The 552,162-nt window shown below is 36.9% G+C and overlaps 5 protein-coding genes across 10 annotated transcripts; 4 read left to right on the top strand and 1 right to left on the bottom strand.

Annotated features, from left to right (window-relative positions):
• The first annotated feature begins 17,114 nt into the window (after positions 1-17,114).
• Positions 17,115-133,391, top strand: LOC149796281 (phosphopentomutase-like). Of its 2 annotated transcripts, XR_016421653.1 has the most exons (20): positions 17,115-17,244; positions 23,682-23,781; positions 24,584-24,651; positions 26,382-26,461; positions 35,560-35,644; positions 42,009-42,092; positions 46,266-46,289; positions 58,015-58,184; positions 61,704-61,827; positions 66,059-66,124; positions 83,508-83,605; positions 88,688-88,782; positions 94,508-94,590; positions 97,317-97,410; positions 100,767-100,896; positions 105,142-105,244; positions 118,050-118,136; positions 125,800-125,933; positions 129,360-131,970; positions 132,038-133,391. XR_016421653.1 is itself a non-coding variant. In XM_089960922.1 (19 exons), the coding sequence occupies exons 1-19, from the start codon at positions 17,173-17,175 to the stop codon at positions 129,466-129,468; spliced, it is 1,806 nt and encodes a 601-aa protein (XP_089817048.1). In that variant the 5' UTR covers positions 17,115-17,172; the 3' UTR covers positions 129,469-133,391. The 2 variants fall into 2 exon arrangements, 1 of the variants encoding a protein (XP_089817048.1); XM_089960922.1 differs by having other exon boundaries at positions 129,360-133,391.
• Positions 133,392-218,033: 84,642 nt separating this feature from the next.
• On the top strand, positions 218,034-243,912 carry LOC149796280 (uncharacterized). Of its 2 annotated transcripts, XM_089960921.1 has the most exons (4): positions 218,082-218,178; positions 234,965-235,084; positions 239,217-239,522; positions 241,776-243,912. In XM_089960921.1, the coding sequence occupies exons 3-4, from the start codon at positions 239,228-239,230 to the stop codon at positions 242,441-242,443; spliced, it is 963 nt and encodes a 320-aa protein (XP_089817047.1). In that variant the 5' UTR covers positions 218,082-218,178; positions 234,965-235,084; positions 239,217-239,227; the 3' UTR covers positions 242,444-243,912. The 2 variants fall into 2 exon arrangements, with proteins under 2 accessions (XP_089817046.1, XP_089817047.1); XM_089960920.1 differs by lacking the exon at positions 234,965-235,084 and having other exon boundaries at positions 218,034-218,178.
• A 5,201-nt stretch (positions 243,913-249,113) lies between these two features.
• LOC149796279 (uncharacterized) lies at positions 249,114-284,724 on the bottom strand. 3 transcript variants are annotated; one of them, XM_089960919.1, is made up of 4 exons: positions 284,637-284,724; positions 262,733-262,807; positions 258,225-258,649; positions 249,114-249,436 (listed from the first exon to the last, which is right to left on the bottom strand). In XM_089960919.1, exons 1-4 carry the CDS (start codon positions 284,699-284,701, stop codon positions 249,318-249,320), a joined length of 684 nt encoding a protein of 227 aa, XP_089817045.1. In that variant the 5' UTR covers positions 284,702-284,724; the 3' UTR covers positions 249,114-249,317. The 3 variants fall into 3 exon arrangements, with proteins under 3 accessions (XP_089817045.1, XP_089817043.1, XP_089817044.1); XM_089960917.1 differs by lacking the exon at positions 249,114-249,436 and having other exon boundaries at positions 257,322-258,649; XM_089960918.1 differs by lacking the exons at positions 249,114-249,436; positions 284,637-284,724 and adding an exon at positions 270,667-270,797 and having other exon boundaries at positions 257,322-258,649.
• LOC149796278 (kinase D-interacting substrate of 220 kDa-like) lies at positions 270,804-415,505 on the top strand. Of its 2 annotated transcripts, XR_016421651.1 has the most exons (24): positions 270,804-270,882; positions 287,201-287,503; positions 289,431-289,529; positions 292,202-292,300; positions 294,259-294,357; positions 296,014-296,112; positions 307,443-307,541; positions 316,543-316,641; positions 318,256-318,354; positions 332,752-332,850; positions 333,327-333,425; positions 339,125-339,223; positions 342,508-342,685; positions 349,504-349,665; positions 361,574-361,753; positions 369,490-369,652; positions 382,156-382,304; positions 384,971-385,755; positions 387,530-387,740; positions 390,999-391,161; positions 395,238-395,425; positions 396,109-396,458; positions 402,399-404,740; positions 404,792-415,505. XR_016421651.1 is itself a non-coding variant. In XM_089960916.1 (23 exons), the coding sequence occupies exons 2-23, from the start codon at positions 287,387-287,389 to the stop codon at positions 403,755-403,757; spliced, it is 4,995 nt and encodes a 1,664-aa protein (XP_089817042.1). In that variant the 5' UTR covers positions 270,804-270,882; positions 287,201-287,386; the 3' UTR covers positions 403,758-415,505. The 2 variants fall into 2 exon arrangements, 1 of the variants encoding a protein (XP_089817042.1); XM_089960916.1 differs by having other exon boundaries at positions 402,399-415,505.
• A 23,839-nt stretch (positions 415,506-439,344) lies between these two features.
• LOC149796277 (cyclic nucleotide-gated cation channel-like) lies at positions 439,345-501,595 on the top strand. The gene is made up of 5 exons (XM_089960191.1): positions 439,345-439,540; positions 455,817-455,831; positions 457,545-457,666; positions 484,328-484,542; positions 500,244-501,595. The coding sequence occupies exons 1-5, from the start codon at positions 439,427-439,429 to the stop codon at positions 501,593-501,595; spliced, it is 1,818 nt and encodes a 605-aa protein (XP_089816317.1). The 5' UTR covers positions 439,345-439,426.
• Positions 501,596-552,162: the final 50,567 nt, after the last annotated feature.

Genomic DNA, 552,162 nt, shown 5'->3' with positions numbered 1-552,162 from the left:
ACTTCATTTTAATCTCCTTTTTAAAGACCTCTTCTGTCAGGGTTTGTGCCACTTGAAGCATCCGGACATTTTCTATTTCTTCTGGCTTTCGCATCAGGTTTTTGCCTGACGTGATGTAAATGCACGTGGGCTTAGCTCAGCTTAGCTTACTTAGAAGACATCTTCACGAGTTGACGAGTCAAAAATGAATGGTCATACTAGAGACCACCTCAATTTACATGTCTCAAGCGCGGACGTGATAGAAAAGATCCCTGCGATTTTTTGGTAGGAACACTATAGCTCATCTAATGTAGAGGGATAGAGAAAAGTCAAAGAGCATACATCTTTATACACTATTCATTTTTTAAAACAAACCACATGCATTATTTCTTCAAAATACAACATTTTTTATTCAACCAACAAACAGCCATGAAATAAATAGCATCAACAATTTTTTCAAATAACTTATTGACAGGGGTGACAACGTTGTGATGTCAAGTAAACTTTCACTGATGGAGGGCATGAGGCCATTGATGCACACTACGTTTCCTAACAAAACCATCTATCTACGTTTTCATCATTTCTAGAAGAGTCACGATCAAAATAAGTCTCTAAATGTTCTAAAGGATATCCAAGACTGCGTTGATGAAGAAAATACACACAACATTGTCCACACACGATGGAATCTGTGCCTTTTAATTTCATATTATTGAATTGTGTCGTCTTGCCATTTCTTCTCATAAAGTCGGCGATGTCATCTTCCAAAGGCGGTAATCGGTACAAATCAAAATACTCCTGGCATCGAGGGGAAAGTAGACGGCTACTCAGTGGGTTCCTGGGAGATGACTGTCGTCCGTGTTGATGACATAAGCTTGATGGTCTTTCGGTTTGCGATGAGGAAGTTCATCTTCAGCGCACACGACAGGATACCAAGAAGCGGTGACGAACTTTATTTCAAAAGGTATCCAGGTATCCATTTTTTTCATGTTTAACAGGTAATGATAAATCAATTCAATCCTGCCTTTTTGCTTGAAAATCTCTATCAAGTAAACGTCTTTTGGCTTCGTCCTGTACTCTGTGGAAAAAGAGATTCGATGAGATGGATCTCCTGACAAGTCAATGGAGGTGAGTAATGATCACACAAGTCTTCATACCACTGATGCAATACTGATTCTCTTGAGACGAGACCACAAGCGTCATCAACATACTCGTCCAATTTTTCTTCTTGACTCATCATCAAATAATTAAATTGAGTTGAATTTGACTATCATGATCGTTTTGACATCCATGACAATGTTTCTTCGTCAACCCTGTAATTCTTTCCGCCAGGAGTTTGGCGAAACAGGGGAATAAATGTTGTTCTTGTTCTAGCCATCTGGAAATTATCATGTCCTCTTCGCATTTGTCTTTGTTGGTGAATGGGTCTGCTTCCAAGATATCCTCCCATTCAGTTTCCAAAGAGTCACTACCATTCAAAGAGAGATAGCTTCTAATAGTATATAATCACTTCTCTCAAACTGTTGAGTTATATGGCATTATCAAATTCTGCATAAAAGATGACGTTCACTGTCTCCTTCAGTGTACCTTTAAACTGAAGTTCCCCTCGAAGCTGGCCTGAATTTATAGGGTGGAAATGTCCGTCGTCGCCATCTTGCTCAGGAGTGAAATCAATAGCCCACAAATCGTAAACTCCTGCATAATCCTCGTACGAAATGCCGTGGCTGGTGTTGTTCCCTAACTGTTCGGTGCTTCGTACAGAGACAAGTACGACCTCAAGTATTTCTTCTGCTCAAAGTTAGGTTCAAAAGGTCTGGTACACAGTCTTGCCATCTCGACTGAATTCGATCATGGCCACGCCGAAGTGCTGAAACTCGAAAGGATTTTCATTGTAGGTTCTATTGAAGGTCGAATTCTCGTCGATGCCAATGATTTAGCGTTTAGGTAAGTGTCCTTGGAACAGATGATCTTCGATCATGGATCACTGTCCAACGGGAATGGTTCACTTCCACTCGTCGTATCGGATATTTGGCAGTCGTTCTGCTCAAAGTGTGACTGAAGTCGTTTCCCACTATAGGAAACACTTCTACGCGACGTATGTAGAGTCGGGCTTCTTCGATTTGGCGAAGAACTAATCGATAGTTCGCTAAGCGTTCTTTCTGATGCTTGGACAAAAATAACGTTCCTTTCAAGATATTCAGACAACATTCGCACACGGTATCAACGACGTCTTTCGAAGACGTTTGAATGAGTTGTCTTCGCATTGGTGTAGGGGCTTTGGACAGGACGGACAATAGGCCCCAATGTTTGGTCAAACAAGCAGGCAGCCCTTTTGTTTTCTTTCCTTTTAGATTAGATGAAGGATGGTTTCTGGGGGATGACATCTTTGTTCGTTCCGCAGCACACACAAGATACACTGACGTCGATGACTTGGCAGACGTTCTTTTATCTTAGGGGGTGTATTTTTGGAGCAGGTTAAATGGTTTGTAACCAGTTTTGGAGTAAGCCTCTGGCGGGTGACATCTTTTTGCGTTTGGGAGCACAAAAACACTGATATCCATTGTCTGGGACGGGTCTTTATCATAGTGGAATGAGTCGCCACTGATTGTCTTTAGGTCGTATCAACTTTATGACAAGCGACGCTCGACGTTAAGGGGTTCGCTACAGACTAAATCGGGAAAGTTCTTGCTTGGATAAATCCAGTAAGCTCTGTAACATGTCCGATCTACCTGGACTTTGATTTTGGGGACAGGCAATTTGTTAGCTACTGCCAATGCAGATAAAAGGAGGAGGAGGGTGTCACCGAGAAAAGGGTTTCCATTTTTCATCAAATGGGGAAGGACGGGTGTCATAATGGGTTAGGCTTGGCTGGCATTACTAGCAACGGTGAAGTGGAAGAACCTGAGGCTACTGGAGACGCGGTTACCGTCGCTGCAGGTCGTGGCTTGGGGCTATAAGGTTTCGTCCGGTACGCAGTGCCTCTTATGCGAGAAGAAACTTTTTTTTATTCTTCTTTTGCTGGGGCCTTTTCTTTTTCTCGTTCTGAGACTACTCTTCTTTTTCTTATGGGAACGTTTGGGTCGGGGAGACACTTTTTCATGGGGATGACTTTTGGGGCGTTGGGATTCCATTTTAAGAGCGAGCGAATGATGGCACCTCCTAGAGAACCGCTACCAGCAGGTTTCAAAATGATTTGATTTTTGGTTTGAATGTCGATGCGGAAATCTGCCAGTTGCGTGAAGGCTACTTTGTTTCTCTCTTAATAGCGTTTGGTTTGTTGAGGAATGTGAATGTTGCCTTCTAGTAATTGACGTGCTGTCACCATCAACCATCGTAAGACTTCTTTGAGACTGGCTTCTAAGACACGAGCATTTTTTTTGTGCTACAGATGCCGTACAATGCACGAATCAATTTGTTTTTATAGATTTTTTTTTAAGTCGACGGGGACGTGTACACAAGAGGACCTCCTGCTTGGCACTAGTGGTGAAACAAATGGGTACGAAATCGTAAATAATCGGGGCTAGTGGGTTTTAAATCCACGATCAAATAGGCGTGAGGTGTTTGAGCGGCATCGTTGTACGCATGAGTCAGCCAAGGAGTTAATAGCTGTTTGGTTAAGAATTGCACTTGCGATTTATCTCTAGGGCTTTTTAACAAGACTACATAATGCGAATTGAGACGAATTGTGCGATGGGCTTTCCTTTGTTGAAAAACATTTTGGGTAATGTAAATGACACTGGCATTACTATGATACCCTTTAGACGTCAACTACAGTTTAATTTATTCTTCGTCTTCTCCTAATATATCGTCGAAGATGACCAGATGTGTTTGACTGGGGTCAGACACGATCCCGTCGTCTTCGCGAGGAATGTCTTCCTTGACTTTCTCGTATGAGACTGTGCGCCGATTGCCACTCTTCGTAACACCACAAGAAACATTGAGGTGGACGATCGATCAAATGATTTTTATATTCGATCAAACATTTGACAAATTCGGTTTCGCCTAAACCGCTAGGGCCAACAAGTACCATATTAAAGGGATGGCGAAGATACAATGCCTCCCAGCTGACACGATCTAAGTTTTCGTCGATAATTTTGAAAGTGGAGGAAGAGGTAGGAGAAACAGAAGAGGTAGCCATAGTGAAGGTGATGTCACTTTTTGAAACGAACACAGACAAGACAAGAGTTTAAATACTTTTTCAGGACAGATTATTTCAAACTTTAGAAATGGACACGAATGGCAAAATACATAAAAACAAAATGGTTAAGTACAACGATAAATTATACATCAAAACGATCAAAGTGGAGTATAAACAAGTTACTGTACAACATTGTTTGTGACGATGGCATGGTGACCAAGGCACACCGCGTAATGTTCTAGTAGTCTCTACACTACTTGGCACAGTCTCACATGTCCTCTCCTGGAATGACTTTTCGGGGATGTCCATGTCGATGACAGCTCTATCCTGAATGGAGTTGTTTTCCTCAGTGTCGGATTCTTTTGGCAATGCGGTTAACACGTGTTTAAAAGTTACTTTCTTCACTGGATAATTTAATTTGCCAATCGTAACGACGTATCGTGCAGCTGGACTCCGACTTCTGCGGCCGAGAGTGTGAGGTTGGTTCAGCGCGACAGCTTCTTCACCATGATCTCCTTCACGCACAGGTTTTTCTTGTGCAACGCTCTTCAAACCCCTGCGACCACATTCTTTCTACTCTACGCATCTTCCAAGTCCAACGGCGATGGGGGAGAGAGGAAACGACAGGTAGAGGTTCCTACTGGCAGTCGTAGTTCCAAACCTACACGGAGTTTGGTCTATGGACAAGTGGTCGTTTTTCTTTGAACCAGGAGAGCAAAGAAGTTCGGCAGCATCCCAGATGACTGATCAGCCCTATTTAGGTCAGCACTGCTCGCCATAGTAAGAGAAGGGACTAGAAAATGTGTCCTAATATTGACTCTCCTAGAAACTAACTGTCCGGCTAGTCGCGGTTGGCCGTTAAACCGTAATGCGGTCCACAAACAAGCCAAACTCATTCTCAGTACATGGAACGTAGCACGCTCATTGACAAAGAAGATACACCCAGGCCTCAGAGAACAACCCTCATAGCCAGAGAACTAGGCCGATACAAGATTGACATTTCCGCTCTTAGCGAGAAACGTCTAGATGACGTAGGATCTGTCTGCGAACAAAAGGGTGGCCACACCGTCTTCTGGAAGGGGAAAACAGAAGATGAACAAAGAATCCACGGAATCGGTTTTGCCATTCGTACTACACTTTTGCGTCAATTCTCAGCGGCTCCTACGAATGTGAGCGAAGGCTTCCCCCTCTCTAAATCACGGTGTATCACCATCGTCAGTTCGTATATCCCCACGATGACTAGCAGCGAAGAAGACATGAAGGCCTTCTAGGAAATTCTCGATGCCCTCGTAAAAGCTACCCAAGTTTGCGACAAACTCGTCGAACATGGCGATTTTAACGCTTCTAGTGTCAGTGTGTGCAGAGAATAATATGACAACATCGAACACACTCTTCCGTCAGAAGATCAAGTACAAAGCGACTTAGATGCATCGCAGATCCAAACGATGTCATCTTTTTGACTATATCATAGTCAGTAACAGAGATGTCCACGATGTACGGAAAACAAGTGCCTATTGTAGGATGGCAGAACGACGTTGATTCAGTCTTAAAACGTGATTGCTTCAAACACATGTTGAGCAACGCCCAGAGAGAACTCCGCATTATGCAAAATAGCTGATAGGACCGCAAAGCAGATGAAGTCCAGCAATACGCAGACATTAGCAAGTCGAAAGAGATTTTAAGGTCCCTGAAAGATGTCTATGGACCATCGAAAGCATGCAGTACCCTACTATTCTCTTCTGACGGGACCACTCTGCTCAAGGACAAAGAGAGTATCACCGAAAGGTGGAAGGAACACTTCTCCAACCTACTGAACATGCCCTCTGCCGTTGACTCTGCAGAGGTAGACGCAATTGTCTCAAACCCAACTATCTCGGACCTGGACTTGCCTCCTACCACGGAAGAAGTCAAGCGAGCCATCAACATGATCAGATCTGACAAGGCACCAGGCGCGGATGAAATTCCTGTTGAATACTTTAAAGCAGCTGGCCCTAAGACACTTGCGGAACTGCACAGTATCCTGGCCAGCATTTGCAAGAGGAGTCCATGCCACAGGAGTTCAAAGACGCAATGATTGTCACCCAATACAAAAACAAAGGGAAAAAGCTGACTGAGGCAAGTATTGAAGTATATCACTCCTATCGACTGCAGGCAAGATTATTGCGTACGTTTTTCACATCCGTCTGGCCGGTAAAGTCTTGGAAGCCATACTGCCGGAGGCCCAATGTGGCTTCAAACCAGGTCGGAGCACGATCGACATGATCTTTACAGTGAGACAAATACAGTCATTCAACATTTTTAACGGCGTAAACCATCGTTGCATTCTCTCCACATGTGTCCTGAACCATGCTACACGTGATCTCCAGAAATGAGTGCTCATAAAGTACAGACTGGATGGCTCTCTCTCTTTCCTTCGCCGACTGAATGCCCGGTCCAAATCAATGGAGAAACTTATTCTTGAAGTACTTTTCGCGGATGACGGAAGCAGATCTCCAGATCATCGTTACTCGCTTCGTGGAAGCCTCAAGACTCTTCGGACTCACTATCAGTCTGAACAAGACTTAGGTACTACATCACCCTGTCCCAGGCACCAGAGCTCGCCCCCGATCGTGTCTATCGAAGACACCCAGATGAAAGCTGTCGATCACTTCAAGTACTCTGGAAGCATCATATCTTCCGATGGATCGCTAAACTAAGAGATAACGGCACGCATTAGCAGCGCCTGTCAATCGCTAGGACGTCTCCGCTCTCGCTTGTTGAGCCACAGGAATATCAAACTGTCCACCAAGATAAAGGTGAATAAAGCAGTTGTTCTAACAAGCCTCCAATATGGATGTGTGACCTGGACAGCATACAAGAAGCACATGAAGCAGCTTGAGCTCTTCCACACGAGAGCCCTGCGCTGAAACATGGGCATCAGATGGCAAGACAGAGTGATGAACCTTGAAGTGTCGGATATAGCAGGCTTAACCAGTATCGAAGCCATGGTCATGAGAATCCAACTCCGGTGGACGGGTCATGTCATCTGCAGGGAGGAGTCTCGAATGCCATGTCAGATTTTGTATGGATCTCTATCTATTGAACACAGAGAACTTGGTCGCCCGAAGAAAAGATTCAACGACTCCATCAAGATTAGCCTAAGATTATGCTCGATGTATGTAACAAACCTCGAGTCCTGAGCCAAGGTAGATCTGGCTGGCGTGCGGCTGTTTGTAATGGGTGCAAACCAACGTGAAGAACCAACCCATGCCTCCAGAGCATACACTGCTCCAGGACATGCGCATCTCGTATCAGACTCATCATCCACACGAGGACCCATCACCGAAGAGCAGCGCAGGATTGACTTCATCAAGCCCAGTTGGTCAAAGAACAAAAGTTACTTTTTTCACTGGACACTTTAAGTACGATTATTCCTTTGAACGCATAACACAGATCTTGGGCAATGTTAGCCAGTTCTTTCATCCAAGCCTCGAAACCAAGACTTTTCTAGTCATGTACATCTTTCCAGTAAGAATGTAACCAATAAGCTATACATACATCTGCGTAAGCATCCGGAGTGATTAAATTTCACAAAGAACCTTTTCTTCAACGGATGTTGAGAAGTTTGGAGATGAAAGCGCAACACTTTTAACAGTTAGTTTCTTGTACGCATTTAAAGGAAACACCATCATGTTTTGGTGGTAGGTAATGTTCGTAAAGAGTCCATTAGACATTTACTGGTAAACGAAATCCCAGAAAAGAAGTCACTAAGACGCATACCACACGACGTACCCAATTCAAAAGACACTGTTTTCATAAAAAGTGTTGGTAATCCTATACAGTCTGAATAGTATCATTGACTTCCTTGCACGGAATTTGTTGCATCACGACCGATAAAAGTCGTGGCATGGTAGAAAGTTTTTATACCCTCTTTTCTTTGAGGTAATAAATGTACTTTCTGGACAGAGCTGATCGTACCCCAGTGACGAATCCAAATTGTTTAGTCACTAATTTACACACCACACGTCGTTCCTCTCCAACCAAGATTAGTCTTTGTAAAAGATTTCGGGAATCTTCTAACTCTTCCTCTTGAATTCGTTGCAGTATGCACAAAGCGTAAGTACAACGAGTAGCATCCAAAGTCGTCTGGTCTTCGGGTAGTTTATCAATGTTTGACCACTGAAACGCTTTCATCAGAATCAATCCTCTTATATCATTCAGATACCAGTGGTTCAAACATCGGTGACTCAAAGGATATAATTGTTCTTTGTCGTTCACTTGTATTTTGACTAACTCTCGGTAAATTCGTTCTTTCAACTCCACAGGCGAACCACACATTTCTCTTCTAAAGTATCCATGAAGAGATTACTTCGGTCCCACTAAAGGCATCTTTCTGCTTCCACTCGTGAAGCACTTGACTTTATCACCTTCGCCCAAGCAGATAAATCCGGCTCTGGCTATCTCTTCGGGGATAGGTCCTCCCAGATATTTAGGCTACTTTCCTTTCAAGGTTTGGAATCGACTTTCCAAAACGCAGTATTCAGACAAACGCATAGGCAACGAATATTCTTCTTTCACATGTTCATTTCGATGAAGCATTGGTAATAATTAAATAGTTTGCCCAGGCATGGATGACATCCGTTGGGTGGTAGCTGCAATGTAGTATGAGGTTCAGGATAAAAACCAGTAAAGTGATAAGATGTTCTGAAACTAGTGGCGTCGCTTTCGAATTCGTCAGGTTTGACACGCACATCATCACTTTCCATGGTAGGTGTCGTAGTAGTCAGAGCGAAATTTCCATGATGTTGTGCTGAATCTCTGAGGTCACAGCGTACGGCTTCGCTGCAATCGCAATGCTCAGCATCGCACTACATTTGAGAATGATTGAACTTGAATTATGTCCGTCCGAAAGGATTCATCATTCTTGTTTGACGTCGGTAGTTACAATTATCTGTCGGTATTGGACCTTTTCTCTTTACATATTCTGACTAATATCGGCATGTCCATACGGTAACGTGAAGTGATTGGGAAGTTGCACTAGCTTCTGTTACACGATTTGATACATTTTTTCTAAGGGTCGACTGACGATTTGGGGTGAGGATAAACGTACAATCTTGTGCGGTTCGTAGGTGGTCACTTTAAAATCTCGATCCTTTCCATATTGCAAGGCTTGTTTCAACACGCCAAAATTCACCACTTGACTGGTGCGATAGTTTACAGTTAATATTTTTACTTTACACTCCATATGCGCTTCCCCTTGTTGGTACCGGTATTCGTAACCGTAAATTTGAGGACCTCCGCTAGCAAAACTTAGAATCTTGTCTTCTGGGTGCTCGTCCGTCCAGGTTAATAAACGGTCTCCTTCGATGTTAGGGTGACGGTGACCAAGGCGATCAATGTAGATGCAACTGTCAGTGTCAATGTACAGCACACGATCTCCTAACTGGTGTAAGGCTTCCAACAATTTTAAGCGAGCATGGGCTGTCACGTAGGCTGCAATGATGAAATTTTTAAATTCATCAGCCTCTACAAAGTCCAGTTATTCTTCGTAATTGACTAAGATCAAGTCTTCACGAACGTCGTCCACGTGTTTCATGTATTTGGTTCTGTCGTGAAACATCTAAAGTAGCGGAAAGGTTCTGTCAGATACTCCGTCTTGGGTAAACACGGACGTTGTGTCATTTATTTTCATAAGCAATTCAACATTACTTTGGCAAACGATCGCCTTCCTTCGTTTTTCTCTACGTGGTCTAAAGTTATGCCTTCCTGATCAAAGTATTTCTCTCTGAATTTTTGTTTGGTCTTCCACATAGTCTGCGAAAATGCCTTTCTGAGTCTCGTCACCCGTATGGCAATGTTCTGTTTTGGGAAAGTGTTAAATTTCGTACACTTCTAATAATTGGTATCCCAGGTCCAGAACTTTGAACAATTCCACACTGACCCACGTTCCTCTCAAGGCGCGTTATTCTTGAGTGTGATGACAAGGGTTATCTTGGTTGCACGTTTCGGCACAAGAATGACACAATGGCAACATCAGTTTTCCTTGGCAATGGTGAGGTAAAACGGGAAGGTACATGTCCGTGGGAAGCAAGACTTTGCACTTAATCAATCCTTCATATTCTCGAATGTTGTCTACATTGATGTGTTTAGTCAGCAATTGTGGGTGCCCTGCGACAAAGTGACAATATTTGCACACGTAAGGATACAGCGAGCACACGTGCAATTATTTGATTTCTTCTCCTTTCTCCTCATCCGCGTGGTACAGCAAACAGGTGGCTTTCATTCGTCCGCTCTACAAACTGTTCCGTAGGTTTTGAGGGACCACCACCTTGTAACTTTCAACGATGTGTTTAAACTCTGAATCGGTTTTCAAACGGTGATTGCACTCGTGTTCCCACATTTCCACGACTTGGTATCCTTGCTGTTCTAACTTTAAGCGTATTGTCCGGGTCCAAGTAGTGAGCATCAGGCAAATGTGGTAGGATAGAGTGTCGTCTGGCTTCGCTATTGAAAAAGTGGCATTACAAATGTTTTAGGCATTCGACTTAAAGGCATGGCCAAATAACTCATCGAATCTTTGAACCGCACTTGTCACACTTTCATTTAAATGATTTTAGCTCCGTTCATAGTGACTTTAGAACGTTCGGTGCATTGTTTCGTATAGTATTTCAGAAGAAATTGCCCATCGTATCCCGATAAATTGTAGCCATCTCCGTGGCATAGCGTTGACAATCCCTTATACGTTCTATGTCCTCTTGAGTCCATGTTTAGTCGATAGGGTATAAGATCCACTAGGCTTAATCGGTCAGCGTGTTCGATCCTCGAAAGATTTTTTTCACTTACTCCAAGGAATCTTACTACAGTGATGGCAATGACTAAAGATATGTTCTTGAATGCACTTTTCGCACGCTCGATGAGCCATGCAGAAATAAGGAATGTGAATGCCAGTCTCACGCATGCATTCGAAATCGAAAAATTGACTTTCTTTTAGTCTTCTTCCTCTTCCTCCTTTTGGGGTTGGTATTTTTGAATGTAGAATTCGTGTTCCGATCCCACGATTTGGCAACAAATATGACATAGTTTCTTTTCTGGACAAATGTTTGCCTTGACATTATTGCTACGTATAACTTGCCCACAAGTAGGGCATAATTTCAGAAGTTGACAAGCACTTTATACTCTGAACCGTGTGTCTTCAGATGTCGTTGGTAACAGGTAGGGCTGAGAAATGTTCGCTGACAAGCCGGGTTATGTACTCGTTTTTGTCTTTCGTCAAGAGTGGGTATAGAGGCCAAACATCCAGGACATTTCGATCCACAATGCTTGTGTTGCTCTCGAGTGTTATACCTATAGTCACCTTTCTCACAGTAATATTTGTATCCCATGAATCAGGAGATACGGGTAATGGCATCGAAATGTTCATCGTTATGACAGACGTGGATGTATTTTCCGTCTTTGAAATATTTGCCTTGAAACAACAGTTTTCCAAGTACTTCTTGAGGATGCACTTTCAATTTGTTAGCGTGGACGTACGACATCTTGCCGTTTTTGCATTTCAGAAAAGCCACAGGGTATGTCTATTTATAGGCCAGCTTGTTGTAACATGAGTTCTGCTTCTCTTCGTTGTTTGGCTCGGTCCGATGGTTGAATAATTTTCCAGGCTCTTTTCCATTCTACTTTGACGTTCGTCTCAGCATACGTCCGTCCCACCACAACAGCCCGGGCTATACATATCTTGTCCCGAGTGTTGTCAATTCGGACGAAACTCGTTTTCGTGCTACGAAGGTCGTCCACCAGTAACACATCATTGCGTGCAGTCCCTTTGGGAAGAAACACATGGGTCATGTAAAGTGTCGCTTTTCCATCGGTGATGTGAAACTTGTCGTTGGACTGCTGAACGTGTTGAATCTTGTCAATGACTTTGGAAGCTGCCAGTTCTGCTGGCCTCCTAAAGTCAATCAAAACGGGTGACTTTAGACTGTGGTGATAAATGGAAAGTGTCAAGCGATCATCTTCGTTGGCTCCACATTGCCGTTTCAGTGTGGTTAACAAAGAATCCCACAAATCGGTGATGAACTCCTCTGTTTTCTCCAGCGGTACGTCTGACTTGAAATATTTAAATTTCAGCATGTACGTGTAGGCCATGATTCTAGATTTTCTTGAGGAGCGTTTATCGGTCTCTCGAATGTTGTCGTAGTTTCCAGGTGTTTCTGGTGGACTCTGGTTTTGGCGTAGACTCTCTAGGTCTGGATTCTGGTTCACTCATGTTATCTTCAAAATCGCTGCCGTGGATTTGAGCCAAGACTTCAACTATTGTGCGAGGCGATAGGTCATGTTTCTGCCTCTTACTTCTTTCTCCTTTCTCCACAAATTGGTGTGATCGTTTCATCTTCATTGCAAGATGTCAAATGACTACATTTGAAACGTCATGGTCCTTATATATAAATGTAAGGTCAGTGTCTTCCCTCTATAAAGGTTCAGTGTCTTCCCTCAAAGTATTCATTTTACTCTCAATCCTACCAGAAAGATGGAAGAACCAACACAGATGGAACTTCTCATCAAAGCTCTGAGAGGTGTCATACGAAGGTTTTCTTCAGAGAAGCCGACGCACTACTCCTCATCCTTTCAAGATAAAGGTCGAAACACATGCTATATCTGTCAGAAGAAAGGGCATTGGTCTTCAGAATGTCCACAAAGTCAAAGCAATACAGGCGTTAAGAGAGTCAATGGTCAAGGCACCTGTTATCATTGTCAAGAGAAGGACATGGGGGCGAGGGGTTCAGAACAGGACGAAGAGGTACCCTCCGACAAGAAAGAAGAACCAATACCCGTGAAGAAAAGAAGACGAGAAGAAAGTGAGAAAGATGAGGAGAAGGAAGAACCTGTAACAGTAAAGAAATTCAAAAAAGGAGAGCGAGAAAAGAAAAGAAGCTAATGAACTTTTTAAAGTGATGTGATGTGAAATTTGATCGTAATTTGTACCAGTGAATATACCAGAACGAAAAATATAAGTGTATCTTGGTTTTGATTGTTATAATAATAAGGACCTATTCTTACGCGCTCACACACGTACTTTATAGGAAATAGGGATTTCAGTTTTATTTGATTTTGGCAAACGTTGAATAGTCTCTTTTCGAGAGAAGTGATTGGCCCTGAAAAGGACCTTCGGGTATTTGTTTTTTTAGCAAACTCAGGAATGGGAGGCAATGCGCTTTAACCGCCTTATCTCTTTGCCACGGCCAAGGCCTACTTCTTGACCTGCTACTGTCGATGATTTGATAGAAATGACTAGTGTTGGCATCTCAGACTTAGTAGGCGTGTTGACGGGGTTGGAATTTTTGGCTCGGAAAGGTCTTTTTCTCATGGGTCGTATTAAAAAAGTCTGATAAATTTGTTTCAGGCTCCTTAACTCTGCCAAAATGTCTAAGAGTACCGTGACCGTCTGATTTTCACTGTTCTCCTTCTCTCCTAGACCTTGTTTCTTCTCTGCTTCGTGTTCTTCTTCCTGTCGTTTTCTTCTTGCCTCATCTTCTTCTCACTGTTGCTGTTTAATGAGAAAGGCTTGTTAGGTTTCTTTCCGTTGTTGAATTTTTTTCTCCAATTCTTCTTTCTGCCTCTGTTTAAATTGCTTGACGAACGGTAAGGAAGGAGAATGCGGCGAAGGTGCTAGGTACCGGAACAATTTCTTGTGAAGAAGAGAGAAAATTGGCTAAATCCAATTAAAGTCGTTCTCTTCTGGATGTAGGACTTTGTTTGTTTTGGTAGCACCTGCTATGCCATCACTTCTCGTCTCCACGCCCGGCGCACCCCAAAACATCGTCTTAGTAGTTTCCGTCATGTTTTAACAATGTCGCGTCTATTCACTGCGCACATACGCTAGAGCACCAATATAGGGAATGTGACGTAACAGGTAGCTCTATTCGGATTGGAAGACAGACTCCGTTTCGATCCGCTCGTTCCCTATAAATAACCGTGGTTCACCTCATTCCATTCACCTGTTCTCGTCACAATATGTGGACTAACGTAGAATCGTCTACCCTTCTATCTTCGATGCTGTTCAACCTTGACTATCCCATGTATGTCAACTCATCATGGGCTATTACTAAGATCACAGAGAAGGCCCTTTGGAAACTAAGAATCTATGTGGAGAGACAAGGCTGTCAGAAGCGAGTCTTAAACTACGGTCCAAACGTGAGACGAAGTTTGAGGAAGAGAAGAAGACCTGTGCGATGTTTGCTATGTTAACTCAATGGAGTTAACAAAAGAACCAAAGTCGCTTTTCAAGGTTACTCATATCTCTGGAAAAGATATATATTTTCTTATCCTAATTTTTCTGTTGTCGATTGTATGGTTGTTTGTTTCATAGATCTATGTAGATAAATCTATGTTTGCGTGATAAATCTGTCTCTATACATGTCTCTATGTCCGTGTCTCTATTGTGTTTGTCCCTACCTACAGTAGCACTTATTCAGGTCAGCCACTGGCAACACTGTTCCTCACTGATTCGCCCAATTGAGGTCGCCCTTGCAACATTGTTACCATTGTTTCTCCAGTGTCCAGTACCGTGACGTCACCCTTCTTCAATTCCCCCTATGCCTAGACAGACCCAATACATTGTTGCTATACATTCCCTTCGTTAAATTCCCATTGTCCCTAGACAAGCCCACAATAATAAATTCCCCTTTGACACCAGAGGGGCGGGACCCTTTTCTAACATGGAAGCCCCCTTGTCGCTAGGATTGCCCACTATAATACACTCGATTCTCAAAACCAACCCAAGCCCGTTGAAGCACCTATTAACCTTGCGGACGAAAAGTGTTACCGATATGACCTTGCATGCCAAACATCCATTAGTATCCGTGTACATCAGCGTGCCGATGTGGATCTCATCAATGACTAGAATGCGATTAATCCAATACTGACAGGACGAATCGCACGATGGGTTGTCAAAGAAGGCATGAAAGCCAAGATTACCTTGGGTGGCTTTCATTAGAAACAAAAAGTGAACCAGTAGAAACAATAGACACAAAACTCCGCACCGTATGCAACATATAATACAGTCTGTGCGGGTATTGGAGTTGTGAAGCTGGAAAAGTTAGCCAGTGAGGCGAAGGTCACTCATGTGATTGCTTCGGCATGGCTGGCTAAACAAGCGCTGTGGCAAATTTATTGCCCGTACCAAGAAAGATTTCGCGGCGTTGCTTTTAAGTCCAAACACCTAATAAAGTTCATCAAGTCGATTTACTGTTTCTTTAAAACTATCGCGTCCGGGATTGACAAGGCAAGTTATGCACATACAAATACACACTCACCATTGTTGATGTTGAAAGTCAGTTCAAAGAAGCGGAGTCGTTGACGTCCAAAGATTCTGCCAGTTTCGCAGATGCTCTCTGGCGGATTTATGCATGCGGTCAACTCGCAAGGCCACGACTGTTGCAAGTGGATCCTAGCAAAAAAAATTCTCGGATCTGTGGTTCCGTGTGTAATCAGTGTGCTTCATGTCCAGGCCATTGTGGTCTTGCGAAACGGTTATGCTGTAATCAGTACACACAAGAACTGCTGATAAGACCAGAACAGTCTCGGGAATGGGTAGCCCGAATTACATAGGTCATGGCACCCTTGAACAATGGAATCACACGCATGACGGGATTAAAACCATCCAGTGTGATTCAACAAAAGACCATCACGGTTACACAAAAGAAAAAATGATTTCACAGCCGTTACTGTTACAGCCGCTCAGCGACAAGCTTGTTCGGTATTTAAATGCGCCTGGAGAGTTGGAAGGTAGGCCACAGCGTCGCACTACTGACCTCTAGTCCTACATGTAAGACCTCGACGCTGATATTTATGTTGTGGGCGTCAAGCACTAAAACAAAAACAACATGTGCTGTGTCTTACATTGTGGGACTATACTGACCTGGTATGGACCGTCGACGTCTTTACCATTTCGGAACGGATTGATAGTCCAAGACAATCAATTCGTTACCGATTAGGGCCATCATCACCTGGTGGACCTCGTCCTCCTAGCCGGGCATTTGGGCGAGAGGAATTGCAACTCGTTCCAGCAAATACGGAACTGCCGCCAGGATTTGTATTGGCACGACACTCAACATTATCAACCACAACAGCACGATAACCAAACGCTTATATGCCGATGCCATCGGGGAGTATCAATCGATTGGTATTCAGCGGGTACAAACTAGCATTGATGCATCGGTATGCGGCCATGCGTTGATTCTTGGATCGGACTATATTTGCCGTGTGCGAAGTCACGGCGATCTTGAAGGCATTCTATTTACAGTGCGTGCTTGCGATCTTTCTGTACAATCACTCGTGGAACACCTTGGCCGTTTAATACTTTTTGAGCCAATCACAATCGAGTACATTCTGGGCCACAGGCCCACATACTATTCGATTGGTTTGCCCGAGCATTCGTCTTTGAACATGCCAACCACCCTCTTTGTTGTTGATGGAGTACAGTGGATGTTCTTTCGGATACTCGCTCCAATCAAATTCGCTGGCTGGACCATGTCCGCATGTATTTGTCGTTGGTGGTGATGTGCAACAAAAACAAAAATAAAAATTCATTGGTACAGAGTTCCCTATTGATATTTTAATAAGCTCATTGTTCTATATATATATATATATATATATATATATATATATATATATATATATATATATATATATATATATATAAAGATAACAAATGTGTAAATACATAATTAGCATCCACAAGCTGATTTTCATGCCCCCCACCCCCCGAAAGTAAAGAAGATTGACTATAAAATACTTTGAAAGGAATCAGCGTCTACATGATATAGATCACAATATAACCAGTGGCGATTTATCAGCTTTTAAACAATATGTAAATATATCTATTCGTTGGAATTATATGACCTTAAAAAGTATTTTCTTTTATCTAATATGAATATAATACGACTTAAATACAGATAAAAAAATTAAGCAGGGATTTACGACAAACAATTTTCCGGTAGAGTTGGAATACTTCGTCACTGTTCCTTATAATCTTTACATATTATTATCTCTTTTCATCGTCTGTCCCTCAACCTTCGGCAGAGATGGCACTGACAGCAACCGGTGTCGATTATGAAGTCGACAGCAAGCTGAAGCAGTGGCTAGAATGGGACAAGGTTACAGTCATTTGTTATCATGAAAACTCAATGTTAGGCTCACAAACTAAAGGTTGCGAGTTCGAGTGTTTTCCTGACCGGCCTGAGCAATGTGTTGTTCCTATGTGCGATAGTCCTACATGTAAGACCTTGACGCTGATATTTGTTTTGGGCATCAGGGTCTTACGGCCAAACAAACAGCGCTGTGTAGTGTGTTTTGATGTCGACTAACATCGTAACGTAAAACAAATTTTCAGGAATATCTCACACAACTGGCAACTTAAATAACTGCGCTTTTCTACAAAGTAAAGTCATAATGTTTTAGTCAGACTTTACTTACTCTGATATCTTTTCTCTAATAAATTCAAATTCTCACAAAAGCAATGGACCATGTTTTCAAATTTCGTTGGCCTACATGTCAGTTGACTGGAAAGCGATGAAAGCCTGGAATGCCAAAATCAGATAAGTTAAAATATTATTCTTTAACAAAAGAATAAAAATATATTATGCCTATTGGAACTGTGAAGCAACGTTTCATTTCGTTCAAGAAACATATCCGCCACATAAACCTACTTAAACATACTATTGCATACCTAAACTACGTTATGTCAACGGAATATGAAAATGCATCCATTTGCTAGTGTCATATTTTCATTCCGGCAGGATAAAGACAGCACAGTACGTATATACACATAAATTAGTGGAACAGTGTCGATATATGCTGCCTAATGTGTGAGATATTCCTGAAACTTTGACTAGTCTTACTGATGTTAACAACATCGGAACATGCGATACAAGGCCGTTATTTGGATAGTAAGACATAGCACTAAAACAAAACCGACATATGCTATGTCTTCCATTGTAGGACTACTCTGGGCGATAACGGGACATTTCATACCCAAATCCAGCTCATCCCAGGGTTGTTTCGTACTGGGACTTTTCGTCCCATGGACATATTCACTTCTTTTACCAGGATTTGTAACCCAGTTGCCGAATGATCAAAGCGCTCACCTTTTCAGATCACTTAGTCCTACACTGTAACACAGGGGCTTGCAATTACAATTTACTTGTCATACATGTACTGTATAATAACTACAAGGGAGGACACTTCTCTTCTTTCTTGCGCCACCTATTTAAGAATAAACGCTGATATTTCAAGCTACATTTCGCATAGTGTAATAAATTTGGTACTGATGTTTAGTTCAGGCATTTGACTTTGTATGCATATCCACAGTTTGGCTTGCTATCATACCTTTAACTCATTCGGCCCCAAAGGATTTTGTCTTTGCCTGAAATGCGAGTAAGAAAGACATTTTGGGGGTTATTTCTGAATACATTGTAATACATCGGTGTTCAACAGACTTTCCATGAGACTGATGCCTAGTTATATTGGAAACATCATCTTCCATTGGTTATTTTGCTTGTGCATGAGCAGAAGGGTAAAAGTTGGAGTTCTTTGGGGTTTTTTTTTTTTGATTTTGCTATGCTTATTGGACCCATCATTTTCGAATGGAGACTGCTCTTTATTCCAAATGCCCACCATATCCTAGTTTTTGCAAAGGTTCACCTGTCTGTGTGCAGTTCAGACTGGTCTGCCTTAGATGTCAGGCCAAAAGGTCTAAAATCCGGACACAAAATCGCATTCTGACCACGAGCGAATTTTGGGTGAAAAAATAGCAGGTTCAAAAAATGAGGTTTTTCCTTCTGTATTTTGTAGTGCATCTAGAACTTACAGATTGTTTGGTATCATAATATAGCTATATCTGTCTGCTTTTTTGTAACACCACCCACATTGATGTATCTTAAATGACCTTGATGCTGCAGTGCTCAGAAATAGGGTACAGTCTCGTCACGCCTACAGGCAGGATTGGGGCCGAATGTGTTAAGGAATGCCAGACCATTTTCCCTTGCTACTGCTTGATATGGCCATGATTGCGGCTGCTTAATATGCAAGAACAATGCACTGAATGGCATTCTGCCTTCTCATTGGCCAGGTGAAAATAAGTTATAAATAAATGCAGGATGTCATTTTCTTGCAACCAATGAGAGGACATTATTCCATTCAGCAGGATTGTTGGAATAATGATAAGAAATGCAACATAAAATTTGATTTTAGTGATTTTTATAGGAATTACTTAGATGCAAGCCGTTGTTCAACAAAATCAGAATTTCATTTATGTGTTCTTACCTCAGTGCTCAACCCTTAGTGGATCAGTCAGTATTTACACATGTAAATGATTGAGTTGAATTTACTGCTTTCAGGGTCCATAGGGGGCTTTGAAAAATAAAATGTTCCTTCAAAGCCTTGAAAACACCTTGAAAATTCAAAATATTATCTGGGTACCTTGAAAAGCCTTGATTTTCTTGAAACAAAAGAAATTAATAAGTAGTTTTTGTTTATAGAATAAATAATAAAGAAAAGAGGGAAAAAAAAAACCTTCACAAAGATTGTGCTGGAACGGAAATTTTTTCACAACTGGCCACAGTGCAGTCGTACATTTTGAATTTCAATTGTATGAAGCATGGATTTAGCAGTTGTTTAAATTTGAACCATTCGCTTTGATCTTTCTCTGAGAGCTTTGCAAAATACAAATTATGCCAGAAGGATATTGATTTGTGTGCAGTGGGAGAGAGTGCTTCACATTCAAATGCAGCTGAAACAAAAACCAAGCTTTAAAATGGTGTTTAATACAGGCAAAACAAGAAGTCTTTCAGCATGAAATCATTTTTGACGAAAGAGGTATGTCTGTGAATACAGACATTCAAGCTTTAAAATAGAAACTGTATATAGTCTTAATTATGAAATTAGTTCAATCCGGTTCTGTTTTGGGATTGAGTGGAAATAGGACAGACGAGAATTGCAGTGAACACGATAAATCAAAAAATGTAGAATACAGCTAAGCTGAGAGAAATATTAATATATCTAATATAAAATAGTATAAAATGTCCATACACTGTTTTTAAGTAAGTAATAATTAAAAAAATATCTCTACTTTTGTTTATGGGGATGAGTGAAGAAGAGAGGCAGGTACTGAAAAAGACATTGAGACTGACAGCTGTTGCTGATTGTACATTGAAAGCAAAGATCCATAGGAACATTTCCTTTATCTTGACATCAAAATAATTTGAGGAAAAGTGAAAAGGACATAATCGCTGAACTTGGAGCTCTTGAAAAACAGCGTGATGACAAGCTACAAGAACTGAAAAATTCACTCGAAAATATTTTGGACTTTGTAAATAGTGTGGTGTAGACAGAGTAAAATGAACTTTGTTCAGTGACTTTATTATTCTAATGCCCAGATGTAGGATGTTTGATATTAATGGGAAAGATATCAGTGATCATACTATTGGCTTCATGTTTTATTTTCACTTTTTAAAAAAAAAATTTGCTAGAGTAATAGTAAGTATTAACTTGTGTTTACATGCAGTGTCATTTATGTATCCTTGAAAAAAGTGATCCTACTCAATTTATATAGTTTCTGTTCTTTAAACAAAAAGTGATCCCACTCAATTTATATAGTTTCTGTTCTTTAAACAAAAAGTGATCCTACTCAATTTATATAGTTTCTGTTCTTTAACAAAAAGTGATCCTACTCAATTTATATAGTTTCTGTTCTTTAAACAAAAAGTGATCCTACTCAATTTATATAGTCTCAGTTCTTTAAACAAAATGTGATCCTACTCAATTTATATAGTCTCAGTTCTTTAAACAAAAAGTGATCCTACTCAATTTATATAGTTTCTGTTCTTTAAACAAAAAGTGATCCTACTCAATTTATATAGTCTCAGTTCTTTAAACAAAATGTGATCCTACTCAATTTATATAGTCTCAGTTCTTTAAACAAAAAGTGATCCTACTCAATTTATATAGTTTCTGTTCTTTAAACAAAAAGTGATCCTACTCAATTTATATAGTCTCAGTTCTTTAAACAAAATGTGATCCTACTCAATTTATATAGTCTCAGTTCTTTAAACAAAAAGTGATCCTACTCAATTTATATAGTCTCAGTTCTTTAAACAAAAAGTGACCCCCACTCAATTTATATAGTTTCAGTTCTTTTAAAAGAAAAAAGCAGTCCCTACTCAATTTATATAGTTTCAGTTCTTTATGAAGAAAAATACCAACCCCTACTCAATATATATGGTTTCAGTTATTGAAAAAGAATAAAGCAACCCCTACTCCATTTATATAGTTTCAGTTCTTTAAAAAGAAAAAAGTGATCCCTATTCAATTTATATAGCCTCAGTTCTTTAAAACAAAAAGTGATCCCCACTTAATTTATATACTTTCAGTTCTTTAAAGAAAAAAGCAATCCCTACTCAATTTATATTGTTTCAGTTCCTAATAAAGAAAAAAAAACCCCACTACTCAACATATATACTTTCAATTCTTGAAAAAGAAGAAAGCAACCCCTTCTCCATTTATATAGTTTCAGTTCTTTAAAAAGAAAAAAGTGATCCCTACTCAATTTATATAGCCATAGTTCTTTAAAACAAAAAGCGATCCTTACTCAATTTATATAGTTTCAGTTCTTTTAAAAGAAAAAAGCAATCCCTACTCAATTTATGTAGTTTCAGTTTTAAAAAAGAAGAAGCAATCCCTACTCAATTTATGTAGTTTCAGTTTAAAAAAAAAAGAAAAATGCAATCCCTACTCAACAACTAACTATACCAGAGTATTGGAAGCTCTTTTTAAATTGCTCTGATCTTGGTTTTGGTGCTATGTTTCCATGTGATATTGATCTCAACTGGTATTGTGTTGAAAAATGCCTGAAAAAGTCCTGAAGATACTCTGGTGCAGTTCCTTGTAGACATTTATGTAAAACAACTGCCTTGTGAAAATCAATCCTGCATATATTGTGAACCATTTGAGTTCTTTAAATAATGCTTTTGAGATGCATCTAAAATTATGTGTGCTGCTCGTTTCTGAAGTTTATAAATCCTGTCAAGCTCAAAATTAGCCCAGTTTCCCCATACATTTAAACAATAATCCATTGTTGGAAGAATATATGACTTGTAGTATAGATTGTGAGTTTCTGTTGGTAAATATTTCTTGATTCTGCTGAGTAGGGCAATTTTGGATGACAGTGTTTTACAAAGCTTATCAATATGGTCATTCCATAATAAATTATTATCTATTTACATACCTACAAGCCTTCATGTTTGACATTTTCTCATGGATGATTATTTATTGCAAGAGATAGTTCTGGGTTCCTTGACTTGTGTAGTTTTTGTGATGTCCCCAAAATCATACATTTTGTATTACCTTCATTAATTATCATCCTATTTTGTTGTGTCCAGTTTTGGACTCGAATAAGGTCTGAGTTTAATCTCGTTTGGATAACTTCATTTTCAGAACTAGATGTATACAAGGTTGCATCATTTGCAAACAAATCTGTATGGATTCATTATTTAATGGTAGATCATTGATACAGATAAGGAAGATTAGTGGTACCAAAACTGAGCCTTGAGGGACCCCTGAATGAATAGTGTGAGTTTGAAAGCTAATATTGCCAATGCTTATTTGTTGAGACCTTTGGTTTAGGTATGATCTAAACTAGTTTAAAGAAAGACTGTTGAACCTGTAACAGTTCAACTTTTGCAGCAGGATTTCATGATCAGTAAGATCAAATGTTTTCTTGAAGTGAAGGAAAACAATCCCAGTCATATGTCCATTATCCATTTCCTTCAGCCAAAGATCAATTAATTTGGTATTGTTTGGCATGAGTGGTACTTTCTAAATCCTGATTGTGCTTTATGAAATAGAGTAAGTTTCAAAAAGTTTATAGACTGAATGGCTACATGAATTTCAAATAATTTTGACAATACAGGTAGAATTGATGTTGGTCTCTAATTCCCTGGATTCTCCTTTTCTCCTTTCTTAAAGATAGGCGTAACCTTTGCACATTTCAGTGTTTCTGGAAAATTACCACTCATTATACTTAAGTTTATGATATGCATTAGTTACTTTGTTGTTACTGGTGCAGCAATTTTAAGAATTCATGGACCAGTACCATCCAGTCCAGAGTATTTATTGATATTCACCTTAATTAGCATATCAAAAACATGAGCTTCACTAACATTAGCCATTGAAAAATAATTATCATCAGGAATTTTAGCTTTTATAAATAATAGAAGAGCATCAAGTTCAATTGGGATGTTAGTCTGGTTCTGAATACTGTTACAGGAGATGCTTATAATTTTTTTTGCGAACATTTCCTTATTGTCTTGGACAGATGTTGCTATATCGTTTTGCTTCAGTCTAGGGGGAAGACAACTGTTCTTTGGTGGGTTCAGCTCTTTTAGACGCTTCCACAATGTCTTATTTCATCTAGTTGGAATTAAAATTTTGTTTTTACATTTTTAAGGCTGCTTTTATGTATATAAGCTTTGTTTTCTAATTCTGCATTGTTTCACAAAGGATGAATGACTAGAGATCTTTTTATCTCAATTTTCAGAATGAGGAATCACGGAATGAGTTGCTACAGTTGGTGGAAAATAAGCAGGTGGAGGAGCTGCGATTACGTTTACTCACCAGAATTGAATTTGGAACAGCAGGTCAGATGGCTGATCTTGTAGATTTCATTGAACAATGTTTGTTAGCAAATTATTGTAGATCATGTTATTTGGAAATTTTGTTCATATCAGAATTAAACATGAAGTGTCAAAACTAGATTCTGCAAAGAGTCATCTGAGGTTAAACAAATATAACAATACACAGGAGATAAATTGATGAAATTCATTGTGAGGTACAAATGTTGATCTGATATCTTACCACTTTTAGGTTTGGAATAGAGAGACATTCAGGGCTTTTCTTATCAGGTGGGAGCTGGTGATCTACCTGTACTACTATTAGGTTTGGAATAGAGAGACATTCAGGGCTTTTCTTATCAGGTGGGAGCTGGTGATCTACCTGTACTACTATTAGGTTTGGAATAGAGAGACATTCAGGGCTTTTCTTATCAGGTGGGAGCTGGTGATCTACCTGGATACTTTCACTTTACACCCAGATACTTAAAATAAAAATATCTATCCCCATTTGGTGAGGTCCCCCAAACTCCCTTGCCTACTTTGGCAACTCACCCGCCAACTATTATATCTAATGGAAGGCCCTGGAAATGGTTGCATGAAATTTTGATGTAGGCACATTCTGTTAAATTTCAGCGTTTTGGGATGCTGAAATTTACTGTTGTATAGAGAGTGTTCTACCTAAATGATTGTATGACCCATTCTCATTAATGACCCATTTAAAAGTAAACTTCACCTTGAAAATATAGATTATTTTGGGCCAAAAATATTTTGTTATAGTTTTCAGGACTTAAATGAAAAGAGAATGAAGCTTTGTTTACTTTAATTGCAGGACTGAGAGCCAGAATGGCAGCTGGATTTTCCATGATGAATGATCTCACAATAATACAGGCCTCCCAGGTAAAGGTCTCATTGAATTAGTCTGCACAAGTAAGTTTTATGCAATAATCCAAGCATCCCAGGTAAAAATCTCATTAAATTACAGTCTGCACAAGTAAAATTCATACTTTAATACAGGTCTCCCAGGCAAAGTTCTCACACTGAATTTCTGTCTGCACAAGTAAAATTCACACAATAATACAGGCCTCCAAGGTAAAGGTCTCACATTGAATTAGAGTCTGCACAAGTAAAATTCACACAATAATGTAGGTCTCCCAGGTAAAGGTCTTACATTAGGTTATTGTCTGTACAAGTAAAATTCACTTTAATACAGGCCTCCTAGGTAAAATTATGATACTGATGTAGTCTACACAAGTAAAATTCACACAGTAATACAGGCCACCAAGGTAGAACTTTGACTAATGCTTATAATATTACATGTTAGAACACTTTATAATTGATTTGTCAATGCATTGAAAAGGTGGTCTTTCCAGACAGATGTCTTTCATGGCAGTGGTCTTACAAGACGAGTTTAAATCTATTTATAGACCAACCCGACTAAACATTGGAGTAAATCTTTATTCTTCTCACATTTGTACATGTTAAAGACATTTGTACTCATTATATAATGAAATCCCTCAAAAATGAAACCCTAGTATACCAAAATCTCCATGAGATAATCATTTTTTTTGGTCCCAAATTTTTCTTTCCTTAATATTATATTTTTCTTGTAAACCAAAATGTCTCCTCAGAAAAGCAAAACAATATTTTTTGTTCCAAATATTAGTTTTCACTAAGTAAACCCCAATAAAATCCAGACTCACTTCAGACTTATAGATGTACTGTAAAATTCTAAAAAACGTTTTATATTTATTGTGTGGAAATAGCCTGTGGTCATGTGGTAGGTAGAATATACAATAGACACATATTTAGCTAAATTATTTACAGTTAGTAAATACTATTATAATAGTAGGCTGATCAGTGAGTTACTGGCCCTACAATTTCCCTAGGGCAGTTGAGGTAAAATTAGTACTCAACATTTACTCCAACATGTATTAGGGCAAACAGTAAGTTAATCTGAAGTTTTTGCACCTTAAAGAAGGGCATGCTTTTAAGGTAAATTGGTAATAACTAGACACTTAAAGATAAGCCAATTTAGACAGATTATCTGCTTATTATCTAATCACTCATGCTATATTCAATAGAATGCTTGTTTAAAAAATTAATAAGCTGTTTAATGACTATGCCAGTGGATTCACTTTTCATACTTTGCCAGTGGAAACCAATAAAACAGTATTCAGAAAGAGCATACATTGTTTCATCTAATTTTTCATTAAAATGTTAAAAAAAGTAAACAGCTTCCTCATTTGCATAATACATACAGGTTCTTGTAAGTAGATCCTCTCTCTCTCTCCCTTGTCAAATAAGTTCTTTTCCTATTTCACACATGCACACGAACAAAATTCTCTTCTGTCTCTCTCAAATCCCATGAAAAACATGAATGTTTTGGGGCTTTTTGGTCTTAAAGTTAATCTAGTGTCAATAATTTTGTGTATGTATATCTACTTATATATAAAAGGATATATTTTTCTTCTTCAAATTGAAAATTTCTTGGACAAAAATTAAATTTGGTCTCAAGGTTTTTTTTTGGGTATTTTGTGGGGTTTCACTTTAATTACCCTTTTATTGAGTCTTAATTGTTGGAAAAGAACTCAGTGATTTGTGCTCTAATTTCAGCTTAATCTTTGCAGGGCTTATGTAAATATGTGTTGTCTACTGGAGGTCAGAAACCCATAGTTATAGGATATGATGGAAGACACCATAGTAATAGGTATAACTGTACATAATCATCACCTATAACATCAATGGCAGCTTGGTATTTATGTATATGAATGTGTATGTATTTTCTGCATTATATGTATTGTTTATGTATTTCTGTATTATATGTTTTACAGCTTTCACAGAATGTTATGACAAATATATAAGATTCAGCATTTTATAGGAGTGCATAACAACATTATTTTACAAAGTTTTATCACCTCATGATGGATTAAAAAATAAAACATCCCATTTTAATGGATTCCTGAAGCCATCAATCTTGAAATTGATTACATACTTAATAAACAGTGATAGTGAAGTGAAGGCTATTTCTGAATTTAGTGTTTTCAAGCTTGATGACATCATGACATTATAAATTCTGCAAAATATGAAGCTAAATTCTTATAATTAATAAATAATCATTAAATTAATAGTGAATCTCTAAAAATAAATAATGAAAACTTTTATTTTTAACCGTTGCTTATTAGTATTATCATGCACACAAGAAGAGTGCAGGGATGCCTCAGTGTTTGTGTATTAAGGCCTTGATAGTGTTTTCATGTAGATATGTTTCTTTTCTGATGTTATCTCATATTGTATCAAATAAATGTTCCTGGAAGAAGAGATGTATATGAAATTCCTAACTATAATTAATGGCATTTACTTTGAACCATTTCCATAGGCTAGGCATATTCTTTAAATATTTGTTTTGGGTAGGGGATAGAAAATATTGTTTTACACCTCCAACAGAATGAAGAGGAGGGAAAAGGTTGTACACATCCAATAGAATGTAGAGGAAGGAAAATGTTGTACACCTAAAATAGAATGTACAGGAGGGAAAAGGTTGTTTTACACCTCCAATAGAATGTAGATTGGGGAAAATATTGTTTTACATCTCCAATAAAATGTATAGGTGGGTAAATGTTAAAATAGAATGTACAGGATAGAAAATGCTGTACACCTCCAGTAGAATGTAGAGGGGGGATATTGTTTTACACCTCCAGTAGAATGTAGAGGTGGGTAAATGTTGTACACCTCCAACAGAATGTAGAGGAGGGAAAATGTTGTACACCTAAAATAGAATGTAGAGAAGGGAAAAGGTTGTTGTACACCTCCAATAGAATGTAGGTGGGGTAAAAATTGTTTTACACTTCCAATAGAATGTAGATGTGGGTAAATGTTGTACACCTCCAATAGAATGAAGAGGGAAAATGTCGTACACCTAAAATAGAATGTACACAAAGAAAATGCTGTACACCTCCAGTAGAATGTAGAGGAGGGAAAATATTGTTGTACACCTAAAAAAGAATGTAGAGGGAAAATGTTGTTGTACACCTCCAATAGAATGTACAAGATAGAAAATATTGTTGTACAGATCAAACAGGATTATGCAGTGTTATACAAAACAATTATTAATGTGAGCCTAATGTTGTTTTGAGATATTGCACTTTTTGATATTGTCACAGTAATATTGTGATGTATATATTAATAGTGGGTCATTCTCTACAAAAACTAAAAACACATACCAAGGCCAAGGTTATATATTACAGACAATTCCAGTGCATTTCATGGATCTCCCTTACTCAGAAAGATAACAGATTGCAGACTATTCCATTGAATTTCATGGATCCCCTTGACTCAGAAAGATAACAGATTGCAGACTATTCCATTGCTTTTTAGGGATCTTACTTACTCAGAAAACCAGTGGGTCCTTGTGATGGACTCACTTTCCAATATCAAGTAATGCAAAAGTAAGAAAAAGAATGCATTGGTTTTGAAAATTGAAAGGGGTATCCAGAAAATCTGATGTTTGACTATCTCATAATATTGCTCATGATGTGAAACAAGTGCTATATTAATTTTGTCATATAGGGGACCCATTAAAGCAAAATTCAGTTTAACAGTATCTGATATACTTTTAGTGCAAATTGTTGCTGGCCCATTCAATGAGATTGCTGCATTTTCCACTGAAAATTACACCTTATACCTTTAGACATATATATATTTAAACCTTACACTGTTATACTGTTAGACTTGTATATATTTACATCTAGCAAGCATGTATCAGTTGAATGTACTTTGGTGATGGCACAGCTGATTACAGTAAACATGCTACTTTGTGGTAGTGCTCTTTGTTATGTATATTTGATTTAATTTATATTTAATTTAATTGTTTGTTTGTTTGTTTTAATTTTTTTATATTCCATTGCTTGTTATTGTAATGTAATTTTATTTATTGGATTTGACATTGTCCAGAAATTCAGTTCAGTCTTGTTTGACCTGACTGTTTTTTTTTAATAAACAACTAATAATAGAAACTTTGTATCTAATGCTGACCTAGTTCCTGACCTTGATTCAGATAGTTTGTAGTAAACAACTTTGTTTTAAAAAAAAGGTTCTTTCTCAGAGTAAGATTCATAAAGTGAATTCGAGGCCGTACTTGGAGTACATGTCAAATAATTTGTAACAATTGTTACAAACTCTTCTTTTTCCCTAGTATGGACCCACATCTGGGCATCTGTTTTGTATTGTAGCTAGATTTATTATTGTTGTTTTGAGAAATAATAGTTAATCTTGCCATAACACTTGAGAAGTCAAAGTGTGTTATGTTGTGACCAGTTTTTGAGCTAATTATTTCATTTTTCTTCAAATTATTTTGATTCCAAGAGATTATTTTTCCCTGGAAATACTTGTGCTCCAAAATAATTCTTGGACAAAGAGAGTTGTCAAAATTTATACAGATTTCAAATTGGATATTATTTTCTGTGACTCAAAAAAGAACTGTTGACACATCAGTGTGATGTTGACCACAACATTGTAATCGCCTTCCATTTTGGATTTCATCAGGATTCGAACTCTTTTTCATTAGAATTTTTTACTTTTTAATTCTTGGATTATTTTTGGACTTAAATCGTAAAACCATAAGTTCCTTTTCTCATTTTTAACTTGGTTTTCTTGGGAAATTAATTATTTGTTAAATTTTACAAAGCTTGTTGTCTTCACTCTTTTCTTGTTACTGTTTGAAAGAGCCTAAACATGTAACACCTTTTTTGTAGTTAATTGGAAATGGATTTGCATGGAATGGAGGGAGGAATCTCTCAAACCTATGCAATGTTGATAATCTTTAATTTCTTTTTATGATATTGATATCATGCTAAATTTTTGCACAATGTGGCATACAATGTCTCTCCACGAAGTATAATATGATGCTGTCCATATGTACAAGCACAGTCAAGTGTATGTATATCTCCTACACAGAGTGTTGTTATGATACAATCCATATGTACAAGCATACAGTCTAGTGTATGTATATCTCCTACAGAGTGATGTTATGATACAATCCATATGTACAAGCACAGTCAAGTGTATGTATATCTCCTACACAGAGTGATGTTATGATACAATCCATATGTACAAGCACAGTCAAGTGTATGTATATCTCCTACACAGAGTGATGTTATGATACAATCCATATGTACAAGCATACAGTCTAGTGTATGTATATCTCCTAAATAGAGTAAAGTTATGATACAATCCATATGTGCATACAATTTGTCAGGCATAACTGCATCCCAGGCTCATGAGATATTGTGATACAGTCCATATGTTAATATATGCATACATAGATACATACATACATACATGCATGCATGCATACATACATACATACATACATACATACAGTCAGGCATACATAACTGAATCAGTGAGTCATTGTGATACTGTCAGTTTGTAGTTATGTACAGTCTGGTGTACATAAATCCCCAATGCACATGATATTTTGATACAGTCCAGATAATCCCCTAGGCATGAGGATATTGTGATCTATATATGCATGCAGTAATGTGTTGATAATCTCCTACACATGTGTATATTGTGATACAGTCCATGTTTACATACAGTCATGCATTGATAATCCCCTAGGAATGAATTGTGATACAGTCCATATGTACGTACATACAGTTGTACATTGATAATCCCCTAGGAATGGATTGTGATACAGTCCATATGTACGTACATACAGTTGTACATTGATAATCCCCTAGGAATGGATTGTGATACAGTCCATATGTACGTACATACAGTTGTACATTGATAATCCCCTAGGAATGGATTGTGATACAGTCTGTATATATGTACATACAGTTGTATATTGATAATCCCCATTGGATGGGGATACTGATACAGTCCATTTGTACATACATTGATAATCCCCTCAGCATGGGGATGTACATACCTACAGTTATTAGGTGATAATCCCATAAGCATGGGGATATTGTGATGAAGTCCATATGTACATACCTACAGTTATTAGTTGATAATCCCATAGGCATGGGGATATTGTGATGAAGTCCATATGTACATACCTACAGTTATTAGTTGATAATCCCATAGGCATGGGGATATTGTGATAAAGTCCATATGTACATACCTACAGTTATTAGTTGATAATCCCCACAGGATGGGGATATTGTGATGAAGTCCATATGTATATACCTACAGTTATTAGTTGATAATCCCATAGGCATGAGGATATTGTGATAAAGCCCATATGTACATACCTACAGTTATTAGTTGATAATCCCATAGGCATGGGGATATTGATAAAGTCCATATGTACATACCTACAGTTATTAGTTCATGGGGATATTGATAAAGTCCATATGTACATACCTACAGTTATTAGTTGATAATCCCCTCAGGATGGGGATATTGTGATGAAGTCCATATGTACATACCTACAGTTATTAGTTGATAATCCCATAGGCATGAGGATATTGTGATAAAGTCCATATGTACATACCTACAGTTATTAGTTGATAATCCCATAGGCATGGGGATACTGTGATCCATATGTATATAAATACAGTCATACATTGATAATCCCCTAGGCATGGGGATACTGTGATACAGTCCATATGTATGTACCTACAGCTATTAGCTGATAATCCCATAGGCAAGGGAATACTGTGATCCATATGTACATATGAAAAACTGTCATGCATAGATACATCCCTGGAGCACCGATATTGTGATAACACTATGTACATAATGGTCAAGCATGCATAGATACATCCCTGGAACATGGGATATTGTGATAACAGTAAGTATGTACATATGGTCAAGCATGCATACATCCCAGAAGCATGGGTATATTGTGGTACAGTCTGTATGTACATACATATGGTCCTGTGTTCAGGGCTTTCCTTATCAGCTGAGAGCCTTGTGATTTACCTGGCTACCTTTACTTTACACCTGGCTACTTAAAAAAGAAGCTGTATCCCCAATGGGGGTGGTCCCCAAACCCCCCACCTACTTTGGCAGCTCGCTGTCCAACTTTAAATGTAATGGAAGGCCTTGAGTGTACATACATCTCTAAAGCATGATGACATTGTGATACAGTCTGCATGTACATATATATGGTCAGGTGTACATATATCCCTGAACTCCAGCTACACACTTAAAGCTAAAGACATGTAACACATGGAGCTGGGGTCAGTGACAGTGCTGTGGGAGTAGGTCATTCCAGCAATTTGATCACATGCCTTTGGGCAAGGCAAGAGGGTTTGGGTTGATTCCAAATAAATTTCACATAACTCCTGATTTATATCTCATATATCTTGAAAGGACCTGTGTCAAAGTTTTTCAGACTGGAGCCTTGGGTCATGACAGTGTCATTTATAAACCCAAGGAAATCAGTCCCTGGATCATAACACAGAAATTATTCAGATTCCTGTCCTATTACATGTATAATGTATATACTTACTGGGTGTGACAACAACAAAATATTATGCATGCTATTGACATTGAACCTGGGGCCCTATTTCTTCTTGGCCCCGGGGTCATGCCTGATAATGATTCCTACCTCCATTGGCCTAACCCCTGGATCATATCTTATTGAATTGTTTGACTAATAGCCATTTATACACCATCTGGACATGAAAAAATAAAATTATGCAAGCAGCTGATATCCCTCAGAGTCATAACTTGAAGAGACAAAGTCACGTATCCAACTGATCTGACATTTTCCATTGGGGCCGTCCTTACCTTACATGACCTACGCAAGAGACTTGTTCTTTGGGGTGGAGGTTAATATGGGGAATAAGTGCATCAGTTTTACAAGCATAATTCATGTTACATTAGTGATGGAGGTATGGCCTCATTTGTTTTGGTGTTGGGTAAATTAGAAAGGAAAAATGTATTAGTTATATAATATACACATCTACAAAAAAGAGTATTCACAAATGTGTTAATGCAGCAAATTGTTAAAGTCATATTTATCTCCTAATTTGTGTATCTATTTTAAGAGAAAATAATCATTGAAAATGATAATAGAATGTAAATTTGTCAGATGAGTAATGAAAATATTTACTGTATAAAACTTGTATAAAGTGAATGTTGAATCTAGTAGTAACATGCATATATATATATAATTTGCATTACTTTTTAGTATTTTTTTAAAAATTATTTCATTGTATGCGGCATTAATGTAACATTGTATGTTGGATTTAATCTTATCCAAAATCAAGTTTATTTTCTACTTGACCTGAGTTATTGACTTTTGTATTTTATTCTGTAAGCAACTAATGCATAGCTTTAATATTCTCTTTGTATATGGGTTTAATATCAGGATCATTATTAATAAAAGTAGAAGAGCATAGACACATATTAAATTCATATGTGTGTGTTGCAGCATATGTATGGGTATATGTGTATAATTGTATAGGTGTATATATGTGTACATGTAGAAAATGGTTATGATAAATACTTTTTTATTTTACTCGCACTCTTTCTCTCTCTCGCAGCCAATATTAGTCATTGCATATATGCCAACCATTATGCTTTTGGCGTAATCATTATGCTTTTTTCAACAAAATTGTGCATTATGCATAAACATATTCAGACTATGTGTTTTTGGTATATCCCCCTCCCAAAAGAATTGATAATTTATTTTCTCAATTTTTATTAACATCCTGTTAACCCCACAGACCATATTCTTCAAAAGACGGCTTCTACGTAACTACGACATAAAAATACGCTTGTCCGTAGACTTGCATGCACTTTCCTAACAGTATTATATTCTATTTATAGCAGCTGCCCTATTTCCAAGAAATATGCTGGTTTCTACTTTCAAACTTTTGACCTTGGTTTCTATTTATAGCAGCTGTATGGCTTTGTTAGGAGAGAACAGACTGGTTTTCTAATTTGTAATCTTTGCTCGCAGATTCTTTGTTCTAATTCATATCTGGTACAGAACCAGTCTGGAGGTATTTGGCACTAAAAGTCATCAGATTTATTATAGTCGATGCGTGTGTTAGAGCAAAAATGTTTTTCAAATAACTTCACAGATGGATTAGAAAAAGATGAAAAACCAATTCAGAGAGGAATACATGAATTACATAATACAGCATTCCATTCTAGGGCATCTTCACACCCATGGTAGGCTGTGTGGAAAGGATTTTAATATTGGTCATGGTGGTAAAACAAAGAAACCTTGAATTAGCTATTTTTACTATCTCCAATACTAAGCTAACTTCTTTTTTACAGCAGAACTCAATTGTGGACACACATTTTATAAATACAGAGGCATTATTTACTGAGTTCTTGATAGAACATGGACTACCCCCAGCGCTGTGTGGTAGAAAACTACGCTGGTCCTTTGTTCAAACAAATGTTTCTTGATTCCAAAATTGCAGAAAATATGCATGTGCTAGAACAAAATCATCTAGTATTGTTTGGTGTTTAGCAGAAGATACTTTGCTTAAAATTGCAGAAACCATGAAAATTGGGTCGTTTAGTATTGTCACAGACAGGAGTAGTGATTATTATGACAAAAATTTGTACTCAGTCTGTGTAAGAGACTTTGACAACAAAAAAGGGCCGTATCAGAGTGCTCTTCTTTCATTACCAGAATTAATAGTAGATTCCACTGGAGAAAACATTTTTGATTTGCTTTATAATGCTTTGAATAAAAGTTGGCAGAACTGTATGAGGTTTTTAATTGATAATGCATCAGTGATGACTGGAATTCAAAATGGAGTCGCATTCTGTAATTTGGAAACTGTCACCATCAGATTGTCCCAGTCATTTTATGCACCTTGCTGCAGGAAAGGCTGCCGATAAATTAAATGGAGAACTCCGGAAGTATCATGTTGGCATTCTACCTGATGATGTACTTCATGCAGACAGAGTTGATGTGCAATGGCACCTTATTTCCCAGCTAAAGGACTCAATAACTGGAAGATATAAATTTCCTCATCTTTGTCAGATTATGAAAGGAATATTGGTTCTTTAGCATTCTAATGCTGACTGAGAGAGATTGTTCAGTATTGCTAACATAATAAAACTGAAACTGAATTCAGATCCAGGCTCAGTAACCCAGCACTTTTGCTGTTGCTTTTAAAGCTAAAAGTGTTAAATATGAAAACTTGGTGGGGAAATACTGTGAATTAAGGTGAACATAGGGAGATACTCTGAATTAAGATGAATATGGGGAAATACTGTCAGTTAAGGTGAACATAGGGAAATACTCTCAGTTAAGGTATACATTGGAAATTTTATGAATTCAGATGAACCTGAGGAAATACTATAAAATGATATGAACTTGGGTAAATACTGTGAATTAAGGTGAACATAGGAAATTCTGTGAATTGAGATGAACATGGGGACATACTTTGAATTAAGGTGAACATGGAGAAACACTATGAATGTTGGGAAATACTGTGAAACCACTGTTGCTTTTGAGTTACTAGTTTTCATTATTTTACTGAAATATCAAATTAGAAACTGTCCATGAATGCTATAATATCAGAGAAACTTCAGAATCAGTACACACACAACATGACATGTTGCTCAGAAATGGAAGAAATCCTTGTAAAATTTGCCATTGATTCAGAAATACATAACAAAGTTAATTAATACGTAGAAATATTCTGTTGTCTGGCATTCATTTTGTGAGTCATTTGCTGGTATTAATATACAGACAAAAGTGTACTTCTCAGCTAAATGAGGGAGATAAATAAATTCACTGTGGTTGTAAATATATTACAAAGCTTTCTTCTTCTGCCATATGTAATTTGTCTTGACCTTTCTGTTTGCTTCATGTTTCAGATTTGCTTTACTGACTGCAGGAATCTTTGTCAACCAAGGTATACCTGTGTACCTGTTTTCCAAAATGTGTCCAACACCATACATTGTAAGTAGTAATTGTCCTCACTATTTCCAGTGCTTTTAACTTAGAGCAGAAAAAAAAATATTTACAGAGTAAAACAGATTTGATGTTGCATGTAATGTCATCATCATTGTCAACTCAGACACCCTGGATCACTCAAACTTGATTTTCACCAAAGGTTTATAATAGAATTAAATGTTGGTGACTTGAGCTCCAGAGCCTTTGCACAGATTAGTTATGTCCCTTTGTTGAAGCTTATGGAGGTTGTACTTTGTGCTTATGCAGACATTACAACATCTTGTAAAGTATAACTAATTTAATTTGTTCTGAAATTCTTATTTTGCTGTCTTTGTCTAATTTCATATAAGTTATTACAAACTCTTGTATCAAGTCTCATACCCATCAGGTGACATGTTAAGTTTAAGTCTCTTACCCATCATGTGACATGTTAAGTTTAAGTCTCATACCCATCATGTGACATGTTAAGTTTAAATCTCTTACCCATCATGTGACATGTTAAGTTTAAATCTCTTACCCATCATGTGACATGTTAAGTTAAAGTCTCTTACCCATCCTGTTCCTTTGGCTACAAACGCTTCATGTTTACTGGGGACTCAGTATCATGTTCAATGCACCTCCTTTGCCCAGAGTTCCTTTGGCTGTAAACCCTTCACATAGTCATGAACATACGCACTTGGGTTCACGATGGCATTAGACAAAGTTTGACCAGCTTGCAAAAATGTTAACTCACAAACATTTAGCTTATCATTATTTTTATATGATGTATAAATTAAGTAGATATAGTTGTGAGAACTAAAATAGCAGCACTGAATTTTTATATCTTATTGGTACTTATCTAGGTCAAAGCTTTCCACACTAATTTGATCTTATTCCCACTGAAGATTCTTGTACTTGTGTGTGCATGAGTCAGAAATGATTTTGTGTTGCAAAATCATTGTCTGACATGGGCGCCTGTTCATAATGTTTGCTGGTGTATGCGTGGGTTCACATGCATGTGTGTATGATTTTATGAGTCTGTACTCTTAAAATAAGTAACAGAAGAGAGTGAAGACAACAAGCTTTGTAAAATTTAACAAATAATTTATTTCCTTAGAATTCAAAGTGAAAAATGAATAAAAAAGAACTTATGATAATGCGAATCAAATTTTAAAAAATAATCCAAGAATTAAAGACACGAGTCCTAGTAAAAAAAAGTCCTGAATGAAACTCAGTTCAAGTCCCGAAGAGTTCCAAAATTGAAGGCGATAATGTGTTTTTTATGGCCTGCAACATGCTGATGTGTCCAGTTGATTATTGAATCACATAAATATTATTCTGGGTTTGAATTAAGTATAAATTCCCGTGAATGTCTTTATCCAAGAATTTTATCAGAGCACTGTTATATTTCCAGAGAAAATATTCACTTGAATTCAGTAATTTGAAGGAAATAATATTCAGCCCCAACAGGTCACAAAATAATACAGCTTAAACTGCTAGATGTTAAAGCACGACTGGTAAAATCCTCACAGTCACAAGATAATATAGTTCTATGCTTGACCTCAGGTCACAATTAGCATTTTCTAAAACAACCATTACCTAATGGAAAATAACTTTCTAGAATGATCTAATGAGCCTTGTTTATTAGCAACACAATAGCCTGCAAAAAATTCACCTAGAAATCTCCAAAACCCTGACTCTGATCAACATATTTACTCCTTCTTTATTTACCTGAATAATTATCCTGATAATAAGCTCATACACATAGAGAATAAAGAAGCTATTATTAGTTTACATAAATGAAATAAAAATAAAAATAAAATGTCAGTCAGGTCAAACAGAAATGAACTCAGTTTTGGACAAGGTCAAGTCCAGCAAACAATGTTACATTACAGTAACATGTAATGAAATTAAAAAAATTAATACTAACAAACAATTAAATTAAATATACATAACAATGATGTGAAGACAAAGTCATGTTTGGTATAAGACGTCAACCTAGATCAGTAACCAAATAAAACACTATTATCATGTTACTGTTGTCAACCACTTTATTGGAAAATCAATCGAGTGATGATTATTATAAAAAAATCCTGAAACCATAATTGCAAACATTTATTTGATTTTTATTGCCTGTAAAGCAGCACTGTTAATGCTTTGGTTCCATATCTGTGCTCTGAGTCACTGGTAGTTTTCCTTTTCCACCAACATGGGGTCAAATTCCACCATGCTAATCATTATGTCCTCAGTAACCATCAAGTTCAGATTGGTAATTGTATTGAGATATGCCACAAGTTCTGAATAGACGTGTACTTGTGAAAGCAGCCTTAGCGAGATTATTTTACCACTGACATGAGTTACACTGGTTACTGTTGATATTGTTCCAACAACAATGCCTATAATTGTTACTACAGTCATGATTCCCACCACACCGTAACCAGTGGTGGCTGCAGCAGTAATCCACAGACAAAATCTGTTACCATGCATTTGTATTTCATGAGTAGCTCAATTCTCTTTGTGGTTTCATCTTATAACTGCTATTCTTCAGATATTTTTTCACATCTGTAACATTGATAGTCAGTCGTAGTTCTTCTGTTAATAATTTGATAACCAATTATTTTTTACTGATATGGCTGTCATACAGTCATAGCAAATATCTTTTGGAGAATATTTAAATTTTGGAGATTGTTTGTTCTTGAGGCCTGTCATTATGTTCATGTAAACCATACTGATGATGCCATTGAATAATACTTGAAATGATCATTCTCATCTTCACCCCAAAACTGTTACACAGACAAGTGCATCCATGTTAAATAACAGTTGAGATTTTTCACTTTGTGGTTGAGTTAATGCTGTGGCAACATAATCAGCAGGACATGCAACTGATGTTGATTTTTCAGTAACTCCAATTCATCAATGTAGAGACATGCCCAGGGTGCTTTCACGCCTATCTGTGCATTTTGTGACTTGAGTGTTTTTATGCCCTAATGCTATAACTCCTTGAGTTGGTATGTGAGAGTGGTTGCATTGGTAATTTCTGTTTGACCATTAGCAGGATTATATTTGAGCATATATAAGGGTACTGTTCCTCCATCTGACACAGATATTTATCATCAACAAGTGGAAAAAATTTATATCAATGTTAGCATCACCTGTCAGTCGATCAACACCTGTCTGCAAATCAACCTGACCACTGCATTCAGAATCCATCACTATTATTTAGTAACAAATCTTCAACGCAAACACCTAAGATAATTAAGTACATATCCACAGAGATGTTGATTCCTCTAAACTGATTTTCATCTCAGGCAACTGATGTAGAATCAGCTTATCATTTATAATAATATTGTGTGAGGGTCTTGTAATTTTACAGGCATTCAGTCTGAATAATCAGTAACAAATAAATCTTCACAAACTTGTGTAAACTGTATCTTAAGTTGATGTTGTACTGCAGAATTTTTCTATTCATTACATATATCATATAATTATAAGTATTTTATATTGTTTGTTTATGTTGACTATGGCTTTTCCTTGTCTGGACTTTAAAAGGGTTTAATAAAACCTATCCCATTAGTTAGTGAGTTTGAATGCCATCAAAATCTTAATACTAAGAGTATCTTTCTAATTGATTTGCTCATAACTGGATACACTGTTACTACTGACATGTTTACTGACTTTGTCACTATATGACAATGGTTTTAATTATTTTTGCAAAGAATCAAACATTGAATTTTCACACTTTTTGTTGTATTCTTTGCTATGTTTACATTGTTGTATTCTTCACTATGTTTACATTGTTGTATTCTTTGCTATGTTTACATTGTTGTATTCTTTGCTATGTTTACATTGTTGTATTTGCTATGATTACATTGTTGTATTCTTTGCTATGTTTACATTGTTGTATTCTTTGCTATCATTACATTGTTGTAGTCTTCCTTATGTTTACATTGTTGTGCTGGTTGTACATCTTTGACAAATCTGTATTGAAACAAATTAGCAATTTAATTGAAGTACTTTGTATTTGGGTAATCTGATTCCAGCCTTAAGTATGCTCTTGTAAATCCTTTCAAAATACTATCTGCATCAGCTAGTGAATTTGTGCTGTAAATGAGTATTTCTTTGAGATTATAAGCATGCCGCTGATTTTAAGCTGTTACACATGAATTATGATCAGTTGATGTGTGTAGTAAGTGTCGATTATGGTGGTTTGAATTTGCAACCCGTGATCATCCTCTGTTTTTCCTAATGAGAACTCAAGAAGGCTCAGAGTTTCTTTAAAACAAATATTGTCTCAAAGAATTATGCTTGCATTTTAATTACACATTACATCATCAGATTGACTTTCATTTTCATGTACAGCTAACCTAAGCATTGATGTTTCCTCAATATTTAAATAAAAATATAATTTTCCACAAATTTTATGCAGACTTGCATTGTTTTGGTCAGAGGTGTAACACGAAAGAACTCATGCATGGAGTTAATAGAGTGGTGGTAAATGTACACTCACCCTGCCTATATTAAATCATGTTCAGTGTTGAATTACTTTTCCATGGCCTATTATATACATATCCATACATAGTCACACCTAATAGTAAGCATATGTAGTCATGGAATAATAATTCTATATCTCAGACATTGGTAGCACTGCCACTAGCAATAATTTCAGTTGTTGTTCACATTGGCAGTTTTCATTTTGGGGGACTCTTGTATAAAGACAAAAATGTCCAATTATGCTTTGAAAATAATAAGCTTACTAGTATACTAGTTTTCTTAAGATGAGAAATCACTGTTTGAGAATTGAATGGCACACAAGAAATAGGATTTAATACATTTTTATAAAGTAATCAGCAACAGACTGGTGATAGTGCCTAGAAATGGTAGCACTTATGGGACTGCACTTATATGCATAAGTTGTACATAATATAATTACAATAATAAGCATTGGTTTATTTATCATGCAAGTGTTGATGCTGTAATACAACATGGACATATAGTATTCACACCTTATCTGTGTTGCACCTGCACTGTACCTGTGTTGTACCCATGCCTGTGTTTGTCACATCAACAGGCATCTCAGACATTTATAGTAGTTTGAAAATAGAATTTTTGTTTGTTTACTGATCCAGGTTGAAGTACTCTACCGTACTTTCTTCTCACATCACACAGACATGCATGTGAACCCTTGCACGAACCTGTGAATGTTACCACTGGTGCCCATGTTTGCAAAAGTCCTTGTGAGAGAAAAAAATCAAAGTGGTATAGAGAGCTTTGACCTAGTAAAGGACCGATAACTAAACAAATTACAGAACTGCTATTTCACTGTAACTTGTTGTGGTTTCACTAGTTTCTCATAATATTATGAGATAAGCATTACAATTCGTGTTGAGGGCATGAATGGCAGGTCGAGAATATTATAAAGTTCTGTACCCAGTCTCTTATTCATCCTGTAATGTATTAGACTTATCAACAGTTATAAACTCCTGTATATCTTCTTTGTGTGCATAATAGTCAGATATGTGCATTTAGGGTCTTTTTTGTAGATTTTGTTACATATATGCACTTGACTGGTGTTGGTAGCTTTAGTGCAAATATAAATTTAACATATATTTATCAAGTGTATCAGATTTGCATGATTAAACAAGTGCCAAAAAATAGATATTATAATTTCACACGATTTACTAAAAGTCATCAAATTTAATTCATTTATTGAACATATTACTGATTTTACTTTTTATAGCTTCAGTTTGTATCCAGTACACTAGAAGAGACTATGCATGTTATATGCTGTACATTAGAATGCATGTTATATCCTGTACACTAGACTCTGCCTGGTATATACTGTACACTATATTAGACAGCATGGTATATCCTGTACACTAGACTAGACTGCATAGTATATCCTGTACAGTGGACTAGACTGTATCTAGTATATCCTGTACACTAGACTAGACTGCATGGTATATCCTACTGGACTAGATTGTGCCTGGTATATCCTGTACTCTGAACTCTGGTATGTCCTGTACACTTGACAAGACTATGCCTGAAATATCCTGTACACTATGCTAGACTTTGCCTGGTATATCATGTACACTAGGCTAGACTGTGCCTGGTATATCCTGTACACTAGACTATACTGTGCCTGGTATATCCTGTGCACTAGACTATACTGTGCCTGGTATATCCTGTACACTACACTATACTGTGCCGGGTATATTCTGTACACTATATTATACTATGCCTGGTATATGCTGTACACTATACTAGACCATTGACTTCAACTGGTATATCCTATACACTAGACTAAACTGTCCTTGGATTTCAACTGAAATTTTCAGGCTTCATGAGATTTGATTTGCTATATATCTATGTTCTTTTTTGTTCTACCTTTCAGCCATACACAGTGTTACATCTGGGATGTATCTGTGGCGTGATGATTACAGCATCTCACAACCCCAAGGATGATAATGGATACAAGGTAAAGATGCCTATTTTCACATCTTCATATGATGATTCTTGGTGATCAACTTCATTAGATTGACTGATCTTTGCATCTGGTCAGGGTTTCCTCATTACAGGTAGATTGATGTGCTTTCATTTTATAATGAAGAAATAACATTAAATTTGCACCACTATGCTCATTAGTTTGTTTGAAAATTATGCATAAATAATCATTACTTGAAAACTCAGCTGTATAGTTAGCCTCAAAACATTCTTAATTTACAAGTATCCTATTGGAACCTTACTTTCAATTTGCACCATTACCTCAGGGAACCAGGAGCTAGAACGCCAGTTTTTAGGGATACTTTAAATAGTACTAGATGAAAATAAAGATTGAATCTATTTGTTGGATCTATAAATAAATGCTTGCATATGTGTTGCCAGTTATTAATAATAATCTTAATAATAAGACTTAAATGGTGCTTATGACTTAATTTCTCGGTGGCTGATGGGGTTTTGATGATTCTAGAATAGTTCAGTAACTTTCCATTGATTGGGCTAGGTCACATGAATAGCCCAATTTGACACAGAATGGGTAGTGTATTCTGTCATGTGGGGTCTGTTGAGAAATACAGTCGCAATAGACAGTGTATTTATAGAGAGGACTGAGCAGTCAGTTTCATTCTGATTTTGGAATTGTTTATATTTCTTGTGTTCCTGTTGTAGGTCTGCAGACATGTTGTACTCTGCACAGTGGAAATAGAAAGTGTCCATTATTTGAACTAAAATATTATTCTGCAACTGTTATAAATTATTTGAAGGAAATCTGGACAATGCCATTTTGACGTCACACAGTTCTTGGAGGACTAGTACATTTCTGGTTTTTTAATTTATAAGGAACTTCTCATTTATTTAGGACTCTCATAGAACTTTATAAAGATTAGTTTGGATTCACTTCATAATACTAGATTCCTCTCCTATTTTTTATTTATAACATCGATAGTTAAATTGTTTGTTAAGTTTCACAAAACTTGTTGATTTTGCTTTCTTTCTGTTATTTAGTATAAAAGACCACAGAGTCATAACACAAGACAAATATCATCAAAAGGAAAACAAAGAAACTATTGAATTTTGAGAGGCAGGACGAAGTATCTCATTGAATGTGCTTGAAGAAACACTGCCAAGTATCTCATTGATTGTGCTTGGAGAAACACTGCCAAGTATCTCATTGAATGTGCATGAAGAAATACTGACAAGTATCTCATTGATTGTGCTTGGAGAAACACTGCCAAGTATCTCATTGAATGTGCTTGAAGAAATACTGCCAAGTATCTCATTGATTGTGCTTGGAGAAATACTGACAAGTATCTCTTTGATTGTACTTGGAGAAACATTGCAAAGCATCTCCTTGATTGTGCTTGGAGAAATACTGACAAATATCTCATTGATTGTGCTTGGAGAAATACTGCTATATATCTTATTGATTGTGCTTGGAGAAACACTGCCAAGCATCTCAGTGATTGTACCTGACGAAACACTGACAGTTATCTCATTGATTGTACTTGGAGAAATACTGCTATGTATCTCATTGATTGTGCTTGGAGAAACACTGCAAAGTATCTCATTGACTGTACTTGGTGAAACACTGACAGTTATCTCATTGATTTGTCTTGGAGAAACACTGACAAGCATGATTGTGCTTGGAGAAACACTGACAAGTATCTCATTGATTGTTCTTGGAGAAACACTGACAAGCATGGTTGTGCTTGGAGAAATACTGACAAGTATCTCATTGATTGTGCTCAGATTAATTACTATGTTCAGCCTATGAGAATAAAAGTAGCAATCAAACATGGAAATGACTCAAAGAAGTCAACTTGAAAGGGAAATATTTACTTGATCTCAAGTTAAATTTGACACCTGTCATCACAGCAGGGTGGAGAAAACCATTTTCAAGAAGTAACGAACACGTGTCAGCGATGTTTTTTTGTTGGTGTTACATGACTATCACATTGACATGTGTTGTCTGTATAGTGAATCTGGTTTTCTTCAAATTGCTGCAATATTTACAGATGTTCAGTCGTTGTTTTCACAATAAATATTTTGAGAAGTTTATGTTTTATATATTTCTATAAAAATTACGTGACTTTCATTTATATGTTTAATTTGTTTTCCTACACCAACACTAGAAATGGTGTGTTGTTGAAATCACATGACTATGACCTCTGATGTCATTGACATGTAGGAAACAAGAGTTGTTTAGTCATGTGACTAGGAATGCAAATGGCTAGATCCAGGTCAAATCTCAATAGCAATGTACTTTTGTCTCTTCTGTCAGCAGATTAAAGATATAATGAATGTTATGATCACAATTTCTGAGAAAATAAATCATATTCCTATCAATTTCATGGAGGTATACTTTGATGAAAGGCCGTTTAAGGTTGCTGGGCCAGTTAGTAAGTGGATACCCCATGCCAACACCAGATGGTGTCAGTGAATTCCACCTTTTTGGTTGGGAATGGACTCTGGCCCTACACACCAATTTAAATCTCCAAATATCAAAATGGGGTGACAAGGGTCAGAGGAAATTCAGACTAGACGCCCCAGTGCTAGACATCACTATAAACTGCCACACTGCAGACATCGTAGTAATATGACTGAAACATTGTTAAACCTATGTTAAAAATCCAGATCACATGCACACATAATAGAAATGCATGCATAGACAATTCAAATTCCAAGGGACATAAATGTTTTAAAATCATTTATTATTATCATTATTATTGTTGATTTTGTTATGTTGTTGTTGTTGTTATTATAGGGTTTAACACCATTTTTCAGCACAAGATAGGCTATACATGGCGGCCAGTATTAATGGTGGAGGAAGAACCCGGGAAAATCCCGGAAAAAGCCACCGACCCACGAGAAGCTACCGGCAAGCTTTCTCACATGTCCAAATTGGCCAAGCCTGAGACTCGAACCTACGCAGACAGAGGTGAGATGGCAGTGATCCGTGACGGAGAGCACTTTGGACCACTCGGCCACTCGGGGCCCCGATTTTGTTATGTTATTGTGTTATTGTTATTGTGTTTGTATTGGTACTGTTAGTGCTTGAAAAATGGCATTGGGGTATCTTCAAAATCTTGTCAAAGTGTTTAAGAACAAACAGTATCATGTGAGAGCTAGGGCTTCAAATAACATTCACGTTTCTAGAACCAAAATTATTCAGATGGCTTCAGAAGGTGTTTTCAGTACACTGATGTCATGACCTGGAACTTTTTACCATTGTCTGTTAAGGCTGCATACCACTGGCAAGAATTTTAATATAAGTACATAAATGCCATAAATGAGATGTTGTTGTTTGAGTCCGTTATCTTTTTCTTCTTTCTGTTTACTTTTTTATTTGAGTTTATATATATATATATATATATATATATATATATATATATATATATATATATATATATATATATATATACATACATACATACATACATACATATATATATATATATATATATATATATACATACATACATACATACATACATACATACATATACATATATATATATATATATAGTTAAGGGGCCCCGAGTGGTCTAAAGTGCTCACCGTTATGGATCACTGCCATCTCACCTCTGTCTGAGTCTGAGTCTTGGATTTGGCTAATGTGGTTATGTGAGAAAGCTTGCCAGTAGCTTCTCTTGGGAGATGGTTCTTTCTGGGGTTTTCCGGGGTTCTTCCTCCACCATTTATACTGGCTGCCATGTATAGCCTATCTTGTGCTGAAAAATGGCGTTAAACCCTACAACAACAACAGCAACAATAACAACAACAATATAGTTAAGTCAGCAGCCTTTGTTTGCTTGTCACTGCCACAGTGATCAAGCAGTGTTCCTGCATTGGTGAGTTAATAGACGTGTATTAAAAATTTGACTGTGTCAGCATAAACAAATATACCCAGTATCATAGCCAGTGATGACATGGACAGTGTCAGCATAAACAAATATGCCCAGTGTCATAGCTAATGATGACACTGACAATGTCAGCATAAACAATGTATACCTTTTATGTTTAAGTAAATGCAAGTAAACTTTGCTGTCTTCTTATGGCTCCATTTCTTTTTCAGAAGCATTTATTCAGACCCAGAATTTGTTTCATGGATGTCAAAAATTAATTAAAAGAAGAATTGTTCTGTGTTTTGCAGGTGTACTGGACAAATGGAGCTCAGGTGAGTTTCTTGCAGACACAAGGCAGTTTTGTTTATTTTGTGATAAGTATCAGATGATAGTTGCAAGCAGGCAAATCCATTGAGTGTCTGTTTTGTGTTAGCATGTAAGCAAAGTAACCTCTATATCAAAAGGTTCAGTGTATGTAGTTTAATTTTGCACCAATGGCACAGCAAAAATTATTATTTCTGCCCCACTCAGATACGAGTGATGCATCTATATGGCCCAGTCAGATCTGCCATCCCGTCTAACTGAAATGACTCTTAAGTTATTAACTTTTAGAATAATAGCAAAACCTAACAAAAATGATTGCGACAGTTAAATTTAGACATTGGCTTGACTGGGTTTGATATGAATCTAGGTTTCATATTATATTCAGTGGAGTTAATCAGAAAACCTGACTACTGGATCCAGGTTTCATATTATATTCCGTGGAGTTGGTTTGAGAACCAGACTATTAGATCCAGGTTTCAAATTAAATTCATTGGAATTGGTCTGAGAACTAGACTACTGGATCCAGGTTTCGTATTAGATTCAGTGTAGTTGGTCTGAGATCCAGACTTCTTTACAGGAATACCACAAATTCTTTAATTTGTCAATATTTTTCATTCAAAATTCCTGCATGACCCAGCCCATGTTTTTAATGCAGAATGCCTACATGACCCTACCCATATTATTCATGCAAAATGCCTGCATGATCCAGCTGCTGCTTAAATCATTTTCTAGCAGTGTCATTCATCAAACAGAAACCCATATAAGGCAAAAGGGATAACTAGACAGTTGAAAAGATCAAACAGTCGGCTCAGAAGTGGAAAGGAATATTCAGAATCATGGACAAAAAAACACAAGAAAGTCATCAGTTATGTTTATTGGAAATTATGCTGTGTTGATTTGAGTATGTCTCATAGCTGGAGAGATGATTGCTGTTGCTGTCTCATGAAAATAAAAAATATACTTTTTTTTTACATAAAGTTAAGAGATGTAGCAAGAAGCCATTGAGCTGCTTCAAATCGGACTGAGACTGAGCTTCTGAGACTGTACTGGAGGTAATTAAGGTCCATGTGTACTGTACAAACGTTGTAATTGAATACAAAGTTTGCCTTTGCTGTGTCGGATCACGCTTCTGAGACTGTACTAGTGGTAATTAAGGTCCAAGTGTACTGTACAAACAATGTAATTGAATACAAAGTTTGCCTTTGCTGTGTTGGATCACACTTCTGAGACTGTACTAGTGGTAATTAAGGTCCAAGTGTACTGTACAAACAATGTAATTGAATACAAAGTTTGCCTTTGCTGCATCAGATCATGCTTCTGAATGTTTCAAATTCATGTTTTCTTTGTTGACAACAGCAGTACATTATATCTCATGATACCTTACAGAATTGGTCAAATTTGTGAAAGATGATCAATTGCCTTAATGAGCAAGGCTACGCAGGATCAAAATAATTGGCACAGATTTCACACATTTCCATCCCCATAATGTTCCAAGTTGTTAATTGAGCAAGTTGTGTGTGATGTGCTTTGTGTAAATGAGATTTTGACTGACAGAGATTGATGGTCAGCTTGCGCTGCTTTATGCCTACAGTTGCCTATTGAACAGCACAATTAATGACAAGTTACACCACATACAAAAAGACATCATCATGTGACGTGTAAACATGTTTTTGAACTTTTGCATGGAAGTCTTCTTATAATAAATCAAAGTGATACAGCCAAACTGTCATTGACTAAAGAGGCTTCTCTCTATTTCCACCATAAGATTTGAATGAAATTAACTTTTGGAAAGAAATTCAAATGGTACTGAAGTCAGCAGGATAGGTAGGAATCAGCTTGCGGCAACAGTGGTAAGTTATTTTGTCGAAGTCAAAATGTTTATATCTATCTCTGTCATGGGGAGCCATGGTAACTCGGTGGAGCATCAGACTCATGTCAAAGGTCATGAGTTTGAAAGCAAAAAAAATGTCCTATTTCCTTGGTATGTTATAGCAAATAGTGTTGAAAGTGTGAACCAAGGTAGAAGACAGTGCAACAAAAATGAAGAAATTTCAAAATTATTACACTCTGTGTAGATATACATGAAGTGATTGTCATTTATATGTCATTAGATTTTGGCTTTGTACAAAAGATTCAGGTTGCTATTCAAGAAACTTTGTCTGAACAGAATAAATCAGCTGCAAGTAATGACTGGAGAATACGTGCTGGCAATAAAGTAAAGCATCATAACTTGACATCCTTACCAGCCAAGGAATGTCAGTCCTTTTTGTTCTGCATAGACCCAAGGTAAATGTAGCTTGCCCACAGAGTGTATTGAACACATGTCTCTTGCAGATTAATATGTTACTACCTGTAGCAGACTAAATAAATCAGCCAGTGAGAGAGATTGTTACACATATGCACTTTAAGTCTGGCAAGTTGAATGTTGTCCACATGCCTTGACTTGGAAGAAAATGTGTAAGAATTGTTTTAAAGTTAGAAACAAATAAAAGAAAGATGTGTTATTGTCCATAGCAGCCTTAATGAATATTCCCAACTATTTTCATAGATGGATTAAACATTGAGACTGATTGGCTCAGTTTTTTTAGCTGCATCCAGTCAGACTGATTGACTCAATTTCTTTTAGCTGCATCCAGTCAGACTGATTGACTCAGTTTCTTTTAGCTGCATCCAGTCAGACTGATTGACTCAGTTTCTTTTAGCTGCATCCAGTCAGACTGATTGACTCAGTTTCTTTTAGCTGCATCCAGTCAGACTGATTGGCTCAGTTTCTTTTAGCTGCATCCAGTCAGACTGATTGGCTCAGTTTCTTTTAGCTGCATCCAGTCAGATAGCTGAGAGTGTGCCAGGGTCAGTGTAATATGAAGTGGCTAATAATGATAGTGGCTTCACAACATCAGACCTAACTATATTATGTCAGCAATCCATCATAAACCTCAGATTTTTGTTGTAAATTAAGTGGTGTATAGTTCCTTTCATTGAACTTTTGAAGATTGTTGGTGATATCACAAAAAGACTTGACTTGGACGACAAGCATGCATATACATGTGTCTATATGACAACCCATCTCCCTCTAGATGATTGTTTATATCTATATGACAGACCATCTCACTCTTGAAGATTGTTGGTGCCTGTATGTCTTTGTCACAACCCTTCTCTCTCAAGATGTTTGTTTATGTCTATATGACAGACCATCTCACTCTTGAAGATTGTTGGTGCCTGTATGTCTTTGTCACAACCCTTCTCTCTCAAGATGATTGTTTATGTCTGTATATCCTTACGATATCCCATCAATTTCTAGAAGATTGTTTTCAAGATTAAACAAAAGATAATGAATATAATCAAATTATATTTTGGTAGGCATGTTTTTAAAGTGTACAATATATCACTGACGAGTTTAGATTTTCATGCTACTTCAGTTTTTCCTTTTTTAACTTCTTTGGACTTGGGTGTAATGCTCATCAAAATATTTTTGCTTGTGTTATTGCATGGCATTTATCCTGCTGTTATTGTTGTATCACTTGGATGATTATAGGCATACACAGGTCTGTTGATATTGTTATATCACTTGGATGATTATAGGCATACACAGATCTGTTTTTTATTGTTATATCACTTGGATGATTATAGGCATACACAGATTTGTTGATATTGTTATATCACTTGGATGATTATAGGCATACACTTGTCTGTTGATACTGTTATATCACTTGGATGATTATAGGCATACACATGTCTGTTGATATTGTTATATCACTTGGATGATTATAGGCATACACTTGTCTGTTGATATTGTTATATCACTTGGATGGTTATAGGCATACACTTGTCTGTTGATATTGTTATATCACTTGGATGATTATAGGCATACACAGGTCTGCTGATATTGTTATATCATTTGGATGATTATAGGCATACACTTGTCTGTTGATATTGTTATATCACTTGGATGGTTATAGGCATACACTTGTCTGTTGATATTGTTATATCACTTGGATGATTATAGGCATACACAGGTCTGCTGATATTGTTATATCACTTGGATGATTATAGGCATACACAGACCTGTTGATATTGTTATATCACTTGGATGGTTATAGGCATACACTTGTCTGTTGATATTGTTATATCACTTGGATGATTATAGGCATACACAGGTCTGCTGATATTGTTATATCACTTGGATGATTATAGGCATACACAGATCTGTTGATATTGTTATATCACTTGGATGGTTATAGGCATACACTTGTCTGTTGATATTGTTATATCACTTGGATGATTATAGGCATACACTTGTCTGTTGATATTGTTATATCACTTGGATGATTATAGGCATACACAGATCTGTTGATATTGTTATATCACTTGGATGATTATAGGCATACACTTGTCTGTTGATATTGTTATATCACTTGGATGGTTATAGGCATACACAGATCTGTTGATATTGTTATATCACTTGGATGGTTATAGGCATACACATATCTGTTGATATTGTTATATCACTTGGATGGTTATAGGCATACACAGATCTGTTGATATTGTTATATCACTTGGATGGTTATAGGCATACACAGATCTGTTGATATTGTTATATCACTTGGATGATTACAGGCATACACAGATCTGTTGATATTGTTATATCACTTGGATGATTATAGGCATACACAGATATGTTGATATTGTTATATCACTTGGATGGTTATAGGCACGCACAGATCTGTTGATATTGTTATATCACTTGGATGGTTATAGGCATACACAGGTCTGTTGATATTGTTATATCACTTGGATGGTTATAGGCATACACAGATCTGTTGATATTGTTATATCACTTGGATGATTATAGGCATACACTTGTCTGTTGATATTGTTATATCACTTGGATGATTATAGGCATACACAGGTCTGTTGATATTGTTATATCACTTGGATGATTATAGGCATACACTTGTCTGTTGATATTGTTATATCACTTGGATGGTTATAGGCATACACAGATCTGTTGATATTGTTATATCACTTGGATGATTATAGGCATACACTTGTCTGTTGATATTGTTATATCACTTGGATGATTATAGGCATACACTTGTCTGTTGATATTGTTATATCACTTGGATGATTATAGGCATACACATATCTGTTGATATTGTTATATCACTTGGATGGTTATAGGCATACACAGGTCTGCTGATATTGTTGTATCACTTGGATGGTTATAGGCATACACTTGTCTGTTGATATTGTTATATCACTTGGATGGTTATAGGCACGCACAGATCTGTTGATATTGTTATATCACTTGGATGGTTATAGGCATACACAGGTCTGTTGATATTGTTATATCACTTGGATGGTTATAGGCATACACAGATCTGTTGATATTGTTATATCACTTGGATGATTACAGGCATACACAGATCTGTTGATATTGTTATATCACTTGGATGGTTATAGGCATGCACAGATCTGTTGATATTGTTATATCACTTGGATGGTTATAGGCATACACAGGTCTGTTGATATTGTTATATCACTTGGATGATTATAGGCATACACTTGTCTGTTGTTATTGTTATATCACTTGGATGGTTATAGGCATACACAGATCTGTTGATATTGTTATATCACTTGGATGATTATAGGCATACACTTGTCTGTTGATATTGTTATATCACTTGGATGATTATAGGCATACACTTGTCTGTTGATATTGTTATATCACTTGGATGATTATAGGCATACACATATCTGTTGATATTGTTATATCACTTGGATGGTTATAGGCATACACAGGTCTGCTGATATTGTTGTATCACTTGGATGGTTATAGGCATACACTTGTCTGTTGATATTGTTATATCACTTGGATGGTTATAGGCATACACAGGTCTGTTGATATTGTTATATCACTTGGATGGTTATAGGCATACACAGATCTGTTGATATTGTTATATCACTTGGATGGTTATAGGCATACACAGGTCTGTTGATATTGTTATATCACTTGGATGGTTATAGGCATACACAGATCTGTTGATATTGTTATATCACTTGGATGATTATAGGCATATACTTGTCTGTTGATATTGTTATATCACTTGGATGGTTATAGGCATACACAGATCTGTTGATATTGTTATATCACTTGGATGATTATAGGCATACACTTGTCTGTTGATATTGTTATATCACTTTGATGGTTTTAGGCATACACAGACCTACTGATATTGTTGTGTCTCACCCATGCAATAGATAAATCTGGCTTTTTTATTAACCTTACTTTTCCTGTCTTAGTCCTGTGATCTTGATCATGATGATGACACACTAGGAACTACATGATCAAGGGATGCAACTATTATTGTCTTCTGTTGAGGCAAGGCAGCTTAACTCACAAATGAAAGTAAACTTGCAAGATTTGGCTTCTATATGCACAAAAATCTCAAGCGTGAGAAAATATCCCTGCCAGAAACAAATAGAAAACACACAGGCTATATACATCACTGGTCACAAAATTATAACTCTTTCAAGAACTACTGAAAATGAGTTTGGTTAAACATGTTTTCTTATAACTGGTAAACATCCCCATTGTGCCTCAGTTGAGTCAAAGATGTACATGAAATCATAAATGATAAATCATGCATTTATCAATCAGAAGGAATCATTTATCCATCCACATGTTATTCTACAAGCAGATTTTCCCGTTCTTTGCACTTCTAATAGCAACACTTTCCATATTTCCAAGACAGAAAACAAAATTTTTCCAAGAAACTGTGAACTTGAAATTTCAGTACATGGTTATCTTCAAGGGACTGTGTTTGGAGGTTCTTTTATACACTGGGGTAATTTTACAGTCAGTATCAATTACATCACCAGTATATCACAATGTCACCTCTGCCAAAGAAAAGGAGAGCTATATACGATAGTGGCACAGATCTCTAATTTCCCATGAATGAGCCAATGAATCATCACTCTTTCTATGTGTTACTCTTTGTTATGGCCTAGATCTGTGTAACTAGTATAATAACTTTTCTAAATATTAACTGATAAAAATGAAACATTTTCCGTGCAATAAATATTAATTATTTATTGTTAATTTCATATAACATCAATCTATTAAATGTGATGATACTTCAATATTATCAAATGTTTTATGTTGTTATTTTTTCATGTATAAAATTTGTGTACTTCAGATGGATAGGTCAGGCCACAACCCTCATTAACATATATTAATGCACCATATGTAAATAACATTTGCAGATGGCTTTAGACCGTGTTGCACAGTACAATAAGTTAGAATTATAAATATTAAGTGGTAAATATACACTGTAGTTTGATTCTACTGAGATGATTATTCTGATGTTTATAAAATATTGTATGGGAGAATGATCTAAAGATAAATGTGAAGAAACAATAGTAAATGATGAATACTGTATGTGTTGGAAGTGCTAAACTATGTTGCAAAATGAAGAGTTCTTTTAATTTCAAAGAAAAATATTGGCTCAGAAAAACAATCTGCTTTGGGGTTTGCACCAAGACAAGGAAATCCCAGTCACAAATCCTCATAGGGTGACAAGTAATTTAATACCTTGACTAGGATTTCCTTGTCTCGGTGCAAACCCCACAATAAAGTCTATTAACCACTTGGATGATCACAAGGATACACAAATCTCAAACTGATATTGTTATGCTTATAAGCATACACAGATCTGAAACTGATATGATTATAAGCATACACAGATCTCATGCTGATATTGTTATGATTATAACCATACACAGATCTCAAAAAACTGATATTTTTATGATTATAAGGATACACAGATCTCCTGATATTGTTATTATAACCATACACAGATCTCAAAAAACTGATATTTTTATGATTATAAGCATACACAGATCTCCTGATATTGTTATGATTATAACCATACACAGATCTCAAACTGATTTTATTATGATTATAAGCATACACAGATCTCCTGATATTGTCATGATTATAACCATACACAGATCTCAAACTGATATTATTATTATAAGTATACACAGATCTCAAACTGATATTATGATTATAAGCATACACAGATCTCAAACTGATATTATGATTATAAGTATACACATATCTCATGCTGATCTTATAATTATAAGTATACACAGATCTCGAACTGATGTTATGATTATAAGTATCCACACATATCTCATGCTGATATTATGATTATAAGTATACACAGATCTCCTGCTGACATTCTTATGACTGTATGCATACACATGAGTTCTGTTGATAATTTTATATCATTCAAGCAGATTTTTTTTACCCATTTGTCATATTTATATCAATTTATTCAACTTGGATTTTTTTTATGGTGAGGGCATATGTGTTTAACAGACAGAAATCTAGTTTGATATATGTGTGGATTTTTTTATGGTGAAGGCATATGTGTGTAACAAACAGAAATCTAGTTTGATATATGTGTGGATTTTTTTATGGTGATGGCATATGTGTTTAACAGACAGAAATCTAGTTTGATATATGTGTGGATTTTTTTATGGTGAGGACATGTGTTTTTAACAGACAGAAGTCTAGTTTGAGATATGTGTGGATTTTTTTATGGTGAGGGCATGTGTTTAACATACAGAAGTCTAGTTTGATATATGTGTGGATTTTTGTTATGGTGAGGGCGTATGTGTTTAACAGACATAAATCTAGTTTGATATGTGTGTGGATTTTTTTTATGGGGAAGGCATATGTTTAACAAACAGAAATCTAGTTTGATATATGTGTGGATTTTTTTATGGTGAGGGCATATGTTTTTAACAGACAGAAGTCTAGTTTGATATATGTGTGGATTTTTTTATGGTGAGGGCATGTGTTTAACATACAGAAGTCTAGTTTGATATATGTGTGGATTTTTTTATGGTGAGGGCATATGTGTTTAACAGACAGAAATCTAGTTTGATATATGTGTGGATTTTTTTATGGTGAAGGCATATGTGTGTAACAAACAGAAATCTAGTTTGATCTATGTGTGGATTTTTTTATGGTGATGGCATATGTGTTTAACAGACAGAAATCTAGTTTGATATATGTGTGGATTTTTTTATGGTGAGGACATGTGTTTTTAACGGACAGAAGTCTAGTTTGAGATATGTGTGGATTTTTTTATGGTGAGAGCATGTGTTTAACATACAGAAGTCTAGTTTGATATATGTGTGGATTTTTGTTATGGTGAGGGCGTATGTGTTTAACAGACATAAATCTAGTTTGATATGTGTGTGGATTTTTTTTATGGGGAAGGCATATGTTTAACAAACAGAAATCTAGTTTGATATATGTGTGGATTTTTTTATGGTGAGGGCATATGTTTTTAACAGACAGAAGTCTAGTTTGATATATGTGTGGATTTTTTTATGGTGAGGGCATGTGTTTAACATACAGAAGTCTAGTTTGATATATGTGTGGATTTTTGTTATGGTGAGGGCGTATGTGTTTAACAGACATAAATCTAGTTTGATATGTGTGTGGATTTTTTTTATGGGGAAGGCATATGTTTAACAAACAGAAATCTAGTTTGATATATGTGTGGATTTTTTTATGGTGAGGGCATATGTTTTTAACAGACAGAAGTCTAGTTTGATATATGTGTGGATTTTTTTATGGTGAGGGCATGTGTTTAACATACAGAAGTCTAGTTTGATATATGTGTGGATTTTTTTATGGTGAGGGCATTTGTGTTTAACAGACAGAAATCTAGTTTGATATGTGTATGGATTTTTTTATGGTGAGGGCACATGTTTAACAGACAGAAATCTAGTTTGATATATGTGTGGATTTTTTTATGGTGAAGGCATATGTGTTTAACAGACAGAAATCTAGTTTGATATGTATATGGATTTTTTTATGGTGAGGGCATATGTGTTTAACAGACAGAAATCTAGTTTGATATATGTGTGGATTTTTTTAATGGTGAGGGCATATGTGTTTAACATACAGAAATCTAGTTTGATATATGTGTGGATTTTTTTAATGGTGAGGGCATATGTGTTTAACAGACAGAAATCTAGTTTGATATATGTGTGGATTTTATAGCTATGCTTATCAGATAGATTATCAGTTCCACCTGGTATACTTTTTTAACCTAGTCTTCAGGAGCCATTGTAGCTCATTTGGTAGAGTATTTGACAAGTAATCCAAGGGTCATGGGTTTCATTTTGTAGTGTGTTGGACAAGTAATCCAAGGGTCATGGGTTTCATTTTGTGGTGTGCTGGACAAGTAATCCAAGGGTCATGGGTTTCATTTTGTGGTGTGCTGGACAAGTAAACCAAGGGTCATGGGTTTCATTTTGTGGTGTGCTGGACAAGTAATACAAGGGTCATGGGTTTCATTTTGTAGTGTGTTGGACAAGTAATCCAAGGGTCATGGGTTTCATTTTGTGGTGTGCTGGACAAGTAATCCAAGGGTCATGGGTTTCATTTTGTGGTGTGCTGGAGAAGTAATCCAAGGGTCATGGGTTTCATTTTGTGGTGTGCTGGACAAGTAATACAAGGGTCATGGGTTTCATTTTGTAGTGTGTTGGACAAGTAATCCAAGGGTCATGGGTTTCATTTTGTAGTGTGTTGGACAAGTAATCCAAGGGTCATGGGTTTCATTTTGTGGTATGCTGGACAAGTAATCCAAGGGTCATGAGTTTCATTTTGTGGTGTGCTGGACAAGTAATCCAAGGGTCATGGGTTTCATTTTGTGGTGTGCTGGACAAGTAATACAAGGGTCATGGGTTTCATTTTGTAGTGTGTTGGACAAGTAATCCAAGGGTCATGGGTTTCATTTTGTGGTATGTTGGACAAGTAATCCAAGGGTCATGGGTTTCATTTTGTGGTGTGCTGGACAAGTAATACAAGGGTCATGGGTTTCATTTTGTAGTGTGTTGGACAAGTAATCCAAGGGTCATGGGTTTCATTTTGTGGTATGTTGGACAAGTAATCCAAGAGTCATGGGTTTCATTTTGTGGTGTGCTGGACAAGTAATCCAAGGGTCATGGGTTTCATTTTGTGGTGTGCTGGACAAGTAATACAAGGGTCATGGGTTTCATTTTGTAGTGTGTTGGACAAGTAATCCAAGGGTCATGGGTTTCATTTTGTAGTGTGTTGGACAAGTAATCCAAGGGTCATGGGTTTCATTTTGTGGTGTGCTGGACAAGTAATACAAGAGTCATGGGTTTCATTTTGTAGTGTGTTGGACAAGTAATCCAAGGGTCATGGGTTTCATTTTGTAGTGTGTTGGACAAGTAATCCAAGAGTCATGGGTTTCATTTTGTGGTGTGCTGGACAAGTAATACAAGGGTCATGGGTTTCATTTTGTAGTGTGTTTTTGGCAAGTAATCCAAGGGTCATGGGTATCATTTTGTAATGTTAGACTTGTAATCCAAGGGTCATGAGTTTCATTTTGTAGAGTGCTGGACAAGTAATCCAAGGGCAATGGGTTCAGTATTTGCCCAGACTAGCACAGGTAGGCTGCCTTTGTGCATTCTTTGGAATCCATTTGATACCTATTTCTTGGCATGATAACTCCCCCCTCCAAAGCCCTGAAGAAACGTGACTAAAACGAATCTCTACACATCTGTATAAATTTAAGTTCATTGAGCTCTTTTAGAAATAGAAATGTCCAAGTACATATCTAAGAACAATGGGTCATGCTTTATTTGCTTGATTCTACTTTTTCTCCATTTTTGATATAGATAACTTCTCCAGTAGACAAGGAAATTTCCAAATGCATATCAGAGAACCTTGAGCCCTGGAAAACATCATGGGACACCAGTGTTTTAAAGACCAGCTCGCTGCATATGGACCCATATGATGAGATTTTTGAGGCTTACAACAAGGATGTAGTGCACCTATGTTACTTCCGGTAATGGACACAGTTTTAGAGGGTCTGCTAACTTGCTCTTGTTTTTTGTAGTGAACACAGTTTTAGAGGGTCTGCTAACTTGTTCTTGTTTTTCATAAACACTGGAAAATATAGGTATCACTTTTTCTGGTACAAACAATTGACATAGCTAGGTATATACACAGATGCCTGTGCATAACATGGCAAAATTTAAAGTCTACAAATACTATGTTTTAAGGCTCTATGACAGATTCCCTTGCTCTATCCCTACCGGGCTTTATATTGCATAAGGTTCTATGACAGATTCCCTTGTTCCATCCGTACAGGGCCTTATATTGCATGAGGTTCTATGACAGATTCCCATGTTCCATCCCCACAGGGCCTTATATTGCATAAGGTTCTATGACAGATTCCCTTGTTCCATCCCCACAGGGCTTTATATTGCATAAGGTTCTATGACAGATTCCCTTGCTCTATCCCTACTGGGCTTTATATTGCATAAGGTTCTATGACAGATTCCCTTATTCCATCTGTACAGGGCCTTATATTGCATAAGGTTCTATGACAGATTCCCATGCTCCATCCCCACAGGGCCTTATATTGCATAAGGTTCTATGACAGATTCCCTTGCTCCATCCCCACAGGGCCTTATATTGCATAAGGTTCTATGACAGATTCCCATGCTCCATCCCCACAGGGCCTTATATTGCATATGGTTCTATGACAGATTCCCTTGTTCCATCTGTACAGGGCCTTATACTGCATAAGGTTCTATGACAGATTCCCATGCTCCATCCCCACAGGGCCTTATACTGCATAAGGTTCTATGACAGATTCCCATGCTCCATCCCCACAGGGCCTTATACTGCATAAGGTTCTATGACAGATTCCCATGCTCCATCCCCACAGGGCCTTATATTGCATAAGGTTCTATGACAGATTCCCTTGTTCCATCTGTACAGGGCCTTATACTGCATAAGGTTCTATGACAGATTCCCATGCTCCATCCCCACAGGGCCTTATATAGCATATGGTTCTATGACAGATTCCCATGCTCCATCCCCACAGGGCCTTATATTGCATAAGGTTCTATGACAGATTCCCATGCTCCATCCCCACAGGGCCTTATATGGCATAAGGTTCTATGACAGATTCCCATGCTCCATCCCCACAGGGCCTTATATGGCATAAGGTTCTATGACAGATTCCCATGCTCCATCCCCACAGGGCCTTATATTGCATAAAGTTCTATGACAGATTCACATGCTCCATCCCCACAGGGCCTTATATAGCATAAGGTTCTATGACAGATTCACATGCTCCATTAACCGCTCCAGTGACCTAGTGGTTATGGCCTAGTTGTTAGAGCATCCGCCTCGGATGTGGGAGGTCGTGGGTTTGATCCCCGGCCAAGTCATACCAAAGACTTACAAAAATGGTACTAACAGCTGCTTCGCTTGGCGCTCAGCATTAAGAGGTTAGTATTAGGACTGGTCAGCCTGGTGTCAGGATAATGTGACAGGGTGGGACATCATGCTACATGTCTGCGGTATGATGCCCCAGTGCTAGACATCACTATAAATTGCCACACTGCAGACATCATAGCAATATGACTTAATGTTTTTTTAAAGCTATGTTAAAAATCTAAGTCACACACACACCCATGCTCCATCCCCACAGGGCCTTGTATTACATAAGCCCCTGTGAGGATGGATCATGGGACCAAGTTGTTCCTAATTATCCTTGCTTCAGTTGTTTTCGTAATTGATATCATATGTTCATTACATTGAGTCTTCTATAGAATTATTTACAACTGTTTCACTAACAAATATGGATATCCAGGGAAGGCACATTTTAAAAAAGCATCTATGCCTGGGGACCCAACTATATCTTACTGGAACAGTGTCCTTCTGGGATCTCAAGTATGTTTTACTGGAACATCCCTTATGAAATTGGTGAATTTCAATACCTCTTTCCAATATATACATTGAAAACTGCATATATTCAGAAGAAAACCTACATATATGATGTCCTTTATTTTCATATAGCTCAGATTTAATTTTTTAAGAATACAGTTTCCATGTAAAATTGCAAAATTCTGAAGCTAATTGTTGTGATCCTTGTGTGTTACTTTTTTTAGTGCTTTCTTTATAAACATACATTCAAACCTGTTCTAACAGTCACCTTTACTCTGCAGTCACCTGTTTGCAATGGCTGTTGGCAATATCACCTGTCTTCTGCAGTCAGCTACCGATGTCTCCTGACAAAACAATAGTTTCTTCCTGCCTTAAGCATCCTCTAGATATTATCTAGATTTATCACTCAGTCTGAAATTTTGCCTAATGAGGAAGGCATTGTTTAGACAAAGGAATATTATGTGAACTGATGTGCCCTTGTTTCTTATTTTGCTTGTACTTGTACCTCCAGTCACGTCAACAGTGTAAGTCAAAGTCAGTATGTCAAATTTAAAAGCAAGGCAGTTTTTATCATCAGGGTAAATGGTTGAAGTTACTTGTTTTCTGGATGGTGGGAAAAGTAGTTGTGTAATTACAGCAGAAATGGAAGTCACCTTCTGTGCCAGTTGGACAGGTATAGTTAGATAGTCTCGTCTATTTGCCTATGAATTAAAGTTATCTCTGAAGAAAAGGTTCATCTTTGAGAAGAGATATGATTTAGATCCCTTTTCATTAGGGTCAGGGTAATTAATTATTCAAAACTTGGGGTCACTAAGTATTCAAAATTTGTAAATGCAGATGAAGTTTCAATTCATGGATCACAAGGAATAGCCATACATGGCTTCTTTCGAGTTTCTGTTCGTCAAAGCATCTCACGTAAGCTGGCAGTCTTTTGAACTTTCCAAGATAAGCAATTGACTAATCCAGATGTTGCTTTTATAACATGAACAAACTAAGATCGATGTATAGTTTTAAATCAATAATTATTTTTTAATAGGATTGATTAAAAGTTAGCAGGATACAGGAATCTTGTTTGGAACATTAATATTTATTAAAACAACATATACCTGCAATTATGTTTTTGCGCAGTACATATAATACAATCTTAATAATGTAACAATAAAAATAATATTATTAATTCTAACAATAATGATATTTAGTGAATGTTATTTGTTTAAAAACCAATTTTAAAAGGTGGACCTGTGTACAATGGTCAGCTGTGTGCAATGGCCAGCCTTGCCATTTCCCAGGATTGGCCGCTCGTGATAGGTTGGATTGTACTTAGTTTTATTTGCATATTTTGTTTTTAGATGAGCAAACTCAAAATCAGTGTATTGCAACTAAATCTTTGGAATCTCCCTAAAGACCTTTGGAAAATTAATCTGTGTTTTTATACTAGCAGTAGTAAATTAGTGGTATAAATTGTTAAAAAAGTTAAATAACATTGAAAGTTATATCTTCCCTGTTTATAAAATTTCACAACTGTACTCACAGCAGTGAATTATTATATCTTATTTCTTATGATGATTTGCAAAGAAAATTTAAATTTTGACTTTAAAGACCTGTATATTTTTCTTTTTGTCAGGGAGCAGAATGCAGCTTCATCAGTGAAGTTCACTTACACTGCTATGCATGGCGTTGGTTATCCGTATGCTGTGAAATCATTACAGATGTTTGGATTCCCACCTCCAATACCTGTGAAGGAACAGGTGAGTTTATTACAGGTGTCTGGATTACCACCATCATTACCTGCACAGAAACAAGTGAGTCTGTTGCCTGACTTTATCAGATATTGTTAACCAAAAACTTCACACCAACTGTTTTTGTTTCTATCAGAGCCACAAGCAAATTTACAGCAGCTATGATTTTCTCCATCAAATATATTCACATTAACAGACGGAAAAAACTCCGCTGCCTCACAAATCCTGCCCTTCAAAAAAGATGAAAATATTTTTTTTCAGTCTATACAGTATATGGACAAAGGGAAGCAACTCTTACAAAATCACAGCCCCTGCTAGGTGGTCACCTGTATACTAGATATTTACAGATGTAAGCATTTTGCTTGGGTGTGCAGCTCTAGTTAAGTCCAGAATCTGTCAACATTTATTCACCATTTCATTCATCCATATACAGTTATTGGTGATTTAGTTGGTTTTAGTGCTGATGCACTGTATCATTTGTGTATTTTGGATGAATTTATTCTTTTTTTTCCCAGTCATTGTGAATTTTTTCACAGACCTCTTGTATGTGTTGGTGATATTTACCTGTGTATTTATTGAATTTCATAGTGGACGCTGTGGTTCATTTATTAATTGGTGTTATATTGGTGAATATTTTGCCTAATTTGAGCATATTTATTTTGGGCTTTTTTCTCGACATCATTTTGGACACATGTACCAAGTGTTTGTTTTAGAATTCAAACAAAGTGTTTGTCATAGTTCAAGCAATGTCTGCAGCATGTAGTCTGTTTGAGTATGGTGGTCTGTGTGAGTATGGTAGTCTGTTTGAGTATGGTAGTCTGTTTTAGTATGGTAGTCTGTTTTAGTATGGTATGTTTGAGTATGGTGGTCTGTGTGAGTATGGTGGTCTGTTTGAGTATGGTAGTCTGTGTGAGTATGGTGGTCTGTGTGAGTATGGTGGTGGTCTGTGTGAGGATGGTAGTCTGTGTGAGTATGGTAGTCTGTGTGAGTATGGTAGTCTTTTTGAGTATGGTAGTCTGTTTTAGTATGGTAGTCTGTTTTAGTATGGTATGTTTGAGTATGGTGGTCTGTGTGAGTATCGTGGTCTGTGTGAGTATGGTGGTCTGTTTGAGTATGGTAGTCTTTGTGAGTATGGTGGTCTGTGTGAGTATTGTGGTCTGTGTGAGTATGGTAGTCTGTTTGAGTATGGTAGTCTGTGTGAGTATGGTTGTCTGTTTGAGTATGGTGGTCTGTGTGAGTATGGTAGTCTGTGTGAATATGGTGGTCTGTGTGAGCATGGTACTCTGTTTGAGTATGGTGGTCTGTTTGAGTATGGTGGTCTGTGTGAGTATGGTAGTCTGTTTGAGTATGGTGGTAGTCTGTTTGAGTATGGTAGTCTGTTTGAGTATGGTGGTCTGTGTGAGTATGGTGGTCTGTTTGAGTATGGTGGTCTGTTTGAGTATGGTGGTCAGTTTGAGTACGGTTTAATGTCTTGCTCATACAACTTAATCACTTGAAGAAGAGGTAACAGTCCAAATTGCTTGACCAGGATGTTTTGAGTCTTCACTTTCAGAATCAGTAGCAAGCATCAAGTGGGACCCTGTCATGGCCCCCTCATATCCTCTGAAGATTCTCCACATAGCTGTAACAATGACTTCCTGGTACCACATCACATAGACTGTTACAATGGACATAACCCACATCTTGTTTGTGTTGGATTATAAAGTAAGCTACATGCAGAGAGTTAGCTTCTGGTGATTTTCCTGTCAGATTATTGTCACAGCTATCTATTGGTGGATTGGAGATTTCCTCCCCCTTTTGAAAGCTCACTAGTCTTAATTTTCCCCAGCATTGACCTTCATGTCATTAAGATAATGTGAATGGAGTTAAAATTCAACTTTGCCGGACATTACAGCTTGCTTGTCATTGTTGGCATTAAGACCAGCGGAATGGGATTCAAATTTAACTTTGCCAGTTGTTACAGCTTGCAAGGCTAATGCCAGTCATCTTGTACTGTCCCAGCTGCCAACCAGTCTATTCAATTCTCCAGCTAACCCAGTTATAGGTATCTTGTACTGTCCCAGCTGCCAACCAGTCCATCCGTTTCTCTAATTAACCCAGTTATAGGTATCTTATGCTATCACAGCTGCCAACCAGTCCATCCATTTCTCCAGCCAACCTATTTATAGGTATCTTATACTGTCCCTGCTGCCAACCAATCTGTCCATTCCTCAAGCCAACCCAATTACAGTTATCTTACATTGCTAAACTTACTTTACACTGTTCCTACTGCCAACCAGTTTGTCCATTTCTCCAGCCAACCCATTACAGGTATATTGATCAGAGATCAGTGAGTGTCAAACCCCTTGATGGTCAACAGTTACATACATGATGGCTGATTATGGTTTAAGACCACCTGGTCAGGTTATCAAGCTCAGTGACCATTTATAGTATTTGGCCACTTGGTCAGGTAGAGCAGCCCTGTCAGCTGACTGGGTGGCTAGAAATCCTAAGCAGCCATCACAGATGTAACTGTTGACTGGCAGGCAGTTCTGGTTCATCACAAATATTGCTGACTACCATACTGGCTACACATGCTATTCCACAGCTAACCTATCCTCCCAGCACAAAACTTACTGTCTGGACATATTTCATTTTGGGTTCAGTTGGATTGGCATAGCTTGCCTATCCAATTAGCTGGTTCCACACTTTGTATAGCATTGTTGCTGCCATATGGCATGCTGTATGAAGACATGGAAGGCAGAATGAGGATAACTCCTTTGTTAAAAAAGGAGACAACACTCAGAACAGACTTTAGAACAGATGGAGTTGAGTTTCAAGATGGCAGGTGGAGAAATTCCCCATATATTATTGCCTTCTGAGTGTCATCTGTCATCTACAGTAAATCAGCCATACAATGTCAAGGCTTCTGTCAAAGTTGGCATGTAAAATTAACTCTTTTTAAAATTCTTTTGTAATCTTTAAAGGTCACAAATATTATTGGCTGTTGTTCGATAAAATCAAAGACCTCCATAATGCCAGATATATTTTTACAGTGAGCAGGCTGCCAGCAGTGTAATAACATCATTCGTATTGATGCAGATAGTGCGGAAACCAAACTACCTGGGTTATTGCTCAGGCAACAAGTCATTGACTTGATATGGCTTAATCATTCTATGGTCTCATGTTCAGATCAGATGGTCCCATGGTCCTAATGATGCAGCCAGGATTTGGAAACAAAGAATAGGCTGGTGTGATTGGGGAAATGTATTCATAGTTGAAAGCAAATTTTTCAGCAAACTGTTTCTTTAAGAATCTTTACCTGATCATGTCATGATGGAACAGTCACGGCCTCCTTGTAGTTGTGACCATCTAATTTAGTGTATTGCTTTGCATAAAACTGGCACCAGCTTGAAGTGGTGAAGAGGAGGTAATGAGTAAGAGTTGTTTCCCTTTGTCAACATGTTATTTAGACAGAAATGTCACTGTTATTTTTCGTGAAGTGTGGTTTGAGGAGGTTGCAAGCTTATTTTCCTAATATTAATGTGATTGAGTAAATATTCTTGGAGAAGAATGATTTGCTAAGAAAAACTTCTTTTATTCAAAATGATTGTACATTACCCCAGAGAAAATCATTGATGTTAATTTTTAACTTTGCCTATACTTCAGTGTTGTTAGTTTCTAAAGGCTGTGGAGTAATGTTACTTGGTTTCATTTGTTACTTGGTGCTTTGGATGCATGTGTATACAACCAATTCACTGAAATTGAAAAAAGAAATTCTTTTTAACCTACATTTAAAACTTTCTGAATTAAGTCCAATTTTTCATTTACTGCAGTTCTTATGCTATTAATTATGGAGTCATGCAACTTTAATTTGTGAATACTTATTGATGGCTGAAATACCAAGCCTCAAAAGTTACTTTAAGATTTGTGTTTTGGTCACCTTCTTGGGTACCACTGGCAGTATTCATAGAAATTGCTTTGCTACTGCATCTTGGTGGGTATAAGACAGCTCCTCAAAAGTAGGTCATTATGATCTACATTTCATGTTTCTTTGACTTCTCTCATTTTAAAGTCCAAGAATCGCTTCACTTATTGTCATACTTGCTTTGGTAGATGCTCAACTTAGCAGTCACTTTGATGTCAGGATGTCTGTACATCTGTCCATAAGCTAGATTAAGCTTAGATCTGGAATATAGCTATTAACAGATTTTACATGCAGACTTTGACCAGCATTTGAAATTTTATAATTTTGTTTAAGGTTGAACCAGATCCTGAATTCCCCACAGTGAAGTACCCAAATCCTGAGGAGGGGAAAGGGGCATTAGTAAGTATTTAACAGCATACAACCAGTTTGAAGAGCAATAGGCATTCAGACTTATCAACACATAGAATCAAATACATGTTTATCAACAGATTGAATAAGATGTATTTAAAGTTTATCAACAGGGAGGATGAAATGTATATGAAGTTGATCAGCAGAGAGATAAAATGTACAGTGGAACAATGCTATAATGCGATAATTGGGGTCCAAAAAATTGGATCGTGTTAATATCAGGGTTGTGTTAATGCAGGGTTTTACAGTATTTTACTTTTTTCAGAGAACAACTCATTGGCACATATACGTGTATTCACGTCTAATGTATATGCTGAATAGGGTATCAGTACCGTTTCATGGCATGCAGTTAATCCATAATGCTTGTAATAACATTGAAAAATTGCACACAGATTTACATATTCAACAATTTTGTCCCAGATCATTGTGTCTGAATTCAACGTCTAATATACAGCATGAACAGAGTATTGACACTGTTTACTTTCCATCTGATATCGTACCACCAGGGCTTTGCAGTTAATCCATAATACATGTAATTCCATTGCAAAAAGTGCATACATATTTAAACTATTCAGTAATTTTGTTACAGATCATTATGTGCCTGAATTCAATGAGAAAAATTAACAGCAAAATTAGGTTAAGAAATACGAAGCATGTGTATGGTTCATTAGGTTCCAGGGTCTATGAACGGTGTCTGTACAAATTTCATACTGCTAAAATTTTGTCATATGCGTTTTCGTGTACATTTATCCATTGCAAATTTCCAATAATGATCGCTTGTATGCCTATTCGTTTGAATGACTACAGCAAGAATAAATGACAGTCAACACATGCTTTCAGCATGCATATAACTTTTACTTCAGATTTTGTGAATTTTGAAAGACTTGCATTTGTGAACTTGCTTTTCCATAATGGTAAAATATTTTTATAAAAAATAGGAAATTAATAACGAGGTCATAAACAAACACCATACACATGTAAAACCAGAGAACTAAGTGCAGTACACCTGCAATGGTCACAAACCACTTTTTCTAAATTTGTTTAAGCTGAACGCATGTACAGTTTCATATCCTTTCAATTTCCAGCTAATAAAGCGGACATTATTTACTGGTCAACTGATTGCGTCTAATAACATCGCCAAGCCCAGCAAACATGTTGGCAGCTTTAAATTTTTGATGTTTATTAAATTGTGAGAATATTTTATCAACCACCGCATTGTCTGATGCTTGGTTGTATATGCAGTTAAAGAAGAAGCACATGTTTGAGCAACAATTTTATACAGAACTAATTGAAGACAATCACAAAGATGATTTACTGGCTTTATTCATGAATCAGTAATAAGTAACATTTCCGATAATGTTTATTTTGGCATAATACTTCAAGAACCTGGTGAAATTGTTAAATTTGAGAAGCTACGCCACAATCGTATACTTAAAAAAAAAAATAGTTTTTCTGGTACGAGAAAAATACACATACATGTATTTCAAATTTCAGGAACCATGCCAAGATCATATTATATTTGAATACATATGTGAACTCTTCCCCAAAATGATAAACGTTTTACACACTATTTCTCGTACTTAAAAAAAAATAATCCCAGTACGAGAAAAATACACGTACATGTATTTAAATTTCAGGAACCATGCCACGATCATTTTATATTCGAAATCATACGCGATCTCTTCCCCAAAAAGATAATATATTTTTTATACAATATTTCACTTACTTGGAACAAAAAATATTTTTTCATGTGCGAATAAATATACAAAATTTTGTGAGCCATGCCATGGCCATGTTATATCCGAATTTGTGTTATCGCAGGGCATGTTATGGCAGGGTTGCACTGTATTTAAAAAGTTTATCAACAGATAGGATAAAATGTATGTAAAGATCAACAGAAATAATGTAAATAATGTATGTAAAGTATATCAACAGAGAGGATAAAATGTCTTAAAAGTTTGTCAAGAGATTGGAGTAAAAGTATGTTAAGTGTATCAGCAGATTAGTTTAAAGTTTATGTCAAGTTTATCAACAGATAGGATAAAATGTATGTAAGGTATATCAACAAGAATGATATAATGTATGTAAGGTATATCAAAAGAGAGGATAAAAAGTTTTTAAACTTTGTGAAGAGATTGGATAAAATGTATGTCATGTGTATCATCAGATAGGTTAAAGTGCATGTTAAGTTTATTAACAGATAGGATAAAGTGCATGTCAAGTTTTTCAACAGATAGGATTTAGTGCATGTCAAGTTTATCAACAGATAGGTTAAAATGCATGTTGGGTTTTTCAACAGAATGGATAAAGTGCATGTCAGGTTTTTCAACAGATAGGATAAAGTGTATGTTAAGTTTATCAACAGATAGGATAAAGTACATGTTAAGTTTTTCAACAGATAGGATAAAGTGCATGTCAAGTTTTTCAACAGATAGGATAAAGTGCATGTCAAGTTTTTCAACAGATAGGTTAAAGTGCATGTCAGGTTTTTCAACAGATAGGATAAAGTGCATGTCAAGTTTTTCAACAGATAGGTAAAGTGCATGTCAGGTTTTTCAACAGATAGGATAAAGTGCATGTCAAGTTTTTCAACAGATAGGATAATTTGCATGTCGTGTTTTTCAACAGATAGGTTAAAATGCATGTCAGGTTTATCAACAGATAGGATAAAGTGCATGTCAGGTTTTTCAACAGATAGGATAAAGTGCGTGTCAAATTTTTCAACAGATAGGTTAAAGTGCCTGTCAGGTTTTTCAACAGATAGGATAAAGTGCATGTTAAGTTTATCAACAGATATGATAAAGTGCATGTTAATTTTTTCAACAGATCGGATAAAGTGCATGTCAAGTTTTTCAACAGATAGGATAAAGTGCATATCAAGTTTTTCAACAGATAGGATAAAGTGCATGTCAAGTTTTTCAACAGATAGGTTAAAGTGCATGTCAAGTTTTTCAACAGATAGGATAAAGTGCATGTCAAGTTTTTCAACAGATAGGATAAAGTGCTTGTCAAGTTTTTCAACAGATAGGTTAAAGTGCATGTCAGGTTTTTCAGCAGATAGGATAAAGTGCATGTCAAGTTTTTCAACAGATAGGTTAAAGTGCATGTCAAGTTTTTCAACAGATAGGATAAAGTGCATGTCAAGTTTTTCAACAGGTTAAAATGCATGTCAAGTTTTTCAACAGATAGGATTAAGTGCATGTCAGGTTTTTCAACAGATAGGTAAAGTGCATGTCAAGTTTTTCAACAGATAGGTTAAAGTGCATGTCAAGTTTTTCAACAGATAGGATAAAGTGCATGTCACGTTTTTCAACAGATAGGTAAAGTGCATGTCAAGTTTTTCAACAGGTTAAAATGCATGTCAAGTTTTTCAACAGATAGGATAAAATGCATGTCAGGTTTTTCAACAGATAGGTAAAGTGCATGTCAGGTTTTTGAACAGATAGGATAAAGTGCATGTCAAGTTTTTCAACAGATAGGTATAGTGCATGTCAAGTTTTTCAACAGATAGGATAAAGTGCATGTCAAGTTTTTCAACAGATAGGATAAAGTGCGTGTCAACTTTTTCAACAGATAGGTAAAGTGAATGTCAAGTTTTTCAACAGATAGGATAAAGTGCATGTCAGGTTTTTCAACAGATAGATTAAAATGCATGTCAAGTTTTCAACAGATAGGATAAAGTGCATGTCAAGTTTTTCAACAGATAGGATAAAGTGCATGTCAGGTTTTTCAACAGATAGGATAAAGTGCATGTCAAGTTTATCAATAGATAGGATAAAGTGCATGTCAACTTTTTCGACAGATAGGTAAAGTGCATGTCAAGTTTTTCAACAGATAGGATAAAGTGCATGTCAAGTTTATCAATAGATAGGATAAAGTGCATGTCAAGTTTTTCAACAGATGGGATAAAGTGCATGTCAAGTTTTTCAACAGATAGGATAAAGTGCATGTCAGGTTTTTCAACAGATAGGATAAAGTGCATGTCAAGTTTTTCATCAGATAGGTTAAAATGCATGTCAAGTTTTTCAACATATAGGATAAAGTGCATGTCAGGTTTTTCAACAGATATAATAAAGTGCATGTCAGGTTTATCAACAGATAGGTTAAAATGCATGTCAAGTTTTTCAACAGATAGGATAAAGTGCATGTCAAGTTTTTCAACAGATAGGATAAAGTGCATGTTAAGTTTTTCAACAGATAGGATAAAGTTCATGTCATGTTTTTCAACAGATAGGATAAAGTGCATGTCAAGTTTATCAATAGATAGGATAAAGTGCACGTCAAGTTTTTCAACTGATAGGATGAAGTGCATGTCAAGTTTTTCAACAGATAGGTAAAGTGCATGTCAAGTTTTTCAACAGGTTAAAATGCATGTCAGGTTTTTCAACAGATAGGATAAAGTGCATGTCAAGTTTTTCAACAGATAGGATAAAGTGCATGTCAGGTTTTTCAACAGATAGGATAAAGTGCATGTCAAGTTTTTCAACAGATAGGTTAAAATGCATGTCAAGTTTTTCAACAGATAGGATAAAGTGCATGTCAGGTTTTTCAACAGATAGGTTAAAATGCATGTCAAGTTTATCAACAGATAGGTTAAAGTGCATGTCAAGTTTTTCAACAGATAGGTTAAAGTGTATGTCAAGTTTTTCAACAGATAGGATAAAGTGCATGTCAGGTTTATCAACAGATAGGTTAAAATGCATGTCAAGTTTTTCAACAGATAGGTTAAAATGTTTGTCAAGTTTTTCAACAGATAGGATAAAATGCATGTCAAGTTTTTCAACAGATAGGTTAAAATGCATGTCAAGGTTTTCAACAGATAGGATAAAGTGCATGTCAAGTTTTTCAACAGATAGGTTAAATGCATGTCAAGTTTTTCAACAGATAGGTTAAATGCATGTCAAGTTTTTCAACAGATAGGATAAAGTGCATGTCAGGTTTTTCAACAGATAGGATAAAGTGCATGTCAAGTTTATCAATAGATAGGATAAAGTGCATGTCAAGTTTTTCAACAGATAGGATAAAGTGCATGTCAGGTTTTTCAACAGATAGGATAAAGTGCATGTCAAGTTTTTCAACAGATAGGTAAAGTGCATGTCAAGTTTTTCAACAGATCAGATAGGTAAAGTGCATGTCAAGTTTTTCAACAGATAGGTAAAGTGCATGTCAAGTTTTTCAACAGATAGGATAAAGTGCATGTAAAGTTTATCAACAAATAGGATAATTTGCGTGTCGTGTTTTTCAACAGATAGGTTAAAATGCATGTCAGGTTTATCAACAGATAGGATAAAAGTGCATGTCGTGTTTTTCAACAGATAGGATAAAATGCATGTCAAGTTTATCAACAAATAGGATAATTTGCATGTCATGTTTTTCAACAGATAGATTAAAATGCATGTCAAGTTTTTCAGCGGATAGGATAAATTTATGTTTCATCAACATATATTATGTTGTATCAGATACATATGTAACAACACTGAAGTTTTGATAAAAGCCAAATATACTGCTCTTCATCTTTGGGGGGATCATGTTAATTTGACATCTTTTTTGGGAAAGCATTTTTGTGGATCAAGTTAACTCGACATCTATTAGAACAAAGCCTTTTTCGGGGGTGGGGTGAAATTTGAACTCGACATGTTTTAGAGGAAAGTATTTTTGGGGGATGTTGAGTCGGTATCTATATGGGAAAAAACATTTTCTTGGGATGATGTTAACTTGTGGTCCTTTAGGCTTCTATCACTGTAATGGCATACAGAAATGTAGCACTATGTATACTGGGTCATAGTTAAGCCAGTGGCCAAAGAACATGGGATGAAAAGCAGGACCATTCTGTCAGCACAGTGCATGTGCTGCAGTAAGAGAATAAAATCTGCTATTTCACAGTTACCGACACTAAAACCGTAAACTATGAGTAACATTGTATGTAGCAACAAACCTGGTCTTGTTTATGTTCATACAAAATACAAAGATATGTTCATGCACACAGATTTAGTGACAGAAGTATTTCTGTTTTTCATGTACAAATTTTTAAAGCTGATATTCTTATTTAATATGATTAGTGGGTTGACCTCTATAAATTAGACCTGAAAGTTTTAATGTTTTATATTCCTGTTAAAAGTTTTAAAACTGATATTCCTATTTAACATGAGTATCAGGGTGACATCTATAAATTAGACCTGGAAGGTTTAAGGTCTCATGTGAGAACATAATGGCAATTACTAAAGAATTTATTAAATACATGTGCAGAAAGTAGATTGAAGGAGAGCCAATGTCATGTAAATACAGTTTTTTTCTGAGTCCATCATTGCAATGGCTTCTTCAGTACATCAGATGTAAAATAGCACAGCTGATACAGATTATTATGCTGTTATACATAATTAGTGTCCGTTGTAAACATGTTATGAGATTGAGGTATGTTTTGATTGTAGATAAAATGGTTGTAGAACCAGACCAGGTCAAATAACAACTGGATGTGAATTGTTATTAGTCATTGTGGTGGCTGCAGTATTGACCAGGTCAAAAGAATTTATGACCATGTGTGTTACACTGAATAAAAATATAACGCACACATAATTAAGGCAGGTTTTTTTGTAAAAATTTATTTAAGGGCATATTTTTAAAAAACTTAGTTGTATAATACATGTAAGCACCATATTGTGACATAACATATGGCAGTGTCATTGACAGCAAAGTATAATGTAACACATCAGTATATTTGACAGCAGAATGTGACATAATATATGGCAGTGTCATTGACAGCAAAGTATAATGTAACACATCAGTATATTTGACAGCAGAATGTGACATAATATATGGCAGTGTCATTGACAGCAAAGTATAATGTAACACATCAGTATATTTGACAGCTGAATGTGACATAACATATGGCAGTGTCATTGACAGCAAAGTATAATGTAACACATCAGTATATTTGACAGCAGAATGTGACATAATATATAGCAGTGTCATTATCGCAGTGTAGCATAACAAAACAGTCATTGACAGCTCAATGTAAAAGCAGTATCATTTGCAGCACAGTATAACATACCAGTGCCATTGAAAGCAGTGAAACATAACATGTAGCAGTATCATTTAAAGCTCAGGGTCAGCATCTAGCAGTGTACTTAAAACCACATTGTGACAACACATAGCAATGTCGTTGACATTACAGTTTGACAGCAGTATCATTAATAACACAATGTGATATAATACATGGCATTGTTATTACAAGCACAATATGACAACACATTGGCAGTACATGACATAGAGTCATTGATAGTACAGTGCAACATAAAACAGCAGTCAGTAGCAGTAGTGTGATATAACACATAGCAGTCATTGACAGCACAATGTGATATAACGCATAGCACTGTCAGTAACAGTCTCGTGTGACATCAAACATAGCAGTATCATTAGCAGTACAATGTGACCTAATAGCTGTACAAAGTCTTTACAGTTATGATTGTGTGATAAATAGAATCTCAAGGCCCTATTCCGCAAAACTGGAATTTATGAAATATTTGAATACTACAATATGCCAAAGGCAGCTTAGTTTAGTTGATTAATTTCTTCTTCGAATACATTTCCCAATCACATTACGTTGGAAATATTAGCCTGCTACCTCATGAATCCAGCCTACTAAAAGATGAAAATTGTCTTTATTGTCTTTCTATTGGTAGACAAAGGGCAGTAACTATTGCCCAATACCTCTCCTTGATTCCACTAGGTGTCTCCTGTTTTTAGCTTTACTGTGTCCTGAGACGCACACAGTGCAATAGCTTCCAACAATCCAGCCCTTTTTTGTGTTCCTATTGACCCATCCAATGTTCATTTTGCATTTATAATGCAGATTTATTGATCTGCTGCAGGTTGTATGTTTTTTTAAATACAATTTCTGCCGATATTTGGAGAGATTTGTCACTTGTTAGGAGTTCGTCTTGCAGGACCACCGTCCCACCATGCTATCATTGACCTTACACAAGGTCATTATGGGTTAGCATTCATTTGACTTTATTCCTTCATCTGTCCACTATGGAGCTCGTAATAGTGAAATCTGAATTGTGCTTGATAATTATGGTTAATTTATTCGTATTTTGTGCTGTTTTGATGGAATTATTATTAACCAAGCATGCAGCATAAGTTTTATACAGGGCCATAGGTTTCTGATATAACACTTCGCCGATCTGTTAGTTCTGACTGTTTTTAGGAGGGCCATAGGTTTCTGATATAACACTTCGCCGATCTGTTAGTTCTGACTGTTTTTAGGAACCTAGTAATTGCACACATTGCTAGTTTCTGCTTTAGTTTATGTGTATTATGTCGTTTTAGCATGTATCAGTTAAACATTCCTTAGGCCACTTCAGAGCATGGAAATTTACCATGACTCCTGTTTTGTTTATGTTATGTATACATAGTTTCTATTACGCAGCATCTATAACATGTGGTTACGAAACTATTTTGTTTCAGTGACCTAGTAATTTCAACATATTACTAGTTTCTACTTAGGTGTGTTTGTTGTATCAGAGAATGGTAGCCTACCATGACTATGCTTCAGTTTATATGTAAAGGATAAAGGAGGATAAAGGAGTAGACCATCCGTTGCTGAATAAGATGCATCAATCAGTACAGCAGTCGAAGCTGCACTCACTTCAGTCTGAGCAAAAACATTAGGGGAATATTTTAGGCAACCCAGACGTGGTAAGCCTCCACGTATGTCCAAGCACAGCCTTCTGGCCGGTAAGTCGGGGTGCATGGGATTTACGATTGATCAGCTGGACCCAAATAATAATAATAATGCTGCCACTGTGACACCAGCCAACACTGGCTGTCGCATCGACATTACCAGCAGTCCACCTGTCCCAACATGGAGACCTCTTGGCTGGAACGGGCCAACTACACAATATTTATGGGGATGTTAGTGATAGATCCATCCATCTAGCTGGCAACATATCATTATTTCACTGGTGATTTCAATGAGAAATCTGCCCATTCAGCCATGCCTTTGTAGCAGTTGGCACAGGTGTGTGCCGGACCAACATATATACAGCGACAGTGCTACAAAGGCCAGTAGTGCAGCAATGCCAACAGCATAATAAAGGCTGGATATACCAGCAGTGCTGGAAAGGCCAACAGTGTGGGAAAAGAAGGCAATGCATGCAGTGCTGGAAAGGATGGCAGTGCAGTGATAGCGACAGTGCTGTCTTTACAGGCAATGTCGGATATTAGAGTACTCACGGCTTATATACAAGGGAGAGCTCGTGTCTTGCACAGATACGACTGAGTGGAGTCACCAAGGCCACCTGGCGTGACTTATGCTGAGCTTGAAGCTGAGCTTGATGAGAACCCAGTGCACAGTAATAGTGATGAGTCATCGATAGTCACAAGTGCACCCACATTGACCCCAATCATGCCATAGTACAGTGGCTGTATGAAACCAGTTTGAACTCACTGGATCCCCCTGTTCCCTCTGAAGAGGGGGAGCTGATCCAGATCAGTCAGAGGGGCTTTGGGTTTCATTCTCTCGCCCCTCCACACGATACACCATCAGATCAGGAGATGGAAGCCTTTTGATAACCTGGTCGCTCATAAAAGGCATGGAAGTTTGTGCTAAGGACATATTCCCCAATGAGTTACTCAAGACTTGTTTTTGGCATGCAAATAGCAGATGGAGGGGGGTGGGGTGAAATTTGAACTCGACATGTTTTAGAGGAAAGTATTTTTGGGGGATGTTGAGTCGGTATCTATATGGGAAAAAACATTTTCTTGGGATGATGTTAACTTGTGGTCCTTTAGGCTTCTATCACTGTAATGGCATACAGAAATGTAGCACTTTGTATACTGGGTCATAGTTAAGCCAGTGGCCAAAGAACATGGGATGAAAAGCAGGACCATTCTGTCAGCACAGTGCATGTGCTGCAGTAAGAGAATAAAATCTGCTATTTCACAGTTACCGACACTAAAACCGTAAACTATGAGTAACACTGTATGTAGCAACAAACCTGGTCTTGTTTATGTTCATACAAAATACAAAGGTATGTTCATGCACACAGATTTAGTGACAGAAGTATTTCTATTTTTCATGTACAAATTTTTAAAGCTGATATTCTTATTTAATATGATTAGTGGGTTGACCTCTATAAATTAGACCTGAAAGTTTTAATGTTTTATATTCCTGTTAAAAGTTTTAAAACTGATATTCCTATTTAACATGAGTATCGGGGTGACATCTATAAATTAGACCTGGAAGGTTTAAGGTCTCATGTGAGAACATAATGGCAATTACTAAAGAATTTATTAAATACATGTGCAGAAAGTAGATTGAAGGAGAGCCAATGTCATGTAAATACAGTTTTTTTCTGAGTCCATCATTGCAATGGCTTCTTCAGTACATCAGATGTAAAATAGCACAGCTGATACAGATTATTATGCTGTTATACATAATTAGTGTCCATTGTAAACATGTTATGAGATTGAGGTATGTTTTGATTGTAGATAAAATAGTTGTAGAACCAGACCAGGTCAAATAACAACTGGATGTGAATTGTTATTAGTCATTGTGGTGGCTGCAGTATTGACCAGGTCAAAAGAATTTATGACCATGTGTGTTACACTGAATAAAAATATAACGCACACATAATTAAGGCAGGTTTTTTTGTAAAAATTTATTTAAGGGCATATTTTTAAAAAACTTAGTTGTATAATACATATAAGCACCATATTGTGACATTGACAGCAAAGTTTAATGTAACACATCAGTATATTTGACAGCAGAATGTGACATAATATATGGCAGTGTCATTGACAGCAAAGTATAATGTAACACATCAGTATATTTGACAGCAGAATGTGACATAATATATGGCAGTGTCATTGACAGCAAAGTATAATGTAACACATCAGTATATTTGACAGCAGAATGTGACATAATATATGGCAGTGTCATTGACAGCAAAGTATAATGTAACACATCAGTATATTTGACAGCTGAATGTGACATAACATATGGCAGTGTCATTGACAGCAAAGTATAATGTAACACATCAGTATATTTGACAGCTGAATGTGACATAACATATGGCAGTGTCATTGACAGCAAAGTATAATGTAACACATCAGTATATTTGACAGCAGAATGTGACATAATATATAGCAGTGTCATTATCGCAGTGTAGCATAACAAAGCAGTCATTGACAGCTCAATGTAAAAGCAGTATCATTTGCAGCACAGTATAACATACCAGTGCCATTGAAAGCAGTGAAACATAACATGTAGCAGTATCATTTAAAGCTCAGGGTCAGCATCTAGCAGTGTACTTAAAACCACATTGTGACAACACATAGCAATGTCGTTGACATTACAGTTTGACAGCAGTATCATTAATAACACAATGTGATATAATACATGGCATTGTTATTACAAGCACAATATGACAACACATTGGCAGTACATGACATAGAGTCATTGATAGTACAGTGCAACATAAAACAGCAGTCAGTAGCAGTAGTGTGATATAACACATAGCAGTCATTGACAGCACAATGTGATATAACGCATAGCACTGTCAGTAACAGTCTTGTGTGACATCAAACATAGCAGTATCATTAGCAGTACAATGTGACCTAATACCTGTACAAAGTCTTTACAGTTATGATTGTGTGATAAATAGAATCTCAAGGCCCTATTCAGCAAAACTGGAATTTATGAAATATTTGAATACTACAATATGCCAAAGGCAGCTTAGTTTAGTTGATTAATTTCTTCTTCGAATACATTTCCCAATCACATTACGTTAGAAATATTAGCCTGCTACCTCATGAATCCAGCCTACTAAAAGATGAAAATTGTCTTTATTGTCTTTCTATTGGTAGACAAAGGGCAGTAACTATTGCCCAATACCTCTCCTTGATTCCACTAGGTGTCGCCTGTTTTTAGCTTTACTGTCCTGAGACGCACACAGTGCAATAGCTTCCAACAATCCAGCCCTTTTTTGTGTTCCTATTGACCCATCCAATGTTCATTTTGCATTTATAATGCAGATTTATTGATCTGCTGCAGGTTGTATGTTTTTTTAAATACAATTTCTGCCGATATTTTGAGAGATTTGTCACTTGTCGGGACTTTGTCTTGCAGGACCACCGTCCCACCACGCTATCATTGACCTTACACAAGGTCATTATGGGTTAGCGTTCATTTGACTTTATTCCTTCATCTGTCCACTATGGAGCTCGTAATAGTGAAATCTGAATTCTGCTTGATAATTATGGTTAATTTATTCGTATTTCATGCTGTTTTGATAGAATTATTATTAACCAAGCATGCAGCATACGTTTTATACAGGGCCATAGGTTTCTGATATAACACTTCACCGATCTGTTAGTTCTGACAGTGTTTTTAGGAACCTAGTAATTTCACACATTGCTAGTTTCTGCTTTAGTTTATGTGTATTATGTCGTTTTAGCATGTATCAGTTAAACATTCCTCAGGCCACTTCAGAGCATGGAAATTTACCATGACTCCTGTTTTGTTTATGTTATGTATACATAGTTTCTATTACGCAGCATCTATAACATGTGGTTACGAAACTGTTTTGTTTCAGTGACCTAGTAATTTCAACATATTACTAGTTTCTACTTAGGTGTGTTTGTTGTATCAGAGAATGGTAGCCTACCATGACTATGCTTCAGTTTATATGTATAGAGGATAAAGGAGTAGACCATCTGTTGCTGAATAAGATGCATCAATCAGTACAGCAGTCGAAGCTGCACTCTCTTCAGTCTGAGCAAAAACATTAGGGGAATATTTTAGGCAACCCAGACGGGGTAAGCCTCCACATATGTCCAAGCACAGTCTTCTGGCTGGTAAGTCGGGGTGCATGGGATTTATGATTGATCAGCTGGACCCAAATAATAATAATAATGCTGCTGCTGTGACACCAGCCAACACTGGCAGTCGCATCGACATTACCAGCAGTCCACCTGTCCCAACATGGAGACCTCTTGGCTGGAACGGGCCAACTACACAATATTTATGGGGATGTTAGTGATAGATCCATCCATCTAGCTGGCAACATATCATTATTTCACTGGTGATTTCAATGAGAAATCTGCCCATTCAGCCATGCCTTTGTAGCAGTTGGCACAGGTGTGTGCCGGACCAACATATATGCAGCGACAGTGCTACAAAGGCCAGTAGTGCAGCAATGCCAACAGTACAATAAAGGCTGGATATACCGGCAGTGCTGGAGAGGCCAACAGTGTGGGAAAAGAAGGCGATGCATGCAGTGCTGGAAAGGATGGCAGTGCAGTGATAGTGACAGTGCTGTCTTTACGGGCAATGTCGGATATTAGAGTACTCACGGCTTATATACAAGGGAGGCTCATGTCTTGCACAGATACAACTGAGTGGAGTCGTCAAGGCCACCTGGCGTGACTTATGCTGAGCTTGAAGCTGAGCTTGATGAGAACCCAGTGCACAGTAATAGTGATGAGTCATCGATAGTCACAAGTGCACCCACATTGACCCCAATCATGCAATAGTACAGTGGCTGTATGAAACCAGTTTGAACTCACTGGATCCCCCTGTTCCCTCTGAAGAGGGGGAGCTGATCCAGATCAGTCAGAGGGGCTTTGGGTTTCATTCCCTCGCCCCTCCACACGATACACCATCAGATCAGGAGATGGAAGCCTTTTGATAACCTGGTCGCTCATAAAAGGCATGGAAGTTTGTGCTAAGGACATATTCCCCAATGAGTTACTCAAGACTTGTTTTTGGCATGCAAATAGCAGATGGAGGCTCATCATCAACTGGAGTCTCCTCAAAATATTCAAGACTGGGGAAGACAATGTCATTCCACCTCCCCGTCAGATGGGGTGAGTATGCCATTAGTCTCAATCTGACAGATGTATACCTCCATGTCCCTATCCACCCCATCTGTTGCTAGTTTCCACATTTATCACGACACTGTCATCAACTCACTGTTCTTCCCTTTGGCCCTCATCAATTCCTGGGCTTCCAGTCACACTAGAGACTATGCCATCTCCCTGTTCTGGGCATCATCTATATCAATGGCAGCATACCTGGGCAGCATCTTAAAGAAACAGATGGTAAGTTTTATCCTACTCCAAAGCAGAATGATCTCTCTTCTCTGCTAGATCATCCAGGTTCAGACCTCTGTACATCCCCTAATTTTGTCCATTTGGGCACGGATTTCTTAACCCACCAGAATTTGTTGCATCCCCTTGTGTTCATGCTAACAGAATCGCTGAACGCGTCAAGTCCATTTCCATTAAGACTTGGATTTCATCGGGAGAGTTCTTGCAGCTCCTTGGCTATCATATGGTAGCAGACTTGACCCCCACCATTGGCACCCTGTTTTACATCCTCTTAATCAAGTAGTCAAGATCACCTGAAATTCAATCATTCCTACATCAGAGGGACAATCCATTAGAATCCTGCTGAAGAACCCCAGGTGGAAATAACCTAAAGTACTGCTGCCTGTGCACATGATGGGAGTACCAACCTGTTGCTGACCTTCACTACCATTAGCAACACCTGGGGAATGACCTCTGTGTATGAACATCCCAGAAAACAAGGCTGTCATAATTCCATTTCATTTCGGTAAAGATCGATCCTGAGGGCAAAATGGTCCTCTTTTGATCTGACAACACTGTGGTGTTGACCTATATCCTCAAGCAGGGGGGTACCAGTCCACTTGTCCAGTGTTCTTATTTGCATGTTTCTACATGGGTGCAACAATCTCCATATCAACATACAATTCAGACACCATCTGGCTGCATCAGTGGCTTCACAGAGAATCAATCCAAAAGGGGTCACGTCCTTCACACAGAATGTCCCCTCCATCAGTTGGTCATCACCCAGATTCACACACTTCAAAGGCATCCGATGATCAACCGCTTGGCGACAAGGTAGAATCAGCATCTACCCACTTTTGTCTCTCCAGTTCAAGACACAGCAGCTTAAGCTGTGAGGTGCATTGTCAGCCATCTGAGAGGAGCCATGAGCCTGTGCCACCCCTCCTATGGTGCTGCAATTACGTCGTCAGAATGGCAATATTACTCTGATAGCCCCTCTTTGAGGGTACAAGCCCTGTATCACCAATCTAATTTTCCCAATGATAATACATCCAGGAAGATTCAGGCCAACCTGAATTGACTGTCCTCTTCTTCTACTAGCTCGGCCTTTACCAGTACAGCCTTGCGAGTCAGACAAATCAAACCTTTATTTGTGGAGAGAATCTCAAGAGTAACCATCTATATCACATATCTGCGTGCCTCCATCCCTCAATTGGCCCACTTTCTCTGGCTTTGTTCTTGGAGAACAAACAGTTGGACCCCATTCATTACCAAAGGCTACTGCTCTATGATATTGGACAAATTCCACATGTTTGTGTGGAATAGAGACATATCAGATCTTTTAGACAATACTGGTCTCCATGACCAATATCTCTTTTGAACTTCTAGCCTACACATTGCTAAAGTCATTATCATACAGACCATGTTTACTGATAGCTTCAGCTTTAGCATGCAGAATAAGAGGGCTGCATTCCCCTTTATGAACACCTGAATTCTCTTCAGTTACGATTGGAGGGTTTGGTGTTTCTCAAGATACCATCAGGATTTGTAGCATAAAACAGAATATCATCTGTTGGTAGTCAACCATTATCCCTGCTCACTTTCTTCCATAGCCAGGTCGAGAACAGCAGCCATGCAAGATTCTGTTCACACCCTCAGGGGTCAATGATCTCTGACACATTCTGACATCATGGCAGAGGTGACATTGAGCATGATGATCTCTCAGATATGTTAGACAATTTGATTTCCAGCAACCAAAATCCATAACATTATTTCCAAAATGGAATTTGTCTTGGGTTCTAATTTAGCTCGATTCAAGCAAGTTTGAATCTCTTTGCTCATAACTTTAACTTTCACATGCAGGATCAGTGAGCTACATGCCCTTTCAGTCGACCCGAACTATCTTCTGTTCAATTTGGATCATTCAGTAGTCCTCCTTACACAACCAGGCCTAGTGCCAAGAATCAGTTGTCATCGATAGGTAACCAATGAGTTGTCATTTATCCTCTCTTTCCGGTAGACAAGTCTAGAGAGGCAGCCATGCAAGATCCTGTCTGCACCCTCAAGCACTACTTGAGACGTACAGAGACAAGTCATGGCATGAGCAAAGTCTCTTCTCACGTGGCTTGCTGCTAAATTTATGCAATCTCTGTGAGGCAGAACACAGGATATCACACTTCATGAACTTTATTCCTGGTTGAAGGGGTTCATATGCTTGTTGTACTCTGACGTCTCACCAGATCAGAGTAGCCTCATCTCTGCGTCCTCAAGCACTACTTGAGACACACAGAGACGAGTCATGACATGCAAATATCACTTACTTCTGGTCAAGATTAGAAAACAAGGCATCACCCCATAAGCCCTTGCTTCGTGGTTGAAGTTATATGCTCAGCATACTCAGAGATATCTCGAGATCAGAGTTGCCTCATGAGGATTACAGCTGAGAAGATTAGAGCCATTTCTGTGAGCCTCGCTTTTGAATGCATTGTTTTGATACGAAACATTATAGAAGCTGTTGGCTGGCATGCAGAGTCAACCTTCTCAAGTTTTTACCTCAGAGATTTAGCATCGCAGCGACAAATGTTGGATCTGGTAGGACCAGTGGCCGGAGCACAGATGGCCACCTGACCCAACTAGACAATATCAACACAGCCCACTAGCTTCACTGGATTCGCCAGTGAAAATTATGGTTGGTGAAAAGATGTCATCCGTGTTTGTGTGTGTATATATATATCCCAGATCAAGGGATATCAGGCTGTGTATCTTAGGCCATTAGGAGAAAGGGTTATCTTTCATATGGGGAATCCAGCCACTCATTTCCAGAAGGATACCAGAGGAAGAGGCTGGATGCTCAGCATCCCCTTCTATTACTTACTCTCCTAACTTAATGTGATTGGGGAACATATTCAAAGGAGAAAGCAAATTTTTAATGTAAATTATGTTTCTCTGAGAATGCTTACCTCATCACATTGCCTAAACCTCCCAACAGTCCTGCCATGTGAGCATCCAGGTTAATGTCTCAGCTAAAAAACAAACAAACTGGCAACATCTGGTGGTATCTAGGGGAGGTAATGGGCAAGAGTTACTGCCTTTGTCTATCTAAAAATAGACACTAAGACGATTTTCGTCTTTTAGTAGAGCTGGATTCATGAGGTAGAAGGATAATATTCCTAATGTAATGTGAACAGGAAAGTATTCTTGGAAAAACATAACTTACTTTAAATATGTGCTTTCTTACCCAATGAACACTTTTGTAAAACATGTTTGCTCACTTTCCTTCCAGATCCTTGCTATGAAGACAGCTGATGAGCATGACAGTCCAGTAATTTTGGCAAATGATCCTGATGCTGACAGGCTGGCATTGGCAGAAAAGTCTCCAAGGTTAAACTTGTTAATACCTATGGTGAACTGGTTCAGTTAATATATAATGATTGGTATCCCCAAGCTTTAGAGAATTCAGACACAAATAATGACAAGAAAAAAGTATTTCTTATACAAGTTGTTTATTCATGATTGTGGTCCATATTTTGAAGAAACTAATCTTATTTGCATGATCTAGCAGTGTATTTTTGCTGTGTTTTTGTTTCTTTCAACTATTTATTTAAATGCATAAATGTAAAGATTTCACATGTTGAATTTGCATGCAAAACATTTAAACAAAATCAGTATGAGATTATATCTAATTGTTTGCATCCAAATAATATTACTTCCTAGGACAAGTATGCATTGATTAAACTGGTGTCAGTGAATTCTGTATGAGAATGCCAAAATGTATTGTCACAGTCATAGAATAAACCTTAAGTATTTTCATTTTCACTGTTTTACAGACAGTATATAATTTATTATACAGTTATTCTTTAAAAAATGTATAGTCATGATTATTCTATGAATTAATTTAAAATGACGATACAAATGATATGTCCTTCCTAATTCTTGTATTGTCAGCTAAATCATTAAGAATTTAAAAAGCCACAATTTGTAATATTAGAATTGTCAGAAATAACAAAAATGAAAAATATTGTATACTAAATATTCATTTGGACTTGGTGATGTTTCTACTAATTAAAGAATAATATCTCTACAAAAACTGTCTTTGGTAAGCTTGTCAACTTTGTAAAATTAAGTTCTCCATAAATTCTGAATACCTTTTTATAAAAGTCTTGCCACAATCCTTTTTTATTTTTAAGTAGTCCTTATCTAATGCGTCTACTGATAAATATATTTGAGTTATATTTAACCCTCCCTCTATGGCTGGATGTCCCACCCTACTACATGTACCACATTCGTCAGAAAATATCTTGCTGTCGTTTTAGGTTCAGATATTTGTAAGCATTCTTTCAGTGTATTCAGTTGCTTTGAGAGAACACCTAAAGAAGAATCAAAGGTTTCATAATATGTCAGAAAGAGAAACTGAACTGGCAAGATTTAGTGGTCTTTTTGTTTGTTTCCTATTTTAAATAGTGGGAAGGCATGGTATCCATTGTGACCATTATTTGTTGTAAAGGCAATGTCAGTAAGAATTGGCATTCAATCCATTGATATTTCTAATGTATTAGTTACATGGTTTGTTAGTAACCTGGTATGGAACGATAACTCTATGGTCTATATTAGTAAAAATTGTCATTTAGTCCATTGATATTATTAGTTATTTGGTTTGCTATGGAATGATTCCTGGTATGGTTAATATCTATAATAAATGGCCCACAAGCCCTTTCTTCATGGCTGAAGTGGGTTGTATGGTCAGTGTACTTAGAAATCTCACCAGATCAGAGTCACCTCATTCATGAAGATTATGGCTCGGAAGCTTCAATCCATCTATGCAAGCCCTACATTTGAACATAACGTTTGATCTAAGATATCATAGAAGCTGTTGGCTTGCATGTAGAGTCAACCATTTCTAGTTTTTGTCTCAGAGATTTAGCATCACAGAGGAAATCCTTACATCTGATTGGTCCGGTGGTGGCAGCATTGACAGCCATCAGACCCCACTAGATCAATCAATACAGCCTATTAGTTTTGCAGGATTCACCAGTGAAATTTTATAGGTCGGTAAGATTTAAATATTCATCTTCTTAACTACATGTAAGAGGCAAAGACCAGGTGACCCCAGGATGTATTGTAATTAAGAGAACAGGTTATTATTCACGTGAGGAGTCAACCATCATTCCCTTGGATACCTGAGGTAGAGGTCAGATGCTCACCATTCCCTCCTCCTATGACCGCTCCGGTGGCCTAGTGGTTAGAGTGTCCACCTCGGATGCGGGATGTTGTGGGTTTGATCCCCGGCCGAGTCAGACCAAAGACTTTCCAAAATGGTACTAACAGCTGCCTCACTTGGCACTTAGCATTAAGAGGTTAGTGTTAGGACTGGTCGGCCTGGTGTCAGTATAATGTGACTAGGTGGGACATCATGCTACATGTCTGCGGCATGATGCCCCAGTGCTAGACATCACTATAAAATGTCACACTACAGACATCGTAGCGATATGACTGAAAAATTGTTAAAGCTATGTTAAAAATCCAAAGCACACACACACACACACACACACACACACACACACACACACACACACACACACACACCCTCCTCCTATTACTTACTCTCCTAACATAATGTGGTTGGGGAACGTATTCAAAAGAGAAAGCAAATTTTTAAGTAAATTGTGTTTCGCTGAGAATACTTACCCAATTGCCTTACTTAAAAACCCTGACCCACCCCACCATGTGAGCATTCCAATTAGTATATCACTCAGCTAAAAACTAGCGACACCTGGTGGTGACAGTGGGAGGTAATATGCAAGAGCTATTGACATTTGTTTATATGAGACAAGAAAAGCTGATTTTCGTCTTGCTGGATTCATGAGGTAGCAGGCTGATATTCCTAACATGATGTGAATGGGTAAGTATTCTTGGAGAAACATAATTTACTTAAAAATTTGCTTTCTATTTGAAGATCGTGTGTACTTGTCGGTTAGAATTTTACTTACAAATCTAAAGTATTATTTATTTTTCTTGGCCATAAGTTAACTTGACATGTCCATAAATTTCAGACTTACCTCAAGTGTAGCATAAGACCTGCACAGTTAGTTTTGATAACACTTACTCATTCAGTGTATGAATTGCACGATAGCAGTTTTGATTGGGTTTTTGTGTATGTGTCTATGTGTGTGTGTGTGTGTGTGTCTGTATACATACATACATACATACTTACATATATACATACATATACACATATATACACCACTCCCTCAATAACTCGTGCCCTGATAACTCGCAAATCCGCTTATAACGTGGGGTCAGGCGTGGAACCCATTTTTTCAACCAGAAAATACCCCAGAATTGATCCCTATTTATTGAACTTGAAGAAAATCGCTATCAAAATTGGTAATGGAAACTTTGATGTATCGCTCGTTTTATCGTCAAAAACGGTAGATAGGACTTGGAAATTTTATTCAGCTCTATGAAATGTCAAATTTAAAAATTGGTCTTAATTTTTTTTATGTTTTCTTTCCAAACGACATTTCTAGTACACCGCATTTAACGATATGTAAGGAAATTTTGATCAATGAAAATGTCACGCCAAGTGCAGGCAGTACATTAATAAATAAATACAAATTTAAAAACATTTTATCAACTGAAATTTGTGTTCAAGTTCTATCTTTTAGTTCCTTTTAAGCGTAATCGTCATAAATGCAATGTGTCCTCTTGTAATTAAATGTAAAATGCATCAATCTATCATAACAGCTATGTCCACGAGCATTTCTCTGAGAACCTAATTAAGTGCCAACCATGTTTTGATAACTGACTTCAGGAAGTATTTGTTGTATTGTTGCATTGAATTAAAAGCTGTCTTTTGTATTATCAAGTTAATTATGTCTTTTGAATCAAATAAAGAAGGTGTAATAAAATAAAAGTTAAAAGGCACGAAAATCCTACAAACCTCAAATCTAGCAGCCCCAGTCATATGTCGGGTGAACTCACTTCATTTGATCAATCAAACACTTATAAATGTTATTGTGTATGTAACATAAACTACCTTAAATTAACCGACTCTTTCATAACTGTGATCAAAGATAACCATTGTGGGCAAGCAAGTTTCTGAGAATTCTTGATCTGGCACTTAGAGATATGATAAGAAGTTTCATTATTACATCCAATGAAATCACGGCATCAATATTGTACTAATTAAACAATACAAAAATTGAGTTTTGATGTAGACAATTGTCTCACAAAATTAATGTAGTGTTTTTGAAAAAAAGAATCTTGCTTGGTGGTGTGCCAACAGTTAGTCTAGTTCCCTGCTCTCTGGCCTCCCGATTTGGCAGGATAATATTGAATACCACTATGGAAACCAGGCTCATCAAGAAAACAAAAAGCAGTGACATAATACAGATTTTTTGCATACACGTGATGGTTGTTGAAGCCAGTTGGAACGATCTTTCATATGTTGGACATTTTGAAAATAAATGTTATTTAAACAGAATAACGAACAACTTCATTAGAAAATCGTGTTATTAAAAATTATTATCAGTGTCATTGTAAAATGAGGATTCAGTCAATAAACAGCCCAGTTCCCTAATGCCACTTCCCACCCCCGGTTTTGTCAATATTAAAGTGAATTTTGTTCAACTTTTGGAGGTCCCTTGGTAACTCGTGTCTCGCTTATAGTACGGTCTGTGTTTGTGGACCCTGTTGTGTGCGAGTTATCTAGGGAGAGGTATATATATATATATATATATATACTTACGACAGTGCAATTATATAATAAAGTTGATCCGTGCATGAGAATTGTGGTCATAAATGACACCTTGTCACAGCAGAGACAGGTTTTACCAAATTAGTTACTTGGTTTGTTAGTGGTCTGGTATGGAAAGATACCTGTATAGTAATTATCAGTAAATGTTTTACAGTTGATCCATTGGTATTATTTATAATTTATTAGTGACAAGCTATGGTTAGTATCAGCCAAAATTGGCATTTGATCCATTGATATTATTAGTGAAATGGCTTTTTAGTGACCAAGTATGGAATGGTACCTGGTGTGGTCAATATCAGAAAAAATTGGCATTTGATCTGTTGATGTTGTTAATTACAAAGTTTGATGGTGACCTAGTTTAGATAATGTGTAATGTCAATATCAACAAAATTAGGATATTATTTTGTTAGTGATTGTGTTGGGAATGATACCAGTATGGTTATTATCAGTAAAAATAAGCATTTGAGTCATTTCATTGATATTAACTTGTTGGTTTGTTAGTGACCTGGTATGGAATGATAGCAGGTAAGGTCTCATACCAGGGTTTCACATAAAATACAAGGAACTAGTTAGAGGTGGGTTAAGATCTTCTACCTGATTATAATATTTACCTGATTATAATATTTACCTGATTAAAATGTTATAGTACAAACTGAATCAGGTCAGCAGTATCAAAGCCTTTTGGGACTCTTTTGTTTTTCTTTCAGTGGAGAGTGGAAGATTTTTACTGGCAATGAGATTGGTGCTTTGCTGGGATGGTGGTCATGGTATACATTCCATCAGAAGAATCCTAAAGTCCCAGGTTAGATGGTCATGGTTTACATTCCATCAAAAAAATCCTAAAGTCCCAAGTTAGTTGGTCATGGTTTACGTTCCATCAGAAAAATCCTAAAGTCCCAAATTAGTCCCAAGTTAGTTGGTCATGGTATACGTTCCATCAGAAGAATCCTAAAGTCCCAAGTTAGTTGGTCATGGTATACATTCCATCAGAAGAATCCTAAAGTCCCAGGTTAGTTGGTCATGGTATACATTCCATCAGAAGAATCCTAAAGTCCCAGGTTAGTTGGTCATGGTATACATTCCATCAGAAGATTCCTAAAGTCCCAGGTTAGTTGGTCATGGTATACATTCCATCAGAAGAATCCTAAAGTCCCAGGTTAGTTGGTCATGGTATACATTCCATCAGAAGATTCCTAAAGTCCCAAGTTAGTTGGTCATGGTATACATTCCATCAGAAGAATCCTAAAGTCCATGTTAGTATGAATTCTAATTATTAAGTATTTTAAAGAGTGAAAACAAGACCGGTAGTTCTTGAACTTTGGATTCAATCTTTACTATAATAATTGCATTACTAAGTTTGTAAACACGAAGAGTAGTAACGATAAACTCTGTCTTGAAATAAGAATAATAACGATAAACTCTGTCTTGAAATAAGATTAGTAACAATAAACTCAGTCTTGAAATAAGGGTTGTAACAATAAACTCCATCTTGAATAAGGGTAGTAATGATTAACTCTGTCTTGAAATAAGGGTCGTAATGATACTTTGTCCTGAATAAAGTAGTAGCAATAAACTCTGTTTTGAAATAAAGTTAGTAACGATAAACTCCATCTTGAAATAAGGGTAGTTGTCATGTATATTTTATTTAATTGTTTTTTTGTTAGTTTTAATTTTTTATTTTATTCCATTACATGCTATTGTAATGTAATATTGTTTATTGGACTTGATATTTTTTATAGAATTAAGTTCTGTTTGACCTGACTTTTTTAATTTTTATTGGTAAACACCTAATAATAGAAACACTGCATCTAGTTTCTGACCTTGATTCATAACCAGTGACAGTTTTATTAAACAACTTTTTTAAAAATATTTTTTATTCTTTCTCTGAATAAGAATTATTAAGTTAAGGCCATACCTGGATTACGTGATATTTATCATGTAACAAATTTCCATTTCTAGAAGGATGACCACTGTCCAGGAATCTGTTTTGCGTCTTAGTTAGACTTATTACTGATGTATTGAGAAAGAATTATCAGTTGTGCCTTAACACTTGAGATGTCAAGGTGTTTTATGTTGTGTCCAGTTTTGTGCTAATTATTTTATTTTCTTCAAATTATTGAACTTCAAGTGATTGTTTTCCCTGGAAATACTGCTGCTCTAAATTAATTCTTGGACAATGACATTTATCAAAATTTATACAGAATTCAAAAACTGGAATATTTTCTGTGATTCAACAAGAGGCTGTTGACACTGCAGCACTGCACAGGTCACAACAGATGTCATCGTCTTCCATTTTGGATTAACTGGGATTTGAACTCAGTTTCATTCAGGACTTTTTATTACTAAGACTAACGGGCCCCGAGTGGTAGAGTGGTCTAAAGCGCTCACCGTTCCGGATCACTGCCATCTCACCTCTGTCTGTGTGGGTTCGAGTCCAAGGCTCGGTTAGCATGGGTACATGGGAAAGCCTGCCAGCAGCTTCTCGTGGGTCAGACACAGATAAACATTAATCCACAGTAATAACACACAGATAAACATTAATTTCATTACTTTAATCGACAGTAATCCCACACAGTTACACATTAATTTCATCCCTTTAGTCCACAGTATTCACACACAAATAAACATTAATTTCATTCCTTTAATCAAGAGTAATCCCACACAGTTACACATTAATTTCATCCCTTTAATCCACAGTATTCACACACAAACATGAATTTCATTACTTTAATCCACAGTAATGACACACAGATAAACATTAATTTCATTCCTTTAATCGACAGTACTTACACACAGATAAACATTTTGTAAACTTCTTTGCAACTTCTTCAGATAACTTGCTGTGGATTATTTGGTCATAACTTTACATTTTACACATCAGCTACAAGTTACTCTGCATGAGATACTGTAACATTCTCTTGCTTGAGGTCAGGTTGCATTTTATATGGAAAATACTACATCTTTATTGTCATTAGTTACATCAGAAAACAACTATTTAGAAAAGGAAATTATACCAAATCTGTCAAAAGTTAGATTAGAAAACAGCTTTTTAGTAAAGAAAATTATACAAATCTGTCATGAGTTACATAACAAAAGATAGTAAATGAAATTATACAAATCTGACAGCTTATGAAAATGAAGTCCTAGACTTTTCCTGACTTGCATGTCTGCACTCATAGACATAAATGTCATCGGCCATTATGTTTCACTACATGTTCAAACCATGGAAAGAGGAATTTATATAGATTATGATTTCAGCAAGTTTCAAACAGTGTATTTATGTATCTACATATATTTAGGTTTTAATGGTGCACCAGCAAAATTCTAAATTGTGCCAAGTTATACAATAAAAAAAATGTGAAACAATTGCTAAAATCAACTCACACATTGAAAGGCTAGAATTAATTCACAATTGTCATGTTTTTCTTTCCTAATTTAAGGCAATAACAGATTTTTTTCATTATGTTGCACAGTAAAACTTTCATTTCTTTAGGTTATACTGGTAACACTCTTTCATTTTATTATAGTATACTGGTAATGCTTTTTCATTTCATTAGGACATATGAGTAACACTTTTTCATTTAATTTGTGTATCCTGGTAACACTGTTTCATTTCATTAGATTTTACTGTTAACAGTCTTTCATTTCATTAGGGTACGCCAGTAACAATGTTTTGTTTCATTAGGGTATACCAGTAATACTTTAATTGCATTAGGGTATACTGGTAACACTGTTTCATTTCTTTATGGTATAACAGTAACACAGTTTCATTTCATTAGGGTATACTGGTAACACTGTTTCATTTCATTAGGGTATACTGGTAACACTGTTTCATTTCTTTATGGTATAACAGTAACACAGTTTCATTTACTTCAATTCTAAATATCATTATAACTCAGTGAGTATAACCTATGTTCACTCTTGGCAACATGTTTCACCCAAGCTGTTAATTGAACGGGTTTTTGTGACAAACAGTAACACTGTTTTATTTTATTAGAGTTTACCAGTAGCACTTCATTTCATTCGGGTATACTGGTAATACTGTTTCATTTCAATAGGGTGTACTGGTAACACTGTTAAATTTTATTAGGCTTTTGGTAACAATGTTTCATTTCATTTAGTTATACCAGTAACACTGTTTCATTTCATTTGGTAACACCAGTATCACTATTTCATTTCATTAGGTTATACCAGTAGCACTGTTTCATTTCATTAGTGTATACTGATAACACTGTTTCTTTTTATAAGGGTATGCCAGTAAGTTTCGTTTCATTGTACTGTACCACTAACACTTTTATTTCAATAGGCTATACCAGTAAGATTTCATTAGGCTTTCATAACAACACTGATTCATTTACTTAGGTTTTAAGAGTAACGTATTTTTGTTTATACTAATAACATTGATTCATTTTTTAAGAATGTAGCAGCAGCATTTCATTAGATTGTACCAGTAATATTGCACCAGTAATATTTCATTAGACTGTACCAGTAACATTTCATTAGACTGTACCAGTAACATTTCATTAGACTGTGCCAGTAACATGGTACCAGTAACATTTCATTAGACTCTGCCAGTAACATGGTACCAGTAAAATTTCATTAGAGTGCCATTAACATGGTACCAGTAATATTTTATTAGACTTTACTAATAACAATTTTTTCATTAGACAGTACCAGTAACATGGTACCAGTAATATTTCAATCGACTATACATGGTACCAGCAATATTTTATTAAACTTTACCGGTAGAATTTCATTAGACTGTACTTGTAACATGGTACCAGTAATATTTCATTAAACTGTACCATGATATTTCAGACGACTATACAAGTAACATTTCATTAGACTGTACCAGTAGCATTGTACCAGTAATATTTCATGAAACTGTACCAGTAATATTTCATTAGACTGTACCAGTAACATGGTACCAGTAATATTTTAATTTGAATGTACTGGTAACATTGTACCATTAATATTTCATTATGTTATACCAGGAACATTTCATTATGTTGTACCAGTAACATTGTACCATTAATATTTCATTATGCTATGCCATTAACATGATACCAGTAATATTTTAATTTGACTGTACCAGTAACATGGCAATTAACAAATTTTGTTATGCTTTACCAGTAAAATCATGCCAGTAATAACTAGACTGTACTGTCCAGTAACATTGTACCAGTAACATTTTATTACACAGTACCAGTAACATGGTACCAAAAACATTCGTTAGACTGTACCAGTAACATTTCATTAGACTGTACCAGTAACATGGTACCAATAACATTCATTAGTCGGTACCAGTAACATTTCAATACCAGGGACATGGTACCAAAACATTTGTTAGACTGTACCAGTAACATGGTACCAATAACATTTCATTAGACTGTACCAGTAACATAGTACCAGTAATATTTCATTACATTATACCAAAAAACATTTTATTACACTGTACCAGTAACATGGTACCAAAAACATTCATTAGACTGTACCAGTAACATGGTACCAAAAACTTTCATTAGACTGTACCAGTAACATGGTACCAATAACATTCATTAGTCAGTACCAATAACATTTCTTTAGACTGTACCAGTAACATGGTACCAATAAAGTTTCATTAAACTGTACCAGTAAAATGGTACCAATAAAATTTCATTAGACTGTACCAGTAACATGGTACCAATAGCATTTCATTAGACTGTACCAGTAACATGGTACCAATAACATTGTTTAGACTGTACCAGTAACACAGTACCAATAACATAGACTGTACTGTACCAGTAACATGGTACCAGTAACATTTCATTAGACTGTACCAGTAACATGGTACCAATAACATTCATTAGACTGTACCAGTAACATTTCATTAGATTGTACCAGTAACATGGTACCAATAACATTCATTAGACTGTACCAGTAACATTTCATTAGAATGTACCATTCTTTAGACTGTACCAGTAACATGGTACCAATAACATTCATTAGACTGTACCAGTAAAATGGTACCAATAACATTCATTAGACTGTACCAGTAACATGGTACCAATAACATTCATTAGACTGTACCAGTAACATGGTACCAGTAACATTTTGTTAGACTGTACCAGTAACATGGTACCAATAACATTCATTAGATTGTGCCAGTAACATTTCATTAGACTGTCCCAATAACATTCATTAGACTGTACCAGTAACATTTCATTAGACTGTACCAGTAACATGGTACCTATAACATTCATTAGACTGTACCAGTAACATGGTACCAATAACATTTCATTAGACTGTACCAGTAACATGGTACCTATAACATTCATCAGACTGTACCAGTAACATGGTACCAATAACATTCATTAGATTGTACCAGTAACATTTCATTAGACTGTCCCAATAACATTCATTAGACTGTACCAGTAACATTTCATTAGACTGTCCCAATAACATTCATTAGAATGTCACAATAACATTCATTAAACTGTACCAGTAACATTTCATTAGGCCATACTGGTATCATTGTTTCTTTTTAGCTTCGGATGTTTACATGTTAGCCAGTACAGTTTCTTCTAAAATCCTCCACACCATAGCCCAGAAAGAAGGCTTCCATTTTGAGGTAAGATTGTGGGTTTACTGTCAGTCCCAAATTCATCATAAAGTAAGACAAGCATTTACTTTTCCAGTGCCTTTGATAGAATTTCTTCATTTTTTGCCTTTCCACAATCAGAGAAAATTTCTGTTAAGGTTTTCTGTTTTAAAATTTTTCATTTGCTTATATTTCCCAAACCCATGATGAATTTTGTTTATACATGGGATGAATCATTATAAATCTAAGACAATTTATTCTGCAACATGCTATTTCAACCCTTTGACTTTGGGTCCATGTTAACAGTTATAGAGAATTTGCATTAAGGTTTTGATTAAAGTTTCCTTCATCGCTAAACCCTGTGATGGATTTATTTTTGCATTTGGCCATACTGGTATCATTGTTTCTTTTTAGCTTCAGATGTATACATGTTAGCCAGTACAGTTTCTTCTAAAATCCTCCACACCATAGCCCAGAAAGAATGAACAGTACTGTTTTTAGAATTTAGTAATTTTCAAAAGGCAATGGTCTGTTCAAATTTAGTAATTTTCAAAAGGCAAGGGCCTGTTCAAATTTAGTAATTTTCAAAAGGCAATGGCCTGTTCAAATTTAGTAATTTTCAAAAGGCAATGGCCTGTTCAAATTTAGTAATTTTCAAAAGGCAATGGCCTGTTCAAATTTAGTAATTTTCAAAAGGCAATGGCCTGTTCAAATTTAGTAAGCTCAACATGCAGGCCCATGCCTTTTGAAATTTAGATTTATAATGATTCATCCCATGTATAAACAAAATTCATCGTGGGTTTGGGAAATATAAGCAGATGAAAAATTTTAAAACAGTACATCATTTTAAAAACAGTACTGTTCATTCTGCGACATTGTTTGCTCTTGATCAAGGTCATATGTTCTGCAGCTACGTTTTGATCATAAGCTCAACATGCAGGCCCATGCCTTTTGAAAATTACTAAATTTGAACAGGCCCTTGCCTTTTGAAAATTACTAAATTTGAACAGGTCATTGCCTTTTGAAACTTACTAGATTTGAACAGGCCGTTGCCTTTTGAAAATAATAAATTTGAACAGGCCATTGCCTTTTGAAAATTACTAAATTTGAACAGGCCCTTGCCTTTTGAAAATTACTAAATTTGAACAGGCCATTGCCTTTTGAAAATTACTAAATTTGAACAGGCCATTGCCTTTTGAAAATTACTAAATTTGAACAGGCCATTCCCATTTGAAAATTACTAAATTTGAACAGGCCATTGCCTTTTGAAAATTACTAAATTTGAACAGGCCATTGCCTTTTGAAAATTAATAAATTTGAACAGGCCATTACCTTTTGAAAATAATAAATTTGAACAGGCCATTGCCTTTTGAAAATTACTAAATTTGAACAGGCCATTGTCTTTTTTGTTGTTTTCAGCTTATGGCATTTACAGAACATGAAGACTACTTGATGTGAATGCACGACTCCAAATTTGCCATGAGGCTATAACTTTGATGTGCATGTGCTCATTGGTCAGAGACATGTTTAACATTTTCTTTTTAAAAAGGATTCAGTGATTCATTATTTTTTTTCATAAAATTCCCTGTTTGACTTGGCTACGTGATTCATGTTATCCCAGCATTTGTTAGGCTAAGTTCATGCTGTATGGAAAAGAATCCATACATTATTTTTGTACCTCAAGATTACTGAGAACCGTGTAGGAAATTACAAAGAACTCTTGCTTTTAAAATATTTGCATGAAGCAATGTGGATGATGCTTCATTGAAACAATAGGCAGGAAAGGACAATTTACATATCACTAATTATCAAGGAGAATTAATCCAGGAATGTTTTTTCAATAAGCAAGAAGTGTGCAGAAATTTTTTATATTCAGTATGCTTGTTAGAGTTTTCATTGTAAAAGATAAGCATTTTGGAATTGTAAATTATATTAGATATCGAAGATTATACCATTGTCATGTATCCTTGTTTGGACTAAATACAGGCCAAGGAATGTAACTCAGGGTTCATTAAATTTTAAAATCTGATCGTAGCTAGTGGACATAAACTTGATAACTCAAGCAAGGTAAACAAGAAAGCTGGATGTGGATCTATTAGCTTCAAGGCTTTACCTTTTGTGTTGTTAATAACTATTATCCTTTGTGAAGTGTACATTATAGGACTGGCATGTTTTTTAAAATAAATGGAGGGCAATCAATTATAATAAGTAGTAACCCACTGCACAACCTGAATTTACTGAGTTGAAGCCCAGACCCAGTAATTTGGTAGCTCCTTGATTCTGGGCAAAAGATTTGTTGCATGGAAGCCCAATTTCAACATTCTTGTAGCCCCAGGACTTCAAGCCTGAGATTGGTTCTGTGTTAGCCAGATCCAACATTTTTCTTGCCTTAGGACTCTGAGTACACAGTTTGTTCTGTGTAAGCCCAGACTCAACCTTCTTGTACCCCCAGGACTCCAATCATGGGATTTGTTCTGTTTAAGCCCAGATCCAGCATTCTTGTAGCCCCAGGACTCCAAGCATAAGAATTGTTCTGTGTAAGCCCAGATCCAGCATTCTTGTAGCCCCAGGACTCCAAGCATATGACTTGTTCTGTGTTAGCCTAGATCCATGTTCTTGTAGCCCCAGGACTCCAAGCATGAGATTTGTTCTGTGTAATCCCAGATCCAACATTCTTGTATCCCCTGGACTCCAAGCACAAGACTTTTATATTTTGGTACCTACAGATAACCTACTTCTGTCTGTATGTTTTTCAGGAGACTCTGACTGGATTCAAGTGGATGGGAAACAAAGCTGATCAGCTTAAACAGCAGCAAAAAACTGTTATCTTTGCTTTTGAGGAGGCCATAGGTAATTTAGTATAGTGGGTATTTTTAATGGGGCAAAACATTTTGTGATTTCATTTCTAAAATAGTGTATTTTGAATATAGGTAAGTTTTCTTTTAAAATTTGCAAAGTTGATGAGCTTATATTATACAAATGACAGCATTTATCTGTGTAATTTATTTTGAGACCTCTACATTGAAAAAATCCATCCACTGGTAAAATATCTACTTTTATCATAAATTCTGAATTTAGTTATTTTCACAGGTATCAAATTTCTTGGCTTGTGCAAGCAAGGGCATTTTCATTGCTACTTAAATCCTTGGATTTAAGAAAGGATCTTAACATTTCCCCATAATAATTGTTGAGGTGTCTTTATATTTGTGGTTTGTTGAAGTGTCCTAATTTTTGTGGTTTGTTGTGGTTTCTTTAAATTTGTGGTTTGTAGCAACTATAAATTCCATGGAAATTTAAACCCATCCAATTCAAAATACTGTATAATATTTAAAAGAATTAATTGTTATATACGTTTTGTTGAAGCATCTTGATGGTTTTATACAGCCTTTCTCACAAGATGCAACAAGAAACAAATGCAAGGATTCCTGTATCTTTAAAATTTATTAATTTTAACATTAATTTGAACACACCTGTAAATGTAAGATGATTTCTGATTGGTTGAATATCATAAGTTAATGTAAAATGCATGATATAGTCAGTTGGGACTTAGTTGAATATCAAATGTGAATGTAAAATCCAAGAAATAGTCTGTCTGGAAATGGTCAAATATCAGATGTGAATGTAAAATCCTAGATACTATATTTACCATATATATTAGGACACGATAAGTAATTATTTTTTTTTTTGTGCTCCAGAACTTATGCTGAATTTTCATTATACCTAGATCTTATGTCCCAAGACTTATGAAACAAAATAAATTGTGTTCATTTTTTGCACACACACCCAAACTGCATGTTACAGTAAAATAGATAAATAAAACATGATTTAATAATAAAATAAAGGAAACTAACCTTGTACTGTTATCATTTATTCACTTTTTTGTTTCTCTTGAGCAGTTTATTAAAGAAAAAAATATGTCCACAAACTGTAGCATATACATCTTTACTGTAGGATGTACCGCTTATGTTAGATAACATATGGCACATTTTTCATTGATAGGAATATAGGGATATAACTCATGTTTGGTTGTAATTTTATCAGGCAGAAAACTAGTGCCAATAGAAAAAACTAACTTTAGTCTTTGCAGTTTCCACAGCAGGAGATGTGTTGCCTCCAATGATAATTCTTCTTGGTGTGTGTGAGCTAAAAGATGTTCATGAATTAAAAGGATGGATTATATAAGTGCCCTAGAAGGGTTGGGTTAATGAGGTAATGCTGCAGTGGATTTAAAAGTTTTGTCTCAAGTGCATTTTCTGACATGTACTTTTCTAACAATTTTAAGGGTGTCCCACAACCTACAACTCGAAAAAAAATGGTGTGCCCCAGAACATACAATGTGCAAAATAATTACTTTAAAAATTAATTTATGGTGCCCCAAGAAATATGCTGTCCCAATATATATGATAAATATTGTACAGTTTTTTGGCACTTTAGTGTCATCATGATTCCCCCCTCTGATGATGTGCCATAGAGAATTACATTTTCTGCTATATTTAGACACCATTGTTAGGTTTTAGAATGAGGATAACAATCTTGTTTAGGATCAAGGTTACAGTCTCGGGTTCTAATGGGGAGATGTCTTGTGTTAGAATGGGGATGTCTTGTGTTAAAATGGTGATAAAACAGTTTTGTGTTAAGATGGGTATAACAGTCTTATGTTAGAATGGATACAAGTCTTGTGCTATTATGTGTGTAATAGTTTTGTGTTAGAATGGGGATAATTTTCGTGTTAGGATGGGGATATCAGTCATGTGTTAGAATGGGGATAACAGTTTTGTGTTAAGACGGGTATAACAGTCTTATTTTAGAATGGATATAAGTCTTTCACTATTATGTGTGTAACATTTTGTGTTAGAATGGGGATAACAGTCATGTGTTGGAATAAGATAATGGTCTTGTGTTACGATGGGGATAAGTTTCTTGTTGAAATGTTATAATAGAATATGAGTCTTGTGTTTGAGAATTTTGAGACATTAATTTAACTGTACCAAATATCATTTTGACTCTGCTTTTGGTAAAACTTGTTAAAGTCTTCAAATTTTTAAACACAGGATGTTTATCCTATAATTGCTATGATTTTAACCCCACAGAGAGAAATTATACCCATCATTCTTCTTTTTTTAATTGAATTTTAAAGAGATAAATTATTTCCAACATTCTTCATTTTTAATTGAATTTAAAGGAGAGATATTATACAAACAACCTTTTTTAATTCAGTTTAAAAGAGAAATCATACCCAAAATTCTTCTCTTTTTAATTCAATTTAAGAGAGAAATTATACCCAACATTCTTCATTTTTAATTAAATCTTAAAGAGAAATTAGACCCCACATTTTTCATTTTTAATTAAATTTTAAAGAGAAATGATACCCAACATTCTTCATTTTTAATTAAATCTAAAAGAGAAATTAGACCCTACATTCTTCATTTTTAATTAAATTTTAAAGAGAAATGATAACCACCATTCTTCATTTTTAATTAAATCTAAAAGAGAAATTAGACCCTACATTCTTCATTTTTAATTAAATTTTAAAGAGAAATGATAACCAACATTCTTCATTATTAATTAAATCTAAAAGAGAGAAATTATACTCCATGTTCTTGTTTAATTAATTATTGAAAGATGGTTTCAAGAAATCACTGAAATAATTCATTTCATTGTTAATCTTTATGTTGGAAACATTCTTTCATTGACTACACTTCCATAATATTAGAACAATGTTGTTGCAAAAGTTATGTCATTGTGACCCACATCTATATTTTCTGAGTGGCTTAGTGGTCTAAAGCACTCACTATTCTGGATCACTGCCATCTCACCTCTCTTTGTGTGGATTCGAATCTCAGGCTTGACTAACAGGGGTATGTGAGATAGTTTCCCAGTAGGTTCTTAAGGGTTGGTGGTTATTCTCAGGGTTTTCCTGGGTTCTTCCTCCACCATTTATACTGGCCACCATGTATAATGTGCTGAAAATGAGCATTAAACCCCACTGCCACCACCACAACAGCAAGATATTTTTCTGATGGTACTGCATTTGATACTTAGACTTTTCTCTGTCGCTTGATCATAGCTTAGTCTACAGTCATGTTCTAACTGGATATCATGTTTAAGCAAAAATGGTTCAATTTAATGCCATTTGAAAATCCTTAAAATATAAAACTCATGTCTTATTTTTGAAGCACATGAATAAATAATTTATGTTCTTGCAGGATTCATGTGTGGTACTGCAGTATTGGACAAGGATGGCATCAGTGCTGCGGCAGTTTGTGCAGAGATGACAGCCTATGTATATGCTCAAGGAAAGACTTTAGCACAAAAACTGGAGGACATTTATACTCAGTAAGTGGCTTTTCAAACCATGTTTTAGACCAGTATGAGAGAAAAATGTTTTTTTATTTTTCATAACTCGAAGTTAACAAAATAAAATAGTTTTCATTGACTCCACTTTTCATCTTTGTCATTATTTCAAAAATTACAGTTGTGACTAAGAGATTTGTTTTCTGCATCATACTTCCAGGTCATAAATACCATATGTAGGACTGGGACATATTTCATCACATTGTATTGTAGGACTGGGACATATTCCATTGCAGTATGTAGGACTGGGACATATTACATTGCATTGTATGTAGGACTGGGACTTATTATATTGCAGTATGTAGGACTGGGACTTATTACAGTGCATTGTATGTAGGACTGGGACATTTCATTGCATTGTATGTAGGACTGAAATATTACATTGCATTGTATGTAGGACTGGGACATATTTCATTGCATTTTATGTAGGACTGGGACATATTACATTGCATTGTATGTAGGACTGGAATATATTTCATTGCATTGTATGTAGGACTGAAACATATTACATTGCAGTATGTAGGACTGGGACATATTTCATTGCAGTCTATGTAGGACTGGGACATTTGATTGCAGTATGTAGGACTGACACGCATTGCAGTGTAGGTAGGACTGGGACATATTACATTGCAGTGTATGTAGGACTGGGACATATTACATTGCAGTCTATGTAGGACTGGGACATATTACATTGCATTGTATGTAGGACTGGAACATATTTCATTGCATTGTATGTAGGACTGACACATATTACATTGCAGTATGTATTACTGGGACATATTTCATTGCAGTCTATGTAGGACTGGGACATTTGATTGCAGTATGTAGGACTGACACATATTGCATTGCAGAGTATGTAGGACTGGGACATATTACATTGCAGTGTATGTAGGACTGGGACATATTACATTGCAGTCTATGTAGGACTGGGACATATTTCATTGCAGTCTATGTAGGACTGGGACATTTCATTGCAGTATGTAGGACTGACACATATTGCATTGCAGTGTATGTAGGACTTGGACATATTACATTGCAGTGTATGTAGGATTGTGACATATTACATTGCAGTCTATGTAGGACTGGGACATATTTCATTGCAGTCTATGTAGGACTGGGACATTTCATTGCAGTATGTAGGACTGACACATATTGCATTGCAGTGTATGTAGGACTGGGACATATTACATTGCAGTGTATGTAGGACTGGGACATATTACATTGCATTGTCTGTAGCACTGGGGAATATTACATTACAGTGTATGTAGCACTGGGACATACATAATTAGCATGTATATAGGACTAGCACATATTACATTACATAGTATGTAGGACTGAGACATATATACATAGGGGCCATCCATTTAGTGTGTACACATGGAGCAGGGTGACCCAAATGCATACACTTGCATATGGGGGAGTCTACTAATAATGTATGTATGCATAGAAAATGGAGGGGTGGGGTGAAACCTTGACAATAATTTGTCTCATACTTAACCTGTTTAAGTTAGTTCAGTCGGCGTTTGAATTTTAGCGGACACTAGACAAACTGTTTAAAGTTATGCAGCTTTTTACTTTGATGCAGCCAGACATTCAACTTTGGTGGACTATCTGTTTTATTAAGCACATTAATATTATTAATCCTTTATGGTTTCTGCGTGGATTAAATATAGGGCATTCTATAGAATTGGGGTGTGTGTCAAACGTATGTACGCAGGTGGGGGTATGTAAAAAGTATGCATGTGTGTAGGGAGGGGGGAGGGGTCAAGCTTTGCCAGATTTTTGTGTACATACTCAATGGATGGCTCCATATCAGTATATGTAGGACTAGCACATATTAAATTGCATATATACATATCATTGTATGTATGATTGGGACATATTACATTGCACTGCGTAGTTTTTATAACTGGGACATATATAGATATCAGTGTATGTAGGACTGGGACAGATATGCATATCAGTGTATATAGGACTGGGGCATATTACATTGCACTGTATGTAAGATTGGGGTATATATATATATATTGTAGTGTATTTAGGTCTGGGAGATATATACATTGCAGTGTATATAGGACTGGCACATATTACATTGCAGTATGCAGCCTAGTGGTTAGAGCATCCTCGTTGAATTGTGGAGTTCACAGGTTCAAACCCTGGCCAAGTCATACCAAAGACTTCTAAAAGTGGTACTAACAGCTGCCTTATGTATTACATTTCAGTGTATGGAGTACTGGGACATATTATATTGCAGTATATGGAGTATTGTGTCATCTTTCATTTCAGTGTATGGAGTACTGGGACATATTACATTGCACTGTCTGGATTACTGGGACATATTACATTGCATTGTATGTAGGACTGGGACATATTACATTGCACTGTATGTAGGACTGGGACATATTACATTGCAGTGTATATCAGCAAATATTTCTGAATACCAATACATTGAGGCTTTGTTTCCAAAATGTGTGTCATACTGGAGTATTCACTGCCTAATGAAATATTATTGGGAACAAATGTACAAGCTAATAAACTTTACCATTTAAATGGAATATTTTGTTTTAAACACTGGATTTGATTGTTCATAATAAGTGTGCAAAATACCTCTACAAACTTAATGTTACAATGACACTTTTCAGAGTCGTCAGCTCTGTGGACCCTGTATTAAACCTTATTGATCAGATGTTAACCTTTATGCTACAGGTGTTAACCCTTATAGAAAAGAGCCTAATTGTCTATTTTGGATTTCTGAACTAGCTTTTACCATAAGATGAATGTGTGCAGCATGCCACAGTAGGACACTACTATTAATCGTGGTTAGTAAACAATAGGAGGTAGAAAATAAAAACTGCATCAGTCTTTCTTCATTTTCGTATTGCATGTTGTTTATAGCCTAACAAGAAAGAAAACTCTAGACAGAATTTCTCATGATAACAGATAAATTATGATGACAAACTTGCTTGGAACCAAGTTGATCATTGTAATGAGAGTAGACTGATAATCATATTTTCGGTGATGAACAATAAATAGAATTTTTAATTCTGTAAACTAGATATGAAATTTACAAATTCTTTTATAATACAATATACCACTTTTTAATAATAATACAGTAAGGCACTATTTAATGATACAGTATGCCACTGTTTAATAATACATTATGCCACAATTTAATGTTACAGTATGCCACTGTTTAATGATACAGTATGCCACTTTTTAATAATGCAGTATGTCACTGTTTAATGATACATTATACCACTGTTTAATGATACAGTATGCCACTGTTTAATAATACAGTATGTCACTGTTTAATGATACAGTATGCCACTGTTCAATAATACAGTATGCCACTGTTTAATGACACAGTATGCCACTGTTTAATGATACATTATACCGCTGTTTAATGATACAGTATGCCACTATTTAATGATACATTATGTCGCTGTTTAATGATACAGTATGCCACTGTTCAGTAATACAGTATGCCACTGTTTAATGACACAGTATGTCACTGTTTAAGGATACATTATACCGCTGTTTAATGATACAATATGCCACTGTTTAATAATACAGTATGCCACTGTTTAATGATACATTATGCCGCTGTTTAGTGATACAGAATGCCTCAGTTTACTAATACATTAACTTTCCATTTAATAACACAGTATGCCTCTGTTTCATGATACAGTATGTCTCTATTTAATGATACAATATGCCTCTTTTTAATGATACAATATGCTTTGTTTAATAATACAATATGTTTCTGTTTCATGATTCTCTGTGTACAGTGTGACACTACTTTTGAAGACATGAGCACTTACAACAGATTCTCTGTATACAGTGTGATACTACTTTTGAAGACATTAACACTTACAAAAGGTTCTCATTGTACATGTGACACTACCTTCGAAGACATTAACACTTACAAAAGGTTCTCTGTGTACAGTATGACACTGCTTTTGAAGGCATGAACACTTATAAAAGATTTGCTGTGTACAGTGTGACTACTTTTGAAGACATAAACACTTACAAAAGGTTCTCTGTGTACATGTGACACTACCTTTGAAGATATGAAAACTTACAAAAGGTTCTCTGTGTACAGTGTGACACTTTTTTGAAGTTATGAACACTACCAAAGGATCCTCTGTGTTTTAGTGTGATACTATTGCGAATTTTTGTAGTGTCTTTTGTCACCAGTTTTAATGCATATCCATTATTTATCCATAGATATGGCTTCCACTTGTCAAGTAATTCCTACTTCATCTGCTACCAGCAGGAAATTATACATAAGATGTTTGATGAACTACGCAACTACGAAGAAACAAACAAGGTAAGGAAATCAAGACCTGCATGGGCAGACTTGTCAGACTAACAGAAATGTTCAAAGCTCTCAGTATAGGATAGGAAAATTCCACTCAAAGATCAGAAATTTGCATCAGACAGAATGGTTTGCCAAGTGTTAGACACAAGTATTTGTCCAATGCAGGAATTCTGATCATAAGGGTGGAATTTTCTCCATCAAAAACATTATCCAATCAAATTAACATTAAAAATTACTCTATACTATCTCTGTATCCATCCTTACTGAAAAATGAAAAACATTTTCCATCTGTATATCATGTAGCTAAAGGGACATACCTCTTACAGGTTAGCTCTCAAAGTTCCTATTATATGGTCACTGAAATTCTGGATTAAACCAGTTTAATTTTTTCACTTGCAACTGTGAACAGTTCGTCCATGAACCATTGCAATATCTATTTAAATTTGATAGCAAATCAAAATAATATTATTCTTAGTGTATACAACAGTTGCATTGTCCACTGTGAAATTATCCAAATGTTTGGATTTTTTATACCAATTATTTCTCATGTGATACTAATCAGTAACACTCAGATTTTCACAGGCACAATCGTATTGCACTATTAAATTTCATTTTTTTATGTACTTCTTAATTGAGCTGGGTAACACAAAAATATTTCTATTTCTGAACTTACTGCGATATGTACCAATTTAATTTTCTGGGGCAAGGGACCAGAATTCTTTTTATTATCATCTCTGTTTGCTGAAAAATATTTTGCTTGATTTATAGCACAATAAAAGTTATATCCATTACATTATTTTAATAGACTGAATTATATTGAGATAAATGAAAATATCCCAATTTAAAAAAATAATCAGCTCCCCCCCAAACAAAAAAGAAATTATATGGTCAGTACCTTATATTAGACAAATTTGCCATGTGAATTTTAATTGCTGTATAATTTGTGTTATAAAAACTGTAATTAAAGTGGGATGATGAAGTTTACACTATTACTGACACCATGTCTCCTAAAACTGTAACTAAAGTGGGATGTTTAAGTTACATTGTAGCTGACACCCTGTACAATAAATTGATGTTACAGGGATTGTTGATAACATTAGGAAGTATTGGCTTGTTTATAACATTAGGAAGTATTGGCTTGTGATAACATTAGAAAGTATTCGCTTGTGATAACATTAGGAAGTATTGGCATTGTTGATAACATTAGGAAGTATTGGCATTGTTGATAACATTAGGAAGTATTGGCATTGTTGATAACATTAGAAAGTATTGGCATTGTTGATAACATTAGGAAGTATTGGCTTGTTGATAACATTAGGAAGTATTGGCTTGTTGATAACATTAGAAAGTATTGGCATTGTTGATAACATTAGGAAGTATTGGCATTGTTGATAACATTAGAAAGTGTTGGCATTGTTGATAACATTAGAAATTATTGGCTTGTTGATAACATTAGAAAGTATTGACTTGTGGATAACATTAGAAAGTATTGACTTGTTGATAACATTAGGAAGTATTGGCTTGTTGATAACATTAGGAAGTATTGGCATTGTTGATAACATTAGGAAGTATTGGCATTGTTGATAACATTAGAAAGTATTGGCATTGTTGATAACATTAGAAATTATTGGCTTGTTGATAACATTAGGAAGTATTGGCTTGTTGATAACATTAGGAAGTATTGGCTTGTTGATAACATTAGAAAGTATTGGCATTGTTGATAACATTAGGAAGTATTGGCATTGTTGATAACATTAGAAAGTATTGGCATTGTTGATAACATTAGAAAGTATTGGCATTGTTGATAACATTAGAAATTATTGGCTTGTTGATAACATTAGAAAGTATTGACTTGTGGATAACATTAGAAAATATTGGCATTGTTGATAACATTAGGAAGTATTGGCTTGTTGATAACATTAGGAAGTATTGGCTTGTTGATAACATTAGGAAGTATTGGCTTGTTGATAACATTAGGAAGTATTGGCTTGTTGATGACATTAGAAAGTATTGGCATTGTTGATAACATTAGAAAGTATTGGCATTGTTGATAACATTAGGAAGTATTGGCTTGTTGATAACATTAGGAAGTATTGGCTTGTTGATAACATTAGGAAGTATTGGCTTGTTGATAACATTAGGAAGTATTGGCTTGTTGATAACATTAGGAAGTATTGGCATTGTTGATAACATTAGGAAGTATTGGCTTGTTGATAACATTAGGAAGTATTGGCTTGTTGATAACATAGGAAGTATTGGCATTGTTGATAACATTAGGAAGTATTGGCATTGTTGATAACATTAGGAAGTATTCGCATTGTTGATAACATTAGGAAGTATTGGCATTGTTGATAACATTAGGAAGTATTGGCATTGTTGATAACATTAGGAAGTATTGGCATTGTTGATAACATTAGGAAGTATTGGCTTGTTGATAACATTAGGAAGTATTGGCTTGTTGATAACATTAGGAAGTATTGGCATTGTTGATAACATTAGGAAGTATTGGCTTGTTGATAACATTAGGAAGTATTGGCTTGTTGATAACATTAGGAAGTATTGGCTTGTTGATAACATTAGGAAGTATTGGCTTGTTGATAACATTAGGAAGTATTGGCATTGTTGATAACATTAGGAAGTATTGGCTTGTTGATAACATTAGGAAGTATTGGCTTGTTGATAACATTAGGAAGTATTGGCTTGTTGATAACATTAGGAAGTATTGGCTTGTTGATAACATTAGGAAGTATTGGCATTGTTGATAACATAGGAAGTATTGGCATTGTTGATAACATTAGGAAGTATTGGCATTGTTGATAACATTAGAAAGTATTGGCATTGTTGATAACATTAGAAATTATTGGCTTGTTGATAACATTAGGAAGTATTGGCATTGTTGATAACATAGGAAGTATTGGCTTGTTGATAACATTAGGAAGTATTGGCATTGTTGATAACATTAGGAAGTATTGGCTTGTTGATAACATTAGAAAGTATTGGCATTGTTGATAACATTAGAAATTATTGGCTTGTTGATAACATTAGGAAGTATTGGCATTGTTGATAACATAGGAAGTATTGGCATTGTTGATAACATAGGAAGTATGGGCATTGTTGATAACATTAGGAAGTATTGGCATTGTTGATAACATTAGGAAGTATTGGCTTGTGATAACATTAGGAAGTATTGGCATTGTTGATAACATAGGAAGTATTGGCTTGTTGATAACATTAGGAAGTATTGGCATTGTTGATAACATAGGAAGTATGGACATTGTTGATAACATTAGGAAGTATTGGCATTGTTGATAACATTAGGAAGTATTGGCTTGTGATAACATAGGAAGTATTGGCATTGTTGATAACATAGGAAGTATGGGCATTGTTGATAACATTAGGAAGTATTGGCATTGTTGATAACATTAGGAAGTATTGGCTTGTGATAACATAGGAAGTATTGTCATTGTTGATAACATTAGGAAGTATTGGCTTGTTGATAACATTAGAAAGTATTGACTTGTGGATAACATTAGAAAATATTGTCATTGTTGATAACATTAGGAAGTATTGGCATTGTTGATAACATTAGGAAGTATTGGCTTGTTGATAACATTAGAAAGTATTGACTTGTGGATAACATTAGAAAATATTGTCATTGTTGATAACATTAGGAAGTATTGGCATTGTTGATAACATTAGGAAGTATTGGCTTGTTGATAACATTAGAAAGTATTGACTTGTGGATAACATTAGAAAATATTGGCATTGTTGATAACATTAGGAAGTATTGGCTTGTGATAATATTAGGAAGTATTCGCTTGTGATAACATAGGAAGTATTGGCATTGTTGATAACATTAGAAAGTATTGTCATTGTTGATAACATTAGGAAGTATTGGCTTGTTGATAACATTAGGAAGTATTGGCATTGTTGATAACATTAGGAAGTATTGGCTTGTTGATAACATTAGGAAGTATTGGCTTGTTGATAACATTAGGAAGTATTGGCTTGTTGATAACATTAGGAAGTATTGGCATTGTTGATAACATTAGGAAGTATTGGCATTGTTGATAACATTAGGAAGTATTGGCTTGTTGATAACATTAGGAAGTATTGGCTTGTTGATAACATTAGGAAGTATTGGCTTGTTGATAACATTAGGAAGTATTGGCATTGTTGATAACATTAGGAAGTATTGGCATTGTTGATAACATTAGGAAGTATTGGCTTGTTGATAACATTAGGAAGTATTGGTTTGTTGATAACATTAGGAAGTATTGGCTTGTTGATAACATTAGGAAGTATTGGCATTGTTGATAACATTAGGAAGTATTGGCTTGTTGATAACATTAGGAAGTATTGGCATTGTTGATAACATTAGGAAGTATTGGCTTGTTGATAACATTAGGAAGTATTTTCTTGTTGATAACATAGGAAGTATTGGCATTGTTGATAACATTAGGAAGTATTGGCTTGTTGATAACATTAGGAAGTATTGGCATTGTTGATAACATTAGAAAGTATTGGCATTTTTGATAACATTAGGAAGTATTGGCTTCTTGATAACATTAGGAAGTATTGGCTTGTGATAACATTAGGAAGTATTGGCTTGTTGATAACATTAGGAAGTATTGGCATTGTTGATAACATTAGGAAGTATTGGCATTGTTGATAACATTAGGAAGTATTGGCTTGTTGATAACATTAAAAAGTATTGGCTTGTGATAACATTAGGAAGTATTGGCTTGTTGATAACATTAGGAAGTATTGGCATTGTTGATAACATTAGGAAGTATTGGCATTGTTGATAACATTAGGAAGTATTGGCTTGTTGATAACATTAGGAAGTATTGGCTTGTTGATAACATTAGGAAGTATTGGCTTGTTGATAACATTAGGAAGTATTGGCATTGTTGATAACATAGGAAGTATTGGCTTGTTGATAACATTAGAAAGTATTGACATTGTTGATAACATTAGGAAGTATTGGCTTGTTGATAACATTAGAAAGTATTGACTTGTGGATAACATTAGAAAATATTGTCATTGTTGATAACATTAGGAAGTATTGGCATTGTTGATAACATTAGGAAGTATTGGCTTGTTGATAACATTAGAAAGTATTGACTTGTGGATAACATTAGAAAATATTGTCATTGTTGATAACATTAGGAAGTATTGGCATTGTTGATAACATTAGGAAGTATTGACTTGTGGATAACATTAGAAAATATTGGCATTGTTGATAACATTAGGAAGTATTGGCTTGTGATAATATTAGGAAGTATTCGCTTGTGATAACAGGAAGTATTGGCATTGTTGATAACATTAGAAAGTATTGTCATTGTTGATAACATTAGGAAGTATTGGCTTGTTGATAACATTAGGAAGTATTGGCATTGTTGATAACATTAGAAAGTATTGGCATTGTTGATAACATTAGGAAGTATTGGCTTCTTGATAACATTAGGAAGTATTGGCTTGTGATAACATTAGGAAGTATTGGCTTGTTGATAACATTAGGAAGTATTGGCATTGTTGATAACATTAGGAAGTATTGGCATTGTTGATAACATTAGGAAGTATTGGCTTGTTGATAACATTAGGAAGTATTGGCTTGTTGATAACATTAGGAAGTATTGGCATTGTTGATAACATTAGGAAGTATTGGCATTGTTGATAACATTAGGAAGGATTGGCATTGTTGATAACATTAGGAAGTATTGGCTTGTTGATAACATTAGGAAGTATTGGCTTGTTGATAACATTAGGAAGTATTGGCATTGTTGATAACATTATAAAGTATTGGCTTGTTGATAACATTAGGAAGTATTGGCTTGTTGATAACATTATAAAGTATTGGCTTGTTGATAACATTAGAAAGTATTGACTTGTTGATAACATTAGGAAGTATTGGCTTGTTGATAACATTAAAAAGTATTGGCATTGTTGATAACATTAGGAAGTATTGGCTTGTGATAATATTAGGAAGTATTCGCTTGTGATAACATAGGAAGTATTGGCGTTGTTGATAACATTAGAAAGTATTGTCATTGTTGATAACATTAGGAAGTATTGGCTTGTTGATAACATTAGAAAGTATTGACTTGTGGATAACATTAGGAAGTATTGGTTTGTTGATAACATTAGGAAGTATTGGCTTGTTGATAACATTAAAAAGTATTGGCTTGTTGATAACATTAGGAAGTATTGGCTTGTTGATAACATTAAAAAGTATTGGCATTGTTGATAACATTAGAAATTATTGGCATTGTTGATAACATTAGAAAGTATTGGCTTGGTGATAACATTAGGAAGTATTGGCTTGTGATAACATTAGGAAGTATTGGCTTGTTGACAACATAGGAAGTATTGGCTTGTGATAACATTAGGAAGTATGGGCATTGTTGATAACATTAGGAAGTATTGGCATTGTTGATAACATTAAAAAGTATTGGCATTGTTGATAACATTAAAAAGTATTGGCTTGTTGATAACATTAGAAAGTATTGGCATTGTTGATAACATTAGAAAGTATTGGCTTGTGATAACATTAGGAAGTATTGGCTTGTTGATAACATTAGAAAGTATTGGCTTGTTGATAACATTAGGAAGTATTGGCTTGTTGATAACATTAGGAAGTATTGGCTTGTTGATAACTTTAGGAAGTATTGGCTTGTTGATAACATTAGGAAGTATTGGCATTGTTGATAACATAGGAAGTATTGGCGTTGTTGATAACATTAGAAAGTATTGGCTTGTTGATAACATTAGAAAGTATTGACTTGTGGATAACATTAGAAAATATTGTCATTGTTGATAACATTAGGAAGTATTGGCATTGTTGATAACATTAGGAAGTATTGGCTTGTTGATAACATTAGAAAGTATTGACTTGTGGATAGCATTAGAAAATATTGTCATTGTTGATAACATTAGGAAGTATTGGCATTGTTGATAACATTAGGAAGTATTGCCTTGTTGATAACATTAGAAAGTATTGACTTGTGGATAACATTAGAAAATATTGGCATTGTTGATAACATTAGGAAGTATTGGCTTGTGATAATATTAGGAAGTATTCGCTTGTGATAACATAGGAAGTATTGGCGTTGTTGATAACATTAGAAAGTATTGTCATTGTTGATAACATTAGGAAGTATTGGCTTGTTGATAACATTAGGAAGTATTGGCATTGTTGATAACATTAGAAAGTATTGACTTGTGGATAACATTAGAAAATATTGTCATTGTTGATAACATTAGGAAGTATTGGCATTGTTGATAACATTAGGAAGTATTGGCTTGTTGATAACATTAGAAAGTATTGACTTGTGGATAACATTAGAAAATATTGTCATTGTTGATAACATTAGGAAGTATTGGCATTGTTGATAACATTAGGAAGTATTGGCTTTTGATAACTTTAGGAAGTATTGGCTTGTTGATAACATTAGGAAGTATTGGCTTGTTGATAACATTAGGAAGTATTGGCATTGTTGATAACATTAGAAAGTATTGACTTGTGGATAACATTAGAAAATATTGTCATTGTTGATAACATTAGGAAGTATTGGCATTGTTGATAACATTAGAAAGTATTGGCATTGTTGATAACATTAGGAAGTATTGGCTTGTTGATAACATTAGGAAGTATTGGCATTGTTGATAACATTAGAAAGTATTGGCATTGTTGATAACATTAGGAAGTATTGGCTTCTTGATAACATTAGGAAGTATTGGCTTGTGATAACATTAGGAAGTATTGGCTTGTTGATAACATTAGAAAGTATTGGCATTGTTGATAACATTAGGAAGTATTGGCATTGTTGATAACATTAGGAAGTATTGGCATTGTTGATAACATTAGAAAGTATTGGCATTGTTGATAACATTAGGAAGTATTGGCTTGTTGATAACATTAGAAAGTATTGGTATTGTTGATAACATTAGGAACTATTGGCAATAAACAACTGGTCTCATGAAAACCTCAGGATGACAAGGGAATACTTAACACTTTAATATACACCTACAAATAACTTTAAAACATTCATTTCTTCTCCTCATTTAACTGAAACTTTTCCAGAAGTTGGATTAGGCTTGAATATCTTTCACAACATCCCTTTCAACTTTCATGAAGATGTACATGACACATGTCATACATGTGACTCAAGGTTTATAAACATAATTGTATTTGTTAAAGTCCAAATCAATTTCTGATAAATACATCTATTTTGTAAAAATGTTATAAATTTTGGAATTATTTTTCCAATGAAAAGAAAAAGATACTTTAAATGTAATTAATTTTGTATCAAGTTTGCTCTGGAATTTTTGTACATTTCTTACTGACAAACTACCAGAGTATACCAATACAGTGAAAAAGTACCATGGTACATACCATTGGAAGAAAATGCTGGGGTAAACCAATATACTGGTAATGCTACACAACTCTGCTTAGGTTGTCTTAATAATGTGAGTTTGCCAGTTTCAACAATTTGTATATTTGTTGTATGCACTTGTTTGATTTTTATTTTCTCTTTCATTAAATGTCAGCCAATTGCAAGAAGTGCAGATGTTTTCAAGTAATGGAGGTCAACCATAAAATGTGCCTGTCCTGCAAAAACTTCTTTTCCTCACACGCATGTAGCACATGTACCATATGGACAGAAAACATTTGGTCCATATTAGTAAAAAGTTTGCAATCCTGAACCAGTTTTATGGGGGATTTTGAGATGCTGATTCACTCCCACATAGATACCAGAAAATGCTGTTATGGAGATGATCCATTTGACACTATGGAAACCATTTCCACTCAAGATATATTGGAATCACAGTCAGTGTCATCTAAAACTGTAAATGAGTGAGTTGGATGAAACTAGGACTATTGGACTTTGCCAGCCAGTCCAGCCTGAAAGTTATAGTTTTCTATATGCTGTACCAGCTGCCATCCAAACAGTCCAGCCTGGAAGTTATAGTTTTCTATATGCTGTACCAGCTGCCATCCAAACAGTCCAGCCTGGAAGTTATAGTTTTCTATATGCTATACCAGCTGCCATCCAAACAGTCCAGCCTGGAAGTTATAGTTTTCTATATGCTATACCAGCTGCCATCCAAACAGTCCAGCCTGAAAGTTATAGTTTTCTATATGCTGTACCAGCTGCCATCCAAACAGTCCAGCCTGAAAGTTATAGTTTTCTATATGCTGTACCAGCTGCCATCCAAACAGTCCAGCCTGAAAGTTATAGTTTTCTATATGCTGTACCAGCTGCCATCCAAACAGTCCAGCCTGAAAGTTATAGTTTTCTGTATGCTGTACCAGCTGCCATCCAAACAGTCCAGCCTGGAAGTTATAGTTTTCTTTATGCTGTACCAGCTGCCATCCAAACAGTCCAGCCTGAAAGTTATAGTTTTCTGTATGCTATGCCAGCTGCCATCCAAACAGTCAAATCATTGTATCGGTGGCCATGAATTTGGCTGGCTGACCACATATCTCAACACTTCCTACAGCAGTGGTGTCTGCTCCCAGCAGACCATCCTCCTGACCAACCAGACTGAACTGAACATATCTATGATACCAGTGCATGACAAACTGGCAGTATATGGTCTGACCCATCTGACTATATCAAACTAGTTTTCCCGAGCTGGACCACACTCCATGCTGGATATGACTTTGCTTGCACTATTTGCATATCTGACAGAGCATTAGAATGCTATACTGCTAGTCACACAGCATACAGGTGAAGAAAAATCCCCCAGTCACCAAAAGGGGGCTACACAGACATGCCTGAACACTCAGATTCAGCCATGGAAAGGACAGAATTAGTTTTTATGTGGAAAGTGAAGAGATATTTGCATCATTGTAATTCTGTCCTCCAACATCAGTTAATCCTATGTACAAAGTCTAGGCCTGTTTGTTTGTGGATGATGAACATTCAGCCTTCAGAATTTCACCACAATTGTCAAAGATTGCAGCAATTATCAGGCCTGTTTGTTTGTGGAATAATAATAATAGTAATAATAATAATAATAATGCACATTATATGAAGATAGCAATAGTTACTGTTTATTTTAACATGTTTAGTATTAAAATACAAAATTCCATTCCATTCAGCCTTCAGAATTTCACCACAATTGTCAAAGATTGCAGCAATTATCAGGCATATCTTAGATAAAATTGTGACCCTTGTTACTTGAGAGTCTCTTTTTGGTGAGCCATTTGGCTGATATTGTATACTGGTGTTTATTACTTGGACATATATCACCTAGACATTTGATACTACTGCTTTCAGCATGTCTCCTCCACTCTGTCATAAAATAAACAAACTAGTGCTTAAAACCACATCAGAGTTTCTCAGGAACTGTCAGCTTCCTCATTACTCAACCTGACTTCTTTGGCAATGTTTCATCTAACCATGAAGGCCAAAAGTGAACATGCCTTTTATTCGGTATGCCATATCACCAGGGTAATCAATAGGGCTGCCCATCACATGATGCCAAAACCCCTAAAGGACCCTTCTAAACTGGCCTTGATAACTAGATAGGTAATCCTGCAATTTTCTTCTATGAAACCCCATACTGCCTCCCTTTCAGTTCTCCCTTCTGTTCAGGTGATGAACTGAGGAGGTGAGAAATCAGGCAGCACAGCTATCCATACAAACCCCCTATTGCATCATGACCAAAGAAGAGCTGATTGACAACAGAAAGATCACAGAGGTAATTCTTAACAAGAATGGCAGCCATTTTGTGGCCAAGTGAGTTTTAAGCAGCCAGACTCCATCTGTTTTGCCAGACTTGAGTTCGCCTGTTTCTAAAAAATGACAGTGGTGATCCAAGTCATTTAGAGGGGCTGTGGATCTTGTTTATGCAGTCCCCTCTATTTCAATTGATAATTGCAAATGGACAATGGTCTTGAAGAGGATTTCACATTTTGTGCTTATTGAAATGTGAGATTAAAGAGATTCGCGGTGGAGGCCGAGGAATCACCTTAAATCCTGGCAACTCTCTTACTGATTCAGGAGATTTCATAGTCAAAGCAAGGGCAACTGACCAGTTGTCAGTCTCAACACATCTGTCTCTGTATCTTGGTCCACTGACCAATCTCATTTGGGTCTCTGTATTAGTCATTAACTAAATGCACCAGTAGAGTTCATCTGAACTGAAAACAGCATACTGTCAAATCTGGCTAACAAGTCTGCTTAAATACCTTTTAAAGTAGTGAATGGGATATTTCACATTTCTTTGATGCATTTATTTCAAAAGTTTGTATGTTTAAATTTAGCAATTATAGTTAAAATTTACAAAATAAAGATCGTTGATTTTGAAAAAGGATTGATAGCAAGAAGATACAATCAGAACAAGGTTACAGCAAGAAGATACAATCAGAAGAAGAAAATTATACAAAGGGATTAATCTCCTATGTGGGAATGAAATTAGAATCTGAAAAGCAATGCTTGGGTTTTCAAAGTTTTCTTTAGTACACATATACACACTTATTTTTGCTATGGAAACAACTGAAGGGCTATGTTTGCTTTTATATATATATATATATATATATATATATATATATATATATATATATATATATGTGTATTTGTCAAATGTGTATTCAGATATTTTGTATGTTGTACTTGTTGGACACTTAGATAGTATTGACCATTTAACATCTACAGTTTCAACTGTTTTTCATAGTAATGGTCAGTAGTTTCTAAACATTTCCTATTGAATGGTAATTAGATATAATTTAACTTTGTATTTTAATTTTTTAAAAACATCATTATTAGCATGGTTGGTTGACACTTGAGGATCTTTAACAGATTGCACTCAGTGACCTTAATTTCAGCCCTGTAATCATTTAACATAGAAATCTATTTATAATTTAGTGCTGTATTTTAGGCTTCATCATTTAACATACATCTGTGTTTTGAGTGCTGTAATTTAGGCTTTGTCATTTAACATACAGATCTGTGTTTCCAGTGCTGTAATTTAGGCTTTGTCATTTAACATCCAGATCTGTGTTTCCAGTGCTGTAATTTAGGGTTTTTCATTTATCATACAGATCTGTGTTTTCAGTGCTGTAATTTAGGCTTTGTCATTTATCATACAGATCTGTGTTTCCAGTGCTGTAATTTAGGCTTTGTCATTTATCATACAGATCTGTGTTTCCAGTGCTGTAATTTAGGGTTTTTCATTTATCATACAGATCTGTGTTTCCAGTGCTGTAATTTAGGGTTTATCATTTATCATACAGATCTATGTTTCCAGTGCTGTAATTTAGGGTTTTTCATTTATCGTACAGATCTATGTTTCCAGTGCTGTAATTTAGGCTTTGTCATTTAACATACAGATCTGTGTTTCCAGTGCTGTAATTTAGGCTTTGTCATTTATCATACAGATCTGTGTTTCCAGTGCTGTAATTTAGGGTTTTTCATTTATCGTACAGATCTGTGTTTCCAGTGCTGTAATTTAGGGTTTTTCATTTATCATACAGATCTATGTTTCCAGTGCTGTAATTTAGGCTTTGTCATTTATCATACAGATCTATGTTTCCAGTGCTGTAATTTAGGCTTTGTCATTTATCATACAGATCTGTGTTTCCAGTGCTGTAATTTAGGCTTTGTCATTTAACATACAGATCTGTGTTTCCAGTGCTGTAATTTAGGCTTTGTCATTTAACATCCAGATCTGTGTTTCCAGTGCTGTAATTTAGGGTTTTTCATTTATCATACAGATCTATGTTTCCAGTGCTGTAATTTAGGCTTTGTCATTTATCATACAGATCTGTTTATGTGTGGTTGTTCTACTTATTCATGTTCAGTACCCTGAGACCTGTGGACCCTACAAGATCAAGTATGTTCGTGATCTGACTGTAGGATATGACAACAGCCAGCCAGGCAATAAGCCAGTAAGTGTTCATAATTTTATCTTGGTTCCTTTTTTTTTTAAAAAGTTCTTCAACTTGAATATAAAAATACTTTAATTCAGTGAAAATTCACAATATTTAACACTCTTTCTCACCCCCACCCACCCCACCCCACCCCAAATACTTGGTTATATGATTTGTAAGATGATTGTTAATTAAATTCAACTGAAAATATTAGCTTTATTACAAATTATCAGCTCGAATGCGGGAGGTCGTGGGTTTGATCCCCGGCCGAGTCATACCAAAGACTTACAAAAAATGGTACTAACAGCTGCCTCGCTTGGCGCTCAGCATTAAGAGGTTAGTGTTAGGACTGGTCGGCCTGGTGTCAGAATAATGTGACTGGGTGGGACATCATGCTATATGTCTGCAGCATGATGCCCCAGTGCTAGACATCACTATAAACTGCCACATTGCAGACATCGTAGCGATATGACTGAAAAATTGTTAAAGCTACGTTAAAAATCCAAATCACATCACATCACAAATTATCAGTGTATATAAAAATGCTTAAAATATCACAGGATGGGAGTGGTTTAATATATTTTTATTATTCAGGTAGCGGTAATATTGTAGACTATTTAACTTAAATAGCTAATGTTGTAGACTGTTTAACTTAAATAGCTATGTTGTTGACTATTCAAGTCAAATAGCTAATGATGTACACTGTTTAACACAAATAGCTAATGTTATGGATTATTTAACTGAACTATGTAAACTGTTGACTCAAATAGCTAATGTTGTAGACTATTTTACTCAAATAGCTGATTTTTTACTATTTTACTCAATTTGGTATTGTTGTAGACTATAAAGGCTAATGGTGTAGACTAAGTCAAATAGCTATGTTATAGACTATTTAACTCAAGTAGCTGTTTTTTTACTATTTTACTCCAGTATTGTTGTAGACTATAAAGGCTAATGGTGTAGACTAAGTCAAATAGCTATGTTATAGACTATTTAACTCAAGTAGCTGTTTTTTTACTATTTTACTACAGTATTGTTGTAGACTATAAAGGCTAATGGTGTAGACTAAGTCAAATAGCTATGTTATAGACTATTTAACTTGAATAGCTAATGTTTTAGGGTATTTTACTCCAATAGCTGTTTTTTACTATTTTACTCCAGTATTGTTGTAGACTATAATGGCTAATGGTATAGACTAAGTCAAATAGCTGTGTTATAGACTATTTACAAGGTTCCCACGCTATCAGGAAAAAGTCGGGAGAAATGATCAATTTTTCCTAACTGTGAAAAGTCCTTGAATTTTGTAAATATTGATGAAAGTCAGGAAAACCCTGGGAGTTTTCCGCCACCACTTGTCACCCAAAACAGTCATGTAATTGAGTTATAACTAAACTGATAGTGAGTTAAATTTATTGGGTTCTAACCAGAATATTTGGAGCATGCAGTATGGATCATTTGGGTGCTTGCAATAAATATACATGCTGAATCAGTCAAAACACTCAGTGGATTAGATTTGTCTAGTAGACTTATTTTCACAGTCAGCTCAATATCTGTATCTTTCCTTACATGGAAGGTATCGAAACCAGTTTAGCATCACAATATGGTGGTGGCAAAGCATTGCTGCTTAATGGATGGCCAAGCAAACTTAAACATTGCTAAATCAAGTCATACATGCATGAAATTGATATGAAAATTATTTTCTCAGAAATTTCAAGTATTAAAATCATTATGTCGTTAATCTGTTGAAAGACAAGATAAAACTATTGCGTTGATGAAATGTGACCTGGTACTCGCAATTTGCAATGCTAGTCACATGAGTATGCGAATCTCACTACACACATTTTCAAGAGTTGTATAAAAAGAAGAAAAACATTAAATGAAAGTTGTATAGTGGTCGTAATAAAAATAAAAAAACGAAAGAACACAAAATTCCCCATATTTATTCAGAAAACTTCTGGAGTTTTGTTGTGTCATGTGACTACCATGTTAACATGTGCTCTCTGCTTGATGACTCAGACTGGCCAGATTGCTGCGACAGAGACAAGCTTCTTGTCGTTGTTCTTGAAATAAATATGTTGCAGACATGATTTTTCTCAGTTTTAAAGTGGAATTCTGCTTTTCTCCTGACTTGAACCTGATCATTCCAAATATTAGTAAGCACACAACTCTCATAAAGAGTATTCTGATTGGTCAAAGGTTAAAATTTATCCAATGAATCTTTGTGTAATGGAAACTGATGGCAATGGAAAGAAGAAGCATGCTTGTAAAACATGGCATCCTGAGTTGTTGAGAGAGAGCATAACACAAAATGTTTAATAAAGGTATTAAAAAACATACGGAAATGGAAATGGCTTGAGCGAAAAGTTGACAGAAATTTACTTGGTCAGTTTAAAAGAAAACTGAACGCTAGAGGACTGGCATTTTGTGACCTCTGCAAGAAAGATCTGAATTATGGTAATTACAGTTGGAAGAGTTTGGAACAGCACCTACAAAAGAAGCTGCATACAGAAAAATCGAAGCTCAGAAGGTATCTGGAAAAAGTGCAGTTAATTACTATAATAAGAATGATTTGCATGAGAGAACAGATGTAGCCCTGTCAGAATATGAGCACTGCATGTAGCCAATACAAGCACCAGCTTGAAAGAAAAAAGGCTTACATTGAGAAGGAAAAGAAACGATTGCACATTGAGTCAAAAAAGTCAATGGTGACAAAAGGAAGGCTAAAGAAATATTTGCCAGAGCCGCAAAAAGAGCTCAACTGACATATCAGCAGGTTGGAGAAAAAGACAAGTGAACGTGTGGGATTTTTTGTATATAGTTTTGTATATAGTTCATGTACTTGGGTGTTTATTTTACAGATTTGTTACGAAAATAGAGAAGTATAATACATTTGATGCAAAAATTGACAAATTATTGTGACTTAATTATGATGTGAACACTGACATGCACATGAAATAACTTTGACATCAATAGTATTAGAGAACAAATTCATGTGACTATAAATATTGTGAAGTTATAACATTTTTGGTAAGTTTATTAGTTTTTCAAAATGATTATTTTGGTTTATTTTATTATCATAAGTTGCAACAGGAGCAGTTTTTATGAGTGTAAAATGCATTTTTGGCCAGGGGCAGTCATGCACTGACCCCCTGGATCAGAGGCTCAGCCTCTCGAGACCCCGTTTGGGGGACTTCCTAACCCCTTCAGATTTTTTCAGCATTTTTTATGGAAGACCAAAATCATGTCTGATGTTGAGAACTATATATTCTTTCTGGTTTTTACAAAAGGTATCTGACTTTCATTTAATATAATTTAATTTCTGTACAACATTAAAAAGGAGTTTGTTGTTGATATCACTTTACTGTTGGATTTCCGATGTTGTTGTTTTTTGAGATTTGTGAAGTTATGTGACCAGTAATGCAATTGGAGAGTATCAGGTCTGGTTTCATCTATGCCGTAGTTTCATCTAGTCTGTCAGTGGATTAAAGACATAACGATTATAATACTTGCCATTTCTGAGAAAAAATTAATAATTTTCCTATTGATTTATTGCAGGTATGAGTAACATAAGTTTAAATTTGCTAAGCCTGCTGGTAAGCGACTACCATATGCCGCTACTGCACGGGGGCAGCAAATTCCAAATTTTCGATATGCAATTGCAATGACCCCAAACCCCAACCTAAATATCTAAATGTGAAAAATGGGGTGAGAATATATACAGGAAACCCGGATTAGAAAATGGACTGCTATTCATTTTAAGCCAAATTTGTTGTCCAAAATGTTGAATCTCTGGGCTGAAATGAGAAATTGTTATCCCTTGTATTATATATTAAAAAACAATATGTGCCCCTGTATAAATACAGGTTTGGGGACTGGTTTAACAAATTACAAGAAGACAAGTTGATTTTACAGAAAATTCAGTCCTTTTTTATACAACCTTATATAATTTTGAAGGTCTTTTGTCAAAATTTAAATCAACCCTTTTGAAAATGTTCCTTAGATTAGGTTGTTTGAAAAATCTTGTTGGGATTTTATTGGCACAGATAAATTTAGGGTTAAACTCTTTTGATTACAAGACAAGATTCTAATTCTTTGCTTTTATAGGTTTTTTTTAATACTGTAATAGGAAATGTTTACTTTGTATAATATGCATATATATATATATATATATATATATATATATATATATATATATATATATATATATATATATATATATTGCTATAGAATATTTAGAATTAAAGGTTTGAAAGGAAACAAAACTAATTTATGTTCATTATGTTGTTCCCACTTAGCAACGTAATGCAGGTCAGCAAAATAATGTTAGAATTTTTATTCTGTTCATTGAAATGACTTTACATGCTAATTTATAGGAATATAATCAAACTTGTTTCATGTGATACATTTTGTGGTTTTGTACATGATCATCTTTTCTGATTTAGATGTTTTGGAGAGTCTTGAAAGAGAAACATCTTTAGATTTAGAAAATGCATGTTTTATAATCTAAAATGTTCTTTAATTCCATTTAGTAATGGTCATATGTGAACCTTGGAAAAAAAGTAATTTCATCCTGGAAACGACCTGGAAATTTATCATTAGAAATGCGTGGGGATCATGTATTTTACTCAAATGACTAGTATTGTAGGTTAATCAGTTCTAAAAGTTAACCTTTCAAGCACATCATACAAAGTACATGCATTCATGTACACCAAATTGAATTCTAGCTGAATACATCATACAGCCTAACTATATGCATTCATGTACACCAACATGAATTCTAGCTGTATACATTATACAGACTAAGTACAGGCATTCATGTACACCAAATTCTAGCTGGATATATCATACAAATATTATTGAGTCTATGCTTTTAAAACAAGTAACAGAAAAGAGTGAAAAGCAAGAAACTAATTTCATTTGTATACCTCAATTTTTGATTTATGATACTAAAAGATCCAAAAGCTCAAAAATGTATAAAAATCAAAACATACAAAATTCCTATAATGGCCTGGAAATTTAATCAGGATATAATAAAATAAAAATTGTATGTCTTATATATATATATATATATATATATATATATATATATATATATATATATATATATATATATATATATATATATATATGGATGCATGGACAGATGGACCTGTATATATATTGATGCATAAATGGATGCATGGACTTCATCAGACGTAAAGACAAGTAGGACTTGTATACAGGTAGAACTTAAATACAAATAGGATTTGTAGACATGTAACAGTATGAAGATAGGACTTAAATACAAATAAGACTTAAATACAAATAGGACTTAAATGCAAATAGGACTTAAATACAAATAGGATTTGTAGACATGTAACAGTATAAAGATGGGACTTAAATACAAATAAGACTTAAATACAAATAGGACTTAAATACAAATAGGACTTAAATACAGATAGGACTTAAATACATCTAAGATTTAAATACAGATAGGACTTAAATAGAGATAGGACTTGTATGCAGATAGGACTTAAATACAAACAGGAGCAATAGGACTTGTGTAAAATATTGGACTTAAATACAAATGATAAGGACTGTTATACAAATAGGACTTAAATACAAATGATACAAACTTGTGTACAAATAGGACTTAAATACAAATGATACAAACTTGTGTACAAATAGGACTTAAAATACAAATAGGATAAGACTTAATATGTAAAAAGGATTCAAATGCCTGATTAAATACAAATGCCATTACAGCAATTTAAAAAACATTTAAAACACGTTTTTGAACATTTTGTATTTAAACTTTGTAACAAACACCATTGCTAAATTTAGCAAAAACTTTAAGTAGACATATGAAATTTTGTGCATGTTTGTATGCATTCATAAATGCTGGAATTACATTTTCATGCAAATATCTTAATTTTTCACATTTTTCTACTAATGGTTTTTAATTTTGATGTGGGTATACGTGTTGTACAAACACAAGTCTGGTCTGTATGGATTCTGAATATTTCACTGTGATGTTTCAGTTTTTGTAACAGTATTTGATTTATATCAAATATCAAGGATTTAGCTGCTGTTTGGTCAGACTAAGTATTCACCAAGATTCAGTAGCTATATTATGACATTGCTACATATACACATATTTCCAACAAATGAAAATGATCTTGTTATGCCTCCATTTGATGTTAATCTTCATGTATATTTATACATAGTAATTCTTAAGTTCATCTGTCCTTTTGTCCTACACGCAATCTTATTAGTGTGACTAGTTCTGCTGTTTTGGATGGATTGTACACAGTCTCATTAGTGTAACTAGTCCTGTTGTTTTGGATGGATTTTACACACAATCTCGTTAGTGTGACTAGTCCTGCTGTTTTGGATGGATTGTACACAATCTTATTAGTGTAACTAGTCCTGCTGTTTTGGATGGATTGTACACACAATCTCATTAGCGTAACTAGTCCTGCTGTTTTGGATGGATTGTACACAATCTCATTAGTGTAACTAGTCCTGCTGTTTTGGATGGATTGTACACAAACAATCTCATTAGTGTAACTTGTCATGCTGTTTTTGATGGATTGCCATGGAACTTTTTAAATATTGTCATTATCACCTAAAAATTTGCTTATCAAGAGATCACCTTGTTCACACAATCTTTGTTAGAGTTATTGCCCTTTTCTCTTGTAGCTTAATGCAGTGAATGACAAATCTTATCAGGGCAACTAGACTTGCACTCTTTTTTTCTTTGCCTTGAAACAGTAAATATTATGCATTCCATAAGGTGCACCTATTGACATATCACGTTACTCCTGATTTTTTTATATAGAGTTATTGCCCTTTTTTACTTGAAGATGACTGCTCAATATGACAAAGTCTTGTAAAAGTAACCAGTTTTACAGATCCATTAGATCGTATGAAGCTTGGGAACTGTTATGGTCACCATCAGAAGATGTGCTTACTGATAAATCACATGGCTCCTGCAGTTTATGCTTGAGTTATTCCCCCTGGTAGTTTAATACAGTAATAACACAATAGCAGATCTAGTTCTCCACTTTTCGTTTGGTTACCATGAAAGTTAGTAAATAGTATGGTGATCTCCTAAATATGTGCATATTGCTAAATCACTGTGCTTCTGCAATTTTTATATGTATGCACATTGTTTGTAGAGTTGATGCCTTTTTTGTCTTGCAGCTGATTACAGTGTATGACAGGTTCTTATCACCGCATCTGGTCCCCCAGTTTTTGAGTGATCACTTTGAAACTTGATTAATATTATGGCCATCATCTGAAGATGTGCATAGCGATATAATTACTGGGCATTTGCAATTTTGCTTACAGTTATTGCTCTTTTTATTCTGGAGCAGAATCCAGTGTAATCTTGTGAACACAGCTTCTTGTAGTTTTTATGTGAAACTGTAGATATTAAGATGCACGTATTTAAATGATTTTTGTGGAATTTATTGCCCTTTATGACTTTGAAACTGGATGCAGTTTATGATAGAATTTCGTTAATGCATCTATTCTTAAAGTTTTTGCTGTGAAACTTAATACATATTATGGTCATCGTCAGAACATGTGCATGTTGACCAACTATTGTATTTTTTACAAGAGCTGTGTCTGTTTTATGACTATAGACTTAACTCTATCATGGGATAATTTACATTATAACTCTTGTTCTTTTGATCAGGTGTTACCAGTGAGCAGATCTAGCCAGATGATTACATTCACATTTGAGAATGGCTGCACAGCTACAATTCGTACTAGTGGTACAGAGCCAAAGATCAAATATTATACAGAGCACAGGCCTGATCCTAAGAGAGGGTTAGTAAAATTATATATAAACTTTACTGCACAAAGCACAGGTATAATCCTAAGAGAGGGCTAGTAAAATTATATATAAATTTTACTGCACAAAGCACATGTCTAATCCTAAGAGAGGGTTAGTAAAATTATATATAAACTTTACTGCACAAAGCACAGGTCTAATCTTAAGAGAGGGTTAGTAAAATGATATATAAATTTTACTGCACAAAGCACATGCCTGATCCTCAGAGAGGGTTAGTAAAATGATATATAAATTTTATTGCACAAAGCATAGGTCTAATCTTGAGAGAGGGTTAGTAAAATGATATATAAATTTTATTAAATAAAGCTCAGGTCTGAGCCTCAGAGAGGATTTGAATAGTGATATGCAAATTGTATTACACAGGTTCAGGTCTGATCCTCAGGATTTATCAATTGGTTGTTGTTGTTGTGGGGTTTAACACCATTTTTCAGCACATGATAGGCTATACATGGCAGCCAGAATTAATGGTGGAGGAAGAACCCGGGAAAACCCCGGAAAGAACCACCAACCCACGAGAAGCTACTGGTAAGCTTTCTCACATACCCACATTGGCTGAATCTGAGACTCAAACCGGCACAGGCAGAGGTGAGATGGCAGTGAACCAGTATGGAGAGTGCTTTAGACCACTTGACCACTTGGGGCCCTCATCAGAGTAAGTAAAGTCTGACTAAAACATTTTGACTTTTCTTTGTAGAAAAGCGCAGTTATTTTAGTTGCCAGTTGAGTTGTGTGAGATATTCCTGAAAATTTGTTTATCAGTTGGTTAATTGTATTAATCATTACAATAGTTGTTGGACTGGTTGATTTATCATGCCAAGTTTATAGATATAAATATCACAGCTTCTTGCAATAAATATTGAATTCCACATTGGCATATCACACAGCAACAGGTATAAATATGATAGCATCTTGCAATAAATATTGATTTCCATACTGGCATATCAAACAGCAACAGGTATAAATACGATAGCATCTTACAATAAATATTGAATTCCACACTGGCATATCACACAGAAACAGGTATAAATAGGATAGCATCTTGTAATAAATATTGAATTCCACACTGGCATATCACACAGAAACAGGTATAAATAGGATAGCATCTTACAATAAATATTGAATTCCACACTGGCATATCAAACAGCAACAGGTATAAATATGATAGCATCTTGCAAAAAATATTGAATTCTGCACTGGCATTTAACACAGCAACAGTATAAATATCATAGAATCTTGCAATAAAAAATGAATTCCACACTGACATATCACACAACAACAGGTATAAATATGATAGTATCTTGCAATAAATATTGAATTCTGCACTGGCATATAACACAGCAACAGTATAAATATCATAGAATCTCACAGTAAATATTGAATTCTACATTGACATATCACACAGCAACATATAAATATGATAGCATCTTGTAATATTGAATTCCATGATGGCATATCAAACAGCAACAGGTATAAATATGATAGCATCTTACGATAAATATTGAATTCCACACTGACATATCACACAGCAACAGATATAAATATGATAGAATCTTGCAAAAATATTGAATTCTGCACTGGCATATAACACAGCAACAGTATAAATATCATAGAATCTGGCAGTAAATATTGAATTCTACACTGACATATCACACAGCAACAGATATAAATATGATTGCATCTTGCAATAAATATTGAATTCAGCACTGGCATATAACAGAGCAACAGTATAAATATCATAGAATCTTGCAATAAAAAATGAATTCCACACTGACATATCACACAACAACAAGTATAAATATGATAGCATCTTGCAATAAATATTGAATTCTGCACTTGCATATAACACAGCAACAGTATAAATATCATAGAATCTCGCAGTAAATATTGAATTCTACACTGACATATCACACAGCAACAGATATAAATATGATAGCATCTTGCAATAAATATTGAATTCTGCACTGGCATATAACACAGCAATAGTATAAATATCGTAGAATCTCACAGTAAATATTGAATTCTACACTGACATATCACACAACAACAGATATAAATATGATAGCATCTTGCAATAAATATTGAATTCAGCACTGGCATATAACACAGCAACAGTATAAATATCATAGAATCTTGCAATAAAAAATGAATTCCACACTGACATATCACACAACAACAGGTATAAATATGATAGCATCTTGCAATAAATATTGAATTCTGCACTGGCATATAACACAGCAATAGTATAAATATCGTAGAATCTCGCAGTAAATATTGAATTCTACACTGACATATCACACAGCAACAGATATAAATATGATAGCATCTTGCAGTAAATATTGAATTCTGGACTGGCATATAACAGAGCAACAGTATAAATATCATAGAATCTCGCAGTAAATATTGAATTCCACACTGACATATCACACAACAACAGGTATAAATATGATTGCATCTTGCAATATGGGGGCCCCGAGTGGCCGAGTGGTCTAAAGCGCTCTCCATTACGGATCACTGCCATCTCACCTCTGTCTGCGCCGGTTCGAGTCTCGGATTCAGCCAATATGGGTATGTGAGAAAGCTTGCCAGTAGCTTCCCGTGGGTCGGTGGTTCTTTCCGGGGTTTTCCCGGGTTCTTCCTCCACCATTAATACTGGCCACCATGTATAGCCTATAGTGTGCTGAAAAATGGCGTTAAACCCAACAACAACAACAGCATCTTGCAATAAATATTGAATTGTGGACTGGCATATAACACAGCAACAGTATAAATATCATAGAATCTCGCAGTAAATATTGGAATTTCACACTGACATATCCAATTGTTTGTTCTTGTGTGGATTTTTACACTTTAGCTTACAATTCAAATGCTTTATAATTATTCAGTTTAGAATTTTTGTAGGGACAGTATCATTTAAGATTAAAATGAAATATAATTTGAGGTTTTTGTTGTTTTTTTAGAAATAAGTTGTTTCATTTTTATGATTTTGTATCAAATAATTTTCAATTTTTACAATTTTGAAACTTTCTTTCTCCTTCATTTTACTTAATGCCTACCATTCAAGCAATGAAACATATCCCATGTCTTTAAATAATGGCTCTCCCTCAATATGTTGATTTTGCAAACAAGTGCAGCACAAGCAAGTTTGTTCTAGATTTACTTCAAAGAAATTACATGTTATTCACATGTATATGTGTGGCATCATTTAATTTTTTGAATGGAGAACGCTTCAGTGTCATAACGTCTGTCTTATATCAGTGACTTTTATTCTTGTCATGGTAGCCATGACATTAGAATTAGTCTTAATAAGGCAAAGTTTCTGAACAGGTTGTTTTCAGTTACTAGGATTTACCAATTATTGTGTCAGACTAATGATAGTAATGTTTTAAAATTCAACATTTCAGCATGGATCAAGCTGAGGTGCAAAATGAACTTGACGACGTTGTGGAATGCATAAAGACCTATTTTTTCAGACCAGACAAATTTGGTCTGATTGCCCGAACTGATAGCTAATTTAGACCAGACAAATTTTTGTAAAATTAGCTAATTCATAGCACTTGTGAAAGAAAATGTCACAGAGTATTCAAGAATATGATTAGTGTAGTGACTGTCCTTACAACCTATGGTGTGTCAACTTATGCCAGGTTGTCAGACTTACAACCTGTGCCAGGTTGTCAGACTTACAACCTGTGTCAGGTTGTCAGACTTAAAATGTGTGCCATATATGCCAGACAGATTTGCAATGAGAATTTATTTATGGTTCTAAAGACAATATAATTATAGACAGGTATCATGTATAGAGAAGCTTATTTATAGTCAAGTATCATGTATAAACAATTTTTATGAATAGGCAAGTTTCACTTTTGAACAAGTATCCTATATAGACAAGTCTTATTTATAGATAAATATCATGCTGATTGCAAGGCAATATGTTTATAAACTTGAGGCCATAACATTTCAGTGATGATGCTATTTATAAAAGACATTGCTTCATGTCCACAGTTATCACAACTACTCAATCAGTTAACCTTGCTGATTGTGTGCAATTCTCACAACTACCCAGTCATTTAACCTTGCTAATTGTGTGCAATTCTCACAACTACCCAGTCATTTAACCTTGCTGATTGTGTGCAATTCTCACAACTACCCAATCAATTAACCTTGCTGACTGTGTACAATTCTCACAACTACCCAGTTAACTTACCTTGCTGATTGTGTGCAATTCTCACAACTACCATACCCAGTCAATTAACCTTGCTGATTGTATGCAATTCTCACAACTACCCAGTTAGTTAACATTGTTGATTGTATATTGTAACATTGTTCCACCTATGATAGCAGTTTCAAGCTGTTGTAAAAGACTGTTCTTGACTAACCCACACAGATTTATATATAGGTATCCATGGTTAATATAATTTAATTGCCTGACATTAATATAAAATATCTTTCTTCTCTTAGAACTGCCATAAACATTGGCCTAAATTGGAACTTAGAACTGTAATAAATATTGGCATGTATTGTCGTATGTGACTTGTTTAGGCTGGAATAAGCAGTAACAAAAGAAAAAGTGAAAACAACAAGCTTTGAAAAATTTAACAAATAAATAATTTATTTCTCTGGAAAAAACACTATAAAAAATGAAAATATAAGAACTCCAGTTTTAAGAATCAAATCCAAAAATAATCCAAGAAAAATCCATGAATAAAATTTTAGAAGTCCTAATAATGAAATGTTCTAATGAATTCAAGTTTGAGTCCCAGCGAAGAATCCAAAATGGAAGGCGATGACATATACTGTAGTTAGTATGGAGTTGATGTGTACAGTCCTTTGTTATTCTACAGTCAATAATATTTCCAGTGTTTGAATTTCTGAATATAATTTAAATAAATGTCTTTGTCCATAAATTCTGTATGAGTACTCAAATATTTCCTGAAAAAAGAATTAATCTTTTAGAATCCAAATAATTTGAATAAAAATTAAAATGTAATTCCCAAACTAGTCACAAACAAACACTCAAACACTTTCCAGTGTTAAAGCCCAACAGAGATCTCTCTCTAAGCATCACTATTAAAACTAACTAATGCACAATTTTGGAAAGCTCAGAATTGCAAAATGGAGGCTGTTCACATATAAAAAATATATGTAGCCCCAGTATGACATTGATATAAGCTAATCCTTTTACTCCGAGAATAAAATATAAAAAAAGTTGTTTACTTCTCTCACTGATTTCTAAATCAACTTTGGGAACTAGATCAGCTTAAGGTGTTTACAACTGAAGAGTCAAGATCAAACTATTTTCTGAAAAAACATCGAGTTCCTAGTAAACAAAACTTCATTATTTTGACGTAATGAAATTAAAAATTAAAAAAATTCCAAAACATACAAACAGACAATTAAATTAAATATGATATAAATTAAATCAAATATACATAACAATTGGCCCTTAGAACTGCCATAAACATTGTCATAAATTGGTCCTTGGAACTCTGTCAACATTGGCATAAATTAGTCCTTGAAACTGCAGTCCAGATTGGCATAAAATGGTCCTTGGAACAGCTGTAAGTATAATGAGGAAAAAGTCTCAATTCTGAGGATGTCCTCAAATTCATTGATGATTTTAAGTACAGCAGAAGTGACTTTAATGGCAGCATCCATGCATCTTGATTTTTCCATGTGTCAGTAACTTAAAACATGGCTTTTTACTGCTTGAAAGATATTCATTGTACGAATGAGGCAGTCTTTAGATTAGCATAGAAATAAAGTATCAAGTGTATTTTCAAAATATCCAGGCATTTTTCTTCAGCCGTGTGGTGCATTGATCAGCATTAGTTTGAGCGTTAGTTTGATCGCTTCTGTGACAGTGAAGACTAAAAGACAAGTATATGAATATGTGTAGTCTACTAGTTGCAGTTGCACTCTACCTAGCTGGGGACAACTTAACTGGGATAAATATCATCTTTCTTGCCACCAAATTACCATTGTTGGTGAAACAGTGGTCTCAGCTAGTCCCCAAAGGTTTATTGACAGCATAGTCATAGGAATTTTGTGTACAACATATCGTCAAACATTGCCAGTCCCCAAGATTTATTGACAGCACAGTCATAGGAATTTTATGTACAATGTATTGTCTTACATTGCCAGTCCCCAAGGTTTATTGACAGCATAGTCATAGGAATTTTATGTACAGTGTATCGTCTTACATTGCCAGTCCCCAAGGTTTATTGACAGTGTAGTCATAGGAATTTTATGTACAGTGTAACATCTTAAATTGTCAGCCCCCAAGGTTTATTGACAGTGTAGTCATAGGAATTTTATGTACAATGTAACATCTTACATTGCCAGTCTCCAGGGTTTATTGACAGCGTAGTCATAGGAATTTTATGCACAATGTATTGTCTTACATTGCCAGTCCCCAAGGTTTATGGACAGTGTAGTCATAGGAATTTGTTATGCATACTGATATTGGAATATTACAGATTTGGAAATTATTATTTACCTAGATAATATATGCTTAATCTAGTGTTGGATGTAATATGACTACTCTTTTCTTTATGTATGAAACATCGTATGACTACCCATTATCTATGTAGCTACCCGTGTATCTGTTGACAGATCTTCCTCTCTGTCCCCTTACCAATCTATCTTCTTACGTACATACATACGTACATACAGACAGACAGACATGCATACATACCGACATGCATAATTTTTCAGTTATTTTTTTTGTAACCACTGCTGGTAGCAAAAACTTGGTACTTAAGTAGATACTTTTACATGTTTAGAGAGTAAAATTTTTGTTTTGTTTTTCTGTGGATGTTTTGGCAGATAATTTAACCGTTCGTTATTGTCAGCTTAGATTTATGTGCCCATGAATGATTTAATGCTGGATCAAGTTCACATTATTCAAAGTAGTTATGATGGACTGTATCTATATGTTGTGTACATTTTGTTTTCATACCTACTTCCGATTCCATTCCAAAACATAGCATAGACGTCCGTATGAGAATCTCAGATACTTCTAACACTTCTCAGTTTTTTTCGTGTGATCATTTTTTAACTATTAATGATCTTTCTTTTCGCCAGATTTTATAAATACATGGGAATGATCTAACAGTTCAAATCTCCATGTATATTATAGTCCATATGGCATCTCTAGTAATTTACATATTGTGTTTCCTTTATGTATGAATAGTAGTATTTCTTAGTGTCCTTTTCTTGTTACTCCCTTTGCATTTGTCTGTCCATCAGATTTTTGTTTCACTTTTATTTATGTTACCAACTTTTTGTGGATTCATTGTTGATTTGAACCACAGATTTAAAGACCTATAAATGAAAAATGAACCACTTATGATGCAAAAGCCAATACCCACTTACAATGATAAAGAAGCTTAGCAGTTAATTTCAACTTGATTACTGTAATAAAATAGTATCTTTTACATGTCTTGTTTTATTTTTCCCTTCTTGAATAAATTGTGAATCATTTTATAGTCCACTGGCAACTGTTAGTTTCACTCACTGTCTGAATCAATTTATGTTTTGAGTTTAGTAAGGATAGAGAGAAAAGAGAAGTGAGATCTGGTAGGATAGAGAGAAAAGAGAAGTGAGATCATTAAGGATAGAGAAAAGAGAGGTGAGATCAGCAAGGATAGAGAGGAAAAAGTAAAAAGTATTGAAGTAGTATTATTGAAAATGAAAGAATAAATAATGATGTGGTCTATGAAAACTAGATTTAATTTCTATTTACAATGTTTCTACATTAAAGTGACCACTCTGGTGGCCTATGTGGTTAGATGGTTAGAGCATCCACTTCGGATGCAGGAGGTTGCGGGTTTTAAGCCCGGCTGATTCATACCAGATACTTATAAAAACGGTACTTACAGATGCCTCACTTGCCACTTGGCATTAAGAGGTTTGTGTTAGGAAAGGTTGTCGTGGTGTCAGAATAATGTGACTGGGTAGGAGATGATGCTACATGTCTGTGGCATGATCCCTTGGTGCTAGACATCACTATAAAATGACACTGCAGACATCGTAGAGATATGGCTGGAAAGTTGTTAATGCTACGGTAGAAATCCAAATCAAACATAAGCATCACACACACACCTTCATTAAACTTAAACTGCTGTAAAAAAAAAAAAATATGTATTCTGATTAATGGAACCTACTTTATTTTCTGCAATTCTCAGTGATTTTCGATTTAACCACAGTTATGATTCATTGAAATTAATAACTACATAAACCATAAATAGTGCAAACATTTGTACTTCTAATTTCAAAAGCTGCAAACTTCCCTGTTAAAATGTAAATCCAGGTAACAAACTTCTCTTTTAAAATATGAATGCAGGTAGCAAACTTCCCTGTTAAAATGTTGATGCAGGTAGCAAACATCCCTGTTAAAATGTGATGAAGGTAGCAAACATCCCTATTAAAATGTTGATGCAGGTAGCAAACTTCCCTGTTAAAATGTGATGCAGGTAGCAAACATCCCTGTTAAAATGTGATGCAGGTAGCAAACATCCCTGTTAAAATGTTGATGCAGGTAGCAAACATCCCTGTTAAAATATGATGCAGGTACCAAACATCCCCGTTAAAATGTTGATGCAGGTAGCAAACTTCAATGTCAAAATGTTGATGCAGGTAGCAAACTTCCCTGTTAAAATGTTGATGCAGGTAGCAAACTTCCCTGTTAAAATGTGATGCAGGTAGCAAACATCCCTGTTAAAATGTGATGCAGGTAGCAAACATCCCTGTTAAAATGTTGATGCAGGTAGCAAACATCCCTGTTAAAATATGATGCAGGTACCAAACATCCCCGTTAAAATGTTGATGCAGGTAGCAAACTTCCGTGTCAAAATGTTGATGCAGGTAGCAAACTTCCCTGTTAAAATGTTGATGCAGGTAGCAAACTTCCCTGTTAAAATGTTGATGCAGGTAGCAAACTTCCCTGTTAAAATGTTGATGCAGGTAGCAAACTTTCCTGTCAAAATGTGATGCAGGTAGCAAACTTCCCTGTCAAAATGTAAATGTTAGCAATTGCAGCATAAATCAACAACAGGATTGTTAGAGCATGATTTGCCGAACAAGCACTGTGGCAAATTTACACACCCACACCATGAAAGATATCCTGTGGATGGTTTCATGTCCAACCACCTAATGAAGTTACCAAGTTGATCTTTATTTCTTCCACATGCCTGAGTACATGGATAAACATTCAAGTACCCATTAACTAATGCAGACGTTGCCAGATACAAGGAAGCAGAGCTGCTTACGTCCAGAGACTCGGCAAGTGTCGCAGGTGCACCTAAATGTATTTATACATGCAAAACACTTAAAATTTATATGGCTGTTGCAAGTGGATCCAGGTATAGAATTTCTCATAGCTGTTGTTATGTTGTTCACAAAAAAAGAAAAGATGGTGCTAATTCATATTGGACATGTCAATAAATATTGCGAACAGGCTATTTTAGAATGATTTAAATGTACACATGTGGAACGCTTATTCAGACAACAGAACCTGCAAGAGTTGTTAATGTGATCGTGGACTTGACATGTAGTGCTTCTATTTGTCATACCAGAACTAAATAATGAAACCAGATGCATAATTTCATTTAAATCTGCTGATATGATTCAGTAGAAAATTGTCAGTGCCACTTACAAAATGATTTCACAACCACCACTGTTAGAACCATTTGGAAACAATTTCGGTATATGTTTGCACCATGGGAGTTAGAAGGCAGGCAACATTGTGCTGTTGACCCAGTATTATCCAATTACGTATTTGTAATCTCTTTATTTTCCAGGACAGCCAATATATTATTATATTATTCCTCAATAGGTTTACTCAAAACATTCTTCTTTGAATTTTCCTATGACTTTCTTGTTGATGTTATAAAAACTCGTACTTTAACTTGCATTCATCTTTCAAGAGTCCATTGCGGTCCTGCCTTGGTGCCTTTTTCTAAGTGTTATGAATCTTTTGATTGTCTTTGTCAATTTTATTATTGATAGCCTTGGTGACTTTTTAGTTTAACATTATTAGTAGACCATCATGAAACCATGGGTATGTGATCTTAAACCACGGGTATTATATCTAAAAATCCATCCTCATCTGATTCAGCGGCATAGTTGAATGAAGATGGAGAAAATATCTGCTTTAACTCTTTAGTTACTGTTGTAAAACTGATTTGATTCCAGGAATCGTCTTTGAAGGACGTTTTCTATCATCTCTGGTTTGTATGTGTGGAATGATTGCCACCCCTAGATCACCAATGTGAAATTTAAACACGGAGCCTTGTTTATTGAAAATATGCAGTAGCCTCACCGGTGATAGCATCTGAGATACAATGACGCTCTTGTTCATCAGCAAACATGCGTGCAATCGTGCTGATGTTTCACGATGCTGTCTCACAGTCTGATGCAATAACGTACGTATATCAACTTTTCGTTGCACCCCATACTATTGTTATGTTACACTCGCGTGAGGATTATCTTATGTGTATTGTTTATGTTGCTGTAGTAACCAGCTGTGGTTGATCAATGTTGTCAGATATTTCTACAATAGATTCTATATTTTTTGCATTGGAGAAACCTCGCTGGCACCAACAATAATACTCCCAAACAGATCCGCATGGTCAGCAAGGCTTATTAAGTGATTTAAACCCATTTTAGACATTCTCAAGTACCTAGACCAACACCTAAAACTAGCAAATGTGATTTACAGTATTCCCAATGGCAAGTTCTACCACATAATTGCATCCTAATTCCACCGATATTTATATATATATATATATATATATATATATATATATATATATATATATATATATATATATATATATATATATATACACGTCAAGTTTAGATTTTAATTGTTCATTATTTCGTCTTTTAACTATTATATTCTTTAATATTGTGATATATTAGTAAACGTTTAATAATCTTGAGAACAGTCGTAGATTTTATCATTGTTAACTCTAAGATACATTTACACACCTAAAACGTGATTTTTAAAGTTACATGGGGGGATATTGAAAATGCGAGCCAAATTGGTGAGGTCATAACTCAGATATTCTTCAAGATTAATTCACACTTCAAAGAACCCCTAATTTTCCGGTGTAAAGTTGTACACCAAATCTGAAGTTCCCATTTATATATTTGTATACAGTAATCTCAGACGTTTTGTGCCACCTGTGCACACAATATGTCAATTCCATTCTTTGATTAAATATGCCTAATTTTCTTCTAGCCCGTTGTATAATTTTTCTGAATTCTTTTTCAAGGTTGGTGAATTTGTGTGCGATTTTAATATTAATACAAAAAACATCTCTCTCTTGATTTATCCTTGGTGTTCTTCACTACTGCTAATATATTCACTTGTTATTTTAGTGTCTTCATCATTGTAGTATTCGTTCGTTTCGTTATCTGTACTAGATGGTGTAGTGGATGTCAGCGACTTCGTTTTATTTTGCATATCTTTTCTCGTGCATGTTTCATAAAATTGGGCAAGTTTAAAGTTTTGCTAATTCCCATGTTGATTAATTTATCAATATGCTCTGGATGCTTGTTTGAAAATCAAACATCTTTTGGGCTTTTTTGATAAATCTGTATGGAGCGAAATAGCTATTTAATATTTTCTGTAACGTTACGCACACTCCACTAAGCTGGCATATTAATCTCAGAATTAGATATGCATGTAAATTCTTTCAAAATACTATGTGCATCAATCTGTGAATTATTCACCATTTATATTTACCGCAGGTACTGTTACATATAAAAAAAATATTCTCACAGTAACTCGGCTGCAGTTTGCATTAATTATTCTCTGCCAGTATAAAATATTCTCACGCTAACTATGCCAGTATAAAATGTTCTCAGACTAAGTCGGCTGCAGAAAAAAATATTTTATACAGCGTAGTGATCAATAATAGTATATCTGCAGTAATAGTTGCACAGAAAAGTGCAGAATTGGTTTTCAAATTGTATCTTTGAGAAACGGAAATAGCAATATAAACCACATACACAAAACAGAATTTTTTGCAAATTACTGCGTTTTGATGGTAGCGCCGTTGTCGTCTATGTCACGATCAATGGGCGCATTTATTATATTTAAAAAAATAAGTATATTTGAAAAATGACCACATCTTCACGCAAGCCGATTTTTTTTTTTACACAAAATATTTAAATCTAGCAGTAGAATTTTTATTTTATAATCCCATATCACATGTAGACGTATGTAATGATCGACGTAAAAGTCCTAATGTCAAGGGCAAGTTATACCGTAGGAGCTGACCTATCTCGGCTACATACTCTAAAACATACATTATGACGCTACTGTTGCAAATGACATTGACCTTGAATTAGGGTCATGGGGAGGTTAGATGTGAATAAATATGAAAAGTCCGTGCGTTTTTATTCTGCAATGCAATTATGATAGCTATCACTCACATGGTTTTGGACCTATCATCACACGGAAAACCTCTAACCAGAATCTTATAAAAGATCTTCAAATGACCTTTACATTGCATGAGGGTTTCAGCAAGGGTTGGGGTGCATGATTGTGAAAGGGCAGAGCTTACTAATTTTGCATTCCACCCCACACACAGATCGTTCCATAGTTTATTTTAATTCAAATCATGTTGATCTATAATCATTTAGAAGAACCTTAACCAAAAACTTAAGATTTTAAAATGACCTTGACCTTGTTTGATGGTTTGAGGGAGAGAAGGATGCATGATTATTAAAGGTTTCTGATTGTACAGTCCAAATAGTATAGCTAATCTCCACCCGTTCAGTTTGGCTGATACTTAATCACCATACGGAAAAACTTAAATGGAAATATTAACCAAACTTTCCAAATATTCTTGACCTTTCTTGAGGGTTGGGGTGCATGGATATAAAATCGCAGTTTCTTGGTTCGACAATGTATGAAGTATGAAAGCTATCTCTTCCAGCATTTTGGAACTTTTAATCTTACCCGACAATTTTAACCAGACCCTACTGCCCGCAGAAGTGATAATTCATACATTTTGACCTTGTTCTAGCAAGCAAGACAATACATTAACCACTGCATGGCAATATTTTGATAGTGTGTGTGGGTGTGTGTGTGTGTGTGTGTGATTTGGATTTTGTTAACGTAATTTTAACAATTTTGCAGTCATATCGCTACGATGTCTGAATTGTGGCAGTTTATAGTGTTGTCTAGCACTGGGGCATCATGCCGCAGACTTGTAGCATGATGTCCCCACCCAGTCATATTATCCTGACACCAGGCCGACTAGTCCTAACACTAACTTCTTAATGCTGAGTGCCTAGCGAGGCAACTGTTAGTACCATTTTTGTACGACCGCTCTGGTGGCCTAGTAATTAGAGCGTTCCCCTCGGATGCGGAGGTCGTGGGTTCGATCCCGGGCCGAGTCATACCAAAGACTTACAAAAATGGTACTAACAGCTGCCTCGCTTGGCGCTCAGCATTAAGAGGTTAGTGTTAGGACTGGTCGGCCTGGTGTCAGGATAATGTGACTTGGTGGGACATCATGCTACATGTCTGCGGCATGATGCCCCAGTGCTAGACATCACTATAGACTGTCACACTGCAGACATCGTAGCGATATGGTTGAAAAATTGTTAAAGCTACGTTTAAAAAACACACACACACACACCATTTTTGTAAGTCTTTGATATGACATGGCCAGGGATCGAACCCACGACCTCCCGCATCCAATGCGGACGCTCTAACCACTAGGCCACATGTACGTGACTAATAAGATGTGGAAGCCAAAATCCAGTCACCAAACATTCCCAAAAAGATAAGGATGTAGTTTGTCTTCCTCATCAATCTACCCAACAAGGTTGGAAGACGTGCTGGTTTCGTACAGCCCGTCAGTCCGTCGTGCTGAATTTGTGAGCAACATTGTATGGAATGTATTGAACCAAACCTAACTAAAATTTATTTTGAAGATCCATAATGGATGATCCACACCTATGATTAAGTTCTAGTGTCCTTGACCTAAGTTACAAAGCCACTTGATCTGTTGTGCATGCTTCACGCTTAACTTGGTAAGTCTTTTTCAGTTGTAATACTCATTACGTTAATTCCCGTATAGGAGTGCAAATATTTTAAGCTCTACTGGACATAGACCAAAAACCCGTATAGGATGATCTTTTGTTTGTCTGACACCCGTCTGTCCCTTAGCACTCCTTCTAAACTTTTTGCAGGATTGCCATGTTGCTGCTCCGACCCCCAATATGACCACCACAGCCGCCATCTTGAAGTTATTGTTATCGCTACTACTCATGAAATGCTGGTCATATTAATATGGAGTTTTCACTTAAAGATTTCTAATGATGTCTGTTTTGGTTATAAATGACCACTAAACGGTATCTAGTTGATTCGAAATCAAAATGATTCAGCCCGGACGTTCCATACGGCTAACACGATGGCCAGTTTTAAAATCATGTTATCGCCTATTCCGCTTAGATGGAGAGTGATATCAACATAGGGTTTTCCCCTGAGGACTTATTAAGATGTCTATCCATCCAGTATGGTCACTATGATGGCAATCTAGAAAATCTTGTTATTTTGCTACTCCTCCGAAAGGAAAAGTCATTTCTGCAGTTTTCAATGGAAGATTAATTATAATACATAGCTGGTCGTGGATGAAAAGGGTGCCGAGCTGACCTCAAAAATGACGTCCACAATGTAGATATTTAAAATCTTTTCACTAATTCATGAATCGATGGTCATATCAACATGGGGTTTTCACCAACAGTCTTCTAATGACATCTAGTTTGTCCTAAATGAAAATGGTGCCAATTTGACATTCAGTATGGCTAACACAGTGACTAATTTGAAAATCTTATTGTTAAAAAATGTCAGAGATGGTCTCAACACTTAACAGCTGCAAAGAATAAAATAGTCTTAACTTGAATTTTATGAAATTCCTTTCGGAGATTAGAGTGCCAGATTCTTGCTCGGATACATCGGCTTGTCCATGGAATACAATTTAGCTCTCATATCCTGGAAATGATCTGTTTCTGGGCTCCATTATCTCAATGAATGTCTTGTCACTTTGACACGTGTTTTAGTTAAAGTTTGTAAGGCTGTAAGTTGAGACACGGACACATTTTCTCCAACACAAGTCTTAAATTTAAGCCTAGACTTAAGACATTTAATTGGTCAACTTTAAGTGAGACCTAAATTTCATCCAATCAAATCAGTATATTCTTGACTTATGTTAAAGTCCACGCATCTTTAGCTGAAATCTATGCTGATTATGTTAGGATATTTTAAAATGTAGTACGTACAATACTTTCCGTAATTTGCGTGTGCTTATTCAGTGTTAAGAGATAAACTTCATCAAACAAAGGGTAAGGTTTGTTTATGAAAATAATATATCCGTAAATGACAGCCACATTATATTTTGCTTGTAATGAAGAATTATATAGAAACAATATATACGTAAGACATTTTTAAATTTTATTGTACAATTTAATGAACTTGAAATCTGGTTCTTCAGACTGTGATATTTATGTTAATATAACAGTACATTGTCTCAGTTATCGGCGTGATAACATGACGAATATTATTACGAATATTCGTGTTTTTCTTTAGATGGAGGCGTTGGAGGTGGGGGTTGTTTTATTTTTGTTTCGGCAGAGGAACAGATTTCTGCAGCCTAGTGTCAACAAGTCCACTTCCAGGCACAAATGACCAAAACGTGACAATTAAACTATGTTCAAGGTTACAGAACCTAGTCGGATTTGTGTGTATGTGATTTGGATTTTTAACGTAGATTTAAAAAAAATTCAGTCATATCGCTACGATGTCTGCAGTGTGACAGTTTATAGTGATGCCTAGCACTGTGGCATAATGCTGCAGACATGAAGCACGATGTCCAATCCAGTCACATTATCCTGACACCAGGCCTACCAGTCCTGACACTAACCTTTTAATGCTGAGCGCCAAGCGAGGAAGCTGTAAGTACCATTTTTGTAAATCTATGGTATGACTCGGCCAAGGATCGAACCTACGACCTCCCGCATCCGAGGCGGACGCTCTAATCACCAGGCCACTGGAGCGGTCCCTAGTCGGATTTAAAGGACAGCCTATGACAAGTACATATTTACTAAAGCCGGACTTCAATTCGGGACCGCTCGCAAGCTTACGTCTTCTGGGCGCAGCAGCTTGTTACGTTCAGCATTTCTGAGTTTCATTTTCATATTCATCGCACAATTTAAGTCATTTCCCCCCCAGTTTTTTTTTTTTATGTCAGTGATCAATGTCGTAGGATAACTTTATTTGTCATGGCTACCAGGTAGTCATATATACATTTGTTTGGGGTTTCTATTTTTAAACTTGAATCCATATAAATCTTGCTACTTTGGGTCCACTACCATATCATTAATGTAAAACGCATCTCAAAACACATCCTACAACTAACACATTAATGCCCATGCACCGCAAGTAGTAATAGGGGGCTGTATAGGGACAATGAGACTTACCATTACAATATGCCATGGGGCTGCATAGAGACAAGATTTATAGGGACAATGGGAATTTAACATGGGCCTATAGAAGGACAAAAAGTATTTGGCCTGTATAGGGATAATTGGAATGGAATAGGTGAGGTGACGTCACGGTACTATACATTGGCAACAGTGTGGCAAGGAGCTGACCTCAATCGGGCCAAACAGCAAACAGTGACAGGGGGTAGCGGGTAAGTTCATGTAGTTCAGCGGGTGGCGGGTAAGTTCAGCTAGTTTATAAACTATAGGTGGCGCTCACCAGATAATATGTACTTTTGAGAGAGTGACGTATGTAAGGTGAAGTAGTTCCCATTTAAAACATGCACAGTGGAGAGAACGTTTGCATACCTCTATGCTACATTAATGTAATGTGGATGATATTTCTTTTGGATATTGTACTTTTGGAAATTTTACATGATTTAAGCACACTGCTAACTAAAATGACTGCTCCCTTGTGTTAAAAAATCAGTCTGAATTAGTCTAAAGTACACTATACATAGCAGCTATTAAAATAGGGAAAATGAATTTTGCCAGACTAGACAATACCAGCTTCTGAAAGTGCAATGAATGAATTACCAAATATATAAAATGTAAAAAAAGTTATCGGCTCTTTTTTATACAATTGACCTCTGAAGTTCAGGAAGTGAAAATGACCAAGTAGAGCTAGCACTTTTTTGAAAGGTGCACATTTGAAGTAAGGCCAAGCTGTATACTCTATAACCCATAGTACACCCATCAATCATACACCAAAATAAAGAGAATTAAAGGTTCTTTGCATTATACCTAAGATATACAAGGTCTTTTTTAAATAGCCAGTATAACCAGTGAAGAAAGCCGGGGACATTCTTTTTCTTTAAATTCCTAACCCTATGCAAAATGCGAAACTGTATAGCGCCACCATACCAATTTTGAATATTCTTTACCAAACCTGACGGAGTATCTTCTGTCTCTGTTTGCTCATATTGGCTGAATAAATAAAGGATATACCTTGACTTATATTCAGGAGAGGACAATACCAAGGAAGGAGAATCTCCTTCAAACCCATTATAACGCACACAGCAAGGCTGAACTGTCCAGCGATGAATGTCCCTACGGGACCCAGAAGATTCCCCTATCAGCATAAATTTACCCGCCACCCGCCGACCGCCCTGTCCAGCGATGAAAGTCCATACGGAACCCGAAAGATTCCCCTGTCACTATAAATTTACCCGCCACCCGCCAACCGACCTGTCCAGCGATGAAAGTCCCTACGAGACCCGGAATTTTTTTTAGGCAAAGAGAATAAAAATCTTTTCGATGCATATGAGTGGCCCTGAAAATGGCATTTGGTTTTCTTCTTCTTCTTCTTCTTTTAATTTCTTCTTTTTCTCGCCCAACTTCTTATTCTTTCTCCTACTTTCTTAACAAACCCCAAATATACTATCCACACACGGGAAGAGGAGAAAAAACAGACCAAAATATAATATCCACACGTACGCGCACGCATAGAAACACAATATCTAAAATCCACACAAAGGTACGCGAACGCACATAAACACACACTCTACTATTCACACAAACACACACTACTATCCACACAAACCCAAATATACTATCCATACAACGTACGCGCACGCATACAAACACAATATCTACTATCCACACAAACGTACGCGAACTCATACAAACACACACACTACAATCCACACAAACACACACGCTACTATCCACACAGAAGGGTAGGAGAAAAAATAAACCGCAAATATATTTTCTCCACACGGGAAGGAGCAAAAAATCCAAATAAACTATCCACACACGGGAAGAGGAGAAAAAACAAACCCCAAATATATTATCCACACACGTGAAGAGGGGAGAAAAAAACCGACATACACCTACATGGTTAAATTAAATGGCTTACGTCAACGGTTGCTATTTCTTTGTTATTGTTTTTTTTTTTTATACAAACGATATGTGTGTAAGCGAAAGCTAGTGACAGCTACTACTGATAGGAACATTACTCGGCCATTTCCGTCAGCTCGTAAAATTACATCGGAATTAGTTGTAAGAATACACATCAATTTGATGTGATTGGTGATTCGCCTCTGGCGGAGTGCACCGCATATATTACGACAGCAAAGGCCGAGATTCGTCGGACTGAGACTTTGTTTTCTTCTGCCGCCATATTGTACCATGTGATCGAAAGTAGTTCAGAAAATAGTTCTGAAATGGCGACGAATTGCATCTGAGGTTTCTTTAACGAATTAACTGAAAAGGCCAAGGGTGCTCCGATTGAGTTATTATATTTCCAGACTTTTGTTTTTGGGTGTAACTGATTATCAACCAAGGTATGGATCTATGCATGATAATAATGCTTTATGATCTTTTTATTCGTTCTTGTGGATTCATTATTTCAACCTTCTCTGGCCATATACGATCTAAGAATTTAAAGTTTATCCACAGATATCATATTTAACACATGTAACCTAAAACCTACCGGACAGCATTTACGTTCCCTAGAAAGAGTTTGTTATTTCATAAAATTCGCTTGATTTCGTTTAGCTCTCTATGTTACACAAATTAAAAAGTGAATTTGAAAGATGAATAAACATGGTCACGAATGATCCAATGTTTTTCTTAGTAAATAGCTTCCATTGCTCAAGACTTAGACCATATTGTAAACCACTTTTATTCGGTTGTTACCTGGATTGTACTGATGTGCCAAGAATGTCGAGAGTGTAAAATAGATTTCGTACTGACTGTGTACATATTTCTTTTAATGATGGCATTGCTGATACTTATCGTTTGAGGTAATGAATGTGAATGAGAAAGTCTTTGTGTTGTGAAACTTAACAAAGAATGTAATTATCAAAGTCCTAAATGAAAATGTGAGAGGAACTTCAAGTATTATGATGTGAATCGAGAATAATCCTGATAATATTTAATGAAAATTCCAAATAAATAAAAAGTTCTGTATAAATTTCTAAACCGGAAGTGTACTGGTCCGCCAAGAATTGTGACGTTGTCAAGATCTCTAACAATCCAGTGGTATTCCAAATAAGATTCAATATTAAATGTGTTGATGTGTCATTAACCTCAACCATTCTAATGTGCCAGTGGCTGGATTGTGATGATGTATCACAAAAATATGATTCAAATGTCCTTGCCTGAACTCTGTAATTTCAAAGTAATGTTTCTGTCCAAGAAATTTATTGAGCAACTTATAATTTCAGTGAATAATAACTTGAATCAATAGACGCACATAAATGAAAAACTGAACAAAAAATAAGACTGATTCTACTTGAAGATGTTAAGGTAAGAGTGAGTAATTACATAAATAAACAACGTTATATCAAAAGCTAAGACACAATAATAGGGCCCGGGTGTAGGACAGTGTCCTCTGTAAAACATTCAGAGTTGTCAACAGGTCTAGTAATTTCCAAGTGAAAACCTCCAAATCTAATGATCTGAGTATGTATCCTATACTCTTAGAGAAATATTAGCTTTGTATTTAAGAAAAAAATGCAATGTTACTGATCAGGAACAACATGAACGTGATTTTGGACAAGGTCAAGTTAAAATACAGATATAGATAACACAAAATTATTTTTAAAAAAGCCAACAAACTCTCTCTCTCTCTCTCTCTCTCTCTCTCTCTCTCTCTCTCTCTCTATATATATATATATATATATATATATATATATATATATATATATATATATATATATATATATATATATATATGTAGTATGTATGCTGTGTCTTTAATAAACTACAACATCAAACAATTATTTCATTAAATGGAAACGAGGCTAGCATAGATCTTTACACATTAATAATTATCATGGTCATTGAAACAAATTTAAACTGGGTAAAATCTATGGCGTTGCTTATTTTAAAAGAGAGTTCATAAATGTTGCTGTTGTACGCATGCAATATTTTACACCATTCACGGTTGTTCATACACTTGGAATATTATAAAACGTTGCTATACGTAAGAGAATAGAGTAAAAAAAAGATTGCTTACAAATTTTAAGTGACATGATCTTTAACTTTTCTGTATAAAGAGGTGGAACACTGGCCAAATCCAGTAGCTTAGAATATGATTTCTTTGTGTTTATCAAAGACGAAGCTGATTTTTCGTGTATTTTTGTCTCTCCATTTTATTCATAATAGTGAGGCTGCTGAATGCCAGTAGCCGAATTTTGATGAATTATGAATGAGTGATACAATTGTCTGAGAACATTTAGTTGCTGAGATGCTTTCCTTCAGACAGCGTTGATTTGTCGATTAAAATTTGCTACATATTCTAAAGTGACGCGTTAAACTAAAACTCACATGGTGTATTTATCTATCTGACAGAGAAAGTCTTCATGTGTCCTTTAATTTTCTAACCAAGGGCTATAACTTGAAACTTTTTAGGGTTATCTTTTATTTGATTTTCTGAGAACCACTTGACCTAGTGCAATCAGTGTTCAGGGTAAATTTCATAACAATGAAACTGTCAGTTAACATATATATTCCGATACATTTTCATTTTGCTAAATACATAAGGCGAGTATCAATTAATATTGAGCAAGCCAATACAAACATGTTGAATATTACACTGTAAAATTTATTTTGTTCTCGACTTTAATTCATCCTTTACGCACAAAATATTGGCTTTTTAATTTAGGGTAGCTTGCTTTAAGCTGCATTGCAAAGGATTTATGACCAGTGAGATTTCTGCCCTGGACTTCATTCTCATACATTTGATCACTTTTAGGTTAAAAATGATAAAGCTAATTGATTACATGAGTATGAAATACGAAACTCAATTCAAATTGATTTATCGTACAATACGGTCTAAAGTACTCGTGAAACAGATACCATAGATCATTATTAGGTCAGTTAGAGCGATAAATCTGTCTACTCGATAACTAGCTTTTATTCTGGTTGTTGTTGTAGGGTTTAACGCCATTTTTCAGCACACGATAGGCTTTACGAGGGGCCCCGAATGGCCGAGTGGTCTAAAGCGCTGTCCGTTACGGATCACTGCCATCTCACCTCTGTCTGCGTGGGTTCGAGTCTCGGATTCAGCCAACGTGGGTATGTGAGAAAGCTTGCCAGTAGTTTCTCGTGGGTTCTTTCTGGGGTTTTCCTGGGTTCTTCCTCCACCATTAATACTGGCCGCCATTTATAGCCTATCGTGTGCTGAAAAATGGCGTTAAACCCTACAACAACAACAACATAGGCTATACATGGCAGCCAGTATTAATGGTTGAAGAAGAACCGGGGAAAACTCCGGAAAGAACCACCGACCCACGAGAAGCTACTTTATTCCGGTAACATGGTTGATAACTAGCTTTTATTCTGGTAAAATGGTCGATAATGAACATTTATGTCAATATAAACAGAACGACATCTGCCTATTAAAATAAAGGTGAGGATTATTTTGAAGAAAATGCAGATTTATTTTACTTTCGAGAAAGGATTTAAAGTAATGTGTCATAAAGGATATAAGAACTAAATTTGACTGCTATACCTATCTGATTCGCTTCTTAATTATGCCTGTGTAAAGGCCATGTAGATTATGAATCTGTAAGGTCGATGTAATTGTACGTTTATAAAGGTCGTGCAATTATCCAAGGTATAATTCCTTGTCTGTAAAAACAGAGTAGGTAGATGTTAAACAAAATACTTTAATCTTTCTAGGTAATGTTCAACAATTGTTTTACAAGTTGTAGTTTTTTCAGTATATTTTATTATTATTTCCCACCACGACTATGGAATAGGCATATGGTTTTATACATCTCCAGACACCCACCCACTTAAGTTTTTCGTTTACGTCATTTTTTAGGTACTGTGGAGGTCATTCCTGCTCCATGAACATATCTCGAGATAAAAGAAAATGTTAAAGAAAACGAATTTGTCTTTGAGGTGATATTACCTTAAATTGTTGTGTGTAGGTCTCTAAATTATAGTATTAGTTTATGTTTTTACCTCCTTCTTACCCTAGGAAATTAACACTTCTTTTCGGAAGCCAAAATTCTCCACGAGCTCTGTATCCCGTTTTAGTGGACGTTTATTGAGTTAACATTTCTACCTGGCATGTAATAATTTTTTTGCAAACACCCACCCTTGGCGTTTCAACATGGAATGCAATAGTTTTGACACAATGTTTTGTCATGACTGAAAACATTCATTCTTGACCTTTCTACCTGGCATACAATAATTTTGACACAGTGTCCAGTCATTTCTTATAAAAACTTGCCCTTGACATTTTTACCTAGCATAAAATAATTTTGACACAATGTCCAGTCATTCCTTTAAACACTTGCCTTAGACATTTCTACCTGGCATACATAAATTTTGACACAATGTCAGTAGTGAATGGGGCCACCCTAGGGACAATGGGAATTAGCATTACAGACCCCCCATGGGCCACTCTAGGGACAATGGAAATTTAACATGGGAAAAATTGCTGGGCCACTCTAGGGACAAGGGGAATTAACATTAGGGAATAGTTCGTGGGCTTGTCTAGGGACAAGGTTAATTAACATGGGGAATAGAGTTTGGGCTTGTCTAGGGACAAGGGGAATTGAACATGGGAACAGAGTTTGGGCTTGTTTAGGGACAAGGGGAATTTAACATGGGAGAAAAAAAATTACTACTTTAGGGACAAGGGGAATTGAACATGGGATTTTTTTTTTTTTTATTTTTTTAAAAAAGGGGTAGGCAATCGAAAGTCAATCTCTTTTCGAGACCTATGAGTGGCCCTGAAAAGGGCCTTTGGGTTTCTTCTGCTTCTAATTTCTTCTATTTCTCCACCAACTTCTTATTTTCTCTCCTACACTCTTTCTCTTCTTTTCTTTCTTTTTTTTCTCCTCCTCTTCTTTCTTCTTCTCCTCCTCTTCTTTCTTCCTCTTCTCATTTTCTTCTTCTTTTTCAATTTTTTCATTCCATGCTCTTATCCTTATCCTTTCCTCTTCATCCTCCTTCTCCTCCTTTATTTCTTTCATCACATCACTTATCGTGTCCTTTACTTTTCTTAAGTTGTTAATCTCCATCTTTACTCGATGGGGACTATAAGAATAGTGATCTTCATTTAGCCTCACTAGCATTTGTTCCATCATGCCCAAATTGTCCAGGACGTCTTGCAATGTTTGCATTTTATCGAGGTGGTTTGAAGCCATCTTCTCTGTGGAATGGTTTGAACGACGAATACTGTGGGTTCTTATAGTGAAAGCGCGGACGTGATGGAAAACATGCCCCTAAGACATAAAATTGATCTTACCCAAACAACGCGCGGACGTGAAGGAAAACATCCCCCTACTTTTCTCATTTCATATGATCTACTATCCACATACGTGAACCAGCAATAAACAAACCCCAAATCTACTATTTACACACGCAAATCATTAAAAAGAAATCCATAATTTACTATCCACACAATCTTACGTGAGCGGTTACAAAACCCAAACTATACTCTTCACATACGCTAAGAAACAATAAACAAACCCATAATCTACTATTCACACAAACGTACGTTAGCTCTTACAAACACAAACATATACCCTCACACTAGGAAAAAAAAAAGAGTTAGTGTTTATATTCACACTACTCTACCTACACACATTGGCAAATCGATTGTTATTTCTTTTCTAGAGTATTGGGTAGCCCTGAAAAGAGCAGTTGGTTTTTGAACTCCAGATGCACCTATCTAATGCTGGCACCTTCCTGGTCTGGCGCCACACACGCATCTTCTTCCCCAGTCTCCTTTTACCTTTTTTCTTGGGAGTGCAGAGGCGGGATAAGTGGATTCAGAATCCCAATTTTCTGTCTCTGGGATTCTGAAATTTCTTCTCTCCTTTTCCTCCTATTCTTTTTTTCTTCTTTCCTCCTCCTCTCTCATCCTTCCCTCTTCGACAATGGCCACCGCGGCCAGTTCATTTAACAGGCGCCTGGCATATTCCAGGTGCATCTGGAGTTCGAGCAGTTTCACAATTCTGGTGTTCATTCTGGTGGTGTTGATCAATCAACAAGGGTAGCTAGATTGCCGAACGAGTTTCAATTTATAGTAAAAGCGCGGACGTGATGGAAAACACCCCCCTAAAAACATAAAATTGATCTTACCTAGATCATGACCAAACAACGCGCGGACCTAAAACAAACACTCACTCACTTTTTTATACTGCCAATCACTATTCTAAAAAATTTTCATTAATCACTTCAATATACTATCCACATACGCAAAGCAATCAAACCCCAAATCCACTCTCCCCACACCTCTAACAGCAAAAAAAAAAAAGACATGATCTTAATCTACTATCCACACCAACTTACGTTAGCACTTACAAACACACAATCTTATACACAAACACATACCCTCACACTATAAAAAAGAGTTAGTGCTTATATTCACATTACTCTACCTACACACATTGGCAAATCAATTGTTATTTCTTTTCTAGAGTATTGGGGTAGCCCTGAAAAGGGCTGTTTTTTTTTTTTTTTTGTTTGCTATGGCAATCTTGTTAGTTTCTAAGAATGCGACGTCCTTTGAGGATAGACTTTCTGACGATAGGTCTGCTGCTGCTGCTGCTGTTGTTGCTGCTGCTGCTGCTGTCTCTGAAGTCTGTACTTCTCTGTCCATTCTTCTTTCTCCCTGCTCACTTCTTCTCTGAAGAGCTCTTCTATTAGGTCTTCAGTGACTTGTAGCATTCTCACATTCTCTATCTCTTCTGGCTTCGGTATCAGACTGTGTCTGACCCTATGCAAATTCACGTAGGCTTCGTTTAGCTTAGCTAGTTTGGAGCACATCTTCGTAGGAGGATGAGTCGACAATGGATGGTTAGACTGGAAACAACCCCGGTTCTTAAAGTCAAAGCGCGGACGTGAAGGAAAACATCCCTCTACGGTTTTCGAGCCGCAACGTTCAATGAGTGTCATGAGAGGGATAGTAAGAAGTCAAAGAGCATAAATCAACATTCTTATAGTCAAACAAAAGACAAAGGCATTTTTTTTTTAAAACACAACATTTTTTATTCAAAATCACTTAACACTAACCAACAACTCTAACATTTTTAACAATAATCCAACCATATAACATCAAACAATTTTTTCAAATCTCAAACAATTTTTTCAAATCACAAGCATTTTTTTTCAATTCACACTCTACTTTAAACAGGGCTGACAACGTTGTGAATGAAATTGTGATTTCCACTGTTGGAAGTCATTAGGCCATTGATGGACACTACGTTTCCTAGCTTGAGACAAAAGATAAGCATAATGGTCACAAAACCATCGATCTACTTTCACATCGTTTCTAGAAGAAGAACGAGGATCAAAATGAGTCACTAAATGTTCTAAGGAATAACCTAGGCTGCGATGATGCAGAAAATACACACAGTACTGTCCACACACCAAGGAATCTGTGCCTTGTAATTTCACATTATTGAATCAGGTGGTCTGAGCATTTCTTCTCATAAAGTCAATGATATCGTCTTCCAAAGGGGGCAATCCGTACGAATCGAAATATTCCACACATCCTTCTTGAGGAAAGTAGACGGCTACTCAGTGGGTTCCTGGGAGATGACTGTCGTCCGTGTTGATGACATAATCTAGATGGTCTTGAGGTTTGCGATGAGGGAGTTCATCTTTAGCACAGACGACAGGATTCCAAGAAGCCGTGTACGAACTGTGGTTCAAAAGGTAATAAAGTTCCCAGGTATCCATTTGTGTGTTGTTTTTTCTTCTTCACAGGTAATAATAAGTCATCAATTCGATCCTGACTTTTTGCTTGAAAATGTCTGACAAATAACCGTTTCTTCGCTTCGTCTCCTCACTTTGATTCAGGAGAACTTCGATACGATGGATCTCTTGAGTGATTAATGGTGGACAAGAATGTTCACGCAAGTCTTTATACCACTGATGCAACACGACTTCGTCCGAGATGAGACTCCAAGCTTCGTCCAGATACTCGTCCAATTTTTCTTCTTGACTCAACATCAGGCATTTATCGTGTTGAATTTGACTGGGATGATCCTTTTGACATCCATAGCAATTTTTCTTGATCAATTCCGTCATTTTTTCGACCAAGTGTTTGGCAAAACAGGAGACTAAATGGGCTTCTTGTTCTGGCCATCTCGACTTCATCATGATCACTTCTTCTTCCACGGTCTCCTCACATTCCATCTTCAAAGTTTCTCCACTAGGTAAAAGAGGGATAACAGTCTTCCATAGCTTCTAATAGTCTAGAATGACTTCCCTCAAACTGTTGATTTCTATCGTATTATCGAATTCTGCATACAGGAGGAAGTTCACCGTCTCTGTTAGATTTGTAGTAAACTGAATTTCCACACGAATCTGGCCGGATTTTATAGGGTGGAAATGTCCCTCGTCGCTGCCTTGGTCTGGAGTGAAATCGAAAGCCCACAAAGCATAGCCTCCTGCATAATCCTCGTACGTAATACCGTGACTGGTGTTGGTTCCTAACTGACCAGTGGCTTCGTACAGGGACAAGTACGATCTCAAGTAATTCTTCTTCGTAAAGTCAGGCTCGAAAGGTCTGGTACACAAGGTCTTGCCATCGCGACTGACTTCGATTTTCTTAACGTCGAAGTGTTTAAAGTAGAAAGGATTTTTAGCCAAAGCTCCGTTGAAGGTTTCATTCTCGACCATACCAACGATCAAACGTTTGGGTAGCTGTCCTTGGAACAGATGATCTTGCATCATGGATTGCTGTCCCTTGGGAATGGTGAAGGTTTTCACTTCCACGCGTCGGATCGGATACTTAGCGGTCGTTCTGCTCAACGTCTGACTGATGTCGTTACCAACTTTAGGTAACACTTCCACGCGTCGTACGTAGAGCCTGGCTTCGTCGATGACAGTTTTGCAAGCAGTAGTACCTATCAGATGGAAAGCAGCACTGCTACGATTCAGTCTCAGGCGAACATCCACTCCGTTCAGCAAATATTTCTCTTGCAACCACATGTCCAAATGCAAACGATCCATCAGTTCTAAATTTGTGTTGGTTCCCATGATTCTGTTTCTTCCTTCTACAAATCCTGCATTGTGTGGATTCTTCGTATTAATTTCGAATGTTTCAAATTCGCCCGCATCGTCAGCTTCCCATACCACACAGGCATCGAGATGAGTGTTCTTGGCGTCTATTCCGTACGTCAAGAGATTTTCCAGGTAGGCACGATAAGGGTAAGTATCCATGCTGCTACTGACTAGTTTGTTATTCAAGTACAAGTCCACTCCACTGATCAAGGAATGCATGAAATTGTTGACGGGAGCTATTACCTCACCGCTATCTAGGGGCGAATTGTCCTCATCGACAACTTTGACTTTCAGGTACAAGTAACTGCTATTCAGATCGATGTAATCTTCGGGCTGTCCTTTGATGTCAAACTCGATTGGGAGCTGAGGCTGTCAAAGAGGAGACGGGGTGAAATTCCACCCACTGCGATTCTTGCATGGTCATCATGGTGGGGGGCATGGCAAACAGATCCAGTTCCGACTTGGAACAAGCGCAAGACTCTCGGTGCATCATTTTTTTGTTGTTGCTGTGTCTCAATAATCAAAAACGTTTAAGTCTCGAACGGTTCTTCTTTTCTTGGCCTTTCTAGCTTTAGACGTGTGAAGTCTGGTGAAAGGGTGTTTTCTTCGTCGTCTCTTTCTGCCTTGTCCTTGCTGAATGCCTGACTCGGTAGCGTGCAGGGCATTTATAGGTGTGTCTCTTCGGCCCAAAAGGTCTTTACCCGTTTGCAGCAAGACATTTTTGCCTGCCCTCATGAAGGCTTCTTTAGGGTTTTGTTTGTCGATGATGACATTTTGGAGAAATTCTTTGCCTTGCGTCAGTGCCGCATCTTTCAAGGCGTGCAATCCGCGTGTCACCATCGGTTTCAACACAGGGGCAACCGAACGAAAGGCCGATTTCAGCATATCTCCTAAACCGTGTCCTCGCTGTCGTGCAACCCCTCGGTACACTGGATACATGACTTACGAGTCGTGAGAGAACCGTTTTCGAAAATGGAGTTTCACCGTGACTTTTCCTTTGGTGAATGGAATATTTTGTCCCAGATCTCCTTTTATAGCAATGTTGACCGTGTCAAAATACGACTTGCTGACGGGCAAATAGTGAGGATTTATAAATTCGTGGTGGACATGATAAGTGTTTCCACCTTCCTGGTCACTGGTCGTGGTACTACCCACTTTGAAAGGAATGACACGCAGTAACGGCACGGAGGTGTGTCCCACCACGTTGTACTCCACCACATCGGAATACACAAAGATCAAATTCAGTCCTTGGTTCAGTTCTACAGGGAATCGAAAAACTTGTAAAATTCCGTATTGCTGTTGATCTTCGGTTTAAAATTTTGAGCCATTTTTGTGTCTCCACCTAAAATATCAAACAAGTCACGATTAAAACTGATGGACAACGTTTGGGTGTCCTGAAATTTCATCAGTAAGCGACGAGCCACTTTATGGTACTCCAGGGTGACACCTTTTTTTATTCTGTTTAAGGCTTTGCCAAAGGCTAACTCGAACCTGGAAGCAATGGTATCCACCAAATGTTGGCCACTAAAATAAAACCCTGAAGGAATTTTCAAAGTGTTGATATTAAAGGGTGAATTGTTGGCTGGTCTTATGTCGCCTGAAAACCCGATTTCATTCATGGCTTCTTGTAATTGTTGGTTCAGGATTTCGACCTCAAAAGTGTTTTGCTTTTCAGTGATGTTTTGGATTTGTGTAGGGTGAATCATTTCTACTAAAGCCACTTCCCAATGGGCTTCGTGATCTAAGGGGATGGCTTGAGGTAATTTGGCCGTGTAACAGCACAACGTGTTGTGGGGAAACAATTCCATGGAACTGTCACTGGGTAAGGTTAAGTAAAATTGGTTTTGGTGACTCATAATTCCAGAGTTCTGTGGCTGTCCGAGGGGTTACTGGACGTCAGAGGCGTGTCTCCGCCCAAAATAGGGTTGTTGTTGTTGGAGTGGTGACTGGCACTGGCACTGGACACAAGGTTCCCGTTGTTCCCGTTGGAGGTGAATTTCAGGGAGGGATTGGGAAGCAGGTAACCGATGCAACTGCTCAATAAAATGGTCCACAATTGTTTGTCTCCTTGTTGCAAACTCAAATTGGCAATGGCTGCCCCGATGACACAATACACCACGAAGATTTGGCAGAAAAAGACGATTTGCGTTTTGGGCACACGTTCTCCACACCACACCCACAAGGGTTGTTTTTGTAAATCTTGCACAGAAGAACTAGGTGAAGGAGTGGTCGACGTAGCTGCGTCTGTGTGAAAGGGCATGATGGTCACTTCTTTTTATAGTCGATGACTTGCGAAGCGTCGATCCAAGAATCAAAACTGGGTGGATATCCTTTCCAACGTACTTTGACTTCTTTGACACGTCGTTTGCCCACTTTACGGGTTCTGCGTTCGAGAATGCTTTCGATGTCGTACACGTCGTCTTCTTTTTTGGTGACACGTTGTAACTCGGGCAAATAAAACGTTCCTTTGAGCACTTCTCCGTTCATGTCTTCCAATTTATAGACGGTAGGATGACGGCCATGCACTCGTCCAGTGACGCGAAACAATTCGGTCGTCCAGTTAGGTAAGTAACCTTTGTCGAAAGTGCGTTTGGTTTTGCCAATGCGCACCCAATCTCCTACGGCCAACTCTCTACTTTTCTTGGGGACAGCCCTCGTCTGGGACGTACCAAACAGACGCTCAAACATCAGCACTTCGTTGTCGGGAGTCACTTCTTGCGGGGCACGTCCGATGCTTCGATGGTAAGATTGGTTGTACGCTTGCACCAGGTGCGGTAAGATGTCGATGTACTTCAGAGTGTGGTGATGCGTAAAATATTTCCACATGCGTTCTTTCAAAGTGCGTTGAAAACGTTCCACGATGCTGGCTTTGGTTTCGGGATTCTCGGTGGTAAAAAAAAGAATGTCACGTTTCTTTAATTCTTTTTGGAAAGCTTGGTTCAGAAATTCGGTGCCTTTGTCCGTTTGCCATCGAAAAGGGTGACGACCACTTTGTTTCAACACCCGTTGCAGGGCTCGCACTAACTCGCTGCTCGATTTGGAAGTCAAGGGCACGACCCAGGCAAATTTGGAAAAGACGTCGATGACACAAAACAAATATTTGTAGCCACGATTGTAGCTGGCCAAATGAGAGACATCGGCTAAATCGGCTTGCCATTGATGATCGATGCCTTCCACTCGGGTGCGACTTCTGGCAAACTTGCGTTGAATGGGTTTGTGTAAAGTGTAGGTAGCTTGTTCTTGTAACCATCGTTGCACTTGAGGTAAGCGGAGACTTTTCAGTCTAGTTTTGGCAGCACGATACAATTTTTGAACTCCTGCGTAACCTGCAGGATGGGAGGGATCGTAGTAAATGCTGGCTAAGACTTTTTCCATTTTTTTGGTGTGTTAATAAGTCACCCACTCTTCGGTGATGCTACTTTGGGTGGGTCGAAAGGGTGGTTTAGAAACGGAGTTACGTGTCTGATGGGCTACGGGAGTAGAAGTCGAAGGTAGTGGTGGTGGAGGTGGCAATGGAATGGCTTTGGTCTTCTTTTCTTTTTTCACTTCGGGTTTCCCTTCTTTCTTTTTCACTTCTGTCGAAGGATGAGTGGACATCATCTTTTTAACCAAAGCTTTCATTTCTTCTGGTTGGGGTGTGGGGGACGGGGTCAACAAGGATGCTGCACTCTTGCTCGAAATGGGAGCTGCTGACGGTGGTTGAAACACTTCTCGCATCTCTTCTTCCTCAGGTCTTCCTGGGGTAGCATCTCTGGTGACCCCTGGGGATGGTAGTAGTTGTGGTGGTGGTGGTGGTGATAGTGATGATGGTGCTGAACATTTCATCAAGGTCTTAAAATCTTTCAGAGTGGGTAGAGCTGTTTCGTCTAAAGCTTTCTGGTAAAAGAGTTGCAGTCGTTGCAGGAGTTGACCGTACTTTTGCGATTTTTCTGTTTCGGACAAATCTTGGCGATCCATCAAGGACTGCAATTCGTGTTGTAACTGGGACATCTCGCTCAAATGGGGATTGGGAGGTAAATGCGGGGTGCGTTGTTCTTGCCAACCATGGTATTCCATCCATCTTTTGAAAGGCACTAAAGCTAGTTTTCGTCCTTCCATGGGGTTGTCAGGGGTCGATTCTGAGATCTTGGGACTTCCGAGGGCCTTTTTATCTTGCTCCCACCAGTCCTCCCAACATGGTTCCCAAGACTCCTTTCAGCAAAGGACATAACAAGAGGGGTAAAATGCCTCCACGTTGGACCAACATCTTCTTCTTTTGACGAATCGGAATTTTCTTTTGAACCATTTGGCGAAGAACGTGACGATGTTTGCTTAAGCATTGTTTCTGGTGTTTGGACAAAGGGATCGTACCTTTCAAGACGTTCAAACAACATTCGCACACGGTATAGATGACTTCTTTGGAGGCCGATTGAATGAGTTTATTTCGTAGAGGTGGAGAAGCTTTGGACAGGACAGATAACATGTCTCCATCTTTGACTAAACGTGGTGGTAGTCCTTTCCTTTTCTTTCCTTGGGGTTTTCTGGAGGGTGACATCTTTGAGTCTTCAGGAGCACCAAAAACACTGATACCCCCGACTTGGTCACACACCTTTTTTATACTGGAACACGTCGCCACTGATTGTCTTTAGGTCGTATCAGTTTGAGGACAGGCAGGACACGTCGTGCAGGGGTACGCAACGGACTAAATCGAGCCAGTTCTTGCTTGGACAAATCCAGTAAACTTTGTAACATGCCCGATCTTTCTTGGACTTTGATTTTGGGAGAAGGTACTTTGTGAGCAGCAGCCACTGCCACTAAATTGGAGGGTCCTGCCACTGGGGAAGTTCTTTTTGGGGTCATCAACGGAGAAGTTCTTGGTGTGATCAACGTCTCCAAGTACTCTTCAGTTCTTGGTGTCATCAACGGAGAAGTGGATGAACGTGAGGCTGCCGGAGACGCGGTCACCGCCGTGGCAGGTCGGGGTTTGCGAGTGTAAGGTTGCGTCCTGGCCGAAGAAGTGCCTCTCTTGCGACTAGTTTTCTTCTGTGGACTTTTCTTTTTCTGGGGACTTTTTCTCTGTTTCTTTTTCTGGGGGCTTCTTTTCTTTTTCCGGGGCGGTGGTGTCTGGTAAGAGGAGGGTTCCGCCACTGGAGAAGTTCTTCTTGGGGACCTGGTCTTTTTCTTCTTCTTGGAGCTTCGTTTGACTTTTTTCTTGGGGAGAAGTTTGGGGGCATTAGGATCCCATCTTAAGAGAGAACGAATGATGACCCCTCCTAGAGTACCGCTCCCTCCAGGTTTCAAAATGATTTGTTTTTTGGTTTGAGTGTCGATGCGGGGATCGGCCAGTTGGATCAAAGCGACTTTGTTTCGATCAAAAAAGCGTTTGGTTTGATGAGGAATCTGAATGATTCCTTGGAGTAATTGACGTGTCGTCACCGTGAACCATCGTAAGACTTCTTTGAGACTAGCTTCTAAGACACGAGATCGTATTTGTGGATTTTTTTCTCGACTGATGCCATACAAGGCACGAATCAATTTGACGGGAAGATGCGACTGAAGGGACGTCATGTTCAAAATGTGTGTGAGACAGACGAAAAGGGTCTGAGGTTTTTATAGATCTTTTTGTGAAGTGAAATTAAGTCGAAGACGGAGACGTGTACAGGACAGGCCCTCCGTCTTGGTCCCAGTGGTGAAACAAGTGGGTACGAAATCGCAAATCCTCGGGGGTCGTAGGTTTCAAATCGACGAGTAAATAGGCGTGTCTCGTTTGAGTGGCATCGTCGTACGCCTGAGTCGGCCAAGGCGTTCCTAACTGTTTGGCTAAGACTTGCACTTGCGATTTATCTCGAGGGCTTTTAAACAAGACCACGTAATGCGCATTGAGACTAATGGTGCAATGGGCTTTACTTTGTTGAAACAAATTTTGGGTGATGTAAACGACACTGGCATTACGGTGATGCCCTTTGCGCATGAACCACAGTTTAATTTCTTCTTCGTCTTCTCCTAACATGTCGTCAAAAATGACCAAATGGGTTTGACGGGAGTCAGAGACGATGCCGTCGTCTTCTTTAGGAATGCCTTCCACAAACACGATGGAATCACCTTGACTTTCTCGCAAGAGGCTGTACGCCAATTGCCACTCTTTGTAACACCACACGATCCACTGAGGTGGCCGATCGATCAAATGATGTTTATGTTAGATCAAACGTTTGACGAATTCGGTTTTGCTTGAACCGCTAGGTCCAGCAATGAGCATGTTAAAGGGATGGCGAAGATACAAAGCCTCCCAACTGGTACGATCTAAGTGTTCGTCGATGACTTTGACAGTGGAGGAAGAGGGAGCAGAGACCGCAGAGGTAGCCATAGTGTCAGGAATGTCACTTGTGACGCGAAAACAAACAAGACAAGAGTTTATATACTTTTTCAGAACACGTTTATTGAATGTTTTAAACATGAATACGAAAGACAAAAATACATAAAAGCCAAAGGCTTAAGTACAAGGATAAAAGGCACATGATAACCATTAACGTGGAATAAACACAAGCGTCTGTACAACATGTTTTGGGTGAAGTTCTGACCAGTTCTATAGGGGGTAAGGTCACACAAGTGTCCTCCCGAAAGGGTCTTTCAGGCCTGTCCACGACAGTCCCGTCCTGGGTGACGGGTTCTTCTGGCACCGTCACTAACACAGGTTGAAAAGTAACTTTTTTCCTTGAACAACTCTCGTGCATACTGGGCCACTTCTTGGGTCCAAGCCTCAAAATCCCATTCTTTCCAGGCACGGACATCTGTCCAATGGGGGTGTAAGTCACAAGCTACACACACATCGTCATACACGTCTTGGGTAGCTAAAAGTTGACGAATCTTTTTTTCCCGTAGAGGTCGAGAAGTATCCAGATGAAAACGCAAGGCTTTGAGCAAAAGGAGTTTTTCGTGACCATTTAAGGCCATGGGGGTATGGTAAGTACTGTTCGTAAAGAGTCCACAAGGAATCGGCTGGTAAACGAAATCCTAGAAAACAAGTCACTAAGACACACACCACTTGTCGACCCAAATTGAATGGTTACAGTTCTTGTAGTAATCGATGGTAATGATCCACGGTTTGAATATGGTCATTGAGTTCCTTCCACGGAATCTGTTCAATCACTTGTGACATAAGCCGTGGCATGGATTCCTGTTTTTATGCTCTCTTTTTTTCGGAAGCAATACACGTACATTCAACCCAGACATCTTCGTTCTCCAGTAGGAAATCTAGAATACTGTAACCTACAGTTCAAACTTCGATTAGAAGTTTTCTCTTCTACTAAGCAGATTCCACGTAACATATGTTGGTAATCCTTTAACTCGGCTTCCTCAATGCGTTGCTCTAGGTGAATCTCGAAGTAACCAAAATGATGAACATTTCGTTCATTCACTAACTCACTAACAAGGTCTGACCACTGAAACAATTTCTGACGAATCAGTTCTCTTATACCATTCAGGTACCAGTGGTTAAAGATCTGGTGACGTAACGGATGCAATTGTTCTTTACGTTTCACTTGTATTTTGACCAGCTCTCGGTAAATGTGTTCTCTCAACTCCACAGGCAAAGCACGAATGTTCTCTTGTAAAGTATCCATGAATAGGTCAGTCCGTACAATTCACAATCTTCTCCTAGAGCAAAAGTAATCCACATAGTGAGTAATTTCTGGCCACTGCCATGCAGGGTAACGTCCAAGAATGTCACTGAACTCTTTTGATGTAAACGGTCTAGAGTAATACAATAGGACGAATGCACACTTGACCCAAAGAAATCTAACACAATGGTTGACTTTTTTCACTTTCCTCTTGTGAATTTCTCGGCACAAAAGTTCTACAGTCACCCACCCATTGAGATTTCACTCTGGCAAGTCCCTGCCAAACTTCCTTGTAAATCTTCTCTTGCAGATCTTTAGGTAATGATTCAATATATTTTTCGAAATGAAGTTTAAATACTAGTCTCGTTGATGTCCAACATTTGACTCCTAGCCAAACTGGTTTCTTCCTCTTCGTCAACGACATGGTAAGTTACTTTAATGTCTCGGTCCCACTAAGGGTAAGTAATGACAATTCGGTGACCATCGAGCATGTTCTACGTAGGCCGAATCTTGCGGTTCCCAGTGGTGAAGTGACACACCGCAACTGAAGCACCTGACTTTTTCTCCTTCGCCCAAGTAGAAAAATCCGGCTCTGGCTAATTCTTCGGGGGTCGGGCCTCCCAGATACTTAGGCCATTTTCCTTTGAACGATTGAAGACGATTTTCAAAGTCGCAGTATTCCGACAAACGCACAGGAAACGAATATTCGTCTTTCACAGGTTCGTTTCGATGAGGGTTGGATGACATGGACAGGAGTTTGCTCAGCGCTGGATGACATCCGTAGGGGGGTAGACGTGAAGGTGAACATTCGCCTTTAAAACGAAACCCAGTAAAATGTCCAAGAGGACTAGCGGCATCGCTTTCTCATCCCTCAGGTTTGACACGCACAGCATCCCTTTCCATGATAGGGGTAGTGAGAACAAAGTTCCCATGATGCTTTACGGCATCGCTCAGGTCACAACGTACAGCATCGTACCCATCGCAAGGCTCACAATCGCATTCCACTTCAGAAGTCCCACACTTGAAGTGTACCTGTCTGAACTTGTTCTGTGTTTCTCTGAAAGTATTCATCTTGTTCGCTTGGTCTTGGTAGTCACAATGAACTATCGATCTTGCCTAGGGTTCATTTTTATATACAGACCAATACCGACGTGTCCATACGGGAAGGTGAAATGATTGGGAAGTCGCACTCGCTTCTGGTACACGATTTGATAGACTTTTTCCAAGGGTCGACTGACGATGTGGTGAGTGGGTAAACGTACAATCTTGTTCGGTTGATAGGTGGTCACTTTAAAGTGTTCATCCTCTCCCGATTGCAAGGCTTCTTTCAGTACCCCAAAGTTCACCACTCGACTGGTACGATAATTCAGAGTCAATCCTTTCACTTTGCACGTCGTGTGCACTTCTCCTTGTTTGTCCCGGTATTCGTAGCCGTAATTTTTGGGACCGCCACTGACGAAACTTAGAATCTTGTCGTCGGGATGCTCGTCTGTCCAGGCTCCTAAACAGTCTCAATCGATGTCAGGGTGCTGTTGACTCGGGTGATGGATGTAAATGCAACTGTCCGTGTCAAAGTACAGGACGCGTTCCCCTAACAGTTCTAAAGCTTCGTACAATTTTAAGCGAGCATGAGCTGTCACGTAAGCCGCAATGATGACATTTCCAAAAGGGTCGTCTTGTACAAAGTCCAGATCTTCTTCGTAATTGACCAAGATCAAATCCTCGCGAACGACGTCTACGTGTTTCATGTATTTGGTTTTGTCGTGAATCATCTGGAAGTAGCGGGAAGGTTCTGTCAAATATTCCGTCTTGGGTAAACACGGACGTTGTGCCATTTTTCCCCACAAGCAATTTAACATCACTTTGGCAAACGATCGCCTGCCTTCGTTTTTCTCGATGTGATCTAAAGTGATGCCTTCTTGTTCATAATATTTCTCTTTGAATGTCTTTTCGTCTTCGGGAGTGTGACACCAGGAAGGATAGCCGCTGGCTTCTTGCTCCAGTTTCAAAAAGGCATCCACGTAGTCGGCGAAAATGCCTTTCTGCGTGGGGTCACCCTTGTGGTATTGTTGTGTCTTGGGAAAGTGACAAATTTCGTACACTTCTAACAGTTCGTATCCCATGTCCATAGTTTTGAAGAATTCCACGCTGTCCCACGTCCCCGTCAAGGCCAGTTATTCCTGGGTGTGATGGCAAGGCTGGTCTTGGTTGCACGTTTCGGCACAAGTACGGCACAAAGGAAACATTAGTTTGCCTTGGCAATGGTGAGGTAACACGGGATGGTACAAGTGCGTTGGCGGCAAAACTTTGCACTTGATCAGACCTTCGTATTGTCGAATGTTTTTCAGGTCGATGTGTTCCGTGAGCAATTGTGGGTGCCCTACAGGAAAGCGACAATATTTGCACACGTAGGGATGCAGCGAACACACGTCCAAGTATTTGATTTCTTCTCCTTTCTCTTCGTCGGCTTGGTACAGCAAACAGGTGGCATTGGTCCTTGAACCGTACAAACTATCCCTCGGGTTCAGGGGGTCCATCAGCTTGTAACTTTCCACGACACGTTTAAACACGGGATCGGTTTTCAAACGGTGATCGTACTCGTGTTCCCACATTTCCACCACTTGGCATCCTTCTTTTTCTAACTTTAGGCGTCGCTGACAAGTGTCCTGGTACAAGTCTTCCATGGTTCGTTGTAACAACTGATTTTTAGTGCTACGATCAGGGTAACAGACGGGACATCCGTGAAATAAGCAACCGTTAAACTCGTACACGATCTTGGGGTTTTCTAAGTCCCAGCCATCTACCGAATACGTTCCGATGGTCTGTTCACCCCCTCCGTTGCGGGCATGCTGAATCCATTTGTCTTCCTTGTCGCACAAGTAATGTAACCAACGTAGGGCTTTGACCGAGTATTGACGTTTGACATAGTTGGTCGATTGAGGGCTGATGACAGCCACGGTGTTTTCAGGCATGTATCGTTGTCTGTACACTAAGGAACTCGCTTTGGCAATGGTGCAAGCTTCTTTCAAAGGATCGACCTCTCCGTGTTCCATGAACAGTTCTCGAAATTTTCCACAGCAACGTCGTAAAATGTCCACGTCGGAACGACAATACTTTAACATTTCTTCCTGAAAGTCGAAAGGGTCCGAGGCGTGAGCCTGGTACCAAGCGTAGAAATCTTCTCGTTGTTCGGTACGCATGTTGTCGGGGTCGTAATAGTGAGCCTCAGGTAAATGGGGTAGAACGGCGTGTTGATTGGCTTCCGTATTGAAAAAGTGTGGAAAGTACCCTTTAGCCATTTCTGTCATTCCAAACGTTTTAGGCATTCGGCTCAAAGGCATGGCCAAGTAACTCATCGAATCTTTAAACTGTACTTGTCCTACTTGCATGAAAATGATTTTGGCTCCGTTCAAAGTCACTTTAGGACGCTCGGTGCCTTGTTCCGTATAGTATCTCAAAAGAAACTGTCCATCGTATCCTGAGAAATTGTGAGCCATCACTGTGGCATGACGATGACAATCTCCGTAACGTTCGATGTCCTCTTGGCTCCACGTCTTGTCGATGGGGTCTAAGACCCATTGGGCAAAATCGGCTAACGTGTTCGGTCCTCGAAAGATTTTTTCACGCCCTCCGGGAATCTTACTGCAGTGAGGGCAATGACTGATGATAGGTTCTTGAATGCACTTCTCGCACGCTCGACGAGCCACGCAGAAATTAGGAATGTGAATGCCGGTCTCTTGCATGCATTCGAAATCGAAAAAGATGAAATTGCCTTTCTTCTTGTGGCCGTGCTCTTTCTCTGGTGGGGGTTGGTATTTTTGCACGTAGCATTGGTGTTCCAAGTCCACGATGTGATGACAAATGTGACATTTTTTCTTTCCTGAACATACGTGTGCCTTGGCACTATTGGTACGTATGCCTTATCCACACGTAGGGCACAATCTCAGCAGTTGACAAGCACATTTCTGCTGTGAACCTTGCGTCTTCAAATGTTGTTGGTAACAAGTAGGGCTGACAAACGTGCGCAGACAAGTTGAACAAGGCACTGGTCCTTCGCTCAGACAGGGTGGAGAGGCCAAACATCCTGAGCATTTCAATCCACAATGCTTGTGTTGCTCTCGATTATTATAACCACGGTCACATTTCTCACAGTAATATCTGTATCCCAGGAATCCGGTAATACTGGTAATGGTATCGAAATGTTCATCGTGATAATAGACATGAATGTATTTTCCATCCTTAAAGTCTTTCCCTCGAAACAACAGAGGCCCGCGCACTTCTTCAGGGTACACTTCCAAGGTGTAGAATGGAGCTAGGGCATCTTGCAATTTTTGCATCTCAGGAATGCCACAGGGTGTGTCTTTGGACAGTCCGGCTTGTTGCAACAGGAGTTCTGCTTCACTTCGTTGTTTGGCTAGGTTCGATTTTCGAATGTTCTCCCAGGCTCTTTTCCATTCTACCGTGTCGTTCTTGTTGGCATAGGTTCGTCCCACCACGATAGCCCTGGCTAAACACATCTGGTCTTGAGGGTTGTGAATTCGGACGAGACTTGTTTTGGTGTTGCGAAGCTCGTTCACCAATAACATCTTTTTGCGTCCAGTCCCTTGAGGAGGAGAGACGTGGGTCATGTCCAGTGTGGCTTTTCCATCGGGGATGTCAAACTGGTCATTAGATTGTTGCACGTGTTGAATTTTGTCCATGACTTTGGAAGTGGTCAATTCTGCAGGGGTGCTAAACTCGATCCAAACAGGGGATTTAAAACCGTCGTGTTGTATGGAAAGTCTCAAGCGATCGTCTTCTTTGGGTTGACATTGTCGCTTGAGTGTGGTGAGCAAAGAATCCCACACTCCGGTGATGAACCCTTCTGCTTTCTCTAACGGTACTTCAGCCTTGAAATCTTTAAACTTCACCGTGTATTTGTAAGCCGTGGTTCTAAATTTTCTAGAGGAGCGCTTTTCCGTCTCTCGAATGGAATAGTATTTTTCAGGGTTGACTAAGGGTGACGAACTTAGTTTAGAGGGTTTGGATTCTGGTTCACTCATGTCCTCTTCAAAATCACTGGCATGAATTTGTGCCAAGACTTCAGTCCTGGTACGAGGCGATAGATCACGTTTCTGCCTCTTACTTTCTTCTTCTTCTTTCTTCTCGAATGAATAGGATCGTTTCATCTTGAGTGCAAAACGTCAAATGACTCAAGTTTAAACACCATAGACTAATTTATAGTCATGGCAGACCAGCGTATATAAAAGGGTGTGTGTCTTGTCCTTTCACTATTCATTTCACTCTCAAACCGAGCACAACGATGGAAGAGACTACCCAGATGGAACGTTTCATCAGAGCTTTGCGAGGGGTCATTAGAAAATTCTCTTCAGACCAGCCGACGGACTACTCTCCTTCCTTTCGAGATAAAAGTCAAGATACTTGCTATATCTGTCAGAAGAAAGGGCATTGGTCTTCAGAGTGTCCAGACCATCAAAAAAGAAAAAAAGGGGCTAGAAAAGACAAAAGTCAAGATACCTGTTATTATTGTAAAGAAAAAGGACATTGGTCGCCAGATTGCCCAAAAAAGAAACAAGAGGAGTCAGAAGAAAAGAGGGATTCTTCAGAAGAAGAGAGGGATTCTTCAGAGGAAGAAAGCAGCCAGGTAAAGAAAAAGAAACAGGAGAAGAAAAGAAGAAGGAAAGAAAGTGAGGAGGAAGAGGATAAGACTGTGACGGTGAAGAAATTGAAAAAACAGAGACTAAACAATGAGACAGAAGAAGTGTATGAACTTTTTAAAGTGCTCTGTTGTGAATTGGATTGTAACTATGGACAAAAGAATAAATTAATTATATAAAGTAAATGTCTTTGAGTTTTGATTTTAAAATAAGAACGTACACTCACGCACTCATACACAGACACGTACTATAGGGGAAATTTTTTTTTTTTTTTTTTTTTTTTTTTTTTTTTTTTTTTTTTAAATTTTTTTTTGAGTTATTGGCAAATTGAAAGTGTATCTCTTTTCGAGAGACGTGGGTGGCCCTGAAAAGGGCCTTTGGTTTTTGGTGTAGGGGTGAGTTTAAGCAATCAACTTTAACTGTCTTAAGCCTTTGCCACAGCCGAGGCCTACTTCTGGACTGCGTAATGTTGATGATGATGATTGGGTTGAAATCACTAAGGGTGGTACGGTAGGCTTAGTCACAGGGTTGACGTGTTTAGCTCGGGAAGGCCGTATTCTCTTCGGTCGTAATAAAGAAGTCTGATACATTTGTTTCAGACTTCTTAACTCCGCTAAAATGTCCAACAGTACCGTGACGGTTTGATTTTCACCCTCTTGTTTCTTTGCTGCTACTTCTTCTTCTTCTTGTTTTTTTCTTACCTCTTCTTCTTGCTGCTGTTGCTGTAGGAGAAAAGCTTGTTCCGCTTCCTTTTGTCGTTGTATAAATTTCTCCAATTCTTCTTTCTGTCTCTGTCTAAAATTCTCCAATTGCGGTAATGAAGAAGGTAACGAAGGTTCCGGAACAAATTCTTGTGAGGTAAGAAAATCCACAAAATCCCAATTTACCTCTTCTGAAAGTAAGTCCGGGTTCCCTTGGGCGGTCTCCACTGCTGGTGCACCCCAATGGATCGTTTTCTGAGTTTCCGTCATGTTGAATTACTGTCGCATAGATTGACTACACACAAGCGCTAGCGAATCTATATAGACCACGTGATGTCACAGACTATTCTCTTCGGATTGGATGCGGGCTGACTGAATTTTGTAACGCGTGTTTGGATTGGTGAATGAACTCAATCCGTTTCAATCCTTCCTCTACCTATAAATAAGCGCAGTTCACTGCATTGATTCACCTGTTCTCGTCGCCTCAAGATGTGTACCACAGTTGAATCATCCACCCTTGTGTCTTCAATGATGTTTAGGACGGACATGCTCATGTATGCCCGATCCAAGTGGACCGTTGTCCACAGGACAGACACCAGTCTGTGGATACGTAGGATCTACGTAGAAAGACAAGGATGCCTCAAAAGAGTGCTGATTTACAGTCCTACAGTGAAGCGCAACCTAAGGACAAGAAGAAGACCAATGCGGTGCCCTTTATGTTAAGGGCATATTAACATAAACCCAAAGGCCCTTTTCAGGGCCACCCCACGTCTCTCGAAAAGAGATTGACTTTCGATTGCCTACCCATTTTTTAAAAAAATTTAAAACAAAAAAAAAATCCCATGTTCAATTCCCCTTGTCCCTAAAGTAGTAGTTTTTTTTCTCCCATGTTAAATTCCCCTTGTCCCTAAACAAGCCCAAACTCTATTCCCATGTTCAATTCCCCTTGTCCCTAGACAAGCCCAAACTCTATTCCCCATGTTAATTAACCTTGTCCCTAGACAAGCCCACGAACTATTCCCTAATGTTAATTCCCCTTGTCCCTAGAGTGGCCCAGCAATTTTTCCCATGTTAAATTTCCATTGTCCCTAGAGTGGCCCGGGGGGTGGGGGTGAGGGTCTGTAATGCTAATTCCCATTGTCCCTAGGGTGGCCCCATCACTACTAATGTCCTGTCATTCCTTTAAATTGCCCTTGACATTTCTACCTGGCATAAAATAATTTTGACACAATGTCCAGTCATTTCTTAAAACACTTGCCCTTGACATTTCTACCTGGCATAACAATAATTTTGACACAATGTGTTGTCATTCCTTTAAACACTTGCCCTTCGCATTTCTACCTGGAATAACAATAATTTTGACACAATGTCCCGTCATTTCTTAAAACACTTGCCCTTGACATTTTTACCTGGCATAACAATAATTTTTGAACAATGTCCTGCCATTCCTGCAAACACTTGCCCTGTACTATCAACTGACAAGCAGGAAGAAGGAGAGATGAAATAAAGGAAGAAGGTAAAGAAAGAAAATCGAATAGAAAAGAAATGGACAAATCAAGAGATGCACAAATAAAACATGTAATGGGTATAGGACGTATGAATTAATGATAATAATAGTTCAAACTCATTTTGTAGTCTTTTAATTTTTATTGCTACTACATTTTATTGCGTCACACTAGTATATACATGTAGAATATGCTGTTCTAACTCGTATGACTGGAACATTGTATCGATTTTCCCAAGAATGCACGGAGAAACCAAATTCATTCTCTACCTTAGGGCTGTGACTCTATGACATACTTATCCATTTCCCTACAAGTCAAAATCGTTATTTAATTCATATTGTTAGCTCTGATTATATGTTTTTGCACATATATTATCTTGCACTATCTCTAGTTCCTCCACGACGTTAAAAACTGTTTTGGCAATAAACCTTCCTAACAGAGAGGGTGAACAGACCACTTGCTAGAAGGTCCATTTTTTAAAAATAAAACCTCATACGAAAAATATTAATAAAAGGTCAATAACGTCAAACCGAAGCATCTAACTAAAACCGAGAGGTTTTCTAATTCGGTTAGTTTATTTTATTACTTTGTCGTTCGTGTTTGTCAAAATTTATGTGTTTTTGTTTACCCAACGTGACACTCATTTGTGGTCGCACCCTCTCTACTGCTGTATTGTGTGAGTAATTAAATCATTATTATATCAATAATGGAATCTTACACTAGTAGATTATCTCGAGAAAGATTAGAAACAATCAGAAGATAGTTTCCTGTTCGCGATGCTCTTAAACAAAAATTGCAAGGAGGACAAGAAGCACAAGTTGAATATGCAGGAGATAAAGACCAATTTTTAAACCTGCTACAAAGGTTACGGAAAGAGTTGCAGAAGCTAATGAGGGTCTTCTTCCCGCGTTAAAACAAACTGCTGAACTGAAAAAATAGCAAGTAGAACTAAAAAGACAAAAAAGATTTTGAGAGATCTTCCAGGCGAAATAGTTGCCGCAAAACCTGCCCCTCAGCCACAAATTCCTGCTGTTAGCGAAGAACTTGAAGGCGCTGTTGGTGAAGAACCAAACACAATAGAAAGAAAAATTGAATTGTTTGATAAATTTACCCATGAAACTATGAATACAATAAAATTATTTGTAAAAGTATCTCAGATAGCTGCATTTGCCGCTGCGAGTTATAGTTATAGAGAAAGATTTTTTTTAAAACCTGAATACGCTAATAAGCCGGTGTCAAGAGAAACCCGGAACAAATGGATATTTCGAATAAACAAAGGAGGCAATCAAGCCAGAGATACAAATCTTGATTATGCTGCCTATTTAGATGGAATATATAAGTATAATTCAGAGTTGCAGCAATATATTAAATCTAAAAGACTACTTGAACCTAAACCTCCTAAAACAACAACTGAAGTTGCTCTTAAAGATAAATTACTGATTAAAGGTTTTAATGCCATCGCAAATGCAAAAGCAGAAGTTTATGAAATTGCTGCAAATTATGATAATATTCGAAAATATGTAAGGACGATACATGCTAAATCTTGGGCAAAAGATCACTGGGTTAAAGATGTATATATCATCTTCACTGATTTTCAAAAATTTAAAGAAGAAGCAAGAAAAAGAGAAGAACCTCAACAACCTCAACCTGAATCACAACAACCCCAACCTGAATCACAACAGCCTCAACCTGAACCATACCAATATCTACAACAACAACGACAACAACGACAGCGACAAAAACAACAATTAATTGAAGCTGAAAATAAATTTACACCTGAGAGTTTAGAATTTAGTAAAAAGTGAAATTGTATGATAAACTAACAGATATGGCTGCAGAATATAATGAAAAAGATAATTATTTAAAACCTGAATATAGATCATTGACAAAAGACGACTGGATAAAAAAAAATCTATTTTTGTGTCATTAATGTTGTTAATCCTATTGAAGAAAAGAGTAAAGATAAAAAGATTTCGAGATGAAGTAAGAAAAAGAGAAGAACAGTTGCAAGAAGAAGAGGGAAAAGTATATAGAGAGACGCAAAGCTCCAGTCCATGTGGAAGTGGCTTTTCTAATCAAGTTACTTGTTCTAATAATGTTTTGCAGATGTTGAACGATTAGAAATTCTGATCAGAGGAAAACGTGCAGGAAATAATTCTCCAGAAATTAATACTATAATATCTGATATTTGTCGAAGATTATTTACAGGCGGTATTATGGACAGTAATGTTTATCAGTCTCTCATTAATGAAACTGTTGATGATTATCACAGCGATTGAGAATACTTAGATCAGTAGGTTGGTTATTAATAAACTGATCGTACATAATGCTCAACGTGGACCTGTAATGGTCAGAATAATAAATTCGCGATTTCCTACGTACAAAGCGATCTATGGAGATGGACTCGGTGATGTTGTTCAAGGTTTATTTAAGAGAATAGCTCCAAAAGCAATATCGATTGCAAAACAATAAGGAATGAAAGCTATTGACGCTATTCGCAATAAAGGTATCAGTGATGTTGGTAATGTTGCCGGTAAAGCATTTTTCCAGCAATCAAGGAAATATTAGCTCTATTAGTACGAGAAAAGACAACCAGTAAAATTACCCAGCACTGAAGTTATGCCTGAAATATCAGTAAAACAATAAATCAAGCTGCAAATCAAAAACTAGCAGAGCTGGGTGTTAATGAAATAGTTCCTGCAAAGTTGACTAATGAAATTATGCCGGTAAATACAACTTTTATTTCAGGAAGTGGTCTTTGTGTTAGACGATAACAATTATAATAAAAATGTTTAAGCGTATATCCGATCTAGCGTTTGATACAGAAGCACCAATTCTCAAAGATGAATATGTGCATGAATAATAAGTATTATTCTTATGAAGCACGACAGCCAAATCAGCGTGGTCGAATCGAATTACTAGTTTGATATTTTTACTTGCTGGAGCGTTTATTGAAGTAGAAGGAGACATTGTAACAGTCGTCGTCGCTAATACACCATATGGAGCTGATCTCAAAGTTGGTTTTGCTAATAATGGTATTACGGCAATATTCAGAACTGATATGTACATGACTGATGGAAAAGAGATTAAACCATTTCAGGATAATGTTCACGTTGCCACAGCGATAATAGGTTCAGCAAGATATTCAGATGATTATACAAGATCGGCTTGTCCGTCAGTGATGTTTGCTAAGGATAATTCTGATCATCCTGATGACAGACCGTATAATATAAGGTGACCAAGAAACAATGCCGACAACGCTGACGCTGATTTGTGGCCGGATGGTTCATGAATCCAACCCAAATTACAACCTAGGATTTACAGCGCGTCGATCAATGTTGAAAGGTGACCGTAAAAGATTGTCATGCTCAATTCCATTGTCCCATATCTTTGGATTTTGCAGAAATGTTAGAAAGGTATTTTCGGAGCCAACCATACAATTGTATTCGTTAGAAAGGGTGACGATAATGATGCTATCTGGCGTGATGGTGGTGCTGCTGGAAAAGTAATATTTTTAAAACTTTTTTTGTGGATACCGGTAATGACCCCATTGATTGGTGAAGAAGAAAAATTACTTTCTTTTATGAATTCAGGTGGTAAATCATTTTTATCATGGTTGTCAATAAAAACAGATAGTGTTCAAAGTGTAGTCGGTAGTTTATTTACATGGCATATAACATCACAACAAGGAGTTTCTGCACCAAGACATATATTTATTGGTTTTCAATATGTTCCACGATTAAACTCTCAGGAACATAATCCAATTATATTCGACAAACTTGGAATTAAGGATAAACGGACATGAAGAACCATCTGAAGATATATTGTTAAATTTTTATCAAAATTTAGCTCGTGTATAATATCGTTTAATAACGTTTATGTCAACACTGGTTTGCAAATATCACAGTTAGATTTTACAAATCTGTATCCGATTTATTACTTTTCGCTGGAACATTTAGATATATTTAAATCATTTCTTGTTGATATTTATTTCTGAGCTCGTGAAAAACACAGGTGGTGTTAATTACAGAGCAATTGCTGTTATACTCTCAGATAAATCAATGTTGCTTGAAGGTGTTGGTGGACGAATGAGAGTTATCGATGTCCCAGTAGAAAACATGTAATGAAATCTCTCACGATATTTATAATGTCATATCATCATGTTAGTGTGAGTCTGTCTCCTGGTCAGATTTAAAAACTTCAATCAAATTCAGCAATGAACTGTGGAATACGTCAACTCAGGTATTTCGATGATGCCAGACAATCAAAAACAGGCGTTGAACTCAATCTTTCTGCGAGGGCCATTAAAGATTCAATCAAGAATGGTGGTATATTTCCACTTCTTGCAGCTCTACCAGCTTTATTAGCCGCTGCAGCCCCAGCTGTTGCAAAAGCAACTGCACTTGGTGTTGTTGGAACTGCTGCTGGAATGGCATTAAATAAAGCAATAGGAGAAGGTCTAAAAAAAAGGGAAGAGTTTAAGATTAACAGGAACCCCTCACTGGTACGGAAAAGGTCTGAGACTTCTGAGACCGGTATCATTAATCTCGGTAAAAGTTCCGGCACTCGTACTCATTGGGTGATATATACGATTGATCCACGTGGAATTGTTTATTTTGATTCGTATTGGTTGGCTCCACCAAAAGAATGTATAAATTACGTAAACACAATGAAAATTCCAATCTGGTATTCAACATTACCAACACAGACAATAACAGATCCGCCAATATGCGGCCGTGAAGTAAATGCTGTCTCGACTTTGTGTCATTATCAACAACACCACAGTTGTGCACTAGTATACAAGTAGACGTGTCGCTTTATACAAATCTCAAAGCATAATGGTTGATATTTACGGAAGATTTTTCCTCCAAACAAAAACAAAAAGACCGACGCAATACCTCATGAAAATGTGAATAAACAGATTAGTGATGAAATATCTATATTAATAATTGTTGCAAATGTAGATCCAAACGAAGCAAGAAAAATTAAAAGCAAGCAATCTTTCATTGAAAGATATTATTTTAAAATTAATGGAGTAACTGAAAATAGTGGTTGTAGGGTTTAACGCCATTTTTCACTACGCGATAGGCTATACATGGCGGCCAGTGTTAATGGTGGGGGAAGAACCCGGCAAATCCCCGGAAAGAACCACCAACCCTCGAGAAGCTAATGGCTAGCTTTCTCACATACTCACATTGGCCAAATCCGAGATTCGAACCTACGCAGACAGGTGAGATGGCAGTGATCCATAACAGAAAGCGCTGTAGACCACTCGGCTACTCGGGTCCCCAACTGAAAATAGCATGTGTTTGATAGTAATGGAAAAATTAAAGCCTGTGTTATTATGTCTACGATATTAGATAATATTCGTGGTTGAGTACAAAAATCTTGTGATACAATGACTGGTTCTCTCAATATGTCTAATAATAAAGTTACTGATCTTCTAAAGAACCACAATCAGACAATGACGCTGTATTGAAGAAATGCATCCTCCCAATGATGAACTCGTTAATTCAGTCAATAATGAAATGACCTAATTTAAATCTGAATATAATAATCAGAAAGAATTATTCGTAGAAACATAGATAGATCCATTAATGAATTTTTGGGAAGTCTACCAGCCATCTATTTTAAACTTTCCGACATAAAAATTATTTTTACTGACAATGTAGTATATACAGTAGCGTCTGGACAAGAATTATGGTCACCACTTAATAAATCCATTAAACATCGCGCTGAGAATACCGGTATATACAGGCTCCCAGTACATGGTGTTACAACATTTACGATATCTACCACAATTTCACGGCGTTATCCACTAACTGGATCCTCTGGATCTGTGTTATTGATGTTGGAGCAAAACGACGAAGAAACATTTACTGTGGAACCCGAAGAAGTAACAAAAACTCGGCTTGATTTACTATTGGTGTCTTGAATTAGTAGCTTAATAACCGCCAATTAAAGTATAAAGAACACTCCGATCAACGTTCAACGTTTCAGATACAATCGAGCACATGAATGGCAAACAAAACTAAAAAGTATCGCCGACGAATATACAGTAAAAGTATAAAATATCGCAGACGTGTGAGTTCTTGCTGACATAATTGTATATTCGGCGTCAGCTGTTATTGATTATTATTTGCACCAACATGTCATGAACATATGCAAGGCTGCATATCTTGAGCTGAGACGCATCAGCTCAATTCGCAAATATCTTTCAGTAATGCCACTAAAACACTTGTATGTTCATTAGTACTTTCAAGAGTGTACTGTTGTAACTCAATTTTGTCTGGTTCATATCAATATCTATTTCAGAAGGTTTAAAACAAAGCTGCTCGAATCATACTTAGAGTACCACGATCAAAGCACACCTCCCTGCTGCTCTGTACCCTACACTGGCTATCCATTTGATCAAGAATCAATCACTGACTGACTCCAGTCCAACATACCTTCGGACCTCACCCATGTGTACACACCAGCAAGATACTTATGCTCCTCTTCTGACGATTGAATACACATTATTCCCACTATGAAAACAAAGTCATTTGGACAATGTTCTTTTGCATACCAGGGCCCAGCAACGTGGAATGAATTGGCCACTGAATTTAGACACAAAGACACAGTGATCCCATTCAAGAGTGCTCTTAAAAGTCACTTATTTCGACTGCAAGAACAAACTTAAAGACCTAATAATGTTCCCTACCTTAAATATTTACAGGACACACGGTACTAATTATACGGAAAAAAAGGTGAACCAGTCTAGAAATGGGTGAACAAATAATAGAGTATATACGGGTTTGGTGGTCCATAATTGGTTAGTAATGAAAATTTTAATTTTGGCAAAAATATCTTTTGAAAGTTCATCCTATCTGTAATTTAAAAAAAACATAGACACAATTATATTGATGCAAGTTTAGTATTTTTACAGGCTTGACTAAGGGGTACTCAGTAATGAAAGTAGCAATTGATTCATTTGGTGCAGAATCAATAACATGTGTTTCATGCACATATAGATTTAAAAAATGCCGCCGGTCATATTGTTTTCTAAACACGGAACCTTGCACCAGGGATAGTTGTGCATGGAGAAATATAAGTCTGATAATCAGCACCCAGAAATTTTAAGTTAGTGAATTTTGAATATGATGTTTACTATGGGAGTTTAATTAGTAACGTGCCTCCTACAGCATGTTTTTATGTTTTCTAATTTCATGGTGTTTGTTTTCTGTAATGATATCATTTTATATAATTTTTTATGTTATATGTGCTGTCCAATGTTGTAAAGAGCTTAGAGCTTCTAAAGAGTAGGCGCTATACAAAGTCCTCCTCCTCATTATTATTATTATTATTATTATTATTATTATTATTATTATTATTATTATTATTATTATCAACAATAACACCATCGCTAGTGATGGCACCAGCAGTTGTAACATTTTTGTTTATCAGCTGCAACAACGATTGCTGGCCTTCTTAATATGTAAATGTACAAATGCAAAATTGCATGATTATATAATAAAATTACAAACAGCGACGCTAGCATACTCCAAATCATCCTCGTTAATATCATCAAGCCTTAGTCATGGAAAAATATCAGATTTTGAGTTCACGTAGATGATTAAAATTCACAAAGAAGTAATGACTGTGATAAAATCCATGCCTGATTTAGAAATTCAGGGTTTAGAAAATAATAATAATTATAAGGTCAACACCGAACGAGTTACTTCAGCAAATTGTCGTTAATACAACTCCATCAAAAATTACAACGATATCAGTGAACTCAACTAATCCTGAATTCAATGTGAACTTTCCAACTGCAATTCCAGCGAAAGAAATATCGCTAGCACAATTACGAGTGTATTACAGCTGGCTAAGTAGCTTCTCGTGGGTCGGTGGTTTCTTCCGGGGCTTTCCTTGGTTCTTCCTCTATCATTAATACTGGCCGGCATGTAAAGCCAATCGTGCGCTAAAAAATGGCGTTAAACCATACAACAACAACAACAGCTGGTTAAATATCAGATCAAAATCACTTGGTGGATTGCCTGCTGATATTTCGCTTTTATTTTCGCATAAAAATAAAGATTATGTTGTAGATATTTATCAGTCATCGATCAGATCCGTATTAAGATGGCCAGAAATCCCGCTAGAATATCAAGAAATACCAGAACTAAAACGAGATGATTTTTCTAGTAACGAAAACAGTTTTTTTTTTATAACAACTGCAGAATATCGAAAAAGAGAACCATGATTTAGCCGTATAGGAAAACCAGTAGCAGAATATCCTCCTAGCATATCTCATGGTTCTGGAATAATTTTTTCTACTGCGCATTATGGTAATGAAATAAAGCGTTATATAACATCTGATGGTACAAAACCTAATAAATTATTAGTACCAATATATAGTGGTAATAATCAAACAAGTACTTGTTATATAGATCAAAAATGTATCAAAACATTTTCTGATAACATTAAACCTGAATACACACGCGTATTTGATAATCTAGAATATTTATTTTCCAGTATCATACAATATTATAATAACGATGTAAAGCACCAGATCCTCGAAACAATATACAATTTAAAACAGGTTATATCTGATCTTGAGTTAGTAAACTGGGCTATGATTGAAGAAGTATTATTAAACAAATTAATGGAACACAAAATTATTACAAAAGCGATGTAATAATTGAATAGAGCCTGAAAAAATATTTCTCGATCATTATAAAATAACCGAAGCAGATATGACAACATTTGTAGTACTAGGATATGAAACTGACGAACGAAAAAAAATCAGTTAACTATATTATCAATGAAAACTTTCTTAAATATGTTGGATCATGGAGAAAAATAGCCCCGCCAGCAACAATTTGTCAACATACCAATGATCAACATATATATTCAACATTTTCGTTATTTTCCTATTTCATTATATATATATATATATATATATATATATATATATATATATATATATATATATATATATATATATATATATATATATATATATATATATATATATGTATATCTATATATATCTATCTATATATATATCTATATATATCTGTATATCTATCTATATATCTATCTATATATATATGTATATATATATGCATATCTATCTATATATCTATCTATATATATGTATATTTTTGAATGTGTACGGTTTGTCCAAATGTGTTGTTCTCACTTTGTGTAATGGCTCGTAAATTATCAAAATAGTTATTGTGTTTTTGAACGTTAATGTGATCGACCACAACAGCGTCTTCGAGTACCCCCGTAAACATTCGTAGACAAACCTATAACTGAAATAATGTTTTTCAACTTTGTATTGATCATGAGATATCCAGTATTAGCGACATTACCAAATATTATTTCTTTAAGTGATTATTTGTCTAAATGACTATTTGAAAATCTGGCGAGAGAATCTTCAGCGCTTTTGTATGACTGTCATTGTTATCAGTGTTCTTTTTAATCATAATATCTTTTCAGCTCTCTGTATTTTATATCAGAACATTGCACACACACAACTTCGTCTTCCTCTAACCCCAACACCAGATTTCACACATGGTTTATGTCCTAAAATCTCTCTCCGTACACATTGTAAGTGAAGTTCACAGAATCCGTTTACATACAAGCTTTGTTACAGGGAGTTGTAGAACCTATCATAAGCTATTTGCATTTATTTCTTGTTGAAATCATTATATATATATATATATATATATATATATATATATATATATATATATATATATATATATATATATATATATATATATATATATATATATATATATATATATATATATATATATATATATATATATATATATATATATATATATATATATATATATATATATATGTTTTAATTATAATATGGATGTATTTATGATATTATCAGCGATTAAGATTAAATCTAAATCTAGATACGATCCTGATAGAATAGCCTCTGACCCACGAAGACATGCTCTGGTTGATCCGACGGAAACTCTGATTAAAAGTATTTGTAATGCAAAGAAAGAATTTCGCGACGATGTGTGGTCAACATTCAAAATCATAAGCAACATCGATGTTATCGATGCTACAATGAACGACCAATGAGCAGTGATGATTATTAATTATCTCGACAATCAGAGATATTTTTTCGGAGTAAAGTTTATTAAGGAATTAGACGATACTTGGATTATCAGTGACAATCGTGACCCTGTCCTTCGCAGTGAAAAAATCGCCGTATTAAGTAAAAATTCCAAACCAGGTATGTTGACTGGTATTGACAAACCGTATTATGAAAGAGCATACCCTGTGACCGCGGTCATTTATGCAATATATCCGCTGAATGATAAACCCAGCGTTCATGATCTAAAACCGATGAAATCGTCAAGACTAAATTGTGTAGCCAAATGAATAACGGAACATTTTACAATTTCGACTCGTGGAAGTGGTTTAACGGATAAAAGACGTAAAATAATAAATGATTGGGCAGAAATAGTTGATGATACCTGAGCGTCTATCAAAGACGTCGCTGAGTTAAAAAAAAATTAAAATTTCCAATAATGGTAAAAACGATAACCGAAGAGATTTTGTACGAATCGAATTATAAATCGAAAGGAGTTTCGATTGAAATTATTGATCATAATGCTCATGCGTGGACTAATGTAGTAACACTATTTCCACGAAATCGAATTGTTGAAGTTTTACTAAGGAGATATATTTGATTTTATTAACGAAATAAGTAAGAACGATCATGTATCAGTATGGTTATTTCAGAGTTCCTATGATGGAAACTATGATCAGTTTGTACGACCTAACGGAGATATTTATTGCACATAATCTCTCCACGAAAAAATGAAAGATATTGCGTCAAAATACACCAATGACGATGTCATGCATAAAAAGTTGCTCAATAATTGTTTTACGATTCCATCAGTCGCGGCTCATTTTGCTAGAGAGAAAAATTCGTGAAAACCTGTGATTTACTCTATTATATAATATCGAGTTGCGTCAAATACAGACACGGTGGATTATGGAATGCCAGATACGATTATAAGAATGTTATTTAGGTTGATATGGTTGCATGTTATCCCGAAAGTTTTCTTGGAATGGGAGAGTGTTCTAAGTATTTTGAGCGATTTGGACATCCAACACACAAAATGACCAGATTATCGATAAATGAACCATATCGAGTCATTTATGTTTGCCGAAGATCTTCATCCGATTTGTTATGTCTGGTTTGGCAAACATTTTTCAGAAAATGTGGGCACCAACAATATTATTACGATATATGCTTGATGTAAAAATACTGATATCGTTGATTGTAAGTGAAGCAATTATATCATATCGTCCGCAGAAAGAAGTTTAGTTACAACAACAAAAGAAATATTTTGATGATGAAAATCATGATATGACTGATTTTGAGAATAAATCGCAAAAGATATATTGGCAGAAAAATAATTGGTAAATTTACCCAAGGAGGATCATATGGTCATAAACGACATTGTACAAGGTTATTTATAGATGATGCTGAACTTGATTTTGTAATTGCTGATGCAACGAATAGAAACATATTTATAAGTCGAAGTAATGTTAATTTATCAGACGGAACTAAATCAGGTACAATTGTGAGTTATATTGATGGTGAGTCACCGCAGTTTACTCGTTTAAGATCTTCAATGCTCGCATAAATCTACTATCGATGATAAGTTTAGTTTCTGAGTTTGCTGCCAGAGTCGCTAAGGATTCATTTTATATCAGTAACAAATACAGTATTGCTAGAACAACTACATATCGGCACGTATGCGTCATGGGGTGAATGAAGAATAAAACAAGAAAATATACTTAATTATTCTGAATCTACCGAGGTTGAAATTAAGGATATTTATTAGCAAAAAAATCAAATATTAAAATTGTCATCTACGCCATCGGCATTTGATCCTGTGACCAAAAATAAGAATGTTTATCTCAATGAGCCTGGGGTTCTGGCAAAACAACTCATGTGATTGAATTATTCCGGAATTTTGATATAGTTGTATTAACACCTACACACAAACTCGCAAGAGAAATGAAAGAAAGAAATATTAAATCATGCACTTATCGCAAATTCTTTCAATGTAAGGGATATAAATGGATTCATGAAGGAATGGGCGAGAAACATATTCCAAGAATTATAGTTCGGGATGAAATATGCACCGTTTCATTAGAAACGTTAAAAATATTTCTTGATTGGTTATTGACAAAAAATACTGATGATCTTAGAGCACTTGATCCAGAATTAAGAGAGTTTAAGCAATTACTCAGACTACAACCGAATAAAATTCAATGTGAAATAATACGTGAAATAATTTCAGAAACTCCAATAAACAGTTTTTGGAATTTATGGAGACCAAATGATTTCATAATTGCAAGCATAAAGATAGTTCGTGATACACTTCAACAACAATTATTTTTATTACATAAAGAAAAAAATTCAAATCTACCCGTACCATTGTGTTATCGACCAGCAGATACACAACGACATAATACTGAAGTTGATATAGCAAAATCGGCAGAGAAACAGAATCTTGTATTAAATGATAATGTTTCAGTTCCTATTAGTGTTGTTGAGAGAGCGTTAACTATGGACAAAACTCCATGGACGCTGAGATACGCAATGAGAATTCATTCATCACATGGAAAAACCATCTCTGATACAGATGTTTGGATCGTTGATGATCGTATTGAATGTCAAACTTAGTTTATCTCACAGTGTCTCGAGTTCGAAGAATATCTCAGCTACGGAGAATCGTCATAGACTTCACAGAAACTGCTGGTGATAGCGATAATGTTATTGATAATGATAAAGTAAGAAAAAAAATAGTTGTAAACTGTGTGTTTCAAAAACAATGAACGTTACTTTAATCTCGACGTTGAATTTATCATAACGCTGAAACAACATCAAAATAATCATTGTGCAGCTGTAACACAGTAATGTTGTGGCAGTATTCAAATAATAATCGAAGACAATTTATCGTAGATAGAATTAATAGTAGTCATGGTCATACACGCGAAAATGTGATGCCAACCTACGTGCTAGTTTACAAAAGTGAATGCTGTAGTAATTTTGTGTCTTCAGGAATTACTTGTAATTGTTGACGTACAAATCCACGTTGAGGAGCAGTTGAATCTAATCTGTAGATTGCAGGTCTACCCGTAGATCTTATCACGCCATAAATTTTATGTGTCGTAATACTCCAATTAGGATCATTCGCTCTATTTTTACCACCTTCAAGTTCACCAGGTTCATATAAATATCTTACAGTCACATTACTTAGTACAGGTTGTTTTGAAAGGTCATGTTGTTGTATTGGTATACGTTTTGTTTTGCTGATCGCATTGATGGGTTTCATAGAAATCGCACGAGTAATTTCATTATTTATCGCAGCTATCACACTTGGTAATCTTGCAAAACATTCACGGTATCTCATATCTTTCTGAATTATTTCCTTCGCATATTAATATCCAAATAACGCTCAGCAAGTGTTCGATTAAATCGTTCAACAATTGCCTGATCGCTATGAATTGCGGTATGTCCTCGTTTGATTTTAGCGTTATCTTTTTTCATCAGAGATTATACTGCACCAATAAATTTCTTGCCAGGGTTAATCCGTAGTAACTGTGGCCATCGCAAACGTCCTCGTTGATAAATTCGTTCAAAAGCAGATCCAACTGCTGTTTTAGTTGATAGTGCTTCTGCTTCCTTATATATACTTGCAACGTCAACGACAGTCAACGCATATTTGTATGTACGTGATTGATGTCTACCAATTTTAATAGTATCGTGTGCTAATGAAAACTATATGCTTGATGAACTTTATTAGGAGTGCTGACATCAAAATGTGCATGCTGAATTTGTTTAGGTGGTGGTAAAAACATTTGCCAAAGTGCCTGTCGTTTAAACCAATTTGCAGCACCAGAACGTGAAACATTTGCTGCATCAGCGTGTTTACTAATCGCTGTTCTACCCCTGCAATATCCTCTTGTGCTATAATAAATCGGTTCCATTATTTTATAATAATCGGTTGATTAATTACCAGATTCTAATACTAGTTTACCTTTCATAGCAGATCTTACCAACCAAACCAAAATAGCTAATGATTCTCTGAAAGATTAATGAGTGAATCAACTTCACATCTGCAATATGGCTTTGTTGTAAATTCTTATTTTTATATGCTACATCATGAGCGTGACATGCTTGATGAATCGCATTTGCTGATACTCTCCAGGTCTTTGTTGATCTCGCTCGGCAAATCGGATATCAAGTCGAGTTACAGGACCGCATTAATTATATCCAGGAAGATGTTTTTCCTGGGTATTTAGCCCATGAAGCTCATGGTAATTTTCCTAATGAAGCAGCGATATCACCACCTGTTTTTATACGAGACGAAATAAATATATATAATCTTTGTGCCACATTTTACCCATTTTAGTGCATGTTTTTCATTTTCTGTTATTATTGTTGTTAATCCACTGGTGTGGGTGGATGCTCTACATCGAACGCAATATAGAGCCATATTATTTGCATGACATGGATATCATTGATTTGTCAGCGACACGAAAGCAAGAGCCAGTTAAACATCATCCAGCTCTACCAAATTCTATGAGAGCAATTATCATAGGTCAATATGGGTCTGGTAAAACACAATTATTACTTAATCTGATAATGAGATGGCTCAAATGGGATAAGTTTTATTTAGTAGCTCCGTCAGTTGATGATCAGAGATGTTACGATATACTTAAAGATTTTAATGAAAATGTAAAATTGTTGGACGAAGATGGTAATGATATTATTGATTTTATCACCGATCTTGATGAAACCACATCTATAGATGACCTTGATGGATTTATTAATAATCTCATGGTATACGATGATGCAATGCTTAACAAACAATCAAATCCAGCTAGAATATTTCCTCGAGGCAGACGTAAAAACACAGACGTGATTTATGTTACTCAGCGATATACACAAATACCTAAAGTGATCAGAGATAATTGTAATATTCTAGTTGTGTTTGATGGAGCTGATACGCATACTCTGCGAAATATTCAGACTTGGTGTAGTGGAGATATGGACATGATTAAGTTCAAACAACTTCTTTTCAAAAGCACAGCCTACTCCACACGGATTTATCACGATAAATTTACATGATACTCGATCAAGATATCGTATAGGTCTTGATAAAAAAATCTTTGGTTGAGAGACAGGTATAATAATGATTGAATTATTCAACCAATACAGCAGTAGACATGGTGCGACCACAAATAACGCTGGGTAAACAATATTTTGAAAACTAAGAACGGCAAAGATAAAGTAACAAAATAAACTAACCCAATTAGAGAAACTTTCGGTTTTAGTTAGAGGCTTCGATTCGACGTTATTTACTTTCGTTTTTAACTTTCATCTAAGGTTTTTTTTCTTCAAAAATGGACCTTCTAGCATGTGGTCTGTTCACCCTCTCTGCTGCTACATGTGATAATCACCGCTAACCTGCTGACAGTGGGATGCAGTTTACTGTCATTACTGTTTGTTACTGCCCCATGCTGACTTTTAGTCCACCCTTACATGTCGTTTTTCATTTTCTCACTAACTATATATCTATGAACAGTATCAAACATCATACAATCACATGTCAGTAGTGAATGGGGTTAGTTTAGCCTCAATGGGAATTAGCATTACAGACACCCCTGGGCCTGTTTAGCCTCAATGGAAATTTAACATTAACTACCCTGGGCCTGTTTAGCCTCAATGGAAATTTAACATGGGCAAAAATCCTGGGCCTGTTTAGCCTCAATGGAAATTTAACATGGGCAAAAACCCTGGGCCTGTTTAGCCTCAAGGGAATTTAACATTGGAAGAAAAAGACGTTTGGGCCTGTTGAGCCTCAAGGGGAAATGGAATGGGACCCTATTTTTTTAAAGAAAAAAGGGTAGGCAATGGAAATTCATTCTCTTTTCGAGACCTATGAGTGGCCCTGAAAAGGGCGTTTGGGTTTATGTTAATGTATCCATTAACATAAGGGGCACCGCATTGGTCTTCTTCTTGTCCTTAGGCTGCGCCTCACTGTAGGACCGTAAATCAGCACTCTTTTGAGGCATCCTTGTCTTTCTACGTAGATCCTACGTATCCACAGACTGGTGTCTGTCCTGTGGACAACGGTCCACTTGGATCGGACATACATTAGCATGTCCGTCCTAAACATCATTGAAGACACAAGGGTGGACGATTCAACTGTGGTCCACATCTTGAGGCGACGAGAACAGGTGAATCAATGCAGTGAACTGCGCTTATTTATAGGTAGAGGAAGGAATGAAACGGATTGAGTTCATTCACCAATCCAAACACGCGTTACAAAATTCAGTCAACCCGCATCCAATCCGAAGAGAGCAGTCTGTGACGTCACGTGGTCTATATAGATTCGCTAGCGCCTGTGTGCAGCCAATCTATGCGACAGTGATTCAACATGACGGAAACTCAGAAAACGATCCAATGGGGGGCACCAGCAGTGGAGACCGCCCAAGGGAACCCAGACTTACTTTCAGAAGAGGTAAATTGGGATTTTGTGGATTTTCTTACCTCGCAAGAATTTGTTCCGGAACCTTCGTCACCTTCTTCATTACCGCAATTGGAGAATTTTAGACAGAGACAGAAAGAAGAATTGGAGAAATTTATACAACGACAAAAGGAAGCGGAACAAGCTTTTCTCCTACAGCAACAGCAGCAAGAAGAAGAGGTAAGAAAAAAACAAGAAGAAGAAGAAGTAGCAGCAAAGAAACAAGAGGGTGAAAATCAAACGGTCACGGTACTGTTGGACATTTTAGCGGAGTTAAGAAGTCTGAAACAAATGTATCAGACTTCTTTATTACGACTGAAGAGAATACGACCTTCCCGAGCTAAACACGTCAACCCTGTGACTAAGGCTACCATACCACCCTTAGTGATTTCAACCAAATCATCATCAACAGTACGCAGTCCAGAAGTAGGCCTTGGCCGTGGCAAAGGCTTAAGGCAGTTAAAGTTGATTGCTTAAACTCACCCCTACGACAAAAAAGGCCCTTTTCAGGGCCACCCACGTCTCTCGAAAAGAGATACACTTTCAATTGCCAATAATTCAAAAAAAAAAAAAAACATTTTACCCCTATAGTACGTGTATATGAGTGCGTGAGTGTAGCTTCTCATTTTAAAATCAAAACTCAAAGACACTTACCTTATATAATTAATTTATTCTTTTCTCAATAGTTACAATCCAATTCACAATTCACAACATAACACTTTAAAAAAGTTCATAGACTTCTTCTATCTCATTGTTTACTCTCTCTTTTTTTTCAATTTCTTCACCTTCACAGTCTTTTCCTCTTCTTCCTCCTTACTTTCTTCCCTTCTTCTTTTCTTCTCCTGTTTCTTTTTCTTCACCTGGCTGCTTTCTTCCTCTGAAGAATCCCTCTCTTCCTCTGAAGAATCCCTCTCTTCTTCTGAAGAATCCCTCTTTTCTTCTGACTCCTCTTGTTTCTTTTTGGGGCAATCTGGAGACCAATGTCCTTTTTCTTTACAATAATAACAGGTATCTTGACTTTTGTCTTTTCTAGCCCCTGTTTTTCTTTTTTGACGGTCTGGACACTCTGAAGACCAATGCCCTTTCTTCTGACAGATATAGCAAGTATCCTGACTTTTATCTCGAAAGGAAGGAGAGTAGCCCGTCGGCTGGTCTGAAGAGAATTTTCTAATGACCCCTCGTAAAGCTCTGATGAAACGTTCGATTTGGCTAGTCTCTTCCATCGTTGTGCTCAGTTAGAGAGTGAAATGAATAGTGAAAGGACAAGACACACACCCTTTTATATACGCTGGTCTGCCATGACTATAAATTAGTCTATGGTGTTTAAACTTGAGTCATTTGACGTTTTGCACTCAAGATGAAACGATCCAATTCATTCGAGAAGAAAGAAGAAAGTTAGAGGCAGAAACGTGATCTATCGCCTCGTACCAGGGCTGAAGTCTTGGCATAAATTCATGCCAGTGATTTTGAAGAGGACATGAGTGAACCAGAATCCGAACCCTCTAAACAAAGTTCACCACCCTTAGTCAACCCTGAAAAGTACTATTCCATTCGAGAGACCGAAAAGCGCTCCTCTAGAAAATTTAGAACCACGGCTTACAAATACTCAGTGAAGTTTAAAGATTTCAAGGCTGAAGTACCGTTAGAGAAAGCAGAAGGGTTCATCACCGGGATGTGGGATTCTTTGCTCACTGCACTCAAGCGACAATGTCAACCCAAAGAAGACGATCGCTTGAGACTTTCCATACAACACGACGGTTTGAAATCCCCTGTTTGGATCGAGTTTAGCAGACCCGCAGAACTAACTGCTTCCAAAGTCATGGACAAGATTCAACACGTGCAACAATCCAATGACAAGTTTGACATCACCGATGGAAAAGCCACACTGGACATGACCCACGTCTCTCCTCCTCAAGGGACCGGACAACGCAATAAGGTGTTACTGGTGAACGACCTTCGCAGCACCAAAAAGAGTCTCGTCCAAATTCACAATTCTCAAGACCAGATGTGTTTAGCCAGGGCTATCGTGGTGGGACGAACCTATGCCAACAAGAACGACACTACAGAATGGAAAAGAGCCTGGAAAACTATTCGACATTCAGACCGAGCCAAACAGCGAAACGAAGGAGAACTCCTGTTACAACAAGCCGACTTGCCCAAAGACACACCCTGTGGCATTCCTGAGATGCAAAAATTGCAAGATGTCCTAGCTCCACGCTACACCTTGAAAGTGCACCCTCAAGAAGTGCTCGGACCTCTGTTGTTTCGAGGTAAAGACTTTAAGGACGGAAAATACATTCATGTCTATTATCATGATGACCATTTCGATACCATTACCAGTATCACTGCATTCCTGCGATACAGTTATTACTGTGAGAAATGTGACTATGGCTATAACAATCGAGAGGAACACAAACATTGCGGATTGAAATGCTCAGGATGTTTGGCCTCTCCACCCTGTCTGAGCGAAGGACAAGAAAGAATACATTGTCCTGCTTGTCTGCGTACGTTTGTCAGCCCTGCCTGTTACCAACAACATCTGAAGACGCAAGGTTCACAGCAGAAATGTGCTTGTCAACTCCTGAGATTGTGCCCTACCTGTGGACAAGGCATAAATACCAATAGTGCCAAGGCACACGTATGTTGAGGGAAAAAAAATGTCACATTTGTCATCACATCGTGGACTTGGAACACCAATGATACGTGCAAAAATACCAACCCCCACCAGAGAAAGAGGACGGTCACAAGAAGAAAGGCAATTTCATCTTTTTTGATTTCGAATGCATGCAAGAGACCGGCATTCACATTCCTAATTTCTGCGTGGCTCATCGAGCGTGCGAGAAGTACATTCAAGAACCTATTTTCAGTCATTGCCCTCACTGCAGCAAGATTCCTGGAGGACGTGAAAAAATCTTTCGAGGACCGAACACGTTAGCCGATTTTGCCCAATGGGTCTTAGACCCCATCGACAAGACGTGGAGCCAAGAGGACATCGAACGTTACGGAGATTGTCATCGTCATGCCACAGTGATGGCTCACAATTTCTCCGGATACGATGGACAGTTTCTTCTCAGATACTATACGGAACATGGCACCGAACGTCCTAAAGTCACTTTGAACGGAGCCAAAATCATTTTCATGCAAGTGGGACAAGTACAGTTTAAAGATTCGATGAGTTACTTGGCCATGCGTTTGAGCCGAATGCCTAAAACGTTAGGAATGACAGAAATGGCTAAACGGTACTTTCCACACTTTTTCAATACGGAAGCCAATCAACACGCCGTTCTACCCCATTTACCTGAGGCTCACTATTACGACCCCGACAACATGCGTACCGAACAACGGGAAGCTTTCTACGCTTGGTACCAGGCTCACGCCTCGGACCCTTTCGACTTTCAGGAAGAAATGCTAAAGTATTGTCGTTCCGATGTGGACATTTTACGGCGATGCTGTGGAAAATTTCGAGAACTGTTCATGGAACATGGAGGGGTCGATCCTTTGAAAGAAGCTTGCACTATTGCCAAAGCGTGTTACTTAGTGTACCGGCAACGATTCATGCCTGAAAAGACCGTGGCTGTCATCAGTCCTCAAACGACCCACTATGTCAAGCGCCAATACTCGGTCAAAGCCCTACGCTGGTTACATTACTTGTGTGACAAGGAAGACAAATGGATTCAGCATGCCCGCAACGGAGGGGGCGAAAAGACCATCGGAACGCATTCGGTCGATGGTTGGGACTTAGAAAACCCCAAGATCGTGTACGAGTTTAACGGTTGCTTATTTCACGGATGTCCCGTCTGTTACCCTGAACGTGACACTAAAAATCAGTTTTTACAACGGACCATGGAAGACCTGTACCAGGACACTTGTCAGCGACGCCTAAAGTTAGAACAGCAAGGATACCAAGTGGTGGAAATGTGGGAACACGAATACGATCACCGTTTGAAAATCGATCCCGAATTTAAACGCCTCGTGGAAAGTTACCAGTTCATGGACCCGCTGAACCCGAGGGATAGTTTGTACGGAGGTAGAACCAATGCCACCTGTTTGCTGTACCAAGCCGACGAAGAGAATGGAGAAGAAATCAAATACTTGGACGTGTGTTCACACTATCCCTACGTGTGCAAATATTGTCGCTTTCCTGTAGGGCACCCGCAATTGTTGACGAAACACATCGACCTGAAAAACATTCGACAATACGAAGGTCTGATCAAGTGCAAAGTTTTGCCTCCCACGAACCTATACCATCCCGTGCTACCTCACCATTGTCAAGGCAAACTGATGTTTCCCTTGTGTCGTACTTGTGCCGAAACGTGCAACCAAGATCAGCCTTGTCAGCACACCCAGGAAGAACGGGCTTTGACGGGACCCTGGGTTAGCGTGGAATTGTTCAAAGCTCTGGACATGGGATACCAACTGTTAGAAGTGTACGAAATTTGTCACTTTCCCAAGACACAACAATGCCACAAAGATAGCCCCCCGCAGAAAGGCATTTTCGCCGACTACGTGGATGCCTTTTTGAAACTGAAGCAAGAAGCCAGCGGCTATCCTTCCTGGTGTCACACTCCCGAAGACGAAAAGACATTCAAAGAGAAATATTATGAACAAGAAGGCATCTCTTTAGACCACATCGAGAAAAACGGAGGCAGGCGATCGTTTGCCAAAGTGATGTTAAATTGCTTGTGGGGTAAAATGGCACAACGACAGTGTTTACCCAAGACGGAATATTTGACACAACCCTCCCGCTACTTTCAGATGATTCACGACAAAACCAAATTCATGAAACACGTGGACGTCGTTCGCGAGGATTTGATCTTGGTCAATTACGAAGAAGATCTGGACTTTGTACAAGACGACCCCTTTGGAAATGTGACAGCCCATGCTCGCTTAAAATTGTACGAAGCTTTAGAACTGTTAGGGGAGAACGCGTCCTGTACTTTGACACGGACAGTTGCATTTACATCCATCACCCGAGTCAACAGCACCCTGACATCGAAGGAGACCGTTTATTAGCCTGGACAGACGAGCATCCTGACGACAAGATTCTAAGTTTCGTCAGTGGCGGTCCCAAAAATTACGGCTACGAATACCGGGACAAACAAGGAGAAGTGTACACGACGTGCAAAGTGAAAGGATTGACTCTGAATTATCGTACCAGTCGATTGGTCAACTTTGGGGTATTGAAAGAAGCCTTGCAATCGGGAGAGGATGAACACTTTAAAGTGACCACCTATCAACCGAACAAGACTGTACGTTTACCCACTCACCACATCGTCAGTCGACCCTTGGAAAAAGTCTATCAAATCGTGTACCAGAAGCGAGTGCGACTGCCCAATCGTTTCACTTTGCCGTATGGACATGTTGGTATAAAACTTTGGTTGTAAGCGGATAGCCACCCACTAGAAGGATGACTTCGCCACAGCAAGAATCGAGTGAGAAACCCGATGAGAACTCCAAGTTCAAACCCTACCATTTTCCAGTCTTCTTGCCTGACTATTGTGATTGTGCCCATCGATTGGACACGTTTCAAGCATGGCCTACGGATAGGAAAGGATTACCTTCTTCGCATATTTTAGCTAGAACAGGATTTGTCTACTTGGGACCTGAGTCAGGATTGGGATACGAAGTACAGTGTTTCGCTTGTGGCCTGAAGTTACGAATGGATCTATGTATCTATAAAGACTCAGCTATTCTGGAACATACTCGATGGTCTCCGCACTGCCCTTACCTTTCTATGGCCTTTCCACCCATGACATTACGGTACAATGATGACGGTACCTTAGAGACGGTACCTTCCAAAACAAGACATAAAAAACATAAAAAAGGAAAGATGTACAAGCTGGAGACTGCATTGCGACTAGTATAAAAAGGGGCTATGGTCAAGATCGATAGTTCATTGGGACTACCAAGACCAAGCGAACAAGATGAATACTTTCAGAGAAACACAAAACAAGTTTAGACAGGCACACGTCAAGTGTGGGACTTCTGAAGTGGAATGCGATTGTGAGCCTTGCGATGGGTACGATGCTGTACGTTGTGACCTTAGCGATGCCGTAAAGCATCATGGGAACTTTGTTCTCACTACCCCTATCATGGAAAGGGAGCTTTGCGTGTCAAACCTGAGGGATGCGAAAGCGATGCCGCTCGTCCTCTTGGACATTTTACTGGGTTTCGTTTTAAAGGTGGATGTTCACCTTCACGTCAACCCCCCTACGTATGTCATCTAGCTTTGAGCAAACTCCTGTCCATGTCACCCAACCCTCATCGAAACGAACCTGTGAAAGACGAATATTCGTTTCCTGTGCGTTTGTCGGAATACTGCGACTTTGAAAATCGTCTTCAATCGTTCAAAGGAAAATGGCCTAAGTATCTGGGAGGACCGACCCCCGAAGAATTAGCCAGAGCCGGATTTTCTACTTGGGCGAAGGAGATAAAGTCAAGTGCTTCAGTTGCGGTGTGTCACTTCACCACTGGGAACCGCAAGATTCGGCCTACGTAGAACATGCTCGATGGTCACCGAATTGTCATTACTTACCCTTAGTGGGACCGAGACATTAAAGTAACTTACCATGTCGTTGACGAAGAAGAAACCAGTTTGGCTAGGAGTCAAATGTTGGACATCACCAAGACCAGTATTTAAACTTCATTTCAAAAACGATATTGAATCATTACCTGAAGAACTGCAAGAGAAGATTTACAAGGAAGTTTGGCAGGGGTTTGCCCGAGTGAAATCTCAATGGGTGACTGTAGAACATTTGTGCCGAGAAATTCACAAGAGGAAAGTGAAAAAAATCAACCAGTGTGTTAGATTTCTTTGGGTCAAGTGTGCATTCGTCCTATTGTATTACTCTAGACCGTTTACATCAAAAGAGTTCAGTGACATTCTTGGACGTTACCCTGAATGGCAGTGGCCAGAAATTATTCACTATGTGGATTACTTTTACTCTAGGAGAAGATTGTGAATTGTACGGACTGACCTATTCATGGATACTTTACAAGAGAACATTCCTGCTTTGCCTGTGGAATTGAGAGAAAGGATTTACCGAGAGCTGGTCAAAATACAAGTCAAACGTAAGGAACAATTGCATCCGTTACGTCACCAGATCTTTAACCACTGGTACCTGAATGGTATAAGAGAACTGATTCGTCAGAAATTGTTTCAGTGGTCAGACCTTGTTCAATACTTACAGGGCCCCGATGATCCACGTGTTGATCATGTTGGTTACTTCGAGATTCACCTAGTGCAACACATTGAGAAAGACAAGGTAAAGGATTACCGACATATTTTACGTGGAATCTACTTAGCGGAAGAGGAAACTTCTAAACAAACTCTGACGTTTCGGTTACAGTATGCAACATTTAGATTCCCCACTGGAGAACGAAGATCTCTGGCTAGAAAGTACGTGTATTGTTTCCGAAGCAAAGAGACTATAAAAACAGGTTGCCATGCCACGACTTATGTCACATGTAATTGAACAGATTCCGTGGAAGGAACTCAATGACCATATTCAAACCGTGGATCATTACCATCGATTATTGCAACAACTGTATCTGTTCAATTTGGGTCGACAAGTGGTGTGTGTTTTAGTGACTTGTTTTCTAGGATTTCGTTTACCAGCCGATTCCTTGTGGACTCTTTACGATCAGTACTTACCACACCCCCATGGCCTTAAATGGTCACGAAAGACTCCTTTTGCTCAAAGCCTTGCGGTTTCATCTGGATACTTCTCGACCTCTACCGGAAAAAAAGATTCGTCAACTTTTAGCTACCCAAGACGTGTATGACGATGTGTGTGTAGCTTGTGACTTACACCCCCATTGGACAGATGTCCGTGTTTGGAAAGAATGGGATTTTGAGGCTTGGACCCAAGAAGTGGCCCAGTATACACGAGAGTTGTTCAAGGAAAAAGTTACTTTTCAACCTGTGTTAGTGACGGTGCCAGAAGAACCCGTCACCCAGGACAGGACTGTCGTGGACATGCCTGAAAGACCCTTTCGGGAGGACACTTGTGTGACCTTACCCCCTATAGAACTGGTCAGAACATTACCCAAAACATGTTGTACAGACACTTGTTTTTATTCCACGTTAATGGTTATCATGTGCCTTTTATCGTTGTACTTAAGCCTTTGGCTTTTATGTATTTTTGTCTTTCGTGTTCATGTTTAAAACATTCAATAAACGTGTTCTGAAAAAAGTATATAAACTCTTGTCTTGTTCGTTTTCGTGTCACAAGTGACATTCCTGACACTATGGCTACCTCTGCTGTCTCTGCTCCCTCTTCCTCTACTGTCAAAGTCATCGACGAACACTTAGATCGTGCCAGTTGGGAGGCTTTGTATCTTCGCCATCCCTTTAACATGCTCATTGCTGGACCTAGCGGTTCAGGCAAAACCGAATTCGTCAAACGTTTGATCGAACATAAACATAATTTGATCGATCGACCACCTCAGCGGATTCGTGTGGTGTTACAAAGAGTGGCAATTGGCGTACAGCCTCTTGCGAGAAAGTCAAGTCGATTCCATCGTGTTTGTGGAAGCATTCCTAAAGAAGACGACGGCATCGTCTCTGACTCCCGTCAAACCCATTTGGTCATTTTTGACGACATGTTAGGAGAAGACGAAGAAGAAATTAAACTGTGGTTCACGCACAAAGGGCATCACCGTAATGCCAGTGTCGTTTACATCACCCAAAATTTGTTTCAACAAAGTAAAGCCCATTGCACCATTAGTCTCAATGCGCATTACGTGGTCTTGTTTAAAAGCCCTCGAGATAAATCGCAAGTGCAAGTCTTAGCCAAACAGTTAGGAACGCCTTGGCTGACTCAGGCGTACGACGATGCCACTCAAACTCCACACGCCTATTTACTCGTCGATTTGAAACCTACGACCCCCGATGATTTGCGATTTCGTACCCACTTGTTTCACCACTGGTGCCAAGACGGAGGGCCTGTCCTGTACACGTCTCCGTCCTCGACTTAATTTCACTCCACAAAAAAAATCTATAAAAACCTCAGACCCTTTTCGTCTGTCTCACACAACATCAACATGACGTCCCTTCAGTCGCATCTTCCCGTCAAATTGATTCGTGCCTTGTATGGCATCAGTCGAGAAAAAAATCCACAAATACGAGCTCGTGTCTTAGAAGCTAGTCTCAAAGAAGTCTTACGATGGTTCACGGTGACGGCACGTCAATTACTCCAAGGGATCATTCAGATTCCTCATCAAACCAAACGCTTTTTGATCGAAACAAAGTCGCTTTGACCCAACTGGCCGATCCCCGCATCGACACTCAAACCAAAAAACAAATCATTTTGAAACCTGGAGGGAGCGGTACTCTAGGAGTGGTCATCATTCGCTCTCTCTTAAGATGGGATCCTAATGCCCCCAAACTTCTCCCCAAGAAAAAAGTCAAACGAAGCTCCAAGAAGAATAAAAAGACCAGGTCCCCAAGGAGAACTTCTCCAGTGGCGGGACCCTCCTCTTACCAGACACCACCCCGGAAAAAGAAAAGAAGCCCCCAGAAAAAGAAACAGAGAAAAAGTCCCCAGAAAAAGAAAAGTCCACAGAAGAAAACTAGTCGCAAGAGAGGCACTTCGGCCAGGACGCAACCTTACACTCGCAAACCACGACCTGCCACGGCGGTGACTGCGTCTCCGGCATCCTCACGTTCATCCACTTCTCCGTTGATGACACCAAGAACTGAAGAGTACTTGGAGACGTTGATCACACCAAGAACTTCTCCGTTGATGACCCCAAGAACTTCCCCAGTGGCAGGACCCTCCAATTTAGTGGCAGTAGCTGCTGCTCACAAAGAACCTTCTCCCAAAATCAAAGTCCAAGAAAGATCGGGCATGTTACAAAGTTTACTGGATTTGTCCAAGCAAGAACTGGCTCGATTTAGTCCATTGCGTACTCCTGCACGACGTGTCATGCCTGTCCTCAAATTGATACGACGTAAAGACAATCAGTAGCGACGCGTTCCAGTATAAAAAAGGCCTGTGACCAAGTCGGGGTAACAGTGTTTTGGTGCTCCTGAAGATGTCACCCTCCAGAAAACATCCCTCTTCTAAACAGCCCCAAGGAAAGAAAAGGAAAGGACTGCCTCCTCGTTTAGTCAAACATGGGAACATGTTATCTGTCCTGTCCAAAGCTTCTCCACCTCTACGAAAAAAACTCATTCAATCAGCCTCCAAAGAGGTCATCGATACCGTGTGCGAATGTTGTTTGAACGTCTTGAAAGGCACGATCCCTTTGTCCAAACACCAGAAACAATGCTTAGGCAAACATCGTCACGTTCTTCGCCAAATAGTTCAAAAGAAAATTCCCATTCGTCAAAAGAAGAAGATGTTGGTCCAACGTGGAGGCATTTTACCCCTCTTGTTAGGCCCCTTACTGAAAGGAGTTTTGGGAACCATGTTGGGAGGACTGGTGGGAGCAAGATAAAAAGGCCCTCGGAAGTCCCAAGATCTCAGAATCGACCCCTGACAACCCCATGGAAGGACGAAAACTAGCTTTAGTGCCTTACAAACGATGGATGTAATACCATCGTTGGCAAGAACAACGCACCCCGCATTTACCTCCCAATCCCAATTTGAGCGAGATGTCCCAGTTACAACACGAATTGCAGTCCTTCATGGATCGCCAAGATTTGTCCGAAACAGAAAAATCGCAAAAGTACGGTCAACTCTTGCAACGACTGCAACTCTTTCACCAGAAAGCTTTAGACGAAACAGCTCTTCCCACTCTGAAAGATTTTAAGACCTTGATGAAAAGTCCAGCACCATCATCATTACCACCACCACCACCATCACCACCACCACCACTACTACCATCCCCAGGGGTCACCAGAGATGCTACCCCAGGAAGACCTGAGGAAGATGAGATGCGAGAAGTGTTTCAAACACCGTCAGCAGCTCCCATTTCGAGTAAGATTGCTGCATCCTTGTTGACCCCGTCCCCCACACCCCAATGAGAAGAAATGAAAACTTGGGTTAAAAAGATGATGTCCACTCCTCCTTCGAGAGAAGTGAAAAGGAAAGAAGGGAAACCAGAAGTGAAAAAAGAAAAGAAGACCAAAGCCATTCCATTGCCACCTCCACCACCACTACCTTCGACTTCTACTCCCGTAGCCCATCGGACACGTAAATCCGTTTCCAAACCACCCTTTCGTCCCACCCAAAGTAGCATCACCGAAGAGTGGGTGACTTATTAACACACTAAAAAAATGGAGAAGGTGTTAGCCAGCATTTACTACGATCCCTCCCATCCTGCAGGTTACGCAGGAGTTCAAAAATTGTATCGTGCTGCGAAAATTCGACTGAAAAGTCTCCGTTTACCTCAAGTGCAACGATGGTTACAAGAACAAGCTACCTACACTTTACACAAACCCATTCGACGCAAGTTTGCCAGAAGTCGCACCCGAGTGGAAGGCATCGATCATCAATGGCAAGTCGATTTAGCCGATGTCTCTCATTTGGCCAGCTACAATCGTGGCTATAAATGTTTGTTTTGTGTCATCGACGGGTGTTGAAACAAAGCGGTCGTCACCCTCTTCGATGGCAAACGGACAAAGGCACCGAATTTCTGAACCAAGCTTTCCAAAAAGAATTAAAGAAACGTGACATTCATTTTTTTACCACCGAGAATCCCGAAACCAAAGCCAGCATCGTGGAGCGTTTTCAACGCACTTTGAAAGAACGCATGTGGAAATATTTTACGCATCACCACACTCTGAAGTACATCGACATCTTACCGCACCTGGTGCAAGCGTACAACCAATCTTACCATCGAAGCATCGGACGTGCCCCGCAAGAAGTGACTCCCGACAACGAAGTGCTGGTGTTTGAGCGTCTGTTTGGTACGTCCCAGACGAGGGCTGTCCCCAAGAAAAGTAGAGAGTTGGCCGTAGGAGATTGGGTGCGCATTGGCAAAACCAAACGCACTTTCGACAAAGGTTACTTACCTAACTGGACGACCGAATTGTTTCGCGTCACTGGACGAGTGCATGGCCGTCATCCTACCGTCTATAAATTGGAAGACATGAACGGAGAAGTGCTCAAAGGAACGTTTTATTTGCCCGAGTTACAACGTGTCACCAAAATAGAAGACGACGTGTACGACATCGAAAGCATTCTCGAACGCAGAACCCGTAAAGTAGGCAAACGACGTGGCAAAGAAGTCAAAGTACGTTGGAAAGGATATCCACCCAGTTTTGATTCTTGGATCGACGCTTCGCAAGTCATCGACTATAAAAAGAAGTGACCATCATGCCCTTTCACACAGACGCAGCTACGTCGACCACTTCTTCACCTAGTTCTTCAGTGCAAGATTTACAAAAACAACCCTTGTGGGTGTGGTGCGGAGAACGTGTGCCTAAAACGCAAATCTTTTTCTGCCAAATCTTCGTGGTGTATTGTGTCATCGGGGCAGCCATTGCCAATCTGAGTTTGCGACAAGGAGACAAACAATTGTGGACCATTTTATTGAGCAGTTGCATCGGTTACCTGCTTCCCAATCCCTTCCTGAAATTCTCCTCGAACGGGAACCACGGGAACCTTGTGTCCAGTGCCAGTGCCAGTCACCACTCCAACAACAACAACAACAACCCCATTTTGGGCGGAGACACGCCTCTGACGTCCAGTAACCCATCGGACAGCCACAGAACTCTGGAATTATGAGTCACCAAAACCAATTTTACTTAACCTTACCCAGTGACAGTTCCATCGAGGTGTTTCCCCACAACACGTTGTGCTGTTACACGGCCAAATTACCTCAGACCATCCCATTAGATCACGAAGCCCATTGGGAAGTGGCTTTAGTAGAAATCATTCACCCGACCCAAGTCCTCAATGTCCTTCCCAATCAAAATGTTTTTGATGTAGAAGTTCATGACGATTCATTGCAACAGTACTTGGATACCTATGGCAAGTATGACAAGAAAACCCCTGGCACAAAAAATCAAAAGTACACCACCTATCACTTGTTCATTCCTCCAGGCTATTATTTTAGTGGTCAACATTTGGTCAGCACCATAGCCTCCAGATTTAATGTCGTGTTTCTGAAAGCTTTGGAGAGTGTCAAAAAAGTGTCACCATGGAATACCACAAAGCAGCTCCTCGCTTCTTGATGAAATTTGACGGAAGTAAAATCCTGTCCATTTTATTTTGTCCTGAATTGTTTGACATGTTGGGCGGAGACATGGACATGAGAAAGGCCATTCTGAAGAAAAACGAATTACCAATCATTTACGACAACGAGTTTTATAGCAAGTTATTTCGTGCCCCGGTAGAACTGAACCAAGGACTGAATTTGATGTTTGTGTACTCCGATGTGGTGGAGTACAACGTGGTGGGACACACCTCCGTACCGTTACTGCGTGTCATTCCTTTCAAAGTGGATTCTGCCACGAACGCTGACAAGGAAGGTGGAAACACTTATCACGTCCCGCGAATTTGTACATCCTCACTATTTGCCTGTCAGCAAGTCGTATTTGGACACGGTCAACATTGCTATAAAAGGAGATCTGGGACAAAATATTTCATTCACCAAAGGAAAAGTCACGGTGAAACTCCATTTTCGAAAACGGTTCTCTCACGACTCGTAAGTCATGTATCCAGTGTACCGAGGGGTTGCTCGACAGCGAGGACACGGTTTAGGAGATATGTTAAAATCGGCCTTTCGTTCGGTGGCCCTGGTGTTGAAACCGATGGTGACACGCGGATTGCACGCCTTGAAAGATGCGGCACTGACACAAGGCAAAGAATTTCTCCAAAATGTCATCATCGACAAACAAAATCCTAAAGAAGCCTTCATGAGGGCAGGCAAAAATGTCTTGCTGCAAACGGGCAAAGACATTTTGGGCCGACGACACACACCTATAAATGCCCTGCACGCTACCGAGTCAGGCATTCAGCAAAGACAAGGCAGAAAGAGACGAAGAAGAAAACACCCTTTCACCAGACCTCACACTTCTAGAGCTAGAAAGACAAAGAAAAGAAGAACCGTTCGAGACTTAGACGTTTTCGATTATTAAAGTATCGAGAAACAGAATAAAATGATGCACCGAGAGTCTTGCGCTTGTTCTAAGTCGGAACTGGATATGTTTGCCATGCCCCCCACCATGATGACCATGCAAGAATCCCAGTGGGTGGAATTTCATCCCGTCTCCTCTTTGACGGATTCCGGTCCCATCAAGTTTGAAATCAAAGGACAGCCCGAAGATTACATCGATCTGAATAGCAATTACTTGTACTTGAAAGTGAAAGTGATCGAACCACCCAACGCTAACATTGACAATGATGATGTAGTAGCTCCCGTCAATAATTTCATGCATTCCTTGTTTAGCGAAGTGGACTTGTACTTGAATAACAAACTGGTCAGCAGCAGCATGGATACTTACCCTTACCGAGCGTACCTGGAAAATCTCTTGACGTACGGAAAAGAAGCCAAGAACACTCATCTGGATGCTTGCGTGGTATGGAAACCTGTCAAAGTGACTACGTTCAACAGCATTACAGTTGCTGGGGATGCTCAAAATACAACGGGATTTGTAGAACGACGAACGAAAATTGCACTAAGTCGTAGTTTAGAACTGATGGATCGCTTGCATCTAGACATGTGGTTACAAGAAAAGTATTTGCTGAACGGGGTGGATATCCGCTTGAGACTGAATCGCGGCAGTGCCGCTTTCCATTTGATGGCTGCAGAAAATTCCACTTACAAAACCATCATCCAAGAAGCCAGACTCTACGTGCGACGTGTGGAAGTGTTACCTAAAGTAGGTAACGACATCAGTCAGACGTTGAGCAGAACGACCGCCAAGTATCCGATCCGACGAGTGGAGGTAAAAACCTTCACCATTCCTGCTCAACAGCGATCCATGATCGAAGATCATCTGTTCCAAGGACAGTTACCCAAGCGTTAGATTGTTGGTATCGTCAGGAATTCAGCCTTCAACGGAGCCTACCATGAAAATCCTTTTGAGTTTCAACATTACAATGTGTCCAAAATCGAAGTCAGTCGCGACGGCAAGACCTTGTGTACCGGCCTTTCGAACCTAACTTTGGTGCCGCGAAGAATTACTTGAGGTCGTACTTGTCCCTGTACGAAGCCACCGGACAGTTAGGAACCAACACCAGTCACGGTATTACATACGAGGATTATGCAGGAGGCTATGCTTTGTGGGCTTTTGATTTCACTCCAGACCAAGGCAGCGACGAGGGACATTTCCACCCTATAAAATCCGGCCAGATTCGTGTGGAAATTCAGTTTGCAGAACCTTTACCCGTAAATAACACGGTGAACGTCATCCTGTATGCGGAATTTGACAATACCATAGAAATCAACAGTTTGAGAGAAGTCATTCTAGATTATTAGAGGCTATGGAAGACTGTTATCCCTCTTTACCTAGTGGAGAAACTTTGAAGATGGAATGTGAGAAAACTGTGGAAGAAGAATCCCAAGACAAAGACGAAGACGTTATCATGATGAAGTCAAGATGCCCAGAACAAGAAGCCCATTTAGTTTCCTGTTTTGCTACATTCCTGACAGATGTAATGAAAGAATTGATCAAGGAAGAGTGCTATGGATGTCACAACGATCATCCCAGTCAAATTCAACACGACAAATGTCTGATGTTGAGCCAAGAAGAAAACTTGGACGAATATCTGGACAAAGCTTGGGGTGAAATCGAGATAGAATTCGTGTTGAACGAGTGGTATAAAGGCTTGGATAAACATTCTTCTCCTCCATTAACGTCTCTGGAGCGCCGTCGCATCGAATCTCTCTTGGACGAAAATAAGAAGTCGGAGCCAAACGCCTTTTACTTGTCAGACATTTTCAAGCAAAAGGTCAGGATCGAATTGATGACTTATCATTACCTGTGAAGAAAAAAACCACACAAATCAATGGATACCTGGGAACTTTATTACCTTTTGAACCACAGTTCGTATACAGCTTCTTGGAATCCTGTCGTCTGTGCTAAAGATGAACTCCCTCATCGCAAACCTCAAGACCATCTAGCTTACGTGATCAACACGGACGACAGTCATCTCCCAGGAACCCACTGGGTAGCCGTCTACTTTCCTCAAGAAGGATGTGTGGAATATTTTGATTCGTACGGATTGCCCCCTTTGGAAGACGATATCATCGACTTTATGAGAAGAAATGCTCAGACCACCCGATTCAATAATGTGAAATTACAAGGCACAGATTCCTTGGTGTGTGGACAGTACTGTGTGTATTTTCTGCATCATCGCAGCCTGTGCTATTCCTTAGAACATTTAGTGACTCATTTTGATCCTCGTTCTTCTTCAAGAAACGATGTGAAAGTAGATCGATGGTTTTGTGACCATTATGCTTATCTTTTGTCTCAAGCTAGGAAACGTAGTGTCCATCAATGGCCTAATGACTTCCAACAGTGGAAATCACAATTTCATTCACAACGTTGTCAGCCCTGTTTAAAGTAGAGTGTTAATTGAAAAAAATGTTTGAGATTTGAAAAAAAATGTTTGATGTTATATTGTTGAATTATTGTTAAAAAATGTTAGAGTTGTTAGTTAGTGTTAAGTGATTTTGAATAAAAATCTTGTGTTTTGAAAAAAAATGCCTTTGTCTTTTGTTTGGCTATAAGAATGTTGATTCATGCTCTTTGACTTCTCTCTATCCCTCTCATGACACTCATTGAACGTTGCGGCTCGAAAACCGTAGAGGGATGTTTTCCTTCACGTCCGCGCTTTGACTTTAAGAACCGGGGTAGTTTCCAGTCTAACCATCCATTGTCGACTCATCCTCCTACGAAGATGTGCTCCAAACTAGCTAAGCTAAACGAAGCCTACGTGAATTTGCATACGGTCAGACAGTCTGATACCGAAGCCAGAAGAGATAGAGAATGTGAGAATGTTAAAAGTCACTGAAGACCTGATAGAAGAGCTCTTCAGAGAAGAAGTGAACAGGGAGAAAGAAGAATGGACAGAGAAGTACAGACTTCAGAGACAGCAGCAACAGCAACAACAACAGCAGCAGCAGCAGCAACCTGAACCTGACAGAGGCTTTGTTGATTGTCGTATCGATACCAAAGAGTTCTTCTTCTCTTTCCGAAGAAGCAGATCTATCGTCAGAAAGTCTATCCTCAGAGGACGTCGCATTCTTAGAAACTAAAAGATTGCCATAGCAAACAAAAAAAAAACAGCCCTTTTCAAGGCTACCCCAAACTCTAGAAAAGAAATAACAATCGATTTGCCAATGTATATAGGTAGAGTAGTGTGAATATAAACACTGACTCTTTTGTGACGTGAATGTATGTGTTTGTGTATAGGATTGTGTGTTTGTAAGTGCTCACGTACGTTGGTGTGGATAGTAGATTAAGATCATGGGTTTTTTTGCTGTTTGACGTGTGGGGAGAGTAGATTTGGGGTTTGATTGGATTGCTTTGCGTATGTGAATAGTATATTATTTGTTTAATAAATTGTTTTAGAATAGTCATGGGTAGTATAAAAAAGTGAGTGAGTGTTTCTTTTAGGTCCGCGCGTTGTTTGGTTATGATCTAGGTAAGATCAATTTTGTTTGAGGGGAATGTTTTCCTTCACGTCCGCGCTTTTAGTATAAATTGAAACTCGCTGGGCAGTCTAGCTACCCTGTTCATTCGTTGACAAGACAATGAATACCAGAATTGTGAAACTGCTAGAACTCCAGATGCACCTGGAATATGCCAGGCGCATACTAAATGAACTGGCCGCGGAGGCCATTGTCGAAGAGGCAAGGATGAAAGAGGAGGAGGAAAGAAGAAAAAAAGAAGAGGAGAGAGGAAATTTCAGAATCCCAGAGACAGAAAATTGGGATTCTGAAGCCACTTATCCCGCCTCTGCACTCCCAAGAAGAAAGGTAAAAGGAGACTGGGGAAGAAGATGTGTGTGTGGTGCCAGGCCTGGAAGGTGCCATCATTAACCAGGTGTCACTGGAGTTCAAAAACAAACAGCCCTTTTCAGGGCTACCCAAACCTTTAGAAAAGAAATAACAATCGATTTGCCAAAGTGTGTGTATGTAGAGTAGTGTGAATATAAACACTGACTCTTTTTCTATAGTGTTTGTGTTTGAGTTTGTAAGCGCTGATGTAGGTTGGTGTGGATAGTAAATTTGGGTTTCATTTTAATGCTTTGCGTGTGTAAATAGTAGATTAGGGGTTTGTTTATTGATGCTTCACGTATGTGGATAGTAGATCATATGAAATGAGAAACGTAGGGGATGTTTTCCATCACGTCCGCGCTTTTCGTATAAGAACCCACAGTATTCGTCGTTCAAACCATTCTACAGAGAAGATGGCTTCAAACCACCTCGATAAAATGCAAACATTGCAAGACGTCCTGGACAATTTGGGCATGATGGAACAAATGCTAGTGAGGCTAAACGAAGATCACTATTCTTATAGTCCCCATCGAGTGAAGATGGAGATTAGCAACTTACGAAAAGTAAAGGACATGATAAGTGATGTGATGAAAGAAATAAAGGAGGAAAAGGAGGATGAAGAGGAAAGGATAAGGATAAGAGCATGGAATGAAAAAATTGAAAAGGAAGAAGAAAATGAGAAGAGGAAGAAAGAAGAGAAGGAGAAGAAGAAGAAAGAAGAGAAAAAAGGAAGAAAAGAAAGAAAAGAAGAGAAAGAGTGTAGGACAGAAAATAAGAAGTTGGTGGAGAAATAGAAGAAATTAGAAGAAGAAGAAACCCAAAGGCCCTTTTCAGGGCCACTCATAGGTCTCGAAAAGAGAATGACTTTCCATTGCCTACCCTTTTTTTCTTTAAAAAAATAGGGTCCCATTCCATTTCCCCTTGAGGCTCAACAGGCCCAAACGTCTTTTTCTTCCAATGTTAAATTCCCTTGAGGCTAAACAGGCCCAGGGTTTTTTGCCCATGTTAAATTTCCATTGAGGCTAAACAGGCCCAGGGTGGTTAATGTTAAATTTCCATTGAGGCTAAACAGGCCCAGGGGTGTCTGTAATGCTAATTCCCATTGAGGCTAAACTAACCCCATTCACTACTCATGTCATAGAACTTAGATCAATAGTACAGTTTAACAGAGCAATAGATTTTACGAAAATGATATTACATACATGTAAAACGATACTAGATCTATTTCTTTTGAAAACAACGTGTGTGTGTGTGTGTGTGTGTGTGTGTGTGTGTGTGATTAGGATGTTTAACGTAGCTTTAACAATGTTTGAGTCATATCGCTACCATATCTGCAGTGTGGCAGTTTATAGTGATGTCTAGCACTGGGGCATCATGCCGCAGACATGTAGCATGATGTCCCACCCAGTCACATTATCCTGCAGTCCTAACACTAACCTCTTAATGCTGAGCGCCTAGCAAGGCAGTTGTTAGTACCATTTTTGTAAGTCTTTGGTATGACTCGGCCGGGGTTCGAACCCACTACCTCCGGCTTCCGAGGCGGACGCTCTAACCACTATGCCACTGGAGCGGTCGACAACTTGACCTACAGTTTAATATACATACATACATACATACATACATACATACATACATACATACATACATACTGCTCCGGTGGCCTAGTAGTTAGAGCGTTCGCCTCGGATGCGGGAGGTCGTGGGTTCGATCCCCGGCCAAGTCTTACCAAAGACTTACAAAAATGGTACTCACAGCCGCCTAACTTGGCGCTCAGCATTACGAGGTTAGTGTTAGGACTGGTCGGTCTGGTGTTAGGATAATGTGACTGGGTGGGACATCATGCTATATGTCTGCTGCATGATGTCCCAGTGCTAGATATCACTATAAATTGTCACACTGCAGACATCATAGCGATATGACTGAACAATTGTTAAAGCTACGTTACAAATCCAAATCACATAAAATACATACATACATACATACATACATACATACATACATACATACATACATACATTTTGCCCATTTCTATTTTCTAACATTATGATTCTTAATATAGGACAATTGTTTTAAATAATAGAAAATAATTTTCTAATACTGACTAGTACATTTTGCAATATTAGAAAAAAGTATGATTTTCTAATACTCAGTTTTCATCAGCAACTTATTTTCTTATGAAATCATTTTCTAATAATAGAAATATATTTTCTACAACGGTTTGTCATCCATGATTTAGGACTGATTCAGGTTTCATGTAAATACAATTTGATAAGTATTCAATTTAAACTGATATACCTTTCGTACATTACAGGACACAGTGCAGGAGAAATCGAAACCATCAATCAGAAGTGATTGTAAGCCAAAAATACATTTTCTGAAAATCCATATACGCAGATAAATCTGCGTATTATAAGTAGCATAGAAAATGTATTTCCTGGACGGACTATTCTCCTATCCTCCAAATTCGCTGGCAAAACTCCTTATGCCACCCACTATCCTATTCTCCAATATTATTTCAATAAAAAATCTCCGGACAACTATCATACTATCTGCATTTTTTAAAGCCACCAAGACCCTTTAACAACCAATATTTTATTTTTAAAAATCACGAGTCCCGTGAAACACTAATACCCAATCCCTCCCCCATAAAATTAATTTTATGCATAAACTAGACTACACCTACCAAAGTTGTGTTTGGAAATCCTTGGCCATTCTAACAAAATCGTTGGGGGTGGGGCATAGAGCAAATAAACAAACATTCATTTTTAGATTTTCTATAGTAATTCGAGGGTAATATGTCGATATTAAGAACTTCTTTCTCGAGTATCCTGTACATCATCCAAAGTTCCAGTAATTTAATGCATATGAAGTAAGTTATTACAAATGAAAGCAACTATATTTTAGAATGGTATATTTTATACATTAGGAACTAAACAGCAGCAGTGAAGAATTAAGTAAAGAAATTAAGATTATGTGCAGGACAAATTTTCTGTAATTGGTGAGCGAGCGTAGTAAGTATACTGGAAGCCCCGCCTCCCACTTTTAGCTGTATATGTTTAAAATTTATATTTAGTATTTGACAATGATAATAAAATATCGAGAGAAAATACCTACTTATCGACTAAGTACAGGTACTAGATGGTAGCCATATCGCGACAGAACAATCACATCATAAGCAATAAAAAAAAATAGACGGGAGTAAAGCTAATATTGACAAAAGATATAAAATAAATAGTATACGATATCGCTCAGTCTGGCTGGGGTTAAGCTGTAGGATCAGTCACAAAATGTATAGTGTACCAATCTTCGAGTCCTATTTTATTGTGATGACTATATTATTATATTGATGAGAAAACAGCATGTAGTAATGACAACAAATGTAAACTACATGTATGTATTTACTGTCATTGATCAATTTACATAATTAAATCTTCTTTTGTCCTCTAGTCTGGTGGTCCGATTTCGAGGTCCACCACAATACCATTTCGTTTATCGCCATGTAAGACGTATCTATTAATCAAGCATATCTTGATGTAATCTCAACTCCTGTGATGGGTAGAGCATGACAGTCTATGAAAACGTGCTGCATTTGATACAAAATCCAGCTCACGTGAACTCCACTAAAGGGCGGATCATGGTGAATTCAGAAAACATGCATACAATATGAAACCAATTGTGAAACAGAATTAATATAAATACATTAAATGAATGTTTAGTTGATCTTGAGATGATACTAGCAGGACAGCCAAAAAAAAAAAAATGACTACTACAATATTAGCAAATTTTCGTCTGTTCTTTTATCATAGCATTCTTATGTTCTGTCGTTACCATCTGTTCATTCGTTAGGCACAAAATCTTGGCTATTAATGTAGGATATTTTGCTCGAAGCTGCATTGCAATGGATTCATGACAAGTAACCCGGACTTTGGTCTCGTACATTTCATAACAGTTTTCGGTTCAGCATGAGCAAGAAAAAGAAAATAAATTAAAACTGATTTATCGTACAATACGGTCTAAAGTACTCGTTAAACCAATAACATAGATCATTAGGTCAGTTAGACCGATAAATCTGTCTACTCGATAACTAGCTTTTATTCTAATAAATGTTTGGCAAAATGCTACATCAATATAAAAAAGAGACACAACTTCCTTTTAAAATAGAGGTAAATATCATTTTGAATAAAAATCGGACATGTTTATTTCACTTTTACTTTTTGTCCATTTAAGCATCTGTCATACGGGATATTAGAATTCGGGTTTGACTACCAATCTGACGTTCGTCTTAATTATGCTTGTTTAAAGGCGATATAATTGCGTTTGTGTAAAGACCACGAAATTACGCTTCTGTAAATGTTGTGTAATTGTGCACATGTAAAGACCATGTAATTACGCCTGTGAAAAGGCCAAAGAATTATTCAAGGTGTAAATGTATATGCAAAGTTTATTTTTTTGTATGATTTTATTGAATATATTACTTGCAGATAGCGAATTTTTATTTAATTTTCTAACTGCTTTATTTGACAATTCAATGTTGTTGTTTGGGTTTTTTTGAGTGATTATAGGGAGGTTTAGTTAGAAAGGTTAACTTGTCTTTTTTTTTTAAATGAATACCAGTTTTGAATTTCACATTTTTTTTTTATTTGTTCAAGAGAGTAATATCAATGTCATGCTCATGAAATATTATATATAATTCTTCTGCTTTTGAAAACATGTAGTAACATTTGTCTAAATGTAAGAGATGGCAGAATAATGTTTTTTATTTTCCAATGTATTATTTTTGAAACAACTATAATAGAATACACCCTTATACCAAAATAAGATCCATCTATTAATCAAGCATATCTTGATGTAATCACAACTCATGTGATGGGTAGAGCATGACAGTCTATAAAAACATGCTGCATTTTTGATAAACATTTTTCTTTCAGATACGCGACACAAATGAGCTAAGTTGGTAGAGCGTCTGACTTGTAAGCCACGAATCGGAAGTCCGAAACCCTCCCAAGCCTGTCCAAGTCGGTTGCTTTGGTGTGTCCTTGGGAAAAGCACTTAGCTAATATTTCATCAACATGCTATAACGACAAACGTGTTTAAAGTGCCGTTAAAACCCATCAACCTCACAAACATATTTTCATAATATTGTCATCGTTGCCTTACAAATGTCGGAAAATATAAAATATTCGATATTTTAAACTTGGTTAAAGTGCGGTTCGCTCAAAATACGATAATAATTTAGAAATATATTATGTGGAAAAACATGTTTACATGAACAAAGAATACTATTTAAGACATTTGTGCAGCAATCCTGAATATGAAGATGCTTACGAAAATATTAATTGTAGGATCAAATAGAATTATACACGCTTGGATAAGCACAGTATGTTTTAGATTTTTTGGCATCAAAACGAAATATTTATAAAACCTTTATATATTTTATATTTTTTACGAGTAGATCTAGTCACCCGCAAAACACGTGTTTCAATGATCGTAGTTGATACGTGGCATAAGACTTCGCTGCTCTTTCGTACATTATGTAGATAAAATTGCTCATCAGGTATCATCGCAAAATCCTTCTTAGTAAAAAACGCAATGGAACTGAATTCTTCCATCGGTAAAATGCAACGTGAATTAAAATTCATTACAGATTTTCTGAAGGACATTTTGTTACCGATATCTCTGTAATTTATTAAATTTATAATATTTTTTTATTTAAGTCACTTGGGTTTATGACATTTATATTTCAGATTGTTTAATTCAGTAGCTGGCTGATATTATAGTAAATTATGCGTGTAGAATTCTCAATGCCACGTGATGCTTGGAGTACATTTGTTCTTAGAGGCATCATGCACACCCTAATTGTTGATTGCCTCAATAAAATCAGAAGATCAGATAATGACTATAATTTTTTAAATAAGATAATCATTTAAATTGTTCTAGCATCTTTTAGTGATTCATATTTTGTTGATTTGGCGCAATATAGAGACTATATAATATAATACAAGCACTAAGTGTGTTATTCTACATTGTATGCCATCTTTGTGTGTGTGTGTGTCTGTGTGTGTGTGTGTGTGTGTGTGTAAGAGAGAGAGAGAGAGAGAGAGAGAGAGAGAATCGTGATTTATTTACATTTTTTTTATTGGAATAGCAGAGTGATAAATATTTAATTTAAACAGTCAATACCTATCGGATTATGTGAATTTATTCAACGACTTGAATATCGATATTATTCTGTTGGAGTAAGTGAAACTTTCAAGGACTTCATTGGTATTCTACTTTCACGGGATTAGCGTCAAGTAAAAACTTTTATATTTAGAACTGTGATTCTTCAGTTGTGCTAGCATGTTAACACATAAACACATTAAAACCTTCATTTGGAATACCTTTGGAAAATTTCCGGATTGATGTTAAATTGATAGTACAATTTAGTATAAGATTCCAGGAATTCATACACTGTAAGTTATTTTTTATTCTTTCACTTTGTTCGATTTTATAATTAGGGAAATACAATTATAGTTTAGAAAATTGAATGCATGTTGGGTTTTGCCTTGTCTTGATATTTGAGTGCAAGACCCTGAACGTAACAACTGGAATATATAAGTACTATCAAATATGATTTGTTTTGATTCTATGGTCACAAACAAAGTAACAAAAAAAAGTGAAACCAACAAGTTTTGTAAAACTTAACAAACAATTGAATTATCAAAGTTATAAATAAAAAAGTGAGAATTACTTGCAGTATTATGAATTAAATCCAAACTAATCCTTATAAATGTGTATGAAAGTCCTAAATGCATGGAAATTTCCTTATTAAATTCAAAACCGGATTAGTACTGGTCCTCAAAGAACAGTGACGTTGTCAAGATGGCGCTGTCCAGAATTTCTTCGAATACTTAATATCAGTTCCAGAATAATATTATAGTCTAAATAGTGAGCACTTTATATTTCCACTGAACAGTCCAAACAAATGTTTTTCCTCTCTAATAATATTTAAGTACAAAATAAATGCATCTGCAGACTTACAGCAGGAACAAAAGAAACGAGAATGACTCCAAAATTGGAATGGATCTGATTGCTCAGTTTCTCTTTAAAAACACCGTCTATTGCGACTGTATTTCGCAATAGACCACACATGACCAATAAAACTACTCATTTGCATCGCTCTGGCCTATTTATGTGACCTAGCCGAACCAATGGGAAGTTATATAATTATTCTATTAACGTCGAAACCCCATCAGCCAATGAGAAATTTATCCATAGGTGCCATTTAAATCTTATTATTAAGATTATTATTAATAATTTTCAACGCATATTTCAGCATCTATTTATAAATCCTATCTAACCAATACACTCTTGAGATACTCAGGTCACGTATGCAAAATTGAATCAAGGATATTCTGCATAATTTACAGTCATGAATAAAAATTATAAAAATGAGATAAAATCATGTACCAGGAGTTACAAAATGTATAGATATACACGACACCTCCCCTCATAAGGAAAAGAAGGATTTATGCAATAAAGTTTTCTTTTTCCTTATTAATCAAATACAGAAATGATAATAATAATGCAAGTACACAGGAAGAGATATAATGGATGTACAAAATGTATACAAAATAAAGTAATATAAAACTCATATGCATCTGCGGTTTAATTTTCTTTTCCCTTGATACGCCGAATATCGATGATGTATTCGGGCAACATCAAATTCGATCTCAACAACCTCTGATTTTCGGTTCTCATTTTGCTAATGAAAGTAAGGGGGTTGTGATCACTGAATAAGGAGCAGAATTAATATACACCTCAAAGTGTTGTAAAGTCAAAATTAAAACCAAACACTCCTTCACAATAATGGAATAATTTCTCTGGTGCTTATTTAACATTTTTGAGATATATCATACTTTATGACCCACGCCATTTTTATCTTCCTCAAATAATACGCATCCAACCCCTACATTACTTGCATAAACATACATTTAAATGGTTTATTGTAATCTGGAGCTGAAGGAACTGGTGGACTCCAAGGTATGGCCTTTGATTTATCGAACGCTTCCCGACATTTGTCTGACCAATAAAACCTGGTCTTCTTATTTAATAAATTGGTCAGGGGCTCAGCACTTATGGAACATTTTGAGCGAAAATTCCAATAATATCCAGCCATACCCTAAAATCAGATCAGTTGCTTTTGACTGATATGCACGGGAAGTTCAGATATAGATTTATTCTTAGCTTCAAAAGGCTTGACTTGACCATGTCCCACAATATGTGTCAAAAATGTGACACAAGCTCGGTAAAATTCACTTTTACTTAGACTAATTGTCAAATTTGCCTCACTGAAGCAAACGAAGGCTCTCCGAATAGTTTCCAAGTGATCCATTTAGGAATCGTTGTAAATAATGACGTCGTCAATGTATGAATTACAATCATCTAAACCGGATGTTATCACGTTATTAAGTGCTGGAATGTAATGGGATAATTTTTCATTGTATTGAAAGAGTCCCTCTGGAGTTGCAAAAGACGAATTACTCTTTACTCTATCCGCAAGTGGAATCTGCCAGAATCCTTCTAACAGGTCAGACTTGATGACATATTTTGCATTTCCAATTCTGATAAAACAGTCATCAATTCTCAGTATTGGAAATGAGTCTGTTTTAATGAAACTGTTCACTTTTCTGTAGTAAATGTACATAAAGAAAGAATTATCTGGTTTAAAATAAACGGCGAACTGCAGTTACTTTTGCTAGGTTCGATAAAGTCAATCTCCAAAAAATATTCAACTTCCTTTTTTAAACATTCCTGACTGAGAGGATTCATCAAGTAAGGGTGTCGTTTTACAGGTTTAGAATCTTAAATTTCAACATCATGGTAGATTGTTTTGGTTCGAGTTGGAACGTCTGGGAACATGTGCTCATATTCACATAGTAGCTGCTTTAACTGTTTTTCAGAATACGGCTGTAGTTGTGAAAGTTTATTGTAAAGATTCTTTAATATTTCAGAAGTTTGACGACTGATTGAACCAAGTCATTACATTCCGGTTGTACGTTATCAAATAAATCGTCACTGTGTAGGACATAATAACTTTATTTATTGGATGATTTACAGAGTATCGATTATATAATATACGTCACATGCTTTCTTTCTAACTGTACCGGGACCATAATACCTAGCCTGAAGAGGATTCTGATGTATGGGCAAGAGAGCTAGCACTTTATCACCAGGATGGAAAGTTATTTTCTTTTAGTTTTGTCACACCTTAATTTTAATTTGCGATTTTGTTGACTGAAGATTAGTTCTTGCCATTTCACAGGTATTGATAGTTTATATTTAAAATCAGAGACATAGTCAAGTGAACTTATCTCTGATCTTTGGTGAAAAGTTTTTCCTGAACAACTTAAATGGTCTACGAACAGTGTGTCTGAAAACAACATCAAAAGGACTAAATCCAAGGGACTCTTGAACTGACTCCCTAACAGCAAACAACAATAACTGCCCTCCCTCGTCCCAATCTTTTCTGGTATCAATGCAATATAACCTTATCGTATTCTTTAAAGTCTGATGAAATCTGTCAATCACCCCCTGGCTTTCAGGGTGATACGTAGAGAACTTAAACTGTTCAATACCTCATTCATACATAATTTGCTGGAAGATTCCTGATATGAAATTAGACTCTTGATCAGATTGGACTGAATTGGGAAGGCCACAAAGTGAATAGAACTTTATTTAGGCTTTGACTACAGGTTTAGTCTTAATATTAGGTAAGGGATTGCCTCTGGAAACATTGACTGCGCACACATTATGGTCAACAAGTATTGGTTGCCTGACTTGGTCATGGTTAAAGGACCTACGCAATCTACCATTATTCTACTACAATGGTTCGTCGGATGCAGGAATTGGTTATAAATTAGCTTTAGGTATCTTTAAGTTAGGTTTTCCTACAGTTGACAAGTGTGATAAGATCTACAGTAGTTGGAAACATCACTTATCTGTAGGGCAGTAAAAATGTTGAAAGATCTTGTTTTAGAATTTATTGACTCCCAGATGACCAGTCAAAGGAGTTTCATGGGCTAAACTTATAATGTCCGGTGTATATGGCTTAGGTACCACAGTTTCATAAGATACTGACCATTCGTCATCAGCGGGTACCTCAGGTGGTCTCCGATTTCTCATGAGGACACAATTTGTCAAATAAATAGCAAGTTGGTACCTTTGCGGAGTCAGCTTCGCTAATAGCCCTCTAAAACAAACAGGAGATTTCAAGATCCTTTTCCTACTCGACGATAAGTGATTGTAGTTTGTCACCCTGATTAGACATTAGAGAGTGTGTAGTTAAAATAGGATCACAACATATTTTGATTGATCAGTAACAGGAGCAAAACTGGCCTCATCAAATGCTTTACCTATACAAGTGTCAGCCAAAGGAATAGTTTCCTGATCAACTTCATTCTCAAAAGCTCTTTTTGCCATAGCTCTAGTAACTACTCAAGCGGTGTATAAATCACGGACTTCATTTTCAACAGGATCAACTTCTTGATCCAGCAAGGCTTTCAGTTGCAAGTGGTTTAACCGCAACCTTATCTCCAGCTAGGTCATTTCCTAGCAATAAATGAACACCCTCAGTGAGCCAAGAATTCACTGCGCTGACAATTACTGGTTTCTGAAAAAAGTCTGATGAGATATTAACATTATGGAGAGGAATCTGAATAAAACAGCACTCTACTCACTGAACAAGAACACTTTCAGAAGACTTCTCAAGCAATGGCATGTTACCTGATAATAAACGGCTCTGAGAAGCTATTGTGTTCCTTAATATTCTAATGAGATAGGACTGGTCCACTCGCCAATAAGTGATATAGAACCTTTCAACATGAATGGGTCTTAATTCTCCATAATAGAATCAGACTGCAGTTTGTCTTACCTCACAAACGTATTGTTTCCAATATATGATCATAGCCTTGACCTACGAGAAACAATAGCATTTGGAACGGCTCTGTTTTTATTCTTTTGCTTATTTCTTATCTTAAAGCAATCAGAAATAAAGTGCCACAATTTCTTGCAATACGTATACGAAGCTTGCCGAGGGGGAAGACATATAATGTAACCCTGCGACTGGGATTTTTTCTTGTCTCGGTCCAAAACCCAACATAGATTCTTTTTCTCACCCAATAATTTCCTTTCAAGTAAAAAAGAACGTCTCACTTTTTCCATATAGTTCACGCGCAAATGTTTACATACGATGCATTAATACAAATATGTTTATGAGGACTGTGGCGTGACCGTGTCATCCTAAGTACACAGTTTTTATGCGTGAGCCAAAAAAATAACAACATGAAACGTTGCATAGGACTGAGGTAATATCACATTTAAGATATGGATGTTATATGAAATTAACAATAAGTAGCTAATATTTATTACAAGAAAATGTTTCATTTTCATTAGTTCCAATTTAGAAAATTATATTGTAAATAATGGAACGATACTGGTCCCACACCTCTGTTGTAGTAGTATAGGCTATTATTATAAGGAAAAGTTACATGTAGCATGAGTGTCCATGCTTGGGTTATTCACGGGTAATTAGTGATCTGTGTCACTATCGCATATAACTCTTCTTTTTTTTGGAGGAGGTGAAACTGTTTGTGACATATTTGTGTTATCCTTAATATTGATTGTAAAATTAACCCCGTGTATAAAGACCCTCCAAATACGGATCCTAGCGGATAACCTCGTGCTAAACTTTCAAGTTCACGGATTCTTTGAAAACTTATTTTTATGTCTTGGAAATATGGCAAGTGCTACAGTGAAATTTGCTTATGGATTAATTTGTTGATGGATAAATGATTCCTTCTGGCTGGTAATTGCATTATTTTTCATAAAATATTGTAAGTATATTTTTGATTCCACTGGGGCACAATGGATATGCTTAACAAAATTAGAATAAAGCATGTTTGACATAACACATTTCTGGCTGTTACTAAATTGTCCGCAGTTGTTAAGAGAGTTGGGAGGCTCTGAAGTGTATAAGTCTATAGTATGTGTGCATAGATCATTTTTTTCTGTCATAGTTCATTTCACACAGCATTGAGAATTTTATATCTGTAGCACAGTCAATTTTCAGATCATCGTCATTGAATGTATCTAACAGCATATTGTTTCACACGAAGTATTTAGAACTAGTTAGGTAGCTTTAGCTACATTTAATGACGCTGACCTGAAAATGTACTAAGCTAGGCCTGTATATAGGAAAAAATTTACCATGCTGTGTGGATCGAACCAGCATAATACCAAAAAGCTCGACATCGTACGCGTGTGTTTCTTTGTCTCTCTCGAAATGTTTTTGTATGGTGTGTTCTCAAAGATGGATTGACCTTAAGTTACTATGTTTTTGTTATATATTTGTTGTTGTTGTTGTTTGATTTTAGAACAACTACGTCAGGCACAGCAGAAGACAACAAGGGCTTGTTTTTATTAAAGTAGTTCTGAGCGCGTGGACACCTTGACCGAGACGACTGTCTGAGATGACTAGACTGAGATAAGAAAAGTAAGGTTAGCATAACAGCTAGATTTTTCTGTCGCATGGGTGAGAAAAGGATTTCTGATCAGTGTTATCAGACGTTGGATTCTAATTAGTTTTACCAGATTGTAATTTAATGAAAAATAACTGAAAACAACCTTAAGATTTAATTTCCTTTCTTTGTGGATATGGAACAATAGTTTCAAGATCTGCAATAAATGTATCTGCTATCTACTGTCTGTTCGCATAAATAAACATATTGGGTCCTATGTTTTAAATTTAATAGACTATTCAGATAGAAGATATGCATCAAATTACTAGATTAAAAGTAATACTAACGAATTACAAACTAGCTTTTGGCTTTTTTAATAGGGAAAGTATCCTAGATGGCATTTTATAGATATTTATAGATATTTAAAGATATTATTTATATATGATATCCCTGAAGGAACGGTGACTTGAAAACCTGTAACAAATTTATACTGGCATTTCATATAGCATCCCTGAAGGAACGGTGACTTGAAAACCTGTAACAAATTTATAGTGGCATTTCATATAGCATCCCTGAAGGAACGGTGACTTGAAAACCTGTAACAAATTTATAGTGGCATTTTATATAGCATCCCTGAAGGAACGGCGACTTGAAAACCTGTAACAAATTTATAGTCGCATTTTATGTAGCATCCCTGAAGGAACGGTGACTTGAAAACCTGTAACAAATTTATAGTGGCATTTTATATAGCATCCCTGAAGGAACGGTGACTTGAAAACCTGCAACACCTTCATACTGGTTTCGACTAACAAATCTGTAACAATTTCATGTCTGGTCTGCAACATAACTAAACAACGTATGTATTTTGTTATAGGGCTTAACTACAGACACATAAAATTAATGAATTAGAGCACAAATTATCAGAAAACTGTAAAGAAGAGAGAATACTACGATGTTGTTTGTCTGCTTTTGTGTTTAATGTATTGCCAATAAATAGCAAAGAGTTTACCGAAGAGGGAGACAAGCTTAAAGAAGAACCAATAAACTGCGGAATTTAGATCAACCTTGCCAATTATATCCACGCATATAGCTAAGTTGATAGTTACGTGGTCGTCTGAAATATAACTAAAATTACCGAATTTCAAGGCAGGAATCAGACATGGTGAGGCCCTAAGCTATGGGAAACTGTAGAGGCCCTATTTGTTAAGTGTTAACAGAGAATAAGGATGTGTAACAACTGAACTTGGCAATATTTTGCATATTTTGCTACTTATTACAATGTAAATTATGTAATTTATGTAAAATATATTGAATAAATAATAGTAGTGAACATATTATGCAAAACATCACGGGTTAAATTATTACTTAAATATGAATTATAATAAAACTGTAACAAATTAATAAACGTTCCGAAGTTCTGAGAAGCCCCGTCAGTCTCTGAGGCTCTAAACTGTATCCTGTTTAGTTTATGCCAAAATTCCGCCCTGCCCATTTTTTTTTTCGCGCACGACTGATTTCAGCACCATTCATATCGACATACATAGAATACCATTCACTGGATACATGCTGAAAAGAGTGGTCTGTCTAAATGTAATCCACCATATTGGTCCAAAAGATATGGAAGTGTACATATTTCAAACAGAACTTTCTTCGATCCCCAGCTGAGTCATACCAAAGACTTACAAAAATGGTACTAAAAAGTGCCTCGCTTGGCGCTCAGCATTAAGAGGTTAGTGTTAGGATTGGTCGGCCTGGTGTTAGGATAATGTGACTGGATGGGACATCATGCTACATGTCTGCGGCATGATGTCCCAGTGCTAGACATCACAATAAACTGCCAAACTGCAAACAGCGTAGCGATATGACTCAAAAATTGTTAAAGCTACGCTAAAAATCCAAATCACACACACACTCAAACAGAACTTTCCATCGACCCGGAGGGCTGTGTAAATAGACCATACATTTTCTGAAAATGATATCTATGCACAGATAAATCTGCACAACTGCTACTGTAAAATGAACTCTGTACCTTACATTTTCCGAAAGCAGAGGCATTTCCAAGTAGATAAAAATAGAAATTAAATAAGCGTTTTAAATAGTATGCTCACGCGGGATTTTCCGTCTTCCAGCAGTTATTGCGCATCATTTTACGCATATATAAAATAAAACCGACAGCTAAGAGCTAGAAGGTTGAAAACAGTTTGAGGAATAACACATGAATTTTATTTTTGCAGAAAGGTATGTTTTTGTATATCCGTTTTATTGATTTATATCATAGACTATAATAGAATAAGTGTTTCACTACAATGGTTGTTGTTGTTGTTGTAGGGTTTATCGCCATTTTTCAGCACAAGATAGGCTATATATGGCGGCCAGTATAAATGGTGGAAGAAGAACCCGGGAAAACCCAGGAAAGAAGCAGCGACTCACGAGAATCTACTGGCAAGTTTTCTCACATAACGACATTGGCCGAATCCTAAACTAGAACCCACGCAGACAGAGGTGAGATGGCAGTGATTTGTAACGCTTTAAACCACCCGGCCACTCGGAGCCCCAATATTTGATTGTTTAAAAATGTGTTTATTTATGAGAGATGAAATTATTCTAGTTGTAACACTTCACATTTACAAATAAGTACAGTTCGTTTAGAACAAAACACTGTAATACTTTGGTGCACCTGGTGGCAAAGTGGTCTAAAGTGCTGGCCTCTGGCGATAACTGGGTTAGAGTGTCATGCTAGGCTAATGTGGCATGTGAGAAAGCTTGACGGTAGCTTCCCGTGGGTTGGGGTTCTTACCGGCGTTTTCTCGGGTTCCTCCTCAACAGTTATACTGGCCACCATGTATAGCCGATCTTGCACCGAGAAATAACGTTAAACCCAAAGCAACCACAACAACTGTGATATCTTAATATTCTGTATTGCACTTGTAACGCATTGTCTTTACAAACAGGTACAGATTTTTTTTTTTAAAAAAAACAAATTACTGTAATGTCTTAATATTCTGTATTGCACTTGTAACGCATTGCTTTTACAAACAGGTACAGTTTTTTTAAACAAATTACTGTAATGTCTTAATATTCTGTATTGCACTTGTAATGCATTGCTTTTACAAACAGGTACAGATTTTTTAAATAAATTCCTGTAACGTCTTAATATTCTGTATTGCACATGTAATGCATTGCTTTTACAAACAGGTACAGTTTTTTTAAAAACAAATTACTGTAATGTCTTAATATTCTGTATTGCACTTGTAATGCATTGCTTTTACAAACAGGTACAGTTTTTTTAAAAACAAATTCCTGTAATGTCTTAATATTCTGTATTGCACTTGTAACGCATTGCTTTTACAAACAGGTACAGTTTTTTTAAAAACAAATTACTGTAATGTCTTAATATTCTGTATTGCACTTGTAACGCATTGCTTTTACAAACAGGTACAGTTTTTTTAAAAACAAATTACTGTAATGTCTTAATATTCTGTATTGCACTTGTAACGCATTGCTTTTACAAACAGGTACAGTTTTTTAAAAACAAATTACTGTAATGTCTTAATATTCTGTATTACACTTGTAATGCATTGCTTTTACAAACAGGTACAGTTTTTTTAAAAACAAATTACTGTAATGTCTTAATATTCTGTATTGCACTTGTAACGCATTGCTTTTACAAACAGGTACAGTTTTTTAAAAACAAATCACTGTAATGTCTTAATATTCTGTATTGCACTTGTAACGCATTGCTTTTACAAACAGGTACAGTTTTTTTAAAAACAAATTACTGTAATGTCTTAATATTCTGTATTGCACTTGTAACGCATTGCTTTTACAAACAGGTACAGTTTTTTTAAAAACAAATTACTGTAATGTCTTAATGTTCTGTATTACACTTGTAATGCATTGCTTTTACAAACAGGTACAGTTTTTTTAAAAACAAATTACTGTAATGTCTTAATATTCTGTATTGCACTTGTAATGCATTGCTTTTACAAACAGGTACAGTTTTTTTAAAAACAAATTACTGTAATGTCTTAATATTCTGTATTGCACTTGTAACGCATTGCTTTTACAAACAGGTACAGTTTTTAAAAAACAAATTACTGTAATGTCTTAATATTCTGTATTGCACTTGTAACGCATTGCTTTTACAAACAGGTACAGTTTTTTTAAACAAATTACTGTAATGTCTTAATATTCTGTATTGCACTTGTAACGCATTGCTTTTACAAACAGGTACAGTTTTTTTAAACAAATTACTGTAATGTCTTAATATTCTGTATTGCACTTGTAACGCATTGCTTTTACAAACAGGTACAGTTTTTTTAAAAACAAATTACTGTAATGTCTTAATATTCTGTATTGCACTTGTAACGCATTGCTTTTACAAACAGGTACAGTTTTTTTAAACAAATTACTGTAATGTCTTAATATTCTGTATTGCACTTGTAACGCATTGCTTTACAAACAGGTACAGTTTTTTTAAAAACAAATTACTGTAATGTCTTAATATTCTGTATTGCACTTGTAATGCATTGCTTTTACAAACAGGTACAGTTTTTTTAAACAAATTACTGTAATGTCTTAATATTCTGTATTGCACTTGTAATGCATTGCTTTTACAAACAGGTACAGTTTTTTTAAACAAATTACTGTAATGTCTTAATATTCTGTATTGCACTTGTAATGCATTGCTTTTACAAACAGGTACAGTTTTTTTAAACAAATTACTGTAATGTCTTAATATTCTGTATTGCACTTGTAATGCATTGCTTTTACAAACAGGTACAGTTTTTTTAAACAAATTACTGTAATGTCTTAATATTCTGTATTGCACTTGTAACGCATTGCTTTTACAAACAGGTACAGTTTTTTTAAAAACAAATTACTGTAATGTCTTAATATTCTGTATTGCACTTGTAATGCATTGCTTTTACAAACAGGTACAGTTTTTTTTAAACAAATTACTGTAATGTCTTAATATTCTGTATTGCACTTGTAATGCATTGCTTTTACAAACAGGTACAGTTTTTTTAAAAACAAATTACTGTAATGTCTTAATATTCTGTATTGCACTTGTAACGCATTGCTTTTACAAACAGGTACAGTTTTTTAAAAAACAAATTACTGTAATGTCTTAATATTCTGTATTGCACTTGTAACGCATTGCTTTTACAAACAGGTACAGTTTTTTAAAAAACAAATTACTGTAATGTCTTAATATTCTGTATTGCACTTGTAACGCATTGCTTTTACAAACAGGTACAGTTTTTTAAAAAACAAATTACTGTAATGTCTTAATATTCTGTATTGCACTTGTAACGCATTGCTTTTACAAACAGGTACAGTTTTTTAAAAAACAAATTACTGTAATGTCTTAATATTCTGTATTGCACTTGTAACGGATTGCTTTTACAAACAGGTACAGTTTTTTAAAAAACAAATTACTGTAATGTCTTAATATTCTGTATTGCACTTGTAACGGATTGCTTTTACAAACAGGTACAGTTTTTTAAAAAACAAATTACTGTAATGTCTTAATATTCTGTATTGCACTTGTAACGCATTGCTTTTACAAACAGGTACAGTTTTTTTAAAAACAAATTACTGTAATGTCTTAATATTCTGTATTGCACTTGTAACGCATTGCTTTTACAAACAGGTACAGTTTTTTTAAAAACAAATTACTGTAATGTCTTAATATTCTGTATTGCACTTGTAACGCATTGCTTTTACAAACAGGTACAGTTTTTTAAAAAACAAATTACTGTAATGTCTTAATATTCTGTATTGCACTTGTAACGCATTGCTTTTACAAACAGTTACAAACAGGTACAGTTTTTTTAAACAAATTACTGTAATGTCTTAATATTCTGTATTGCACTTGTAATGCATTGCTTTTACAAACAGGTACAGTTTTTTTTAAACAAATCACTGTAATGTCTTAATATTCTGTATTGCACTTGTAATGCATTGCTTTTACAAACAGGTACAGTTTTATTAAAAACAAATTACTGTAATGTCTTAATATTCTGTATTGCACTTGTAATGCATTGCTTTTACAAACAGGTACAGTTTTTTAAAAAACAAATTACTGTAATGTCTTAATATTCTGTATTGCACTTGTAACGGATTGCTTTTACAAACAGGTACAGTTTTTTTTAAACAAATTACTGTAATGTCTTAATATTCTGTATTGCACTTGTAATGCATTGCTTTTACAAACAGGTACAGTTTTTTTTAAACAAATTACTGTAATGTCTTAATATTCTGTATTGCACATGTAATGCATTGCTTTTACAAACAGGTACAGTTTTTTTAAAAACAAATTACTGTAATGTCTTAATATTCTGTATTGCACTTGTAACGCATTGCTTTTACAAACAGGTACAGTTTTTTTAAAAACAAATTACTGTAATGTCTTAATATTCTGTATTGCACTTGTAATGCATTGCTTTTACAAACAGGTACAGTTTTTTAAAAAACAAATTACTGTAATGTCTTAATATTCTGTATTGCACTTGTAACGCATTGCTTTTACAAACAGGTACAGTTTTTTTAAAAACAAATTACTGTAATGTCTTAATATTCTGTATTGCACTTGTAACGGATTGCTTTTACAAACAGGTACAGTTTTTTTAAACAAATTACTGTAATGTCTTAATATTCTGTATTGCACTTGTAACGCATTGCTTTTACAAACAGGTACAGTTTTTTTAAAAACAAATTACTGTAATGTCTTAATATTCTGTATTGCACTTCTAACGCATTGCTTTTACAAACAGGTACAGTTTTTTAAAAAACAAATTACTGTAATGTCTTAATATTCTGTATTGCACTTGTAACGCATTGCTTTTACAAACAGGTACAGTTTTTTTAAAAACAAATTACTGTAATGTCTTAATATTCTGTATTGCACTTGTAACGCATTGCTTTTACAAGCAGGTACAGTTTTTTTAAAAACAAATTACTGTAATGTCTTAATATTCTGTATTGCACTTGTAATGCATTGCTTTTACAAACAGGTACAGTTTTTTAAAAAACAAATTACTGTAATGTCTTAATATTCTGTATTGCACTTGTAACGCATTGCTTTTACAAACAGGTACAGTTTTTTTAAAAACAAATTACTGTAATGTCTTAATATTCTGTATTGCACTTGTAACGCATTGCTTTTACAAACAGGTACAGTTTTTTTAAAAACAAATTACTGTAATGTCTTAATATTCTGTATTGCACTTGTAACGCATTGCTTTTACAAACAGGTACAGTTTTTTTAAAAACAAATTACTGTAATGTCTTAATATTCTGTATTGCACTTGTAACGGATTGCTTTTACAAACAGGTACAGTTTTTTTAAAAACAAATTACTGTAATGTCTTAATATTCTGTATTGCACTTGTAACGCATTGCTTTTACAAACAGGTACAGTTTTTTAAAAAACAAATTACTGTAATGTCTTAGTATTCTGTATTGCACTTGTAATGCATTGCTTTTACAAACAGGTACAGTTTTTTTAAAAACAAATTACTGTAATGTCTTAATATTCTGTATTGCACTTGTAACGCATTGCTTTTACAAACAGGTACAGTTTTTTTAAAAACAAATTACTGTAATGTCTTAATATTCTGTATTGCACTTGTAACGCATTGCTTTTACAAACAGGTACAGTTTTTTAAAAAACAAATTACTGTAATGTCTTAATATTCTGTATTGCACTTGTAACGCATTGCTTTTACAAACAGGTACAGTTTTTTTAAACAAATTACTGTAATGTCTTAATATTCTGTATTGCACTTGTAATGCATTGCTTTTACAAACAGGTACAGTTTTTTTAAACAAATTACTGTAATGTCTTAATATTCTGTATTGCACTTGTAATGCATTGCTTTTACAAACAGGTACAGTTTTTTTTAAACAAATTACTGTAATGTCTTAATATTCTGTATTGCACTTGTAATGCATTGCTTTTACAAACAGGTACAGTTTTTTTAAAAACAAATTACTGTAATGTCTTAATATTCTGTATTGCACTTGTAACGCATTGCTTTTACAAACAGGTACAGTTTTTTAAAAAACAAATTACTGTAATGTCTTAATATTCTGTATTGCACTTGTAACACATTGCTTTTACAAACAGGTACAGCTTTTTTAAACAAATTACTGTAATGTCTTAATATTCTGTATTGCACTTGTAACGCATTGCTTTTACAAACAGGTACAGTTTTTTTAAACAAATTACTGTAATGTCTTAATATTCTGTATTGCACTTGTAATGCATTGCTTTTACAAACAGGTACAGTTTTTTTTAAACAAATTACTGTAATGTCTTAATATTCTGTATTGCACTTGTAATGCATTGCTTTTACAAGCAGGTACAGTTTTTTTAAAAACAAATTACTGTAATGTCTTAATATTCTGTATTGCACTTGTAACGCATTGCTTTTACAAACAGGTACAGTTTTTTTAAAAACAAATTACTGTAATGTCTTAATATTCTGTATTGCACTTGTAACGCATTGCTTTTACAAACAGGTACAGTTTTTTAACAAACAAATTACTGTAATGTCTTAATATTCTGTATTGCACTTGTAACGCATTGCTTTTACAAACAGGTACAGTTGTTTAACAAACAAATTACTGTAATGTCTTAATATTCTGTATTGCACTTGTAATGCATTGCTTTTACAAACAGGTACAGTTTTTTTTAAACAAATTACTGTAATGTCTTAATATTCTGTATTGCACTTGTAATGCATTGCTTTTACAAACAGGTACAGTTTTTTAAAAAACAAATTACTGTAATGTCTTAATATTCTGTATTGCACTTGTAATGCATTGCTTTTACAAACAGGTACAGTTTTTTTAAAACAAATTACTGTAATGTCTTAATATTCTGTATTACACTTGTAATGCATTGCTTTTACAAACAGGTACAGTTTTTTTTAAACAAATTACTGTAATGTCTTAATATTCTGTATTGCACTTGTAACGCATTGCTTTTACAAACAGGTACAGTTTTTTAAAAAACAAATTACTGTAATGTCTTAATATTCTGTATTGCACTTGTAATGCATTGCTTTTACAAACAGGTACAGTTTTTTTTAAACAAATTACTGTAATGTCTTAATATTCTGTATTGCACTTGTAATGCATTGCTTTTACAAACAGGTACAGTTTTTTAAAAAACAAATTACTGTAATGTCTTAATATTCTGTATTGCACTTGTAATGCATTGCTTTTACAAACAGGTACAGTTTTTTTTAAACAAATTACTGTAATGTCTTAATATTCTGTATTACACTTGTAATGCATTGCTTTTACAAACAGGTACAGTTTTTTTTAAACAAATTACTGTAATGTCTTAATATTCTGTATTGCACATGTAATGCATTGCTTTTACAAACAGGTACAGTTTTTTTAAAAACAAATTACTGTAATGTCTTAATATTCTGTATTGCACTTGTAACGCATTGCTTTTACAAACAGGTACAGTTTTTTTAAAAACAAATTACTGTAATGTCTTAATATTCTGTATTGCACTTGTAACGCATTGCTTTTACAAACAGGTACAGTTTTTTAAAAAACAAATTACTGTAATGTCTTAATATTCTGTATTGCACTTGTAACGCATTGCTTTTACAAACAGGTACAGCTTTTTTAAACAAATTACTGTAATGTCTTAATATTCTGTATTGCACTTGTAACGCATTGCTTTTACAAACAGGTACAGTTTTTTTAAACAAATTACTGTAATGTCTTAATATTCTGTATTGCACTTGTAATGCATTGCTTTTACAAACAGGTACAGTTTTTTTTAAACAAATTACTGTAATGTCTTAATATTCTGTATTGCACTTGTAATGCATTGCTTTTACAAACAGGTACAGTTTTTTTAAAAACAAATTACTGTAATGTCTTAATATTCTGTATTGCACTTGTAACGCATTGCTTTTACAAACAGGTACAGTTTTTTTAAAAACAAATTACTGTAATGTCTTAATATTCTGTATTGCACTTGTAACGCATTGCTTTTACAAACAGGTACAGTTTTTTTAAACAAATTACTGTAATGTCTTAATATTCTGTATTGCACTTGTAACGGATTGCTTTTACAAACAGGTACAGTATTTTAAAAAACAAATTACTGTAATGTCTTAATATTCAGTATTGCACTTGTAATGCATTATTTTTACAAACAGGTACAGTTTTTTTAAACAAATTACTGTAATGTCTTAATATTCTGTATTGCACTTGTAATGCATTGCTTTTACAAACAGGTACAGTTTTTTCTAAACAAATTACTGTAATGTCTTAATATTCTGTATTGCACTTGTAATGCATTGCTTTTACAAACAGGTACAGTTTTTTTAAAAACAAATTACTGTAATGTCTTAATATTCTGTATTGCACTTGTAACGCATTGCTTTTACAAACAGGTACAGTTTTTTTAAAAACAAATTACTGTAATGTCTTAATATTCTGTATTGCACTTGTAATGCATTGCTTTTACAAACAGGTACAGTTTTTTTAAAAACAAATTACTGTAATGTCTTAATATTCTGTATTGCACTTGTAACGCATTGCTTTTACAAACAGGTACAGTTTTTTTAAAAACAAATTACTGTAATGTCTTAATATTCTGTATTGCACTTGTAACGGATTGCTTTTACAAACAGGTACAGTTTTTTTAAACAAATTACTGTAATGTCTTAATATTCTGTATTGCACTTGTAATGCATTGCTTTTACAAACAGGTACAGTTTTTTTTAAACAAATTACTGTAATGTCTTAATATTCTGTATTGCACTTGTAATGCATTGCTTTTACAAACAGGTACAGTTTTTTTAAAAACAAATTACTGTAATGTCTTAATATTCTGTATTGCACTTGTAATGCATTGCTTTTACAAACAGGTACAGTTTTTTTAAAAACAAATTACTGTAATGTCTTAATATTCTGTATTGCACTTGTAACGCATTGCTTTTACAAACAGGTACAGTTTTTTTAAAAACAAATTACTGTAATGTCTTAATATTCTGTATTGCACTTGTAACGGATTGCTTTTACAAACAGGTACAGTTTTTTTAAACAAATTACTGTAATGTCTTAATATTCTGTATTGCACTTGTAACGGATTGCTTTTACAAACAGGTAAAGTTTTTTTAAACAAATTACTGTAATGTCTTAATATTCTGTATTGCACTTGTAATGCATTGCTTTTACAAACAGGTACAGTTTTTTTTAAACAAATTACTGTAATGTCTTAATATTCTGTATTGCACTTGTAACGCATTGCTTTTACAAACAGGTACAGTTTTTTTAAAAACAAATTACTGTAATGTCTTAATATTCTGTATTGCACTTGTAACGCATTGCTTTTACAAACAGGTACAGTTTTTTTAAAAACAAATTACTGTAATGTCTTAATATTCTGTATTGCACTTGTAATGCATTGCTTTTACAAACAGGTACAGTTTTTTTAAAAACAAATTACTGTAATGTCTTAATATTCTGTATTGCACTTGTAACGCATTGCTTTTACAAACAGGTACAGTTTTTTTAAAAACAAATTACTGTAATGTCTTAATATTCTGTATTGCACTTGTAATGCATTGCTTTTACAAACAGGTACAGTTTTTTTAAACAAATTACTGTAATGTCTTAATATTCTGTATTGCACTTGTAACGCATTGCTTTTACAAACAGGTACAGTTTTTTTAAAAACAAATTACTGTAATGTCTTAATATTCTGTATTGCACTTGTAACGCATTGCTTTTACAAACAGGTACAGTTTTTTAAAAAACAAATTACTGTAATGTCTTAATATTCTGTATTGCACTTGTAACGCATTGCTTTTACAAACAGGTACAGTTTTTTTTAAAAACAAATTACTGTAATGTCTTAATATTCTGTATTGCACTTGTAATGCATTGCTTTTACAAACAGGTACAGTTTTTTAAAAAACAAATTACTGTAATGTCTTAATATTCTGTATTGCACTTGTAACGCATTGCTTTTACAAACAGGTACAGTTTTTTTAAACAAATTACTGTAATGTCTTAGTATTCTGTATTGCACTTGTAACGCATTGCTTTTACAAACAGGTACAGTTTTTTAAAAAACAAATTACTGTAATGTCTTAATATTCTGTATTGCACTTGTAACGCATTGCTTTTACAAACAGGTACAGTTTTTTTAAAAACAAATTACTGTAATGTCTTAATATTCTGTATTGCACTTGTAATGCATTGCTTTTACAAACAGGTACAGTTTTTTTAAAAACAAATTACTGTAATGTCTTAATATTCTGTATTGCACTTGTAATGCATTGCTTTTACAAACAGGTACAGTTTTTTTAAAAACAAATTACTGTAATGTCTTAATATTCTGTATTGCACTTGTAATGCATTGCTTTTACAAACAGGTACAGTTTTTTTAAAAACAAATTACTGTAATGTCTTAATATTCTGTATTGCACTTGTAATGCATTGCTTTTACAAACAGGTACAGTTTTTTTAAAAACAAATTACTGTAATGTCTTAATATTCTGTATTGCACTTGTAACGCATTGCTTTTACAAACAGGTACAGTTTTTTAAACAAATTACTGTAATGTCTTAGTATTCTGTATTGCACTTGTAATGCATTGCTTTTACAAACAGGTACAGTTTTTTAAAAAACAAATTACTGTAATGTCTTAATATTCTGTATTGCACTTGTAACGCATTGCTTTTACAAACAGGTACAGTTTTTTAAAAAACAAATTACTGTAATGTCTTAATATTCTGTATTGCACTTGTAACGCATTGCTTTTACAAACAGGTACAGTTTTTTTAAAAACAAATTACTGTAATGTCTTAATATTCTGTATTGCACTTGTAATGCATTGCTTTTACAAACAGGTACAGTTTTTTTAAAAACAAATTACTGTAATGTCTTAATATTCTGTATTGCACTTGTAACGCATTGCTTTTACAAACAGGTACAGTTTTTTTAAAAACAAATTACTGTAATGTCTTAATATTCTGTATTGCACTTGTAACGCATTTCTTTTACAAACAGGTACAGTTTTTTTAAAAACAAATTACTGTAATGTCTTAATATTCTGTATTGCACTTGTAATGCATTGCTTTTACAAACAGGTACAGTTTTTTTAAACAAATTACTGTAATGTCTTAATATTCTGTATTGCACTTGTAACGCATTGCTTTTACAAACAGGTACAGTTTTTTAAAAAACAAATTACTGTAATGTCTTAATATTCTGTATTGCACATGTAATGCATTGCTTTTACAAACAGGTACAGTTTTTTTAAACAAATTACTGTAATGTCTTAATATTCTGTATTGCACTTGTAATGCATTGCTTTTACAAACAGGTACAGTTTTTTTAAAAACAAATTACTGTAATGTCTTAATATTCTGTATTGCACTTGTAATGCATTGCTTTTACAAACAGGTACAGTTTTTTTAAAAACAAATTACTGTAATGTCTTAATATTCTGTATTGCACTTGTAACGCATTGCTTTTACAAACAGGTACAGTTTTTTTAAACAAATTACTGTAATGTCTTAATATTCTGTATTGCACTTGTAACGCATTGCTTTTACAAACAGGTACAGTTTTTTTAAAAACAAATTACTGTAATGTCTTAATATTCTGTATTGCACTTGTAACGCATTGCTTTTACAAACAGGTACAGTTTTTTTAAACAAATTACTGTAATGTCTTAATATTCTGTATTGCACTTGTAATGCATTGCTTTTACAAACAGGTACAGTTTTTTTAAAAACAAATTACTGTAATGTCTTAATATTCTGTATTGCACTTGTAATGCATTGCTTTTACAAACAGGTACAGTTTTTTTAAAAACAAATTACTGTAATGTCTTAATATTCTGTATTGCACTTGTAATGCATTGCTTTTACAAACAGGTACAGTTTTTTTAAAAACAAATTACTGTAATGTCTTAATATTCTGTATTGCACTTGTAACGCATTGCTTTTACAAACAGGTACAGTTTTTTTAAACAAATTACTGTAATGTCTTAATATTCTGTATTGCACTTGTAACGCATTGCTTTTACAAACAGGTACAGTTTTTTTAAAAACAAATTACTGTAATGTCTTAATATTCTGTATTGCACTTGTAATGCATTGCTTTTACAAACAGGTACAGTTTTTTTAAAAACAAATTACTGTAATGTCTTAATATTCTGTATTGCACTTGTAACGCATTGCTTTTACAAACAGGTACAGTTTTTTTAAAAACAAATTACTGTAATGTCTTAATATTCTGTATTGCACTTGTAACGCATTGCTTTTACAAACAGGTACAGTTTTTTAAAAAACAAATTACTGTAATGTCTTAATATTCTGTATTGCACTTGTAACGCATTGCTTTTACAAACAGGTACAGTTTTTTAAAAAACAAATTACTGTAATGTCTTAATATTCTGTATTGCACTTGTAATGCATTGCTTTTACAAACAGGTACAGTTTTTTAAAAAACAAATTACTGTAATGTCTTAATATTCTGTATTGCACTTGTAATGCATTGCTTTTACAAACAGGTACAGTTTTTTTAAAAACAAATTACTGTAATGTCTTAATATTCTGTATTGCACTTGTAACGCATTGCTTTTACAAACAGGTACAGTTTTTTTAAAAACAAATTACTGTAATGTCTTAATATTCTGTATTGCACTTGTAATGCATTGCTTTTACAAACAGGTACAGTTTTTTTAAACAAATTACTGTAATGTCTTAATATTCTGTATTGCACTTGTAACGCATTGCTTTTACAAACGGGTACAGTTTTTTTAAAAACAAATTACTGTAATGTCTTAATATTCTGTATTGCACTTGTAACGCATTGCTTTTACAAACAGGTACAGTTTTTTTAAAAACAAATTACTGTAATGTCTTAATATTCTGTATTGCACTTGTAACGCATTGCTTTTACAAACAGGTACAGTTTTTTTAAAAACAAATTACTGTAATGTCTTAATATTCTGTATTGCACTTGTAACGCATTGCTTTTACAAACAGGTACAGTTTTTTTAAAAACAAATTACTGTAATGTCTTAATGATCTGTATTGCACTTGTAACGCATTGCTTTTACAAACAGGTACAGTTTTTTTAAAAACAAATGACTAATGTCTTAATATTCTGTATTGCACTTGTAACGCATTGCTTTTACAAACAGGTACAGTTTTTTTAAACAAATTACTGTAATGTCTTAATATTCTGTATTGCACTTGTAACGCATTGCTTTTACAAACAGGTACAGATTTTTTAAATAAATTCCTGTAACGTCTTAATATTCTGTATTGCACTTGTAACGCATTGCTTTTACAAACAGGTACAGATTTTTTAAACAAATTCCTGTAACGTCTTAATATTCTGTGCAATAATTGTTTTATAAGCTGTCATTCTATATTTCGTATTGTTATGCCCCACTATAGAATGTATAATGTTATCCATGTCCATTAGTCCCCCCCCCCCCCCCATGTTTTGAGTTTATGCCATGCTGGGGCATTCCTTTTCTTCCATAACTCATCGAATTTTATATCATGATGGGGCATTCTTTTTCCATAACTCGTGTCATTTTATGTCATGATGAGGCATTCTTTTTCCATAACTCGTGTTATTTTATGTCATGATGGGGTATTCCTTTTCCATAACAAGCCTCATTTTATGTCGTGATGGGGCATTCCTCTTCCATAATTCGTCTTATTTTAAAATATATTTCAATAAACCTACTGTATCTCTGAGTGGATGTTTCTAACTCTCTAAATCGGGACATCAGCTTTTAGCGGGATTTTTTTCGACTCTAACATATCAAAGTTTGTTTATATATATATATATATATATATATGTGTGTGTGTGTGTGTGTGTGTGTGTGTGTGTGTGGTTCTCCATAGAATTTTGAAAGTTGCAGTCCAGAAATCCTTCCCTGAAGAAAAGTTGGAGACCCAGTCCTAAGACTAGGAACGCTAATATGATACTTTTTCCCTTGCAATAATTCATAACATTATGCGTGATTTGCCTTGGGTTGTTCAATATGCATGGCATTAGATCGCTTTGCGTTGTTTAATATGCATGGCATCAGATCGCTTTGGGTTGTTCAATATGCATGGCATCAGATTGCTTTGGGTTGTTCAATATGCACGGCATCAGATCGCTTTGGGTTGTTCAAGATGCATGGCATCAGATTGCTTTGGGTTGTTCAACATGCATGACATCAGATTGCTTTGGGTTGTTCAACATGCATGGCTTCAGATCGCTTTGGGTTGTTCAATATGCATGGCATCATATTGATTTGGGTTGTTCAATATGCATGGCATCATATTGATTTGGGTTGTTCAACATGCATGGCATCAGATCGCTTTGGGTTGTTCAATATGCATGGCATCATATTGATTTGGGTTGTTCAACATGCATGGCATCAGATCGCTTTGGGTTGTTCAATATGCATGGCATCATATTGATTTGGGTTGTTCAATATGCATGGCATCAGACTGCTAATGCCCATTAGAGTCATAGTAGAAGAATAAAATGCTACGACAATCAAGAACAGACATAATTGTATAGCTATATAATTTTCAATGGCCTTATCTTCCCAGTCTTCAATCTTACGAACAATTCGAAGAAATCAAGGAAAGATTGCAGGTATTTTTTAAGTTAGTTTATTTAAATAGCACAATTCCATTTCAAATCAATAAAATCGCCAAAACACTGGAAGAAGAATTAAATGACTGTTCCATTTCTTAGTTCATTTCATTTTAGGCAACACAGTGCGAAATACTACATTCACTTTTTAAAAAAGAAAACAACAACACAAACTTTAACAAACTTTTCCACGGAAGAATTATGATTAAAAGCCTCCAGTTATGGACCCTTTCCCACTACCCTAATAAATTTTGTTACAGTTTATTGTGTAAAAATGTCTTTTCTCTTGTTATGATTAATGCCTAGAAAGCTAGCTCACATGCCACTGACGTTATATAGGTGACGTTATACAGGTGAAACCAGCAAGAATGTAGCAAAGAGAACAAAGGCTGAGTAGATGAAGTTAATAATGTTCCGTGATTTTCTTTTTTGAGACCCATGAAAATGTCTTATTAATTATTCATTTCAAGAATCTCTCAGTCTATTTTATTTTCTTTATCAAAACAAGATGCATTAGCTACTTTCTGTCAGACTCGCGTGAATCATTCGCATCTGCAGCCTTACACTTGGCACGAAATTAATTGTGTAAAATTGCCATCGGAAAAGTACAAATGAAAATCACTCGAAAGTGAAAGTTTATATGCGCATGACACACAAAGGCAACTGATTTATGACGACTTACGCGATTAACCTGGAAGTTCGTCATTCCTCTGACAACCAAATTTAGTTCCAAAATATTGGCACTATTTTCTAAATACGGTATACGATAAAACACACGTATTCAGAACCTCGCGGAACGATTTAAAATACGATGATTTAAAAGTGCGTTCAGTTATGCTTATCAAAGTAATGTAAAAACACACTCGTGTATAATAAATATTTGAATCAAAGCGATCATTAGGCACTAACAGGGGAGTAGCAGGTGACTTAATCTCCTTGTCAGCTAAGATCAAACCTATGCGGCTTCATTTAATCTCTTTATGATCATCCACTCTTTGATAGCTCGCACGTTACATGAATAATACTTGCTTTGTAGAAACCGATGGAACGCAACAGCAGTTCGCCAACACAAAAAATCTTGTGTAACGAGGACTCGGCTGTTGGAGTTTGCATGCGTACAAACTTTAAATATACATCTTTGTTAGGAGGGTTACTATGGATACGGTATGGAATATAGAAAGTAAATAAATTCTACAAAGAAAAATAAATGACGTAGGTGTCGGTAAAAATTGCTGATTTAGAAGTTATCTCATCGTGGAGTACGCTGTGTCAGCGTTGTTGCTGTTGTAAATAAATAAATAAATAAATAAATAAAGTACTGCCAGATCACAATTGACTTTCAATTTAATTTCTTTCATAACTTTTTGATGACTAAACAGACCTTTCCAGAATTAATCCGAAAGTGATTGATCCTTCGTACAATACAGTCTAAAGTCCTCATGAAACCGAAACCACGTATCAGTAGAGCAGCGTAAATAGGCCATGGATTTTCTGAAAATCGTAGCTATGCACAGGTAAATCTACATCACTGACAAAGCAAGCTGAATATTCTATTTTCCGATAGAAGCCTTTCCAAAGCAGATACAAATATAAGTAAAAGTATTATCCTAAACCTGGAGTTCCAAGTAAAAAATTGTGTTTAGACGAGCATTAAAAAAGTGTCTTAACTTTTGATTATCCGCCTCCCAAGTAGTTCCTGAGCATTATTTTACGAGTATATTGCAGAAACTAACAACTACTCGTACCAAAGTTTACGCGATTTTGAGGAATAACTCAGACGACCTGTTATTCTTTTTGAGGAATAGCTCACACGACCTGTTATTCTTTTTGAGAAAGATCTGTTGTTGTACATCCATTTTAGTTACCGCTCCGGTGGCCTTTTGGTTAGAGCGTCCGCCTTGGATGCGGGATGTCGTGGATTCGATCCCCTGCCGAGTCATACCAAAGACTTAGCAAAATGGTACTAACAGCTGCTCACTTGGCGCTCAGCATTAAGAGGTTAGTGTTAGGACTGGTCGGCCTGGTGTCAGGATAATGTGACTGGGTGGGACATCATGCTACATGTCTGCGGCATGATGTCCCAGTGCTAGACATCACTATAAACTGCCACAGTGCAGGCGTCGTAGCGATATGACTGAAAAATTGTTAAAGCTACGTTAAAAATACTAATCACATACACCATTTTAGTTGTTTATATTCCAGAGCATATTACAATAAAGCTTTGACAGCATATATTTAATAATTGTGTTTATCCCAGATATAAAACCTCACATTCACAAATAGGTACAGCCTATTCAAAACAAATATCTAAAGATTATGACTCCCATTTGTATTGTTTTACATTTTCAAACAGTGTCACAGAATAAGGCAAGGGGCCCCGAGTGGCCGAGTGGTCTAAAGCACTCTACGTTACGGATCACTTCCATCTCACCTCTGACTGCGTGGGTTCGAGTCTCGGATTCAGCCAGTGTGGGTATGTGAGAAAACTTGCCAGTAGCTTCTCGTGGGTCAGTGGTTCTTTCCGGGGTTTTCCCGGGTTCTTCCTCCACCATTAATACTGGCCGCCATGTATAGCCTATCGTGTGCTGAAAAATGGCGTTAAACCCTACAACAACAACAACAACAACAGAATAAGGCAAGAAATAACTTGGTTTCGCCTTAGAATGATTTGATCATTGTTCGTCGGACCTGCGTACAACGTTACCGAGAACTAGCATATATCTCGTCATAGATCGCTTGCGTTGAGAGACACTAAAAACACTATGCTCGGGTATTTTACCCTTACCAATACTCACTCTCTCGTAGATTTAAGGCAAGTTTGTTTTCTGACATACTGGTCCTTGGATCTTGCCAAGGAGTGAACGTTCTCCATTTTTTGTTCTCCAGCCATAGAGCTGTCTGTACGTTTGTCTATACGTAAGTCTGCGCGCATGGTAGATCCATGGATATGAAAGATGATGTAACCATCAAGGCCATACAAAGACGAAGCCGCTAATTTGTAAACTTGTGCGCATGGTGGATCCATGAAGGGTGTGTGCGGCCGATACAAGTGTGGGCCAACCCACAAATTCTGGAGAACTGTATGGTTTGTCAGTGGACACATTTGCAAGTTTTTACAAATATTTGTGAATCATACGGCTGTACAAATGACCGAGTGATATGTTTGTTTCAATTGATTGTTGTTTCAACTGAGTACACTTGGGTAATTTTGATTACGTGAGATTATTTGAATCTTATTTTCATTCCATGAGATTATTTGAATCTTATTTTCATTCCATGAGATTATTTGAATCTCAATTTAATTACATGACATTACATGAGATTATTAGAATCTTATTTTCATTCCATATGATTATTTAAATCTTATTTTCATTCCATATGATTATTTGAACCTCACTTTCATTACATGAGATTATGTGAATCTCGCTTCCATTACCTGAGATTATACGAATCTTACCGTCAAACATTTGAATACATGAATCATTTTTTTGTTTTTTTGTTTTCCTATTTGTGAATGTTTGGATAAAGTAATTGAATGAGATGTATGTTTAGAGTGTGAAAGAGTCACTGCATTTGTAATGTATATATTTTTATTAATTCATATCATAAACTTCCCATCTTTCATCACATTGTGTTGTGTTGCCATTTGATCCAAGTATCCCGTCAGGTCTATCATGTTACAAACAGGTACAAGGAATCCAGAACAAAATACAGTAATATCCAAAGATTCTGTATTGCAGCTGTAATGCATTTTGTTTAAGAACTTGTACAGTCTACTTAGGACAAAATACCGAAATATCTCAAGATTCCGTGTAATAGTTGTTTTATAAATTGGCATCCTATATTTGTAATGTCACGCTCCACCTTGAATATAATATAATGTCCGTGTTCATACGTACGTCTGGTTCGGTTTTTAGCTCCAATATGAAACGTTTGACAAAAGTAGCCAGGGCTTGTACTAAAGACAGAAAATCATTTTATTCTCTGGTAGCGATTGGTACCAATGAAGTCAGGGTCAATCCTCTTACCTACGTCAGTTTATAAAACAGTTGTGATACCGTCAGCTCTTTATAGCTGTGAAATTTGGTCAAAAATCAGACACAGTGACTTAACAAAGCTCGTTGTGTTTCACTATAATTATATCTAACTTCTACAGGAATTTCCACAACCCACACGATCAGGAATGAGCGAAAGTTTACTGGGGATAAAAAGAATTGTATCGGAAACTGATACAAGGAAGATAATCATTTTTGATAAATTCTGCAATCCTCCAGAATAAGTAACATCTTAAGGACTATTTTTATTTCGATTATACCTATATCGTTCTAGAAAAGATGTTACAGTGCAAAAAGTTTTTATTCAGGATATATGCAACATTTTACACAAATATAATATTTATGAAATTATTCATAGTTTTGCTAGGGACAAAATATTTTCCGGAAAAATACAATGGAAACAAATTATAACCCGTTATTCATAAGAATGAAAACGAGAGCGTTACCAACGTGAGCCACACTGACATGTTCAACAAAGATTAAAAATGTTCATACTTCTATAAAATCCTCAATTTTAAGGCAAACACCCAAAATAACAAGAGAATTACAGTTAATTACATCCCTTGCAAATTTTCTAGTCATTGTTCCAATTAATACCACACAAGTTCGCAAGTACTGCAGCCATTTTTACACAGATGTAATCAAAGCAATGTGCGACAACGAGAAATATTATGGACACATAATTATTTTTGTTATTCGTCTTGGCGAGTTCCTTCATACTATATCAGATGGGTAGGGAATTTCCCAAAGGTATACGAGCCCAAAATACTAAGAAATTGTATAATGTCTACTTAAATTTTCTCTGCATCTGTAATACATGGATTCGTTTCTTAATAATAAGATCGATTTTCAAATTATCAAGGTTAAGAAGACACGTGATCGTCGAAAACATGGTAGTAATATCTCCTTATACGTTGTGTATGACATACCATGTTGTATTACTTATTGTGTAAACTTAATGATGGTATGTACTCTAATTATTACACTAATTAAGTATTAGGCTTCGCAGGAATATGCCTTACTTTACAATAAATGTAAATGAGAACGGGAATTCTCTAAGCGAAGCTGCGCTTCTAAGAGACTTCTCTCATGTTCATCTATGTTAATTGTATATAACTAAGGCATTTTTTTTAATTACTTTTTCCTGTGTTGTACTCATTTTCCTATGCTTGTAGCCATTTTCCTATGTTTGTATCACTATCTTTGAAAAGAGGTTAGATTGATGACGTAGGAGTTGTCAGGGTGGGTAGTGTAGATGTGGTCGATCAAGGTAGAAGTTAGTGCTGCTACTCTTGTTGGAGCATATATTACCTGTGTAACGTCGTGCAGGTGTATCATACGTAGCCATTTAGTGCTAGTATCAAAGTGGAAATAAAAGTCTTTCATGATATGTACTTCATTGTTGATATAAAAAAGCATCCTCTAGCTCGTATTCAAAAATCGGTCTGTCCATGTTGAGAGGGAGTTTGATAAATCGGTCTGTCCATGTTGAGAGGGAGTTTGATGGTCGGTAAGCAGAGCAGATGTAAATAGATTTACTACTGAGGAAACTTAACTCGATCCAGACTGGTTGTTCATTAGATATTTCGAAATATGCTCTTTTGTATGTTACGTTATTTGAAATATACATGACTATCCCTCCTCCCACGCCTTGTGTTCGACCTCGTCTTTCCAATGAAAGTAGCTAATAGAGATAGCACAGTCAGGTACATTACAACTTAGAAACGTGTCGCATAGTCCAATTATTGCAAAGTTGATTTATTTTGTATCGTACGTCTAAGTTCATCGATTTTTGGCAGGTTGTGTTTTGCATTTAGTTTGATAGTTGGAAACCTTTCCTTTTCAATTCAAAAGATGTACAGAGTACAATTTCCCCATTCGTTGTAGAATCGTTGACAGATTAAAACCTTGGCATGTACAAAAATAGTACACTGAACAGTAAGACAATCAGGACAAGTGTCACGAAGAACATGATACCTAATTTAGACAGAGGTACATGTATTATCATCAATGTACCCAGACTGATATACCTAATGTGTATGATTAAAGGTAGGTACATCACGTATGTCACGTACGTTATGTGCGTATGATTGTCGTATCGATGTGTCCCTTTTGCAGAGCCTTGTATTGTGATCGAGTCTGCCTCGATAACCATTCTGTGCATTTTGGTTCTTTTCCCATCCATTACGGGCTTGCATTGCACCTACTGGGTTTTTATGTTGCCTATGTCGGTATTGCCTATTGGGGTAGTACTTACTCACGTTGGTCGAGTTCGATTTAAGTACATGACTAACTCTACTGTGAGAAGGGTCTTTGCTAGTGGGGAGGAGAATAATTATGTCGATCTTTATCTGTCTGAGACTGATTGTAACTTTCACTACTTGATTTCTTCAATTTGTTTTGATGTTGATCGGTCACATACTTATATTTATATACCTGTTTGAATGACTTAATAAAATATCATAGGAGAGATGAGTTGTCTCGTCATTTCTAAAACAATTGATTTTTCATGAAAAGTAGTAAAGACTATGTCGATAATATCTCCAACAGACTGAGGCAGCATGGGATACGACCCAGATACAGTACCAATTGCCAGTATCAAGGGCGGCGGGGATCGGGAGAATACCGACAGACGATACTCGTTTCTGGAAACGCTGCTAAGACGCGGAGAGCATGCAGTGGTGTTTCTTGACGACCCATTGGACGGGGATGAATTCAAGAAGCCAATCGTAGCGCAGTATGAACAAGTGCGAGGCGGGATTGAGTCCGAGGTTGTCATGCTCTATGACCCTAAGCGTCTCAGGGTCAGCACCACGAGTCTGGATTGGCCAAGTGGCATTGAATTGGATTTGCCTTGTAAGTTATAATCTGGTATTATCACCTTAAATTAAGCACACTTATACGCTGATCGAGACTTTAATAATTTATATTAAAAAATAATACTACCGTGATATATAGGCCAATTATTCCATGATTTATGATCTTTACACAGGCGACGAGTGGACTGCTGAGAAAAACTATAATTACTAGGTCGAATTGCAGTTGTATATGCTATAATTACTAGGTCGAATTGCGGGTGTAAATGCTATAATTACTAGGTCGAATTGCGGGTGTAAATGCTATAATTACTAGGTCGATTTGCGGGTGTGTATGCTACACACGAATGCCGCCTATACCAGAGACTTGTTTGGATGATCGTCGAAATGGTGTAGTGGTTGACGCGTGCTGGCAAGGTAATGGGTGCCGTAAAGCGCGAATCATGGTTTGAATCTTCGTACGAAATAAAAATGACCTAATTAGCATGATAATTTGATTCCTATATAAAAATAAGCCAAGGAGAAAAAGGGACGAGGTTAGACAAGGTATAGAAACAAGACGATCACCTATGAATTAAAATACATGCGTAAGGGCTAGGAGTGAGGTTCCATAGCCAGAAATAAATTTTGAAAATTTGATGGTTTAAAAAGTTATAAAAAAAATAGACCCAGCATCATTTAGGAGATACGTTTAATTAAAAAGCAAGGGTGAATGCTGAGACCACGGACCTACCTAAAGAAGACAAAACAGTTGCAGAATCAGATCTTGAAAAGGCGGAAGTGCTAAATAACTTCTTGACCAATATATTTACAACAAAATATTCAGGAACTATACCAGTAATAGCTATACAACTACAGAGTCGTTCGATAATATTGTCATCATGGAGGAAAATATCTAGAAACATAAAAAAACAAAAACATAACCTGATTCATTTTAGAATTTCAAAGGAAGTTATGGAAATTGTATGTAAAATCCATTACCAGTTTCTTTAATCAATCATTTCAAGAGAACCTGACGTTTTGGGGAGGGTCAATATATCGCCCATTTATGAAAAAGGAGAGAGAAAAAACGAAGGCAAAAACCATTCAACCATTAACTTTAAGGCCTATAGTGTGCACAATGCTAGCGTTAATAACATGTGAGGTTATATTGTTGAACAGATGGAATGCAGTAATTTATTTTAAAAAAATGAAACTCACATAATTGTATATTAATTGATGCTTTGGTTGAGTTTCATCATACTGGGTTTATAATATTCTAAATATTTTATTTTAGTCTTCGTTCAAATTAAACGAGCTCTCCGCACAGACCTACTTGGTTCTCATCACAGTCCTACTTGGAAATCTGACCGACACCGAGAATAGTACATGTTTTGATGACCTTTCGAATTTCCAGTCCACTAATTTTAGCATCCTATCAGATAAAGCGTTACATTTTTACATTAGGGAGTTATCGTTAATAACGATATATTCAGAATGAGATGTGTCACTTTCAGACATATGAAAGTTATTTTTTTGATTGGTAAACCACAAGGGCAACATAACATGACGTCTTATTGGTGTCCATCATCTTTCCACTCACTCACCCTTTCAAATGGTTAGATTCTGACCAATGGAAATCCTCGTTACATTTAACAACTATTGCAATATTAATGATCATGGATTAAAGGCCAGATTTTCTTGTGAGACACAAAATAAAAGATCTGGTCTGATTCATAGACACAGAGGTAGTTTTGTCATTATACACTAGTTTGGCGTCCATTTATATGGAAAGATATAATTGCCTTTGAAATCGTTTGAAAATAGGCAACAAACATCTCCATAACAAATCAAACATATCAAGAAAGCTTAAAATTACTGGGTATTCCTTTGTTAATGTCCGGGCGGGAAAGGACAGACCTGCTTCAAGTTTACAAGATCATGAATGTGATAGAATGAATTAAGGACAAAACTAAAACTCAGATCAAGTGGTATTCAATCACTCACATCATTACTTCAAACATTAAATCAAGTAAAATATTTACTTGTATCAAAACTTACAGTATTACATCAACTGTGCTCTTCTAAAACATGGGGGGGGGGGGGGTAGGTGTCTGTATATCCAAGAAATATGTTCGAATAGTACTGTCGCATGGTCCATACACGTATTCATCCTATCTTTACAACCCTTTATCCACACCAGCTCTACATTGATTTTTTTTTTATTTATTATTCGTCCTATCTTTACAACCCTTTATCCACACCAGCTCTACATTGATTTTTTTTTTATTTATTATTCGTCCTATCTTTGCAGCCCTTGATCCAGATAAACTGGTGATGCCCAAAGTGGAGGTTCTTCCTCCTATGCCAAGTCCAGCGAACTCTCAGCCGCTCAAGGAGTTCATGTGCCTAACGTGGACATCCTCGGTCCAGGAAATGATGCAGAGAGAGGAGTGGACTCGGAGCCTTATCCAGTATAGTCAGCGAGTAGCCTTGACCGGGGGTCGATCGGTGCTTATGGCGGGGAATCTCAACTACCCCACTGACCAGCTGAGTACCATGATAAATTCCATGAACCAGCGTGCCGTAAAAAGCTTGTATGAACAGGTAACACCTGTCCTAGCTGAGCACGGGCTAGATCAACGTTCCCAGGTGAAGTACAAGGTGAAACCTAGCAAGAGCTTGCTGAAGATGAAGCTATACAACTGCAACTCCGCTAAACAAAATGTCCGAAGCGTCAATGAGTGTTTCGTAGCTTCTGAAGAGCTTGAGCTGAAAAACGCCTCTTTCTTTGATATGGAGACATACGCCAGCAGACAGATCACCATGGAAACTTGTTTGGAACGTGACAAATTTAAGACCAAAACTCGTACAGCCACAAAAATGACAGCATGCGACAATCCGCCTCGTCCACAAAACATTTGTCCCATCCAGGCTGAGTTGTATGTTCCTCAGAGACCACCAAGACACTCTGGTGGCTAGAGTTTCTTTATTATTATTATTATTATTATCATTAGAGTTTCTTTCAGTATTAGTATGCAAGCAGGTTTAAGTGGTGAAGGAGAACCAGAGTCCTACCACCAGCATCAGATGGTGGATCACAATAATAATAATAATAATAATGATAATAATAATAACAATAATAATAATTATAACAATAATAATAATAATAATGTTAACAACAATAATAATAATAACAGTAATGTGAACTTTGTATAGCGCCTAATCTTTAGCAGCTCTAAGCGTGTTACTACATTAGACAACACCTAAAATACATATATAATGATATGATCACAAAAAACAAACACCATGAAATTAGAAAGCAGAAAACATGCCAGGACTTGTAAGTAGGTGATTAAATATACAGGCCAGGAAGTAGGTAATTAAATAGAATACAGACCAGGAATTTCAATGAGGTGATTAAATAGAATATAGGCCAGGAATTTTAATTAGTCAATTAAATAGAATACAGGCCAAGATGTTGAAGGAAGTGATTAATTATGAAGATTGCACCAGAAACAGCATTCATGTTGTACTATGTTGAATGTCATGAATTATGGTTGATACAACATAAATAAAGCTGACAGTGGGTACAAATTTTTTACTTTGAAAAACCCAGTAGATAACTTTGACATAAACAGTCAGCATGGATTTCAGAAATGTTCCTTGAACCAAGAATAAAAACTTACAAATTAATGTTTGTAATTAGTTACCCAATTAAAAGTGGTTTACCCACTGTAAATGATTACCCACTGCAAATGATTACCCCCCCCCACCAAGTGGTAGTAGACCATTTCTCTCTTGCATCCACCTTCAGCCATATCAAGTGGGTACTAACTCATTTGTGTAATTAATCTGCGAGTTGCATATTTTATTTCAATATAGTAAAAAGTAAAAAAAAGTGGTAATAATGAGTAGTAATCAGTAAAAGCATATCAGTTCATATATTGCTATCATATGGTTCATATATTGCTATCATATGGTTCACATATTGCTATCATATGGTTCATATATTGCTATCATATGGTTCACATATTTACCTGATGACTTAGCTAGGTTAGGTTATAAATTATACATCATTTTGTCCAGAGCAAAGTATTCTTACAGAATTATTATTTTCTTAATTCTCTATAAATATGTAACCTTCTGCAAGGTCATCACTAATAATAAAAAAATGATTAATTTCTTTTGAATGCACAGCAATTATTGCTAATGTCCACCATATTTTCCTTGACTTCAGTTTAAGGTAGTCAATAAATCTTAAAGATGAATACTGATGTTTGTAAAATTGCATATTTCTTTAAGTATGGCATATGATTTTATATCTGGTTAACAATTCCAATTTTCAACAAGCTAAAAGGATTGACTACCAGTATTTTCTACTAATGATAATTTTCTTGAAAATTCTTGTTCTGAGCTCTTTTGCAATAAAATTTTTGTTTTAATTCAAAGCTTCTCAGATTTGTTGCTTTTTTAGTAAACTTTTCTTACAGTTAAAAAACACACTGTATTGATGAAAGTTCATTAATATCAGGTTTCTATTCATGGTAGAATCATTCATGACACTTGGTGAGGAGATGCTTCTTTATAAGTACTGAATGCTTGTCACAAAGATAGGTTAATGTGAGTGAAGCAGACTTCAAGCTTTGTTGACTTGGAATCTAAAACTCTGATTCTACTTTCCCCAGAATCATCCAACCGTATCATCATATAAAAGGTCATTGTTACCCACATTTCACAATTTCCTGGCTGAAGATAATTTTTACATTTACAACATGTCCTCAGTGGTCTTTTGTCTACTAAAAATAGTGTTATATCTGGAATCATGCAACTTTTGTCTACTAAAAATAGTGTTATATCTGGAATCCTGCAACTTTTGTCTACTAAAAATAGTGTTATATCTGGAATCATGCAACTTTTGTCTACTAAAAATAGTGTTATATCTGGAATCATGCAACTTTTGAGGGGATACTGTTATGATTCTATGGTTTTAAACTAAGTAACAGAAAGGAGCCAAACAAGCAAATTTAGTAAAATCAACAAATAAATTTCTCTTAGTTACAAAGTATTATACTAAACATTTAAAAGGAACTTACAGAATTGTGAAATAAATCCCAAATAATCCTAAAAGTTCTATCACATGTCCAAAAGTATAAAGTGTTCCAAATGAATTCCAATTTTAATGTGTTAATATTCCAAGAGTCTTGGATAGGTTGATGTACTGACAATCTTGATGTATCACAATGCTATAACACAGAATGTCCTTGAAAGAATTCACAATATTCTCAAAATAGTCCAAAAAAGGTTAATGAGCACTTCGTAATTCCTATGAAATGTATTTAAACAAATGATTCCTCTCAAAGTATATTAAACACAACATAACATAATTCTACAGACTTTACTTAATGGAGGAATGAAAAATTTTGTTTACCTCAACCTTATACAAAAACCAAAGACAAATTAGGTCAAAAGTTCCCTTCCAGAACATTCTATGTTTGTAACTAAGGCTTTACCTTGAACTCAAATAAGTAAACAACTTTAGTAAAATGATAAAAGTCAGGAAGGCCATAACTACTCAACCCTCAATCACAGACAAAGGTCAAGCACACAAATAAATATACACATCTTGATGAGTACTACACCTGCATCTTAAAAGTAAGTCTCTGATTTTGGTTCTATTTGATGTTCTGATTGTTCATACTTTAATCCAGTGGTTCCAAACTCTCAGCACATGAGGACATTCTGGAAAGTTATGGAGGGCCACCTTGATTTTCTTCACGTGGCAAAACTTATCAGAATGTGGAAACGGGGTCATTAGGCTCAGATAAACTATATTTTACGGTTGTGGCCAAAAAAGGTTCAGAACCACTGTTCTATTCAATAGACTAGACAATCTTATAATCTCTCTTAGTACAATACCAATATCTAAAAGGTCATTGTGACCTCTGTTTCATATTTTATGGTATTACAACTCTTTGGTCTTAAGTAACAGAATAGATGAGAAGCAACTAGCTTTGTGAAATTAAACATATAATTTATTTCACTAGAAAACAAAGTGAAAATTTAGAAAGAACTTATAGTGTTACAAATTAGTTCCCAAATAATCATAGAATTTCTAACACAAGTCCTAATGATTAAAGTTCTGAATAAACTTTAGTGGTATTTCAAAATAAATCCAATGTTGTTAGTGTTGATGTGCCAGCAGTGGCCTGTGTCATATTGATGTGCCAGCAGACTTTTGTTGGATCATAATAATACAATCCAAGAATATATCCTTATTGAAAATGTCACTATAAATCCAAGTCTCTATTTCCAAGAATGTTATTTTTAAGCACTTTGTATTTCCAGAGATTAATAACTTTAATTAAATAATTTGAATAAATAAATTCCAGTCTAAACAAAATACTGGACACAACAAAAATAAAATCGATTCTACTCAGATCTTACAGCATGAATGACTGATTTCTAGATAAACAATATTACATAGTCCTCTACTTGACCTCAGGTCACAATTAGCACTTTCTAAAAAAGAGAACTATTACTTGACTGAAAATTTAATTCTGGGAGGTGCCATATGTTTACAAGATAAAATCTTAGCTATAATTAGTAGGCCTGTTACTAAAATTTATAATATAAAATGTGATAAAAAACAACAGGTAGACCAGGCATTTCATGGGGAATTTCCAATGTTCTCAACTCAGATCGAGATCAACATGTTGTTTACAAAACCAAAATCAATGATTCAGGTCAGGTAGAAAGTGAACATCATTTAGGACAAGGTCAAGTCGATTATACAATTATCCATAGCATATAATGGATAAAAAAATAACAAACAATGCTAGACCTATATACATCTGAGTCTACAAAGAAGGCCCTTTCTGAACATTGCTGAAAGACGCTGGAATAAATGTTCAATGCTAAACTTTTCATATAAATGACTATAATATCATGCTGTGATCGGCTACTTTTAGTAGCTTAACTGTATATTATACAGTGAATAAGTATAGGAATTAGATAAGTGGACAGCACACTCCATGCTTTTCATGTGAGGTCTATCTGTAGCAGCTATTCAAGCTAATTATTGTTGAATGACCTTGTTTTTGTACCGCTGACTGTCACTCCAAGGTTAGAAACCTCTGTGAGGTTCATCCAGGAAATCTGGCTTAATGGGGTGGACAGCGATATATAGGTTGTAAAGTTTTAAACAATGATTTAAAACAAGAGTCACTTGAAGGGCTGAAGCTCTACTGGCTAAAGTGATTTCCAAAAATTCAAGATGAGACCATTTCTTCCTTTCAATTGCACATTGTTGAAAAAAATCTTTGATATTCTTCAGCATTATGATGGACATATTAGATGTCAACTTCACACTATTTTCATTTAGGGCCAACAGAGCATCATAAGAAATCTTCTGGTGGAAACCACATATTGATATGACTTTCCTTTGTGGAGAAGAAATGAAAACAAGATTTTCAATAAGGATACCATGGTGGCCATATTTAATACCATATTGGCATCATTTCTATTTAGCGCAGTGGTCCCTCCCTTATAAGACCACCCATTCTGCACCATGAAAATGACCTTAGAAAAGGGATATCCTTTCCAGACTGTGGGGGTGGGTGGTGTGTGCTATATTTGTAAGAAGTGTATATATGTATATAAAGTTAAGAAAGCTACAAGCACCATTAGAACATTTAATATCTTGATTTAAAATTATCAACAGGTTCTTGTCCTTAATTCCAAGTGAACATGCATTAATAGTTCTGGCAAGGAGGCCATATAGGAGAGGGACCACTGTACTAACAAGACATGATAAGATGAAAGCACAGCGTACTTGACATAATAAGTTGTTAGTTAAAGCCCATGTTGATAAGCCAACCATTCAGAAAGTGTAATGATAAAAATATTTTCAAGATGGCTGCTTTTGTAGCCAAACATCTGAATGACACTATTTTCATTTTGGACATCATGTGAAGTGTAAAAAACCAATATACCAATTTGGTGAAAAAAATATTTTCTTACCTATTTGAATTTAACTTTTTCTCAGGCTATGTCAAAGTTTACTCATGTACTATATTTGACTATGTCAAAGTATACCCATGTACTATGTTTGACTATTATCAAAGTATACCCATGTGCTGTATTTCACTATGTCAAAGTATACCCGTATACTATGTTTGACTATGTCAAAGTATACCCATGCACTCTATTTTACTATGTCAAAGTAAAGCCATGTGCTATGTTTGAATATGTCAATGTATACTCATATGCTCTCTTTGACTATGTCAAAGTATAACCCTGTGCTATGTTTGAATATGTCAAAGTATATCCATGCACTCTATTTTACTATGTCAAAGTATAGCCATGTGCTATATTTGACTATGTCAAAGTATAGCCATGTGCTATGTTTGACTACGTCAAAGTATATCCATGCACTCTATTTTACTATGTCAAAGTATAGCCATGTGCTATATTTGACTATGTCAAAGTATAGCCATGTGCTATGTTTGACTATGTCAAAGTATATCCATGCACTCTATTTGACAATGTCAAAGTATACCCATGTGCTCTATTTGCCTATGTCAAAGTATACCCATGTACTATATTTGACTATGTCAAAGTATACCCATGTGCTCTATTTGACTATGTCAAAGTATACCCATGTACTATATTTGACTATGTCAAAGTATAGCAATGTGCTATCTTTGACTATGTCAAAGTATACCCATGTACTGTTTTACTATGTCAAAGTATACCCATGTGCTATATTTGACTATGTCAAAGTATACCCATGTGCTATGTTTCACTATTATCAAAGTATACCCATGTGCTATATACTCATATGCTCTCTTTGACTATGTCAAAGTATAGCCCTGTGCTATATTTGAATATGTCAAAGTATATCCATGTGCTATGTTTGACTATGTCAAAGTATACCCATGTGCTTTGTGGACCATGTCAATTTATACCCATGTACTATGTTTTACAATATTTATAATTCAAACTGGCAGCATTCAAGATAATCACCAGTTATGTCCAAAAACTGGAGTTGATAATCTATTTATATTTGTGTGTTATTGTGGTCATAAGTCAGTATAGCTAAACATCCAAGTCATGACCTTTGACCTTAAAATTAGTGTCAAAATCCTGACAATCAACTTGTACATTGGAATGCAAATAAATACAAAGCCTGGTCAAAATTCACCTGTATATAAGCAACTCACTGTCATAAGCTCAGAGATGTACAAAACTGCAACAGTGACCTTTGCCTTGATTCTAAGGTCAATTAGATCTGGTTTTCAAAAATCCTTCCCAAAAGTTGGGGGTCAGATCATTACCATTTTCCATCAGAAATAGTTAAATATTGCACATTTTAATGAAAAACTCATCAGTCTTGCATGAGCAGTAGCCATCACAAGATTTTCAGGATGGCCACTGGTGCCATTAATTGTGTGAACCTTTTGAACAAATCCCACAGGACCAGTAACATCAAAATACCAGTGGTCCTGCCCATATCAACTGGTCCTGTATTTCATCATCTAAGACAGAATGTAGTCAATGATACAATGGTAAATTCAGGTAGACATGAATATCAGATTTTAGTAAGGTTATTGAAATACTGAAATTGGGAACATGGAGTCAAACACATAAAAAGATATTTATATAATATATTAACTTTATTATATTTGATAAAACAGAGCACAAAATGGCCACTATTTATTGATCAGGAAAATGGTGCATACTGTCTAGCTGATCCATGTCCAATCGTGACTCATACAGAGGCTGGTCATTAGAATCTAAGCAGTGATGACCAGATGACCAGTCTGAATTTTGGTCTGAATAAGAATCAGCATCCTCATCCATTGAATTCCATCAATGACAGTGTTAGAACTAGACCCAGCCTCCAAAGCTGTGTCTGGTATTCAGTGTACAGATGGTCAGGAAATTTGGTCTGCAGAAGGTGAGTTCCAGCAGCTGGAAATAGAACCGGATCAAATGCATCCACATCAGTAGAATGCAGCTGAACATTTCTAGTTTGTTGAGATAATGCATGGCATCCATGCCTGTAGCTCAGTGAATTTTAACCCAATGTCTTGAAGTGTAAATAAATTTACCTAATTAAAACACCATCTACATCATCAAGTTTTCTTAAAACTAATTTACATTTTTACTTATTGTATGTTTGTGATGATCTGTCTAACAAGTAGACCATTTTTGTTTGCCTGTGGCACACAACAGCTACCCAACTGCTTTGTCCAGTATCATAAATGAACTCTTCCAAAACTCTGAGGGTTGTACACAGGCCACTATCATACAGGATATACAGAGTGAATCATGTTGGCCCATATGTTGATACAAATCATTTTAAAGAAATTTGGTAACTTTAGCTACATTATAAGAGGCTTACATAAAAACTTCTGACAGTGTCATATTTTTTTCTGAATTATACTGTTTGGTTTTTAGCCTCATTAAGCATCCAGGCATCCAAACTATTCCACACACTTATGTCGGGAACTGTAAATAAGGTGTGGCATCAGACATCACACTGATGTAGAACAGTGCTTATTTTGAGCTACAAGCGTCTAGGTCATAGATCAAAGGCATCTTCTCAAATCACCCAGATTTAAGATTAGTCATAAAAAACAATTCACAATTATTTATTTTTAACTTGGTTTTTAATATTTCTTTTAACAGCATACAAAATATAAATACTGTAGATTAAATTTACTTGATGTCTAAAATCCAGGCAGGCCAGATACTCATTTATTTTCATTGCCCCATGCTGGTGCCATGTTCTATGTCATTTACACCATGTTCATTTAGATCCATCTGCATATTGCTATAAAAGCATCGTTGCGAATATCTTCTACTTAAGATAAATAGCCACATAAAGATGTTCAAGAACATCAATTTCATATAGATAAAATTATATATTTCAAGAAAGATTTTTTTAAATGTTGGTATAGTCATCTGTTCTTTAAGTTTACAATCTCCCGTCAATATGATTATATGCTCAACAGGAAGCCATATACAGATTTTGAAGATGACAACCATAGCTGCCATATTGTATGTCCTCGGGGCACCATTTTCATTTAGGATGACAAACTAGACATGATAAGAAGTCTTCTAGTGAAAACCCTAAGCAGATAGGATCATCAATTCAGGAAAAGTAGCAAGAGCTAGTTTTCAAAATGGCCATAATGGACAAACTAGACATGATAAGTCTTCTTGTGAAAAAAGCAGCATAGCAACTGCCCAGCAATCCCCACAACTGTGGTGGAAGGGACCCAGGACCAGTGCAAGCCCAAAATTCCCATCAAACAATTTTTTGTTTTACTGGGAGGGGCCCATAATTAAATTTTGGGGGAGTGGATGGTGGCAGCCATGAATTTCTTGCTACTGTGGCACTCTACTTTTGTGTTTTGTATAGGGTTAGAATTCTAAAGAAAAATATTTCCCAGGTTTTTATCACTGATTATACACGTTAGTTAAAAAAGACCTTGTACGTCTTAGGTACTTGTACAAGAACTTTTAATTCCCTTTATTTTGGTGTATGATTGATGGGTGTAATATGGGTTATAGTGATACAGCTTGGCCACACTTCAGATGTGTACCTTCACTTATTGGACTTCAGAGGAAATTGTAAAAAGAAAGCCAATACCTTTTCTTAAATGTTTTATATATTTGGTAATTCATTCATTGCACTTTCAGAAGCTGGTATTGTCTATTCTGGCAAAATTTATTTTTTCTATTTTGATAACTGCTAAAGAATAGTATACTTTAGGCTAATTTGGACTGATCTATTGATCACATAGTAGAAGTCATTTTGTGTGTTTAGATCATGTACAATTTCCACAAGTACAATATCCAAAGAAGTTTCAAAAACAGTACATGAAAGAAACAGTGAAGTATGCCAACATTCTCTCCACTGTTGCAAATGCAAACAACTTCACCTTACAGCTGTCAGTCTCAAAAGTTCATAATATCTGTATTTCTAGGTTACTGCATTTGTATGGGAAAATATGAATGAGTTTTTCGAATGGAACTACTGCACGACCTTGGCAGTAAACTTTTAATTATATGCTAATTTTTTTATTCTATCTAATGCTTAATTATATTAACAAAATACACTACACGAAACAAAGTAACTGAATGAATGCAGCATTCAAAACTAAATACATAAGCGCATATTCATCATTACACAACGACAACATTATTACTTTGTACTTAACTCCATCCAGATAAATTTGAACTTAGTCATGCGCTCGACATAACTTTCGAAAGAAAATGGAGTGTCTAGTTAATACTGAAATTTGGAGTCATATTGTGAATGAATGTGCATCTGATCTGGAATGAATAGATTTTGGTATTTTTTTTATTCTACACAATTTCGTGATCATGGACTGGATTTATATGTCACAATTCCGTATGAAATACATGGGACTGAAGAAGTGAGGGAGAAGTGTGTTGACATCTACAAATGTGTTTCTGTTTCTGTCACTGAATGTTTGAAATCATAATGTGGGAAAAATATGAAGTCTTTCAATTGCAATTATCAAAAAGATGCTATGGAATTTAATGCTTATTTCATTTTGAGTGCAGTAATGAGGATGTAACTGCACTTATCATCAAAATTACAGTACAATTTCGAAATGTGTAATCAAGATTTAGAACCTATGACATGGCTCATGTAATTCGGATTTGCAGAACTAAGAAATTTTCAAAGTACATTTTGAGGAAATTCAGGATGTAAAACTGTAAGTATATTTTTTTGCCATTCTTATCACCAGCTAAAGAAGACAGTATATGACTTATCACTTGTATGTTATTTGTATGGACCCTTTCCTGCGTCTGTTGTATACTTTAGCTAGCCTAAATCAAAAACATTCTTTCAACAAAGTTAACGTGGAATGTGCCAAAGCAGCTGGTATGTGGTAGTCTCTTTTAGTTCATTCAGAAACAAATTTAAACAACCACAATGTAAAGCACCTCTTACATTATTTGTTTACAAATCAAAAGTGCTAGTGTCTGCATCCATTGTTTGTTTACAATAGAAAGTAGTTCCTTTATGCACATGAATGCAATATGTGTATTTGCTCACGAGTTCAGTATCGGGTAACACTGAATGATTCTGACAATGTAAAGTTATCGGAGAAAAAAATTGGCATATAATAAATCAGATATTTGCTACTGGGATAAGCCCCATGTCATTATAACTTTTAGATCCAGAATAGCAAGATTTTCAAGCAGACATAGTACTTAGTTTTGTGGTGAAGACCCCTTGCTGATATGAAAACCCCATGCTGATGTGAAAACCCCATTCTGATATGAAAACCCCATTCTGATGTGAAAATCCATGCTGATATGAAAACCCCATGCTGATGTGAAAACCCCATTGCTGATGTGAAAACCCCATGCTGATGTGAAAAACCCATGCTGATGTGAAAACCCCATGCTGTTATGAAAACCCATGCTGATATGAAAACCCCATGCTGATGTGAAAACCCCATGCTTATATGAAAGCCCCATTCTGATATGAAAACCCTTGTGAAAACCCCATGCTAATATGAAAACCCCATGCTGATGTGAAAAACCCATGCTGATGTGAAAACCCCATGCTGTTATGAAAACCCAATGCTGATATGAAAATCCCATGCTGATGCGAAAACCCATACTGACGTGAAAACCCCATGCTGATGTGAAAGCCCATGCTGATGTGAAAACCCCATGCTGATGTGAAAACCCCACATTTATATGAAAACCCCATTCTGATGTGAAAACCCCATGCTGATGTGAAAAACCCATGCTGATGTGAAAACCCCATGCTGATATGAAAATCCCCATGCTGATGTGAAAACCCCATGCCGTTATGAAAACCCCATGTTGGTATGAAAACCCCATGCTGATGTGAAAACCCCATGCTGATGCAAAAATCCCTTGCTGATATGAAAACCCCATGCTGTTATTAAAACCCCATGCTGATGTGAAAACCCCATGATGTTATGAAAATCCCATGCTGATATGAAAACCCCATGCTGATGTGAAAACCCTATCTGTTATGAAAACCCCATGATGTTATGAAAAACCCAGGCTGATATGAAAACTCCATGCTAATGTGAAAACCCCATGCAAAGCCCATGCTGATGTGAAAAGCCCATTCTGATATGAAAACCACAGACTGATAGGAAAAACCCCATGTTGATATGAAAACCCCATGTTGATATGAAAACCCATGCTGTTATGAAAACCCCATGCTGTTATGAAACCCCATGCTGTTATGAAAACCCATGCTGTTATGATTTTCCATTCAGTAGAGGCAGTGGTAAAAACATTTTCAAGAAGACTGCAGTGGTGGCCATGTTGTATGTTTGGTCAGATTCTGTTTTTAAAGGACCAATTAGATGTAATAAAGAAGTCTTCCAGTTAAAACCTCATGTGTATACATTTATAACCATAGTCATTTTTTTTAAATGGCTGCTGTAGTGGCCATATTGGATGGCCAAATAGGACCATTTTTATTTAGTATTATGCATATTTAATTTGTAGTGTGTATTGTCCATGATTATATGCTGTGCATAACTAATTTGTATTGTGTATTGTCCTTTGTCCATGATTATATGCTATGCATAACTAGTTTGTATTGTGTATTGTCCTTTGTCCATGATTATATGCTATGCATAATTAATTTTTAGTGTGTATTGTCCTTTGTCCATGATTATGTTATGCATAACTAGTTTGCATTGTGTATTGTCCTTTGTCCATGATTATATGCTATGCATAATTAATTTGTATTGTGTATTGTCCTTTGTCCATGATTATATGCTATGCATAACTAGTTTGTATTGTGTATTGTCCTTTGTCCATGATTATATGCTATGCATAATTAATTTGTATTGTGTATTGTCCTTTGTCCATGATTATATGCTATGCATAACTAGTTTGTATTGTGTATTGTCCTTTGTCCATGATTATATGCTATGCATAATTAATTTGTAGTGTGTATTGTCCTTTGTCCATGATTATATGCTATGCATAATTAATTTGTAGTGTGTATTGTCCTTTGTCCATGATTATATGCTAAGCATAACTAGTTTGTATTGTGTATTGTCCTTTGTCCATGATTATATGCTATGCATAATTAATTTGTAGTGTGTATTGTCCTTTGTCCATGATTATATGCTATGCATATTTAATTTGTAGTGTGTATTGTCCTTTGTCCATGATTATATGCTATGCATAATTAGTTTGTATTGTGATTGAACTTTGTCCAAAACTGGTACAAGTATGAGCATACCTGACTTTGTTTACATAAACAACATATATCATAACTAATTTTTGTTTATGATTGTAGAATATACAGTATATATGAATAAATATTACTTGTATGCAAACAAGTTTTGTGGGAGTTGAATTCAGTATTCCAAATGGGAATTCCTGGTATACAGTACTTGCTGCTTGTCATGTTTTTTTCCTTAAGTTTAAATAATAGACTTGATATCATTGACAACTTAGAATGTTCTATAAATGAACTTTTGACCCTTATCCTTGTCCCCATCCTGTGACTTAGGGTTTTTTATGAGATGGAATCATTTGTTTTTACTTAAGTTTTAATATGAGAGGATTTATTTACTTATATTGTTCATTGGAATTACAAAGTATCCATTAATACTTTCAGAGTAAATCACTATTTTGGGTTGGTTCATCAGTACATTCAAGATTGAAATTCATTCAGAACACCACTGGCATTCATTAGGAATATTCATTACTTTTGGACTTGTGATAGAACCTTTAGAACTATTTGGTATTTTGCAATACTGTAAGTTCTTTTTAAATTTCACTTTGTATTCTATAGAAATAAATATTTTATGAATTTTACAAAGCTTGTGTTGGTTTTCACTCTTTTCTTTTACATAGTTAAAGACCTTAGAGAAAATTGCAGCTAATCTAAAGAGATTCCAATTTCTCTAAAATATTTCAAGAAAACTAGTTTTTGAATTTTAAATTCACTCTTTTTAAATTTTCTAAGTCCCAAGTATTATTTCACAATCTTTAGTGAAACCAACAAGCTTTCACAATGCCAGAAAATATGATCTCTGAGGCAAACCTTCTTTAACAAAGCAAGAAATAACTAATATTTTGGTCTAATAATTGGTGGAAAAGAATTTTGGGAAAATAGTGCTTTGCAGTTTGATTTGTATGTCTCTATTTGACATGCAAGTAATTAAATTGAAATTAAAACACAGGATGGAAATAGAATTAAGAAACTTCAGCTTCTGAAAGAGAAAGAATAGACAAATCAGACTACAGAAAGAAGAAAGATAAGTGTAGTTGCAGAAAGAGGAAAAAAGAGAACCAGAGACAAATATAGCTACAGAAAGAAGAATGAGAAATACAGTTGCAGAAGTGGAAAGAGAGAGACAATTGCAACTGAAGAAAAGGAAAGAGACAATTGCACTTGCAAAAATAGGAAAGAGAGAGAGAAAGAAAAAGAGAAGACAGGTTAATGCAAATGCAATGTGAAAAGAATGAGAGGGAAATATATAGATGCAGAGACAAAAGATAAGTAAATACTAATGTGGAGAAAAAGAGAAAAGGAACAAAGCAAATTTAAATTTCGATTAAAAGAATTAGAACTGGCAATTGGACTCCCCCATTTACACACTAGTTTTTGATCTTATCATAAATATTAGGTTAGTACCCTCTTTTAAAGAAAAAGTAGATAAATATTTTCCTTAATCTGAAAAAATTGCTAAAAATTTGAAATGGCCAAGAGAGTATTGGGCTCTATTATTACAAAGCGTATTTATTGGCCAAGCTTGTTAAATCTCTACTTCACTGCCAGTACAACAAAGTGCTGATTATGATCTGGTTAAGGAATATATCTTCAAGGGTTATGAGTTGGTGGTACCTGACTCATATCGACAAAGGTTTAGGAAATGTAAAAAAGAAACTGGACAGACCCATGTCGAATTTGCAAGAGAAAAAGAACAATTATTTGAGAGGTGGTTCTCAGCCAAGAAGGTCGGTCAAGAGTACAATAACCTTAGACAGATCATATCAATTTAAGAGTTCACAAAGTGCATCCACAGTGATTTTAAGACCTACTTTGTTGAGCAAAAGGTCAAATTTTTAGAAAATGCTGCTCGTACAGCTGACGAGTATTCCTTAGCTCAAAGTTTCTTTTGTCAGTAAATCTTTCACACAGCAGTGTATTGGTAAAAAGCTATTTCAGTCTGATATGAGCACTTCCAAATCTCAAACTGGCACAACTTTTAGGAACTAAGTTTTTGAAAAGACTGATCAGAAATCCTTATCTTTTCCTACATACACCTGTTGCAAGAAAGCACACATTATTTCTGATTGCTACAAATTGAAATTTAAGAACCAGAATAAAGACAGCTATTCTTATTTCTAAGAAGTCAAGGACACAGGAACAATCCATGATGTGTGGTTTGTCATCAATGCAGTTCAGTGCCAGACAACAACAGCATATGTACACACCTGTATGGGGTCACAGTTGTCAGTCATCATTTATAAAGAGCACTTTTTGTCAGTTTTAATATGTGACAAAGAATGACAAAAATCACTGCATTAAGAATTTCCCATTTTTGTGTGTACTTATGTACATGCATCAGGAATAATTTGGTGGTACATGTATTTCAAAATCAAATTATGAGTACTGGTGAAAAATGCTGAGAGAGAATAGGAATCAAGCAAACTATAGTAGCAATGTCTTCATTGGCCAAACTATTTCACATGAGGAAAACTTCTAATGATACTCCCAAGTTTAAAATAACGTTCCAAATTCCAGGTACGTTTTTAGGAATATACAATCACGCAATAATAAAAAATATCAACGTTATTACAGGATATTTGGACTTTATTAAATTACAATTAATTATATTAAAAAAATGTCTGATTAGCAATATGTGATTACTTAAGAATCTACAATAAATTAGAGATAATAACTTTTCACTCAAAACTTTGTTCATCTTTTAACAGATTCAGAGATTCTTGGACTTTTCCCAATGGCCTTAGGGAAACCTCACTAGCAACACATAAAACTGTGCCATCCAATAAATTCCAATAAAAAACCAATCAATACAATCAATTACAGAAAGTGGCTGTCGTTCAACAATTCAGTATTTGTAATTTATAGGCGATAACCATACACATTAAATGAGGCATTTCAATGAAGGTAAAATCTGATAATACAAATGTCATTTATCATTCTTTTCATGTTTGGATTTTTTCTTGCTTTTATTTTTTTTACAGTTGTGATTAGTTTTAGACCCTTTGCTGCCATTTCCTCTAGGTAAATCAAAAGACATCTCACTGATATAGTCTTTACTTCCCTTGTGTCTTTCTTTTGATTTCACCTTCTTCCTTTTTCTTTTTCTGCCTTTAATTGTTATTTCTTTACTCACTGTTGTAGTTGTTTGTTTTTTGGTTCTATCACTTAGGGCATAATCATTTTGTGATAAACTTTCCTCCAGATGATTATCAAACTGAAGACCTGGCCCACTATCTTCTGCCAATCTGGAGTTTAGTCCATTGTTAGATTTCTCATGTTTGCTTTTTCTACTGTCTTCTACTAATCTGGGGTTCTCATGTTTGCTTTTTCTGTTTTCAACATGGTTCTGATCCATCGGATCATCCTGTAAATCCATAACCTCCACATTTTTCTTGTCTTTACTTTTGTCTCCTCTTTTAGAATCTTCGAAATTTTGCTTTTGATTAATACGATTGTCCTTTGCCTTACCATAAGTACTGACAACCTCATCTTGGACTGCATCTCCCCATCTTGATCCTGACCTATCGTCATGCACTGCCCTAACATTAGGAGAATTTGTAATTTCTTCTTTCTTTACTTCTATGTGAAGCTTGCTTCTAGGCTCTCTTTTGTCATCACTGTCCCATTTTGATGGTATTTGTAGGGTAGGTGCCCCACTTTGCCCCACTTCTTGCTTTTGTGAAGTTCTTTGGTATGATTCAGAAGAATTATATTTTTTACTGAATGAAGACCTCTCATGTTTGTAAGGATGCTGTCTGGTGTCAAATTTGTGATGACTTTTCTCTTTGAATTGATCCATTTGTTTCCTGGCCTGGCGCTCAGCATCCCGCAGAGTGCTCACAAGCATGTTAGTCAGAAATCTTTTGTTGGCTGGAGGAATAGAAGGTTTCTGCCTGAAAAATATGTTCCTCATGTGGACATTATAAATGAAATTAATTTAAATGCAAAATCTTAAGTTGATCTGACAACAAGACATACATATTTACTGATCTAAACACTAAATGAAAATGTATAATATACTGACAAGGCCTACATATATAATGAACTCAACTGATACAGACAAGGTCTACATGCATAATGAACTGACAAGGCCTACATGTATAATGAACTGAACTGATACTGACAAAACCTACATGCATAATGAACTGACAAGGCCTACATGTATAATGAACTCAACTGATACAGACACGGTCTACATGCATAATGAACTGACAAGGCCTACATGTATAATGAACTGAACTGATACTGACAAAACCTACATGCATAATAAACTGATAAGACCTGTATGTATAATCATTTGACAACACCCACATGTAAAATGAACTGACAAGACTTACATGACTTGTATAATGATCAGACAAGCATGCAAGTCTTATGGTCTCACAAAACCTACATGTATAATGATCTAACAAGACCTACATGTACAATGAACTGACAAGAAACGTGTATAATATGACAGGACCCATGTGCATAATGATCTGACAAAACCTGCATGTATAATGACTTGACTAGACCCACATCATCATGTATAATGATCTGACAAGACCTACATGTATAATTATCTGACAAGACTTACATGTATAATGCTCTGACAAAGCCTACAAGTATTATGATCTTACAAGACATACATGTATAAGGAATTGACAAGACCTATATGCATAACATGATGTGACAACAGGATCTACATTCATAATGATCTGACAAGACCTACACATATAATGATCTGACAAGACCTACATGTACAATGATCTGACAAGACCTACACATATAATGATCTGACAAGACCTACACATGTAATGATCTGACACGACCTACATGTACAATGATCTGACAAGACCTACAAATATAATGATCTGACAAGACCTACACATATAATGATCTGACAAGACCTACACATGTAATGATCTGACACGACCTACATGTACAATGATCTGACAAGACCTACAAATATAATGATCTGACAAGACCTACAAATATAATGATCTGACAAGACCTACACGTACAATGATCTGACAAGACCTACACATATAATGATCTGACAAGACCTACACATATAATGATCTGACATGACCTACATGTATAATGACTTGACAAGATCTACATGTATAATGATCTGACAAGACCTACATGTATAATTATCTGACAAGACCTACATGTATAATGATCTGACAAGACCTACATGTATAATTATCTGACAAGACCTACATGTATAATGACTTGACAAGATCTACATGTATAATGAGCTGACAAGACCTACATGTATACTGATCTGACAAGACCTACATGTATAATGATCTGACAAGACCTACACATATAATTATCTGACAAGACATACATGTATAATGAGCTAACAAGACCTACACGTATAATGACTTGACAAGATCTACACATATAATTATCTAACAAGACATACATGTATAATGATCTAACAAGACCTACACGTATAATGAGCTGACAAGACCTACATGTATACTGATCTGACAAGACCTACATGTATAATTATTTGACAAGACCTACATGTATAATTATCTGACAAGATATACAGGTAAAATGATCTGAAAAGACCTACACATATAATGACTTGACAAGACCTACATGTATAATGATCTAACAACAAGACCTACATGTATAATGATCTAACAACAAGACCTATGTTTATATTTTATGTATACTCATATTGTGTGTAAATTTTATGATTATAAATTATAAGGGTCATTTAGTAGGCAAACTATTAAATACAGGGTTCTCAATAGATTTCAAAAGTGAAGAGTCCGTTAACCCTTGACTCCAAAATCTTAAGAGTCAAAATAAAAAATCTCAAGAGTCAAAACTGAAATCTCGAGAGTAAATTTGTTTGAACAGTCATAAGCCCATAGCTGTGATTCCTCGTTATTGGTGGAAAATGTTGTTAAAGATTTCTTGCCTCATACTGAATTAAAGTGTTTCTTTTTCTATGTGTTACTGTGTGAATATTTTGTATATGAAACAGACAGTGGATTATTTTATACTTAATGATATTTACAACTTCTGAACATAATCTATGTTGATTGGATCAAATCATTTTATATGCAAACATATAGCCATACAACCAGGAAGGTTATATATCAAATCATTTTATATGCAAACATTTACCCATACAACTAGGAAAGTTATATATCAAATCATTTTATATGCAAACATATACCCATACAACTAGGAAAGTTATATATCAAATCATTTTATATGCAAACATATACCCATACAACTAGGAAGGTTATATATCAAATCATTTTATATGCAAACATATACCCATACAACTAGGAAAGTTATATATCAAATCATTTTATATGCAAACATATACCCATACAACTAGGAAAGTTATATATCAAATCATTTTATATGCAAACATATACCCATACAACTAGGAAAGTTATATATCATTGAGATATCAAGGATGTACATCACAGAACTGTCAGTTCACTTTTCCATTTGTTCTTAAATTTTCTAGTGAATTTCAGAGACGGACTCTCCTTCTCCTCAGAACTGACACTATTTTTCTGTTTCTTTGGAGTCTGTGGGTCAGAAAATTCAAAGAAATTATACTTTGCACCATTGTGATTTTAAAGTTCAGATGTATGCACTGAGTGTTATTTCCATTCAATTTTTTCTGAATGATCCATTAATTAAAATGCTTGAGGTTTTAAACATTTTACCGACTAAAACAAATTAATCCCCAATAAAATATAATCCCACGCTTAAAACTGTCTCCACGAGAAGCCATATATTCCAGTCTTGTCTAACTGATTATAATTTAAAGCACAGTCAAAGAAACGCCAATATTTTTTTTTCAGAAATGAATCCAGTGAAGTTTTAAATGATTCCAAAGTTATAAACATTATGCTCCGGCCCAAATATATGTGCATCAAAAACAGGCTCAAGTCGGCATGTCCGCATGTAAAAAAATGGGTCATATTTAAATTCTATGCATCAAAACCCAAGGGACGTGTCTATTGAAAACCACAAAATAGCCAAGTTCGTCCATTTTGGGTTTGTAATTTGGGTTGAGTCATTCATTTAGAAAGCATGTTTACTAAGTAATTCTATGCTCAACCTGAATTCTGATTTGTTGGCTGCTAGAATCTCAGTGAAAGACCTTGTTTACGTGTTAGATTGATCTAGAATTGAACTTTTAACCCTCATCATGGTTCTGAAATTGTGTCTTATTTTTTACATAAGATAGTAACAGAAGTATTATTCTTATTTTTAAAATCTGTAGTGGAGACAGTCATTTAGCTTAGTTCAATTATTATTTGAGAGGATTTATTTCACTTTTTTATTCAAATTGCATGGTGCTCATGAACCTTAGGACTAAGTAACTATTTTGGAATTACTGTGAATTAATTTATGACAATGTGGATTATATAATTGTGATACATCATGACTTAGTATATAAACATTATTCATGGCTACTGTCACATCAGCACAATAGAATGGACTTTATTTGGAACCCCACTGGTGACTTTTGAACTTGTGATGGAACTTTTAGGACTATTCAGGATTTAATTCACAATACTGTAAGTTATTTTTAAATGTTCACTTTGTATTCTATGTAAATAAATTATTTGTTAAATTTTACAAAACTCGGTTTTCACTTTTTCTGTTACTTAGTTTAAGACAAAGAGTTGTAGTATATAATGGTCTGACAACAAAGCTACATTATAATTGGCCCATACTTTATATGGACATGGTTCATTGTTATTCAGAATAAAATTAAACTTTGAAAACAAAAAACTTCGAAGCTTTAAAAAAATGTTTTCTTTCTCACTTTGCATGCCAAATTTCTGGGTTTTACACAAATTTGAAGAGATCTGAAGTACAGCGTTCAAGTTTAACCAGTGTACTCAGGGTTTTAAGAATGAAGAACCCATAGGCCTGTCACAGCCTGTTGGTAATCCACCAGATTCTTAGGGAAGAAAAGGAAATAAACAAATACCCACCATCCCAATGCTCCCATATCCTTGGCTCTTTCTGCTCCTCTCTTTGCCTCCAACAGGAGCTCCTCCATAGCTTGCCTGAAACAATAACAAGGGAGACCTTTCTTATAACTTCCTGGATAATTTATGAAAACAAAATGAAATCATACAACATGAAAAATTCCCTTGTCTGCTTGCCTTAGGTACAGTGGGTGGGTAAGAAGAAACAGCAAAATCTTAGTCATATTAGCCTCTTGAGTATTAGATTGAGTAGCAATGGATTGAGTATTAGGATGTGTAGCAATGTTTGATGATTGGATCGAGTGTTAGGATGTGTAGCAATGTTTTGAGGCTTGGATTGAGTATTAGGATGTATAGCAATGTTTTGAGCCTTGGATTGGATTAAGTATTAGGTTGAATAGCAATGTTTTGAGGCTTGGATTGAGTATTAGGATGTGTAGCAATGTTTTGAGGCATGGATTGGATTGAGTATTAGGCTGAATAGTAATGTTTTGAGGCTTGGATTGAGTATTAGGACGTGTTGCAATGTTTTGAGCCTTGGATTGGATTGAGTATTAGGTTGAATAGCAATGTTCTGAGGCTCCGATTGAGTATTAGGATGTGTAGCAATGTTTTGAGGCTTGGAATGGATTGAGTATTAGGTTGAATAACAATGTTTTGAGTCTTGGATTGAGTATTAGGATGTGTAGCAATGTTTTGAGGCTTGGATTGTGTAATGTTTCTTTCACTTCCATCCCCAGATATTAAAGTCATAATAATAAAAAAATCCATTATATAATCCTACCACCCCATTACTCACTCCCATCCCCAGACATCAGGGTCATAATAATAAAAAATCCATTATGTAATCCTACCACACCATTACTCACTCCCATCCCCAGACATCAGGGTCATAATAATAAAAAATCCATTACATAATCCTACCACTACATTACTCACTCCCATCCCAAGACATTAGGGTCATAATAATAAAAAATCCATTATATAATCCTACCACCCCATTACTCACTCCCATCCCCAGACATCAGGGTCATAATAATAAAAATTCCATTATATAATCCTACCACCCCATTACTCACTCCCATCCCCAGACATTAGGGTCATAATTTTAAAAAATCCATTATATAATCCTACCACTCCATTACTCACTCCCATTCCCAGACATTAGGGTCATAATAATAAAAAATCCATTATATCATCCTACCACCCCATTACTCACTCCCATCCCCAGACATTAGGGTCATAATAATAAAAAAATCCATTATATAATCCTATCACTCCATTACTCACTCCCATCCCCAGATATCAGGGTTATAATAATAAAAAAAAATCCATTATATAATCCTACCACTCCATTACTCACTCCCATCCCCAGACAATAGGGTCAAAATAATAAAAAAAATCCATTATATAATCCTACCACTTCATTACTCACTCCCATCCCCAGACATCAGGGTCATAATAATAAAAAATCCAATTATATAATCCTACCACTCCATTACTCACTCCCATTCCCAGACATTAGGGTCATAATAATAAAAAAATCCATTATATAATCCTACCACTCCATTACTCACTCCCATCCCCAGACATCAGGGTCATAATAATAAAAAATCCATTATATAATCCTACCACTCCATTACTCACTCCCATCCCCAGACATTAGGGTCATAATAATAAAAAAATCCATTATATAATCCTACCACTCCATTACTCACTCCCATCCCCAGACATTAGGGTCATAATAATAAAAAATCCATTATATAATCCTACCACTCCATTACTCACTCCCATCCCCAGACATCAGGGTCATAATTTTAAAAAATCCATTATATAATCCTACCACTCCATTACTCACTCCAATCCCAGACATTAGGGTCATAATTTTAAAAAATCCATTATATAATCCTACCACTCCATTATTCACTCCCATCCCCAGACATTAGGGTCATAATTTAAAAAAAATCCAATTATATAATCCTACCACTCCATTACTCACTCCCATCCCCAGACATTAGGGTCATAATTTTAAAAAATCCATTATATAATCCTACCACTCCATTACTCACTCCCATCCCCAGACATTAGGGTCATATTAATAAAAACTCCATTATATCATCCTACCACTCCATTACTCACTCCCATCCCCAGATATTAGGGTCATAATAATAAAAAAATCCATTATATAATCCTACCACTCCATTACTCACTCCCATCCCCTGACATTAGGGTCATAATAATAAAAAATCCATTATATAATCATAATATCTTCCTGGAAGGACAGCATATTACTTTGTCACAAAATATTTGAAAACGTCAAAGCAACTGAAATTTTTGTGCATTTGACCTTTGATCTCCTTGCATGACCCTTGGGTCAGGAGCCAAGGATGATAATCCTCTTCCAGATGGTCAACACAAGGACAATATAACAAGAAAGTTTTGTGAATTTCTGTCCAACAGTGTTTTTGTAGATGTGGTAATAGATGTAGATTGTGATTATCAGTGCATCTCCAATGCTTTTTTAAAAAGTGAGAATAAAAAATGCCAGTTTCTGTAGAAAATGAGGCTTTCTTCAAAATTAGCAATTTGCAAGACCTTTGAAACTGACCAAAACAACAAGGTCAATAAGTATGAAATGTGATTAACAGAAATCTGTTGCACACTTTAAATTTCAGTGCAAATTAGGTTTCATTCTCATAAATCCCCCCTTCTACAAATTTTGCAACTCAATTACAAACATTACATGAAAAAAGTAGATAATTAGCCACAACTAAGGGAGGCATATCTCAGCAAAGCCAAATAAACAATGTCAAACATTAATAATCCACCAAAGCCAAATAAACAATGTCACACACTAATAATCCACCAAAGCCAAATAAACAATGTCACACATTAATAATCTACCTAAGCCAAATAAACAATGTCACACACTAATAATCCAACAAAGCCAAATAAACAGTCACACATTAATAATCTACCTAAGCCAAATAAACAATGTCACACAATAATAATCCACCAAAGCCAAATAAACAGTCACACATTAATAATCTACCTAAGCCAAATAAACAATGTCACACAATAATAATCCACCAAAGCCAAATAAACAATGTCACACAATAATAATCCACCAAAGCCAATAAACAATGTCACACATTAATAATTCCACCAAAGTCAAGGAAGCATGAAGAAAACCTGTAGGATAAAGTGACCTAAATATGAGAGTCATGGAAACAATGTGAGGCCAAAACTGGGGCCTCCCTATATTTTGATGGGTGCATTACCAACACAGCTATTTGAGATGATGCACCTGGCTGGCTCCTGTCATACTCTCCTACTGTTTTGTTACGATATGTCCCTTTTTTTCCATTATCTGCACTATGCAGGCATACAAAGTACCTGCTGACCTGCAAGTTAATCTCTTGATGACAATGCAACGTTTTCTTTCAAGCAAGTGACATGGGGTAAAACAATTAATCGATATACTGATGCATCAAAACTTTTGCTGAAATGATACACCTATCAATACAAGAAATGGAGAATCAATACAAGATGATACTTACCGTATGCATGTTATTTTAGTCTTCAGCAGTCATGAATAATTATTTTAAGTTGCCTTGTTATTCTGTAAATTTATAATCCATCTGAAACAGCATTTGCAGTCACAGGCACTCATTTTATTAGTAAAAATGAAAAAGATTATTTGAGAATACACACTTGCCATCTACAAGTTAACACAAAGTAATATGGTTCATAATCTGACCCCCCCCATTCCATACTAATTATCTTAACCCTGAAGTATGTTCAGCATATACTATACATTCCAAACATGTTACACATGTATAATAATGTACTTTACTCATCATTTGATAACCACTTTCATGTGAAGTTTGTACTTTGAACTGTATATTGACTCTTTGGTCGATCTGAAAGCTATGGTACCAGTGTGTTGCACATTGAAATATGTTACACTGAATTCTCGTTTCTGGTTATTGCTTGTTCCACTCCAGGTTAAACAATAATCACCAATCAGAAATCAATGTAGCTTATTCTCTGCATGACAAATAGGAAATACTGGTAGAGCAAAAGAGAGGCTTCATGGGAAAGTTATTAGATATGTCATGAACTTAAGTGCAGATGCTCTCAGTGTGTGCCTTTGTGTGAGTCATGCCAAAGTTTTACGAATTTGCATGCTTGGAGAACAGTGAAACATGAGAACTTCTGCAAAATTGTTGAAAGTCCCACATATGAAAATGTGCTTAGCAAAGTATACATGTTTTTTAACCATTCTTGTGACATGTTTTTCAGGAAGCAACTGTTCCACATCTGGGTTCTTCAAGCACAACATGAATGGTTGTGAAACTAAATTTTATTAGAACAAAGTGTCCAGGAATAAAAATTATGGCATAGTTGGAACCATTCATGTTGAAAGTTTTACAAATGCGTGTTTAAAATACAGGATACCTTGAAAACCCAAAATATCTGATTCCTGGCATGGTTCATTATGATTTCATTTGGCATATGCTTGCTGATGATAGTGATGATGACAATAATTTTTAAAGTTATGAAGTTTATCAGACTATTGGAGCTGGGAAAGTGTTAATAGAGATAACCAGTGACTGATTTTGAGCCCGAAATGGTGTTAAATACGAGTCTGATGTACATGATGGATGGATAAAAAATAGACATCATGAACCTTTCAGTGGTATTTCAAAATTAAATGTACAAAGGGAAGAATACTGAGCATAATTAAAATACAGACAATTTAAAAGTATAATACAATTTTAATTTTTTTAAAAATAAATCGTATTCACCCTGAGGATCATATGCTACAAACCCATATACATGTATCCATATCAGGGTTACGGTAAATTGAATAAAATAATGGTTAAAAATGCAATTAAGAAGTAAAGATATTCATTTTAATACCTCTGTCTGCACAAGCATTGATGGGCTAATTACCCTTATACAGCATTATGGAACAAATAAGAAATTTGGCACAGTAGTCAGGAAAGTGCTGATTTAACACAGGAAGTTTATGTTAGTGAAAAATCTTATTTTGGAGCAGATGTATCCAAAAGATAATATCCGTGACCTCTGGAAAACAGTATATAACAGTCACAAAGATCAGTTTCCCAACATATTCAAGCTGCCAAAGCTAGCTATGTATATGCCCCATACAGAAAGAAGCACATATTGATATTGATACAAAGAAAAGGAGCAGGGTATGCTCTGCATTAATTAACAGATTAATACTTAATACAACTAGAGGTGATATCTGTCAAAGATGTTGATTTCAGTAGAGCTATAAGAAAGTGAAGCAGAAAGAAAGGAGACAGATATTGAAGTTTAGATAAATACTAACCTATGACCATTTCTTCCACCCCTCCTTTTTTCTTTGATAAAGGGGGGAGGTGTCCCTTGAGATAAAATCCTCTCATCATCTCTCCTTAAATTGTATATGGGAAGCAAATTTGGAATTTGTCTATTTTATGCAGAGATATTTCACCATTGAATGAAGGTGCTGATGGAATAAATGAAATTAGCATAGAATGAGTGGTGGGGCAGATGTCAAACTGCTCAATCTTATCACCTTGTGTAAGATAAAAGAAAATTGTAGAAAAGGACTGGGTGTAGTCAATAGTTTTCCTTCTTCACTAACAAATACAAGTACCTGTGACTCCAGCAGTCTTTTGCATCTGCAGGAAATAAAATGTGATAGATTTTGTTGGTATTCAACCTTTTTCTCATGCCTGGATTTGTTCTAGATGAGATCTTTTTGCAAGATGAAATTGCATTATTTCTTCTGTTTTGAAGATAACATTATAATGTCTTCGAAGTGTAACTGAGACACAAAAATGGTAATAATGTCTTCAAATCATTAATGTTGTACAAACCAAAGGGAGCTAAATGGAGCCACCATTAAATGGCCTAAAATGTTGGATAAAACTCACTGCAACCAACAGGTGGTCTGTTTGAAAGTACTGTTGTGATCTTCTCATCAATGAGAGCTGCATATACATATATATGTTTATCTGTAGTTTGCATACTGGAAATAGGAATAGAATGTCAACATACATAAAAGGACACCACCTACTTTCCAAGATGGAAAGACCATCAAGTTCATAGGCTGCATATCATGAATCATACCAATACGCAGCATAGGTGTATTGTTTCACTCCTACCAGTGACCACCAAATATCACAATCAATAATTCCAGTCAGGTCATGAATTCTCCCCCCTTTGTAGATCACACTCCCCAAATATATATGTAAATATGTCTGGAATTCCCCATGTTTTGGAAGGTGTGACATAAACAGCACAACGTATGAAATATACAAGGCTGTTACATATCCAGCAGTAACCACACATTACTTACAATACACTGAACATGGTACTGAATCAGCTTAAAATGACACTCATCCAATCATCTTGAAAATGTATCTTAACTTCTTCAGCCAGCACTTATACATATGAGTAGACATAAATAATTTTCAGCCCCGATATAGGTCATAGTGTTAGGTATATTTAATTTGCATTGTTTTTTAGTTAGCTTTTTATTTATTTATTTTTTAAAATTTCCTCATATGCTATGAAAAATTGTATGCTGGACTTGGCCTTGTTCAAAATAAAGTTCATTTTCTACTTGACCTGAATAATTTTTTGTATTCTGAATACAATACACAACAAATAATTTCCGATGAGAATGAGGATTATCATCTTGGCCTGAGTCAAGGACGTTATGTTTTACCATATTTTATATTCTAATTATTACTAAGATTTTATTTTGTAAACATTAGGAACCTTTTAGAAGGTTATTTTCCATTAGGTAATATTTTGTTTTAGAACATGTAATCATGACCTGAGGTCAAATAGAGGACTATATAATCTTGTTAATGGAAACATTATTTATTTGTACTTTAAGGTATGAGCAGAATCAGTTGTAGTATTATTGTGCCAAGTAGTTCATTTGGGCTGGAATTTTATTTATTCAAATTATTTATTCATTGAGAATATAAAGTGCTCATCAGAAAATAATATTGTGATCCAACAAAAGGCTGTTGACATATCACTATTACATGGGCCACAACAGGCACATCAACACTTCAAGCATGGGACTTAGTACTGATTTCCACTAAAGTTTATTCCGAACTTTAATAACCAGTACATGTGACTGTAATTCTAGGATTATTTGGGATTTAAATCATAATACTGTAAGTTCTTTTTTTTAAAATCACTGGTGATCTAGTGGTCAGAGCATCCACCATGGAAGGAGGGAGGTTGCAGGTTCAAAGCCCAGATAAGTCATACCAAAGACTTATAAAAATGGTACTAACAGCTGCCTCACTAGGGGCTCAGTATTAAGAGGTTAGTGTTAGGACTGGCTGGCTTGGTGTCAGGATAATATGACTGGGTGGGACATCATGCTACATGTCTTACTTGTAGCTGACTAGTTCATTAGAATGTGATTTTCGAACACTACTGCTTGTGAGATACCAATTCAGAAAGTTCTGCAATTATTGATGATAATTTGTTCCCAGTACCTATTTATTCCTACAACGTAAGATACATCCCCCGATATTTGTATTCTGCTTAGCACTAAAACAACATGCTATGTCTTACATTGTACCTACTATACGTGGGAAGAAGCTGAACCTGAAACAATTTGCTGATGCTGACATTAATTGAAACTTCATACATGGATAGCAAAACATTAAGACAGTCCAGAGTTTAATTTCTCTTTATATGACCATTATCTGTAATCCTATTATTCTATACTTTGTGTTCTGAGATAAGTTCTCCGCACTTTTTCTTTTCTGAAACGGTCGGTCCATGTGGAAACGGTCCCTACAAAATGATTTAAACTCATACAGTCATTGACATGAGATCAATCGATTCCACAATAATGAAGAAAAAACATGACGAAGCATTCGCGATACCTTTCTAGCGATTCCTCATCCATAACTGATATAATTTTTGGGACTGGGATATACTGTATGGCTCAAATGATAACTCCTGCCGCATACTTATTAGTTGTTTGACAATAAAAGAGGTGTTCCAAATCATTGTTTTGGTGCGCATGTGCATTGGGAATAGTGGAAGTGATCAGTGTTAGAGGAATAGAAGCAGAGCCTTACTTTAGTTCAGGGATAAAGGTAACATAGTTTGGACGTAGATTTACGTATATTTAATGCCATTCCAATATTTTCATATGTATTTTTGGGAAGTATTTAAGATTTTTCGGTACGTTTCCGAATCATCTCCCAGTTTCAGTGAAATCTGCGTGACACGGATTTTCGAGGGATTATATAAACGCCGAACCGAAACGCACGCAAATGGACCGAAACGGGGAATGTCATTATTTCCATGTTATTTTTGTTGGTTTTAAGGTACTTTTAACACATTATTGGCTTTAGCATGCCGAAAAATGGGAGCTAAGTATCTTTCCCATGAACGCAGCGATGCAGTCGACCTGTGTTGGCCTTGGCGGGTATGTGTTGCACGACTAGGGAGTGACATAAACTCACATTTCTTTAGAGAACGCAGCAGCCAGTGATGTTATGAGCACAGCATTTGTTTACACTGGTCAACACTGATTGATATGGACAGATAAAGTGCGTAAAAAATTGTATAATTATCAGTTATGAATCAAAACAACCATACATACAATGAGAAAAACTTCAATTCACTAATTCTCTTTTTCTACATTCAGTAACTCATAAATGAGCCTTACTAACTGTTCTGATGAGGCATTTTAACTTTCTGCCATAATTGACAACCATTGAACTACTTTAAAGCAGCACAACTCACATGGGCCTGCAACTGTATCACTGTTTATAATTTAGACCCACAAATTGTTCTCTGCTTGTTTTTTTCTGACATGACTGATGGTAGAGAAGAACTGTATAAAGATGTGGTTCAAACTGGAATCTAGATGGTATGTATAATCCCCATTCTATATATCCATGGCGCTTTGTCATTTAGAACACTAACTTTTAGTATTAATCCCTGTCAGAAGACCTGTGCATTCAGTGGCCATTCACTTTGGATTTGAGCTGCTGACATGTGCATAGAAAGGAGCATCACCCCAAGGCAAGAGTAGTGTGTCTTAACCATCCCATGCATTAGTCATGTATGTTTCGCCCGAACAAGTTTTCTGGCCAGGTTGGCATTGGGATTATATGTCCAAAGTCTATGATACCATGTGGAAAATATGCTGTGGTTGATGAAGTGGTAAACACCCTGGTTCTATAGTATTTGCTTACCCTCCCATTTGTTTGTACGCCACTACTGATTTTAAAAGCAAAAATCATCAAGGATATCAAACATGGAAAACATTTAGTCATTTCATTCATCAATTTATAATTTCTAACCTGATTGTTATCAGGTGGTCCCTAATACTCAGCTTATTGGCGTTTTAAACCAATCAGAATTTCACAATGTAAACAAGCAGAAAGACTGATCAGTGTCCTTTTTCTGGTTTGTTGAATAGTCCATTTGTGTAAAAACTGTATAGTATGCATCCAGTATTTGTAACGTCTAATTGTAATATTTCCAAAATATATGTATCAAATAAAAATGATGAACTCTTGCATACATGTGTTGAAAGAGATGTAACTCCAGAATTTAAGAAATAAGTGAGAATAGTAAAAGAATGTGAACTGCATCACATCTGTTGCTTGAAAACTTAGACTTGTCGCTGGTTACTAAAGAAACTCCTGTTTGATTCAAAACTTCAACAAGCTGATAGTGTTTGTTTGTGACAACCTGGTGACAGGATAGAAATTATAAATTGATGAATGAAATAAATAAGTTTTGTGCATTTTTTTTATCCTCCATGCCTTTTGCTTTTAAAATTGGTTGGGGGATAGTATGTGAACAGTGTAGCTCTGTCTCTGAGTTCTGTTGCTGAGAGAACAAAGAATGTTCAGTACTGGCAATCAATGGCTTAAGAGGTGCCATTTCCAACATGCTTAACTCTTTCAGGACATGATAATCTTACCTTGCCAATATCATTGAGTACTCTATGCTATAAAGACTTCTCTCCAGCTCTCATGCCCAGATGGAATCTTTATTTTGTTGTTTTTAAATGAAACCTCTTATGAACCATTGAATGAGATGTCATTCCAGGACCTCAGACTCAGTACTGATTTTGCTCACCTTGGTATCTATGAGAAGATGGAGCGAGCTTCATTCCATGTCTGCCAGCACTGGCTATCCCAGAATTAATGTGTTTAAAACTGCAACTTTAAAGGATGGTTGTGTTAGAACCAAATTCGGCATGCAGCTTTATCAGATGAAACCTTAAATTAGTTGATTTCCAGCATTCCTCAAATTCATTTTCAGGAGCTAATAATAATAATAATAATGCTTTATTTATAGAGGGTGACTTATTAGTCAAGGACTGTTCTCCCTTGAGACCCTCTAAGGAGAGTATACCAATGCACTTTATATGAAGATAGCAATAATTATTGTTTATTTTAATACTATTTAGTATTAAAATACTAAATTCCATTATCTATTAGAAACACATACATGCTCATCATGATATCTGTTCTTAAATACTTTAATATTTTCACCAGATTTTATATACAGTGGTATTGGAAGCCCTTTTTAAATTGTTCTGTTCTTGGTACCAGAGTAATGGAAGCTCTTTTTGAATTGTTCTGTTCTTGGTTTTGGTGGTAGAACTTATAGAAGGTTTCCATGTGATATTGATCTCAACTGGTATTGTGTTGAAAAGGCCTGGATAAGTCCTGAAGAGACTCTGGTGCAGTTCTATGTAGACATTTATATAAAAGAACTGCCTTGTGAAAGTCTATCCTGTCATATATTGTGAACCATTTGAGTTCTGTAAATAATGCTTTTTAGGGATGAACAATAGATGCATCTAAAATTATGTGTGCTGCTCGTTTCTGAAGCTATGGCCCTGATTGCCTGTCCGTCTAACTTGGCTTTCTGCAGCATGTTTTTTTCAGGGACTTTGGATTTCAACCAAATTTATAATATACTTTTATGTTGATGAGACCTTGAATAAATTGAGATTCCAGCAGTCCACTTCATCATTTAGAGAATTATGGCCCTGAATTCCCATTCTTCTAACTTTGATTTATAAGCAGTTTCATGTGGTAAAGGCTGTACCAAGTAAATTATAGTGAGTGGTGCCCATTGTGATGCACTGCATTACTCCTACATGTATCTTAATCGAGAATGTTCCAGATCACTTATTGCACAGTCATGCTGCATGAGAAACATCTTGGACTTAATTCAGACTTGGATTGACTTAGTTTTACTTAATGTGGACTTGGATTCTCATAGTTTTACTTTGTACAGTTGCAGGGCTACTGAAATATTTCTGAAAATGTTGATTTCATCAAATGTAGCATATGAGTAGATGTTGACAGTATCTGAGATACACCAAAGTTCTAGCTCCCGAAAGTGATATTTATCATCTGTTGTGTATGTAGCAGTTACAGGAGTCCAATACCTAATGAATACTTGGCAGAGAATATATATATATATATATATATATATATATATATATATATATATATACACATATATATATATATATATATATATATATATATATATATATATATATATATATATATATATATATATATATATATATATATCACTCTGTGTTGTGTTTCAACAGGAAATCATTCTAGATCATTGAAGTGTGACTGGTTGGCATCTGGATAAAAGGTCTTTTAATGTAAATCATCCAACTGAGAAGTTAATTTTATTTCTGCTTATTTTGCTGATAATTTATTGGTGGTCAGTCAGTCACAGTGTTGAATCTTTTCAAAAGTCAAATTAATTTGCTTCTTTTAATATGAATTAACCAAGATCTGTTCAAGAACTGGGAATCTGTAGGAAAGTGCATACATATCTAATCTGAAAAAAATGGAATGTGGTGGGGTATTTCTGAATATAATTTGTATTTAATGAAAAAATTAAGGTAGTGCTTGAAATAAATAGCTCAATCATATTATTTTGATTTTTTTGGCCCCGTTTGTTAAAAAATCCTAATGTTATCCATCCTAAAATAGACCTTGTGGATCTGTTGTAATTGTCAGATAACTAATGTCACTGCAATTAAGTTTCCTGTGACACAAGATCATTAGGACCAATATAGTTATTAATACTTTGTATTGTATGCAGGTGTTAATAAGCCAGAGATGATTCCAGCAAAAAAATATTTTGGGCCCCCATCCATAGAATTGGGAATTTTTTAGTGCCAAAAGAGTACTTTTGGGAATAGCACACATGGTTCTGGTTCAGTTTGAAGTTGCTGGATGAAACGCTTGTGAAACTGACCCATATTCTGCCTCATGTGAAGTTAGAAACTGTATGTGATGACATTAAAACTGTGCTTGACTTAGGGGTCATTGAACCCGCTGTATCTGCCTATAGCTCACCGATTGTTTTGGTCCAGAAGAAAGTTGATGATCACCGTCTTTGTGTCGACTATTGGAAATTAAACAGGATCACAGAATTTCAGGTAGAAATGTTATTGGATCTTGAGTCCATATTTGCTGGAGTAACCAGTGCCAAATATTTTTCTACAATAGACTTGTCAAAGGGATATTAGCAAGTTCCAGTTCATAGTGAAGTCCGGCCAAAACTTGCCTTTGAAACACTAGATGGGACATACCAATGGTTAGTCATGCCATTCTTGGTCCAGAATGCACCTAGCATTTTCACCTGAGTTATGAAGAAACTGCTAGAACCTTTAAGAGGGACCAGAGTTTCCAATTTCATGGATGATTTGTTATTGGCAACATCTACTTGGTCTTACTGAGAAAAGTTAAAGAACAACTTAGACAGACAGGGCTCACTGCCTGACCATCTAAATGTCACATAGGATTTCAGAGACTGGCTTATCTAAGACACGCTCTCAGTGAAGATACATTAACTCCAGAGAGTACCAAAGTCGACCAACTTTGGAATGCCGCACGTTCAAGTACTAAGACAAATGTGCAATCTTTCTTAGGACTTGTGGCCCATTATCGCAAGTATGTTGCAAATAAGCTTGTGAGCGAGCATTTCAGACGTTAAACGATGCGGTAGTGAGACTACCAGACGTGACAAAGGGCTTTGTCTTACGTACCAACACTTTCTGATAGGGGTCTTCGTGCTGTTTTACTGCAGGAACATGATGGGAACTTATTCCCAGTTGCTTATGGTAGCAAGAAGTTGTCATCAGCAGGGCGTAAGTATTCTGTTACCGAAAGAGAATGCCTAGCAATTATCTTTGGGATCTCTAAATTCCAGCGTTATTTGTATGGACGAAAGTTTATTCTGGAAACTGATCGCCAACTGCTTGCTTATTTGGCCCAGTAGTATCAAGTTTGTTGCATTACATTAAGGGAAGTGCCAATATAGGAACAGATTGTGACTAGATTAATTGATTATGAAGTGAAGGGGTCACTTCAGGACATGTAAACAATAACTTAAAATGTAACTTCAAAAATTCGGAGAGCAAAATCCCTGATTTTACTCTTAAAGGTGGGCCTATGTAATGTGTTGAATTTTGAGTTAGTATTGAACATTAAAATCTAATACATTGTATATTAAAATTTCATTACAGTCAAGCCAGCAAGGTTAAATTTCATGTGAGAGGGAGAGGCCATCATCTATGGCTAATTTAGAATTGACGTGGGCAGCGCAAAGCTGTCCTGGAAAAGTAAACATTAAGATGCAGACAGTACCCGCTTAATGGGAATGCCATGTTGAATAGTCATTTAACAAAAGGAAGCTGGTATGTGTTGTATTTCTCAGATTCTAGGCTGTCAAAATCAGACAGAAGAAATAATTATCTTTTGGGGGGGAAAATTTGGGAATGGCTGATTACGATTGGTCAGTTTAACTTAAGGCTTATGCCTGGAAAAATGTTGAATTTAAAGTAATGACTTTGGGCAAATTTCCTCAGTCCAAGATTTTCCTGCAAGAGGAGCAAAGCTTATTTGACTCCTGGGAAAAACCAAAGAGTGGTTCTTTTCTCGTTAAGACAAGTAATGGGACCTGGTGGCTGTCTTGTAGACAGGCTGATAATGCTAGGACACACATTTTCGTGGAAAGAACAGCATTAAGGGTAACAGCTTTCTGGAACAGTCTGAAAGACGAAGTCTAGATAAGATCGAGAGCAAGTGGTTAGGATAAAAGGATCAAGAAAGATGAAACGTATATACGTGAAGGTGGGAAGATGTGGAATACACAGAGACAAAGACAGGAAGCGACGCTAGGTGATGCAAATCAGGCGTGGACATTGTGCTCATTTCACCACTCTCATTATCATGATGAAATCAATACTAGAACACTGCTACTGAAATTCTGTAAATGTAAATTTGTTTGAATTGAAGTTGACACTATTAGTTTATGTCATTGATTAAATTGTTATTCGTATTATTTTATTTCTTCTAAATAGTTAATGCTAAGTTCTCTGTTGATGTTCTATCTATCCACTCAACACCAGGCAATAAAACCAAGGGAGGTCATCTTTAGATAATGATAGCCAAATCTAATTAAATCACCCCCTCTTTACCATGATAAGGGTACATCGTTACATGCATCTTTGTTGGAAAATCCAAATACTTATTATTCATAAATTCACTTAAAAGCAAGTTTTTGTATGATCAGGATGACATCCAGTAAGGCAAAGAAAACAGGTAAAATCGTAATCCTCATACAGTAACATATATTCTAAATATGAATAGAATGAGACAAAAAGTCAGGAAATGAGTATTTTCAAATTTCTGATTGGAATATTTCAAAATAAAAATTATGGGGCCACCATACTTAACACAGCAGAATCATTCCTGTAGTCAGTATCTATTTCATAGCATGTATACACTGTATATAGATGGTTATAATGGAAATCATGTGACCTTCAACAGTGCCATAGGTTGAAAATGCCAGTTCATTGTACTCAGTAATCTTTTCAAGCCACCAGCCCTCTTTGTTTTAATTATCTGACCATGACATTGTTTGTCAGCAGCATGTGTTTTTATTTTGGAACTTTTCCAAGCTTATCATTAGATTGGGACTGATTAAAATGGAAACCAGATATCAGTAAAGGATATAATATAACCCTGAATAAAGTATATTGTCAAAATGTATGAAAATGTCATTCAGTATTTAGAATTTTTGTGTAGATATAACAGGGTGTATATATATATATATATATATATATATATATATATATATATATATATATATATATATATATATGTGTGAAACAACTCAATATCAAAACTTTTTATTTTTATTGTTCTATTAGTAAAATATTGATGCTGTGATTTCATTGGCAGTAATAATCTTTTTATCCTTATGGAAGTCTCAGAAACTGGCTTCTCCACAATGAACTCTATGTGTGACACAAAGCTTTGTATGTAACAAAGTATTTGTTTCACTTGTTTGCCTTGCAATCTTTAATCACATTTGTGCATGAGTATTGATGATGATGGTAGTTAGTATACTTATATTATGTACACAATACTATTTATATGTGTTCCATGGATCACTTGAAATGATTTGACCTAACACATGTCGGCCAATGTGGGTATGTGAGAAAGCTTGCCAGTAGCTTCCCGTGGGTCGGTGGTTCTTTCCGGGGGTTTTCCTGGGTTCTTCCTCCATCATTAATACTGGCCACCATGTATAGCCTATTGTGTAACACATGATCTGGGCTGCTTAGCTTTTATGCAGGTAGCATCTGCATGTCTTTTAATTTTTATTTTATTCCACGACGTTTATTTGATTTGGGTCTGTTTTTAATTCGGTGCAACAATACAACAAATACTTCAGATATATCAAAACATGGTCAGCACTTAATTAGAAATGTTCACTAACATAGTTGTTATGGTTGATTGGTGTATTTCGCATTTGAATATAAGAAGATTCATTGCATTACTAAAATAAAGAACTAAACATGAATTTCAATTGATAAAACTTGTTTAATTGTTTTTTTTAATTAAAGTGCTCCTCTAGTAGGCTTTAGTGACATTTTCGTTTATCAAAGTTTTATTGGTCATTTATTTATGATGCACTAAGAAGGTTATTTGGAAAGAAAATTTAACAAAATATACAGCTTCTTATTAAAAGTTGAGAATTTCTTAATATTAATTCAAATTTCCAGGCCTATCTTCTGTTTTTGACAATAAAACAAGTGATATATCAGGATTTGAGTTAACAATATTTATCATTTTCACCAAATAGGGTTAAAACATTTGTATTCTAGTAAAAATATTGGAACCATGCCTGACCCCTTATAAGCATATTCAGAAGTTTTCAGGTTCAAGTTATCGAGTTAGTGGTGTATGTCCATATTGTATAATAATTACGTGTACACCAGTAATGTCCCCAACATGTGTGTACATATTGTATAACAGTTACCTGTACACCAAGAATGTCCCCAACATGTGTGTACATATTATATAACAGTTACCTGTACACCAAGAATGTCCCCAACATGTGTGTACATATTATATAACAGTTACCTGTACACCAATAATGTCCCCAACATGTGTGCACATATTGTATAACAGTTACCTGTACACCAAGAATGTCCCCAATGTGTATGTACATATTGTATAACAGTTACCTGTACACCAAGAATGTCCCCAACATGTGTAAGTACATATTGTATATGTTACCTGTACACCAAGAATGTCCCCAACATGTGTATGTACATATTTTATAACAATTACCTGTACAACAAGAATGTCCTTAACATGTGTATGTACATATTGTACTATAACGGTTGGTTGAATGCTTTGGAGTTTAATATCATTTTTCAGCATATTATAGGCTATACATAGTGGCCAGTATAACTTTTTGGATGAAGAACCCAGGAAAATCCCAGAATAAGTGACCCATTGGAAACTATAGGTGTTGTTTCCCACATACACACATTAGCCAAGCCCAAGACTCAAACCCACATAGACAGTGGTGAGATGGCAGTGATCAGTAAAGGTCAGCACTTTATACCACTCAACCAACTTGGGCCCTAGGAACAATTTGCTCTCTCTTAAGCTAAGTGTGTTGACCAACAGTATCCCCATTGTGTCTGTACATACTGGAGCAATTTTCTCTAATTAGCCAAGTGTGTATACCAACAATATTGCCATCATGTGTATGTGTGCCTTGGCTTAGTGTGAACACCAACAATGTTGCTGTCATGTGTATTATGTCTTTGGTTAGTGTGAGCACCAGCAATGTTGCAATCATGTGTATGTACATACTTGGCTTAGTGTGAAACCAAAAATGTTGTCATCATGTGTATGTACATACTAGAACAGTTAGGTTTCTTTAGCTAAGAACAAAATTCACATCATGTGTATGTACTTATTAGAACAGAAAATCATATACTTTTTGAGGGAGTGGGGATTGTATACATGCCAAAAAAATTGACCTTATGTTTTAATGAATTTACATGTTTTACAGTCTTCTTGTATGTTTCTTTACAATTCTTTTCTGCACATTTCTGGACATTTGTTTTTGATCAGTGCTCTCTGGCCCATCACTGTATTTATATATGCAGTTAAACCCTACAACAACAAGAATATACTAGAAGATTTATCTCAGGCAAAATTGAGAGCGTTTCTAATATGGACTTGTATAAAAGATATGTAAGGTCAATGTCCATACTGAGGGCAATTCAGGCAAAATATCAAATATGGACTTGTATAAAAGATATGTACGGTCAATGTCCATACTGAGGGCGATTCAGGCAAAATATCAAATATGGACTTGTATAAAAGATATGTACGGTCAATGTCCACACTGAGGGCAATTCAGAAAAAATAGTTAAGCCAGTGCTTGTAATTACACCAAAACATGCAACAAAGAGATTGAAGTTGTATTAACTTTTGCTCAAATCATTATCTTAACCTCTCACCATTAGGTCAGTGAAGCCTTTTAATCTGTATACAACATCAATGTGTGCATCATTTCCTGTTCAGATTAGTGTCAAATGACAATGTCTGTACTAGAACAGCTAGGTCTCTGGCTAAGTGTGTATACCACCAATGTCCCGATCATGTCAAGTGAAAATGTTGTATTTTTTCATAAAGTTTTATGAGTACATGTATTTTATTTTTGTTTTGGAATAATTATCTAATATAGAATGTATGATATATCCTGATGGTTTTCACAGAGGAGGAAAGGGAGGAGTCATTGTTTTCCCTGATTAATAATTATATACTTGGTTCTTGAAATTCATGATCTGTGGATAACAAAATCTGTTATTATATAATATATCAAAACCACCTTTTCACTTTTCCAATAAATACAAACTACCAGAGCAAAACAAAGAACTCTTGAAAAGATTCTTTCTTATTGAGGCACCCTTGTATGGAACAAAATTCCAAACAACAACCATGCTTGGACTGCATATTCCCTTTTCAAGGTGGGGAAATATAACAGTTTAATGTTTAGTATATTTACTGCAGACAGTTGTGTGTAAATTTATGTATAGACTCATTCCTGTACATTCATGTAAGGCAGGGAATATTGACCAGCAGTTGTACCTTGTCAGTGCATGCTAGAGTGAAGTTGGATCTTTTGCCTGTCCCAGATCTGGGGTTGATTATATTTCACATCCTTATCTATGTATTTTGTTATATTATCAGTTAAAGTATGTACATGTATATTCATGTGAAAATGTATGTGTGTATGGCTATATTTCACATGCTTATCTATGTATTTTGTTATATTATCAGTTAAAGAATGTACGTGTATATTAATGTGAAAGTATATGTGTATGTAAAGTGGTCAGGTGTGAACATGCCATTTGTATATATATATATATATATATATATATATATATATATATATATATATATATATATCTCTTTTTGTAAATCTTACACATATAGAGGACCCTAAGGTAGATTGTTTCTTTATGACTAATTTTGTTACCCCTTCAAATAAAGTATTATTATTGCTACTATTATAAAAATTGGTATTCCATGAATAAATAGTGCATTCATGATTACCAGTCTGTCTGATCTATTAGGGAGAAGTGATGGCACAGTTGATAGACAGTCTGACTTATTCGATATTTGTCTAATGACCTTTTGATAAGTTAATGCTCATGGTATTAATTCAGATATTCCATAACCATCAAAGCTTCCAATTCTCAAGCAAACAGGTGTCATAAGGTATGAACATCCATTATCTTTTTTCAGAACTACTGGTAGATGAAATCAAAGTTATTATTTTCAAAACTACCGGTAGATGAAATCAAGTTACTTTTTTCAAAACTACTGGTAGATGAACTCAAAAATTGAAAGATACTCCTTTTTGTGAGTAAGTGAATTTTTGGATGACCTATCAGATGCTTTTGCTATCTGGATAGGTATGTTTTCTCCTTCCTATTAATTTTGAGAGAGTCAAGCAACAGAATCAGCCAAATTGGATTACAGGTGACATACTGAATGCTGTTAAGACAAGGGATAGATTTCATAAACTAAAAGACTCTGACAGTTGCAGATTATGGAGACACAGTGTCAAGTCAGTGATTCAAAAGGCAAGGAAAACTTACTATTCTGTTGAAATATCAGATAGTGTTACAAAAAGGAACCCTAGAAAACTCAGAAAAACCTTCATGACCTAAGAGGCAAATCTGTCAGTAACCTGTCATTTACATTTATTTGTGATGAAAATGGTGATATTCAGCAAGAACCTCTTGAAATTGCAAATGCATTCAATGATTTTGTTAGTATAAACAAAAAACTTGTGGATATCACAGCTCATAAAAGATCCTCAATGATGAATTAAATGAGAATATTTCTTCAGAACTGTAAAGTGCTTCAAAATACCTAAAATAAGTCTTGAATTTATTTTAAATAAATTAGACCAGCTTGATGTCAGAACAGCTGCAGGTCTAGATACCATAAGTGCTAAATTCCTAAAATTCTTTATCTTAGTTGATTGCATCTTCACTTTTGTATATCTTCAGTCTAAGTATTTCCACAGGTGTTTTTTCCAAACAGGCTAAAACTGATAAAAGTAACTCCAATACATATGAAGGGTGATCTTTTTATGAGTAACTATAGACCTATACAAGTTAAACATCACTTTCAGAAATATTAGATAGACATGTTTGTAATGAATTTATAAACTACCTGGAATCATTTAATTTACTACATTCATGCCATTCAGGCTTCTGTGAAGGACATTCATGCCAGACTACACTAACTAGTATAGTGGATGATTGGCTAACAGCAATAGATAGGGTAACCTTGCAGACATCATTTTCTGGACATTACAGTGGCTTTTAATCTTGTAAATCACAAACTCGTGCTGGAAAATCTCAGCATGTATCAGGTTAAACATGAAAGTTTAACTTGGTTTCAAACCTATCTTCAAGGCAGACAACACGTTTCTATTTTAATTAACTTTCAAATAAGAAACTGATAAAGTAAGGTGTTTGATAAGGATCAGTTCTTGGACCATTACTCTTTCTGCTGTACATCAGTGATTTACCATATCACATTGAGCTGTCCACTTCCAACATGTTCACAGATGACATGACATTAACATTTGATGAACAGGCTATGATATTCAGTATTAAATTAAATAAAGATTTGGCAAAAACAAATAACTAGTGTAAAGTCACTGTTATGAAGATAAATGTTGCCAAATCAAAAACCATGATCATAGTTAGTGAAGCAGTAGTAGAAGCTGAGAAAAAATGATTTGAAATTAATGATAAAAGAAATAGATATACAACAGTCTGAAAATGAGAAATTACTTGACATCATGATTGACAATAATTCATGCTGGAAGATACAGGTTGATAAGGTCATTAAAATGTTAACTCACTGCTTTATGGCGTGAGGGGCCCCAAGTGGCCAAGTGGTCTAAAGTGCTCTCCGTTACAGTTCACTGCCATCTCACCTCTACGTGGGTTTGAGTCTCGGATTCGGCTAATGTGGGTATGTGAGAAAGCTTGCCAGTAGCTTCTCAGAGGTCAGTTATTCTTTCCGGGGTTTTCTGGGTTCTTCCTCCACCATTAATACTGGCCACCATGTATAGCCTATCTTGTGCTGAAAAATGGCGTTAAACCCTTCAACAACAACAACAACAACTCCCTCAAGAAGAGAGAAAGATATTCTACAGTGCATATATCATGCCACACCTAGAATATTGTTGTTCTGTTTCGGGTAATAGTGTTACAGAAAATCATGAAAAATTACAGAAATTTCAAAAAAGAGCAGCTTGTTATTCTTGATGCTAAGTTAGACCGACCATCAACAGGTCTTTTTAAAACCCTAAAGTGACTTCTATTTCAGCAGTGAACTCTGTTTAACAAGAGTTGACTAGTCTATAAATCCTTACATGTTTTGGCTCCTGATTATCTTAAATATAATTTTAAATTTGTTTAAATGCACATATGCTTGAACTAATATCCATCTCAAACAACAAGTTACATTTACCTAAACCAAATTCTGAGTTTTATAAGAAGAGCTTTGCTTTTTCTGGAGCCAAACTATGGAATTCCATTGCACCTAATATTAATAGAATCAGCTGAATGCAAACTTTCAAAATGCTTCATAGTCAACATTTATTGAAACAATCATTTGTATGATTTTGTTTAATTCAGTACTACTGCTTTTTACAACATTGTTATCATGAACCCACCTATTATGTTTTACACATGTTTGCTGCTACAATTTGTATGAACCCTCTCTGTACACATCCGTAAAGCCATGTATATATTTTATTGTAGCAGTAGGTCAGTTGTCTAGTTTTTAATAGTATTTGTTGTCTACAGACACCTCATCTTGTACAAATTGTGCATTATTTATATATATAGGTGCTGAAAAAACCACAAGCTGACTCTTGATTGATCTCATAAGTCACTGGGTGGGATTAAATAAAGATGTTAATTTACCTGTCCTTTTTTGTAGTCAAGTTGAAGGGGCAAATTATTCTTTGCAAACACCAACCCAGGCTCATGGGAGGGAATACAAAGCTGTATATAGTCTAAAAGATAGCTTGAAACAAGTCACTACTTGAACAGTATGGTGTAGTTGAGTCAGGTTGAGGGAAGGGTGTGTGTAGTTGAGTCATGTTGAGGGAAGGATGGTACATGTACATAGTGTAATAGATACAGTCTGAGACAAGTCATTATTTGAACAGTGTGTGTAGTTGACTCCTGGTGAGGGAAGGATGGTACATGTACTTATGTCATATATACAGTTTGAAACAAGTCATTATTTGAACAGTATGGTGTTGTTTTGTGAGGGAAGGATGGTACATGTACTTATGTAATAGATACAGTCTGAGACAAGTCATTATTTGAACAGTGTGTATAGTTGACTCCAGGTGTGGGAAGGATGGTACATGTACTTATGTAATAGATACAGTCTGAAACAAGTCATTATTTGAACAGTGTGTGTAGTTGACTCCAGGTGTGGGAAGGATGGTTCATGTACTTATGTTATAGATACAATCTAAAGCAAGTCATTATTTGAACAGTATGGTGTTGTTGAGTTTTGTGAGGGAAGGATGGTACATGTACTTATGTAATAGATACAGTCTGAAACAAGTCATTATTTGAACAGTATGGTGTTGTTGAGTTTCGTGAGGGTCGGATTGTACATGTACTTATGTAATAGATACAGTCTGAAACAAGTCATTATTTGAACAATATGGTGTTGTCGAGTTTTGCGAGGGAAGGATGGTACATTTACTTATGTCATAGATACAGTCTGAAACAAGTCATTATTTGAACAGTATGTTGTTGTTGAGTTTTGTGAGGGAAGGATGGTACATGTACTTATGTAATAGAAACAGTCTGAGACAAGTCATTATTTGAACAGTGTGTGTAGTTGACTCCAGGTGTGGGAAGGATGGTACATGTACTTATGTAATAGATACAGTCTGAAACAAGTCATTATTTGAACAGTATGTTGTTGTTGAGTTTTGTGAGGGAAGGGTGGTACATGTAGATGGCCTAAAACAATGATTCCTGATCCCCAGGTCATGACCCAAATCAAGGTCACAGGGATGTTCTGGAGGGTTGCCAGGATGTTAATTTTAAGGCAGCAAAACTAATCCGAATGGGGAAATGGGGTCTTGAGGCTCAGAAAAAACATTTTTAGGGTCACATCCAAGAAAGGTTGGGAAGTTCTAGTCTAAAAGATAGTTTGAAACAAGTCATTACTTGAACAGTATAGTGTAGTGGAGTCATGGTGAGGGAAGGGTGGCACATGTACATAGTTTAAAAGATGCTATTTGAAGTGATTAATTATTGGAACAGGATGGGTGCATTCCTTGAAAGTTATACTTTCAGTTCATTTGATCACATATTGACATTTAATCATAGGAGGTAGCATTTCTTTTGATAGCATCTCATAACAAAAGAACTGAAGTCATAGGGCTTGATAGCCCCCGTTTTATAGGGGCTTGACAGCCCCAGTTTTATAGGGGCTCAGCAACACCAGTTTTCAGGGGCTTAATAGCTCCAGTTTTATATGGGCTTGACAGTCCCAGTTTTATTGGGGTTTAACAGTCCCATTTTTAAGGATTTGACAGCCCCAGTTTTATATATTGAATGATGGCCCCAGTTTTATGGTGGCTTGACAGTCCCAGTTTTATGGTGGCTTGATAGCCCCAGTTTAATCTGAATCAAAATTGGCATTCAGCTACATACTTGTACATTTCAACAACTTTTGTTGGTGGTATAGCCAACCCTGTTGTAAGGCAGACCAGCACCGACTGTCCTGACCTAAAGATGACCGGTTTAGATATGCTCTCGCATAAATGTTCTGGTTTTACAGATAAGAAGTATTACATCTCTTCACAAGAAGTAGCACTTAGCTGTAATACATGTAGCTGCAAGTTGTATGGTTGTCAAGATCACATTGTACTGTCTACATGTATCTGTATATATGTGAAATGATAAATATTCCAAAAAGTACATGTATACACAGATACATTTATTACTCGTAAAGTTTTCTTTGATACCAGTACATGTAAATCAGTATGGTGGATTAACAAATTTTAACATTACAAGGTAATACACAAATAAATGGCCTTCTTTATTTCTGTAACTGCTACCACAAGCTATAATGCAATAGAGTATTGAATAGAGAATGCAAATGTATGGTTGTAATTTATTACCTTAGCATTATGGAATTGGATAAAGGGTTCACCAACAGTTTATTGTGACAACTTGTTTTTGTATACTTCTATAAATTTGAGTATTGCTGAAAAGTGACATAGCGGTTATTTACAAAGATGCTTACTTTGCCCAATAAATGTGACTTTTTTACATAAAGAACTACACTTTGGTGAAGAAACTTTTCTTCATAAAATTGTTTTAGTTAATTCTATTAAATTCATGTAAATAGTGCATACTCTGACTGTAAACATTTGAAAAATGAAGGACTTTTCGTGAGGAAGCTTGAGTCCTCAGTCTTCATGAAATAAGTCTCATACTTATATTTTCAGGTGTGATGATTGTTCTGTCATTAGAGTGAATGGAAGAATGAAAATGGCCACATTCATGTACAAATAGGATGCACATGTACTACACCATTTCTCATAACTATTTGATGATATATGTCGATCCCTTTTTAAAAAAAAGGGGAAAAACCAGCAACCTTAATAAAAGAGTAAAGGGGAAAACCAGCAACCATGGCACTGGAGAATCTGAGATCACATGTCCTGAGAGAGAAAATAAACAGAGGGGACCTGTCAGCAGTTGTCAGCATCCTGGAGAATGGACACATCAACCTGGAGGAAAGGGATGAGGTGAGTTTCATATTTTGCTTTAAAGATGTTTGCCTTCATAAAATCAGTGTTGTACTGCATGGTTCAAAATAGCATGATCTCAGCATTATGATGTAATCAATATGATGTCATGAGATACCTAACCATTTTTTAGTGTTATGAACTCAGGGACGGATTGTATGCAAAATGACATGGTTGTCACTTTTGACTCTTATTAACCAGTGGAAAAGAATTTTTTTTAATTAGTTTAAATATTCACAATAACGGCCCTGTGAAAGAAAATGAGGTGGTTCAAAAACATATGCAAGATGGGGATTGATTAGCAATTTATGTCCTGTTGTAATTTGGCTGTAAATTCTTGATTCGGAAAAGTGATATGATTTCAATAAATGTTATTTAAAAAATATTCTTTTACCAGAAATTCACTTTTCTATGTCTGTTTTTTGAGGGGGTATATGAATTTGAATGGAACACCAGCCTATAGAGGACTCATAGTACTAATTCAGTTCGCACAGTAAACCTATGCAAACACCATGGTATTAAAAAGTCAATAACTTAAAATTTTTGAGTGCTCATGATCAAACCTATATTTATCAGTATAGATGAAACCTGGATGTCAGCGTCTGTGTAGAGGAAAGGATATGAGCTGCATCATTTTCTGGACCTGCATGTGTTTGAAGCATCTGTTTTCAGTTCTGCACCAAAGAGTCAAGTGCTAATTTTAGTAATGAGTGTTCCAAACTCAAGACTGTTAAAAGACTGAAATTCCATCAATAAAACAATGTCTCAATTTTTTTCCACTTACAACTAGGATAAGCTCTCAAAAGATTCTTTTTCCTACAACATGACTTACATTATTAACCAATCCTGGTCACCAAACCCATATATACTATATTTTATGTTCACTCATTTCCAGACTGATTCCCATTTTTCCATATAATTTGTACTGTGTGTCCTAGAGTTTTAGTGATTTTAGATGGCACACCAACCTATAGAGTTTTAGTGATTCTGGATGGCACACAGACATATAGAGTTTTAAGTGATTATGTGATGGCACACCAGCCTATAGAGTGTAAGTGATTTTGGATGGCACACCAGCCTGTAGAGTTTTAGTGATTTTGGATGGCACACCAACATATAGAGTTTTAAGTGATATGTGATGGCACACCAACCTATAGAGTGTAAGTGATTTTGGATGGCACACCAGCCTATATAGTTTTAGTGATTTTGGATGACACACCGCATATAGAGTTATAAGTGATTTTGGATGACACACCCACCAACCTATAGAGTTCAAGTGATTTTGGATGGGTCTAAATGAAAATGGTACCAATCTGGCATCCAGTATATCCACCATAGCAGTTAATTTGAAAATCTTGTTATCAGAAATGGTTTCAAGATTCAGCCATTTAAATGAATAAATTGTTCATTTTCCCAGAAATTCTTTGGAGCCAGTAAAGCATCTGTCCCATCAACTAACTCTTGTTATTTTTGCATCCAATGAACTTCTGTAGTAAATTATAATAACATGTTGCATCAAGAATAAAGTATTTATTTCATCTCAGGGAAAATCTGTCAGTGTGAAGTAGTAGATAGAAATTTAGCTATGGAGTAACGTCAGTTTTCATCTGTCCTTCATGATTAGTCAACCACTGATACTTACATGTCTGAAAATAACTTGCTGTGAGGCCATGGCAACTGTAAATGGGAATTTCAAAATACCAGATTTGATTTAATGTTGCATCAATTTATCCTGTATTATCTTTGTTACAATTTTGTGATTCTTATACAAAAAGAATCACTGAACTTTGTTTAGTCTTTCTTTAAGTAACAAATAAACACCATCTATATCATCAGATAAATGGAATTATGTATTTACATCCATATCATATGAAATTGTTTGTGATAATGCTGGAAATTTAATTAGCTTGTGTGTTAAATATTTCAGACTGGCAAGACATTCCTAATGATTGCCTGTCAGTGTGGAGAGTTGAACATTGTACGAGAGTTGATGGAAGCTGGTATGGACCCCAATGCTGTGGACAATGTAAGTTGGGTATCATTAGGCATTAGGCAGCATTAGGCATTATAATAATAAATAATAAATAATAATGACCTTATTTAAAGAGGGTAACACAAATAGCTAAAAACTAATCTACCTTGAGGCCCTCATACAAAGGAATTTATTTATTTAAGCTGCATCTCTGAAGCCACTGGATATATTGGGTTTGGAAGAAGGAAATAGAGTGGGCATTTCTAATCTCAGCTGGAATACTATTCCAGAGCAGAGTTCCAGAGTATTGGAAACTTTTTTTAAATAACTCCTTATTTGGTTTGGGAATTTTATACTGTTTGGTAGCATTGGGTATCATTAGGACTTTATGGGGTCCTAGTGATCAGCTCTCTGATGTTCTAATCATTATGCAAAAGTGGTAGAAATATAACGAACTTCAGCATGGGAATTTTCTTTGATATTCTTCATGAAGCTTAGAATTTTGTTCAAAATATGAAATATTCTTTTGATTTATTTTTATAAAAAAAGTGCATTGTACTCTTTTTCATAGGTTCATTCAATCACATGCTATTTCTTTGAAAGTTTAATTTTTTTTCATTCAATATTCAACACATATTTCTTTATTTGGGTTTGATAAGCATTCATACCAACATTGCTCTACTGTCTTGTGTGCTAGGGAAAGGCATTTGGCTCCCATTTCCTTCAGCATGATAGAGCCAATAATGTGTTAAAAATACCATTAAAACAAAGAAGAAAAAAAAGAGTCAAGCAACCTTCCGAGGAGATATGCCACTGTAGACTTTTCACCAAGTTCATTGTAATAAGCAGATGCAAGGAACAAGTGATATTTGTATTTCCAGTGCTAACATATGTTGAGTGGTCTTTCCATTACTGATATATGTCGAGTTGTCTTTTCAGTGCAAGCATATGTTGAGTTGTCTTTCCAGTGCTGATATATGTTGAATTGTCTTTCCAGTACAAGCGTATGTTGAGTTGTCTTTCCATTTCAAATATATGTTGAGTTGTCTTTCCATTGATAACATATATTGAGATTTAGATATCACTGTTAGATGACAGTGACTTTTACAGTATCATGAATATTTTAAAAACTGCTTTTAGGTAGTGAAAAATCAAACAGCATACTAGGGGTAAATGAAAACTTCTGAATATTTTCCAATAACCTCTTTGTTTCTTTGAATCTGTCAATAAATTTAATGCTGATCAATTGATAAAATAATGTTCTTTAGAGAAATTTGCAGCTGCACTTGCAGATATGTGCATGTGATGTAGGTAAATGACATATATGCCTGTGATGTAGGTAAATGACAGATATATGCCTGTAATTTAGGTAAATGACATGCATGTGATGTAGGTAAATGACATATGCATGTGATGTAGGTAAATGACATATATGCATGTGATGTAGGTAAATGACAGATATATGCCTGTAATTTAGGTAAATGACATGCATGTGATGTAGGTAAATCACATGCATGTGATGTAGGTAAATGACAGACATGTATGCAATGTAGGTAAACTGCAGACATGTCAGCTTGGTAATTGATACACATGTCAGCTTGGTAATTGATACACATGTCAGCTTGGTAATTGATATACATGTTAGCTTGGTAATTTAGACACATGTCAGCTTGGTAATGGATACACATGTCAGCTTGGTAATTGATACACATGTCAGCTTGGTAATTGGTACACGTGTCAGCTTGGTAATTGGTACACATGTCAATTTATTTAGATGTATCACATTGTAACTGGATGGGGCTGAGAATGTGTTACAGGTTTATTTAGGTACATCACATACATTGTAACTAGATGGGGTCTGAGAATGTGTTACGTATCTGATATAATTTGTGAGATAAGAATTTCACATTTGTTTTTCTCATTCATTTTGTTTTGGGTCAGAGAAATGAATGGGGATATGTTACTTTGCTAGGATTTCCTCTTCTTGTCTCTTGCTCTGTAGTTATAAAGTCATATGTCAGCTTGGTAATTGATACACATGTCAGCTTGGTAATTGATACACATGGCAGCTTGGTAATTGATACACATGGCAGCTTAATAATTGATACACATGGCAACTTCCTAATTGGATAGGTTATTGTTGATGTTGGTTGGCTGGATTTTATAAACAGCATTTTTAACACATTATTTTCCATACCATGCTGATGAAATGATAGCCAAGTATTTTGCCATGGACTCAGAGCACCATCTTAGAGGGCCTGGGCAGGTATCAAACCATCTGACACTTAAACTTAAATTATTTAGGTGTGTCACACCCGTTGTAATTAGATGGCATCTGTGAATGTGTTACATTCTGTTTTTGGTGTATTGTATTGCACACATTGTAACTAGATGAGGTATAAGAAAGTATCACAGGCTTTTTTAGGTGTTGACATATTGTAACTAGAGTGGGTCTGCAGATGTGTCACAGTCTTAATTAGGTTTATCGCACATTACATGATTATTTAGGTGCATCACACACATTGTGACTAGATGGGGTCTGAGAATGTGTTACATATCTGCCATAACAATCTGTGAGAGAAGAATTCCATGTTTGTTTTTCTGATGGGGATATGTTACTTTGCTTGGGGGGATATGTTACTTTGCTTGGATTTCCTCTTGTCCCTCTTGCTGTATAGCTATAAAGTCACTGTTATTTATGTTGATATATTGATCAATGTTTGCAGGACAACTGGAATGCCCTGCTGTATGCAGCAAAAGAAGGACATCTGGAGATAGTCATTGAGCTTCTGGATAGGGGAGCTAATTTGGAGCACAAAGACATGGTGAGTTCTTGAGTTTGGGCACTCAGTTTGACAATTTTAACAATTGTAATGTTGCAGGAAACACTTAGTAATGTGAGAGGTATTCAGCTTGGATAGTTCAGATGGTACACCTTCAAGTAAGCATTGATTGGGGCTTCAATCCAGCCAAACATTTTCTGTGTCTGTAAAATTTGGTGGCAGTAGTGGTGTTTTACATATGTTATAAACAACAAAAATTGATACCCAAGTCTAAGGAGGTCACAGCCATTGCTCATAAAGAAGGGAAATATATTGTTGAAGATAAATAGATAAACAGGAGTTGTTGTTTTTGTAAACATTTCATGCTTATATATATATATATATATATATATATATATATATATATATATATATATATATATATATATATATAATAATGCTTTATTTATAGAGGGTGACTCATTAGTCAAGGACTATTCTCCCTAGAGGCCCTCTTAAGTAGAGTATAACAATGCACATTATATGAAGATGGCAATAATTATTGTTTATTTTAACATGATTAGTATTAAAATACTAAATTCCATTATCTGTTAGAAACACGTACATGCTCTTAAATGCTCAAATATTTTCAGCAGATTTTACATGTAGTGGAAGCTTATTCCACAGAACTGTACCAGAGTATTGAAAACTCTTTTTAAATTGCTCTGTTCTTGGTTTTGGTATTAGAAGGTTTTCATGTGATATTGATCTCAACTGCCTTGTGAAAATCTATCCTGTCATATATTGTGAACCATTTGAGTTCTATAAATAATGCTTTTGAGGGATGATCAACAGATGCATCTAGAATTACACGTGCTGCTCGTTTCTGAAGTTTATAAATCCTGTCAAGCTCAGATTTAGCACAGTTTCCCCATACATTAGAACAATAATCCATTGTTGGAAGAATATATGACTTGTAGTATAGATTGCGAGTTTCCATAGGTAAATATTTCTTGATTCTGCTGAGAAGGGTAATTTTGGATGACAGTGTTTTACAAAGCTTATCAATATGGTCATTCCATAATAAATTATTATCTACAGACACACCTACAAGCCTTTCATGTTTGACATTTTCTAATGGATGATTATTTATTGCAAGAGACAGTTTTGGGTTCCCTGACTTGTGTAGCTTTTGTGATGTCCCCAAATTCATACATTTTGTTTTACCTTCATTAATTACCATCCTATTTTGTTGTGCCCAGTTTTGGACTCTGATAAGGTCTGAGTTTAATCTCATTTGGATAACTTCAGTATCAGAACTAGATGTATACAAGGTTGCATCATCTGCAAACAAATCTGTGTTTGTGGATTCATTATTTAATGGTAGATCATTGATATAGATAAGGAAGAGGAGAGGGCCCAAAACTGAGCCTTGAGGGACTCCTGAATGAATAGTGCAAGTTTGAGAGCTAATATTGCCAATGCTTACTTGTTGAGACCTTTGGTTTAGGTATGATCTAAACCAGTTTAAAGAAGGATAGTCAAACCTATAACATTTCAACTTTTGCAGCAGAATTTCATGATCAACAAGATCAAAGGCTTTCTTGAAGTCAAGGAAAACAATCCCAGTCATATGTCCATTATCCATTTTTTTCAGCCAAAGATCAGTTAATTTGGTAAGTTCTGTTTGGCACGAGCGGTACTTTCTAAATCCTGATTGAGCTTTATGAAATAGAGAGTATGTTTTGAAAAATTTATAGACCTGAATGGCTACATGCTTTTCAGATAGTTTTGACAATACAGGTAGAATTGATATTGGTCTGTAATTTCCTGGATCTTCCTTTTCTCCTTTCTTAAAGATAGGTGTAACCTTTGCACATTTCGATGTATATATATATATATATATATATATATATATATATATATATATATATATATATATATATATATATATGTATGTGTGTGGTATTTTCAGACAGCAAATATAGTTTTGTCAGGAAAGTTTCATGTCTATATTTCAGTGTGGGTGGACAGCCTTGATGTGGGCCTGTTACAAAGGGAGAGAAAATGTTGTGCATGAACTACTGGACAGGGGAGCAAACCCCAACGTCAAGGCAGAGGTGAGTTTAGTCCCCTCATATAATATTTAAATACCATGGCCAGAAAGTGTTCATACTTCTTTCCATGTTTTGTGCAAGAACACACAAAAATATATTTTCTTCATGTCCCAACTTCTAGGTCAGTCAACTTGTCAAGTCAGTGAGATGTTTGATTTTTTTTTCTTTATCCCATGTTGGAAGCATCTTACTGATTCACAGGAAGTGAGTTGATAGAGCTCTCAACAACTAGAACTGTCTGAAGGATAGCAGATTTCTTTCTTTTATGCCTAATAATATAGCCAGCAGGTCTAACACGGACTAAAGGTCTGATACAATGTACAAACACATGTACTTTTTATTAGAGGTCATGCGAAACAATGCAGTTGAAGCTATTATCCTTAAAGTCAATTACATTGACTGAAAATTGTTTCAGGGCTTGGTGCCAGGAATGGCAGTACCATGGTTGACTAAGTAAATCTATTGTATACATAAATGACAAAGAAAATTAAATTAAATTAAAAAGATTGACTGGTATGACCACAAAGTGTCATCTTTTGTTTCAGCCCCCTAAATAAGTGCATTATATTGAGATGGAATGTATTGTATATATTTTGTTATTTCAGTCTTAACAAATATCACATTAGTGAGAACCATATATAGTGTCATGAGCCTATGCTCTTGCAATAAGTAACAGAAAAGAGTGAAGACAACAAGCTTTGTAAAATTTAGGAATCATTTATTTCCCTAGAATACAAAGTGAAAAATAAGAAAAAGAAGAACTTTAGTATTGCAAATTAACTCCATTAACTCCAAAAAATAATCTTAAAATCAAAACACAAGTCCTATCAATGAAAAGTTCTAAGTGAATCTCAGTTCAGATCCCGATGAAATTCAAGATGGAAGGTGATGACGTCATTAATAACCTACAAAGTGCAGATGTGTCAACAGTCTCTTGTTGAATCACAGAAAATATTATTCCTGTTTTGAATTCTGTATTAATTCCAATGAATGTCTTTGTCCAAGAATTTTATCAAAGCACTTTTGTATTTCCAGGGAAAACAATCACTTGAATTTAGTAATTTGAAGAAAAATAAAATTCATCCCAAACTGGTCACAACATAATACAACTTAACGTTTCAACTGCTTTAAGCCCAACTGACTATCCTTTATCAAAAACATCAGTTATACGACTAAAATACAACACAAAACAGATTCCCTGATGGGGATCAAAAGTTCATCCTTCTAGAAAAAATAGAAGTTTGTTACCAATTGACACTTTATACTTGTCACGTAGTCCAGGTATGACCTTGACTCAACTTAATGATTCTTACTCTGAGAAAGATTTTAAAAAAATTAAGAAAAAGTTGTTTACCAAAACTGTCATTGATTTTGGAACAAGGTCAGCAACTAGTTACAATGTTTTATGAAGCTGTTATTAGTTGTTTACATCAATGAAATAAATTTTAAAAAATAAAAAACTAAATCAGGTCAAACAGAACTGAACTCAATTATAGACAAGGTAAAGTCAAATAAACAGTGTTACATTACAATAGCATGTAATGGAAAAAAAATTAATACTAACAAACAAACAATTTAAATTAAATATTAATAACAATAGAATTAATTTAAAGTTCTCCAGGTAGTAAATAATTGGATGAACATGTTCTTTATTTGCAGATCAGCATGACGTGTTTAGCCTGGGCTGCAGGTAGAGGGTACACAGAGATTGTCAAGGCTCTGCTTCAGAAGGGAGCAAAGGTCAACATTACAGATAAGGTATAGTCCTAGTTAAACCTTACACGTTAAAATTACTGATAAGGTATAGTCCCAGTTAAACTTTACAGGTCAACATTACAGATATGGTATAGTCCCAGTTAAACCTTACATGTAAAAATTACAGATAAAGTATGGTCCCATTTAAACCTTACAAGTCAGTATTACAGATAACATATAGTCCCAGTTAAACCTTACAGGTCAACATTACAGATAAGGTATAGTCCCAGTTGAACCTTACAAGTCAACATTACAGATATGGTATAGTCCCAGTTGAACCTTACAAGTCAACATTACAGATATGGTATAGTCCCAGTTGAACCTTACAAGTCAACATTACAGATATGGTATAGTCCCAGTTGAACCTTACAAGTCAACATTACAGATATGGTATAGTCCCAGTTGAACCTTACAAGTCAACATTACAGATATGGTATAGTCTCAGTTAAATCTTACAGGTCAACATTACGGATAAGGTATAGTCCCAGTTAAACCTTACAGGTCAACATTACAGATAAGGTATAGTCCCATTTAAACCTTACAGGTCAACATTACAGATAAAGTATAGTCCCAGTTAAACCTTACAGGCCAACATTACAGATAAGGTATAGTCCCAGTTAAACCTTACGGGTCAAGATTAAGATAAGGTATAGTCCCATTTAAACCTTACAGGTCAACATTTCAGAAAAGGTATAGTCTCAGTTAATTGAAATCTTACAGGAAGGTTTTACCTGTCAGATACTGAACCATATTTCATCCCAGGAGAATAGACCAAATCTGTAATCTCCATCACATGTTTGGTGCTTTTTCTTCCCAGGAAAAGATATCAAGTCATTGATTGAAACTGTTTCAGAAGAAAATGAGTAACTGTTACCCAGAAACTTGACCAGTGGTGATTGGACTTTAGAGACAGAATGGATGGAAATATGGACCTATAACCTCACTGAGACATTAGTTACTTGGCTGAGATTTATGCAGAAAGTAGTGACCCTAAGAAACAACCAGCTTCTTTGAAACCAACTGCATGGTCAATTATGAGGAAAGAAAAGAAGTCCTTACAGTATCATAATGGCTCACCTGTTGTTGAGTTCACTGAACTGGACATAATGACTGGTCAGGGTCTTGCCAAATATATATTCTATCCCAGGGGCCTGTAGTTCAGTGGTCAACTCACCAGACTGATCTGAACTCAATGCACATGGCAAATAAAAGGGCTTGCAATAGCTTGAAGCACTTAATCAATACAATACCTTGTATGTTATTCTACACAGGTACTGTTTACTGATCTTTGTAGATTGTCCATTAGTTTTTGTGATGGACTGTTGTTTGTAGACTGACTGTTAACTCAGGTTTGTTATTGCTGCTCCTCATCTACTTGGAGAATTGACATGAAACTTTATCTGTAGGTAAAGTTGGACCTAAATGTAAATGGTGCCACTGAATCAATATGATTAGCACAGTGTCCTGGTGCCACTGTGTAAATGGTGCCACTGAATCAATATGATCAGCACTGTGTCCTGGTGCCACTGTGTAAATGGTGCCACTGAATCAATATGATCAGCACTGTGTCCTGGTGCCACTGTGTAAATGGTGCCACTGAATCAATATGATTAGCACTGTGTCCTGGTGCCACTGTGTAAATGGTGCCACTGAATCAATATGATCAGCACTGTGTCCTGGTGCCACTGTGTAAATGGTGCCACTGAATCAATATGATCAGCACTGTGTCCTGGTGCCACTGAATCAATATGATCAGCACTGTGTCCTGGTGCCACTGTGTAAATGGTGCCACTGAATCAATATGATTAGCACAGTGTCCTGGTGCCACTGTGTAAATGGTGCCACTGAATCAATATGATCAGCACTGTGTCCTGGTGCCACTGTGTAAATGGTGCCACTGAATCAATATGATCAGCACTGTGTCCTGGTGCCACTGTCTAAATGGTGCCACTGAATCAATATGATTAGCACTGTGTCCTGGTGCCACTGTGTAAATGGTGCCACTGAATCAATATGATCAGCACTGTGTCCTGGTGCCACTGTGTAAATGGTGCCACTGAATCAATATGATCAGCACTGTGTCCTGGTGCCACTGTGTAAATGGTGCCACTGAATCAGTATGATCAGCACTGTGTCCTGGTGCCACTGTGTAAATGGTGCCACTGAATCAATATGATTAGCACTGTGTCCTGGTGCCACTGTGTAAATGGTGCCACTGAATCAATATGATCAGCACTGTGTCCTGGTGCCACTGTGTAAATGGTGCCACTGAATCAATATGATCAGCACTGTGTCCTGGTGCCACTGTGTAAATGGTGCCACTGAATCAATATGATCAGCACTGTGTCCTGGTGCCACTGTGTAAATGGTGCCACTGAATCAATATGATCAGCACTGTGTCCTGGTGCCACTGTGTAAATGGTGCCACTGAATCAATATGATCAGCACAGTGTCCTGGTGCCACTGTGTAAATGGTGCCACTGAATCAATATGATCAGCACTGTGTCCTGGTGCCACTGTGTAAATGGTGCCACTGAATCAATATGATTAGCACAGTGTCCTGCATAAAATCTTGGTATTACTCTTGAACTGATGGTTTTCAAGTCTTATTAATGCAACTCCATGATTTATGGTTATATCAGCTTGTGTTTTTCACTGAAAGATTACCTATAGTGTCACTTGACCAGAGAAGTCAATGGCAGTTCATTGCAAATGAAGTTTATGCACCGCAATCCCAAATTTATACCAGCATTTTTCACATCCAAAGATGATTTTTGACACCATGTGATAATCATAGTTCAAACTTGAGCCCTTTTCTTAGGTGATAAATCTGCACAACATTGTGTACTAAACAGGCTGATGCAGTTGAAAATATTTGTTGTCCAAGCGGTTTTGAGATATTCTACTTGCCCTGATCCCCATGTTTACTTCTTTGGGAGCTAGCTCTTCTTCCTAGCCAGCTGTTGGTATTTTACGATCTGCATACTGCAGAGAAACTATGGGAGGTGTACATGCCTCATATCAATTTAAAAAAACGACACAAGTCTGAAACACCTAGTTTACAGATATATCCATATCTTTAATTAGTAAACAATAATAGTTGAAAAAGTAACATCGTAGCGTTATGTTAAGAAATACGACAGGGACCAATTTACGAAACTATCCTCTGACACCAAGATAGCTGGGTAGTTTAGCTACCATTACCTTCCCTTACCACCACTAGGTAGCTGGGTAGTTTAGCTACCATTACCTCCCATTATCACCCATAGGGGGCGCTCACCAGTTATTATGTACTATTCAGAGAGTGATGTATATAAGGTGAAGTTTGCATTTGTAACATGCACAATGGAGATAATGTTGGCATACATCTATGCTACTTTTATGTAATGTGGCTGACATTTCTTTAGGTGAAGTCTGCATTTGTAACATGCACAATGGAGATAATGTTGGCATACATCTATGCTACTTTTATGTAATGTGGCTGACATTTCTTTAGGTGAAGTCTGCATTTGTAACATGCACAATAGAGATAATGTTGGCATACATCTATGCTACTTTTATGTAATGTGGCTGACATTTCTTTAGGTGAAGTCTGCATTTGTAACATGCACAATGGAGATAATGTTGGCATACATCTATGCTACTTTTATGTAATGTGGCTGACATTTCTTTAGGTGAAGTCTGCATTTGTAACATGCACAATAGAGATAATGTTGGCATACATCTATGCTACTTTTATGTAATGTGGCTGACATTTCTTTAGGTGAAGTCTGCATTTGTAACATGCACAATGGAGATAATGTTGGCATACATCTATGCTACTTTTATGTAATGTGGCTGACATTTCTTTAGGTGAAGTCTGCATTTGTAACATGCACAATGGAGATAATGTTGGCATACATCTATGCTACTTTTATGTAATGTGGCTGACATTTCTTTAGGTGAAGTCTGCATTTGTAACATGCACAATAGAGATAATGTTGGCATACATCTATGCTACTTTTATGTAATGTGGCTGACATTTCTTTGGGTACTGTACTTGTGGAAATTGTGCATGATCTAAGAACACGGTATAACAAAATGGATGCTCCCATGTGCTTTACAAATTAACCAGAATTAATCAGAAGTACACTAACTTTAGCAGTTATTAAAATAGGGAAAATGAATTTTGCTGAAGTAGACAATAGCAGCTTCTGAAAGTGCAATGAACGAATTACAAAATATCTGAAAGGTAACAAAAGCTATCATCTCTTTTTTTCTACAATTTACCTCTGAAGTCCAGGAAGTGAACATGACCATGCAGAGCTAGCAGTTTTTTTATACGAGCACATCTTAAGTGAGTCCAAGCTGTATACTCTAGAACAGTGCTGTCCAACTTTTTTGACACCATGGGCTACTGAAAACTGTTTTTCTTGAAGCCGAGGGCTGCATCAGAAAACTGAAAAGCAATAACTATATAGCTGCTCAAGCTCTGGTGGGCCATTTAAAATCAGCCCGTGGGCCTTGGATTGGACAGCACTGCTCTAGAACTTAAATTACACCCATCAATCATGCATCAAAATAAAGGGAATTAAAAATTCTTTTAACAACACCAAAGATATACAAAGTCTTTATTCTATAGCCAATATAATCAATCAAATCAAACCTCTCTGCACCATCTGGTGCTTGAGGCGACAGCAAGGGAGCACCATTTTGGTCTGTCGGCTGCTGTTATGGGGGTGGTCTGCAGGGTGAGGCCTCTGGTCCTGAGTTCTCGCTCCACGGTACGGCGCCAGGTCTCTTTGGGTCTGCCACGGTTCCTTTTCCCCTGTGGAGTCCATCTCAGTGCCACCCTTGGTAGTGAGTCGGGGGCATTCTGCAGATGTGGCTGAGCCATCTCCATCGACGAGTTGCAATGGTCTCAGCGATGGTGTTTGCGCCCGCTCTGTACCGGAGTTCCTCATTCGAGATCATGTTTGGCCAGAAGATCCTCATGATCCGTCGCAGGCATTTGGTCTGGAAGACTTCGAGCTTGCGTTCTATGTTAGCGGTGGTCTTCCAACACTCTGACCCGTACAAAAGGACGCTCAGCATGTTGCTCTTGAAGATACGGATCTTTATGTGGGCGCTGAGGTTTGTTGTCCTCCAGATGGGCTTCAGCATTGCGATGGCCTGGTTGGCCTTGCTGATTCTTGTGGTGACTTCCCTTGTGCAGTCTCCATCCGTGGCGACCTTGCTGCCCAGGTACATGAATTCGTCTACTTCTTGCAGAGGCTGGTCATTGATAGTGATTGGGTTGCCCTATAGCTAATATAACCAGTGAAGAAATCCTGGGAAATTCTCTTTCTTTAAAATTCTAACCCTATGCAAAATATGAAACTGTAGAGCGCCACCTAGGTAGCTGGGTAGTTTAGCTACCATTACCTCTCCTTTACACCACTAGGTAGCTGGGTAGTTTAGCTGCCATTACCTCTCCTTTACACCACTAGGTAGCTGGGTAGTTTAGCTGCCATTACCTCTCCTTTACACCACTAGATAGCTGGGTAGTTTATCTACCATTGCCTCTCCTTTACACCACTAGGTAGCTGGGTAGTTTAGCTGCCATTGCCTGTCCTTTACACCGCTAGGTAGCTGGGTAGTTTAGCTGCCATTACCTCTCCTTTACACCACTAGATAGCTGGGTAGTTTATCTACCATTGCCTCTCCTTTACACCACTAGGTAGCTGGGTAGTTTAGCTGCCATTACCTGTCCTTTACACCACTAGATAGCTGGATAGTTTAGCTACCATTACCACTCCTTTACACCACGAGATAGCTGGGTAGTTTAGCTGCCATTGCCTCTCCTTTACACCACTAGATAGCTGGGTAGTTTAGCTGCCATTACCTCTCCTTTACACCACTAGGTAGCTGGGTAGTTTAGCTGCCATTACCTCTCCTTTACACCACTAGGTAGCTGGGTAGTTTAGCTACCTAGCTGGATATAGTACACATCCTTGGCACTCATTGATTGCTTATTATAAGACACTTATCTTGCTTGTTTAAGTAACAAGAGTCGTAGTTGTATTTGAACACGTTTAAGTTATTTTCCATTTCGTTTCTTTGTTTTTGTCTACAGGGACACACATAATCTATGTTTCTCTTGCAAAGTGTTCTTCCACTGTTGTTATTGTCATATGTGAGCACAATTGTTATTTCCAATAAGTGGTCATACTTGTCATTTCGACGTTTTCCAATAAGTGGTCATTCTTGTTATTTCGACGTTTTCCAATAAGTGGTCATTCTTGTCATTTCGACGTTTTCCAATAAGTGGTCATTCTTGTCATTTCGGTGTTTTCCAATAAGTGGTCATTCTTGTCAGTTTGACATTATGTGCTAAGGTTGGTGAGGACTTGCATGATTCTTATCTTCCTTGAACAAAGTGTTCTTTCAGTGTTGTTTTTCTTTTGTTATATGTGAATACGATTGGGTTGTTATTTCTGACATTTTAGTTGCTGTCATTCTTTTCTTTTTGGATTAAACAATGTTAATGTTATGCACCAAGTATTGAGGACACTCAGGATACAGGAGCTACATGCCAGGTAGATGATTAACATTGTAATAAAGATAGGGCACCAAGTAATGAGGACACTCAGGATACATATCTCACTTGTACAAAGTGTTCGTCAATTTCTAACTGCATTGTATGTGTGATGTTGTCAAAAGAAATTTGGTCCACAGGTTTGCAAAAAAGCTTGAAGAGGTGGGTCAAATCTTGGTTTGCTGATAGTGACATAACCTGTAATAGTGGCTTAGAGTTAAATGGAGAGTCCTTCCTTATTTCAGCAGCCCACTGGTTGTAAGTCTTCCCACATGTTTGAGTATGGTGTTCAGCCCTGTTGGTTCTCCTCCCACTTCCCATCTCACCCATGGGGTATTTATTGGATTTTGATGATCCATCCTCCTGTGTTGTATGCTGCTGATCTCTCTTAACCTGACAGTAACAGCCATCCTTCCTCCACAATCAGTGATCAAGAATCAGTTACCTTGGTGAGCAGTGCCAGGCTGGCTGTAACAAATCGCATGTGGAGAGCCAATCCTTTCTTTTTGCCATGTAGACCAATCAGACAGTTGCTGAGCTGTCTACCCAGTAGACGACTGCACCATCCATCTAGGTGACAGCTAAGCCAGTCATCCAGGCAGCATCTAGGCCATTTTTCCAGGGTATAACTGAACCAAAAAGCTAGTACACTTACTGGCAATTCATGCCAGTGAAAAAACCATGTATCACTTTACCTGCTGCTGATGCAATCACTGGCTCATTTTGTTGTTGTTGACAGATTACCCCATGTGACATATCTGTTGAGTAGATACCATACAGCATATGGAATAGTGATTGATGTTAGTGCCCCCCCCCCCCCAATGAGTAAGTGCAGGGATATCCACAGTCAGTTTGTATATTCCTACCTCACCACATAGCTTCAGGAGTTTCACCTTTGTGTTGATTATGACAAATGTACAGAAACTGGCCAATCTCTTGAGCTTCCAATATCATCAGCTGCAAGCCAACTTGAAAGTTTTGGTAGACTTGGAAGATGATGTCAGCATCACTCCTTCTGATTGCACTATCATTTGGCAAGCATCTTTCAGACAGAATCCAGGATCCAGGGAATACCAGGATGTTATTTTACAATGACACTGGTACTGCAGTCAACCTCATGACACAGGTACATCACTCACTCGGACATGTAAAGCACAGAGTTGCTGAGTTTTGTCAAAATTGTTGCAGTGGTTAATATGGCAAGACCGCTGTTTATGAGGTAGAGCACCAGGGTGGTGCACAATATGAAGGCAACTCCTATGATGCTCGTTCTGGCAACACTAGCAATTTTTGCCATGCTGAAATTTGGTAGTGATCATTCGTGGGACTTCTTAGCCGTAATTGCCAGTGTAATTAACAGGGCTACCCACAATTAGATGACAGCTTTGACAGATTTCAACCTGGTATGATGAGATACATGTTTATGCTCATCTTCACTAATGTTGCATGATTCCTTTTCTCTCCATTCTATGTCCTTTGTTACACAATTGCTGTTTAATGGTAGAACCTTTATATACAGAAGCAGGCAGCATGAAAAAAAAAAAACATCAGTGGGTATTGGCAGGCAGCATGAAAACTGCCATTCCAGCATGTATTGGCTGGCAGCATGAAAACTGCCACTCCAGTGTGTATTGGCAGACAGTTCCTTAGGCATTCTGGCTAAATCAGTGTCAGCTGCAATGGAGAGAAGACTGAACACTGCTCAACAGCAGTTTGGACACAAGTCGAAATGCAGATGGCCAGATGTCCCACAATTTCTGATTGAGTTCAATAAACGGGATAGAAAACAAGGTTTCTTGTACCCCAAGCCTCCCAGTAATCATCAGTGACTTGTCACCTCAACCATTTGCCTGTCTTTTAGTGCCAGATGCTTTTCTTTCAGCATGCTTGGATTGATGAAGACATAGGGACATCATGATAGTCCCTGGCCCCCCCATTCCTCCCCTTAGATTGACACAAAAGAGGCAGAAGGTTGTGAATTTGCCATCCCTGCATTCTTTTTAGATGCTGATATAGTTGCAGAGTTTTTGACTGATACTGGACATGACAACATTGTAGCTTAGCTCAGATGTCAGATCAAAACATTGCAATGGTTTAATATAATGACCACAGTTTTACAATGTGGACAAGAATGTTTTCCACTCCACCTCTAAATTTGTGTTTAATTTTGCGGCAGCATGATCTAGCAATGATATACCAGTACATTTTTGTGACAAGATGAATTGCCCACCTTTGTCTCTTTGAGCACCATCATTCATTCTGGAGGGGTTTAGTTCTGTGCCTGTTGCCATTCTCCATTTTTGGTACCAGAATGATACAGACATTGAGGGTTAAAAACTACCAACAGATTTTCCCAGGAAAATCCCTACTGGGTCAGACTAGCTCAAAACAGCTGAAGTCAAAGATTTTTTAGTCCAGGCTAGACAAGCTTCCTCTTCACTCCAGACTCTTTATCAGTTTTGGATATAATCTCATGACCTAAAAAGGCTCTGAGCTTTGAAAGAGTATGAGGGAAAGTGGTGCATTTTCTGGGATTGGCATAAGATCAACAGCATCACCCCTTTCAGTACCTGAATCCCATAGTTGGCTTTTTGAGGTGAAAGAGTTTGCTCAGAGTATTATCAGAGGCTACTGCTTCATGGTATCCAGCTTATTCAGGCATCATGGCAAATGAGATGGTGATTTTAATAAAAATCTATCATACCTACTAGCCAGTTTAGACTTGAAGAGGCCAAACTCTTCCACCCTGTGCCCCAAATGGAATCTTGAATGGGTTTTGATGTGATTCAACTCAAATCACTTTGAGCCTCTCTGCCATTACCTTGCTGAAGTTGCTATCATATAAGACATGCTTTCAGATAACTTTGCTTCAGCATACAGAGTGAGCGAGTTGCACGACGTTTCAATGGACTTGAACTCTCACCAGTTCAGATCAGATGGTTCTGTGGTCTTAATGATACAACCAGACAACTGTTGCTAAGAATAGGTTGCCATCTATGGGCAGTCACAGAATGGGCATGTTTTATGTATTCATTTGGTAATGCAGGACCCAATCCATGTTCTCAAGCATTACTTGAAGTACATAGAGACAAATTGTTGGGTGCAACATCTCTCTTCTTTTGGTGAAGACCAGGAAAAAAGATATAACCTTGAAAGCCCATACTTCTTTGGTGAGGTGACTAATAGCGTACTTGGAAGTCTCAAAAGATCAGACATGTCTCATGAAGGTTTCAGCTTGATATGAGTGGTTTAGGTATACCTCATAGAGATTTCAGCTCATGAGATATGAGTGATTTAAACATGCTTCCTGAAGGTTTCAGCTCATGAGACAAGATTTTGACATGCCTCATGAACGTTGAGCTCATGGGATAAGAGTGATTTAGACGTGCCTCATCAAGGTTACAGCTCATGAGGTACAAGTGATTTAAACATGCCTCATGAAGATGTCAGCTCATGAGACAAGATTTTGACATGCCTCATGAATGTTGAGCTCATGGGATAAGAGTGATTTAGACGTGCCTCATCAAGGTTACAGCTCATGAGGTACGAGTGATTTAAACATGCCTCATGAAGATGTCAGCTCATGAGACAAGATTTTGACATGCCTCATGAATGTTGAGCTCATGGGATAAGAGTGATTTAGACGTGCCTCATCAAGGTTACAGCTCATGAGGTACGAGTGATTTAAACATGCCTCATGAAGATGTCAGCTCATGAGATAAGATTTTGACATGCCTCATGATTGTTTAGCTCATGGGATAAGAGTGATTTAGATGTGCCTCATCAAGGTTTCAGTTCATGAGATAAGAGTGATTTCCACAAGCCTTGCAATCAAATGTAACATTGCAATCCAAGTCTGTTTGCTGGCATCAGGCTTATCCAGTTTTTATCTCTGTGCTAATGCTTTGCAGAGATGAAAATATAATCTGGTGGATCCAATTGCTGCATCTCAGGCAACCACCAGAACCACCACTCACAGACCTGGAGTTATTGCTTTTGCCGATTTTCCCAACATTTTTATTGGTAAGAATAATTTATTTATTTTTTATTTGTGTATGATTTTTGTGGGTTGTGTGATCAATAATTTGGCTGTGATGGAGGTAGAATGCTTAGCATTTCTTCCCTCATTACATATTTTCCAGTTAATGTGTTCAAGGAATAATTCAAAGATAAAAGCAAATTGTTAATTGAATTATGTTTTTTATCGCAATACTATAATCCCTGCCACATCTCCCTGCAAATGCCACCATCCTCGCTGATATATCACTGCCAGCAAATGCAGCATCCTCACTAACATATCACTCCCTGAAAATGAATGCATCCTCACTGACATATCACTCCCTGAAAATGCAACATCCGCTCAAACAGATCACTCCCTGAAAATGCAACATCCTCGCTAACATATCCCTGAAAATGCAACATCCTCACTAACATATCACTCCCTGCAAATGCAGCATCCTCACTAACATATCACTCCCTGAAAATGAATGTATCCTCATTTACATATCACTCAAGCTAAATATACCATAGCCACCTAGCAGTTGTAGGTGGATGTAATGGAAAGAGCTTCTTCCCCTTCCTTTATCTGTACTTGTATAAAGTCAGGAAACAGTAAATTTCTCAGCTTTCTACAGTCACTTGGTTCAGGAAGTATAGTGGACCTTCTTTCCTACCTTTAATATGATCTGCTAAGTATTCTAAGAGAAGCATAATTTACTAAAAAATTTGCTTTTAAAAAACTGCATGTTATGTCATGTGCTTCACCTTTGTCTTTCAGTATGGTACAACACCTCTCATATGGGCATGTAGGAAGGGTGCTTTGGAAATCGTCAAGTTATTGCTGAAAGAAGGAGCCAGTGTTGATGTTACAGGAATGGTAAGGCCTCTTCACAGGGAACCATATTAATTGTTTATATGAGGCATCAAACTGATAAACTGATAATTATTAAAACAGGTTTCATTAAAATATTATGATAAGATGAAATGCATGGTGCAAGAAAATGATACCCAATCTTATGAACACAGTAGTTGGCATTAGTAAAGTTGGAAGTGATTGATGATGTTCAAAGAAAGTATCTCTGATAAATATAATGTCCATGCCGAAACTCAAGATGCTGTATCTTGAAAGCTTTTTTGCTCAAAGCAGCTGCTCTTTAAGAATTCCTGTTTGCTGATATTCTGGGAGAACTGTCTGAATTACTGGTTAATTATACAAGTTTTAAATAAAAAATATAATTCTTTTTTCAATGCAGTTTATTTAGACTCAAGCATTTGCATGGTTTTTTTTTTGTTGTCCAAGGACAATAGCAGTGAAATATTTGCTTTCAGTATCAGGATGCTTGTATCCTACATCAGCTTTCAAAATAACTGTCACTCAGCTCCTCATCAAGAGCTTTCTTTTATTTTTTTTAAAATAAAATAACAGTCCTATCATCTCAGTCAATCTTGCTTTATCAGTCAAATCCAGGACAGAGGTAGCCACTTAATGCAAAGCAAGAGGTAATTATAATGGTATCTCAGTATTTATATGTCAAATCTAGGACAGAGGTAGCAACCTAAAGTAGAAAGGAGGAAATGATAATGGTATCTCATTCTTTATCTGTCAAATGGAGGATAGAAGTTGCAAGCCACCTAAGTCAGAAGTTGGTAATTATAATGGTATCTCAGTCTTTATCTGTCAAATCCATTACAGAGGTAACCACCTAATGTAAGCAGGAGTTAATTATGATGGTATCTCAGTCTTTATCTGTCAAATCCATGAAAGAGGTAACTATCTAATGCAATCAGGAGTTAATTATGATGGTCATCATTACTGGCGGCTCTGTCTTGGAAGAAGTCGTCTGTCTCTGGGGTTTTGGCTGTGCAGGCCTATGTGTGAGTAAAGCCCCTGTTGCAGTTGGTACAGATGTACTGGGTAGTCTGAGTTGCTGGGATTGCTGCTGTACTCTTCTTTCTCTCATGTTTCTTTGCTGCCAGCTGGCCTCTCCTCGCATCAGCGACTGCTATGTCCTTGTGGACCGTCAGTCTCCAGGTGCCTTGGTCCAGTTGTTGGGTGAAATGTTGCATGCCTTCATGTCCCTCTTGCTTACATCCTTGAAACATAGTAAGAGGCAGCTGACTCTTCTGGTGCTAGTTGCCAGCTGCCAATATTGGGTGTCCTTTGGCACCCTCCCATCCTCCACGCGTTGGATGTGTCCCACTCATCGAAGGTGGTGTTTGCTCAGCAGGGAGTACATGCTGGGGATACTGTCACGCTGCAGGATCTCGGTGTGTGGTGCGCAGTCTTTTCAGTTGATTTTCAGGATGCGTTTTAGTCACCGTAATTGGCAGGAGTCGAGTTGGCACTCTTGCCTCATGTAGGTGCTCCAGGTCTCACTTCCATAGAGAAAGGTGCTGAGAACGCAGGCCTGGTAGACTTGGATCTTGGTGTGCCCTGTCAGCACATTGTTTTCCTCTTCATTAGTTGGGCCATGATGGTGTTTGCCTTTCCAAGCCTTCTTCCAGCTCCACATTGAGTGAGAGTGTTGCTGATGGTTGATGCCAGGTAAGTAAAGTTGTTGGCTGCTTCCAGGGTGATACTGTGATGCAGTGGCGATATCTTGCATGCTGACATTATCTTTTTCTGGCTGATGGTGTGTCAGAACTGCTTGTAGGCATCAGCAAAATGGTCTCCCAGTCTCTGGAGGGCATCCTTGGTGTGGGTCACCAGAACCACATCATTGGCAAAGAGCATCTCCCTAATGAGCACCAACCTCACTTTGGTCTTCGAGTGTAGTCTTGCCAGGTTGAACAGCCTCCCGTCAGACCTGGTGTTCAGATATACCCCATCAGTGGACCAGTCAAAGGCATTGGACAGGAGCAGGGAGAAGAATATCCCGAAAAGGGTCAGCGCCAGCGTGCAGCCCTGCTTCACGCTGCTGTTGATGGTGAAGGAGTCTGAGGAGGATCCATCATACAGGACTGTTCCCTTCATATTGGGTTGGAAAGAGATTATCTTGCTGTGGAGTTTTGGTGGGCAGCCAATCTTTCTGAGAAGTTCAAATAGGCCCTTCCTGCTCTTTTCTTTCAGCAGAGGCAGAGTAGCTCATGCAGCGGCTGAAGCAGTGTTGGTATCCCACGTTTGATAGCTTCAGGCAGGATGCTGTTACAACCTGGTGCTTTGTCGTTTGGGAGGGAGTCGATAGCTTTGTTGAGCTCCTCTAAGGTGGGCACTTTGTCAAGCTCCTCCATGGTGGGCAGTTTCTGTATGTTGCTAGGTGTCACATCGGTGACTGATATTTCTTGAGAGTACAGCTCTTAGTAGTGCTTCACCCATCTGGCCATCTGTTGCTCATGATCTGTGATCTTCTCTCCCATCAGAGATTTCAGGGGGTGACCCCTTTTGCTGTAGAGCCTAGGGCCTTCTTGAAGCCACCGTACATGCCTTGGATGTTTCCAGACTCAGCACTGCGCTGGATTCCTTAACACATTTGCTGCCAGCACTTGTTCACACACTGTCTAGTGATGCATTGGGTGGTGCTTCTGGCAATTCTGAGGGCAGCAAGTGTCTTGTTCATTGGGGCATTTTTTGTAATTTGAAGGCTTTTAGTTTGTCCTTGATTATTGGTACCATCCTTGAAAGGTGTGCATGTAACCAGTCCTGGCTGGGCCGTTCCTTCTTACTAAACATGGACATGGCTGTGCTGTAGAATGTACCCTTCTTGGTGTTCCTCTTGGCTGTGGCATCGTGCTCTGGCATGTCCTGGAGAGCCTGGTCCAGGGCGAATGCATACTCCACCTTGGAGGGGACTGACATCTGTGTATTGTTGATGTGAGGGCAACCTTTTGGTTTGGAGCATATAGTGTGTGTGGCTGTAGGCACACCCTGCTGCTTAGGAGGGTCTTGTCAGAGTTGCAGTCTGCACTATGGTAGCTTCTGGTGGAGAGGGCGCTGCTCAAGGAAGAGTGCCTGGTGATGACCAAGTCAAGCTGGTGCCAGTGATGAGACCTGGGGGGTTTCCATGACACTTTGTGTTGTGGCTTACACTTGAAGGTGTTTGTAATGCACAGGTTATGGTATGTGCACAGCTCCAGCAGTCTCTGACTGTTTTTGGTGGTCTTTCCAGTACCATGTTGTCTGAGGCAGGTAGGTCATGGCTCATGGTCCACACCTACTCTGGCATTAAAGTCACAGAGGAGGAATAGTGGCTTATCTTTAGGGCATCCTTTGATCTGTTGGTCCAGCTGCCCATAGAACTGATCCTTTTGGTCTTCTGAATGCATGAGGATGGGGGCGTAAACACTGAAGATGTTGACAGGACCTGCAGCATTGACAAGGCAGATGGACAAGAGATGCCCAGTGCCCCCTGAGGGAGGCACAACTGAGGCCAGAAGGGTGTTTTTGATGGTGAAGCCAACTCTGTGCTGGCGGGGCTCCTCAGGTTCTCGACCCTTCCAGAAGAAGGTGTAGTTTTCCTCTCTGAGGGAGCCGCTGGAGGTGAGCCTGGTTTCCTGGAGGGCAGCTATGCTGACATTTAGTCTGGTGAGCTCTCTGTTGATGATGGCCGTCTTCCTGGTGTCGTACACCTCCCTGAGGTCATCAGAGATGCCTGTGCACATGGTACACACATTCCAGCTTGCAAATCGAAGAGCTGGAGTCTTCTATGTTGGTTTCTTGTTATTTTTGTCTGGTGCGGAGTTTCTGCCTATTTGTCATTCTGAGCAACACAATGAGCTCCAGGCACCCACTGGAGCAGGCAGATGTTGGCAGGCCAACACCTTACTGACGAGGGCTGTCTGGCAGTAGCTGGCCAGTGGGATGCGATGATCCCTTCCATCGTCAAAGCTGACCTATGGCACCCCTTCTCTACACCAATCGGTAGACATACCAGCTTCCGTGTCCTCTCCAGAATGCAAGCCTGGGCATGGAGTATGGAGATCCTGGGCTGCCCAGACATCAGGATCCCCTTCTTGTCCTTGCTGGTGGGGTCCAAAGGAATGCTCAGCATGACATTTGGCACCAGTTCAGATGCAGAAGCTGCCGGAAGGAAGTCTTAGTTGACATCTAGCCACTCACCTCTGGATTTTCTGTCTGGCTTTACTCCCATAGCCTTTCTTTCTCCCAAAGATACACACAAGGCAGCGGAGCCATCATCCTTGGCACTTCATGGGTTTGAACTCAGAGTTTCCTTCTCCTAGACTAACTGCCTGGCAAGGCAACAAGCTCCATCAGCCCGGGTTTGGAGTCAGTTTTCCTTCTCTTAGACTGGCTGCCTACCAAGGCTAATGAGCCCAGTCTGCCCACCCAGTTATACCGCCGGACACTCGTTTGCGCCACACATCAGGTTCTGTGAAAACAGGGCCCCGTATGGTGGTGTTGCTGTGGACACAGTAGTGTAGGAGAGACCATATGCAAGTAACCTCTTGCCCAGCAGAGCCAGACACTGGTCCCACAGCTATCACTACACCTGGAAAGGAGAGGCTGTGAGAGACGCTTCACTTTTCTTTTGTGAATGGAACATCAGGCCCAGACCTCACACCCCACCCATTATAATGGTATCTCAGTCTATATCTGTCAAATCCAGGACAGAGGTAACCACCTAATGCAAGCAGGAGTTAATTATGATGGTATCTCAGTCTTTATCTGTCAAATCCATGACAGAAGTAGCCACCTAATGCAAGCAGGATGTAATTATAATGATATATTTGAGATTTTTTCCAATATTAATCTAGTCTTTATAGTACATAGACTGGAAAGAAACTTTTTATTTCTTGAAAACAGGATTTGTTTAATTGCATAGACCACTCTAGTAACCTTGTGGTTAGAAGGTCTGTCACTTATGCAGGAAATTACGGGTTCAAAACACAGGCCGAGTCATACCAGAGACTGATAAAAATGGTACTAAGAGCTGCCTTGCTAGGTGCTCAGCATTCAAGAGGTTAGTGTTGGGACTGATTGGCCTGGTGTCGGGATAATGTGACTGGGTGGGACATCATGCAGCATGATGCCCCAGTGCTAGACATCTCTTTAAACTGCCACACTGTAGGCATCATAGCAATATGACTGAAAAATTGTTAAAGCTACATTAAAAATCCAAATCACACACACATCACACACACACATTTAATTACAGAAGTTACATTTCTAATGTAAATATGATCAGATACATATTATCACTGAAAGTATACGTCTTGATGAAAAACAAAGTTCTCTTACCACAGACAGTAACTGATGGGATAGCTTGCCATAGTCATCTTGAAAGTCCCACAGACTGAGATAAATTGTAGGAAATGTGTAATAGCTTGAAAGTCCCTCAGACTAAGATAAAGTATAGGAAATGTGTAGTAGCTTGAAAGTCCCACAGACTGAGATAAATTGTAGGAAATGTGTAATAGCTTGAAAGTCCCTCAGACTAAGATAAAGTATAGGAAATGTGTAGTAGCTTGAAAGTCCCACAGACTGAGATAAAGTATAGGAAATGTGTAATAGCTTAAAAGTCCCACAGACTGAGATAAAGTATAGGAAATGTGTAGTAGCTTGAAAGTCCCACAGACTAAGATAAGGTATAGAAAATGTGTAGTAGCTTAAAAGTCCGACAGACTGAGATAAAGTATAGGAAATGTGTAATAGCTTGAAAGTCCCACAGACTGAGATAAAGTATAGGAAATGTGTAATAGCTCAAAGCCTAAATTACCCAGAAACTTTTCTGTTTTTTGGTGCTAAAAGTAGTTAAATTAGTGTCGGTTGAGTTTCATAATTCTTGTTTAGTCTATAAACTTTTCCATTGCTTATGTGGATGAACAAAACTTACATTAGTAATTAACTTCACCTGGGGACATCTTGTAAAACACAAGCAAATGTTTCCAGTATAATAAATAAACACGCATGGAAGATTTTAAGTTAGCCATTGACATTAATATGCTTTATTTTCATATACAAAACTTCAGACATACCGTACGTTCATTTATGTTTGTGGGTCTCAGTTTTTATGGCTTTGTAAAGGAAGATATTTTCATGAGTACTTAAATTCACGGATTTGGCTGCCAACATTCTCATATTTATAGGTATTTAATAGCACAGATTTTTCTGTCAAAGTATGCATATTTATAGGTATTTAATAGCACAGATTTTCCTGTCAGAGTACGCATATTTGTAGGTATTTAATAGCACAGATTTTTCTGTCAAAGTATGCATATTTATAGGTATTTAATAGCACAGATTTTTCTGTCATAGTATGCATATTTGTAGGTATTTAATAGCACAGATTTTTCTGTCAAAGTATGCAAATTTGTAGGTATTTAATAGCACAGATTTTTCTGTCATAGTATGCATATTTATAGGTATTTAATAGCACAGATTTTTCTGTCAAAGTATGCATATTTATAGGTATTTAATAGCACAGATTTTTCTGTCATGGTATGCATATTTATAGGTATTTAATAGCACAGATTTTTCTGTCAAAGTATGCATATTTGTAGGTATTTAATAGCACAGATTTTTCTGTCATAGTATGCATATTTGTAGGTATTTAATAGCACAGATTTTTCTGTCATAGTATGCATATTTGTAGGTATTTAATAGCACAGATTTTTCTGTCAAAGTATGCATATTTGTAGGTATTTAATAGCACAGATTTTTCTGTCAAAGTATGCATATTTGTAGGTATTTAATAGGACAGATTTTTCTGTCATAGTATGCATATTTATAAGTATTTAATAGCACAGATTTTTCTGTCATAGTATGCATATTTATAGGTATTTAATAGCACAGATTTTCCTATCAAAGTATGCATATTTGTATTTAATAATAGATTTTCCAGTCAAAGTATGCATATTTGTAGGTATTTAATAACTGATTTTCCTGTCAAGGTATGTATATTTGTAGGTATTTAAAAGCAGAGATTTTCTTGTCAAAGTATGCATATTTATAGGTATTTAATAACGGATTTTCCTGTCAAAGTTTGCATATGTATAGGTATTTAATAATGGATTTTAATGTCAAAGTTTGCATATGTATAGGTACAGTACTTAATAGCAGGGATTTGCCTGCCAAAGTTTGCATATTTATAGGTATTTAATAGCACTGATTTTCCTGTCAAAATTGGCATCTTTATGGGTGTGTAAATGCATGGATTTGTCTGCCAAAGTTTGCTTTGTATAGGTGCTGTATTGAATTTCATGGATTTTCCTGTAAGAGTTTGCATATTTATAGTTAATTGATTTCATGGATTTTCCTGTCCAAATTTGCATATTTATAAGTATTTAATTTCATGTATTTGCCTGTCAAAATTGGCGTATTTATAGGTACAGTATTTAATAGCATGGATTGATTTCTACAAATACCCAAAGTAAAAAAATACAAAAGATAAAATCTATCACAACAACAAAAACTGTAGAAACTTGAATGATTAAAACAACACTACATCACATATGGGGATAAATTAAACCTGTCAAGATGAACCACTTAAGCCATGCTCAACTTGAATGGGGGCTGATGCAGCCAACAACATTAAGGCAATTGGTTATTATAGCTGCTTCAGCCCCTAAACTTGACAATAAATCAAGACTACAAAGAAGAATTAAAAAACCAGGTATGTTAAGCATGTAATAGTCACTGTCAGGGAAAAGGAAGGTGTCGCTGGCAATGACCAATGTACTGTATTAGTGGGCTGTCTGTCTGGTTGTCACTGGCAATGACCAGTGTACTCTATTAGTGGGCTGTCTGTCTAGGTGTCACTGGCAATGACCAATGCACTGTATCAGTGGGCTGTCAGTCTAGCTGATCCTTGCTGATTGAATAATTGCAGCTCATGCAAAACTGAAAAATCAGACTTAATTATTCATGGCTTTGCAAAAGGCTGGACCTTTTTTCCCAGCAATTTCAGGATTGTGCTTCAAGTGTTTTACAATGTTGGTTTTCATTTGGATGAAGGATTAATTGAAATAAATATTAAAGCTAATTTTCACATGCTTGTATCATTTATTTTATTTTTTTCATTTTTCAGGTAATATTAGTGTTTGAGTACATGTTTTTCCTAGTTTCTGTATCTCAACAATCATATAGATTTATGGTAATGAGTGGAAATGAGAGCTACCAGATGTTGTGTACATTGAAACAATATAAAATGCTTTAAAATTCTTTTTTTTTAAGAAGCTTTAAATAAAACATGATATAAAAGCTAGTATTATATTACCAAATTACAGTAATGAAGTTTATCAAATTGAGCACTGGGGTGCTCCATACCACATGTCACTAGTTATCTGATGGGCATATTAGGGTCTAAACAATATGTGGCTAATTTTTTGTTGGGGTGTTAATTCATAGTTTGAAGCAACAACAAAATCAACAACAAAAAATTGGTGCCCAACAAAAATTTGGGAAAACAGTATTTTCTAATATTTGGCCAAGTAATTGTTGTAACATGGCACAGGGATCAGATCACAATAAGCTCAGTGTTCCAAACAGTAAAGGTCTCTCCTGGTTTTAAATGCAAGGGAGCTTTTACCATCACAACTTATTAGTTTTACTATAATCAATTACATTTTTGTTTTTAAGTTAGGCAGATATTTTTGGTGTCCTTGTTTTATCAGGATGTCAAATTGTAATTAAACATTTTGTTTCAAACAATTATAATTGAACTGGAAATGTTCCTTATCTTGCATATTAATAACAGAAAAGAGAATATAAGATTTTCTCATGACACCTGGATATCTATTTTCTGTTCAGATTCTTTCATTCTTATTGTTTCCCATTGGGGCCTAAAAGCATTTTACTGTCAAGTCTATGTCTACGCAAGAACAATTTTTGACAGTTTAAAATGGATTTTTCATCCAACAATTTAGTTCTATCAATTTTTGGTAGCATGTTGATTTACATTACTGTTTTGCTCTGTTTTCAGAATTCCTTGACAGCACTCCTGGTTGCAACTAAAGGTGGATTCACTGAAGTGGTGCAGGCTTTACTCGAACAAGATAACAATGTTAATGCCACAGACAAGGTATAGATTCTTGGTTAATATTTCACTTGTACAGCATACACTTTTTGACTTTAGGGTAATACAGTTTTGGACTTTAGGGTAATACAGTTTAGGACTTTAGGGTAATACACTTTAGGACTTTTGGGTAATACACTTTAGGACTTTAGGGTAATACAGTTTAGGACTTTAGGGTAATACAGTTTAGGACTTTAGGGTAATTAGGGTAATACAGTTTAGGACTTTAGGGTAATACAGTTTAGGACTTTGGGGTAATACAGTTTGGGACTTTAGGGTAATACAGTTTAGGACTTTAGGGTAATACAGTTTGGGACTTTAGGGTAATACAGTTTAGGACTTTAGGGTAATACATCTTTGGAGACCATATTCTCAATACTACTAAGGACCTTGGGTTCCATATTCTAAATGCATAGAGGATATTTTCTTATCCTGTGTTAATACCAGATATATTTCATCGTGTGGTACCAAAAACATGATATTTTAACCAGTGGCAAAGCCAAAGATATTTCTGGTGTTGACATAGGAAAAGATTTTTATTAAATTATGTACAAAACATGCTCCAGAATTGAAATTTAGAACATTAAACTCACTCATTGGCACTAAATCTCATACCTGACCCCTTTTCATAAAGTCACCTCATTTTCATAGCATGTTCATGTTCATATAAATATACATGACTTAAGAGAGCTGTAGGATTGGGTTGACCTAGTCTATCACAGTAAATGACATTTGTGTCATTTTTATATGCTTTTGATCATATCTGAAAACAATACAAGTTTGATTCATCAGTGCTTCACAGCAGGTTTGCCGTTATACACAGCAGGTTATACACAAATTTAAATTAAACAATAAGAGAACAGAAAATGAAATAAATTACTTTTCAAACAAGTTCATGCCATTTCTTTTTAATACTCATGCACTCTAACCTTGAGATAAATATACATGTAATTTTGTAAAATATAAGTTCGCCTAAATAAATGCATTTAGAACTTACCTCATGCATCTTGAGATGTCTCGGAGTTTTGGGTCGGCTTATATGCGAGTCATGCACTTTTTTAGTGTTTATACCTGTTCAGTTTGGGGGTCGGCTTATATGCAAATGGGCCAATATGCAAGTATATACGGTACAAATAGTCTGTGAGCCAGATCATATTTAACTACTAATAGTCCATGAGCAAGATCAGATTTGACTGTCAAATTGAGAGACTGTGGTTTTTTGTTAGAGTGATGTTGTAACTGTTTGTAATCATGTAATGGACATTCCAGGTTCAAGCTAAAAGCCATTTTTCAGATTGGCAACTATTTTTCTATTTTTCCTGCCTGATTTAACATAGCTCAGAAATTGCAGTTGTCTTGGATCAAGCTCTGTTTGCAGAAACAACAGAAATAGCATGGACACACCCAGACAAGTTAAGAAGCTTGGTGTTAATGATGGGTAAATTTCACACAATTTGCAACGTTATGTCAAAAATCAGCAAGAAATCTAGGGATGCAGGGCTTTGAAACTTAGCTGTCAAGTCTGGAGTAATTGCTATATTTAAAAAGCTGGTTTCAAATTATTGAAAACTTTCAATTATTTTATGTGATTTTTTTGTTGTTGAAAAATCTCTTCCTCAGGATGGCTTAACCTCACTGTGTATTGCTGCCAAGGAAGGTTTTGCCGAGATTGTACAGGAATTACTTGCCAAAGATGCCTATGTCAATGTGGCAGACAAGGTGAGTGCTTTTGATACATGTTTCCTCTGATTTTTGATAGTACCTTGTACCTCTGTAAAAAGAAACACATTCTTTGTCATGAATATTATTTATCCAATGTTGTTTGATTGTTTTAGCCTGATTTTGTCTTTGCCAGTAGGTCATGTTTGTAGATAAATATAGACTGCCAGTACGTCATGTATGTAGATAAATATAGACTGCCAGTAGCATACATGCCAACCGTTACGCTTTTGGCGTAATCATTCCGCTTTTTTTCCCTAAATTAATTATGCCTTACGTGTATCTGTATTCAGATTACGCATTTTCGGTATACCACCCCCCAAAAAAATTAATAATTTGTTTTCTCATGCAAGCGCCTTTGGACGCCTCTACTCCATTCGTATACAAGTGCCTTTGGACGCATCTACACCATTCTCATGGAAGTGCCTTTTGATGCCTGCTGTAAACATCAGCCATTTTTAGTGGGATTTTGTAGTGCCACCTTCTAGGAAAAAACCCTATTAGATACTACATTCATTGCTGTGAATGACCATTACGTCAGATCACGTGGTCGCTGTTTATGCTCTGGTCAAAATCTGCAATTTAAAGTAACTGGGTCTTATTCTCCACTCTCCAAAATGGAGGTCGCAGATTTCGTTCAGTACTTACTCGAGTTTTCACAATTAGTATCACAACTATGAAAGCTTCAATAACTTAGGTAAAGGCTGTGATATTTATGTAGGCAGTAATTAATTTTTATAAATTATCAAATTCAGATGACTTTGTGGTGTAGACGCAAACAAAGAACTTGTAAATTTAGAGTATGAGATATGGCAGCTACGGTTGGTCACACGGCTTCACTGACTTGACAGTGAACAAATTCTCTCAAGATTCTAAAGCACATAAAAATTCTTCCATGAAAAATAATTACACAGCTATAATGATCAGACTTTACTCTTAAATTTTTCCATACATAATAGATGTGTACCAAAAATGTAAAATGGTTAAAATTGCTGTTAAACGTAACATACACTGCACTGCTTAACAGTGTGTATGGAGTTGAATAGGTAACAGGTGTTCTATTTATAGTGCACTGCACTGGGTAACTTTGCTACATGTGTATCGAAGAGCTATAAAGCCATACACTCTTTTTAGAGTCAGTGTAAGAGACTTTGACAACGAAAAGGGCAAAGTTAGAGTGCTCTTTTTTCATTACCAGAATTAACAGTAGATTCCACTGGAGAAAACATTTTTTTATTTGCTTGATAACGCTTTGAATAAATGTAACTGTGATTGTTCAGTATTGATAACATAAATAAAACTGAATTCAGATCCAGGCTCAGTAACCCAGCACTTAGAGCTCTACTAGTGTGCAAAACATTCATAGTCTCAGCTGGTACAAAGTGTTTTGAAATGCAATACAAAAGTCTGTTGCTTTTTAAAGCTCAAAGTGTTATATATGAAAACTTGAAGCAGTAATTGATGTTAAAAGTCCAGAGGGATAAATAAATCATTTTGTACATATGCTCATTGAATTTTTATCATGTTATTATGTGGATTACTCTTTCTGCTTGGATTACTCTTTCTTTCCACTTGGATTACACTTTTTCCTTGCCAGGGTATGGCATGTATGCAGTAGGTCATGTTTGTAGATAAGTATAGACTGCCAGTACGTGATGTTTGTAGATAAATATAGACTGCCAGTAGGTCATGTATGTGGATAAATATGGACTGCCAGTATATCATGTTTGTAGATAAATATGGACTGCCAGTAGGTCATGTTTGTAGATAAATATAGACTGCCGGTATGTCATGTTTGTAGATAAATATAGACTGCCAGTAGGTCATGTTTGTAGATAAATATAGACTGCCGGTAGGTCATGTTTATGGATAGATTACTCTTTCTGCTTGGATTACTCTTTCTTTCCACTTGGATTACACTTTTTCCTTGCCAGGGTATGGCATGTATGCAGTAGGTCATGTTTGTAGATAAGTATAGACTGCCAGTACGTGATGTTTGTAGATAAATATAGACTGCCAGTAGGTCATGTATGTGGATAAATATGGACTGCCAGTATATCATGTTTGTAGATAAATATGGACTGCCAGTAGGTCATGTTTGTAGATAAATATAGACTGCCGGTATGTCATGTTTGTAGATAAATATAGACTGCCGGTAGGTCATGTTTATGGATAGATTACTCTTTCTGCTTGGATTACTCTTTCTTTCCACTTGGATTACACTTTTTCCTTGCCAGGGTATGGCATGTATGCAGTAGGTCATGTTTGTAGATAAGTATAGACTTCCAGTACGTGATGTTTGTAGATAAATATAGACTGCCAGTAGGTCATGTATGTGGATAAATATGGACTGCCAGTATATCATGTTTGTAGATAAATATGGACTGCCAGTAGGTCATGTTTGTAGATAAATATAGACTGCCGGTATGTCATGTTTGTAGATAAATATAGACTGCCAGTAGGTCATGTTTGTAGATAAATATAGACTGCCGGTAGGTCATGTTTGTAGATAAATATGGACTGCCAGTAGGTCATGTTTGTAGATAAATATGGACTGCCAGTCGGTCATGTTTATGGATAAATATAGACTGCCAGTAGGTCATGTTTATGGATAAATATAGACTGCCAGTAAGTCCTGTTTATGGATAAATATAGACTCCCAATAGGTCATGTTTGTAGACCAATATGGACTGCAAGTAAGTCATGTTTATGGATAAATATAGACTGCCAGTAGGTCATGTATGTGGATATATATATGGACTGCCGGTATGTCATGTATGTAGATAAATATGGACTGCCAGTAGGTCATGTTTGTAGATAAATATGGACTGCCAGTAGGTCTTGCTCATGGATAAATGTAGACTGCCAGTAGGTCATATTTGTAGATCAATATGGACTGCCAGTAGGTCATGCTTATGGATAAATATAGACTGCCAGTAGGTCATGTTTGTAGATAAATATGGACTGCCAGTAGGTCATGTTTATGGATAAATATGGACCGCCAGTAGGTCATGTTTGTAGATCAATATGGATTGCCAGTAGGTCATGTTCGTAGATATATATATTAGCTGCCAGTAGGTCATGTTTGTAGATAAATATGGACTGCCAGTAGGTCATGTTTGTAGATAAATATAGACTGCCAGTAGGTCATGTATGTGGATAAATATGGACTGCCAGTAGGTCATGTTTGTAGATAAATATAGACTGCCAGTAGGTCATGTTTGTAGATAAATATGGACTGCCAGTAGGTCATGCTCATGGATAAATATAGACTGCCAGTAGGTCATGTTTGTAGATAAATATGGACTGCCAGTTGGTCATGTTTATGGATAAATATAGACCGCCAGTAGGTCATGTTTGTAGATAAATATGGACTGCCAGTAGTTCATGTTTGTAGATAAATATGGACTGCCAGTAGGTCATGTTTCTAGATTAATATGGACTGCTAGTATGTCATGTTTGTAGATTAATATAGACTGCCAGTAGGTCATGTTTGTAGATAAATATGGACTCCAAGTAGGTCGTGTTTGTAGATAAATATAGACTGCCAGTACGTATGTATGTGGATAAATATGGACTACCAGTAGGTCATGTTTGTGGATAAATATAGACTGCCAGTAGGTCATGTTTGTAGATAAATATGGACTGCCAATAGGTCATGTTTGTAGATAAATATGGAGTGCCAGTAGGTCATGTTTGTAGATAAATATGGACTGCCAGTAGGTCATGTATGTGGATAAATATGGACTGCCAGTAGGTCATGTTTGTAGATAAATATAGAATGCCAGTAGGTCATGTATGTGGATAAATATGGACTGCCAGTAGGTCATGTTTATGGATAAATATAGACTGCCAATAGGTCATGTTTATGGATGAATATGGACTGCCAATAGGTCATGTTTGTAGATAAATATGGACTGCCAGTAGGTCATGTTTGTAGATAAATATGGACTGCCAGTAGGTCATGTTTATGGATAAATATGGACTGTCAGTAGGTCATGTTTGTAGATAAATATGGACTGCCAGTAGGCCATGTTTATGGATAAATATGGACTGTCAGTAGGTCATATTTGTAGATAAATATACACTGCCAGTAGGTCATGTTTGTAGATAAATATAGAATGCCAGTAGGTCATGCTCATGGATAAATATAGACTGCCAGTAGGTCATGTTTGTAGATAAATATAGACTGCCAATAGGTCATGTTTGTAGATAAATATAGACTGCCAGTAGGTCATGTTTGTAGATAAATATGGACTGCCAATAGGTCATGTTTGTAGATAAATATGGACTGCCAGTAGGTCATGTTTGTAGATAAATATGGACTGCCAGTAGGTCATGTTTGTAGATAAAGATGGACTGCCAGTAAGTCATGTATGTGGATGAATATAGACTGCCAGTAGGGCATGTTTATGGATAAATATAGACTGCCGGTAGGTCATTTTTGTAGATAAATATGGACTGCCAATAGGTAATGTTTATGGATAAATATGGACTGCCAATAGGTCATGTTTGTAGATAAATATGCACTGCCAGGAGGTCATGTTTGTAGATAAATATGGACTGCCAGTAGGTCATGTATGTGGATAAATATGGACTGTCAGTAGGTCATGTTTATGGATAAATATAGACTGCCAGTAGGTCATGTTTTTGGATAAATGTGGACTGCCAGTAGGTCATGTTTGTAAATAAATATGGACTGCCAATAGGTCATATTTGTAGATAAATATGGGGTGCCAATAGGTCATGTTTGTAGATAAATATGGACTTCCAGTAGGTCATGTTTGTAGATAAATATGGACTGCCAGTAGGTCATGTATGTGGATAAATATGGGCTGCCAGTAGGTCATGTATGTGGATAAATATGGTCTGCCAGTAGGTCATGTTTATGGATAAATATAAACTACTGGCAGGTCATGTTTGTAGATAAATATGGACTGCCAATAGGTCATGTTTGTAGATAAATATGGACTGCCAGTAGGTCATGTATGTGGATAAATATGGACTGCCAGTAGGTCATGTTTATGGATAAATATAGACTACTGGTAGGTCATGTTTGTAGATAAATATGGACTGCCAATAGGTCATGTTTGTAGATAAATATGGACTGCCAGTAGGTCTTATTGTAGATAAATATGGACTGCCAATAGGTCATGTTTGTAGATAAAGATGGACTGCCAGTAGGTCATGTTTGTAGATAAATATGGACTGCCAGTAGGTCATGTTTGTAGATAAAGATGGACTGTCAGTAAGTCATGTATGTGGATGAATATAGACTGCCAGTAGGGCATGTTTATGGCTAAATATAGACTCCCGGTAGGTCATTTTTGTAGATAAATATGGACTGCCAATAGGTAATGTTTGTAGATAAATATGGACTGCCAGTAGGTCATGTTTGTAGATAAATATGGACTGCCAGTAGGTCATGTATGTGGATAAATATGGACTGTCAGTAGGTCATGTTTATGGATAAATATGGACTGCCAGTAGGTCATGTTTTTGGATAAATATAGACTGCCGGTAGGTCATGTTTGTAGATAAATATGGACTGCCAGTAGGTCATGTATGTGGATAAATATGGACTGCCAGTAGGTCATGTTTGTAGATAAATATAGACTGCCAGTAGGTCATGTATGTGGATAAATATGGACTGCCAGTAGGTCATGTTTATGGATAAAGATAGACTGCCAGTAGGTCATGTTTGTAGATAAATATGGACTGCCAGTAGGTCATGTATGTGGATAAATATGGACTGTCAGTAGATCATGTTTGTGGATAAATATGGACTGCTAGTATGTCATGTTTGTAGATTAATATAGACTGCCAGTAGGTCATGTATGTGGATAAATATGGACTACCACTAGGTCATGTTTATGGATGAATAAGGACTGCCAGTAGGTCATGTTTATGGATCAATATAGGCTGCCAGTATATCATGTTTGTAGATAAATATGGACTGCCAGAAGGTCATGTTTTTAGATAAATATGGACTGCCAGTAGGTCATGTTTGTAGATAAATATAGAATGCCAGTAGGTCATGTTTAAGGATAAATATGGACTGTCAGTAGGTCATGTTTGTAGATAAAGATGGACTGCCAATAGGTCATGTTTGTAGATAAATATGGACTGCCAGTAGGTCATGTTTATGGATAAATCTGGACTGCCAGTATATCATGTTTGTAGATAAATATGGACTGCCAGTAGGTCATGTTTGTAGATAAATACAGACTACCGGTAGGTCATGTTTGTAGATAAATATAGACTGCCAGTATATCATGTTTGTAGATAAATATAGACTGACAGTAGGTCATGTATGTGGATAAATATGGACTGCCAGTATGTCATGTTTGTAGATAAATATGGACTGCCAGTACGTCATGTTTGTAGATAAATATGGACTGCCAGCAGGTCATGCTTGTAGATAAATATGGACTGCCAGTAGGTTATGTATGTGGATAAATATGGACTGCCAGTAGGTCATGTTTGTAGATAAATATAGACTGCCAATAGGTCATGTTTGTAGATAAATATGGAGTGCCAGTAGGTCATGTTTGTAGATAAATATGGACTGCCAGTAGGTCATGTATGTGGATAAATATGGACTGCCAGTAGGTCATGTTTGTAGATAAATATAGACTGCCAGTAGGTCATGTATGTGGATAAATATGGACTGCCAGTAGGTCATGTTTATGGATAAATATAGACTGCCAATAGGTCATGTTTATGGATAAATATGGACTGCCAATAGGTCATGTTTGTAGATAAATATGGACTGCCAGTAGTTCATGTTTGTAGATAAATATGGACTGTCAGTAGGTCATGTTTGTAGATAAATATGGACTGCCAGTAGGCGATGTTTATGGATAAATATGGACTGTCAGTAGGTCATGTTTGTAGATAAATATAGACTGCCAGTAGGTCATGTTTGTAGATAAATATAGAATGCCAGTAGGTCATGCTCATGGATAAATATGGACTGCCAGTAGGTCATGTTTGTAGATAAATATAGACTGCCAATAGGTCATGTTTGTAGATAAATATGGACTGCCAGTAGGTCATGTTTATGGATAAATATAGACTGCCAGTAGGTCATGTTTGTAAATAAATATGGACTGCCAGTAGGTCATGTTTGTAGATAAATATGGACTGCCAGTAGGTCATGTTTGTAGATAAAGATGGACTGCCAGTAAGTCATGTATGTGGATGAATATAGACTGCCAGTAGGGCATGTTTATGGATAAATATAGACTGCTGGTAGGTCATTTTTGTAGATAAATATGGACTGCCAATAGGTAATGTTTATGGATAAATATGGACTGCCAATAGGTCATGTTTGTAGATAAATATGGACTGCCAGTAGGTCATGTATGTGGATAAATATGGACTGTCAGTAGGTCATGTTTATGGATAAATATAGACTGCCAGTAGGTCATGTTTTTGGATAAATATGCACTGCCAGTAGGTCATGTTTGTAAATAAATATGGACTGCCAATAGGTCATATTTGTAGATAAATATGGGGTGCCAATAGGTCATGTTTGTAGATAAATATGGACTGCCAGTAGGTCATGTTTGTAGATAAATATGGACTGCCAGTAGGTCATGTATGTGGATAAATATGGGCTGCCAGTAGGTCATGGATGTGGATAAATATGGTCTGCCAGTAGGTCATGTTTATGGATAAATATAGACTACTGGTAGGTCATGTTTGTAGATAAATATGGACTGCCAATAGGTCATGTTTGTAGATAAATATGGACTGCCAGTAGGTCATGTATGTGGATAAATATGGACTGCCAGTAGGTCATGTTTATGGATAAATATAGACTACGGGTAGGTCATGTTTGTAGATAAATATGGACTGCCAATAGGTCATGTTTGTAGATAAATATGGACTGCCAGTAGGTCTTATTGTAGATAAATATGGACTGCCAATAGGTCATGTTTGTAGATAAAGATGGACTGCCAGTAAGTCATGTATGTGGATGAATATTGACTGCCAGTAAGTCATGTTTATGGATAAATATAGACTACTCTTAGGTCATGTTTGTAGATAAATATGGACTGCCAATAGGTCATGTTTGTAGATAAATATGGACTGCCAGTAGGTCATGTTTGTAGATAAATATGGACTGCCAGTAGGTCATGTTTGTAGATAAAGATGGACTGCCAGTAAGTCATGTATGTGGATGAATATAGACTGCCAGTAGGGCATGTTTATGGCTAAATATAGACTGCCGGTAGGTCATTTTTGTAGATAAATATGGACTGCCAGTAGGTCATGTTTGTAGATAAATATGGACTGCCAATAAGTCATGTTTGTAGATAAATATGGACTGCCAGTAGGTCATGTATGTGGATAAATATGGACTGTCAGTAGGTCATGTTTATGGATAAATATAGACTGTCAGTAGGTCATGTTTTTGGATAAATATGGGCTGCCAGTAGGTCATGTATGTGGATAAATATGGACTGCCAGTAATTCATGTTTGTAAATAAATATGGACTGCCAATAGGTCATGTTTGTAGATGAAGATGGACTGCCAGTAAGTCATGTCTGTGGATATATATGGACTGCCAGTAGGTCATGTTTGTAGATAAATATGGACTGCCAGTAGGTCATGTATGTGGATAAATATGGACTGTCAGTAGGTCATGTTTATGGATAAATATTGACTGCCAGTAGGTCATGTTTTTGGATAAATATAGACTGCCGGTAGGTCATGTTTGTAAATAAATATGGACTGCCAGTAGGTCATGTATGTGGATAAATATGGACTGCCAGTAGGTCATGTTTGTAGATAAATATAGACTGCCAGTAGGTCATGTATGTGGATAAATATGGACTGCCAGTAGGTCATGTTTATGGATAAATATAGACTGCCAGTAGGTCATGTTTGTAGATAAATATGGACTGCCAGTAGATCATGTATGTGGAGAAATATGGACTGTGAGTAGGTCATGTTTGTGGATAAATATGGACTGCTAGTATGTTATGTTTGTAGATTAATATAGACTGCCAGTAGGTCATGTATGTGGATAAATATGGACGGCCAGTAGGTCATGTTTATGGATAAATAAGGACTGCCAGTAGGTCATGTTTATGGATCAATATAGGCTGCCAGTATATCATGTTTGTAGATAAATTTGGACTGCCAGTAGGTCATGTTTTTAGATAAATATGGACTGCCAGTAGGTCATGTTTGTAGATAAATGTAGAATGCCAGTAGGTCATGTTTAAGGATAAATATGGACTGTCAGTAGGTCATGTTTGTAGATAAATATGGACTGCCAATAGGTCATGTTTGTAGATAAATATGGACTGCCAGTAGGTCATGTTTATGGATAAATATGGACTGCCAGTATATCATGTTTGTAGATAAATATGGACTGCCAGTAGGTCATGTTTGTAGATAAATATAGACTGCCGGTAGGTCATGTTTGTAGATAAATATAGACTGCCAGTATATCATGTTTGTAGATAAATATAGACTGACAGTAGGTCATGTATGTGGATAAATATGGACTGCCAGTATGTCATGTTTGTAGATAAATATGGACTGCCAGTACGTCATGTTTGTAGATAAATATGGACTGCCAGTAGGTCATGTTTGTAGATAAATATGGACTGCCAGTAGGTTATGTATGTGGATAAATATGGACTGCCAGTAGGTCATGTTTGTAGATAAATATAGACTGCCAATAGGTCATATTTGTAGATAAATATGGAGTGCCAGTAGGTCATGTTTGTAGATAAATATGGACTGCCAGTAGGTCAAGTATGTGGATAAATATGGACTGCCAGTAGGTCATGTTTGTAGATAAATATAGACTGCCAGTAGGTCATGTATGTGGATAAATATGGACTGCCAGTAGGTCATGTTTATGGATGAATATAGACTGCCAATAGGTCATGTTTATGGATAAATATGGACTGCCAATAGGTCATGTTTGTAGATAAATATGGACTGCCATTAGGTCATGTTTGTAGATAAATATGGACTGCCAGTAGGTCATGTTTATGGATAAATATGGACTGTCAGTAGGTCATGTTTGTAGATAAATATGGACTGCCAGTAGGCCATGTTTATGGATAAATATGGACTGTCAGTAGGTCATGTTTGTAGATAAATATAGAATGCCAGTAGGTCATGTTTGTAGATAAATATAGAATGCCAGTAGGTCATGCTCATGGATAAATATAGACTGCCAGTAGGTCATGTTTGTAGATAAATATGGACTGCCAGTAGGTCATGTTTATGGATAAATATAGACTGCCAGTAGGTCATGTTTGTAGATAAATATGGACTGCCAATAGGTCATGTTTGTAGATAAATATGGACTGCCAGTAGGTCATGTTTGTAGATAAATATGGACTGCCAGTAGGTCATGTTTGTAGATAAAGATGGACTGCCAGTAAGTCATGTATGTGGATGAATATAGACTGCCAGTAGGGCATGTTTATGGATAAATATAGACTGCCGGTAGGTCATTTTTGTAGATAAATATGGACTGCCAATAGGTAATGTTTATGGATAAATATGGACTGCCAATAGGTCATGTTTGTAGATAAATATGGACTGCCAGTAGGTCATGTTTGTAGATAAATATGGACTGCCAGTAGGTCATGTTTGTAGATAGATATGGAGTGCCAATAGGTCATGTTTGTAGATAAATATGGACTGCCAGTAGGTCATGTTTGTAGATAAATATGGACCGCCAGTAGGTGATGTATGTGGATAAATATGGGCTGCCAGTAGGTCATGTATGTGGATAAATATGGTCTGCCAGTAGGTCATGTTTATGGATAAATATAGACTACTGGTAGGTCATGTTTGTAGATAAATATGGACTGCCAATAGGTCATGTTTGTAGATAAATATGGACTGCCAGTAGGTCATGTATGTGGATAAATATGGACTGCCAGTAGGTCATGTTTATGGATAAATATAGACTACTGGTAGGTCATGTTTGTAGATAAATATGGACTGCCAATAGGTCATGTTTGTAGATAAATATGGACTGCCAGTAGGTCTTATTGTAGATAAATATGGACTGCCAGTAGGTCATGTTTGTAGATAAAGATGGACTGCCAGTAAGTCATGTATGTGGATGAATATAGACTGCCAGTAAGTCATGTTTATGGATAAATATAGACTACTCTTAGGTCATGTTTGTAGATAAATATGGACTGCCAGTAGGTCATGTTTGTAGATAAATATGGACTGCCAGTAGGTCATGTTTGTAGATAAAGATGGACTGCCAGTAAGTCATGTATGTGGATGAATATAGACTGCCAGTAGGGCATGTTTATGGATAAATATAGACTGCCGGTAGGTCATTTTTGTAGATAAATATGGACTGCCAATAGGTAATGTTTGTAGATAAATATGGACTGCCAGTAGGTCATGTTTGTAGATAAATATGGACTGCCAGTAGGTCATGTATGTGGATAAATATGGACTGTCAGTAGGTCATGTTTATGGATAAATATAGACTGCCTGTAGGTTATGTTTTTGGATAAATATGGGCTGCCAGTAGGTCATGTATGTGGATAAATATGGACTGCCAGTAGGTCATGTTTGTAAATAAATATGGACTGCCAATAGGTCATGTTTGTAGATAAAGATGGACTGCCAGTAAGTCATGTATGTGGATAAATATGGACTGCCAGTAGGTCATGTTTGTAGATAAATATGGACTGCCAGTAGGTCATGTATGTGGATAAGTATGGACTGTCAGTAGGTCATGTTTATGGATAAGTATGGACTGCCAGTATATCATGTTTGTAGATAAATATAGACTGCCAGTAGGTCATGTTTTTGGATAAATATAGACTGCCGGTAGGTCATGTTTGTAGATAATTATGGACTGCCAGTAGGTCATATATGTGGATAAATATGGCAGTAGGTCATCTTTGTAGATAAATATAGACTGCCAGTAGGTCATGTATGTGGATAAATATGGACTGCCAGTAGGTCATGTTTATGGATAAATATAGACTGCCGGTAGGTCATGTTTGTAGATAAATATGGACTGGCAGTAGGTCATGTATGTGGATAAATATGGACTGTCAGTAGGTCATGTTTGTGGATAAATATGGACTGCTAGTATGTCATGTTTGTAGATTAATATAGACTGCCAGTAGGTCATGTATGTGGATAAATATGGACTTTCAGTAGGTCATGTTTATGGATAAATATAGACTGCCAGTAGGTCATGTTTATGGATAAATAAGGACTGCCAGTATCATGTTTATGGATCAATATAGGCTGCCAGTATATCATGTTTGTAGATAAATATGGACTGCCAGTAGGTCATGTTTTTAGATAAATATGGACTGCCAGTAGGTCATGTTTGTAGATAAATATAGAATGCCAGTAGGTCATGTTTAAGGATAAATATGGACTGTCAGTAGGTCATGTTTGTAGATAAATATGGACTGCCAATAGGTCATGTTTGTAGATAAATATGGACTGCCAGTAGGTCATGTTTGTGGATGAATATGGACTGCCAGTATATCATGTTTGTAGATAAATATGGACTGCCAGTAGGTCATGTTTGTAGATAAATATAGACTGCCGGTAGGTCATGTTTGTAGATAAATATAGACTGCCAGTATATCATGTTTGTAGATAAATAATGACTGCCAGTAGGTCATGTATGTGGATAAATATGGGCTGCCAGTATGTGATGTTTGTAGATAAATATGGACTGCCAGCACGTCATGTTTGTAGATAAATATGGACTGCCAGTAGGTCATGTTTGTAGATAAATATGGACTGCCAGTAGGTTATGTATGTGGATAAATATGGACTGCCAGTAGGTCATGTTTGTGGATAAATATAGACTGCCAATAGGTCATGTTTGTAGATAAATATGGACTGCCAGTAGGTCAAGTATGTGGATAAATATAGATTGCTTTGTTCATGGCTCTTCGTTTCCACAATATCATGTTGTCATTCTTCTCTTGAACTCAGTTTTACTTACCAAATGAAAACTTTCAGCTATCTAACAGTACTTTTGGAACTGTTATACTTTAGCAATAAAACAATGTTCCATTTACAATTAGTGAAATATATTCAGGGAGTTTGTTTAAATGACATGATAAATATGTCTTCAGACCATTACATTTCACTTTGAATGTATTTTGGATAATTAATTAATACTTCCTGTTTACCCCAACCATACAAAGTAAGACCGTAATCATAATTTAATTTGTACCAGAGTTGTTATTTAGGAGGAATCATCTGTACAATTAGTAGCTCTGGCAAACATATTCCCCCCCACCTTTATTGTAATGTGATAATACAAAGTCACGTATTGTTATGTGTTTATGCTCTTACAAAACGTATGAACTCTCATCCTGGCAGGGAACAAAAAGTGAAGACAACAAGCTTTATAAAATTTAACAAATAATTTATTTCCCTAGAAAAACTTATGTTTTACAAATCAAATCCAGCAATAATCCAAGAATTAAAAAATGAAGTCCTAGTAATAAAATGTCTAAATGAAACTGAGTTCGAATCCCAATGAAATCCAAAATGGAATGTGATGACGTATGCAGTGGTCAGCATCATACTGATATGTCACAGTTCTTTGTTGAATCACAGAAAATAATATTCCAGTTTGAATTCTGTGTAAATTTTGATAACTGTCTTTTCCAGGGAAAAATGATCTCATGGAATCCAAATAATTTGAAGAAAAATAAAATAATCAGCCCCAAAACTGGTCACAACATAAAACAGTGTTATAGCAAGAATGACAATTCTTTCTCAAAACATAAGTAATAAATCTAGCTACAATGCACAGCAGATGCCTGGATGTGGGTCAGTCCTCTGGAAAAACCTAATTGATGCATGTTATTTGACACATACTCCAGATATAGTCTTGAATCCACTTTATGAATCTTACTTTGACAAAGAATTTTTTTAAAAATTTAAAAAAAGTTGTTTACCAGAAACCACCACTGCTTCAGAATCAAGGTCAGGAACTAGGTCAGCATTAGGTACAAAGTTTCTATTATTAGTTGTTTACTGTAAAAATATTAAAAAAATCGGTCAGAACTGAACTTTTTTCCAGTAAATAAAGTTTCATTACAATAGCTTGTAATGGATTAAGAAAAATTTAAAACTAACAAACAAGCAATTAAATTAAATCAGCTATAAGTTAAATTAAATATACATAACACGCTATAAGTTCTTTCTCCTACTGGCAGGTGACACTGATTTTTATGACCATTACAAATTGTCTTTTTTGCAGGCGGGGACACTGTTTTTAAGATCATTACAAACTATTTCTTGCAGACAGGCGACACTGTTTTTAAGACCATTACAAACTCTTTCTTGCAGGCAGGGGACACTATTTTTAAGACCATTGCAAACTATCTTTCTTGCAGGCAGGAGACACTATTTTGATTCATGCTGTAAAGAGTGGTTATGTGGATGTAGTCAGAGCCCTCCTGAACAAGTATGCTGATGTGAATGTAGAGGGAGCAGTAAGTAATTGTTATTTCCTATCATGTAATTTTTGTCTTAAAAAAGAGGTAGGATTTTTATGGCTGGAAAAAATAAAATGATGAACTTGTCTGGAATTAAAATGTACATAAACTTTTACACAATCCATATTTTTCCTTATTCTGTATAAAATGATGGGCATGTGATAGAAAATGTTATGCTCCCAGCTCATTTGCTTGTTAACATGTCCCTGGCTGCTGGTTAATGAAGTAGTCCTTTCCTGTACTGTTGCAATATATGTTTTTTATATTAATGTCAAAAGACTACATATTTACTTCACTTTAAGTGTTGTCACCCATGGAATGGGTAATTCTCTACATGAAATAGATAGCAGACATTGACTATTTGGAATGCTATTAATTTAGCAAAGATTTTTAATGATTTTCTCACAATCTGAAGGTTATCAGACTTTTTTATAGGTGACGTATAAATCTTGATTGAATTGTTTTCTTTACAGGAAGGTAAAACAGCCTTGTACTGGGCTGTAGAAAAGAATCACATCGATATTGTCAAGCTTCTGCTCGACAGTGATCCAGACCTAGAGATCTGTACCAAGGTAAGTATGTAATGACCAAGATCAAGTTTCAGCTTGAGGGTGACTCGTATGTTTAAACTGCTTCATAGGTGGCTTCTAAGCTGGCTATACCATTATCCATACAGGTGCTTGTCTGCAAGAATTTCATCAAACTGTACTTTCTTTTTTTGAAAATCTTTTCAAGGCATTGAAGAATATATTGGATGCTTTATGATATTTAGGCGAGTATTTTTTCTTTTCTTATGAAATTCATTCTTTTTAAAATCTGATATTTACAATAGTGCAACTGACAATACTCCTGTATAGTGAAATGACTAAGCAGCTATGAAAACAGTTTCTGGATAATTCTACCAAGAAGATATGTGGCCATGTTTAACGGGGGATTTGTACCAAGAATATATGTGGCCATATTTAACTGTGGATTTGTACCAAGAATATTACGTGGCCATGTTTAACTTGGCATTTGCACCCAGCATATATGTAGCTATGTTTAACTGTCTCCATCACATACATCGGGTCTGAAGACAGTAATAATCACACAGACCTAATAATCACTCAGACCTGGAAGTCTGAATAGAGGTTAATCTCCATGATTACTATCCTTTGATGACCTCACTTGAAAACCTGACTGATCCATGCATAACTCTGGAAACCATACTATTCCTCTAATTTATTGAAAATTATAAGACTCACCAATGGACAGATTCCTAATTTTGAAGCACCAAGCTCATTTTAGGTTTTGTATGCAACCAATCCAGATGTTAAGTTCAACCTTACAATGGCACAACAGTTTGTGAATTGTTTGAAATGTGAAATTTTTTAGTAAAGTTATACTTGCTTTTATAGTATATTAGCTTTGGAAATGGCAACATCTGATTTTGTGTGATATTATGAGGTAGTAACACCATCAGTATACATTTCATATGAGAATACAATACAACAGAACAAAAAAGGAATTAATCAGACAATTTACAAGATAAATGGAACTGTCAGTATATGTGTGCATTCTTCTCTATGAGCTTCCATTCACAGGTGTGTTCATGCTTCCATTCACATGTTTGTTCATGCTTCTATTCAGACTTATGTTCATGCTTCCATTCACATGTGTTCATGCTTCCAATCACACGTGTGTTCATGCTTCCATTCACATGTGTATTCATGCTTCCATTCACATGTGTTCTTGCTTCCATTCACATGTGTGTTCATGCTTCCATTCACATGTGTGTTCATGCTTCCATTCACATGTGTGTTCATGCTTCATTTGCATGTGTGTTCATGCTTCTATTCACATGTGTGTTCATGTTTCCATTCACATGTGTGTTCATGCTTCCATTCACATGGGTGTTCATGCTTCTATTCACCTGTGTGTTCATGCTTCCATTCACATGTGTGTTCATGCTTCCATTCATGTTTGTTCATGCTTCCATTCACATGTGTGTTCATGCTTCCATTCACATGTATGTTCATGCTTCCATTCACATGTGTGTTCTTGCTTCCATTTACATGTGTGTTCATGCTTCTATTCACATGTATGTTCATGCTTCCATTCAAATGTGTGTTCATGCTTCTATTCACATGTATGTTCATGCTTCCATTCAAATGTGTGTTCATGCTTCCATTCACATGTGTGTTCATGCTTCCATTCATATGTGTTCATGCTTCCATTCATATGTGTGTTCATGCTTCCATTCACATGTGTGTTCATGCTTCTATTCACATGTATGTTCATGCTTCCATTCAAATGTGTGTTCATGCTTCCATTCACATGTGTGTTCATGCTTCCATTCATATGTGTTCATGCTTCCATTCATATGTGTGTTCATGCTTCTAATCACATTACTCCTGCTCATTTTAAGACTTCAAGACCTCAGACTAGTGGTAGTCTGTTGATGTGTCCAGTTGTTTTAGTAATTTCATGGAGCCCCTCGGAGTGATGGGGATGGGAATGGTTATAGTAATTTCATGCAGCCCTTAGGGAATGGTGGAAATGGTTTTAGTAATTTCATGCAGCCCCTAGGAGTGATGGGGGCAGGAATGGTTTTGCATAAATTTCAAATGAGTCCCAAATTATGAGACCAACATGTCTTGGATATGTTGCGTGTGTGTGAGCACTGACCTAAGTATCGGCATGCCAGATGGGAAAAGGGAGTGGGGAGCTAGATTGTGTCCTCTGGGGGCACACAGCTGTGGCACCTGGGTCACAACTTAGAAACTATTGAAATCCACACCTTGTATCTACATGTACACTTATTTGGCATGTAAAGATATGCAACATACTTTGGCCCCTGAATTGCTCATTCTAAAGCTCAAAAAAGTGGGACTGAAAGGCTACCACAAAGCCAAACAGGTTTGGTCAGGTAAAACAAATCACAAATATCAGTCATCTTTTCTTGTTTATACTAGAAATGATTAACACATACTGTTGATGTGACCCACATCAGTAATCCCTGATCCCCACATCATTGTTCCCTGGCTCCCTTCACATCATTAATCCCTGATCCCCTCATGCGTTCCCTGACCCCCATATCAGTGTTCCTGGACCCCGCCACATTGGTTTTCCTAGCTCACATCTGTGTTCTTTCACCTCCACATCAGTGTTTCCTGTCCTCCATTTCAGTGTTCTCTGAGCCCCACATCAGTGTTCCCTGACCACCATATCAGTATTCCATGACCCCCACATCTTTGTTCCCTGACCCACCACATCTTTGTTCCCTGACCTACCACATCAGTGTTTCCTGATCCCCACAATAGTGTTCCCTAACCCCCACATCATGGTTCCCTGATCCCCACATTATTATTCACTCTCAGCATACTTTCAGTACTGGGAGTTGAATTGATCATGTTTTAAACATCACACATACTAGAATCTGATTGCCTCTACTTGAATACACCACACATTCTATACTTGGATTGCCTTTACTTGAATACATCACACATTCTATACTTGGATTGCTTCTACCTGAATACATCACACATGTTAGACTTGGATTGCCTCTACTTGAATACATCACACATACTAGAATCTGATTGCCTCTACTTGAATACATCACACATTCTATACTTGGATTGCCTCAACTTGAATACATCACACATGTTAGACTTGGATTGCCTCTACTTGAATACATCACACATACTAGAATCTGATTGCCTCTACTTGAATACATCACACATTCTATACTTGGATTGCCTCTACTTGAATACACCACACATGCTAGACTTGGACTGCCTCAGCTTGAATACATCACACATACTAAACTCAGACTGCCTCTACTGAATACACATTTTCACATATTTACACTGCTGTGAACGAAATACAGCAATTAATAACAGGAACAAAATTCCAGTAATCTCCATCTAACCATCACAGCAATTTGAAAACTTGACTATTAATTGAATAATTTACTTCAAATTCCTCTTGGATCATCAACCTTTAAGCAACTGTTGTGCATTGCAAAATTCACCACCCGAAATCTATTGGACCACTGGAGAAGTGCACAGAAATAGTCAACTTTATTAATGGTCAGGATATCGACATCTTTTTCCTGGCAGAAATATGGCTATAAAAAAAAACAAGTGATGTACCCAAGTGCATAGATCTAACACTCCACCCCTTGGCTACTTTTTCAAGTCATTCCCTTGCTGATACCACCAAAGTCAAATTGCTGTCATCACAAAGAATTCCACACTCCACTGGCTTAACTACACTGTAACCTTCAATTTCAACCACACATTCTTTTAACTGTTCAAGCCAACCTCAAAATGGAACAAAGGTCAGTCCATTTTTCTGCCTCCTTTGCCCTCCTCCTCCTCCTAGTCAAGAAAACCAAGTTTACTGAATCTCTGTTTTGAGAGCAGTTTCCTGACCTCTTGGAATTATAATTTCAATAGATGGCTGCCTGATTATTCTTGGAGATTTCAACTTTCACTATGACTGCCATAGAAACCCATGCACTTTAAAATGTATAGTTTCCATTGAGACCACGCCATTGACCTATTGGTTAGTGTCCACCTCAGATGCGGGAGGTTGCATGTTTGAACCCCGGCTAAGTCATACCAAAGTCTTATAAAAATGGTATTTACAGCTGCCTTGCTAGGTGCTCAGCAGTAATAGGTTAGTTTTAGGACTGGTCGACCTGGTGTCCGGATAATGTGAATGGATGGACATGATGCTACATGTCTGTGGCATAATGCCCCAGTGCTGAACATTACTATAAACTGTCACACTGCAGACATCATAGTGATATGACTGAACATTGTTTAAATCTATGTTAAAAATCCAAATCTCTGTCTTGGCTTAGTGGTCTAAAGAGCACTCCGTTACGGATCACTGCCATCTCACCTCTGTCAGCGTGGGTTCTTGTCTTGGATTCGGCCAATGTGGGTATGTGAGAAAGCTTGCCAGTAGCTTCTTGTGGGTCAGTGGTTCTTTCTTGGGTTTTCTCAGGTTCTTCCTCCACCATTAATACTGGCCGCCAAGTATAGCCTATCGTGTGCTGAAAAATGGCGTTAAACCACACAACACCAACACCAAATCTCTCTCTCTCACACACACACACACACACACACAAACACACACATTCCATTGATGTTTTCAACCTCAGTCATATAGTCAACCTGCTCTTATACATGCTCATATTTTAGACTGGATTCTTCATAGACCCTTTGATAATATTTTACACTCTTCATTGGTGTCCCACAAACTTGCATCAGATCAAGTCTGTGTCATATGCCACCTTGACTTAATATTCCATAATCCTCAGTCTTGCATCAGATCAAGTCTGTGTCATATGCCACCTTGACTTAACAGTCCCTAATCCTCAGTTTTGCATCAGATCAAGTCTGTGTCATATGCCATCTTGACTTATCAGTCACTAATCCTCAGTCTTGCATCCGATAAAGTCTGTGTCATCTGCCATCTTGACTTGTCAGTCCCTAATCCTCAGTCTTTGTTTGCTACAAACAGAAACCTCCTTATCCTTAATAGAACCCAGCAAATGCATGACATCCAAACAAATCTAATGACTTTATTACCTCCTATAACTGAACAACTTGATTAGTGCTTGTATTCATTGCTTGACAAACATGCCTCATCAACCAGGTGCAGAATTTCCACTCGGAAGTGTTCTCCAAGGTATAGTAATGTTATAGACCAATTTTGCACTGCTAAAAGAGAATGCCATATGGCTGAGAGACTTCCACTTTGATCCAGTCTTACTAGTCGTAAATAAATCCATGAAGCCACTAAAAAGAATGTCACAAACGTAGTTCATACAGTGAAATCAACAAGCGATGTTTTCTTAGCTTAATTATTTTTAGCATGGGTTTTTATATGTAACATCATGCTGTTTGTTTTTGTAATCTTATATATAACTATCCCGTTGTTTTAATCAATATTGTAAAGCACTTAGAGGTTCTAAAGAATAACCACTCTGCTAAGTCCCTATTATTATTATTATTATTATTAATCAGGGACTTTGCACCTGGGTCATAGCTTGGAAATCAAGAAGATTTCCACTGTCTAACCATGTATACAAATGCTTGTCATAAAAGACAGAGTTAAAATGGCCTCAGGGTGTATCTTACCCCTCTGGAACTTCACTTTAGAGACAAATCCTCTTGGTGGAGGTGCAGTAATTATTATGTTTATTATTATTATTGGTATTGCTACTGTTTGTTGTTTTGTATATGTTGCTGTGATATTTATATCTACAACCTTTCAGGATGGTGACACACCACTCTTGAGAGCTGTCAGGAGCAGAAATGAACTGTGTGTTCGTCTGTTTTTGGACAAAGGGGCTAAAGTGTCTGCTGTAGATAAAGTAAGTTCATATTATGCATATATTGACAAAAACAGACCGGTTGTAGGAATAAATTGACCAAAATTGTGTTTCTGGACCCATCAGCACATGTATAACAGCAGTCCACAAAGTTAGTCCAGAGGCAAGAGAGTTGAGGTATCTATCATTTCATGTAGTTATTAGATGTGGACTGTATATTACACTGAAAATATTTGTGGACTGTCGATTACATTGAGGTATCTATCATTTCAGTTAGTTATTAGATGTGGACTATCGATTACATTGAGTTAAGTATCATTTCATGTAGTTTTTAGATTAGTTTTTAGGACTGTAGATTACATTGCGAGCAGATGTTAGGACTGTAGATTACATTGCAAATAGATGTAATGACAGTAGATTACATTGCGAGTAGATGTAATGACAGTAGATTACATTGCGAGTAGATGTAATGACAGTAGATTACATTGCGAGTAGATGTAATGACAGTAGATTACATTGCGAGTAGATGTAATGACAGTAGATTACATTGCGAGTAGATGTAATGACAGTAGATTACATTGCGAGTAGATGTAATGACAGTAGATTACATTGCGAGTAGATGTAATGACAGTAGATTACATTGATAGTAGATGTAATGACAGTGGATTACATTGAGAGTAGATGTAATGACTGTAGATTACATTGAGAGTAGATGTAATGACAGTAGATTACATTGAGAGTAGATGTAATGACAGTAGATTACATTGCGAGTAGATGTTAGGACTGTAGATTACATTGAGAGTAGATGTAATGACAGTAGATTACATTGCGAGTAGATGTAATGACAGTAGATTACATTGAGAGTAGATGTAATGACAGTAGATTACATTGCGAGTAGATGTAATGACAGTAGATTACATTGCGAGTAGATGTAATGACAGTAGATTACATTGATAGTAGATGTAATGACAGTGGATTACATTGAGAGTAGATGTAATGACTGTAGATTACATTGAGAGTAGATGTAATGACAGTAGATTACATTGAGAGTAGATGTAATGACAGTAGATTACATTGCGAGTAGATGTTAGGACTGTAGATTACATTGAGAGTAGATGTAATGACAGTAGATTACATTGAGAGTAGATGTTAGGACAGTAGATTACATTGAGAGTAGATGTAATGACAGTAGATTACATTGAGAGTAGATGTAATGACAGTAGATTACATTGAGAGTAGATGTAATGACAGTAGATTACATTGCGAGTAGATGTTAGGACTAGATTACATTGAGAGTAGATGTAATGACAGTAGATTACATTGAGAGTAGATGTAATGACAGTAGATTACATTGCGAGTAGATGTTAGGACTGTAGATTACATTGAGAGTAGATGTAATGACAGTAGATTACATTGAGAGTAGATGTAATGACAGTAGATTACATTGAGAGTAGATGTAATGACAGTAGATTACATTGAGAGTAGATGTTAGGACTGTAGATTACATTGAGAGTAGATGTAATGACAGTAGATTACATTGCGAGTAGATGTTAGGACTGTAGATTACATTGAGAGTAGATGTAATGACAGTAGATTACATTGAGAGTAGATGTTAGGACAGTAGATTACATTGAGAGTAGATGTAATGACAGTAGATTACATTGAGAGTAGATGTAATGACAGTAGATTACATTGCGAGTAGATGTAATGACAGTAGATTACATTGCGAGTAGATGTTAGGACTGTAGATTACATTGAGAGTAGATGTAATGACAGTAGATTACATTGAGAGTAGATGTAATGACAGTAGATTACATTGCGAGTAGATGTTAGGACTGTAGATTACATTGAGAGTAGATGTAATGACAGTAGATTACATTGAGAGTAGATGTAATGACAGTAGATTACATTGAGAGTAGATGTAATGGCAGTAGATTACATTGAGAGTAAATGTTAGGACTGTAGATTACATTGAGAGTAGATGTAATGACAGTAGATTACATTGCGAGTAGATGTTAGGACTGTAGATTACATTGAGAGTAGATGTAATGACAGTAGATTACATTGAGAGTAGATGTAATGACAGTAGATTACATTGAGAGTAGATGTAATGACAGTAGATTACATTGAGAGTAGATGTAATGACAGTAGATTACATTGCGAGTAGATTTTAGGACTGTAGATTACATTGAGAGTAGATGTAATGACAGTAGATTACATTGAGAGTAGATGTAATGACAGTAGATTACATTGAGAGTAGATGTTAGGACAGTAGATTACATTGAGAGTAGATGTAATGACAGTAGATTACATTGCGAGTAGATGTTAGGACTGTAGATTACATTGTGAGTAGATGTAATGACAGTAGATTACATTGAGAGTAGATGTAATGACTGTAGATTACATTGAGAGTAGATGTAATGACAGTAGATTACATTGAGAGTAGATGTAATGACTAGATTACATTGAGAGTAGATGTTAGAGCACTTAACAGGCACAAGTGGAATTTTTTTAAAAAATCAGTCCTTTTTTTTTCTAGGTATATTATTTATAAGGTTATTTTTTGTCCACTAACTGCTGTTATTATGCTCTAAAAAATTTCTGAGGCTGAGATCCAGTAAACTTGAGTATAAATTTAGTAGAAATATATTATACATAGTATTAGGTTTGATTCTTTTATTTGGGAGATCCAGTAATCTTGTCTTCAGTCTAAATATAGTATACATTTTGTTAGATTTGATTCTTTCAGGAGTGAGATCCAGTAAACAATATAAATATAGTATACATCGGGGTCGGCAACCCATTTTACATAGAGTTCCACTTTTTTCCAGATTAATTACAAAATTAATGAGCACATGCCACCAGTAAGAGAGCAACACTTTTAAAATTAAAATTTTTAGTTGCCCATTGCATGCCACACAAAACCTTTTGATGTGCCACCATTTGGCACGCATGGCATAAGTTGCCAACCCCTGGTATACATTTTAATAGATTTTATTCTTTCTGGTGGGAGATCTAGTAAACTTTAGTATAAATATAGTATTGATTAGATTTTATTTTTTCAGGAGGGAGATCCATTAAACTTTACTATAAATACAGTATGCATTAGATTTGATTCTTTCAGGAGGGAGATCCATTAAACTTTAGTATAAATAGAGTATGCACTGTATTAGGTTTGATTGTCTCAGAAGGGAGATGATACAGTATACACTGTATTGTATTTGATTGTTTCAGAAGGAAGATTATACTGTATACACTGTATTATATTTGATTGTCGCAGAAGGAAGATTATACTGTATACACTGTATTATATTTGATTTTTTCAGAAGGGAGATACAGCACTGCACATCTCTCTGCGAGCAAGAAGTAAGAGAATCACAGAGTTGTTGTTACGGAACCCACGTAATAGTCGCCTGCTGTATAAGCCAAACAAGGCTGGAGAAACACCATACAGCATTGATGCTTTCCACCAGAACCAAATCTTAGCACAAATTCATGGACACAGTATGTATCTTGGAGATAGAATTACTGCTAACATCCCTCTTCCCCTTTTATTGATATTATTTTATTTAATATGTAAAGTAGCCACACCTTTTACCTATAGTAGGGTATTTTGCTTCATGGTTTGGATTCTCCAGAGATCTTTCCATAAATAGAAGAATGCACCATTACAGTGTCACTATGATCTGATCTCAAGCTCTTTTGTGACTTTGTTTTACTTGCCTTGTTTTCCAAATTCTTTCACTGTTTAGAAAATTGTGTATTCTTTAAATTTTAACTAAAAGAACAATTATGAAGAAAGTCATGGACTAAATAAATCTTCAGTCATTCAGCTGGACAAAACACAAGTAACAATTAAAATGTGGCAGGTGGATACCGATGCGTTTCATGGGTTGTATTTTGAAAAATAAATGCTCTTTATATCATTTTTAATCTTCTTTATCTTTGTGCAGTACAGAAAATATTCCATTTGTGTAGCAAACATTGACAAATATGCTCAATCCAAATTTACAAAATTCATCCAGATATTAAAACGGCATCAGTTAAACATTTTATTTGTTACAAAATTCAAATCTACCTTAAACAAGGCAGATATTTTTAATATTTGTATGATATGATACCTCTTCATTGTAGAAAGCTGGGATTCTGAAATATTCAGTAGCATAAATTGACCAAACACATGAAGTAAAACTCTTAATTTAAAACATTTATTTGATTTAGAAGACCTCTTTTAAGATTCTTTCTCTGTTGACTACAAATCCGAATCACATAAACTTTAGGAAATGAAATCCGTTACCTCATCAAATGCAGTGATCCTGGAATGATGAAAATTCATTCTGTCCCGTCTAGATAAAATATGCATGAATGGAAAACAGCTCTTGCCATCACTAGGTGGCTACCCATCAACTGGATATTTACCTGTGTATGTCCTTGCCATCACTTGGCGACTACCCATCAACTGGATATCTACCTGTGTAATAATAATAATAATAATAATGACCTTATTTAAAGAGGGTAACTCAATTAGCTAAGAACTAATCTACCTTGAGGCCCTCATACAAAGCAATTTATTTAGCTGCATCTCTGAAGCCACCGGATATATTGGGTTTGGAAGAAGGAAATAGAGTGGGCATTTCTAATCTCCACTGGAATACTATTCCAGAGAGGAGTTCCAGAGTATTGGAAACTTTTTTTAAATAACTCCTTATTTGGTTTGGGAATTTTATACAGTTTGGTAGACATGGATCACAGGTGGGGAGTATTACCAGGTAGCCTATACTGGAATAGTGATTGTAAATATTCAGGAGCACTATTATGGGATATTCTGTACATTAATTTGGCTTTTCTCAAACAGATTCGGTCTTTAATAGGTAATAATTTTAACCTACCAGCTAAATTTTCCTTGCTTTCTTTCTGGATTGATATTAGCCGAAATGCACTTTTCTGAAGATGTGCCAGCTTTGCTATGTTTTTATCATTTGAATTACCCCATACCATATTACAGTAGTCTAAATAGGGTTGTATGTAACTGTTATAAAATAGTTTTCTGTGCCTTTCAGGGAGAAAATGTCTTAACCTACTGAGAAGCCATAAACTTGAATTGACTTTTTTACTGATATGTTTGATATGTTCAGTCCATGATAGGTTATTATCACCAGAACACTAAGTAGTTTATCATGACAGATCATTTGCAAATTTTTATCCTTCCATGTCATAGTTCATCACTATCAAGATTTGTCCTTCTTTGCCGTGTTGAGATAAGTAATATTTTAGTTTTACCCATATTTACCACCATGCCATTGCATGTGCACCAGTTTTCCAGTTTGTTTAGGGCATTCTGTAAAGATATTTCGAGTTCATGCTTTGTGTTTTGGATGTCAGACAATGTTGTGGCATCTGCAGAGAGATCTGTAGATGATATTGAGTCTCTTAGTAAAAGCAGTAGGTCATTAATAAATAAAATGAATAGTAATGGACCTAGAATTGAGCCTTGTGGTCCTACATATCTAATTGTTCCAGGTTCAGATAGAACATTATTTATGTAAACATGTTGTGTTCTCTCACTTAAGTAAGAAGTAAACCATCTAATTGTTCCTTCATCACACTGGTAGATTTTCAGTTTCTTCAAAAGGATTTCATGATCCACCATGTCAAAAGCTTTCCTGAAATCTACAAATACAGATCCTATTATTCTACCTTGGTCAAGTGCTTGAAGCCATTTATCAGTTAGGGAGATCAAGGCAGTCTCACAGGAATGGTTCTGTCTAAAGCCTGATTGATTAGGGTGTAACAGCAAGTGTTTGGTTAAATATGACATGAATGAGTCATGGACATGTTTTTCAATTAATTTTGACAAGTTTGGTAGTATTGAGATTGGTCAGAAGTTATCAGCGTCATCCTTAGAACCAGATTTGTGAATAGGAGTTACTTTTGCAGTTTTCCATATTTTGGGGACAGATGAGTTTGCAATACTTAAATTAATTATGAATGTTATGCTATCTACAATAGCAGAGGCAGAAGATTTAATGAGTCATGGACCAATCTGATCAAGTCCTGTAGCTTTCTTGGTATCAAGTTCACTGAGACATCTTTTAACAAAGTTTTTTGATACTGGTGGGATAGAGAAACATACCTCCTTAGAGATTTTGCTGTTGCAGAACTTTTTCAGTTCATTACAGTTGTTTTCTATCACTGGTTCTTTTAAGTTTGTGGTAATGTTGGTGAAAAAATCATTGAAAACATTTGCAATGTCAGTGTCATCAGTGGCTATGGTGTCATTTACCAGAAGTGAGTGAATTTTATTTGTCTGATCTTTGTGTGTTCCTCCAGTGAGTTCATTGAAGACTTTCCAAATGTAGTTTGTATTGCTCTTTTTGTTTTCAAGCACTGATTGATAATAATTTTTTTAGCTTTTTTAATCATATTTGTTATTATATTTATCCATAGTGTATATTGTGCATGGTTTCCGATAGCCTTGAATTGGTCTCGTGTTTTAATAGCATCTAGGATTTCAGTAGTAAGCCAATTAGGTTGAATTTCAGTCTTTACTCGATGTACTTTCAATGGTGCATGCTTAGAGACTACATCCATGAATAGGTCAGTCTACACCCTCAGGGCTTCATCTATGTCATCAAAATTTTGGATCATATTCCATGGAACTTTATATAGGTCATTGAGAATATGTTCTTCATTAAAAAATTTGAACGATCTGTAAGTGATCGTTTTGTGTTTATTTTTCTTATTTTTTTGGGCATTTAACCTTTCTTGTCAAAAAAGTAGGATAGTGGTCACTAAGACCAACATTCGGTAGATTAACACAAGCCACATTGTCTGGTAGATTAGTATAAATGTGATCAATAAGAGTGCTTGATTTTTCTGTTACCCTTGTAGGCTCATTTACCAGCTGGTCTAGGCCTAATGATTCAATAAATTCCATCCAGTTGTTCCTTATTTGAGTATTGAGAAGGTCCTTATTTATATCTCCGAGTATATGTTTCTTTCTCTTGTACAAGAAAATTTTCTATTTGTTTCAAAAAGTTATCATTTTAAATTGCTTTGGAGGAAGGTGGCCTATAAATGAAACCAACTTGGAATGATTTTGCATTATTTTGAAAAATTTCCACCTAGATACTCTCAATTTCATGTGACTCCAAGTCAAGTCACCTTTTTATATTTACATCTTCCCTAATGTATACAACAAGACCTCCCCCCTGCTGTCTCTCTGTCCTTATGTAATGGTTTATTGTAGCCTTGACAGTGAAATAGATCATCATTGTGGTTAGCATTGAATTTGGTTTCAGTGAGTCCTAAAACATGTATATTATTTTCCTTGGATAGACAACATTAACTTAATCTGGTCTATCTTTCCCACTATACCTTGTACATTTAAGTGACCTATGTTAAAACCCTTTGTATTTAGTTTCATATCAATTATATGTATGTCATCATGCAATGGGGTGTATGTCCTTGCCATCTCTAGGCAGCTACTTATCTGCTGGACGTTTACTTGTGTTTTCCTTGCAATCTTTAGACAGCTACACAGATCAGCAAAATGTTTGCCTTTTTATGTCCTTGCCATCTCTAGGTGACTACCCATCAACTGGATGTCTCCCTTTGTATGTCCTTTGTTATCTCTAGATTCCATTCATGTTTTGAACTTCAAACAATCATTTAACCAACCCACCATAAATATGGTGACATATTAGACTGGATTCTTTATAGACCTGTTGATAATATTCTACAGTCCTCCATGGTATCCTACGAACTTGCATCAGATCACCTCTGCATTATACACTATCTTGACTTATCAGTCCCTAATCCTCCACCTTTATTTGCTACTAAGAGAAACCTCCGTATGATAAATAGAACCAAACTAATGCACGACATCCAAACAAACATGACAACTTGCTTAACTCCTACAGCAGAACAACTAGATAATTGTCTCCGTTCATTGGTTGACAAACATGCCCCAGCATCCAAGACCAGAGTATCAATTCAAAAGTGTTCTCCATGGTATAGCAGTGTTAGAGATCAACTTCGCACTGCTAAAAGAGACCACTTGAAAGCTGAGAGGCTTTGGCTTTCCACCAGACTCACTATTCATAAGCAAATCTATCGAGCTGCTAAGAAGGTCACAAACATAGTCCATGCAGCGAAATCAGCCCACTACAGTACTAAGATCACGGAAAGTTCCAGCTGCAAAGAACTCTTTGAGATTACTAACAAGCTAATGTCAAGGAACAAATGTACACCACTTCAACTACCTTCTCTTCAGTCGGCCTTCCAGACCTGTTTGCAAATTTCTTCCGTGACAAAGTACAATCCATTAGAGATTAGCTTGACAACAAAATTTCAATTGACTTGTCACCATACAGTTGCGATACAGACTTCCAGCAGCAACCGTTAGCAGCATTTGAAACTGTCTCTATGGATTTAGTATGTACAAACGTGACGAAGAGTGCACCAAAGTCATGTGAGCTTGATCCAATTCAGACATCACTGCTGCTTGAGTGCTTAGATCCAATATTGCCTTCATTAACTGATGTTATTAATACCTCTCTTTCATCCAGGGAATTCCCATCATTTTACAAAACTGCCATTGTAAAGCCTCTGCTGAAGAGACCAATACTCGACCATAATGATTTAAAGAACTACAGCCCAGTTTCTAATCTCCCATTCATATAAAAAACCTTAGAAAAAGTTGTTCTATCCCAACTTGTATCTCATCTGAATTCAAACAGTCTTCTTAGCAATGTACAGTCCGCATAACGCCCATGCCGCAGTACTGAAACTACTCTTCTGAAAGTAGTTATGGACCTTCTCTCTGCTTTGGAGAGCGTAAAGATTACAGTCCTCACCCTCCTAGATTTGCCTGCAGCATTTGACACAATAGACCATTATATATATTACTTCACCGTCTCCAGTATGTATTTGGCATTCATGATACAGCCTTACTCTGGTTCAAGTCCTACTTGGTCAACAGGACACAAATTGTCAACGGGACACAAATTGTGTCCGCAAATGGAATACACTCCAGCCCAGTTGATCTATGTTGTGGTGTTCCACAGGGGTCTGTTTTTGGACCTGTTCTTTTCATTCTATACACACAGCTGATCTCAAGTGTCATAGATCATCATCCAGTGTCTCACCAATTGTATGCCGATGACACCCAAATATACAAATCTAGAAAAACAACTGAAGTTGATGCTACCATCAAAGGTGTAGAGAGGTGCATTTCCAGTGTGGAGTCATGGATGGATGACATGTAAATAATGATAAAACTGGAGCCATTCTGATCACAGCAAAAGACATTCTAAATCACATCCTTTACCTCAAGCAATAAATATCAGCAACACCAACATTAAATTCACACAATCAATACGAAACCTAGGTTTTACTCTGGACAGTACTCTCACATTGCACCAACATGTCATGAACATATGCAATGCAGCACATCTTGAGCTGAGATGCATCAGCTCTATTCGCAAATATCTTTCAGTTGATGCCACTAAAACACTTGTTTGTTCATTAGTAGTTTCAAGACTGGACTATTGTAACTCAGTTCTGTCTGGTTTGTGTTAATTGGCTTCCATGGTAAAGGAGAGCGGTTAATATTTTATACAGGGAATCCAGCCATTCTTTCCTCTAAAGTTTTCCATAATAGTAAAGTAGAATGGTTCATATTACATACACGGAATCCAGCCATTCTTTCCTTTAATGGTTCCCATAGTAAAGGAGAGCAGTTTATATTTCATGCAGATAATCCAGCCAGTCTTTCCTTTAATGGTTTCCATGGTAAAGGGGGGGGGGGTATATTTCATACAGAGAATCCAGCCATTCTTTCTGTTGATGGTTTCCTTGGTAAATGTAGTATGCTCATGCATTTCCTTCTGTTACTCATTCTCCTAATGCTAATGTGACAGTGAATGTGGTCAACAGAGAAAGTAAAGCCTTTAGTAAATTATATTTCTCAGAGAATACTTATTGTATTAATAAACATACCTGCCCATCCTCACAAATGCCAGCATCCTCGTTGATGTATCACTCAGTTTAAACTGGTAAACATCTAGTTGTTAGGTAGCCATTTAGCTGTCATGGGGGTGGCTGAGGAAGTTTTTCCCCTTTGTCTATGTTATATAGAAATGAAAGATGCCGTTTTCATCTTTCCATGATTGCTGAATTTGGGAGTGGGTAAATATTCTTGGAGAAACAAAATTTACACTCACCTTTATCCATGATATTTTCATGTAAGTGTGGAACCATTAGACAATTGATTTACATGCCTGCTTTATAACTAGTGTAAATATGATTTTATTTTGCAGGGAAGCTGAATGCCAATGATGGGGAAAACTTGTTGGGTTATGACATCTATAGCAGTGCTCTTGCAGACATACTGAGTGAACCGACCCTGAACACACCCATAACTGTAGGGCTGTATGCCAAGTGGGGCAGTGGCAAATCATTCCTGCTGGGAAAACTTCAGAGTATGAAAGTTTTGTTAATTTTGTCTCACCATCAGTGGCATTGGCCAGACATTTTAATGCATTACCTGCTTATCAAGTAGTTCTTACCCTTGTTGTTGTCAAGCCTGTATTGGTAAAAAAGCAAGCCATAGTGGTCACACTCAAGTTTGATAAACAAGCCTTAGTGGTCACACTCAAGTTTGATCAAGCCATAGTGGTCACACTCAAGTTTGATCAAGCCATAGTGGTCACACTCAAGTTTGATCAAGCCATAGTGGTCACACTCAAGTTTGATCAAGCCATAGTGGTCACACTCAAGTTTGATAAGCAAGCCATAGTGGTCACACTCAAGTTTGATAAGCAAGCCATAGTGGTCACACTCAAATTTGATCAAGCCATAGTGGTCACACTCAAGTTTGATCAAGCCATTTTGGTCACACTCAAGTTTGATCAAGCCATAGTGGTCACACTCAAGTTTGATATGCAAGCAATTGTATTCCTGTTGTTAAAAATATACTTCTGTGGTATACATAATCCTTGCACATTCCAGTGTATATGTGTCATGTGATAGAGTACACATATCTTGTAACTGGTAGGAAAGAATGTGAGATTTAAAAATATCTAATTAGAATTTTTGTATAAATGTTTCACTAATGGATATACTTTCCAATTTTTCATGTATGATTATTACAGTGGAATCTGGAGACTGAAATTTGACTAATGTGAACTCGTGTGAAATCAGAGTAAAATTATAGGCCTAGTGACCATCTTACAGTACTGTCACAGTGGCCATATTACAGTATAGTCACAGTGACCATCTACATTATAGTCATAGTGACCATCTTACATGTTAGTCCTATTGACCATCTTACATGATAGTCCTAGTGACCATCTTACATGACAGTCACTGACTATCTTGCATTATAGTCCTTGTGACCATCTTACATGATAGTCACAGTGACTGTCTTACAGTGTAGTCCTAGTGACCATCTTACATTATAGTCATAGTGACCACCTTACAGTATTGTCCTAGTGTCCATCTCACATGATAGTCACAGTAATCATCTTACATCTTACAGTATAGTTCTAGGACACACAGTACGAATTATACGGAAGAACTGTGAACCAGTCTAGAAATGGATGAAGAAATAATAATAATAGAGTATTTACAGGTTTGGTGGTCCATAATTGGTTAATAATGAAAATTAAAATTTTAGTAAAAATATCTTTTGAGAGCTTATCCTATATGTAATTTGTTAAAAATGTAGACAAATTTCTACTGATGCAATTTTAGCATTCTTACAGGCTTGACTCAGGAGTACTCAATAATGAAAGTAGCACCTGATTCATTTGGTGCAGAATCAATAACATGTGTTTCATGCACATGTATGTAAACAAAATGCCGTGGCTCATATGGGGTTCTCCACACATACGCTTGCACCAAGGTTAGTTGTGCATGGAGAATTATAGGTCTCATCATCAGCACCCAGAAATTTTAAGTTATTGAATTTTGAATATGATGGTGTTTCCATATGTTTACTATTGGAGTTGAATTAGTACCGTGTGTCCTATAGTGACCGTCCTACAGTATACTCCTAGTGACCATCTTACATTATAGTTCTAGTGACTATCTTACAGTATAGTCCTAGTGACCATCTTACAGTATAGTCCTAGTGACCATCTTACAGTATAGTTCTAGTGACCATCCTACAGTATAGTCCTAGAGACCATCCTACAGTATACTCCTAGTGACCATCTTACATTATAGTTCTAGTGACTATCTTACAGTATAGTCCTAGTGACCATCCTACAGTATACTCCTAGTGACCATCTTACATTATAGTTCTAGTAACTATCTTACAGTATAGTCCTAGTGACCATCTTACAGTATAGTCCTAGTGACCATCTTACAGTATAGTCCTAGTGACCATCTTACAGTATAGTTCTAGTGACCATCCTACAGTTTAGTTCTAGTGACCATCCTAGAATATACTCCTAGTGACCATCTTACATTATAGTTCTAGTGACTGTCTTACAGTATAGTCCTAGTGACCATCCTACAGTATACTCCTAGTGACCATCTTACATTATAGTTCTAGTGACTATCTTACAGTGTAGTCCTAGTGACCATCTTACATGATAGTCACAGTGACCATATTACAGTATAGTCGCAGTGACCACATTACAGTATAGTCACAGTGACCATCTTGTAGTATAGTCCTAGTGACCATCATATATGATGGTCACAATGACCATCTTACAGTGTAGTCCTAGTGACCATCGTACATTACAGTCATAGTGACCACCTTACAGTATTGTCCTAGTGTCCATCTTACATGATAGTCACAATGACCATCTTACAGTGTGGTCCTAGTGACCATCTTACATTACAGTCATAATGACCATCTTACAGTATAGTTCTATTGACCATCTTACATGATAGTCACAGTGACCATCTTACATCTTACAATATAGTTCTAGTGACCATCTTACAGTATAGTTCTAGTGACCATCTTACAGTATAATCCTGTTGACCATCTTATATGATAGTCATAGTGGTCATCTTACAGTATAGTCACAGAGATCATATTACAGTATGGTCCTAGTGACCATCTTATATGATAGTCACACTGACCATCTTATATTATCGTCACAGTGAACATTTTACAGTATAGTCACACTGACCATATTACAGTGCCAGTAGCTTCTCGTGGGTTGGTGGTTCTTTCCGGGGTTTTCCTGGGTTCTTCCTCCACCATTAATACTGGCCGCCGTGTATAGCCTATCATGTGCTGAAATATGGCGTTAAACCACACAACAACAACCATATTACAGTATAGTCACATTGACCATTTTGCAGTATAGTCATGGTGACCATCTAACATGATAGTTGCAATGACCATATTACAGTATAGTCCTAGTGATCATTTTACATTATAGTCTATGTGACCATCTAACATGATAGTCACATTGACCATCTTGCAGTTTAGTCTTAGTGACCATATATGATTGATAGTGGCTATCTTACATGATAGTCACAGTAACCATCTTACAGTATAGTCCTATTAACAATCTTACATGATAGTCACAGTGACCATCTTACAGTGTAGTCCTAGTGACCATCTTACAGTACAGTCCCATTGACCATCTTACATGATAGTCACAGTGACCATCTTACATCTTACAGTATAGTTCTAGTGACCATCTTACAGTATAGTCCTATTGACCATCTTACATGATAGTCACAGTGACCATCTTACAGTAGTTCTAGTGACCATCTTACAGTATAATCCTAGTAACCATCTTACAGTATAATCCTAGTAACCATCTTACAGTATAGTCCTAGTGACCATCTTACAGTACAGTCCTATTGACCATCTTACGTGATAGTCACAGTTACCATCTTACAGTATAGTCTTAGTGACCATCTTACATGATAGTCACAGTGACCATCTTACAGTGTAGTCCTAGTGACCATCTTACTGTATAGTTCTAGGTGACCATCTTACAGTATAGTCCTATTGACCATCTTACATGATAGTCACAGTGACCATCTTACGGTATAGTCCTAGTGACCATCTTACATGATAATCTTAGTGACCATCTTACAGTATGGTCCTAGTAACCATCTTACATGATAATCCTAGTGACCATCTTACAGTATGGTCCTAGTAACCATCTTACAGTATAGTCCTATTGACCATCTTAGGTGATAGTCATAATGACCATCTTACAGTGTACTCCTAGTGACCATCTTACATGATAGTCACAATGACCATCTTACAGTATAATTCTAGTAACCATCTTACAGTATAATCCTAGTAACCATCTTACATGATAGTCACAGTGACCGTCTTATAGTATAGTTCTAGTGTCCATCCTACAGTATAGTCCTAGTGACCATCTTACAGTATGGTCCTATTGACCATCTTACATGATAGTCACAGTGACCATATTACAGTATAGTCGCAGTGACCACATTACAGTATAGTCACAGTGACCATCTTGTAGTATAGTCCTAGTGACCATCTTATATGATGGTCACAATGACCATCTTACATTGTAGTCCTAGTGACCATCGTACATTACAGTCATAGTGACCACCTTACAGTATTGTCCTAGTGTCCATCTTACATGATAGTCACAATGACCATCTTACAGTGTAGTCCTAGTGACCATCTTACATTACAGTCATAATGACCATCTTACAGTATAGTTCTATTGACCATCTTACATGATAGTCACAGTGACCATCTTACATCTTGCAATATAGTTCTAGTGACCATCTTACAGTATAGTTCTAGTGACCATCTTACAGTATAATCCTGTTGACCATCTTATATGATAGTCATAGTGGTCATCTTACAGTATAGTCACACTGACCATCTTATTTTATATTCACAGTGAAAATTTTACAGTATAGTCACACTGACCATATTACAGTGCCAGTAGCTTCTCGTGGGTTGGTGGTTCTTTCCGGGGTTTTCCTGGGTTCTTCCTCCACCATTAATACTGGCCGCCATGTATAGCCTATCGTGTGCTGAAAAATGGCGTTAAACCACACAACAACAACAACCATATTACAGTATAGTCACAGTGACCATTTTGCAGTATAGTCATGGTGACCATCTAACATGATAGTTGCAATGACCATATTACAGTATAGTCCTAGTGATCATTTTACATTATAGTCTATGTGACCATCTAACATGATAGTCACATTGACCATCTTGCAGTTTAGTCTTAGTGACCATATATGATTGATAGTGGCTATCTTACATGATAGTCACAGTGACCATCTTGCAGTTTAGTCTTAGTGACCATATATGATTGATAGTGGCTATCTTACATGATAGTCACAGTAACCATCTTACAGTATAGTCCTATTAACCATCTTACATGATAGTCACAGTGACCATCTTACAGTGTAGTCCTAGTGACCATCTTACATGATAGTCACAGTGACCATCTTACAGTATAGTCCTAGTGACCATCTTACAGTACAGTCCCATTGACCATCTTACATGATAGTCACAGTGACCATCTTACAGTGTAGTCCTAGTGAGCATCTTACAGTATAGTCCTAGTGACCATCTTACAGTATAGTCCTATTAACCATCTTACATGATAGTCACAATGACCATCTTACAGTATAGTCCTAGTGACCATCTTACAGTACAGTCCCATTGACCATCTTACATGATAGTCACAGTTACCATCTTACATCTTACAGTATAGTTCTAGTGACCATCTTACAGTATAGTCCTAGTGACCATCTTACATGATAGTCACAGTGACCATCTTGCAGTTTAGTCTTAGTGACCATATATGATTGATAGTGGCTATCTTACATGATAGTCACAGTAACCATCTTACAGTATAGTCCTATTAACCATCTTACATGATAGTCACAGTGACCATCTTACAGTGTAGTCCTAGTGACCATCTTACAGTACAGTCCCATTGACCATCTTACATGATAGTCACAGTGACCATCTTACAGTGTAGTCCTAGTGACCATCTTACAGTATAGTCCTAGTGACCATCTTACAGTATAGTCCTATTAACCATCTTACATGATAGTCACAATGACCATCTTACAGTATAGTCCTAGTGACCATCTTACAGTACAGTCCCATTGACCATCTTACATGATAGTCACAGTTACCATCTTACATCTTACAGTATAGTTCTAGTGACCATCTTACAGTATAGTCCTAGTGACCATCTTACATGATAGTCACAGTGACCATTTTACAGTATAGTTCTAGTGACCATCTTACAGTATAGTCCTAGTGACCATCTTACATGATAGTCCTAGTGACCATCTTACAGTATAATCCTAGTAACCATCTTACAGTACAGTCCTATTGACCATCTTACGTGATAGTCACAGTTACCATCTTACAGTATAGTCTTAGTGACCATCTTACATGATAGTCACAGTGACCATCTTACAGTGTAGTCCTGGTGACCATCTTACTGTATAGTTCTAGTGACTATCTTACAGTATAGTCCTATTGACCATCTTACATGATAGTCACAGTGACCATCTTACAGTATAGTCCTAGTGACCATCTTACATGATAATCCTAGTGACCATCTTACAGTATGGTCCTAGTAACCATCTTGCAGTATAGTCCTATTGACCATCTTACGTGATAGTCATAATGACCATCTTACAGTGTACTCCTAGTGACCATCCTACATGATAGTCACAATGACCATCTTACAGTATAATCCTAGTAACCATCTTACAGTATAATCCTAGTAACCATCTTACATGATAGTCACAGTGACCATCTTATAGTATAGTTCTAGTGTCCATCCTACAGTATAGTCCTAGTGACCATCTTACAGTATGGCCCTATTGACCATCTTACATGATAGTCACAGTGACCATATTACAGTATAGTCGCAGTGACCACATTACAGTATAGTCACAGTGACCATCTTGTAGTATAGTCCTAGTGACCATCTTATATGATGGTCACAATGACCATCTTACAGTGTAGTCCTAGTGACCATCTTACATTACAGTCATAATGACCATCTTACAGTATAGTTCTATTGACCATCTTACATGATAGTCACAGTGACCATCTTACATCTTACAATATAGTTCTAGTGACCATCTTACAGTATAATCCTGTTGACCATCTTATATGATAGTCATAGTGGTCATCTTACAGTATAGTCACAGTGATCATATTACAGTATGGTCCTAGTGACCATCTTATATGATAGTCACACTGACCATCTTATATTATCGTCACAGTGAACATTTTACAGTATAGTCACACTGACTATATTACAGTGCCATTAGCTTCTCATGGGTTGGTGGTTCTTTCCGGGCTTTTCCTGGGTTCTTTCTCCACCATTAATACTGGCTGCCATGTATAGCCTATCGTGTGCTGAAAAATGACATTAAACCACACAACAACAACAACCATATTACAGTATAGTCACAGTGACCATTTTGCAGTATAGTCATGGTGACCATCTAACATGATAGTTGCAATGACCATATTACAGTATAGTCCTAGTGATCATTTTACATTATAGTCTATGTGACCATCTAACATGATAGTCACATTGACCATCTTGCAGTTTAGTCTTAGTGACCATATATGATTGATAGTGGCTATCTTACATGATAGTCACAGTGACCATCTTGCAGTTTAGTCTTAGTGACCATATATGATTGATAGTGGCTATCTTACACGATAGTCACAGTAACCATCTTACATTATAGTCCTATTGACCATCTTACATGATAGTCACAGTGACCATCTTACAGTGTAGTCCTAGTGACCATCTTACAGTACAGTCCCATTGACCATCTTACATGATAGTCACAGTGACCATCTTACAGTGTAGTCCTAGTGACCATCTTACTGTATAGTCCTAGTGACCATCTTACAGTATAGTCCTATTAACCATCTTACATGATAGTCACAATGACCATCTTACAGTATAGTCCAAGTGACCATCTTACAGTACAGTCCCATTGACCATCTTACATGATAGTCACAGTTACCATCTTACATCTTACAGTATAGTTCTAGTGACCATCTTACAGTATAGTCCTATTGACCATCTTACATGATAGTCACCGTGACCATCTTACAGTATAGTCCTAGTGACCATCTTACATGATAGTCCTAGTGACCATCTTACAGTATAATCCTAGTAACCATCTTACAGTATAATCCTAGTAACCATCTTGCAGTATAGTCCTAGTGACCATCTTACAGTACAGTCCTATTGACCATCTTACAGTACAGTCCCATTGACCATCTTACATGATAGTCACAGTGACCATCTTACAGTGTAGTCCTAGTGACCATCTTACAGTATAGTCCTAGTGACCATCTTACAGTATAGTCCTATTAACCATCTTACATGATAGTCACAATGACCATCTTACAGTATAGTCCTAGTGACCATCTTACAGTACAGTCCCATTGACCATCTTACATGATAGTCACAGTTACCATCTTACATCTTACAGTATAGTTCTAGTGACCATCTTACAGTATAGTCTTAGTGACCATCTTACATGATAGTCACAATGACCATCTTACAGTATAGTCCTAACGACCATCTTACATGATAGTCACAGTGACCATCTTACAGTATAGTCCTTGTGGCCATCTTACATGATAATCCTAGTGACCATCTTACAGTATGGTCCTAGTAACCATCTTACAGTATAGTCCTATTGACCATCTTACATGATAGTCACAGTGACCATCTTACAGTATAGTCCTAGTGACCATCTTACATGATAGTCATAATGACCATCTTACAGTGTACTCCTAGTGACCATCTTACATAATAGTCACAATGACCATCATACAGTATAATCCTAGTAACCATCTTACAGTATAATCCTAGTAACCATCTTACAGTATAGTCCTAGTGACCATCTTACAGTATAATCCTAGTAACCATCTTACATGATAGTCACAGTGACCATCTTACAGTATGGTCCTATTGACCATCTTACATGATAGTCACAGTGACCATCTTACAGTATAGTCCTAGTGACCACCTTACATGATAGTCACAGTGACCATCTTACAGTATAGTTCTAGTGACCATCTAACAGTATAGTTCTAGTAACCATCTTGCAGCACAGTCCTATTGACATCTTACATGGTTATCACAGTGACCATATTACAGTATAGTCCTAGTGACCATCTTAAATAATAGTCACAGTGACCATCTTATAGTCACAGTGAACATCTTACAGTATGGTCACTGGTTTTTGTTGTTTTCACCTGAAATTCGAGTAGGAAACACATTTTGAAAGCTATTTCTGAATAAATCCTAATAAATAAATGTCCAGGTGATTTTCTACTGGCCGCCATGTATAGCCTATCTTGTGCTGAAAAATGGCGTTAAACCCTACAACAACAACAACCAGGTGATTTTCCAATAACATAATGCCTAGTTGAGTTAGAAACATCATTTTTCATTGGCTATTTTGCTTGCACATGAGCAGAAGGGTAAAAGTTGGAGTTCTTTTTCTTTTTTTGCTTTACGGACCTATTATTTTTATATCGAGACCACTCTTTATTCCAAATGCCCATCTTATCCTACCTTTTGCAAAGGTTCATCTGTCTGTTTGCACTTCATACAAGTCTGCCTTAGATCTGAGACCTAAAAGTAAAAATTCCAGACACAAAATTGGATTCTGACCAAGGGCAAATTTTGGGTGGAAAAAAATCAGGTCTGAAAAATGAGTTTTTTCCCTCTGTATTTTGTAGTGCAACTAGAACTTCCAGATTATTTGGTATCATTGTAGAGTTACATCTGTCTACCTTTCTATAATACCACCCACTTTAGTGTATTATACATGGCCTTGACACTACAGAGCTCGGCAGTAGGCTACTACCTCCTGCCACATAAACTCGTCACCAGGGATTAATGTGTTAAAACAAAAATGTAGTCATGTGACAAATAGAGGATATCTGTGATGTAATGTTGTCATGTTATAAAATGTGTTACAAATAAAACAATTATGATATACATAAACTTACCCAAAACAACATGTCACTTGTAACCAGCAGCCTTATGTATATATAAATATGCCCAGTACAACATGTCACTTGCTACCAGCAGCTCTGTGTAGATATCAACATGCCCTATACAACATATCACTTGCCATCAACAGCCTTGTGTACATATAAACATGCCGTATACAACATGTCACTTGCTACCAGCAACTTTGTGTAGATATAAACATGCCCTGTACAACATGTCACTTGCTACTATCAGCCTTGTGTAGATATAAACATGCCCTATACAACATGTCACTTGCTACTAGCAGCCATGTGTAGATATAAACATGCCCTATACAACATGTCACTTGCTACCAGCAGCCTTATGTATATATAAACATGCCCTATACAACATGTCACTTGCTACTAGCAGCCTTGTGTACATATAAACATGCCCTATACAACATGTCACTTGCTACTAGCAGCCATGTGTAGATATAAACATGCCCTATACAATATGTCACATGCTACCAGCAGCTTTGTGTAGATATAAGCATGCCCTATACAACATATCACTTGCCATCAACAGCCTTGTGTACATATAAACATGCCCAATACAACATGTCACTTGTTACCAAGATCCTTGTATGTAAATACACAATTTAACAGCATGTCAATTGCTACCAGCAGCCTTATGTACATATAAACTTGCCTGTACAACATGTCACTTGTTACCAGCAGCCATGTGTACATATAAACATGCCCAATACAGCATGTCACTTGTTACCAAGATCCTTGTATGTAAATACATAATATAACAGCATGTCAATTGCTACCAGCAGCCTTGTGTACATATAAACATGCCCTGTACAACATGTCACTTGTTACCAGCAGCCTTCTGTACATGTAAACATGTCCAATACAGCATATCACTTGTCACCAATATCCTTGTATGTAGATACTCAATATAATAGCATGTTACTTACTACCAGTGGCCTTGTGTGTATATTATTCTTAATTCATTATGTAATTTTCGTATATTTAATTAAGACCGTTAATATATAAGCCTTTGTGTGAGAAACATGTTGTCATTTTGAAAACTACTCATTATCTTACATATGTGTCATGTATTGTATAAAGACTCATGGAAGCTGCTTTAAAAGGGACCGGATTTAAATCCTACAATGGAACTAACCTGGATCAACTATCATGGTGTGCCCTTGGGCAAGTTACTTTACTTAAATTGCCTTGGCACTAATATTTTAATCCTGCCATGGGACTAACCTGGGTCAACTATCATGGTGTGTCCTTGGGCAAGTTACTTTACTCAGATTGCCTTGGCACTAATATTTTAATCCTACCCAGGGACTAACCTGGATCAGCTATCATGGTGTGTCCTTGGGCAAGTTACTTTACTCAAATTGCCTTGGCACTAATATTTTAATCCTACCATGGAACTAACCTGGATCAGCTATCATGGTGTGTCCTTGGGCAAGTTACTTTACTCAAATTGCCTTGGCACTAATATTTTAATCCTACCCAGGGACTAACCTGGATCAGCTATCATGGTGTGTCCTTGGGCAAGTTACTTTACTCAAATTGCCTTGGCACTAATATTTTAATCCTACAATGGAACTAACCTGGGTCAGCTATCATGGTGTGTCCTTGGGCAAGTTACTTTACTCAAATTGCCTTGGCACTAATTTTTTAATCCTACCCAGGGACTAACCTGGATCAGTTATCATGGTGTGTCCTTGGGCAAGTTACTTTACTCAAATTGCCTTGGCACTAATATTTTAATCCTACCATGGAACTAACCTGGATCAGCTATCATGGTGTGTCCTTGGGCAAGTTACTGTACTCAGATTGCCTTGGCACTAATATTTTAATCCTACAATGGAACTAACCTGGGTCAACTATCATGGTGTGTCCTTGGGCAAGTTACTTTACTCATATTGCCTTGGCACTAATATTTTAATCCTACCATGGAACTAACCTGGGTCAGCTATCATGGTGTGTCCTTGGGCAAGTTACTTTACTCAAATTGCCTTGGCACTAATATTTTAATCCTACAATGGAACTAACCTGGGTCAACTATCATGGTGTGTCCTTGGGCAAGTTACTTTACTCAAATTGCCTTGGCACTAATATTTTAATCCTACAATGGAACTAACCTGGATCAACTATCATGGTGTGTCCTTGGGAAAGTTACTTTACTCAAATTGCCTTGGCACTAATATTTTAATCCTACAATGGAACTAACCTGGGTCAGCTATCATGGTGTGTCCTTGGGCAAGTTACTTTACTCAAATTGCCTTTTTGGCACTAATTTACCTACTTGTGGTGCTCTGGTGTAAAGCACCAAAGCAAACATAATATATATAACCAGTGACTGAGAGTTGAATTCTTTCTATTTCCAGATGAGATGAAGTCCTTCACCCAGATGAACACTGAAGACCAATTTTCCTTCACCTTTGTTCTATTCATCTTCCTGTTATTCCTGAACTGCCTAATAGGGTTCACTCTGGCACTGTCTGTCTCATGGGAGCTGGGGCTATCATTGGGACTGGGCCTCTTTGTCTTTCAGTATGGCTTCCTTGGTGAGTATTTTCTTTTATTGTGTGTTAAAGTTTAACAATGGTTCATAGGGCATGAGCTTAACAAACTTCACATGGCATGATGGAACAAAGTGTGGAGGAAGCATAGGTACATCACAGATTAAAGCTACTTGTACCTATTTACAGTATATCACACTTTGAATGGCAAGATTGTACATTGTGGAGGATGAAGCAGAAGTCCATCAAAGATTAAACCTACATGTTCCCATTCACAGCATATCACACTCTGCATGGCATATGGGACAAAGTGTGGACAAAGCAAATGTCTGTCAAAGATTAAACCCATATGTACCCATTCACAGCTTGTCCTCGGGAGAATATAAGGCTAAGTGCTCGGCTAGGCCACGCTGTCTCAAGTCCCTAGTGAGTTATAATGGGCATTTGTCTCTCATTAACCGAACACATTCCAAAGTAATGGCTGAAAAATCATACTGAAGCATAGTGTTCAAGGCATCATAGATTTTTTGCAGCTGGTTAACTAATTATTCATCTTCCAGCAACTCTATATATGTGTGTACATTCAAACAAATCTTAATGGTCACCTGATTTCTGCAGTCACCTGGTCAGTGGTCATTCTAATTTCCCCCTATCAAATTTTCATTAAACCTGTTCTAATGGTAACCTGATTTCAGTGGTCACCTGGTCACAATGGCCATTCTAATTTCCACCTGGAAAATTTCCATGAAACCTGTCCTAATGGTCACCTAATTTCAGCATTCACCTGGTCACAATGGCCATCCTAATTCTCCCTTCGGCAAATTTCCTAAATAAATGTAATATAATCAGTGGTTTCACCCTGCTTTTGATGAACAATGGCCATGCATTTCTTAGCCAAACAGTTTTTTAACCATGTCTTCCAGTCATGTTGCCGTATATTTCTTAACCAAGCACTGGTTTCACCATGCCTTTGGCTGTCACTGGATCATATCAGCAGTAACTGCTGCAAGTATGCAAAGTAAATTTTTTTGAGCAAGGCATGGCATATATAAAGGTATATTACAAGAATTGATGTTTAAACATTTCATAGTCCGATTGTACATTCTGTAATCCAGTGTATTTCCCTGTTAATAAGATTAATCTGTTAATTGTTTTTTTAGGATACTGAATCAAAGCTATCTCCAATGGAGAAAAAAAAATACATTTAGATGTACACTGCACTAGTGACATCCCTTATGATTTAGGTGATACTAACCATAGCCTCAGGAAGCTTCTTTTCTTTTTCTGATCATCAAAGGTCACGAACAAAAACCAACCATCTTTTGATCTTGGTGAGTTTGAGGAAGGGCTTAATCTGTCAGTTGTTTAAAGTGTGAACACCAGTTTTCATGTCTAATTATACCAATCGCAGTAACAAAAAAGCACTTGTATGTTTCACAGTTACAGGTAAGCTGTCAATAAGTAATTTTATTTAGGAGTCATTTCTTCTGATAATGAGATAAATGTGTCTTTGTGTGTGTATGTGTATGTTTGTGTGTGTGTGTGTGAGAGAGAGATCTATACACTAAATGCTTGTACACAGTTGTAGTTTTTTTGATTTGATGGCTATGTTTGAAACAGTAATGATAATGCTACTAATAATAATGCTAATGCTATTCAGTTTCACGAACCAAGTTTGAGAACAGAACTTGCCTTTAGAGGTCATCTCTCTGCAATGGCCAGTTTTTGTATTTTCCATTGGTGGCTGCTGTGTGTGTGTGTATATATAATTTTATTTCGAAAATGGGAACTTTTGTACTAAAGTGTTAACTGCATTCCAAGTGAAAGCATGGGACTTTGCACTGATAATAATCTGTGTGGTGTTGTTATCCATCACTTGTAATCACATCTACAATTTTGGGTGTGAGAGATTTCTTATAAACCGTATGACTGCAAGATTAGGATTTTAACATGTTGAACAGCCCATTGTTGGTTGTTTCTTAGAAGGATTCATGTTTAAACATGATATATTTGATGATGTGAAAGGTGATAGATTTAAAAATGTCTGGATACAAAGGACAGGTATGAGAAGAAATGTCTGGAAAATGAAAGTGTAAGATGAACTTATAGTATAATGAATTGAATCCAAAATAATTGTTAAAATGTTCTATTCAAGTCCAGAGGTATCAAATGTTCCAAATGAATTTCAGATCCTCGAATGCTTTGGTCTGCCAGCAGTCCTGTCGCATTAAAATGGAATTGTCGAGAACAAATTTGAATAATTCATGATAAGTCACATAATAATATATTATAGTCCAGTGAGCACTTTGTAGTTCCCTGAATATTCTAAATAATTGTTTCCTCTCAAATAATATCTAAACACATTAAATACAGCTGAAGACTGATGTTACAACAAGAATATACAAAATAAGACTGACTAAAATTGTCCAGCTCCATGTATTTATTATATACAAGTGTGAGAGGTGGAGACACATTTTGCTACTTACCGTATGTGACTTTTCGCAAATATCTCATATCAGAAAAGGGTTCGAGTCTCAGATTCAGCCAGTGTGGGTATGTGAGAAAGCTTGCCAGTAGCTTCTTGTGGGTCAATGGTTCTTTTGAGTGTTTTCCCGGGTTCTTCCTCCACCATTAATACTGGCCGCCATGTATAGCTTATCATGTGCTGAAAAATGGCGTTAAACCCTACAACAACAACATATCGGAAAAGAACCACCTGACCTAGCCCATCCAATGGGAAGTAACTTAATTCTTCAAAGAACCCACCAGCCAATGAGAAATTATCCTAAAGTTGTCAACAGGTCTTATTATTAATATTATTATTAATGGTTGTAAACACCTACATCAACAACTTTTTATAGCTCTCTCTTAATATCTTAAAATACAATTTTATGCCAATGCAGAACATTGCAGATACAAGTAGTGGAGACTAATTTCTTTAAATTACTTCATAAATGCATATAAAATAAAATTCAAACCTTGTATTTTATTTTAGTTTACAGTGCTTATAATCATGTCTGTATCTCACAGATGGCTATTTTAGATTTTAATAAATTTAATGCAGGGGCTTGAATCACCTACAGACCCTGAAGCTGGTAATTACTAGATCTGGATTTTGTTTGCATTCATTTGCATTCCATTTGTGTACCATTTACATTCTGTTCATGTTCCATTTTCATTTTCATTCAATTCCATTTACATTTGTATTTCATCTATCAACTTGTCTTTTGTTATAGTCTTAGAAGTGCATTTAGATTTTCAATATATAGTTTCCATACACTATTTCCATTCTTTGTCTTATGTTTGCCATATGTATTATGGTTTGATGATGTCTCTCCATCCTTCTGTCTGTTGCCAGTTTTGTTTATACATGATAACTTTATTGGTCCAGCATCCACAGTTATCTGTAATTGTGGATGACTTGCATTTGGGGTAGGGGCCCTGAGTGGCCAAGTGGTCTGAAGAGCTTGACCGTTACGGATCACTGCCATCTCACCTATGTCTACATGGGTTCGAGTCTAGTATTCGGCTAATGTGGGTATGTGAAAAAGCTTGCCAGTAGCTTCTCGTGGGTTGTTGGTTCTTCCTGGGGTTTTCCTGGGTTCTTCCTCCACCATTAATATTGGCCACCATGTATAAGCCTATCATGTTCTGAAAAATGGCGTTAAACCCCACAACAACAACAACAACAACAGTATTTGGGGTAAGGAGGAATTCTGTCAATATCAGAGTCAAAAGGTCAATGGTCAAGGTCACTGTTAGAAGAACTATGAATTATGCCCAATAACTAGAGTTATCCATCATCTGCAAACACTAAACTATGTGGATGGCTTGCAGTTGGGGTAAGGGAGAACTCTGTTTTGGGGGTCAGATGTCAAGGCCATTGTCATAGAAAGAAGAAATTGGTTTCTGCACATTAACTTGTTAACTACTGTCTACAGTTAACACATATTGTGGCTGGTTTGAAGCCTAGGTAGTGCTCTACAGTTTTGTATTTTTCATAGGGTTAGTATTTTAAAGAAAAAGAATTTCTTTAGTTTTTATCACTGGTATGCCTTTTGAAGCATGTTTTGAAAACTTGGTACACAAACCAAGCTAGTGGTCTATGCATGCCTTTTGAAGCATGTTTTGAAAACTTGGTACACAAACAAAGCTAGTGATCTAGGTTGTTGTTGTTGTTGTTGTGGGGTTTAACGCCATTTTTCAGCACACAATAGGCTATGCATGGCGGCCAGTATTAATGGTGGAGGAAGAACCAGGGAAATCCCCGGGAAGAACCACCAACCCACAAGAAGCTGCTGGCAAGCTTTCTCACATACCCACATTAGCTGAATCGTAGACTCGAACCCATGCAGAGATGAGATGCCAGTGATCCGTAATGGAGAGCACTTTAGACCACTCGGCCACTTGGGGCCCCAGTGATATAGGTATTTGACATTCTAATGGAAACAGGTTACATATATATATATATATATATATATATATATATATATATATATATATATATATATATATATATATATATATATAAAATAGTATATTATGGTACATCAGCACAGTAGTGGCCATATGGTGCCATCAAAAGATAATGTTCACAAAATGTAATAAATGGAAGAAGATAAAATAAAACACATAGATTAAATATAACACATAGATTAAATATAACACATAAAGTTTTATTTCTGTAAAATGTTTATAATATAAAAGATAAGGAAACATGTTATGTTTTGGTAGAGAGTCACCCAAACTTGTTGGAGATGTGTAATTTAGGAAACTTGCTTCACATACTAAGCTATAGTACAACTCACATAGGTCATGTCTGCACTCTGTATTTTCTTTTGCAGTTATAGGTTTCATTTTGGAGAATTTGATTACACATACCTCTATGATGCATTTATTTATTCTTTGTCCATCAAAAATCCATTGAAGATTATTTATAAAATTTTTTACTTACCCAAACGTGATCACCCAAACGGTGATCCATTTAAACAGATTTTTGTCATGTGCTATGATGTAACAGGGAAAGTGCCTGCAGTTAAGCTGTACAGTAAACATGAACAGAGAGATTCAACAATGTCATCATTTATAAAAAAAGTTTGGTAAGAAAAAAAAAAAATAAACCAACAAAAACTGGCACACAAGTCCAATAAATTGGATGTAATTATGTTACTTTGTATATATCTTATGCATATACTGTCATGTCTTATATATCAATAGGAAATACCTATTTTTCCCATACAAATATCTCCTTAATACATGTAAAAGACAGTAGAAATGCGGCTGTCAATTCAGAATTATATTAGTTTTACATTATGCTAAACTATAATTTTGAAGAATAAAATGTACATAAAATAATCTATGTTACTTCTCTTTCCCATTCATAGTTGAACACTCATATGGGAGAGAAATGAAAATGCTTACAAATTCTTGTTGACATGTCTGTACATTGATTCCTCCTGCTCTAATAATAGTTCATCAAATATAAACTTTCTTGACCCAATCTAATGCCAAACTGCTATTGTAAAAGTCCATAGCAATCAATAATTTTCATCTGGAAATTTTTTTATAACAATTATTATGCAGATCACTCAGAAATCATTATTGAATAAACTTTGTTAGAGCTATATTACGATTAAATTTTGAAACTAAAATTAATTTTTAAATTTATATCAGTAAATGCACTTACAGGTGCCTGTTGCTATTAAGAACTTTCTAATGTTCATTGTTTTTTCATCAGATTTGATTCATATCAGAGTGCAACTCCAAAACTTTTAGTAATATGCCTATTGTACTTGGTACACACCATCATCTAAGGGCCTAAAGTTGGTACATGAGGCCTAAAGTTGGTGGTACACTTATTGATCAAAGGCCTAAAATTTGTGGTACTACTACTTGAACAAAGGCCTAATGTTTTTACACCACTTGAACAATGGCCTAAAAATGGTACACCACTTGAACAGAGGCCTAAAATTGGCACACCACTTGAATTAAGGCTTAAAGCTGGTACAGCACGTAAACAAAGACCTAAAGTTTGGACACCACTTGAACAGAGGCCTAAAATTGGTATACCACTTGAACAAAGGTCCAAAGTTGGTTGTTGTTGTAGGGTTTAACGCCATTTTTCAGCACATGATAGGCAATACATGGCGGCCAGTATTAATGGTGGAGGAAGAACCCGAGAAATCCCCAGAAAGAACCACCGACCCTCGAGAATCTACTGGTAAGCTTTCTCACATACCCACATTGGCCGAATCCGAGACTCGAACCTACGCAGACAGAGGTGAGATGGCAGTGATCCGTAACGGAGAGCGCTTTAGACCACTCGGCCACTCAGGGCCCCCCAAAGTTGGTACACCACTTGAACAGAGGCCTGAGGTTGGTACACCACATGAATAAAGGCTTAAAGCTGGTACACCACATGAACAAAGGCCTAAAGTTAGTAAACCACTCGAACAGAGGCCTAAAGCTGTTACACTACTTCTACAAAAAGCCTAAAGTTAGTACAGAATGTGAACAAAGGCCTAATGCTGGTACACTACATACTAAAGGGCATACAGGGCTCTCCTTTTCAGATCACTACCATCTCACCTCTGTCTGTGTGGGTTTGAGTCCTGGTCTCGGATTCAGATAATGTGGGTATGTGAGAAAGCTTGCTAGTATCTTCTTGTGGGTCGGTGATTCTTTTCGGGGGTTTTCCGGGTTTTTCCTCCACCATTAATACTGGTTGCCCAATATAGCCTATCGTGTACTGAAAAATGGCATTAAACCCTGCAACAACAACAACTAAAGGCATACAGTTGGTACACCACTTTAATAAGGCGTAAAGTTGGTACACCACATAAACAAAAGTCTAAAGTTTGTACACTGCATGAACAAGGCCTAAATTTGCTAGACTGCTTGAACAAAGGCCTGAAGTTGGTGGACTAATTGAACAAAGGCCCACAGTTGGTACACTGCTTGAACAAAGGGATAAAGTTTGTACATCACTTGAACAAAGACCTAAAGTTGGTACACCATGTGAACAAAGGTCTAAAATTGTTACTCAACTTGAACGAAGGCATAAAGTTGGTGTACTACATGAACCAAGGCCTAAAGTTGGTATACTACTTGAACAAAATGCCTAAAATTGCCCTTTTCTGTTTAAACTGTTTGATTATAACAAATTTGTTTCATGTTGCTATGGATACAAGTAGGAAATTGACCAGATCTAAATGTTTTTAGGGATAACTTGAAATATGTTCATGAAATTTATCACACTAGCGACCTAGAGTTGCCTTCTCTTTTGAGATGTGTTTAGTTTCACTAGATTCATGGACTAGGCATGGTATATGGATAACTCTTTGTTTGTTACAGGTTTGGTATGCATATGCTCGTAACAATATGACATTTGTTTGTTACAGGTTTGATATGGCTAAAACATTGTGACATATTTGTTACTGGTTTGATATCTGTATAACAATATGGCATCTGTTTGTTCTAGGTGTGGTATGCATATGCTTATAACAGTATGACATCTGTTAATCACAGGTTTGGTATGGGTATATATAACATTGTGACATATTTGTTACCGGTTTGGTATGGGTATAACAATATGACATCTGTTTGTTACAGGTTTGATATGCATATGCTTATAACAGTATGACATCTGTTAATTACAGGTTTGGTATGGGTATAACAATATGACATCTGTTTGTTACAGGTTTGGTATGGGTATAACAATATGACATCTGTTAATTACAGGTTTGGTATGGGTATAACAATATGACATCTGTTTGTTACAGGTTTGGTATGGGTGTGCTCACAGCGATATGATGTCAGGATAGCAATCAGACTCGGTCAGGCCATCAGTAGAAAACTCTTTCTTCTTACACTGCTGCTGAAAGTTCTCTTCACTAACCCGATTAGTAGGGGATCTCACCACCTCAATAGTGTACCCACTGTCAAGTAGGTATTTTTTTATAACAGATTGACTGTATTGCAAGATCTCACAAATTTTTTATAACACATTGTATTGCAAGATCTCACAATTTTTTTATAATACATTATATTGCAAGATTGTATATCTTTTCTTATAACACATTGTATTGCAAGATTGTATATCTTTTCTTATACCACATTGATTTTATTGCAAGATTTGACATTTTTTGTATAACACATTGATTGTATTGCATTGTGTTAGCAGGGATGGTCCTGGCTTTTAAAATGTCGCAAAAAAAATAATCGCCAACCTCAATATTTTGTCGCCAATTTTCAAAAAATGTCACCAGAACAAGTAGTGAATATTTTTCCAAGCCTATAAATGTAATAGGCAAAGAAAATTGAAAAAGATGGGATGGTTATTACTCTATTGACAACAAGCAATACAGCTATAATATTTTACAAAATAAATCATTACATGACTGTTTTGCACTTTTTTGTCACCTGAAAAAAATGCATTATCAAATGTAAAGTATGTACTTTCCTGACATCTACAGTGTCTCGCTCATTTTTTTAATAGAAACATCGGGTATTAAGCAAATCAATAATATGTATATTATTTTCCAAATAATAATTTTGTAAGGAACTTTTAAGTTAATGACATTTTAATACTAAAACCCTATGATCGTACTTTGCAGTATATGAAAATTGATGTGTAATGCGACCATCGATTTCATGCAATCAGTAATTAAATGCCCTCTCCCCTTTTTATGGCTAGCTTTACATCAAAGTACATCTCTGTCAACCAGGAGTTCTAAAATTTATTTTTGCCGCACTTTACATGCTTTGCTTATAGTGAATTGCTTCCTAAATCCCAAAAATGATCACTAAATGCTGTAAAGAAATTCTCGACAAGCAAAATAAGATCTCCATTCCACCAATGAAACTGACATGAGTCAACACCTGGCATTTATGTACTGTATATATAAGCATTAATTACCATCATTAAATTAAAAGAAGGAGTGAAGAAACATATCACAGAGCATATGTGGCCCCCCCCACAATATAAAAACATATTTGGAAAAAATTTGTTATTGAGTCAACAGTGTTATATGCATATACTAGTTAACAATAAGGAAATAAGGTGGGAAATAGTTATCATATATATGGTAGCTTAAGACAACATTTGAACTGTTAACATAAATCCACACCTATTTAGGCATTGTTATAAGAATAAAAGGCATGGTTTATTTGTCAATCAATTACTAGTGCTTTCACTCACTGTGGTTTCTTTGAAGTATGTCGAAGAGACTTGTCTAACCTCAGCTATTGTATAAAATATGAAATGAGGGCACGTGGGGGGGGGGGGGCAAATAACGCACTCCACAGGGAGAAATGGCATGTCCTTTTTGAGAATTTCACGTCTATTGGACCCAGAAAATCAGAGAATATTTAGTAAAAACGATGCTAAAATAAGCCTCAAAAAACATCCCAATGGTAGGTCCCAATCTGCGTGTTTTCGGAATCAGTTTCCCGACTTGGCTTTTAAAAAGATTTATTTTTTGCATGATACGCTTGAATAACTGTACGGTATTAACTGAATTTATTCAATGCCTATTTGAATTCTTTGGAAATTAATTATTTCTGTGTGTACATTTGAAGCTTCAGCACAGAAGGGGCATTTTTGTTGGAATGTATTTGGATTTCATGGAACTGTTGGAATTGATAGACTTTTAGGAAATAGGAATTCATTCACCATTCTGTAAGTTAATTTAATTCATTCACTCCTGTATTTTGAGAAAAAAATTACTTTCAATTTTGAAAAACTTGTTAGTTTGCTATTTCTTATTGCGTAGTTTAAGTCCCTGCACTCGTAACATGGGATTGACGGCAAAAGTAAAAGATCAATGAGCAAAATTAACATATATTATTTACCCTGCCTGGATTCATGTTTGGTGATACACTCCTTCTTAAAAATATCACAGCCAGTTGTAAATGAATTGATGACTTGTGCCTTGATACATATATCATAGAACATCTGCTTTAACTTTGTATCATATCTCAGCTATGGACACCCAAGTTTCTACTGTCGAGAAATTTTTGGGAACTTTTGACCCATTCATCATGATGTGGTATTGCTCATGAAGTATTACTACCATCACTACATGTAGATGATATTGGACTGCCACGTATAACATCACGTTAAGTGATTGTGTTGTCTGATGAATTTGCATAAACTCCAGATGCTGCTAATTTTATTAACTTATTTAGCCAGAGGCTGTATTAAAGACATTGTTTTAGATTGGCTATTTCACTTGTGCACATGCCTAAGGGTAAAATTTTGACTTTTTACTCCAAATCTCAAACTTATCCTACTTTTTGCAAAGGTTCACTTGTCCATGTGCAATTCTGACCAGTCTGCTTTGTGTCTCAGGCCAAAAAGACACAAACCCTGGTTTTGGCAACTGTTAATTCTTGGCCTTACAATACTGGTTCATGAAAATGATGTTTTTCCCGCTGTATTTTATAATGCAAGTAGATAGCCTACATTATTTTGTATCATTGTAGAGGTACATCTGTTTACTTTTCTGTAACTCCACCCACTTTGGTATGTCTTAACTGATGTTGATGGTACAGAGCTCAGAGGTAGGGTACAACCTCATGATGCATAAATGTGGTACATCTAAGTATAAATCCAGATGTACTTAAATCAATTTACAGTATTTCAAGGACTGTTATGAAATATCCAAATGTCTTTAAATGAATTCACAGTAATTCCATAAAGCTATTATTCCAGTTAATTGGAATATTTTGAGCACTATAATTCCAACAAATGATTAAATTAAAGAAATGAATCTTCTCAATATAATTTGTCCAAGACTGTTGATACTAGTAAGACTGCCCAACTCTACATAACAATTCACCTATATAAATTACTAAGTTGTCATGCAATTAAGTAATACATATTCATTTTTCCATGATCTGAGCTAGTAGACAGTTAATTGGAATATTTTCAGCACTATAATTCCAACAAATGATTAAATTAAAGAAATGAATCTTCTCAATATAACTTGTCCAAGACTGTTGATACTAGTAAGACTGCCCAATTCTACATAACAATTCACCTATATAAATTACTAAGTTGTCATGCAATTAAGTAATACATATTCATTTTTCTGTGATCTGAGCTAGTAGACAGGGTCACATACTCTAAGCTAACCAGTCAGAAATTAGGTCATCATGACCTTTATAGAAAACTCATGACCTCCATTCATATCACGTGATGTTGACTTGAATTACACCACATTTCATCCATGAAATTTATGAATGGATATATGCACAACTAGAATGACTCATCTTATGGTATAAAACCTTACTAAATGTAATCATAAATGATAATAAACATAATATAGTTTTACATAACAGTTGTTTGTTAGCCAGGACACAGAAAAATGTCATGTAATTTCAGCCTTTCATCATCTTATTAGAACAAAGAATGAACAAGGCAGAGAGTAAATTTCTAAAAAAAATTCGTGATGAAAAATACAGATTTAATTTTTCATTAAACTTACACATAGGGCTGTGCAGTGAATTCAGTTAATTTGTGTCAGTATGTATTTGCTTTACATGATGCCATGACATTATTTGTGACATCATGAATTGTACATATTGCCAAAAAATAACAGTGTGTGTATATTGATCTACATAACACAGTAGTCTCAAAGTATAATCGTGAAATTTGTTTTAGGTCAGTTGTAGAAAAATAGTTTTTAGGAAGGGTAGAGTTGTCTATTTTTAGTTTAAAAAATTACAAACTTGAAATTTTATCCCTCAGGCAGATATATTTCTCAAAGGGATATGACTGGCACCTACCCAAGACTCAAATAGTACTGTCTGATAGACATGCTTAGCACCCTGATGCTGCCCTAATCTTCAAAGTATGAGTTTTGAATAAATGAGGATTAAAACTGCATAGAACAATGAAGGTGTGCAAGGCATGGTTGAACTTCTGCCTAGTTATTGGAAAATATCCCCACCCCCCTGAGGAAAGGAAGATTGGTCCCAAAGCCACCCCTGTAGTTGTAAATAGTGACGCAGCACATGGACAGAGCACTGCACTGGTCTTGTACATTTTGGGGCATGACACTTAGGCAAAAGGGGTACCCTTGAAGTGTTTGTAATGTGTAAACTTGACAACTAAACCGTCACTGATCTGAACCCAAGAAAACTAAAGTTGGGTTTCCGCATCCAGGTTGTCTGTCATTTCCCCTAACCACAAGAGTGCAAGGCGAAACATGGAATTAAATAGAGCCACATGGATGGCATTGTGAGTGAATCTAGGCAGGACTAGAATGAGTTTTTTGTAGAATACATTTATCAGTGGTAGTCTGCAGCAAATGTTATGAAGTGTTTGCAGAAGTTTTTGAGAGAAAAAAAGAAATTGATTGGATCCGGAATGTTGTTCAGTTTTTGTACATAACCAATAGCCTAGACATAGGTAGATATGGTAGATACCGCAGTGTTTTTCAAAAAGATATGAAATAAAAATTGTCAAACTGGTACATGGAGAAGAAGAAAAAAAAAGGATAGTGCTGAAAAAATCGATGTAGGTTTCCAACTGCACCTGTAAGCTTCCATGGAACATGGAGAAAGAGCACTTTTTTTTACCAAAATGGACAATTTTTTTACTCCCAGTCATTAATGTTTGAAGTTCCAAGACCTGTACTGGAATTTTCGCTGCATAAGATGAGTGCTGGAGGAATCTGTGCACCTTCTTGAATTTGTTGGCAAAGATTCTGATGAAATGGCTCCATGAATGACAAGAATTCTGCCTCATATGTTGTAACCATCATTGAAAGGATGGAAGTTGTCTTCTCTAGGGCTGCATTGTTGTCCATGACAGGGACATCTGTCAGCAATGATTGTGCATGCCCTAAAGAACAGCCTGTCAGATTGGTCCATGCTTCCCTTGTGCCACTATTTCTAGAGTCAGTCAAGGAGCAAAACACTTTCATATAATGTAGCCAGAGTATTTTGCAATGCCAACACCATCCCTGACAATTGGGTCACTGTTGAAATATTAGGATGTGTTGAAGGCACTTCCAGTTGCGCAGGGGCGAACTTGTCTGTTCCAAGAACTGTTTGATTGTCATTAACACCATTGCTGCTACATTCCCTGAACAAAGGAATTGACGAGATTTTGTTACTCCCAGGCTGAAATGAATGCCTGATCATCAAATAGATCCTCTAGGTGCTGTCTCAGTTGTAGATCTCTGGTCAGTACCTATCTCTGGTCAATACTGATCTCTGGTCATTACCATCTTCGTTCAATGTGTAAGGTCTTGGTAATTATCTGTGTATTCAAGACATCACACATTTACATGTAGCCACTTATCTGTGTGTCTTCCAGAAATTTGTCCTATTAAATCCATTAAAATCCTTATGCTTGACATTTTAAATTGATCTGTACGATAAATCCATGATTTTAATTATAGGTCACATACCAGTATAAAGATAGTTCACAATGATCGGATTCATAATATCCCGTAATATGTTAATTCCACATTTCTGACAAATAAACATCAAATGTTAAGTCCACATTATTGTGATTTAATGTATCCATTAAATGTCACTTTCTAATGTCATTGGGTTAAAAGTTCAAGAATTTGTCCTCTGTCAGACAAAGTTATGAAATCCTTTTTAGTAGTATAGTGATTGTAGATTGTCTATTCCTTGTAAATGTCCTCTGATTGTATTTCCTTGGCTTAACTGTCATGTGGGTGCTTATGTAGAGACTGCGTTTGGGTTCTGTCAGTAACTCTTCGATCATACAGTTTATGAACTCTATTGAACGCTGCAATTGAACATATGTGAATTGTGCAGCAAGATCACAAAAAAATACACCCACATCCACAGTTGATTGACACCCAGCACAGATCCATAATAAAAGTTTGATGTGCAGACTCAAAATCCATTTTCTGTGCCTTTGAAAAGCCAGATAAGTGAAACTCTACATTCATTGTCACATGTACATTTGAAAAACCAGAGAATTGACTGATCACATGGTACTCTATATGATCATGCAATGTTATATAAGATTATCTAATTTGGTTGGTTCTTTGAATTATGCTGCCAATGCCAACCAATAGTTCTGCAAATGCCCACCCCCAACAACCCCATGAAGACAGCAAGTAAGAGGCTAATAACAGTCAATTTCAAGGTACATGTACAAAACCCCTATCCAAGTGTTAGTCACTGACTATTCCTTATAATTTGGCATTACATCATCTTACCACACCACCAATTCCTCCATCAATGGTCATTAACAGATAAACCCCACTGGAACACTGGCAAGTGTACCTACAATAACTCAAGATCAAGTTGTGCATAAACTAAAATTTTAAAAAATTATCACTATTATTGCTACTACTGTCAACTAAGAATGAATCTTTTTTATTTAAAAAATGCATATTATGGGATGCAAGCTCTAAACTTTTGTCTTTAACACATGCACTCGTACACACACATCTATATTTCACATATGCACTCAGATGTCATTCATGCATGCACTCATATACTTGGTTTTCACACATGCACTCACATATCTGTCTTGCATACACACTCAAACACACGCATCTTTCACACATGCACTCATACACAATTTGTCTTTCACATACATTAATACACACTCATCTTTCACACATATACATACACACATATGTCCAGTCATACACACACATCTGTATTTCACTTATGCATTCATATACATACATCTTTCATGCCAGTACTCATTCACATGTCTGTCTTTCATATGCAGACACTCATACACATCTACATGTCTTTCACACATATACACATCTGTCTTTCACAGATGCATTCCTACACACACAGCTGTCTTTAATACATGCACTCATACACACATGCCTTTCACATATATTCATACACACATATGTCCTTCACACACACACATACACACAATCTGTCTTTCACACACACACTTATGCACACCTATCATTCACACATGCTCATATATACATTTGTCTTTAATAGATGCATTCCTACACATACATCGGTCTTACACACTCACTCACATGCATCTTACACTTGTATAAACACATCTGTCAATCACACACACAGTTATAGACACACCATAGTATTGTGTAATAGCATATGTGTCAAGATTTTTGTCTGTGACATTAAAAATAATTTCAAAGGCATTGTTTTTTCATATTCTTTATAGTTATGGTAATTTGAAAAATACATGCCACATATGTGTATTATAGTTAAGGTAATTTGACAAATACATGCCACATATGTATTTTATAGTTAAGGTAATTTGACAAATACATGCCACACATGTATTTTATAGTTATGGTAATTTGACAAATACATGCCACATATGTGTATTATAGTTAAGGTAATTTGACAAATACATGCCACATATGTATTTTATAGTTATGGTAATTTGACAAATACATGCCACATATGTATTTTATTGCTAAGGTAATTTGTCAAATACATGCCACATATGTACATGTGGTTAAGAGAGAGAGTTTAATTTCTATTTGTATCTTGAATTAATATGAATAACATTAGAACACAGTTTCTAGTTATGCAGACAACATCAAGTAATAGACACAAGTAAAAGTTATAATAGTGAGAATTAATTAGAAGATGTTCTTGGACTTCCATTTACCCTCCACATTAATTGTTATTAACCATAACTATATGTATCATATCTTTATCCATTACTTTTTCATTCATGCATGTTTAAATGTTATGCAATTGTAAGTTTCTGCAAACATCAATATAATTTCATGCTTAGAAAACATCAAAATATTTAATGTCAGTTTTAAATACTCATTGTTTTTTTTAAACCCCACTTTCTCTCATAAGAAATATTTTCATAGTTTGGAAGTATCTAGCTACATTGTATCTATTTTATTGCTGCTTTTTCTTCGTTCTCCATCTCCTTGATTGATTTAACTCCATCCACAGAACTTGTTTTTCTTCTTTCTCCATCTTCATGATCAATTTAACTCCATCCACAGCTGGATTTTCTTCTTTATCCATCTTCTTGATTGATTTTATTCATCCACACGGCTAGATTTTCTTATCTTGATAAGTATAACTCATTCCACACAGCTAGATTTTCTTATCTTGATAAGTATAACTCTTTCCACACAGCTAGATTTTCTTATCTTGATAAGTATAACTCTTTCCACCCAGCTGGTTTTTCTCTTTTCTCTGTCTTGATCGATCTGATTACATCCAAACAGCCGGTTTTTCCTTCCTCATCTTGATCACCATAACTCCATTCACACAGCTGGTTTTTATACATTATACATTTCTTCAATTGCAATTTTGCACTTCATCACATTTATATTTACATGTTGTTATCAGCTTCTATGGTAACAACTAGCTGTATATACAGTTGCCTTGTGTGCTTGGGTCTCACTTTACCAGATATGAAACTTTGACTTCAAATATCTGTGTAAGCCCGTGTTTTAAATGTTCTTTATGAGTCACAAAGTTTGTGATTTTGCAAGGAACAATTATTTTGAGTTTGATTTTTTTTTTAGAGTCAGTAGAGCACAAGCCTCTTCAAGGGACTTTTGTTTAATACTCTGATGAAAGTTATGTGCATTTCAAGGGACTCTTGTTTAACACTTTTACACTGATTAATGTTATGTGCATTTCAAGGGACTCTTGTTTAAACTCTGATACACTGATGAATGTTACGTGCATTTCAAGGGACTCTTGTTTTACACTTTTACACTGATTAATGTTATGTGCATTTCAAGGGACTCTTGTTTAACACTGTTACACTGATGAATGTTATGTGCATTTCAAGGGACTCTTGTTTATTACTCTTGTACACTGATGAATATTATGTGCATTTCAAACACTTGAAACATCATAACATAAACTTGTTATGATTGTTTATGACACATATACTAACATTGCTGCTGAAAAAAGTGATGTTCATGTCTTGCTGTCTGACAACACATATCAGGCAGACATGGATCATTGCTGTTTATACTTTGGGAATAGATGTCTGACAACACATATCAGGCAGACATGGATCATTGCTTTTTATACTTTGGGAATAGATGTCTGACAACACATATCAGACAGACATGGATCATTGCTTTTTACACTTTGGGAATAGATGTCTGACAACACATATCAGGCAGACATGGATCATTGCTTTTTACACTTTGGGAATAGATGTCTGACAACACATATCAGGCAGACATGGATCATTGCTTTTTACACTTTGGGAATAGATGTCTGACAACACATATCAGACAGACATGGATCATTACTTTTTACACTTTGGGAATAGATGTCTGACAACACATATCAGGCAGACATGGATCATTGCTTTTTATACTTTGGGAATAGATGTCTGACAACACATATCAGGCAGACATGGATCATTGCTTTTTACACTTTGGGAATAGATGTCTGACAACACATATCAGGCAGACATGGATCATTGCTTTTTACACTTTGGGAATAGATGTCTGACAACACATATCAGGCAGACATGGATCATTGCTTTTTATACTTTGGGAATAGATGTATGACAACACATATCAAACAGACATGGATCATTGCTTTTTATACTTTGGGAATAGATGTCTGACAACACATATCAGACAGACATGGATCATTGCTTTTTACACTTTGGGAATAGATGTCTGACAACACATATCAGACAGACATGGATCATTGCTTTTTACACTTTGGGAATAGATGTCTGACAACACATATCAGACAGACATGGATCATTACTTTTTACACTTTGGGAATAGATGTCTGACAACACATATCAGGCAGACATGGATCATTGCTTTTTATACTTTGGGAATAGATGTCTGACAACACATATCAGGCAGACATGGATCATTGCTTTTTACACTTTGGGAATAGATGTCTGACAACACATATCAGGCAGACATGGATCATTGCTTTTTACACTTTGGGAATAGATGTCTGACAACACATATCAGGCAGACATGGATCATTGCTTTTTACACTTTGGGAATAGATGTATGACAACACATATCAAACAGACATGGATCATTGCTTTTTATACTTTGGGAATAGATGTCTGACAACACATATCAGACAGACATGGATCATTGCTTTTTACACTTTGGGAATAGATGTCTGACAACACATATCAGGCAGACATGGATCATTGCTTTTTACACTTTGGGAATAGATGTCTGACAACACATATCAGACAGACATGGATCATTGCTTTTTATACTTTGGGAATAGATGTCTGACAACACATATCAGACAGACATGGATCATTGCTTTTTATACTTTGGGAATAGATGTCTGACAACACATATCAGACAGACATGGATCATTGCTTTTTATACTTTGGGAATAGATGTCTGACAACACATATCAGACAGACATGGATCATTGCTTTTTATATTTTAGGAATAGATGTCTGACAACACATATCAGACAGACATGCATTTGGAACATTTTTAATCATGATGTACATTTGAGAAATAATAACTGCATTTGGGACATATTAAATCATGATGTACATTTGGGAAATAGATAATCACTGTGTGCCTTTGGAACATTTTTAATCATGATGTACATTTGGGAAATAGATAATCACTGTGCATTTGGAACATTTTAAATCATGATGTACATTTGGGAAATAGATAATCACTGTGCATTTGGAACATTTTTAATCATGATGTACATTTGGGAAATAGATAATCACTGTGTGCCTTTGGAACATTTTTAATCATGATGTACATTTGGGAAATAGATAATCACTGTGCATTTGGAACATTTTTAATCATGATGTACATTTGGGAAATAGATAATCACTGTGCATTTGGAACATTTTAAATCATGATGTACATTTGGGAAATAGATAATCACTGTGCATTTGGAAAATTTTAAATCATGATGTACATTTGGGAAATAGATAATAACTGTGCATTTGGAACATTTTTAATCATGATGTACATTTGGGAAATAGATAATCACTGTGCATTTGGAACATTTTTAATCATGATGTACATTTGGGAAATAGATAATCACTGTGCATTTGGAACATTTTAAATCATGATGTACATTTGGGAAATAGATAATCACTGTGTGCATTTGGAACATTTTTAATCATGATGTACATTTGGGAAATAGATAATCACTGCATTTGGAACATTTTTAATCATGATGTACATTTGGGAAATAGATAATCACTGTGTGCCTTTGGAACAGTTTTGATCATGATGTACATTTGGGAAATAGATAATCACTGTGCATTTGGAACATTTTTAATCACGATGTACATTTGAGAAATAATAACTGCATTTGGAACATTTTTAATCATGATGTACATTTGGGAAATAGATAATCACTGTGCAGTTGGAACATTTTTAATCACAATGTACATTTGAGAAATAATAACTGCATTTGGAACATTTTTAATCATGATGTACCTTTGGGAAATAGATAATCATTCTGTGCATTTGGAACATTTTTAATCATGATGTACATTTGGGAAATAGATAATCACTGTGCATTTGGAACATTTTTAATCATGATGTACATTTGGGAAATAGATAATCACTCTGTGCATTTGGAACATTTTTAATCACAATGTACATTTGGGAAATAGATAATCACTCTGTGCATTTGGGACATTTTTAATCATGATGTACATTTGGGAATTAGGTAATCACTGTATGCATTTGGGACATTTTTAATCATGATGTACATTTGGGAAATAGATGATCACTCTGTGCATTTGGGACATTTTTAATCACAATGTACATTTGGGAAATAGATAGTCAATGTGCATTTGGGACATTTTTAATCATGATGTACATTTGGGAATTAGATATTCACTCTGTGCATTTGGAACATATTAAATCATGATGTACATTTGGGAAATAGATAATCACCGTGCATTTGGAACATTTTTAATCATGATGTACATTTGGGAAATAGATAATCACTGTGTGCATTTGGGACATTTTTAATCATGGTGTTCATTTGGGAAATAGATAATCACTCCGTACATTTGGGACATTTCTAATTGTGATGTACATTTGGGAAATAGATAATCACTCTGTGCCTTTGGAACATTTTTAATCATGATGTATATTTGGGAAATAGATAATCACTCTGTGCATTTGGGGCATCTTTAATCATGATATACATTTGTGAACTAGATAATCACTGTGTGCATTTGGGACATTTGTAATCACTCTGTGCATTTGAGCAATAGACAATCTTGTACATTTGGGAAATAGATAATCACTTTGTATTTGAGCAATAGATAATCACTCTTGTACATTTGGGAAATTTTTAATCATGATGTACATTTGGACAATAATCTCTGTATGTTCAGGAAATATATAATCATAGTGAACATTCAGAAAATAGATATTAGCAATGTATATTTGGGAAATAGATAATCATTCTGTACAGTTGGAAATGAGAATGCCATGTCAAGTAATTTACAATAATACTTTTAGGTTCCTGTTCTCTGAAAGTACAAAGCTGACCAGTGTTGGAGGAGAAAAGGCACTTGCAGCAATGGTGGCTAGCTTGGGAGAAGCTGTGGAGGAAGAGTTTGGGTTCCTTGTTTCTCGACTCTTTTCTGTTTTCAAACCTAATTTGGAAAGTAAGTGAACAGAATATACATAAAGCTAGGTCGATGTTTGCTGATTTTTCCAGGTCTGGTGTAAGATGGAATAAGTAACTGTAGAATCTGCCTAAAATGGGTCAAATTGTAAATGGCAAATTAGCTAGGGTTTTATTGTCAGGAATGCATTAATATAGGGCACATTAGCTAGGGTTTATCATCTGGAATGCATTAGTATAGGGCACATTAGCTAGGGTTTTATTGTCTGGAATGCATTAGTATAGGGCAAATTAGCTAGGGTTTTATTGTCTGGAATGCATTAGTATAGGGCACATTAGCTAGGGTTTATCATCTGGAATGCATTAGTATAGGGCACATTAGCTAGGGTTTATCATCTGGAATGCATTAGTATAGGGCACATTAGCTAGGGTTTTATTGTCTGGAATGCATTAGTATAGGGCACATTAGCTAGGGTTTTATTGTCTGGAATGCATAAGTATAGGGCACATTAACTTGGATTTATTGTCTGGCATGCATCAGTATAGGGCACATTAGCTAGGGTTTATCATCTGGAATGCATTAGTATAGGGCACATTGGCAAGGGTTTTATTGTCTGGAATGCATTAATATAGGGCACATTAGCTAGGGTTTTATTGTCTGGAATGCGTAAGTATAGGGCACATTAACTAGGATTTATTGTCTGGAATGCATTAGTATAGGGCACATTAGCTAGGGTTTATTGTCTGGAATGCATAGTATATGGCACATTAGTTAGGGTTTATTGTCTGGAATGCATGAGTGTAGGGCACATTGGCTAGGGTTATTTGTCTGGAATGCATCAGTATAGGGCACATTAGCTAGGGTTTATTGTCTGGAATGCATCAGTATTGGACACATTAGCATGGGTTTATCGTCTGGAATGCATTAGTATAGGGCACATTGGCTAGGGTTTTATTGTCTGGAATGCATTAATATAGGGCACATTAGCTACGGTTTTATTGTCTAGAATGCGTAAGTATAGGGCACATTAGCTAGGGTTTTATTGTCTGGAATGCATAAGTATAGGGCACATTAACTTGGATTTATTGTCTGGCATGCATCAGTATAGGGCACATTTGCTAGGGTTTATCATCTGGAATGCATTAGTATAGGGCACATTGGCTAGGGTTTTATTGTCTGGAATGCATTAATATAGGGCACATTGGCTAGGGTTTTATTGTCTGGAATGCGTAAGTATAGGGCACATTAACTAGGATTTATTGTCTGGAATGCATTAGTATAGGGCACATTAGCTAGGGTTTATTGTCTGGAATGCGTAGTATATGGCACATTAGCTAGGGTTTATCATCTGGAATGCATTAGTATAGGGCACATTAGCTAGGGTTTTATTGTCTGGAATGCATAAGTATAGGGCACATTAACTTGGATTTATTGTCTGGCATGCATCAGTATAGGGCACATTAGCTAAGGTTTATCATCTGGAATGCATTAGTATAGGGCACATTGGCAAGGGTTTTATTGTCTGGAATGCATTAATATAGGGCACATTAGCTAGGGTTTTATTGTCTGGAATGCATAAGTATAGGGCACATTAACTTGGATTTATTGTCTGGCATGCATCAGTATAGGGCACATTAGCTAGGGTTTATCATCTGGAATGCATTAGTATAGGGCACATTGGCTAGGGTTTTATTGTCTGGAATGCATTAATATAGGGCACATTAGCTAGGGTTTTATTGTCTGGAATGCATTAGTATATGGCACATTAGCTAGGGTTATTTGTCTGGAATGCTTCAGTATAGGGCACATTAGCTAGGGTTATTTGTCTGGAATGCATTAGTATAGGGCACATTAGCTAGGGTTTATTGTCTCGAATGCATGAGTGTGGGGCACATTAGCCAGGGTTTATTGTTTGGAATGCATTAGTATTGGGCACATTAGCTAGCATTTTTTGTCTGGGATGCATTAGTATAGGACAAAATACAAATGTCACTTTTGTGCACCTGTTTGTTTTTCTTTTCCCTGAGAGATTGAGCAAGTACTTACCTGAATGTAGTTATCAACAACAATAAAACAGAATAAGTGTGAGGTGTGCACTTATTTGATGCTAGCTGAGGGTTTTCTTCCTGTCTGTATGAATCATGTAGTTGACTCAGAGAAATGAAACAAGGATGTGGATGCTTTAGTATATCCATTTTTCTGATAAATATAAGGAATGATAACCCATGAAAGCTGGATATAACAGATGGGGTGTGTGTGTGTGTGTGTGTGTGTGTATCTGTGTGTGTATTAGATTAGCTTCAGTTGTTATGTGTTTACTTCACTTTATGTATAGTTTTACTAGTCTGATAAAAAGGCAGGGTCAACAAAAAGAGAGTCTCTTTGTAATTGTTAATTTTCTCATTATCTGGCTTTAATGTCTTTACTGTTGACAGTAAAAGTTTTCCTGAGGAAGGCCATCAGGTTCACCATAAACAAAATCAATAATCCCAAATCAGCTGACTAGAGTTTGGCTGATAATTCAAATTAGGCATTGTCCTTCCCAAGTTTTAGATTTGTTGTGATGAAAGATGCCTTAGATGTGACAAATTTTAAGGTTTCGTTTGCTTTTTCTGTCAACAGGTATCATATTGATTTGTCAAATAATGCTTGGAATACACCTATATACAACTTTATGATCCTCAACATTTATTGTATTCTTTCAGAGACGCATTCAGGCCGATTCAAAATGCTGTGTTGCGTCCCGTCCTTCATTATAGTCATTGTTGTGATACTTTGCATCATGACAGGTATAACACTGTTTGTCAAGTACAATGATATTGATGTTTTGCATGACTCAGCAAACCTTCCGAATGACAACAGTACACTGATCAGAGAATCAGCTCCATACAATAACATGGCACTCAATGTCACAATGGTAACATTAGCTTGCATTGTGGGACTCTCAGTTCTTACTCATATCTATACATGGGGACAGGCAATTCTTGCACTGATGGTGTCACAGAAAAAGAGAGTTATGAAGGCAGCAGAACAGATAGATATGCTCAAAATGGATGGTTTTATGCAGAAACTGAAGGCTGAGGTTAATCTCATGAACAAAATGGTGACATGCCTGGATGAATTCACCAAAAACACGACTCGGCTTGTGGTTGTTGTTGATGGACTGGACAGCTGTGAGCAAGAGAAAATAGTTCAGGTCTTGGATATAATTCAGGCTTTGCACAATGAGGAAAGGTCCCCATTCATCACCATCCTTGCTGTAGATCCACAAGTCATTATCAAGGGCATTGATCACAATCTAAAGGCGGCATTTCATGATACAAGCGTGAATGGATTTGATTATCTCCGTAACATTGTTCACCTACCATTCTATTTACAAAGCCAAGGCATCCACGTGCAGAAAGAAGACATAACAAAAAATATTTCTACGTATGAGGCATCAGGAGGTCAGAGTCATGGGCTGGAAAATTCTCCCATGAGAAATTACAAGGTAAGTCCCAGTAGACAAATATTTAATATTGGATACATTTATGATTGATCAAGAACAGTGTTTATATTTATAAATGGAAGATGGGAACCTTACGGATGACTTGTATATGAGTTATGTTATACTCAGGCTGTGTCATGCTAGTACGTCAAAAGCAAAATTAGTTACTTAAAGATGTCAAACTACAATATAGTTAGTTCTTCATAGCCAGGAGCTAAAATCAAGGAAATAAATCAATCCTAAAACTATCTGAAAGGATCAATGTCCACACCTTTTGGGCCATTAAAGGGAGGAACCACTGTTGTTCGCAGTGCCAGCTTTTGACTTGAAGGTCTTGGGTTCAGGAACTGACATGGTCATTTGTATCTGCCCTCTAGGAAGGAACTGAACCCCAATTTGTCCAATATCCTCTAGGAAGGAACTAAACCCTGACTTGTCCAATACCCTCTAGGAAGGAACTAAACCCCAGTTTGTCCAATACCCAATACCCTCTAGGAAGGAACTAAACCCCTACTTGTCCAATACCTGTAGGAAGGAACTAAACCCTGACTCGACTAATACCCTGTAGAAAGCAACCAAACCCAGACTTGTCCAATACCCTTTAGGAAGGAACTAAACCAAGACTCGTACAATAAATTCTAGGAAGGAACTAAGCCCAGACTTGTCCAGTACCCTGTAGGAAGGAACTAAATCCAATCTTGTCCAATACTCTATAGAAAGGAACTTAATCCATGCTCGTCCAATACCCTCTAAGAAAGAGTTTAACACACTTGTCTTGCTTGCCCTAAACGGGTTCTAAATTGTGGTAGTGGAAGGGGGGATAAGGGTGGTGGTAGCTGTTAAGTGTTGTTATTGGTTGTTTTTAATTCACCTATCTGTAAGTCCAAATGAAATTATGGTATGGCCTTGCACCATGCATCTGTTGGTAATTGCTGTACATTAACTTTTCTCAAAAACCACTAGACAGATTTTGACAAAATGAGCAAAGAGCAAATAATACTTACCTGGGGCTTCATATGAGCACAACCAAGCTCTCCTTACAGTTGCATCCCTGAAAAAGAGTACACATGCACTCCATTAGTGACTGATGAATGATGGAATTACATGATAAGCTCTCTATCCAATGGGAAACCAGTCTCATCTGCCTTACCTTAGTAAGCAGACAAGATTTACTACATATTTAGCTAAAACAAGGAAAATGTCAGACATCTTGCATGACTTTGAAAGGTTGGATTTGCAAGCTAGTAGATATACTACTGTATTATAACCAGGAAGGTATTATCAGAGAAACATATTTTACTTAAAAAAATCACAACATGGAAGAAAGTAATGACTTGGACCTCTATGGTGTGAATATGGGTGTTTTGTAGACTGGGCAAACAGTCCTATAATTTTGTTCCTACCCCTTTTGGTGGGCAAAGTTGCAGGAGTTGAAAGGACGAAGAGTACCTGAAAAAGTTTTGTTGAAAAGCTGTGGTTAGGCGGTGTGTTGATAAAGTTATTCTATGTTTTTTAATTGAAAATCATCAGAGAGCTGCACAAAACATTTGTCTAAATATTCTCTACTATTATACAAATTAAAAAGTTATATTTACTTTCCTGCATTTAACAGCTGTCATAATATGTAACATGCTTTTAGAAGTTAGCAAAATGTTTAGTACAGAAGTCATAATTCTTACCGATTTCCCTTTTCTTTTGATTTTTGTCTTATAGAATTGCATAACTTGGAGAAGCTTCAATACCATATCTTCAGGAACTTTTTCTGATAATATTTCAGCACCAAGATTCTACTGTATCTGCAATATCTGGGTTCTCTCTGAATGAGAGCTTTTCAAAAAAGTCCTACCGTAAGCGAAAACCTCGTCTAGACAGCATTGCAGCACCAACTTCATCTTTTGACCTGAGTCATGCTCTGACCAAGAATGACTATTTCAGTGATATAAATCCGAAGAGCGTGCGACGTCTTATGAACATTGTGGCTGTTACAGGTAACAATAAATGGTTAAACATACCATCATGTGACTTGGGCATTACAGTGGCTGTTACAGGTAACAATAAATGGTTAAACATACCATCATGTTACATAGGCATTACAATGGCTGTTATAGGTTACTATAAATGGTTAAACATACCATCATGTGACATAGGCATTACAGTGACTGTTACAGGTAACAATAAATGGTTAAACATACCATCATGTTACATAGGCATTACAATGGCTGTTATAGGTTACTATAAATGGTTAAACATACCATCATGTTACATAGGCATTACAATGGCCGTTACAGGTTACTATAAATGGTTAAACATTCCATCATGTGACATAGGTATTACAGTGGCCGTTATGGGTAACAATAAATGGTTAAACATACCACCATGTCACAAAGGCATTACAGTGGCTGTTACAGGTAACTATAAATGGTTAAACATACCATCATGTGACATTGGCATTACAGTGGCTGTTACATGATCTGTAAGTTATACATAGGGAACAAGTTTGGAATGTCTTCATTTACACTGATAAATGTAATCAGCACTGACCATGCCAATGGGATGCAACAAAATTAGCACAGAATTAGGAAGGGAGCGTATCCCAAACCACATGAGTTATATAGTGACCTTGTTCTTGTCTGGAAGGCAAGTGGGTGCTGTCAGTAATTTCCTTGTTCACTAACAGAAATGAGTGCCTATGGTCATGGCGGTTGTTTTGCATATTCAGTAAGTATCATTTGGAATTTGTTGTTAGTCATCTCGGCTTCCACACTCAGACTTTCTTGCACAGGTTAATTGCACTATTTCTTTTGTTTTGAAGATAAGATCGTAATGCCTTCTAAATTGAAGTGAATACATGAAATAAGATATTTTTAAGGCATTTCATGCAGTGCCAAACAAATGGCTTTGGTGATCAAGATGAGTCTTGCATTTTATCAAATGGAGCTGCCTTAAATGGCCAAAAAGATTAAAATCACTGACAACTTACAAGTAGACTACTGGAATATCTTTTTGTCTATCCTGTCAAGGATGAGAATGGCATATGAATAGATGACAAGTCTGTGTCTGTCTGGAAAATGCATACTGGAAATACAATAAATATGTCAATACATGTAAAACAGCACCACCGTACCAATGACAGATCTTCAGAATATAAAAGACCATGAGGTTGGTGTGTATCTTTAATGTATCATATCATAGGCTCTTTATCATGCATCTTATTGATACGCAGAATAGGTTTATCATTTCACCCTTAGCTAAGACTTATATTGATCAGAAGAAAAGCAAGATTTTATCAGTGAATGTCAGGCCAGCCACTGTGTAGGGAGATGTTTTATTGGTGAATGTCAGGCCAGATGGTATGTAGGGAGATGTTTTATCAGTGAATGTCAGGACAGTCACTATGTAGGGAGATCTTTTATCAGTGAATGTGAGGCCAGATGGTATGTAGGGAGATGTTTTATCAGTGAATGTCAGGCCAGCCACTATGTAGGGAGATGTTTTATCAGTGAATGTCAGGCCACATGGTATGTAGGGAGATGTTTTATCATTGAATGTCAGGCCAGATGGTTTGTAGGGTGATGTTTTATCAGTGAATGTCAGGCCAGATGGTATGTAGAGAGATGTTTTATCAGTGAATGTCAGGCCAGATGGTATGTAGAGAGATGTTTTATCAGTGAATGTCAGGCCACATGGTATGTAGGGAGATGTTTTATCATTGAATGTCAGGCCAGATGGTTTGTAGGGTGATGTTTTATCAGTGAATGTCAGGCCAGATGGTATGTAGAGAGATGTTTTATCAGTGAATGTCAGGCCAGATGGTATGTAGAGAGATGTTTTATCAGTGAATGTCAGGCCAGATGGTATGTAGGGAGATGTTTTATCAGTGAATGTCAGGCCAGTCAGTATTAAGAGACTGGTCAGCCAGTACATTGATGTGTCATCAGCAAATGTCATGCCAGGCAGTATGTAGGGAAATACTTTAGTAAACTCCAGACATAATTTTATTAACTGGTCTGAATTTGAAGCAAATGGTGACTGTTGATGTTTCTGTCAGGCATACCTAGTTATACTGTGAAAAGTTACTTTGTGTTTTTTTATTTGCCTTAACCTTCACTTGTTTTCATTTATTGCCAGCTAACTTGATTTCTGGTTTCAGTGTCCAAGGAGACCAGATTATTTGAGTTTGGTGACCTAAATTTGAAATGGCCACTAAAATGTTTAAGTAGGTCATCCTATGGCTGTAATAGTTTTGATAAGTACTGGGAGCAAAAATACTCCTGCTTTTTGTCAGGGCTACTTTATGGAGACAGCGGTCTTTTATCAGCCACTTCCAGCCTATTCATTGCCATCCACAGTTTAAGGTCTAGGTTAAAGTATTTCATTAGCAATGTATTTCCTAAACCCCTTGAATTTTAATCATGCTAGGCAGGAATCATTATCAATCTAAGACCATTCATTAGCAATGTATTTCCTAAACCCCTTGAATTTTAATCATGCTAGGCAGGAATCATTATCAATCTAAGACCATTCATTAGCAATGTATTTCCTAAACCCCATGAATTTTATTCATGCTAGGCAGGAATTATTATCAATCTAAGACCATTCATTAGCAATGTATTTCCTAAACCCCATGAATTTTATTCATGCTAGGCAGGAATCATTATCAATCTAAGACCATTCATTAGCAATGTATTTCCTAAACCCCATGAATTTTATTCATGCTAGGCAGGAATCATTATCAGTCTAAAACCATTCATTCTATGTTCTTTTGACCTTGAGGAAATGTCAGTGTTAGAATTTTTTTAAGGGTTTTGGTTTAAGTTTTTCGTTTGCTTGTATTTGTAGAATGTTGGAGAAATCATTTTGAAACGAAGATAATTTATTCTGCAACATGTTTGTGCTCCCATTATGACTTTAGGGTCAGTGTAACCTATTTTGCAGCAATGCATTGATCATGGGCTTGACATGCAGGCCCTATCCTTGTTTTATTTCAGACAGCATGACTAAGATGAAGGTACATGTTTGAAAGGACCTAAAAATATCACATATTTTCCCACATCCTTGATATATTGGGTATTTGATGAAGGTACATGTTTGAAAGGACCTAAAAATATCACATATTTTCCCACATCCTTGATGTATTGGGTATTTTTGCTTTTGTCTAAGTTAGGCTTTTGGCAAAAACTATGTATTGCCTTTGGTTGATATATATTTTTGAGATAATTTTTCAGTGCTGTTGGGGTCTCTTTCAGGTCGTCTGTTACGAGCATACAACATTGAGTTCAACTGGTACCGGTTGGCATCCTGGATAAATGTTGTTGAGCAGTGGCCGTACCGTGTGTCCTGGATCATTTTATTCTTTGAGGAGAATGACAATTTGGATTCTAGTACAACCCTTAAGGAGATCTACAATAAGTATGTTTTTATAGTTAGGTGTCCTTCATCTTCAGGTCCTATTCATGCCATGATTTATTATATCCTCTAGTGAGATCAGACAAGAAATACATATTTGGAAACAGCTTGGGTGGACAAAGTAACTTTAAACCAGCTTTACCTGCCAGGATAGTAGAGTTTCACGATATTACCAATATACCAGCTTACTGCAGTAATTTTTTCCAGCATACATACTATGGTACTCTTTCACTATACTGGTATATCATTAGTTTCCATTAGGAAGGACTGTTGGAAATTTCTGAATAAATCTTGTTTCAAATTTCATCATCAGTTGGAACACCCTTGGCCTTTTCCATCAAGTTGAGAAGCATCGGATCTAATTCATTTATATTTAGAACTATATTCTGAACTACTTTTGTTCATATTGAACAATATGGCAGCAGAAGGAAGCAAAATCAATTGGAATACTCTGCTTTTGCTGCTTTAACTTATATAATGTATTTTGCCAGAGGCAAATCACGAAACACATGAAATTAATATGTATTTCTACAACCACTTCCCGGGTTATTTCACATTCAATACTGGCTGCCATGTATAGCCTATCGTGTGCTGAAAAATGGCTTTAAAACCCCACAACAACACTTTCACATTCAGACAGAAATGGCTGAGCAATATTATGGCCTGTTTAATGATATTAACAAAATTTTCCTTTTTTGTGACAAAATAATTAAAAAAATTATTATTATTCCTTTTTTTCAGAACAGTTGTATTTGTCAAAGATTAGTTTTAAATATTACAATGATGATTTAATCACATATTTGACATGTGGCATGTATAGAAACATGTGGCAAATTTGGATGTTGTGAAAGATATTTGGGGCAGTTGCAACTTTTGGACCAATTCTGGATTTAGAAAAAATAGAATATATCAGTGTGTTAAGTACATGAATCCTTTGTAAGACTATGAATCATCTAATCAGGAGAGCACATGTTTTCTGTTTGAATTTTATGCAATATTTAAGTCATCTAAATATTTCTTATTTGTTGAGTGTGTTTTATGCTTATTGGATGTTTACTGGCTCTCACTGATAAATACCATGCCTGAGTATTGGCAACCCACTCAAGGTTTCCCTTTCTATAGTGTACCTAGTAAATTGTAGGCTTCAGTGTTAACACTTCCTTTTTTATCATTAAGAACTCTTGGTCAGCACAATGTCTTTAATAGGGTGTCAGCGCTAGTGTAAACTTAATCATCCCACTTTAGTTAATTTTTAGATTACATCTTGTTCAGTATTTAACATACAAATAGCAAATTTGTCTTCTATTAGGTAATGGGGTGGGGGCTGCAATTTTTATTTTGTCTCAAGATAATTATTTTTTTCTTATGATGTAATGGATATAATATGCAGTTATTTTGCTATGAATCGGCATAAGATATTTTTTTTATAGCTATTGATAGATGGAATCAATTTATTGAAAAAAGTGTTAGGTCCCTGCCTTAAATTGTTTGTACCTAATATAATTGCAATATGATATATTGTGGTATGTTCAGAAATACAGTGGTATACCATGATACAACACTGTTCATTGTACCCATGTGGTATGCCATGGTACAACACTGTTCATGGTACTCATGTGGTATGCCATGGTACAACACTGTTCATGGTACTCATGTGGTATGCCATGGTACAACACTATTCATGGTACTCATGTGGTATGCCATGGTACAACACTGTTCATGGTACCCATGTGGTATGCCATGGTACAACACTGTTCATGGTACTCATGTGGTATGCCATGGTACAACACTGTTCATGGTACCCATGTGGTATGCCATGGTACAACACTGTTCATGGTACCCATGTGGTATGCCATGGTACAACACTGTTCATGGTACCCATGTGGTATGCCATGGTACAACACTGTTCATAGTACCCAGCTCTGCTTGATAGTATCTGGTTGTTTCCTTCAACATATGGCAGCAACTTGATTGTGATGTTGACTTTATTGCCAGTATTATTTATTATTCAGCTGTATAAACATGTGTTTCAAGTGAATCTGTTTGTTTATATCTATTTATAATTGATGTGATTATTCCTTTAAAAACAATGTCCCTTAAAGGGTAGTATTTACTACTTGTATTTAGGCTTATAAGGACTTTACTGTCTAGTTTACTTCAGTCTTAGCAACAGTTATAAAAGGTTCCTTTTCATTAATATTCTTTTGACCAATACTAAAAATTGAGTCTTTGCATTTCATCGGATAAGTTTTTAATTGGTTTAATTTTATTTGATGAAAATTCTGAATTGAAATTCTTGATAGTATGTCAGTTAATTAAAAGTAAGTACAATGAATAAGAAAATACAGTGTCTGATAGAAATACAGTGAATGATAGAGACAGTGAATGTTAAAAGTACATTATAGAAGCATAATGAATGAGAGACTACAAAGAATGATAGAAATATAATGCTTTAGAATATTTTTGGTTTAATTGCATATTCTGTGAAACTTATAACAGTCCATCAGTAGTAACTCAGCCTTCTCCACAGACTGGCCACAGAAAGAGAACATCTGTAACTAGGCCTTCTCTGCCAATTTTCCATACAAGAGTTATCATAACACAGCAGTAACTCTGCCCTCTCTGCCAATTTTCCATAAAACAGTCATCATAACATAGCAGTAACTCTGCCTTCTCTGCCAGTTTTCCAAAAAAACAGTCATCATAACACATTTATAACTTGGCCTTCTCTGTTGATTGCCAGTAAAATAGTCATCATAACACATCTGTTACTTGTCCTTCGCTGTTGATTGCCAGTCAAACTTTTCATAACACAACTGTAACTCAGCCGTCTCTGTTGATTGCCAGTAAAACAGTCATAACACATCTGTAACTTGGTCTTCTCTGCAGATTGCTAATAAAACAGTCATCATAATACATCTGTAACTTGGTCTTCTCTGTTGATTGCCAGTCAAATAGTCATAACACAGTAGTAACTTAGCCTTCTCTGTTGATTGTCCAGGAAACAGTCATCATAACACATCTGTAACTTGGCCTTCTCTGCAGATTGCCAATAAAACAGTCATCATAACACATCTGTAACTTGGTCTTCTCTGTTGATTGCCAGTAAAACAGTCATCATAACACAGTAGTAACTCAGCCTTCTCTGTTGATTGTCCATAAAACAGTCATCGTAACACAACTGTAACTCAGCCTTCTCTGTTGATTGTCCATAAAACTGTCATCATAGCACATCTGTAACTTGGCCTTCTCTGTTAATTGCCAGTAAAACAGTCATCATAACACATCTGTAACTTGGTCTTTTCTGTTGATTGCCAATAAAACAGTCATCATAACCAACTTTAAATCAGCCCTGTCTGTTGATTGCCAGTAAAACAGTCATCATAACATAGCAGTAACTTAGCCTTCTCTGTTAATTGTCCATAAAACAGTCATTATAACACATCTGTAACTTGGCCTTCTTTGCAGATTGCCAATAAAGCTGTCATCATAGCACATCTGTAACTTGGTCTTTTCTGTTGATTGCTAAAAAAACAGTCATCATAACACAACTCTAACTCAGCCTTCTCTGCAGATTGTCCACAGAAATAGTAAATATTCTGCATACTAGCCACTTATCAGTCCATAAGTAAATCCTCCTCATTGGACAGCCCATTTGTAACTCTGCCTCCATCTGCAGTGTAGCCACATAATAGCCCATGTGATGTAACTAGGCCACCTTTACAGTGCATGCATAGCAGCCCCACACTAACTCAGTCCCTCTATAGATTGTAATGATGACACCGTAACTTGGCCTCTTTGACAGACTAGATAAATATTTTGGTTTTAAAAACCTCTGTAAAACTAATTAGACTTTTTTAAATTGGCCAATTCCAAAAAAGTGGTCAAACTGTTTGATCTCAGCAGTTTAGAGAAGTTTTATTGTATATAAGAAATTAATTTGCTTCAGACACATTATTATGAACAAATGAAAATTCTGACTGGAAGACTATGGAACAGATCTTGAAAAATGAAAATTTTTGTCAACTTAAAACTATAAAATATTATTCCCAGTTTATTTGTAATTTTGTTTATTCCAGAATCGCCGAAAAAATTCCCTTGTCTAAAGAAATTGAGCCCCTATTGGAGATTGACAGAAATGCAAGGAAGCTGGAGGCATTCCTGGCCAGCAAGTCTGGCAACTTGCCCCTTCTGAACATTGGGGACCTGAAGAAGTTCCTCCCATGTACAATTAATCTAGACCCATATCTTAGGAAACAGATAAGAGGTAGGAATGATACAAGGGTCTGGGGGAGGGGGTACCGTCTAGTCTGGGAGAAGGGGTACATCTACTTTGATTTGCATCAGATAACCTTGGTTCTTGCAACCTTGCAAAATCCTTGAATTTGAGTTGTTCCTTGAATTTTACTAAAGTTATTTTTTCTTGAAAAATGTTTGAATTTGAAAAACTTTGCATAAAATATATAAATTCATCTGACTGGAATACAAAATGTTTAAGTTGAATTAACTATATCACATGTTAAATTCAGAAATGTTTTGTGCAGGTGTTCATGTATGTATTTTTCAAGAATTGTGGTAAAATGAGACAAATGGGACACATCATAAGACACATGATATTAATAGTTATCAAATGGAGTAGTTTTCCATTGTTGCGTTGGTACAGTCTTGTTTTACTTTGTGCCTATTTATGCAGTGAAATAAAAATCAGTGTGGGGCAGTTAGTCACGGAATCATATCACAGGAAGTCAGTTAGTTCACAGGAGTAGCATTCAGCAATGGCATAAAGGTCACTGGGACATAATTTATTTAAGACTGGAAAGTAAATTTCAGGATTTTTTCAACTTGTCTATTACAGTCCTAACTCATTAGTCTGGTTATCATCTATTTGATTTACTTTCTTGTATTGATATAATAAACCTGCTTTAATACACTGACTTCTTTTGTTTTCAGAACTGCAGCACAATTCCAACATTCTTCCAACAGATCTGTCCCTTGGTCACCATCACATGTATCCAGGCTCCAATGTTCCAGGGAGCATGGCAAACCCAAATCTTGTGACTAACACCCGAGACACTGATCAGGGCTTTCTGAGACGTGGAAATATAAGGTCACCCGCAGTGAAGCAGCTGATGACTGGGCCCATGTACCATCCTAGCATGATGCCATATGGACCCATGGGTGTTCATCCTCAATTCATGCCATATATGATGGGCATGTCTCCCATTGTACAGGAGATGGGGATGGGACAGCAACCTACCCAACCCCCCACCAGGCACAGCAATCCAGGACAGTTCCTAAGGGTAGGTAGAGCAAGTTAGGTATTTTCTATGATCAAATACAGAGTTCTACATTCTTTGTTCCCTGCAGCTAAGATGAGGAGACATAAAAATAGTCTCCATTCATCTGTGTTTCCATATGTCATTCACATTGTGATGGCTATATCATCCACATTTATCAGATGCTAATCATCCACATTTATTAAATGCTATATCATCCACATTTATCAAATGCTAATCATCCACATTTATTAAATGCTATATCATCCACAGTTATTAAATGCTATATCATCCACATTTATTAAATGCTATATCATCCACAGTTATTAAATGCTATATCATCCACATTTATTAAATGCTATATCATCCACATTTATTAAATGCTATATCATCCACATTTATTAAATGCTATATCATCAACATTTATTAAATACTATATCATCCACAGTTATTAAATGCTATATCATCCACATTTATTAAATGCTATATCATCCACAGTTATTAAATACTATATCATCCACAGTTATTAAATACCTTATCATCCACATTTATTAAATGCTATATCATCCACATTTATTAAATGCTATATCATCAACATTTATTAAATGCTATATCATCCACATTTATTAAATGCTATATCATCCACATTTATTAAATGCTATATCATCCACATTTATTAAATGCTATATCATCCACATTTATTAAATGCTATATCATCATTTATTAAATGCTATATCATCCACATTTATTAAATGCTATATCATCATTTATTAAATGCTATATCATCCACATTTATTAAATGCTATATCATCCACATTTATTAAATGCTAATCATCCACATTTATTAAATGCTATATCATCCACATTTATTAAATGCTATATCATCAGCATTTATTAAATACCTTATCATCCACATTTATCAAATGCTAATCATCCACATTTATTAAATGCTATATCATCCACATTTATTAAATGCTATATCATCCACATTTATTAAATTCTATATCATCAACATTTATTAAATGCTATATCATCCACATTTATTAAATGCTATATCATCCACATTTATTAAATGCTAATCATCCACATTTATTAAATGCTATATCATCCACATTTATTAAATGCTATATCATCAACATTTATTAAATACTATATCATCCACAGTTATTAAATGCTATATCATCCACATTTATTAAATGCTATATCATCCACAGTTATTAAATACTATATCATCCACAGTTATTAAATACCTTATCATCCACATTTATTAAATGCTATATCATCCACATTTATTAAATGCTATATCATCCACAGTTATTAAATACTATATCATCCACAGTTATGAAATACCTTATCATCCACATTTATTAAATGCTATATCATCCACATTTATTAAATGCTATATCATCCACAGTTATTAAATACTATATCATCCACATTTATTAAATGCTATATCATCCACAGTTATTAAATACTATATCATCCACAGTTATTAAATACCTTATCATCCACATTTATTAAATGCTACATCATCCACATTTATTAAATGCTATATCATCCACAGTTATTAAATACTATATCATCCACATTTATTAAATGCTATATCATCCAGTTATTAAATGCTATATCATCCACAGTTATTAAATACTATATCATCCACATTTATTAAATGCTATATCATCCACATTTATTAAATGCTATATCATCCACATTTATTAAATGCTATATCATCCACAGTTATTAAATACTATATCATCCACATTTATTAAATGCTATATCATCCACATTTATTAAATGCTATATTATCCACAGTTATTAAATGCTAATCATCTACATTTATTAAATGCTATATCATCCACATTTATTAAATGCTATATCATCCACATTTATTAAATGCTATATCATCTGCATTTGTTAAATGCTAATCATCCACATTTATTAAATGCTATATCATCCACATTTATTAAATTGGAACCAAATTGCTGAGAAACTTAGTACACTCGATAACACACACCGAGAGTCTGAAAACATTAACTGCACTATAATTGAGGGCATGAATTACTGAGGGACCTAAAAAAGATTAAGAAGGACATAGATAAAACCCACCCGGGGTTGGATAGCTGTGCTGTTTAGTAGCTGAATGTTCATTTTATAGTTGTGTTAGGTGTAACTGTCAAGAAAGAGCTTTCTCTAATGAAGTTGTTCTGTTTTTTTGTACAAATTACCTTTATTTTCAGGATGCCCAATCTCAGAAAGATCATTAATAACATTACCACAAGAAGTTTAACAACCATCATATGTACATGATTCGCAACAGTATATTTTGTAATGAAAATTAAGGACTTACAAAGTTATGGACATTTATTTTGTGAAACAACTGTCATTGTCGAAACTCTATTTTTTGGGTTATTGTTACTGTTCTAATAGTAAAATATTGATACCATGGTTTCATTGCAAGTAATAGTGAAAGTTATTCTCATCTTTAAGGAAGATTCTGAGAACCAGTTCAGGAATTTTAAGTTCACTGCAAACTCGGGAACTCAGATCGCCATAATGAACCACATTTCTGAAACAAAGCTTTTTATTCTCCAAGTACTCCTTATGCTTGGTTGCCTTGTTATCTTTGATCACACATTGTAAATTAGTGGGCTAATTTAATCTTTGATCAACCTTGTGAATGAGCAGGCTAATTTAATCTTTGATCACACATTGTGAATGAGTGGGCTAATTTAGTCTTTGATCACACATTGTGAATGAGTGGGCTAATTTAATCTTTGATCACACTTGTGAATGAGTGGGCTAGTTTAATCTTTGATCACACTTGTGACTAATTTAGAGTAGTTTAATGAAATTATTTAATAATATTTATAATTATGTTTGATTGATCAATTGAAATTAATTGCCCTAACACACAACCATGACCATTAGGTCTTATGCAGGTTGGGATGTTTTTAAACTTATCGTTTATTCCACCTGCTTTATTTGATTTGATACGAAAGATATAATTAACTTGATAATACAAAAGAGGTCTTCTTTTGACTGGGTGTAACAATACAATAAAATACATCCACAAATCAAAACACTTAAGTTTTTACAGAAATGCTTGCAGACATGACTGGAGTGGTGGAGTCACATTTGTAATGTTTGAACACAGGAGGACATAATGCATTGATGATTAATACATTGAAACAGAATTAAAAGATAAAACTAAAATACACTGGACAAGTTGGTATCTGTTTATACAAATGGACCACTAGTAGGCATTAGGGACATTTTTATTTATCGAAATTTTGTCAGCTGTTGTTAGTTACTGTGTACTTAGGATGTTTGGAAAGACAATTTAACAGATTGTATGACTGCTTATTAAAATTGGTTAATTTCTTGCTGTCGATTCAGATTTCCAGGCACTAACCACTGCTATTGATGATAAAATGACCAATATAACAAGGTTTCAATTGTAATTATTGCAATTAGACTGTGACCAAATCATTGGAATTAAACTATGATCAACTAGGATCAGATAATTGGAATTAGACTGATCAGGTCATTGGAATTAGATCATGATCAGATCATTGGAATTAGACTGTGATCAAATCATTGGAATTAAATTATGATTAAATCATTGGAATTAGACCATGATCAGATCATTGGAATTAGACTGATCAGCTATGATCAAATCATTGGAATTAGACCATGATCAAATCATTGGAATTAGACTATGATCAACTACAATCAAATCATTGGAATTAGACTGTGACCAGATCATTGGAATGATCAACTATGATCAAATCATTGTAATTAGACTGTGATCAGATCATTCCAATTAGACTGTGATCAAATCATTGGAATTAGACTATGATCAACTATGATCAAACATTGGAATTAGACTGATCAAATCATTGGAATTAGACTATGATCAACTATGATCAAACATTGGAATTAGACTGATCAAATCATTGGAATTAGACTGTGATCAAATCATTGGAATTAAACTATGATTAAATCATTGGAATCAGACTATGATTAAATCATTGGAATTAGACTGATCAAATCATTGGAATTAGACTGTGATCAAATCATTGGAATTAAACTATGATTAAATCATTGGAATCAGACTATGATTAAATCATTGGAATTAGACTATGATCAAATCATTGGAACTACACTTTGATCAGTTAATTGGAATTAGATCAGATCAAATCATTGGAATTAGACTATGATTAAATCATTGGAATTAGACTGATTAACTTTGATCAAATCATTGGAATTAGACTGTGATCAAATGATTAGAATTAGACCATGATCAAATCATTGGAATTAGACTATGATCAAATCATTGGAATTAGACTGTGATCAAATCATTGGAATTAGACTATGATCAAATCATTGAAATTAGACTGATCAAATCATTGGAATTAGACTGTGATCAAATGATTAGAATTAGATCATGATCAAATCATTGGAATTAGACCATGATCAAATCATTGAAATTAGACTGATCAAATCATTGGAATTAGACCATGATCAGATCATTGGAATAAAACTGTGATCAAATCATTGGAATTAGACTGATCAGATCATTGTAATTAGACTGTGATCAAATCATTGGAATTAGACTATGTTCAGATCATTGGAATCAGACTATGATCAGCTCATTATTATTAGACTGATAAGATCAATGGAATTAGACTATAATCAGATCATGGGAATTAGACTGATGAAATCAGTGGAATCAGACCATGATCAGAAGAGTGATTCACTTATTTTTACTGTATCCATTATGGGGTAGGTGTTGTAGATTCATATCCATCATGGGGTAGGTGTTGTAGATTCATATCCATCATGGGGTCGGGTGTAGATTCATCTCCATCATGGGGTAGGGTGTAGATTCATCTCCATCATGGGATAGGGGTTGTAGATTCATCACCATTATGGGATAGGGGTTGTATTTCATCTCCATTATGGGATATTGTTGGTGGTTTATCTCCATCATGGGATAGGGTTTGTACATTCATCTGCATCATGGGGTAGGGGTTGTATTTCATCTCCATTATGGGATATGGTTGTAGGTTCATCTACATCATGTGGTAGGGGTTGTATTTCATCTCCATTATGGGATAGGGTTGTAGGTTCATCTACATCATGGGGTAGGGGTTGTATTTCATCTCCATTATGGGATAGGGTTGTAGGTTCATCTACATCATGGGGTAGGGGTTGTATTTCATCTACATCATGGGATAGGGGTTGTAGGTTCATTTACTTCATGGGATATGGTTTGTAGATTCATCTCCATTATGGGTTAGAGATTGTAGATTTTTCTCCATTATGGGATATGGGTTGCAGATTCATCTCCATTATGGGTTAGGGATTGATGGTTCATCTCCATTATGGGTTAGGGATTGATGGTTCATCTCCATTATGGGATAGGGGTTGTAGATTCATCTCCATTATGGGATAGGGGATGTAGATTCATCTCCATTATGGGATAGGGGTTGCAGATTCATCTCCATTATGGGATAGGGGTTGATGGTTCATCTCCATTATGGGATAGGGTTGTAGAGTCATTTCCATTATGGGATAGGGGTTGTATTTCATCTACATCATGGGGTAGATGTTGTAGGTTCATGTACATTATGGAATAGGGTTTGTAGATTCAGCTTTATCTTGGGACAGGTTGTATTTTCATCTCCATTATAGGGTATGGACTGTAGATTCATCTCCATTATGAAGTAGGAGTGGGATGCAAGAGCGACAGTATATTTATATATTGCATGAGAAAAGTCTCACCTTTTTTATAGTGTCATCTTGACTCCTCTCTTTCTGAGCTTTATATTGAAACTTTTTCCTTCATTGTATTGTCTTTAACAGTTAGGTCATTATGACCTTTTTCTATCCATAATAATGTTTATTATTGCCTAACAATGCTGCAAGTAATCTGCACTGACAATTTTATTTTAAATCCAGGACTATCAGCCATTGTCCCTGTGTAAGCTGAGTAAGGAGGAAGTATGTGACCTTCTCAATAAGATTGAGGGCATCGGTCTATCCGTGCTTTCTGTGTATCAACAGAGAGTCTGTGAGAACAACATAACAGGCCTTGTACTTGCCAACTGTGATATGTCTGAGCTAGGCAAAGTCATGGAGATGAAGTTTGGGGACTGGCAACTCTTTCGATCAGCTGTAGAAGCTCTCAGAGAAGTGGAAGAAATAAATATTGATCAGGATCAGAGATTATCAGAGCCATTATTATCACCATCATACAGTGGTTCGATTTCCAGACGTGGCAGTGTCTCAAAAGGAAAATCAGTCCCTGTGCAAGTAAACCAGTCAAACATCTCAATTACAGACTTTGACAATGATCCACAATCATCTAGACAGGCACTTTTTAACAATGTATCACGCCAGGTCAGTGCTGAACTATCCAAATCAAATTATACACTGAATGATATCATGGAAGGTGGTAATAAGTTTGACCATATTCCAGAAGAGGAGGAAGAGGAGGCTGAAGCAGAATTATCAGCAGTTAATCAGTTAGATTTGAAAAGAAACAACAGTGTTGTTGCACAGCTTCAATATGAAGCAGGTCTACTTCATGAAGCCATGCAGAATTTTGCTGAACCAGTCCAGGAGGATGAACAAGAACAGGAGGAAGGAGATCCAAGTACAGAAACTTTTGGTTTTCCAGTCCAGTTCAATTTGATACCCAGTCATGAACTTGATTCATCTGAAACAGATAGCAGTAATTCAACCATTAAACTTCAGAATAAAAATCAGGAAGATGAAAACTCCCGACATAATGCAGAATTTGAGAGTTTCAAATCGGCCACAGATGGCACTCAGGCAGAATGGGAAGGAATGCTGAAGAAATCACCTGACCAGCAAAAGTTTTTTTCTGAAAATGAGATATTCAGAGTGCAAACTTATGAGTATGACAAGGGTGAGGATGGTGAGCACAACTCTGTGGACACTAATGACATTTCCCAATTTACTCCGGGATTTTTAAGGTTGGAATCTGTTGATACACAGTCTGTATCATCAGTGGGGTTTGCAACAGGAGAGATGTCACCAAATAGTCAATTATCAAACTCCCTTAATGACTCTCTTGATATTATCACCGAGACTAATGATACCCAGGAGTTATCTTGCCATGGTTCTGTCAAAGAGGACATTCACATATATGGTGGATCAGAGAGTGGGAAGCGCTTAAAGAGACCAAGGTCCAGGCATAATAAAAGTGAAGAGTTGCCATTGTTAGAAAACTCAGGGAAATACTTTGTGACTTCGAATTCACATAAACCTGGTGATCCCGAGTCCTTTGTTTAGTTTTCTGCAGTTGTCATTATATTATGAGTGCCTACACACACACGTACATGCACACACGCATGGAGGAAATTAATGGATAGCCCATATTGTCTTTGGTATTTACCATTATTCCAGTGTAGTAAGGCTTCCATTATCTGGATGATCATCCTGTAAAATGAGAGTTGTATTCTTGATAATTGACATTTCTTCATTGTACAGGCACTGATACTGGTAATTTTACAAAATCTGTTTCAGTTGCATTTGAAATGCTTTCAGAATTTATGATAATTGGAATATAACTCCAACTGCACAAATATTATTATAGCATATTGGTCAGCAAGTCTGTACTATTTCATTTTGTTGCAAAAAGAAAATTTTACACACTCATCAATATGAAGCTATCATATCAAGGCAGTTATGTCTTTCCGTTGACAAGAACACTTACCAATGATGATAGTATCTCCTCAAGTAATTTATGGGTTAGGGTTACATGCACACTTACCAGTGATGTTATCACATTGTTATGATTTAGGGTTACACACGCACTCACCAATGATGTTATGACATTGTTATAGGTTAGGGTTGCACTCACACACTCACCAGTGATGATGCCACATCAAGCAGTTATGGGTTAGGGTTACAAATGCATGCACACACACACACACACACTCATGCTCAGCAATGATGATATTAATCACATCAAGGCAGTTATGGGTTAGGGTTGCACACACACTCTAACCATTGATGATGTTAATTACATTAAGGCAGTTAAGGGTTTGAGTTACACACACACACGCTTACCAATGATGATGTTATCGCATCAAGGCTGTTATGGGTTACGGTTACACATGCTCACCAATGATGATATCACATCAGGGCATCTATGGGTTAGGGTTATACACATACACACTTGCTATTGCTGATGTTGACACATCAAAAGCAGTTATGAATTAATATTACACACACTCACCAGTGATGATGTTGTCACATTGTTATGGGCTAGGGTAAAACACAAACTCATCAGTGATGATGTTATCGCATTGTTATGGGCTAAGGTTACACACACACTCACCACTGATGATGTTATCACATCAAGGCATTTATGGGTTCGGGTTAAACACAACAGTGATGATTCTATCACATCAAGGCAGTTATGGGTTCAGGTTAAACACAACTCACCAATGATGATGTTATCACATCAAGGCATTTATGGGATTGGGTTAAACACAACTCACCAGTGATGATTCTGTCACATCAAGGCAGTTATGGGTTCGGGTTAAACAACTCACTGATGATGATGTTATCACATCAAGGCATTTATGGGATTGGGTTGAACACAACTTACCAATGATGATTCTATCACATCAAGGCAGTTATGGGTTCAGGTTAAACAACTCACCGATGATGATGTTATCACATCAAGGTAGTTATGGGTTTGGGTTAAACACAACTCACCAATGATGATTTTGTCACATCAAGGCAGTTTTGGGTTCAGGTTAAACACAGCTCACCAATGATGATGTTATCACATCAAGGCATTTATGGGATTGGGTTAAACACAACTCACCAATGATGATTCTGTCACATCAAGGCAGTTTTGGGTTCAGGTTAAACACAACTTACCAATGATGATGTTATCACGTCAAGGCATTTATGGGATTGGGTTAAACACAACTCACCAATGATGATTCTGTCACATCAAGGCAGTTTTGGGTTCAGGTTAAACACAACTCACCAATGATGATTCTGTCACATCAAGGCAGTTTTGGGTTCAGGTTAAACACAGCTCACCAATGATGATGTTATCACATCAAGGCATTTATGGGATTGGGTTAAACACAACTCACCAATGATGATTCTGTCACATCAAGGCAGTTTTGGGTTCAGGTTAAACACAACTTACCAATGATGATGTTATCACGTCAAGGCATTTATGGGATTGGGTTAAACACAACTCACCAATGATGATGTTATCACATCAAGGCATTTATGGGATTGGGTTAAACACAACTCACCAATGATGATTCTGTCACATCAAGGCAGTTTTGGGTTCAGGTTAAACACAGCTCACCAATGATGATGTTATCACATCAAGGCATTTATGGGATTGGGTTAAACACAACTCACCAGTGATGATGTTATCACATCAAGGTAGTTATGGGTTTGGGTTAAACACAATTCAGCAATGATGGTTCTACCACATCAAAACATTTATGGGATTGGGTTAAACACAACTCACCAATGATGATTCTGTCACATCAAAGCAGTGGTGGGTTTGGGTTAAACACAATTCACCAATGATGATTCTGTCACATCAAGGCAGTTTTGGGTTTGGGTTAAACACAGCTCACCAATGATGATTCTACCACATCAAGGCAGTTATGGGTTCAGGTTAAACACAACTCACCAATGATGATTCTGTCACATCAAGGCAGTTATGGGTTCAGGTTAAACACAACTCACCAATGATGATTCTGTCACATCAAGGCAGTTTTGGGTTCAGGTTAAACACAGCTCACCAATGATGATGTTATCACATCAAGGCATTTATGGGATTGGGTTAAACACAACTCACCAATGATGATTCTGTCACATCAAGGCAGTTTTGGGTTCAGGTTAAACACAACTTACCAATGATGATGTTATCACGTCAAGGCAGTTATGGGTTCAGGTTAAACACAACTCACCAATGATGATTCTGTCACATCAAGGCAGTTTTGGGTTCAGGTTAAACACAGCTCACCAATGATGATTCTGTCACATCAAGGCAGTTTTGGGTTTGGGTTAAACACAGCTCACCAATGAAGATTCTACCACATCAAGGCAGTTATGGGTTCAGGTTAAACACAACTCACCAATGATGATTCTGTCACATCAAGGCAGTTTTGGGTTCAGGTTAAACACAGCTCACCAATGATGATGTTATCACATCAAGGCATTTATGGGATTGGGTTAAACACAACTCACCAATGATGATTCTGTCACATCAAGGCAGTTTTGGGTTCAGGTTAAACACAACTCACCAATGATGATGTTATCACATCAAGGCATTTATGGGATTGGGTTAAACACAACTCACCAATGATGATTTTGTCACATCAAAGCAGTGGTGGGTTTGGGTTAAACACAACTCACCAATGATGATTCTGTCACATCAAGGCAGTTTTGGGTTTGGGTTAAACACAGCTCACCAATGATGATTCTACCACATCAAGGCAGTTATGGGTTCAGGTTAAACACAACTCACCTATGATGATTCTACCACATCAAGGCTTTTATGGGTTCAGGTTAAACACAACTCACCAGTGATGATGTTATCACATCAAGGTAGTTATGGGTTTGGGTTAAACACAATTCAGCAATGATGGTTCTACCACATCAAAACATTTATGGGATTGGGTTAAACACAACTCACCAATGATGATGTTATCACATCAAGGTAGTTATGGGTTTGGGTTAAACACAACTCACCAGTGATGATGTTATCACATCAAGGTAGTTATGGGTTGGGGTTAAATACAATTCAGCAATGATGGTTCTACCACATCAAGGCAGTTATGGGTTTGGGTTAAACACAACTCACCAATGATGATGTTATCACATCAAGGCATTTATGGGATTGGGTTAAACACAACTCACCAGTGATGATGTTATCACATTAAGGTAGTTATGGGTTCAGGTTAAACACAACTCACCAGTGATGATGTTATCACATCAAGGCATTTATGGGATTGGGTTAAACACAACTCACCAGTTATGATGTTATCACATCAAGGCATTTATGGGATTGGGTTAAACACAACTCACCAGTGATGATGTTATCACATCAAGGCATTTATGGGATTGGGTTAAACACAACTCACCAGTGATGATGTTATCACATCAAGGCATTTATGATATTGAGTTAAACACAACTCACCAGTGATGATGTTATCACATCAAGGTATTTATGGGATTGGGTTAAACACAACTCACCAGTGATGATGTTATCACATCAAGGCATTTATGGGATTGGGTTAAAGACAACTCACCAGTGATGATGTTATCACATCAAGGTAGTTATGGGTTCGGGTTAAACACAACTCACCAATGATGATTCTACCACATCAAGGCAGTTATGGTTTTGGGTTAAACACAACTCACCAATGATTCTATCACATCAAGGCAGTTATGTCTTTCTATTGAGAAGAACAATGTTACAACTTTTAAAGAGTGAAAGATGTTTAGGTAAAAATCTGATCTGGGATTATCATGTGATAAGACTTTTTTGGGGGCAGTATCATGAAAATAATTGATTTTTCAATTCATTCTTGGATCAGGTTTTGTTCCATTTTCTCATTGTTTTACTCTTTGCTTTTGTTCTCTGTTGGTTTTTGCAAAATGCACTGAACATTTTTTATTTGCATTTTCATGCATTTCATTCTGCATTCTGCGTGCATTCCATTTTTGTTTGATTGGTAAAATTACCAGTTTCAGGGACTGTACACCAGTCCATTTTTTGTTTTGTTTCATTGGTATAATTACCTGTTGCAGGGACTGTACCCCTGTCTATTTTTGTTTCATTGGTAAAATTACATGTTTCAGTGATTGTAAAACAGTCCATTCATCTGTTTGTGCCTTATCATCAGTTTTGTGTGGGTAACATTGAGTCAGTTATTTCATTTTAGGTTAATATTTGAAAACCAGGGCATGTTTCGATTACATTCCTTACAACTGAACACTCTTTACATGTATTTTTAAACACTATTTCAAGCCTTCTCATACAGTGGTTTAAATTAGGTCATCCCTCTAAAACCTGAATACCAAGTCACATCCATATGTGATAATAACATATTGTAATATAATTCAACATGAAAGCCAAAAGGAAAGTTACATTTTAAAAGCTTGTGTTTATGTAAAATAAGTACAGTGAATAATCTTATTAGCTTGTTTGCTTACCTCAGTCTGTAATATGTATGGACCCATAACAGTAGCATCATTTATATCAGTGTGTTTGGATGTAATGGTCATGTGACCTGTTGTAATAGTCATGTGACTAGTAATGGTCGTGTGTCCTTTTGTAATGGTCATGTAAAAACCACCTTAAGGTTGACATTCTGTGTTTGACTTGAGACAACTGTGGCATTTTAGTAGCATTAAAAAATGTATTTTATTGGGCAGTTTATTTCTCTTTTTGTTCATCATCAATATATTTTTCATGTCAATGTTTATTTTTTGGATAGCAGATTTTATTGTATCTCTCTGACCTGTTCATATATGTTCATGCAGTTTGTCATAAAAGGACAAGCTATTTTACTATTGTGATCCAAATTTTGTTTATTTGTGCAGTTTATTTATGTTGAAAACTTTGCTATCAGTTAGTCTCTTAGTAAAATATTTGTTATCAAATGAGCACTAATTTCCAATGATTGTTACAGATTCCATGAAATCCTCATGATGTATGCATATTACAGACTGTATCTAGAGTATTTATTCTGCTTGTTTCTCTCAGTCACTATTCCAAAGGCAACATTAACTTGGATTATTTGCAGATTTAAATCCACGCAGTTGCTAGGATTCTCTGAAGAATTTTTCTTCCATTAGGAAGTTTATAATTAAAACAAGATATGCTGTCCCAAGGTGGGATGATGAGTGATCACACTCCTTGTGGTGTTTGGTTATCGTTATCTAGGAGATAATCAATCATATTGTTATTGCCTGGATCTTTTAAACAGTACAATAAAAAATGAAATTAATGGATAGAATAACAGAGTTTTGAGCAGAATTATGGAACAGAACAATATGAGCCTCCACAAATAAAATATAACAATTTAATCATTTACATAAAGAAAATGAAATTGAACATGACGTTTAAATGATTCATGTTCCTTTCAAAAGAGATTTACAAAATGTATGCAGAATTAAATTAGCCATTCTGTTATGCCTTAGAGAAATGTTCACCATATGATTGAGTGACTCATTGAACTCAAATTGCGTCGGGTAGTCATTCATCTGGGTTGTAGACTGCTCTTTTCCACTGTGCAGTATAGGCATTTTTTCCTTCAAATAGAAATATAATATCCGACCTAAATACATTTCAGGTTTTTTCTTCTCCTGAGATCAAACAATATTCACGCTCGTTTTATGTCAGATATCATCTGATTGCAATTCTGCAGAACTAAGCTATAGTCAGCTTGCAACCAAATACACATTCACACTTCCATCATCAAATTAATGTATTTTCTTTCTCTAGCTGCTCCTCACAGTCCTTATTGGAACCATGAAATAATTAGACCTCTTTGATGACTATTACTGTGCCCCTGTGGGCTGTGAATCACCAGCTGAACGATACCAGTCAACACAGGTTCCTAATGTTAACACCATCTATCCTCAGTTGAAAAGAATTCAAAACTTACTGATGAAAATGGGTTAATGGACTTCACTCCTGGTCCTAATTACATTACTTTGCTTATTAGCGATTCATTGACATAGTTATAGATATAGATAAATCAGTCTTAGCATTCATATTACATATCATTTAAGACATAAATTAATTCTCACAATCTGTATCTGAGTAATGCATGAAATCTCTAGGATACAAAATTACTATAACCAAGAAAAATTTAACTCTCATGATGCTTATCAGAGTGATGCATGAAATTCCTACACTGCATGATTTCTGTTACATACAGAACCACTCGGAACATTCATATAATACACGAGTCATATACCATTGGAGACAAAGGCATGCAGACCTTTAGCTTCAAAACTCACGGAAAAATTGATGTATGAATTTTAAATAAATACATTCAACAAATACTTGCAAATTTACATCAGTGAACATATATTGTATGCAGCTGAGGCTAAACTTTATTCAGACTCACTCATACTATGCAGTTGAATCTCTCTTCATGTTCGCAACTTTTGCAACACACATCCCCTGTACAATCTAACGAGAAATACTTATTATTTCATGGAGTTAAATTCTAGCTTGCCTCTGAAACTTAGACTGTCTAATTTCATGACGGGAGTTTATTAAAACCTTTAATTCCATCTAAAAACACACACATACCCTGTTTTAGGCTAGTCAATCAGGATTACTTTCTCTGACTGCCATAAAATTTTGATACTGCCATTTTAGTCAGAATAATCCTCTCTAGTCTTCCTTTATTAATAACTATTCTTAAAAATATCATTTTATGACACCTGATTCAAATGGCGCAAGATTTCCCACAATTGTTGCTCTGGTTTGTCTCAACCCCATCGTTTTCTGCTGTATGATCTTACGTTTGAATTAGTAACCAGAGGGTGTTAGATCCACACACTTTGGCTCATCACCTGTTATATTCTGGTCATGTATTTGGCGTTTACTTTTAAGTAAACATGAATGTAGTCTGAGGTTGTTAAACCTACTGCACAATGTAGAGCACCAAGGAGTTGTTTTTTAATACAATTAATGAGGGTCCATCGTAGCATAAATGGGTTGACTGGTGAGTATAATGTGATGACAGCATGTTCAAAACAAAAGACGGTTGTGGCACAAATGGGGCAAAATTACTGAGAAAAGTCTAACAGTCTTTCCCCGATAAAAAGAAGCAAAGAAACACACTCCAACCAAACAGCCAATGCATGTTGAAACCACCAATCTAGATGAACAAAGTCAACAAACATATTTGACATGAGAAATAGAAGCTGCTTCAAGTCTGTTAAACGATGGTGACCATTTTGAATATTGCATGAAGGGCCATAGTAAAGAGAATTCTAATATTGTCTGTGTGGTGTGTAGCTGGGTGCTTAGGAAGATTGAAGCAACATGGACTAAAAGAAAAGTTAAGTAAACTGGTAAAGTTAATATTTTTTCCGTAATTTAAATAAAAAATTTAATAGCTTTCTTTAGAAATATTCCAATTAAAATATTCCTTTTTCCCCCTTTATTTTCCTTATTTTCAAGAGTACCCCTACTATATTCCTATTTGTTTAGAAAGGGTTGTTGGAAAGACTAATTGTGTCAGTGGAAAGACTAATTGAGTCAGTGGAAAGACTAATTGTGTCAGTGGAAAGACTATTTGTGTAAAATTTCCAACCGTATATTCTCGATGTTATAGTCACAGATTTTAATGTTTGAGTAGAAATGCAATACACATTTTGCACATTTTTGTGTTTATTAAAGGCAGTGTATTGTTTTCATGGGTTACGCTGAGATATTCTTTTTACTGCCTGCTATCAGTATACAATAAGCCATCATTTCGGAGGTTTTAGACCATTTTCTAATGTGTAAAGTTAACGACTATTTCAGTTTTTAGACTCGTTTTCTAATGTGTAAAGTTAACCACTATTTCAGTTTTTAGACTTGTTTTCTAATGTGCACTATTAAACCATCATGTCAGTTTTAGACTTTTCTGTGTACCAGTAAACGATCATGTCAGAGCTTTTAGACTGTTTTCTATTGTGTTCCAGTAAACCATCATGTCAGTTGCTAAACTGTTTTCTTTTCTGTGTTCCAGTAAACCATCATGTCAGTTGCTAAACTGTTTTCTTTTCTGTGTACCAGTAAACCATCATGTCAGAGTTAAACTGTTTTTTTTTCTGTGTACTAACTACCTCAGATTCACAGTGTATATCATTTAATTCTACTTGGTAAATTGTTTGCATTTTTTACTTGGAAGTTTGAATGAAAATGCATGTGTAACAGTTACCCTTCCAAAACATTTTTTAAAAGTTGCATTCCTTTATCAATTTTTTTTTCTTTTCTTTTGGTGACCCAAGTTTCCTTCAACCAAATGTTTATAATATTTTTATATAGGTGTGAAATTTTGAGGAATGTAGGAAGGAATTGTGGGTATTTACAGCCTGATGGAAATGAATGGTGGTCTGGTACACAGATTTTAGTTACATGCTGTTAAATAATATCTGCTTTAATGATGTTCTATATAATCAGTCTGTAAATCAGTTGAAATTCAGGATTAGTATGACACCTGTGTTTCCATAATGAGGAAATAGGCATCATTTTTATCACGGCATCAATATCGTCATCAGTGTTAAAAAAATTTGTTAAAGTTTTTGCAAGTCAGATGCATTGAGACACCAGGTACCATTTCAGAACATTTAGTTTTAATGTTCATCTGTTTAGATCCCCAATACAGCTTTAAAGACACAATAAAAGCAAACAAGAATTTATGCTGAGCGTAAATTAGGAAGGTGGCAAATCTTGGATATCATATTTAGCTCACTTGCACCAAAGAGCAAAAGAGCTTACATTATACTCCTGGAGTCATTGTTTTTTTAGTCATTACTACATCATCATAACAAAGTAGGCCACTGTGTCCTGTGTTTCACACTCAAATGATGTACACGTCTTACATTTAGGTCACATACTGGGACACTGTTGCATACAACACCACCATGCCAGTGTGTCCTGCATTTCACAATCCAGTGGTGTATACTTCTTACATTTAGGTCATATACTGGGACACTGTTGCATACAACACCACCATGCCAATATGTCCTGCATTTCACAATCCAGGAACGTACACTTCTTACATTTAGGTCATATACTGAGACACTTACATACAACACCACCATGCCAGTGTGTCCTGCATTTCACAATCCAGTAATGTACACTTCTTACATTTAGGTCATATACTGGAACAATGTTGAGTACTACTACACCATGCCAAAAGTAGGTAATGATGATTTTTTATTCATGCTAAAGCAATTATGTTCATTTTTTTTAGCTAATCTGGTCTTAAGGCCATGTGAATTTACTAAATATAGAGAAACCTTTAAACAACTTGCATCCATCATGCATCTTCTGTCAGGCATCTGTCAACATTTGGCATCTTCTCAACAAAGAAAAACAGCCATTTTCAACAAATCTTTGCTGAGCCTTCAAGTTCGTATAAATAATGTCAATCTGCCTTCAAATATGACCTCTGTTACTAAAAATAGAAAACCTTTTAAAAGACTTCAAAAGCTCTTCATTAGAATTTGACCCTGGCCTAGAGGTTTTTTGCAAACGATGCCAATCTTCCATCAAATATGACCACCATTACTAATAATAGAAAATCCTTGAATTGACTTCTCAAAACCGGTTAACAAAATTTGACAAAGTTTTTTGACAGAAAATATCCTGACATGAAGGGTTTTCAAATTTATATAAGTGATATCAATTCACTGTTTAGGCATGGTTACAGTTACTGAAATAAATAAAAAAACTTTAATAAATGTCTACCAAACCACTCAAAACATAATCTGAGCTCAATATTTGAAGAAAGCATCTTGGCATGATCTGCGTTTTAAAATCCACCATCAGATATCCCCACTGATTTCTAAAAACAAAACTTTTTAAATGATTTTCTCAAAACCCACTTTACAAAATTTGACTGACATAAAGGGCTGTCAGATTTTTATAAATTATGCTCCTGGTGGCCAAGTGTTGCAGTGGCATGTCTGGGTGGCCAAGTGTTGCAAAGGCATGTCCAGGTGGCCAAGTGTTGCAAAGGGCATGCCTTTACAGATCACTGTCAACTCACTTCTATCCAACCTGGGCTCAAGTCTCAGCTTGGCCAACGTGGGTATGTGAGAAATCTTGCCAGTTGCTTCCGATGGGTTTGTGGCTCTTCTCACGACTTTTCCAAGATTATTCCTCTTCTAAATAATCTGACTGCCATGTGTATCTATTGTGTGCTGTAAAATGGTGTTAAATCCACTAAAGGAAACCATTAGTACAATTATCCGACTTAATTTGAGCATAAGAAGTACAACCATATCAAGAGAAAAGTGTGACCTACATCAAACATTTTGTATTCATAATTATGTAGTATTGATCATCTTTATTACTGACAAAAGCCTAACTCTTGTCATTACTTAGAATTGATTGTCTTGATTACTGACAAAAGCCTAACTCTTGTCATTACTTAGAATTGATCATCTTGATTACTGACAAAAGCCTAACTCTTGTCATTACTTAGAATTGATCGTCTTGATTACTGACAAAAGCCTAACTCTTGTCATTACTTAGAATTGATCATCTTGATTACTGACAAAAGCCTAACTCTTGTCATTACTTAGAATTGATTGTCTTGATTACTGACAAAAGCCTAACTCTTGTCATTACTTAGAATTGATCGTCTTGATTACTGACAAAAGCCTAACTCTTGTCATTACTTAGAATTGATCGTCTTGATTACTGACAAAAGCCTAACTCTTGTCATTACTTAGAATTGATCATCTTGATTACTGACAAAAGTCTAATTCTTGTCATTACTTAGAATTGATTGTCTTGATTACTGACAAAAGCCTAACTCTTGTCATTACTTAGAATTGATTGTCTTGATTACTGACAAAAGCCTAACTCTTGTCACTACTTAGAATTGATCGTCTTGATTACTGACAAAAGCCTAACTCTTGTCATTACTTAGAATTGATCATCTTGAGGAATGATAAATAGGTGCACATGAGTATCTTTTGAGTGTGCCAGTAATTCCAGCAGGATTTTGTGTTTAATGTTTTTGTAAGTCATTGATAGCTGGTCACATCTTTCTTTGGTTGACAAGCGAGACTTTGCATTCTGTAGAAGCCCTGTTTGTACTTAGTAGGTCAGATGTCTAACCAGTTTTTTTATTTGTCACAATGAAATCAGACATTATATTGATAATGATGAAATTATAATCCAATCACTGTAATCATTTTCATTTTTTTGCTGATATAACAATGATTTCTTATAGTAAATCCAAGAAACTTCTTGTGTTCTAAGTATTTCTGTTATTAATAAATGCACTTGCAAACATTCTTCTCTAGTCTTTGTTGGTTTGAGTAAATTTTTAACATGTGATTATAAAAACATAGGAAAGTCGGAATGCTTTTAGGAGCCAATTTGGTTCAGCAGTAAAATGCTATATAATGCAGTCCATGGAGTTGACCTTGTGGCCCACATCGTTACATGGAATTACTAAAATAATGGAGCAAAATTTGTTCTTCTCAGCCGGCCTTTTGTTAATTTTTTTAATTGTTACATAGTTTACTTCTAGTTTCCAACATTTCAATTGGCTAGCTTTTATATGAGCCACTGGCACTGCATGAAAAGGTTTTAGTGACGAGCCAATGTACTAGTCTTCATGTGATGAGCCAGTGTAATAGTCTTCGTGTGATGAGCCAGTGTCCTAGTCTTCATGTGATGAGCCAGTGTACTAGTCTTTATGTGATGAGCCAGTGTACTAATCTTCATGTGATGAGCCAATGTACTAGTCTTCATGTGATGAGCCAGTGTACTAGTCTTCATGTGATGAGCCCGTGTACTAGTCTTCATGTGATGAGCCAGTGTACTAGTCTTCATGTGATGAGCCAATGTACTAGTCTTCATGTGTTGAGCCAGTGTACTAGTCTTCATGTGATGAGCCAGTGTACTAGTCTTCATGTGATGAGCCAATGTACTAGTCTTCATGTGTTGAGCCAATGTACTAGTCTTCATGTGTTGAGCCAATGTACTAGTCTTCATGTGTTGAGCCAGTGTACTAGTCTTCATCTGATGAGCCAGTGTACTAGTCTTCATGTGATGAGCCAATGTACTAGTCTTCATGTGTTGAGCCAGTGTACTAGTCTTCATGTGATGAGCCAGTGTACTAGTCTTCATGTGACCCTTGTGGTGATTGAGTTTGAGATGCCTGTTTTAGACTCGCTACCTAAAGGTAACTGCTTGGAATTCTAATGAGATCAACCTGGATAAAAAATGATGTGTCCATTTGCCTTATCACTATATAGTCTCTTATGAGCCATTGTGTTGTTAAACACCAATCAACCAACCGTCGTGTTGAATGTGACATCCAGTCGGGTAAAGATGGTAAAAAAATAAACAAAAATGTTCAAACACAGCTTTTAAAAACACCAAAGAATGGGCTTACAAAGACTTGGGAGCTGATTTTGGCTGAGCCTTCAGTTTAAAAGGAAACAAATTTTACTCTAGCCATAATTGGTTGCAGTTCTGTGCACCACAAAATGAGCAAATAAGTGTTAGGTTTTCTTGCCTTGTCTTGTACAGTGTCACCCACTTGATCAATCATGACAATCAACACCCTTCATATCCTTCCCAGCCAGGTTACAAACACTGCTTTAGGTATGAATTTTAAATTGCAGTAATGAAATTGACAGAATCCTATAAAATTACTCTCTTCATGGTTACAGAATCTTGGGGAAATCAGTTAAATTTTGAATCCCAGTTAGTACTTGTGTACCTCTGATGTCCGTTCCCTTTGTTACCATGCTTTGAATACTTAGAATTTTCCAAATTTAGTATTTTTTTGTAATTTTGGAAACAAAGTGTATGTCATGTTCATTTTTCAGGAACTTTTCATCATTAAATTTTTGAAATTGATGATATGCAGCTGTTTCTTGTTTACAATAGCTGCAGAGTAGTCTCCCTTTGCTATTTACATTTGTCCAACTTCTCATCAATACAAAAAAAAAATATATTTAGTAATAAATAAAACAAGTTTTCATTTATTTTCAGTAATTAATTTAAGGAATGGTAAATAAGAACAAACTACACTGTTCATAGTTTTGAATAAAACAAAACCAAGTTTAAAAATGGGGGACTAACCTGCATCATAACCTTGACCTTGGAAAAGGAGTTGCACTAAATTTTCTTATGATGGAATTTCATAACTTTTTCTGGATTACTTGGGAATTGCTGTCCTTACAGTAGTACAGCTATGACAAAAAATTGCTTATTCTTTTAATCAAGGAATGATTTGTAAAAATGTTTTGAACGGCTTAAAGAGAAATTGGTGAAGAATGCATCCCATCCACCTTGCCTATATATATATATTTATACAGAAATTGATGACAACACAAATTCAAAATGGTTTGCGAACATTTTAGGCTAAGCAAGCTCTTCATTGGCGAAAAAACATATACAAAAGAAACACTTAACCCAAAATCTACAAAAAAATTCTGACTCCAGCATGTTAGAATCACTAGGGGCAATTTACGAACTGACTGGGAAGGATGTTGATCATATGTTACACATGAGCTGTGGTTGGTCACACTGTACAAGACATGGCATGAAAATCTAACACGTATTCGTTCATTTTGTAGTGCACAGAACTGCAATTAATAATGGTCTCGGTGGTATTATCCTTCAAATGGTAGGTAGGTGTGTGTGTGAAGTTTTGAAATCTTTTTTTTCCCTCAGATATTCTAATATATTTTTTACTGCAGTGATAGAATTTCAAAGGCCTGTGGTTGTTCATCTCCATGCATTAGTACATGAGCACATGGATTGGATACTACCTTCTCTAATCACAGATTGAAATCCAGTAAGAAATGAGATGTAAATAACCAGACTATGTAATGAGGTTAACATGCTCTTCATTGTAATGTTATTGGTATATCATGACATCTGCCTTGTTCAACCTTATAACATGGGTATAGGCATAATCTTCACATTCTGCACTAAAGCTGTTGCAGAGAAAAGACTGCAGATTGCTATATAAATTGTGTGATGCAGCTATCCAGAGTAGCAGCAAAGTTTATTTTGAGTCCCTGACACCTCTTCCCCAATGACTTTGTCAACCCATGTATGACCCATGCATGTTTATCAATTTAATTATCCGTGCATTTGACAAATCGTGGCGTAGAGTCTATAGCGGATGTCAGTGCCAAAAGAGCTCCAAAGGGACAAAAGAGCAATTTATTACTACTTGCTGTGCAAGTGATATAAATAGTACAGATTGTGTTTTGATCGATAACCAGGCCTCTGTTATTAGCTGTGCAAGTGATATAAATGGTACAGATTGTGTTTTGATCGATAACCAGGCCTCTGTTATTAGCTGTGCAAGTGATATAAATAGTACAGATTGTGTTTTGATCGATAACCAGGCCTCTGTTATCAGCTGTACAAGTGATATAAATAGTGCAGATTGTGTTTTGATCAATAACCAGGCCTCTGTTATTAGCCGTGCAAGTGATATAAATAGTTCAGATTTTATTTTGCTTCAAGTCATCTTTAAATTCCCAGAGAGAAATAAACTGTTTTGATTTAATTTCGTGGTTTTGATCTCGGCGTGTCAAGAAAAACATGAAGCAAAATCATGATATACAAGCTGAATTTGCACCTGGTATTACAGAATTTGCCAGTATTGTAAGGTACCCAAGATTATTTGCCAGTATTGTAAGATACCCAAGATTATTTGCCAGTATTGTAAGGTACCCAAGATTATTTGCCAGTATTGTAAGGTACCCAAGATTATTTGCCAATATTGTAAGGTACCCAAGATTATTTGCCAGTATTGTAAGGTACCCAAGATTATTTGCCAGTATTGTAAGGTACCCAAGATTATTTGCCAGTATTGTAAGGTACCCAAGATTATTTTTGGTGAACAGAAAATAGTGTAATGGCATATCTTGCAATACTGGCTTCATTATGGGAGGGACTGTCACATATTTCTTGAGGCAATTTTGTGATGTCAAATATGAGAATTTTCGTTTAGCTTATCAATACAGCAATGGTTGTGGGGTTAAAGCATCTGACTTTGAACACAACATTGCTGGATCAAGTCTAACTTTCAGAGTAAAATAACAAATTTAATAATTGGGAGACAACTTTATCTCAACTGGTGAAATGTGACAAAAAATGAAAGTCATTTAATAATTGTAAAGTTAATATTAGTGATGGATATGTGGCACACATAATCTTTTAATCGTATATAAAACTGATCTAGACTGTACACATTAATTGACTATAAGAACCTCACATGGATCATGCTTAGAAATAGTTACATGCCAATAAATTCAAAGGTCAAATTCAAATAAGCGCAGCTTGGATGAAATAATTATTTGCATTAAAGAAATTACTATGTCAAACAAATTTGATTGATTCTGAAGATATTTGAAGGAATTTATGGCAGTCTCTATTAGTGGCATTAATTATCAAATGACTGGAATATCAAAAGTGTAATGGATAAACTGAGTTTGCTATGTTGACAAAATACTTCATACAGATTTATCAAAGAGGCACAAAAGATGCTGGGGCCCCGAGTGGCTGAGTGGTCTAAATTGCTCAACATTATAGATCACTGCCATTTCACCTATATCTGTGTGGATTCAAGTTTTGGGCTCGGCCAGTGTGGGTATGTGAGAAAGCTTCCTGGTAGCTTCTCGTGGGTCAGTGGTTCTTTCGGTGGCACTCTACAGTTTCGTATTTTGCATTTAGGATTTTAAAGAAAAAGAATTTCCCTGGCTTTCCTCACTGGTTATACTGGCTGTTTAAAAAAGACCTTGTAAATCTTAGGTATAATGCAAAGAACCTTTATTTTGGTGTATGATTGATGGATGTACTATGGGTTATAGAGTATACAGCTTGGCGTTACTTCAGATGTGCACCTTTCAAAAAAGTGCTAGCTCTACTTGGTCATTTTCACTTCCTGAACTTCAGAGGTAAATTGTATAAAAAAAGAGCTGATAACTCTTTTTATATTTTATATATTTGGTAATTCATTCATTGCACTTTCAGAAGCTGGTATTGTCTAGTCTGGCAAAATTCATTTTCCCTATTTTAATAGCTGCTATGTATAGTGTACTTTAGACTAATTCAGACTGATTTTTTAACACAAGGGAGCAGTCATTTTAGTTAGCAGTGTGCTTAGATCATGTACAATTTCCAAAAGTACAATATCCAAAAGAAATATCATCCACATTACATTAATGTAGCATAGAGGTATGCCAACATCCTCTCCATTGTGCATGTTTTAAATGCAAACTACTTCACCTTACATATGTCACTCTCTCAAAAGTACATATTAACTGGTGAGCGCCCCCTTCCTGGGTTTTTCCTGGGTTCTTCCTCCAGCATTTATACTGGCTGCCATGTATAGCCAATTTTGTGCTGAAAAATGGCATTAAACCCTATAACAACAAGAACAACAACAAAAGATGCTATATGTATTCTCAGAGAAATACAGAATGCATGGTAAACTTTGGAGTAATCATAGAAATGAAATGAAATAAACTTGGGCAGATCTATGAAGAAAATAAAAATAAAAAGAATCTGCAGAACATTGTCCATAAAAAGTACACTTGCAAAGGAGGAATATTAACTCTCCCATTCAGTCTGAAATTTTTGATGATTTTAGCGAGACTTGTTCTAGCTGGTATGATGATGATACCCAAGAGCAAGTTAATTAAACAACTGATTTTGAGTCTTTAATATAGGTATGGTATCTGAACTCACTACTCTTCAATGGATATGTGAAAAGTATTATAATGATGCAACGCAAATACCAACAGCAATTTTTAGATGTTATTAGTGAAAACAACAGAGCAAAAATTATTTAGGAAATTTACCGCAACTCGAAGATTTTTTATGCCATCAGATTTCCGTGTGGCCCATCTCGGGTTGGCACAGTACTTTGTCATGATGGGTCATTTGGGCTGATAGTGCACTGGAATTGGTTTTATTCACGTTTGCAAATGATTTAGATGATGTCAATAATAAAACAAATTCTGATTAAAAACTTTCGATTTACCATAAATTTGCATAATGGACTATGGTGAGGCTCACTATCCACCTATTCCTGAAATCATTGTACCACCTGGTGCAGAGAAGATAAACATGTGACGGCACATCAAAATCATGGATACATCTGAACCAGAGCAGTGTTAGATAAATGCTTGCATATATGCATATAAATATCAAAGGCATTGGGAAGTAATAAGGTGCACAGCTCTCCGCCTTGGAAAATACGAACTCTGAGGTATAATATGTCCTTACCAATAGTGTAAAACGTACGTTAGGGTCCAGGTGCATGGCAATGTCATGTGTGGCATCCGAGTCAAGTCATATAATCAACTTTGCAACCCAGTGATTTTTAAGCGATTGCAGTTTCTAATCCTGATAGAATACAATAATTAAAACAAGTCATTTATGATATGTTAAATAGAGACAGAGACACCTTTTATCTTGTATAAACATGCCTACCGTACATCATCTTAAACAGTTGGTATGGCAGAATGGAATATACGTTATGTTGTAAGAGAAAGGCTGACAGACTAGAATTATTGAGACCTATAGTTGCAATGAATCCACCATCACTAGTTGCTATTGCAACTGCAACATCGACAATTATTAATAAAACAACGTTACAACAACTAAAGCAATTTGCACTTGAACATAATATCCAAATGCTAAAGAGGTGCAAGAAAAGTTGACATACTTGTGATACTCGGTGAGTATGAACAAAACCGTCGTCGTTTTGAGGATGAGCAAGAAAAGACCGTCATCGTATTGAGGATGAACACAATTCCATGCTCCTGATATTACTACTGACGCTGCTGAGTATGTTTCTGCAACAACACAGCAAAAACAAGTACCTGAATTCAACTGTCTGCGCGTAGCGATGAATTAGAAAATCAACTGGCAATTATCCCACCCTTTACAAATCAGGTAAATACGCTCGATCACTCTTAACAATGATTCCTGGAATCGTAGTGGTTCAAAAAACTTTGGTCACTCTGGCGCTTAAGTAGACATTGTCCTTAGCAAGCATTTGTTTATGCTACTTGACAAGAGTTGATTTAAAACTCCTAACCTGTGCCGCGTATTCTTGAACTGCAAAGACAGCAGCGGTATCAGCGATGAAATTGACAAAGGCATTGAAAAGATTTTTTAAACATTGGAGAAATTCACAAATGTAGGATCGGGATGGACTCTCAAAAGATGTCCCCAAGTCGAGGTACATCTCTCACTGTATCACCCTTTTCGTGGATATAGTTGTATAGTAACTCCAGCGTGGTCCCACCAATGTCAGTTATAAGCGTAAAACAACGCTGACAGAAATTTTGAATGGTCAATTTTATTGATGTTATATCCGGCTAATAATCACCAAGATATGCCTCGAAAATATCAGCAACACATGGGTGATTTTAACTTTGGCGATATTGAATTTCCCGTTCAGGTACTACAGACACACTGGGAAAATTTTAAATACTTAATCAAGGAATCGCTGTTAGTGTGTTCAGTTATGACAAAGGCTTTTATCCGATTGCACTGTTCCCACGTGGACAACACGGGTAAATCCAGACTTACTTGTTGCTGCCGAGTGAAATAAAAAAAGTCAGTCAGTATCGCGCTGTTTCTTAACCAACACAGTAAACACAACGCAATACATATCCATGTAGACGTTGCACGCATGTATCTAACACTTAGGAACTGCTTACCAGCCAGGTTATTTAATAATAATAATAATGCCAGAACCTATTAAAACATTGTCAAATTTACTGCAGTTATATAAAAGATGAAGGTCTCTTATGTATGCGGATTTTGAATGTCTGAATGTTCCAGTAGTTGACGCGAATGCGCTCAGCCCTGATTCTGATATCGTTCAAATAGTGCAAGTCGTTGAATAAATCGGGTTCTGTTGTGTAGCAGTTCGATGTAATGGAGAAACTGCGCAACAAGTCCTTTGTCGTCCCCACGGCGGTAGCTCTCTAAACACAGCTGAGTTGTTTCTGAAATGGATCGAAGTTACAGAAAAATGAATTCTACAGCAGCTTCATGCACTATCAGTCATGACTATGATGGATGATAACCTTCATAAGTTTTCCTTAGCTACTCATTGCTTGTTCTATGGAAAAGCTTTCACTGAAGGGCATAGCCCTTCCTGTGATGGAACTCAAAGTTATGGTTCTAAAAGTCCGTGGTCACTGCCACGTCACCGGTGCGTACAGAGACTCTGCACACAACGCATGCAAATTGCTGTTGAGAATTTACCGAAACAAAACAAAAACATGGAAAAATACAAGACGTTTAGGCTGGGTCAAATTCAGTTCGTCGATTTATTACAGTTTATGACTTCAGATTTGGACACGTTAGCAAACAATTAACCTCCGACAACTTTATAATTACTCGGCAATATTGTCCACAGGGCACTAGGGTCCCAAACATAGACCTACTGACGAAAAAAGGAGTGTATCTAAATGAGTACCTGAGTGACTGGAACAAATTTGATGAAATTCAGTTGTCACCGATCAATGCGTCTTGTTCTTCGATGTTTCACGAAGTTATTTCTGAAGAAGATTGCGAACACGCAAAGAAAGTATGGTCTGCATTCGAATGAAAAAACCTCAGAAACTTTCACGATCTGTGTCTGCGCGACGTGTTGTCGCTTGCAGATGTGTTTGAGAAATTTCATTGCACAACCATGCACATGTACAAGCTCGATCGGGGACTTTTCGTCACCGGTTCCTGTCCAAAACTAAAATCGAGCCGGAATTGCTCACTGACATTGGCCAACATCTGCTAAACGTGCGATCATTTCATGGCGGAATATCAGTGTCAACTTACAGATACTCTCGTGCCAACAACCCAAACGTGGACGAGTAAGACCCCACTACCCCCAACAATTACATCATGTATCCGAATACTAATAACCTGTATGGATGGGCAGTAATGCAACCGTTTCGTGTTGGTGGGTTTCAGTGGCTCTCTCCTGCGCACATTGATCTACAAAACACGTGAATGATTACAACATCAACAGTGACCATGTATACTTCTCTGAAGTTGATCTGAAGTACCCCGAACATTTACATGAGGTACACAGCGATTATCCGCGTATATCAGAAGCGCTTTATGTGGCCGGTACGTGTTTGTCCCAGTATCAGTGATTGATTATTAATGAATCTGGATGCAAATACAATTAATGCACTAAACTGGTGCCAAGTCTTAGAACGAAACACAACTATGTACATGCGAAAGCTTCAGCTGTATACGCGTTTGGGTATGCGTGTAACCATGATCCATCGAGTGCTTGAACTTCGCCAGCAAGCCTGGATGGCCCCGTATATTCAAATAAATACGGATCTGAGGATTAAGGCCACCAATGACTTTGAAAAGGATTTTTCTCAACCTTATGATCAATGACGTGCTTGAGAAAACCATGGAGAATCTGCGCAAAAGAACAGATCTTGTCCGAGATAGTGAACCAGCCTTTGAATCCAGAAAAATCCTTGATGTTGGTCTTATTGCTGTTCACAGTAAAAATAATCAAAACTAACGCTGTCAAAACCATTCTCTTTTGAATCATCTGTGTTAGACATGTTGAAACTACTTATGTATGAGTTCTACTATGACAATATCAAATGGGGGCCCGGAGTGGCTGAGTGGTCTAAAGCGCTCTCCGTTACGGATCACTGCCATCTCACCTCTGTCTACGTGGGTTCGAGTCTAGGATTCGGCAAATGTGGGTATGTGAGAAAGCTTGCCAGTAACTTCTCGTGGGTCGGCGGTTCTTCCCGGGTTCTTTCTCCACCATTAATACTGGCCGCCATGCATAGCCTATCGTGTGCTGAAAAATGGTGTTAAACCCCACAACAACAAAATCAAACCGTTTTACCAGGTTCGGTTCAAGATACTGTACACCGACTCTGGCTCGTTCTTAATACATATCACCACCGATGATGTGTACGAAGATATGGCACAATCATGTTTTGTAAACGAATTTGATACCAGCGAGTAGCAGAACCAACATCCTTTGTTTAGCAAAGCCAATGAAAAGGTTGTTGCTTAGTTCAATGACTAATGCTTCGGTAAACTAATCGAAGAGTATATGGGATTGCGACCTAAAATGTATTCGATTTTGGTTGGATCCGGCAAAAACATTTAAATGACCAAAGGTTTTCACGGGCGATTGTAAAGACGAACTGTGCGTGGAATATCTTCGAGACCTACTTGAATTTACAAACACGGGAAATATGATCAGGAACAGAAACATCTCATGGGTGTTTACCGATACTCCAAATTTAGTTTGTGCGTGCTTGATACCAAGCGATGAATGCTCTCTGATGGAAACATCACTTCTGTGTTTGGTCATCGGGTTGTTGTGAACTAAATTTTGATTGATACTAATTATTGCATCAACATGTCAGAACAAATCATGGTGGCAATTCCATATTTGATGGAACGACTTGCAATTCCTCTCACACAAATGTTCGACTGGGAGGTATTGGTCCACCAGGCGACGGTCCCAAATGGTAACGTGCTAGTTGACCCGGATTATCAGTTCGTTCCGAAATTGACCTATCGCCAATTGTCAATCATTCTGCTCAATTGACCAATCAGCGAGCGCTATTATACGCACCTCCAGGCACTGTTTACGTCCGCCATTTTCTCCCAACAAGCTACTTCTGTCGATATCGACTCGGCTATTGTATATATTTACAAATTTCGCAACGGTTCGGCAATTTTTCGATCCACAATGGTGAAGAGGTGTCAATGGGGGCTTTGCAATTCTGATAGTCGTTATCCAGATCGCCAAAATGGAGGACTTAAGTTTATTCCCTTCTCGAAACCAAGACGTAACTGAATAGCGGAGAACTCGCCCCATGGAGAACTCATCCCAGGTGTCAGGAGAAGTCGCCCCATGGTGGTTGGAGAAGTCGCCCCACTTCGCTTGGAGAAGTCGCCCCAAGGATCATATATAGCAATTTTCAGATATCGCCACATGGTTGCTCAGGCTTTATTTATTGTTGTTTTTCTTCAACTTAATAACTTATTAAATTTATAAAATTTGCAATTTATCAACTTTGCCATTTGATCAACTCCGCTTCTGTACTTAACGAAAAATAATTGTTATCTGTCCCTTTTGCTCTGCTCTTCAAATCATTAGATGCATTTTAATAATATTTGTAGAGATAGTGTTATCAATATTTTTTATTACATTTACATCTAAAAATGCAACATGCGTACTAGATGCAGTATAAGTAAATTTAATCGTCGGGTGAAAATGATTTAGGCGATCAGTAATTTTTTTCAGTTCTTCAGTTGAATGCTTCCAGATCATAACTATGTCATCTAAAAATCTGAACCAAAACTTTTCGTTTTGAATAAAATCCTTTTCTAATTCATCCATGAAAGGGAAGAGTATATAGGAGCCATATTAATACCCATTATCTGTATGTAATTCGTATTATTAAATTGAAAATAATTATTTTCCAAGATAAGTTTTTATTATTTTACAAATATCTTCGCTTGATAGTGTGCTATTATTAGGATTGTTATCAAGAAAATATTTGCACGCTTCAATACCATCTGCATGCGGAATGTTGGTATATAGTGATGTTACATCTAATGATAACAGGATTGAAATTATCAGATAGATGTGGAATAGACTTCGACTTTTAAATGAAAGTAGTTCTATCTTTAATGTATGAAGGAAGTGATTTCATTAAAGGTTGTAAAACACTGTCAGTAAATTTGGATAGGTTTTCAGTATATGAATTACAACCTGATATAATGGGTCGTCCTGGAAAATTTAAAGGTAAATTATGGTCAGGATTTGTACGAGTTTTGGGTAATATGTAGAACTGAGGTGTACGTATGTTAAGAGGGAAAGTATCAAATTCCTCACTTACGGAATTATTATTTTTAGCGATCTCATTAATACATTTTGAAATTTTTTATTTAATTTTTAATTGACGTTCAACTTCTTTAACATAATCATCTTGATTCATAATAATAATAGTGTTTGACTTATCATCCTTTTTAATCACTATACTGTCGTCATTCATTAGATTATATACAGACTTAATTTCGTCCTTAGAACTATTACTATGATATTGCTTTAATTTAGTTAATATCTCTTTTGTGATCGCGTATATATAAAAATATAAATATGAATCACATAAAAGATTACTTAATTCTATTATAAAAAAGTTATTTAGGTGACAAGTTTTGGGATGACTTCTCCAACCAATTGGGGCGACTTCTTCACGCCCGCCATTTTCACAGAATGTTTGTCGGAGGTTAAGAGGTTGTCAAGTCACGTGTTCGGTAGGCGGAGCGATCTACCTTCTGGCGTAAGGTCCACAAAACATACCGGGTCTAGCATTACGTTGTTCACCTTCCAACTCAACACGTGCATGCAGATACCGAACAAACTTGTATCCGAATAGGTGTAATGGTGCTGGTTGTGAAACCATTTAACAGTGAGTCTTTTGTTGAATCGTAGTTTAATTCAGAATTGCATTTGACTTCATTGTTCAATGCTGCTATGACTAATGGAAGTCTACTACCGATTCCTGAGACCGCTCTGTCCTCATTAACAATCGCTACGCGTAATGATGACCACATAACCCTTCTGCAAGATTACGATTAAATAGTGCCATATAAGCTTGGTCACGATATTATTGACATGTCCGACACGTACTCGCATACGGTGTTTAGTCAAAAGCGCAACAGCGGATCCGATACATTTTTTACCAGGATCCACTTGTTACAATCGTGGCCATGTGAGCGGTCCACGTGCATAAATGCATAAGAGTACATTTGCGACACATGCAGAATCTTAATTTTTTTATAAATATTGCATATATACATTCTCTACTGTCCAGACTCGTGAGGAATCTATTTTTGCGTTTAAAAATAAGCTAACAAACTTACTTAGGGTCATCAACTTTGAACAAAAATGAATTTGATGTTAACTGCTGATGAAATTCAATGCCCCTATTTACAAAATGGATTGCCATTATGTACCATATGCAGATGAAACTCAAATCCATACTGACAAAACGGACTACCATCATGTACCATGTGCAGATGAAATTCAAACCCCCACCTACAAAACTAATTGTCATCACGTACGATATGCAGATGAAAATCAAATCCCAACTAACAAAATGGACTGCCATCATGTGCCATATGTAGATGCAATTAAAATCCCTCCTAACAAAACGGACTACCATCATGTACCATATGCAGATGAAATTCAAACACCCTACCTACAAAACTAACTGCCATCATGTACCATATGCAGATGAAATTCAAATCCCTACTAACGAAATCGACTGCCATTATGTACCATATACAGATGAAATTAATAGCCCCTACTTACAAAATGGACTGCCATCGTGTACCATATGCAGATAAAATTCAAATCCCCTACTTACAAAACGGACTGCCTTCATGTACCATATGCAGACAAAATTCAAATCCCTACTAACAAAATGGACTGCCATTATGTACCACATACAGATGAAATTCATAGCCCCTACTTACAAAACGGACTGCTATCATGCACCATATGCAGATGAAATTCAAACCCCCTACTTACAAAATGGACTGCCATTGTGTAACATAAGCAGACTCTGACTGGACCATTGTTTGCAAAGCATGAATGAATTTTCTCTTTTAAATGTCCTTTGATAGCACCGCGTGCATTTTTGCGAGTTGTTGACTGGGGCAAGCTTTTTCTGCCTCTTATTTTCTGTTGACTGTGGCAAGCTCTTTCTGCTTGTTATTTTCTGTTGACTGGGAGTAGTTTAGTGGGATACCCTAGCGTCAATGGAAATCCCAGTCACAAAGGTCATGGGAACGTTTAGCATCAAGACTTTTCAGACCCCCTTGGGAACGTTTAGCGTCAAGGGGAATTGAACATGGAGAATATTGGGGCTGTATAGCGTCAAGGAAAGGTGGGGTTGTATAGGGCAACGGGTAGCAGGCAAGTTCAACAGGTAGAGGGTAGCGGTTGGCGGGTAAGTTTAGCTAGTTCAAAACGTATACCAATAAACAGCGCTTGGTGGGACATAGATATAACATATACAATATACAGACACAGATTGATGAATATCATTCTATCACACAAACAACAATACAATCGACTATAAACATTTTAGGCAAGCAAGCAAATCTTTTCGAGGCGTATGAGTAGCCCTGAGGGCCTTTAGGTTTCTTCTTTTTATTTTTCTTTCTAATTTCTTCTATTCTTCCACCAACTTCTTATTTTCTGCCCTACACTCTTTGTCTTTCATTTTTCCCTCCTCCTGTTTCGCCTTATCCTCTTTCTTCCTCTTCTCGTTTTCTTTTTCATTTTCTTTTTTCATTCCATTCTTTCATTTTCTTTTTGTCCTTTTCATCCTACTTCTCCTCCTTTTCTTCTTTAAGTAGAACTCGTATCATTTCCTTTGACTTTCTTAAGTTGTTATTTCCATCTTCACTCATCCCTTTTAACCAACAATCATCCCCATATTGTCGAAGACGTCTTGAAACTTCTTCATCTTGTCAAGGCGGTTTGAAGCCATCTTGGTATATTTAATGTTGAATGGCGCGAATGACGGACACTTGACTTTATATTTGACAAGCACGGACGTGAAGGAAAACATCCCTTTTAACTTACTTCAGATATTATCTACTACCCACACAACTTACTAACATGAGTGCGTGCTTTCACTGTTCCCACTCATGTAAGAGCCTTACATTTAGGTTGTTAAGAACATAAAGTTTCTACAATCTAACGGTTACAATCAAGAAGTACTCTGTGAGTACATAAAAGCCTGGTGGATGTGGCACCATTCCTTCCCCCAGGAGTAATCAAGAAGGTGCCATTGGTATCATAAACAAGAGGTACATGTCTGTTGCAGACGAACACCTCTATAATTCAACGTAACAACAACCCACACAACCTATTCTAACACATACAAACCCCAAATCTACTATCGACACATGGGAAGAAGAAAAAACAATCATAAATCTACTATCCACACTGGGGAAGAGAAAAAAGCAAACCCAAAATCTACTATCCACACACGGGAAGAAGATAAAAAACAATCACAAACATAATATCCACACACGGGAAGAAGAAAAACTATTAAATACTATCCACAAACCCCAAAATATACTATCCACACACGGGAAGAGGAAAAATCACAATATCTACTATACACACAAACTTACGCTAACTCATACAAACACACATACACATAACCACACAACCCTACGCGAACACACACAAACACAGACATACACACACATCAGGAAAGGAGTGATAGTTTATAATCACACTACTCCACATTCTCACCAATTGGCAACGTGAATAGCCTATTTTCTAGAGATTCGGTTAGCCCTGAAAAGGGCTTTTTTTCGAATTACAGATGCACCAGTTTAATGGTGACACCTCCCAGGCCGGGCACCACAGATACAACGTCGGCTCCAATCTTGCTCCCAATTCACAGTTGTTCTTGGGAGCCCAGACGGGGCCTGAGTGACTTCACTATCCGTTTGAGGGATAGTGAAGACTTGTTCTTGTTCCCTTCTCCTATGCCACACACGTGGATGCTGTGGCCACCTTATTTCATCTTCCCAGTTTTCCGTCTGGGGAACCACGGGTCTTGGTGGTGGTAGTGGTTGTGGTGTTTGTCGCTGTGGCGGTGTCCTCACCATAGGCTTGACTTCGCCGGTCTGTCTCAGGATGAGGTGAGGTAATATATGTCTTTTCTTTTGCTCCTCTTCTTTTTTCTCTTCTCGTCTTCCTCTTCTATTTTTTTAAATACTTTTGTAATCGCCACCAGTGCAGCTCATCCAGTAGGCGCCGGGCGTACTCCAGGTGCATCTGAAGTTCCAGAAGCTTGGTGAGTCTGCTCATTTTTCAAATTGATGAATCAACGACGGGTGGTTAGACTGGTCAGTCGTTTCAATTAAAGTCGTGTTCGCCCTTACCGGAATGTAAGACTAGTTAATTTCCCGTTTGGGAATAATTGATTTTTTCTAAGGGGAAGGAATGATGCCACTTCCCCCAACGTATTAATGCACTTAGGAACTGCTATTTGATTAGTCCGATTTCGAGACATTGATGTCTCACGGGGCTCGTTGTGAGTGGGAATGGTTCACACGCACACACTTAATATGATATATGTCTGGAGGTGGCAAAGGTATGTCGGACTGAATGGAAAGGATACGCCCTACATCCGGGATCGATTTTATTGTGCCCCAGTTTCCGAATAGTAAATGGCGTCCTTTGCCGTATTTATAATTTGGAAAATCATTTGTGCTGTTTGTAGAATAAGATATAGATATAGGTGGCATGACGAATCTCCTAGTCTATTTAATGGAGGAGTTATTTAATCTAGTAATATTTGGGTTTCTATTCTAATAATTAGTATTTCTGCCTTCTGCGGGGTGCCTAATGACTGAGATTTAGTCTAATGTTTTAAGGATATATTCCTAATTATGTAATTTGGTGCCACATTGTGTAGCAGGTCTTGATGGCTTTGGGTTTTTAGCCACCTTATAGATCTAATTTTGGGTTATTACTTTACTTTCTAATCAGTTTATGAATCAATTTGTTGCCGCATTGTTCAGCGGGCCCTGATGACTTAGATGCTACCCTATAATATCTAGGTTTATTGGCCAGTCTTAATTAGTGTATTTTAAGACGATTTATCATGCCTTAAGTATGATAGAGCAGACAGATATTTGTATGAATATGATGGTTATTTAATTACCGATCACCTATTGCATTGCTTAGTTGATTATACATTTGGACGACTCAGGGCGCTGAAGTGGGTGATAGGTGCAAGTGTAGCCTTACGCGGTACACTCCTCTACTTGGGCTGTAAACCGTATGCTACCCTCGCCCCTAATTTCCCACTCAGCCGCCCCAAGAAGGATGTCCGGTAATGTAATAATCAGATGTTGTATTGATGAGTGTTCATTAAGTCCTACTTCTAAGTATGTCATTAAGCTGAATTGCTTGAATAACCACCCAGGGTGCCGAAGTGGATGATGGGTGCAGGTGCAGCATCAACCCGCGCACTGGTTGGCGGTACTCGCCCCTACTGGGGCTGTAAACCGAATAATACCCCCGCACCCACTTCCCTATATGTTTAAACGCATGAAACTGGCTGGTGGTAATTGGGTGAGTAAGTGACTAATTTTAATTATATGTAGGATGTGTGATGTCAAGCCGGTCTGAGTATAATAGATTTGTGTTGGGTTATATTTTATTGATTTTGTCAATCTCCTTAAGGTGTTTGGCAAAACAGGAGACTAAATGTTGTTCTTGTTCTGGCCATCTGGACTTCATCACTATGTCCTTTTCGTCTTTGCCTTGGGGTTCATATTACACTGTATCCTCCGATTCCGTTTCCAAAGATTCTCCATTATTTAAAGAGGGATTACAGTCTTCCATAGCTACTAATAATCTAGAATGCCGTCTTTCAAAACTGTTGATTTCTATGGTATTATCAAATTCGGCATACAGGATGACGTTCACTGTCTCGGGTAGAGGTTTAGCAAACTGAAGTTCCACACGAATCTGACATGATGTTATGGGGTGGAAATGTCCCTCTTCCCTGCCTTGGTCAGAAGTGAAACCAAAATCCCACAAAGCTTAGCCTCCTGCATAATCTTTGTACGAAATACCGTGACTGGTGTTGGTCCCTAACTGCCCGGTGGCTTCGTACAGGGACAAGTACGATCTCAAGTAATTCTTCTGGTCAAAGTTAGGTTCGAAGGGTCTGGTACACAGGGTCTTGCCACCGCGACTGACTTCAACCTTGGTCACGTCCAAGTGCTTAAACTCGAAAGGATTTTGGCTAGGGGCTCGTTGAAGGCTGCATTGCTAGCGATGCCAATGATTAATCACTTGGGTAATTGTCCTTGGAACAGATGATCTTCAATCATGGATCACTGTCAAGGGGGAATGGTAACACTTTTCCCATCCACGCATCATATCGGATACCTGGCGGTCGTTCTGCTCAAAAAACTGACTGATTTCGTTTCCCACTTTAGGTAACACTTCCACGCGACGTACGAAGAATAGTCGTGCTTCTTGGCTGATGGTTTTGCAATTGGAAGCAGCAGCATTAGCCATCAAGTGGAAACCGGTACTACTACGATTCAGTATCAGGCGGACATTCACTCAGTACAGCAAAAACTTCTCTTGCAACAGCATTTCCAAATGCAAACGATCCATTATTTCTAAACTACGGCTTGCCTTGATTTTCTCTTTACTGTCTTTAAACCCTGCATTGTTGTATCTTGACCAATGAACTTGTCAGGTGTGTCAGATTTCCATTCCACGCAAGCATCCAGATGAGTGGTCTTGGCGTCCGTTCCGTACGTCAAGAAATTTTCCTGGGACACTCGATAAGGGTAAGTATCCATCCTGCTGCTAACTAGTTTGTTATTTAAGTACAAATCCACTTCGCTTAACAAGGAATGCATGAAACTGTTGACATGAGCTACCTCATCATCTTCGCCTAGATCCGTGTTGAGCGGTTTGATCCAATTTACATTCAAGTACAAGTAACTGCTATTTAGATCGATGCAATCTTCGGGCAGTCCTTTGATTTCAAACTCGATGAGAGCGGAATCTGTCAAAGAGGAGATGGGATGAAATTCGACCCATTGGGATTCTTGCATGGTCATCATGGTGTGAGGCATGGCAAACAGATCCAGTTCCGACTTCGAACAGGCGCAATACTCTAGGTACATCATTTTCTTTCTTTCTCTCTCTGATTTTTTAATAATCAAAAACGTCTAAGTGTCGAGCAGTTCTTCCTTTCTTAGTCTTTCTAGCTTTATGAGTGTAAAGTCCTCTGGAAGGGTGTCTTCGTCGTCTCTTTATGCCTTGTCCTTGCCGTGGTGTCAGGGAAGCAGTAATGCCAGACTCGGCAGTGTCCAGGGCAATTATAGGAGTTACTCGTCGACCCAGAATGTCTTTGTCCGTTTGAAGCAAGACATTGCTGCTTGCTTTCAAGAAAGCTTCTTTGGGGTTTTGTTTGTCGATGATGACATTTTGGAGAAATTCTTTGCCATACGTCAGTGCGGCATCTTTCAAAGCGTGCGATCCTCGTGTCACCCGAGGATGTACAAATTCGCGGTGAACGTGTTTCCACCTTCCTGGTCATTGCTCGTGGTAGAATCCACTTTGAAAGGAATGACACGTAGTAACGGAACGGAGGTGTGTCCCAATAAGTTGTACTTCACAACATCGGAATACACAAAGATCGAATTGATTCCTTGGTTCAGTTCTACAGGGGACCCAAAAGCTTTGTAAAAATCCATATTACTGTTGATCTTCGGGCTCAGATCCTGTGCTACCATATGTGGATCACCACAATTCAAAACAAACTACCATTAAACCTGATGGACACAACGTTTCGCTATCCGGAAATTTCATTAGTAGGCAACGAGCCACTTTATGGTACTCGAACTTAATACATTTTGGTTCTGTTCAGGGCTTTGCCAAACGTTGCCTCGAACCTGTCAGCAACCGTGTCCACTAAATGTTCACCGCTAAAATAATAGCCTGCCAAAATTTTAAACGCGTAGATGCTTAATGATGAATTGCTTGGTAACTTTGTGTCACCTGAAAACCCGATTTTATTCATCTCTTCTTGCAATTGGACATTCAAGAGATCGACCTGGAAAGTGTTCTGAGTTTCAGTGATGTTTTTGATTTATGTAGGGTAAATCATTTCCACCCAAGCCACTTCCCAATGGGTCTCATGATATAATTGGATGGCCTGAGGTAATTTGGGCGTGAAATAGCTCAAAGTATTGTTGTGAAACAAATCCATGGAACTGTCACTGGGTAACGTTAAGTACAATTCGTTGTTGTTGTTCATAATTCCAGAGTTCTGCTGCTGTCCGAGGGGTCACTGGAGGTTAGAGGAGTGTCTAAAAGATGATTGTTGTTGTTGGAGTGGTGACTGTTGGAGTGATGAATGACGTTAGATGCAAGGCTCCCGTTGTTCCTGTTCGAGGAGTATTTCGGGGAAGGATTGGGGCAAAGGTAGCCGATGCAACTGCTCAGTAAAATGGTCCAAATTGTTGTCTCCTTGTTGCAAACTCAAATTGGCAATGGCAACACCGATGACTCAATACACCACAAAGATTTGGCAGAAAAAGACGATTTGAGTTTTAGGCACACGTTCTCCACACCACACCCACAAGGTTGATTTTGTAGATCTTGCAGACAAGAACTCGGTGAAGGAAGGAGTGGACACTGCGGTGGTAGCGGTAGATGAGACTGTGCGGAAGGGCATGATGGTCACTTCTTTCTATAGTCGATGACTTGCGAAGCGTCGATCCAAGAATCAAAACTGGGAGGATATCCTTTCCAACGCACTTTGACTTCTTTGAGACGTCATTTTCCCACTTTTCGGGCTCTTCGTTCGAGAATGATTTCGAAGTCGTACACTTCGTCTTCCTTTTTGGTCACGCGTTGTAACTAAGGCAGGTTAAACGTTCATTTTAACACATCCCCGTTCATGTCTTCCAATTTATAGATGGCAGGATGACGGCCACGCACTCGTCCAGTGACACGAAACAATTTGGTAGTCCAGTTGGGTAAGTATCCTTTGTCGAAAGTGCGTTTGCGTTTGCCAATGCGCACCCAATCTCCTGCTGTCAACACTCAACTTATTGGGGGGACAGCCACCGTCAGGGTCTTACCAAACAGGCGCTCAAAAACGAGCACTTCGTTGTCGAGAGTCACTTCTTGGGGGGCACTTCCGATGTTTCGATGGTAAGATTGGTTGTACGCTTGAACTAAGTGCGATAAGACGTCGATGTACTTAAGAGTGTGCTGATGCGTACAATATTTATACATCCATTCTTTCAAGGTGCATTTAAAACGTTCCACGATGCTGGCTTTGGTTTCGGGATTCTCGGTAGTAAAAAAATGAATGTCACGTTTCTTCAATTCTTTTTGGAAAGCTTGGTTCAGAAATTTGACGCCTTTGTCGGTTTGCCATCGAAGAGGGTGACGACCGCTTTGTTTCATCACCAGTTTTAGGGCTCGCACTAACTCACTGCTTAATTGTAGATGACCAAATGAGAGACATCGGCTAAATCGGTTTGCCGTTGATGATCGATGCCCTTCACTCGGGTGCGACTTCTGGAAAACTTTCGTCCAGTGGGTTTGTGTAAAGTTTACGTGACTTATTCTTGTGAACGAAGATTTTTCAGACGGGTTTTGGCAGCACGGTACAGGAACAAATTCTTGCGAAGAAGAAAGAAAGAAAATCGGCCAAACCCCAATTAAAATCGGTCTGTTCTGGAAGTAAGACTGTGTTGACTTTGGTAGCCGCTGATATACCATCGCTTCTCGTCTCCACTGCCGGTGCACCCCAGTTCATTGTGTTCTTAGTTTACGTCATGTTTGAAAACTCTGTAGCATTGATTCACAGCGCACAGACTCTAGCGCATCTATATAGGGAATGTGACGTCACATGCAGCTCTCTTCGGACTGGAAGACAGACATCAAACTGTGACTGAATTTTAGTAACGCCTGTTTGGATTGGTGAAAAAAAAACTTAATCCGTTTCGATCCGCTCCTCCACTATAAATAACCGCAGTTCATTTCATTCCCTTCACCTGTTTCGTCACAAGATGTGGACTAACGTTGAATCATCTACTCTTGTGTCGTCAATGCTGTTCCGTACAGACTTACCCTTGTATGTAAAATCATCATCGACAATCATCAGGATCACCGATGCGAGCGTTTAGAAAAGAAGAATTTATGTGGAGAGACAAGGCTGTCTGATGAGAGTCCTCATCTATGGTCCAGAAGTCAGAAAATGTTTGAGGAAGAGAAAAAGACTTATGTAATGCCATATATGTTAACGAAACGGTGATAACAACAAAAAAAAAAAGAAACCTAGGCCCTTTTCAGGGACAATCATATGCCTCGAAAAGATTTGCTTTTTTGCCTAATTTTTTTAGTCGGTTGTATAGTTGTTTGTGAAGTTTTGTTAACATCGTATGGAGCATAACTTTTTAAGGAACCGAACATTTACTTTCAGGATACTTTTTGTATCTTTTATCTCAAGATATTTTTAAAAAATATATAAACTAATATAGGATATGAGTAGTTCATTTTTCGGATAAATCATAGAATTTTCTTATTATTTCGCAATGTAACGATTGGGCCGAAAGGTTATGCTCCACAGTTTCGTATAAGCACTACATAAATAGTGAACATTTGGCCAATGGAGTCATGAGTTATTGAAATTACAGTTCAGGAATGGTTATTTTGGCGTGTATCAGTTCTTATTTAAGCATTCATTGTTGTACTAGACTATTCGGGTGAACACCTAGTTTTAAAAAGAATGTTTATCCAATTTTTGAAATGAAAATAAACAGTTTAGCAATTCAGATTATCTCAAGATTTCGTAGAGAAATATATATATATATATATATATATATATATATATATATATATATATATATATATATATATATATATAGGCAAATTCAGTACATATAGTTAGGAATGTCGTTGCGGAAAGAACATCTAAAGGATTTATTCTGACTTAAAATAGAATAAAACCATTAGCTGGACAGTTGGGGGTGGGAGTGGGCTCTCTACTGATATTAGGAACTTCTGAGAGAGTGACAGGTATAAGGTGAAGTGGTTTGCATTTGCAATATGCACAACGGAAATAATGTTGGCATACCTCTTTATTCATGTTCAGTGGCTGAAATTTCTTTGGATATTGTACTTGTGGAAATTGTAGATGATCTAAGCGCACAGCTAACCGAAATGACTTCTGCTCGAAAACTCAGCCTGAATTAGTGTAATGTACACTACATTATCTTAGCATTCATTAAAATGGACTAGACAATAGCAGCTTCTGAAAGCGTAATGAATGAATTTCAAAATATATAAATATAAAAATAAAAAAAAGCGTTTTCGGCTCTTTTTATTTACAACTTACTTCTGAAGTCCAGGAAGTGAAAACGACCAAGCGGACCTAGTCCTTTTTTTATTAGGTGTGCGTATCGAACAAGGTCATACTATATAACCCATATTACACCGATCAATCATACACTAAAATAAATGGAATTAAAAGTTCTAAGATCTACACGGTCTATTTTAAATAGCCAGTATTGGCAATGAAGAAAAACTAGGAAATTCTTTTCTTTAAAAATCTGATCCATGCAAAATAAGAAACTGTAGAGCGCCAACTCTTGCAATACAATACAACCATCAGCTAAACATAAGAGAAGTTTTATTTTGGATCGTGAGAGATCAACAAAGTACTGGACATTTTTTCCGCAAATATTCAACTTCGTGAAGGCGACATTCGTGCGAGGAAGTGCAATTTTGGAAAAGCGCGGTGCTTAACCTATAGTCTCATTTCCTGCGTGAACGAGATTTGTATAGTCAATTTGGGTAATCATTTTTTGGTTCATTCATTCGGATGCCCCAGACATTATTCACTCGCCTTAAAGTACGTTGTGGCGTTATGTGTTATTGTACTAGTGTATGGAAGAAATATACTGTGTTTATAATTCTTAAAAATACAGTAGTCATATCGCAGGAGTTTTAATGAGATAAAATGGAATTTGATTTTCCTCCTTTTTTTAAAACAATTTAATGAATTTTTCAAATTTTGCAACCACACAATAGATTTTGATTTTTTTCTTATTAATTTTCTGAACCACGTTTGCTCCTAGAGCACGCATATTAGTTTTGTTATATATTTTGTCTTACGTATGAACATAAGGCGACAATAGGTATGAACATAAGGCGACACTGTGTAACAATATAGAAAGTCCCACTACTTAGGCCTATCTCCCTGCAAAATTACTTTCTCAAAAACTGTACGCTTTTTTTTTGGGGGGGGGGGAAGGGGGAAGAGGTGGTGTTAATGATATCGCTGTAGCAAAATTTTATGGCTTACTAATTCTTTTGGAATAGTAAATTTAACAGTTATTCATTTTTAATAAAGATTAAAAACAAATTCCGCTTTCGTTTTAAAATCGACTTGAAAGTGGCATGACGTAACAACATCGACGTAATTCGGATTGTGACGTCAGGCACACCAAATGATACATAATAAAAATGGAGGACAGCGTTTCCTAGTCTAAATCTTTTTATTCGTTATGTCGTCATTCGTTAACTTTTTTCCATGGACTGATCGGTAAAGATTTAGTTATGGCCGATGCGAATGATAAGCCAGTGGCTGGTTCCAGAACCAGGAGAGCATCCTTGGCACTGAATGCTGCAAGAAAGAAGTGGACTGCAGCCGTAACTGAATTAGGTTATGCGGTAAATCTGAAATTTAAGTTTTAATAGTCTACTGGCTTAGAACTAGTTTTTGCCGCATACGAATTGGCTCGGAAGAGTAATATGTCGTAACGGAGGCGAATTTGTACTTATTTAAAAGATCTTTTGCGAGATACTTTTAAAGATGTGCATTATGTATACAAATTCGCGTCCGTTTGCGAGACATTGGCATAATTGTTGTATAACGACAATTTGTACGTAGGAAGCTGTTAGCAAATGAATAAAACTTACACTTCTGTTTCTTATTTAATGTTGTCACTTAATTTCGGTTTACAATCGACACTATAATATTCGCACACCCTCCCGTTTGTTTGTACACTCTACCCCCAAATACCGATTTTAAAAAACGAAGATCATCAAAGCTGTTAACAAATAAACAAAACTCAGTCATTTCATTTCATTCACCAATTTATAATTTATATCCTGATAGTGACAAAGGGGTCCATAACACTGTCAATTTATTGGCGTTTGAAACCAAATTTCTTTTCTGGTTTTACAAATAGGCCATTTCAGTAACAACTGTATTATTATAGTTTGCCTCCTATATTTGCAATGTCTAGTTTTAATATTTATAAAACAAACTGAACTAATAAAAAGGATGAACTCTTTTTATGTGTTCAAAGAGGTAAAACTCCAAAATTTAAGGAATTATTGACAGTATCAAAGACGGTGAACTATATCACATAATATGTTGCTTGAAAACGTGGTGACCGTGTTAAACATAGACTCGCCTATGCAATATGGTGACCGTGTTAAACATAGACTCGTCAATGTAATATGATGACCGTGTTAAACATAGACTTGCCCATACAATATGGTGACCGTGTTAAACAGAGACCTCCCATGCAATATCGTAACCGTGTTAAACATAGACTCAACCATGTAATATGGTGACCGTATTAACTAAGAAACTACCGTTTGATTCTAAACGCCAAGAAGTTGACAGTGTTTTGCTGCCAGGTTAGACTTATAAATTGGTGAATTAAATGACTAAGCTTCGTGAATTTTTCATTTCCTTGATGCCTTTTGTTTTTAAAATCGCTATAAGGCCCCCTCCCATTCTCCACTTTTCTCATCTTTAAATTAGTTATTATATGCTTATTTTGTATTAACTTTTCTAGTACTATGCTTTTTTATATTCCGGTGTATTAATATAATGTATTTCTTATCTACGCATAAGTATATACACGCACGGTTAGTCCTTGTCACTTTTCATAAAAACTACTTACGTATTTGGGGGAGGGCTGTTGCTAAGTTTGAGAAATGCATGCTGGCCTAATGTGCTGTAATTATGGCAATAAAATAGGTTTGAAACCAAACTAAACGGGAGGGTGTTCGAATACTTTAGTCAATACCTGATTCATCCATTGTTTTCAGATAGGATTGTGATAACAGTTAAAATCGCTACTTAAACAATTTTTGTTAGACTATGTAAATATATAATCACGAGTTTTTTTTACATGTGCATCGTTTGTCATCGAGTGTAACAGGTGGGTGAGAGAATATGTGTAAATAAGGCAAATTTTAAATGCAAAGAGAAGTGATCTTGAAACATTTGAGGATGGGTTTCCTCCATTATTTTGTTTTTTGTGTTCTTGAAAGTTTCAGGTGTGATTATTGTTGCTACTAATGTTCGAAAAATGCTTCGCTAGGAGGTCTGCCTTATCTTTATTTGTTATGGCATTTTTAATTTTTGGGGCTGAGGTAGTTGCTTTCCCTTTTATGGCTTTTATCTTGTCCCATATTTGTTTTGAGTTTGATTTTAGACTCAGTTTAGAGCAAAAGTTTGCCATATATTAATTTTAGCAGTTTTTATTGTTTGTTTTAGTGCTTTTTCTTTATCTTTATATTGCTGGAAGTAGATAACAATTTAAGCGCGTTTATATTTATTTAAGGCCATTTTTTTTTGTCTTTATGTGCTATAAAACACTGTTCAGTCCACCATGGTACAGGGTTTTTATTTTGGATATTAGTTGTCTTTGGGATGCATCTGTTAGCTGCCTCTATAATTGTGTCTGTTATGGTATCATAATACATGTCAATACTTGGGCTTTCTAAGTTATGTGGATTTACTCTAGCTAGTAATAATTGGAATTGGTCCCGGTCTGCCTGTTGGTAACTCCATTTAGGTGGGGTTTCGTTTGGAATGTGTTGAGTTTTTGTTTGAATATTGATTGTGATGGGTAAATGGTCACTTCCTAACGTATCTTCTTGATCCACCCACCAATTTGTGATTTGAGCTAATTTTGGGGTAGTGATGGTTAGGTCTATAGCTGAGAGAGTGCAATCCTCAGGGTTTAATCTAGTGTTCGACCCGTCATTTAAGATGACCAGATTGTTCTCAGTTATCCATTTTTCAACCATTTTCCCTCTTTGATCTTTCTTTTTACCTCCCCATAATTCACTGTGTGCGTTGAAGTTGCCACAGATAATTAGATTGTTGTTGTTGTTATTAGTGATTGCCTTCAGTGAGATTAGGTTTGTAGGACAGAAGGTACCCCCTGGGTCGTATGCATTTATTATTTGAATGTTTGTGGTTCCTATATTTATCATTACTGACATTATTTCGATGCTATTATTGATGTTTAGGTTAGGGGGTACTTCTATTATAAAAAAAGAATCTCACCTAAAAGCGACATCACAGTACATGAATGGGAGATAGCCTTACGATCCAAAAACGAAACATCCCCTGGTAAGGATCAGTTAGGTTACATTATCTACAAAAAACTACCTATCAATATAACAATAGCCATAATCAAACTCTTTAATAGGATATGGGATAAAGGCCAACTACAACCAATGGAAACAGGCCATAGTAATACCAATCCCCAAGCTAGGTAAAGATCCCAACAACATAAATTCGTACCGACCCATCTCCCTTACAAACAATATTTGCAAATTAATGGAGACAATACTCGCAAATAGGTTAAAACACCACCTAGAAACCAATAACATATTCTCCATAAATCAATGTGGCTTTCGGAACAAACGATCCACCACTGACCAACTTCTCAGATTGGAAACAGACATCAAACTCGCTTTTAACGCACATAGGAAAACCGATCGCAACCTCATAGCGGTTTTTCTAGACCTAGAAAAAGCGTTCGACCTAGTATGGACCAATGGACTAATGGCCAAATTAAACCAATTTGGAATAACTGGACGCTTGTTTAACTGGATTGGCGACTTCCTCACAGGCCAGAAAATTACCACAGGAATAGGCAACACCCATTCGGAAGAATTTTCACTTGAAAATGGAACACCGCAAGGCAGTGTAATAAGTCCCCTACTATTTAACCTAATGGTAAACGACCTTGACCTCAATGCAGCCTCCACAAAAATAAACTTGTCACAATTTGAAGATGATAGTGGCATATGGAGGAATGGAAATCCTGCCAATAACACAGTAGTTAAAGAAATCCAGCAGAGCCTAGACAACATAGGGAGATGGGCGGACAAATCGGGTTTCAAAATATCTCATGAAAAAACTGTGGTAATTATATTCACCCCCAAACGAAATAACAACCTAGTCTATCCAAACTTCTATATACAAAATCAATTAATCAAATACGTAACAGTAGTAACATTTCTAGGAATGTTCTTTAACAACCACCTCACATGGAAACCGCACATTGAACAACTCACCCAGAATTGTAACAAAGATCTCAATTTACTCAGGAACATCACAGGGACTGACTGGGGATCCAACCAGGAAACCCCACTCACGACATATATAACCCTAATTAGATCAAAACTGGATTACGGTTGCCAAGCATATAACTCGGCTAAGCAACCGTACTACAAAAACTTGACACTATCCAGAGAAAAGCCTTACTATTATGCACAGGAACACTCCCCTCAGCATCATTAGAAGAACTACAAACAGTAACAGGAGAACTACCCTTAAAATTACGTAGGCAAGAACTGCTCCTCCGATACTCCATTTGATTAGATACCCACCCAGACAACCATCCCACCAAAATAGCTATAAAAAAGTGTAAAGTTGTCTTCAAACTCAAAATCATACCCACCACACCAAGTGGCAAAGTAATCCTTGAACTTAGAGAAAAGATATCTCTACTAAAACAAAACAGGTAACAAACAATACAGACCAGAACTAATCATCATGGTTACAAAAACCACCAAGGATTAACATTAAAGCTACCAAATTAGGCAATAAAGAAGGACAAGAAAACTTACTAAAACCTGTACTGGAAACGAAATCAACAAAAATACCCGGACTATATTAAAATATATACCGATGGATCAAAAACAAACAACCCACCAAGAACTGCAGCAGCAATAGTCATCCCTGAATTTTCACTATACAAACGGGATCCAGATTACCTGACTATTGCTCCATTTACACCACTGAATTTTGGGCTATACTTGAATCACTAAAATGGATCAAACACAACCAAATACCTAAAGCTGTCATTCTAAGCGATTCCCTAAGCGTTATCAAATCGATCCAAAATCGCAACACACACTCTAGGGAACAATTCCTGACAGAGCATACCAGTTAATCGACGATATCACCACAGCACATCAATTAGTCGAGCTCATGTGGATACCGTCGCACATTGGAATCTCTGGCAACGAAACAGCAGACAAAGTTGTACAAATCAAAGCAGAAGGTCAAAACTCTATCAAGCTTAACTATAGCTCTACAGAAGTACTAAGCTTCGCACAAACATATATAGACCAAACATGGCAAGATTTTTGGAACTCCTCCACAAAAGGTAAAAAGCACCATGAAACCCCAAAAACCGTAGATAGGAACATACAGCTACCTAAGGGTACCTATTTAGAACAGAAAACCATAAACAGGATAATAAATGGAAAAACTAAATAGCAAGCAGTTTTGGAAGGTTTATAGGACCTAAACCAGCAACCATTAACTGCTTTAACTGCCACACCACCGAAGATCTACACCACGTATTCAATATATGCCCAAAATATTAACCCGCTCGAAAAATATTTATCAAAAACCAAAAAGAGATTGGATCACCACACACATACCCAGAGCTACGTATGGACTGTAATAAAAATAAACAATTGGCATATAAAAATATAAATAAATTCATAGACTCAGCAGGACTTAGGAACAAAATATAATTACTATCCCCACAAAACCAAAAGACCCAGTAACTAGCTAAATAAATTTAGAAGCCACCACATAACAACCCTTAACATATCATTCAATTTTTTAAAAATATTAATAAATAATTCACTTACGAAGCACCTATCAAAAACTAAGGAAACCGCAAAATCGGATGTCCTATATGTCCTTAACGAACCGAGTAATCAGCTAGGACTCCGGTCCTAGATGTCCTTAACGAACTGTGTAATCGGCTAGGACTCCGGTCTCTTGCTAAATAAAGTATAAATAACATTCAATCTCTAAAAACATTAATAAATAAATAACTTAAAGAGGCAATATCTAAAAACTTATAAATAACATAACGTAGGAAGCACACCCTAAACACCTCGACTAGTAATATCATATAACCTTGAAAATCTTTCTTCATGCGTGATTTCTACTAGCAACCTCTATAAACAGCATAGAACATCACCCCCTTTTTAGAACATTTTGAAGAAGAAAATTTTTTTTAAAAAAAATTACAAAAAAAAAAATTCGCAAGAAACACCAGGCAAATGCAACAAGAAACCAGCGATGTAAAGCAACCAGGACCGAAAGTATAATGCATCAAATACCATCAGTTGGAAAACACTATGTGATAGTAAATAGGTAAAACTTCAGAGGTGGGAACACAATATTTCGCAAAAATACAGGTAAAACTTTAGAAATGTTGTCAAAAATAGATTCCGTACTTGCTACAAAGTCTTGCTTATTTATATTTGAAATGCTTACATCATTATTGGTGACTGAATGATTATTTTAGTATGTTTATTAATATTTGAAATGCTTACATCATTATTGGTGTTTGAATGATTATTTTAGTATGTTTATTTATATTTGAAATGCTTACATCATTATTGGTGACTGAATGATTCATTTAGAATGTTTATTTATATTTGAAATGCTTACATCATTATTGGTGACTGAATGATTATTTTAGTATGTTTATTTATATTTGAAATGCTTACATCATTATTGGTGACTGAATGATTATTTTAGTATGTTTATTTATATTTGAAATGCTTACATCATTATTGGTGTTTGAATGATTATTTTAGTATGTTTATTTATATTTGAAATGCTTACATCATTATTGGTGACTGAATGATTATTTTAGTATGTTTATTTATATTTGAAATGCTTACATCATTATTGGTGTTTGAATGATTATTTTAGTATGCTTCTCAAGCAGGTAATCATGATAAATTTGTCTCGCTAAAGTTTGACATAAATAAGTTCGCTATAACCCATATATGTCTTGTTTAAATATCATACTTTACAATTTCTTTATTCGTATCCGATGTTACAATATTATGAAGTAATTTCTAAAATATTCCCCACTCTTCAAATTTTGGAAAGGTATCCTGGCTAATCGTTCATGCAAAACATACGTTTGTGGTGTCTCGCAACTACTCCAAGTCCGCGGACTCCAATACTACCATTGAATCAGATAAGGCTGGCATAGATGGTGTGTCTTTGGACACGTCATAGGTGGCGTGTCTTAGGGGCCGGAATAGATCGTGTGTCTTTTAGCAAGGTATGGATTGTGTCTTTGGGGCCGGCATAAATTATTGTGTCTTTCGGCAATTCATAGATTGTCTGTCTTAATGGCCGACATAGATGGTGTCTTTTGGGAAGGCATTTGTTCTCCAATTTCCTCAGTGCTGCAGAACCTACTTTTGCTGCGGTGTTGTCAAACACCAAACCAATTTACTCATCCTCCAACCTATAGTAGAGAGGTTGGGGCTAGAGGTTGAAACATTATGATTAAAATCAGGAGCAGAAGGGGGTAAACCGACCAAAACAAAAGTGCGTCGACCTTTGGGGACAAACCCCACCCCCCACCCCCTTCCATTTAGGTCCACATTTTATAATTCGACCTAAAAAAAATCGAAGATAGTCCACAACAAAACTGAGACAAATTATCAGCAGCAAAAGAAAACCTCCGTGCTGCAATCCGGGCCTAAAACACATGTTGATTTTTTTTACAAAAGGCCAATCTGAGTCTTGTTGGTAAGATGTTTAGCGACTCATTACAGTGGGATCCTAGTGTTATAGTTTGGGGATACATGGATTTTTTTCTTTTGAAAAAATATACTGAAAACATCTTTGGCGTCTTTTATTGTGACACCACCAATATCATTTCGTTTATCATAATATCGTTTCAGCGCTCTATATTTTCTGCCGCCACAAGATAGACAAAGTTCTGTTTTCCCGCTAACCCCCTTGCCACATTTCACGTACGGTTTAGGTCAGGAACTACCTCGCCGGACACTTATTAGACGATAAAAACAATACACAGTATGGTTTTCCGCATGGTGTTATAGATACAACCATAAGCCACCGACAACTATAATTTGCGCGTGACTTTTATATAATATTCCCAGATTCCGTTCATTTAGAGAAAAACTTGCCTTAATTATAACGAGTAAGTGGTCAGTAGCAAAACATTTGCAAGAACAATATTATACTCTCACCGGAGGTATATCAGAGTTCCCATGGTCAAAATTCGCACACAGACAATTATGAGACCAGATAAAATCATTGTTAAACTCAAAGGAATTTGAGAGATTTGACGCGATTGAAACGGACATAAAACCAAATAGGAATTTGTAACAGGAGAGAAAAAGATTGGCCGCGATTAGACCAGAACACACCACCAGATTTGATTTCAAAGAAACGTCTGCCGTTTGAATTACAGTTACACGAAATTATCAAAATGGCCAAAGACGAGTTTAATCAAGATGGTGCTGCTCATGGACTTTTTTCAACATTAAGAATAGATGACGACGGTATTTGTATTGTTTCCACTATGAATGACGAACCAGCAAGGACTAATTTTAATAATTTTACAGACGAAAAACGATAACTGTTCAGAATAAAGTTTATTGTCGAACATGATAGCCAAGATGGTCCAACGTGGATTATCCGTGATAAACTCGACCCTGTTAAAGAATTATGACGACTTAACAGCGTTGTCACAGTGGAAAAAATTATAAACCAGGTACATTGACCGGTATTGACTGGCTATATTTTTCACGGGCATATCCTGTAATCGCTGTTGTTTACGCACTCTGCCATGTGAACGATCCTGATATTAATGCTTCTACCGATGAGAACAGGCACGGTAAATTGTGTAGCTCAACGTGTCAGAGAACATTTTATGAACTCAAGACGAGGAAATCGACTTGCAGAATTATGAATTTTAAAAAAACATGAACGTGAGGAGTTTCTTTTCAACGTAGCTAAAATAGATGACATCGCAGTGTTGGGAAAGACATTGAAGTTTCCACTAGTAGTAAAAACAACAACCAAAGGGAATTTGAAAATTCGGGCAAATATTTTAGTTAAGGCGCCCCAAAAGCGATTATATATCATAATTCACACGCGTGGACTGGAATAGTTACAAAATTTCCACGAGAAAGAACAACGGGGATATTTTTAAAGAGATTTACAATATTAGTAAGCGTGACCCTGTATCAGTCTGGCTTTTTGATAGTGATGGATCCACCGATGATGATGGTGAATCAATAATTGATCAGTTTGTGCTACTACCTGGTGTACATTATCTGAAAGAATCTATCCAACACACGATGAAAAAAGTGTGGTAATATGTATCAAAGACGGCGGTTGTGAAATGACTGCTAGCGTCTGCGACTCCGACACCAACATAGATGAATTACTCAATAACTGTTTTACAACTTCGTCTACTGTAGCTCATACAGCACAACAAAAAGTTCATGGCGTCCAACAGAAAAGAAATTTCTCGACGATATATCATGTTCTTGTGCTGAATATGTACACAGATGCCTTTGGAACACAAAAATATGATAGTACAGATATCTCAATTGACAATGTTGCTTTAAACCCCCCCCCCCCCAGTTTTCTTAGTACGGCGAAAATATACAATATTTTGAACGATTCGATCATCCAACACACAAACTTACCAGAGTTACAATAAACGGTATACTGCCTGGTGTTAACGTTGTCAATGACAGCGTCTCCGACGCCGTCGACTACGATACCGAGATCGAATCATTTGAGTTTCAGCAAATACTCATCATGTTATACCAATATGGTTTGGTCAACATTTTAATAAACCAGATACCAGTTTTAAACTCAATGACTGTTGTGCAAAAAATCAACGTGGCTGGGCTCCAATGCTGTTAGTATGATATATGTTGGACGCTAACATTCTGACATATTTAAGTCCGACATCTCAGTAATTTTGTACAAGTCTGCGAAGACAGTTTGGCTACCGCGCGATGATAAATATATTTGCAGAAAAATTATCGCTAAGTTTACTTGTGGGCCGTCAACTGATAATAAACGCCGTTGTTCAAGATTAATTATGGATCCGGCAGAACTAGATTTTGTGATCGCAAACACGGCGGCGCGAGATGTATTAGTGTCACGGCTTAGTGCAAGTTTGCATGACGGTACAAATATTGGAACCGTTATTAGCTACTACGATGGTGATTCTCCGCAGTTTACTCACTTGAGATCTTCGATGCTTGCATATTCGTCAATGAACCTGTTATCAACGATTAAAAGATTTCCAAATGACGCTGTTAGAGTAGCTACGGATTCTTTTTATCTAAGTAGATAAAAAAATAGATCTTGTGAAACAATTTATCGACGGCGTCGAAGACTCTAGTGGTTGTGTCACCGGCGATGGCGTAGAAGACGCTACTGTTGGCTTAGCTAACACACTTTGGGGTCATCGGAGAATAAAGCGCTAACAAATACGTAATTATCCTGAATCAACTGATGTTAAACCACCTGCGGTGTATTATTTCAACAACAAATTATCACAACCGTTGCTGAGTCCGTCAATGAATGATCCATTCACAAAATATAAAACGGTTTATCTTAATGGTCCAGGTGGTTCTGGTAAAATAACAGGTGCGAGATATAATTGTTTAGAAATTCAGATATGATTGTGGTAACGTCAACTCATGGGCTTGCCAGAGAGAAGAAACAATTTAGAGTTAGTCATGTAAGTATCAGGTGTTTTTATGGCGTGGTTATGCGTGGACTTTCATGCGGATGGGTGAGAAATATATTCCTAAAATTATGACGAAATATGTACTGTGTCAAAAGACACGTTAAAAATGTTTCTCAATTGGCTGTCGACGAAAAACACGGCAATTATCATGTGTGCTATCAAGGAGAACCTCCTCCGTTTACAGGAGTATCGCCACACACCTGGCTGAAAAATTGCGTCAACGCTTATGAGGAAATGTTGTACGACCACCGATCCAGCGATGAATCACTACGTGAGCTGAAAACGTTTTTTAGACTTCCGCCGGACAGAATTCAATATAAGATAATGTGCTGTATAATTTCCGAAACGTCCGAGCTGGATTCTGGGAACTTATGTCGCCCTAATGATATGATAGTTGAATAACGAAATAACGTGTGATTTACTTCAACGTAGTGCATGAGCGCGAAAGATTTTCAACGCTGCCGGTTCCATTGTGCCATAGTTAGCGGATACACGTAGACAAAATATTTCAGTAACTATTCCAGGAACGGATACACAGCAAAAGGTTGTTCTTAATGATATCGATAAAATTTCCGCACAGTTTGTTGAGCAGGCACTAGCGGCGTCAAAAACGCTATTGATTTCGTCAACGGCGACAAAGTCTCAGCCATCGTGCTGGACTCTAGAATGTGCAATAATAATTCATTCGTCGCAAGGGCTAACAGTCTCAGATACAAATATCTAAATTGTCGATGATTGCACCGAATGGTCAAATTTAGTATGTGACAGTATCGAAAGTTAGAAAAATATCTCAACTGCGCAGAATTTTTCAAACAATGCCAAGATTGTCTACGACACTCCAACAACTGGAGCTTCCACCCCTGGCACCATAAAGAAAACATTCGCTGGTTATGCACGGAAAGACACAGAAAAGAGTGCCAGTTTGATCTTGATATTGAATATATGAAGATGCTTAAACAACGACAAAATAATCACTGCGCCTGCTGTAACACAACAACGCTGTGGTAATATTTTCCTAATGACATACAACAATTTACCTGAGACAGAATCGATAATAGTCTCGGCTACACACGCAAACATGTCGCACTGGTATGTCTTGAATGTAACAGACGTAGGCGAGCAATCTTCTCCGCGTTAATGTCCTTTGCTAGCGCGAATCTAACTTGGTGGTAATTGTGTATTTCCAGGAATTGTTTGTAATTGTTCACCGACAATTCCACGTTGAGGAGCTGTTGAATCTAACCTGTATATTGCAGGTCAGTTAGCAAATCTTGCCACGTCAGAAGTGGTATGAGTGGTTACACTCCAGACGGGATCGGTTGCTCTTTATTACCACCTTCAAATTCACCTGGTTCCTACAAATACCTGTCATTTTGCTGCTAAGCAATGGACTCTGTGTGTCATTCACGGCTGAGTCGCGCAGACATGAGATGTATTTCTTCACGATTGCATCAATATATTTCATAGCCATTTTACGCATTTCTTCGTTGTTTACCACGGATATCACACGAGGAGGTCTCGCAACCCATTCACGAGATCTGTCCTTGTAGAACAATTATTGGGCGTACGGATGTTCAACCAATCATTCAGCAAGTGGTCGATTAAATCGTGCAGTGATTGCCTGATTAAGATATAACACTGTATGTCCGCATCTGATTTTAACGTCACATGAGCGATGTTACTACACCGAGAAATTCTTTGTAAGAATCGACCTTCAGCAAAAACAAGATACCTGATGAACTTTGTTGTGCGTGTTGACATCAAATCGCCCATGCTCAATCGTTCTGGGTTGTGGCAGATAAAATTTGCTATATTGCCTGTCGTGACAATCAACCTGCGAAAACAGCACGTGTGACACCTGCTGCATCGGCGAGTTTGCTAAGCGCCGCTGTTCCTTTCCAGTATCTTCTTGGACTATACTAAATAGACTCTATTGTTATTATTATTTATTGGACAATTAATTCCTTCGCCCACATCTAACTTACCACTCATAGCCGATCTTATCAACAAGTTCGCGAGTGATTCTCGTAAGCTTTTTTCTATATCAATTTCAACGTATGAATCAACCTTACATCCGCGATATGTCTTTATTGCAGAGATTTATTTTATATGACATGTCATGACTATGGCACGCTTGATCAATCGCATTTACTGAAAATTTCACTTGGTTTTGGTTGATGTTTTCGTTAGGTCTAATATCAAGTCGGGATCCAGGATCACAATAACTGTATCCCTGAAGATGGCTTTTTTTGTGGGTACTTAGCCCATGCCGTTTTATGGTTATTTTCTGAGCGGCGCAGCAATATCACCGCCATTCGCCATGCCACCACATACAAACGTACATTTCTTACGCCGCATTTTACACACTTACCTGTAAGTGCTCACCTATTTTTTTTCGTCGTTGTTGCTTTTAACCCAGATATATCTGTGACCGTCTTGTATCTAAAACAATATCAACTTATTATTATAAATAATATTATATTCGTAAAATATGAACGTGATTGACTTTTCAGGCTCAAGCATGATCCAGTGCTACCAAATTCTATTCGAGCCGTTATAATTGGTCCGTCTGGGTCCGGTAAAACTCAGTTATTGCTCAACCTCATGAGTTGGCTCAAATGAGACAAACTTTATTTAGTAGCACCATCTGAGGATGACCAACCATGCTATACTGTTCTTAAGGAATTCATTGAAGCTGAGGGCGATAGAGGTGTTATTGAATTTATTAATGATGCGCAGTCCATCGAAGATTTTGATGATAGTCAATAATCTTGCGGTTTACGATGATGTCATGCATGACAAACAATCAAATCCAGCCAAAATATTTGCGCGAGGCAGACATAAAAACACAGATGTTATTTACGTTACACAGCTGTACACTCAAATCCCAAAGTGATCAGACATAACTGTATTTGTTTTGTTATTTTAACGGTGTTGACACACATACATTGCAAAATATTCATCAGACCTGGTGTCCCGGCGACATGGACATAAATAAGTTTAGAAACTTTGTTTCACGTACTCAAAAAACTCCACGTGGATTTATTAGAATCAGCTTCCACGATCCAGCAAAACGATATCGAATTGATCTGGATAAACTATTTGGTTGACCCCTACTACAAGTAAATAATGTACCCTTTTTTTAAAAATAAATGGCGACTTTCTGTAACATGCTTCGCGTTCAGTTATCAACATAATCTCTGTCAATGACCTGACAGACAAATTTTTACCTGGTTTACAGAGATCGATTAACTTCACGTATAAAATCCTGATATGCTATTCAAATAGACTACCTGTTTTCAATCGATCAATAACAAGATTATTGGCTAGGCAGGCTAAGCCACACATTTAAACGGCTGTATAGCACAGATCGTCTGCTTGCGCGTGTACAGATAGAATTATAAATTCTCTCAGTGAGAAATTATCTACGTGTGAGGAATTATAGCTGTTGTCTGTCTGTACATGAAAAATGGCTGAATGTACATGAAAATGGCTGGGCGTGCTTAGACCTCACAGCTGCACTTATTAATAACTGATCACATGATATCACATGTGCACTTATACTGATACAATTAATATTCTCTGTTACGGTAACAGAATTGTAGTTATAACAGAGTCAAAATTTTTGTTGTTTTACAGAATTATAACAGAATTATAAATATTATGTCATCTCTTAATATTCATATTAGAATAGTATATTCTTTGCCAGTAGCGATAGTACATTGATGTTCGCCTTGGGAAAGTTTGCTTCGGTTCGAAACCACCACGCGACGGACATAATTTGTCGGCGTTTAAAAAAATATTATAAGTGGTGGCTCCGTAGGGCTCAACTGTCAGCAGGATATATACTGATCATTGATAATTCGCCCATCCACCACGTCGAGTCTCCGCTGGGAGCTCGTTTTTGCACCCCCAGGGATTCGCCTTGGGGGTTGAGCATGAAAAAAATTGTCAATGATCAGTACATGTCCTGTTGACGAAATAGCTCGCGGAAACAATTACTTGGTCAACCTTCTGAACTTCTAGAATTTCGTTTCACAATCTAGAAGTTTTCCGGGGGGAGAGGGTATTCACTACCACGGGGGAAAATACACCCCCCACGGTAAAAACAGAAAGTAAGGGTAATGAGCCAAAATTAGCCAGAAATAGAAAAGCATCATTATAGTTTAATCCATGATGGGACACAATGGAACGGCAATAGAAAACTAGCATAAAGAATAAGAGTCTCATTGAGGTGTACTGTCTATTTTTGGCTACAACATTATTAAATAAATATATTTATTGTATAATGAACCAGGAAAATATTGACAAAATTATTTATTGAGATTGAACAATTACAACAAGATAGTCACGAGGTTCAATTTATGTTAATAACGCCGACTTCAAAATGGTACAGCAGCAACGGGAGGAGGGCAGAGATACACAAGAGGTAGAATATCGAGCTATAAAGTTAATCCAATTCAAAATGGAATTGTCATTGGCTATGTTGCCAGCTACCGATGAATGCAGGATAGCTAATTTGTTCCACTGGCAATCGCCATTGAGAAAATACGATCAGAGCACTCGAGCGGCTGTAAGTACCAGATAGCTAAAAACAACTTGTGATGAAATCCAGCAAGGATTCCGAATCCAGGGCGGAATAACAACAACACCAGTTCCCAAAAGACTTAAGAGAGAAAAAAAATAACGGCCAAAATATGATATGTAATTTTTGTTTTGGTTATCGGTGGTGGAATGAGTTATTTTTGGGGTCTTTTGGCTATTTCATGGTGGACCATTTCAAAGTAGGCCATTTCAAGGTCTGTGACGCACATGCAAACTAACACTTAATGTTCCACTACGCGTGTCCAATAAATTACCATTCGTTTGCATGAGACGGAAATGTATTCGTGACATTGACGGATTATGACATCATAAATAAACAGGATTACTTGGTCATTGACACAATCAAATGACCAGGTGGGAACTCCGAAGAAAAGCTGTAAAGAACATGTCCTTACTGGGCCTGCTCCGTCTGTGATCCAGACACATTATAACTACCGCTGACTGCACCATATACGTGATGTTAACTATACCCGGAGATACATGGCGACCACCATTAGTTGGATCGTTATTATGTCGGAGAATATCTTTAGGGCCTCTTATTTTGCCTCATGCCGCATTGATTTTTGGCATAAATTCGTCAATTGCACCATCGAGACAATATTGATGTTAAACCAGGTTAGTTTAAACGTGGACAGTTGGTATTAAAATCTTCAAATATCATCACCCCTGTTAGTTATTTTTTCAATTTTAGATTTTCAAAAGAGTTCTGCATCAGATTTCACCTAGTTTAGATGTAATGTCTCATTGATTCTTCGTTTAAGACCATCATTTGGATGTTCAAGTATATATTCTCAAGCAGCTTCCTCAGATCATCTTGTGTTGCCTTTTCAATGACATGCCGGCAGCTGTTCCAACGGCACTGAGTGCAGATGCTTTTGCAACATCTGGGCCTGCAGCGGCAATCAACGCTGGTATCGCCGCTTGAAGAAAGATCAAGTGGCAGGCCACTTTTTGTTTCTTGGCGTCTTTGTAGTGTTAGAGATGACGTTCTGTCAACGATAGTTTATTTGGGCCTTGCAACGCCATTGATTTCAAGGATATTTTTGCTCCAGAATTTTTCATAATCATTGTGACATACCTCGATTTGTCTACCGTCAATATTATATGAGGCACGAAAATACGAGCGTTAGAGACTTTCGATTGTGACATACGACGATGTCTCTTGACCTATGAATGATGGTAACGATAAGTCAAACCGCCCAACGGAGAGGGGGGGGGGCATAGTACTATCTTTTTCAGCGGCCATACTTGAAGGGATGTGAGGAGTTCATTCGCTTGGTCAAAACAAAGTTGCCCGGAGCATTTCTTAACCCCCTTCAAAAGACAAATATGTGCATTTGTATTTGATATAAATAAAATAGTTATATATAGTATGCACGCTGTATTAATGATATACCACTTGTGTATATATATATATATATATATATATAGAGAGAGAGAGAGAGAGAGAGAGAGAGAGAGATCTTCATATTTAACACTTATTTTTCTATTATATATTTTAGGTTCCAAAACAAGGGGTACGTCTCTCTCTCTCTCTCTCTCTCTCTCTTCTCTCTCTCTCTCTCTCTCTCTCAGCATGCAAAACTTAGCAAAAATGGAGAGAAAATACGTTATTTCAGCATCTATTTATTCTTCTTCTTTTTCTTTTTCTTCATCTTCTTCTTCTTATCATTATTATTATTAATTCCTGAATATCCCAAATTGTACAACAGATGACCCCAATAGATCATGTTAGGTGTTATGTATATTTAATTTAATTGTTTGTTTGTTAGCTTCACGTTTTTTCATTACATGCTATTGTAATGTAACATTGTATGTTAAACTTGACATTATCCAAGTTTGAGTTCATTTCTGCTTGAACTGATTGACTTTTTTATTTATTTTTTATTTCATTTTATGTCAACAACTAATACATATCTAAATTATTATCTATATTTATGAGCTTAATATGAGCATCTTTATTAATAGAAGAAGTAAATATGTTTATTTGAGTCAAAGTTTTGGAGTTTCCTAAATGAAATTTATAGCTAATGGTTTTGATTGTGTAAACATCGGGATCATTTTAGAAAGTTATTTTCCATTAGGTAATATTTTTTTTTAGAAAACCTAATTGTAACCTGAGGTCAAGCAGAGAACTATATTATATTGTGGTTGTGAGGATTTGGTCATTCGTGCTTTAACATCTCGCACTTTCAGCATATATATGTTGTGGCCAGTTTAGGCTGAATTTTATCTTCTTCAGATTATTAAATTCAAGTGATTTTTTCTCTGGAAATACAAAAGTGCTCTGATAAAATTCTTGGATAGAGACAGGCACTGAAATTTAACGAATATTCAAAAATGGCATTATATTTATGTGATTCATCACAAGACTGTTGACACATCAAAACTTCAATTACTACCACAAACACGTCATCGACTTCAGTTTTAGGAGTTCTTTGGGACTTTTACTGAATTTTATTCGGGACTTTAAATTACTAGGACTTGTGTTTGTAATTCTTGGATTATTTTGGGATTAATTTACAATACTGTAAGCCGTTTTTTCTCTCATTTTCACTTTTTATTCTAGGGAAATAAATATATTAGTTAAATTTTACAAAACTTGTTGTCTTTCACTCTTTTCTGTTAATTATCATAAGGGCATAGACTCGTAACAAAGGGCACACTTGTTCCTTCAAGAAAAGTAGAACAAACGACAACCAATGACTTTTTTCTTAATGAACAAGTGTACTTTTTATAAAGACACCGTCATTTGCAAATTATATTTGTATGTGTTTACATTTCCCGTCACAAAATATAATCCTCTTTAAAGCAAATAAGAAAACATAATATAAAAAATATCTATGTGAAGTTTATTGTCATTTCTTGAGGACAAGAACAAATGTTCTAGATATGGACGTTTCGGACATAGGAATCTTTTAAACAGAGAGGAAATATATAAGGACTTCATTCGGATTTCTGAAAGTGTAATTTCACAAAGAATGTTCCTTATATACAAAGACGTTTTATTAAGCATTTGCCGGTACAAAAGCACTAAATCAAAGCTTGAATTTGTTTCTAAAAGTAGTTCCTTGTACTCAGCTTAATCGGTGAATACTTTTATTTTAATAACAGCATATTTTAGCCAAGACTGTAGATCGAATGGTCGATGGTGAATTAATTAGTGAGTGATGGATAGATGAATATTTATTTATTTATTTATTTAGTTATTTGTTTATTTATTATATCAGAGACGCCATTCAGCTCTGGCTGATTTAGATCCCTTCCTAAAGAGGTTTACCGTGACCGGAAGAGCTACTTCGGAGGAGTATGACATACGGCCGTGGACTTTCCGGGATTTATTCACAAAGGAGTAAGTGAGAATATGTTACATTATCCGACACTACTACAGGGAAACAAGCAAATAAACAAAACGGACTCTCTCTCTCTCTCTCTCTCTCTCTCTCTCTCTCAGCACTTCACGATACGATGCTTTTCATTACGATATGGTCTTTCACGCATAGTCGCATAACAACTTGGTCCGAAGGTAAATAGTGTTCGCAGATTTGGTGATCGGTGATATCTTTCTCCACTGACACCAGTTCACGTAAGCACCATGCCTATTAACCCAATGTCACGCTCATCTAAATATGACATCTGATTGGTTAGTGATTTTACATTAGCCAATCAGACATCAAAATTCTTAGTTGAAGACGTGCGTGAGAAGTTTTGAAATTTCGGATTACCTGCTCGCTCCATTTTTCACTAAAATGCTCAAATTTTCTCCTCAAATTGAAAATTATACTTAGATAATATTATTTTTTCTGAGAAGCAGATATAGTGTAAATTATTCAAAAATCAATTTTCCTGTTTTATAATATGGAAACCTTCTAGTCTAAAAAAAGACAAGAGAAATTCCATTAATTTGAGGAAGTCGTCAAAATATCACCAAATATAAGACACGACTCCTTTAATGAAAGATCAAGATTTTATTACTACATTTTAATGCCCGACTTCTACTAAATGTTCGGTGGAAGAAAAAAAAAATCATACACACTAAACATGCAATAAGAAAGATATTCTAAAATCTCAGTTTAATTAAATTTTGAAACATTTTTTTTTTTAATCTGGGACCAGTACCTTGTTGGATTCTTAGAATATATTTTCTTTTGCCTGCCTAGAATGTTACATTGTTATGAAACATTTACCCTAATTTTTCTTTGCGTGACATTAAAAGCTGTAAAGCTTTTGCTTCTTAAGTGCGGAATAAGAAAACAGATGTCAGAGCCGCATGATTATCTTACCAAATTGATATTTGAATTTGTATGACCAGCAGCGTTTAGCTGAGTTCAGTGTTTAGATTTATAGTACAGTGTTTAGATTTATAGTACAATGTTTAGATTTATATTACAGTGTCTAGATTTATAGTACAGTGTCTAGATTTATAGTACAGTGTCTAGATTTATAGTACAGTGTCTAGATTTATAGTACATGTCGCTTATTAGTTGCTTGCATATTAATATTTTATCCATAAAACGTCCCATCGTTGAATAGCTTGTAAACATACAGCCGCCATCTTGTCTGAAGATATAGAAAAAGAAATTAAGAAAGAATGAAAGGAATACATGAAAGTGAGAGATAATGGAGCAAACAAGAAGCAAGAGAGTAAGTGTATTACAATTCATGATTAAGTTGATGTATATAAATTTAGGACAATGGAGGTTTAAGAGAAATTGACAAGCACACTATCCGTGTCCAGCAGTAACATTTTAGGTCCATTATGTCATATCTTGCACAGTATTTAAAGAAATAACAAAAGAATATTGCCGTTAATACAATCGTTAATTATAAGTCGGAAGCTAGGTTGTACAATTTTAAAGTGACTTCTCAATAAACAAATAAAGAATACAGTTTTTTTCGGGGAGTGGGAGTAAATCGGAATGAGGTAATAATGAGAGACTCCAAAGTGGAGTAAGAGATTTACTGCAGTTACTAAGACATTTAAATTTTTAAAACAAATTGGAATGATTTTCGGAAACACGATTATTACTGGCCAAAATAAAAAGCGATGGATATATATTTTATTTTAGGTGACGTTAGTGTTTTATCGGATGCAAGGAATATCTTATGTGGTATGTATTTTAGGTGTTTTATTGCTGAGTTTATTTCCGCTGTTGAAGGCACAACAAAAGAGTCAATGAGATTAAATAGAAAGGTCAATTATATTGATTTTGATTAATTAACCAGATTTTTTTAATAATCAAAAAGTAATTAAAATTTTTGGTTAATTAACAATGTTCGCTACATTGATTTTGTAATAGCAATAATGTGACTGAGATTCCAAAGTTAGACTAGACTATGATGTTGGTACTGATGTCATATTATTTTTTATTGCCGAGTGATATGTGATGCAAATTGTTGATAAAGTCATTCCGAAAGATTTATTGCCGAGTGATATGTGATGCAAATTGTTGATAAAGTCATCAGAAAGGTTTATTGCCGAGTGATATGTGATGCAAATTGATGATAAAGGCATCATAAAGGTTTATTGCCGAAAGAAAGGAAGGAAAAATACTGGTTCCCAATCTCGATGGTAGAGAAGGGAAGGAAAAATACTGGTTCCCAGTCTCCATGGTAGAGAAAGGGAGGAAAAATACTGGTTCCCAATCTCCACGGTAGAGAAAGGAAGGAAAAATACTGGTCCCCAATCTCCATGGTAGAGAAGGGAAGGAAAATACCTATTCCCGATCTTCATGGTAGAGATGGAAAGGAAAATACTGATTCCCAATATCCATGGTAGAGAAGAGAAGGAAAACATCGATTCCCAATCTCCATGGCAGAGAAGGGAAGGAAAAATACATATTCCTAGTCTCTTTGGTAGAGAAAGGTAGGAAAATACCAAGCCCCAATCTCCATGCGAGTAATTCTTATTTCAAATCTAATTCCATTTAGTTTTCATTTGAACTGGAATTCTTTTCTTTCTCTTGAAGTATGGGATATAACATGATTTGGACAATTTTGGCCTGCTTCCCGATATGATTTATTTTTCGTGTCGTGGTGTTTCTCATTCCCAGTATATCTAATATAGTTTTACATGTTACTGGTATTCAATAACTCCACATAATCCTAGGAACGTAATATTGATATTAAATCTTTTTATGAACTGGTTTTCTTCTCGTTGTTTTACTGTTCTTAATTCTTTACTACAACGCCTTTTCGCACTTTGCCATATGACCTGGGTTTTGTCATAGTTCTACCCCAATCCAATGCAGCAGAAGCTATCAAGAATATCTAAAGCAGAGTTGAGAGAAGTGTCATCGCCAGCTAATAAGAGAGCTGAGTCATCAGAATGTTGACGTCTTAGATACTGAGAGGATAGATGGTCCAAAATGGAAAAGTCTAAAGACTTTCTTTTATACAAGAACATTGTATTAAATCCAAAGTTTTTCGAAATCAAGAATAACTAAATGTGTTGGGATGTTATCATCATCTGTTTTTCTTTTAAGTCAAAAATGAGGCGCGTACATTCATCATTAAAAGACCATGATTGTGTTTGAATTATTACCTGTGGAAAACATTTATTCTGTGAGTCATAGATGAAGATGCAATTTTTATAACAGCATTCAAGAGAGAGACGGCTATTCAAATAGTTTGATAAAATTTTGACTTTTCTTCTTTAGGAATATATGTGATAACTCCTTGCTTTAGTGTAACTGATAAACTATTGTTTTCGCATGCAAAATTTACGGTTCTAACCCCAAAAGGCTTCAAGTCAATTCAGAAATACAATTTATAGAACTCAGCAGTAAAACGTCATCTAAGACCGGTGATGTGTTCACTTGTCATTTTTTCGTTTTTTTTCCCCGTGTGTATAGACCTTCACGCAATGATAGAGAGCCTTCCAGTGTTTGTTTCTCGTCTGTAGATAGTTTGCGAATAAAGAGTCAAAATGAGTTATTGACTTATGAGTTTCTAGTGGAATACAGGTTTTGTGAAAGGTTTTCTATTCCGTTAAAATGCTATTCAGATCTGTTAATTCACTTCAACAGTCAAGGATAAGCTTTGAATGTTTTGAGTGAATGCCTTCTCTTAGGGTTACGAAAGAATTTAGAGCTTTTTTTCCCTCCACTTTTCATTTTTCTTTTGCTGTTAAGATCGTGTCCTGAACATTTTCCTCCCGGAGAATTTTTAAAATATGCTTCCAATATGCCAATCATTATGTTCAGGATTGTCGTTATCATATAAACATTTTGATTTTAGACTTTTGCTCTCTCTTTCTCTCTCTCTCTCTCTCTCTCTCTCTCTCTCTCTCTCTCTCTCTCTCTCTGCCGAGTGATACGTGATACAATTTGTTGATAAAATCATCAGACTTCTACCACCGAGTGATATGTGAAGTTTTTCATAAAGTCACCAGAGAGTTTTAACCCTAGTGATACGTGATGCCAATTATTGATAACGTCTTCAGATAAAAAAACAATTCACAGTGATACGTGAGGCAAATTGTTGACAGTCATCAGAGAGCTTTATTGCCTACTGATACGTGATGCAAATTATTCATAAAGCCATCAGAAAATGTTATTTCCGAATGATACATGATACAAATGTTTGATAAAGTCATCAGTGTCACGTATATTTAAGTGTCCGTTAACTTTTAAAAAACATGTTATTGCATGTTATTGTAATGTAACATTGTTTGCTGAACTTGACCTTGTCCAAAATTGAGTTCATTTCTGCCTTAACTCATTGACTTTTTATATTTAAAAACTTGTTTCATCATATGTAATCAACTAATACATAGCTAAATTATTCTCTTTGTTTATAGGCTTAATATCAAGATCTGTATTAATAGAAAGGTGAATATGTTTATTTGGTCAGGGATTTGGACTTTTCTAAGTGAATTTTATAGGTTATGGTTTTGATTTTGTACAATTTAAAAAATATAATTTCTTTCCCTTGAATACAAAGTGAAAATGGGAAAAGAGAACTTACAGTATTGCGAATTGAATTTTAAAAAATGCAAGAGTTACATATACAAGTCCTAATAATTTAAAGTCCAGAATAAAACTAAGTTCAAGTCCCGAAGAAATCCAAAACTGATGGCGATGACGTGTCTGTCATAACTTTGATAGTGTTGATTTGCCAACAGTCTTTTGTTGAATCACAGTAATATAATTCCCGGTTTGAATTCAGTATAAATTTCAGTATAATCGTATCCAGCCATACCCAGAAATCACATCAGTTGGTTTTTACTGATAGGCACAGGGAATTCAGAGATAGCCTTGACCTCAGCGTCTATAGGTTTAACTTGTCCATGTCCCACGATATGTCCTAGAAATGTTGCACGGCAAAACTAACTTTTAGGTAAATTAATTGTTAAATTTGCATCAAATTTGCATAAGTGAGTCTGTCATAGAATTCTCGAATTTTTGCTAAATGGTCTTTCCAGGTGACGTTGAAGATGATGACATCATCGATGTAAGCATCACAATTATCTATAACAGATGTAATCATGTTCATTAAAAGCCGAAAAGTACTAAGCGAACATTTCATTCCGCACGTGCACTGATTATAGAAAGGTGAACGGTGTGACTAAAACATTATTTTCCATTACCAAGAATCGATGACTGCATTGTTAAAATTGAAAATGCAAAGTATGTCACCAAATTTTACCTTCAAAAACAATTTGGCAAATTCCACTGACGGAAAGGGAAAAAGGAAATTTCGGCATTAGTGACTCCTGCTGGCCTTCATCAATATAAAGTGATCTTGTTTGGGATGAAAAGTTCGTTTAGTACTTTTCAGCTTTTAATAATTTATCAAAAACAGTTATTACTTGCATATGATCACTTATTTCCAGGAATGTTTCGAAAAAAGAATTCACTATTTGCTGAAGAATGATTGGAGCCGAGTAAAAGTGACTGGAGTAGACTTGTTCAGAAACTCGGCTGAATGCGATCATTCTTTAGCAAATAGTGAATTCTTTTTTTTTCTTCAAACATTCCTGTTTGAGAGGGTTCATCCTGTACGGGTGTTGTTTCACGGGCGTGGAATTTGCAATTTCAACGTCACGGTAGGTTTTATTTGCTCTTGTAGGAACATCTGAAAATAAGTGATCATGTGCTAGTAATAACTGTTTTTGTTCATTCTTATCTTGTTTTTGCAAACGCGAAATTTCCTGGTCTAGATTATTCATAATTTCTGAATTCCGAAGATTTGTTACTCTAAAACCAGCAGAGTTTAATGGCATTCCTTCGCTTAAATCCTCACCGAGTGGGACAGATACAAACTAAATTAATTGCAAGATTAACCTGGATTAGGATTGGCCGAATCACCGATGAATGATATAGAACCCTTTGACATAAATCGCTTATAATTCTCCATAATAAAATCAGACTGGGGTTTATTAGACCCAACAAATGTATTGCTTTCAATACATGAACGTGACCTTGACTTCTTAGCATTTGGAATAGGTCGATCTTGATTTTGTTACTTATTTTTCAATTTTCAGCAATCAGAAATAAAGTGTCCTTTCTTCTTGCAATAGGTACACGTACGAAAAGATAAGGACCTCTGAATCTTATCAGAAACTTGATATATAATAGTTGTGCTAGATTGAAATTTGGAAGGGCTCTTATTAGGCTGAAATACTGTTTCTAACAGAAGACTGCTCAGAAGAAGACTTACTTACAAAAGAAACTTTGTGAGTTAAGGAATACTCGTCAGCAGCACGAGCAGCATTTTCTAAATGTTTGACCGTATGCTCATCAAGATAAGTATTAACGTCAATATAGACGTAATTATTGATCTCTTCAAGTAATATGAGTTGTCTGATATTTTCGTAATCTTTATCAACTTTTTTTGGCTAAGCACCACATATCAAATAACTACTTTATTTCTTTTGCGGGGCCCCGAGTGGCCGAGTGGTCTAAAGCGCTCTTCGTTACGGATCACTGCCATCTCACCTCTGTCTGCGGCGGTTCGAGTCTAAGATTCAGCCAATGTGGGCATGTGAGAAAGCCTGCCAGTAGCTTCTCGTGGGTCGGTGGTTCTTTCCGGGGTTTTCCGGGTTCTTCCTCCACCATTAATACTGGCCGCCATGTATAGCCTATTGTGCTGAAAAATGGCGTTAAACCCCACAACAACAACATTTCTTTTGCAAATTCGACACGAGTTTAACAAGCTTCTTTTAAATAGTTCCTGCATTTATGCAGATAAGCCTCAGGGAGTAACTCATAATCCCTTAAAGATACATTTCTTATTCAGACCATAGTCATCACTTTGCTGTACTGACTGGGAAGCATAGATGTCTCGGGCTTTGCCATAAAGTGCACCCTGTAATGATATGATCCAATTCTCTCTTGGCCATTTCGAATTTTCAGTAATTTTTTCAAAATGATGCAAATATATATTTATCTACTTCTTTTTCTCTAAATATTGTCACTAACCGAATATTCTTCGTAGATTCAAAACATTAATTTGTTTGTAAAGTGGGGATGTGCTTGTCACTTGCCAGCTCTAATTGACTTAATCTAAATTGAAATTCTCTTTCTTCCTTTTCTTGTTGAATCTGCATTTGTCTCTCTCTCCTCTTCCTACAATTGCATTTACATTTGTTTAATTTGTTTCTCTCTCTTTCTTCAAAAGCATTTGTTTTTCTTCTTTCTTTAACTGCATTTGCCTCTCTTTCTTCTCTTTCTCCAAAAGCATTTCCTCTCTCTTTCTTTCTTATTTAATTGCGTATGGTTCTCCTCTTTCTCCAATTGCATTCTCCTCTCTCCTTTTTCTTTATCTATTTGCATTTGCTTCTCCTCTTTCTCTTTCTCAAGTTCATGATTTCTTAACTCTAATTCCATCTTGTATTTTAAGTTTAATTCGTTTACTTTTATTTTATAGTCGGATATAGAATTACTAATCAGATCCAATGCACTTTTATCCAAAACATTCTTTTCCACCAAATATTGGACCAAAATATTTATTTCTTGCTTCATTAAAGAAGCGTTTACCTCAGAAAGATCATATTTTCTGGCAAGCTGAAGCAATTCATCTTTTTACAAAAGGTCTAACTGTTTCTTAGTAGGATTTGAAATAAAGATCCCCACTTTAGATGACATTGTAAAAAGGTTGTTGGTTTCACTAAAGATTTCTAAAATGTGAAATAATACTTAGGATTTTAAAATTTCCGAAACTATGGGAATTCCAATTTCAAAAACGGAGTTTTCAAAAATATTTGAGCAAAATTCGTATATGAAGGACGAGCATCCAATTTTCTTTTACGAGTCTATGCTTTTAAAAACAGTAACAGAAAAGAGTGAAAGACAACAAGCTTTGTAAAATTTGACAAATATTTTATTTTCTTAAAATAAAAAGAGAAAACGAGAAAAAAACTTTACGGTATTGTGAATTAAATCAAAAATTAATCCAAGGATTATATACTCAATTCCTAATAATAAAAAGTTCTGCTTAAAATTCACTTCAGGTCCTGAAGAGATCCAAAACTGATGGCGATTACGTGTCTGGTATAACAATCGGAGTGATGATGTGTCTACAGAGCACTTTTGTATTTCTAAAGAAAATAATCATTTGAATTCAATAATTAGAAGAAATTAATATTCAGCCCAAACTGGTCAAAAAATAATACGACTTGAAGGTGCTAGATGTTAAAGCACGACTGACCAAATCCTCACAATCACTAGATCATAAAGTTCCGCACTTGACCTCTGGTCACAATTAGCTTTTTCTTTAATAAAAAACATGAAATAATGGAAAATAACCTTCTAGAATGATCTAATGAGCCTTGATTACTTACAACACAATAACCTGTAAAATTCACTTAGGAAACTCCAAAACCCTGACCCAAATCAACATATTTACGCCTTCTTGTTTACTCTGTAATACTCCTGATATTAAACGTATACACACAGAGAATATTTTAGCTTTGTATTTGTTGTTTATATGAACGAAATTAAAAATGAATCAGGTTAAGTAGAAATGAATTCAATTTTGGACATGGCCAAGTTCAACATATAATGTTACATTACAATAACATGTAATGAAATAAAACAATTTCAAACTAACAAACAATTAAATTAAATATACATAATTGATTACAACTATGGTACTTTTCAAAAAGAAACAAATTTGGTGCTTTTGGTATTGTTTGTATGCCCGGCAACTTGGTTAATGCAGCCGCAATATCACCGCCGGTGACTTTTGTTTTAACTGGAACTCTTAATTCTACCAATACCCTTGGGTGGTCTAATAAACGTAAACTTCTTTGCTCCACATCGAATACAAGTTCCACTGGTCGCAGCTCGTCCATTACATGTCCGAACTAGAGTTGGATTTGCGGTAAGTGTTTTGGTATGACATAGCACACACTATGAAGATAAGATAGCATTATAACTCTGTGTTATTCAAAGGCATCACGTGAAGTAAATTCGCAGGTGCTTTCGATAAAAACAAAGAATTGAGAAAAATCAAATAATTTTCCGTCATTGACTGTTCTGCACAAGCAACACTTAAACCGTCTAAACATGGTGATGAAACCGTGTTTCCAAATTCAGTTCGTCTGTTACGTTGTGAAGTTTTAATAATTTTTAGAAATTATTATTTTTGGAATTGTAATTTAAATTCATATCATTTTAATAAAGAAAATGATTGTTATAATTTTTGCATTATCTGATTCTACTATGGTGCTAATGAACAAGTTAGCCAGTAGATCTTTGAAGAGCCAGATAAGGCAAACCGGTGTCTACGTGTATTTTCATGCACGGGTATGTTCAGCTAGTGCTAATTACAGATGGTACTCTGGGATACTTTCTGACAAGATTATGTTGTTGGACGGTGCTGGCAGCCTCATGAGAGTGATCGATGCACCTGTTGAAAATATATAAAACTCATTAATAACCTGTTGCGTATTTAATAATAATGTTCTATCACGATAGGGAGGGTCGTCCTTATGGAGAGTCTGTTGGAAAAAAATAAAATTAAAAAACGCAAACGAAAACAATTGTGGGGTCACACTGAAAATTTATCCGGCAAAAGTGACGGAAATTGTTCCGCTCATTTAGCTTAATGCGGCCAAACACAACAATGCCTCAGTGATATTAAAATTATCCAAGTCAGAGGTGACACAAATGCAAAAGACTGGTGAAATATTTCCATCCCTTGTTGCAATCCCTGCGGTTTTGGCAGCATCGGATTCAGCTGTTGAAAAAATTGCGGCACTAAGGGCTTTCGGAACTGCATCTGGGATGGCACTAAAAAAGGTAACGTCTCGTGGTCATTTAAAAATGGAAAAGGCCTTTGAGGAACAATTCCTAGAATACCCTCAAGCAGAGGTCTTCGATTACCCTGTAGCAGAAGATCACGCCGCTCATCAATTTTGATTTACTCGCGATGGCAAAAATAATAAAACAGATTAAATGAACTTGCACTGATGGTGCCACGCTCACGTGAAAACGTCATCGTCAATCAGGATTTGACAATAAGACCTGGCACTAACTGGGTCTCATACGTGGTGAAACCTAAAAATCGTTTTTATTTTGACATTTTGACTCATATCGACATGCACCACCAGATGAAGTGGGTAATTATTTAACCAAACACGATAAACAACCAGGCTTTATTCGACTATACCAGTACAAACACGGTTGGATGGGCCTTTACAAGGTCATCTTGTTACAGAAGCGTTGAATGCAGCGTAACGTTCAGCAACACCGCAAGTACTTATTGATTTCACATTAAAATACGTTTAATATTAAACAAAATGTCTCTTAAGATTTATGGACGTTATTCTGGCCGACGACACGGTGCTGATATGGATCTAAACAGATTTGCCACGAAGGCGGATTTGACTGAGTTTACCAGTAAAGTTGTTGGCTTGGACCCACGTGACCTTCGACTTTGAAGATCATATAGGCAAAATTAAAATGTTTAACGTGGACATTCATGATATTATTGTCAAGTTGGAAGGAGACTGTGCGGTTTAAAGAAAACAAAACTGACTGACATGAATGAAAACGTTGGAATCAGATATTCAGGTTTTTCGGTTGATCATATCACGAGTATGTTGATAGCATGGTTACAGCAAAACGATACTTGGATGAACAGATCGCTAAAACAAAATAAAGTTTGGATCAAAATCACTGACACGCCACCATCACCACGTGCAGTAACTTTCTCGAATATTAAGCATAGACCAAAAAGTTGGCTGCAGCAGCAGATGCAAAAGCTCTCCGGAATTGTTTCTACAATGCCGAAGTGGATTACACCGATGTATCCACCCCAGTTACGTTCACCAATGAATATTTTACACCAACATTGACTCAACTGGGACAAAAATGATCCCGATTATCATTCATCATGGATGCAATTATTCGGACAGCAGTTGGGCAAATACGATCGATAGCTACGAACGGTGCATGCGAAAAGAATGCACAATCAACAGAGATTTAAATATTACTGAGGCAGAGTTTTTCATAATTGTATGGCAATTGTACCAGTAAAAAGGGTAATTGTCTAGAAGTGGTGTGCGTATTGCGCATGCAAGTGCTGATGAGACCGAACAGGGTCTGCTTGTCGTACAATTAAAATAATAGATTGTGGTATTAATAGAAGAACTATGGTGGACCCTCAGTTTTACGGACGTGAACAAAATAATCAAATTAAAACAAAAGCTGAGAGAGGAATTTAACACAAGAACCGCGCTGATCGTAAAATATAAACGTCTGTGTTCGTTGTAGCAGCTATTTACGGCCTGTTGCTCGTGTTGTGACTGGAATCACAACAACAACCATAGTAGGTGCACCAATCGGAGATATTGTCGGAGCTATATCGATAGTAACCGGTGTCTTTGGTGAAGCTAGCAAATTAATTTAAATGCGATTGCGTACACGAGTAGGTGTTTATGCTTTCAGCTGCACAAGACAGTCTCAATACGATCAGTGAACTGTATTCAGTGACAATTGAGAACAAAATAATCAGTGCGGCAAAGTTTGAAATGTTACTAGCGGAAATGGAAAATCAGACAATTACGAACACAAATAAGAAACAGCACGGATATGCAAAAAGCAAAACGAGTAATGCTTAAACATCCTTCGATAATGATAAAGCATGAATATCGATCGAATCTTTTGTTGCCTTAATATCGATCAGTATTGTGTGCAACCACATACAAAGCAAGCACTGGTAGTAATAATTTGCTATTGTTTTACCCTGTCGAGCTCATTGGGCACTGACACCCGTTGTCGAATCTAAACCTATGACTGGATTACGTGCGTGGTTAATTAAATTGGTAGACATGCATGAGTCTCATATAGGCTAAGAAAGGCATGAGTGTAGAGTCTGTGAAGAACGTCAGTGACCCAAGGGTGCCAGAGAGGCAAAACAGACACTTTGCTACTCCTAGGCGTGTGGCCTGCTAATATATATTCACACTTGTATAGACCCGTGTGTCATTCCGTTTCTTTTATTAGGGATATCAATATACAATTTTCGACACTTCAGATACGCTGTATATATTTATGCACATAAGCAACATTGCATTTCACATCCTATGCAAGACTATCATTTCAGCCATATCATATATTGGTGGCCGTATGCATTCATAACTTATTATCTAACACATACAGCTAATGTGTGTGTAGAGGGATTATCATGCTATTCCAAACCTAGTACAAACTATCGTTCTGATCGATAGTCTGCAGACACTATTGCGTTCATGCGGCCTTACTGTGTATGCATGTTTATTTTACCTATCAAGTCAAAAATCATCCTATTTTCTGAACACTTTATCCAGTGTATTTGTTGCATTCAGTTAGATTCGACTCTGGGTAAGCGAATATGGCCATTCAGCTGTCCTGTCAAACTCCACCCTACAGACAGGTGCCTTTTATCACGTTATTTGCAGTCCTGGTCATTATTATATTTTTTCTTTTTCAGTAAATTGGCCATTACTAAGCTTCTTGCTTTCCATTTGTGTCAGTACTTAAATGTATTCAACTCTTATGCTCGTATAATTTATACCTGCTAGCATCAGGAGGGCGTGAGTAGAGAAAATGGAGAACAGAGGAGGTGGATTGGTGAAAAAATAGCAAAAAATATATGGAACCGTTGGAATGACCAATGAACGGTAACATAAACTATATGTGACACGTGATATTTTTTATATGTGCCATAAAATGTGATCATTTTTATTTTATATGAACAACATAGAGGACAGAGGGGTAAACAATGACGTAAAAAATATCCAGGGCACCGTTTCAGTAGCCAGTTTATCTGTCCCTTCATGGGGTACCACATGGTCAACTGAGTCGTTACTTACTTGATCCATTTTTTATGTATATTTCAATGTAGTCCTCGGAGTTTTTTATTTTTACATCCACAGACGCATTTGTTATCTCAAAATATCTTTTTAACGCACGATACTTTCTTCCACCACAAGCTAACATAACTGTAAATGAACCGCACAATACTTATTGCGACATTTTTTTTCCCAACATTGGATAGCTAACCCAATCATCAGCCACTTATATGTCTGAGTTAGCATTATACTATTAGCAAAAGTCTAATTAGATGAAAATTCAATTAGACACATAGCATAATACATATTAAAGAAATGCAATTGTATAGCATTGGTCAGTGGGACGAAGCTTGAGTATTGCAATAAAAATATCAATATTTCACCGGTAGTCTTGACAACAATAGCAAGTATATATTTAGAATAAAATTTATTGTCGACCATACTACCCAAGACGGTCTTACTTGGATTATTCGTGATAAACTCGACTCTGTTACGGAATCACGGAGACATTACAAGGTAGTCATAGTAGACAAAAAATTCTAAACCTTTTTTTTTTACCGGAATCGACAAACCATAATATAATAACGCGTATCCAGTTTCAGCATTTGTTATTGCGCTTTATCGTTTGAATGATCCAGACATAGCTTTTCTTGCTCCAGTGAAAACAGGCTCGCTAAATTTTGTGACTCAAAGTATCATTGAGCATTCTGTAAACTCAAAACGCGGTAACAAATTAACAGAATGAAGAATTTTTAAAAAAATAATTAGGAAAAATATATCAATACAACTGAAGCTTGCATATATAACATAGCAGAATTTTGTCATGCATGGACAGAAGCAGCAACAAAATTTCCGAGGGAGAGAATAATACAATTTTATGATGGCGTTATCTACGAAGAAACAATCTACAACTAAAGTAAGCGTGATCGTGTATCGGCAACGGAGATGACTCTGCGTAGGATGAATCAATATTTGATCAGTTTCTTTTGCCGTCTGGAGTTCTTTATAGGAAGGAATCACTCCAACATGCATTAAAAAAGATTATGGTAAAATATGTCGGCAACAACGATGATTTACTCGTTAACTGTTTCACAGGGTCGTCCTTTGTGGCGCATATAGCCCAACAAAAAAAAATTAATTGGCGTCCAACTCCAAAATAATTTTTCGATGATATATCACAATCTTGTATTGAGATTGACCATGGTGGTCTCTGGAGCACAACATATAATCCATCTGATATGATCTCAATTGATAACGTAGCGGCTTATCCGGCGGCTTTTCTTGGACTTGGCGAGTGCCATCGTTATTTCGAGATGATTCGGGCATCCAACACAAGAAATGACACGAGTCCCAATAAACGGTCCACTACCAAATATCGATCTTACTGGATTTGCCGAGATTGAATCAAGTTTTCATCGAGTATTCATCCTTTGATACCAACTTGGTGCAGTATACACTTTAATAAACCGGATACCAATGTCAATTTCAACGACTGTTGACCAAAACAATCAGTGTCGTTGGGCTCCAATAGTGTTATTACGATACATGCTCGATACCAAGAATATCACATCGCTCAACGTAACCTCTGCAATAATTTCATACAAATTACAATTTTTTTCGGTAAGTTCACTCAGGGTTCATCATTCGATAATGCTCGTCGTTGCACAAGATTGATGATGGATCCAGCCAAATTAGGTTTTGTTGTCAAGGATACAGCGGCGCAAGGTGTGTGTTGGCATACTCGTCAATAAACATCTTATCGATGAATAACAGATTTCCTAATGACGTTGTTAGAGTCGCCACAGATTCTTTTCACATTAGTCATTGTAAAATGGATATTGTGAAATCATTTATCGACAATGCTGGCGATGCCGGTTGGGGTTCGTGGCGAATAAAACATGAACAAATACGCAATTATCTGGAGTCATAGCAATGATAATTGATCAGATCCATCATCATCACCGTCGGTAAAAGATCCAATCACGAGACATAACACAGTCTATCTGAATGATCCAGGCTTGCCAGAGAGATGAGACAACGTGGTGTCAGCGCATGCACCACTAGATGGTTAGGTGATGCATGGACCCCCGAACGAATGGGTGAGAAATATATCCCGCTAATAATTATCTGAGATTAGATTTGTACAGTGAACAAAGAAACATTACAGACATTTCTTGATTAGTTATCAACAAAATCTACTGCAATTAGTATGTATGGCGATCATGGACAGCCTCCACCGTTAATAGGTGAATCACCACACGAATATTTGATCAACCATGTTAGCCAATACGAAGAAGTTTTTGCGACTATCGATCACAGGATGAACAACTACGACGACAACTGAAATCGTTAATCAGATTACAACCTGACAAAATTCAATGGAAATAATGCGTACCGTAATTTCAGAGACTCCAATGTCCGATTTCTGGAACTTGTGGCGCCCTAATGATCCAATAGTTGTATCCCGGAAAAACGTCCGTGATTCACTTCAGCGTAAATTATTTAAGCTTCACAATAAAAAAATTCCTGATCAGCTAGTTCCATTATGTTATCGACCAACAGATACACGCCAACAAAATATACTTGTTGACATTCCTGGTACCGGCATGAGACAAACATTCGTTCTTAATGATATCGTCGAGGTTCCAATAGAGGCTGTACAACATGTGTTTTCATTAAACCCACCGTGCTGGACTCTGGGATATGTAATAACAATTCATACGTCTCAGGGATTAACAAAATCAGATAACAAGATCTGGATTGTCGATGATCGCATCGAATGGTTAAATTTAGTTTATCCGGCTATGTCTAGAGTAATAAAAATATGTAAATTACACAGGTTTGACTACGTGTTGGAGTTGCCAACAGCGTCACAAACAACAGCAGCGTCAAGAAGGAATTATCAACGCAGTGAAGAACAAAGTTAGCTTGTTATGAGCGAGATGACCACAAAAAATAACACCATTGTGATCTGGATGTGAAATTTGTCATGACGCTGAAACAACGACAAAAAATCACTGCTCCGTCTGTACCACAATTATATTGTAACATTATTTTCCCAATGAAATGCGACAATTTACCTCAGCGTGTGTAACTCTTGTTAGCGTTTTTGTTTTGCGCCTATGGGATCCTCCGTATCCGATCTGGTGGTAAATGAACGTTTTCATTAATTGCCTGTAATTGTTCACGTACAATTGCACGTGGAGGAGCTGTTGAATCTAGTCTGTATAATGATGGCTGCGCAGTAGATCTTACCACGCTGGAAATTTTATGTGTTGTTACACTCCACACGGGATCAGTTTTTCTTCCTACACCCCTTCATGTTCACCAGGTACATATAAATACCTCACTGTTACTTTACTACTCATCACTGGTTGTTGCAGCTGATCTGGTGATTTTCGCTGTGGTATATTTTTTTTCTTCTCACAATTGCATCGACAGATTTCATGTTAATTACACTCGTGACCTCGTCGTTTAACGCGGCCACCACACGATGTAGTCTCATAACCCTTTCACGAGATCTGTCCTGAACGTGCAGTAATTCTTGAATATATTGATTTCCAAAGAGTCGCGACGCAAGTTTTGATTAAATCGCCCAATAATTGCCGTATAGCGATGTATCGTGGTGTGTCCACGTCTGATATTAACGTGTTGTTGTAGCATCAGCGTCGTTACTGCACCGATAAACTCTTTGACAGCATCAACTTGTAGCAATTGTGGCCATCACAAGCCGAGTGCGGCCGGGATCCACGTTGATAAATTTGTCAAGACGCTGCTTCAACCTCAGTTGCTATTTTAGACGATAACTTTTCAGCCTCTTTGTGGCTACTTGCAACATCTACGACAATCAACGTGCATTGGTACGCACGCCGTTTATGTACGTCATGTGATAAAAACAAGATCTGCCTGTTGAATCGTTTTTGGTACGTGTAAGATGAATTTGCCATATGGCCTGTCGTAAAAATACATTCTGCGGCTACAGCTCATGTGACACCTGCTGCATCTGTTTTTTAATTGCTGCTATGCCTCTCCAATATTATCTTGGAGTATTATAAACCGACTCCATTGTGTAAGTGCTGACGTTTAATTGCCATCTCACAACACTATTTGTCGCAGATGTCGATGAAGCGCCCTCCATCGAGGATTTTAACGGGGATATCAACAAAATAGTGGGTTACGATGATGTCATCCTTGTCAAATTAGCAAATCCAGTCAGAATATATTCACGGGAAAGATATAAAAACACAGATGTCATTAACATTGCTCAGCGGTATACTCAAATTCCCAAAGTATACAGAGATAGCTGTAATGTTTTGGTTTTTTAGCGGTGTTGATAAACATAAGCTGCGAAATATTCACCAGACATGGTGTCCCGGCGACATGGACATAAGTAAGTTTAGAAACGTCTTCGCACATGCTCAGAAAGCCCCGTTTGGTTTCATCACGATAAGTTTGCACGATTCAACAATATGTTTTCGAATTGGCCTCGATAAAATCTTTTATGAAAGAAATACATTTGTTGTATAATGAACCAGGAAACCATTAACTAGATTATCTCTACGATCGAACAATGGCAGCATGATGGTCTCGCGGTTTAGCTCGATGTTAAAAATAATGGTCTCGCGGTTTAGCTCGATGATGAAAATAAATCAACAATGACTTTGTGATGATACAGCAGCGACTTGAAGAGGGCAGATATACACTCGCGGCTGAGTACAGATTGATCAAATTACTGCAACGTGAAATGAAAGTGTTATTGGCGGATTTACACGGACAATATTATATAGCTAAATTTGCTCCATTGGCAAGTGCCATTGAGAAAATACGATCATATTTGTCTCTAACGTATGAAACTCAAGGGGGTGTAAGTGCACGTGCGAGCAATATACTTGTATTGGAATCTATTATGATTCCTGCAGAATGAGAAAAATAGCCCAAATAATAAAAATAATTAATAATTTAAGGACAAAAATTTTAATATTTATTTTGTCATCGGCCGAAGATTTTCTTATCGCGACATTGCCGTCGTCCACGTAATTCTTCGTTGCAGCTTCATATGTTCATTTCGGTTCTTCCAAAGCAGCAATTATCTTTCCAGTCATGACGAGTGAACCTGTTATCGTTTGTTGCACCTAAAACTCGCAGAATAATATCAGCCTACTTAATATTGCTCGTCTTTAACCTTCCTTGCTGATCCTGACAAATAACAACCTCATCCGGATCAACCCTCATGAGACGATTAAGATCAGCAAGTTCATCTCGTGTCACATACAGAGACAGATCAACTTCACCTGGGCACTTACGTATAGCAGATCATCCGTTAATAGCTACCATTATAAGCCATTAACCTGTTTAAAACGACCACATTTGTATTCATGCACGACTTTAAGCAGAGAACGGCCATAATAACATTGACATGGCGTTAGGTATCGCAAGCACTTCTGGACCGCATATTGGTGGATGCGTTATTGTCTGTGTTGGTAATGTTGAATAACAGAAGGTATGTCACCGGCTAAGCCACTGTATCGTAAAAATTCTCTCGGTGGTGCAAATCCATACGAATCAAAATAAACAACTCCACGTGGATGAACCGCGTATGCAACCCAATGAGTACCTGGACCAGAACCACTATCAAGATTAATGACAGCGGCTTCAACACGATGTGGTTTTACCGGTAATTGGTTAATTGATTGCGCATGAAAACACCTGAAGTTTTTGTTTAATCGCCAAACAGCATCAAGTAAATCAAAACCGGACATGGGGAGCTTTATCGAAACACGCCCTGCACTCTCTGACCTTGACCGTACCGAGTGTATGGTAATCTTGGATCGTATCCCTTTTTGGAGGTCTTTTTGCCATGTCCTGTTGCATTTTCAGTGACATACCGGCAGATGTTCCAAAAGCACCAAGTGCAGCAGCTTTTGCAACAGCTGGGGCCGTTGCTGTAATTAGCGATGGTAACGCCGCTAGAAACGGAAATATACTGCCGGTTTTGTAGCGTCGCTACTGTTTTTTATTTCTTGCTGTCATTTTAGTGTTTGAGCTGATGTTCAGTCAACAATAATTTATTTGGACCCTGCAATGCCGCTGATTTCAGAGTCATCTTTGCACCAGAATTCTTCTTCGATGCGGATTGCAGTTTTTTAATCTGACCAGATGTCAGAGTAACATTGACGTGATGGTATGACAGTATAACATCATGAATGATCTAATTACATATTCAGAAAACACTTACATGTTTTCAACGGGCTCATCAATGACTCTCATTAGTCCACCAACACCTCAAGCTACAATGTTTTGTCTGACAGTATAACAGCGATTGCTCTGTAATTGGCACTAGCACCTGGCGTTACGCGAGCCCAAAAATGTATATCAACGACTGTTTGCCGAAGCAAATCAAGGTGTTCGAGCGAGAACTAATATATCGGATACAACGACGTAAAATCTCGCCGAGATATCTGCAAACCAGTATCAACATCCTGATCACGACCAATAAATGTCATCAAACGACATATACACGTGTAGCTTGATTATTATCAAAATTAAAAAACACTTCTTGAGATGGTTCTTGCTGACCGTTTATCTTCAGAGAGATTTCACAAACTATAAGCGGGTCAAACACCAATGGGTTTCGCACCTGCGTGCCTACTATGACGTTATCCTCAAACGCTATAAATGTATGTCGTGGCGCTGAAACTCCCTGCTGTGATGCTATCTGCCTTGTAAATTGTCACGGAATTGTATTAATCCTTTTATTTATTAAATACATGTACTCGGGTTTCGTTTTCTATGTACAACAATACCCGAGGATGATTTATGTATATTGCACAATATTTCGAAACAGTTAGTTCGGTTCATCCTATGCCTCGCGTGCGAGGGGCTTTCGATGGGAAGAACCGAATACTTTCAGCGCACAGACGATATATGGCGGCATCGTCTGTGCATAAATACCTCACCGTATGACTAAATCTTCACATTACGGAACGTCTTGTCAGTGAGCAGTCTACCTTAAGGACTTGCACATCTTTAGCTGTAGAGGTATGTGAGTTATTTCATAATTTCTTGTGTATAATTTATAAGTATTGTACTACCACGTTTAGTTTTGTATATTTCTATGTAGCTTCGGTTTACGTAGTATGATGCAAATATTTTCTATTCTTGTCTGTGACTTAGCAAGAGATTTATATTATCAATATAAAGTTGTTTTTAGAAAACGTTTAGTACCATATGATTCTTATCAGGCACAGGTAGGTTCACTTCTGAACCTGTGTATTTTTTGTAATTATTGTGACGATAATGTAATCTCTATATCTTTCCGTATATAACGTCATTACGTTTTATCGTATATGCCCGTGTCCTGCATATATAACGGTGTTAGATGTATTTTCAGCTGGTCGGAGCCGCAGCTGTAGAACTGATCGGAGTCGACGTGGTACCAACTGTAGAGCTAACCATAAAAGTTAACCATATCAGCTGTAAAGATGAACTATAGCAGCCGTGAAGCTGAGTAAAGTCTTGCTGATCAAATAACAGGTGATCGGGCATTGCTGACTAATTGGTGGACGCTGATTGCTTGATTGACAAATGAATTGCATGTTGGTTTTGACTACCTGGAATACTGACTGCTTAATTGACCAGTGTGACTGGTAGCCAAGTGTGTTGGTGACGGAGTGTGTAACTTCATACATGTTATTATTTTGGCGTTGGCTAATTTTGGGGTTTGTAATACCCAGTGTTTTGGGACTGTAAAGATATTTTGTATATCTGTCTCTTTGTTTTCATCACTTTACTATTTGAGTAAAATGCTTCATTTTTCACAATTTGAGTGAATACATTTTGCTATATGAGTAAATTACCACATTTTGTACTATTTGAGTAAAACACATCATTCGTTTCGTCGTGTGCAATTACTGTAAATATTCACTCTCGTCCTTGTACTGTGTAAGGTCATTTATTTGTATTTTCATTTGTTGCATTATTAGATCCATGCGGATTATGTTAATTCCAATATTTGGATCTTATACACGCATGCATTAATCATAATTCTTTTCTCATGCAAGTCAGTCATCATTAAACATTGTATTTGTATCACCATCAAAAGTGTTTTGTTATAAATATTTAATCTAACCCGGTTATCTTGTTACATAAATAACTCAGCAATGGTACTCTGTACCCTGTCTGTGCAGATCGCCAACCACGACAACGTTGACTTGCCACCACTGTCCATGCAAGATAGCAGCCGTTGTTCTTCTACGAGTAGTGGTGTCATTGTTGGCATTGACAACGAAAGATTTGTCAGTATTACTTTACCAGCATCACCAACAGGGCGCCAGATTGCATCGTCGTCGGTGGCTTTTCTGACAAGCACAGTTGTGTGTTTAGCACAAAAAAAAAAATTTCTGACATTTTTGCAGAATCCAAAGATGTGACATAGTGGAGTTATACATGAAAATTCTCTGTTAGTACCCTTTAACAATTGATTGACGTGCTGCTAACCCCATGTTCAATTATGGGTTGACGCTCTGCAGTGTCGCAAAAGCAATGGCAGGTCGTGGTATCGTTGCAGCTGCTGATACATCGGAACTAACCTGTGCTAATTGTACCATGAGATGCTGCCTGTCGTCAGGGTGGTCAGCAATGTCCTTGGCGAACTTCATTGATGCGCCAACGGATCGTATATAATCATCGGAATATCTTGCCAGATTTAATATTGTCGTGGCAACATTCACATTTTCCAGAGATAATTCAATGTTTTTTGTTCGTCGATCATATACGTGGCACTATTAAATAATGCCATAACACCATTATTAAGAAAACCAACTCGAACTTCAGCTGCATATGCTGTATTGTCTGTTTTCAAAAGTCTTTCTTCGATCTCAGTGAATTCCTCAGCTGGCAGTAAATATCTGCTTGTATTCTGCACTTGTAGCTCAATTCGTCCACGTGCGTCAGGTACACTTGCGTCTTAAGAATATTACTGATAATCACGCACTGATTTATCTTTGAGGACTGGTGTGTCAATGTCAAATGCTGGATCAGATACACGTTTGAACATTTTATTATAATTCGTTGTTATCTAAAACGATGTACTGACACCAATAAATATCGCCAACGATGACGGGCCAGAGTTCTACCTGCTATTAGGTTTGCGATTATGTTGGGTTTTTTCTATCTCAGCTGTGGATTGTTTTGTCGATAATGGCACTCCAGCTAATTTTTTCAACCGCTCATTTGCAGCTTGACTTATTATTTTGCTGACATTTACTTGTATCACTTCGGTACTGGGCTGTTTTACTGGAATACTTACTTCAGTGTTGGGCAGTATCACTGGAATGCTTCACATTCTGCTGTGGTTTTTGTTCATCTACTCGCGCGAGTCTGTCTTTGACCGCCAAGAATGCTTTACCAGCAAGATTGCCAACAGTGCCAATAGCCTTATCACGAACGACTTTGATGGTTTTCATACCTAATTGTATTGCAATCTGGATAGTTTTTGGGGCTGTCCTTCTGAACTGACCTTGAGAACAACATCGGCAAGTCCATCTCCGTAGATCATTTTATAAACCAGTAATAGCGATTTTATCACCCTGACGCTTTGATGTCAACATTGGGTATTATGTGTAGTTATGTTATGTTTTTATCGCCAATCTAATTGATCACTCACTGTAATAATCGTCGTTAATTTCATCTTGCAGCGCATGATAGACGCCACTGTCCATGACGCCACCGGTAAATAAACGCTGACAAATAGCGGCTGTTTGATTGATGATTTCGTGCGAATTTTTGCCGCCTCGTCTTCGACCATTCGTAATTTCTAGTCGATCAACATCAGCGAGGATATTATTGGAAAAACTTCCGGCTGATCATTCGTGTGGTTCTTTTTCCTCTGCACTAGGCGGTATAAATTGTAATATTTTGGGTGATAATATGTATCCAAGTAATGCGGATTCTCAAGCTTTATTGACCTGTTTCTCAAATTCTTCAAATAAAGGCTTATATTTACCGCTAATTTGAGTTATACCATGGTGCTTTCGAAACACAAAACGAGTACAGTTATTTTTTGGTGACATCGGCGGTCTCTGGATCTAATAGTTTACTGCGAATTTATATCCTGCTGCAGCAATCGCTATAGGGTTTTCTTAAAGTATTCTACGACCTTGTAAATTCGGCAGGTGTTTTTTTTTTTTTTAGAAGGTTCCGGTTCTAATTCTAGTTCAACAAAAAGATCTCTTACATCACCAATCTCATCACATACTTGTTCAAAACCTTTAATTGCTTGCTGTATTGCTTTGCGTAATTGTTGTGTAGCAGCTATCCCAGTTGGAAGATCTTCGGGAATCTTTGTTTTTTTAATACTTTTTTCTGCTATTTTTTAGTTTCTTCTGCTTTTTTTCTTCTTTTTGTTGTTGTTGTTGTTGTTTTTGGTTGATTCTGCGGTTTGTTCCACCGACGGAAGAAGATATTTATTGGGTTTTGTGACTGGTTTAAATAATTGTTTTTGTACCCTCTGTAAATTCTACATAAGTGTCCTGGCGTTGTTGCAGTTGTTTTACAGAATCACGGACTGGGAGATACATCATAATCTCATTAGGTCGTTGTCAAGCTAATTTTGCTGCATGAGTTTTCATAGCAAGTGCAGAATCTCGGGTAAAATTGATTATTGTACACTCTGTAGAGACCTATTTTTCCGCATGCTTTTTTGGAACATTGTCTAGTATGTTGATAGCAGACCTATTTTGCTTGAATAACTCTGCCTGTGGACTACACGTAAAGTACGAATTTATATATATTATTTATTTGTTGTAAATAACGCTGTGTATACTGATATATTTTCTGTGAAAACGGCCCACAATCTGCTTAGAAACATTTCAAGTAATGTGATAACAGACCTAGTTCGCTTAACTAACTCTACCTGTGGAATGTCATTGTATTGATTTATTATTGGTCCATTATCTATGTACATATAAGGATTTTTCCCCCACCCGGCAGTGTACGAAGTTACGAATTTAGATATATTATTTTTTGTTGTTGTAAATAATACTATTTATGTATTTTATTTCAACTGAATATTCTGCAGCGCGGGATAATTATTAAATATCCGAAATGTTTTTTTATTTATCGTCAGCGGTGGGTATTTATATTTGGTTTTATCAGATGTATTTCGAAGCTGCGATATGTAGTTATAGTATCGTTGGATTTCCAAAACCATTACTGGTATTCTTCGCGGGTTTGTCTTACGCTTATTTGGGGGGGGGGGGGCGTAGGCTAAGCGTTCGAAAGTCAACCGGAAAGCGTACTGATAGCTGACAATTTGCGCATATCCATCACAAGTCGAACCTGGTGGTGGTGCGCTTTTGCTCCACATCGGGTTCGCCTGCAGGTAGGTATGCAAAATATTGTCAGAAATCAGAGCGTACCTTTCTGACCGTAGAACCATGGCCTGCGCGAAATCTGTGGACAACTTCTGAATTTCTAGTACATCGTTTCATATCTAGAATTTCACCGGGGTATGTCAGTGTGACCATAAAGAGGAAACACCTTTCCCCACCCCCTTATGGCAAAAAAAGACCGTAGAGGTAAAGAGCCCAAAAATAGCCAGAGATAAATATAGCCAGAAATGCATGAAAGATAAAGCCAGATATATATGAAAGATATAGCCAGAAATATTTAAAATCCAAAAGTAAAAATAGACCTCATTGAACGGTATCCCATGAAGGCAGAAATTGGAAAAGTGAGAAAACCTCATTGAAGGTACCCCATGAATGGATATAAACTGGCACAAACAAAAATAACTGGCAGTGAATTGGCAGATAACCTGGCACATTCAAAAAGCTCAGCATCTACAGTCTGTTTTTTTCCACTTAATATAATAATTAACTATATACAATGATTGGTTACTGAAATAGGGCCTTTGCGTTATTTTCACCCCTTTGCTGCTATGTTATTCATATCCTAACTAAAATATTATTCACATTTTATGGCATATAAAAAACATCACGATGTGTCACATATTGTTTATGTTACTGTTCATTGGTCAGTCAAACGGTTCCATGAATATTTTCTGGCTGATTTTTTTCACTCCCTCTGTCCGCCATTTTCTCTGCTAACTCCCTCTTGTTGCTTTGCTTCCTACGACGAATGTATGAAGTATCGGCTGTTGTCTTTTATTATAGCAATCCTCAGGATCAGACTTACATCGTATTAGCCCATTGTGGCTCTACATACAGGTGTCGGACACTCTTCACAACCCAGCAAACCTTTCCCCAAGTATTTACTACTGGGGTATTCCTAAAGAGGGAAATCAAAGCTCGGTTGGTGCAGTGTGCAGAGACGAGATTTTCCAGCGTTATGCCAAAGATTTTTTTTTTTATATGTGCAATAATCTTTTTAATTGAATCTATGCCTAGTGTGTTGTTTACATTTTCATTTTTTTCTCAAAGTTTACTATTGTACAGGTATGCTTTCATTATTTTCAGGTAACACTTTGGTATTGAAACAAATTCGCGAAACCAGTTGAATCAATATTTACTGAAGCAAAGACTTTTAAGATCTTGACGCAATAGCGTGTGTAACGTCATATCGATTTTAATTCAGTTTGTGCAAACAGTTCTGAATACTTTGTTAAATATCTTTTTATTTCGATACATTTAATGCAGATCTATGAGCAAAATAACGTACTGTAAAATAGTTTGCCGCTGCATTTGCAAAACACTCACACTTGTAGCGATAAGTGTGTCACGTGACTTGGGTAAATGACAGTGACATAAACATGTCGGAGACATAATAATTCTGCTGCTGAGCAAAGTGTATACTGTAAAATCTGCAAGATTTTAGTGTATTCTTCGACTGATATTAAGACCAACTTGGATAAAGTTTTCAGATGTAATTTTCTGTCATATCCTATAATTTTGAGTTGGTTTTTGTCGTTTTAAAGATACGCATGAATCCAAGGAAGATGGCCTGCTTTCTTGCAAGCCACTGTATGCAATTGATGTGCGGGAAGGGAATGCTGTAAACGATGCAATCGATGAACAGTAGAAGATATTTATATTATCACTATAATTAATTTGGCAACTGTTTATAATATATGAAAGGATAGTTTGGAGCTTAGTAATGCGTATGCAAAATATATCCCGCATTTCAATATCTGATGAAAAACAGACTCCGATTGAAACCTCCAAAGACACCACAACCCTCTCGACGTAGCCGGACTATCGAGACAGTTTTCTATGCATCATTTTGCTTGTGTCACTGGATATTCGTACGGCGCCAAAGTATTGCCAAAAGTTGTGGAACACTATCGAAATACCCGTCCGCGTATCTATCCATGTACATTATGACAACACAGCAGCGCATCAATTGTGTGTCATAACAAACTTCTTGAAGAAGCACAGCATCCAAACTCTGTCACAACCTCGATAAATTACTGATTTTCTCCATGTGTTATGTGTTTGAATCCCGTAATTAAAGATTCGCTGATGGACATGCGATTTAGAAACCGCCATGAACAACATACCAACAATTGAGTACGACATGGCATTTAATAATTACATAATTGAACTTAGAAAGCGTGAGGAGTTGCATGGGTAGGGCTTTCAGAGGATGCAGTGACGTACTGTTCACCAATAAAGAACTTTGCTGTACAGCGCACTTATATTCATAACTTTTAAATATCTCTCGTATGTATTGCTTTATCGCTTGATTTATGTTATTGTTGTTATTTACTTACAGATTTTGGCAAAAAGTCGTGATCGACCCCTCTGAGGAATCCTATTTCTACTTGTCCATTGTGGTTATGTTTGCAGTCCTATACAACTCAACTTTCATCATTCTCCGAGCTGCCTACCTGCACGTTCACCATGACATGTACCTACCTATATGGTTCGCACTGGACTATCTGTCGGACACAATCTACATATTGGACATGTTCATGCAATCTAGACTAGGTAGTGACTTTGTCAAAATCATATAAAATGCACCATGATTTCAGATGGTGCTTCTTCTCCATTTGTAGCCGACCAGGCGGTAAAGGTAACTGAGCTTATGGTATGATCTTGCGTACGTAGTGCATAGTCTGTCCATCGTTCGTCAACTACTGCTTATTAACACTATAGAGTCCATAATTTTAATTAATTTCCATTTAAATTTTAAATATCGGCTTGTGTCTTCAAAATATTAAATTAATTCGACTATAATCGAGATGCATGCATACTAAGGTTCTTCCTCCACCATTAATACTGGCCGCCATGTATAGCCTATCTTGTGCTGAAAAATGGTGTTAAACCCTATAACAACAACAACATGCATATTAATGAGGCGATTCTGGCGATATAACCAGGCACGTTATCCACCCACCCCCCTTCAATTTGTATGTGCTGTAAAATTGATGTAGCCTATATACGAAAATTAACAAGGTCGTCAAGTTTTGCCCCCCTCCTCCCGAAGCAAGTTTTGCCTCCCTCCCCAATCAAGTTCCCCCGCCCCCACCCCCACCCCCACCCCGAAAAAAGTTGAAATGACGTACCTGGATATAACTGGCTGATGATGTTACCACTTTGGAGACCATATCTCTGATCAGGCTTTGGAATATATGCTTATATCGTAAATATCCCGCACAAGTTTATTAATGAGCTAAATACGGTCCAGATTTTTGATGGTTCGGTACTAGCAACAGGATTGTCGTAAGGGGCGGAATATACGGTATCCTCCCCTGGCTTCAAGCGGGTGGGGTCGCTATTTCGCAGACAGGGGATATATAGGCTTATAACGTAACTCAGGGCCCAAAAGGGTAAATAGAGAACAAAAACCGGGGAGATTAATACTACTCATACTGTGTACAACCTATGGACGATTAGCACGCAGACATGTTTTTGAGACTGCCTACGGTATCTACGCACATCAGTGGCAGGTCGCTAAGTAGCCAGTCCTTTACTGATCGAAACTTCCCAGGCTATAAAAAGCTTGCCTTGCGAATACATCATCGACAACTGATGCATATTTCATCAAAACGGTCGATCTTGCATAGCCTTAGAGATAAGCTATCTGATTTAATCTGCATGAGGTCAGAACAGCTTTTATTGATATTGAAACATAACTGAATATTTCGTGTGAAAGAGCTGGAAAAATCCGGTTTGCCTACAATTACTATCTATGCTTACGATCACACGTGGCATAAATAGTAATGGAGGACTTTTTATATTAGCTTACACAGGAGGAGTCTATCACGTGTTTTACAAACGAGTTCTTTACTCTAACAAATACGTCGTTTTCATTTACACAAGCCATAGCCAAAGACTAATAACGCGCTTTACTGTCAGGCAGAAGACAGCTGGTTAGAATCTATGTTTCTAATCTAGGTCTATCTGGTGAATGTGAAAGTCAACTTTGATGAGTGTTGGTCGATACCAATAACGGATAATCTTTGAATTGTATCTCAAACTGATTTGGACTACGCACATTAGTTAACTGTAACACCTCACATGCTTAAGGTTAGTCGCGTGCCACAATATCAAAGAACTGATTCAAAAGCACAGCTTGGACGGAAAAAATTCCTTTCATTTAAAGTGAATTTCTCACTGTATCAACGTTTCAAGGATCCAGTTACATACCAACACCAGAGCGGGTCACGTCAAGGTCAGTTATAAATGCAAAAACGTTTACAACAGATTTTTTTGAATGAACAATTTTTTACGTTACATCCGGCCGGTGATGACCACGGCATGCCTCGAAAATACGTGCAACACCTGGGTGAATTCAACTTTGGTAATATGGAATTTCACGTGCAGGTGACTAAGTCCACATTGAACAAATTACAAAAAATTAAACCAGGTATCACTGTTCATGTATTCACTTACTATAAAGGCATATACCCGCTTGCCATATCGCCACATGAATAAGATGGACGAACTCAGATTGACATGTTGCTGCTGAACAAAATGAGAAAACAAAATCAGAGTCGGTATCGCATTATGAATGGATGGAGTATCTGGCCCTACAACAGCTCTGTTCACCAGCATTTATGATTATACGCGATGATAACATTCGTGTTTTTTCCGCAGCAACTCAATGCCGGGTCTGTGAAGGTCCCTTTCGTACAGGACACTAAAATTTCTTTCGTTCGATACCAAACGATGGATACGCTCTGGAGGAATTGCCACTTTCGCCTTTGGCCATCATTCTATTGTGAATCAACTTATGGCCAATGTGATACACCAGTGAATTGCAAATCGTAAATCGATGTGTTAACACGTGAAAGCAGCTCTTGCTGGTATTTCTGCATTTGCTGGAACTACTTGTAATTTCTCTCGAACAAATGTTCTGCTGGAAGGCTTTGGTCCACCAGGTGAAGTTCCCAAAAGGTAACGTGTTGGTTGTTTTGGAGTCTACATCATTTCCGAAATCGTCAATGCATCGACCGACCATACTAGGTCAGATGCACTACGTTATCCACAGTCTAACTCTCCAGGTGAATACAGATACGGAACAAACTTGTCCCCGAGTGTTTGTAAAGGTGTCGGCTGCGAAATCATTTTCTTAGTACGTGTGGCAGTCTTTTGTCGAATCGCATTAGCTGGTTTTAATCCGTGCTGCTACGACTAAGTGAAGACGGCCTACACATTCGTAAGACCGGGCACAAGAGAGGCCACTTCTTGCGTCCGAGATATCATCAACAATCCGTACGCGTACTGATGATAGAACAACCGTTTTACTTGTGTGCGATAACTTGGTCACGACGTATATTAACATGTCCAGTATGAAATCGTAAACGATGCTTGGTCAACAGCGCAGCAACATATCCAAGAATTTGTACTAGGATCCACTTGTAACAGTTGTGGCCGTCTTAATGATCCGCGTGCATAAATGCGATCGAGTTTCATCTGTATCTACTGGCGAGTTTGATGGCCAATGCGTACTTGTAGATGTCTCTCTTTCCACGATCATGTCGAAGAAACAACAAATCAGCCTGTTGGAGCTCATTTAGTATTTGGAAATGAACCACGTGAAATTTTTATCAGCACTGGCAGATAAATTTTCGACAACGCTTGTTTGACCAGCCATGTTCTAGCAATCTCATGAGTGGCCTTTTTCTCACTTGCTAAACTTTCCACAGCGGTTTCACCTCTCTAATAGCCATATGGATTATCTATGGTTTATGTTTGATAATGTCCGGATTTTTGTGTCCATTTCTTCTTTGTTGATATCGGTATAATTCACTTTTAAAGCATTGTTTTGCCTCGAGTGAGTGGGCTCTGTCCACCGGGTACAATCTTGGTTTTCATACCTCCTTTAGCGACTCATCTTGCGATTCCTACTCCAACGTATGTCGCCGCAAACGCATACAAGTCATGAACGGATCATTAGATGTCTTATAAGCACATTTATGTAAATAACACGCAGCATCAACGCGATTTACGGGTTCCTCACCAAGCTTTAAGTTAGAATCAAGTCGTATAGCCATCTTTATCAAGGTTTACAATAGTTGTATCAAGAAAGGCAAGTGCTTTTCACCATGGTATTTACTCTGTGTTCTTCCTGGTAGCTTTGTTAATGCAGCTGAAATATCATAGCCGACTTTTTTAAACTGGAAGTTTTAGTTTCACCGATAGACATGTAAGGCCTGATACACGTGAATTTCCTTCCTTTACATCTAACACAAGTTCAAGTAATCGCAGCTCTTCCATTTCCATTTCGTGTTTGAACTCGAGTTGGATTTGCGGTACATGTTTTTGCGCGACATCGTTCACACTGTGAAGGCATGATCGTAGTGTGTAGAATGTTATTCATTCAACGGCATCAGGAGAAAGGAAATTCACAGAAACTTTTACCATCGTGGACTTTTATGCACGGGCAACACCTAAATCGTCCAAGCATGATGATGGAGCTGGAAGTTCCGTATTTCCAAACTCACTTCCTGCAGTAATCATTGGCCCTGCTGGATCGGGTAAAAATCAACTGTTGTTGAATGTGATTTTGCGACGGTTGAAGTGGGATCGGTTGTTATATTTCAAAAGACTTTCTAATAGCGTTAAGTAGCGGTGGTAACATCACCTTCGATTTATTTACCATTGTCGATGAAGCAACTACCATTGACGATTTGGATCCAAACGAATAGAATCTTGTTGTGTAAGACGATGTGATGCTTGAGCAAATATTTTCACAAGGCCGACATAAAAACAGCTTTGTCGTCTATTTAACTCAACAATACGCACATGTGCCTAACGTATTCTGTGAAAATTGTAACTTGTTGATCACATTTCGACGTCATTGACGCATGTGATCTTGGAAATATTTATTTGATTTTGATGTGTCTCAAGGTACATGGGATGAATTTAGTAAAATATTTGCACTAATCACAAAAAAGGATCTGTATAGTTTTCTCACTATTGATTTGACTGGAACATGCAGGGGGAATATCGTGCAGGTTTGGAGACAGACGCGTCAATTTAACATTCCTAACAGTCATATAAAATATCTGCCTGTGATGTTATAGAAGCGTATGAGAAGCGACGCCGTCAAGTTGCTCGTGCACATCATAGAAGGCCACAAAATTCAAAGATATGTTGCATTCGCGACAAACTGCACGAAAAGACTTACATAGCAGGCATTGAACAATGTTCAATTGCACCGCTGATAAACCGCACAAGGGAAAACACGAGATCAACAGTGGAAAGAAGTGGCTGCGCTGACGTAAACAGAAGAACTGGGTCACATTCATACGATAGCTGATCGCAAAAAGGCAAAAGGAGAACCCGCAGAGACCATTAAACAGTTACCAGAGCGCCTGTAGGTCAAAAGGTAGGCTGAGCCAATGATACGATCCAAATACAAGTCAAAGTTGTTAGATGCTGTAATATTAAAGAGTTTGGCAGTGAAAAAAAATGAAAATGGGTACCGTATCATTGGCAGCTAATATTCCAATGAGTTGGTCAAACTATGTAGGGCTAAGTTAGTTCCAAAACGACAGCAGCTGACAATTGGGCCAAGTGGGTATATCGGGAATGGTATAATAATGATAGGGAAACATGTGAAGATTTGAATGAATTTGAAGGTGAAGTAAAGAAAATATCAAGAACGTCAATTGTAGAGTGAAGAAGCTCAGTAACAACCGCATGCACATGAATCTCGCACAATCGAAAAACATTTAGAATGGATAGACGAAAAAGTGCGAAGGTTAGCAAAGAAACGGTTACCAAAACGTAAACCCACAAAGCAAGGAGCCAGGCAACGTTGTTCGTGGATTGTTCACGGGCGCATCCAAGGTGCTCTGGGCTCTGTACCAATCGTTAAACAAGTTGCAAGGCGAGTTGCGGATATTATCAAAGGTGCTGCTGTGGATGAAATAACTGGGTTAACAATCTGCTCAATCACTACGAGATCGTCTACGATGATTAATGACCCGGTCATCAAATGTTCCAGTTACACTGCCATCAACAGAAGAAATGCTGGCTGCGGTTGGTCAAATAATTAATGTAGCCGCTAAGCAACGATTGGCATATTTAGTGATTGCAAATTGGCCTATGGGAAGTGGATTACGGTTGAGGGCGGCAAAGCCGTCACGCAAAAGGTATTTGACGAAATGAGTAGTGTATAAGCAATCACCCACTTCAAATATATATTTGTTCCTGCATTCAACACGAGTACGGCCGTGCTTGTGGATTGAAGGAAAATATATTTTAAGTATTACTTATACCTGGCCAGAGACCCGAATCAATTAAAACTGAATTACAAGTGCATTACGCGTCTAGGTTTTTCTTCCTTTTGAGGCATTCTTGGAAGTTGAGGGAGAACTTGAACAGGACGACAAATACAATAACGATGCCAATGCCTAAATGTAATTTGTTATCAACGGTATCATGGTATTGTTTAACAGTACAGGTTATTCTATGGATGGAAAGGAAATCGAATCACTTCTTGGCAACTTAGACGAAGCCAGTACAATTATTGGGCTCGCCAGAAACAGCGATGATTATACGAGAACCTCTGACCCAAGAATGATATTTGTTAAGGATACAACTGATGATGTAGATCAGAGACCGAATACAATTGGAAACGTAAGAAACGCTGCAGGAGATGCGAATGCGCTTGCTGTAATCAACGCAATTCAATGTCTATTTTGGATTCGCACAGCGTTCATCACAACTCATTGGAGGTACATTAAGGTTTTCGTGTACAATTCTCATTTTGCAGAGATGTCAGCAAGGTTATTTTTGGAGCTAAACACAGTCACACAGTTTTGCAAGAACAGCGTAAACAATGGAATTTATCATACCGGGATTGCTGCTGGTAAAACTGAGTTGTCAACAATGACTTTGTTGATGGCTTTCCTAACCCATTCATTTGACTAAAAATCGCGTTTGTCTCGTTTATTCAATCTGAAACCACTTCAACCCTCGTTTCTTTGTCATACTGAAGATGCACAACCGCACACACACCAACTGCTATTGTGGAAGAGTTTACAGTGGCAAACAAGAACTCAACATGGTCTTACTGCACAAAAACACGTGTTCCTTGCTTTTCAATATACAAAGCGAAACAACAGATAAGAGCAATACAAATGGCTCTTGACCATTTAAAAGTGACTGATGTTTCTTTGCGGTTAAACGGTCAAAAATTGACACTGGTCTCAACATTTCCCAGTAAGACTTTTATACGTTGCACACGATTTATTTCTTTTCATTAGAGTAATCCGTTGTTGACATGTAGTTTTATGTACGTGTGGGTGCAGTTCCCGCTGACGATATTATTACAAATGTTATGCTGTAATAATTTCTGACAAGACTCTATTGTTGAAGGGTACTGGTGACTGAATGGGGGTCATCAATGCGTCCGTGGAAAAGATATAATTGAACGTGTTACGTATTTAAATAGTCATGTACTAGTATGACTTGAAAATCTCTCTTAATGAAATCAACTTGCAGAATAAATAAAAGCAATGAAAAAGAACTGTGGGGGTACACTAAAACTTTCTTCAACAAAATTAAACGGAAATGTTCCTGTGTGGTTGACCCAGGCACAACTCGTTCAGTTTAATGTGGCCGAACACAACAACACTTCGGTGACATTAAAATTATCAATATCCGAGGTGACACAAATGCACAAGAACAGGTGGAGTATTTCCATTCTTTGCAGCTATTCCAGCGTTGTTGGCAGCTTCGGCTCCAGCACTTGTAAAAGCTGCGGCGTTATGGCCTGTCGGAACTGCGTCCGAAATGGCGCGGAAAGAGGTGATTGGCGGTCGTATAAATAAAGCAAAACGCCTTTGATTACCAGGAACAAGTCGTTTAATAACAACCGGAATAGGTCTTTGATTACCCGGTCGTAGAAGATCACGCCATTGACGGTCAGTGATTGACCCGTCCATTGACCTTTTTTTAAACTAGCGATGGCGAAATCAGTCAAACGTTTTCATGGTGTCTTTATGCAAAATGAACTTGCATAAATGGTGCATGCACACGTTAAACGAGTTTAGTCAACTTGGATATATCAACAGGACCTGTCACTCATTGGGTCTCATACGCGATGACAGCTCGACATCTTTTATATTGTTACTCGTATGAACTTGCACTACCAGTTGAAGTTGTTAATTATTTAACCAGGCACAGACGACAACCATTGTTTGTATTCTATTATAGCATTGGTTGAGCAGCCAATATACAGTCGTCTTGTTGTAGAATCGTTGGATGCACTGCAGCGTCTCAACACTATTAGCAAACTGTATTTTGTAGCTATGGATGATAAAATAATTAGCATGGCCGATCTTCAGATAGTGTTAGCAAAAACGGAAAATCACAGACAACTCCGAACACAGATAAGAAATCATGCAGTTGAAGATTGACTGAAAATTAAAGTTCATTATATATATATATATATATATATATATATATATATATATATATATATATATATATATAGAGAGAGAGAGAGAGAGAGAGAGAGAGAGAGAGAGAGAGTTCTGTCACAACTTATATGTGATTTAGATTTGTAACGTAGCTTTTACAATTTAGTCATATCTCTTATGATGTCTGAAATGTGGCAGTTTATGTCTAGCACTGGATTATCATGCCGCAGACATGTAGCATCATGGCCGACACAGTCACATTTCCTGATACAAGGCCTACTATGCCTAACATTAACCTATTAATGATGAGCCCCAAGCAAATTAGCTGTTGGTACCATAAGTTTTTTGGTATGACTTGATCATGGTTCTAGCCCGCGACCTCCCGCATCCAAGACGGACGCTCTAACCAGCTAGACCACCGGAGCCGTCGCCACAAATTATTAATGAAATACAACCCTTGCAAGGTTCTGCTCCTATTTAATAAGTCAAAGAACGATATGGAATAATTTCAGCCAGATTATATCAGATATTGAATGCTTTCAAATATTGCCCTGAGCTAAAAAGATCTGATATCAATCAAAAAGATCCACATCTTATATTTAATACTCTAACATATGTGAATTATGATCTATCTTTAATGCTGATGGGATACAGTGAAATACATAAGAAAATTAAAGATACGGTAAAAAGACTAAAACAATTCCTAAAACTTGCAAATAGTACAGCAGTATCCTCAGGCTTTGAATTAAAACTTGTAGAATATCCTCTAAAAAAAAACCGAAGAGACGAAGGCAAACATATAGCAGAAAACATGATCGATAATATCAAAGTTGAAATGGATATTCAGAAGTATCAGTTATCAGCAGGCTTGGTAATTAAACTAGTAGCAACAACAACGGCGGCTTTTGCTTGTGCCACTTCACTTTCGTGGATTTTTACTCGAAATATTAGCTATTTTTCGATATTAGCAAAAGCATGTTATGATCCGGTGCAGATTAAATCAAATTAACGTATCTCTCTTTGAATTTAATGCCACGTAAGAGCAATCGTCTTCATAAAATCTGCATTAGTTGTGTATGTTGTAATCGCACAGCAATCTTCATATAGCCTGGTATCGATCAATACAGCACTGGCTCTCTATCGACACGTAACTGATGTGTGCAGATACCGTAGGCAGTCTCAAAAACATGTCTGCAGTCTAATCATCCATGGGTTGTACATAGTATAAGTAGTGTCAATATGTCCGGAATTTACCCTCATTTTACCTATGTGGACTCCGATAAGCCTCTGTATCCATGACTGGCCACTTTCGTTGATTATTAAAGCTAATCATATATAGGTCGTGCATAGCATACGGCTCGCTTGCCAGGTCATGTGGACTCCGATAAGCCTCTATATCCATGACTGGCCACTTTCGTTGATTATTAAAGCTAATCATATATAGGTCGTGCATAGCATACGGCTCGCTTGCCAGGTCATGGGGAATAGAGGCTGTGACGTGTATCAGTGCCCAAAAGGGTATATTGGGGCAAACCGCCAAGGTAACACTACATATGGGATTTTGCACCTGCCAAAAGTATATGGAAAGAGTAGGTTTTCACGTTTCCTAAAATATCTTAGGAGTTAAAAGGATGAAATGATTTTATTTTAAAGCAAGCTTGGAAGAACGTTTCCTGTTGTGAACAAATAATATATTACTATTAAATGTTGGTTTAAGATCATGAGATATTAAGGCTACCCCATAAGGCTGACAGGTCTGTTTTAGTTAGACTTGTTGTCTAGACTGGGATTATATGAAGTTTGGATATAACAAGGGGCAGATAATGTCCAAATATGTATGTGTACTTTCAAACAAATAATGTTCCACATTACTGAATGGAAAGGTTAAGTAATTCTAATGGTTGTTCATTTCACGTAAATATTGTTTCATTTCAGTTTAAAGTGTACCTTGATAATGTCCACATTTTTAAATGTAGAAGTGATATAGTTTATTTCATGTGTCATCGCACAGACTCGACATGGAGGCTAGTTGGTCAAGAATGTTCAAACCGACTCAAGATAGGTTATGTTCAATATGTAATACATTAGAGGATGAGTATCGTTTTACTTTAGAGTGTCACTTGTATAAGGATTTAAATTATGTTCGATATATAATTCATTAGAGGATGGGTATAATTTTACTTCAGAGTGTCAGTTCCATAACGATTTAAGTATTACGTATTAAAGAGGAGTATTCATGGAAAAGACCAAATAGGTTGAAATTTACTGAATTTGAAAACTCAGAAAATATTACAAAATGCAAACGCAGTTGTTTATCTCTTTAATGCTTTTAAGTGAGAAATAATATCCAATGACTAAACATTGTATATATGATGACGATGATGACTATGACAATGAGGATGTCAGTAAAAAAAATTGGAGGGGGTATGCGCTTGTCTGTTTCAGTGACATCGCTAAGATGTCTGCAATGAGGCAGTTTATAGTGATGTCAAGCACTGTGGCATCATGCTGCAGACATGTGGCATCATGTCCCACCCAGTCACATTATACTGACATCAGGCCGACCACGAACACTAAACTGTTAATGCTGAGTACCTAGCGAGGCGGCTGCTTCACTAGCGATGAAAATAATCTTGAGATGAATAAATATGATCCAGACTCGCGCAACTTTGAATGTGTTGTTTTGGTCTATCAAAAAGATTCAAGTCAACCATATTAGTACTAATCGACCATTTGGATATTATTCCCTGGGCTGATAATTTCAGTGATCTATACCATAAAGGTACTACCCGTGGTGCTGAGGGCACATCTGCAATTATTGCATATATGTATTGTTTCATCGCAGCTACCGATGCAGCAACGTAATAATTGATAAAAGCAAACGACATACCAGAGTTTATTATTCCTCCGACTGCACCGATTTCGGCAAGAGTATTCACGACGGCACCTAGCTGTTTCAAAACATCCCGAATGTTCCCGTTTGACGTTTTGGTTTTTCAGTTTGATCATGGAAAATCACAATCTGGTCAGATTGACATCAGGACCGTATCATCAGCCAGTAAGCGTCAGGTATTTCCACGACAGTAAGCATATTCTGCTACGACATCCTTGGCGGATATCTCTGTTTTTCAGATTGCATGCATTTATTGTAATTGTTAGCTTGTCGCGTCCCAACCCGTACGATTTTTGTCAGGACGTTATAATAAAATAAATGGCGAGGACAACTATACGGATTCCTGGTGACCCGCGCAAACATATTCCGATACTGATTCCACAAGTGGTCGACCGCACACAAAGTCAAATGAATGTTTGCGAGAACGTGAGCATTAATGTCGCGATACGTTATCAACATTGCTTTTTACAACACTAGGACTTCACAGAAACAACGATGACTATGCTTGCATTGTTCGTTTATCAATAATGTTGACCAAAGTTACAATTAATGAAACCGATCACTTACAGCTTTTGGAAGTTTTTTAAAACAAGTCTTGTGTAACTCATGATGATCCATAACCCGCCTAAATTACTATGTTCGGCGCCAAACCAGATTTAAAACTGGGATTTTCAATGAGCCGAGGACAACTTAACGTTGACGGTAACATGTCCTGGAAAAAGCTGCATGCCGCGATTAAATCTTACAGGAGTTGAAGTCGCTGTGATATTTGTCTATACGTGGGCGGGATAAATGGTTCGTGTCAACTCATATGCGGGCCAATTCGACTCGATAAAGTCCGTATTTTTTTTCGATTCCACGGTGACAAGTCCTTTTGTAGATTTTTTCGCGCTGGAGACAATTTTAGAAACCGATATCATTCATTCCATGAGGCCGACGCACCAAGTAACATACATGTTCATCAACCCGTTTGTGTCAGCCTTGTTAAACGGCACAAGCGGCACACGACAACCTGAGTTGGCACGAATTAGTTTGGGCAAGTGCTTGTAACGTTGCGTTAAGTACATCACTTGATTTTGTGTCTGCCAAGTGAAAATATCTACGTAGGGTTTGCTTGCTTCACCAGCATGACACATATCTATGCATCCAGAATGTCTACGTCTGGTATTTCTTCGATCAACTTCATAAAATTTACTTGATCATCTTCGCACGCGCGGAAATATCGCTGGCCGCTTTGTTAAAATAGCGAATTATATCGTAACACTGCTGATCATGGGCTGATGATGCCAACAAGTATAATCAAGGTGAACAGAAGTAGGGTTTTTCCTCATCCTCGGGGCTCAGTAGTTATAGGGTTTATGTAATTTGGAAAAACCACATTGTGCCTTTTCAGCTGAGATATTTTACGTACTGAGAAATGTGTGATGATACGAGGTTCATCACAAATTGATAATGTATCAGGTATAAAAAGAAACTCCATCATGAGTTTAAATCGTGTTCGATGTAAAACACGTCCAACAATTTACAATACTACCACGGTCGTCATCTCTAATTCAAAATTTCTCATAACAAGAACGTGAGCAGAAAGCCCAGGTGTCTACTGTGATATACTGTAATATACTTTTGGCGGTGGCAAGCAAGGTGGTTATATCGTGAGGAAAGCTTCCAGGGACATCGTGGGCTAAATACCCCGAAAAAACGCATATTCCCATATAATACTACTGCGGTTCTGGTACCCATTTGGATATTTATGTTCGAGGACCACTGAGATGGTCAAATCTTCTGCAAATAGAGCCCAACAAAGAAGTTTTATATGAGGTACCCACGTTGATGAAAGAATATCAACTAAAAGATCATAGTGGACATACTGGCCTTTATCGTGATCAGACTGTTGTGAACCGTGTTAATCGTAGGTTCACTGAACGATTATTTGGATATCAGTATGTAAGCCCAGGATGTACCGATACAAAGTGCTGGCACGGTGGCGCGTTTTAGACAATGAGCAACAAGACTTATTGCGTTCAGTACCGGATTTACCATTGTGCTTAGGTGTGCTTAAAAAAAATTTACGATGAATTTTTCAAATGTTTTTCAAACGTCAAAACGTCCTAAACTTCCTGAGTATGTATGCCTGACTACCTGTGTAGGCCTACCAGGCCTACCTCTTTCAGGGCCCTGAGTATGTATAACTGACTACCTGTGTAGGCCTACCGGGCCTACCTCTTTCAGGGCCCTGGTAAGGAGCCTCATAACTTAACTAGCACATGGCCTCAGTTGTCCTAAATCCGGCACTGATTGCGACAGTGTTGCATTAAACAATTAAATTACACACACTATCGGATTAAAACCTCTGGAAAAATAAAGAAAAAAATCAATTGAAGGAATAAGGGTATATTTACCAGGTCTCGTGATTAGAGTACATTAACCTAACGAGATACGAAGATGTTATAAGATTATCATATTTGGATCGTTCATCACATAAATTCGATATATGCCTTTGCCGAGAATGCATTTTTATAGCAAAGTTTATCAATTCTGTCTAATAAATCATCTGGCGGATTTCTATATAATGCAACATCATTTTGTCCTTGAAGCCGTTTCTCGCGTGAAGGCTCAGGTTTAACCATGACAACCCATTTGTGCAAATTTATGACAAGTTTAACCCCAAGAAAATATTGTCAATATAGTTCCAGCTACAATATAATTCTCACATTCATTGTTCATTTTCTCGCCATAAATAATATTTTGTCTTCGTATTTTGTGATACGGGATTAAAATCTTGATTGGGCGCCGTTGTGGATCTAGTTGCTCAATTTGCTACGTTGCCCCAAAAAACGGGCATCCTTGAAACTTTTTAATAATTCCCGAAATAAATTTTGTGGAAGATTCAACTTTTGCCACGCGGAGATGTACTGAGCTTTTGCGTTTTTTTTTTTTCTTCTTGATGTTATCTTTTGTGGTTATGTTGAGCCTCTCCCCTAAAGAAAAGTGGTCGTTTCACCCGCTGCCCCTTACTGTTTCACCAGGCTCATTGTATTGACATGAGTCACAATGCGGTAACGTCTATCAACACTACAAAACATTAACTTCCACATCAAGTTTTGGATTGAAATATCTAAAATGAAAAAAGTTTTCATGCAAGTACGGGCTGTACAAAGTTATGGCATTATTTTGAATATTAGACACAAGTAATTTCTAAATTATATACTTATGATTCATGAAAAAACATAAGCATCCAAGCTTCAGTTGAATGCATCGGTCAGTTTTTTCCCCTCAGGTCATACATACAATGTTTGACGTTCTGGCTTTGATGCATTGGTCAGTTTGTCCTGCCCACTCATAACACGCCTGACCTTCTGACTTCATTTAAATTCATCGGTCATGACTCCGCCACTCTTGACAATATAATGTTTCCACATCACTCGTGAAATATTTCCTGATATCTACTGAAACAACGTAACTATTATATACATCTTACGTTCCAATACCAAGCCGGTTGACTGTTTCATGTCTTGTTTGGCTTTCCTCTCATGCCACAGTCCATATCCTACATTCCTGTATCAAACCAGATGACTTTTTCATATCTTTACTAGCTTTCTTCTCTTCCCATACTTGTCAATCATACTTGAGATGAATGGAATATATATATATATATATATATATATATATATATATATATATATATATATATATATATATATATATATATATATATATATAGCTGATGTTTATAAACAGTACAGTCGTATTTGATATGAATATAATATTTATAAGTTATGTTCATTTATAATAAATGTTCCATCCAGCAAATTATTTAGTTTAGTTTTGATTCGTGTTTACTAGCTATTATATATTCAAATTTTAATAGGCATCTTGGCAAATTTCCAATACAGATTTAATCTTAAATTTCTAATACATATTTAATAGTAATTTAAATTTCCTATACAGATTTAATATTAAATTTCCAATACATATTTAATAGTAATTTAAATTTCCAATACAGATTTAATATTAAATTTCCAATACATATTTAATAGTAATTTAAATTTCCTATACAGATTTAATATTAAATTTCCAATACATATTTAATAGTAATTTAAATTTCCAATACAGATTTAACATTAAATTTCCAATACAGATTTAATACTAAATTTCCTATACAGATTTAATATCAAATTTCCAATACATATTTAATAGTAATTGAAATTTCCTATACAGATTTAATACTAAATTTCCAATACAGATTTAATAGTAAATTCCAATGTAAATTTAATATTTAATTTCGAATACAGATTAAATATTAAATTTCCAATACCGATTTAATATTAAATTTCGAATACAGATTTAATAGTAAATTCCAATATACATTTAATAGTATATTCCAATACAGATTTAATATTAAATTTCCAATACACATTTAATAGTAAATTTCGAATACAGATTTAATATTACATTCCAATACAGATTTATAAATTCGAATACAGATTTAAAGGTATATTCCACTACAAATTTAATATTAAATTTCGAATACAGATTTAATAGCAAATTTCGAATACAGATTTAATAGTAAGTTCCAGTACAGATTTAATAGTAAATTTCCAATACAGATTTAACAGTGCATTCCAATACTGATTTAATATTAAACTTAAAATACATATTTATAAGTAAATTCCAATACAGATTTAATAGTAAATTCCAATACAGATTTAATAACATATTCCAATACAGATTTAATAGTAAATTTCGAATACAGGAAATTTAATAGTAAATTACCAATACAGATTTAATAAAGAGTTTCCAATACATATTAAATATAAAAGATCGTATCCGGATTTAATAATACATTTGCATCACAGATTTAATATTAAATTTCTAAATAACAATATATATATATATTCATATGTTTTGTATTGCAGGGTTTCTTGAGCAAGGATTACTGGTGCGTGATACAAAACGTTTGAGAATGAAGTACATTAAGTCATTGGGATTTTGTGTTGATGTATTCTGTGTCCTACCTTTTGAATTTTTCTACTTCTTGGCTGGAATCCAGTCGCTTCTTCGATTCAATCGTCTGTTCAAGCTATTCAGACTACTTCCATTTTTCCACTTGGCAGAAACGCACACATCCTATCCTAATTTGATGAGGGTGGGTTTTCTTATCATGGGTGTATGCTTATTTACACACTGGGCTTCGTGTATATATTATGTAATCAGTCAGGCTATTGGCTTCGGATCGGACGGATGGGTTTACCAAGGAAATCCGGGATTCTGGACAGCGTATCTTTCATGTTTCTACTGGGCATTACTGACACTTACCACCATTGGGGCCAATCTTAATCCTGAGACTTCTGTGGAGTACATCTTCTGCATTGCCTGTAATTTGCTTGGTGTGCTCCTTTTCGCGACAGTCTTTGGCAATATTGGAGCCATGATAAATCAAGTAAATGCAGCAAGGACAGAGTTTCAGAACCAAGTGGACAGCGTGAAGCGATATATGGAACTGAGGCAAATTGACGAAGAGCTGCAGAATAGAGTTGTTAAGTGGTTTGACTACACATGGAGCAACAAACAATCCACCGAAGACCAGGAAGCTTTGGCTTGTCTTCCGGAGAAACTACGAGCTGAGATTGCAATACATGTACATATGGAAACTTTACGAAAAGTCGCAATTTTCCAAGATTGTGAGCCTGGTTTACTAGTTGAACTTGTCTTGAAATTGCGATTGCAAGTGTTTAGTCCTGGAGACTTTATCTGTCGTAAAGGCGATATTGGAAAAGAAATGTACATTGTCAAAAGAGGTCGACTTAAAGTTGTTTCAGAGGATGGCAAGAAAACATTTGCGACTCTATCAGCTGGTTCTGTATTTGGGGAAGTGAGTATTCTGAACATATCTGGAAACAAGACCGGAAATCGAAGGACAGCTAGTGTGAAAAGTGTTGGATATTCGGATTTATTCTGTCTTTCCAAACAAAACCTTTGGGATGCTTTAAAGGAATATCCCGAGGCTAAAAAAATGTTGGCTGAGACCGGGAAAGAAATCCTTCGGAAAGACAATTTGTTGGATGAAGAAGCAGCAAAAAGAGAGGAAAAGAAACAAGAAACACTTAATATGAAGGTAGAAATGATAGCGGATGCTGTTAGCGATATTTCAAAACAATTGAAGAATATTTCAGCAAGTATGCAAAAACATTCCACTGTTATTATTCCAATCATGGAAGCTGATGAACCGCCAGTAAGTTTAGAAGGGTCTTCAACAGCACAAAAATAGTTACTACTGCACATGTATATCAAATTTGTTAATGTCTTCTTTGGGCATTTTAGAATCTAAAATCGTGGACACTTTTCTCAGGTATAGTCTTTCCCAAGAAGTAAACTTCACTTTATTAACAGAAAACCAATCTGCTTGAAGTAAGAAGAGGTCTTGATTTTTTTCTTCATCTTATCGAATATTCTTAAAAGTAATGCAACGAATAATTATCATTATTATTCGTTAGACTGCTATTTGTTGTCGAAATGATGATGGTGTGATTTCATTTAACGTTAATTCGATGTGAAGATAAATTTCTTTATGTTTGTATACATATATGCAGATCTGTGTTGGTTGGAGGATGAATGCCAGGCATGTACGTGTTTTTACCACCATAATGTCACATGTGCTCATCGGGATCACTATACACACAGAGTCTCACCCTAATGTATATGCACGTTAAAGCTCATTTTTTGACGCATTTGCTATCGAACAATAATGCATACGTAGGTGAATATTGTATTAAGCCATAACTCATACTTTAATTTATTAACAGTTAAACAATAACTCATGCTTCAATAATACGAATGTCTGTCAAAGTCATTCTTGAATTAAAAAAATAAAGTTCAGATGAAAAATAGGAAATAAGATGCCGATGCAAACAGAAAGGTATACTTTTTCAACTCTTTTCTGAAATGAAATTAAATGAAATTTATAAATATAAATAACACCTTACCTCGCGCTACTCATTTTACCTCTTCTACTTAAAAATTCTATCGTTTCTATTTCTAGTCTTGTTTGCCACTGATCTGCTTCATGACTATTGTTTCCATTGAATGAAACTTTATAATATAGTTTGAATGAGATACTGAAATAGATCAATGGGAGGAAAGTGATGTCGCCGCAGTATTGATACCAGTTTTGTCACAACAGTAGCGATATCACTTCTGGAACTACTTTTTTCCCTTTTAGGAAGTATATCTGTCCTTATGCATGTTCTTCCGACCTGTAATTCCCTATTTAGGTCTATCCTATTTTTGTCTTCCTCTACCCACCACTATCAGGATGAATAGATTTTAACATGCTTAAAAAATTGTCTGCCTTCCAGAACACATTCATATAATCTGGATGAAAAGGCATCATCAAGAATGCATAAAAAAGGTCACAGAAAACAAATGCAGGTTTTCAGTATTAACTTTTTTATATAATTAGTTTTCCACATGAATCCTGCATATTGTCAGCGACTGAACCTACATGGCCTATTGCTATTCGATATTCTTTTTCAGCCACCTGTTATAATTGACGACTGAACCTACATGGCCTATTGCTATTCGATATTCTTTTTCAGCCACCTTTACAATTAACGACTGAACCTACATGGCCTATTGCTATTCGATATTCTTTTTCAGCCACCTGTTACAATTGACGACTGAACTTACATGGCCTACTGCTATTCGATATTCTTTTTCAACCACCTGTTACAAATGACGACTGAACCTACATGGCCTATTGCTATTCGATATTCTTTTTCAGCCACCTGTTATAATTGACGACTGAACCTACATGGCCTATTGCTATTCGATATTCTTTTTCAGCCACCTGTTACAGTTGACGACTGAACCTACATGGCCTATTGCTATTCGATATTCTTTTTCAGCCACCTGTTACAGTTGACGACGAACGGTACACATTTTAGAAAAAAGTCTTGATTGCATACAGTAACAAATTAAGTACCGATTTTATGTGTGATCGTAATCACAGTCATGTCTGTAAATTAAGAGACAATCGAATTTAAGTGCAGTTTCTATTACGGAGATAGACTGCAAGCCTGCCAGCACAGAATAACTTACGTATAATGCAAAAAATAAAATAAACACAAATAACAGCCAAAATCCTTACAAGTAAACTCACATTCACTAAAAATATGTTGTTTAATGATGTTAAGCTCTGACATTTGTCGGAGCGTAGCGTTCTGGAATGTTGTTCAAGCACCCTACCCCAGCAATGTTCACCGTGTCAATCAGTGCAAGAAGATTTAGCGAAAATATCATTCTCTTCATTTTCGAACGAAAGTTTCAATTTGAATCAGTATATGTAATAAGAAAAATAAAGATGTAAAATGTCGCTGTCCTAATATTATTGTAAAATTTCGGAACTTCTTTTAACTGATGTAATAATAGAGCTGTTAATATGATTAATACCTATTGGAGAAACAAGTCATCCAAATGGAAGGTATTAACCTTTAAAGCTCTGTAATAAAAAGAAAATCAACGATTTTTTAATTGATACCAGGAAATATACAACTCATAAAGTGGAAACATTTTGCAGTGTCACTTGTGGTTTCGCCGCCTTTATATATATTCAATTTTCATTGTTTGTTAGGTTTTTTTTGATAAAAAATTATCATTTCATAATATGCTATTGTAACGTAACATTGTATGTTGGACTTAACTTTGTCCAAAATCGGGTTTATTTTCTTCTTGACCTGAATTATTGATTTTTTAAATTTTATTCAGAAAACAACTAAAACATAGCAAACATATTCTCTATGTGTATGGTTTTAATATCAGAATCATTATTAATAGAAGTAAACATGTTTATTTGGGTCTGGGTCTCCGTTTTTATTTAACTCCATTACTATTGCCGTGGCGTACCTGATATAGTCCATGTTATATATATATATATTATAATTTTAGTTACAGACTTTCTAAATATAGCTAACATTTATTTTGTAAACATTTAGAAGTTTCTAGGATGTTATTTTCCATTAGCTAATAGATTTAATATTGAGTGATAAAAGTTATTTGTTAATATTACAAAGTCTGTTGCTCTTCACACTTTTTCTTACTTATTTTAAGAGCATAGACTCGTAACATCCAATATCTCCACTTAACTAATCTACTCAAAAGATGTATATATCTTTTATGTATTGTTTGGTCGTCTATCTAGGCCCATGAGTGTAAATTGATAGGTGTTCTTGACAAGATAATGTCCCCTGTAAATGATGTTTCTCGCCAATACTAACTTATTTTGTTCTGGTTATATAGTTTTAGACTACTTAACAGAAGGAAGCGAAGCCAATATGCTTAATACAACCAACAAATAATTTATTTTTTATATTTACAAGGTAAAAATTTAAGAGGAACTTACAGTATTGTGAATAAAATCCCAAATAATCCTAAATGTCCTATTAAAATATTATAAGTCTAAAAGTATGGTATGTTATGCACGAATTTTAATAGTCCAAATAATCCTAAATGTCCTATTAAAATATTATAAGTCTAAAAGTATGGTATGTTATGCACGAATTTTAATAGTCTTGACTGTGCTGATGCACCAATAGTCTTGAATGAGTTCTAATAATTCCAAAGTAATGTTTTAGTCCAAAAGTCCATCAATAAGTACTTTGTAATTCCAATGAATAATTTAAATAAATATTTCTGAATAAATTATATATGAACAAAATAATAAACTTTGATCATAGATTCCCAAAAAGGGATATAAAACAGGAATAAACAATTACCTCTTTAAATACCAACACCACTTGACCTGTGACGCAAAAAAAAAATGATTGTACTGAAATTCTCAAATTTCCGATGGAAACTAACACTATATTGTCAAAAACTTCGCTTCCACAATTGTGTGAGTTAGTAATTAAGATTATGACTTGAACGCAAATTTTAGTAAACATCTTGTTTACTTTTTATAATCATGATAAAAATAAGGTAGGCACAACTCTCAATCAGAAACAAAAGTCAAGTATACACTATAAATTAAATAAACAAAAGAATTTAACAGCTAGAACTGCGCTTATACTAATTTTACATTAAGTCTTTTCTGGTCAGTAGATAATTGTTAATACATTTTATACAACCAAATTAGATTTATAAAGAAACAATCGTTCTTGTTCTTTTATTACACAGAACTGGCGATACATGTATATTATTAAATTATCTTCATAACTCTTGTAATACATTTGCTCATGTAAACTGCTTTAGTTGGAAAGTTCACCAAGAATAAATTTCAGGGAAGCTATTAAGATATGTCTGACATACCCAGCTAGACATCAACACATTTGATAGCCTTGGTATCCCCTTGAGATATCAACATATTTGTTAGGACTGAGAACCATCGATAAATGAACAAATTTACTTTCCTGTTCCACAATCATTTCCATTACACACAACAACTCAGTATATAAACTTAAAGCATTACTGGACTTCAAGGTTATCGAGAATATTGTCTGCATTTCAAACTATTGATATACTATAGATATGACGATATTTCAAACTGTCAATACGTTATAGACATGTTTGTATTTTATGTCGTCAATATGCTGTAAACATGTCTGTATTCCAAACTGTCAATGTGCTATAGAATATATGTATCCATAACCGTCAATATGATATAGACATGTCTGTATCTCAAACTGTCAATATGCTATAGACATGTTTGTATTTTAAAAAGTCAATATGCTGTAAACATATCTGTATTCCAAACTGTCAATGTGCGATAGTATATATGTATCCCTAACTGTCAATATGCTATATACATGTCTGTATCTCAAAATGTCAATATGCTGTAGACATCTGTTTTTCAAGCTGTAAATATAATAAGGACATATTTGAATCCCAAAATGTCAATATGATATACACATGTCTTTATTTCAAACTGGATATCCTGTAAACATGTCTGTATTCCCACTTATCAATGTACGATAGGCATATCTGTATTACAAAGTGCCAATATGCTATATACATGCTTTTGTTGCAGTTTCAAAGCGTCTTGAAGAGTACAACGAAGTACTTTATGTAATATACAAACTCCTGGGCCATATACTAACCTGACCTTCACAAAATAAACATGCAATTCATCTTAGGCCATTATTTATCAAACTGTTTCGATGTCCTTCAAATTAGTATAACCTCAACGTTAAATCTCCGGGCAATAAACGCTTCTTGCCTTCAAAAGTGTGCGAGAAAAATATCTGCCAGTGGTCGTCAAATTTAAACAAAATAACGAGAAAAGCCCTGGGCCAGTGACCGTCAAAATGTGTAAGAAAATATTTTGCCCGTCGTCACCAAAATTTAAAACAAAACTTTTAAATAAATGTGTCAGTGTCATAAACAGTATTCTCAAAAAAACAAAAAAGCCACAGATCTGGACAATTTTATGTAAAAAATAACTCCACCATTTATCAAACAACCTTTATAAATATAGAACGTTAATTGTATGGGGAAAAACCTTACTTAGTTATCTTCGAAATTTTATGAAAACACTCATCGACAATCAAAATTTAATTATAAAAACAGATAGGCTTATCAACACTAAAAGATCCATCCACAAGAAGGATGTTATCCACCCACCCCGTCATCCTTGAAAAAGAAATGAATAGAATGCATAATTAACAACCCATTAAAGAATTACTCAGAAAATGGGAATTTCAATTTAGATTAAAACAATTAGAGACAGCAAGTGAAAAGCACTGCATCACATTTTGATGGTTTTTTTTAGAAATATTAAGTCAGTACCCCCTTTTCAGGAAAAAGAAGTAGAACAATATTTTGTTCATTTTGAGAAAACTGCTGAAATTAAATTTTCAAATCGCCAAGAGAGCGCAGCACTTTATTATAGCAATGTGTACTTACTGGAAAACCTCGTGATATTTACAATTCACTGTCACTACAGCAGAGTGCTGATTATGATGCGGTTAAGGAATATATCGTGAAGAGTTATGAGTTGGAATCTGAGGAATATCGACAAGGCTTTAGGAACTGTAAAAACTCAACTGACCAAACCTACGTCGAATTCGTAAGGGACAAAGCACGACAATTTGATACACGTTTCTCTTCTAAAAAGGTTAATAAAGCCTACAAAAATCTCAGGCAAGTACAATTAGTTGAATAGTTCAAGAACTACGTCTATAGTGACGTAACAACTTATCTTGATGCATAAGGTCAAAACTTTAGAAAATGCTGCTCGTACTGCTGACGAGTATTCCTTAGCTCATAAAGTTTATTTAGCCAGCAAGTCTTCCGCTCAACAGTCTTCTGGTAAAAAGTATTTCAGCCTAATACGACCGCTTCAAAAATTTCAATCTGGCACAATTTTTAGAAATCAAGTTTCTGATTAGATTGATCAGAAGTCATTATATCTTCATATGTGTAACTATTGCAAAAAGAAAGGACACGTTATTTCGGATTGCTACAAACTAACAAATAAGCATCAAAATCAATACAGAACTGTACCGAATGCTCATATTTCTAAGAGGTCATAGTCTTTCATTATCAGGTACTTTGCCTTTTTCTAAGAAGTCTTCTCCAAATGAGAGTATTCGTATACAGGGAGTAGAGTGTGGCTTTGTTAATGGTCCTGTCTATTGTGTAAATTTGTCATCGGACTTAGTCTCATGACCCTTGACAGTCGGAACAGAGTTGCTTTACCTGTTGAGGGCAACCATTTATCACTAGGCAAAGACCTAGCTGGAGATAAGGTTGTTGTTAATCCACTTGTAACTGACAAGCTTTGTTCGGATCAGAAAGTAGATCTTTTGAAAAAGAATTCCCTGTTTTATACCAGCATATGCAGCTACTAGAGCTATGATAAAGAAAGCTCTTGAGGATGATGTTGATCAGGAAAGTATTCTTTTAGCTGACACTTGCATTGGTCAGGCTTTTGATGAGGTCACTTTCACTCCTTGTTTGGATCAATCAAAGGGTTTTATTAACAGTGATTATCTTTTAACTACTCATTCTCTTTATTCTAATCAGGGTGATAAATGACAATCACTTGTCATCGAACAGGAAAAAGATCCTGAGATCTCCTGTTTGTTTAAAAATGCCACTAGTGAAAATGAAGCTACTGAAGTTCATGTCTGTTATTTCATTAAAAATGGAATTCTTAACAGAAAATGGAGACCTCTCGAGGTAACTGCTGGTGACAAGAAATCAGTGAACTATCAAATTGTAGTTCCAAAATCATACAGACAGGAAATTGTGAGTTTGGCCCATAAAACTCCTTTGGCTGGTCATTTATGGATTATTAAGACATATCACAAGATCTTAAATCACTTCTATTGACCAAAACTTAAAAGTGATATTTGTAAATATTGCAGATCTTGTCACACTTGTCAAATGGTAGGAAAACCCAATCAGAAGATACCTAAGGCTCATCTGCAACATATTCCTGCATTTGATTAACCATTTAGCAGAATAATGGTAGAATGTGTCTTTCTCTTACCTAAAACCAAGTCAGGTAACTAATACTTGTTGATCATAATGGGTGTGTCAACAACATTCCCAGACACAATACCCTTTGAGGAATATTAAAACCAAAACAATAGTAAATGCTTTGGTAAAGTTAGTGTTACTCAATATGGCCTTCCCAAATCTGCCCAATCCGATCAAGAATATCATTTTATGTCTGGAATTTTCCTTTAAGTTATGTACGAATTAGGCATCGAACAATTCGAGTCTTCGCCTATCACCCTGAGAACCAATGGGCTTAAGAAAGATTTCATCAAACTTTAAAAATTAGGATTCTGTCATATTGATTTGATACGGGTAAAGAGTGGGATGAAGGCATTATTTAGTATTGTTTGCTGTTATGGAATCCGTTAAAGAAATCTATAGGATTCAGTCTTTTGAATTAGTTTTTGAACATACTGTACTCAGATCTTTAAATTTGTTGAAAAAGAAACTTCTTTCTAATGAAGCTACCGAAATTAATTTTTTCGATTATGTTTCGAATTTTAAGTATAAATTGTCAAACGCTTGTGAGTAGGAAAAACTAATCTGCACTCTACTCAGTCAAAATTGAAATTAATGTATGATAAAATACAAAGGACAGGATTTTTAGCCTCATAATAGAGCCCTGGCTCTTTTGCCCTTACCACAAAATACTCTTCAGGCCAAGTATTATAGTTCTTGCACAGTTGAACAGAATGTAAATTATTTACATTATATGATTTATACTCCTGGGAGGCGAATGCCAAAACAACTTCGCCAAATAACTATATCAAGGGAGTATATTAATAGAGATAGACAGGTTAATCATGCACTTAATTTAGTTGTACCTTTCCCACACACCAAGGATACAAGTGATGAAATGCAATCGGACTGTATTGACTTTGGGGTAATAAATTTGCAATATACATAAATTATTAATAATCCGGGATAGCAACAAAAAAGAATGAATTAAAACAGTTATTATATGAATATGAACAATTATTAACAAATAAAATCTACCATAACCTGTGAAACAACACCCGTACAGGATGAACCCTCTCAAACAGGAATGTTTGAAAAACGATATTCAGTATTAACTGGAGAATGAATTCATAGATTCGAATTGACTGAAGTTCACCATGTATTCTTGTTCCGAAACCAGATAATACTGATTATAGAAAGGTGAACATTGTAACTAAAACAGATTCATCTCCATAACCAAGAATCGATGACTGCATTGCTAAAATTGGAAATGCAAAGTGTGTCGCCAAATTTTACATTCTGAAAGGATTTTGACAAATTCCACTGACGGAAAGGGCACAAGAAATTTTGGCATTCGTGACTCCAGATGAACTTTATCAATATAAAGTGATGCCGTTTGGGATGAAGGGTTCGCCTAGTACTTTTCAGTGTCTAATGAATAATATTACCTCTTGCTTTGATAATGCTTACATTGATGATGTCATCATCTACAACGACACCTGGAAAGAACATTTAGCAACAATTCGGAAATTCATTGAAAGACTCACTGATGCAAATTTGACAATTAATTTATGCAAAGGTGAGTTTTGCCGAACTTGTGTAATATTTCTTGGACATATCGAGGGACATGGACAAACTAAACTTATAGACGCTAATGTCAATGCTATCGCTGAATTCCCTGTGCACATCAGTAATTATCAACTGATGCTGGATACTATCAGAAATTTTGTTTCAATTTTTCTTTCTATAATTCCCGAACTCCTGACACACCAATTGAGCAAGAAAACTAAGTTGTATTGGTCTGAAAAATGTCAGGAGGCTTTTGATAAGTTAAAGGCCATACTTGAGAGTGCACCAGATCTTACAGCTCCAAATTTCAGTCAGTCATTTAAAATGTTTGTTGATGCAAGTTATATTGGGGCTGATGAAGTACTGATTCAAGAAAACAAACATGGTGGAGATCATCCAGTGTGCCCTTTTTCTAAGAAATTAAATAAACACCAGATAAATTATTCCACGATCATGAATGAATGTCTGGCTTTGATATTGGCATTACAACAAGTCCATATTAGTTCAGCTCCTTCTCTGATTATTGTGTTCAGTGATCACAAACCCCTTTAATTTCATCGACAAGATGGAAAACAAAAAATCAGAGATTACTAAGGTAGAGTTTGCTGCTGCAGAAATATAATATTGACATCAAGCACATTAAGGGAAAAGACAATTTAATAGCAGATGTACTTTCGTGAATATAAATATATTGTGTCGTGTATACTTTGTGTCATTTAAAAGATTTCATCTTATGTACTTGTTTTACCACATGTATATTAGACTAATTGTAGCAAGAAAACTTTATTCCGTAAATCTTTCTTTTTCATTGTGAGTGGAAGTGTTACGTATATTTAATTTACATCGTTCGTTAGTTAGGTTTTTTAAATTTTTATATTTCATTCCATGCTAATGCAATTTAACATTGTATGTTTGACTTGACATTGTCCAAAATTGCTTTTGTTTTGGTTTTTGTTTGCAGTATTACGACCCTGTGCTCTCATACTAAGGTACAGCAAGAAGGAAAACCAACACGTTTTGCACGAATGTAACAAATAATTTAATTATTGAAGTTCTAAAATTTGAGAGGAACTTAATGTACAGTAAATTACACCCCAAGTAAACCTAAAACGTTATATCGCTAGCCGAAAAGAATCTAGTATTCCGAATGATTTCCATGTCTTGAACATGCTGATGGACAAGTAGTCTTGAATGCACTGATGTAGTAACAGCCTTCATTGTCACAATTGCAATTTTCAAATTGTCTGTGAATTAATTTACAATAATCCCAAAATAATGTTTAGTCCAAACAGAAATATGAACATGTTTCAATTCCCATAAATAATTTAAATAAATGATTCCTTTCAAATTAAATCTAAACACAGCATTAAATATTTCAGCACACTTAAAATATAAAATAAAAACAGTAATATGAACAAATATAAATGTTCACTTATCCGTTTGTATACGTTGCAACGACTCTATTACAATGATGTGTCGCAGTTCGAACACACCCGATATATTTCTCAATACATCTTTACGTAACGTATGTCGCAATACTTAATCATACCCGTCGAAGACTATACCAGACTGTACACATGTTCATTAGCATGGTTGTTGTTACGTATATTTACTTTGTATTGTTTTTTGCTTTTGTCTCCATAATTGTATGCTATGTACAATTGTATTTTATAATTGTCCTTAGTCCAACGTCAAGTTCATGGTGTACATGACCAAAGACATTGCTTATATAAGCAACGAAACACATACCTAATATGTCTCTATGTGTATTTATTAAATATTAGGATCATTATCGATGAAGGTAAAAAGGTAAAAATGATTATCATAATCTGAGTCTAGGACATTTGTAGTCCCCCATGGAAAACCCCGTTGTACCTGATGTTTGCCATGGTCTTAGTAGCATACTTTATGTCGCAGGCAGCCTAGAATGTGTTATAAAGAACTACTTTGACCTTCATCTTGGTTCTATTATTGTGTCCTGGTATTTGATATAATGTTGTCCACTTGAACAATTATTCATTCTTGTCTTAACATGTTCAATCCGAATCGTCTTAGTGTTGTGTTCAGGTGGAAATGATTAAACAAATTATTATTCACTTGAAATACAAAGTGCTCATGAATACTATTCCTGGATGAAACATTAATTTGAAATTATTGTGTGTGTGTTTGTGTGTGTGTGGTTTGGATTTTTAACGTATCTTTAAACAATTTCGGTCATGTCGCTACGATATCTGCATTGTGTCAGTTTATAATGATGTCTAGCAGTAGGGAGTCATGCCGCAGACATGTAACAGTATCCTGACAATAGGCCAACCAGTCCTAACTCTAACCTCTTAATGCTGAGCGCTTAGAAAGGCAACTATTAGTACCATATTTATAAGTCTTTGTTATAATAATCGGCCAGGGTTTGAACCCGCAAACTTCCGCATCCGAGGTGGATGCTTTAACTACTAGGCCACCGGAGCGGTCTAGTACAGGACATCTTTTGGACTATATTGTTGTAATATATCAAAAGACTTTAGCACATCTTGACAATCAAGGCCGTTGGTACATTACCACGTTCGAGACTACACGCACAACAACGCAATCAATATTGGAACTTATTTTCAATACCAATGGAATGAAATTGGAACTTCATACATTTCGACATGTGATACAATGTTAAAGAGTATTATGATTTAGTTCAAAATGCTGCAAGTTGTTTTTGATTTTTCATTATGTATTTAAGTAAATAATTTATTTGCTGAATTTTACAAAGCTTATTGGTTATCTCCCGTTCTCTTCCTTAGCTTAAGACCATAGAGTAGTAACAATGTAAACTACCTATTTATAGAATCACTATCAAAAAATAAATAACAATCATGGACAAATATTGGCTCTGTAATATGTTGTTTATAGACTATCATTGCAATCCAAATTTAAAAACAAAATAAAAGCATAATTTATATATTGTTACGAGTCTATGCTCTTAAAACTACGTAACAGAAATGAGGGAAAAGCAACAAGCTTTGTAAAATTCAACATCCATAGAATACAAATGAAAATAAAAAAGAAGAACTTATGGTATTGCGAATTAAATCTCTAAATAATCCTGGAATTACAGACACAAGTCCTAATAATTTAAAGTCCTCAAACAATTTAGTTGAAGTCCAAATTAACTCCAAAACGGACGGTGTTGATGGGTCTGTTGTAGCTTTTATGATGTTGATGTGTCAACAGTCTTTTATTGAATTTCAGGTTTGAATTCCTTATCAATTCCAGTGAATGTCTCTGTCCAAGTATTTTATAAGAGCACTTTTGTTTTTCGAGAGAAAATAATGACTTAAATTCAGTAATTTGAAGAATCATGTTAAAGCCTGAAATGAAATACTGGACACAACATATTATGCAACTTAGTTGTGCTAGAACTTAAAGTACAAATGAATTCTCCCTTCAGTGACAAGATTATATTGTCGTCTACTTGACCTCAGTTCGCAATTAGCACTGTTTATAACAACTAATTATTACCTATTGAAAAATAACCTTCTAAAATGATCCTTAAGTTTACAAAATAAAAATGTTAGTTATTGTTAGAAACCCATTGCTAAAATTAACAAAGTAAAACCTGGATTATGTCATGTATTCAAGATAAATTCCGATAAAGTTGACCTAGAGCCAAATAAAAACACATCTACTTAATTTTATAATGATCCTGATATTAAGCCCACAAACATGGAGACTATTCCAGCTATTTATAAGTTGTTTACAAAATAAAAAATTTTAAAAAATCAATTCAGGTCAGGTAGAAATGAACTCGATTTCGTACAAGTCCGAGCCCAACATACAATGTTACATTACAATAGCCTGTAAAGGAATATAAAAATTAAAACAAAAAATAAGATACAATGAAAATTACTTATACATAACAATATACATTACACCTCCTCTTATAAAGCAAATGAAAGATGTATACAATGTTTTCTTTTACATATTAGTCATACATAGATATGATACTATAATAATAAATTTACATAAGTAGATGTATTATAAATGACACGCAATAGGAGAGTGCATCTGCAATAAGAGTATCCTTTCCCTTGATTTGCCTAATCTCACTGTTGTATTCCTGAAATATCAAACTCAAAACCAACACTCTCTGATTTTGAATATTCATTTTGTCATTGAAAGTAAAGGGATGGCAATTACTGAATACAATAATTGGAGAAGGCACTGAACTAATACACACCTCAAAGTATTGCAAAGCTAATATCATTATTAAACTTTTTTATTTATTGCTTCGTTAAAAAACCCTTTGCCTCAGAAAGATCATATTTTCTGGCAAGCTGAAGCAATTCATCCTTTTTCAAGCTGTCTGGCTGTTCCTGACTAGGATTTGAAATAAAGATCTCCACTTTAGATGGTATTGAAAAAGCTTGTTGATTTCGCTAGAGATTTAAAAAATGTGAAATTATACCTGATATGTAGAAAATTCCAAATTAAGGTGAATACAAATCTCAAAAATAAAGTTTTAAAAATATTTTAGCAAAATTCATATCCCATTGACGAGCGCCCAATTTTCCGTTAGGAGACTATCCTTTTAAAATAAGTAGCAGAAAGAGTGAAAGACAAGAAGCTTTATAAAAATTTAACAAATAATTTATTTCCATAGTATGCGAAGTGAAAATGGGAAAAATAACTTACGGTTTTGTGAATCAATTTTTTAAAAAATACAAAATTACCAACACAAGTCGTAATAATTTAAAGTCCTGAATAAAATTCAGCAAAAGTCCAGAATAAATCCAAAACCTGAAGGCCATTACGAGTCTGTTATAGCTTGTAGTGTATTGATGTGCCAACAGTCTTTTGTTGAATCAAAGTAATCCAAGAATTGTATCAGAGCACTTTTTTATTTCCAGAGAAAATAATCACCGAATTCAACAATTTGAACAAAAAATATCCCAGACAAAAACTACTGGTCTCATAATATAATATTCAACTTGAAAGTGCTAGATGTTAAAACACGAATGATCAAGTCTTCACAATTACAAGATTACATAGTTCTCTACTTGGCCTCATGTCACAATTAGCATTTTCTTATTTGAAAAAAAAACCATTACCTAATGGAAAATACTCTTGTAGACTGGTCCTAATGTTTACAAAACAATAACCTACATTATGTATAGTTCACTTAAGAAATTCCAAAACTCTGACCCAAATAAACATATTTACTTCTTCAATTAATAATAATACTGATTATTTTAATCCCATATATAAAGAGAATAATTTAGTTATGTATTAGTTGTTTACAATGAAGAAAATAAAAAATCAATATGGGTCAAGCAGAAATGATCTCACTTTTGGATAAGGTCAAGTCCAACATACAATGATACATTAAAATAGCATGTAATAAAATATATAAAATACATTATACAAAAATTTAAAAACTGTTAAAGTAAATATACATAACAGTGACATATTCTGCACTTTCAAATCAGCCATCAAATTCTTTGCATTGAATAAAAATAATTTTGGTTACACTGCTCACTTTCTAATGTCAGCAAATATACTTTTTAAAACATTGAGGCTTGAGATGATTCATCTTGTAAGGGTGATATTTCACAGGTCGAGAATCTACAATTTCAACGTCATGGTACATTTTATTTCTTCGTGTTGGAACATCTAGAAACCCAACAAATGTATCCCCTTCAACACATGACCGTTACCATAAGCTCTTTCAAATTAGTTCATTTTGAACAGTTCTGCCTTGATTCTGTTAGTTATGCTTGAACATGCAGCAATCAGACATAAAGTAGCCTTTCTTGCAATGAATGCTGGTATGAGAGAGAATGATTTCAGCTCAGTTTATGAGACCTTTGATTCCTACAAGCTGGGCCAGACTGATATTTGAAAGTACTCGTATGAGATTGAGATGGTTTGTAACCAAAACTTGATTAGGGGAAGACTTGTTGGCAAATCAATCCTTGCTAGTCAATGAATAGGCATCAGGTGTACTAGCAGCATCTTCCAAAGTGTCAACATTTTGCTCCTTAAGATACGTCTTTCATCACTATTGATGAGATTAACTAACATGAGCTGCCTTAGATTATCGTAATCTTGACCAACCTTCTTGGTTGAGCAACACCAATCCAACAGTTGTTCATTTTCCTTTGCAGCTTTGACATGGGTTTTTACAGTTTCTTTCACATTTAAGATACATCTCTCAACTACACCGTAATTAGTACTTTCTTGTACCACGAATGAAGTGTAAACTTGACGAGCTTTGCCAATCAGTGCACTTTGTACTAATAAAGACCAGTGCTCTCTTGGCCACAGGAAAAATTGAGCAATTATTCAAAATGATGAAGTTATTTATCTACTTTATCTTTTCTTTAGAAGTGGGTACTAATAATATCAAGACATGAAATTGTGTGTAGAAAATAAGATTGCTTTCCACGTGTCAGTTTTAATTATTTACGTCTAAAGTACATTTCCAGTGATTCTCTCTAAAGATGCAGCTCTATTTCTTTTTTTTTTTTCTCTTTTTTATATCCGCCTCTAAATTTTCTTTCTTGCTGAATTCGTATTTGTGTTTTTCTCACCATGCACATTTCTTATTTTGAAGTCGCATTTCTTTTCTTTCCTTATTTGAACTTTCATTTGCCCCCCCCCCCCCTCTCTCTCTCTCTCTCTCTCTCTCTGATTTTGGACTTCCGTCATTCCTTTCTGATATTGAAGATTTCTTTCTTAACTCGATTTCCGTCATTCCAGAGACAGAGATTTACTAATCAAAACTAAAGCAGTTTTGTCAAAACAAGTCTCTTCCGCTAAATACTATATCATTTTATATGTTTCACCTTGATAGACTTTGACATTAAGATCTCTAATATAGATGACATCATACAATCTTGTTAGTTCTACTAATGATTATTCCAGAGAGTAAAATTTTTTAGAGCCAAAGTGGCTTTAAATTTCAAAAACAAATGAGTAGCACATGCTGTTCTCAATGAATAAGCTTGTCGGAGCCGAATCACACATACCACTTCCACTGTGGCTGCCGAAAAAGCACAATAATTATATTTCTCCGTGTTTAAGTTACGTAAACTTTTGGTAATTAACAAAATTATCAGTCAGTTATACCCATCGAATATGAACGATGTAAAGACGCGGTGAAATTTTTTTCAATGTCGCGCCTATGAAATGTATCGACGTTACAGCGCAAGGACATCCCTACAGTTAGAGTAGATATTGTTCTATGTATTCATTTGACAATACTGTTTAACCGTGAATCGGTTCACTTATCATTTTGAACCACATAGACATAGAGGTCATCAATGATGGAATCGACAAATGCCTTGAAAAAAGCTCTCTAGACGTTGGAAAAGACACATCGCATTATCAGGACTGAGTGTTGACAAATGCATGAAAATTCAACTGCATATTTCCACCTGTGAGCTGTTCCGTGGGTGATTTGACATGAAAACGGCAGAGTGTATATCACGGCTAGCGGTGGTAAATGTAAGCAAAGATGACAATCGATATTTTGGATGGGCGCTTGGCTCTGCATCACATTCTGCGAATGATAATGAAAACCAGCCTTAAAATTACCGAAAAACTCTGGGTGAACATTAGTTTGGTAACATTGAATTTCTTTACAAGTTACTGACATGAAGAAGTTTGATCGTCTTAATCTTAAATTCACGGTAGAAACGACTGACTATCCACATACACATGCACGCGGTTTAATTATGATGTTTTTATTGTCGCACGACTCAAAGAAGCGGTATCATAACATGTGGAAGAAAGATATTTCATGAATGGCACGTCGGTACAGTAATTAAAAGGGTAGTCGATTTCCATGCAGACATTTCGTGTGTATAGTTAGAACTCATACAGCTGCTTGCAGACCATGACGTTAACTGCGGTGGAATCTGATAAAGCTGAAGCCTGAACCAGGTAAAAATGGTTTTGAAATTAACCACGGTTCAACGGAAGATGAAAGTTCGGTGCATAATTTACGCTAACTGTGAATGTTTCGACGTTTCTAAGGTAACTCATTGCTGAATCTGCGATGTCAAAGGTCGCGATCATTGTCACGTGACTGGCATATACAGAGAAGCTGCACACAACTCATACAATCTGCTATTGTGGATTTATCCAAATGATGTAAAATCCCTATGGTGATTTATAGCCAGCGTGGGTATGACGGTCACCTTGATTATGTAAGGGGTGGTCATAGCATCAAAGGTGTCAATAGGCGATATCCTTAGCAACATGAAATAATGCATAATGTTTAGCCTGGTTCAGCCGCAGTTTCTAAACTTTCTATATAAAAAATATCTCCCCCGACAAACTCGTGAGCAATCTTGCAGTGAATGGTAATGATCGTTTTAGAATCAGTCATCAATTTGATGATATCTATACTGTAACATTTATTTTCTGACTCGCAAAGGAAACCATCTCTACAAGCACATTTGCGTATGGGACAAGTTTGCTAAAACTTGCTGCCAACCAGTACGAAATTTCTTTCATGAATATGAAAACACAAAGTTTGGGCCACATTATAATGCTACATCATGGGTGAACAAATGTTCCCCATCTCTCATATGTCTTTCAGGCGTTTCTTGATACATCCATGCGTTTGTACAAGATCAATTCCGCACATTACTTTTCGTCACCGGGAATAGCCTGGGTCACACTGTTGTATAAAACAATGGTGGATATGTTGTTGTTCAAGTACATTGATCTGCATCTGTTTGCTGAAGGAGAAATCCACGGCTTGATTTCAATAGCGACCCATGTGCTTAAGGACACGATCCAGCGGCCACCAAAAATTATCTCTATCTTGACGCCAACAGCTTTTATATTGGAGCAATGATGCAGCCCATACCTGTTGGCGAGTTCAAATTGGTCAATCCCGTTGATGTAGACATTCACAAAAACGTGCACGAGCACGACCATAACATCAACAATGGATACTTCTTAGAAGTTGACATGGACCGTTTACACCACACTCAAAACGATTGTCGTCTGCACTGGAAAAATTGGTGGTACCACGCGGTTCATTATTCGCGTATCATCAGGAATCCGGATTCAAATTTACTGGATGCACCAGCCTTTTTCAGAATCTTTGGACTAAAAACGATTGTTTTTCACATACGAAACCTACCGCTGGTTTATGGCGTGTTAGCTTCAGCATTAGGATACCATTGTAACAATGGACAAATAGTCACATCTAAAGTGTCACTTTAACCAAGCTTCAAGTTGATTCATTTTTTGTAAGTATCGATTCTTGGATCAGTAAACTGTAGCAAAGCTACGTTATATAATTCTAAATAAAAATGAATTGTGTTTAATGCAGAATGTGAATGATGCATTGTAGTAATTCACTGTGCTGTCTAAGTAAACCATAGTAACACTTCTTTGAGACAAGCTTCTAACAAAAGCGAACGCACTTGTGTATTTTTGCTCACGAGTGATGGATTTTTACTGTGAATCAGTTTGGCGGGAAGACAAGACTTAAAAGAAGTCAGGATGAATACTGTCAGAAAGAAATAAAATCAATGATGTTTAACAGGTTTTTGTTGTTGCTTGTTTCGTTTTATTTTGTTGTCTATGTTAGACGTGTTAATGACGCGATCTCCTGCTTGATACCAATCGTTCAACAAATGCGTAGGAATATTAAATAATTTCGACAGGTATCGATGAGTAAACAGGCTTGTGGCAAATGAGTGCCATCGTCATAAGCATAATTTAACCAAGCGCTCCTAACTGCTCTGCTATAATTTGAGATTTGCCTAATGGACTTTAAACGACGCCAGATAATGAGCATTGAGTCTGGTTGTGCAATGCGTTTTATTTTGCTAAAATAAATTATGAGCAATGTGAACAATGTCGATTTTGTGTGAACTAAAGTTTTATTTCCTTTTTGTCTTCTTCAAATATGGGATCGAAGATGATAAGCGGTGTTTGAATAAAGTCAGACACGACCCCTGGAAATGAACTCTCCCTAACAATCTTTCAGTAGCGCGTAAACCGATTGCCACTATGTAACAAGACGATACGTTGCTGAATACGTTGATACAATTACGATTTGTGTTCTATCAAACATGTAACAAGTCGGTTGTGCCTAAATCACTGTACCCAGGAATCAACAAGTTAAAGGTGTGACATTTGATCAATCACTCTAGAACTCTGCGGATATAGCTTTCATGTAACCTTTAGAATTCTGAGATTCCTTCAAGGACGCAAGACAATACAAACATTTTACATACGTTTAATTTTAATGTTTCACTGTGTAATAACATCAACAAAAATTCACATTTCAGAATCACCACGTTTATGATTTTTCTTCTAATTTTCATCAGCCACCTCTTATTTCTAAGTGTCAAATCCAAACGTCTTAAGTCATGTACATCCTTAAAGTTATAACTCTATTCTATCCAGCTTTCTATACATACTACTCGGTAAATATTAGGAAATGACAAAACAGGGTGAATATTTTGTTCATATGAATGTACATGGAACTGAAATCGATCCTATTGAAAAAGACATCCCTGACAGAGTTATGGCAAAGAATGTTCTTGAGAATGATGCCAACCAGAAAATTACTCGTATAGCTGACATGTATTGGTCAGACTTTTAATTAGCTAGATTTTGCTCCTGGCAATTGATCGTTCAAAAGTTATTGATCTGAGTGATTATGTTTTTAGTATTAATTTTCTTTATTCTAATCAGAATGACATACGAAAACGACTCATTGTCGAACAGCAAAAGAATCCTTAGATCTTCTACCTTTTTCAGATTGCTGCAAGAGCCACAAAAGAACCTGTTTGTTATTTTGTTAAAAATGGGATATTTATAATGAGATGCAGACCCCCTAAGGTACCAACTGGTGACTATGGGGTCAGTCAGGTATCAAATTGTTGTTCCCAAGTCGTATAGACACGAAAGTAGTGAAGTGGGGCGGTTTAGGCTCAAGGGGAATTAGCATTAAAAAACACCCTGGGGTAATCTAGCCTCAATGGGAAATGTAACATTACGGAAACCCCTGGGGTAATCTAGCCTCAAGGGAATTTAACATGGGAAAAAATCGTGGGCAAGTTGAGCCTCAAGGGGAATTTAACATGGGAAAAAATCTTGGGCAAGTTGAGCCTCAAGGGGAATTTAACATGGGAAAAAAATCTTGGGCAAGTTGAGCCTCAAGGGAATTAAAAAAAAAAATAAATAAATAAATAAATAAAAATGGGGTAGGCAATTGAAAGTCTATCTCTTTTCGAGAGATAGGAGTGGCCCTGAAAAGGGCCTTTGGTTTTCTTCTTCTTCTTCTAATTTCTTCTATTTCTCCATCAGCTTCTTATTTTCTGTCCTACACTTTTTCTATTCTTTTCTTTCTTTTCTTCCTCCTTTTTCTTCTTTTTCTCTTCTTTCTGCTTCTCCTCCTCCTCTTCTTTCTTCCTCTTCTCATTTTCTTCTTCTTTTTCAATTTTTTCGTTCCATACTCTCATCCTTTACCTTTCCTCTTCATCCTCCTTCTCCTCCTTTATTTCTTTCAACAGATCACTGATAATTTCCTTTACTTTTCTTAAATTGTTGATCTCCATCTTCACTCCATGGGGGCTATAAGAATAGTGATCCTCGTTTAGGTTAACTAACATTTGCTCCATCATACCCAAATTGTCCAGGACGTCTTGCAAGTTTTTCATTTTATCAAGTTGGTTCGAAGCCATCTTCTTTTTTATTCTTTGTAGAATGGTTTGAACAACGAATACTGTGGGTTCTTATACGAAAAGCGCGGACGTGAAGGAAAACATCCCTCTAAGACAAAAGTTATATTACCTAGATCATCACTTAAAACGCGCGGGCGTGAAGGAAAACATCCCCTACTTTTCTCATTTCATATCATATACTATGCACATACGTGAAGCAGCAATAAACAAACCCAAAATCTAGTATTCACACACGCAAAGCATTAAAATGAAACCCAAATCTACTATTCACACAAACCAACTTAAGCGCTTACAAAACCCAATAACCTACTATCCACACAAACGTACTTGAGCGCTTACAATCACAAACACATACAATCACACCAGAAAAGAGCGAGTGTTTATATTCACACTACTCTACATACACACATTGGCAAATCGATTGTCATTTCTTTTCTAAAGGTTTGGGTAGCCCTGAAAAGGGCTGTTTGTTTTGAACTCCAGGGTACCTGGTTAATGGTTGCACCTTCCAGGCCTGGCACCACACACATATCTCCTACTCCAATCTCCTTTCACTCTTTTTTGGGGGAGAGCAGAGGAGGAATGAGTGGCTTCAGAATACCAATCTTCTGTCTCTGGGATTCTGAAATTTCTTTCTTGTGTCTCTGTTACAGCCATTCCTCTCTCCTTTTCCTCCTCTTCTTTTTTTCTTCTCTCCTCCTCTTCTTTCTTTCTTCTCTCCTCCTCTTTCATCCTTCCCTCTTCGACGAAGGCCTCCGCGGCCAGTTCATTTAGTATGAGCCTGGCATATTCCAGGTGAACATGAAGTTCTAACAGTTTCGCTAGCCTTCTACTCATTCTCTAGTGTTGATCAATCAACAAGGGTAGCTAGACTGCCGAGCGATTTTCAATTTATAGTTAAAGCGCGGACGTGAAGGAAAACATCCACTAAATTAAAACTTATATTACCTAGATCATGACCAAACAACGCGCGGACCTAAAAGAAACACTCACTCACTTTTTTATACTACCCATCACTATTCTAAAAAATTGTACAAGCCATTTAAATAAATATTATACTATTCACATACGCAAAGCAATCAAATCAAAACCAAAATCTACTCTCCACACACCTCAAACAGCAAAAAAAATTATCATTATCTACTATCCACACAAACATACTTGATCGCTTACAATCACAAACATATACAATCACACCAGAAAAAGAGTGAGTGTTTATATTCACACTACTCTACATACACACATTGGTAAATGGATTCTTATTTCTTTTCTAGAGATTGGGTAGCCCTGAAAAGGGCTGTTTTTTGTTTGCTAGGGCGATCTTTTATATTCTAAGAATGCAACGTCCTCTGACGATAGGCTTTCTGACGATAGGTCTGCTTCTTCGAAAAGAGAAGAAGAACTCTTTGGTGTCGATACGACAGTCGACAAAGCCTCTGTCAGGTTCAGGTTGCTGCTGCTGCTGTTGTTGTTGCTGTTGCTGCTCTCTCTGCTGTTTCTGAAGTCTGTAGTTTTCTGTCCATTCTTCTTTCTCCCTGTTCATTTCTTCTCTGAAGAGCTCTTCTATCAGGTCTTCAGTGACTTTTTAACATTCTCACATTCTCTATCTCTTCTGGCTTCGGTATCAGACTGTGTGTGACCCTATGCAAATTCACGTAGGCTTCATTTAGCTTAGCTAGTCTGGAGCACATCTTCGTAGGAGGATGAGTCGACAGTGGATGGTTAGACTGGAGGCTACCCCCGGCTTTAAAGTCAAAGCGCGGACGTAAAGGAAAACATCCCTATAATGTATTCGAGCCGGAACGTTCAATGAGTGTCATGAGACGGATAGTAAGAAGTCAAAGAGCATGAATCAAGATTCCTATAGCCAAACAAACCACAAAGGCATTTTTTCAAAACACAACATTTTTTTATTCAAAATCACTTAACACTAACAAACAACTATAACATTTTTAACAATAACCAAACAATATAACATCAAATATTTTTTTTCAAATACCAAACATTTTTTCAACTAACACATTATTTTGGACAGGGCTGACAACGTTGTGAATGAAATTGTGATTTCCACTGTTGGAAGTCATTAGGCCATTGATGGACACTACGTTTCCTAGCTTGAGACAAAGATAAGCATAAAGGTCACAAAACCATCGATCTACTTTCACATCGTTTCTAGAAGAAGAACGAGGATCAAAATGAGTCACTAAATGTTCTAAGGAATAGCCCAGGCTGCGATGATGCAGAAAATACACACAATATTGTCCACACACCAAGGAATCTGTGCCTTGTAATTTCACATTATTGAATCGGGTGGTCTGAGCATTTCTTCTCATAAAGTCAATGATATCGTCTTCCAAAGGAGGCAATCCAAAGGAGGCAATCCATACGAATCGAAATATTCCACACATCCTTCTTGAGGAAAGTAGACGGCTACCCAGTGGGTTCCTGGGAGATGACTGTCGTCCGTGTTGATCACATAAGCTTGATGGTCTTGAGGTTTGCGATGAGGGAGTTCATCTTTAGCACAGACGACAGGATTCCCGGAAGCCGTGTACGAGCTATGGTTCAAAAGGTAATAAAGTTCCCAGGTATCCATTGATTTGTGTGGGGTTTTTTCTTCACAGGTAATGATAAGTGATCAATTCTATCCTGACTTTTTGCTTGAAAATGTCTGACAAGTAAAAGGCGTTTAGCTCCGACTTCTTACTCTGGTCCAAGAGAGATTCGATGCGACGGCACTCCAGAGACGTTAATGGAGGAGAAGAATGTTTATCCAGGCCTTTATACCACTCGTTCAACACGAATTCTATCTCGATGTGATCCCAAGCTTTGTCCAGATATTCGTCCAATTTTACTTCTTGACTCAACATCAGACATTTGTTGTGTTGAATTTGACTGGGATGATCGTTGTGACATCCATAGCACTCTTCCTTGATCAATTCTTTCATTATATCTGCCAGGAATGTAGCAAAACAGGAGACTAAATGGGCTTCTTGTTCTGGCCATCTTGACTTCATCATGATGACTTCTTCGTCTTGGGACTCTTCTTCTTCTTCCACAGTCTCCTCACATTCCATGTCCAAAGTTTCTCCACTAGGTAAAGAGGGACAACAGCCTTCCACGGTTTCTAATAATCTAGAATGACTTCTCTCAAATTGTTGATTTCTATCGTATTATCGAATTCTGCATACAAGATGACGTTTACTGTCTCTTCCAGCTCTTTTGCAAACTGAAGTTCCACACGAATCTGACCAGATTTTATAGGGTGGAAATGTCCCTCATCGCTGCCCTGGTCAGGGGTGAAATCAAAAGCCCACAAAGCATAGCCTCCTGCGTAATCTTCGTACGTAATACCGTGACTGGTGTTGGTTCCTAACTGGCCGGTAGCTTCGTACAAAGACAAGTACGATCTCAAGTAATTCTTCTTGTCAAAGTCAGGTTCAAAAGGTCTGGTACACAAGGTCTTGCCATCGCGACTGACTTCGATTTTCTTCACCTTAAAGTGTTGAAAGTTGAAAGGATTTTCAGTGAGGGCTCCGTTGAAGGCTGAATTCTCGACCATACCAAGGATTAAACACTTGGGTAACTGTCCTTGAAACAGATGATCTTCGATCATGGAATGATGGCTAGCGGCAATGGTGAACGTTTTCATTTCCCACTTTAGGTAACACTTCCACGCGTCGTACGTAGAGTTTGGCCTCCTCGATTTTGCTTTTGCTTTCGGGATTGACGGCCACACTATCAGCCAACAAATGGAAAGCTGTACTGCTGCGATTCAGTCTCAAGCGGACATTTACACCGTTCAGCAAATATTTCTCTTGCAACCACATGTCCAAATGCAAACGATCCATCAGTTCCAGACTCTGTCCATTTAATATTTTCTCTCTTCGTTCTACAAATCCCTCATTGTGTTTTGCGGATGAATCCGTTTCTTTTTCGTTAAACTCGCCCGCATCATCAGATTCAAATAACACGCAAGCATTGAGATGGGTGTTCTTGGCGTCTATTCCGTACGTCAAGAGATTTTCCAGGTAGGCACGGTAAGGGTAAGTATCCATGCTGCTGCTGACCAGTTTGTTGTTCAAGTACAAATCCACTGAGCTGAACAAGGAATGCATGAAATTGTTGACGGGAGCTACTTTCTCTTCTACTATAGTATCTCCTCCCTTATCTAGAATTTTGACTTTCAAGTACAAGTAACAGCTATTCAGATCGATGTAATCTTCGGGCTGTCCTTTGATTTCAAACTCGATGGGAGAGGAATCTGTCAATGAGGAGACGGGATGAAATTCCACCCATTGGGATTCTTGCATCGTCATCATGGTGGGGGGCATGGCAAACAGATCCAGTTCCGATTTGGAACAGGCGCAAGACTCTCGGTGCATCATTTTTTTTCTGTTTCTCAATAATCAAAAACGTCTAAGTCTCGAACGGTTCTTCTTTTCTTAGTCTTTCTAGCTTTAGACGTGTGAAGTCTGGTGAAAGGGTGTTTTCTTCGTCGTCTCTTTCTGCCTTGTCCTTGCTGAATGCCTGACTCGGTAGCGTGCAGGGCATTTATAGGTGTTTCTCGTCGGTCCAAAATGTCTTTGCCCGTTTTCAGCAAGACATTTTTGCCTGCCCTCATGAAGGCTTCTTTAGGGTTTTGTTTGTCGATGATGACATTTTGGAGAAATTCTTTGCCTTGCGTCAATGCCGCATCTTTCAAGGCGTGCAATACGCGTGTCACCATCGGTTTCAACACCGGGGCCACCGAACGAAAGGCTGATTTTAACATATCTCCTAAACCGTGTCCTCGCCGTCGTGCAACCCCTCGGTACACTGGATACATGACTTACGAATCGTGAGAGAACCTTTTTCGAAAATGGGGTTTCACCGTGACTTTCCCTTTGGTGAATGGAATATTTTGTCCCAGATCTCCTTTTATAGCAATGTTGACCGTGTCCAAATAAGACTTGCTGACGGGTAAATAGTGAGGATGTACAAATTCGCAGTGGACGTGATAAGTGTTTCCACCTTCCTCGTCAGCGGCCGTGGCAGAATCCACTTTGAAAGGAATGACACGCAGTAACGGTACGGAGGTGTGTCCCACCACGTTGTACTCCACCACATCGGAGTACACAAACATCAAATTCAGTCCTTGGTTCAGTTCTATCGGGAAACGAAAATACCTCGCAAAATGCCCGTTGTTGTCAATGTCTGCGATGTGAATCCTTTTGGTCTTCTTATCCGTGACTATATTGAGGTCTCCACCCAAAATGTCATACAATTCAGGGCAAAATTTAATACGTATACTTTTTTCCTCACATTCAAATTTGATTAGTAGACGGTGAGACAGTTTATGGTACTCAATGGTGACACGTTTTTTTTAGTCCGGTCAGAACTTTGTCAAATGCTGCATGGAATTTGTCAGTGATTGCCTCCACCAGATGTTGACCACTAAAATAATGACCTGAGTTAATTTTAAAGTGATAAATGTAAAACGGAGGAGAAGTGTCACAGCTGCTGCGAGGTATTGTGTCCTTCGGAAGTGATTTATGTTGATTAGTTGTCATCATGGTTTGCTGCACTGTTTGGTCCAGAATTTCGACGTCAAAAGTGTTTTGAGTTTCAGTGATGTTTTTGATTTGTGGTGGGTAAATCATTTCTACCAAAGCCACTTCCCAATGGGCTTCGTGATCAAATTGGATGGCCTGAGGTAATTTGGCCGTGTAACAGCACAAAGTGTTGTTGGGAAACACCTCCATAGAACTGTCACTGGGTAAGGTTAAGTAAAATTGGTTTTGGTGACTCATAATTCCAGAGTTCTGTGGCTGTCCGAGGGGTTACTGGACGTCAGAGGCGTGTCTCGGCTCAAAATGGGGTTATTGTTATTGGAGTGGTGACTGACACTGGCACTGGACACAAGGTTCCCGTTGTTCCCGTTGGAAGAGAATTTCAGGGAGGGATTGAGAAGCAGGTAACCGATGCAGCTGCTCAATAAAATGGTCCACAATTGTTTGTCTCCTTGTTGCAAACTCAAATTGGGCGATGGCTGCCCCGATGACACAATACACCACGAAGATTTGGCAGAAAAAGACGATTTGCGTTTTAGGCACACGTTCTCCACACCACACCCACAAGGGTTGTTTTTGTAAATCTTGCAGAGAAGAATTGGGTGAAGGAGTGGTCGACGTAGCTGCGTCTGTGTGAAAGGGCATGATGGTCACTCCTTTTTATAGTCGATGACTTGCGAAGCGTCGATCCAAAAATCAAAACTGGGTGGATATCCTTTCCAACGTACTTTGACTTCTTTGACACGTCGTTTGCCCACTTTACGGGTTCTGCGTTCGAGAATGCTTTCGATGTCGTACACGTCATCTTCTTTTTTGGTGACACGTTGTAACTCGGGCAAATAAAACGTTCCTTTGAGCACTTCTCCGGTCATGTCTTCCAATTTATAGACGGCAGGATGACGACCATGCACTCGTCCAGTGACACGAAACATTTCGGTAGTCCAGTTAGGTAAGTAACCTTTGTCGAAAGTGCGTTTGGTTTTGCCAATGCGCACCCAATCTCCTACGGCCAACACTCCACTTTTCTTGGGGACAGCCCTCGTCGGGGACGTACCAAACAGGCGCTCAAACACCAACACTTCGTTTTCGGGAGTCACCTCTTGCGGAGCACGTCCAATGCTTCGATGGTAAGATTGGTTGTACGCTTGCACCAGGTGCGGTAAGATGTCGATGTACTTCAGAGTGTGGTGATGCGTAAAATATTTCCACATGCGTTCTTTCAAAGTGCGTTGAAAACGTTCCACGATGTTGGCTTTGGTTTCGGGATTCTCGGTGGTAAAAAGATGAATGTCACGTTTCTTTAATTCTTTTTGGAAAGCTTGGTTCAGAAATTCGGTACCTTTGTCCGTTTGCCATCGAAGAGGGTGACGACCGCTTTGTTTCAACACTCGTTGCAGGGCTCGCACTAACTCGCTGCTCGATTTGGAAGTCAAGGGTACGACCCAGGCAAATTTGGAAAAGACGTCGATGACACAAAACAAATATTTGTAGCCACGATTGTAGCTGGCCAAATGAGAGACATCGGCTAAATCGGCTTGCCATTGATGATCGATGCCTTCCACTCGGGTGCGACTTCTGGAAAATTTGCGTCGAATGGGTTTGTGTAAAGTGTAGGTAGCTTGTTCTTGTAACCATCGTTGCACTTGAGGTAAACGGAGACTTTTCAGTCGCATTTTGGCAGCACGATACAAGTTTTGATCTCCTGCGTAACTTGCAGGATGGGAGGGATTGTTGTAAATGCTGGCTAACACCTTTTCCATTTTTTGTTTGTTTATTAATAAGACACCCACTCTTGGAGGATGCTACTCTTTTTCTCTTGGGGGACTTTCTTGGATTGTAATGCTTTGCGTGTGCGACCGGCAATAGGTGTCGAGGAGGAGGATGTCGGAACAGGGGATATCGGTTCTTGTTTCACTTCTGTCTTCACCTTCTTTTTCTCTTGTGATGAAGAAGGGGTGGTCATCATCTTTATAATCCATCCAATTCTGGAGGTAGGTGGTGTTGTTAACTTGCGTACTTTTTCTGGAAGAGTTTGAAACCCTTCTTCTTCTTCTCTTTTTTCTGTCTTGGTCACTGACAGTGTTGGTGGTACTGGTGATGGTGCTGGACTTTTCATGAAGGTCTTAAAATCTTTCAGAGTGGGAAGAGCTGTTTCGTCTGAGGCTTTCTGGTGAAAGAGTTGCAGTCTTTGCAAGAGTTGACCGTACTTTTGCGATTTTTCTGTTCGGACAAATCTTGGCGATCCATCAAGGACTGCAATTCGTGTTGCAACTGGGACATCTCGCTCAAATTGTGATTGGGAGGTAAATGCGGGGTGTGTTGTTCTTGCCAACGATGGTATTCCATCCATCGTTTGTAAGGTACTAAAGCTAGTTTTCGTCCTTCCATGGGATGTCAAGGGTCGATTCTGAGATCTTGGGACTCCAGAGGGCCTTTTTATCTTGCTCCCACCAGTCCTCCCAACATGGTTCCCAAGACTCCTTTCAGCAATGGACCTAACAACAGGGGTACAATTCCTCCACGTTGGACCAACATCTTCTTTTTTTGACGAATAGGGATTTTCTTTTGAACCATTTGGCGAAGAACGTGACGATGTTTGCCTAAGCATTGTTTCTGGTGTTTGGACAAAGGGATCGTGCCTTTCAAGACGTTCAAACAACATTCGCACACGATATCGATGACCTCTTTGGAGGCTGATTGAATGAATTTGTGGATGAACCTGAGGCTGCCGGAGACGCGGTCACCGCCGTTGCAGGTCGTGGTTTGCGAGTGTAAGGTTGCGTCCTGGCCGAAGTGCCTCTCTTGCGAGTAGTTTTTTGTGGACTTTTCTTTTTCTGGGGACTTTTTCTCTGTTTCTTTTTCTGGGGGCTTTTCTTTTTCCGGGGTGGTGTCTGGTAAGAGGAGGGTCCCGCCACTGAAGAAGTTCTTGGAGACACGGGTCTCCTTGGGGACTTGGTCTTTTTCTTCTTCTTGGAGCTTCGTTTGACTTTTTTCTTGGGAAGAACTTTGGGGGCATTAGGATCCCATCTTAAGAGAGAGCGAATGATGACCCCTCCTAGAGTACCGCTCCCTGCAGGTTTCAAAATGATTTGTTTTTTGGTTTGAGTGTCGATGCGGAGATCGGCCAGTTGGGTCAAAGCGACTTTGTTTCGATCAAAAAAGCAGGTACTTTGTGAGCAGCAGCCACTGCCACTAAATTGGAGGGTCCTGCCATTGGGGAAGTTCTTGGGGTTATCAACGGAGAAGTTCTTGGTGTGATCAACGTCTCCAAGTACTCTTCAGTTCTTGGTGTCATCAACGGAGAAGTGAATGAACCTGAGGCTATTGGAGACGCGGTCACCGCCGTTGCAGGTCGTGGTTTGCGAGTGTAACGTTGCATCCTGGCTGAAGTGCCTCTCTTGCGACTAGTTTTCTTCTGTGGACTTTTCTTTTTCTGGGGACTTTTTCTCTGTTTCTTTTTCTGGGGGCTTTTCTTTTTCCGGGGTGGTGTCTGGTAAGAGGAGGGTCCCGCCACTGAAGAAGTTCTTGGAGACACGGGTCTCCTTGGGGACTTGGTCTTGGCAACGTGGCTCTTTTTCTTCTTGGAGCTTCGCTTGACTTTTTTCTTGGGGAGAAGTTTGGGAGCATTAGGATCCCATCTTAAGAGAGAGTGAATGATGACCCCTCCTAGAGTACCGCTTCCTCCAGGTTTCAAAATGATTTGTTTTTTGGTTTGAGTGTCGATGCGAGGATCGGCCAGTTGGGTCAAAGCGACTTTGTTTCGATCAAAAAAGCGTTTGGTTTGATGAGGAATCTGAATGATCCCTTGTAGTAACTGACGTGCTGTCACCGTGAACCATCGTAAGACTTCTTTGAGACTAGCTTCTAAGACACGAGCTCGTATTTGTGAATTTTTTTCTCGACTGATGCCATACAAGGCACGAATCAATTTGACGGGAAGATGCGACTGAAGGGACGTCATGTTGACGTTGTGTGAGACAGACGAAAAGTGTCTGAGGTTTTTATAGATCTTTTTGTTGAGTGAAGTTAAGTCGAGGATGGAGAAGTGTACAGGACAGGCCCTCCGTCTTGGAACCAGTGGTGAAACAAGTGGGTACGAAATCGCAAATCACCGGGGGTCGTAGTTTCAAATCGACGAGGAAATAAGCGTGTGGAGTTTGAGTGGCATCGTCGTACGCCTGAGTCAGCCAAGGCGTTCCTAACTGTTTGGCTAAGACTTGCACTTGCGATTTATCTCGAGGGCTTTTAAACAAGACCACGTAATGCGCATTGAGACTGATGGTGCGATGGGCTTTACTTTGTTGAAACAAACTTTGAGTGATGTAAACGACACTGGCATTACGGTGATGCCCTTTGCGCGTAAACCACAGTTTAATTTCTTCTTCGTCTTCTCCTAACATGTCGTCGAAAATGACCAAATGGGTTTGACGGGAGTCAGAGACGATGCCGTCGTCTTCTTTAGGAATGCCTTCCACAAACATGATGGAATCACCTTGACTTTCTCGCAAGAGGCCGTACGCCGATTGCCACTCTTTGTAACACCACACGATGCGTTGAGGTGGCCGATCGATCAAATGATGTTTATGTTCGATCAAACTTTTGACGAATTCGGTTTTGCCTGAACCGCTAGGTCCAGCGATGAGCATGTTAAAGGGATGGCGAAGATACAAAGCCTCCCAACTGGCACGATCTAAGTGTTCGTCGATGACTTTGACAGTAGAGGAAGAGGGAGCAGAGACAGCAGAGGTAGCCATAGTGTTAAGAATGTCACTTGTGAGACGAAAACAGACAAGACAAGAGTTTATATACTTTTTTCAGGACACGTTTATTGAATGTTTTAAACATGAACACGAAAGACAAAAATACATAAAAGCCAAAGGCTTAAGTACAACGATAAAAGGCACATGATAACCATTAACGTGGAATAAACACAAGTGTCTGTACAACATGTTTTCGGTAATATTCTGACCAGTTCTATAGGGGGTAAGGTCACACAAGTGTCCTCCCGAAAGGGTCTTTCAGGCATGTCCACGACAGTCCTGTCCTGGGTGACGGGTTCTTCTTCTTCTTCTTCTGGCACTGTCACTAAAACAGGTTGAAAAGTAACTTTTTTCCTTGAACAACTCTCGTGCATACTGGGCCACTTCTTGGGTCCAAGCCTCAAAACCCCCTTTTTTCCAGGCACGGATATCTGTCCAATGGGGGTGTAAGTCACAAGCTACACACACATTGTCATACACGTCTTCGGTAGCTAAAAGTTGACGAATCTTTTTTTCCCGTAGAGGTCGAGAAGTATCCAGATGAAAACGCAAGGTTTTGAGTAAAAGGAGTCTTTCGTGACCATTTAAGGACATTTGGGTGGTAAGTACTGTTCGTAAAGAGTCCACAAAGAATCGGCTGGTAAACGAAATCCCAGAAAACAAGTCACTAAGACACACACTATGCGTCGTCCCAGATTGATTGGATACAGTTCTTGTAATAATTGATGGTAATGATCCACGGTTTTAATATGGTCATTGAGTTCCTTCCACGGAATCTGTTCAATCACATGTCATAAAAGTCGTGGCATGGCAGCCTGTTTTTATACTCTCTTTGTTTCGGAAACAATACACGTACTTTCTAGCCAGAGATCTTCGTTCTCCAGCGGGAATCTAAATGCTCCAAACTGTAACCTAAACTTCAGAGTTCGATTAGAAGTTTCCTCTTCCGCTAAGTAGATGCCACGTAATAGACCTTTGTAATCCTTTAACTTGTCTTCTTCAATGCGTTGCACTAGGTGAATCTCGAAGTAACCAACATGATGAACACGTGGATCATCGGGGGCCTGGAATTATTGAACAAGTGGTTAAACATCTGGTGACGTAACGGATGCAATTGTTCTTTACGTTTGACTTGTATTTTGACCAGTTCTCGGTAAATCCTTTCTCTCAACTCCACAGGCAAACCACGAATGTTCTCTAGCAAAGTATCCATGAATAGGTCAGTCCGTACAATTCACAATCTTCTCCTAGAGCAAAAGTAATCCACATAGTAAGTAATTTCTGACCACTGCCACTCAGGGTAACGTCCAAGAATCTCATTGAATTCTTTTGATGTAAACAGTTTAGAGTAATATAATAGGATGAATGCACCCTTGACCCAAAGAAATCTAACACATTGATTGACTTTTTTCACTTTCCTCTTGTGAATTTCTCGGCACAAAAGTTCTACAGTCACCCATTGAGATTTCACTCTGGCAAGTCCCTGCCAAACTTCCTTGTAAATCTTCTCTTGCAGTTCTTTAGGTAATGATTCAATATCCTTTTTGAAATGGAGTTTAAATACTGGTCCTGGTGATGTCCAACATTTGACTCCTAGCCAATCTGGTTTCTTCTTCGTCAACGACATGGTAAGTTACTTCAATGTCTCGGTCCCACTAAGGGTAAGTAATGACAATTCGGTGACCATCGAGCATGTTCTACGTAGGCCGAATCTTGTGGTTCCCAGTGGTGAAGTGACACACCGCAACTGAAGCACTTGACTTTATCCCCTTCGCCCAAGTAGAAAAATCCGGCTCTGGCTAATTCTTCGGGGGTCGGTCCTCCCAGATACTTAGGCCATTTTCCTTTGAACGATTGAAGACGATTTTCAAAGTCGCAGTATTCCGACAAACGCACAGGGAACGAATATTCGTCTTTCACAGGTTCGTTTCGATGAGGGTTGGGTGACATGGACATGCGTTTGCTCAGGGCTGGATGACATCCGTAGGGGGGTAGACGTGAAGGTGAATATCCACCTTTAAACGAAACCTAGTAAAGTGTCCAAGAGGACGAGCGGCATCGTTTTCACATCCCTCAGGTTTGGCACGCACAGCATCACTTTCCATGATAGGGGTAGTGAGAACAAAGTTCCCATGATGCTTTATGGCATCGCTAAGGTCACAACGTACAGCATCGTTCCCATCGCAAGGCTCACAATCGCATTCCACTTCAGAAGCCCCAAACTTGAAGTGTGCCTGTCTGAACTTGTTTTGTGTTTCTCTGAAAGCATTCATCTTGTTCGCTTGGTCTTGGTAGTCACAATGAACTATCGATCTTGCGTAGGGTTCCTTTTTATATACAGACCAATACCGACGTGTCCATACGGTAAGGTGAAATGATTGGGAAGTCGCACTCGCTTCTGCTACACGATTTGATAGACTTTTTCCAAGGGTCGACTGACGATGTGGTGAGTGGGTAAACGTACAATCTTGTTGGGCTCATAGGTGGTCACTTTAAAGTGTTCATCTTCTCTAGACTGCAACGCTTCTTTCAATACGTCAAGGTTGACCACTCGACTGATACGATAATTCAGAGTCAATCCTTTCACTTTACACTTCGTGTGCACTTCTTGTTTGTCCCGGTATTCGTAGCCGTAATTTTTAGGACCGCCACTGGCGAAACTTAGAATCTTGTCGTCAGGGTGTTCGTCTGTCCAGGCTCCTAAACGGTCTCCTTCGATGTCAGGGTGTTGTTGACTCGGGTGATTGATGTAAATGCAACTCTCCGTGTCAAAGTACAGGACACGTTCTTCTAACAGTTCTAAAGCTTCGTACAATTTTAAGCGAGCGTGAGCTGTCACGTAAGCCGCAATAATGACATTTCCAAAGGGGTCGTCTTGTACAAAGTCCAGATCTTCTTCGTAATTGACCAAGATCAAATCCTCGCGAACGACGTCCACATGTTTCATGAATTTGGTTTTGTTGTGAATCATCTGAAAGTATCGGGAAGGTTCTGTCAAATATTCCGTCTTAGGTAAACACGGTCGTTGTGCATTTTGCCCCACAAGCAATTTAACATCACTTTGGCAAACGATCGCCTGCCTTCGTTTTTCTCGATGTGGTCTAAAGTGATGCCTTCTTGTTCCCGGTATTTCTCTTTGAATGTCTTTTGGTCTTCGGAGTGTGACACCAGGACGGATAGTCGCTGGCTTCTTGTTTCAGTTTCAAAAAGGCATCCACGTAGTCTGCGAAAATGCCTTTCTGCGTGGGGTCACCCTTGTGGTATTGTTGTGTCTTGGGAAAGTGGCAAATTTCGTACACTTCCAACAGTTGGTATCCCATGTCCAGAGCTTTGAACAATTCTACGCTGACCAAGGTTCCCGTCAAGGCCCGTTCTTCCTGGGTGTGCTGACAAGTCTGGTCTTGGTTGCACGTTTCGGCACAAGCACGGCACAAAGGAAACATCAGTTTGCCTTGGCAATGGTGAGATAAGACTGGATGGTACAAGTCCGTGGGAGGCAAAACTTTACACTTGATCAGACCTTCGTATTGTCGAATGTTTTTCAGGCCGATGTATTCCGTCAACAATTGTGGGTGCCCTGCAGGAAAGCGACAATATTTGCGCACGTAGGGATACAGCGAACACACGTCCAAGTATTTGATTTCTTCTCCTTTCTCTTCGTCAGCTTGGTACAGCAAACAGGTGGCATTGGTTCTTCCTCCGTACAAACTATCCCTCGGGTTCAGGGGGTCCATGAACTGGTAACTTTCCACGAGGCGTTTACACTCGGGATCGGTTTTCAAACGGTGATCGTACTCGTGTTCCCACATTTCCACCACTTGGTATCCTTGCTGTTCTAACTTTAGGCGTCGCTGACAAGTGTCCTGGTACAAGTCTTCCTTGGTTCGTTCTATAAACTGATTTTTAGTGCCGCGGTCAGGGTAGCAGACGGGGCATCCGTGAAATAAGCAGCCGTTAAACTCGTACACGATCTTGGGGTTTTCTAAGTCCCAGCCATCGACCGAATGCGTTCCGATGGTCTTTTCGCGTCCTCCGTTGCGGGCATGCTGAATCCATTTGTCTTCCTTGTCGCACAAGTAATGTAACCAGAGTAGAGCTTTGACCGAGTATTGACGTTTGACATAGTTGGTCGTTTGAGGACTGATGACAGCCACGGTGTTTTCAGGCATGAATCGTTGGCGGTACACTAAGGAACACGCTTTGGCAATGGTGCAAGCTTCTTTCAAAGGATCGACCCCTCCGTGTTCCATGAACAGTTCTCGAAATTTTCCACAGCAACGCCGTAAAATGTCCACGTCGGAACGACAATACTTTAGCATTTCTTCCTGAAAGTCGAAAGGGTCCGAGGCGTGAGCCTGGTACCAAGCGTAGAAAGCGTCTCTTTGTTCGGTACGCATGTTGTAAGGGTCGTAATAGTGAGCCTCAGGTAAATGGGGTAGAACGGCGTGTTGATTGACTTTGGTATTGAAAAAGTGAGGAAAATACCCTTTAGCCATTTCTGTCATTCCACATGTTTTAGGCATTCGGCTCAAAGGCATGGCCAAGTAACTCATCGAATCTTTAAACTGTACTTGTCCCACTTGCATGAAAATGATTTTGGCTCCGTTCAAAGTCACTTTAGGACGCTCGGTGCCTTGTTCGGTATAGTATCTGAGAAGAAACTGTCCATCGTATCCGGAGAAATTGTGAGCCATCACCGTGGCATGACGACGACAATCTCCGTAACGTTCGATGTCCTCTTGGCTCCACGTCTTGTCGATGGGGTCTAAGACCCATCGGGCGAAATCGGCTAGCGTGTTCGGTCCCCGAAAGATTTTTTCACGCCCTCCGGGAATCTTGCTGCAGTGAGGGCAATGACTGAAGATAGGATCTTGAATGCACTTCTCGCACGCTCGATGAGCCACGCAGAAATTAGGAATGTGAATGCCAGTCTCTTGCATGCATTCGAAATCGAAAAAGATGAAATTGCCTTTCTTCTTCTTGTGACCGTCCTCTTCCTCTTGTTGGGGTTGGTATGTTTGTACGTAACATTGGTGTTCCAAGTCCACAATGTGGTGACAAATGTGACATTTTTTCTTTCCTCGACATACGTGTGCCTTGGCATTATTGGTATATATGCCTTGTCCACACGTGAGGCACAATCGCAGCAGTTGACTAGCACATTTCCGCTGTGAACCTTGCGTCTTCAGATGTTGTTGATAACAGGCAGGGCTGACAAACGTGCGCAGACAAGCTGAACAATGCATTGGTTCTTGCCCTTCGCTCAGACAGGGTTGAGAGGCCAAATATCCTGAGCATTTCGATCCGCAATGTTTGTGTTGCTCTCGATTATTATAACCACGGTCACATTTCTCACAGTAATATTTGTATCCCAGGAATCCGGTGATACTGGTAATAGTATCGAAATGTTCATCGTGATGATAAAGGTGAATGTATTTTCCGTCCTTAAAGTCTTGGCCTCGAAACAACAGAGTTCCGCGCACTTCTTGAGGGTGCACTTTCAAGGTGTATCGTGGAGCTAGGGCATCTTGCAATTTTTGCATCTCAGGAATGCCACAGGGTGAGTCTTTGAACAGGCCTGTTTGTTGAAACAGAAGTTCTGCTTCGTTTCGTTGATTGGCTCGGTTCGATTTTCGAATGTTCTCCCATTCTCTTTTCCATTCTACCGTGTCGTTCTTGTTGGCATAGGTTCGTCCCACCACGATAGCCCTGGCTAAACACATCTGGTCTTGAGGGTTGTTAATTCGAACGAGGCTTGTTTTGGTGTCACGAAGGCCCTCCACCAATAAGACCTTTTTGCGGCCAGTCCCTTGTGGAGGAGAGACGTGGGTCATGTCCAGTGTGGCTTTTCCGTCGGTGATGTCAAACTGGTCATTGGATTGCTGTACGTGTTGAATCTTGTCCATGACTTTGGAAGTGGTCAATTCTGCAGGGGTGCTAAACTCGATCCAAACAGGGGATTTCAAGCCGTCGTGTTGTATGGAAAGTCTCAAGCGATCGTCTTCTTTGGGTTGACATTGTCGCTTGAGTATGGTAAGCAAAGAATCCCACACCCCGGTGATGAACCCTTCTGCTTTCTCTAACGGTACATCGGACTTGAAATCTTTAAACTTCACCGTGTATTTGTAAGCCGTGGTTCTAAATTTTCTAGAGGAGCGCTTTTCTGTCTCTCGAATGGAATAGTATTTTTCAGGGTTAACTAAGGGTGGTGAACTTTGTTTAGAGGGTTCTGATTCTGGTTCACTCATGTCCTCTTCAAAATCACTGGCATGAATTTGTGCCAAGACTTCAGCTCTGGTACGAGGCGATAGATCACGTTTCTGCCTCTTACTTTCTTCTTCTTTCTTCTCAGATGAATTGGATCGTTTCATGTTGATAGCAAAAAGTCAAATGACTAAAATTTAAACACGATGGACTAATTTATAGTCATGGCAGACCAGTGTATATAAAGGGTATGTGTCTTGTCCTTTCACTATTCATTTCACTCTCAAACCGAGCACAACGATGGAAGAGACTACCCAGATGGAACGTTTCATCAGAGCGTTGCGAGGGGTCATTAGAAAATTTTCTTCAGACCAGCCGACGGACTACTCTCCTTCCTTTCGAGATAAAAGTGAAGATACTTGCTATATCTGTCAGAAGAAAGGGCATTGGTCTTCAGAGTGTTCAGACCGTCAAAATAGAAAAAAAGGGGTTAGAAAAGACAAAAGTCAAGATACCTGTTATTATTGTCAAGAAAAAGGACATTAGTGTCCAGATTGCCCTAAGAAACAAGAGGAGCAAGTAGACAGGGATTCTGGAGAGGAAGAAGAGGAAGAAAGTAGACAGGTGAAGAAAAAGAAACAGGAGAAGAAAAGAAGAAGGGAAGAAAGTGAGGAGGAAGAGGAGGAAAAGACTGTGACGGTGAAGAAATTGAAAAAACAGAGAGAGTAAACAAAGAAACAGAAGAAGTCTATGAACTTTTTAAAGTGCTATGTTGTGAATTGTGAATTGGATTGTAAATATTGATAAAAGAATAAATTAATTATATAAGGTAAGTGTCTTTGGGTTTTGATTTTAAAATAAGAACGTACACTCACACACTCATAAACACGTACTATAGGGGTAGAATGGGTTGTTTTTTTGTTTTTTTTTGAGTTTGAATGGATGTTGGCAATTGAAAGTCCATCTCTTTTCGAGAGACGTGGGTGGCCCTGAAAAGGGCCTTTTTTGGTGTAGGGGTGAGTTTAAGCAATCAACTTTGACTGTCTTAAGCCTTTGCCACGGCCAAGGCCTACTTCTGGACTGCGTACTGTTGATGATGATGATGATTTGGTTGAAATCACTAAGGGTAGCACGGTAGGCTTAGTCACAGGGTTGGCGTGTTTAGCTCGGGAAGGTCGTATTCTCTTCGGTCGTAATAAAGAAGTCTGATACATTTGTTTCTTAACTCCGCTAAAATGTCTAACAATACCGTGACCGTTTGATTTTCACACCCTTGTTTCTTTGCTGCTGCTTCTTCTTGTTGTTTTTTTCTTACCTCTTCTTCTTGCTGTTGTTGCTGTAGGAGTAAAGCTTGTTCCGCTTCCTTTTGCTGTTGTATAAATTTCTCCAATTCTTCTTTCTGTCTCTGTCTAAAATTCTCCACGTGCGGTAATGAAGGAGACGAAGGTTCCGGAACAAATTCTTGCGAGGTAAGAAAATCCACAAAATCCCTATTCACCTCTTCTGAAAATAAGTCCTGGTTCCCTTGGGCGGTCTCCACTGCTGGTGCACCCCAACTGATCGTTTTCTGACTTTCCGTCATGTTGAATAACTGTCGCATGGATTGACTGGGCACAGGCGCTAGCGAATCTATATAGACCACGTGACGTCATAGACTGCTCTCTTCGGATTGGATGCGGGCTGACTGAATTTTGTAACGCGTGTTTGGATTGGTCAACAAACTCAATCCGTTTCAATCCTTCCCCTCCCTATAAATAAGTGCAGTTCACTGCATTCCTTCACTTGTTCTCGGCACCCAACATGTGGACCACAGCTGAATCGTCAGTAGTGAAGGGGGTAGGATTAGCCTCAATGGGAATTAGCATTAAAAACACCCTTGGGTCAGATTAGCCTCAATGGAAATTTAACATGGAGAAAAATCGTGGGTAGGATTAGCCTCAAGGGAAATTAACATGGAGAAAATTGTGGGTCAGATTAGCCTCAAGGGAAATTTAACATGAAGAAAAATCGTGGGTCAGATTAGCCTCAAGGGAAATTTAACATGGGAATAAAATGTGGGTTAATATACGTACAAGGGAAATGAACATGGGATTTTTTTTTTAAAAAAGAGGGGTAGGCAATTGAAAGGCTATCTCTTTTCGAGATATATGGCTGGCCCTGAAAAGGGCCTTTGGGTTTTCTTCTGCTTCTAATTTCTTCTTTTCCTCCACCAACTTCTTATTTTATCTCCAACACTCTTTCTCTTCTTTTTTTTCTCCTCCTCTTCTTTCTTCTCTTCCTCCTCTTCTTTCTTCCTCTTCTCATTTTCTTCTTCTTTTTCAATTTTTTCATTCCATGTTCTTATTCTTATCTTTTCCTCTTCATCCTCCTTCTCCTCCTTTATTTCCTTCATCACACCACTAATCTTGTCCTTTGCTTTTCTTAAGTTGTTAATTTCCATCTTTACACGATGGGGACTATAGGAATAATGGTCTTCAACGAGTCTTATTAGCATCTGTTCCATTATTCCTAAGTTGTCTAAAACGTCCTGTAAGGTTTGTATTTTGTCCATTTGGTTTGACGCCATCTTCTTTTTATTCTTTGCAGAATGGTTTGAACAACTAACACTGTGGGTTCTTATAGTGAAAGCGCGGACGTGAAGGAAAACATCCCCCTAAAAACATAAAATTCATCTTACCTAGATCATGACCCCAACAACGCGCGTACGTGAAAGAAAACATCCCCCTACTTTCTCATTTCATATAATAAAACCCTAACTATACTCTTCACATACGCTAAGAAACCCATAATCTACTATTCACACAAACATACCTGAGCTCTTACAAACACAAACACACAAACACACAAACACATACCCTCACATTTTTTTAATAAAGAGTTAGTGTTTATATTCACACTACTCTACCTACACACATTGGCAAATGGATCGTTATTTCTTTTCTAGAGTATTGAGTAGCCCTGAAAAGGGCTGTTTTTTTTTTTGAACTCCTGATGCACCTATCTAATGGTTGCACCTTCCTGGCCTGGCGCCACACACGCATCTTCTTCCCCAGTCTTCTTTCACCTTTCTTCTGGGGAGCGCAGAGGGAGGATGATTCGCTTCAACACCCCAATCCTCTGTCTCGGGAATATTGAACGACATCCTCTCTTCTCTTTTCTTTTCCTCTTCTTCCCTCTTTCTTCTCTCCTCCTCTTCCTTCTTTACTCTTGCTTCTTCTACTATAGCCTCCGCTGATAGTTCGTTTACTATGCGCCTGGCATATTCCAGGTGCATCTGGAGTTCTAACAGTTTCACTATTCTGCTATTCATTCTTCTGGTTGTGTTGATCAATCAACAAGGGTAGCTAGACTGCCCAGCGAGTTTCAATTTATAGTGAAAGCGCGGACGTGATGGAAAACATCCCCTAATAACATAAAATTGATCTTACCTAGATCATGACCAAAAAAAAAACAACAACGCGCGGACCTAAAAGAAACACTCACTCACTTTTTTATGCTACCCATCACTATTGTAAAATTTTTTATAAATCACTTCAATAGACTATCCACATACGCAAGGCAAACCAATCTAACCCTTAATATACACCTCAAACAGCCCAAAAAAAAAAAAAAAAAAAAAAAAAAAAAAAAAAAAAAAAAAAAAAAAACAAACAAACAAACATCATTTTAATCTACTATCCACACCAACCTACTTTATCACTTACAAACACTAACACACAACCACATACCCTCACATTTTTTTAAGAAAGAGTTAGTGTTTATTTTCACACTACTCTACCTACACACATTGGCAAATCGATCGTTATTTCTTTTCTAGAGTATTGGGTAGCCCTGAAAAGGGCTGTTTTTTTGTTTTGCTATGGCATTCTTTATTTAGTTTCTAAGAATGCGATGTCCTCTGAGGATAGACTTTCTGGCGATAGGTCTGCTTCTTCGGAAAGAGAAGAAGAACTCTTTGTTGTCGATACGACAATCGACAAAGCCTCTGACAGCTTCAGGTTGCTGCTGTTGTTGCTGCTGTTGCTGCTGTCTCTGAAGTCTGTACTTCTCTGTCCATTCTTCTTTCTCCCTGTTCATTTCTTCTCTGAAGAGCTCTTCTATCAGGTCTTCAGTGATTTTTAACATTCTCACATTCTCTATTTCTTCTGGCTTCGGTATCAGACTGTGTCTGACCCTATGCAAATTCACGTAGGCTTCGTTGAGCTTAGCTAGTTTGGAGCACATCTTCTTAGGAGGATGAGTCGACAATGGATGGCTAGACTGGAAACAACCCCGGTTCTTAAAGTCAAAGCGCGGACGTGAAGGAAAACATCCCCCACACGGTTTTCGAGCCGCAACGTTTAGTGAGTGTCATGAGAGGGATAGTAAGAAATCAAAGAGCGTCAATCCAACATTCTTCTAGCTAAACAAAAGACAAAGACATTTTTTCAAAACACAACATTTTTTATTCAAAAATCACTTAACACTAAACAACAACATTTCTAACATTTTTTAACAATAATCCAACACTATAACATCAAACAATTTTTTTTCAAATCACAATCTACTTTGAACAGGGCTGACAACGTTGTGAATGAAATTGTGATTTCCACTGTTGGAAATCATTAGGCCATTGATGGACACTACGTTTCCTAGCTTGAGACAAAAGATAAGCATAATGGTCACAAAACCATCGATCTACTTTCACATCGTTTCTAGCAGAAGAACGAGGATCAAAATGAGTCACTAAATGTTCTAAGGAATAGCCCAGGCTGCGATGATGCAGAAAATACACACAGTACTGTCCACACATCAAAGAATCTGTGCCTTGTAATTTCACGTTATTGAATCGGGTGGTTTGAGCATTTCTTCTCATAAAGTCGATGATATCGTCTTCCAAAGGGGGCAATCCGTACGAATCGAAATATTCCACACATCCTTCTTGAGGAAAGTAGACAGCTACCCAGTGGGTTCCTGGGAGGTGACTGTCGTCCGTGTTGATCACGTAAGCTTGATGGTCTTTAGGTTTGCGATGAGGGAGTTCATCTTTAGCACAGACGACAGGATTCCAAGAAGACGTATACGAACTGTGGTTCAAAAGGTAATAAAGTTCCCAGGTATCCATTGATTTGTGTGTGTTTTTTTTTTCTTCACAGGTAATAATACGTTGTCAATTCGATCCTGACTTTTTGCTTGAAAATGTCTGACGAATAAACGGTTATTCGTTCTGTTTCCTCACTCTGATTCAGGAGAGCTTCGATACGATGGATCTCTTGAGTGGTTAATTGTGGACAAGAATGTTCACGCAAGTCTTTATACCACTGGTGCAACACGTCTTTGTTCGAGATGAGACTCCAAGCTTCATCCAGATACTCGTCCAATTTTTCTTCTTGACTCAGCATCAGGCATTTATCGTGTTGAATTTGACTGGGATGATCGTTTTGACATCCATAGCAATTTTTCTTGATCAATTCCGTCATTTTATCGACCAAGCGTTTGGCAAAACAGGAGACTAAATGGGCTTCTTGTTCTGGCCATCTCGACTTCATCATGACAACTTCTTCGTCTTTGTCTTGGGATTCTTCTTTTTCCACGGTCTCCTCACATTCCATCTCCAAAGTTTCTCCACTAGGTAAAGAGGGATAACAGTCTTCCATGGCTTCTAATAGTCTAGAATGACTTCTCTCAAACTGTTGATTTCTATCGTATTATCAAATTCTGCATACAGGATGACGTTCACCGTGTTTTCTGCGCGTAAAGCTTCTGCAAACTGAATTTCCACACGAATCTGGCCAGATTTTATAGGGTGGAAATGTCCCTCGTCGCTGCCTTGGTCTGGAGTGAAATCGAAAGCCCACAAAGCGTAGCCTCCTTCATAATCGTCGTACGTAATGCCGTGACTGGTGTTGGTCCCTAACTGACCGGTAGCTTCGTACAGGGACAAGTACGATCTCAAGTAATTCTTCTGGGCAAAGTTAGGCTCGAAAGGTCGGGTACACAAGGTCTTGCCGTCGCGACTGACTTCGATCTTGGACACATTGTAATGCTTAAACTCCAAAGGATTTTCGTTGTAGACACCATTGAAAGCTGAATTCTTGACGATACCAACAATCAAACGCTTGGGTAACTGTCCTTGGAACAGATGATCTTGTATCATGGATCGTTGTCCAGCAGGAATGGTGAAGGTTTTCACTTCCACGCGTCGTATGGGATACTTGGCGGTCGTTCTGCTCAACGTTTGACTGGCTTCTTGGATGATGGTTTTGTAAGTGGCATCAGCAGCAGCCATCAAATGGAAAGCAGCACTACTGCGATTTAGTCTCAGGCGGATATCCACCGCGTTCAACAAATACTTTTCTTGTAACCACATGTCCAAATGCAAGCGATCCATCAGTTCTAAACTACGACATAGTGCAATTTTCGCTCGTCGATCTACAAATCCCTTTGAATGTGAAGCATCCGCAGCAAGTACAATAGTGTTGAACTTATTCGCTGGGTCAGGTTTCCATACAACGCAAGCATCTAGATGAGTGTTCTTGGCGTTTATTCCATACGTCAAGAGATTCTCCAGGTAGGCTCGGTAAGGGTAAGTATCCATGCTGCTGCTGACTAGTTTGTTATTCAAGTACAAGTCCACCTCGCTAAACAAGGAATGCATGAAATTGTTGACGGGAGCTACTGCATCATTATTGTCTAGGTCGCTGGCTGGTTCGATCACTTTCACTTTCAAGTACAAGTAACTGCTATTCAGATCGATGTAATCTTCGGGCTGTCCTTTGATTTCAAACTCGATGGGAGCGGAATCGGTCAATGAGGAGACCGGGTGAAATTCCACCCATTGGGATTCTTGCATCGTCATCATGGTGGGGGGCATGGCAAACAGATCCAGTTCCGTTTTGGAACAAGCGCAAGACTCTCGGTGCATCATTTTGTTCTGTTCTTTCTCAATAATCGAAAACGTCTAAGTCTCGGACGGTTCTTCTTTTCTTGGCCTTTCTAGCTTGAAGTCTGGTGAAAGGGTGTTTTCTTCGTCGTCTCTTTCTGCCTTGTCCTTGCTGAATGCCTGACTCGGTAGCGTGCAGGGCATTTATAGGTGTGTCTCGTCGGCCCAAAATGTCTTTGCCCGTTTGCAGCAAGACATTTTTGCCTGCCCTCATGAAGGCTTCTTTAGGGTTTTGTTTGTCGATGATGACATTTTGGAGAAATTCTTTGCCTTGCGTCAGTGCCGCATCTTTCAAGGCGTGCAATCCGCGTGTCACCATCGGTTTCAACACCGGGGCCACCGAACGAAAGGCCGATTTTAACATATCTCCTAAACCGTGTCCTCGCTGTCGTGCCACCCCTCGGTACACTGGATACATGACTTACTTACGAGTCGTGAGAGAACCGTTTTCGAAAATGGAGTTTCACCGTGACTTTTCCTTTGGTGAATGGAATATTTTGTCCCAAATCTCCTTTTATAGTAATGTTGACCGTGTCCAAATACGACTTGCTGACCGGCAAATAGTGAGGATGGACAAATTCGCGGTGGACGTGGTAAGTGTTTCCACCTTCCTCGTCAGCGTTTACGGCAGAATCGACTTTGAAAGGAATGACACGCAGTAACGGCACGGAGGTGTGTCCCACCACGTTGTACTCCACCACATCGGAGTACACGAACATCAAATTCAGTCCTTGGTTCAGTTCTACCGGGAAACGAAAATACTTGGCAAAATTCTCGTTGTCAGAAATGACTAGTAATTCGCCTTTTTGTTGTTCTACTTTCTTCCTCAGCTCCATGTCTCCGCACAACATGTCAAACAATTCAGGACAAAATAAGAAAGATATTATTTTAGACCCCTCAGGAAATTTCATCAGGAAGCGACGAGCTGTTTTGTGGTACTCTAGGGTGACACTTTTTTTGGTACTTTCCAAAGCTTTCAGAAACACACCATTATACCTGGTGACTATGGTGTTGACCAAATGTTGACCACTAAAATAATAGCCTGAGGGAATGAACAACTGATAGTCGGTCCACTTTGGATTTTCTTAATTAGGTTTTTTATGGGGATATTTGCTATGGGTATCCATCCACTGTTGCACTTGCTCGTCATGAACTTGCACCGTAAAAAAATTTTGATTGGCAATGACATTGTGGACTTGGGTCGGGTGAATGATTTCTACTAAAGCCACTTCCCAATGGGCTTCGTGATCTAAAGGGATGGCTTGAGGTAATTTGGCCGTGTAACAGCACAATGTGTTATTGGGAAACACCTCCATGGAACTGTCACTGGGTAAGGTCAAGTAAAATTGGTTTTGGTGACTCATAATTCCAGAGTTCTGTGGCTGTCCGAGGGGATATTACTGGACGTCAGAGGCGTGTCTCCGCCCAAAATGGGGTTCTGATTGTGGTTGGACTGGTGACTGGCACTGGCACTGGACACAAGGTTCCCGTTCGACGAGAATTTCAGGGAGGGATTAGGAAGCAGGTAACCGATGCAACTGCTCAATAAAATGGTCCACAATTGTTTGTCTCCTTGTTGCAAACTCAAATTGGCGATGGCTGCCCCGATGACACAATACACCACGAAGATTTGGCAGAAAAAGACGATTTGCGTTTTAGGCACACGTTCTCCACACCACACCCACAAGGGTTGTTTTTGTAAATCTTGCAGAGAAGAACTAGGGGAAGAAGGAGTGGTCGACGTAGCTGCGTGTGCTGTGTGAAAGGGCATGATGGTCACTTCTTCTTTTTATAGTCGATGACTTGCGAAGCGTCGATCCAAGAATCGAAACTGGGTGGATATCCTTTCCAACGTACTTTGACTTCTTTGACACGTCGTTTGCCCACTTTACGGGTTCTGCGTTCGAGAATGCTTTCGATGTCGTACACGTCGTCTTCTTTTTTGGTGACACGTTGCAACTCGGGCAAATAAAACGTTCCTTTGAGTACTTCTCCGGTCATGTCTTCCAATTTATAGACGGTAGGATGACGACCATGCACTCGTCCAGTGACGCGAAACAATTCGGTCGTCCAGTTAGGTAAGTAACCTTTGTCGAAAGTGTGTTTGGTTTTGCCAATGCGCACCCAGTCTCCTACGGTCAACTCTCCACTTTTCTTGGGGACAGCCCTCGTCGGGGACGTACCAAACAGACGCTCAAACACCAACACTTCGTTGTCGGGAGTCACGTCTTGCGGGGCACGTCCGATGCTTCGATGGTAAGATTGGTTGTACGCTTGCACCAGGTGCGGTAAGATGTCGATGTACTTCAGAGTGTGGTGATGCGTAAAATATTTCCACATGCGTTCTTTCAAAGTGCGTTGAAAACGTTCCACGATGCTGGCTTTGGTTTCGGGATTCTCGGTGGTAAAAAAATGAATGTCACGTTTCTTTAATTCTTTTTGGAAAGCTTGGTTCAGAAATTCGGTGCCTTTGTCCGTTTGCCATCGAAGAGGGTGACGACCGCTTTGTTTCAACACCCGTTGCAGGGCTCGCACTAACTCGCTGCTCGATTTGGAAGTCAAGGGCACGACCCAGGCAAATTTGGAAAAGACGTCGATGACACAAAACAAATATTTGTAGCCACGATTGTAGCTGGCCAAATGAGAGACATCGGCTAAATCGGCTTGCCATTGATGATCGATGCCTTCCACTCGGGTGCGACTTCTGGCAAACTTGCGTCGAATGGGTTTGTGTAAAGTGTAGGTAGCTTGTTCTTGTAACCATCGTTGCACTTGAGGTAAACGGAGACTTTTCAGTCGAGTTTTGGCAGCACGATACAATTTTTGAACTCCTGCGTCACCTGCAGGATGCGAGGGATCGTAGTAAATGCTGGCTAAGACTTTTTCCATTTTTTTTTTATTTTGTGTTGGTGTGTTAATAAGTGACCCACTCTTCGGTGATACTACTTTGGGTGGGTCGAAAGGGTGGTTTGGAAACGGATTTACGTGTCCGATGGGCTACGGGAGTAGAAGTCGAAGGTAGTGGTGGTGGAGGTGGAGGTGGAGGTGGCAATGGAATGGCTTTGGTTTTCTTTTCTTTTTTCGCTTCTGGTTTCCCTTCTTTCTTTTTCACTTCTGTCGAAGGAGGCGTGGACATCATCTTTTTAACCCAAGCTTTCATTTCTTCTCGTTGGGGTGTGGGGGACGGGGTCAACAAGGATGCTGCAATCTTACTCGAAATGGGAGCTGCTGACGGTGTTTGAAACACTTCGCGTATCTCTTCTTCCTCAGGTCTTTGTGGGGTAGCATCTCTGGTGACCCTTGGGGATGGTAGTGGTGGTGGTGGTGGTGGTGGTAATGATGATGGTGCTGGACTTTTCATCAAGGTCTTAAAATCTTTTAGAGTGGGTAAAGCTGTTTCGTCTAAAGCTTTCTGGTGAAAGAGTTGCAGTCTTTGCAAGAGTTGACCGTACTTTTGCGATTTTTCTGTTTCGGACAAATCTTGGCGATCCATCAAGGACTGCAATTCGTGTTGTAACTGGGACATCTCGCTCAAATTGGGATTGGGAGGTAAATGCGGGGTGCGTTGTTCTTGCCACAGATGGTATTCCATCCATCGTTTGTAAGGCACTAAAGCTAGTTTTCGTCCTTCCATGGGGTTGTCAGGGGTGGATTCTGAGATCTTGGGACTTCCGAGGGCCTTTTTATCTTGCTCCCACCAGTCCTCCCAACATGGTTCCCAAGACTCCTTTCAGTATGGGGCCTAACAAGAGAGGTAAAATGCCTCCACGTTGCACTAACATCTTCTTTTTTTGACGAATGGGAATTTTCTTTTGAACCATTTTCCGAAGAACGTGACGATGTTTGCCTAAGCATTGTTTCTGGTGTTTGGACAAAGGGATCGTGCCTTTCAAAACGTTCAAACAGCATTCGCACACGGTATCGATGACCTCTTTGGAGGCCGTTTGAATGAGTTTTTTTCGTAGGGGTGGAGAAGCTTTGGACAGGACAGATAACATGTCCCCATGTTTGGCTAAACGTGGTGGCAGTCCTTTCCTTTTCTTTCCTTGGGGTTTTCTGGAGGGTGACATCTTTGCTTGTGGGTTCCGGGACATTCACCGAACAGACACTAACGTCGATGACTTAACGCACACCCTTTTATCTTTTTTTGGGGACTATCGCTTTGTCATAAAGGTGACAATGTTTTTCCCAAAATCGCCAAGGAATCCTCCCCTTTGTTGACGCCTCTTTTTCTTGGAACGACTGTGTCTTTTCTTAGGGTAATGTCGATGCTTGGCTAAGCGCTTTGTCGGATGACGCGTCTGCCTTTGTCTCTTTCTTTTGTGGCTTCTTGGAGGTGACATCTTTTACAAGTTCACTGATACCCCGACTTGGTCACAGGCCTTTTTTATACTGGAACGCGTCGCCACTGATTGTCTTTACGTCGTATCAGTTTGAGGACAGGCATGACACGTCGTGCAGGGGTGCGTAACGGACTAAATCGAGCCAGTTCTTGCTTGGACAAATCCAGTAAACTTTGTAACATGCCCGATCTTTCTTGAACTTTGATTTTGGGAGAAGGTACTTTGTGAGCAGCAGCCACTGCCGCTAAATTGGAAGGTCCTGCCACTGGGGAAGTTCTTTTGGGGGTCATCAACGGAGAAGTTCTTGGTGTGATCAACGTCTCCAAGTACTCTTCAGTTCTTGGTGTCATCAACGGAGAAGTGGATAAACGTGAGGCTGCAGGAGACGCAGTCACTGCCGTGGCAGGTCGTGGTTTGCGAGTGTAAGGTTGCGTCCTGGCCGAAGTGCCTCTCTTGCGACTAGTTTTCTTCTGTGGACTTTTCTTTTTCTGAGGACTTTTTCTCTGTTTCTTTTTCTGGGGGCTTCTTTTCTTTTTCCGGGGTGGTGGTGTCTGGTAAGAGGAGGGTCCTGCCACTGGAGAAGTTCTCCTTGGTGACTTGGTCTTTTTCTTCTTGGGGCTTCGTTGGACTTTTGTCTTGGGGATAACTTTGGGGGCATTAGGATCCCATCTTAAGAGTGAGCGAATGATGACCCCTCCTAGAGTACCGCTCCCTCCAGGTTTCAAAATGATTTGTTTTTTGGTTTGAGTGTCGATGCGGGGATCGGCCAGTTGGACCAAAGCGACTTTGTTTCGATCGAAAAAGCGTTTGGTTTGATGAGGAATCTGAATGATTCCTTGGAGTAATTGACGTGCCGTCACCGTGAACCATCGTAAGACTTCTTTGAGACTAGCTTCTAAGACACGAGCTCGTGTTTGTGGATCTTTTTCTCGACTGATGCCATACAAGGCACGAATCAATTTGACGGGAAGATGCGACTGAAGGGACGTCATGTTCACACTGTGTGAGACAGACGAAAAAGGGTCTGAGGTTTTTATAGATTTTTTTATGGGGAGTGAAATGAAGTCGAGGACGGAGACGTGTACAGGACAGGCCCTCCGTCTTGGCACCAGTGGTGAAACAAGTGGGTACGAAATCGCAAATCCTCGGAGGTCGTAGGTTTCAAATCGACGAGTAAATAGGCGTGTGGTGTTTGAGTGGCATCGTCGTACGCCTGAGTTAGCCAAGGCGTTCCTAACTGTTTGGCTAAGACTTGCACTTGCGATTTATCTCGAGGGCTTTTAAGCAAGACCACGTAATGCGCATTGAGACTGATGGTACGATGGGCTTTACTTTGTTGAAACAAATTTTGGGTGATGTAAACGACACTGGCATTACGGTGATGCCCTTTGCGCGTGAACCACAATTTAATTTCTTCTTCGTCTTCTCCTAACATGTCGTCGAAAATGACCAAATGGGTTTGACGGGAGTCAGAGACGATGCCGTCGTCTTCTTTAGGAATGCCTTCCACAAACACGATGGAATCGCCTTGACTTTCTCGCAAGAGGCTGTACGCCGATTGCCACTCTTTGTAACACCACACGATCCGTTGAGGTGGCCGATCGATCAAATGATGTTTATGTTCGATCAAACGTTTGACGAATTCGGTTTTGCCAGAACCGCTAGGTCCAGCAATGAGCATGTTAAAGGGATGGCGAAGATACAAAGCCTCCCAACTGGCACGATCTAAGTGTTCGTCGATGACTTTGACAGTAGAGGAAGAGGGAGCAGAGACAGTAGAGGTAGCCATGGTGTGAGAAATGTCACTTGTGACACTAAAACAAACAAGACAAGAGTTTATATACTTTTTCAGAACACGTTTATTGAATGTTTTTTTTTCCAAACATGAATACGAAAGACAAAAATACATAAAAGCCAAAGGCTTAAGTACAAGGATAAAAGGCACATGATAACGATGAACGTGGAATAAACACAAGTGTCTGTACAACATGTTTTGGGTAATGTTCTAACCAGTTCTATAGTAGGGGGTAAGGTCACACAAGTGTCCTCCCGAAAGGGTCTTTCAGGTCTGTCCACGACAGTCCTGTCCTGGGTGACGGGTTCTTCTGGCACCGTCACTAACACGGGTTGAAAAGTAACTTTTTTCCTTGAACAACTCTCGTGCATACTGGGCCACTTCTTGGGTCCAAGCCTCAAAACCCCATTCTTTCCAGGCACGGACATCTGTCCAATGGGGATGTAAGTCACAAGCTACACACACATCGTCATACACGTCTTGGGTAGCTAAAAGTTGACGAATCTTTTTTTCCTGTTGAGGTCGAGAAG

The sequence above is a fragment of the Sinohyriopsis cumingii genome, chromosome 6 (assembly GCF_028554795.1).
Source record: "Sinohyriopsis cumingii isolate HCF-2022 chromosome 6, ASM2855479v2, whole genome shotgun sequence".
Taxonomy (NCBI): Eukaryota; Metazoa; Mollusca; class Bivalvia; order Unionida; family Unionidae; genus Sinohyriopsis; species Sinohyriopsis cumingii.
The sequence above is the reverse complement of the archived record's forward strand: the minus strand, read 5'-3'. Positions and strand labels throughout refer to the sequence as shown.

What these genes read in the sequence shown, in the direction of transcription:
- LOC149796280 (XM_089960920.1), top strand. Translation starts at nt 239,228, where the DNA reads ATGGGATACGACCCAGATACAGTACCAATTGCCAGTATCAAGGGCGGC. An exon ending in CATTGAATTGGATTTGCCTT is followed by an intron (nt 239,523 to 241,775) that starts GTAAGTTATAAT and finishes CTATCTTTGCAG; the next exon opens with CCCTTGATCCAGATAAACTG.
- LOC149796281 (XM_089960922.1), top strand. Translation starts at nt 17,173, where the DNA reads ATGGCACTGACAGCAACCGGTGTCGATTATGAAGTCGACAGCAAGCTG. An exon ending in ACTGGACAAATGGAGCTCAG is followed by an intron (nt 46,290 to 58,014) that starts GTGAGTTTCTTG and finishes TTTTTGATATAG; the next exon opens with ATAACTTCTCCAGTAGACAA. An exon ending in GTGCACCTATGTTACTTCCG is followed by an intron (nt 58,185 to 61,703) that starts GTAATGGACACA and finishes TCTTTTTGTCAG; the next exon opens with GGAGCAGAATGCAGCTTCAT.
- LOC149796277 (XM_089960191.1), top strand. Translation starts at nt 439,427, where the DNA reads ATGGCCGATGCGAATGATAAGCCAGTGGCTGGTTCCAGAACCAGGAGA. An exon ending in CGGGATTTATTCACAAAGGA is followed by an intron (nt 457,667 to 484,327) that starts GTAAGTGAGAAT and finishes ATTTACTTACAG; the next exon opens with ATTTTGGCAAAAAGTCGTGA. An exon ending in GTTCATGCAATCTAGACTAG is followed by an intron (nt 484,543 to 500,243) that starts GTAGTGACTTTG and finishes TTTGTATTGCAG; the next exon opens with GGTTTCTTGAGCAAGGATTA.
- LOC149796278 (XM_089960916.1), top strand. Translation starts at nt 287,387, where the DNA reads ATGGCACTGGAGAATCTGAGATCACATGTCCTGAGAGAGAAAATAAAC. An exon ending in ACCCCAATGCTGTGGACAAT is followed by an intron (nt 289,530 to 292,201) that starts GTAAGTTGGGTA and finishes CAATGTTTGCAG; the next exon opens with GACAACTGGAATGCCCTGCT. An exon ending in ACCCCAACGTCAAGGCAGAG is followed by an intron (nt 294,358 to 296,013) that starts GTGAGTTTAGTC and finishes CTTTATTTGCAG; the next exon opens with ATCAGCATGACGTGTTTAGC.
- LOC149796279 (XM_089960917.1), bottom strand. Translation starts at nt 284,701, where the DNA reads ATGAGCCTGGGTTGGTGTTTGCAAAGAATAATTTGCCCCTTCAACTTG. An exon ending in TTGACTACAAAAAAGGACAG is followed by an intron (nt 262,808 to 284,636) that starts GTAAATTAACAT and finishes TTATTGTTTCAG; the next exon opens with GCAAGCTATGGAGGAGCTCC. An exon ending in GATATGGGAGCATTGGGATG is followed by an intron (nt 258,650 to 262,732) that starts GTGGGTATTTGT and finishes CATATTTTTCAG; the next exon opens with GCAGAAACCTTCTATTCCTC.